At 41.0% G+C, this 565,662-nt stretch overlaps 3 protein-coding genes across 7 annotated transcripts; 1 reads left to right on the top strand and 2 right to left on the bottom strand.

Moving 5' to 3' along the window:
* The first annotated feature begins 52,272 nt into the window (after positions 1–52,272).
* SBSPON (somatomedin B and thrombospondin type 1 domain containing) lies at positions 52,273–74,975 on the top strand. Of its 3 annotated transcripts, none has more exons than XM_081117387.1 (5): positions 52,273–52,562; positions 62,689–62,883; positions 69,812–69,902; positions 71,393–71,569; positions 73,267–74,975. In XM_081117387.1, the coding sequence occupies exons 1-5, from the start codon at positions 52,349–52,351 to the stop codon at positions 73,382–73,384; spliced, it is 795 nt and encodes a 264-aa protein (XP_080973513.1). In that variant the 5' UTR covers positions 52,273–52,348; the 3' UTR covers positions 73,385–74,975. The 3 variants fall into 3 exon arrangements, with proteins under 3 accessions (XP_080973513.1, XP_080973512.1, XP_080973514.1); XM_081117386.1 differs by having other exon boundaries at positions 52,315–52,562; positions 71,393–71,492; positions 73,267–74,969; XM_081117388.1 differs by lacking the exon at positions 62,689–62,883 and having other exon boundaries at positions 52,315–52,562; positions 71,393–71,492; positions 73,267–74,969.
* A 5,126-nt stretch (positions 74,976–80,101) lies between these two features.
* On the bottom strand, positions 80,102–105,320 carry TERF1 (telomeric repeat binding factor 1). Its single transcript, XM_081117385.1, has 10 exons — positions 104,979–105,320; positions 99,094–99,189; positions 93,126–93,247; positions 91,566–91,652; positions 90,099–90,248; positions 89,005–89,117; positions 85,875–85,934; positions 84,132–84,220; positions 81,158–81,264; positions 80,102–80,596 (listed from the first exon to the last, which is right to left on the bottom strand). Exons 1-10 carry the CDS (start codon positions 105,283–105,285, stop codon positions 80,420–80,422), a joined length of 1,308 nt encoding a protein of 435 aa, XP_080973511.1. The 5' UTR covers positions 105,286–105,320; the 3' UTR covers positions 80,102–80,419.
* Positions 105,321–129,335: 24,015 nt separating this feature from the next.
* On the bottom strand, positions 129,336–439,464 carry KCNB2 (potassium voltage-gated channel subfamily B member 2). 3 transcript variants are annotated; one of them, XM_081117208.1, is made up of 4 exons: positions 438,167–438,752; positions 410,346–411,027; positions 132,969–135,093; positions 129,336–130,167 (listed from the first exon to the last, which is right to left on the bottom strand). In XM_081117208.1, the coding sequence occupies exons 2-4, from the start codon at positions 410,922–410,924 to the stop codon at positions 130,148–130,150; spliced, it is 2,724 nt and encodes a 907-aa protein (XP_080973334.1). In that variant the 5' UTR covers positions 410,925–411,027; positions 438,167–438,752; the 3' UTR covers positions 129,336–130,147. The 3 variants fall into 3 exon arrangements, with proteins under 3 accessions (XP_080973334.1, XP_080973333.1, XP_080973332.1); XM_081117207.1 differs by lacking the exon at positions 129,336–130,167 and adding an exon at positions 439,061–439,464 and having other exon boundaries at positions 130,954–135,093; positions 438,167–438,444; XM_081117206.1 differs by lacking the exon at positions 129,336–130,167 and having other exon boundaries at positions 130,954–135,093; positions 438,167–438,764.
* Positions 439,465–565,662: the final 126,198 nt, after the last annotated feature.

The following is a 565,662-nucleotide window of genomic DNA, read 5'->3' as shown; positions in this document are numbered from 1 at the left end:
GCTCTGTTTTTAATCCCTGCGGCCCACCCCGCCCAGCCCTGCCTTGGCTCCCTCCCGGGGGCGGAGGTTAAGGCTCTGAGAGTATTTTTCCTGAGAAGACGGGCGGTGGCTTGGAAGCAGCCCTCCTCTTTAGAAGGAGACTGAGTCTTTTAGGGTTTGCACAGGGGAGCACCTGCAGAACACAGCCCTCCTGGTAAACGTGACCGCTCCCATAGCGCTGCTTTGATGTGTCATGCTGGTAATGTCCCCTTCACACCAGGAGCCAGGCCAGGAAGGAAGGGGAGGGGGAGGTTGAAATCCCTGTCCTGGCGCACTGGAAATAGCAATAACTTTTCCTAGCGGCTCATGCGCTGAGTGGCTGCTCTGTGCCTGGTACATATTAGATGCTGTAGTGATGCCTGCCCCGCTCCCCAAAGGTATGTCCATGCCCTAATCCCTGGGACCTGTGAAGGTGACCTCATTTGGAAAAAGGGTCTTTGTAGGTGCCATTAATTTAAGGATCGCAAGATGAGATCATCCTCGATTATCCCCAGGTGGGCCCTAAATCCAATGACAAATCCTTATAACAGACACACAGAGTGACACGGAGAAAAGAAGATTGTGAAGAGAAAGATGAGAGCAGGGATTGGAGCGATGAAGACACAAGCCAAGGATGGGACCCCCAGAAGCCAGGGGAGGCCTGGAGTGATGCTCCCCTGGAGCCTTTGGAGGGAGGGCCGACCTGCAGACACCTCAATTTCGGTCTTCTGGCCTCTAGAACTGGGAAATTAGAAATCTCGGTTGTTTTAAACCACCCAGTTTGCAGTCATTCTTTCGGTGGCCTTAGGAATCTAAACAAATGCTCTACATGTGGCATTTCTAATCCCCACCATGATCAGCAAGGTGAAGGCAGTATTTTCCCATTTTATGGACACACAAATTGCGATTTGAACCTGGGCTTGCCCCTGTGCTCTCCATCACAGTCCAATGTTATCGCTAATGTCCGTCCAGTTCCAAAAGTGCCTTTCTGCATTTCTGGCTCATGAGCAGGTCCTTCCTTGCCCCACTTGGACCCACCCATGAGCAACGCTTAATTGATGGGCCATCGTGTTGGTCACAGATTAGGGCTGTGGATACAAAGTGGATTGTCATTAATTCCTCCACCCCATTTAGGGCATGAAGCTATAGGGGAGAAAAATCTGGCATAACCACCCCAGGAAATAAATAGAAATATTATGGAGCCCGAAGTAATAGTGTAAATTTTTCATAATAACTGACCTCTATAAAGTGATTTGTGAATTACCAAGCCTTTCACTCATGATTTCACTTGAGCCTTGAAAGATGAGGTTACACAGGGATGTTATATATGGATCATTTATTTCACAGATGAGCAAAACAGAGGGTCCCCAAGTCAAGTGGGCCCTTTGGTGCCACATGGTTACTGAGAGGCAGCTCCCCACAGCACCCTGTCCCTCCTTGAGGTCCATCGTAGGCTCGTAATTAGCCATATGCTTTCGAGTGCTTACCGTTTATTTGGTTTTTCTATCTGGATTTTTCTCCCTTGAAAATAAGGGAGGACTGCCCACTGAAATTCTGAAGAGCTGGCTCCTATTTGAATGCGGTTGGGGTGTTGAATAAATGACTGATGTCAGCAGACAGCCCCAAGTCAGAAGAAAGCTGAACTAAGACCTGCTTTAGAATAAATATTTGTGATTCCTCGAGCAGCTCTTGCCTCTTAATGTCTGGCTTTTGCAAAATGCTTACGGCCTGTAGCCTGATTGATGCTTATGTTTAAAGAAGTATAGAAATGGCCACCAGCACCTCGCAATTCCACCAGCAGATTCAGCTAAACACAGAAAATGTGTGAGTTCACAGTCATGGGCACAGTTGACCTTGGAATGCAAGTTTATACCTACACAAAATGGATATGTGAGGAGACTTTTCATTCATTCAGAGTGTTTTGCTTGCGCCATATTTTTATCTGAAACTAAAGAGATATCAGCTTAATTTTCTACAACTCTACACACCAGAGTATAATCTGAGGCAATGGGAACATGAAGGGCTCATCAGCCACAGTCCTCCAGCGTGGAGGAGGTTGAGCAGGACACAAGGACCAATGCCTGGCTTTCTTTTCAATCTTAGCAGAAAGGGTATAATTTTAATAAGAAGAAAGGAGGCTTGCTGGCTGCTGACATCACTGCTGCGTGTCCACCCTGTCTCTGGTCATCTGAAGAACTCTGCAATGAAGGAACCACACTGGGCCATTCCACTGAGACCTGGCTTTCCCTTGGGGACACAGGGGCATGGGGCCAGGGGCCTTTCACAATCGCTAATGTTCAGGTGGGGTGGTGGTGCAAGCGTGTTTAGAAAGACTTTTCTGAGCACTTATGAGGCGAATCACGGCCATCCCACCTTCATCCCTGGGCTGCTCCGCAGGGCAGACGGCTTTCTGCTTTCCGGCCTCACCTTCTCTGTGGCCTTCCATGTACTGGCCAAAAGCTCATCTCTGCCCAGTTGCCCTGGCTTCTGCTCTAAAAAAGCAAAATAAACGAAACAGAAATACTTGAGAGTTTGAGGGAGAGTTGAAGGGTTGCTGGACAGTGGACCAGACATCCATTCCTGCCTAGTAGGCGAGTGTTGGAGACGGGGTCATGGACAAATGCCACCACCTAGGCTCTGCCTTCAGCGGAGGCTCTGGGTGTTCGGGGGAGGAGTAGGCGTTGGGCTGGGGCAGGCAGTTAAGGGGCCACTTGTAAGCATCACCGGGTATTCGTTAACTTTGTGTACTTTCTTTTAATTATTTTCCCCAATCTGGTAGAAGATGTGAGACTTTGAGTAGGGGTATGTATGTATGCTTGAGTATCTAAAATTAGTCATTAGTGAACATTCTTCTGGACTGAGGCTGGGTCAGCTCTTACCCATCTTTCCTGTGGCTCCTGCTGATCTTGTTTGTCCCTTTATCCAAGCCTTTTCCTCTTATCCCCACAACAGTCCTGCCTCGTGTTCTGCATAGATTAGTATAAAATGTGTACTTTCATCTACCTTAGGGCAACCCTGAACACCGTCTCCTAATCAATCCTCTCCAAGTGCCGTTGCTGTTATATTACTCTTTTCCTGGAGATCTACTGTGGTTCCCCATCGTTTTTTGACTCTGGAAAAGTTAGTTCACTTCTCAGAATCCTGTACTTCACTGTAAAATGGTGCAGTAACACCAGCCTTGTAGGGCTCAGTCGGGGCTAGAGGTGATGTCCACAGGTGCCTGGAGCAGGGCCTGGCACAGGGTGGGTGCCGGACAGATGCTTGTTTGTACCCACGTGTCAGCTGTGTTTCCTGAGTCTCCATCATCTCCACAAGGAGCCCTCGACTCCATTAAGACAGTCCCTTCATTTCTCTGTATTATCCCCAGTACACACTCAGGGAGGCTGTGCAATGAAATTGAAAAATGAGGAGACCAGTACCAAGGAGACACAAGGCCCAGCCCCGTGACCTCGAAACAGGTCACTGCCTGTGTGCTTGACTCTGCACGGCCCAGGGGAGGCCCCAGGGGTGGAGCCTATTGTTTCCAGCACCTACAGGTTGCCTCCATGGTGCTTATAATGGGCTCCAAGTTTTCCTGACCCTCCTCAGGGTGCTTCTGTGACACCTTCCATAGACTTGTCACCCCAGGATAAAGACTTATGGATCCTGTAACTCTCTTCACTGAGATAGGACTAGGAAACTGCACAGTGGGAGATTAAACAATAGTCAGTAAATGCTAACAAGTCTGAGTGCATCAGCTAACCTAACCTTGATCTGGTTCCCTAGATACCAGTGTTTGTCACCCTTCTTGGTCACCAGAAGCAGACGGGCACTCATTTGGCTTAACAGGGCATTGCTGTCAGGATACCACAGAGACAAAGAAAGGAGTCCTCACCACGGAGCCCAGTCTGGTGAGCACCCAGAAGAACTGGGGCTCGCCAAGGTGGATGTGCTTTGGGAGTGGAAAGACCTAGTGTCTAGGTTATTTTCATGGCCCCTCAGCAGCACGAGCATCCAGTTACCACGTCCAGATAGTCTCTGTCTGTGTTTTAACAATTTTTTCAACTTCTGCTCCTTCAGCCACTGCTCAGCCCTCTTTCTATGTCTCCTGTTCAAATTCCTCAGAGTAGGATTTGATTAATTTACAATGTCAGTCCAGATGGGCAGTTTTGCGGCAAACCACACGCCAGGTGACAGTGTAGGTCCTGGATAGGTGGCTCAGATCAGATGCCCACCCTGGTCCAATAAGCTGTGGCCAGGGCGAGGGTCACAGGCATCAGTGGGTGCCCATGGGGAGACCCTCTGAAACCACCAAGGGTGTGTGGGTCTCAGGAGGGTTTTCGGGCTCCACCCTCCTTGTTTCTCCCTCTTCCCATAACAGACATCTAATAATAGTCAATATTCACAGAAACAATTTTAGTTGGGGAAACAAAGCTATTTCTTTTTTTGAAGCCATCCTGACTTCTACCTCGTTCCCTTCAGTTCAGGCTCCACACTGCTGCTAGGGTTCTCTTTGAAAATGACTATTAAGTCGCACCCACACCAACTCTTTCAGGGGCTTTCCATCACCTCCAGGCTGAAACCATAAATCCTCAGCGTGGCTTTCAAGACCCTTATGAGCTGGCGGCAACCTGTCTCATTGGACTCACCACCTCTTCCCGTCCACACTCCTCCCTTCCCCACACAGCTTGTGCACACACACAGCACACACACATACACACACAGCAAACCCATACACAGCACACACATACACGCAGCACACACACACACAGATACACACACATAACACACCATACACACAGCACACACACGCATACACACCACACACAGCATGCACATGCACAAGCATGCATACACACACAGCACACACATACACACACAGCACACACACTGTGCATACAGACCCCCTTGCTTTAACCATAGCGAAACTGCAGTCCCCTGAGTTATAATCTCCCGGTGTGGAGGCGGCTCTCGAACACCTTTCCCTCTGTCTTCTGACGAAGCCCCACCCAGCCTTTGGGATCCCGTGTGAGACCCCTTGAGGAGCACTGCCCTCCCCTGCAGAGCTGACGGGACCCCCGTCAGGCACCCTAGGGTCTGGCACCCCTGCAGCAGTGCTGTGCTGCCCTGCGGCCCTGGGCGCGCTCGTTTACTGTCCCCTGGACGGCAGGTTCTCGGGGGCAGGGCTATGTTTTATTCTCCACAGAATCTTCACATTTTGTGAGGCTCAAAAATTATTTTTTGAGTGAAGTGAAAGAATAAATGAATGAATAAGTAAATTTTCTCTGAAATGGGTTCTGGTTACAGAAGCGATGAGATGAAGAACATGAGCTTTAGAATCCTGAATCCTGGCCCTGCCCTGCTAGCCCCATGACCTTGACCTCGACCTCTCTGGGGCTGCTTTGTTGTTGGGTGGGGTGAAGGGCTGGAGGGGGGGGTGGCCTGCAGCCCTGCTCTCCAAGCTCTAGACTCTCAAGGACCTGTGTCAGCATAGGGCAATCCTGAGATGTAAAAGGAGCTTCCTGGCTCGGGACAGTGGTCACCAAAGAGATGGCACAGGATGTTCCTTCCTCCAGAGTACCTCTGGGTATAAACAGGACAGTTCGGTAGCTGCCTCTCCTTTAGTTTTATTTTATTTTTTAATGAAAGAGTGCATTGACTCGGTGTATTTTCTCTAACTAACCTTTAGTTAGAGCAAATACTCCATGATGAGGGACTAGCAAAAGGGGAAATGACTATGATTCTGCCCACATGGCTAGCCTTTCTCCCTGGACTGGATGTCTCCCCACTTCTTTTCTATCAATTTTTATTTTAAAACATGTTCAGATCTTTTCTACTTGAATCCTCTTCTGGATTTGGAATTTTTCTTTTCATCAGAACCTAAGCGTTTTGGGACAAACAGTGTCCCAGGGACTTTACTCTCTCTAATAATAAGCCGTATGAAATTTTCAAAGGACCGTGAAATAAAGGGGTCACCCAAAGAACTTGCATTTTGGGCGCGGCGCTGCTAAACTCATTGCCATCTTATTGGTGAATGTCTGTTGCCAGAATGTGTTGAACTGGGGCCCAAGCAAGTGATCTCAGTTAGCTGTTGATTCCAAACCCATTGTCTTTCAAGTTTAATATTGGTCCGCCTGGTCACCATGGCCAAGAGCTTTGAGTAGAAAATAAAGACAAGGGGGATTATTGGCCTCCAAGCACCCCTCCAAGGCAAACCTTGCCTTTGATTGGGTTTTACGTGGATACTCTCTCCCCATTATGGTGCTCGGTACCCCTTGCCCTGCATGCCAGAGCTGAGTTATTGGCTGAGGAGTGTTTACTCGCCTTCTGGGGATACGCTTTTAATCACCTACAAAGAGCGGTTGGCCTCCCCTAAAAACACTTCAATAAAGCAGGATTCGGCCCTAAGTCGGCTCGGCCCTTGTTGGCCCCAGGCTTCCTTGGCCAAGACGCACTGAAGCCAGAAGTGCGGGTCAAAAATTATTAAGCGTTGACACATCTTGCTGGCTGGCTTGTTCAGTGTATTCTTATTACAACACAAGTGAATGTTGGCTAGCTGCTTTTCCGCCTCTAGAAACACTGTCGTGCCCATTTTCATTCCTTTCTTCTCTGCTGGCTTCTGTAAAGATGGCTGTGCTGGAAGCTGGGCAGCTGAGCTCACTGGCAGAGCCTTCGGCTTGCAAGAGGGATTCCCAGCGTCCCAGACGGTTGGAGCTGCTGGTGCACAGAACGGGGCGGCGTTATGACATTGCCTGGGAGCTGGCCAGGGGGACCAGGACAGTTATGCTAAACCCTTCCCTGGGATCCAGCTCCTCTGAGAGGGCTTCCGACGGCGGCTGAGCCCTGTGTCCACTAGATGGCACAGTGACATTGGGCACACACACCATGGGCCCTGGGATCTCCCGGACTCACCTTTCCTGGCTTGATGGTCCCTGAACAAAAGTTGGAGGATAGTTAAGGGCCGGAGCTGGGAACAAACTTCTTAAAGTTCTGTATCTTGGATCTATTTCTCTGAATCTTTATTATACACATTGTAAAAATTATGTGGCTTTTGTAAATCGTAGGGCAACAATTAATGACGAGGAATCAGAGAAATACACAAATGATTGAATATGCAGGAGAAATGCCATTTAGAGTGGATCTAACCATTTCTGATATGTACAAAATGTATCCTAATATTTTGGGGAAAATACAAGGCTTAACAAGCTCTTATGTTACTCCAGGAATTGTCTTAAGTGCTTTACCTGCATTAATTCACTTAATCCTTATAATAACTTATGAGGTAGGGGCTCTTAACATACTAATAATTTTCCATACAGGGAAACTGAGGCACAGAGAGGTTAAGTTACTTGCCTGCAATCACAGAGCTAGTAAGTGCTGGGGCTGAGGCTCAAACCTTGAGTTTTGGCTCCAAAGTTCATGCTCTTAGTCTTAGTGACTATGTTATCCGCAAAAGAGAAGTCTAGGGAGCTCTGCAAAATAAGCTTTTATGTTTTCTATTGCAGAGGGAAAAACTGAAGTTCTAAACACCTTCCTCCCTCATACTCTTGCTTTAACATTGCTGCATTGCCATGTCTGTGCTACACGTCAGTGTATTAGTATCCTCGTGTTCCAGCTCTATATAGCAAATGTCAGTGTCTTTACAGAAACAATGCTGGGATAGCACAGCTTTTGTCCTACTATTCAGAGGAACATTGCTTTAAAAAATCTGCCTGTTGATTCTCTTTCTGATTTTCATTTACAGGTAGGAAAATTAACATGCTAAGTCATTTATCCTCTTATGGACACTTAGGCTATGGCTAGAGAATCCCTTCCGATATTCTTTCCTCCATTTACTCAATGATGTTAGAGAGGTAACTCAGGCAGGGCTGCTGCCTTCACATCACTCAGTTTGATAGAAGAGTCAGACAGGTAAACACAAGGGAAAAGCGAAGCTGTGGGGGCTGTAACAGAGCTGAGACGATGGAGGGTGGGGCACCAGGGCAGCCCCCACAGAGGACAGGATCCTGGGGCTGAGCCATCAAGGATGAGCAGGGATCCCCTGGTCAAACACTGTGTTCCCAGGGAAAAAGAACACAGCGTATTCCAAATGCTCAGAGTTTGGACACCATGGGAGATGAGCCTGGAAAATTTCCGGAGGCCACTCACCAAGTTCTCATGAGCCAGTCAAAGTTGGAGCTTTATTCTACAACCAGTGGAAAGCCACTGCGGGTTGGCCTGGAAGGGAGCAGCATCAGATTTGTGTTTTAGGAAGAGAGCTCTGGTCTGAAGGACCCCCGGGGCTCAGTGGGCAGCGGCTGCCCTGGATGCGGAACCAGTTAGGAGGTCCCTGTCCGGGTGGAGGTGAACTGAGACAGTTAGGGTGGGGCTGCTGAGTGGGATGGGGGGAGGAGTGTTAGGGAAATCTCTCAGATACTATAAGTGGAACCTTTATTTATACCTGTAGGTATACATTATTCACAGCAAGCTTTCTTCCACCAAAGATTTGGGGTTGCACTGTGGGGCTTGCTAATAAGATGAATGCAGGGACCAAGGGACAGGAGAGCATCCAGCAAGATTCCCATCCTTGGGCTTGGACAACTGGGTGGACGGGATGTCTTTGATCAGTAAGGGACACAGAGGGAAAGGAGCCCATGCTCTAGAGAGTTACACAATGTTTAGTTTTAAATACATGACGTTTGAAGTGTTGTGGACAGTCAAGTGGCTATAAGGATCTGCCCAGTGTGAGCAAAGTTGAGGTTGCAAATGCAGAATTTGGAATTAGCAGTCCACTGATGGAGGCTGAGACCTTGAGGGTGGATGTCATTTCACACTCTGATGAAAATACAAACCATTTAGTTGTTTCCAAATGTTTGGCTCTTTAGTGTCTCACAGATCTGTCTGCATTTTTTTTCATATTTCATCAAAAGTTGAAATATCATATAGACAGCTTTCAGGAGTAATGACGGAACTGAGCAAAGAATGCAGAGTCTCCAGGTGTGTTTTGTCTGCCTTTGCTTGTGCCCAAAGTCCCCGCCCATCTTATCCTCAAGGATCTTCCCGAGATCCCTGGAACACTGGTGCGGAGGGAGACAACCTTGGGACTCCAGTGAGATCACGTGCAGGTTCTACACACCACCAGACCCCCAGCGCTTGTCACAGTTTGGCTTTTTGAAGAACTGAAGAGAACATGCTTCCCTGGCAGGTGAAGTAAGAGAGGGAGGGGGCCGGAGCCAGCTTCGGGCTTGTATTTATTTAAAAATGGTGTAAATATTTAAAATGTGATATGCAAACCTGCTTTTCACTGTTAGCAGCCTTGACAGTTAGCCATTAGGTTTCTCTGGGCTGGAGGAAGCGCTGAGTGTGTTTTTGGAGAGGCGAGCAGAAAGGCTATTTGCTCTGTAGACGGGGGCAAGGCAAACAGGTTGAGGAACTGGAGGCAGCTGGGCCAGCATATGCGTGAAATTCAGTGGGAGATACTTCATTCCTCTTGGGGCTTTTGCCATAATAACAAACAACTCCCAAATCTAAGCGGCTTATTATACCAGTGACCATTCATTTCTCCCCAATGCTACGTGAGCATGTGGATTGGCCACGGCTCTGCTCCGGGCTGTGGGCTGACTCTGGGCCGCTTCTCCCCTCCTCTTGCTCTGGGCCTCAGGTCTCCGGTGCATTCCCACCTGCAACTTGCAGCCTTGTGGCCGACACACCGAAGCAGAGGAGGCTGGGCACACTGTGCACTGCTTCCCTGCTGCTCAGGGTTGGCTATGTCATGCCTACTTGCATTCCACTGGCCAACGCAAGTCGCATGGCCAAACCCAGAGGAATGTTGCAGGGAAGGAGGAAGTGAAATCTTGAGTATTGTCATGCTTTCTGCCACCGTTACTCATTCATTTGTCACATATCTATTGAGTGCCAGCATCGTGTGGCAAACTGATCTATAGAAATAGATCTGTTCCTTGCTCTTGTGGGCTCACAGTCCAGTGTGGGACAGTTTCACGATGATGAACGAGCAGTCACAATAAAGGTGAGCCCAGCCCCAGATTTAAGACCACCCCCCTACAAAGGGAGTGAGGGCTACAGAGCGGAAGACGGCTGCCGTGAACTTTTAGGGATGAATTACTCTAAAATATTACACATCAAGGCCTGAACAAAAATTTTCCATGGATGGGGTGGGGAGTAGTGGAGAGATTTTGTTCTTGAACATCCTTCTCGGGTCACCGGCCTCCTGGGGCTCGGTAGGGCCTTCTTTGCTGAGATGGTGTCAGGCCTTGCATGTTACCTGCCTTGACATCCTTCGTCCCGTCTGCCACCTGCACACCCAGCCCCACCGGGCTTCCCAGTCTGATCATGTCCTGAATCAGTCAAGACTTAACCAGATCCAGCTCTGTATTCAGGGGCTGAGGCTCAAGTTTTCCTTGACTCCTTGTCTCTCCATGACCAGCTGCCCCAATTTTGAAAACCGACTTCTGTCACAGTCCAAAGCTTTCTCTCTAACCTTCCAAAGTCTTCCACACCCTCATGTCTGTACTGCTCTGACCCAATGTCCCCAGACTTCCAACCAGTGACTCCCTTTATACCTAGTGGATCCCCTTTCCAGGATTCATAAACTCCACCACTGCCTCAACATTGAAGGCTATGTCTTAGAGGACTCTTCCTTGTGGGTGCGACGTCTCCAGCCCTCTTGAACCTGAAAACAGGCGATGTTTCTCTAATTGCCCAGCCTGGCTTCCTACACTCTGGTGTGAGCCTTGTGCTCCTTTGAAAGGAGACATTCTTGGGTATGTACATGTGGACAGCTCTATGGGGGTCGGGGAAGCCATGGCAGCTGATGACGGCCACTTCTCTCCATACTCACTGCTCGGTGCAATCAAAACGTTGTGCAAGTGCCAAAGGCAGGTCCATGCACACAGAGTGCAGACAATACTCGAGCAGGGGATGGTTTCAAAATATGGCAGACTGAGAGTTTCCATCAATGACTCGTTCAAATGTACCTTTTATAGGAGTTCTTGGCATCAAGAACAGTGACCCTGGGCATGGGGGTCCAGGGTCGCAGGTGAATATAAATACACCCTGAGGTTCTAGAGAAGTTTACACTGGGCTCGTTAAGTCTGAAAGCAAGCCAGCCAAGTGGGGAAATAGCTCAAGTGCCCTGTCTGCAAAGCTTTACTAAGATTTATTTGGAAAGTTATGGTCTCTCCCAAAATGAATCTACAGATTGCCTTGCTCTGATTACAAGAAGAACGTTGAGGTCTTTATTAACCGTCCTTAAGGAGATTAATTAGGTAAATTTCATTACAGTAACACCAACTTTCTTGGAAAGAAACCATCCAACTTCAGAATGACTTTGAGTTTATATCTGGAAACTAAGTAATGTTAATGTTTACAGTTGAGAATGTGAAACATTAGGTTTTAATAGATGTTGATGTCATTCTTGGCATCCTGCAATGATATAAACTACTCTGTGAAGAGGTAACACATTGTTAAATGGAACCAAAATGCAAAGAAAGAAGTTGAAATGTACACATGCTCACTGTTCAACCCGGCCTCCCACTTCCCCACCCGGCACTTGCCTTATGAGCTGAGCCAGAAAATGGCAGTTGACGTGCCCCCATCCATCAAGCAGCTCTGGACGGAGAGATGAAGGAATTCCTCCTGTCCCATTTAGTGGTTTGATGCTCTAGTATTTTCAAGGAGCAAGAAAGAGAAGTCAGTTTTAGTTCTGGTTCTGCCACTACTTGTCATCTGAGCTTGGACCAGTTACCTTCTCTGGTCCTGTTTCCCCATGTGTAAACTGAGAAGTCTAGACTTACTGGCTTCCAATGACCAGCATAAAACTCTGTTTAGAGAATAATTTCCCCACCATTGGGGTAGATTCTCCAAAATTCAGCCTTATGAGCAACCCCACATCAATCCTGGAGGGAATCTTGGAACTTTGGGGCTGACTCCTGAAACCTGCCAGGTGGGACATTCAAGTTCTGAACCGGCCTCATGACATTCAAGGGTTAGGACAGTTCTGAGCCCACCTCAGACACAGAACTGTGTAAAAACTCGCTCTCAGGACCGTCTACTTCCCACCTCCCTCTGCTCTCTTTCAACTTTTCTAGATTTCAGAGTGTCACCATATGTAGCTGAATTCTCTCACTACCCCAAGGTGGGCAGAGCAAGAGTCTTAACCAGAATTGCTAAACACGGCTCAAATGTATTAGGTAAATTGACACTGTCAGGCATAGTGTAGCATTTCTCTCATAGTGCTGGGGAGGGGGCCTCTCTCTGTGGGGTTTTTAGTGTCCCTATAATCATTCCACATAGCAGCCTCAGATAAATAGGTAACTTTGGTAGGAGTTTTACAAGTCCCTGAATGACCTGTATGCCTGATTTCCCATAATAGTTAATTTGGTGCTCTAGGGGAGCTTGAGGACCTGGTCAACCTTTTTGTACTTCTCTGGACCACAGAGTGATCTAGTACTAAACTGGACTTTCCACTTACAAAGTTGTAGGGTATGTCTATGAGGTCCTTTCTACATCACCTCTTCCCTAAAATGTTGTGTGGATGGAACCTGAACAACCAAAGGCATGTCTAGAACTCCAAGGGCCCCAGACCAGATTTGCCCCAGACTGGAGAGCCCAGGGGGCCCTGGCATACCGTGAGAGGTTTGGGCTCCCACGGAAGCAGGAATGTTGGGCATTTTTGCACTGACTGCACACACCCTGGAAATACTGTACTCTGTTGTGGACTCAACAGCTGTAGAGTGATAGGAAAAAATAACACAGAAGCTCAGAGGGGAGCCACTGTGATGATGTCTACATGGGAAATGTTATTTTATGCATGGTGATGGGAAAACTGGGTGAGCTCACTTTGGGGAGAGGTACTCAAGGGGAGACTGATAATCATCTTCAAACACATAAAGGCCATTTACATTCATCACCGGGGGATAGCAGGTGTGGAGAGCCAAGGACAAAAAGAAAGAAGAAAGGCCAGGATGATAGGAAGGGGCAGGAGCTGACAAGAAAGGTGAGAAAGAAGGGAGAGGGTCTGGGCCGTTTTTCCATGAGTTGGTCTGAGAGTCTCAAACTTATTTGTAGTAGCATAAAATTTCATTTTCCAGACACGCAAGCCTTTGTGGGTCAAAAAGCATCTAGCTCTTTCAACTACCTCCAAACACAGGATCCATAGCAACTTTGGAATCTCATCTTTCTATTCACAGAGGCCATTGGCAGTGTCCAGACAGAGCTCACACCCAACATCCTCATGTGATTCTGCTACAGCTTCCCTGTTGGTTGCAGCCACTTTTGAAGGCATTGAATTGTACCACCATCCCACAGCCACTGCCCACATGTGGGCACTGATGCCTTCACCTGGGATAGAGGTCCCTCGATGCCCTTCAAGCTGCCAGTCCTTAAAGTGCATGTGTGTAGGGCAGTGAGTACAGGCATTCCTCACTGTCTGCACAGATTCTAAGGCTGCACAGGAGGTGGACCTCAAAGCTCTGAATGTGTTCTGAGGAGGGGACCAGGACTAAGTCAATTAAGGTTCTGGTGATGGATATGCAGACTGTATTATTACCAAAGATATTTGCATTATTAAATCATGGAACTAATTCTAAAAAAAAGATTATTTCTAAGGACCGGAGGCTATTTGCTCTCCAAGGAGGTGCCTTAGTAATGGGAAGGCTCAGCTCTGCTCGCCTCAACTATTTCTGAAACTGTTTACAAGACTGAGCTAGCTGTTCTCTCAAGCTTCCAGATTTTAGGCTCACATCAGTGCTTTTAAAAAAGAATAAGAGTTTGTCTGTAAACTGTAGAGGGACAGCGTGCGCTGTTCCATTGGCCGCCTGGGAAATGAGAGCAGAAGGAGCAAGGCTGTTTCAATGTCAAAGGTCTGAGCCAGCAGCGAGGGCTGCTTTTGTACGCGCGGCCTGACTTGCGGAGTGGACAACTGGTTTGCGTGAGTGGCTGTAATAGACGATGCCGCTCTGAGCTAAGTTTCTTATTTTAGGGTTTGCCCTTGACACTCCTGTGGTATGAGTCACACGGCAATAGGTCCCCCGTCTGCATCCCTGTCCTCATCACTGGGGACTGGTGATCTTAGACAAGGCATCAAACATTCAGAGTTGCAGCTTCTTTTCTGTAAGACGAGGCTTCCTAAATGTCAGGCAGTTTGTGACTGTCACATCTTTACCCCACTTGTACTTTCATACTAATATTTTTCTTTACATTAACTGCTTTTTAATTATGTAAATGCATTTAAAAGGTGAATTTTTTATATCTTACCATACAAGGAAGCTGCCCCACTTGCCATAAATAGAAAGTAAATGCAAAAGGAAGGACAGTGAAAACAAGACGTTATTGAAATCTGCTGAGTAACCGCTGCTGGCCAAAGTCTGCCCGGGGTTGCTCTCTCTCCACCAGAAAGGGAGACGGGCATGTGTTAGAAAAGTGTTAAACATATATTAGCCCCAAACCGATACTTTCTCTTTGACATAATCCTGAGGGTTGAAAGAAACTTGAAAGATTGGCTTACTCTTTTGTAAGAGAAGTTTTTATCCGGAAATATAATTTCAAACTCACAGAGAAGGTGTAACAAGCATTCAAAGGCAATTGTTATCTTTCATCCAGATTTACTATTTTTGAACATTTACTTTGTCATTTTCTTCTTTTCTCTCTATATACTTACAATTTTTTCTGAACCATTGAGTAGGTTGTTTACCCCATGGCCTTAATGCCCCAGAATGTCTTTCCTAAGAATCAGGAGAGTTCCTTTTATAACCACAGTCTAATGATCGTGGTCAGGAAATTCAACATTGATGCAACACTTCTGCCTAACTGCGGGCTCTAACTTGATGTTGTTAGTTGACCTGATCATGCCAATTACAGCATCCCCCACCCCCGGTACAGGAATCAGTTCAGATGACGTGTTGCATTTAGTGGTCATGTCTCTAGTCTTATTTAATCTGGAACATTGGTCAGCTTTTCTTTGTATTTCATGACTCGCATTTTTTGAAGAATGGAGGCTAGTTAGAGTACAGACCGCCCTTCAATTTCTGGTATGTAGAGTAGATTCTGGAAAGACTGACGTACCTCTGATTCAGTGTTATTTATTGCCACGTCCATGTTCCTATGAAATCGTCTCTTGTGTAACAGTGATAGCCACTCACACTTGACTGGCACGGAGAGATTATCTCTCTGGTTCCTTTTAGCACCTTTTAGTTTTTAGTTCTGAAGAAATCCAGACACTGGTATTAAGCAACCACATTATCTATAAACGGTCACGTCCTCTGCAGTATTTCATGTTGTTGCTGGTGCTCCCAGATATTGCATAGAGCACCTAGAGATTAAAGAGGAGCCCTTCCTTCTTACCTCTCTTTGTCTCTGAGTCAAGCATGGCCAAGGAGAGAGGGTAAGGAGAAAGGATGCATGAGTGATGCGGAAAGTAGATGGCTATAGCAATAATTCCTGCTCACTGAATTAGTGACCCCACACTTTGAATTTTCATTAGGTCCCACAAATTATGTAGCTGTTCCTGGTTAATTCCTATACTTTATGTGCAAAGGAAGCTGGGAAATGTAGTTTGGGGGGATTCTAGCCTGGAAAGGAGGGCTTCATAATGCAAGAAACCAGTTGTTCAGGAATGACAGGATATCAGCACCTCACCCACCTCACTGGCTGCCAAGCCACTAACCATAGTTATTTTCTCTCTTGGTTTGGGTGGCTCCAGCGGAATCTGAAAGAAGATGAGATGCATCAATCCCATGGTTCTAAGGAAGGCTCAGAGAATTCAAAAGGCCAGAGTGGTACATCAAGTAAACCCAGCTGTCCCCCAGCTCTGTGAGAGGTGGCTTCCCTCACTACAAATGTCCCTTGGCTCCAACTCAGCTCTCTCAGTGCTTCTGGGCACCTGCCTGCCTCCCAGAAGCTATTTTTGTTCTTTGCTGCTTTCCTAATGCTCTATTTATTTCACAGGATGGATAAGATTGCAAGTATTTACCTTTCTCAAAGCCAGGTCCCAGGAAACTCTTATTGGTTTAAAAAGATTAGTCATTTAGTCTCATGCTATTTTTGTGCTCATTGAATGCCTGTGAGTAGTCCTAGAAGTCTCATCTGCAAATATCCTGAAAGGAGAGGAAGAACAAGCTTTTCTGAACTGAGCAATGAATTTGAGCCTGTCAATCAGAGTTCCCCTGTGAGGCTTGGCCGAGATACATTCTCTGTCAGTGTCCAGGTCTTTCACTGTCCCAAAGAATACCATGGACAGGTGTGTGTGAATGGCCAGTTACCCAGAATAAATCTCCCTATTGAATAGAATATTTTATTCATCCACAGTATAAGGAAACCAACCTCGCTCTTTGTTTCTTCATTCAAGTGACCTCACAGGCCTCTCTGATTTCCTGATATTTGTACTTTGGTGAGTATAGCTATTGAAATGTCTTTCATAATCTAGTCTGTTCTGAACTGATGGGGACCCAGCATCTGGCCCTTCTGAGACCCCAGGGTAGGTAGAATCCCAGAGGGTCAGAGGATCTGGGGCCCTGGGGCTTCAGGAAATATTCTGCCCAAGGCAAGGTTGAGCTGTCAGTAAACAAAAAACCCAAAAGGGACGAGAGTCCATATTGAAAAATGGGAGAGAACAACATGGTGGTTGAAGAAAATATACTGTCTCATCAGGAACTGGGCAGCAGGGCCACTGTCCAGGTGTGGTTCACAGTGAGGAACTGCACCCAAAGCCACCTGCCTGGACTGAGGCAATGGAGGCATCAAGTGGGGACCCTATGTTCAGGCAACTTCCGAGGGTCTACACCTCTGGTCCTAAAGGACTCTTGCCTTCCGCTGACCACTGCTCTTGGCAGGGCAACCCTACTGGGGTGAACTGGTCTCTAGGCTCAGGGCAAGCTTTCAGTAGGTCTAGCTAGGTGGGTGGTGTAGGGTTTGAGCTAATCCTGGTGTCGAGGGCTGACCCTTATATTATGATGTCCTCTGAGGTGACTTGCCAGATCCCAGACTAAGGGATCTTGACTGTAAATTTGTGACATTTTGTAACATTGTTGCCTACCTCTTAGCAACTCACTCCCTCACCTGCACACTCATTCCAACACCTGATGAACATCTACCATGAGCCAGGCCTGTGCTTTGTAACACAGAGATGGAGGGAAGGATACAGAGCCTCTGCCTTTAAACAGTTGGGTCTGCTGGTAAGAAATCTTAAGTGTTTGGGGAATTGTGATGATTAATTGTATGAGCCATCTGGCTAGGCTACAGTATCCAGGTGTTGGGTCAAACATTATTTTAGACGTTTCTGGGAAGGTATTTTTTAGATGAGATTAACATTTATATCTGTAGACTTTGAATAAAGCAGATTACCCTCCATAATGCGGGTGGGCCTCATCCAATCAGTTGACAGCCTTAATAGAAAAACGACTGACCTCTAAATAAGACAGAATTCTTCTATTAGAAGGCCATTGGACTCGAACTGCAGCATCAATGCTTGCTTTCCTGGGTCTCCAACTTGCTGACTTATCCTGCAGAGTTCAGACTTGCCCACCTCAGTTAGCACATTTGCATAGGTCAATTAGTTAAAACAATCTCTCTCTCTCTCTCTCTCTCTCTCTCTCTCTCTCTCTCTCTCTCACACACACACACACACACACACACACACACACACACTTCTGTTTCTCTGGAGAACCCTGACTAATACAAAGATCCAGTCTCTGTTCTGTTGCCCTCTTGATGACTTTGGCATTCTTGTAAACAATATTTTTCTAATGATAAAATACACATTGTGGAAAACATAAAAAAATAAACAAACAGTACCAAGACAGCCACTGTAAGCGTTCACTGAAAGCCCTACTTTTTTCCTATGCACATATTGGCATGTATATACCCTACAAAACTGGAATCACAAGTCTTTATCCTGTTTTTTTTAAAAAATAGCATTAATTGTAGGCATTTAAAAAATGTCATTAAAATATATGGAGAGAAGTTTAGGGCCTGCCCACTGGCCTGTTTTTGTTGGAAATTTCGGTTGTTTCCTATTTTCTGTTATTATAAATAGCACTGCAAGGAAAGTTTTTGTACATAAATCTATGTCTGCCTCTGATTATTTCCTTAGGGAAGATTCCTGGAAGGGGAATTACAGAGAACTCCGGCCTCATAAATGAGAGAATTATGAAAAATGGAAGGGGAAAATGCAATAAATTACATGAATTGGGTTGCTTGACTCATTTTAACTGAGAAAATAAGAAACACCTGACCTCCTCCAGGGCCGGCCTTGTGGTCATCAGCGTTACTGAGGAAGGCCGGGGGGCCATGAGGCCTGGCAGATGCTAACGGAATGAGGAGCCAGAGCTTGGGTCCAGGCCCAACTCATTTCTCTTTCAGCCAGGAGCTCCTGGGCGAGGCCCTGACATGTTTCACTCCCAGTTCCTTCTGTAAGGTGGAGATTTAGTAGGTGCCCTGCCTGCTTCCCCAGAGGTGGTGAAGAGCCGCCTGTGGCATGTGCGTGAATGGAGCCCTTGCCCACCTGGCCTTCTCTTCTCCAGGAGCTGGGCAGACGCCTCTCCTGTGAAGTCCCCCTTAACTTGCCAGGACTAGTCAGTAGCCTCCACTCACACTTTCTCCAAGCTTCTTCCTAGCGTATGTAGTGCTGAATTGTATTGATTTGTCCATATTTCTGTTCTTTCCAGCTGGCCTGTGAGTCTCACTCATCTTTTCTCCCCACTGGTGCTTAAGAGAGTGCAAGGCATGCAGAAGGTGCCCAATTAATGCTCACTGATGAAACTGCAAAGTGCTAAACGAACATGGTATCCTCCACGAGCATTTATTAAGCACCAATGATGTGTCTTACACTCGAGGCGCTCACACTACAGTAGAACAAATATTAAAAAGACGCAAGGCAGCACTTGCTAAGTGACGGGTTGGTTGTGCAGACGCAAAGCACTGTGGGAGCTTGGAGCAGAGCAGGGAGCCAGCGCTGAGGGCCGTGGTGACCAGGGAAGCCTCCTGGTACCATAGCCGGGCCTCTGAGAAACGTTGGCCTTAGAAGAGGGGAGAAGAAAGATGTTAACCCAGAAAGGGGAACTGAGGCAGCAAAGGTGATCCTCTGTGAGACTGTGTAGTCTACTATCTGGTAGGGACACTCACTGAGTGTGTGAGGACAGGATGGCTGAGCGTGCCTTCTCACGGGGACTGTCAATTTTGTCAGTGCAAAAATATCGCATTGCCCAATAAATATTAATGGCATGTCTATTCAGCTCCTTGTTTTGCAAATACAGGTACGAACACAGTTTAGCTGGATTTCCTTGGTACTGGGCATAAAATTACAGGCCTGTGCTCCACCCACCTACCCACCTCTCTCAACATGCAGCCCTGGATCTTCAGCAGACTGGTGACAAGGATGTGGCTCTGCTCTGTCAGGTCAACTTCCATGAGCAAGTGACATGTAGCTTGGAGGTGTCCTGCTAAAGTCACTGTTCCCTCAGAGATTTTTAAAGCCACTCTGTCCCTTCTGGTCTGGCTGACATTTGTGTGACGTCAGATTGTTTGCCAAAGACTGAGAATCAGGACTTGAAGGGTTTATCACAAAACCATCAGAAAATTTCCAACTAATCATGTCAGACGATATATTTCACCTCTCGGCTTCTTGCTTTAGGAAAGAGATTCAAACTTGTCTTTGAAATGGATGGGTCATAGAGTGACATTTTCCAGTTAAAATTAGATCCAGCTATGACTAAGCAGCTGCCTTTGAACAAGATGGGAGTTCAATTCTTTTGCGAACATGAGAAGTCCAGAGCAATGTAGTCGGGAGTCTGTAGGTTGACTCCGTTGTCACCAGAGACACACAGCCCTTCTCGTCCTTCCCTCACCTTCCCTCGATGAGGCCGGCCTCGTGTCCAAGATGCGTGCCACAGCTGCAGCCGTCTCAGCCACATGCAAACGGCAGGATGGAAGAAGGCAAGGGAGAGGGTGCCACTTCTCCCCGTTACAGAATTCTCTGGAAATCCCACGCAGCACTCCTGCTTACAGCTCATTGGCCAGAGGCTAGTCAGATGGCCACACCTAACCGGGAGGAAACGGGAAATGTCATCCTGTAGCTGGGTCCTAAGAACCAGGGCTCAGGTCATGCCGAAGGGAAGAGGGAGCTGCTTCTTGGATGGGCAATGAAGAATCTGCACGAAATTGATCGCACCATCCTTCCACTCGCTTCAGCAGCAAAGCAAGGATCCAGATACATGGAGGAAACTCACACAAACGTCATCCATGGGCAGAAACACAATCTGTGTTCTGAATCCGAGGCTCTGAGATGCTAAATCAGAAGCTTGTAGCCCTCGTGAGAGGATTGATGAGTCTAGTGCTCTAACCTATACACATAAAATATAAAATGTATTTATGCTTATTTATTTCTTTAAATAGGTAGGATACTGACGAATATCCTAATAGGCACCTTTTATTTTGCAAATGTGGTAATTATTTATCATCGTCATGGCTATGTTTTTCAGATTCGATTATTTTAACCTTATTTATTGTGAAATATACATGCAGGAAAAATACATCAAGCATAAATGGAACTGACTTTTTAATAGAGCTCGTGAGTGCTTCTACATCATTATTTAACGTGATCTCGCCCATGGCTCTATGAGGAAGGAAAGGGGGCCTCCCATCACTCACATTTCTTAAGTGAGGAAATAGGGCAGACGACTTTCCCAAGGTTTGCGGCCAATGGTGGGTTCAGAACTCGAACCCATGCCTTCCACTCCCCAGAGCCCATGTGTGACATGTGGCTAAGACAGAAAGAGGTGAGTGTAACTTTGTGAAAAATTATTGGTAAGTTAAAATGAATGGAAAGTAGTAGTCGCTGTAGATATTTAAACATAAGACATCCTGAGAGCTATGGAGTAAATGCAGCATGAATTTTACTTGAAATAAACAGTGTCTGGTAAGAGGAATGTGCCAAACTGCTCTCATAGATTTAAGATTTTACTATAAATGAAATAAAGGGAAGGAGAAAGGACACATCTTTGGCAACCGTTCCTCCTTGTCACTATTTTTGGTTCCCTGTCTAAAGAAAAGTTTTAAAGATTTCCTTGTAAGGACAAGAGAAAAAAATCATGTTGTGACCTCATGACCTCGGTGGAAGCAACCATGAGTGAATATTCCTCCTCTCCAGCAGTTGGAAAGAATTGGTAGCAGACTGTGAAATCTTCCCACCCACCCACAAATGGCACATGCCGATGAAATCAGCTCAACAGTTTCAAAAAGTGGTCCCTGGGAATCATTAACCTCTGTGTTTCAGATAAGGAATGCCCCCAGGACTTGGATGAAGGGTGCCCCTCAGGAGGAGGCATTGGGGCCCAGCCCTTATGAGATGCTTGGTGATATGTATTTGGTTCTCATAAACTCTTCTTTCATTTCTGGAATTTCTTCTGGATGGTGGAAAGAAGAGAAGCAATAAAGAGAATGTCTCGCCCCCTGTATTTGGAGACCGGTTATAATTGTGTAAACAAGTTGCTGAGCAATAAGGAATCGAGAATACATTTTCTCTCACAAAAAAATGTTGAGCTCACCCAGCTCATGCATTTAGTAAACACACACTTAAGTGATGTTTACTGTATGCTATGAAGGGGCTTTACAAATACAAACTCACTTAATCCTCTTAACAATCCTTTGAGGGAGTTATTGTTTTACTAGTGAGGAAATTGAAGCAAGGCTTTAACGAACTGGCCCAAGGTCAAAGAGCTCGTAGGTGGACGCAGGGCCCATGCCCTGAGCCCCGTGCCTGCTCTCATCTTCCTGAACACAAGTTCTGGAAGGTCCATTTGAAGAACACAGGTTATAACAAGATACTTATTCGATTCAGTGCCTAGAATAGTACATCACTGAAAAGAAAGCACCACCTCTCTCTCTTTACCGCTAGGACACCTGACATGGGGCTTTTCCCACACCATCGGCAGGGCGGGATAGAGGGAAGCTCAGAGCTCCCGGTGCCCTCTGGGCGCATCACCCTCCCAGTGCCTCCAAGTGGCAGCACCTCCGAAGCTCTCTGAGCCCCTTTGGTCAGGGTCTCTTATGGAGGCTTCGTTACGTGGGCACAATTAATTAAATTATTGGTCATTTGTGATTGACTCAAACCCTAGAGTGGGGAGGGTGGCGCTGGAAGTTCTAACCTTCTAGTCCCAGGGTAACTGCCCTGGCGAACTGCCCCCACCCTTAGGGGCTTCTAAAAGTCGCCTCATTAACATAAACCCAGGCGGGTTTGAAAGGGGCTTGTAATAAATAACAAAAGACACCCCTTTCACCTGCATTACTCCAGAACAATTTTGGGAACAAAACCTATGTATTTTAAGAAAAAATACTCCTTTCACCTTTATTGCTCTGGAGACATTTCAGGAGTCCAATATAAAGAAAAATATATATATTTCTTATTATATGACAATATTACAGTGGCAGGGTACTCAGTGGTTTTCTGAAGGAAGGAAATGATGTAGGAAGCAAGGAAAGAAGAAGGAAGGAAGGAAGGAAGGAAGGAAGGAAGGAAGGAAGGAAGGAAGGAAGGAAAGAAGGAAAGAAGGAAAGAAGGAAAGAAGGAAAGAAGGAAAGAAGGAGGGAGGGAGGGAGGGAAGAAAGGGAGGGGGGAGGGGGGAGGAAGGAAGGGGAAGTAGAAGGTGCAGGAGGGAGGGCAGGAGGCTCATTCCGCACCAGGAAGGGAGCACTGGTTTGGGCATTCCATAGACAGGATGAGGCTCTGTCTGATCCTCAGTTTCCTCATCTCTTTCTTGGGGATTGTCACAGCTAACCTGAGTTTGCTGTGATTTGTTTTGTTTATAAATATACATCGAATCGGATAATATATGCCGCCATATTTTGAAAAAGAAACTGATATGTACCCGAAATACTTTTGTAATTATTGTGATCTAACCGGCTCACTTGTTTCTGTTTTCAATTTTTCTTACTCAACCCTTCATTTAACTTTGGGGTGGAAAAAAAAGAAGACTCAAAAAACCAAAGTTCTCATATTCTCCAGAAGTCATTAAAACCAGCTACTAATCTTTTTCCCTTTGGCAGGACATTCCAAATATTACACCACTCCCCCTAATGCAAAACATTCATTATTATAATGACACCTTCATAAAGGAAACACTTTCCGAATGGCATTCATCCAAAATCTGTAAGTACACTAATCTTCAAGGCTGAAAAATGTTTTATTGGCTTGCAAATGTTCAGACCTTCTGTTTACCACGAGAATAAGAGTGATCCACCTATGATTATCTGTTATCTGCAGAGTTTTACTTACACGAAGCTTCCTTCTGTTAGGCCCCATCCGTATTAGTCAGTTCCCACTTAATCACAGAGCAGGGGCTCATCTCCTTTGGGTGTCTACTGTGTCTTTTCTCTTCCTGGGAGTTTCAGTTGTAGACATTAAGGCCACGTCACAAGGGAGCAAGGGGTGGGGGAGAGATTCCCTGGATCTATGAAAGAATATAGGTTTTCTATGGAGTCTACGTTCAAAGTCAAATAGAACTTTTGGGAACTTACCTCTTTCTGTTGTTTCACCTACATTTTTGTTCTGTTCCCTCAGTGTGGATATAGGAGATTCAACCTCATTTTAAATCCCCCCCATTCATTCCTCAACCTCTTGCAACCAGAATTCCACCCCTACCACTTTATTGAAACTTCTCTCAGTTGCCTAAGTCAATGGATGTATTTCAGATTCTGGGAAAGCAAAGACAACCAACCAGCCCCAGACCTTGAAGATGTCATTGACACCTGGAGGAGAGATCCAGGTAAACAGATAGCTTATGGCGACATAGGAAAGGCTTTGGCAGGGATTTCTGGGGAGTGCAGAGGGCGCCTACTGAGCCATCTGCAGTGCTTGAGGTCCTGGCGTGTGGTCTGACTGTGTCCCCATAAGTCTCTGCACTTCTTACCCCATCGGGCTGTCTGCTTCTCAGGGGACACAGATGGCGCAGGATGCCACCCTGCTCCTGGGCATCTGCTTTTAAAGAGATTTCCTACAGCAAACAGGTGTCCACCAAGTAAGTGAATCTCAACAAGTGGAGCTGCAAGCGTGATGGCCCATATTTGGGAGACTTCAAGTACTGTGGTGACAGCTTATTGCCAAGACTGGCCACGTCGATGCACCTCCTCCCTCTGTAGATGTTCTACTTGACTTAACATGTGACAGTGCCACAGGCTGTGGTCAGGGCTAGGGCTTTGGAGTCAGACAGATTGGGGCTTCAGACCCTGGGTCTGCCTTTTATTAGCCGTGTAACCTTACCTCCTGGTAAAAGGAACAGAAACACTCACTGAGAAAATAAATGCAAAGAGTGTAGCACATGGTAAGCGCCCCAAAATTGCAGCTAATAGTATCATTATTCTTCTGCCTAAATTAAAGAAATATATCAAAGACGTCTTTAAAGTATACTAATTTGAGAGGAGAATCATGAGACAAAGCCCCTGCTTTCTACAAAAGAGCTGTTAGGCAGCTGGGTTTTGTTTATTTTTCCTAAGGCCACTTCCAACAGAATAGCCTATCGTTCATGTAACTGGCCGTCCATGCAGTGGATATAAACACACAGCAAGAAGCCTGCCCACGGGCCGGGCCTGCTGGTGCCTCAGGTGGTCACGACAGCTCAGAGCCAGGCCACACACCTACCAACCCTCCCACGGCATCAGTCCTACTTTGTACAGGTTTACAAGACAGGGGCTCAGGTGTCTCCTTTAACCTGTTCCCTTAATAATTGGGCTGTGGTCACCTGGCCCCTGCTTCTTTGAGAAAAGTGATTGCATTTTGGATACGTTATGGACAATGTAGTTAGAGAGTGAATGTGGACCTGCTCTAGGGGGTCTCCTTCCCCTTCCCCCACCTTGCACCCTTTCGCTCTTTCTTTTTTTTAATTGTGTTGTGTCTTGGATGTCTGCTCTTAAATGCCCTGTAACTAGCAGCCAAGTCACGAAATGGAAAATAACCTTAATCTCTTCCTGAACAGGAAAGGGGAAAATATTAGTGAAATGGAAAAAATAATAGAGGAGCAGCCTCAAATTGTTCCCAAGGTTAGGGAAATCCAAATCATGGCGGTTGCGGGTATTTGTATTATTTTCTACATTAAAAAATGTTTAAAATCCAGTGAAGCCTGTAAGATTTTGAAAGAAGTTTCTAGCCAGGGACCATAAAGACTGGAGCTTCGGCAGAGTTTTTGAGACACCTGGATCCATGACAATAGTGTAGTTGAAAAAGGTGTAATACACTTTCCAGGTGGACTTCTCATTGTGTTTGGGTTTGAGATGGCTATGAACTTTCCTATTTTTATTATGCATTGCAAAATTGGCATAGAGGAGAAACTAGACCCAGGTGCCTAAATAATTGTCTGCAATGAACAAATAATTCTGCACAATTTATACAATGATGCATCAGGTTAACAGTTAATTTATAATTTAAGTGAGCTAATTCCAATCCCTGAAACAAACGTTTCTATAGATTCAATAAACAATTCACTGTTTTACATGCCTTAAGATTAAAGTTTACATTATAGAAAATTTGCATTTAATTTTTAGAACAATCCCAGAAAAAACACACAAAAAAACCATGAAGTAGGGTAAAATCTCAGACCCTTCACTGGTCCTGATTTATCAGTGACCTAACCCAATTTGCTTTTCAAAAGGTTTCATGATAAGGAGACTGGGGTTAGAGGGTTAGGGTGATTTGCTACAGGTGAGCTGGGCCAAGGCTCTCATTTGGATTTCCAACACTAGAGCCCTTTTCAGTACTTTTTAGTGCCTCTCACAAGAAACCATCCTGGCCACTCTGTTTCTCTTCTGATTCCCCAGGTGTGTTACCATATAGCTCCTGATCCTCAATTATTCCAGCAGTCTTCTGAAGGAGTCAATAGACTAAAAAGGTGATGCAAGAAACAGCCCAACGGAGGAAACACACAGAAATTCAAGAAGTTTTATCACAGACTTTGTGAAAAACGAGGTAAATAGGCTTGTTTGTTATAGGATTCTCTTTAAAAAGAAGTTTGAAGCCTGGTGGATTCCCAGTTAAATTGAGTTCATTGATAAAAGACTTTCTGTGAGGAGGCCCTCACATTTTGTGACAGCAGCCCCCGAGACGCAGCGAGGTGCCCCCACCCTTCTTCTCCTCTCTGGGGCTGTCCCAGCCTGTCGGGTGTGGATGCCCCCAGCCCACGCATTGCACAGTGTTCTGGGGCCACCTGGCCAGGCGCGGCGCTCAGGGGGTGTGGGACGTGTGTTCCCTTCATGTCACCTGGAGAGAGCAGTCACAAGGGGAGACTCTCAGAGGCCTTTTTGTTTGTTTGTTTTGATTCTGTGTGTTGAACAGAAAGTAAGTGACCCCCTACGTTGACCTTACAATTCCCAGTTCCCACTGAACATCTGCTGCCCAGTAAAGAAGGATCCCAAATCAAATGGGAACAAAACAAAATCTGCATTACGGAGGTAATCCGGTATTTTCTTTTGTCTTTTCTAATGTCCCTCTTTCTGTTCGCCTTCCTTGATCTCTAAAGTCTCCTGTAATCTCAAGGCTCACTGTGTTTCCATTTTGGACTCACATTTTCAGAGGAATTCGTCGGTTCTGAATTTGCTCAGCACGAGCCTGCGGCTCGCTGCAGCATCCCGCCCATTTCCCAGCCTGCAGACTCCTAGGGGCTGATCATCAGAATCCATTACCATTTTCTCTGGGTGGCCACTGGGGCTGTGGCTCTCAGCCTTCTGTATGAAACATCTTACCAATCGCTGCATGAAGAGGCCTTGTTCCTATCATTATAGAAGCAAAAATACTACTTTTTCCAAAAAAGCCTCTCCACGTGGACACCCTGCTTAGAGCTTTATAAAAACACTGCTCCCCTCCTGACTCCTTACCTGGTTTCAAGGCCCCCATTCTCGTTTTTCCCAAACATCTGGGTCTGACTCCACTCCCATAATCCTCCTGGACAACCACCTGGTCTGGTTCCACTCCCATAATTCTCCAGGAAAACCACCACCTGGAAGAGGAATCCCAAGTTCCGGTGCCAGCCGCACGGTTCCAGGTTTCCACAAACTGTGCCATCCTGTGCAGTTCATGTAGCCTCTAGCACTAAGCTGGCACTAAAAGCCAACTGAGGAAAGTTGGGGGAGGAACGGGTTTAAGTGGTGTTTGACTCTGGAGGCCTGGGTGGGCTCGAGAATTGGCATTTCTACCAAGTTCCCAGGCGATGCTGATGCTGCTGGACGGGGAGCCACCCGGGGACAGCCTGTGCTTCTCTCCACAAAGCCCTGAACCCAGCAGGTCTTTCGGCTTCTGCACTGTCCCGCTCTATTTATTCGCTTCTCTTTTGTATCGTTAGCTTGAAATTCCAGAAGTGAAGGAGGTCTTGAATGTATGGGCCTAAGGAAGCAATGTGCACCCTAAGCAGTCTGCAAATGTCATGTGTTTTTTTAAAGATTTTTAAAATTGATTTTTAGAGAGAAGGGAAAGGAGAGGGAGAGAGAGAAAACGATGTGAGAGAGAAACATCAATCGATCAGCTGCCTCCTGCACACACCCTGACCAGGGATCAAACCCACAACCTAGGTATGTGCCCTGACTGGGAATCAAACCGACAACCTTTCAGTGCTCAGGACGACGCCCAGTCAACTGAGCCACACTGGCCATGGCTGTAAACATCACTTTTATTCCCTGTCGCATGTGTTTGGGATAGGCCCATATCAGAGAGATCAGTGGTGGCCCATTCGAGAATGTAATTAGAGATAACGACATCGGGCTGGTCACGCTTTTCATGGGCTGGGCTGGATCAATGGCCCCTCACTCAGTGTGACAGTGACCCTTGGCATGGAGCTGAATGGGATAGTGATTTCGAATGACAACATTGATCTTGATTTTAAACCCAGCTCTGGAATTAGTGTTCTCAGATTTCACTGCATGTCTGGTATGGCACAAAGTCTTCAGAGTTTCTTGCTCTAAGTGGAACTTTTAAAACTCAAAATAGTTCTACATGCTGAATGGAGTCTCTGACCCAACGCCAGGCACAACCACAGGTGACTGACGCTGAGCATCCTTGACCTGGCTCTGAGAGCGGCAGCTGGGGAAGATTAGACAGCTGTACTGTTATTTTCTAAACACATTCACATCTTTCATGTCACCCTGTCTGCAGCGGATATCAACGGCAAAGCTGGGGAGGCATCCAGGTTCCCTGAGCCTTTGTCCCACATTCTTTCCTGCTCATGCGGCTACAGGACTTCTGTCTCGGTCCCCAGGTCAGTCCCAGGGTGCTCTTCCATCCACCGGGGAGACGGGGAGGGGCTGGAAGGAGAGAGAGACCAGGAGAGGGGGAGAGAGAGAGGAAGGAAACAAGGCAGGAAAGAGAAAAGAAAGCAGAAAGGAAATAGCCCCTGAAGCCCCCGAAGGACAGTTGGGAGTCACAGTCTTCCATGTTAGTGAACAGGATTAATAGTCTCGTTCCCCTGGGACAAAAACATCTTCCTAAGCCCGAGAGAAGTGGAAGCTGTCCCAGGGTGGTCAGCACTGCAGAGAGCAGTTGTCCTGTCCTTCCCCTCCCTTGAGGGGCAGCATTCTGAGTCTCTCCCTCCGCCTCCTTGTCTCCCTGGCTGACGGCCATGTCTGCAGCTTACCTCGTGGTGTCCAAAGCCCATGCTCAGGCTTACACTGGGGGAGGGAAATGACACGGACACGCTGACCACCACTTGAGAGCAGAAACTGGGAAAGCAGCCCATCTCTTTCAGTGTCAGCTAAACTATTATAGGATTTAGATCATGACCACCTTCCATAGGGAACATGGGTCAATGTAACACTGCCTGAATGGTGGAATGTGATTTTTCAGAACATAAAATAAGACCAATTATGCAAGTATGCTGTAGCCACTGTTGGTATGGGGAAGCGTCCCACGTTTTGACTCTACCATCTCACTTTGTTCAAGGATCTCTTAATCTTTATCTGTGCTCCTCCTATTCTCTGTACCCACAAAGGAGTCTGTCTCTCAAGGCCATTGGGCTCCTAGCACGGCAGCTGGCACACTGCAGGTGCTCAATAAGTGAGTAGGGTCCGGCGGGTGTGTGGTTCAGTGGTTGAGCGTTGACCCAGGAACAGGAGGTCACGGTTCAGTTCCCCTTCGGGGCACATGCCCTGGATGTGGGCTTGTTTCCCAGTAGGGGGCATGCAGGAGGCAGCTGATTAATGATTCTCTCATCATTGATGTTTCTATCTCTCTCCCTCTCCCTTCCTCTCTCTGAAGTCAGTAAAAACATGTCTTAAAAAAAAATAAGCGGGGAATGCATGAGACAGGGAGGCTCTGGTCCTGGAGCAGCGGCTAGAGCAGCAGCTGCCTGACCCTTTACTTGGTGGGACATGGGAGCTGTGGATAAGATGGATGGTTAGAGTACATGGCTGTCTCACCAGAATGCTGTGCACCTGAAACCAATACAAAATCATATGGAATGTCAACTGTAATTGAAAAAAAGAATGGATTGCTAGACTCCATGACTTTCAGACGCCTCGAAACTTTGAAATTCCAAAATTCTTATGTATTTTGAAAACTTCAGAAATTATTAGATTTATAGAAAATTTGTTTGTCAGAGGCTTATAAATAGCACTGTTATTTTTATTTTTAATTTTCTTAGTTACTTAGATTCTTTTTCAATAACACAATTGAAAACCATAATTTCTGATGACTCTTAGTATTGTCATAACTTATTTTACAAAATTGAAAGGGCACGTTTTTAGAATTCCAAAAGGAAATAAACTACTTAAAATGGAACAAATGCCAGCTAGATAGAAATTGTCTCAGCCCAAGGTGTATAGTAAAAGGGATCTAAACTCGGGTCTTTCAAATCTTTCCATAATATCCTCTATGAATCTATAAGCCCTTGGGGGAGCAGAGCTCACAGATTATGTGGTTTCCCATGGTGATAATGTCTGGTTTCTAGCAAAGGAAAAAAAAAAATACTCCAAAGATCTACAGACAAAGAAAAGAGGAAGATATGAAAAAGAGCAAATACCACAACTATGAAAGAAAAAGAAAACAGGAAAAATATTGGATTTCTGACAACGATCATTGCTTTGTGGAAAACAAAAACCAAACCTCCAGTGTCACCAATCTTTGCAAGATTTGCCAGGGTCTGTGATCTTGAGCAAGAGTGGTAGGGGCTGTGTAGCACACTGCAGAGACTTAATTCACCAGAGCAAAAGCTACCCACGCTCATTCAGGATTCCCATATCTGTTGTAGTTCCTGCGTGGCTGGGGGCTGGAATCAATTCAGAAATATTACATATGTCTGGGAAGGGAAGTTCAAAGAAATGACATTCCACATGAGAAGTTGCATTAAGTCAAGGTTAGTTGCAGCAGAGGGAGCCTTGTTTGATAGTTGATAGCACTTTGTATCAACCCACAAACAATTTGCTGATCATACATGGGGAAGTGTCACCACCTGAACCCAGTGTACGTCTCACGTGGTGCCTCCAATGTCAAGCGCTATGAATCATTGCATCACGATCAAGTATTCTTACCAAAAAGTATGAACCCAAATTGAATCAAGCCCTTAGATCTAAATTCCAGTTTGTAGGAAATACGAGGAATTGACCGCGAGAGAGCTGGTGGAGAAATCCAGAATGTAGGACCTTCTACAGTATACCTGACCCATCTTTTCAACAAGTCAATGGCATGGAGGGAAAAATGGTGTGTGTGTGTGTGTGTTGATGGGGAAGAAACCATTGAAGATTATAAGAGACTAAGTAAGGATACAGAGTGTGTGTGTGAACCTTTTTTGGATCCTAATTAAACAAACCAACTGTAAAGAAACATTGGGGAGATGGTTGGGAGAATGAGAATATTAGATGATATTATGGAATTACTGTTACGTTTTCCTATGTGTGATATAGCTGTTATAAGAAACTGAGCTTATTTTTAGAAAGGTATGCTAAACTATTTAGGGATAAAATAGGCTTTACAATGCTTGAACAGGTTTTTATGTCGACATAGTATCAATTAATTCCATTTGCGATGAATTCGGTTTGAACTGAGTTTTCTTAGAGGTCTGTTTGAACACTGATGATAGGTGTCTAGTGGAGATGGAAAAGCTGATGGTTCAGGAGAGAGAGAGGAAAGTTTCTGGCTCCGTGTCCCTGAGCAGGCAATAGGAGTTGTGGTCTAAGGCAGGGCTAGCTTCTCATAAGTGAGCCATGGCCCCACCCAGCCCACAGTGTTTGTTTCTGATCCCTCACAGGTTAAGTCCAGAAGTTGAGAGTACACAGTTTGAAACTTTAATAACAATTTGACGGAGTAATTTTATGCCCATTGAATCTAATAATTTAAATGCGGCTTATGAAAAAGGTGAGTTTTCTCTTATTTTTAACAAGATTCATAAGTCACGTGATATTTATTATTTCGCTGTCCCTGTTGCCAGGGCTTCTTAACCTGGGTCCTTGGATGCATCTCAGGAGATCTGTGCACCCCTTACATGGTGTGCCAAGTGGAAGTGCACACAGGTACACAGACACACATGAACGCATTCTTGCACGCATCATACATGTGTCTCACGCATCTGTCAATAGCTTTCACCAGAATTTTTGGAGAGGTTCACACCCCCCAAAATGTTGAAGAACCCCAGGCCCAGAGTTGCCTTAGAGTAATCCTCACCACTTTGCTTAGAGTTGCCTGTGTGGACACTTTCCCCCCAGATTTCTAGATTTTAAATTTCTTAAATGCTAATTCCTAGCTCTCCGTATTACTGTGGCCCCACCACCTGTAGTCATTTAAGTATAGATGTCTTTGGTTTTTATCATTCTGCCAAAAGGGAGCTCTTAAAACAAACATGACAAGGAAAAGGAACTACCCCTATGACACACAGGCTCCCTCGCACCCGAGTCAGGTGAGGGCAGGAATATGGGGAGCCTTCTGAAGCCTCAGGCACCACACATGCAATTCTTGCCAATCTCAGTTCCACCAGGTTGGCAGGCTCCATTTAACAATCATTTTTGGCTTCACTACTCACCACACGATTAACTGTTTAAATAAATTCCAGAGAGCACATCAATTATTACTAATGAATTCCAAATCAGGTCATCCAGAACTACAAAGGGCTGCCAGATGTTTTGGGCTAGAAGAAAAGGGGTGGAAACCCAGGAGAGGGTGGATTCTTTCCCACCTCCCTATTAACTTGGATCTGAAAGCTCTAATTCATCAGGCCCCCCACACAAAGAGGCATCATGCACATTTAAAAATATTCTTGGAGATTGTTCGAACATTAATTTCATTGTGGAATATTACTTTACATTGATATCATACCTAGCAAAAACTCTTCAGACCTCTTACATATAGATCTTATTTTACCCTAGTGTATCCGAGTGAGGAGGCAGATGCTGTGACTAGTTCCCATTTTTCCAGATGAGTAAATTAAGGCAAACTGAAACACATAGACTTTTTTTTTTAATAATAAAACTATGATTAGAAACCAGATGTTCTGAGATTGTTGGACACTGTCATTTCCAAACCACCAGTGAGCTAATAGACATAAAACTTACCAAGAAATAAAGTCACTAGGGCCCCATATGAAGGTCACACAATATTTTAAGGTATCTGAATGAGATAAAACCAGGGCAGGGGAATAAATCTACAGTGTGAGCCTGCCGGTCAAAGTGAGAACGTGGGACGGGCATGGACAGTTGAAGGTCCCCAGGGGATGGGGTCCCTGGTAGAGGAACAAGAACCAAAGGATTTTTAAGCAAACAAAATGGAAACAGACTTATAGATACAGAGAACAAACTGACGGAGGCCAAAGGGGAGACTTGTTGGGGGACTGGATGAAAAAGGTGAAGGATTGAGAAGTACTAATTGGTAGCTACAGAACAGTCACAGGGATGTAAAGTACAGCACAGAGAATATAGTCAATAATATATAATAACTGTGTATGGTGCCAGGTGGGTACTTGAAATATTGGGGGAACACTTTGTAACCTATATGAATGTCTACCCACTGTGCTGTGCCCTTTAAACTAATAGAAAATAGTGTTGAATGCAAACTGTAACTGAAAAATAAAACAATAAAAAAAGATTTCCACTGGACTCATGTCTAAAAACCTCTCCAAATGGATAAGCATTATGAAAAATATGGACAACTTAAGAGGTGGTTAGTAGCCTTGGAAGTGAGAAAAAGGGGATTGTGGCACGTGAGACCAGGAAGGGCCCTGAGATAGCATGGGTCCGCTTGTTCATCTCTCAGGTGAGGGAACTGAGGCACAGAGAGGGTAAGCAAGTCACCAAGGGCACACACACGCTTTCTTTTTAGACACGGACGTGACTCTGTGTTAATGAGTTGCTTTCTTCTGCTTAGTCTCACGTTTATGCTCATTTAAAATATTTGTATATTTCCAGTGGGCTTTAAATATTTAGAACTTGTGGTCTCAAATGTTGGAATGAATAAGAATTAAGGGCTGGTTTTTGTCTCTCCTGCTCTATATTTGATCAAATAACCAAATTTTATTTACAGGTCAATTTCTAATTTAAAAAAATGATAACATGTTAAATATCTCAAAACCAGTCCGAAGTCAGAGCCTCATGTACAGAGAAATCTTAGTCTCTGCTGTGTAAGGACCACTGACTAAGGCTGACTTTTGTTAGTGAATGCATTTCATTGCACATTCCATCCCTACAATACGTTTGATTTATAAACTAAAAATAAGACATACTTTAGACAGAGATGTGGGCTTGGTCAGAGGGAAAGTCATGGAATAAACAATCTCTTGCAATCACTAACATTCCAAAATCATTTTCCAGGGTGATTATCAAGCCAAGAATTACAAAGACCATTTTCTGTACTTTGCACTGTACGAATCAGTCCAGTGGGGGAGGGAGGGAGGGACGGAGAGGGGGGAGAGAGAGAGGGGTGGGGGGCCCTACTTTACAGACTCAAGGGCATACTTGTTTTTTTTTTACCTCCAGGTTCATTGTTCCTTTAGAAATAATGAGGTGTCATGTGTTAGAACGACACCTTGCTTTTCTCTCTTCTCTTCTCTCTCCTCTTCTTTATTTAAATTAACTTTTCTTTTAAAATTATAATGCATAAACATGCAAAAAATCACAATAAAATTATAATGCATTTCGTGCACATACAGAAACATGAAAAATTGTAAGTTGTTAACGTGTAGGTTATTATTTTGAATTTTAAGAATTAAAGAGCTAGAAGCATATCAAAATGCAGAGAAAACTCTATCCCCGCCCATTTCTCTCCCGACCAGGACTCTCTTCATCTCTGCTGGCACCGGTGGCAGCGAGCCACGCCTGAAGTAACCGAAACCTCATGTCTCTGTATACAGCTTTGAAGGGCTGTGCCAACACTCGTAAGAAACAAAAGTGCTGCGTCAAAGCGCCGGCCAGCCCTCCTGAATCACCCAGGCCTTGTGTTCGAGGCCTGCTTCCCCACAGAGCAGTCACTCCGCCAACATGCAGTGTCAGCCATGTGCCAGGGGCCGCTTCAAAGATGAGACAGACAGTCTCTGCCTTACACGAGGCCTTGTCCCGCAGAGGGGACATAAATGAGCGGTGCAGCCTCCCATTGCCAAGGCGCGGGAGTCACAGCTAACATTTGCGAGATGCTTGCCTGGGGCATGGCGTTGGGCTAACGATGTCCACGGTGCCCGGAGGGCACTGAGAAGGGCCAGGGGTACTTAGGAAGGGTGGACACAAAAGGGCGCAAAAGGGCGACCTCTGACGGAAGAAACGCTGTGGTGTGGTGTGGAGAGAAAGAGCCAGAGTCAGGCTGACTTAAGGCCACTTTATTTTTGTTACCTCATCAAACCCAAAACAACAGATATTTTAGAGCCTCTGGAACAGACCAACATGTCAGTGAAAGAACACAGCTGAGAGTTTATTGCCTTTTCCTCCACAGCAAAACGTTCCAGATCGGAATGGCTCAGGCGTCACCGTGGACGTTGAGACAGTGTCATCAAACAAACATGCCTTCAGGGTCGGGGAATTGGGGCCTGAACCCTGGCTGAGGCTCCTGAGGGGCTGGCAGTGTGACCTGGCTGAGCCAAGGAGACCTAACTGGCAGGACTGCTGTAGAGGTTCCCCAAGGGGCGGGTGAAGAATGGGGCCCTGCACATGGTGCTCCGATTGGTAGCTATTATTGTCGTCAGCTCTGGTTCAGTCACTCTCTAGCCGCCAGGTGACTGAAACAACACCTGGAACACCTGGACACCTGGACCCAGACTCGGATCCCTGAATACACTCAGCGTGTGTGTGTGTGTGTGTGTGTGTGTGTGTGTGTGTGTCCTGGGCATGGAGCACGAGGGATCAGTCTACACCAGAGTGTCTCAGCTGCGGCACAACTGGCATTTGGACTGGAAGGTTCATTGCTTTGGAGTTGTCCTGAGCGCTGCAGGGTGGTCAACAGCACCCCTGTCCTCTCCCCATTCGATGCTAGTAGCAGCATCCCTGCGACCAAAACTGTTCCCAGACTTTGCCAAATGTCCCCGGGGGCTGGGGGTAAAATCACCCCCAGGTGAGAACCCTGCTCTACGAATTGGTCTTTTACTCTGTTGTTGCCACCGAGTCAATCAGGGAAGGGAAGGGCACTTAGCCGCCTGTGTAGATCATTTTGTACGAAAGGCTCCCAACATCTGCTGAATCCCAACAAAAACCTACTTCAAAGGACGGGCCCTGCCCGTGGTATCTGCCAGTTTCCACTCACACTCTCCGATTGCAATGCTCCTGGCGTTTGAGGCCAGGGTGCTGCTTCCGGAGCCATTTCACCGTCTGGGCTTTCTGACCCCACCACGGCTCTCTCCGCCCACGCGCCGCTCCTTCCTCTGCACTTGTGCACCGTGACCTTGCGACAGTCTCATCCCCTTCGCCTTGCGGGCTCCTTTCTCATTTTCCCCAGGCAGACACCCTGGCCCGCTCCTTGCCTCCCAGGACGTCTCTGCTGTCGGCCCCCCGCCAGCTGAGAGCGCCTCCCACGTCCTTCCTGCCCGACCAGCCCATCTCTTCCTTACAGATCCCTTTCCAAAGCCTGCTCCGCAGGGACATCTTCCCCAGCCCTCGTCTAGCGATCTCTCAGCAGCTTTCTTTCCCATGACCATCATCTTTCCTACCCTCGATGAACCAGATTCTGAAAGAGCAGCATTTGATAACACGCTTAGTGGAGTCACATGCGATTTTATGAAATACAATTAAACTCGCTGCTCTCCGTGCCGTTTTCTGAGCTGCGTGTGCACAGTTGTTGTGGAGAATTTCATAATTGTCTCTTATATTTATCTTGGTCAAGCATCTGCTTGTTCCAGGTCTACTGATTTCAGAAATTCATGTCTATGCATCAGATGATTGGCTATTTACAAGGTCCGTTTCACATCAGACGGGAACCACAGAATCAAACCCGTGCCCACGGGCAGTGTGCTCTCAAACTGTTCTCCCCAGGTTTTGCTCTCTGCTTTGGGCCAAATCAATTTTGTTTCCCAAATTCCTCTCTTTTTTTTTCTTTCTGGAATTTAGCTTTTTAGTTTATAACATTTCCTTATAGACCTCTATTCTTGCTATAAAGCTATAAGTAATTTTTTAATGAGAGAAAAAGACTAAAAGAAAGGGCTAGGAAGTAAATAAAGGGGTGGAACTGGGTGGGGGAAGGAAGGCTTTGAGGGACTAGGGCGTAGCTCTTGTTCATGACTCACGTTAGAACGTATTCATGTTTTTAGGTTTATTAATGCATTTCATTGAGCCAATAACATCTTCAAAGACTACTGAGCATACTTTCAGGAAGAAGTTTGGGCACATCCTGTGCTTAATGAATCCAGTTACAAAATAGCCTTACTTGGTGTAATTAGCCTGGCCCTTTCTTCTTTGTTAAAATATAGAACAGACCACTGAACTTTTTTTCTTAATTCCCTGGTGAACAAATTTTGGTATCCTGGTTTTCATTAAGGTTACACCTGATGATGTGTCTATCAGTCAACCAGCAGATTCAACACATTTTCTTTATGTAAATAAAGGGAACGGAGAGTCCAGGGCCTCACTTCATTGACTTCTTGGTCTTGGCACTCCTAAAGCTGGATTCTTAGCCCTCATATGTCCTCCATCATTGATCCCATTTGTTAGTGGAAATTCATATAGTTTTTCAGTGAAATCTGCACATTTTACCCCAGGGAGTGCTTATTTTTTGTCAATGCCTTTTCTATTTGCATAGGTAAATTTTTAAGACTTTCAGCATGCTTGCTACTCTCTTGAGAACATTTTAGTTCTGCACAGAGCAGCTCATCTTCCTGTGCTAATAGCTCGATAGAACTCTGGAGTATAAACTGACCTGAGAACCACCTTTTAGACACTAGTAGTAGGGCAAAAATTTGAGCTGAGGACTACCTCAACCTAATCTTATCTCACCTCTAACAATGTCCATCCAATTGGGTTTAAATCCCAGCTCTGTCATTTTCTAGCTATGTGATTTGGAGCAAGTTACTTCATGTCTTTGTGTCTCTATGAAATCTAATTCATAGGATTCTTATACCTAAGCTGGAGATTGACTTGTATTATTGCATTGAAAGTTTTTTTCTCCCACTAAGTAGCTTGTTAAGATAAGCTCCTCCCATCCTTGGATGAAGGTAATGGGTGCTCTAATTCAATGGTTTTCAAAATATTTCTTTGTCCCTCCACAATGTTGAAGAATTTTGTAACCGTCATGCTTAAAAAAATTTTGACCTCTAAAATATTTTGCCAGTGATGTAATTTGATGCAAAAGATGCAGCTTCAATTGTAGTATAAATATTGGTAATTAAAAATAAAACCATTATATTACCTTTTAAAATATATCACTGCAGATAACCTCAGTTATTTTATAACCACCGTTCTCCATCTGTAATACATGGAAACACTCTTTTCTAATGATGAGATAGTTTGCAGTGTTCCTTTGCTCTCTTAAACTTGTACTTTCATCTCATTTCTCCCATAGAATTCTATCCTATTATCTTGTTATGCTTGAAAGTTTTATAACCACCCTATCATAATGGTTTACAATAAAAATGTGCATATAAATTTACATATTTAGATGTCCTATGTCTCTGAGACTGCAGGTGTTAAAAATTTATTCTGGCGTGAGTTATCAAATATTAGGATTCACTTGATCAAAGCAACATATGCATATAAAAAATTTTAATAAATCATTACTAAACATAAAACATACAATTTTATTAGAAATGTATTTCAGAGAGCCTCCAAGTTCTTACCCAGCACATGCTAACTGTGGTTGCTATAGGCAGCCAAGTAAGTCCCAGGAAGGAGTTTTCTTTCTCTTTGAGAGTGGAGTTGAGTGGTGGCAGGCGTGGAAAAGACTTGTGCACCTCAGTTCTGTCCAGAGGCCACTGTCTGCAGGTCACTTAACTTTCTGTTTTTGCAAACCGGAGATAATACAGCACATGCCCTGTTTCCTGCCCAGAGTTATAGAAAGGTTCACCTAAGATAATGTAAAAATGCGTTGTGTGCATTAAAAACAAACACAATTGTTAATTATTGTTATGAGTTACGGAGGGAAATGTCCAGTCTAAAATGTTGGCCTCTGAGGCCTGGAGTTTAAATTGCAGTTTGATAATTACAGTGTTTGTTTAATCTGACCTGCCTGGTATCACTCTAGGTTATTGGTATCCAACATATTAAAATAAACCTATTTTTCTAAAGAAAAATATAAGGGTCCTTTAGGGAATTTTGGAAATAATCTTAAAAATAAAATGAAAAGGATTCCTATAAGTGATTCAAAGTTTCCTCTCATGGGAAGTTAGCTCTCGGGCAGCCCCCGGCAAGGGTCTGAAACCCAGGGAAGGCAACCCACCCACTCATCACCCAGGAATGAATCTGTGAGTCACAGAATCACACCCTGTGTGCACACAGCCCAACAGCTTCTGGTTTTAGGGACTTTTCATCCTAGGCTCTTGGATAAAAAGAAAGGGAAAGAGAGTGATCCCTGAAGAGTAAACAAGGAAATAAGCAAGTGGGGGAAGAAAGGAACAGAAAAAGACAAAAATGCAGCACGTTTGAAGTCTGCCCATCTTGATTCCATCAGGGAATCCCTGGAGCGCAGAGGCGCTGGGCGGCTCCTGGGCCCGGAGGGCCCGGCCAGGAGGTGGAGGTGAGGCGGGCGTGCTCTCCCCCGACAGGCCCACAGCTCAGCTGCGCTTTGAAGTTGACCTGAACGGTCCTTTCATCGAGTTCTCAATGTCGCTGCAGCTATAATTTAAACTTGAAACAGGAACAAAGTGTTTTTGCTATTGAGTAAATCCTCTGTTTAGAAGAATAGATCCTCCCCATGCACATGGCTTCTCTCTTTTCTTCTGGTCTTGGTGATGCACGTAGCCACCGTCTTTCACACGCGAGTTTTGGGAAACCATCGCTCTGCAGAGCAAGCCAACAAAACATACAGCAGCGCTGAGCGTGGGGTCTAAACGACGACAGAAACACTTCTGAAGTTTCCCTCCCCTCCTTCCCTCCTTTCCTTTCCTTCTGGCTTCTTTTATTTTTCTTTTTTAAAAATTATATGTATTGGGGTGACATTGGTTAATAAAGTTATATAGGTTTCAAGTGTACATTTCTATGATACATGATCTGTATATTGCACTGTATGCCCACCACTCAAAGTCAAATCATCTTCCATCCCCATGTGTTTGACTCCCTTAACCCTTTACTATCCCCTTTATTTGCAGATATATGCACCCCTATGTTCACTGCAGCTTCTTTTCTTTTTATCTTAGAAAAATGATTTTCATTCTTTGATTTTCTTACAGTACTAATGCGATAGTATTGCAAGTGTAATGCTCATTATAAAGCATTAAGAAAAATACAGATAAGCAAACACAAAAATCAGAATAAAAACATATGGATCACTCCTCCAAAAATAATCTGTTAATATTCTGGTGGAAATTCTTCCAGACCATCCATCCTCCTGTCTCTCTCCCTCTCTTTGTGTGAAACTTGGGTCAAAACTGGGTATCTTATTTCCCTCAGTTTCACCCAGTTCTCGATCTTCTACTTGTCTACTTTAGTTTTATCGACAAGGAGCTAACTCTTGGACCAGGTAATACGAGATTTTTCAGGTCAAAGTTATCTGAGGTCAGTACTAAAATTTTTTCCATGAGTGTGATTTTGGGTTAAAATTTAAAGGGTCTAAGTACTGAAATCAGAGCTTTCTGAGCAGACTTGTCTGATTTTGACCCACACAGTGTGACTAAAAGTGTGAAATAAGGTCACCCCCATCATGTCTGTCATAAGTAGCCTCCTCCCCATCTCTCTCTGGTCCCTGTGCTTTCTGAGACCCGTTATTCTTTGTGCTACAAGAATTCGGGGAAGATTCTCCAATGGAAACGCACCTGCTTGTAGATATCACGCCTACTGTTATCATGTGTTTAATAACAGCCAGCTTGTACTAAGTCATCAGTTTCTGGGAAGAGAGGAAGGCCTTGACAAAGCATGGGCTGGGGTGGAGGAAATGAGGGAGAATAGAGAGTTGAGGGAAGGGAAAGTTAGGAAAGATTTGAGGGTAGGGACTTCCTCCCACACATTCGATATTCCAATAGTAAGGACTGGAAACCCATTGAACTTGGTGCACACACACACACACACACACAGACGGGAGGGAGGGGCGTTAGTGCAAAGATCCAGTATTCGTAGAGTTATAGGACATAAGAGGAAATATAACAGATCCTGGGCAGCTGGAAATTCAGGAACAGAGGTCCCTCTCTTCCTTCCCTGCCTCTCTTGTCCCTCTACCCCTCAAGCAACATCTTTTAATCACTCACTTGGCATTTGTCCCCAAATGGTCTCAGGCCTTCACGTCACAACAGTCCTGGCCCAGTATTCACTCAGCTGACAATGATCTCTATGTCTCTCACTTCAAATTCCCTAGAGTACCGGCTTCCGCAACTGGCTGATCATTGACATCTCCTGGGGCTTTATCAACATGCAGATCCCTGGGGTCCCATCCCAAACGACTTAGACAGAGTCTCAGTAGACCAGTCCATCTCTATTCGGGCAGCCTCCACCATAGCTACTGATTGGTTGCCCAGGAGAAAAGTGTCCTTCCAAGGACACTGAGCTGTGGCCAGGGTAGGTAAGCTTTAAGAGGCACATGGGCTCACCTCAGGGTGGTGATTGTGGCAAACACCATGAAACATATTTATTACAGGGCTCTTTCCAATTTATTCTGTACTTTATATCAGGTCATGCTCACTCCTGTTTAAAATATTACCCCTAGCTTTTAGATAAAGATAAAAATCCTTAACATAGGGAGAGGTGAGGGTTGAAACAGATTTTTTTAAAAATGAGAAACACTAATAACAAAACTGAGCATCTGGGGACCTGGATTCTAGTTTGGATTCTGCATAATCTTGTCAGTCTCGTAACTTCTCTGGCCTGTTACCTCGCTGTGAAACTATGTGGTTGGAGAGTATGACCTCTAACTCTCTGAGCTTTTAATATGCAGAGACTTCTTGGGTCTGCACCACTAATTTGGGCACAAGAAATCATCCCAGGGTCTGGGGTAAGATTTCGTTGGAGCAACTTGGGTCATGAATGCATTCAAGTCATAGTAATAAGTGAGAGCTAAAGGTGGTCATCAGTGGTCATAAAGGACCTGTGTGCGAGGTCTTAACAAATCTTACTGTCACAGACAACACACAAACGAAACAAGTGTGGTACTTCTGGTTTATATTGAGACAGTCAAATGGTCCTAGTGGCTGTTCTTTCGAAGGAATGGTTCTAAAGGCTGCTTAGCAGTGCTCCCAGGTCTTAGCTCAGTGAGTGCATGGCGAGTGCTGGAATAATTCAGTCCCAAACACATGTGAGAACCGGTACAAGTGGAAATGATGTGAAACAAACTACCGTGAGAAAATAACATGTTTCTACGGGTGACTGGTCACACTGCCGCCCATAAGAGTCATCTGCAGGGTAGATGAAATAGTGTGTCAACAATTCACTGGTTGGATGATTACAATGGCCCTTGTAAGTTCATGAAGAGGCTTGAACTGCCATTCTAAAAGCAAATTTAGAAATGCGTCATTCATTTCCACTGGGCAATGCGGTGGCCCTGAGGTCAAAGATGGCATCCATCACTTGAACATAATTGAGCCTTTAACAAATTCAAACTAATCCATAGCAGTAGACGGAGGCCAGTGGTTGGATGGGAGAGCACTCAAAGGCTCTTTCATCTGATATCCCAGTAGAAGCTTCATCTACTTTCCAGTTCGCCCACATGTGCTAGACTGCCCTCTCTTCTGAGGGCCAGCCTCTCTCTGTCATCATTCAGCCTGATAAGAAAACTTACCTTTACCAGGAATGCTGTCCTTTCTTCGTCCTAGATGGATAAGGGCTTGTGACTTCTGATTCCTAAGGCTTCAGTAATCACTCCATCTTCTGTGCAGCCACATCACCTTATAAATACCACTTATAAGACCTGAGTGTTAGTGATGCCTGTCTGCCCCTCGATTGTATGTTTTTTCATAGACATCATGACTCACTTGTATCTCACATCAACCACAGTGGTCAGCACATAACTGTTATCAATAAAAACTTAGAGAATAAGAAAGAAAGAAAGAGAAAGAAAGAAAGAAAGAAAGAAAGAAAGAAAGAAAGAAAGGAAGGAAGGAAGGAAGGAAGGAAGGAAGGAAGGAAGGAAGGAAGGAAGAAAGGAAGAAAGAAAGGAAGAAAGAGAGGAAGGAAGACCAAAATTATATCAGTGACTGAGGTGGGGGATAGTTATAATCTCCTAAGGACTTTTACTCCAATTTATTTCATAGCAGTTAAAATACTACACATTGGCAATGAAAACACAGCAGAACACAGTACTGCTTGAACATTAGTCATTGAAGCAGGAAATGCTGGGTAGGAAATATTTATTTTGAATGATGCCGCTTAAGGAAAAGAAAACAAGCTAGTTTATATAAAGGAGGGTGAGGAAGTGAGGACCTTCTGAAGAGAGATCCTGAGTGACTTTAAGGGTTGCTCACATCTCTACCCAGGTCAGGGTACATGTCAAAGCACTTGGCCTTTTTTCCCCTAACTGTGCCCATTCTTACGTGTTTCCATCGCATGCAGGATAGTTCACAGGCTGACAGGGTTGGGAGGAGGGGGGAAGGGGTCGAAGCCACCATGAGGATAAAGGACTGCTTTGAGGTACCTGAGCAACTTGGAAGGAGAGAGGAGGGGGTTGTTATGGGTCGAATTGGGTCCTCCCCAAAATTCATGTGAAAGCCTTAATCCCAGTACCCAGAATGTGCCCTTATTTGGCAATGAGGATACTGCGGATGCAGTTAGTTAAGATGAGGTCCTTAGGGTGGGCCCCAATCCAGTATGATTGGTGCCCTCATAAAAAAGGGAAACTTGGAGACAGAGACATGCACATAGGAAGCAGACCAAGTGAACCTGAAGACGGTCATCTACAAGCCAAAGAGAGAGGCCTGGCTGGACAGGTCCTTTCCCCACAGTCGTCAGAAGGAACATCTTTTTTAAAAAATTTGTTTGTATTGATTTTAAAGAGAGGGAAAAGGAGAGGGAGAGAGAGAAAAACATCCATTGACTGCCTTCTGCATGCCCCCTGCTGGGGAGGAGCCCGACACCCAAGCATAGGCCCTGACCCGGAATCCAACAGGGACCTGTGGTGCATGGGGCAACCCCCAATCAACTGAGCCACACCAGCCAGGGCACCCACTGACAACTCTATTTCAGACTTTTGGCCTCCAGAACCATGAGACAAAAAATTTCTGTTGTTTACGCCACCTGCTTTGTTTTACTTTGTTATGACAGCCCTAGCAAATTAACCTAGGAATGAAGGGGAATGTGTGCCTACCAGTAAAAGAATGATTTCCTCAGACGGCATGAACTGGAGTGGGAGCTGTGAGCTGCAGAGGGCTGGGGATGCCGGCGGAAGGCAGGTCTGAGGACAGCCGTCAGTTCCCGGGCCCGGCCAGCAGAGGGCGCCATTGATTGGAACAGTTCCCTGAGTGGGAGGGGGAGCCCGCGGCCCTTCCCCTCTGTCAGGTATTTGCAAGGGGGTAGCCAGGATCCGGCAATTGCTGAACTTGAAGGCCACTGCTAACTGTGTCCAGCATCCTCTGTGATTCTTGGAAGTCTGCGAACAGGGGCTTGTGGGGAATGTTTCTGGTGGTTATAATCTAGGCAGGTGTGCAGTGTGGTAGGTGGGCATGGAATTTAAACTTTTGCTACATCTAATTAAAATGCAAACTCCTAGGGAGTCTGTGACGGTGGCTGTGCCTTTCTCTTGGCATAGCAGCTTACACAAAGTTAGAAAATGGTTGTTCTCTGTGATAATAATTTTATCCTTTTAAGCTTACTAGAAAGAGATTTTTTTCCTTGAAAATTACATTTTTAAGCCAATGGTGTACAAAAAGCCTGTATTTACATGTACTTAAATCTTTCAGGCATGCTCTTGTTTACTTCTTAGAATACTAAATAACACACACACACACACACACACACACACACACACGTAACCAACTGTGACCAAGGAATAAGAAAGTGTTTACAAAGCACTTTTGTCCCAGAGCCCTGTGGTACAGCAAAGCAGGTCTTACTGTCCCTGTTTTATAGATGAGGAAAACACACTTGTAGAGTTTAAGCAAAACTAGGGAGTAGCAAAACAAAAAACAGTCCCCCCCAAAATCACCAAGGAAACCTAAAACCCAGTTCTTCTGAACCCCAATTCAGTATTCTCTATCATTAATTAAATATTTAAGAATTTAAAGAACTGTTTGAAATGCAAATCAAAACCACAATGAAATATCACCACACACCTGTCAGAACGGCTATCCCTCAAAAAGACAAGAGATAACCAACTTCCAGTGCTGGCAAGGATGCAGAGAAAAGAGAAACTTCATGCACTGTTGATGGGAATGTAAATTTGTGCAGCCACTATGGAGGTTCCTCAAGAAATTAAAAATAGAATGACCATATGATCCAGCAATTTTATATCTCGGTATTTATCAAAAGGAAACAAAAAACACTAACATGAAAAGACATATGCATCCCCATGTTCATTGCAGCATATGTACACTAATCAAGTCCTGGAAACAACCTAAGTCCCTCAATGGATGAATGGAGAAAGAAAATTTTATATATAATGGTATATTATTCAGCCATAAAAAAATAAAGAAATCTTGCCATTTGCAGCAACATGGATGGATTTTGAGGACATTATGCTAAGTGAAATAAGTCAGCAGAGAAAGACAAATACCACATGGTCTCACTTATATGTAGAATCTAAAAACAAAACAATGGTATCAGATGGGTACTAGACTTATCAGGGTGATCATTTCATAAGGAATATAAATGCCCAATTACTGTGTAGTACACCTGGAACTAATATAATATTATAAATTGAAAAATAAATTTAAAAAAGGAAAACTTTTGTATCTCACAGATACAAAAAACAGATTGGTGGAGGGTAGAAGGTGGATGCAATGGGTAAGTGGTCAAAATTACCAACTTCCAGTTATAAAATAAGTCAATCATGTAAATAAGGGACTGAATATACACCATTATGACTAGGGTTAATCATGCTGTGTTGTTCATTTGAAAGTTGCTAACAAAATAAATCTTTTAAGTTCCCATCATAGAAAAAAATTTGTAACTAAAAAAAAGGAATTTAAGGAACTGATCATAGAAAATGATCCCACATGGTTTAATGTCTTTGGTTTTTTTAATGGTCTAACTCTGTGCTATTTGCCAAGATATTTATCATAAAGAACCTATAATATTTTAATAGAAATCCAGTTGTTGATTATATAATTAGTTCTCTGAGTAGAAAAAAAATGTAGACACTTGAAATCGCACAGAACTGGTTTGGATATCTCTAGTTTGGGTGAGTTATTTAACGTCATCACATTTCAATTTCCTTAACTGTCGAGAATAAATAGTCTTGCCATGGCTGGTGCTGCTCGGTGATTAGAGCGCTGGCCCACGCACGGAAGGGTCTTGGGTTTGATTCCCAAAGGCAAGTACCTGGGTTGCAGGTTCAATCCCCGGCCCTGGTCAGGACGCACGCAGGAGGCAACCAATAGATGTATCTCTCTCACGTCCATGTTTCTCTCTCTTCCGCTCCCCTCCACTCTCTCTAAACATCAATGGAAAAAAAATATCCTCTAGTGAGGATTGACAATAAAAGGAATAAACAGTCATACTTACCTCATAAGCTTCAGCAAAATAAGATACATTAATATAGTTCCTGGTATCAAATAGGCCTTTAGAAATGGTAGTGCCATTATTTTCTATAAATAAGTGAGTATCTGGCAGCTTAGCGTGCAAAGAACATATTTTCTCTCAACCAAATGTCTAAGATCAAGGTCAGAGCCATAATATGCAGCGGGGCCTGCCTCCGTGCCCACACAGGGCTGCCAGGCACGGCGGGCGCACCCCCTTCCCACTTGCTTCTTAGAACATTCCTCTGCCTCGGAGCAGCTTGTTCCCCAGCTCGGCTCCTCTCAGGGTTTTGTGCCCTGCGCTGACTTAGTGGGAGTTTTGCATGTAGGAAGAAAGAACAATTTGCTATAAAGATCCCTGCTGTGGAGCAGAGAAGGTTTACCGTAAAAGGAGCAAATTACACGACTTCTTTAATGTTATCCAGATGATTTTCTCCCTTTCGTTTTTTAAGCTCTGCTTACAATTCTGCAGTATTTCCTAGCAGCGGAGGCTTAACTTGGCACTATTCGCAGCTCCAACCATCATAAACAATGTTTGCAGTGCATGGGTTTGCTGGCTGTGCCTTTTTTAATTTCAGAATTCCATTTTACATGAGCCCTTTCCCTGTGGATGCATGCTACATTGTTTACAAAGTGTTTAATGTGTATTAGTTCATACAATGTTAGAGCTGGATGCATTGACTAGGGGTCAGCCAGACATTTTCTATAAAGGGCCCAGTAATAAATATTTTAGGCTTTGCAGGCCGTTTAGTTTTTATCTGTTGCAACTACTCAACTCTGTGCTTGCAGAGTGAAAACAGCCACAGACGATACATAAACAAATGGGCATGGCTGTGCTCCAGTAAAATTTGACTTATGGCCACTGAAATTTGAAATTCATTTAATTCCCACATGGCACAAAATAATCTTCAAAAAAATTTTTTTCCTTTGGTTCACAGGTGTAATCTATCATCTACCCTTGAACTAGAAGATTATAGTCAGAGAATGTGTTGAATCTGCTGGAGACTTTATAGAGCTTCTCAAGGCCCTTCATTTTATAGCTAAGATTCTGGAGCACAGAGAGATTCAAATATGTTCCTCGAACTCATACAGCTAGTGAGTTACAGAGACAAAACCTTATTTCTCATCTCTTGATTCCAAAATCAGATTTTTTAAAACCATGTCATTCTTCAACAATCACCATGATTGATACACATCCATGCAAGTGTTATGTGAACTTATAATTGGTCTGTGGACATAAATGTCTGTCTCCTAATTGGCTCTTTGATCTCAATTTGGAGAGACTTGGACTCTGCAAAATGACTCCCTCAACTGTGATACTTAGAGCATACCATTAGGATCAAATAAAGCATGTGAGACCTCTCTCCTGACTTCTACTGCTACTTAAGCTGACTATGAGAATTTTTGAGCTAAAAGGGTCCTTAGAGATTTACTTGGATCACACCTTCAAATTATATGGGAGAAATTGAGGTCCGGAGAGTCTAAATGAACTGCCCAAGGCCAACCATTGGCAGGATCTAGAAACCAGGTCTCTAGCCCCCTAGTGCGGAGCTCCTTCTAATTGTACCAGATAGCCTGACACAATAGTTCACGAAAAGGAATTTTATTACTCAAAATTAAAGCATGCTTTTGTGTAAAGTCAGAAAATAAATATACTAACTACCATTAATTACCAACTCATTCTTACATATCAGGACCTGGACTACACACACAAGCATTATTTAATCATTTCTTTTTTATCTCCATCTTACAAATGAGGAAGCTGAGACTCCAAGAGTTTGTAACTTATTTCATGTTACAGAGCTGGTAAGTAATAGAGCTACAGTTCAAAACAACTTCTTTTTAACACCTGAGCTCTTCCCTTTCCATGCCACCTCTGTTGCCTGCTTTTGTTTTAAGCCACAGAAATTGCAACAAACTGGGTAAATTATAAGCATTTATTGGGGCAGGGGATTGAAAAGGGGCAAAGTATCTTCAAATGTCATCCCCGGCTCTACCTTCCCTGGCTTGTTGGAAAGATCTCAGGCTGGCTTCAGCCCCATGTGTCCTCAGTCACATCTAGGAAGGGTGAATGTGCAACTGAATCACCTGTCGAACAAGCATCCTGATCCTGGGCTCTCCTTGGACCAATCTCAGTCTATGGACTAAAGATGGCATTAACCCTCAGAACCCATCACTAGAGCTGGGAGTGAGGTTAAGGCACCCAAAATGAACTGTTGTCACATAAAGGAGAGAAGGGTGCTCCCTCTGGAAAGAAAAATTGAGGGGCTGTTAGAAAAAGAACAAATATATTGCAGGCAGCCAATGCATTTACTGAACCACCCCCTTGTCTACCCCACGTTTATTTAACTGATAGGGTGAAAGATACAGGACTGGAAGCATAAACCCGGCGGCGGTGACTCTGACCGCCTTCTCTAAGGTTGTAGGGGAAGAACTGCTCACGGTACATCACTCACACCAACTTTAGCAAGCACCCCTGGGTTCTTGTCCGCACTCCAGGCATTATTACATGACTAAGCATCAGCCTATCAAGGCAGGACCTTCCCAAAAGGTATGTGAGCTTTTCCTGGGGGTGAAATCTGCACTTTCTAGGGAAAAAGCAAAGGGACAAATGGTGACCCAGTCCTAGTCTTTCTAATTCAAATTCAACCCTCTCTCGTCTGCCCAGCTCCAGCGTCTGTATGTGAGACTCCCCACCGTCCATCCCAGCACGCAGATGGCTGTTACATGTCTGCAGTCTCCATGAGACCTCAGCCTCTGTCGGGAAGGGCTGCTTTTCACCCATCTTTGGCCCTCGGCCTGGACAGAGCTGGGCTCAGACCTCTGCAATACTGGGAAGGTCGCTGAGCTCCTCCGAGCCTCTCCTCCCCTTCAACTAAATGAGAAAATGAACAACATCTGCCTCATAGGATTATCTGTAATATCAGGTGATGAAAGTGCTATCTCTTTCCAGTTTTCATTCATTCTAAGATGCACATTTTCTCATATTTTAACATCTCTGAACCTGAGATCAATTCTTGCAATGAACTGAATGCTGTGGTGTTGGGATTAGGAAGTAGGGCCGTTGGGTAGTGCTTAGGTCATGAGACTGGAGCCCTCATGAGTGAGAGGGGTGCTCTTATAAAGGAGACCCCACAGCACACCCAGCCCTTTTGCCTCATGAAGTCACAGCTAGAAGGCACCGTCTGTGAACCAGAAGGCAGGCCTTCACCATGCACCAAATCTGCTCGCACCTTGATCTTGGACTTCCCAGCCTCCAAACATGGGAGGAAAAATTGTCTGTTGTTTATAAGCCACCCAGTTTATGGTATTTTGTTATAGCAGCCCGAACAGACTAAGACAATCCTGCAATCCTGCAAACACTATATTCTATCTTAGTATTACGTAAACTAATGGTGAATCTTACAATCAAAGGCAGCTGATAGTCAATAAGATGTGATGTTATCAATATCCATGCAGTACTCTGCCTCTGACAAATGCCCCCAAACCTGCCTAAGAACCAGCTACTCAATTTGTTAAGCTCAAGAGATTCCCTGTACTTTCCCAACAGCATCCTGGATGCCTTCAGTCACTCCCCATCCCTCTTGTATTTTAAATGTATCCGAAGTTTTTTTGCAAATTATTTTTATTTTCATTTCCACATATACTAGTTACAGAATTTGGTACAGCACAATCTTACTTGTCTTTACTTTCTATTACCATCTCACCACCACCACTGGAAGAAGTTTGCACTGCTTTGGAAAGAATAGTTTTCATTCCAGTCTGGTTTTGCCACTAATTAGCTACATGCCTAATCTTTGTCACCTGCAAAATGGGGGTGCCAATTCTGCAAGGTCCAATGAGATCTTATATGTGGACATCTTTTACAATGACTGCATTCTGGAGCCTGGTGGACAGAAAGGCCTCCGCTCCCTTCTGTGATTTGACCAGTCCTGAACAGCTTCCAACAACAACACTTACGAAGAAAAGGGTGTCTTTTGAGGCGTGTTTGATTAGTTCCTATATTCACCCCCACCATCACTGGGATGCTTTTTGTTCTGGAAACATCTACAGGACATGGGAAACAAAGTGGCTAATTGTTACATTTGACTGCACCCAGCTTCCAGTAAGAATGTGAACTTCATTGCTTTAAATGTCAGTGTCCCCCTGACTCTGCCGGTTGCAGCGGGAACTGCTTCCTTTCCAAGGGCCACTAGGGGCGCCTCCTCCTGAGGTTTTCGCCACAGTGGGAGCTGGGACTTGACACTGTGAATTTACAGAGACGAGTTCCCCTCTCTGCTTAGCATTAAAGTAGTAATCCTTTATTTGTGGTTTTCTTCGTTTTAACTTTCTGCTTCCCCCTACTTTGCACACTATTAAAACGGAACTTGTCTTTTACTTCACTTTAGGCTTAGGTTATGGAGTGAAATTGGGGTGGACATTAGGGCACTAATAGTTACTTAGCAGCCACTTTGTGCCCGGTGTACACACATCACCTCGTTTCTCTAGACATCTCACAGGGATCTGACAAGGTTGAGTGTTTTGTGTTTGAGATGAAGACGATTTGTTAGAAGTCATAATATCAGAGCTGAATCCACCCCGCCCCCAACCTTTTGCTGTTTGTTTCTGATATTTGGTTTTGTCTGGGAATAAGAAAAATAGAAGCGAAATGCTTTGAGGAAGCATCGGCATTGTGTGTTCAGCCCTCTTCACCTGGAGATCATCTTCTTCCACTCTCTGTATGTCTTCCTTTCATGCTTTATTCCTGAAAATGAACTTGTCAGGGAGTCCCTTTCCTTTTTCTGGAACAATCCCAGATGCTTATGGCATTACAGAGTAAGTCGCGCTAAAGGCATTCGCCAAAGCAGACAGCCTCAGGGAAGAAGGGAAGGGTAAACTGCATGAATGAGCTAGTACAAAGCTGCTAATAAAACCCAGGACACATGTGCGCAGAGCGTATAATTTGCTGACGCAGCTATTTAGTACCAACTACCAGGAACTAAAAATATAAAAGATGTATTTAAATTGCAAAAAGAAAGAGCGACCTAACCTAAAGGGGAGAACAAAAATAAATTTCCGGCCCTGACATTTATTTATGTAAAAAAATCACAAAGAAAGAATTTCTTTTCTGACAAAGGAGCGTATTTTCCTTGAATGACGGAAAAAGATTGCATTCTGCATGGGTCCCACTTTATCTGTGATTAGAGTCCCAAGGCACAATTCTTACAAAGTATTACATCTTTCTCATTTCACAACTTTTTTGCTTGTTTTTAAGGCTTGATTTTTGTATTGTTTCACTCCTTTCGTAGCAAAGTTTTTTCTGTTGCTCCCTTTTGCTCTAAAGAGTGACAACTCCTCTTTCAGAAGCCTTTATATGAGAAAGAAGGAAAAATTGTCTGCAAGCGAGTCAGGTTTCTTAGATTCACAGATGCAGAAAACTTCAGGCTTTCTCATAAAAACAGTAAATGACTTCAGACCGTACATTGGAATGAAACCTCCAGGATAATTTTTGGTTAACAAAAAACAGGGGCAGAAAACGCCTGGGCGAGAGAGAGGAAGCCGCTGCTGTGCCGGCGAGGCCGGCCCTGCGTCGGGCGGTCACCTCCAGCCCCGTGGCCGGCCGGGCGCCTCCCCGCGCGCTCCTCGGGCCTCTTCGGGCAGCCAGGAGGCATTTTCCTCCGGCGGGAAAGCCCCGTTATAAAACGCTGGGGCAGGAGAGGCTGCTGCTTGGGTCCCATCTCGGTTCTGAAGGCCTCGAGGCGCCGGGGCTGGCGTCGGGGCACGAACACGGCGAGGGGGTCCCCGGGCCAAGTCGGGGCGCCCCGCGCGCGCTCCGTCCCCGGCCTCGACGGGGACAAGCCCCTGGCTAACTTGTCACGAGGCGTTAGGAAGCCGAGTCTGGGGCCAGGAAAGTTGGGCCGGGCTGCGGGGCGGCTGGGACCCAGAGCACCTGCTTCTCCGGCCGCTGCCGGGCGGCGCCCGCGGGCTGGAGCCGGCGCTCCGGGCGCCGAGCGCGGGGCGCTCCGGGGAGAGCGCGCCCCACCTGGGCGGGGGAGGCCGGAGCGCCCGCCCCGCGGGAAGGGGCGGCGCGGGGGCGGGGGCCACGCGCTGGGCAGGGCCGGGCCGGGCCGGGCCGCGCCTCTCCAGCTGCTCGGGGCCGCCGTCCTCCCGGGAGCGCAGCGCTGGTGTCGAAGGAGTGCGCGCAGCCGGCCATGAGGACCCTGTGGCTGGCGCTGTGCGCGCTGGCGCGGCTGTGGCCCGGGGCCCTGGCCGGCTGCGCCGAGGCGGGGCGCTGCTGCCCCGGCCGGGACCCCGCCTGCTCCGCCCGCGGCTGGAGGCTGGACCGGGTCTACGGGACGTGCTTCTGCGACCAAGCCTGTCGCCTCACCGGGGACTGCTGCTTCGACTACTCCAGGGCGTGCCCAGGTGTGTGGTGGGGCCGAGGGTGGGGTGCCCGCCGCTGGCCCGCAGCCCAGGGGCAGAGGGTCCCGCACCGAGGATCGCAGCCCCCAGCCCCTGCCATCCCGGCGGGCCCAGCCCCTTCCACCCGCGTACGCCCAGCTCCATCCTGGAGTCCTCCAGCCAGCCCCTTGCGTCCGAGGACACCCAGCTCCACCTGTGCAGGGGCGTCCAGCCCCAGGCTCCTCCAGCCCCCTGCACGAGACACAGCGCCCCAAAGCACCCCTCCCAACAGCCTGGAGGGAAGGGGTGGGGAGCTCTGTCCTGGAAGGGGCAGGGTCACCCCTGCCGGATGGATTCTTCCACGCGGGAACTCCAGCCTGACAGGGCCACCTCCCTCCTGGAGAGAGGCACTGGCAGGTCCTGGGCACGCCCCTGGGCCGGGTCCCACCACTTTCATCCTCTTAAGCCTCGGGGATCTGGGGGGTGGGTGAGGGGTGATGGGGGAAGGAGTGTGTAATGACCCCATTCCGGGCCCAGGGCTTGCTCCACCAGCCAGTTCTTGGAGGAGCACAGCTGGCCTCACCTCCTGACTCTGCCTGTAGCTTACATGCCCCTTCTCACAGGAGGGGCTCCATCTGCTCTCTGAGGTCAATTTTGTCTAGATCACTTGATAAAGATTTTAATCTCAGGGATCCTATTATGTTTTAATCTTGCTGCCTTTCCTTTAGGGTCAGTCTTTTTCATCTTTACATTTCCCACAATAGCACAGCCCCTGGTATGGGCTCAGTAAATGTTGATTTAAATGAAATTAAAAGGTAAAAGAAGAAAAGGTGAGTGTTGTCCTAAAGAACAGGGTGAAAGAAGCCAGCTCTGGAAATAAAAGTAGCCATGCTCCCTCTTAATCCCATCACCCCCAAAAGCCACACACGTTAGGGGTTGACGTCAAGGATACCGGTGTTGTGGGGTCCTCGGCATCTTCCTGGGAGAGTAACCTGCAGGGCTGTGCCATTCCCTGGAGAACTGGGTGCCCGGCAGAGAGCCGCACCCCTCTGCGTTCTTTCCGCAGGAAGCGGCCACCGGCCCATGCAGGATGGTCACCCGGGCTGCCGCTGAAAGGACACAGCTGGAAACATTAAGATTTTTTGACCCTGATCGAAAGCTAATGATTTACCTGCCAATATTGATCTTCTTTTTGATAAGATTCTTTACTGTCCCTGCTCCAAGGCCAGGGTGTTTTACTATTAATGTAAAGTGAAGAGTCGGTTACTTAGGAAATGCGGCGCCCCAGCCAGCTGTCCCCAGCTCCCTGCTCGGCTGCTCCATCCTACCCAAGCCTGTTTTCCTCAGTGAACCCGTCCACTGTGCTGCCTCCCTCCCTCAACCCGCTCCCTGGACGGCTTTCCCTGCATTTTATTTTATTTTATTATTTCTCTAATATGTCTTTATTGGTTTCAGAGAGAGGAATGGAGAGGGAGAGAGACATAGAAACATGAGTGATGAGAGTCATTGATTGGCTGCCTCTTGCACGCCCCCTACCAAGCCCGTAACCTGGGCATGTGCCCTGACGGGAAACCCAGATACTATCTCCTGGACCATAGGTTGATGCTCAACCGCTGAGCCACACCGGCCAGGCTTTGCCTGCATTTTAAAGGTAAATGCAGAATTCCTGTAGTTCAGATCATGTGGCCCGGACTGTGGTTAGCACAGGGACACAAAGATGATGAAGGCACAGTCTCTGTCCCATAGAAGTTCATACTCGAGCAGGGAAGTACACATGCAAAACTGCTTGCAACATCCTTGGTGCCAAAATAAGGGACCTGGAGGCTAGAGAAGAAAAACTTGGAGGACCAGAGGAATTCAGAGAAGACTTCCCAGAGGAAGTGACGGGCAGCCTAGTCTTGGAGAATGGGCGAGAGCTCTCTAAAGGGGGTCGGGATTCTAGGAGGGTTCCAGCAGTTCCCTTTGGGTGTCCGCTTTTGTGCCAGGTGCTAGGCTAGGCCCTGAGGCCACCCTGGCCAACAGGACAGGACCTGTGAATGCAGTTAGATGTGGAGATTTGGGCACAGGAAGGGATGGGGAAAGACAAGGCCGGGGTCCTGAGAAGAACTGGCTTCCTGGTGAAGACTAACACCCCTGTGAGCAGTTGCAGAGTCCTCAAAGTCTTTATTTGGTCAAAAATAAATCCCTTGTTTTCAGTCCAGGAAGTAAAAATGTTTTTAAAAAAGCCTATCATTTTGGAGTGAGGATTTATTGAGTAAGGAATACCAGGTGGCCATACCATCTCTGGAAGGACTCAGAAATCCAGCCAGCAGAAAAAGACTTAGGACTGAAAAGGCTCCTTGTTTGTAAATCCTTTGCACTTGCAGGTTTTGGGAAGGAAAGAAGAAAATAGAAACAATTGGAAGGTGGCCACTTGGCAAGACTGAGCCTGCTGACCCCTCAGAGCTGAGGGTGAGCGTAAGGGCACCGTGAGCTGAGATAGTTGGTCAGCTCAGCCTGCACCGGCGGCAGGACTGAGCTGACTCCGGGGTTTGGAGAAGGTGGGGTTGGCTGGCATTAGCATGTCACAGCTGCGGGAGCTGAGCCAGTTGGGGGCACTCCCATGACTAAATTACAGGAAGGGACAGTGGAGGGAGAGCTGCACCCAGGCTGCCCGAGTTCAGGCTGCCACCAGCACTTCCGTGTGGGCCAGTGCGTGGCTATTATTTATTCCCAGATAAATCAGTGCTCAGCAGTGCAGAGCCCCCGGCTACTCCACAGACATACAACCATTCTGCCTCGTAGGATCTCTTCTCCTTACCCAGTGCTGTGTTATCAACTGATGCTGTTGGGAATCTTTCTGACGGAAATGACATTAAATATGAACAGAAATTGGAACTGTGTCAGAACTCAGCACGCCTTACTTCTACCCCTTCTGACTTTTTCGTCCTGATAAACACATTCTTTTGGGGGGAGTGGTTCAAAGATGAAATACTGGAGTTTCTCTTTCTAAATAGAAAGTTATATTTTTTTACTCAGTAAAAGTAAAAAGTTATTGGATCTATAGAATTACTAAGCTGTCTCAAAAAAAAAAAATCTGTTCTGAAACTAATTATCTCAGAAATTCTCATGATGATGATGGCATGGGTTTTAATACCAATGATATATCTCCCCCCCCCCAAAAAAAAGATAGGAAATCCTCCTTTGGCCTGATCAGGGATGGGGAGAAGGAGGCAGGTAGAGGAGGGGACAGACCCATTTTCCTGCCTGGACAAACTTCTGGAAAGGCTTGCTTATCAGGCTCGGAACACCCCAGTCTCTAATTTGTCAGCTGGGCTCCTAGCGCCTTCATTCTAAGATTATAGAAGCAGTGGGTTGCATTAGATCTTGGATGAGGAACTTAAGGACCAAGGAAAAATTAACCCATGTGGAGAGGGACCAACACTGAGTAGCCTATATGGGCTAGTCTCTTCTAGATTTACAGGGAATGTAGGAAGCCAACTGGCCTAATCTGCTGACGGCGTATCTGGAGGAAGATGGGGCACCCAGCTTGAAAATATGTGCTCCGAAAGTCACCCAAAGGAAGAATGTTACAGTCTGATGATTTAGAAAGTTGAGGCTTTACTGGAGCCAGAGTGGCCGAGGGACAGTATGTGGCTTCCCCTGCTTTTGTCTCTGCAGAAAAAACACACAAGGCCTGGCACTAGTATTCAGCTTGCAGGATTTGGCGGCAGCCCTGGGGCGTGCAGTCAAGGAGGGTAAAGTTGTCAAGGCTAACCCAGCACTTACTCTGTGCCAAGCCCTCTCGCGGGCACTGCACAGCTCTAAGCTGATTTAGGTCTCACACCCGCCCAGGCTACAGGCATACCTCTGAGACGCTGCGGGTTCAGTCCCAGACCCCCGCAATAATGCAAGTGTCGCAACAAAGCGAGTCGTAATCTTTTTGCTGGTGGAGGGCCTTGCCTTCAATTTTTAGAAAATGCAACATCTACGAAGCACAATAAAGTGAAATGCTTTGTATGTCCGTATTCCTCATGTTGGTTTCATTTTATGGACAAGGTATTCAGGGAAACAGGAGATGAGGGGTTAGGCAACTTGTGCAAAATCTGAACCCAGGAACTCTGGAACCAGAGCCCACACGTTTAAACATTATGCTTTTGGTCTCGGAGAAATGAGGCTTTATGAGAAACTCTGTGCTGTGCAGGGTAGGCCCCAGATGAGTCCTAGTGGAGCAAGTGAGCTTTCTCTGTCCAATAATTGTGTGTTCCTCAGGGGCACAAAGTGTGTCCTGCTCCCCTTTGCCAATCCCCTGATGGCCATCGCGGTGCCTTGATGACATTTGTCAAAACACGTGAGCCGTCATTCCACCGAGGGGATGTGATCTGTGGCTTCTGAGGGCACTGCCAGCGTGTAGCCACACGCCCTTTTAAAAACAGCATTTTTCTTCCTTGAGTACAAAATATATGTTTCAGAAAATTTGGAAAATAATGAAATGTACAGAAGGAAAAAACAACTCACCCAGAAACTTAACTACCCAGAAAAAGCATCATTATCTTTTTAATGTGCATCCCCTTTTTTTCTGGGTTTACATGGTGCATAAAATTCCATTTTTATAGTGAGGCAGCCCGTTTCAGTGTCTTGCTAGCATTTCATGCACTTGTCCAGTTAATGTATCGAAAAGAAAAAAACAACCACCCTACAGGGGCCAGGTAGCATGGTTTCTGCAAGAGGGAAACATACTTGATCATTTTATTGGAGCTTTTTCGAGGGGGTAAATAGTCAGTTGGGCAATGTAGTCTCATTTGACCATCAGAGAAGTTTTGACAAGGTTCCACAGGAAAGGATATACATATGGAGAGAGGAAAAGGCAGGTAACATACATTTAAAATTGTGTCACCATGGGATGTGTGTGTGTGTATGAAGGGGCTCTCTTTTGCTTCCATAGAATGTCAGCAAGTAAAAGCCATGTATAAATGGTACTGCTGTGGGCAGAGTGCCAAAGGAATATTTCCTTAGGAATGATTAGGACTATCTGAACTTAACAATGTGAGGGAGAAGACACTTGATCGTGGGTGGCCTTCAACTCTGAGGTGGCAGAGAGCCAAGCAGGCAGGGCCAGATTACAGAGGGGAATGTCTGAGTGCCTGTGATTAACGGAGGAGACACAGCTATGTGAGAATACACGCAGGGCCTTCCATTAAGAAGAAACAAACTATACTTGTGATATGAAGGATGCTGGCTGCCAGCTCAGGTTGCTGCTGTGCGCACGCGCGTTTGTGTATGTGTGTGTGTGTGTGTATTTGACATCATCAAGAAAAGCATTAGAGAAAAAGATCTTTTAAATTACCCTTTGGGACCTAAAGACTGGGAATGGTGCACCTGGTTCTGGACTCCACAGCTCGCCAAGGCTGTGAATGGGCCTATGGAAAGTCCAGTGGTAAGTTTGAGAGCAGAGGTGTTTATAGAAATATGAGTCCAAAAGCTGGAGCCACCGACCTGAAAGCCTGTGCTGGAGGGAGGGGACCTGCTGAAGCAGGAAGCCCATGGGTGGCAGGAAGATAGACACACATATTTTTTGCACCACAGTCTGAAGTTCTTGAGTGAGAGGAAGTGCGCTCAGATGAAAGGAAAAGCCACTGCACACCACAGATAATAAAGTTAAAGAAGCTTGTAACATTCCAGATGTGGTACTGGCAGGAGAGAGATGGATTAGAAAGGATTTGAGGACGCGTGGCTGCCAGGAGAAGCTGGATCTCCCTGGCCCGAAGGCGCAGAAGGCAGCGCCCCTTCCAGCGGCCCCACCTGCCGTGCCCTTGCCAGGAGCGCGGAGCCCCGGCAGGTTAAGAATCCCGGTTTGGGCTCTGGGAGTTCCCCCTGTCCTTCCCACTCCGGGGTCTCCGTCAGTGCTTTGGCTTCTAACTAATGCTACGAGCAGAGCAGAGTCTGTTTCAATGGAGAACATTATTTAGGAAGGAGGAGGAACTTGCCAATGCCATTCATTCGTTCATTCATTCATTTGGCAAATATTTTCTGAGTACCTACCAAGTGCCAAGCACTAGGCATGAAGTGAAAAACTCGACAATAAACAACAGCAAACAGAAGTGTGTAATTGTGAATCATGGAGATGTTAGAAAGCAAGGAATACTGAGCTTTGAGAGGAAATCGTTTTGAGGGGTGTGTGAGGGGGGCTGGGAGATGACCTAGCTAAGCTGGCTGGAGAAGGGCTCCCTGAAGAAGAAATAATTCATCTGGGCCCTAAAGGATGAGCCGAACCCAGCCATGCCCAGTGTGGGAGGAGCGTCCTGGCAGAGCGAACACACAACAAAGGTCCCAGAGTATGAGACTTTGGTGCCTTCCAGGGGTCAAGACACTGTGGCTGGAGCTTGACACAGAGGCGGTGGGGGATGGGGTGGGGTGGGGCTCCAGGCTGGCAGTTTGAATTTCAATTCAATGGCAAACCACTGAGGGAGTTTCAAACACTATTTATTTATGGAAAATCAGTGGTACATCTTTGTTGTTTTTAAATCCTCACCTGAGGATATTTTTCCCATTGCTTTTCAGAGAGAGTGGAAGGGGGAGAGAGAGAGAGAAACATCAATGTGAAAGAGACACATCGATTGATTGCCTCCAACAGGGGCTGGGGATCGAGGCTGCAACCGAGGTACGTGTCCTTGGTCAGAATCGAACCCGGAGCCCTACAGTCTGAGGGCCGATGCTCTAACCACTGAACAAACTGGCCAGGGCTCAGTGGTACATTTTTAAGGTCATTGTATGTAGCCGTGACTGGATACCCTGTTAGGACATGTGAAAATATGCCCTCCTCATGTGCACAGATTTGTTACTGAAATATATAACTTATATTTCTGTTCTGGGCCTTTCTCTGTGGCCATGGTAGGGGCATCTGATAGCCAGAAAGCTCTTGAGGGGGACTAGCTGGTACATCAGGAAGGATTTGGTAACTCCTCACACTCTGGATCTTTCCATTATCTCACTTCCCAGCAAACTGAGGGCCAGAGGTGCCCACTGGGCCTAACGTAGGGACTTGGGTGTCTGCCTCGTATCTCTGGTCTCTCCCATGCCTACCTCACTGTCTCTGCCCTGCACTCCCTTATTAAGCTTCTTGGGATCACCTCCCAAATAAATGACTGGCATTCAAATCCATGCGTCAGATGTCTTTTTGGAAACTCCACCTGAATAGTACATTGAGTTTAAACAAAGAAGAACAAAAAACTGGGCTTGCCAAGCTTCCTGGCACCCATTAAATCTAGGCTTCTGTCCCCTAAAATGAGTGGGATGATGTCATATCCTAACATCAAGACATCAGGAAGCCGTGGCAAGTTTGGAGTCAAAGGCGGTCCCGCTGCTTATCAGGCAACAGTCTGTCGGTTCCCGGTAACCGGGAGTGAAATATGAAGATTGAGAAAGTCAGATTTAAAACAATATATATTTATGTCTTTATTGATTTCAGAGAGAGGAAGGGAGAGGGGGAGAGAGTGAGAAACGTCAATGATGAGAGTCAGTGTTTGGCTGCCTCCTGTACGCCCCCCACTGGGGATCGAGCCCGCAACCCCGGCATGTGCCCTGACCTGGAATCGAACGTCGAGCTCCCTGTCCTAGGTCGATGCTCAACCGCTGAGCCATGCTGGCCATGCTTTTATATTTTTCTTGATTTCAGAGAGAGAAAGGGAGAGGGAGAGAGAGATAGAAACATCAATGATGAGAGCCATTGATTGGTTGCCTCCTGCACCCCCCCCCCCACTGGGGATCGAACTATGACCTCCAGGTTCATAGGTCAATGCTCAACCACTGAGCCACACTGAGAAAAATTTTTGTGCACAGGTTTGTTACTGAAATATATAACTTTTCTGTTCTGGGCCTTTCTCCTTGTGGCCACGGTAAGGATGTCTGATAACCAGAAAGCTCTTGAGGGACTAGCTGGTGCATCAGGAAGGAATTGATAACTCCTCACACTCTGGATCTTTCCATTATCTCACTTTGCAATGATTTTGATATGCTGTATGTAGATGTAAATCAGATACGCTTAGTGGGAAAGGGACAAGAAAACTCATGAAACAGTTGAGAAGGAAATTTGTGTCATGCGATATAATATATGACTTGTGGTGATAAGTCTCAGAAGTTTCTGTACTTCCCCTGACCTCCGAGACCAAAGATTACTTGTGATCTATGACACCTTCCTGTCCAAACATCAAGTTCACAAGTTAATCATGAATAGATTTTTTTTGTTTGAAGAATAGGAATAAACACCTCAGGTTAATCTTCCACCTCAAAATATTTTGTGGAACAGCTTTTGCAAACTCTACAATTCTATGGAAACTTTTTTCCTTTGTCTTACTATGCAGCCATCAAGATGTGTTGTTCTGGGCCCCAGAGTGTTCCGATTCTCTTTATGGGGAAGTAAAAGCATGGATCAGAAAAACAGGACATAGCATTTGCCAAGGGCAAACTGTAACCAAATAGGAACAACAACTGATTCAATTATTCTGTGATTTTAGGATTTTCACTGCAGGTCAAATGAATAAAATAAATAAACATTGGACATGAGACACAAACGGCGACTAATTTCAGCCATACAACTCTCCCCAATGCCATCTTTTACCATGCGGATAGAGTGTAACCCAAGGCCATGTTACTAACTTCTGCCATGTCCAAATGTTAATCTTTGAAACAAGTGCATTTTTTAAAAAGTGTATCAGTAAGTGGTGTTCAAGTCCAAACATGAGGGCAGGATTAGCTCGACTCAGAGATGAAGAGATTTGGGTGGGAAGAGTTATTGAAGGAATTAAGGACAGAAGAAGTCCTTTTCACCCAGCTCTTGGCTTGGCTTTCTCTTTAAATACCTTGCGGTTCTATGGGCCAATTTAACCACGAGATCCTGAAGATAAAAAGGGAGGGGTCAACAAGAGAGGACAAGAGCAGGAAACGACCTGTTACTGAGTTTCCAAAGGATGTGTGCGTGGCAGATATTGGGAACAAACTCTGATGTGGCTCATTCTTGCTTCTTTAGGTAGCTGGCCTATGAGTCATGTGATAGTTATGAGTTTTTAGATGATTAATAAAAACATTTTCAAACAGTTTGAAATTTTTGAGTTACTGACAGGTGTTTATGTTGGGTGTGATCCTTTTCATGTCAGGAGCAGCTATGTGCTTGCTGTCAAAAGATACATCTTCCCAAAGACATAGACTTAAACTGGAGTGTGCTACGTGAGTTTTCAAGTCCAAACTGGCGCAAGTCCAAACCAAGGTTTCAGAGACGTTAGGGTGCTTTCTTGGTGAAGTCTCTGCAAACTTGAGAGCATGAGGTTGGGGGGGAAAGTGGGCCACGTTTTGTGGGAGAGAAAGAGGCACATATATCTTCTATCTTCTTGTCTTTGTCTTATATCCAATTTCAAGTCCTGAAATAATTCAGTTAAAAACCTCATTGCAGTCCTTCTATAGACTCATTGGGACTTTCAATGGGAAAGCTCAATGTGCAACGCCACTGATTCCACAGCCATGACTCCTGCCCTGACTCTGCCCCTTCGTGGTGACCATGCAGCTTTAACCTCGGTGGGCCCTGGTGGCTCATCCCTAAGCTCTAGCTCTCATGGTTTATGACTCGGTGAACCATGGAGGGTGAGAATGCGCATCCAGGAGCAGCCCAAAGCGCAGGGGCCCTTGGTGTGGCCCTAAGCCTGTGTCTCCTGGAGACCCACTGGCTGAAATTCACTGGGCAGTTGATGGGATCATTGGTGGGTGAAGTACAATTTCTTTTTTCTACTTCTGGTTTTTTCTTTACATTTACTGCGATGAATATGTATTACTGTTACAATAAAAAGTTCTGGCCAGGGGAAGATAAAGTTAAAACCATGGAAAAACCAAAGCAAAGATCTGATCTAAGCCCCAGGAGTATGAGGAAGTACCCGGAAGGCATCGCCTCTTTACTCAGGTGTGTCCCTGGCTCAGACCCACCTTCCTGATCCCTGAACCTCTGCCTCGCTGGAGAGGTCCCCGGTGATCAGTTAGCCATCGGGGTAGTGGAGTCAAGGCCAGCGGGGCCCTGCTGAGGCCCTGTCCCCCTGACGCGCAGTCAACGCGCGTCTCTCACGGGTGGGAGCGGCCCGGAGGCGGCTGCGGGTCCCCTGGGTGACTGTCCCCTGGTGCTGTCTTCCAGCTCGCCCGTGCATCGTGGGGGAGTGGAGCCCCTGGAGCGGCTGTGCGGACCGGTGCAAGCCCGCGGCCCGCGTGCGGAGGCGCCCGGTGCGGCAGGAGCCCCGGAACGGCGGGGCGCCCTGCCCGGCGCTGGAGGAGCGCGCCGGCTGCCTGGAGTACGCGGCGCGCCACGGCCAGGACTGCGCGCACGTCTTCGGTACCGCGGGGTCGCGCTGCTGCCGGTGGGGTCCCTGATGACTTCCACGCTTGGTCCCCTGAGGGCCAGGGAAGGGCTGCAGCGGGGGGGAGGGCCGTCTCAGGAGCAGATGGGAAGCCCAGGAAACGCCTGAAAAAGGGGTTACCGGTCAGCTGCGCCAGGGTCCCCAGCCCCAGCCCTCTGTTTGCTCCGTGTGTTTATAACCCAGCGGTGGCCCCTTCTCCCGGTATATGGACTCAGTGGGTTTTAGCAGACTCAGTCAAGCGGGGGACAAGGCCGTTAGGCGAGGTGACGGCCCTTCAGGCAGCGGAGTGTGGTCAGGGGAACCCTGCTTCACCTGGCGCTGCAGGTCTCCCCCATCACCAGCGCGCACACGCCCTGAAAGCAGCAGAAACGTCTATGTTTCCAAACAATGGGAGAATTATTCTCTTAAAACACCTGCCTCTCCCCTTATGCCAACTAGCTCGGGGCTGATGTGATCACATTTGTGGTTTGAAAAGATCATCCTGGTTGTGGGGTGGCCAGTGGCGGCCCGGAGTCAGCTCCTGAGTGAGTCAGAAGCCAGGTGAAGCTCACACATAAATAAGCAAAAAGGCCAGTGCCGATGTTTTGAGCTCGATGGAACCTGCCAGAGCAAAGCGCCGACGCTCAGGAGAGCAGAGACCATGATTTTCACAGGAACTTGGAAAGTTTCATGTCAGCATGACCCTGGTTAAGCCACTGTGTTCCTTTTCCCACCCCGCACACGAATATTCCCGGAGAGCCTGCTGATGCGGGCACTGGAGGGTACCAGGGTTACAATCTGAGAAAAGACATGGAGCCCACTGTCATGTAGATAGATCATTGTCTAGTGGGAGGTAGAGATGACCATTGGATCATCCAGGGGAATTAATCTCAGAAAATCACAGCTGCGATTTGGTCCAGCTGGAACTGACTGCATGAGAGGTGTGGACCTATGAGTGTGTGTGAAGCTGATTCCCCCTGATCTGGGAGGTGGGGAGCTATAGAGGTGGGAGGCGGGACTTCCCTGAGGACTGGGGATGAGACTGAGAGGCCAGTGTGGTAAACCAGATAGTCAGGTAAAAGGGCTCTGAGGGTTTGGGGCTGATCTAGGAAAAACGTGTGACCACAAGAGGCAGGAACACACGGGCTGGGCTGGGTGGGCCTGGAGCAGGGTTGAGTGACAGGGAAGTGCAGAGGCTGTGCGTGGAGACCGCCATCCTGAAGGGAAGGAGAGGAGTCGGCCAGGGCTTATGTGTCTATGTGACGTCAGCTGAGCAGCACGGCCGGAGTCTCTGGGTCACAGAGCTGCTAAGGGCAAGGGCCATAACAGCTTGGGGGCTTATAACCACAAGGTTTTAGCTTCTCAATGGGCAGCAGATGCTGGGTGTAGTTTCACAGGGTTTGCAGAGCAGGCCAGGCCTCAATGACTACAAATCTGGTTGTTTGGCTATTTTTAAAATAATCGGATGTATAAAAATTTGAGTTTGGTGCCAAGAGGCTTTGGAGCTATCAGGTTTCAGCCTGCCCTGAGGAAGTAAACAACCTAGGGGCACCTTTGGCTCTTTCACGTAACACGGGAAGCACAAGGCCGTGGAGAAGCCAATGGAAGACCTGGGTGTGGGGAACAAAGCGCAGGGTGAGAGGGAACCCCTTCTCCCATTGCAGGGCCTCGGAGCTCCCCGGTTAGCATTCTAGTCTTTATCGTAAAAGCCCTGGAAAGCCACTGCAGGGGCCAGTGTGATCAGGTTTTGATGTGAAAAGATTGCCCTGGTCGTGGTGAAGGGAAGGGCTAGGGTGAAGGCCTCCCATGGACACAGCCATCATATCAGGCTCACGGGGAAATAATTTAGTGCTTGCAAAAACGGCCATAGAACAAAATCACATTCCACTCATTACTCTGCAGGAACACTGCAGAAAAGGCTCAGGAAGAAGTCATAGTCAGACCCCATTGATTTTTTTTTCACCCCAGCTCCTGTTCCTTCATTTATGCATTTTCTTAAGAGTCCCTGAGCATCTACGACATTCCAGCGCTGTGCTGGATTGTGGAGGTACAAACCTGAGTGACAAACACATCACAGTCAGTTAGAACTCAGGGTAGTGAGCACCCCATGGACGCAAATGTTGGTGAGGGAGCGTGGGGAAGGGGCGCCCACCTCTACCTGCGGCTCTCGCCTGTGCACCTGCTCTTCCCTCCCCCTCCCCCAGGCCTCCTATTCACAGTGAAGGGGCCTTTTTCACGCTGTGCACTGACCCCTCCCATTTGTGTGGCAAAGAGTGTTTGTAGGCATTATTGATTCAGTCTTTGAAGCAATCCTGTAAGAGAGTGTAGAAGTTTTCCACAGCTGCTGAGACGAATTGCTGCAAACCCAGGGGCTTACAGTAACGAAGATTTATTGTCTCCAGTACTGTGGGGTAATTCCAGTCCAACCAGGGCTCACTGAGCTAAAACCCAGCCAGGGGCTCTGCTTCTTTCTAAAGGCCCTCAGGGGAGAATCGTTTCCTTGCCTTTTCACTGCGGAAAAGGGGGCCCTGTCCTTAGGGGCAGAAAGCTTTGTGGAACCATGACCTGCAGCTAAGTGGAAAGTAAAACTTACAAGCGATAAACTTGGATATTTAGCTGAGGAGGTTTCCAAGCAGAATGTCGCAGGGGTTTCTTCTTGCTCAGAGAGGGGAGGAGAGAACAACTCACCCAGTGGGGCAGGACTTGGTGAACCGGGGACTTCCCAGCCCTCCAGCACCGAAGGCCCTGAGATGAGGGGATTCACTCTCGGGAAGCATGTCCCGAGAAAACCACCGAGGGTGTAGTGTATCACCTTTCGTCAATACCCCAGAAAGTCAGAGGTGAGAATTACCACAGACTTAGTGACTTAAGCAACAGAAATGCATTTCCTTACATTTCTGAAGTCAGAGGTCGGATGCCGTCTCGCTGGGCTGTACAAGGAATGGACAGGCCTTCTGCCCACTGTCCACATTCCTTTTCTCACGGCCACACTGCATCTCTCTATGCCGTTCCTTTATTGTCACATCTTCCTGCGACTCTCTTCTGACTCCTTCTCCCTCATGAGGACCCCTGTGATCACATGGGGCTCACCTGGACAATTCAGAATAATCTCCCTATTTTAAGATCAACTGAGTAGCACCTTCATTCCTCTTCGCCACGTAACATAACGCATTCACAGGTGCTGGGGATTAGGGCATGGACATCTTTGGGGGACCACTGTGCTGCCTGTCACTGAGGTAGAACAGCATCATTATTCTGGGTTTGCACAGGGGGACATGGAAGCCCAGAGAGATGACAGCATTGGTGAAGGGCCACCAGAATTTAAGTGTCTCATGCTCTACCGACTGAGCTAGCCGGGCACCTAGGGCCACCAGAATTTAAACCTGGATCTCATGGCTCTAAATCCTGTGGGTCCTTCCCTCCCCCGCACTTGGTATTGTTTTGCTCTTAACTGTTATTGTTAGAGCTCAAATTGCAGCTACAGGTTCCAGTTAACGCTAAGTAGAAATATAAAGGCCCTCCCTGGCCGGTGTGGCTCAGTTGGTTGAGTGTTGTCCTGTGCACTGAAAGGTTACCCGTTGATTCCCAGTCAGGGTACATGCCCCGGTTGTGGGCTCATCCCCAGTAGGGGGCGTGCAGGAGGCAGCCAATCAATGTGCTTTCACATCGATGTTTCTCTCTTCTCCCTTCTTTTTTTCTCTCTCTAAAAATCAATAAACTATTCTTTTTAAAAAAAAGGAGAGAAAAATATAAAGGCCCTGTGAGGCCAGTGAATGCAGTATAATCACTGATGCGCCCTTATGAATGATCAAATAGCTATTGCATTTTTTCTGTTTCATTTAACGCATATTTTGACTATATTTTTTATCATACGAACAAACCCAAAAGCCACCTGATTGTTTCATTGCACATACCGGCAATTCCATAGATGCCTTTTCCTCCTGCAGGGAGGTGAGTGTGCATTATAAACTGTGTGCTTCCAGATCGGTGTCCTTGGCCAAATTTTCTTTCTATTCTGTTTTTACCTGAAATCTTCAGACCAGGGGTTCGAAGCCTGCTGTTGTGACACCCCACTGTGCCAGAGGGCTTTATGAAATTCTCAAGGCAAATTTAATTTACTTTCATGTTCAAAGGAAGTATGTGCGGGGCCACACTTTTTAGAAGTGGAAGTTGTTGTAAAACCCAACAATGGTAGGGTGATGGGATGCCAGGAAAGTTGGCAAATAGCCTGGTAACAAAGAATCTATTACGTTTGAATGCTGTTGCCAGGAGGGCGAAAGGAGGGGGGACTGGCGTTTATTGAGCCTTTGTTCCAGGCACCCAGCTACGGACTTCCGCACATAAGCAGAAGTGGGACTGGAGGCAAAAATAATTTCTAAATTACTTACCACTCATCAGTAATGACAATGACATTTGTGGGGGAGATTATGGCAATGCTTCAGAGACCTGCAGGCAACCTGGCTCCCGGTGTATTTACTGGGGACTCATGGGAGGGGGAGGCACCCCATCAGTAGGGCCGAGGGGGCAGGACACACAGGACACAGGTCCAGGGTTACCAGCCTGCTTTTATCATGAGTCCTAACAAGGAGGCTTCTCACTGACCATGGGTTGTGGGTCTTACAAAAACAGAAGCTACCTTCTGTGCCGGGACCCTTGTTCAGTCGTTTACTATTTATTTTCCCATTAACTTCTGTGAGCCTCAGCTTTTTAAAAATTTATTTTTATTGATTTTTAGAGAGAGAATAAGGGAGAGGGAAAGAGAGACTCACGCATTGGTTGCTTCCTGCACGCCCCCTACTAGGAATCGACGAGGAGCGTGGTTTGGAGACAGGGCCCGGCACATGAGCCTTGAACACATTTCTTACCTTCTCTGTGCCTTAACTTCCTCATCTGTGAAATGGGGAACTAATAGGCTCTTTCTCGGAGGGTGTTGTGAGAATCAAAGGAGTTAGCACATGAAAAGCGCTTTGCGTTGGGCCCGGAAACTTAGAAGTGTGTGATTGGTAGCTTTTAATTTTTATTATTCTAAAACTTTTCTTAGGATTTTATATCAGAAACTAGAGTGATATACTTGCTCTCTACTTCCTAACCTCCTTTTTCCTGAGCTATGCATTCGTGTTTATGCCTTTGGGCTTTTGTGATAGTATAGGAAGTACAAATTAGGAGATCAAGTAGACTTTTTGAGTAAAGAAACACACCCCGAAAGTGCCGTAGTCTGCCTGGTATAATGCTGTGCGTCCTTCACTTAGCGAATAAATACATTCATTCATCAGAAAACTAAAGCCCTTCTGATGTCTGTGTTTCTGACAGTTAGGTGTAAGAGAAACAGAAGGACCCTAACGTACATGCGTTCACTTGTTAGCTTTCTGATTGTCTGTGGATTTTGAAGTTCAAAAGCTACAGCCACATTTAGAACACATGACACGTTCTCTTTGGAAAACAATTAAACATTTTAGTGCGGCAGGGAGGAGCCACACAGCTGGGGCTCTGGGGCTTGTGCACATGTAGGTACCTTCTTGCTGGAGAGACCAGGCACCAAAGCACAGGACACAGGGGTAACGTCTGCAACTCGGGGGCAAGTGGCTGCCAGGATTAGGCCGCTCTTGTCTTACATTCCCTGGTAACTTAAAAGGGACTCCTCACTAAGAGACTCTAAAACAGAATTAGGGCTGCCACCTTGTGGCCGCGAGGAGCCAGGTAAAGTGAACGTGTAGCTCGAAGCATCAATTTTGCACCCTCTTGCCATTTGGTTCACGTTGATGATGACTGTGGTATCCAGGAGCCAACATCAGCCGGTATCTACCCTTCCCGGGTTGGTCCTGTTGCTGCTCTGAAAGGGAGAAAGGACTGTTGAGCCATTTCAGCTGCAAGGCTCAGTACAAGAACAGGTCACCGGGAAGTAGGACCCCTGAGCCTCGGTGGCAGTTTGGTGACTTCATTCACTCATCGACCCATTGCACACTCACGTATTAAGTGTGTAAGTGTGTAAAGGCCACAGCGATGGGCAAGGCAAAACCTTGTCTTCCTCGAGGTGACAGCAGAGTGCAATTAAAAGTTATCTGCAGGTGCTACCTAGAGTGGCAGGTGCCGCCCTGGGCTTAGAGACGAAATAGGGAGGAGACACACACAAAAACTAAAATTGCAGAAGGAACAGAGGTGGGCAGAAAGAACTCTGGCTCCTTTTCTCTTCTCCCACTCAGAGCGTCCGAGTTGGGGATTGGGGGGAGCAGAGGGAAAAGGAGAGGGCCACTGAGAACCGCCCTTCCTCAGGCGGCACGGGGAGAGTGCTGCGCTGGCTGGCTTCTGGCAACCACACCTGGGCCATGCGGTTGGCAGGGCCGCTTCCAAGCTGCGTTGGGGGAAGGCGGGGGAAGTGCTCACACCCCCTTCCTGTGCTTCCTCTGTTTATTCCCTTTCTCATTTCCTCTCTCTCTGGGCATCTTTTTCTCCTTCCATCCCCTTTTCACTCTCCTTTGTCATCTTCCCCTCTGCTTCCTTCCTTCCCCCTCTCCCTCTATTCTTTGTTCTTCCGATCTTTTCTTTTTCTTCCCTATTTCTCCACCTTTCATTTAAAAAATATCCTCTCCCTTTCTAAATCACCTCACCTTTTTCCTTGGTTTACTGGTCCCCATCATCTTTTTATTTCCTCTGGTCTCTTCCTCTGGCCCTCCCCTTTTGGTTATTTCTGCAGACAAGTCCACTCGTCCGAGGCCTGCAGGCCCTTCCCCATGCACCTGTGTGCGCGCGAATCTTTATCAACTGGGTGTGGGGACACTGTCGCCTAGCCCCATGTCACTCCCTAATGCTGGGCCACAGACCTTTGGCTTGAGAAGTAAGAGCTGCAGACAGGTTTGAAGCCAAGTATGGGAAACGTCGCCCTGAGTACTTTAGGCTACAGGGGTCCACTGTCACCCTGTTTTCCAGTCCCTGCCTTCATAACTGCCTCTGCGTTCAACAAGGAGAGAACAAGACAAGCTGCCTCCCCACAGTGGTCCACAGACGCAGAGGATGCCGGGTAATTTGATTTTTTTTTTTTAACTTATGTGTTTTTACTTGTATTCAGGTCGGCCCACAAAAGTCAACTTGGTGTGATCGGCTTTCCTGTTACTAGTTCATTGCCTTTGGGTAAAAATGACTCTACCATGAAGTTGGGAAAGTACTTGTCCCCTCCCAGGTTTTGTTGGGCTTTAAAGATTTATCTGTCTCTGAGGTCTGATCTCCAAGAAGAAACATCTATATAAAAACGAGATGATATTGCTGTCAGTCACACTACGGCTGCTCCTCTTACACCCTTTATGGGACCCTGCACTCCAGCACCACCTCTGTTTGGGGAATTTGAGAGTGGCCCACCTCTGAGCTCTGAGGGTTTCTGTCGAGATCATGGCACAGGCTGAAAGGAGCCTCCGTGCTCACTAAGTGTCCACTTTTCCGTTCAAATCCCCACACTGCCACTTGGCAGCCACCTCAGCATCGATACCTACCCCATGGGGTTGTCAGGGAATTTAATTAGCAAATGCCATTGAAGAGGTGTCTGGGTTAAGCTGTCTGAAGTTGATGGAAGCTGCACCATAGAATTTCCCCCTCAATACTTTAAGGTCCCTAATAAATGACACCTGCCTCTGGTAGAGGTCTTCTTTGAAGCCTACACTCCACTTTCTGTCTAACTGATTTTAGCTCATAATTCTATGGATTAAAAACTGACCCATTTAGCATAGTTAGAACCTAAAGTGCAACGTTCAGGGTTTTTATTTTGGTTTATTTCCCTGAAGAATTATAAAATTGTGTTGCTTTTGACTACAGGACTTTGAAATGTTCGCCCATATCTGGGGCCCTCAGAGTCTAGTCACATAGTGTTAGAGTTTGCCACAGCCCCGTGTCAGGTGACACTAGCCCGTCACAGAAAAGTACATCTCGGCTTCCCACTTCTTTTTATCTGTGATGCCCAATATAACCTTGATGTTTGACTTCAAGTCAAAACTCATGTCATTCCCCCAGACCATGCAAGTGAGCTGGGTGGGGAGCGTTGGGAAGGCCCTGGGATCATCTGAGGGACCAGTGCTGGCCTGGGCATCAAGGACGAGCCCTCCCGGGACTCACACGTCCTCAGGCTTAAGCAAGTTCTTGTTCAATTGACATAATTCATGAAAATGTCAGCAAAGTTATCAAGGGCTACTTTCCTACTGAAATGTGCTTTTATACACAACTTAGTGGTCAGGCAGGCAGGAGACAGGATATGCGGACTTCTGCACATCCGTGCTGACCAGGTAATTCAGTCATGGATTGGAAAAGAGCCTCAGGCTTCACCGCAGTTGTCACCTGGACATCGTCATAGTTCAGTGACTGAGAACCGTCGCCGAGCGTTCTGTGGCCAGTGTGTGACCTGTGCAGATGCACCGTCTCCTCCAGTCTGTCAGATGTTCTTGGGGACAACAGGCTTCCTAAGACTTTCTATAGGGTTAGGCCGCCTCTAATTATAGCGAGTGATCGTTCCTTTTCCTGCTCCAGGTACTGCATGGAGTTCAAGACCGAGTCGCTGACTCCCCACTGCGCCATGGAAACCCGGCCCCTGACGCGCTGGATGCAGTACCTGAGGGAGGGCTACACCGTGTGTGTCGGCTGCCAGCCTCCAGCCATGAACTCCGTGAGCCTCCGCTGCTCCGGGGACGGCCTGGACTCGGATGGGTAAGGGAGGGAAATGGGTTGGAGATGTTCCCAGTCACTCGTTTGGAGAGGCCCGTCCTCTGCGTGTCCTGAACAGCTGACGGTACTGAGCACATCAAGGTGTGACTTGGAGTCAACCCAGGGAGTGAGGGGACCCTTGCCCCTCACCACTCCAGACAAGCACCCAGTTCACACTGTGGGACTTAGAGGCTCTTTACCAGACTTGAGGGATGGGGGGTGTGAATTTGGATATTGGGGTTTAGGGCCAGCTCCCAAATGACCACCAAAGACCCCACCTCTCCAAAGCAGTGTTCCGAAGACCACTTGAATTACAATCTCTTGGGATGGTAACTTAAAATATGCAGATTTATGAGCTCCTCCTGAATCCCAATCTTTGGGGGTGGATTTTTAACAATCTCCTAGGATAAGGGTCAGCAAGTATTTCCTGGATGGTGCCAGATGATAGATGTTTTTGGCTTTGTGGGCCACACGGTCTCTGTCGCAAGTACTCAAGTCTGCATCAGAGCATAAAAGCAGGCAGGCCACTATGTAAACTGATGAGCTGGGCTTTGTTCTATAATGCTGTATTGGTGGACTGAAATTTGAATTTCATATAATTTTCATGTATTACACACTATTTTTCTTTTTATTTTCTTTCAACTCTTTAAAAAATGTCTATAGAAAAGCATGGGGTGGGCTGGATTTGGCCCCTGGCACGTGGATCGCTGACCCCTGCCCAGGAGTAGTCATAGATCATGATTGAGATAGTGGTGGGCTCAGCTTTGCAGGGTCATAAACCTGCAGAAATAGATTGTCCAAAAGAATTGATCCTTGAAAACATTTTACCATCTTGAAAAGCTATGCCAGTCCTGACCTCATTTATTAGCTAAATCTGGTAACACTGTTTGTAACTATGAGAAGGGTAGACTTTGCTGTGGGCATGGATTATGGTTTTAAGTATGTCAGATGGAACTGGTAAAAATACGGATTAGAAAGTAAAATATGGACCTTTCCAGTTACTCACTATTCCCATAGTATATTTTAATGCTTAATAACTTGAATTTTCATTTATTAGTCACTTGTGCCCAACAGCATCTGTATTGAGTACACCATAAGAACAGTAAAGTGGTAAGGAATTCATATGAAATAGAAACTTAATAATCAAACTTATTATTTTTCTGAATACCTCATCCATATTTTGACTTGAAATGAATTTATAATTTAATTTATACCCATAAAGTACCTTAAACCCTGGATGAGGTTCCAGTGACTTTAAATATAATAATTTCAATAATCTGGCTTTGCTCTTTCCACTGCTCCCATTTTTTTTTCATTATGGAATCAAAGAGTTGGAAAGGATTATAAGAGATTATTTGGTTCAGACCCCTCTAATTTAAATATACATGAAACAGGAAGCCATTTCCTTTTATGTAGCGCTTTATACTCAGATCAAGTGACAGAAACAAATACAGCGATTTCAGACTACTCTGCACACAGGGTGTCCTCAATAGGTATAACTGGTAACTTGTTTTGATAGAGTCCAAAGAGAAACTCGGTTTGTGATCATTTTTTAAAATTCAATTTACAATGAACTTCAAAACTCCATGTATAATGACTATCTTTCTTTTTAAAAAAGAACTCCAATGTGTAATTTTGTAAATTAGAATTGTCTTTGGTTTGCTTTTAGTGTATGTAACATTTTCAAAATATTGTTTCAGAAATCAGACTCTCCACTGGCAAGCAATTGGCAATCCTCGATGTCAAGGAACTTGGAAAAAAGTTCGGCGAGTGGATCAGTGTTCTTGTCCAGCTGTGCACAGTTTTATATTTATATAGATTGCGAGGTAAATATTTCAAAGTCTGTTTGTAAACATGCTACATATGATCGTCATGGGCAACACTTCATAAACCTTCAAAAATCGTATGGCCAAGTTCCTAAACACACGTCATTGCCACACTCTGAAGTGGAGGAAGAAAACTTAGGGGCCAGCTGTCAAAAAACACAGCAGCTTTATTTTTATTTGTACTGAGTTGAGGACCCACTCTGAAGTCTCCTGCGGTTCTGTGCCCTTGACCTTCCACTCTGAGTCCTCTCCTTCAACAGGTGGCCCATGCGCCACAAAATACGTCTGTTTGCACTAGAATTACTACAACATGGTCCATTTACTGGTAAGTGGTCACGTAAGGGTATCCATGCTTTGAATCTTGTCTTTTTTAATCCCTTTTCTGTAATCTCCAAAACTTCTCGCTTTAAAAGTGTATACAGATATATGTACACTCTCACGCATACATTTCCCATATATTATCCCACAAATTCTGAAATGATTAATTTCAAACCAATTGTCACAAGTAATTTTCCACAGGACAAGTTAAGATTTAGTAAGCATGTTGTAATAAAAAACCAACAGCTATGTGAACAATACTTTCTTTTTGAAGAAGAAATACTGTTAATTGAAAAGATCAAATGTTCATTCTAGGTCAATGAGTTCTCCGAATGTTATACTTGTCATGATGAGACATTTTGGCACCAACAAATGAAACAATTGCTTTAATTATGAACGTTTTACCATCATTATCATCTAAGATTATTTCTAAGGCTAAAGCCTGAAGCCGACCAAGATAATCTTTGAGTCCAATGTCCAGTGTCATTGACGTTAACTCACGATTCTTTCTATAGTATTCCTTTCCTTATGTCTGCAGTAGAAGGCAGAGGAATATATTACTGAAGGCTGGGATTTGATCACAAATACTCTGGCCACAACATACATACACGTAGAGTATTAGTTTTATTTTATGATCAGGAAATCCGTGAACCAGAGACAAGGTGGCTTGTTTAAGCATCTGGGATGACAAGTCATTCTGCAAGTCGGCCCCAGAGCCAGATCCTGGATGCTCGTCCAGAACTCGGCTGCAGTGGAAAGCTGGACTGTGCCAAAGGGGGTGCTATAAAGGCTAAGCTCTTTTCGTTTTTGAAACAAATCTTAAATCCAGGACATTTTCTTTGGAAAATTGAATCTCACGATTTAAACTGTATGAAATTCCTTTGGTTTCATTTGTATAAAATATTATTCACCAACAAATGACTTACTAAAATAGATTATTTCTCAGTACTTACATGTAATGACAGAATGACAATTGCAAGCTTAATAGAGATGGAAAAGTCTCCAATATTTAATGCTGACAGTAGCAATTTCCTGACTAAATATTCATTTAACTGTACCAGTTATTTTTATGGTAAATTAAATTCTTAAGAAATTATTAATAAAAAAATTACATCTCAAGGTTAAGAATTCGAGTGTAAGTTCATATTAACATTTTAAGACCATTTCTAACATTTGTAAAGCAAAGTTTTTGAAAATATACCTGGGTAATTTTCAATGTTACTTAAAATTTTTATACCAATAAATAAACTTTCTGTTCACATTTTAAAAAGCTCTTTACTTGTTTGATTAGAAAAGAATGAACATAATTTCACCAAAACAGAACAAAACAAAGCAAAAAATCACCTTTGGAACTGACAGGTATAAGTATGATGTATTTAAGGTTCAATATAACATTTAACATATTTGAATTGTATAAAATCAATTTTTTCACCTTATACATTTTTAAAATCCATATTGTAGTATATTTTTGTAATTTCTATTCTTGACAAGAATTTCACAGGCTAGTCTTAACTATTAATAATGGTTTTGAAATGCTTGCTATTAATTCTTGCAAAGCCCAAGGAAACAGGTCAGACTGAAACATGTAGCCATGTAGTGATTAATGAAGAAGCAAAATTTTTATTTTCAAAGTTAAAGATCGAAGTATTTAAGACCTTTTCCACATCCTTTTCTAATGAGTACCTTAGAGTGAGGGGCCTGTCTAAAGGGACTCGGCAATGATTTATGGCCCCTAGAGCTATTTAATAGACTGATTTTTAAAAGTGCACGTGGAAAGTATAACAAAAATAAATACACCCACTCAGGAAAGAAGGGGAAAGGAACTTGGGATGGTGATCATTTATAAGAGGAAATTTTAAAAAGGGGGGAGGGGAAAAAGAGTAGAGAAAGGAACAAGATGAACTATAATCATATGATTCTCTTTTTAGGGTCTTTCTTTAGAGAATTTTATCCGAGAATGTCATATTTAAGTATAAATAGCAATAGCAATAAATTGTTTAGTTCTATTCCGGCATAAAAATTTTGATCAGTCATCTCTTCTAGGTATGTGCAAACATGATGCAGAATAAACCTGGTTCTGCCCTCTGAGGGTATTCTAGTGGTTTGTACATACAACTGCAAGTTGATTCAGAGCAAAGACCTGGGCATCCTGAGGTGTAAGCAATCGGATGAAGAGCATATTGAAACAGAAATGAATCTGCTAGGTCCTTCCCTAAGTCCCAATGACATTATAAGATTTACAAAAAGGGGTTGGTAACATAGATGAGAAGGGGGTGGTGGGGGTGGCGGAAATCGGCCCAGAGATTTTGAAGATTGAAAGCAAATAGGATTCTACTGGTGGATAAACCAGAATGTAGGGATCATACATTGAGAGGAAGGGAGAGGGAGAGAAACATCAATCAGCTGCCTCCTACACACCTCCTACTGGGGATCAAGCCCACAGCCCTGTGTATTTGCCCTGACCCGGAATAGAACTGGCGACCTCTTGGTGCATGGGCCACACAGACTGGGGTCAGTGTTAACTACTGATGTGGTTGGATTCAGGTGTACTTTTTTTTCTGTTTGTCCTTGTGATTTTTGTTTTTGCTCTTTTAGATTATTTGAAAACTTTAAAAATATCCCATTATATCAAATGGGTATATATCTATATTCTTCAATTTTTAATTAAAAAAAATAAATAAATAAAATAAATATATATAGATTTCAGAGAGGGAGAAACATCAATGATGAGTTCACTGATTGGCTGCCTCCTGCATGCCCCCTACTGGGGATCGTGCCCACAACCAGGAACTGAACCTCCATCTCCTAGATCACAGGTCGATGCTCACCCGCTGAGCCACACTGGTTGGGTTATCTGTACTCTTTTAAATGGTTGCTCCGGGGGCTTCAATATCATAGCTAAGTTTTCAGTTTATTTAAGAGTTAATACTATTCTTAGTATCACATTGCATGCGAATTGGAAAAGCTTCACAGCATTAACTGAAAACAACTCTGAGAGACTGAATATAAACAGACACTGGGCAGACCTCGTATGACCGCAAACTCTGACTCACAACCTCTACAGCAACCAGTTGAGGATGCCAAACAAACCTGTACAGCAATCCGACAGGACTGGTCAATGGCTGCCAACATCCCCTTCTTTGTCCCCACTTCCAACTCAGAACCCATCAGAGAAAGCCAAGTATGTTCCCCAAAACAATCACACAAGATGCCTGCTGCCAGCCGGCCGGCCTTCAGCTTCCTCATGCCGACGACCTCCAGTCAGGGCTGGCCTGCCCCCTCCCTGCTTTTCACTCCAAAGCTTTCCCACTATAAAGCTCTGCTCACCTGAGTCTCTGCCAAACAGAAGTGATGGTGGCTGGCTCCCCTGCTATAGGAAAAGCCCTGAGTACCATGTGGTACATTTACAAAATGGACCACTATTCGGCCATAAAAATAAAAATAAAAAAGGAAATCTTATTTGCGACAGTATCGATGGACCCGGAGAGCACTATGCTAAGTGAAACCAACCATCAGAGAAAGACAAGCATACCATGACTTTACATATATGTGAAACCTAATGAACAAAATAGAAACAGACTCATAGATACAGGGAACAGACTGACAGCTCTCAGAGGGGAGGGGGGTTGGATGGAAAAGGTGAAGGGATGAAGCAAATAACACCCAAGACTCAGACACAAACAGTATGGTGATTGCCAGTGGGAATTGGGGGTGGGGGAAGTAAAGGAGGGTGAAGGGGGATGAATGGCGATGGAAGACTTGACTTTGGGATGGTGAACACACAGTATACAGATGATATATTATGGAACCATATACCTGAAACCTACATAATTTTATTAACCAATTTCTCAATAAATTCAATTTAAAGAAAAGCTGAGTACACTACCTGTCTGTCCTCAGTTGAGTGGTCCCTATTCCCACAACTCAAACATTCAGCAGCATAACAGGTAAATAACTGAAAGCACATACTGTATTACTGTACAGAAATGAAAACGAACAGGCTGCCGCTACATATAAAAACAGAAGCCCAGTCGAGCATTCACCCATGAACCTGGAGGTCATGGTTCAATTCCTGGTCAGGGCACAGGCCCGCATGTGAGCTCGATCCCGTCGGGGCGTGCAGGAGGCATTTCATCGATGATGTTTCCCTCTACCCTTCTCCCTTCCTCTCCCTAAAAATCAGTAAGAACATTAAAAAAAATAGCAAATACATAGAATACTTCATTTAATGTCCTTAAGTGCCTCATCAGAAAGAAAAGCAAGTCACTCTCCACCTTTGCAGACTGGCTCTGAGTTGGGGCGCTCGTTCAATGCTTAGCCAGGCCACCTACCAACTCTGCCGTAGCCTTCTCCTCCAGCACGCCCGAAGCCCAAAGATCCTTCCCAGCTGGAGGCCTAGGAACCTCCCGGGTCTTTTCTGAGACTGGGTCTGGCTGTGGGCATGTGCATGGCCTTCGTGATTCTCTGGTTCACAAGTCCTTCAGAGCCATCATCCCCACGTATCTTCCTCCCAGGATTTCATCTGCTGCCTTTCTTCTCTGCCGTCCCTGGCCCCAGGAAGTTGTAGGTAATGTTTTTAAGGTCAAGAATTCAGAGGTGGCAAACCTCAGAATTAAACCCCCCAAAAGGACAAAAGACACAATTCTAGGTCCAGGGTCTGCTTGTCCCCTCAACAGCAGTCAAGCTGCACCAAGTAACGGGCTGCTGTCCTTACAAGCAGTGTCAGCAAAACCACCAGAATGTCACCAAAATTCAGTGATTTCTTTCTTTATAAAATATTCCCTGGTTGTTTAAGTTTTTATTAGATTCCAGTTTCAAAAGTTGATTCTACCAGTTGTTGCCAGCTTAATAGTTGCTTCAGTAGAAGGAAGGATCTTTGGAGCTCCCTACACCACCATTTCGGTGATATCACTATGTAACATTTTTAAATGAATAAATTTTGGAAACGGAGGACAGACCAGTGTTTGCCAGGGGTTAGAGGAATGACGGAAGAGGGACATGAGGGAAATGAGAGACAACAAGAGGGGTCTCGCGTTGAAGCTGATCAGTGTCTTGCCTGTGATGGTAGATACATGAATCTATACAAAAGATAAACTGTTTATGACTAAATACATACAGGACAAGTAAAACTGGGGAAATATGAGTAAGATTGGTAGACTGTACCAATATACTGTAGTTTTAAAAATTAATATTGGGGGAAAGTGGAACAAGGGACCTTGCTGTATTATTTCTTACGACCACATGTGAATCTACAATGATCTCAACAAGAATTTCAATTTAAAAAAGTAATTCAGAAGATTTAGATTTAAGATGACAAAGGTTAAAAAATACATTACCCAATTTATTTTGCTTTCCCTTTTTGTTTCCAAAAGTTATATGATAAAACTCTGCTTTAATGAAATCTAAACTAGCTCTTTCAATAAAATACAATTCTAAATAAGAAAGCACCATATTATAGTATAATTGATAGTAATCTTTTTTAGTGGAACATAAAATAACAGCATCTTACAGAGCATGTGTGAAATGAGGAAGTTGATTTATAGGTCCATGTTGGCCTGTGGTACCTGCTTTGGCACTAACCATCAAAATGTCTGCAATAAACACAATGACAGTAACTGGTATAACAAAACAGACCGAGGCAGGAAGCATAGAGTAATCACCCACATTTCTGTTCACTATATGTATAGGACAACAAATCCAAGAACAATGGGAAAGTCATGTATAATGCAGTAAGAAATGAAATACAGATTACAAAATACTATCATTTAACTTTTTGTGCAAATACTTCAGTATTTTCACTCCCTTATTAAATAAAGCACATGCAACTCAAAAAATGCTAAATAACTATATTAGTTTTTCACTAAATTCTCTAAAGAATCAATGGTGAAAACTCTAAATTGTCTAGCGAGGTATGTATGACCTTGTTTATTTAGTATTTATCACAGATGTGAAAATGATCATGGTTAATATCAATGTAAGCGCTTACGGATTATTTAGGCCCACTGTTGATATAGTAAACAAAAATATCAGAGAAAATGATATTTATGGCATCAGGTTATAAACACGCTTTCCTTAAACCTATCTTTGTCAAAGTTTTAACACTGGAACAAAAGTCAAATATACCTAAGTGAGACATGAAGCAAATCTTGGTAATAGTAAACATTTTGTTCTATGGGTATTATTTATATAAAACTAATGAAAGGAAATTTAAGTATGTTAAAACTCGAAGATTACTCTGTATCATTCTATAAACAAATGTCTTAGTAATTAATATGTCAAGGCCATAAATCAAGTGATTAACTTCTTATGTGAAAGTCCCATTATTCACAAATTTAGACACTTCACCCTTATGTGTATGTTTTGGAGTTGAAATCAGTATACAAACACAACAATAGGTTAACAAAAATATATTTTTCTCTTACTAGGTTTTCATTTTTTTTCTTGGTGTAGGATAGGATTTGGGGGTAGAGGTAGTGGAAGCATTAGGGTTTGACAAATTTATATTTTACCCAAGAAAAAAGGTTCTTAAAGAATACAATGATGGCATATTACTCTTTTAACAAATCCTCATATTAAATAAATGACTGTCACAGAAAAATACTATAATCTTTAAACAAAATTTTTAAGATACATCAGTGACCACCAACTTCAAACAAAATGCGATGATCAAAATATTTAACTGTTCTTTCATCAAGCTTTTAAACTTTTTTCAGTCATCACTGTCTGAGCAAATCAGTTTTAGCTTCTTCATTGTCCTCCATCTGTCTTTTAACATAACACTAGTTCGATTGTTGAATTTATAATGTGATAGTATTTTAGACCAGTTTCCCTCTCCATATTTCCTCACACCAGATCTCAGGTTCTTGTCTTCGTCCCAAAGCCATGCCTTTTAATAAAAATATTAAACAGTTATTTATAGAAACAAGTGCTTATATTTTTTAATGAGGTATAATAGACAAATAATATACTGATTTCAGGTGTACAACATGATTCACTATCTGTATACACTGTGAAAGGATCACCTGAATAAGTCTAGTAAACACCCATCAAAAGTAGATAAAAAGTAGAACAGTTATCCACAGGAACAATTCTTTAAAGAACGTATCTACTATAATGGAACTGTTTTTTTCTTAAGATAATATTACAGTTTCTTAAAAATGGAAGAATTCCCGACTTTATGATAGTATCACAATAATTTTAAATAAATGTCATTATCAACACCCAATTTAAGACTATTTAAAAAATGTGGGTGAAGTATTTCCTTGGAACTTTGAATAGGCAGACTGGTCAATTAATCTAAGATGGTAAAATCAAGGATAGCTAAGAAGATACATATTATACTCATGATTTGTTTAGGGTTGAAAAGAAATAACGCGAAATAATCACAATTATTCAAGCTATGACTTTACTGTCCATTAAGTATTATTTTAAAATAATAAACAAATACCTGTTTTTTCCTAGATCGATAATTTTTAGAAGTTTCTGGCTTATTGTTTAAAACATTCATTCTCTCTCTTTCAGTGACCTGTGTATTTTTCTCTGTCGTTCTTCTACCTAAAAGTAGAAAAGCTGCCATTAAAAATTGTTTTACATTAAAAAAGAGGAATTGTATTTTTAAAGATTATCATGAAATTCTTATTTATTTTTAGCTATTTTAAAGAGAAATAATTCTTTATGCTTAATTTTCTCCCCTTTGAATCTCGAAACAGCAAGGTACAATGCAAAGATCAGTAATGGAAAATCAGAGGGGTGTGTTTTGAATTTGACTCTTTTATATGTCTTTAAACAAGTCACCTCACCACCCAGAGCCTGCCTTTTCATCATCTGTTAAAAAGAGAAATAGTATTTACCTAATAGGATTGTTGAAATTTTCTTAAGATAATATTTAAGAAGTATTTGACACAATGTAATAAGTATAACTCTTTCCTCATTCCTTCTCTTATTCACAGTCAGTTCAGTAAAGCAAGAAATAAATACATATGTAACTAAAAGACACAGAACTGTAAGCACTGCAAGAAAATTTTTTATACAGAAAACCTAAAAGAATCTATAAACAGAAAAGGATTTAGCAAGATGGTTACATTATAAACAATTATTTAATGCTTAGATCAATAAACAAAACTCAATAATATTTCTGTGCATTAGCAACAGTTAAAATATTTAAAACAACTGAAAGATATTATTTACAATAGTAACAAAAATATAACATTATTGGGGATAAATCTAGCAAAAGTGATCAAGATCTACATGTAGTAACTTATAAAGCTTTACTATATACCTGTGTGTATATGTACATATATGTTATAAGAAAATATATAAGACAATCTAATTAGAGAAATATACCGTTTGGCCTTGGCCTTGCCCGTGTGGCTCAGAGGTTGAGCACCGACCTATGATCCACGATACTGAAGTTTAATTCCTGGTCAGGGCACATGCCTGGGTTTTGGGCTTGATCCCCAGTAGGGGGCCTGCAGGAGGCAGCCAATCAATGACTCTCTCATCATTGATGTTTCTCTCTCTCTCCCCCTTTCCCTTCCTCTCTCTGAAATCAACAAAGATATATTAAAAAAAAAAAGAAATGTACCATTTGTTCACACACAGGAAGATTTAATATAAATGTGTCAATTCTCTCCAAAATTATCTATTATTACAGTGCAATCTCAAAATCAAAATTTCAACAGGGTTCTTTGTACAATTTAAGATTATTCTAAAGTTACATGTGTTAGGAGAGGTAGTTCACCATGGGCCCTGAGCATCCCTACAGTTCTTGCTGAATGTACAAGGCTTATTTATTTCCTGATACCAAGCAATTTCTGTAGTCAGGCACCAAATTATTTTAGTTTAGAATTACAATTCCTAACCATTCTATAGGAATAGATATAGAAAAACAACTTTGGAACTTCAACATGAAGCAAATATTGTTTTAAGTTTAACTTCACTGTCTTTAAAATGAGGATGATAACGGGTATAAATGTTTTTTGAGCTGTAATGTACACATACTGGCTAATAGTGGTCATGTCACCAGTTGAATAAATTTATTCAACTAATATTTACTGCAGGCCTAGTGTGTGCCTGGCATCTACTATTTTTATACTGATCAGTGTGTTTAGGTTGGATCAATAAGGTTTTAAAATCCTTACATTAGTGCAGTATCTAGTAAACATTGGTCGAATGCATACATACTAAGAAGGAACTTAGAATTCAATTATAATTAAAAATAATTATGGACTGTTTTTAAGATTTTTGTTGCTTATTTCTGAAGTCAATCCAGTGATGTCTTTAATAAAGGTAATAAATTCTGGCCCGGCCGGGCGTGGCTCAGTGGTTGTGTCGACCTAGGATCCAGGTGATCGGGGTTTGATTCCTGGTCGGGGCATATGTCCCGGTTGTGGGCTCAATCAATGACTCTCCCATCACTGATGTTTCTATCTCTCTCTCTCTCTCTCCCTCTCCTTTCCTCTCTCTGAAATCAATACAGATATATTAAAAAAAAAAAAAAGGGGGTAATAAATTCTGAATGCAATGAGGATAGCTAGATTCTCTATATAGTCAATTCTCATTATTCATGGTTTCTGTACTTGCAAACTCACCTACTTATCAAAATTTGTAACTCAAAAGTCAATACTCATAGTGCTTTTGTGGTCATTGGTAGACATGATCAGAGTGGCAAAAAGTTTGAGTTACCTGTCGTGCACATTCCCAGCTGAAGGTGAGACTCTGCCTTCTTATTTTAGCTCTCATGCTATAAATAACTGTCCTTTATAGTAGTCTATTTAGTGCTACATTTTTGTGATATTTGTTGGTAATTTTAAAATGGCCCAAGTGTACTGTGGAAATGCTATCTAGTATTCGTTCCTAAGTGTTCCTTACAGAGAGAATATATTAAATATGCTTCATTCAGGCATGAGTTATAGTGCTGTTGGCCATAAGTTCAATGTTTACGAGTACATAATATATAGTAAATAAGGAGTCTTTAAACAGAAACACAGAAAATAAGGTTATGTATTGATCAGTTCACAAAAATGTTGTGACCAGAGGCTTCAAGGAGCCTATCCCCATATCCCTCTGTAATGTTTCAGTATTCACTAATTCAGTGTTCACGGAGACTTTACAGAGCACTACCACCATGAGTAACAAGAACCAACTGTATTTATGTTTCAGATAACTATTTCAAGTTGCTAAATAAAGTTATGGTAGAAAAGCAATGTACCACCATAGCAAAAGCAGGCAAGCGAGGCAGTTAGAATAGCTAACTTTCCTACTTAGCCACCACCTCTAACTGTGAACTCATGACATTTAATCTCTTTGTGCTTCAATTTTCTGAAGTGTGTTTTGTGTGCTGTGGTGATGAGTTCAAGGGTTGGCTCACTGTCGAGAACACATCAATTTTCCACTTCTAAAACTGTAATAAGAGTACTCACTTTCAGAAGTTTCTGCTCTTTCTTCTCTCTCATTAAAATCTTGTTGGCATCTATTTTGTGACTTAGATAAGAAGAGATTCCTGTGAGACCTAAATTAAACATCAAAGCTTGTGACTGGTTCCACAAAGGCTAGAAAAGCTATGGGAAAAGGTAGATGATTTGTAATATCTGTTCTCGGTCATTCTTCTACTTTGGCCTGTTTACTTTGTTGCTCTCCTTAGTGTACCATCTTAACCTATGGTCTCTTAAGATTTTGTTATCAGACTTCCCTTTCCCCCATCCCTTTTCTCCATTTCATCTACCCAGAAATTGACATTCTTTTGGCCTTCCAATTAGATAGATCAAGGGGAAATGAAGTTCTCACCGCAAAGCACTAACTTTCATTCTCTCCTATGGCTTATAAGTTATTTCCCCAAAGAGAAATTCCAAAATTCCTTTATACACGATGGCAGGGATCACTTGATTGTCTTTATGACTTCCAAAAAGGGCTTTTTAGAAAGGTAAAGCTGTTTGGAAATATGGGACATGGCAGAATTTATGACAACTCAGAAAAGTTAATATTATTCTAATTTTACAAAAGTGCTAACTACGATAAAAAAAAAGTAGTTCACTTAAATTTTATCACCACCTAAAACCTACACCTTCATGCTGTAAGTGCTCTGTGCAGCCTGCTAATCCTTTCCTTCCCTCCCGGAGCTTTCTGTGCTTTCTGGAATCCGTTCCATTCCCAGCCTCTTCACGTTATCCCACCTCTTTGCCTTGTTTATTAACATGGAGTTCTCCCTTGGGGACAGTTTTTCTCTCCTTTGTGGCCTTCTCAAGTAGAGACTGACTTAATCTTAATGAACCACAGGTCATTTCCTAATGAATGCCACTTTCAGGATTCTGCTTCCAGGGACCTTCGCCAGTGAAGACTTGTGCCACTGAGGTAGGTGCACCACCACCTGCCACTCTTCAGTCAATCACTACCCTTCCCAGGACTTCTCATCATTCAGAGAACTTGCTCTACCCCTAACTGCTCTTATTATCATGAGTAATTTCAGTGTTCCCGTAGGTAATACATACAACATCCTGGACTCTCAATTTCTCATTTCTGATAAGCTCCTTCCCACTAAGTCAGCCACCCCCAATTACCTCCGAAATTATTCATGCAGACTTTCTGCTCTCTGAACATGTGACATTGTCTGTCACAGTATTTCTAGTAGGTTAAATAGTTTTTCAAGTAATTTCATAAAACCGGAATTTGGGCCTTGGATGAGCGTCGCCCCATGCACCGAAAAGAGTGCCAGTTCAATCACGGTCAGGGTGCATATGGGAGACAACCAATAGGTGTTTCTCTCTCTCTAAAAATCAATAAAAACATATTTTAATAAATCAGAATTTGGGACATTCAATCAGAAATGTAACCTCCATCCCCCTCCTGTCCCGGCATCATATTCTTATTTCTGTGGCAGAATGAGACTTTACTAAATATTTGATTTCAGTTCAAGCACTCCCCACACGTGTATTCCAATAATGGCCTTGTAGAAAAAATATGAAAAAGCCCTGGGTCCCAGAGGCAGGTCTCTATAGTTCACAATTTCAGGATATGTTAGGGTTTTGAATATCTGTTGAGGTAAGTAGGATCCTGCAATATTCTTGAAATCATACCATTTTCATGGCGGTTATTATGATCTGTCTAGGTCTGCATGAATTGCTAAAAATATTTTAAACACAGAGAAGAAAAATGTCAATTTATCTCACCTCATTAAGGATACTGTATCCCGTGAGGATTCAGTTACTGCAGACGGTTTGTCATTAACACTTTAAAGAAGAAAAAAATTGTCAGAATGTAATAAAAAGAAATGTTTCATAATAGTACTTTCAACCCTGGCCAGGTAGCTCACTTAGAGCGTCATCCTGATATGCAAAGGTTGTGGGTTCGATCCCTGGTGTCAGGGCACATACAAGAATCAACCAATGAATGCATAAATAAGTGCAACAACAAATCAGTTTCTTTCTCTTTTTCTGTCTCTCAAAAAAAAAAAAAAAAAAAAGAATAGTACTTTCCACACAGTCAATTTATTGAAAACTTCAATTCATAAAAACTATCTTTGGGAAAGAAACCCTGGTAACATTGGGATATATATATTCCATTATAACATGGCTAATTTTTGCCAGCTATGCTTACTAGAGATAGTAAATCAAGCTTCCCCAAACACAATTTAAGCAGAATTAATGCTGTAATCAAGCATTCATATTGTCACTCTTTCAAAAACACTCCCATGGAGCTTTATTTCTATTCAAGTTTAATATCTTGTCCTCTCCACCAGTCTCTAACTAAACTTTATTAAAAAAATTTTTGGGGGGATGCAGGGGGTTAATCCTCACCCAAGGATATTTTTTCCATTGATTTTTAAAGACAGTGGAAGGGAAGATGGCGGTGGGGAAGGAGGGAGGGAGGAAGGAGGGGGAAGAGGAAGAGAGAGAGAGAGAGAGAGAGAGAGAGAGAGAGAAAGAGAAACATTGATGTGAGAAACAAATCATTTGGTTGCTTCCTGAATATGCCCCAACCAGGGCAAGGGATCAAACCTGAAACCCAGGTAAATGTCCTTGACCAGCAATTGAACCCACACCCTTCAGTGAGTGAGGCAATGCTCTAACCACTGAGAAATACTGGCCAGGGCTAAGTGAACTTTTTAACGAATCCCTCCCCTGTGACAGTTAAAATTAGCTCCCATAACACACACAGCAGGAACCATTTACACAACCAGGGCTTCTGTAACTATTCTCTCCTGAAATGACAATTCCTCTTCTACACACCTGTAAAAAGCTTAACCACCCTCCAAAGCCCTGCTCAGTGCTCACAGGTCTTTGAAGATGTCCATGTAAAGTCTTTCAGTGTGTAAGTCTATGTATAAACTAATAAATTATGTAACATCTGCTAATGTTTGACATCTATAATTCTTATGGCCTCAAATAGTTTATAAGCTTTATCAGAGCAAAATATTTATTTCACCTAGCATTGATAACATGAGGGCTTCAGCTTTCCCAGCATTTGTCTGACCTTGCAGTCACAATCACAATTCTGATTCTATCTATTTGCTTCCAGGATGGTTTTGATAGTTGCTTGATTCCTGACAGTGAATGGCAAGCAAGAGCTTGCCTTGGAGAGAATAGAAAGAAGGATATTCAAAACTGAAGTGACGGTGGAAGCCTGAAAGAGCTTGTAATATTGCAGGATGAGGGAGAAGTTCTGGTTCTTAGAAAGTACCATGTATGTGGACAGGGAGGGGTTAATGCTTAGGGACAGGTCACTTATAAAAACACACACACAAAAACCCCAGAAAGGGGCTATCTAAGGCTTTGTAAGCCATGCCAATAAATTCTAACTCATCTAGTGAGAAATAGAAAGCCAATAGAGGTTATTAAGCTGTGAAGTGATTTAGATAGGCTAGTTTAGATAGGCTGAAAGTCATGCCAAAGATGGATTTGTGTGGTACAAAGCTAGGTAATAATCTAGCTTATAAATGGTAAGAATGAATGGGTTAGAGACATTTCTGAGATGGGATTCATAACACTTGGGGAGATAACTGAATGTGTGAGGTGAAAGAGTCAGGGTACAGAGAGCAGATGAGAACATCAAGAATTCTGTTTTACACACTGATTTACTTTGTGTCTAGATGTCTGAAACAAGTAGGTGGTACCATATAAGGAGGGGACATAGGACAGGTGTTCATTACCTGCCAGAATCATGGTAAGTTTTTATTTATTTTATTTTATTATTTTATTTTATTTTAAAGCAGTATTATACTGGGCAGGAAGGCTGGGCCACAAGAATATATTAGGTATTAGTAGTACTAAAATTGATTTTCTTAACACACTAAAATAACTGACCCAATAAAACAATAAAATCTGTACTTCTTAAAATGAGTCTTAGGAAAAAAATAAGTCAATGAGAACTATGACTTTAACAGAGCCTTTGCAGAGATGAACCAGTGAAGAGCAAATCCTGTTCAGAGCAGGGACAGGAGAGAGTATAAGATGACTGAGTTCAGTCCTGAAGTGTGACCAAAGCCATGTCCATCCAACTTGCTGGACCCCAATCTTCTCCTCTAAATAAGTAGTTAAGCTGGGGAATCTTCAGAACTCAAGTCATGGTTCCAAGAAAAAACAATAACATTACATTCACTGCCAAATACATCCATTCAGAGACCACAGGGTGACTATCTTCTGGCCTTGGGTTAAGGGGAGGCTCAATAGAAAAGAAGACCTTTATAATGGTATGGTTTATATTACTGATAGGATTAACTTCTAAAGCCAAAGCAAAAGGTACAATCAATTCTGTAAAAGCCACCCTTGCAAACCCCTACAGAAATCACTCTGGAAATTGAACTCTTGTCTCTCAATATGTACGAATAAACAGCGGTTTCCTTCTGGCATTGGAGCAAATCACTATCTCTTCAGTAGAGTGCCACAGGAAGCTGGCTAGCTTACCCTTAGACGATGTATGAGCCATGTCTTAAATACTAGAATAATGCTCAGTATAAACAGTCACATAATAGGGCAAGTGGGATCTGAGAACTAAGGGGCACAGATGATTCAGGTTTACAACCTCCAACTGTTCCAGAGCACATGTCACCTGAGAATGTTAAATGATATTACACGATTTAAACTGTGTATTTTCTCACTCTCTATTTTTGCTTGGCATATATAACAGAATTTTGCATAAACCATGAAATAACTCCACATACTCCAAATCACCAATGTTAATCACCAGCGAGACACTATACCCACTGCTCAGTAATTATTTTTATTAATAATGGCTCACTAGTATCATTTTTATATAAAGACACTGTATGCATAAGACAAAAAAATCAATAAATTTACAAACCTTTTGCCTACATCCATATTAGCTTGAGTTTCCATGTCAGCATCATTACCATTAGGCTTATCTTGAGAAATTGTTGTTCTTGCTCTTTTACTTTCTACTACTTTTGCTGCTGCCTTAAAAAAGGGGTTGGGGAGAGAAAAGAGTGCATTAAACCATGTTGAACAAAAAGCATTAAATGAAAGCTTCTAATTCTTTGACAGTCATAGCCAAAGTATCTGTTCATAGGCCAATCAAGGGCACTATGCTGTTATTTTCCCCAGTAACTGTGACATCATGAGCAGCTACTTTATTTTAGCTGCCAGCTTGGTTTATAAGCATTATGGCGGTCTTTCCTTGTAAATGAATGTTACACGCATAATGCTCTCGGTAATTTTAAGATAAAGGGTTACTTAAAAAAAAAAAATCAATAAAAATTCCAGAAATTTTAAAATGAAACTACCCCATATTAATCAATGCTCCACTATAACAAGTTAAAATTTTTTGAGGCCAAGACAGGCTAAACTGTTATTTTAAAAAATTTAAAGGCCCTTCTTCAGTCTAATTTTACCTTTTCCAAAAATATGCTAAAATGTTCTGTAAAATTTAAACTAAATATTTTTGCTTATTTCTTAACTCATTATAAGTTTTCCCTTTCAACTTTTTATTTTGAAAAATGTTCTCAATTCTTATTTTGAAAAGTTGTAAAAATTCTACAAAGATCACCAATAAACCCTTTAGATTCACTAATTGTAACATTTTGCCACATTCTTTTACAAAAATCACTAACTAAAATTCTGATTTGTTTTTAAAGGATTTCTACTTCAACTACTTTTCTTTATTACAGTGGTACCTAGGTTTTCAAATGTAATCCATTCTGGAAGACCGTTAGAAAACCGAGGGATCAACAGCCAACAGCTAGGCCTCAGGATCTTGCCCTCAGCGGAAGCCGTGTAGCATGTTCGACTTCCAAGGCGTGTTCGAAAACTGATGCATTTACTTCTGGGTTTATGGTGTTCGTAACTCGAAATGTTCGTCAATGGAGACGTTTGAAAACTGAGGTGCCACTGTATAACAATTTCTCCTAAGTCTACCAGTCTTTCTGAATATATGCATACCTTCATTAGAAATGTTGATGATTTTTCATCGAGCACATAATTGACAAAATTCTTAATTTTCTCCATCATGTGGTTGTAGCTGAAGTGTTGAAAAAAAGAATGAAATGTATCTTTCTGAGAGATTACCATAAGCAATTTCCTTTGTAAAGACTAGAGAAAACAGAAGAAATGTTAATACATAAATAAGATACTAGAAATTTTGTCATAAATTAAAAAGATCACTTTATAAATTTAAACTCAAACACTCACAATTAAGAGATTTAAAAAATTCCCATGTTTTAAATGGCCCAATTAATTTTCCTGAATTAAAAAAATATATATCATATATGTCACGCACATACAAAAGGACTTAAAAAAATATTACAAACCTGAATATTCATTACTGAATTTAAGAACTAAGACATCGTTTGCACAATCACAGCCCTTGTTTAAAAGTAGAAGCAGGGAACCCAATAAATATATCAGGGATTCTACTGCAATCTGGAGTGCTACACTCTAGGAACAGGAGCACATTAGACAGGCTGAGCCGTACTAAAACTGTAACTGACACTCAACTTGGCTAAGCCCCCCTCAGTGGATTAAGGTGATCACCCCACAACTCTATATGTACCAGTAAATGAAAAGATGCTCACTTTCATTAGTCATCAGGGTAACAGAAATTAAAACCCAAACACTCTACAAATTTGCCAGAATGACTAAAGTGAAAACCACAGATAAGGTCTGTGAAGCAACTGGAACTCCTCCACAGCACTGGAGGAACTGATGACTATTCTGGAAAACTATTTGACAGCATCTATGAAAACTGAATGAATATGTTCATATTCTATAACCCACCAATTCTATTCCTAAGTATATACCAATAAAAATACATATATATGTTCTACAAAAGACATGTATGAAGAAACGTAATAGCCCCAAACTGGAAATGACTCAAATGTCCACCAACAGTAGAATGGATAAACTGTAGGATATTCCTACAATGAAGCAATGAGAATGAACAAAGTATTGTTATAAGTAACCCCATGGGTCAATCTTACAAATATAAACTTGCTATGATTCTATTCTATAAAGTTCAGAAACAAATAAAACTGATGTTGGATGTTACAAGTCAGGCCAGTGGTTACCCCTGAGAAGATGGGAAGGACAGTGACTGGAGGGTAGGGGTGCTGGTTATCTTCTGATTCATGATCTAGGGGCTCATCATATAAATGTGTTCCTTTTGTGAAAACACACATACATTTATGATACATGTACTCAACTAGTGGTATGCTATTGTTTAATAAAAAATTAGTTTCATGTGTTTTTTACTTAATGTGGCTACTAGAAAATGTAAAATGACATATGACTTGCAATATTCTTCTATGGCACAGCACTGTTCTGTATTGTTAACCACTTCCTTTTCCCATGTTCTTTCAATTTTCCTCATTCCATATAAACAGTTCTAAAACTCTGACTCTAAATAATTACCATATTAGAATGTGAGTCACCAAATATTCTTTCAAAGACTTCTTCTGCTTCCTTAAAATTGCCACTTTCCATGCAAACAGCTACAGCCTAAAAGATAGGATGACAAATACATACCTTAAGATTGCTCTGTGAAATACTGAATTGTTGTTTAATATTGAAATAACTCAGATTGAGTCTGAACCACTTCATTTAAAATATTTATGTAGTTTAACACTTTTCTTGTAGTTAGTAATTTTGACTTAATAAATTATATATAAAATGTTTCCCAAGTAACTGGTTTAAAAAGAAATGAAAAAATTTCATATATACTAATATACTAATAAAGGTGCAACATTCTAATTTAGGCCAAATTAAAGGCAAGCATTAATAAATAAATGAGAAGCTACATTATGTACATTTAGGACCCACTTAAATATTTTGAGCAAAAGGGAAATGAGAGGGGAAGTAGATGGAATTTATGATTAGGATATACAAAAATCTGCTAGAGAGAATGTCTGGAAAATCTCTGATAGAACCTGGGAAGCCAGATGCTTTTCAATAATCATTTTATAAACTGGCCTTTTTGATATCATACCTGGTAAGATATGGGGTCACCCTGACCATCTAAGTAGTTTTATAAACTTGGGCAAACTATTTAACCTCTTGGTGTCTCATTTTCCTTTTATGAAAAGGGATGGAAATAGTAATACCGACTTCATAGGGTTGTTGGGAGGGTTACAGTTACATACGAAAGTACTTAGACTAGTACCTGGCAAATAGTAACCAATATGTTACGCTTTCTATGTATTTTATGGTAACCCACTCAACTTTATATTAGTATATTAACAAAGGCCTGCTTTCTCTAGAGCCGCCCCCCCCCCCCCAATTGGGACAAATCTCTTTGCCCTGGGCTGAAATTCTTAGAAGCAACAGTCATATTTCTGCCCATTCTAGTCAGGTCTTAATTCTACTTGACAGTCACTATACTATCAGTAATTAATCCTTGGGAAGGTGAGACATCACCTGGATTTTTCTCTCCTACCCAACAGTAAAACATTTTTTTTAAATGTAGAAAAGTTTACTTACATAACAAAATTTCTCTTAGCAAAAGAGATTTTCCCTGTTCTTGTATCTTTGAGTGACTTTTTTGGCTTATCACTCCCGAATAGGCTATTCCTAAAATTCTCTCTAAATAGTTAAAACTTTACATTCTCTTGATCATAAAAACCCACTGGTTTTTTAAATCAAATATTCTAATTATTGTCATATTTATAATCTTTAATAAAAATTGAGAGGGCACAAATCACAAGTTTTTCAAAGCGGCTTGATGATCTTTAAACAGATGTGGCATAATTTCTAAAGTGTGGCAATAAACACTTAGGTAGAGGACTCTTAAGTCCCAGTTCTTAGAGCTCATGTCCAGACTACAAACCAAAGGCCAAATTTCTAAAGAATGATTATATTAAATTTTACTCTGGGTTTACTGACCAACTTCTATTAGAGTGGTTCTTAATTTCTTTAGATGTTATATTTTTATTTTCTAGCAAAATAATAATTATAAACAGAAAGTAACACTTATACCTGAATTTTAATTAAATTCTGTATTTCTTCATGAAGTTTATCATGTTCCTTTTCAATTGAATCCCAAATCATCAGGGCTGATTCCAAGGGTGTAATTCGTTCATCAGTTTCAAACTGTGCATCTTTTAAAAACAGAATAAAAGTAAGTAAATTAGAAAGCTAAGTAGAGCCCTAGCCCGTCTGGCTCAATGATTAAAGCACTGGCCTGTGAACTGATGTGTCCCAAGTTTGATTCCGGCTAAGGGCACATACCTCAGTTGCAGGCTCAGCTCCAGTAAGGGGAGTACGGGAGGCAACCAATCGATGTGTCTCTCTCACACTGATGTTTTTCTCTCTCTCCCTCCCCCCACCCCGACTCTCTGAAAAAGCAATGGAAAAAATATCCTCAGGTGAAGATAAAAAAAGAAAAGAAATCTAAGTAGAATTTTACTTTGTCAATTTAAAATGTTCATTTCTTTAAATATTCACTATGTGTATACTACCTGTCAGGCACTGCCCCTGTTTATACCAGTGTAGGGGAGTGATCTGACTTTTCAAGTTAATGTCCTTATTAAAATCAACTTTAACAATGGATAAAGTTAGATTAATTTATAAAACATTTAAAGCTTTTCTTTACTAAAATATTGATTTTAAAAGCTAAAATAAACTATACATTACATAAGGGGTCACAGTAACAGAATTCTTAAATGGTTCTTAAGTCTAACTGCATTACAACAAACCTCAAAGAGTATGCATTTAGTTTATTTTGAATTTTATTTTAGCATATACCACTTGAAATTCTCGTTATGTATTTTGTGGACATTTGGAATAGGATCTTTCAGTTATTTCTCTACCAACATTCTTCCAATCACCGAGGGGTCACTGTTTTGCTTCTTCCTCTTTATCCTTACCGTTTCCAATCTGTTGCAAAACACTATATAGTGGTTTAAAAAACTTGACTTTGGTGTTTATTCCAAACCCTATTACTTGTGTGGTGTTGAAAAAGTTATCTTACCTTTCTAAGCCTCATTTTTCTCACCTACGAAATGGTGAAAATAAATACTATCTCATAGGATTTATGTGAATATTTAATGACAGTCTTTGTACTACTGTTAAACTTTCTTAAAACAGAATTTTGATCAGGCTACTCTGATCAAAGACTCACAGTGCCTGGTAACTACTTAGCAAATTACACACAAACAGCTCAATGTGACATTCAGAACCTTCACTGTAATCTATAATCTACACTACAATGTATAATTCATTCACTCAATAAACATTGAGTACTCACTACGTGTAGGCACTAGACTAAAACTGAGAATATTTCAGTAAATGGGAAAGACAAGTAATAAACAAATTAACAATTTAACTTCAGAGTAGTAAGAGCTAGTAAGAAAAAAAGGGTACTAGGAATCAGTGACGGGAGGCCTCCTTCAGGTGGGATAATTAGGAAAGGGCTCTCAGAGGAAGTGACAGTGGAGTCAAGATTAGCATGATGTGGAGCAGAGCAGCAAAATCTACAGGAAAACCATTCCACAGGTCACAGAAAGCACAAAGGTCCTGAGTAGGAGCCTGGGTTCAAAAGACAGGAAGTCTGTGAAAGGTGGGCAAGTGAGGTGCATGACATCAGAGATGACGGAGGAGGGAAGGAAATGTCTATGAATGTAGAATGAACAGGATTTCCTGGTGGAGAGTGATGAAAAACGAGGGACTCAGCTTTTAACTGGATAAATGGTACTGCCATTTACTGACACGGGAAGCCTGAGTGAGGCGCAAGTTTGGGGAGTTGAGCATGGAAATCAAGAGTTCTACTATCCAAAGGACAATAAAAAACAAACAAAAAACAATAAAGAAAAAAAAGAGTTCTACTACCTAGGTAAACTACAGTTTATTCTCCAAATAACTCTTAATGTTTTTGTTTTGTCTAGAACACCATTTTCACATTCTGATGAAATCCATCAATCCTTCCAGGTTTAGAGCAAACTCTACCTCCTTGAATTCCTTCCTTATTCTAGCTAAGTGACAGGGAAGTTTCTTTTCTCTAAATCTCTGTATCACCGTTCCTATCTTTGTTACGCCTTGCAGTATTTTATACTTTCTCAACAATCTTATTAGCACTTAAGTGTTTCGAAGGCAGAAAACCTCTCACTCTACAATGCATAGTGATTATACTTCAAATTTTGAGGACAGGAGCTACCTAGTATAGTTCTCTCAATCTCTATAGTTCCTGGTACACTAGTAGTTCCACAGCAACTATGTAAAAATAAACACACTTAAGAGGATTGTAAATGGCATATCTTTTTTTTTCCTTTGTAAAATTAGAGGGAGCATGCAATTTAATATTAACAGTTTCAACAATTCCTACTTTATTTCCTGTAGTCCTCTCTCAACATTTTAGATATAAAAACATAGTCACTTGTATACTACATCTCTTTATATTCCAGGCTCTGTGCCACATTCTTAGGATACAAATATGAAGAAAAAGTTTCTGTCCTTGTGGAATTCACATGCTATGAAGGAAGACACGTAGATAAACCAATGTAACTGGTACTTTACTAGAATTACAAAGGGTGGGAAAAAAGTAGGTTTATAGCTGTTCATATAGAAAGTAATACAATAACAAATAATAATACAAGAATAAACTGTTTCACATACTCACAACTGTAAACCTACAGTTGCCCTATATTATGCCAGTGGTTTTCAACCCTAGTTATACCTCTGAATCATCTGAGGAGCTTTTAAAAAATACTGATGCCTAGGCCTACCCCCCTCTCCCCCCAAGATTGATTTAATTAGTATAGGGTAGAGGTCATGCCTCTCTACTTCCTAAAAACTCTCTAGGAGAGTTCAGTGTATCTGAGGCACAGAGTATTAGCTCTAACAAGGTATAATAGAAGAGAACCCTTCATGAAAGAGAAATCATCCGAACTGGGAGAGTAAGAATAAACAAACCATAACCAAGCAAAGATGACAAGGATGGAAAGAAAACGTTTCAGAATACAGAGCAGCAAAAGATAAGGCAGAGATGTACAAAAGATATTCACACTCCCAGTTAACATTTATTGAGGCCCTACTATGTGTCAGGCACTGTGCTAAGTGCTTAACATGCAGTAGCTCCTTTGTCCACACAATTTCTTTAAAAGAGTACACAATATTATTAACCTTGTTTTATAAAGGAGAACCTGAGATCTACAGAGATCACACAGCTAGCAAGTTGTAGCTGACAGCAGAACCCTTAAAAACTACTTACCACGTCTCAACAAAGGTGCATTGTTCAGGAATAACAAGATGGCTGGTATGACCAGAGTACATGTAAAACAGTGAAATAAAAATGCAAAGGCAGACTGCCTAATCCTTGTTCATTTAACATCTGCTTTCTTTCAGTACTCATCTTTCCTAGTAAGTCTTTCCTGACTGACATTACCTAACCCTTCTCACTAATCTGCCTTCCTTCTTATAATTGTGAGATATAGAAAAAATGTATATACGTTAGATCTTAACTTCGAAAAATTTATAGTGTAGACCTTCACTTTCAGGTAGGATGTGGGATACTGCAGCAGGCTGACACTCCCACTATAACTGGAAAAAAATGCATAAATTGAAGTCACTTTGCTACAGGCAGCGGGTAGCTGTGGAAGCAATGAGCACTCCATGAACTACAGTTCCAGAGGGAGAGTCCTGAGGCGAGCTGGTGATTTGTGGCTATTTTCTTCCCTGAGTTCACTTGCTATTCAGGCTGAGGATCCAGTGTACTACAGACAGGGAGATTTTACTAGGGGTAAGAGAAATGAGAAAAGTTTCTGGTGGTTTCCTTGGGGCTAGCTTGGTGGACTGGAAACTAGAAAAACTGAAAACACAGGTCCCCCCGCCACCACAGGACATTTGCTGCGTTCTGGGGCAGTGCGGAAGCTGGGTGGAAAGGTAGGGAAATCGCCCAGAGTTGCACAGATCTTAAGAGAGAAAGTCCCATGAAAGAAGGGGAAAACAAACATTTCTACTACAAGACATTTGCCATATTTTAAAGCTATGTGGGGCAGGAGACTAAAGCTAACACAGTAGCCCCCAGCCATATTTAATTATCGAGCAGTTAAAATATGACTAGTCCGAACTGAGGTGTGTTTTAAGTATAAAATACGATTTCAAAGACTTGCTGCAAAAAAACCCCCCAAAAAACAACAAAAGGGAGTAAAAGATCTTATTAATATGCTTTACACTGATATGTTTGGGGTTAAATAAGACAATTAAAATTAATTCCATCTATTTCTTTTTAATTTACTTAATGTACAGTCCCCTTTAACATTATAAAGTGTCCACCATTGTCTTGTTACCATTTTTGTCTTAGGATCTATTTTGTTTGATACAAGTACAGCTACACCTACTTTTCTCTGGATGCTCTTTGGAGTATTCTCTTCCAGCCCTTTATTTTTCTGCTTTACTTAATGTAGCTATTACAAAACTTTCCATTACATATGGGGCTTATATTTCTATCAGGCAGTGCTGCTATACAGCAACCAATTAAAAAAAAAAAAAAAAAAAGGCAGCAAAAGGGTGTGTATAGTCAAAAACCCAACATATAAATTAAAATGAAATTTAATATAGTATTTATTCTTGATAACTGACCTTGGCCTATTTTATCTAAGATAAACCCCAAAAAAGGATCCTGGTGAATTCAGGATTAAACCATGGGGTCACACACAAAATTTGGATTTTCTCCACCCTTTTTGGGGGAGAAAAGATAGAACAAATGCTGTATGTGAAGCACAGCTGGGCACTTTAGACTATTTTGTCACATTTAAGTGCAAAACAACTCTGCTAACAACCATGTTAACTTATGATCTGCGTGGTCAGAAATACTCCAATTGTGTCCACATCAGCCCATTTTCTTCTTCAACAACAGGCCCAGATGTACCTACATTCTGTCTCTCTCACATCTACTCTCCATCTAGTCCTACCCACCTATGGTACTGGCACCAACTCCACAGCCCTAACCTCATCCCCAACACAAAGTATACTACATGAGCCAGAGCTAGATTAGTGAGGGTCAGGAGAGTGATACTGACGCACTGGGATTTTATGTAGTCTAACATGTTTATAAATAAGCAGTTTCATGTAAGCACTGCCTACTGCTCAGGGCTATTGGGAAAGCATTGTATAAACCAATATAAATACGTAATTATCTGCACCGAAAGGCCCTTTAAATAACCATGTTGTAATATCAGCCATTACTGATAAACTGAGCCAGGCATGCCCATTTCAATCTAAAATGAACTTTGGGGACAACGAAGAGAGATATTATAACTACAAATCATTTTCCCTTATATAAATAAGTGCTGAAATCAAGTTCAAGTAAGAGGCTTCAAATATCATAGTTGCCTGCAAAAAAAGGAATGTACATGACAGGAAGAGTCACCACAAAAGTTACCATACAAACTTAAATTAAAATCTCCAAGCCTGGCCGGGCGTGGCTCAGCAGTTGAGCATCGACCTAGGATCCAGGAGATCGGGGTTCGATTCCCGGTCAGGGCACATGCCCGGGTTGTGGGCTAAGCAGCCAATCAATGACTCTCATCATTGATGTTTCTATCTCTCTCTCTTCCCCTCTTTTCCTCTCTATCAATAAAGGTATGTTTAAAAAAAATAAAAAATAAAAAAATCTCCAAGGCAGAGTCCCTGAAGCCTGAGACCCCAACAACAGCATCAGAATCACCAGGAAACTTACCTGGAAATTCATAGAGGGGAAGGGGGCTCAGCATTTCTTTTTTTTTTTTTTAAACAAGTTCTCCCATAATTCTGAAGTAGGCTGAAGTTTGAGAACCACTGCTCTAAGAAGATGGGGACTAGATTTCTTTCACTTGCTTCAAATATGCTTGTGTGTAGATGTACAAGACAAACACATGTGGGTAAACGCTCAAAAGCAAATGACAGCTCCCACTGTCTTACCTTTAGACATGATTGAAATATTTCCAATATAAGATAAAAACATATTTACCGAGGGCTTTTCCTGATGCAATTCTTGTCAAAAACTGACATATGTATATAGTTCTCAACTGATAAGCTGTTAGACTGGATAATCCATGAATAATAGCTGAAAAAGAAGCAAATTTTATTAAAACATTAAAAATCAACAACCTTGACCCAGCAGTGCCTATGCGGTTTATTGTGAAAACAGGTTATAAACATCACACAAAAATTACCATAAATTTACAGCTTTATGCTTTTATTTATAGGCAATTTTTAAAATGTCAGAACAGGCCTGGCCGGGCGTGGCTCAGCAGTTAAGCGTCGACCTAGGATCCAGGCGATTGGGGTTCGATTCCTGGTCAGGGCACATGCCCGGGTTGTGGGCTGCAGCCGATCAATGACTCTCTCATCACTGATGTTTCTGTCTCTCTCTCTCTCCCTCTCCTTTCCTCTCTCTGAAATCAATAAAGACATATTTAAAAAATAAATAAAAAAATGTCAGAACAAAAATACAATAAACACTTGTAAAATAAAACTGATATTTCACATGCAGAATAATATTTAAAACTATTTTCACAGGTAGCACTCTAAACTAACAAAAAGGGAGATTTAGATCCAAATTATAAAATGTGTCATTATCTGGAAGCTTTATACCTTAAAACTCCTAATATTATAGGAAATATGTTGTATTATTTCTGTCAAGGTTTCAGTTAAGTGTTAGTTACAGGTATGGAAAAACCAGGTAGCCAAGCTCAATGAGTAGGTTTTCCTTGTTCAGAAGTGCGATGGTGTGTAGGATACCTGCAGTTACTGCAGTTGACTAAACTGAATATGGAGGGAAGTGAACACAGGAGGGGTCTGATTTTCTTCCCTACAGTAGATTGTTTTTCTGTTGCTTTGCCCCTATCCTACACTTACCCACTGTGGAACTCATTAAAATTTTAATTAGTCACTTGCGTAACATCCTGTTTAATTTGTGCCTTCTTAGACTAAAACCATTGCGAGGGGCAAGGACTGGCTGGCTATCTCCTCATTTACTCACCAGTCCCTAATACTGGCTAGAAATGTTAAGTAAATATTGAATAAATTGGGGTTAAATTTTATTTAAATTTTGTGCTGTCTCTGAATCCCATTTAATTATATTATGGCTCTATCTGGCCTAGATAATTGCTAGTATGGTATAATATTAAGGCATTTTAGAATTGAGGAAATGTATTTATTTGTTTTATCTGCTTAGTGGCTGCAAGGCTACTTTTTGAGGTTCATATACACCAGGTAATACCTAGGTGAAGTATAACGGCCTCATTAGGTCTTTAAACATTACCCTCAGAGAAGCATTCCCTGACATAACGCTTTGTTAAATGCTTCCATAGCATTCTATACTTATCTTTTTCAGTTTCCTCCACATTTTTACTTTAGTTGTTAAGTCATTTGTCTTTCATTGCTACATGGTGATAAACTCACTGAGGTCCAGGGTTAGGGTTTACTCATCATTGCATATACTCACTGTAAAGCATAACATCTGGGTGGGAATTCAGATATTTGAGATTAGTAAAAATAAATGTGTTTTTAAAATAAAGTTTTGCCCTAGCTGATCTGGCTCAGTGGTTAGAGCACTGGCCCACAGACTGAAGGGTTCTGGGTTCGATTCCGACCAGGAGCACTACCTTGGCTGCAAGCTTTATCCTGAGCCCCAGGTGGGGTGTGTGCAGGAGGTAACCATTCGATGTTTCTCTCTCTCCTTTCTACTTTCTCTGAAAAAGCACTGGGGGGAAAAATATCCTAGGGTGAGGATTAAAATAAATAAATAAAATAAAGCTTTGCTAATGGAACTTTCCTTAGTTTTGATGACCTTGACAGTTTTGAGGTATTTTGTATTGGGATTTGTCTGATGTTTTTTGTTTGTTTCTCCTCATGATTAGAGTTATGGGGTTTGGGGAGGAAGACCATAGAGGTAAAGTTCCATTTTCATTGTATCAAGTGTACATATTACCATCACTGTTGATACTGACCTTGATTACCTAGGTGAGGTAGTTTGTCAGGTTTCTCTATTGTACAGTTACTCTTTCCCCCCTTTCCATACTGTACTCTTCAGAAGAAAGTCCCTGGGCGAAGCCCACACTTATGGAATGGAAAGGGGGGAGTGACTGAACTCCGTGTGAGGAAAGAGTAGCTACCTAAATTACCCGAAATTCTTCTGCATGGGAGATTTCTCGTCTCCCGTTTACTTAATTATTCCATCATTTATTTACATCAGTATGGACTCATGGATATTGATTTTATACTTTGAGTTATAATCCAATATTTTTATTTTCTTGCTCAAGTTGTTTCAGCTTTGGCCATTGAGGAGCTCTTACAGTCGGTACCCCAACCATTGTGGGTGTTTTTGTTTTGTTTTTAGCACTTTCTTACTTTCTGGCACAAAGTGCTCCACCTTAATCTTGTACATTTCCTGTCCCAGTACTAGAATCAGGCCATTTCTCGAAAGAGCTCTAGTTCCCTTTTAGAAACCAAGACTTGAGTGGTAGGTGTACTTGCTGCTATGAGGGATACATTGAGTCTATGCCCTTTCATCTAATAGAACAAGGAAGTTAATGAGTATATACTAAGCTGTATCTATACATGTATAAAAATATGCACATGTATTTCTATATGTAACCATATAAACAGGAGCTCATGCTGATGTTTCCAAGTGAAATTTATCACCACATAGATAATACTAGCCTCTTCCCCAAGGAGGACTTTTTAATAATTCTAACTATGGTGCACTGGCTTCATTCCCAAACTTAACTTGCTAATCAATGTTAATTAATGACTCTAGTGTTATCTGTGACACAGGAAAAGGTTCCTGAATTGAACAATAAGGCATGGGTCTGGAACACTCCTTAAAAGGGGTTAAAAGCTAGCAATACTTTAGGGTGCTTAACTAGTTTACTTCTCTATAAACTAAGATTATTTGCCTAACTCATGGGATTGACATGAAGATGAAATGTGTCAATATGGTTTTCTTGAGTATTTAATTTTCCATTAAATAGTATTTTGGGGCTGCATTCAGCTGCAATAAATTGAGTGCCAATTCTGTAATAAATACCAGAGCATCAGTAACCGTGTAGAAACGTCATTTCTTCAATATGACCTTTTCTCCTTTCTTTCCCTGTGATTTAAACTGGCCTCACTGCCCCTAGAGGTGTGGCAGATGTGGCTGCTGTGTGTTACATTGGTGTCATTAGATGGCAGAGAGAACAGAGGTTTGTCTACACTCAGCACTCTGGTGGTGCAAGTGAGGATGATTGGTAGTCTGACACTTGGACGGGGGGAAAACAAAAAGAAAAACCTGGCTGTGCCCTGGCTGGGTGGCTCAGTTGGCTGAAGCACCATCCCAATACACCAAAAGGTTAAGAGTACAATTCCCGGTCAGGACACATACCTAGGTTGCAGGTTCGATTCCCAGTAGGAGTGGTACAGGAGGCAACCAATGGGAGTTTCTCCCTCTCTCTCTAAAATCAATAAACATATCCTTGGGTGAGGATTAAAAAAACAACTGGCCTCACCTGGCACCCCGACTCACCTGCCTCCTTCTCCCTTGCACTCCATTCCCTTAATCATTTTGCCTACAGGACAGGGAGGTCCACCTCAAACAATCTTAGGAACAAAGCACTGACCATAGAGACAGAGTTTCAATCTAACTAGAGAGAACAGCTAGACCTCATCGTGTTTCAGCTCCAGGCCCAGAAATCGAAACCTCTGCTGCCATCAGGACCAGATGCACTGATTAACTACCCCTACCCTAGAGTCGGCCAATCAAACGGAGACCACGACCCCAACCCCCTTAGTCCCATGATTAATGATTTTCCCCCTACCTACCCCATCTCTTAGAAGTCACTGGGGAGCCAGGTCTTCGAGCATTAGCTCACCTGTCTCTGGGCTTGGGCCACTTTCTGAAAAGAAACCCTTGCTTTCTTTGCCTCGAGCTCCTATTCCTGTCTAAATTGGCCTTTGATGCTCACAGGAAAACGGACCTCTTTAGTCTGGTAATGTGGTAGGCCGTTACACAGACATGAGCAGAGCAAAGGCGATTGGTCAGGTACAGAAGGTCACCAGGGCTGGAAAGCCCCAGGTGCCTAGCAACAGACAACTGTAGGGTTGGACCTCGCCACCAGGGTGCCCTTTCCTCCCCTAGCATGAGGCTGGTGATTTGGTTTGTTCAGACCCCCTGACCTTTCCTCCCTAGAGATAACATCTAGGCCTCAACTGCATTTCAGCTCCAGGCCCAGAAGAGCAACAAAACCAGCCACAACTGACTTCAGAACCAGCTGCATTGGATAATGGCCCCCTGGCGCTGGCCAATCAATCTATGGAGACCTAGACCCAAAAAAGACACCAGGAAAACTGCTGAATATTATAATGAAATCTTGCCCTGGGACTACCCCTAAGATATCCACCCTTAAAACCCTTAGGAAGGAGGACCCAGAGCGCTTTCCCTCCAGGGTGCATGCCTGTCGCTTTACCCCCCTCCTCCACACCACAGGCAAGTTACCATTATCTTCCTCACTCATTTCTTCTAGGAATTGCTTCTTCTACCTCTATGATTTTATAAATAAGTGTTCTCTTATAGTGTGGGTCTTGGCTCTGAATTCTTTCTTAGCCAGAACCCAACTAACGAGGTTGATGAACCCAAGTCCGGTCTGACCCCACCGGACGAACACCAGTGTGGATCCCACCGCCTACACAACAGTAACGCATCTTTCTGATATTCAAAAAGCCAGGCTAGTTTTTTCTATGGACCTATGTCTTTGTTCACCATTTACAGGCTGTAAATGTCTAGGCAGCACATTTCACTGGCAGTTAGTTTTATTCTGAAGCCTACAGTAATGAGCAAGCAGGCCACATGAGGCTTAGGTAAGGTCACAAGTTAACAAAAAACAGAGGGCCACAGTGACTGTTGACTGCCATTACAGGAATACCTGAATGGAAAGAAAAACAAATATAAGCGCCAACAAAGACAAAAGATATTGGACACTGGGTTAGATGCGATTTTGTACATTTTGTGGATAAAAAGGGGCCCCATACTAAACCTGACAAGCTCTCAGGGAGGCCTGAGTGGCGGCCCTACAAACTCAGAGACCTAGAGTAACCACAAAAGATGGTCTGAAATTAAAACTTTTCACCTAGAAGCCGTTTATGGCAGGTAGCCAAGTCCTAGGCTGGAATCTTCCCGGACAAAAGACAATCTTGACCTTAATTAGGCCCGTGTGTCGTCTTCTCCCAACAAAGACAACACGGACCTCTAGAATGTCAGGGTAACTTCCCCTTTTCCGGGGCCCTCCGGGCACAACCAGAGTGGACCACTAATCCCCATTGTTATTGTTATTGAGTTAACTGCTGACCGTTAACTATCACGTTTACCCACCTATGTAAAAGAAATATGTGTCTATCATTTTATTTTTGTCTCCAATTCCAGAAGTTTCCCCGCTTTGCTTTCTCCTGCCAGCCTAATCCGTCACTAATGGATTCTACGTAACCCACTCACACCCTTCTTTGATTCTCATGTATAAAATAAGGTGCAGAACTGCTATTTTGCATAGCATTTTTCTCTATCCGTTGAGATTCTGCTTCCCGGCAACTGTCAGTTTGGCTCAAACTCACAAAAGTTCTCCATAGGCTTGAATGTTCCTTAACGTTGACAATTTTAGCTCACTTAACCCTATATCAACTCTAACGGGAAGTTTTCACTTTTCTCAAAAAAACTTATAATCGGAGAAAACTGGGGAGCTGCTACTTGGCGGAGGCGAGATTCCTGCCAACGGTGCAGCGTCCACTCGGCTCCCCCGCCGATCTCAGGACAGAGCTGCAGACAAGGCCTCCGCCGCCGCCTGCCGCGTTCCCCTCCCCTGCCCGGCGCCCGACACTCACCCTCGGCGCTGTCGCGGGTCCGGTGGAAATCCTCGGAGCGGCCGTCGCGGAAGGCCCGGCAGAGAGAGAGGCAGAGGAAATCCAGCATCCAACCCGTAGCTACCGCCTCGGCCTCCGTCACCAGGCCCGCGTCCATCTCTTTCTCGGGGGCCCCCATCTCAACCTGGCGTTCGAGCAGTTCCTGGCCCTCGAACTGCTCCTGATTCTCTCTCGTCGCTCCCCACAGACGGTCCTCCGAGGGGCCCGCATCCTCCCCGTCCGCGCGTCCCCGCGAGTTCCGGGACTCTCCGCCACTGCTGCCCGCCATGTTCAATCGCTGGCGCGGTTTTGCTCCTTCAAACGCCGGGCAACGATTGGCTCGGGAGGGAAGGCGGAGGCTGCTCCACGGCCGGACTCTTCCGGCGGGAACCCACCAATCATACCCCCAGAATGGGCGAGCGGCTGGAGCCTGTCTTCTGATTGGCTCAGACGTCTCGCCGGCTGTGTTGGTAAACTAGAGAACTCCAGGATGCGAGGGGAGAGAGAGAAACTCAGGAAAGAGGTGGGTGCTCTGCGGCCGCGGCTCAGCGGCCGAGCTTGACCTTGGCTCCGAGAGATGCCGGTTCGATTCCAGTCAGGGCACATGCCCGGGTGCGGCGCGATCCCCAGTCCCTGGCGTGCAGGAGGCAGCCGATCAGTGATGACCCTCTCATCACTGATGTTTCTATCTCTCTCCCTCTTCCTTCCTCTCTCTGAAATCAATAGATATACTAAAAAGAGAGAGAGAGAGAGAGAGAGAGAGAGAGGGGATTAGAACTTGACTCCATTATTCAAGCGCAGCACTTTAGACCCTAGTATTCACGAACACGATTGCTACGCGATCACGAACCTAAACTGTTAGACTTAAATAAGCCCCAGGGCTTGTTAAACACAAATTACCGGACTGCACCGGCGGTCAGCTCTAGAGGTCTGGACTGGGGTCCTTGAACTGACGAATGGAACAAGTTCCCAGGTGATGTGGAGGCTGCTTGTCTGGGGACTACATTTTGAGAATCGCTGCTCTAGAAGAGTATATTATTATGGAAATGAATTTCCACCGGAGTCTGAAATAGACTATAGAATGCAGCTTATTTTGAACTTTGAAATCACTTACTTTACAGCTTGGTGGTGGTGGGAGGATCTGGTTATATTGCGTTTCTCTGTGTGGGTGATAGTTACATCAGTGTATTCACTTTATGAAAATCCATTGAACGTGATTTATGCACTTATCAATAATGTGTGTCATAACTGAATAAAAGTGTACCTTAAAAACCTTACTGCTTAGCCAGGCCCCTGTGGCTCAGTGGTTGAGCATGGACCCATGAACCAAGAGGTCACAGGTTGGAATCTCAGTTGGGACACATGCCTGGGTTTCTGGTGCAATTCCTCAGTAGGGGGCCTGCCCGAGGCAGCTGATCAATGACTCTCATCATTGATGTTTCTATCTCTCCTCCCTTTCTCTTTGAAATCAATAAAAACATTTAAAAATAAATAAATAATTATTTTTTAAAAATCCTTATTGCTTATAACACATCCAACACTATCAAAGCCTTTATGTGTTTTAAATGTACACATATATGATTGCCTTAAGGCTGTAGTTTAAGTGTTGAGTCATTAAAACACTTTATTATAGCCATGAAGAATACCTAGGCTGGCATGTCTCCTATCAGTTACCCACTAGCCGTGTGACCTTGGATAAATTATGCCTCAGTTTTCTCTTCTGTATAGTGGGGATAATAACAAGGCCCTTATCATTGTTTTTTTTGGGAGGTTTAAAGGGCTTGATAAATATAAAGAATTTAGAAGGAAGCTAAGAACATGGCAAGTGCTCCATTAATATTAGCTGAACAAACAGGACATTTGTGCTACCTGGAAAGAGGGCAATAAGTCAGAAGGGATGCTCTCTTCAGGCTCTGATGGACCCGTGGAAAGTCCTGTTTGCAAACAATACAGGGGAATAAGGTCTATGGGAATTAGGATTAAAGTATTTGATGAACACAGCACACAAACCCCAGGTTTCCAAACTGAAACTTTTTGTTGCTGTTACGCAAAGCTCTCAATGGAGCCTGCTTCTTCCTTTCCTCCAAGCCTCCTCTTCTCCTTTTCCAGTAGGGAGTTAAGATTTTTTTCTTAGGTATAATCAACCAATTCATTCAAAGCCACCAAGTAAACAGGGCATATTTTTCTGTGGCTTCAACTTACTGAAACATTTAGGGAAGTGAAACCTTTTTTGTACTTAAAAGAATGATGTATAGTGAAGTAGAATAAAAAATGTATAGTTTGATTATGATTTAATCATAATCATCAACAGCATTTCAGTTTAGGCTACTTCCAGCTGCACACTGCAGCTTCTGCCCTTTTCCCTTACTGGTACTTCGCTGAAGGAGCATTAAGAAGCTCTGGCCTATTACGGTGGGTCAAAATGTTAATTTACGATCCCATCCTAGCAGAAAGTCAATAATGCAGAATCTTCAATGACATGGAAGCATAGTTGAGACTGACGAAATGTCAGAGGACTGGAAGGGGGCGGGGGAGAGAGTAACCAAAGAATTTATATGCACATATGCACAACCCAAGGACACGGACAATGGTGGGGAGAGTGACTGGGGAGGGGGAAGGAACGGGGTGGAGGGAATGGGTCATTGGGGAGAAAAAGGGACATCTGTAATACTTTAAACAAAAAAAAAAAATAAAAAAAAAAAATAATGCAGAATCTTATTGGGTTCTGGGCCAGGAAAAAGACCTGGAGGAGGGGGTCTCTCATAAAAGAATAAAAGTAATTAGTTTTTAAACCTCCCCATCAGGATAGATTGTTTTTTTGGGAGGTTTAAAGGGCTTGATAAATATAAAGAATTTAGAAGGAAGCTAAGAACATGGTAAGTGCTCCATTAATATTAGCTGAGAGTTAGTCTTCTGAAATAATACTTTGACTGCTTATGATCAGAAAACTCAATAGTGATTAGTGTAAACTGGCTACAATAAAGCTTATAATACATGAAGATCCAATAACACTTTGGCCAAATATATTTTAATTTAATGGTATGAGAGATAAAGCAAACACATGGCATTTCAGTAAAACTTATATGTAATTAGTAAACATTCTGTGATGGGGAAATTTTTTTGGCAGAAAAGTTTATTAGGTGTCATTCCCTCCATGGCTGCTTTTAAGGAGATGCATCCTAGTTGTTGGAAGTGAAAGAAGTGGTGGGTAGGGAGGGAGAATCTTGAGTCTGATGATTTTTAAAGTCATCCCTTGGGTAAAACTAGGAAATTATATTTCTTGCAAACTTGAGTTGCAGACTGAGATACACAATCACTACAGTTATTTTTAGCTAAAGGGCTGCTGTGAGGGGAGAGATTTGATTTTGATTGATTGATTGATTGATTTAGTGATGATCCTAGGATGACAACATGAAAGAAAATCTGAAGTTTGCCTAGGCTGTTTGGCTCAGGGGTTGAGGCATCAGCCAGAGGACTGAAGGATCCGGGTTCAATTTCGGCCAAGGGCACATACCTTGCTTGCAGGCTCAGTCCCTGGCTCCGGTTGGGGTGTGTTTGGGAGGCAACCAATCAGTGTGTCTCTCTCACATCGATGTTTCTCTCTCTCTTCCACTAAAAAAAGAATTTCCTTGTGTGAGGGTTAAAAACAAAACAAAACAAAACCCTGAAATTTGGGGAAGGCAAATATGACTTCCTATGACCTGTGCTTTCTAACCATTAGGGCTTTCCCACAATGAAGTTAATGATTTCTCACCATTAGAGTCGTTGATTAGAGTCATCTAGTGGCCAGACGACCAGCAGAAAGAGATACTGTGGAAAGATTCTGCTATGGGCTGAATTGTGTCACTCCCCCCATTCCTATGTTGAAGCCTCAGTCTTCAAGGTGACTGTATTTGGAGATAGGGCCTAGAAGGAGATAATTAAGGTGAAATGAAGTAATAAGGGTGGGGTTCTGATCTGATAGGATTAGTGTTCTTCTTTGAAGAGACATTAGAGAGCTTGCTCTCTATCACCCTCCTCACCCCACCAACCCAGGTAAGGACAGTCAAGGAAGAGACTTTCCCAGAACCAAATCAGCCAGCACCTTTATCTTGGACTTTCCAACCTCCAGGATTGTGAGAAAATAAATTTGTTGTCTAAGCCTCCCAGTCTGTGGTATTTTGTATGGCAGCCCAAGCTGACGAATATAGATTCCCATAAAGCCTGGATCACATTCCCCATGCTGCCACCATTCCCAAGACTGCTTTCTTGGACTACTTTCTAAGGAACGCTTCAAAACCAGGCTCTCTGGCTCGATGTTATTCCCTTTTCTCCCTAAAGGCCTCCTCCCCAGGGGAGCAGACACCAGCCATATTTTATTTTCCTTGTTGTTCCTTAGGCCTGGAGGTCCACCTCCCCGTTCTCTCTGCTAAAGAATTAAAACCAAGTAATTAAAGAATTAAAGCGCCCATCCATATCAACTTTTGCAAATAAGTGCTTAGCCATATGAAGGTAGTGTGCCAGGTCCTCCCACTTAATGACTTGGGATGTCATAGCACATTCAATTATTCTTCCTCACAACAAGATTATTTCACATGGAAAAGGACAATTTTGCCTTGTTTAAAGGATTAACTAATCTGAGAAATTATTTTTTAAAATATATTTTTGTTGATTTCAGAAGAAGGAAGGGAGGGAAAGAGAGATAGAAACATTAATGATAAGAATCATTGACCAGCTGCCTCCTGCAAGCCCCTTGCTGGGGATCAAGCCCGAAACCAGGGCATGTGCCCTGACTGGGAATTGAACCACGATCTCCTGGATCTTAGGTCGATGCTCAACCACTGAGCCATGCGAGCAAGGGAGAAATTATTATTTGTGACATCTCTCAGGTCACAGTTATTGGAGTCAGGAACAAATCTGAGTTTTTCGAATGCCAAGGGACCATGAAGTTTTCCATGCTCAATTTGTGGTCTATGAAATTCCTGTATAGAGAGAAGAGAGCCACTGTCTGCCTTTGGGGCCTGGCTGGGATCTCAGAAAGCCACAAGGAAGGGAGCTTGGAAGAAAGAGTTCAACTGCATCAGCATTGGCAGGCTGTTGACTTAAAGGGGTGTTACATGTGGTTCTTAGAATTTCTCTTTTTTTTTTTAATCGTCACCCAAGGATATTTTTCCCAATGCTTTTCAGAGTGGAAAAGAGAGAGGGAGAGAGAGACATCGATGTGAGAGAGAAACATCAATTGGCTGCCTCCGGCATGCACCCCGACAGGGGCCAGGGATCTAGCCTGCAACCGAGGTACGTGCCCTTGGCCAAGATCGAACCTGGGACCCTTCAGTCCAAGGGCCGATGCTCTAACCGCTGAGCCAAACTGGCTTGTATGTTTTTCTTGATAAGCCTCATCTATGTATCATGGTTCAGCTCAGAGAGTCACTGGGCTTGTATTCTGGTTCTGCCGCTCATTGGTGGGGTGACCAAAGGCAAACTAGGGAACCTCTTTGTGCCTTGGTTTGCTCCTTTGTATAATGAAGGTGACCACAGAAGTTGTCTCATAGAGTTGCTGTGAGAATGAAATGACTTAAAGAAATCACTTAAAACAGCATCTGACATAATATCAGCTTCTACTGATTTTCTCCTTTGTCTTGATCTTCAAATGTTTTTGTACAAAATTCCTTTGAGAACTTTATCTTATCTATCTCTATTATGAAGAATCATGTTTTCCTCATCAGTTTAAATCTCAAAGTTTTGTTTTTCTTTCCCTGAGGGAGGGGAGCATGACCTCTACAATAGGCCAATTCAAACAGCAGAAAAGTGGAAAATTTCAGAAAAAGTATAAATTTCAGAAAGCATATATATGTGTATGTTTGTAATTCCATTTATGTAAGAATTTAAAACTTGTAACACAGTACCTTTTTTAATATATAAATACATTAATATGAAGAAGTATGAAAATATTCATGAGAAAGATGAACACAAATAGTGCCCCCTTGAGAGGGGAGAAGGGAACTGTTTCCAAATATATATATAGCTGTCTTACTAAAAAAGATCTGAGGTAAATGTGGCAAATGTTAAGATTTGATAAGGTTGGGTGGCAGGTATATCTTTATTCTATTGTCCCGTATACTTCATAAGTTTGAAATATTTCATAAAATCTTTTTTTAAATTAAAAATATTCAGAGTACATTTGGGCTGTAACAATTCTACGTAACAGATTTGACCAGCATTGCCTTTCCAAATTAACCAGTGCCTTGACTAAAGAGACTAAATTGGCTTATTTTGTCAGCCCTTGTGATATACTTATTCTTCCCAGTAGAGGTCGCTATGTAATGAAATATTTGGTTAAACAATAGAATATGTAGCATACTTCCTCCATGCAAAGATTTTCAATATTTTAAAAAATCTATGAAAACTGTTCTTACTAAATCAACTTGCAAGTCAAATATGCAAAAGAGCTAAACACTAGGTGGGATGGGGGCCAGAGATCCTAACAATGACGTGTATGTACTATGCCCATGTATGTGGACGCTCAACCACTGAGCCACGCCAGCAGGGCCGGGCAGTGTAATTTTAGAGCCCGAGCACCTGACCTATACATGTACATATAGAGTATGCGACTCTGCCTCCAGCAGTCAAATGGAGTCAGACCTTGACTACACTGTCTGGCTACCCTGTGGGGTAGGGGGCCTGGGGAGCCAGACCAGATGAACTAGCCAGGAGCTGGGTGACTGAGTAGTTTTTTCTCATTACCTTTTGCTATGGAGAATGCCACCCCAGAACTTAGTGGCTTGAAACAACCACAGCTATTTCTCAGGATTCCGTGGTTGGTAACCTGGACAGTCTTGCCTGAGATTACTCATGTGTTCACAGTCTTCTGCTGGGAGAGGGAGAGGGTTCTAGATGGCCTTACTCACATTTCTGGCTGATGGTGTTGGTTATTAGCAGGAAGGCCTGAGCTCTCCTCCACGTGGCCTCTCACCTTCCATTAATTTAGACTAGGCTTTTCCAGGATGGTGATCTCCATGTTCCCAACATGAGCAAGTTGAAGCTGCAATGTCTCTTGTGTCCTAGGCTCTGGAACTTGCACAAAGTTTCTTCTGCCACATTCTTTGGGTCAAAGAAAGTCACAGGCCTACACCTCCTTTTTTTTTTTTTTTTTTATGGAATTGTGGTTATACATATATGCATTTAAATATGTTTTTATTGCTTTTTAGAGAAAGAGGAAGGGAGAGATAGAAGCATCAATGAGAGAGAAACGTCAACATCAGTAGGCTGCCTCCTACATGCCTCCTACTGGGGATCAAGCATGCAACCCAGGCACGTGCCCTGACTGGGAATCAAACCAGCGACCTCTTGGTGCATGGGTTGATGCTCAACCATTGAGCCACACCTGCCCGGAGGCCTCCACCTCTTGATGGGAGGTGCAACCATATCACATTGCAATGGGTCGTAGACACAGGGTAGCAAGATTCTTGCAGGGCCATTATTATAATCATCATCACAGTATTTATGTATCAGCTGTATACTGCTGTATAAAAAATCACCCCCAAACTTAGGGACTTACAGCAATAACCACTTTATTACTCACAAATCTGTAGGTCAGGAACTCAGGCACAGATTGATGGGGTAGCTTTTCTCTGCTCTATGTGGTGCTGACTGGGGCAGCCAGCCTGGGCTAGAGGGCCCAACAGAGCCTTGGTCACATGTTTGCTAGCTTCTCAGGGATGGTTCAAAAGACTGGGGTCTGGTAGGCTGGCTGGACCTCTCTTTTCTCATGGTGCCAGCTGGACTCATGCACATATCTGGGTCATTAATTTTCTTTTTTTAAAAAATATATCTTTATTGATTTCAGAGAGGAAAGGAGAGGGAGAGAGAGAGATAGAAACATCAATGATGAGAGAGTCATTGATCGAGCCCGCAACCCGGGCATGTGCCCTGACCAGGAATCGAACCCTGATCGCCTGGATCCTAGGTCGATGCTTAACCACTGAGCCACGCCCGGCCGGGCTGGGTCATTGGTTTTCTTCACGTAGCCTCTTCTTCCATGTGGTGTCTCCTCCAAAATGCAAAAGCAGACACTCACAGAACTTTGAAGGCCCAGGCCCCAAACAGCACAATGTCACTTCTTCCATGCCCTTCCGGTCAAAGCAAGCCATAAGGCCATTCCAGATTCAATGGTGGACAAGTAGACTTCACCTCTCCCTAGGAGGAGAGACATGTTGGACAGGGATGGGAGGAAATGTTGAGGGCTACCTCTGTGAGCAGTGTACCAGAGTGTTGGACTGAATGGGGAAAAATGAGAAGTTGGGGTCAAAAAGTTAGTCTGGGCTGGTGGCTACCCAATTGTACCTAAAAGCCAAAATGATTTTATGTAAGAGAAGGCAGCTGTACATGGGGGAAATTCAAGTTTCTATCAAGTAGCACATTAATAGGAGACAACATATGGACAGTGGTTGAGAAAGTAGGTAGAATCTGTTCTGTATATGACGTTTTCATGCTAGCTGGCCTTGAGATGGTCAAACAGAAAACCCCCACAACCTCTGTGGCCAGCAGAAATGTTTAGCTGTGACACAGGAATCACCATGAGGGGTCCATGTGTCTTCCCCAAAGACATTTTGTTGTGATGAGACTAATGTGGAACTTATCCTCCCACTAAAAAGATGAGATCATAAAATACCTCTTCCATCACCAGTTGGGTAGAACCCAGAAGCAGATGGCCAGACAATATGGAGGCTCTAATTAGGGAGAGAAAGCTGTAGGGCCACCAAAATAGAAGGAGACATCTTCCCTTGGTAGTAACTAAGCAGTTGCAGGCAATTTGCAGAGTGTTTTGGAGGAAAAGAAAGGTTTATTTTTGTCTTGATGTGCTATACAAGGTCCAGGTGAAATTCAACTGCTCCAAGTGCCCTTTTAAAAAAAACAAAAACCAACAAAACGTCCATTCCACATGGAAGCATTTTTGGTTTCAATTTTTAAAGACATTGAACAATTTCTGATATTCCCAACCCTGGCAAAACAGAAGGTGATAAGTGCGTTTAATTTTATGCATTTAATATTCTGTGGCCCATAAAGACTCTCCAATCCCAAGAAGTTGGTATTATTTATTATGACAATAGTAACAACAACAACAGTAATAAACAACTGATATTTGAGAAAAGTTTCCTTTTTTTCAAAGCACATTCCCATTTATTATTTATTCTTGTCTTATCTTCTCTCATGAGTGGACTTGGGTTTTCTGTGGCTCACGGAACTCTGGATAGACTGTGAAGAATCAGAAGCTGTGAAAAGCAAACTGGTGCCACTTCCGTCAATTTCCTTTTCATGGTATGGGCATTTTATTATTTCCTTCTCTAGTTTAAAAGTTCACTATTTTGAGTGAAAAGTAAAAACATCCAATTTGGAAGCCAAAATTTAATTAGAACCAGTAAATGCTAATTCTGCTTTCCCGCTCATGAGACTCATTACTTGTACCTGTCTCCATTAATGCACAAAATTCAGAGTGGTGGTGGTATCTGTTTAATTAGGCTTAAACATTTAAATTTGCATGTTCAAAGATTACTAAGGTTTGGTGAGAGCTAATCAGTACGGTGCTCTTTGGTAGGTTGTCTCTGAGGGAAAGAGAAAGGATTGGGTTTGCCCCTTCTAACTCTCCACCTTCATTTCATCAGCGTTTAAAAGATATCCCTGACTCAAAAAAGATAAAACATCACAGACACCCACCTTTAATGCAACTAAAAAATTGCTGCTGATCTTTTTCTATGATTATGACTATAATCCTATATTGCTTTTATGTTTTGCAAAATTGGCAGCTGACTTCACTTGAACTCTTTGCACCTGGGTTCATCTGGAAAAAGACAGTGCTTTACTCCTGTTAAAGCAATATTTTCCCTCACAAATTTAAATCAGCCTAGCCCTGGCTGGTGTGGCTCAGTTGGTTGGGCATCATTCCGTGCACTGAAAGGATACTGGTTCGATCCCTAGTAAGGGGCGTGCAGGAGGCAGCTGATCGATGTTTGGTTCTCACATTGGTGCTTCTCTTCCTCTCCCTTTTCCTTCCCCTCTCTCTAAAAATCGATAAAAAATCTTAAAAAAAATTTTGAATCAGCCCAATCTTTCTGTTGATGATTAAACTACTAATCATACTTTGGGTTTTGGAATTACTTGGCCAATTCCAAAGTATTGCAGGCTCAAAGGCAGTGAAGACAATTTCTCGGAGTGAAGGAAACTGTCTTCTCCAGACACCCTCACTTCCTGGTCTGCTGCTTCCATCTTTGATGGCCGTGTGGCCCTTCTGATGACAGCTCATTTATAAAACAGGCACATTCATGAAGTCTCCAAAGTGGGCTTCCGTGCTCACAAAGAGGAAATGGCTCTTTGGAGAATGACGGTTGATTACTTGTTCAGTGAGAGCAAAGCTTTCCATTTCCACAAAGAACTTTCAGGCTGTTTATAGAATGCCTTTCAGTGCCTCAATGTCTGGGAACTTCCCAGGGCCATTTCAAATCAGTTGAAGAGAAAGTCTAAGGCCCCCAAAATGCTCACAGGAGGTGTCTGCAGAGGCTCGTCTGGCACAGAAAGTTCTCAGCGGGCAGCCCGCAGGGTAGAGGAAGCGGCCAGGATTCTGTGCAGCGAGCCATTCAGGGTCAGCATGGCACGAATCTGTCCCCTTAAGTCCCCTGCTCATTTTTCCTTCTTATTTTGTGAATATTTCCCCTGGGCCTTATTCTCCAGGCCTGAATCCCGACAAGAAGCAGGGGAGGACTGCAATCAGGATGAAAGAAAAGGGAGTGATGAGGCCAGATGCTGTCCTCCCACTTCCACTCTGTGCACTTCTTGGATTAGATTACCCTCAATACCTTGCACTCCAGCTGTGACCTCTGCCACTGTGCAGAAAAAAAATCCAAATAGTAGAAAAAATTGACATAGAAAAGTCTGTCTCCTCCCCAATCCGGCCCTCAACCCCTATCCTCTTTCCCAGTGGCAGCTACAGGTACCATTCTCTTTGTTTAGCGATATCGATGTAAGAAACGTCCAAACCTGTAGGGAATATTTACAAAGTTTACTTGAGCCAAAACTGATGACAGTTTCAGGGAAGCAAGATCTCAAATGCTGCAGAGAACCAGAGTTTTAGGTTCTTTTATGCATCTGAGATTAAGGTCAGGAAGATGACGTGGAGGTGAGAGACAGCAAGACAGGGATTGGATTACAGGACAGTTAACAAGATTATGTGCCCTCTTTAGGGTGGTTTTGCCTTTGAGGGGTATTAAGGATTACTTCTGGCGTTTCAAAGGTGTGTTAACCTAGACGCACAGGAACAATGGACAGGGCTGGTTTAAAAACCTTTCACTAAAGAAGTTGTAAGTCTGGGGTGTGACTACCCACCTTGACCTGCCCAGACAGGAATTTATGATCAGGTCACCTGTGAGGTCCCTTTCTTTGGACCCTCCCCCCTTTACAAATTTTTTAAAAATTGATTTTTAGAGAGAGAGGAAGGGTAGGGGGAGGAGAGAGAGAGAGAAAAACATCAATGTGAGAGCAAAACCTGGATTGGTTGCAGATTGAGCCCACAATCCAGGCATGTGCCCCAACCCAGAATTGAACTGGCAAACTTTTTGGTGCATGGGGTGACACCCAGTCAACTGAGCCACATTGGCCAGGGTTCCTTGAAACACTTTATCATCCACAACAGGCTGTGGTGAACATCCTTGTACACATATCCTTTGGCACCTATGGGAACATTTCTTCAAGATAAATTCCTAAAAGATGCATCACTAGGGCAAATCAAATTTTCATTTTTTTAACAGATACTGTAAAATTTTCCTTCAAAGAAGTTATACCGTTGTTCATTTCCACATTTATAAGAATGCCAGTGTCCTGTACAATGGCCAAATACTTTGTATTGTTATTTTGCTCCTAATAGGAGAAAAGTGATATTTAACTTTTGTTTTAATTTGCATTCCTTTCAAATGAGGGTAAGTACTTTCCAGGCTTTTGGAATTCTTTTTCTTGTTGCTAACTACGTTTATCAAGGCCTTTCCCCATTTTTTTCTTAGGTTGTTCTTTTTCTTACTGATTTTGAAGAGCTCTTTATAAATTAAGAAAATTAGTCCTTTGTTGTTGGGGTGTCATTACTTAAAGATGAGAGACAGAGTAGGATTTTCCTATTTAAACCTCTAGCTTCTTTGGGAAGTGACTTAGTGGTAAGCATTATAAGGCAATTTCTCACTAAAATTGGGTGCAACATAAATAATATTTTCCTGAATTATAGTTAGAAAAAAAAAATTGAATTCTTAAAATAGAAAAATGTCGTTAATCATTGTGTTTTTTTTAAACCATTGGTATTTCAGAATCAGTTTATTTCTACAACGAATCAATGTTCATGAAATTGCATCCATCATAAATAAGGCATTTCAGCACAAATTAATTTATTCACACAAGTTACAGTGATTTGTTTGTGGGAGTTTCCAGGACTTTACCTTTGCATCATGTCTAATACTTGATTTCAGATATTTTTGAGAGTACTTCTCTAAACAATATTCTTGCTCCAGCACAAAGCATAGATATGTGATTAATAGAAGTTTAAAAATGTGTTTTTACAAATTGCTTGCTTCCTCCCTTTACTAATTTGTCATCTGTGCTAAGTGGATGTGGAGACAGTTTAATGAACACAATTTACTACGGAGTTTAGCAAAAAATAAATTTGATTCTGGAGCACCACGAATGATAGGCTCTCAGAAATGAAAAGGACACTGAAAGGTCATCTGGTTTATCTCTCTTCACTCAGGCTTGCAGTTCATGACAGCTGGGCGCGACTCTCCTAATTCTGAAGATATCCTGGGAAGATCTCACCAGCTCTCTCGTTATCACTAATGTGAGACACCCATCACTTCTGGAAAATTTGCCCTGAGGCCACCTCATTTCCTCAGACTGGAGTTTATTCCCATTTCCTTTCAATGAGTCTTCAGTGATGGCCGCATAAAATTCCTGTTAACTATCCACTTTAGGGAACAGGATTGAAGGAGTTGGTGGGCTTCAACTCCTAGAAAGGGTCTGGCACAAAATAGGCTCTCCAAGTACATCAGCTGCCACAGTAACTATTACCATGATCATCACTGTATCAGACAGACATCATCAGACGGACATCCTGGTCTTTGTCTGTCTGGTGATAAAGGAATGTCCAGTAATTTGAGGATTAGTGCCGACCGCCTGGTGGTGGTGGTGGGTTTGGGTGTTGTACCCTGAGGCTGCATCTGGGCTCAGTGGAGGAATGCTTGGCTAATGGTTGACGTGGGTGAGGACAGGGGCATGGGAGGGACAGTCACACTTGTGCTAGCTGTTTACCATTCCCTTGGTGATAACTACAAGCTCTTTGGGGGTAGGGACACCATCTTATTTGTCTTGGGTCCCTAGTACTTAGCACAGTGCCCAGCACAGGAAGACAAAATTATTAACAGTTAATAAATGTTAACTCATAAAAAAAATCACTCAGTAAAACATTTATGTTATCATGTGACTGTTATTCCTGCCTTCCAGTATGGTATTAAAAAATTTGTCCTTGAACATATTCTAGTTTCTCAGGCCAGCCTTCTCCTTTTCATCTGTCCCATTCTCTTTTATTTGGCCAGAGAGGTTACTGCGACTCTCTGAAGGTGCTTGATGTTCACCCAGGCTATTTGTGAGTTTCAGAGGCCAAAATTAAACCCTATGTCTTGTTTAACCTTTAGCACTGTGATGAGTTCTGATATTGCATGCCTGCCAACACCCTGGTTATGTATGTATACGAGCAATGATAGAGTTCAAAATCATGGGAGGGGTTACAGTCTTTCAGCCAGTGGAAGCAAAGGCTTCTGTACAAAACTTTGCCCTGATCAGAACCACTTTGCTAATTGAGATCGAGTTCTTGCTACAGGGACTTTATAATATGTAGCTCTTGGAAGACTGTCAGAGGAGTCACAAAGGTTGAGAACTGAAAACTCTGGGGCTGGATTGAGGATGTGCTCAGTTTTGGCCCGAGCACTATCTGCTATTCTGCAGCAGCCTGAGTCACACTGTTAAACCCATCTCTTGACATGAGGTTGAATATGGGAAAAGGTGGGAAGGAAGAAAATCCTTTTTTAGTGCTCTGAAGAGTAGATGCCATGCTATTAGCCCCTCCCACCTCCATCTTTCTTGTGGCCCCAGTCCTGCACTGTAGGATCTAAGAGTGGAGGGTGAATAGGGTGGGCTGGAGCAGAAAGAGGGGACCATACCAAAGGCATGAGAATTTTGAATTCAACCCCGTCAAAAAGGGGAAGGAGATGAAGGCTGCTTTTATTCCATTTCTCTTGGCTTAGGTGGAGTTCTAAGAATGGGTGACTTCTCCAAATTATTTTCTCTCTGTGTCCTGAACTTTTAGAAAAGGAGGGTTTGGGAAATGGACTGTGGTAGGTGGAATGGAGAAGCTTGTGTGGGAGAAGATTTATGTTCTCTTTTGTGGCTAGATCACCCTTGTCTTAGGGGCTGCTGACCCTCTGGGATGATGGGAGAATCCCATGGACTTTTTGATGGAATGGCTGTTCCTGGGTGGTGGTGTAGTTAAGCCTGAGGGTGCAGGTGCAGCAGGCTTTAGGGGATCCTCCTTTCCTCACCTATGGCTTTTGACCTTGACCATTGGCCTTGAGCAGAAGGGCTCTTGTGACTGAATGGGCATTGAGCACGTTGCTTCTTGTCTAATTCTCAGAACTTAGCACTGAATTTCTCTGCATCACCAGCCCCAACTTATGTCTGTGAAAATGCGTCCTTTATGTGCTTCTTCCTCTTTTAAATGAAATGACAACCAGGATGGGGCCCTCTTGCTTTAGGAAGATGGCTGGTACTATCTGAGCTAGGAAGACAGAGGGAGCTAATGTGACATCAAGCCTATGGCCAGTCCATTGTCCCTGTCACTTCTTTCCCCTCTGTCATCAGTTTAGGAGTTGGGTGTAGAGAGACCAGGCACTCTATAGTCATTGGGCCACAAATACACTGGTGATATTTTACTTAATATTTACAGCCATCTCTTACTTATTTAACTCAGGCAAGTGTCCTTGGCCTGAAGAGCCAGGGACATGCTGTTGAGAGTTGCAGTTTCTCAAAAGGTATCATCCTTGAAACTTTTTGATGATTAAGCAAAGGTCTTTAAGATAAAGACTGTAATGCACATCCCCAGCCAGCACTTTAATAACAAAAAATAAAAAGAAATCTCAGGTTCGATTCTGGTCAAGGGCATGTACCTTGGTTGTAGATTTGATCCCGGGCCCCAGGTAGGGCCCCTGCAGGAGGCAACCAATTGATGTGTCTCTCTCACATCCATGTTTCTCTCTCTCTCCCTTCCACTCTCTCTGAAAAGCAACGGGAAAAATATCCTTGGGTGAAGAAAAAGAAAAAAAAAAGGAAAAAAGAGGAAATTCTCTTTGATGGAAAGGGAGCATAGCAAAACAAGGGCCAGAATTGATCTAAATGGTTAGGTGCCCAATCTCTGTAGCCAGGCTGCCTGGGTTCAAATCCTAGCTATACTGGCTATGTGACCTTGGCCAAGCTACTTCACTTCTCTGTGCCTTGATTTCCTCTTCTATAAAATGGGGGTGATAATAATACTGGTATGAGGAGGGTTAAATGAGCAAATATATGTGAGGACTTGGCGCATGCTCTTGCCTTGGAAAGCCTGACTCAACTGGCAATCTTCACTTTGCCTCACTGGTTAGGTAGGACTGGGTATATAATTTGTGACCTAATGCAAAATGAGAATACAAGGTTTCTTGCTCAAAAATTATTAAGAATTTCAAAATGGTGACACCAGGGCATTAAATTCAGCACGAGGCTCTTCTGAGTACCTGCATTTCTGTGTGATTGTACAAGTCGCATACCCATGAAGCTGGTCCTGGGTTAAGACTCGATTTACCCAACAAGGACTGTCCTGAATTGGTTTTAGGAATGACAATGGGAGACTATCTCAAAATTCTTTGATGAGCTCATCCCAGAGTTTGGGCAAGGTGGTCTGCCTTGAATTTTTAAAAAGTATACATCGAGTGACATAAATCTGTAGGCTGGCTAAAAGGGTTCACTTGAAAAGGAGAGTACTTTCAATGGCAATGAATCTGATTTCCAGTTTTTCCAGACTTAGAAATTTAATCCTACGCTTCTTCAAAAGCTCCCTTCTCAACAGTCAGTAATGCGGTGTCAAGGAGCCGTGATTGTTGGTGGCGGGCACATGTGCCATGCTTCATGTGAAGTGGCTTCATGCAGAGAACTGAAATGACACACATGGTTGATTTATACATTTATTTTCTATCTCGCTTAGTCTACCAGACTGGGATGAAGAACAATGCCAGCAATTTTATAGACACTTTGACATAAAGTAAACAAGTATTTTGATGTCGAACAATTGTACAGACTACTACATGCATTTAAGTATGTTGACTGGTGCAGAAATATTGAGTTGATCAGCAAAACTACTAATACAAAATCACATTTTCTTTTCATGGAGTTAAAGTGCAGCAGATATGGGGACATTGATACAAACACCATTAAATGGGAGGGAAAGGCATTGTATTAATGGTGCAGGATGGACAGCTGAACGACATGAGTATGCTAACTCGTATCCTCTTTACAGAACTGAAATCAAAACACTTTGTTGGCAAATATAATGAGAAAAAGCATGTTGAGGCAGATGAATGAGACTAGACAAGACTTACCACTTATGAGTAAGCAGTAGCTTCTACTGAGGATTTGTATTGAAAGTATTTCAACACAGTGTAAGACGAAACACTAATTGTGTTCTGTGTGTGGTCAGGACAGGATAACTCAACTGAGAAATCTTAAACAATAAAATACTTACTGTGCTTCTTTTCCCTTGCAGCATTCAGAGCATTCATAGAGTAGTAAGAACACCTCTCAGACATTAATAAGAGTGAGTGATGCTTTGTGCGGCTGTACCTATAAATCTAATGCCATGTGTAACTTAGAAATATGAAGTTGTGTTACTTAACATAGATAGCAACTTTAAGAACTATTAATTTAACTTTTAATTCCTGATACTCTATATTCCCTAGGTTTTAAAAATAAGTGTAAGTGTTTTTACTCTGGAAGATGTTAGGGACTTCCTATTGAAATCTCTACAACTTGAGAAAAAAAATAGTTTGTATATCAACCTGTTTTATAGAGAAATCACCCATGATTACTCCCAGTGAGGCTTTTTATGTGCATTAATTATTCATAGTTTTATAGCTTCACTATAAGTTTTTGTAAAATTACTTTGTGAATCTTCACAGAGTTGTCCTGAGTTTAACAACAAGAAGATGACAATTCTAACATTAAACATTGAATTAATGAGTTTTGGGAGTTAGGCTATTTGTTTTTAATAATCTATGTCTCTAGTTAACCATAAAAGCGGCTCGTTCAGGCTCCCCCTCCTGATCCTAAACACTCATGTCTGCATGTGCACATACCAACACACTCTTCCCAAAGCCAGTCAACTTAAAAAAAATACGTTATAAACTTCAGGTTCTCCATTTAACTCACTTGGAGAGTTGCCCCTCTCTATGAGCTTTGCTTTTTTTGTTTCTCTCCCCCTCTTCCTTTATCTCCCCTCACCCCCACCCCTCCACCTCCCACCTTGGGTGCTGGCCTTTAAAAGTCCGTATATGTTAATTTTGTCAAACCCAAGTTCAATTTTTGGAGACCAGAATGAAAATAATATATACTCTTGACAATGGACGTCACTAGATGGGTCACTTCTGAGCGACAAGTATCCTTTGGTGAAAAGAGCTCATGTCAGGCAGGTGAGCATTCACCACGATACCCTCCTCGTATTTTACACAGACTGGGGGTGAGAGAAACTATTTAAGGCAGGTCTACACTGGCAATGGGAAATAACTTCAGCCATTATCTGCGAAAACCAGTCGCTATTTCTATGCACTGTGCTAGTAGGCAACACTTTTTAAACTGAATTACTTGACATATTTAGACTGTCGTTATGATGTGAAGCTTTGTATTCCAAGCCTGAAAAAACAGTTAAAAATACTATGTCAGTACTTATGGTAAAGAATGCTCAGGCCAAAATGATTTAAACAGTGAGCCACTGAACTAAAGGTGTGGCTGCACTGCCTCAGACCTCTTGGGGGCTGGATGTGAATAAGCAGCTCAAGCCACTTTAGTACCGTGGTCTGTGTACATGACACCGTGACATACTATGTTGACGCAGTAAGGTGAGACAGTCACGCTGCAGCTTCTCAATGCAGCAGGCACGGAGAGTCAACGTTGAGTTTTTAGGTAAGCTACGTAGAGACAGGTAATAAATACACGTAGTGAGCTGGGTGGGGGGTATGGTGCTTCATCTGAATACTATTTACTAAGCTAGGAACTTTATTCTTCCAGAAATGGGGTAGGAATACGGTATTTGTTAGGTTATAACTAAACGTTAATAGGATCTAAACTGTCATGCAATTATGTTTTAGAACATGGATTTTTTTTTTTTTTTAAAGCATATAGGTTGATTGAAACCCCAAATGTGTTATACTAAAGTTTTCATAAAATTCCTAAGCAAAAACAATAAAAAACTCAAAACCCCCAAAACCCTCGTTAAAATCACAGCTTTATTTTCACTGTGCTAATGGTAGATACTGGGTATTCAGAAGGTGAAATTTTAGCATATCTTGGGGTCTTCCTTTGCAGATGTAATGGAAGATCTTCCCAAAGCCAGTCTGTCTTTAATATCAGAGTTCATTGCCCTGCCTGGCTCCACAGTGACCCCCTGACTGGCTGGGGCCGTTGCCTTTGTCAGCTGAGGAGCCTACATGTGCTGCATTATAGACAGTCCTAGGCCCTCACCTAGCTCCGATGCTTCCCTGGCATTTTGCACAAACTGAACTAGAAAATGAGCCTCCTCCTAGTCTTGGTCAATAGGATTTTAACATTAAAAACAGGTAAAAGAAAAAGTCTCTGCTGAAGCCTGATGCCAATCTACACTTTAGATTATAAAAACAACATCTGATGAGGGATTTTTTTTAAACATTGAAAGCTTTTATCCTCATTTTATAGTTTATTCTGGTAAATAACAAATTACGGGAAATCTGGAACCAAATTTGGTTATGAATTACGGTATGAGATATATCCTTAGGTTTATAGACATTTAAAGCATAAATATGGAACAGTATGGTGAATAGTCACATAATGACTAAGTATGTTTAATTTTGTGGTAATAAAGAATCTGTATAAGACTTCAAATAGATAATATATCTAAAGTCTTAGTAATTATAGGGAGCTGAATTTTCTCTAGAAGAAATTGACAATTGTCTAGTAAACATTAAAAATATAAGGCTGTTATGTAAAAGCAAACTCTGCATTACCTAATTTTCATAGCATGTTATTTGTCCAAATAACGTTAATCTCTCTTTAAAGCCACATGAGGTGAAGATATATACATATGTTATTTAGTAAATAAAATGCTCTCTATTTTATGGTAACTGTGAGTTTTCACTTACATTTAGTCACACACAAGTTTAAAATTTTGACTCTTTAGGAAGCTACAGAAAAATTGTAGAAGACTAAGTCATTAGCACACAAGTGTGAGTCAAATGATTTCTTTTGGAATACTTTCAAAAAAAGAAAAAATGCTGCCTATTTTTCAGGTATTATGCTAGGTACTTTACTATATCTCTTTTAATTTAGAATAGTCTTTTAAAAAACTTACATTTATAGTCACATGAGAGATATTAATTTCAAATGACCACCTAAAGATATTTTTATGTAAAAGAACTTAAAAAAAATATCCAAATCCAAATGCAAATTATTACTAATTGGATGTACAGCAAAGTACAATTTTTCAATATGGCCTTCTCTCCACCCTTAATATCATTTGCTCAAGTTTTGTTTAAATTACTATTATCATTTTGGCCATGTACCACATAAAAATTACCAGGGTCATATTTATCTTCCCTGATTGAAATGCCTGTTACCATTGAACCATTGCTAATGGCTCATTTGGTCCTGCCCTTGACGCCTGAGGCACTATCTCAGGCAGAGCCTAGGGAAGGATGGCTGGTGGGTACTGCAGACAGGGGAGGGACAAAAAATCTGGATGAGCAGGATCTGAGATTTGATCAAAAGAATCTGTTTCCAGACCAGGATGATGACACTTGAAAAGAAGGTGGAAGGAAGTGAGAAGAGCAGGTCACCTCCACAAATGATTTCCATGGTACCCCAGGGCACAATAGGTAATGCTAATAAGTTGTCCAATAACTGCTCTCTAAATACATTCACCCACTTATCCTCACTTCTTCAAATAAAACAAAGCAAGCAGACAGACAGAAATGATATAAAACAGAAAAGCTTTTGGATTGAAAGCAAAGTGCGAAGAGCAGGCATAGTCATTACGCGGTTAAATGCAAGGTTATTAAAAATGTTTCAGTGTGCTAATGGAATCTTATATTTGCTTAATAAACCTTTTTTATACATTCACTGTTGAATTTTTAATGGTTTAATATCATACCTCTTTAAAATTGCATAAGTTTGAAACTTGGCTGTTGTATGATATACTGTGTTATATAAGTTGCAGCGTTCCACCCCCCGGGACTAAATATGAAGATCTTGCCAGTTCTTTAGGAAGATTTTCATAGTAGGTATATTTGTTAATTCTGGTGATAGTATTTTGTTGGGTAAGTAATTCAGGTAATATTAGTACATATTACTTTCTGGGTATCTGTTTTCTTTACAAAAATCCTCCTAATTTCATTTAAACATTATGATGAGGTTATAATTTGCAAGTTAAAATCATAGCCTAACCCATATGCTGCAAATAAGACTGTTAGAAGCATGTTGGTTTAAAGATGGCAGAAATCCGGCTATAATAGAATTTCTGGCCAGCACCCACAGGTATTTCTTGGGAGTTTAGGAACCATCTGTTTCTTTGCAGGGTCAATTCAGAGGCATTTCAGGTTCTGCTTGTATCTTCAGGTAGGATGGAGACTGTGGGTTTTATAGTTAATTAACCCAATAGCTTTGTTTCAAGAGGTTCATGATTCTTTAAAAAAATCACTATTTTGAGTTTTATTCTAGTTTCCTATTAATGGTAGAAATGTCAGAGTAGCTTATGTTGTGTATCTAGAGTACAGGATAGGGCACGGTTAAATATTTAGCTAAATTTGTGATTTTGTTTTGATGGAGGCACCAGGTAGGAATACTATTCTGAAAGGGCTGTGTGGAAGGTAACAACAGTGTTATCAATCATTTTAGAATGAGAAAAAGAACACTGGGAAATGATCACTGAAAAAAGAAGTCTTGGGATGTAGGCGTGGTTGTGGGTGCACACAGGCACAGTGGGAGGTGGGAACGGTAGAGAACTTCCAAGTTCTTCCCGCACCCTCCTGGCAGAGGGAATTCCGCTCTCTCAGCCCCGGAGGGCACTCGGCGTGGGCCTGAAGGATGGGACGGCGGGCCCCTGACCCTCCCGGGCCTGTGCATCCGCCTCTCTGCCGCTGCCACCATTCCGTGTCTATTTTGCTGGGTGTCTTGATTTTGAAAGTCTATTTTTATTATTCTAGTATGCTATCTCAAATCCTTTTTAGTTTGAAACAGAGCAAAAATGTAACAGAGAGAAACACTACTCAGCCGTACCGTTTGCCAGCATTGCCACCAGTGGATGCGAGATAAACTTTATGGCTCAGGTTGGCATTAAGCTTTCATCACCGGCAGGCTGGGCTGGCTTCTATCACAGCACACAGGCTAGGAGTTTAAAAAACCAAACAAAGCAGTTATGGGAGTGTAAAAACAATGATTTTCAACATCACTTTTGCTAGAATCTTATTTCCTTTGGCTGAAGTGGGCAATATCTACATTGAAATAAATTGTTGCTAGATTTCAGACAGCTACTGTAACGTTAAGCATGGATGTTTAGAAAGCTTATGTGATGGTCATTCAAACTGTAGATTAAGGAGTTAAACGAATCACTTGAGTCTGATGGGGGGGTGGATTATAGAAATTCTCAGACAACAAACTTAAACATATTGTCATATTATTTCCAGTTCACCCTGTGGAATAGGATTTCACTTTGGAATATAATCTCTTTAAATATGAAACCTCTGTTAAATTGTAAAATTGAGGGAATGAACTGTACATAAATTAATTTTTGGAATGTGGTAGGCAATAAATGTTTGCTGAAAGAAATATTTTATCACAGCGATCTGGAAGTATCTGTTAGATGGTAGAAAACAATTTCTTCAGGACAGAAATTAAATTTGGAATCATGGTCTCAATTGCAAATTTCATGTTGATAATAATTACTTAATCTAAATTTCACACAAGCATTTACATATACCTAATATAAATTTCTCTGCTTAATACGTTTAATTTACTTACATATTGTTTAGTCTTTCTTCCTCTTTTGTACTTGTATTTTTTGGTGGTCTTGGGTTGTCTTATTATTAAAGAGATTACCCCTCCTTCCTTTATTTATAAGTATATTTATAGGTTAAACCTTTTTACACTTTAGCAAGGAAGAGATTATGCATTAATAACAATGGTAAATAAAGATTCATGTAATTAAGTCAGACTGTTTTCAAAAGGGAAGTAGAAAAAATGGTTACTAAAACCACTGAAAGATAGCATTATATTACAACAAGCACTACATTCAATAATGAAGAATGTTCACCAAGATTCTAGAGTTGGGACCTTTCCTCTTTCCTCTTTCCTCTTTTCTTTTCCTTTCCTTTTCTTTTCTTTTCTTTTCTTTTCTTTTCTTTTCTTTTCTTTTCTTTTCTTTTCTTTTCTTTTCTTTTCTTTTCTTTTCTTTTCTTTTCTTTTCTTTTTTTCTTTTCTCTTTCCTTTCCTCTTTCTTATTAGACATAGGCCTTTGAATGTTTCCACTTTTTAAACTTAGGTTTTGTAGAATCCCTCCCTCCCTCCCTCCCTCCCTCCCTCCCTCCCTCCCTCCCTCCCTCCCTCCCTCCCTCCCTTCCTTCCTTCCTTCCTTCCTTCCTTCCTTCCTTCCTTCCTTCCTTCCTTCCTTCCTTCCTTCCTTCCTTCCTTCCTCCATTCCTTTGTGAGGACAGCGTCAGTGCAAAACAACCCAATATATTTTCAAAATCACATGGACCTAGTGAATAAATCCCTTGAGCCAAGCTAAATTATTTTTGGAGACTTCCATTTAAAATCCAGAGGGCTAACTAGAAAATAGTGGGACATAGCTAAAATGTTGCCTATAGTCAACAGGAAGCAAGAAAAACCATCCAAATGCCTTGTTTTTAACCACACAACCATCAACACCCTATTAAAATATAAAGTTTGCTATAGATGTTCACTGGTATTAAATTTCCCTTTAGTAATAGTTACAGATTATTACTAGCTATTTGACAAGCAACATACTGAATTCAAAAATTAATTTTCCATGTATCAGATAATAAGGAAAGACAACATATAACCTCATCGAACCAGACTAACAATTTGCTATCTCAAATGTAAATTTAAACTGTGATTCAAAAATAATTATGGGTCAGACTTCCATTTATACCACCCATCATTTTCTTAGGAAAAGTTCATTGGAAAAGCATGTCACTCATTCCTGTCATATGCTCCCCTAGCTTGATAATTGAGTGATTTTTCTATACTCAGAAGAGACATTTTTCAGTAACTCAAATGATCCTTAGGCAGGTTTTAAATAGGCCAGGCAAGAAGCTCCAAGAGGCTGGCTGGGGTTGTACCCTGGCACCAAGCATGGTGCCGTCTATAGAATATAGGGGTGCTTACCTAGTATTTGGTAATATAGGGGTGCTCACCTAATATCTGCTGCATAAATGAACACTGAAATCAGAAATGTGATTTTTTTTTAAATTAGACTAGAAGTAGTTCTAATCTACCCGTTTTTATTTCAGAAAATCAAGTGGCCTCCTTCAGCCCTCTGCCTTTGTGCATGTCATGTTACATCATGAGCTATGAATTCTCTTCTGTGACAGGGATGTGTACTTTAGGACCAGAATTCTAAAGTGGCAAACATATGTGCTAAAGATGCATTTATCTTCGGTCATTACCATTTGGTCTGATCCACTGTTGCTTTAAACAAACTGCTTGACTATAAGTGCACCTCTAGTTTTATTTACATAATTTCAGGTATTAATAGGAAAAAAACCCCTAGTGAAACATCCTGTGGTGTACTGGAATACTGGACATGAAGCCGGGAGACGTGGATGGGGCTAGGTTCTACCCAGTGACCTGTGTGAACTTGAGCAAAATACATACCTCTCTGGTCCTTCACTGATAAATAAATAATACATATTTCAGGAGGCTGTTAGAAGGATTAAGAGCAACAAGAAACTGTAAAGTACTTTACATACATAAGGCTTTTTTTTTTTTTCTTTTCAAATTCCAAGAGATAATACTTGAATTGTTGACTTTCCTCAGCCTGTGTCTCCAAGTGAGACTTTTGACAAGAAATTAATGGAACAGAACTCGGCCTGTATTCTCGTTACCAAACCTACTCACATCAGGACAATGCTTGATCTAAATGCTTGTGCCAGAGTGGAGAAATTTCTAGTGAAAGGGTTTAGAGACTTATGAGGTCAACTCCAGGGACTCAGTCAGTATGTCACTCTTGTATTTGTGATCCAACCAAAGACATTTATCCACACATCCATTTCTGTCCTTTTATGATTGATCTTAGTCTTTGAGCTAAAATAACCTTGTGGCAATTTACACTGGTTGTTAAAACAGCTCCAAGAATCAAAGTAACCATTCCAAGTTCATTCAAATGGCCTTTGCTCAGTGATGTTTGTCCCGGTCACTGATCTAGGTGCTGATGAGCACACTTTCCCAGGGACAGAAACTGTCAGCCCCTGAGGGAACCGATCGATGCTCCCCCCACTCAAGCAGTGCTTCTCAAACTGGGGATACGACACTTTTCCAGGGGATACAAAAGAGGTATTTGAAGTTATAAGAGTATCAATTTTTCTAGTTGATAAGTAATATAAAACATCATTTCTTTTATATTGGAACATATGCTATGGAGCGAAATGCAGCATTTCCATGAATTTTTAATGTAAAACATAAGACTTTAAAAGAACTCTGTGCTCGGTACATTCCCAGACCGTTCCAGACATTCACGTTCATCCCGTGTCAGGTGCAGCTGATGGACAGGGTTTAGGGAGCGCTGCCCAAGTTCATTCTGGGAGCCCTCAGTTCCCGAACTGCCTCCCTGTAAAACACCAAAGTCAAAGTGTTTTTAGGAGAGCCTTTTATTTTTTTTCCTAGCTGAAGACCTTTGGCTCGGAGGGGCTAAGAATTGAAGGTTAAGCTTTCCATAGGATGTTCTTGAAAATTCCTTAACACTTAAAAAACATGGAAGGGGAAAAAGTTTTTAGGAAGAAATGCTTCCAGAGGGGAATGGCTAGGATTCCTAATTCAGGCAAGATTTCTAATATGAAGCACTCTGGAGCAGGGCTCTCAAGGGAAGGCCTAGTGGACACATGAAAGGTGCACATTAGCAAATTGTCAGGGTAGTCAGACAAGTCCAGCCTGGCTGGTGTGGCTCAATGTTTGAGCGTCAGCATATGAACCAAGAGGTCACTGGTTCGATTCCCACTCAGGGCACATGTCCAGATTGCAGGCTCGATCCCCAGTAGGGCCCCGTGCAGGAGGCAGATGATAGATGTTTCTATCTCTCTATACTTCTCCCTTCCTCTCTCTAAAATCAATAAAACATATTTTAAAAAAGACAAATCCAATTGTGCAGACACATTTTAAAAAGTTGAGATTCAACAATATGGAGACATTAGAAAATAATTGCTTCATGAGATTCTATATAAAGAAAGTGATTTGCATAACTTATTTACTATTCCTCTAACAGCAGATATACCTGTTTCACTTGAAAAACTATATCTAGGAAATTCAAACACTCTAGATTTACAAAAACTGATCAACTTTTAGCTTTAGACACTGAAATAAGTATGAGTAATATAAATATCAATGATTAAGGACCATAAACTCTTAAAGTTTATATTTAGAAACAAATATGAAAACCATTAAGAAATTCTAAGCACAGTGAAAAAGAAATGTTTAAAATTCTTTTCAGCAATAGGGCTGCTTGGATTTGAACTTGTTTTCTTAACTGAGATATAATGACCAGATTCAGTTAATAAAGAAATGATATTCCTTAAGTTAGATTCTAAATATTTGGGTTGTCTTTTTCCAGTGCTTTTTTATATTTTAAAAATAGAATAAAATTTAGAATATTTTCTTTCCTTAAACAAAAGTTGTACTTTAAATTTGGCTCAGAATTTTCCCGACTATTTTCCTGCACACACTCGTGCACACACACACACACACACACACACACACACACACACATTATGCAGAGGCAAAACTTGAACATTCCTGCGAGACCAACAAATGATATTAATTTGAAGGTTTAAGGGATAATTTTGTCTTGGTTTTTATTGGGGCAAAACTGAGACCGAGAGGAGGTTTTCGAGGCTCTTCTAGGATCACACTTCCGGTAGCTGCATACTGGAGCCAGAGCCTTGATTTCCTGGGAGCAAACTGGATTCCAACCACCTAGGTTCTAGCACCAGCTTTACCAGCAGGGCAACCGCCAGCAAGTGCTTAACTCTTCTGGATTTCACTGTTCTCGGAAGAAAATTCTGGAAGTGGTTTCCACAAGGGTAATCCTGACCATCCCTTGGGGAGGTTGGAAATGTGGTGGTGAGTGTTTCCAATTCCTGCAATTACTGGAGGGTGCTGCTGGCCTCTGTGGCCCTCCCGAAGTGGCAGTGTGTCCTCCCCCCACTGGGAAATACTGGGTGGCTCATTACCAGCTCAGGGTGCTTTTTATGGTGACTCTTTTTTGAACCCAACTCTATCTATGAGGGGACATGGCACTCTCACTTAAATAGCTCTGCTGTTAGTTTGTTAAAAGTCACTTCTTGGAACTCTCATTGGCATATCTGCATTCTATCTTTAGATCTTTAGATAGAAAGAATTATGTTGGATACAAGTGAAAAATACAGGCATCTTTAGATGGCCAATATACCAAAAAAACAAAAACAAAAACCAACCCAAAACTGATTTCCAAATATAGAGTGCCATTAAAAAAAAAGTTTAGCTGTATGATAGAACCTTTTCCCTATTTTCAGGTTTAAAAAAGAAAACACATTTCTGTAATTGGCTGTGGCATTATTTATAACTGATTGGCAAATTTTCAAGCTTAAATTCCAAAAGTTTTGATATCTGGTCATTAAATCTTGCCTATGTTCATGATTTATAAATAAAACCACAAGTGCCATAACAAAGCAGGAGCAAAACAAGAAAATGCACCCTAGGAATTATGTCACAAGGAAACAAAAATACTGTATTCCTCTAAACAGATGTACTTAGAAGAGCTTTATAACCCAAAGCAAGATGTGGGAGATGGTTTAAGAAGAGGTTGCAATTTTGCAACAAGAAGTCTGTACAGCTCCTCCAGGCAGTAGCTATGAAGGAAGTACCTGTGTCTCAGAAAAATGTTTCCAGAGGTTCTGGACACTTTTGCATCCCGGGCACCAATATGCACAAAGTTAGGCATTTTGCAAGCTCAGAGCACCTTGCTCTTGGTCATTATGACCGCATGCAATGACATTTCATCCTTTCACGTGCCAATTCTAAATTCATTGTAACAGAAAAGTTGAAAGTTGAAAATCTGTCTACAATTTGAAATGAAAGGATCAAAAATGTCAGACATTGCAGAATACTGGTTCCTAACAGAGCTCTCTTTATTTGGTTACTGTTCCTCAGTCATTTCTGTTTGTTACAAAACGCAGTCTGGACTCTTTATTTAAACAGTACTTAAACTAAACTGCTCATGCCATGCAAAAATAACATTTTATGCACTTTTTTTTTGGGGGGGGGCATCCCATGTTTTAGTTCACAGGCATTATTCACCCAATTTTTAAGAAACAAGTTTTTGCTTTTTTATTGCTTTTGTAACTAGTCACATGCTGGTTTCACGTGTGGGACAATAACCTGTGTCTCCTGGGTTGGAATGTATTTCTGGGGCAAACAAGTGGTTTTCCATCTTGCACCCTTCTTGGCTATTGTCCTTTTTAACTTCAGCCACAGCATGGTAAATGTCTTGCCTACAGTTGTGACTTGTGTCCTGGGGGGAGGAAGAGCCCGCACAGGCCTCTTCTCTCAAAGGGTCTCTCCCATCACTAGGCTTATCTGCAAAGCAATTTGGACTGGAGTCAGCCTGCAGGTCCTGCTGGGTCCCTTGGAGCTCTAAGAAGTCATCGTCTTCCCCAGTGTCCACTTCTGTGAAGCTCCTCCTCTCTCTTGATGAGAAAGGGAAGAGTTTCTGCTTGGGAAACCGAGGGGTCAGCCCTCTGGAAGGCCCCTGACAATGTGCGGAAACCTCAGTGCCCAGCAAGGGTCTGTCTCCCTGTGGGGGGGTTTCTTCTAAGAGGATGGTACTGATGAGCTGCGGGGTGGTGATGGCAAAGTCAGCCGCAGTGACCGGCAGTGGCCTGGCTGTGCTAGGTGGGGTCTGCGGGGCACTGCCTCTGTTTTCCTTAAAGTTCACTTTGAGGGACCTGGATTTCAGTGGGTGGCTGCCTCTCAGCGAGCTCTTCGGGCTCTCCGAGGCACTGTCAGGCGGCTCAGGGCCGTGGAGCCCACTTTGGGAACCGCTGGCATCGAGAATCCCAGTTTCAGCGACCGGGACATATTCTAGGGTGGCACCCCGGGGCGCAGGGCCTTTCTCTCTGCTGAGTGGTAGGAAAGCAGGGCCCCTGGCTCTCTGGGGCTCCTCGGTCCCTGTGAGGTCCGGTGGGAACTTCATCTGCAGGTGAGAAGCGGAGGGTGGTGGCAGGGGCGACCTCTCGGTCTCGGTGAAGTCGGTGGCGCAGCTGGTGAAGCTGTCGATGCTGGAGGTGCTCTTCATGTCCATGACGACCTCGGTCTGCGCCACGGCCAGCTGCTCCTGGGCACAGGTCACCTCCTGCATCTCGATCTCCTCTCCGTAGGCTGCGGGTCGCTCGGGCTGCTCCTGGCCGTCGGGGCCGGGGTGGGAGTGGGGCTGCGTCTTGGTGATCTCGTTGTACAGCATCTCCAGTTTCTGCGCGCTCAGATGCTGGGGGCTGGAGGCAGACGTGTTGTTCAGCTGCTCGTGGGAGTCTTTCTGGCTAACCTCCTGGTACTTATTCTCGTAAGACTTGTTGGAGCTGGTTTCCGACAGGGCCTTCCTGGCCCACTTCCACCGGCTGGGCGACAGGTGGTTATCATCCGCGGAGTCCTTCGTTTTGGCCGATTCTCCTGTCTTCTCCACGGCCACATCGATCAGTTCCATACTTCGAGCGAAGGCATCTTTTAAGTTCATAGAGACGATGCTTCCATTCCTTTTGGCCCGTTCCAGAGCCTCTCTCCTTTTAATTGCCTTCTCCTGGCGTTTCTGCTCCTTGTAGAATTCAGAAAAATTGTTCACAATGATTGGGATGGGAAGCGCGATCACCAGGACGCCGGCAATACAGCAGAGGCCGCCCACGATTTTCCCCAGTAACGTTTTTGGGTAGATGTCACCGTAGCCTACAGTGGTCATGGTGATGGTGGCCCACCAAAACGATGCAGGGATGCTGGTGAACTTTGTAGCATCTTCATCCTTCTCAGCAAAAAACACCAGGCTGGAGAATATCATTATCCCCATGGCCAGAAACAGGATCAACAGGCCCAATTCGTTGTAACTGCGCCTGAGGGTGAAGCCCAGAGACTGCAGGCCCGTGGAGTGCCTGGCGAGCTTCAGGATCCTGAGGATGCGCATGATGCGGAAGATCTGGACCACGCGCCTCACGTTCTGGAACTGCAGCACGCTCTTGTTGGACTCCGTGAGGAAGATGGTGACGTAATATGGCAAGATGGCCAGCAAGTCAATGACGTTGAGCGGCCCTTTAAAGAACTTCCACTTGTTTGGTGAGGACAGGAAGCGTAAAAGGTACTCCATGGTAAACCAGGCAATGCACACCGCCTCCACGTGTGCCAGCTGGGGATTGTCGTTGGCTTGGCCGAATTCATCCGTCTCCTGCAGCTCCGGGAGCGTGTTGAGAGACAGAGCAATGGTGGAGAGCACAATGAACAGGATGGACACGATGGCCAAGATCTGGAAGAGAAGAAAGTCAGAATGAGCGAATCCTCGTAGTTGCTCAGGCGGCTGGGAGGCATGGATTGGCCCTTCTTTAAAGGACATGCATTGCTCACAGGTATTCCAAGGAGGTAACTTTGCAACCTGAAATTCCCTAACTAATACAGATACATTCACTTTTTACGGGCTCATTCCACATAAATGTATATACATTTAAATTCTAGGGCCTAAGTGATTTGAAAAAAATCCACATTTCCTTTCCTTGTCTATTGTTCTTAGGCACATTTGTGGGAATAACTGCCACTTAGAACAGTTTTGGGGGAGTAATCATCTCTCCTCTCTTAGTTATCAGTAATTTTTTTCTCTTAACTACCCCCCCTCCCCTGTTGTATTTTCTTAAGTGAATCGCCATACATGCTATCTAAGCTAAAAGGGATTCATGATTTCTAGAAGTTTTACTCTAAAAAGACAAATGCAGACCTACACATGTGATAATATGGCACCAAGGACAACAGTGTTTCTCTTAGGACAAATGCTATTTATGTGGTCAGCACTGATGGCAGAAGCGAGTCAGGCGAGCCTTCAGTCTGGGATGTTTGGACCTCTGGGCAGCCTCAGGTGGGGAAGGAAGGCTATGAGCCAGCTTCATGCAGTCCAGGAAGGTTTCATGAAGAAGAGCTTGAAGTCTGTCCGTGGTGATCTGGGTGCAAGCAGGCATTGCAGACGGAGGAGCAGGGGCCCAAAGTCAGATGTGGAAGGAAGAGGGATGCTCAATAATATGCAAGGCGAGGGTCAACCACTGGATTTTAGAGTCAGACTCAGACCCTGGCTTTATTGCTTACTGTGTGACCTTGGCAAGTTATTTAACCTCTCTGTATTTCAGTTTACAAGTCTGTTGAACGAAGTCAACAATCGCAGTTATTACATGGCGAAGTTTACATGGCACACAGACATCACTAAATAAATGAAAGTTCACCTGCCCATTTTGGATGCATTTTACTGATGTTTATCACTTCAAAGAGCAAGGAGAAAAGTAGAAATACAAATGAAACCATTCTATTATCTTTCAACCTTTTGGACAAAGAACAAAATGGGAGGTCCAAGGTGGACCTTCAGATTTCCTCGACTCTACAATCAGAGCGAGACTGTGGGTTATTTTACTTTGGTAGATAATCTCAGGAAATAATGAAACATTGTATTACAAATGCAGTCTGTGGTCTAGTTGATGGAAACTTAGCAAATATGAATACCTTCAACATCTGAAAATTTAGCACATGCACAACCTGATTTAGAGTGCATTCTCAAATAAAAAGAATTACTAAATTAAAACCCAAACATCTAAGCCCTTAGGGACCCCACATTCATGTTAAAGAAACCATAAGGTATTCAAGCGCATTACTTTCTGTCTCATGTTCAATTTCAACCTGTCAAATGTAAAGAAATGGGCTTATTTTAAAATATTTTGTGAAACTTGGAGTTCTTCCAGAAAGACAGCCCCCAGACAGATTTTTCAATATATACCACGGATGATGTGTGATACAATAAGCCAAATGCAAGTTTATTGTCTTATTGAGGATTTTTTTTTAACCGATAAATGTAACAAAAGTGAATTTTTGCTCTAAGCCACAGGATACACTTCCCAACATGGAGATGTACTTTAGTGCAGCAAACCCTTACGGCATTTAGATATTGCTTCGTTTATCATAACTATGGAGGACTTGGGTTTTCAATCCTGTCACCTCCAACAACTGGCCTCCAGAGCTGGCCGTTTCTCTCAGCTCCCCCAAACAGACCTGTGTTTGTACAGGGCGAAGGGGGTGCAAATTCCAAACAGTTATCTGTGTGATACTACTGGGCAACTCCCTGGGCAATATGGATTAAACCCACTCCAAGGTTCATTTCACCTCGAACACTTGGTGATTCTCTTTCTAAAGTTCTAAATGAAATCATTTTGCTAATTCCAATCATGTCTGCAAACCAAACCCAAGACAAGTCACACCTGGGCCTTTTACTGAGGTTGAATTGCCAAAATCCAATTTTGCGGCTTAAGAAACAACAATGGGAAGGCTTTGAAAAATATCATGCTGTGTATCTTCGAAGCATTTAATTACTGGGAAGAGAGATTATTCCTGGATAAAATTTTTCATCCCTTTTGAATCGCCTGGATAATGGTTTCAATTCTTTGCTGAGACACAGGCATTCCTGGATCGCATGGGGTTAAGAATAGGGCCCCTGGCATGTGAAGTAAGAGGTACCAAAAGTTGGTTGCATTGATTTCTATTTGTGATAGGGAGTCAGGCAGTTGGAGACTTGCCTCAATTTGCCAACTCGTTGATTTTATTTCCTTGAAAGATCACGGGAGTTTTGTGGCCATGGGAAGCACGCAGGGCAAGGAAGTAAAACCCATGGCTCGCCACCTGCTGCCACCGGAACCAGCCAGTTCCCACTTCAAGCCTCAGTTACCACATCCTCAAAATGAGGTGCCTCCCACTTGCCTCCCTGCCTCCGAGGTTGTTAGGGATCCAACCAGATCCTGCACATGAGGCTTCCTGTTATATGGAAGGTGGGGTGAGTGTAATAACAGCTGGGGATGGCCAGAACTGGGAGGAAATGAACACAAACTGTTTATCCCCCATTGAAACACAATTGCACACCTCTTTAATGTGCACATTTTCAACACTTTCAAACACATTCTCTCACCTATGCAGTGGTTTCCATGCCAAATCCGATGACTGTACCTTATTTGCCTTAGTTTGGAACCACCTAGTTTGCCAATAGTATTAAGAGTTGGACTGAGGTCAGGTGGGAAGATGGGTGAAATGGGTGAAGGGGGTCAAAGGGTATAAACTTCCAGTTATAAAATAAATAAACCCCCAGGATGTGATGTGCAGCATGGTGACTAGAGTTAACAATACTGTGTTATATATTTGAAAATTGCTAAGACAGTAAATCTTAAAAGTTCTCATCACAAGAAAAAAATTGTAACTATGTGAAGTGATGGGTATTAACTTATTGTAGTGAGTATTTCACAATATATACAGGCATGAAATAATTGTATTGTATACAAGAAACAAATACAGTGCTATATGTCTATTATATCTCAATAAATAAAAGATTTGGATGAGGTTTCTCTGGGGGAACTTGACCTGCCTTGTGTCTTAAAATGTGCAGAAAGTTCTAGCTTGGGCCTCCCATGTGATAATCTGCTTTCTCTTCACTGACATTCAACACTCCACAAAAAACTTCTATGCCCTGCACCGAAGGTGGTGCAGGTACTTTCTCTCCTCTTCCCCCCAACCCCTCCTCCCTCCCTCCCTCCCTTCACAAATACATGCTGAGAGGTGAAAGTGAGTGAGTTATAAGCTCTTAACTATACTGCAATTCCTGCTTTTTCTTCTTGATGGGATATCATACATTTTTAAAAACCAGATCAGCAGTAGGAAGCAACAAGGGGAAACAAGACAACAAGAATTTTCAGGAGAAAATGAACTTGTTTAAGTTGACAGGAAGGAAAAGGCCTGTGATAAGCAGCATCATTAGAAACATGACTAATCGTCTACTTTCAGGAAAAGCACAAAGCACAGTGGCAGTTCTGAGCCTATAAACCGAAAGCCAAACCATTTGTTGAAGGAAGAAGTGGGAAGTTGGTAAGAGTCTCATGGTTTGTGTCTGCCCATCTTCTATTTCCAGCTATTTCCCAGAAGACCAGAAAGTAAGTGCTCCGATTTGCACCAAAAGAAGAACCATCTTTGTATTTCCAGCATCCGGATTCCTAGAACACACGGGCTCTCCTCTAAGGCTGGTGGCCCTCAGTTCACCACTAGTCCTTTCTTCACTCAGATGTTCCCTTGACCCTCCCAGGACAGAAGAGATTCCAGGCTTAGGCACTCTCAGCTGATTTGCTTCACAGCACACATGCAAAGAACGAGTGTCACTGAAAGGTTCAGTTGACTTTTAATTATTCTGGTCCTATGGGTACCCGGAATCCAGGAGTTCAATTCTCCTTGCTCCCCACTTGTGGGCTGTTGAATGAGGGGTTGCAAAGACTACATATTACCTGTTCTACATATTACCAAGTTCTTTTGATTTTGATCCTCATATACAAAAATAATTCCTTGAGGGGAAAGTTTCTTGTTCTCTTCTGACTAAAGATAGTGTTTTGATATTTTCTTGGTATCTCCTGAAATAAGCTTTGTTTCACTACCCAGGATATATTTCTGCATTTGAAAGAATTTGATTTTAGGAAGCAAGCCATTAGGCAGAAGGCTGGTGAAGGTAACTTTAATATTATTCGTAGTAACTCTGCCAAGAAAGGAGCAACAGAGAGATGGAGAGATCTTAAATCTTACACCCACTCTAACGATCAGGCAACCTCTTTTTAGGTAATTTGTTCTTGCAGAAGTCTCCAGAAGCCAGAGAGCGAAGAAACAGAGACTGGGTCAGCTTGGATGAACATGAATTCACTGTCTCTGCCAGCTCCTGAAGGGCAGGGACCGTGGCTCTCTTCTCTGCAGACTGCTTAGCTCCCCTTCCCCAAAAGCACAGCACAAGTGCCTAGACTCCTCTCATTCGTGCATGAATGATAGATCTGGGGGGAAAGACACAAGAAGGGAATGAGTGGAGTGCATCCTTTGAACAGAATTTCATTAACTTTATACCCAGATGGTAAAAAATTCATAGAGCACTCAAGTTAGAAGAAATCCTTGAAATACTCCATTTCTCACTTTATAGATAAAGAAATAAAGATTCAGGGAGTCTAATAAGTGCCTGGGGCTTAGCTTTTTTGGGACTCAGTAGTCCCATCTGGATAATGTGAAAAGTAAATACTATATAGCATTGTATTGAGGACTGTGGTGGTTAATTTTATGTGTCAACTTGTCTAGGCTGTGGTGCCCAATTGTTTGATAGAAGTCGTTGTGAAGGTATTTTTTAGATGTGATTAACATTTAAATCAGTAGACTTTGAGTAAAGCAGATTTCCCTCCGTAACACAGGTAAGCCTCATGGAATAGCTTAAGGTCTTAAGAATGAATACAGATTTCCCAAAGAAGAAGCAATTCTGCCTCAAGGCTGCAACACAAACCCTCCCTGAGTTTGCAGTCAGCCTGGCATGCTCTGTGGGTTTCGGACTAAAGATTACAACATCAAGTCTCACCTGAATTTCCAAGCCTGCTGTCTTGTCCTGGGGATTTCAGACTTGTCAGTCCTCACAATTGCATGGGCCAGTTCCTTAACGTCTCTCTGTACACACACACACACACACAATCTATCTAATCTATGTATACATGTGTATACATATTGTATTGATTCTTTTTCTCGAGATAACTCTAATACAAGAACAAATAAAACACACGATAGCACCTTGCAAGCTATAAAGTGCTAAAAATGTTAATTATTAACTTCCTTGAGAATTTCCGAAATCATACATCTATTCCTGTTGGGCCACAAGAATCCTGTTCCTTATTCTGTATGTGACGCCAGTGCCTAGATGGGGTGGTCTCACCCTACAAAGAGCACATTCTGGGCATGGCATCGTTAGGAGGGCCACAAGGAGAGATGGTTCTGTTACTTGGTGCAAATGAACCAAGAATTCCTGAAGGTGGACTTTTCCTAACAGCTGCCAACCTTCTAAGATGCTGCCTCTCCCACTTGGCTGAGCCAAAGTGAACTCAGGAAGGTGAAAAAAAGGAAAATAAAGATCAACACATACTACTTTCTAAAACTATATATAAATGGTTAACTTATGTTAATTATATGCCATCTGGACCCATCCCCAGTGGGGGTGGGGAATCAGTGATTGATTCCTTCTCGTGGACCTTTGTAAAGACTCTGCTTTACCTCTGTGTGTTTTTCAGCTAGTTCGATCATTCTGCCCTTTGTCACTCACTCTCCCGGTTGAATTGGCTTGAAGTCCCCCTCCAGCCAGGCTGGGACCCTCGCTGCTTCCTGGGCATGCCGCTCTTCACCTCCCCCATTGTCCTCCCTCTGCCCACATCCTGCCCCGGCCCACAGCCTTCCCTGGGGCGGCTCCTCTGCATGCTCCAGCCTTTATCCCCTGGGTTGATCAAATGCACAGAAGATGTCACAGACACTTCTGGGAGTTACTCAAACTCACATGGTCTCCCTTTGCAGCCTTGACTGTCTCAGCTGCCCCCTTGCAGGATTACCAGATTTAGGAAATAAAAATAAAAATGCCCAGTTATATTGGAATCAATTTTCTCTTTACAGGACAAACCTATACTCAAAAAGTATTTGCTGTTCACATGAAATTTTACTAGGCACTCCGACTTTGATCTGGCGACCTTACCTCCATGATCCAGGCAGTCCCCTCCTCCTGGAAATCTGAAGTTTGAACTCAAAGACCTGGAGACCTGGAGTTGCTGGGATGGGGTCACATTAATGGCAGTGCTCCAGAAGGAGCAGGCACAAACTGGCCTTGTGAGGAGTCTCAATTTCTACCCTAAAAGCACCTCCCCAAAGGTTGTCTCTTTCCTCCCCCCTTTCAGGTTAAGTAGGCCAGAGTTCTGATCAGGTTCTGTTCCACCCATAAAACTTTACAATCTTCTGAAATAATAATTTGGTGATGTCATAGGAGATAGTTTTGTTTCTAAAACAGGATTCTAGAATTATAGGAGACAGCAACCATATTCTAGAATTTCTTACAGTGCCGCACACACAGCAGGCACTGCACGAATCTGTTTTGAATAATGAACAACCAAAAAAAAAAAAAAAGAAGGGACACAAGTCCACAGAACTGGAGCAAATGAGAATGGACCTTAAAGAATCCAAATATTTTTAAAATCACCCAAGAAGAATCAGACAAGGTTTCAGTCATTTCCTGCTGCTTCCACATGGCCCAAAGTCAGCCTAAATAGAATTTTTTAAACAACAGAAATCCATATTACAAATTGCCCATTTTTTGATAACAGACCAGTGACATAATCTTTCCAAGTCCAGTGACATAATCTTTTTAAGTCCAGTGACATAATCTTTTCCAAGGTTTAAGCTCTATACTTTTTTCTTAATTCTTTCTTTTTTTCATTTTGCTGAGTAGATTGCTTTTTTTTTCTTTTATCTTATTCTTTGAGAATCCTCTTCTGATTGAATAAAAGCTTGCGGCTTCACCTTCCCAGAAGGACACATTTTCTTAAGGAAAAGTGCTGTGTTAATTCTATATCACATTTTTTTTTTTTTTTAACTGAGCATGATTTGGAACCTGCAGTTAATCCAACCAGGGAATGAAGTGATAGTACCACGTCTAGATCTGGGCAGAGTCAGGTTTGTGCAATGAAATGTGAAGCCCTTGAAAAGAATGACTAATGTAGAATATCTATGAAAAATTACTCACAGAGCAAATGAAACTGAACACACAACAACCTCAAATCTACGGGACACAGCGAAAGCAGACCTGCGAGGGAAGTTCATAGCACTAGAGCCTACCTCAAAAAGCAAGAAACATTGTTAGTAAACTAACCCTACAACTTAAAGAATTAGAAAACTCCCCTGTGAAGCCCCCAAAACTAGGGCTTTTGTTTGCTGGGAGTTTTTTTTATTTTATTACTGCTTCAGTTTCATCAGTTGTTATTGGCCTATTCAGGTTTTCTGATTCTTCCTGATTCAGTTTTACATGATCTCACTTCTATGTGGAATCTAATAAACAAAATAGACTGAGGAACAAAATAGATCCAGAGACATAGAAGCATGGAACAGACTGAGGGATCTCAGTGGGAAGGCGGGGGTGGGGGAGTGAATGGGGAGAGACTAATCAAAGAACTTATATACATATATGCATAACCCATGGACACCCAGATAATAGTGTGGCTAAGGCTGGGGGGTTTGGATGCAGGATGGAGGGGATCAATGGGGAAGAAAAGGGGGGATATCTGTAATACTTTCAACAATAAAGATAAATTTAAAAAAATTACAGCCTTGGCTGGTGTTGCTCAGTGGTTAGAGCATCCGTCTGCCCCATGAAGAGTCTCAGGTTCGATTCCCGGTCAAGGGCATGTACCTGGGGTTCGATCCCCAGGTTCGATCCCCAGCCTTGGTTGGGGCATGTGAGGGAGGCAACCAATGGATGTGTCTGCCTCACATTGATATTTCTCTCTCTGACCCTCCCTCCCTTCCACTCTCTCTAAAAATCAATGGAAAAAATATCCTCAGGTGAGGATTAGCAAAAAAATTACTTACATACATGTGCGCACAAACACACAATACACATATATCACTGTTCTATGTCGCCAAAAGTAAAGCATCACAGAAAAATAATAAAAAACTCAAAGTATAAACTTAAGAATGTTGCATATTCCATTTAATGTTTATTTATAAGCAAAATCTGTTGAAATACTTTGTCTATATAAATACACATCTTAGATTTGTGCAGACCTAGAACAAAAGAAGCTTCCCTCCTTTTTAAGTATCAATTTTCTAGTTTTTTAGAAAGATACTTCATATCAACCAATAAATTCCTTTTTTTCCTTAAAAAAAAAAAAGATAATTCATGAAGACCAGAGGGAGGAGAAACAGATTTTGAACACTAAAAGTTTTTTGAACACTAGAGTATTTACAGCTCTATCCAGATTCTAGAAGTCTTCCTTTTCCTTTTGGAAAAATGTTTCCTTTGCTCTAAGGAAAATTCTAATCAGAAATCTTTTTGCGAGGAAGGCCTTAAAGGATGGGTAGAAGTTTTCACACAGAAAAGGGGGTAAAGGCTGAGAGGACAGGGTGCCCAAAGGCTCCAAAGCCCAAAACATACGGTTTGCTCAGAAAGTTCCAAGTAATTTTGCATGGCTGGGGGCATCCATAAGGAGGCATGGCCTTCAGGAGTCCACGGTGACTTCAGGGTCAACTCCAGAGGGTACCGACACAGAGAAAAGAATGTGAAGGATGCCTCTATCATTTGTGCAGTGCACAACTTCCACAACCTTGGGACAGCCCTGATTTCAGGGAGCTGAGTAGCATGGTGTGATTATATGCAGGTGGAGACACAAAGGTGAGTGGAGTTGGGACACTTCTGGGAACTTAAGCAATGGACAAATTCTGAAGGATGTTCAATGCATTGATGAAGACCAGTTTTCCTCAAAATATGGTCCCCAGACTATCAGCATCCGCATTATGTGGCAACTTGTTGGAAATGCAAATTCTCAGGCCCCACTCTGACCTACTGAGTCAGCAACCCTGAGGAGGGGCCCAGCAATCTGTGTTTTAACAAGTCCTCCAGGCAATTCTGAAACTGGTTAGAGCTCGAGGAGTAAAAGCCACCAACAGATTTGAAGCAAGGGAATGAAGGGTCCACTCAGATTTGCATTCTGGAAAGATCACTAATTGCAATGGTGGGACTGATTGGGGTAGGGGTGCAATGGAAGATGAGAGACGTTTCTACTGCAATGGCAGTAAAAAGAGGAAGGAGGAACAGGTTATAAAAATATTTATAAGGTGGAGTCTCAACCTTCCTTGCTGTGGAGTTGGAGTGTCCAGGAGTCTCATGTTTGTGGCTGAGTTTACTAGGAAGGTCGAGTAGCTCTCACAAAGCTCTGTTACTGTCTCATTCAGATAGAAAACTCCGAGTGAGCCTTGACTCGCATCATCATTTATTACTCTGAAAGTAATATTTCCTCACTTTACAGACATTCTAATGAGAGCATTAGGTTTTGAAATAGAAACAGAGATATTTCTCTCTTGGAGCTAAACAACAGTTTATTAGACATGAAAACACTATGAGACACACACTCTATTATTTGCCAGCACTATTTTTTAATGAAATTTTACCTTAGGTGTACATTCTGAAATCACGCAGGCCATTTATACTAGCTGTTCCCTGAAAGCATGCTCATTTGTTGAATTACTTCTCCAACCCACTCCAACTTCCAATTTCTGCAAGGAAGTCTTCTAAATTTCCCGAATTAAAGCGCCATTAAAAACTGGCTTTGTTCCTTGGACACTTAGACGGCCTCGTCAGCTCATCAATCACCATTAACAGAGAATTGCAAGAATTTATTTCCACCATTATCCCCATATCTAAAAACTACGTCTCAGCAGCTTCAAAGAAAGAAAAAAACAAGAGTCCTAATGCAATCATTATTTTCCTTCTAGTGAATTTCTGCAGTAAACCTCTTCTGAAAAGTATTTTTGTGGTTAACGTCATTAAGACCACATTATAGAAATGCCAGAAAACAGAAGGCATGTGAGGGGCATGCTGAAATGCAGCAGCTCTGCCCAGGGAAATATTCAATGGAAGCCAAACCCAGAGGTGACCCAAGAAAACTTGTGATTCACTTTACATCTGCTCTCAGGGGGGCTGCCGTGCTGTCCCAGGGCGAGGAGTAGCTGCAGCTCACTGATGGCTTCTGTCTCCCACGGATGACAGGCATTCTTCATGGTGGGAAGCCAAGTATCACAAAAAAGGACGTCTAATGGAGTCGAGTCTGGTTTGGCTCATTTTGATAGCAACAGTTGGGGACCATGATTTCAACAGGCCCATGCTCTTCTGTGCTTATAGGGACTGGGGAGGTGTTTACTAGACAGGGGTGCGGCTTTTCACAGCTGTCTGAGTGGACGTTTTCTACAATCAGGTAGACACAGTCCATTATCTGTATGGAGTCGCTCCTGTCTATCATGAAGGCGCCTTGCTTAAGGCCTTGTCAATCAGAGTGTGCTCCTCCATCCAGCAGCAGCACCTGGGAGATTTTTGGAAATGCGGCGTTTCAGGCCCACCCCAGACCCAATGAATTAGAGTCTGCTTTCGCAGGATTTCCGAGGGATTCACATGCACATTTATGTTTGAGAAGCTCCGCCCTCAGACACAAGTGCATGTCATTCAAAATTTCAGCTTTGGAGGCTCTTCCACAGATTTTTAACCAGTGGATCTCAGCTCTGGCAACGGGGTGGGTTTGTTCTTACTGCTTGTGGACCTTTTCAATGCTGTTCAGAGGTTCTGGGTGGGTGGGTGTAGTTAGCTAGAGAAGTCTTCACAGGTGGGTGCTGAAGTGGTCTCTGGTCCCATGCAGACCTCCTCTCCCAGCCTAGTGTTGACAGCCATTGCTTTAAACACGTGCATGTAAAACAATTCAACTTGGCAGTACAGAGGATGCTGGATTAGGAGTCAGAAGACCTGACTTCCTTCCTGGGCCTACATTACTAGACCAAATGCATGACCTGAGTCAAGACATGGAGCTGCAGTTTCTTTGTGTAAGGCTGGAGCTAATCACAACAATTCTGCTCACATGATTCAGCTGTAGTGATAATGTTATTGATGCATGAAAAAGTGTTTTGGAAGTTATACAATTCTATACAAATGCCAATATTTTCATACGAATTACAGAGTTTGGGGCAGAATTATTAACTAGTATATCATTTTAGAGGTTGAACACCTTTTTTCTTACAACTTCCTGTTGGAAGTTAGTGCATTCTTTCCTCTGAAATTGCCATTAAGCCCATTTCTGTGGATGCTGGTGACTGATTTACAAGTTACATTACTAGATAAATACCTAGCCCTTTTGGTAAGTCAGCATCCTGGATTGACTTGTGTTCTCCCCCTGCAAATTCATGTACATCCAGACCCTCAAAATCTAAACTTATTTGGAAATAAGTCTTTGCAGATGTCATTAATTAAGATGAGGTCATATTTGATTGGGATGGACACTAATCTGGTATCTATATAAGAAGGCCATGAGAGGTACAGGGAAAAACACAGAGGGAAGATGGCCATGTGACAACAAAGGCAGAGATGGGGTGGTGCCCCTGTAAGCCAAGGAATTCTAAGAATTGACAGCAAGCACCAGAATCTAGGAAGAGGCAAGAAAGAATTCTGCCTTAGAGCCTTCAGAGGGAGCGTGGCCCTGCTGACACCTTGATTTCTGACTCCTGGCCTCCAGAGCTGTGGAAGAATACATTTCTGTTGTTTTAGGCCACACAGTTTGTTGTATTTTGTTACAGAAGTCCTAGGAAATTAATTCAGTCGGGTCGTATTATTCAATACAGGGTCCAGTCTTTCATGAGGGGTAGAGGTCAGAACACTCAGAGCCAATGCATATGTGCTCTTCAAAAGTGAATTGAAAGTGACTTGAAAAGGAGAGGGAAGTCCTAGAGGTTTGGAACCCCAGTCAGCAGGAAAAACAGCTTAAATTGAAACAAGTTGTATTTACTGTTGGAAGTAAGTAGCTACGATTTGTTAAGTAGGTAATTAATACCTGTATTCTAAATAGCAGCCCAGTACAAGTTAGAATACGTGGGTCCCTGAGCTGTAAAAGGCACATAGCAGTGGGATGTAGGAGAAAGATAAATAAGGAAATACTACAAAATAACAGGTTAAAACGGTCAAGTTAGCAACAAGACAGTTCTCTGATGTTGGCAAATTAAAGAACCCAAATTTTAAAACACGTCCTCTAGTGGTGGATTATAAATCACAAGTGCTGGGAACTCTCGTGCTGTGGTCTAGCTAAACCAGTTACTACATGAAAGCACCAGTCAGAGCACTGGGCATCCCGTCTCTGTTTTTCAGCCCCTGGCAAGCAGTCCTACCTAAACTTGATGGCAGCCGCTAATGAAGAGCTCCTTAGAACAGCGCTTTTCTTTTTTTTTTTTAAATTGTATTTTTCTTCCTTAAAAAATTGATTTTAGAGGGATTGAGGAAGGGAGGAGAGAGAGAAACATCGATTGGTTGCCTCTTGTATGCACTCCAACCTGGGATCAGGATTGAACCTACAACCTGGGTATGTGCCCTGACCAGGAATTGAACCCAGGACCTTCCAGTGTATGGAATGACACTCAACCAACTGAGCCGCACTGGCCAGGGCTTAAATTTCATTTTTCAATTACAGTTGACATTCAATATTATTCTGTATTAGTTTCAGGTGTACAGGAACATATACTTTACAAAGTATTCCCCCAATACTTCCAGTACCCACCTGGCACCACACATAGTTATTACAATAGTATTGACTGTATTCCCTATGCTGCACTTTACATCCTCGTGACTTTTTTGTAACTACCAATTTATACTTCTTAAACCTTTCACCTTTTCCACATAGTCCTCCAACTCTGCTCCCCTCTGGCAACCAACTATCAGTCTGTTCTCTGTATCTATGAGTTAGAACAGCATTTTTCAAGCTGTGAGTAGCAACATAGATCAATTCTGAGAGGCATCATCAGTACTTTAAAGAAAAGTGAAAGAGTAAGTGAAAATAGAACATGATTCATATAGAATGGATTCATGATATTTCCTAGGATATAAGTTGGGGCAATAGAGTTTCATTAATTACTAGCAACTCTATTTAGCAAACCTTTGTTTTAAGTTTATAAACCTTTGTTATATGGGTATGCCATATATTAAATTATTCCAGGTCATTACTGACATTCTAGGAGATTTTTTATTAACTTCTGAATTAAAATAATAAATATTTAATAGAAGTTAACATTACTGACAGACCATTGATTGATACTGGTTTCTATATATTATGTGGGCTTTTTAATTATATGATTTGTCTCAAAATAAAAGACCCAATTTTTTATTTAGGTAAATATTTATCACATAAGAGTTATATATGACAAATAGCTAATATTGAAATAATTGATTCCCTCATTTTAAAACACAACCTTAGTTTGTAGGTCGTGTTTTGGATTCAAACCCCAGCTATGAGACATCTATTCTTCAGTAGTAAAGCTAATAAGATCAAGATTAGAGCTTAAATATATATAGAACCTAGTAGTTGTTTATTTAACAATGGCTAATGCTATTGTATATATTCGACAAGTAGTTTTCACAGAAGACTTGTGTCTATAATGGTTCCTGGTCAGCAAGGCAAAATTCAACCACCAGGATATTTAGTCTACATATAAAAATACACTGATGATATTTTGACACATGTTCAGATAAGTTTTATATGTAGCCTGAACATTCTCATGTTTGAATTTCTTACTTTTTGAGTAGAAGTTTGTCAGTGGTTGACTTACTTGTGGTCACCCTGGCCGTGGCTCATTTCCTGTCCTCTGTAAAATATTCACCAGCTGTAAGAGTGGTAGAGGTCAAGTGCGAAAGCTGTCCCATCTTTTCCTTTTGATGGAAAGAAGGAGTGTCTGCTCACACGTCTATGCCCTGGGTGGTATACAACTATGTTGAATCATCTTCCAAAAAAAAATCTTTCTTGATCTCCATAGTGGAACCGAAATGGGTTTCCTGGAGCCTTGGGTTCTGTGGAAATGGCTTAGGCAGTGGTACTGAAAGAAGACGGTGGACAGGGCCATGGGAAAGCCATCCCTGCTACAGATCAGTGGAGCTGTCCTTCCCCGCAGTGCTGAAGATGCATACACTGTGAAGAGGTGAGTGTTTTTCATAGGAGCACTTTGAGTCTATGGTGGACCATATGCACATATGCAAACACATGCATTCATATACACAACCAGCAGTACCTCTCCTTTGATAATACTGATAAATAGTGCTAGCTGTGTTTGAGGATCTGGTGGAAAAGACCTACATGTGACCAAAAGCCCTCTCTGCACTAGTCACAAATATATGGCCCCTTTATTGGTGGCCACAGCTGTTGTTTGCAGATTTGGTTATTGAACACTGCTTTGTCTTTTAGACTTCTAGGCCTTCTAAGTGCCAGGCCAGTTTTGTATATGCCAAGATGCTAAAATTTGACCTCCCCAAACAGGCAGAAGGCATGACTAAACACATTTATATTCAGATACTGCATAAAACAGCAATTCTATGAGCCCTGGCTGCCACCGGCCGGCAGTACCACATTAAATGGCCTCTAGGAGAATGACAGTTTGGGCACCAGGAGAGACGGAATCACCAGTTTCCGCACAGTATCAGAGTACTCTTTTATGGCTTTGGATCATTTATCATAAACATAATCAAATATACAAAATCCATTTTGCCACATTATTTGCAAGCTGGTTTAGAATTCCTCAAAAAGCATTTTCTAGGATTTTGTCCAGGTCTGAGCACTCAACTCCAAAGAATGCCCATTGAATATGTGTTTTTCTCATCAAATTTTTATGTATGCAAATACAAATCCAACCAATGCCATCTGTGGCCCTTAGAGTTTCTCAATCTGATTTCCTAAGACATTAAGCTGAGAAAAACAAATTCTGAGCCTTCTACATAAATAAAAGAGTTAACATAATAATAATAAAATGCCCACAGTGTCACTCCCACAGCCCCATCCTCTCATTGCATAAGTAGAAGATGCTGGCTTCTGAAAGTTTAAGCACACAGGAAAACAAAGCACGGACAGACGGCGGCTCAGCTATGCTGCAAAAGACGCAACTTGGATGCTGCTCAATCTTGCTGCTTTAAAGCTCACATCCTAATGATACGGTTGGGGGATTGTCAGGTACCACGAAGGACACCAAAACAACAGAGATGGCTGAAAAAACTAATTTGCTCTCTGCAAAACCGTGACGAGGGAGGTTGAAAATGAGAACGTAATTGCCCAATTGCGCCCTGGCCTCCCAGGCCAGCCTGGGGGCAGTGGTGGGGCAGGTTTTATTTCTCTTGGGTTTCTCATCAGTCTGCTTCTCCTTCTGTCCTCTGCCCCTCTCTGCTCCTTCCCTGTCAGGATCAAGTTCTCGGCTTCATTGGGGCTGCTCAGGGCTCCCCAGAATGGCACATGCTGCTGCTGGCCCTCCCTCCCTGGTCCCTCTCATTCTCAACGGAAATACCTGTCCGGCGACCTCAGTTCTCCTGGCCTACCAACCTGACTCCGCTGTGGGGGTCGGATTATATCTTGACCCAAACGAATGTATCCTTATCAAGAGAATTTCAGGCAATGGAAATATTTTTAATTTGTAGACCCCTTTTCAATTATACCGCAAAACATTCACCTATTATACTCAATTATGCTGATATTACTGGAGAAATATGTTTGGTACAAGGAAGCATCATTCTGTCAAAATTTTATCACTTAAATAAATGGTATAAAATATATTTTTTCTCCTCACCTCAACTCCATTGGCAGAATAAAACTTCTGTTTGAACTGAAACCTGAATACTTGGCTTTATTCATGTGGCATATGGTTGTCAATTTAGGGCATTTTAAGTAGACTTGATTTATTGACTAGGTCTCAGGCTTTAACTTTGGAATTTATTCTTTATTTTCAATAAAATGACCATATGCTTATTTAAGGACAGTATAAATAAATTCTCTCTCATTTACACTGTCTGTTTTTGGCTTTCTTTTTTGTCTGAACATTATAATAAGGGCAAGAGCTTACATATTAATGACTGCTTTTAGCTCACTGATTATAGTATTTACTCTCTCTCATTCCACTGAAAGTATATTTGGTGCTAAATTCAACCTTTTGATTCCTGGTTTCTCTTAGTCATAGAAGGTTTTATTTCATTTTTATTTATTCACTCTCTGAACAGTTAAATCATTTCTCAGCTTTAGCACTCATCAAAAATGTCTCACAAGGAAATGCTTTCCTTCTTAGCTTTATTATTTTTCAGGTCTAGAAACTTCCATTACAACCAACAATCTCTTATATTAAACTATGCTTCTACAAAAGCACATGGGAGTTAAAGTGATTTCACATTAATCCCCAGCATAAACAAATTAATGTCATTTGTTTGCACAAGGTTTCAGGGGTTCACAAGATCTCATGGATTCTCTCCCTGGGTCTCCTGATTTAGAAAGAGTTTCCTGAGACCGGTTCCGCATTTCCAACCTCCCAGGTGATGTTTCCACCTACATATCCTTTGGTCCCTCTACCCTTACAGACAGTTGGAAAAGGAAGCTCATGATGTCACCCTCTGCCCCACCTTCCTGCAACAAATCCCTCTTGACTGTTCTGTTCCTAATAGTATTAGTTTTATTTCTATTTATTTCTTTTTTCCACCTGGGAATTACATTTCCTTCCTCCCTGTCCTAATAGTCTATGTTTATACACAACTCTGCTCCTTTAAGCTCCACTTCCAAGCCCTAAGTTCTAGTGACTCAGTCTTTAAGAGTCTTTCCCCCAGTCCTTCTCCTCCCCATGCCATTAATTCAGCCCCTTAACTTTTCAGTCCTAAACAATTGCTTGCATTAAATTTCTAATTGTTCAACTACCTCATGTCTTGCCCATTTTCTTTCCGGGGGTGAAATGGACATGGGGGAAGAGGGAATCCAAGGAGTAGAATATGCTGTCATTGCCCTTATCTGTTTCATTCTCCCAGCGTTAGAGGTCAGTCATTTGTCTCATCTCTCCTGCTAGACTACAACTTAACGCTGGTCAGGACAGATGTGATTGAGATCTGTTTTCTTTAAAACTGTAAACACAATGCATGTTTAATAAAGAAAATTTCATCAGCAGTATTCATGAATTTATTTTTGTCAGTGGTGCATCTGAATTACTGGCTACGTTCTCAATGCCCATGTGCACATCTCTCATTATCGTGGTTTAAATTCTCTCACCCTCACAGATGACACTCTCCTGCTTGGATCACTGGATGCCTTAGTCATTTTTGTATCATCCAACTGCAATTCCAGGTAGGCAAATTTTCTTACTTGAACTTCAGATTCCACATCCAAACTAAAACCAAACAAAATAAATGATTGCATCCCAACAAGCCAACTGAGAACTGTTTCTTCTAAAGCCATTGATCTTCTCGATTATACATCATTATGGCTAGGGAGCCTAGTAGGTTTGAACAGAACCCAAAGTGGGTTAACTAATGGTGCTAAAGCAGAAGGGTGATATTGTCACCCCTCCTACAAAGTTTTCTCCACTCCTGCACTTTATTTTCCTTCATTCCTTCCCCCCAAATCTCCTTTCTGAACTCTTTCTTCTAGACAAAACTTAGAAAAGTACAATTTTCAAAATACAATTCCACCTTTGACCAACTGATATGGTGTAGGAGAGAATTCAAATGAGTACACGTTCATGAAACTGTTGATGGAAGAATGTCACCTCTGGGGAAGCAAAGTAACATCTGAGAGTCCCAGAAGATTCCAAATCATGTCATCTCATCAGATAAGGTCTGAGTCCTGGGAGCATCCAGACTGTATGTGAAGCACCTGTCGAGGGTCACCCTGAGACTCTAGAAGGATGGGCATCTTGGCTCCTGGCTTCTGAGAAGGGAATGCCTGTGGGAGAGGCCTCTTCCTCACCTTTCCTTGGAATGTAAATGTTTGATTAAGGTCTGTTGACTGGAAATGAGAGTAATGAAGGGCCCCAGGGAGCTTGTACTCAGTCTGGTGTTTGCCTCACTCAAGCACAGAGAATGATGCAGGACCCTAAAAAGTAGCTTGCTATTCCTATAAGGGAGAGGAGAGATCCTGCGCTTGGGTTGTTATATAAATAGTTGAATACATCTCACTTTTTTCCTTTTAAAATGTAATATTCTGAGGGAAGATGCTGTATCTTACAACTATACTGTTCATATCCAATACATAGAAATAATGAGAATCACTGTCTTAACATAAATGGAGATCCATGAAGGAAGGCTCGTTCTCACCAGTAGGTGTCTCTGTTCCATCACGCTCGCCCCAAACTCACCCAGGGTTTCTCCTGGAAATAGAGATGTTATATAAGGGGCAGCGTCTTTCCTTTAGAAATTCTGTACTTTAAAGAGAAGATATAAAATGACTTCTCTTTTTATTTGTATTCACTTTCACTCTGAATTTGGACTTGCTTTGCAGCACTGGCTCCTGAAAATCTTGGCAGGAGTTTTCAAGATAATCCCCCTCTTCAGTCTTTGGTACTTAAATTAGCTTTTTTGCTAAGCTTCATCTCCATTGAATTAGTGGTGCATTTCTGAGCAAAGTAGCAGTAACTAAGTTTCTAGGTATGTGAGGCTGCCCAAAAGGTCAGACTCTTTCTTCTAAACATCTATTCCCTACTCATAAAGGCCCTGATTTGAGTGTCCTCTGGAGTTATCTCAGGTGTTAATTTCTGGGAGATGAGGGCATGTAGCCTCGGCCTCCAGACTCTCTGGGTCCAAATCCTGGCTCTACTTCTTATTACCAGATTGATCTTCTCTGAGCTGGTCTCATTCTGTGCTTTAGTTTCCCCATTGATAAAGGGGGTAATGAGAATACTAGTACTACATGATAAAGTCTCTACAAAGACCACATATCTTATACCTAAAGTGGTTGGAACACTGCATGGCACGTGATAGGTGACATAAATATCTTTTCTATATACAGGAGATACAGCATGCATATTCATAAACATGACAAATAAAAGCTAGTTCCCCCTTGGCATAGCTGAACGGAGTTGATAAGGTTACTACAGGCATATGTGCACCTCCACTGTGACTAGTCTCTCAACGGCTATGGAGGTTGGAGTAATGAAACCACAAACGTCATGGAGGCTTTCCCTGAAGTTAGTTGTTTCCACCACTCCATGTGTTTTCATAAGGAGAGAGCCACCAGCCAGCTTCCACCCACCACAACCCAGGAAGCGCCTGTCCATGTGGACTTGGGTTTCAGGCTTTGAGGTGTTACAAGCACAACCTGAAGTTTGGAGAAAGTGAAATAAGCAGGGAATAAAGCCATCGGAAAATCACCCACCATGGAAGTCCACAAAAAGATGCACAAACATTTTGATGAAAAAAACTTTTTTTATGAAATAGCCTAACAGCTATCCTGATTTTCCAAGTGAGATTTGATGAGGGCATAAACTACATGGAGGGAGGTGTTTAATCGTAACCACCAACCACTTACATGCATCATCTCTTGCTTGCGTCTCAAACACATTTGAAGGTAGGTGCTATTACCATCCTTAGTTTATAGGGGGAGAGGAAGGACACACTGGTTGAGGGCCATATGTTAATTCATGTTGTCTTCCTCTTTACACGATCAGCTGATTACAGTCTTCATTATACCAAGTGGGAAACTGAGGCATGGAGAGATTTAAGTTGCCTGCAGCTGGCAAGTGGAAGAGCTACGGTTTGAACCTAGTCAGTCCAGCTCCAGAGACAGCTCTGTTAAAGAAGGAATTAGTGCAGCAGTTGTCAAACTTGAGGTTGTGCAATAAGAATCACTTACTGCAAGTCATCCCATTGAGAAGATGCTGAGAATTGGAGACAACTGTGGCTGTCTGGGAAGCCCCTGGCTAAAATGGCAGTGCAGGCTTGGGGACGCACAGAACAGCACAGGGAATGTAGTCAATAGTCTTAACTATGCATGGTGTAAGTTATATAAGTGTCTAACCACTGTGTTGTATACCTGGAAGTAATATAATATTGTCTGTCAACTGTAATTAAAAAATAAAAATTAAAAAAGCTTTGCAGGATAAGAAAGGCAGTCTGGCTAATGGGAAGGGACCTGGCTCACTTTGGTCTAAAAAGGAATCATTTGTTTTCTCAGTTCCCTTGCCTGTTAAATGCTATTTCCAGGTGAAAGGCTTTGAATGGTGTGTGCCTGTGTGTGTGAGTGTGTGTGTGTGTGTCTGTGTTTGAGGGGAATAAAGCTTGTTCGGTTTGGGGGTAAAGGCCCTAGCACAGATCAAGTACAATGTCCGCAGAAGGATAAGTAAGTCTGAGTGCCAATCCTGAATCTGTGTGCTCTGTGTTAGTGTCACTGGGAAGGCAAAGCTGATTTCAAATCCACAAAAGTCATCGAGAAGACACTGAAATGGAGCCTAGAGATGTAGGCTGCTGTCAGAGTTTCTGCTCAATAGATACTTTCTAATGCTCTAGGGGAAAGTGAATTCTCCAAGTGAATTCCACTCCATTCCATTCCATTCCATTCCATTCCATTCCATTCCATTCCATTCCATTCCATTCCACTCCATTCCATTCCATTCCATCCCATCCCACGCAACGCAGAAAATCACCACCGATGCTGTATAGAGTTTAATTCATTTTCAAAACAGCCTTGAGAACAGAACAAACACATTATGCTTGGATGGTGTATTTAAGACTTGTCCTCTGTAGGAAATGATTTTAAAATGATCATTTTTCCTTTCTGTTGCCAGCCCCTGAGAATGCCTGTTAAAAAGCTAGGATGGGGCATCCACCTGGGGCCCTGAAGGTCTTTTTGTTATGCACAGAACCGGAGCACTGAGGCAAAATCTAATTTCTAGAGTCAGGAAACATTTTTAATTTCCTTTTGTGCCCTGCACTGTTTTTAATAAAAAGTGTTTGCACACTAAGTAGGGACCCGTATCTAGCAACTTCTTTCAACCTGCTGTATCTTCTGCCCTGCCCTTTGACTAAACCTATTATCTCCGGGGTCGCTGATCCTTACCTGTCCCAGAATTCAAAGTCACTTTGCAGCCCTTACTTACCTTGACCTATTGGTAGGAATTTACTCTACTGATGGCTTCTCTTCTTGAAGCCTTCTCTTTCCTGGTTGCCCATGATGTTACGGCACTCTTCATTTTCTTCTTACCTCCCTGGCTACTTCTCAACCTGCACTGTTCATGCTCTTTAGTATCCTTTCAATGTTGGTATTCTTTCATATTCTATTCTATTCTATCCTATCCTATTCCATTCCATTCCATTCCATTCCATTCCATTCCATTCCATTCCATTCCATTCCATTCCATTCCATTCCATTCCATTCCATTCCATTCCATTCCATTCCAATATCCTATCCTATCCTATCTATCCTATCCTATCCTATCCTATCCTATCCTATCCTATCCTATCCTATCCTATCCATCCTATCCCACCCCATTCTATTCTCATTCCTTCCAGTGGTCCCAAATACCATCCATCCTGGTGGTCCTCGAATCTACATTTCCAAGGCAGATGACCCTACTACCACTGCCATCACCACTAATGACTTAGTGAGGCTGAGTGCTTTACAACATCACTTCATTTATGTCTCCCCAAATCCTATGAAGTAGGTAATATTATTACCCCAGCTTTTGATGAGAAATAGGTTTGGTTACAATGTCCAAGCTCACACAGCCCATAAGTGACTTGCACCCAGGTCTCTCCTGACTCAAAAGCCCGTGTTGCCACGGACTATGCTACATGTGAGTGGTGATCAACAAGAGGAGCCACAAAGACGGTTGAAATCTCTGTCCTTGGTTCCCGATTTGTCCCATGGATGCTTTTTACCCAAACATCCGTCTCTCAGACGGAATTCACCACCTCTCCTCTCCCCTCCCTCGGTCCCGCAGTGATGCCAGCATCCTCCACACCTTCTCTCTTCTCTCATCCTTGCACAATCAGTCCCCTAAGCCTGACAACTTGATCTCTTAATTACCTCTCATATCTATTCACTGCTCCCCACCCCTTCTGCCACTCTCGGAGCGCTGGTCACCATCATTTGTTGCCCAGATTAAGGCCTCAGCCTTGGAACCGTCTCTCCTCCCCTGTCCTATTCCTCTGAGTGTGCTGTCTACACAGACCAAGCAGCGTCCTAAAATGCAGAGCGCACCCTCCCATGACCCTCACTGTAAAGCTCCATCGCTTCTTACTGTCCAGGCTCTCGCTCCCCTCCTGCCCTCTGCTCATCGCCTCCAGCCCCCACTCTAGAACTCCTGTCCTCCCTCTCACAGCCTAGCTCTCTGTCCTCTAGGAGTCTGTGCAAATGCTGGTCCCTTTGCCTGGCGTGTTCTTCTACTTCTCCCCATTAACTCCTGTCCTTATTTGATTTGAAGCTTAAGTCATGTGTTCTTTGGGACCACGTGTCCCTTGGGCCCAGCTTGGGTGTGGCTCCCACATGTGCCCACAGCTCTCCGTATCTCTCCTAGCAGGACACTCACCACACTGAGCCGCCCCTGCTCATTTGCTGCTGACTGCTCATTAGTCCCGAAGCTTTGCCTGGACAGTGCCATAGCCATGCCCACCTTCCCGATCCTCCTATCCCCACCTTCTGGTATTTGGTAAGTGCTGAATAATATTGGTTGGCTAACTGTCTGACTAAACCTGGAGTGCCAGCCTTCCTGGCACTGTCTGAGAAATGGCCAGGAAGACATATAGCAAACTGTCATCTGCTCGTATTGTCACACGTGTCAAGTCCATTTGCATCAGCACTCGGCTCAAAGATCCTTCAGCTTCATAGTTCTCTGGGTCAGGGAGTTTTACAAGCCAGGCCCTGCTCTCTCTCGGAGGGGGATCATCCTCCGGAGGGTATTCCTTGTAAAACTTATTAATCTTCTCAGAAAGCAGAGGGATGGCTGAGCCACTGTGACTCAGCCCCTCGCTCCTGCTGTTCTGCAGCTGCTCCTTTGTATAAACCCCATTGTCACCATGATGGGGCCACTGCAGCCCCTCCTTGCTCTTCCTGCCTGTGACTCCCCTTTCCCAGGCTGCCCTCCTTCCTGCTACCTTGGGGAGCTTCTTAAAATACTAACCTGATCACTGTTTCAGCATTTTGGTTGGCTTCCTGTTGCCTACAAGATTATGTTGCAACACCTTAGCAAGGCCTGGATCATTTTACTCCAAACCCATTTTTTTCCTGCCCACTTACGCTCACTTCCCTCTAATAAGCTATGAGTTCTTGGAGGGAAGAAACTATGCCTCATTCATCAATCCATCCACTCATCACCCTCCAATCAATCCACTCGGGCATGATTCCTGTTCTCAAGATGGGGAGATAGGCATTAATGAAATAACCAACAAATGAGTTTGTTTACAAACAAATACATTCTATGAAGGAAAGGCTGAGATTCTGTACAACGAAGAAGACATTTAGACGGGGGGTCAGGAATGCTTCTCTGAGGGAGAGATGGTTCACATGAATGATGAGGAGTTAAGTAGGGGTAGCCTCCTTCACTGTTGAGAGCTCTCCCTCAGTGCCTGGCACAGAAGAGATACTCAATCAATATCTGCTGAATGAATCAGGAATGGTAGAAAAAAATCACCTAAGAAAAAGTCAAGTTTAGACTCTGTCCGAGAGGAAGTCTCTAAACCAAGTTGTGCTGGGAGATTCCAGGATGTGCCAGAAGAAGAGACGGACAGCCTTTGTTCACATGGAGGATGACAGTCCCTCTAGACAGGTGTACAAGTACCAGGCTCTTAGGAGGCTGCCGAACAATTGCTTCTCTACCTCAACTCAACAGGACGGAAAAAATTAATTGGAAGTTAAATGAAGAACTGGTTAATTCCAGATATAAACCTCATCACCTAAAATCCAGGGGACACCAAGGTGAAACTTTAAAATGTGTCTGTTGGGTTCACAGATAGTAGGGAGGCCACCTTGGGCTACCCCTGAATCTAACTGACCAAACCCAGTGGCATGTCAGCAGAGACAGTTCCTGATGCTTTCAGGCCCTACCTTTGGCACAGCCTGACTTTGGAGCCCTTTAAACAGCTTTGATTTGCTATTTGCAAACATTTTTGTGTTTGGAGAATCAAAGTGGGTCCCTGGATTCCTCCAGGTCAAATTCTTCTTTTGAGTTTGCATGATGCCTTCTTCAGGCAGGTAGTTCTGCTGGGCATGCCATGTGCCTTGGACTGACTTTATCTGCTCAACCCATATTCCATTTTGCAGAAAGTACAGTGTTCTTCTAAAAAATACATAATTTTAAATAGTTCATGAAAATTGCAAGTTTGATTTAGTTATTGAGGGTACTTCATGGTTGTTGGTTCATTCTTCGTAAATATAAGTAGCAAGGAACGCATACTTATCAGCAAGTACCTATTTTTACTTCCAAGCAAGCAAACATTGATTTGCTTCTCTGCTATTAATGGAAGCATTCTTATGGTGCTACTGATTGTATCTAGGGTTGGAATATAAGGAGCTATGTCTTCGTAATCGTAGACACCTGCAGTCATAATTGCCCAGTATGTCCTTCAAGGACAGGTAATATGAGGCCACGACTCATAGCTATGGTGGCAAAAGTGTGATATTTATCATGGAAACCTTAACATTAATTAGACAGCAATCAAATGACAAGGCAATCTTTGCCATCGGGAAAGATTTATTTAAAGAAGTCAAAACATTGTGAGTCACTCTCACAATGCAGTTCTCTATTTTGCCTCTACCTGGTTAATTTGCAAACCAACTTCTCCTTCGAGAGGAAATGATTTTTATGTAAAAGCACCGAAGCAGCTTTCTTTCACTATCCAGTGAGTTTTATGGATATTTTGGTTGTAAAGAAACGGAAACAAATAATTTTCTAAATTATCTTGTTTGATTTGAACTACTTCGAGGACTAACAAAGACGATCCAAACCTCTGCCTGGGCCTGCTTTACATACTAGCTAGCGCCATCAGACCTACAGGGGGAGAAAAAGCAAAAGGCTCTTTGACTTCTTAAAATAGGAGGCTTGGATTAAAAACGGTAAAAGGCTCAAGAAAGTGAGGCATCAAAAATGCGTGCTTTTTCGGGGACAAGAATGAGCAGAAGGCACAATGCCAGGTTCTCGCTTTGCTTTGTATTTTCTCTCTCCTCCCCTAAAGCTTCTTTAAATACTGTGACAGTTTTACTGATACGAAGACCTGAAGCCTAAGGCATTTACATGAAAATGCAAATAGCAGCTCCAGGGCTTCCTGACAACTTAATTAAAGCACCAAAGGGAAGAAGAGAGGAAAGGGAATAGTGGTTTGCTTCTGAGGATGGAGCAGGGTGAGTCCCATGCGTTTGGCCTGGAATTGTCCCCACCAAGGGCAGTGGCCCTGAAGGATTCCACACTCTTGCATGGTCACCCTTGATTTGCATCTCAAATATCTTACATTAATTCCTGATGGTCTGGTGGCTTTTGGTGAGCACAGTATATTGCACAAGTCTCTGCACTGAGCTGAATAATCAGTCTTCTTAAGGTTCTTGGGTTTAAGGTTAAGGCGGTGCTATTGCAACAGACTTCGGCATCTGCCTGAAGGCCCTTTTGCTAGAAGCCAGCCTGCCTTGCCTCACACACAGAGGGTTGAAATAACCCACTTCCTGGTGAGAGAAGGAGGGAGGAAGGAGGGGAGCAGGAGGTAAGGGGAAAGAGTGGGGGGAGGCATTTGGGCAAAGGATTACGATATAATGTGATAAATTTTCAAGTATAAATTCACATAGAGCACTATGGGAGCTCCAATAAAAAACTCCCTTATCCCCTTTTTAAGCACCAAAGCTGCTTAGAGGCAACCAGCTAAACTAACTTAATGTGTATCTTTGTTTCTTTCTCTTATCTAATTGTTAAAGACCTTTGCAGTGTCCAAGATCATTTCTAGGTGGAGAAGAAAAATGGGGAGACGTTAATATTATACAGACGTGGACAATTCACTTTGAATAATTGAACTGCAGAGCCTAAAACTATCTATACACACTTAAAAATAGCCTTGTAGTTGTAATCTTATAATGCTATACTTATCTGTAAGCACAATGATATTGAATAAAAATAATTGGCAATAAAGCTAACTTCTATATACAAAAGCAAATCATTTAGATAAAAATAGAAAGAGCTAAAAATGAAAAAAATGGTATAAAATAAGAAATGAGAAATGGAAATATTTCACCTACTCTCTACTTCTCAGCACCTTTTAAAAATAACCTAGAGATCGATTTTTCTGTTTGCTTTGTTAATCCCAAGAAGTGAGGATTATTTTTTCCACTGACTTTTTTAGAGAGCTTCGAAGGGAATGAGAGAGAGAGAGACAGAGAGAGAAACACCGATGTGAGAGAGATACCGTGATTGGTTGCCTCCTGCATGTGTCCCGACCTGGGGGCAGGGCTGAACCTGAACCCAGGTACATGCCCTGGCCCAGGAATTAAACCTGAGACCCTCCGGTGCAGGCTGGTGCTCCAACCACTGAGCCATGCCGGCCAGGGTCTGGAGATCTATTTTTACTTAAATTGCTCATATGGGATTTGGCCTGCTTTAGACTGTGGTTAGTTGTTTATATTTCCCCATGGTTTTATATCCCCTATTATTGTGTAGTCTCCTGAAGGGAAAAGAGCTGTGTCTCATGCTGAAGTACTATATAAAATTTTTTCTTAAAGAAAGATTTGTTTTCATTCTTAAACCGAGAACAGGTAGAAAGAGAAACTTGTATATTATTTACCCGATCAAGAGAGAGGATCTCGCTTCTTAGATGTCCGGCTTTCATGGGGAAGATCATCTTTTAGAGATAATCTTCGTTCTAGGGTCACGGGATATTTGAGAGGTATTGCCATCATTTTGAATCTCATTCTGTGGCAAGAAACTGGCATGATTTCCCTTAAGTAGTGTTAAAAGGTCAACTCAAGAATTTCATTATTTGCCTTCAAAACAATTGAAACCAAAATAATTTCAGGCTAGATGGGTGAATATATTTAGAATTTTTGCTCTCTGAGTTACCTGAAATTCTATACTCACAGAAACCTGAATTTTAGAGCTTGAAGTGAATGAAGAGATCACCCAGAACCATCCTTACCTCTGAAGATGAAGGAAGAGGAGCCTTGTTCAAGGTCACAGGCAATGAACAACCATACTGGGGCTTTGCAAAATGCTGACTCCCCAGCTTATCCTTAATATTTCTTTCTACTACGTATTTCTTTGCAGATGGATAAAAATAAGATACAGGAAAAGAAATACATCAGTTTCCCTTACTAGTCTGCCACCAGAAACAAACACTGCAGAACAAGTCAATAGTACTATCCCAAACACTAACAATGGCTATCACTAGTATCCCCACACCACATTATCTCCCCCAAATTGATAAGTTTTTCTACAGCAGTTGGGTTATTCGTTCATTTGCTCCTTTAACAATTATTTTACAAACTTCAGCTAGGTAATAGTCTCTATTGTTAGGTAATAGGCTCTATTGGACTGAAATAATAGCAGCCATTTCCCCCTTTAATCATATAGTTTGGTCTACTCCAGCACTGTCCCAGACTTCATTATCCCTTCTAATGCCTTCACCTCTCAGCTTCCCAACCTTCTTAACTTCAATTCTCTTCCAATTCATCTGCCAACTCCCATGGCTTGACCAGGACTATGCTATCACTTGGCACAGCTTCATGTCTGAAATCCCAAACTCTAAAATTCCACTCTTATCATAGCATTTTCTCTATCTAGCTCTCCCATGACTCTACTTCCACAACAACTTTCTTTCACTCTTCATCATGGTCTTCTGTCCCCTCCTTCCTGTTCAGATCCTTCTTAGCTTTATTTTCTTCTTCATCCAGCCTGGACTCCATTCTCTTGCCAATGTGTTCAGTTCCATTTACCTCCACCCTGTCTACCTGCCACCCTTACCCTGCCATAGATTAATCCAACCATTTGTCTCTGTAATGGCCTACACTTGGCCTATGGACCCCTGCTGAAGAAATTTGCCTGACGGACGCTCAGAGAAAGTTGAAGACCAGAGTCTAGGCTGAGCCCTCAATACTGCTCAATAGTCCTACTCTATCTGGTTGCTCAGCTCCCTCTCCAGCTATTTGAAAACTTCCCTGCTCCCCTCAAGACACCAACTCCACACCTACCTCCTTCTCTAGTCACTGATGACTTTGTCTTCTATTTCCACAGAATAAAGAAGCACCAGGCTTGAAGTATCTCAAATGCCCACTCTGCTTCTCTAACAAAACACCGTCTGCACTCGGGAAAGCAAGTGGTGCAACCTCTGCCGAAGGAAATTTGGCGACACCCAGCAAACGTGCATGTACCTTCAGTCGGCAAACCCACCTCAAGGAATCTCTCTGAAGGAAAAAATGACAAAAACACAAAGTGACCTAAACACAAGTGATTCATTCTATCACTGCTTGTAAGAAGGAAAGATTGGAAACTGCCCAAATGTCCTTCAGTCCCACTAATTATGGCACATTCACAAGGGTTCCCCAGGTGGCTGTAAAAGAGCAATGGATGGAGCGGCTCTCCATAGACTGTGGTGGAGTGACCCTCAAGATTCACTCAGTGAAAAAGCCAAGGTACAGAAGAAAGTTACAATATGCTACTTTGGTTTAAAAAAGGTGGTAGGGATAGGAATCTATATACATATTTGCTTATATTTTCCAAAAGGAACAACAGGTGTAGCTCTGATTCTCACACTGACTATGGCCTGGATGTCCCAGGGCAGGGCTCTGCCTTTTTTTTTTTTAAACCCTGCTACTGTTTCTTGCCAGTCACTTGCTGAAACGCACCTGAGATTGCCAGTTCCCCCCAGACATCCCGCTGCACCCTCCTCACTGCATCTCCGGGGCATCCTCGGTAGCAGGCGTCTGTGCCTGCCCAGCCACGTCCAGCTCTCTATCCGCGCGTGGCTGCCTCCGCTTTCCCCCAGGCCTCTCTGACTCCTGCCCCAGACCAGAGCAGTGCAAAGGGCCAAAACAATGAATGAGTAATGGTTTCAAAAGCAACCTATAGGCAGTCAGGACTACTAAAACAAAGTCCTTCAAAAGGAATCCTATATTTTGTTGTTTCTTGTGCTGAAGCACAGAAGTTCTCAGCTGAAGCAGTTGCCCTTCATTTGGGCAAATCGCTTTCCTGGAACAAAAACTATCAAGTGAGCTGACAGGCTTTCACTTGGAGAAGTCTGTGAATTAAAGAAAGCCTAGAATAAATTTATCACCAGCCAAGCTCATTGCTACAAGAGAGAAAAGCCCTTAGAATTCTGTTGGCTTGGCACAGTACTGCGTCTACAGTTAATCTTAAGGAAGCCATTAATGAGCATTTGTTGAATTTCAACAGTTTTTGTAAAGTTGTCCGAGCCCATACAGAAGCAACCGTTTAAATAAATTTCTAGGAAGTTCAGCAAAATTGAAAAGAAATGTGAACGAGCAAAAAAGACTTCTGGCTTAGTTTGATAAGAGCCCTGGCTTAATTTCAATACATTTGATAAGGATGGTTTAAGCTAATGTTGCTCTGGCCTCTGTAATGCAGTCCAGGGAACAACTACTCCAGACAAAATAAGTGGTCAGTTTTTCAATGTCCGTGGCGTTTTATGCCTAGAGCTGTAATCTGTCAGACACCTCAGCGGTTACAAAAGAATAGTACTAAATTCCCTCTAAATATGTTAGTCCCTGCTAGACATGCAAATCCTCTTGATTTCCGTAGAGAAATTAATCCCCATTAAAAGAGAAGTAGGAAATGAAAGACAGATAAGACAGTTCCCAGCATCCAAGGGCTGCTTTTAGAAGCCCTGGCTCTCAGAGGTGACTGCCTTTGTAGCACACAGGCCCAGGACAGCTGTCCTCCCACCAGGGTCGGTTATTTTCCTCCACGACACACCAAGTCCTCCCCTATCTGAGAACAGGGTGGTTCCAAGAAGTCAAATTTCGAATGAAGAATCCAGTATCAGGGTGAGAATTTCTTTTACTGATGGGATTTTTATATCAATTTCCTGTATTTGGGATTCTTTTAAAACAGCCATCCTTGCTCCCCAACTAATAATGTTTTCAAGGCAGCCCAAATGAGAGGAAGTTCCGGAAAGAGTTTTGAATTAATGAATTGGGGACCAGCAGGCAATCAATCTGAATAATTAGGGTCAAGCCCCAAGCTCAGGTTTTGCTCAGCTATTCGGTTTTGGTCAAGGAGCTAATTTTCAATGATTAGTCGCTACTGTCTTTTAAATAGGTTCCTAAATAAAACACTTAATCTTGATCTACAAATACATGTGCGAAACAAGGAGGGAGGATTGGAATGTTCTGTGGGTAATTCAAGCTGAAGATGACTTACATTTTAAATATCTGGAGAGTGGCAAAAGTTGTTTTTCTAAATTTGATGTTTAGATAATTTCTTACCTTCTGTATTATCTGCCAAACTGGATAAGTTAGGATCTGAAGGCCTTACTTATTCAGTTTTATTCTTATTATTCCTATGTTAAGCAGTAAAATTAGTAATTTTCTTATTTTTCATTTAATTTTGTATTGTTTTATTTGTTTTCTATTACCTACAGAGTGAAAGTCAACAACAATTTAGAGGGCCACTCTATTCTAGGTATAAGGACTTTTATAAAATTAATAAGGTCTGGTTTCTATCACAATATAGGGGCACATATAGAAAAGACGAGGTTATTTCCTAATATTTCCTAATAATTTCATTATATCATTAAAATGATATAATGAAAAACTTTGGTCTGGAATTGTCTAGAATTAAAAAATTTTTAAATTGATTTTAGATAGAGAGGAAGAGAGGGAGCGGGGAGGTATGGAGAGAGAGAGAAACATCAATTTGTTGTTCCACTTTTTATGCATTCATTGGTTGATTCTTGTATGTGCCCCGACTAAGGATTGAACCAGCAACCTTGGCGTCTGGGGATGACACTCTAACCAACTGAACTACCCAGCTCAGGTCTGGAATTGTCTAGAATTTAGGTAATGTACTTTTTCTACTTAAATCTATGCATTTATAGGCACAACCATAGCTTGCATTTTTCATAAGACTATTCTAATTTCCTAGCAGTACAGAACCACATCAAAAAAAAAAAAAAAGGGGGGGAAAAGGAATTTTCTGGTCTTAATGTCTGCACCAGCTGACAATATCTGTTTCTCTGCATGACTCAGATCTTGATTTTTTCTTCCTGGTGACAGAGCCTAGATTTAGAGGAACCTTCAATTAAAACACAATATCAAAATCAGTCATTTGGAAGAAGTACTGTGAGAAAGGGAATTTCTGGCTCTTAAATACAATGCTTTCTTTTGAAATGTTTTTTGGATCATTAGAATATGTTTTTGATCTAATAATTTTGTGCTCAACAGTGGGATATTTTGTGGCTGACAAAATTAGACATATTAGGATGAACTTCGTATATTCACATACACACACATCTGCATAAATGTATAAATGCCAAAGTTTCATAGGTAAGTATGGAGATTCATACATAATTATGAATTGGAAAGGGCACTTCATTTAACAACTCAGCGATCATCAGGGTGCTTCATTTAGTTCATTCATGAAATACCATTTAGTGCTGACTTTGTGAAAGATGCTGTGCTTGTAGCATGGGGTGGACACAACGCTGTCTTAAGGGAGCAAAAAATTCAGAGGGACAAATGCCAAACCCACAGCAATTCCCAGAGCAAGGGGTATAGGGGATGGTATTAAACTGCCTTTATTCCGGACAAACAGAGACAGTGTCGACTTTCTGGAAGAAAGACCCGCTGGAAGTTACCATCGGAGTCGAGCTTCTTAAATATCGATAGCCACTTAAGAGGACTTTTGAGCTAAGTTTCTCTTAGTCTGGAGCATTCAGCAAAACAAAACTCTGCCAGAGTATAGAGTATGCTTCACTATAACTCCTCTTGAAGTTCCAAGGCAGTTTATAGGAACTTAATTTGGAAACTTGGGAAAAAATAAAAGCACAAGGATATTCTGTCCTGCTAATATTGGGAGCTGTAAACGACAACTTAAATGGTCATGAAATACAGACTTCTAAAATTAGGAACAAAATCTATCCCCTAATTAGCAGCCACATTAATTAGCCCCCAAATTAAAAAATTTATACAGAAATCATTCAAAAACACCCTGTCTGCTGTACTAATCTAGGCAGGCTGCTGCTGGTCATGAGTGTTAGCAACAAAGATGTTAAGAGCTTTGTTTTGTTTCATCTTCTGCAGGTTTTCTTTCTATTAGTTTTTCTGGATCAAGACTTGTATCCTCTGTGAGACCATCAGCCTGTGACTCTACGTTCCTCTCTCACCCTCACCTCACGCTCTTCCTAACTTACTTCATGAGGTAGAGCTTTGTTCCATTGCATTAGTTTCCTATTGCTGCTACAACAGCTTACCACTAACATAAAACCCACAAATTTATTATCTGTCAGTTCTGAGTTCGACACAGGTCTCAGTGGGCTAAAATCTAAGTGTTGACAGGGCTGTGTCCCTTTAGGAGACTCTAGAGGACAATCATTTCCTTCTCTTTCCAGCTTCTCAAGGGCACTGGCATTCCTTGGGTCATTGCACCTCTCTATGCCTTTCTTCCACTGTCACATCTTTATAGGACTCTCTTCTGACTCTTCCACTTTGAAAGATCCTTGTGATTACATAGGGCCCACCTGGATAATCCAGGAGAATCTCCCCACTTTAACGTCAGCTGATTAGCAACCTTAATTCCATTGGCAGCCATAATGTCCTTTTGCCATATAACACACCATGTTGACATATCCTGGGGATTAGGATACAGACATCTTGGGGGGTCATTATTCTGCCTATCACATTTATCATTAGAGAAGGCTAATCAGTGTCCTTGTGTTAGGTTCACTGACTGACTGCTTCAACTGCTGACCCAATTTTCCAAGCACTTTCTAAGGGCCTTGGGGCAGGGCCCAGTGGATCATAAGACAGTTTATTATCTCAGTCCTTGTAGCTAAGAGGTCTAGGGAAACAAAACATGAAGTTGCTCACCTGAATATTTACAATACTTCACAAATGCCCCTCCTTAACTCTGCATCTCTCCAAGCCCATGAAACCTGTGTCCTCACCGAATGTCTGGATGCTGCTCTCAAATAAACTGCAAACCTACTGCAAAGTCAAATTCAAATTCTTGAGAAGGAGTCAGAGTTTCACAAACTTACGGGAAGTGAGGGAGACCTGTTTGGATCACATGCGAAGCTATCGGCAAATGGAGTTTAGACCAGCCAACATCTAAACAAGATGAACTGGTGAGGATGCTGCTGCCAGGGGTGCCTCACAAGAGAGGCCCTTGAAAAGACCCAGGAATTGTCAAAACTCATGGCCTCTTTATGGTCAGACTGCAAGGGGAAACGTGAAGTGAGTGATGCGATGTCATGCAAGTGCATATTCTTAGCAGGTAATTCATTCATCCTTTATTCTAAGAAGTAGTACGTAGTCACAACTCTATACATCTACAACTTTAAAAAATGTAAATCATATCACACCTTTCCTGTTAAAACCCTCTCGCATTTAGAATCAAGCTCCTCAGCCAGGCCTGTAAAGTCCTCAGCGGCCTTTCACCGGCCTCTCTGACCTCATCTCCTACGTTCTTCACCTTGACCAGTGCCGTCAGCCACAGAGACCCTCGCCAGGAACCTTCCCACCTTTGGCATCACTGCTTGTCTCTATACCTGCAATGCTTGTCCTGCAGGTTGTTGCATCACTGGCTCCTTCTTGTCATTCAGATCTCAGGTTAAATGTTATCTCCCCAGTTAGAGTTTCATCACCCACCTGCCCCAAACCCTTATTTCAATTCCTGGCATAGCGCTTAGCACTCTCTGAGGCTTTTCATGTTAATTAGATAATGAGCTCCAAGAGAGCAAGGAAAGTGCCAATCTGGCTTTCCGCCTTGTCCTCAGTGCCCAGAATGGTGCCTGTCAGAGGGAGGGGCTCAATAATTATGGGTGGTAGGAAAAAGGGGACAGTTGGGTTTATACGACACATTATTACGTCATTTGGATTGGACACCTCAGAACTGATTTTACAAGGTTGTGGACTTTACTTTGTTCTCTGTGAGCATTTCTATTCAAGTCCATATAGCAAACCAGTTCAATCAAGCTATTTGACTTTTAAGTTTATATAACAAGCATATGGATTAAAAAGAAACTGGTTAGATAATTTGGTGTTGTGTAGACATTACCTAAACCTCAACATGTTTTTTTGAGGTGGCCAAAAAAAAAGTGGAATATGACGAGTTGCTTCAACCTTAGTTGTTTCAGTTAATTTTGATAAGCAATGTACAAAAAGATTGAATAAGGTGATGCATATATAAAAATACTTTGCATAGCTCACTTAGTGCTACTATTATTTTATGAAAGGTATTATGATTAAATTTTAGGTCTGAATTGTGCTTACTAATATTGTGGGCTTTCTGTGTTAAAATAGGTAGAAATCCCAGAAGTGCAGGTAAAAGATCTAAAAGTATGAAATGCATAAAATCACACAATAAAGTACTCCACAGAGATGGAAAGAACAAATCAAAGATATATTTTCTGCCTCATGTTGGAATGGAAAATAAATTTAGTATAATGGGACTTAGGACATGAAATGTATTTATCATGCCCAGATAGCAAACTGATGAGTGTGAGGTTTTTTTTAATAAGCAGAATAAATGTCAGGGCAGATAAATCTATCATAAAGCGAACAGAATTTCTTCATAAATAGCAAATCACACTGAGCCTGGGCCATCTTGTTTTTTGTCAACTTGCATAAACTTCTTTCCTTTGATCAGCTCTTGGATCTAAATCGCACACATCCATCATCGTAAGGTCAAACCAAATTTTCTGGCTGTGCAGTCGTCCAGGACAAAATCATTAAGGATTCCCGAGGGTTGATCAGCTGGCGAGGCTCATCGTTTCAGAAGTGAAATGTTACCATGGCCATTTCCTTCAGCACATTGGCTACTTTTAAAGATTATTTTGCATACTTGTTTGAACAGCAGTTTAATTTAATTTACAGTCTAATGGCCGCATGTCCAGGCTACAAGATGGTAGAAACATTTTTATAGGCAACAATTTTCAGAGGAGATTAGAAAAAATTAAATGAGAATTGAGCAAGATATAAAATTAGGAAAGAAGAGAGTGTAGGAGACAGAAAAGAGCAGAGGCTGGGAAGTCTTGGAGATGGGTTCAAATTCTGACTCGGCCACTCTGCAGCGACAAAAACCTTGGACAACCTGTGTAACCTTCCAGAGCCTGAGTTTTCTCATCAATAAAATAAGGATGGTCTGCCAACTTGTTTTCCATCCCTCTCTTCCCCTCCCCTTCCCAAGGCTAATGAAGAAGAAATATGAAAAAAATACTGGGATTTGTTTGGTTAAGAGTTCTGCATTTATCACTTCATTTTATTTATTGTTCATATGTTTTATCTGTCTTTTTCCTTTTTGATTAGGGAGATGTTTGTTTTCCAAAATTCCTAATTATTGCTTGATGTCCTGTGATCCTAAGTTTTTAGCATCAGTGAGTCTATCTTTTTAGCTGTCTAATGAAGATCTACATTCACGGATGCTGGGAGTAGTCCCGGGGAGGTGTTGTGCAGGAATTTTCAAACATCAAAGGTGGTATAGTGCCCAGGACTACGTAGCCTTCATTCTCCCTCTCCCCGAGGAGCACGTGGCAGTGCCTGCCAGATGTCGGGAAACCTTGAGAAACAATGTCCCTTATTGTGGAAATCTCAGAAGGCACCCAGAACATTCCCCCAGGCTACAGATCCGGAGTAGATTTTCTGAGTCCCAGAGTTAGTGTTATAGAAACTGTGATTTGCGAATCCCAGATTTCAGAAGAGCAGCGGCAGCAGCAGATGGCCAAATGCATCTGTAATTCACTGAAAATTTGCTCCAAGAAATGAGTTCCCCCTGGACTCGTCTCGTCACACTGTGATTTTTCTATATGTCTCCTCCGTGCCTGCTAAGTAAAGTAATTATGAAGGACAGAGACAAGCTCACGACTCCCTGTGCTCAGAGGCAGCGGCAGTCTGTTCCATGGGCTTACGGGGGAATCGCAACAGAAGCCTCTGTCACTGAGGCACAAGGAACTTCATTTTGTTGTTCAAGTCTGAGGCTTCAGTGATGGGGAGGACTGCTTTCCTTCCTTTTTTCTTTTTTTTCTCACCCAAGGATATTTTTTCCATTGCTTTTCAGACAGGGAGTGAAAAGAAAACAGAGAGAGAGACAATGATGCGAGAGAGACACATCGACTAGTTGCCTCCTGCACATGCCCCAACCAAGGTACGCGCCCTTGACCGGAATTGAACCCAAGACCCTTCAGTCCAAGGGCCGGAGCTCTAACCACTGAGCAAAACTAGCTAGGGCCATGAACTGTTTTCTTATTTAAAACTGTATAGCTGTGTCAAAAGCAATAGTCAGCTTGAGTCCAAAGCTTAAGGAATTACTTCTGCCATGGCTGTCCATGAAACTTAAGTAGCAAAAGCAAAGTTTCTATAGCTGCTCAAAAAAAAACACCACCTCTTATAATCATGACTGTGATTATAGGTAGATTAGAAAGTTGACTGGAAATCAGTCAAGAAATCTTTATTAGTAGACTTCCATGTGCAAAACTCCTTCTCTGAAGGAGCTTGAAATCTGGGGAGACCAGATACACAGGTAGTAGGAGGCCAACTATGTTTACTGGGTGTGTCTTCCAAATAGCGTTCTTTAGGGAACCAGAGAGCAGGCTGAAGGATTGCGACGGGCTGTTCCCTCCCTCCAGCCTGTTCACATCCAAGCTTTGGGCAGAGAGAAGACCAGGGCCTTGCCTAGGTCTGGGATTCAGAGCTTGACTTGATTTGGTGAGGAGACTTGGGGCATGATTGGGCTGGGTCCTGCCTGTGAGCATGGGGCAGAGGGGAATAAATCTAAGAAGGAAGGCCAGTTAGGTCAGAGAGTAAAGCATTTAGGACAGCAGGGCTGGGAATGTCCCTGGGAGCGACAGTGTGCCCTGCAAGGAAGCCTTTATCTGGAGACTGCAGCTCCGCCCACAGGCAGGGGCCAGGGCAAATCCCCCGAGCCAGTTCAGACAGAGGCTCTTGATCAGAAGTCTGTCCCTGTTCTTGGCTAGAGAGAGAGCCCATCTTCTGATTTGCCCAACAAGCGGTGGTTGTTTGCAACTGGCCATTTAGGAAAATCAGGAACCATGTCAGGCCTCCACTCATGCAACTGGTAGATTAAATTTATTATGTACTTTGATAAACTTCCCTGTCGCTGTGTTTTCAATAATATTTCCTATCTTGTGTTAGTTCTTGGAAGATCAAGGATCCATCACCAGAATGACCAACTTTCAGATATAGAAAACTATGCAAGATATGAGACTGGATGGCATGCGCATTTGACAAATAGGTCATTCTGGGATGGAATGAGGCATTTGCTAAAGCTGTGGTTTTGTTTTCAGGGCCACAGTCAAGATATAACTCAGCTCCCTCACTTGATGGCTCAGAAAACAGTTATAGAAAATCCTCACAAGGCTGGCTTAGGGAATCCCTGTCACTCATACAGATCAACCACAGGCAGAACATGTCCCCTGCCCTGGAGAGCCTGCCTGTGGCAGAGAAATGCCCTTGGCATTGGGCAGGGTCTTCTGGCCCAAGCAGCTCTAGCTGGTGGAACACGTGCCTTCCCTTGAAAAGTAGAGCCTGGCATCTGTTTAGCATGACCTTGGTTATGCCATCAGACTCTTCTTTTGTCTCTCTTCAGTGCCACGGCGTAGCTATTGATTAATATTTACCGAGCCCTCACAATGTGCCAGCTGCTGCTCTGATGAAAGTAGCTGATTATCTGTGGAAATTGCTGCTACTTGGTTTGACTGAAAGAGTCTGGGTTACTTGAAACTTTCTGAGGCTGTCTGAGTGTCATTGCCAGGGGTAGTGCCAAGGGCAATTGCTCCTCCAGGGTAGTTCCTGCTCTAGGCTTTGTGGGAACAAGCCAAATGAGCTCAGAGGTGCAGGCAGTGTTGTTCCCTTCCTGAGAACCTGCTTTAGAAAAAAATCTCTCCTTCTGACCAGTGAAAAGTAAATGGTGGGGATTTATGCTTCCCAGCTAGAAAGATGTTTTATGTCTAACTTCTTGTGGGAGACAGACAGTCTAGGAGAGAAAGAGAAGATCTTTGGAAGTAGAACTTCAGGCCAGGAGCCAGAAGATTGTCTCAAGAAGGCTGGGTCACTCACACCCCTTTTTGTTTGATTTGATCTTTATGGTCTGGGAAAGAGAAAGAGAAACTAAAACAAGGCAGGCTTTAGGATAACAGAAAAATGTCAGGGACTTTGAGGCACAATAAATCTACAGATTCTACAAGGTGATAACACACAGCTGGGGGACAGTGGGATGGGGCTGGGGGGCAGGTAAGAGGATTAGGAGGCCAGTGAAAAAGCTCATAGGCTTTCTCTTGAGTTCAGCACAAGAATATATAAATAAATATCTAAAAAGGAATTTTTCTTTTAATAAGTTTAATCTAAACATTTAACAATAGACAAAATCTAGCAATTAAAATTATTTCTGATACGGGGAAAGATAATTTGTGGACTATGAAAGCAGGAAAAAAGAAAACACTTTTTTTCTTTCAAAGCAGCTAGTGTAGGAGTCAGTGAATTGGTAATTCCCAGTCTCGGAAATCCCCATGGCCCACAAACACATGGCAAGATGCTAACCTCTCTGGTAATGAGAAAAAGGAAAATTTAAACAAGAGGAAGTGTCACTTCACTCTTATATCAGCCCAAGATAAAAGCCTCGACAATGCCAATAACAAAAAAGACGTAGAAAGAGAGCTAAAGCAAAGCGAACATTTTGAAGGATTTTGCAATAAAATCAAAGTAAAAAAGTACTACCTTGTGACTCGCAGTTTCACTGCCAGGCATATAAAGAAAGTTGCACAGGCGTGTGTAGGGAGACAGAGAGAGGACAATTCATTGCAGTGTTGTTGGTAACAGCAGAAAGTGGGAAACAATTTATATGTCCATAAAGAAGAGAGAATAATCCATCGTGATGTATCTTCCAGTGGAACACTACTTAGCACTTAAAAATGAACCTGTATCACACTGGGAAGTAAAGTACAGCATAGGGAATGCAGTCAATAATATTGTAATACTATGTATGGTGCCAGGTGGGTACTGGACTAATTGGGGGGATCACTTCATAAATTATATAAATGTTTAACCACTATGCTGTACACCTGAAACAAATAAAATATTGCATGTCAACTACAATTGAAAAATCAAAAACATTAATAAAAAATATAAAATAAAAATGAACCTCTATTGAATGGTTAAATCTAAAAAATATATATTTTAAATGATGCAGGAGAAAGATAACTTAGGCTGCTGGCTACCTCTGGGAAGTTAGAGGAGAGCAAGGACTTGGGGAGGGACATCTGTACTATTTTACTCCTTAGGAGATGACCTGGAGTTGAGTAGCAAGGTATTCGGTTTCAGTAAAGACAGGGGGTGTATGAGCTCCGTTGCCTCACTTCTTTTCTATAGATCTGAAGTGATAAAAATTAAAACAAAGGAACAGCAACAAATGCGTGACTTTTCCACAGCTCAAGTGAAATGAAGCAACAAAGGCATTGACGAAACTGAGACCCAGAGCATCCCTGCAGCCAGGCTAGTGAGGATGAGGGGCTGCACCAGCCAATACAGAGCAGGTGCCGCGGAAGGTTCCGAGGAGCAGCCGGAGCCAGTGAGATGCCCAAGGTGGGACTGCCAGCCAGAGGCATTCATTCGCTAACTGCCATCAGATGCCTGCTGATGGCCGCACCCCAGTAAATAATCACTGTGTAGTTGTACCACACTGGTGTTTGATTTTCTTCTCAGTGCATTTCTTTTTCTTTATTTTAAAAAACCTGATATTCTGAGATAAAGAAACATTTAGTGTGGACCCTTCCACCAGCCATGTTCTCAGCCATCTGGCCTCTCAGGAGCCCTGTCTGAGAGGGAACCCAGCTTCACTTCAGGCTCTAAAAAGGGGTTGGAAGCAAAAATGCCTCTGTCACCAGGTCGGTGACAATCAGGAATGTATCAAGGGCAAGGATGAGACCCTGGGAAGTGGAGGGGACTGTGGGGAATGGAGAGGGCCTCTGAAGTGGTAAGTGGCTACAGATTCAGCTGGTTGTTGCCACACAGCGACAAGGTGAGTGTCCTCAGATTTCCAATTCACAGGAAGCCAGAAATCTAGACTTTTTAAAATATATATATCTTTATTGATTTCAGAGAGAGGAAAGGAGAGGGAGAGAGAGAGAAACATCAATGATGAGAGAGTCATTGATCAGCTGCCTCCTGCACCCCCCGACTGGGGATGGAACCCGCAACCCAGCATGTGCCCCGACAGGAAATTGAACCTCGATCTCCTGGATCCTAGGTTGACGCTCAACTGCTGAGCCACGCCTGGCCGGGCTAGACTTTTTTAAAAAATAATTTTTTATTCTCCAATTACAGTTGACATACAATAGTACTATATTAGTTTCAGGTGTACAATGCAGTGATTAGACATCATATAACTTACTAAATCATCATCTGATAAAACTAGTACCCATTTGATACCATAGTTATTGCCATATTATTGACAGTGCTGTTCTTTACATCCTCATGACTATTCTGTAACAAACAATTTGTACTTCTTAATCCTTTCACATTTTTCACCTTTCCTCCCCACCCTCTCCCATTTGTTGGTATGCTTGAAGTTGTCCCAGAGGCTCCTAATACTATCCTCACATTTTTGGATTCTTTTTCCTTTCTGCTGTTCTGATTGGGTGTTTTCGGCTTCTTTATCTTCCAAAATTGTGATTTGATCCTGTGCTTCATCTACTCCACTGATGATTCCCTGTAACGTATTCTTCATTTCAGTTCATGTATTCTTCATTTCTGACTGGTTATTTTTTTATGTTTCCTAGTTCAGTTTTTATGTTTCCTATCTCTTTGTTGAAGTTCCCTCTAAGTTCATCTGCTCTCTCCCTAAGTTCATTGAGCATCCTTATAACCAGTGTTTTGAACTCTGCATCTAATAGATTGCTTGTTTCCATTTTGTTTAGCTCTTTTTCTGAAGTTTTGTTCTATTCTTTCATTTGGAGCATTTTTGTGCCTTCATTTGGGACATGTTTCTTTGTCTCCTCATTTTGCCTGCCTCCTTGTGTTTGTTTCTACGCATTAGGTAGAGCTGCTACATCTCCAGGGTTTGGTAGAGTGATCTTATGTAGCAGGTGTTCTGTAGACCCAGTGCTACAGCCTCCTCAATCACTCCAGGTGCAGACGGCCCCCCACGTGCCATGTGGGCCTCGTACACCCTCTTATTGCAGTTGAGCTTTGATTGCTGTTGGCACATCAGTGAGAGAGATTTATCCCCAGGTGGATCAGCTGCATGGACTGGCTATGGCTGCCATGGAAGATCAGATGTGCAGGGGCCCACCCCACAAAGCAGGACTTACTTTAACAGGGCCCTGGTGCCCGCTGAGTCCACCCCTTGAGTGTGGTTGGCTGGTGCTTTGATGTGGTCTAAAGCTGCCCTTCATAACATCTTCCTGTAGATGGGGAAACTGAGGACTGGAGAGGTAAAGGCAACATCACACTGTGACATCTGAGAAATCATTCCCTCTGTCGAGGGTGGTAGTGCCTCAGGAATTTGATGAGTGTGCACTGAGGGTCTCAGTGGCACCTGAACACTTTACTGTGGGTTTATTATTATTTTCATGCTAAGGAGAGAAGATTATAGCATCAGAAGAAGAAATTTTGGGTTGTTATAGACCTGTTCTTATTTGAAGCTATAAAAAGGAATGGTACATTTCCCTAGCCTACTGAAATGATAACTCCGGGTTTTATTTCTGGAAAAAGTACTTTTAATCTTGTAAAAATTTAATGGCCCCTGAGTGACAGGGAAGTTCCAAGTGGTTGTCACTGGCTCTTCTCTGGCTGCAATAGAAGGCAGAAGTGAGGGCCAGGGCCTCCCCTGCTCCAAGGCAGACAGGCAGGCAGAGGAAACATCCCCCTCCACTGTCTGGGTGCTGCCACTGAACAGCCAGAGCCTCTCTGAGCTGTGGGCAGGCAAAGGTAGCCAGACCTGTAGGTATTAATGCTAATATTAACAATGAACTTCTGTGGGGTTGTGCTTTTGGTCTACCGATATTTGAGTGTCTCTATTACGTCTTCCTCTAAGATGTGGAATTAGCAGAGATTTCCTTCCACTTGGTGTTAATATAAAATGATTGTACATCAGATCATTAACCTAAAACTCAGAGCAGGGCTTCTGGACCTTGACTGTGTATAGGAGTCATCTGGGGATCTTGTCAAAATGAAGATTCTGATCCTGTGGGTGTGGGTGGGCCTGAGATGCTGTCTGGCTCCCAGGTGATGCTCAGGTTGCTGGTCCATGGATCACACCTTGAGGAGCAAGGGAAGGTCAAGGCCAGAAGAAAGAGGGGACTGTGGGTGGGAGATAACACAGCTTGCCTTTCTTCACTCTGAGGATGCACCTGTCCTCTCCTTGCCCAGGAAGAGAATCTGTCATCCAAGCCTTCCTGAGGGGAAAGTCCCTGGCCTGGCTGTGGCTGAGGGTGCAGCAAGGGCCCAGGAGGAGGGCAGGTGTGTTCCCTTGTGGAAGAATATGACAGTGCCGGCAGTCAACATTCTCAGGACGACAGCTCAGAGGAGGTGAGGGTAAGATCAGAGGGTGCTGGTAGCAAGAAGCTTGTGAACTCAGGAAAGCAGCGCATTATCAACTGTGTTTTTGCTTCTAGGCTGTGGCAGGTTAGGATGTGACAGGGAGGATACAATACTGTTATTCTGTTCCAAGAGCTTTCCTCATTGCAGACTGGATGGGGTGAAATTAAGCCCTCGAAGGCCAAGCACACAGATGGTGTCACAGTCGGACCCACCCCCTCCTGATTGTGACACAGAGGTGATGAGGTCCTCCAGCCCCAGGACTCTGACAGATGCTATTTGTTCCCAGCAGCTGACAAAAGCCTGGTCACAATGTAAACGTTTTATCTGCACAGCTGCTCCTGCCCCTGCTCTGCCTTTGAACAGCTGGTTCCCTGTGGGGCTTGCACTACATGGTAAGCTGTGGATGGGCAGGGCTGTGCTGGCTCCCAAGGCTGGCCCTGCCTGTTTTTTTTAATTTAAATTCTCACCCGAGAATATTTTTTCCATTGCTTTTTAGAGAGGGTGGGGGGAGAGCATCGGTGTGAGAGACACAGGGTGGGGGGAGAGCATCGGTGTGAGAGACACACACTGATTGGTTGCCTCCAGCATGAGCCCAGACGGGGCCCAGGGATTGAAACTGCAACCCAGGTACATGCCCTGGACCAGGAATGGGGCCTACAACCCTTTGGTGTATAGGTTGACACTCTAACCACTGAGCATACCGGCTAGGGCATCCTGCCTGCTTTTATGCACAGTTGGAGAAGCCCTAGATGCAGACCTGGGTGGACAGCAGACTGGCTAACTGGACGCCCCAGTGGGTGACTTCTGCTCAGCAGCACCTCAGACACGCCATGAGAGGCTTTTGGCCCGTGTTCATCAGTGGCCTCATTTTAAGACACTGTCAATTGTGGAATGGGGAGGGCGGGGCGGGGTGGAAGGGGGCAATGGGGAGAAAAGGGGACATCTGTAATACTTTCTTTTTTTTTTTTCTTTTTTTAAAATATATCATTATTGATTTCAGACAGAGGAAAAGAGAGGGAGAGAGAGAGATAGAAACATCAATGATGAGGGGGTCATTGATCGGCTGCCCAGCCCGCAACCCAGGCATGTGCCCTGACCGGGAATCGAACCCCGATCGTCTGGATCCTAGGTCGACGCTTAACCGCCGAGCCACGCCCGGCCGGGCTGTAATACTTTCAACAATAAAGATCAATTTAAAAAAATTGTGGGATGTCTTCAACTAATTCCAGTCACTCCCTAAGGAGAAAATACTTTGCCTAAGATTCTTCTTAAATAATTTTGGGCAGTGGCAAAAATATTTTATTAAAAAATGAGAAATGCATCCTACACAAACTCAGTAAGAAAAAGTTAAATAAAGAGAAGGTCTCCAACCAACAAGAGAGTAAATGTCCCTAATTAATTTTAAACTGGAGATAGGAATGAGCGTGAGCAGGCATGCCCATACTTGCTTCTTGATGCTGCTGCTGGGAATGAGGGTAACACACACCACATATATTTCATGGAACACCAAAGTTGTCCCAACTGTAAGCAACACTTGATCTGCTATCAGAAAATGGGAGTTTCAAGAAATGCTATTCTAGGGGAGAAGTTTAAATCTGTAGGAGGAAAGACTCCGGCTCACCTAAAGGTAGCTGGGCTAACAGGTTATCACCTGGGTAGGTACCGGGGCCTGCCGCAAGCCTCCAAATCCCCAGCTGTACCACCTGCCATGTGACTTACAGAGGAAGATATGAACTGGCCTTTGTTCTAAATGGAGAGACTCTTGTGGGGGGTGCTCCCCACCGCACTGTGAGGACCGTGGATTTGCCTCATCACATTCCTCCCCACGGCTGTCAAACACTGAGCACCCAGTGATGCCCAGTTCTCTTTGCCAGGCACTCCTCAGCTACAGCCATAGGCTCACTTTTTGGCCAGCCTGGCCCTGCCAGAGGCCCTCGGGGAGGACACTAACATTTACTGAGAAGCTGCTCTGCACCAGGCACTTCTGTGTATCTCACCTGATTGCACTCCAGCGGGCAGGGTTGGGGGGCACTGTCTTAAGTATTCCAACTATGAGAAAACAGAACTTAGGATCAGTTTTTAAGTCAAAGGCTGCCTGGCATATGTCACAGCCAGGTTTCTCGAAGACTAGTGTCCTTTTTATGGGCTCTGTTAAACAGTGAAGGAGATGCTCCCTGGCGGTCCACAAAGAGATGAAGCAGCCTTAACCCATGTGCCATATGGTCCCCGCTCTAAGGAGGAAGGGGAAATGAGTATACTGATGTACTGGCCTGGCCTTCTGCTTACTTTCACGTTTGGATTTTAATGAATGAAGGTTTTGAAGACAGAGTCATCACTGAGACCCTCTGGGGGGTCATGGAAATGGCTGGGAAGTATGAGAAGACGGCAGAGCTTGGCTTTGTGCTGGGCCAGGTGTGAGCACTGCCCATTCAGTGCACACAGCTGAGCCTGTGGGCTTTACCCAGTCAGTGAATATTTACTGGGCTCTGGGGTTCAAAAGGAATATGCAGACATAGTCTTTATTGGAGGAGGCAGGATCCTTCAGACAGATCCAGAACAGAACAGAGCTGGCCCCCAAGGAGTTCTGCTGGGCAGATAAGCTCCCATGCCCCGGGTATTTTAGAAGATCCTGTGCCAGGACTGTCTTTTCTTCTTGATAGTTGAGTTTAGCTTTATGCTAATGAGATAAGATTAGGCACAGGATGAAGACCACATTTCTAGCTTTATGCTCTTTCATGCACAGGTAAACATTTCTATTTTAAAAAGCTGTCCTCTGTTCCATGTAGAACATCTTGCTCTTAATAACAGTTATGTACCCACTCATGACAATTTACTAGTGATGGTCACTAGCAGAATGTAGAAGAGTCACAGAAACCTCCACAAATTATAATCCCCCCCCCCCCAGAACTAAAGCCAAGTAACATCCAAACAAGTGTCCAGGACTCCCCACAGCACACGCCACCACCACCACCACATTAGAACTGATGGGGAAAGGGTAGCACGGAGTGGAGAACACACATCAAAGAAAGTCACCGAAAGGGATACACCTTTTAAGGGCTGACTAGGAGATGTTTGGAATAGGGCTTTTCTCTAAGAGCTATTTGCCTAAGATGGTCAGTGCCCTTTCTGCTGAGAACTTCAGTCAATTATCATCACAGCTGCACCACTGAGATGCCAATTTATACTCAGATGCTGCCAACAGAAGCAATTTCACAAAATGTACCACAAAGGAATTCTCTAAAGACACTCTCTGCCGTAACAGGCAAGTGGCCACAGCTTCAACAATTCAACAGTCTGTGCGATGCCGACTAGACGGCCAGAGAGTTCTTTACACGTGAGCACATTGTTTTTGAATATTGAGGGGCCACCTGACGAAGCTGAGGGAAGAGCAGACAGGATGGGTTCCATCAGTAGAAATCCCTAGATCAGGTCAGGATTCTCCTTCTAGGTGCAATGGGCTCGTAGAATGATTCATACTAGCAAGAATCAGGAGTGGAATTCGGAAGTCTGATTTGATTAGGATACCCCCTGAGTTTATTCTCTTGTATTTCCAATAATACTAACATATATTTCCTCAAGCATCTGTTGGCTGTATGGTCAGAAACACACACTTAAAATAAAAGCAGAGCATGTAACTTACTAGTTTATTCATTCAAATAATATGTATTGAAAGTCCTTTTTAATTTGTGAGTCTTACTGACATAAATAGCAAAGGAAGAGCTTGGGGGAAGAATGGAATTCTTAAGAATGTTTCAGTGTGAAAAGAGATTAAGATTGGCTACAAGAGCAGGTCCTGTTGGATAAATTCGACTCAATTCAATTTCCAAGCATTTACTGAGATATACTGTGTGTCAACACTGGGATGGGAAATATTGGGGTTACAAAAACACAAAGAAGGTGTACCTTCTGGAAGTCTGCAATTGAAGACACTTTTATGTTAGTGAAAGTTATAGTTATGAATCATTAGTTAAATCTCCTTCTCATAAGAAATACTTAATATTTTTGTCTTGGGGTGCCTTTGCAATGCTTTTCACCATTAAGTATACCAGTGAAGGTTATAGTGTTTCAAATACTGAAAGCTTTGTAAGGCATTCATTTAGTCAATGAACATCCACCAAATAGCCTTTGTATGCCAAGCACTGGCCCCTTCCCTCTACATAATTTTCAGCTTCTTTGGTAATAACAATGATTCTTGCATGTAATGCTTTTAGCTATAATAGACATGCTTCTACATCCATTATCTCATTTGTTCTTTCAGCAATCCTGTGAGGCTGGCAGGACAGATACTACATATGACGAAACTAAGAGTCAGAAAGGTTAAGTGCCTGGCTCAAGGTCACACAGCCAGTGTGTAAAAAAAACTAAGCGTCTCTTTGACTCTATTTTAAGTTTTTCTATATATCACAAACTTGCTGTTTGCTATTAATAGATACCATTTTCTTAGTGTTTAGAAGCAGGAAGAAGGCAAAGTATTTTGTAGATATCTCATTTAAAGCCTCATAATTACAATTTATGAGGAAGCCAAGGTTTAGATGAACTAATTTGTTCAAAGTCGTATAGCTTAGAGGTCAAAGAACTGACATTTCAGCCATTACCCTACACTGCTTCCCATCCTGGGACACCCGGTTTCCTTTTGATGAGCATGTCATATGGGGAATGTTCAAGTTCTCCTTGATGTGGCCATCTGGTCCATTAGGAGCCCTGTGCACTGTGCCCAGGGCTATGACACTTCTAGGGGCCCACTGAGTGTTTTCATTTTAAGTTCATTTAAAGTCAGAAGAAAAAATGGATATAACTACTATATAATAATGAATCCAGACTGGATTATTCCAATGCAGTTGTTAAATATAATTTTTAATATGTTTTCAATGGAGGAAGTGGCCCACAAAGGCAAAACTGCCTAGGGCCCATGAAGGTCATGATGCAGCCCTGCTCTAGTGCCCTCTTCCTAATGTATATAAACCTTCAAGGAGGGTCTGTGAGCTTTCCTTGTGCCTGCTTCTCCCTCCAAACCCCCTAGCTTGCTCGGAAGCACACACCCACTTCTCTCTTTCCCTCAAAGGCCAGTTAAACTGTCGCCATCATCACCCACAAAGTGGGCAGCTGCATCCAGTTTCTTACCTTCAGGCTGCTCCCTGTGACAGCGAGAGAACTGATCCTGGCTTGGACTGGAGGGTCACCTTCCTGGTGATCAATTTCTACCCTGTACTACCACCCCCCCCACCCCAGTTCTGGCCACCTGCCTAGTTCTTATTTTGATGAATGAGGACCTTGGAGGAAGAAAGAGACACTGTCCCAGTGAGGGATGATTTGGTTAGTGATGGGTGGTGGTGATACTGGAACATAGGGAGGAGTCACACTTTCACCTTCAAGGGCCTGGATGGAGCTGTCCATGCACTCAGATGTGCACCGTTGGCCCAAGCATGCTTTTCTCCTAGTACTCCACCAGTGTCTTGACTTTTTTTTTCTAATCCTCACCTGAGGATATTTTTTCCAATGATTTTTTTCTTTTAGGGGAGAGAGAGAGAGAGAGAGATCAATGTGAGAGAGATACATTGATTGGTTACCTCCTGCTCACACTCTGATTGAGGCTGGGGATTGAATCTGCAACCCAGGTAAGAGCTTGCCTGGGACTTGAACTCTCGACCCTTTGGTGTTTGGGCTGACTCTCTAACCATTGAGCCACACCGGCCAGGGCCCAGTGTCCTGTTTTGGCTGCTTTTATTTTTCTCACCAAATCCATTCAGAACAATGCATTTTATGTATCTGAGTCTGGGCTGTACTTCAGGAAACTAAGGCAGTATTTTTCAAATGTTCACTTAAAATAGAGAGTTAAGGTTCATAGGGTCTCTTTTACTAACAAGGCCCTTATTAGAATTAGAAAATGTGAATGTGCAAAAATTAATTAAATGAATTATAATATTATATGATAAAAAATTTAAGTTAATTAACAATTAATTAGAAAACTAGAATAAAACTAAAACCAACATCCATTGGTTTATAGACTATTATTTCACTCACCAATGACAAGGATATCTGCCATGCTTATATTATTCATCCTTGCGAGGAAAAAGGTGGAAAGAAGACAAAAGCCAAGTAACATTTGAATATACCCAGAGCATGTAGCCATCGCCTATTCTGCTTCAGCTTAGAAAACACAGAAGTGTCATCATTTTCTTTTGACTCAAAAGAAAAAGTCTTTGAAATGGGGATGCTGTCACTGGGTGGATGGCCCAGGGCTCACCATTTCTGTACGGACTAACAGCTCACTTTCCATGTGAGGGGACTTACTGGGCTCACCTAACTGAATCCCCAACAAGCAAGAGTAAAAGCTGTGTCCCAACTCACTAGTTAGGTTCATGAGACATGTAGCCTGTAACACTGTGGGTCACTTCTTCTAAAGGTCTCTTTTTAGAGCACAGACTCATTTGACTAAATTAAATTTAAACACTAGTCATTATTTATTATCAAGAAGAAAATCTGTGGCCTGCAGCTTTGAGACCTGCTCTCAAAGTACTTCCTGCCTAGAACAAAGGTAAGAATGGTTTCCTATAAACTGAGTAAATATTCATATCTGGAGCTACCTGACTTCCATCCGTATCAAGCCATATGCTTCACAATATGGTGTTTAGTGATATATTATTAGGTGTTACTTATAGGTAGAATGATGTCTACAATAGAGGAAAATAAAGAGACTTATAAATGGATGAGCAATTGACTAACGTATTACCAAGCCATTGGTTAACTCATTCATTCATTCATTCATTCATTCATTCATTCATTCATTCATAATTATTTATTAAGCTCTTACTCTATACCAGGCAGACATAGTACTGGACATAGTTTGGGATATAGAAATTCCTTGAGTTTCATAGCTGAAAGACATAGTACCTGTTCTCAAGGAGCATGTCTTTTGTGATGATGTGCAGTCCAGGTATATGGAGTACAGGTATGTAGAGAATAGGTATATGGAAGAGGCTGTGAGACCCCAGAGAAAGGCATCAAGCACACACTGGGGGTTCTGGGATGGCTTCCTGGAGAAGATGACACTTCTTGACCTGAATCCGTTTCAAGGCCTGCAATTGATTTAATTGGAAGCCCCACCTTTTTTTGAACATTTTTATAGGGTATTTTAATCATTCAAAGTATATACAGTCAAGAGAGGGTTGCTAGTAAAGAGGTAATTTTTAAAATTAAATTTATTGGGGTGACATTGGTTAATAAGATTATATAGGTTTCAAGTGTACATTTCTATGATACATGACCTGCTTATTGCATTGTCTACCCACCACCCAAAGACAAAATCATCTTCCATCACCATATATTTGATCACCTTTACCCTATACTATCCACTCCACCCTCCCTTCCTTTGGTAACCAGCATACTGTTGTCTGTGGCTATGAGGTTTTTTTTTTCTTATTTGTTCATTTGTTGATTTCAGTTTTACACCCCACATATGAGTGAAATCATATGGGTCTTAACTTTTTTTGTTTGACATATTTCACTTAGCATTATATTATCAAGGTCCATCGCTTTTTCACAAATGGCAGTATTTGATCTTTCCTTATGGCTGAGTAATGTTCCATTGTATGTATGTCCCATATCTTTATCCAATCATCTATCAAAGGACTTCGGTTTTTCCAATGTCTTGGTCACCATGAATAATGCTGCAATGAACACAGGGGTGCATATGTCCTTGTGAATAAATATTTTCAAATTTTTCAAGTAAATACCCAGAAGAGTGGTTGCTGGGTCATATGGTAACTTTATTCTTAATTTTTTGAGGACCCTCCTACTGTTTTCTATTGTGGCTGTACCGGTTTACATTCCCACCAGCAGTGAACAAAGGTTCCTTTTTTGTCCACAACCTCTCCAACTCATGTTGTTACTTATCTTGTTGATAACAGCCATTCTAACAGGTGTGAGATGGCATCTCATTGTAGTTTTGATTTGTGTGTCCCTAATAGCTAGTGAAGTTGAGCATCTGAATACAGATGCAACAATCTTAAACAAAATACTAGCAAATCGAATACCACAGTGCATTAAAAAATAATCAAGTGGGGCTCATTCCAAGAGCACAGGATGGTTCAACATACATACACAAATTGATCAATGTGATGTACCACATTAACAAAACAAAGGATAAAAATCATATGATCTTATCAATAGAGGCAGAAAAAACATTTGATAAGATACAACATCCATTTATGATTAAAACAATAACATGAGTATAGAAGGAAAGTACCTTAACATCATAAAGGCCATATATAACAAACCCTCAGCTAATATCATACTCAATGGTGAAAAACTGAAAGCTTTTCCTCTAAGATCAGGAACAAGAAAAGGATGTCCACTCTCACCACTCTTATTCAACATAGTACTGGAAGTCCTAGACAAAGCAGTCAGGCAAGAGAAAGAAATAAAAGTCATCCAAATTGGGAATGGAGAAGTAAAAGTCTCACTTTTTTCAGATGTCATGATCCTTTATATAGAAATTACTAAAGACTCTACCTAAGGACTATTAGAAACAATAAACAAATATAGTAAAGTTGCAGGATAAAAAATCAAAGCACAAAATCCACTGCATTACTATATACTAACAATTAAATTTCAAAAAAAGAAATGAAAAAAAATCCTATTACAATTGCAACAAAAAGAATAAAATATCTACAAATAAACTTAACAAAGGATGTGAAGGACCTATATACTGAAAACGACATTATTTAAAAAGGATTGAAAAAGATGCAATGAAATGGGAAGATATTCCATGTTCATGGATTGAGAGAATCAACATAGTTAAAATGTCTATATTACCCAAAGTAATATATAGATCTAATACAATCCCCATCAAAATCCCAATGTCGTTTTCTAAGAAAACAGCAAAAAATTAATCAGATTTGTATGGAACCACAAAAGACCCCAAATAGCCAAAGTATCCCACCCTTTTTAAAAATAATACATTCCTACCTGCTTTAAAGCATTAACATAAATGAGATAAGAGGTCTGCTTTTCTTTTAAAAAATAATTCATAAAGTGGAAGGTATCAGTAATAGCAATGTGGTTGCTTGTAGGAAGTATACCCACCTAAGTGGATCCTGAGGGATCCAAGACAGTTATCCTGACAAAAGTATATTCCAAAAGGGATTGTTCTGTGTGAAATGTGTTCAGCCTGAGCAACTGTGATGACAAGAAAATTCTGAGTCTTCCTTGAAAGCTTTTTAACTCTCCAAGTCAAGTACTTTTGCAATGGAAAACTTGATCATTTCGGGATCCTATACTGCACTTGTTATGCAACAGTGTTCAGTGGAAATTTAAATTGGGTAATTGAACCCGAGGTAGAAATAAATCTTTGCAAATGCACTTAAAGGACAGTTTCCATCTTCTAAGCTCTGCTCCATTGACTTTTTGTATGGGAGACTACTGAACGGGGAGCGCTTCAACGTTTGGAGCAATGTTTCTGTTTTCCAGTAGAATGCTCTTGGTGTTAACTGGGACTGGGAGGAGGCTTGTGAGTCATACCTCGGAAGAGCCATATGAGTGATTAATACAGTACACGTTTCACAATGAGAATTTTTTTTTTAAATCACAATGTTCAGATACCCAGACTTATTTGATGGTTTTTTCCATTGCTGATAGCTTTTTGCTGTCCTCATTGTCACTATCTGAATGTAAATGTAAATTCTGCATATTTGGCTCCTGTTGAAATTGATAATTACTTGAGCAAATATTGATTAACCACAAGGGGGAGGTGTTGTGCCAGGTGCTGGAATGTGCCTTCGTGGGCTGAGAGGATAGGGTAAGAGGCAGATGGTAACACAAACTATTGCAAACAAATGGATTATTGCAGGTAGCTCTGAGCACCACAAAGAAAGGGACAAAGTGAAATTAGAGAGGAGAGGAGGGGGAAAGGGTTACTTAGGGGCTGCTTTGCTGAGGAGGTGAGTCTCATCTCCCCATCTGTGAAATGAGGAACTGAGGTCCTTTCCAGCTTTCTAAGACTTAAAAAAAGCATGTTTGGCCTTGTTATATCACAAAGTACAAGTTCTAACTTCAAATACTTTCCCATCAATTATTTGAGCTATTTGGATTAGGGCAAAAGTGAATTCATTGTTTTGCTGGTGTGAACTTGACCCTGTGCCAGGTCAATGGAAAACCTTTCCTTTAAAAGTCATCATATTAGCTCATCCAAGAAGGCACATCATGCTTTGGAGAAATAGCTGAGGAGATACTCATCTGTTCTTGTGACTACTTAAGGATAGATTAAGAAAAGGGCAAGGGAGTGGACTGTGTCTTCTTTTTAAATATATTTCCTCAGACACCAGTAAAGGGCCCCTTGTTATGGGACACTGTTTCTCCAGACAAATGGAGCTCCAGCTTTATAAATGCAAGTGGAAATAGTGTAACTCCAAGAACCAACCCTTCATTTGAAGGACTGTGGCCATTTCCTGGCATTTAAGTGGTTTTACTTTTAAAACCCAGCTGAGAAATCGGCTTTAAAAAAGGCATAGATACAAATGGCTAATAAGCTCATGAAAAGATGCTCAATGCCATTAGCCATCAGGAAAATGCAAATCAAAACCACAATGAGATCCTACTGCACATTCACTAGCATGGCTGGTATCAAAAAGGGGGATAATCACAAGTATTGGTGAGACTATGGAGAAACTGGAACTCATACGCTGTTGATGGAAATGTAAAATGAAGTAGCCTCCTTGGAGATCAGTCTGACTGCTCCTCAAAGGTTAAACTAGAGCTACACGAAGGCCCAGCAATTCCACTTCTAGGTATATACTCAGGAGAAATGAAAACATATGTCCACACGAAAACTTGTACAAAAATTGCCCGGCCGGGTGTGGCTCAGCGGTTGAGCGTTGACCTAGGATCCAGGCGATCGGGGTTCGATTCCCGGTCAGGGCACATGCCCAGGTCGTGGGCTCGATCAATGACTCTCTCATCATTGATGTTTCTGTCTGTCTCTCCCCCCCTCTCCTTTCCTCTGTCTGAAATCAATAAAGATATATTTAAAAAAAAAAAGAAAAAAACAAAAGAAAGAAAACTTGTACACAAATCTTCATCACAGCATTATTTCTAAAAGCCCAATGGTAGAAACAACTCAAACGTCCATTAGCTGATGAATACATAAATAAAATGTGGTATATCCATACAATGCAATATTATTTGGCAATCAAAAGAAATGAAGTTCTGAAACATGCTACAATATATATTAATTTTGAATCATTATGCTTTGCGAAAGAAGCTAGTCACAAAAGACTATTGCATAATTCCATTTATATGTAATATTCAGAATAGACAAATATATAGAGATGGAAAGTAAATTAGTGTTTGCCTAGGGCTGGTGAGGGACATGGAGAGATTGGGCCTTGATGGCTAAGGAATACAGAGTTTCTTTTAGGAGTAATAAAAATGTTCTAAAATTGATTATGAGGATGGATGCACGACTTTGAATATACTACAAAACACTGAATTGTATATTTTAAATGGGTGAATTACATGGAATGTGAATTATGCCTCAATAAAGTTATTTAAAAAGGCATCAAAATATACTGAAAACTTACAAGAAAACAATACTGCTTGATAATATCCCACACTAGATTTCTCCTCTCTGCAAAGCTTTCCATCTGGAAGATGGCAAGAACCGTGGCAAACTTTTCTCCACCCTCTTTCTTCCTCCTAGGGTACTGGGGAGACCAGACACTTTTGTGTCCCAGATTCATGATGAGTTTTTTACTTTTTTCCTTTAGGAGACTCATGCTTTATAAATTGGAGGCATTATTGTGAGAACGAAAGGATTTAGGGCTCACCTCTGAGGACATTTTGCAGGAGCAATCATTTTAGCATTTGTGTAATCCTGTATCACTGATGGAGGAAAACAAGATTAAAAGCCCCATTCTTGAAGGCAAGAGTAATTTTCATGACATAAAGGGTACAGGAAACAGAGAACATCATTCCCTAGGAGAGTTTGCATCTGTTCAGGGAAAGTTACCAGGGAAAGGGGCAACTCATACCAGTGTAAGACAATCTGTACTCAGGAGAAGCCGCAATAAGCCAGATTCCCTGGAGGAAGTCCCATTCTGGAATCACTTTGCAAGGCCACTGGTAATCAGAGCAGTTCCAGTGAGGGAGCCTTATAGATCGAGAGTGACAACTACTTGAAACCTCATACATTGCCCACCTTGTTTCCAAATCTTTTCTTGATAAGCTTCATTTTATTAAAGGGCTGGGACCTCAGCATTAAGCTGTGGAGAAAAGCAAATTTGGGCTGCCAATTTAGCTCTGCAAAGTGGGAAAATTCCTGCTTAGTTTCTGTGCCTTAACACTTTAAAAATGCTGCGATAAAAAATAATTTAACAACTTCAGTAAAAAAATGGTTAAATTGCACATTATGGCACAGAGTTAAAATTACTCCCTGATCTAAGCACTTTTTTTTTTTTTTTTCCAAAGGAACTATTCTTTTTATAAAAATTAGTGTAGTGCTATTTTAAATGGACTTGATTATGGTCTCCTCTTAAGACTGACCTTAAAATTATACATCTCATAAAATATTGGGCCAGTGCAATTTAATTTGGTTAATCCTTTAAAAATGGGAACTATGAATTAAAGTGAAATAATAAACGTGGATTTATGTGTCACCATTCTTTCTGCTAGTTCAAATTACTGAATATATACATATTTTAAGTGTATCTTTATTGTTGAAAGTATTACAGATGTCCCCCTTTTCCCCCCATTGATCCCCTGCACCCTGCTCCCACCCCCTGGCCAGGTCTTCACATTGTTGTCTGTGTCCATGGGTTATGTACATATGCATATAAGTTCTTTGGTTAATCTCTTCCCACCCAGCACTGTACACATATTATCTTATGACTACTTATGCATGTAGAGAGGTGAACTAGCTAAATTTTCAGTTTTACCACTAGGGACAAACAGATAATGTTTAACAATTTTTCCAATGTAACTTTTAATGTTGGAGACTAAACTCCATTTTAACTCTAAAGTTTACTGTTTAAATATCAGCTAAGATTCCCCTTTTTAAAAAGATTAAATTTATTGGGGTGATATTGGTTAATAAAATTATATAGTTTTCCAGTGTACAATTCTATAATGCATCATCTGTGTACTGTATTATGTGTTCACCACCCCAAGTCAAGTCTCCTTCCTTCACCATGTATTTGACCCCCTTTCCCCTCATCTATCTCCCCCCAATCCCTTCCCTCTGGTAACCACCATATTGTTGTCTGTGTCTGAGAGTTTTTGTTTGTTTGTTTTTCTTGTTTGTTCATTTGTTGCTTTCAGTTTAACATCTCACATATGAGTGAGATCATATGGTCCTTCACTTTTTCCGTCTGACTTATTTCACTTAGCATGATATTCTCACTATCCGTCAATGTTGTTGCAAATGGCAGTATTTCATCTTATGGCTGAGCAGTATCCCACTGAAAGAGTCCCTTTTTTGATGAGCCCAGCAGAGTGAGGGCACTGTGGCCTGACAGATAGGAGTTCATTTCCCTCCTGCATGCACCACTTACTAATATATAACTTTGGGCAGGTTACAAAACCACTCTGGACTTCAGTTTCTTCATTGTAAAACATGCCGTTGGGAGAAATAAATTAGATAATATATGCACGGGGCCTAAAAATTCTAAGTTTTTTGATGTGGGATCTCCCTCCAAGGTTAGTGCATCTTGATAATTGGTTCAAATCCAGTCTTCATCTTTCACTGGGACAAAGTCCTCTAATTTTTTTCTGACTCTTCACTCTTCCACACCCCTTTGTCTATTTACCACCGGCCATCTTGCCTTGTTGTTTCCATTTCATCTATCCAACTCCATCTCCAGGCACTGTGCCACTCCTTCCCCAATTCCAGTCATTTTAACCCACTGCAACCAATGGTGTCACACGCACCCGCAACTGTAATATTTTTAGCTCTTCATGAGCTGACTGACCTGGCCTACTCTCCAAACTCATTAATGGCCACAAACCTTTAAGTTCTACCCTCCACTCATAAAGGACTTCTTCCAGTTTCTGGAAAGTCTAGCTTCTGGAAGACAAGACCACAATATGCTCTCTTATATTTGGGTCTTCCACATGTTCTTTGCTTTGCCCAGATGCTCTGTCCCTCTCTATTCACCTGGCCAACTCCTCCAGCTCCTCCAAATCCTCCCTGGCGAAGGCCTTCCGGGAGCCCTGGACCAGGCTCCATTCCATTTCTAAAAGCTCCTGCACCATGCACCATACATATCACAGACCCATTACATGTCTGACTTCCCCAAGAGGCTGCATGCTCCTTGAAGGCAGTGATTGTAAGGTCCCAGGGCCCAGTGCAAGGTCTGCACCTAAGTGCTCAGTAAGTATTTCGTGAACAAATGAGTAAAAGAGTAAGTGACATGAGATTATATTTCTCAATAAATACATGTTGGTCCTTGAATTAGTGCAAAAGATGGCCATATCTATTAAAGAGAATCATGGTCTTTCTATCTCTGTAATTTACTTCTGTGTTTCCATGTGTTTCTGTCCTGGGGCAGGAAAAAGGGAAGCTCAGAATCCTTTGTTGAAGCTCAGTCCATGATATTAACAAATTGCTTAAGTGAGAAAACTCTCATGCTGATTCTGGGAGCAAGGGGAGAAATGTTACTAGACAAGATATTCCAGGTGTTGACTCTTCCCTTCTGGAATATGAATACTATCTTTCAGAATTAAAAAAGCATCTCACAATGCTCTTGAACTGCAGCCCACTATCTCATATGCATCCGCAGTTTTAGAACCAAGAAAAATAATTCATGAAAAACAGAGGAAATGCTGACTTTTATCCAAGTGATAATACTTTATCTCTAGGTATTACCTTGAAAATGGTGGAAGCATTTTATCTCATCAGTCAGAAAGCCAAATCAGAGAATCCAAGTCTCAAAATTCTCAGACAGTTGACTCCTTCAAGGTCTTTTCAGTGAGGCTCATATTGATTCTGTTCAACTTGTTCTCAGGTTTTTGTTGTTGTTGCTGGCCTTACCTGGGTGCTGTCTAGATCTATACTGTCCAAGGTGGCAGCCACTAGCCACATGTGGCTACTAAGGACTTCACATGTGATCAGTCCGAACTGAGATCTGTTTTTAGTGTAAAACACACATTAGATTTCAGACACTTAGTATGAAAAGAGAGAATGTAAAATATTAATAATTTTTACATCGTTTACATGTTGAAATGATAATACATTGGTTGTATTGGGCTAAATATAATATATTGTTAATGTTAATTTCATCTGTTTACTTGTACTTTTTTGATGTGGCTACTAGAAAATTTAAAAGGTGGCTTACATTATTTTATTTACATTTGGCAGTGCTGGTCTAGATTCCTGGACAGTTCATTTAATGGGTCTGGAGAGCAAACTGACCCACTCACTGCCTGCTCAGTTATGTCCAATAATCGTTTTTCTTTGCCAAAAATTATTCTAGTTCTTAGATATAAAGAGGAAAAAACCCCCAGATCATCTATTTACCTTTGTGGAACTCTTACTCTAGTCTAGTGGAGGCTATTGCTAGGTGACTGAATTTTAATAATATGGAACATTCAACAAAGAATATGGAAAGATGACATTGGAATACAGAAGAAGGAAAGATAACTGGTTTGAGGGGAACAGAGAGAGGCTAGAAAAGGCTTCATTAGGGAGAGGCTATCTGACCTGAGTGTTGAAGGAGAGGAAGGGATGGAAGCTGGAAACATTATAGTGTGTGCCAATTTTGATGAAATTTTGGTGAAATCAAAAGCATCCTGGAGTTGCTAGAATGTAATGATGCAGGGAGAAATGAGAGATAGTTCAAGCTCAGAGGGCTTCGTATGCAAAACCAAATTATGTCCTGCAAGCAAGGATCAACTTCTGGAAGGCTGAAAGCATAACCATGTCAGGCATCTTACCTAGGAAGCTACAGCGGATAAGAGATTTTTAGTTTTAATAAATGTAGCTGTATGATAAGGCTCTAACTGCTTTTAGTTGCTTTGGTGGGAGAGCAATTCGAGATTGACCAAGGGTGGCCTTTGAGAGAGGCAGGTGTAATGGAGGGACTGGTGCAATGGAGCTGAGAGACTTTGGTGGGGAAAGTCTCCTGGACCTAAAGTGAGCACACCCCTTGCATGCAATGGGCACACAATACATTTTCATTGGATTGAGATGACTCCTAGTAGAGTGGCCTCTTCCCTTTTTCTATTCTGTTCATAGCTCCTCCGGGTCATTGCTCTTAGATTTAATACTTTAGGCCCTCAAGCCCTACCTGTGACATATTGATCATGCTCCCTCCTGCCACAGTTCCTTTGCACATGCTAGTCTCTCTACTTGGAATGCTCTTCCTCCCTCTACTTCCTCCTACTTTTTCTTCAGTGTCAGTTTCACGATCATGTCTTTGGGAAGTGTTCTCTAATAACTTGGAGTCGTTCAGCTTCCACTCCTCATGGCACCTGTCACAGTGACATTCACTCATTCTTGGATTAAAACCCATCCCTACATCGCTATCTGCGTTGCACTTGAAGAGGACAGGCATTCTTTACGTTTCTGCTAACCACATTCTTAGCACAGCGTTCGGCACCTAGTAAGAACTTGATACACATTGAGTCAGTGAGTTCTAACTCTTCAAGGCATTGTGAAAATCTGAAAAAGTACTGATCCTGGGGTCAGCCCTTATGGACTATCACAGTCCCCAGGCTGAAATGGAACATCAAAAGCCAAATTTTAAATAGCTTTCTCCTAACACTTTAAAAAATATATAACTGAGACTTGCATATTATCTGAGTTGTATTTGCTGTGTGTAGGAATTTGAGATTGTCCTCATTTTGATTTTATTTTTCCTGTTTAGGAAAAATGCACAACATTCAAAAGGGAGCAAGATTCAGTTGAGAGAATGCCTTAATAGCTTTCCTGACTAAGACTGACCAGTCCAGGAAGCAATGAGATGCTCTAAATAAGTAAGTAAATAAATATCCCATGAGTATGTAATTGAAGCAAAATAGCCCCAAATGCTTTGAATTTAATTGGAAGGAAGTGTCTTAGATTTACAGGTGAGTTGTCATTGTTTGTTTATAATAGTAAGAGAATAATATTCCATTAACAGTAAGCATAGAAGTACCCACAGATAGTAAGGAGGGTGAAATAGGGAAGTGGAATATTCTGGAAATATCTATCCACTTGTATGGAAAAATAAGACTTAGAATTTAAAAATAAGTAGAACTTGGAAGCAACTAGAAAATTCTCCATTGAAGTCAGGCTCATGTGAAGGTGCAGAGAAGAATATGTCGCCTCCGATGCCCCTAACAAGGGCATTTATAGCTCATGCTGGGAGAGTTGGCACAGTACATCCCAGAGAACATTTAAAAATCTGCTTGTTCTCATTAGTTGTAGTAATAGCATTGATGATGGCAATATCTAACATCTATTTGATTCTTCCCAGGTTACAAAGTACTTTCACACAATGATAGAGCACTTAATTCTTATAATAATCCCATGGGTCAACTATTACTCTCATTTTTCAGATAAAGAAATTGAGGCTCAGAGGTTAGGGGTAACTTAGGTCAGGTTCCCTAAAGCAGAGCCTAGACCAGGCTTCTTACTCAATGACGTACTAGAAGATGGCTTTGAGAAGGGAACTGGGGACAGTAGGAGGGAGCAACGAAAGAAGTCATGTGAGAACATGGTCTCAGCAGGACACCAGCTCGGCCTGAGAGCACAGGGAGCCCTGGAGCATGTTGTTCACAGAGTTGGTCCCATCTTAAGGCACAAGAGCTGGCCTTTTCACCCTGTGCCAGCTCAGTAATTGGCTGCAGGCTTCCCTGGGTGGAGATGGGGGAGATGTGTGACTTCTTTCCATTAATAAGGGGCAGCTCTGCTTCATTAGCAGCCAACGCTCAGAGCAGTAGAGAGGGGTGCATGGACCTGGGAAGGGGAATCTGGTTGAGGAACAGTGGCTATTATAACAAGTAGATTGCCCAAGAGAACACAGATAATAAGTGTCAACTATGCTTTGAAACCAAACCTACTCATTCCAAATTTAGTGCCTTTCCAATAGAATTGAATAGAAACCAATGATTTCACTTTACAAAAAAAGCCCATTGCTATATGCAGAGGTGGAATTTATCAACCCTATGCTAGTGCAAACACTCTCCAGATAGTGTTTTGATGCTACTGATCATGTTGTGTTAATGAGAAAGCGTTTTGATCATAGACTTATTTTCTGAGTTCTATGGATGTGAAATCCAGAAGGGACTAATCCATTTTACTCCAAAAGCTACCTGATGGAACAAGAGGCTCAACTTTAAAAATTACAAATGACCAGCCTTCTAAAACCAAGGGAGATGAAGTGATCTGTCAATACTGGCTCATGTTATCCATTCATTTATAGAATACTTTTACATAGAGAAATAAGACTGAAAAATTAACTACCACATTCTATTGAAGAATCCCAGCATCCAGTGTAGAGGATTATAGATGAACCTATTCAGCTGTAGATTACCCACTGCAGACTAGAGCTGTTGATTGCTTTCCCTTCCCACATAAATATTTAATAATGTGCTCTGCTATAAAACTAAGATTAATGTAATAGACCCACAGGGCTTGCAATATTTCAACTGTAGTTTGTATCATAGTCGCACAAATGTAAATGAAGCAGTGAATGTAATGGGATGTGTAACATTTCTGACAAATAATATAAGTCTCATTTTTGATTAGTAAATAAGTAGTAGAAATGGTCATGAAAAGTGGGGTGTAACGGGAAAGAGAGCAATACTTGTTCTGAAAGTCCCATTAGGAAAAAAACTCCTTTACTTAAGTCAAATCTGTAAGAACTGGCAGCCCTTTAAATTAGTGTAAATCAGTTAATAATATTGATGACTGTCATGCTAAGGAACCTGAAAGGAAACACAAGATATGGTCCCTTCATTCAGTTTTAAGGAGCAGAAAGTTATCTTGAGAATAAGATTTTAAGATGTTTGGTGAGCATTAAGCTTTGTTGCCAGAATTCATATATTTTCTTATGGTTTTTCTCCACAAGATTCCAACAATAAAGAGATTTTGAAGTGAGAAATCTGGAATAAATGTCGTATTAAGTTACATTACTGAAAGCCTCATGTCCAATTGAAACATAACATGAGCCACAGGTGTAATTTAAAAATTTCTGGTAGTCACATTTAAAAAGAGTAAAAAGAAACAGATGAAATAAAACTCAATAATGTATTTTATTTAACCCAATATCTCTAAAACATTATCATTTAAACATACAATCAATATAACATTTATTGAAGAGATATCAAAAATTCTTTCCCCCCCATTAAGTCTTCAAAATCCAGTGTGTATGTGGCACTTCTGCACATCTCAGCGTGAACTGGCCGCATTTCAAGTGCACAATGGCCACCAAGGCAGCGGCCACTGTTGTGGACTAAAGAGAACAGAGGTGTGACCTGCTGGGATTCAACCTAAGACAGCTCTCTTCCCTCTTTGTCACAAAGAAGGGTGCCAGTTAATGTACTCTTTTAATATTAGAAAAAAAGAAAAGTAGTTCTTTGCTTCCTACACTCCTCGTTACCCTCTACACACACACACCAGATTGTCTCATATCTAATCAAGGGTCTGTAAAGACAGTGGGGAAAGTTCTGGAACTCAGCAGCACGTGGCTTTCTACTAAAAGAAGAGCAGAGAAAGCAGTAGCTTGGCTCCCTTCGGGCAGACATGAGCTCCCTCCTCCTGGCAGACAATTGTTTCCTGAACAAGCCACGCCATGGTCCTGTTGGAGCTTCTGTCCCCTCCGGTGGAGCCATGGAACCTCAGGACATGGATGCTCAGGGGGACCCCCGGAGGGAAGTCCACCTTGTCTACTCTGGAAGGGTTCGTGTCACTGACTAGAAGGTGACCAGAGTTCAGCTGAGAGCTAGCCGAGGCCAGTGTCTGCAGGAAGATCTGGCTCTGGTAACCGTGTCCAGTTCTTTGGAAAGATTTAAGGTGGCTTCAAGTTCTCCATGTCAAAACCCATTCTGAAGCTCGAATTATAAGAGTAATGCAGAATGAATGACAGTCAGCTGCAATGTAATTTCTAAGATCCATACATAAATGCATAAACTTGCATGGATTTTAATGGAATTAAATGATGAATAAAATTCAAAATGAAACAAAATGAATGAGAAAAATGTGATAAAATGCTAATTAATATAGTGCAGACACTGTCATTTATTGACCTGTCACTAATTGTTTCAGATGGCACATCTTGTCTCCTAACTAGACCTCGCTGTAGCCCAGGGGTCAGCACCCTAAGTGATCAAGGATGTAGGGCAGTTAGGGTGACAGTGTCCTCTGCCTAGATGTTAGCAGAAACAAGGGGAGGTGGAAGTGTCTGTAGGAAACCTATGGAGATGTGCTCTCTCATTCTATTATAAATCGGTATATTCCATGCTTTATAAGCTTTGCTGCAGTAGTCAGATTCATCACTGTCAGTGCCCACTGACTCTTTTCATGGGATACTTTAGTGTCTGTGTCTGGGGGCCGTGGTTTAGTGCCCGTCACGGTGGAGAGTGACTCATTGTAGTTACACGGGAGGGTGAGAGAGGCCACGTGGAGCACAGAATTACGCGTAAAATCTGCATTCTCAATCAAATGACTGTGCCAAGAGCAAATGACTGTAAAGGAAGGACATTTTAAGATTGACACTCACAGAGAAGTTCTGCCTGGTATTACACACATGCACACACACACAAATGGAAAATGATTTGAATAATTAGCCTCTCCCAGTTTATGCCATGTGTTAACTTTCTGCACCTCCATCACCCAGCGTTATAAAGCAATTCCATTAAAATTTCTCCTTCGGCACTACACATGACCTGGAGTTTGAGATTTATAAGATTGTGTGGAGATTATTATACACCATCCAAGTGTCTAGCAAATAATTTCTTTTTATAAAGCAGAATCTGAGTTTTGCACTCACATTACTCGCTCCCATGGACAGAGAGGATTTTTTGCAATTTATTAAAAGGAAATGGCAAGAACAATCCTAAATACATACAGCCTTTAGATTATGCAGAATTAGATCTATACACAGCTGTACCTGAAATGTGCTGTTACTGCATTTAACATTCACTCAACAAACATTTGTTTGGTGTCCCAATGGTGCTCGATGTTGGGATACAAAGACTAAGTAAGGTCTCTGCCCTCAAGATGCCTAAGACTCTGATTAGAAGTGCTGGATGCTGTAGATAACCAGAACTCAGTGTACCTGGATGGCAGAGCTTTGGTCACCGGGACACAGGCTTGTTGGATGTTAGGTTGCAGATTCAAAGTCTCAGGTTTTTTGAAGACTGCCCCCCAAGTTTCACGTTTCATGGTGGTGATATTAGAAAGGCAAAGTTGTCTTGCAGTGTTGAAGAACTACTGGAAATGGATGCTAGAAGAGCTCCTGCTTTTAGAAAGCACTTTTGGCCAGCTCTTCACCAAAGCAATCAAGAGATTTAACTTTCTCACTTTAGACATCTATACGTTTTCACTGGAGAGGGGATTTTAGAAAGTAAGCAGAATGCTGGTTTATGTGATCTATTTTAAACGATGATTGACAGACTGAGAGAGCTGTATTTAGGAAAATGGGTTTTATAGTCATAGCATATGCGTGATTAGAATTCGAAGATTGGTAGGACTAATCCCAATAAAACTGAAAGGGATTATGATTTACATATTGTAATAAAGAATTACAAGGCTGGTGTGGGGAAAACCCCTTTTTTATGCTTAAGAAAATGAAAATAATAAATACTAAGTTGGACCTTAAAATAAATACTACATATGTGTGTGTACTGTGGGTGTGTATTAATGACAAAGATGATGAAAATGCTGAAGAATTACAAAAGAATATTGGACATAAAAGAAAATGATTTCATGTTAGATTTTTAATCTCAAATTTTTGGGGATATTGTAGTAAAACATTTCCTGTAAGATGTAAGCTCTCTGAGGGTAGAAATGGGGTTCTTTTCACTACCGTATCCCAGCATTTAGCCATATCCAACTTTTAATAAATCCTCGACAAATATTCATTGAATGACTAGGAGGATGAATCGATCAATAAATGATTTGATTAATAAATTTTGAGAGAAAATGTGCCCACCTACAAATTGTCACTAATCCAAGATAAGTGCAGAAATTAAGAATAAGCACTGAGTTTTTTTATAGCAATCTGACATTATCCAAATATCCAAGAGCACAATCATGTGTACCTCAATTAATTTTTTATTGTTATTTACAAAAGTAATGGTTCATGCCAAGTTGGAAACTACAAAAAAAGAAAAATCTCAGAGACTGGTCCTTCAGCAGAGAGCCTGAAAAGCACTGCTCTGGAGTAGGTGCTAAGTACCACCCCACTTTACTGATAAGGAAACCGAGGTTGAAAAGTCAAGCCACCAGTAAGGGCTGGGATTGTTGGAGCTGAAGGCTCCAGGCTCTTTCGTATTTGGAAAACAGATACATCTTCTAGTTAAGGGCTTGATTTTATGACCTATTTTTATTGATAAAATGAAAATAGAAGGCATCTGGTTATTTTTCTCTATTCCAAATGCAAATTGAGCCTCACTGGTGTCAATAACAGCCTCCCTGGCAGCAGCAACATTGAGGATTCGTGCCAGAAACAACGCAGTGCAGGAAGAAACTCAGCCATGGAACAAACGGAAAGGGAAGGCTGGCTGCAGTGGAGCAGGCCTGGCTTCTGACATGATGAGTGTTAAGGGTGAGAGAATTTCAACTACTTCCCACAGAGACCTCTGTTCTAGCCTCGCTCTCCTGCTGCAGTACAGGCCCTAGGGAGAGTCTGTCTATTCATAGTAAGATGGGGACTGAGCAGACTAACTGGGCTTCACCTGGGAAATACCCCTCAACCAATCATTTGCTTGGAATCTCCAAGATATGCCAGCAAATGTGTTGTTTGTTACTTGGTGCCTTCCTTTCAATTTGGGCTTTCTTCCATTTGAGCAAAGATGAGTCCTAGTGACAGTAACAGGACACCAGGGAGTCCTAGGTCAGTAACAGCAGATGATTCTATCAAATGGAATGAAAATTTCATATTTTACATATTCAAAGTGACCTCCCTTATCCTTGATTGGTTGTGCAGATGTAAAAGGAAATACATGATCTTGAATCAAGAATACTGAACTTATGAACACTTCACAAATATCAAGGAAACGAAACAGTTACATAGCAACCAAGGGCTGGAAGCTGGAAAGCAACTTGTTTGCAGAAGCTGTGGGCAATGCTAGCGATGAGACTGGATGATGCCTGGGAGGTGGGCCTCCTGGGAGGTCGCTTGGTAGCAGAGGCTGAAAGGCCACTTGGGGGCGACGTTGCACAGGGCACTGGGGGAGTGTTGGTCAACGCAAGGAAACATTGCAGGTGGCTTCTAGCCCAGGCTCTTCCCCAGAGAGCTGACTTGTATGTTGTTTTTGAGTGGAACCCTAATCCAACTCATGGAATCATTTCAAATTTTAAGTGAGAGCTTTTTAAAACTCAGCTCAGGATGACTTCTCTTTATCTTTCCTAGCCTACTCCCTGCAAAGAATTATTGAACCTTTTTGGATGTATTTTCACTTTTTCCTTGTTGGAGTATAATTTCCTCAAAGGCACAGATGGTGTCTTATTCATCTTTCTTTTGTAATGTCTAACAAGTCACACAGCAAGGCACACAGTTGGTGTTCAAAAGATGTTGATCGAATGAAAGTGGAATCTGAGATTTTCTAAAAATCAGGAGAGACAAGTCTGGAAAATTGTTTTCTGCCATTTAAATAATATTAAATCATTTAATTAAAAAATGAAAATGACTATATAAAAATTGGATGTTTACTATAGAATTTCAGGTTTACTATAGAATTTAGAGAAAACAGAAAAATATTATGCAAATTATGATTTACCTAAGATATATATTCCTTTGGTAATAAGAAAAGAAGGAGAAATCAGGCAAAATGGAAAATAATTGTATTTGGATGATGAGTGTCTTATTGTAAAGGGTCATTTTTTACTATTATCTATATAATACATTCTTTTATATGTATAAATATATAGTATGTGTACTATTATAATATACATGATATATTGTTGTATATATAAATTTATATATATTATATATAATTATATTTATATTATATATAATTATATTTATATGTAAGTATAATTACATATAATGATTATATATAAATAACTAATATATTTGTATGTAATTATAACTATATATAATAGTTATATAAAGTATATAAAATATATTGCTATATATATGAAAACATAACTACATGTAAAATATATTGTTTTAATTTGTTGTTTTAAATAGTTACATTACCATTTTAATAAAAATAAAAGAAAAAATTCTAGGATAATGCTAAAAAAGTTCAAGTACTTTGAAAATTACTTTTGGTTAATATTATTTTATTTAAAAGAACCACAATCTTTTAGGGTTGATGCCAATAAATAATTTTTAATATTTATTCAACTTCAATATTATGTTCCAAGTTCATATTGGATTCAAATATTTGGAAATTTCATATGGATCAAGAATTTTTTCCTTTCACTAAAATCTTTAAAAAAGTACATGTATGAAATAATTTTTTCATTTTATATATTATTATCCATTTTATTGTAAATATAGACTTCCATTTAGATCCATGAATTTTAATGTGAAGTTACTATACCATAAAATAACTATAATAGCTACAGCATTTACTCTGAAGTACTTAATGAGTCAGCAAATGAATACATTTTCTAAGATAATATTAATACCAAAACATGTAATTAATATAATTTAAAGAAGGAAGGCCAGTATGAATGTATAAAACCAAACCCATAAATAATTCTAAAGAAGTATAGCAATGTTGTTTAAATATCAATCCAGATGCAAACTTTGTTAATAAAATATTGTATAGTCTTACTGGTTCTTGGCGACTTTTTAAATAACTAAATCAGGAAAAGAGAAAAAAAGCTTTGAAATTAGCATAGCAAATGGCTCAAAGTGCTTGAAAATATCTGATTTTCAAAGTCTGTGACATTTCTCCTTGCTATGGGATTGTTATGGAATTAATAGATCTTGCTAAGCTATTAATTAGCTCAATAACATTATACTGACTAGGGTATGAGATGCTAAATTTTAAACTTTAAAGTCTTTTAGTATCTAAAAATCATGGATTCCTTATTGGTGGGATTATGAGTTAAATAGATTTCACTCTATATGATTAATAGCTTCCCCTCAAATAACCTGGATCTGGGAAGACTGAGAACAGTCTGATCAATGCAAAGATCAGGGCACAACTCTAAGGGTGGTGCTTTTCTATCTGATTGAAGAACTAGTCCAAGGACCGGGGCTTCTAGTGTGAGAAACCATTGGAAATTGTTAAAAATCAGATTTCGAAGAAATATATTGGGAAACCAAGAGTGTCCAAATTATGCAAGCAGTCACCCTTGGCATAGTAGTTTTTCAGTCAATGAGCAGAGGTACAAGAGCTCCTAGCTGGAGGACGTACCTCAGAAGGGCCAGTTGCCATGAAGCTCCAGGTAATGTAATGCATGTGGCTGCTCTGAGAAAGACCCATGAACCTCAGGTGACCCTGAGCTTGTGAAGAAAGGGCACTTACAGGGTGTTGTCCATGAGAGCTGCAGCCCAGAGACCAGTCATCACGAAAGATTTCTCTGGTTCCAAGAGTACTGTGGACACACAATTCTAGATACACTGAACTGATTAAGCAGGGCTCGAACTCCTTTTTCTAGAATTAGAAGCCACCATCCAGAAGACTGTCCCAACCTTAAGTGCTAGTTAGTGCCTGCTGTGGAGAAGTGTTTTACTGAGATCCAGCTCGAGTGTGAAGCACCCAAACAGAGGAGAGAGCAGTTGGTAATATTTTTTAGTGGTAAAAGCGAAATAAAGCAATAAATAGGCCACAAAGTCACTTACATACACCTTGGCACAGGGTAGTCATGTGTGAAAGGGATGCCCCAACTTGTAAAATTTTTATGAAACAATGAAAAAAAAATCCAAGGAGAAAGAGTTAATTTAGGTTGGCACTGCCACTTTCCACAAGCACCTGTCTGCTCTGGGCATGTCATGCTTCTTGCAAAATACCTCTATTTTTGGATTTTTTTCTAAGAAAATATTTCTGGCTTTTTCACTGTTATTTCATTTACTAAAAGTTAATGAAAAAAATAGCCTTGTTTAAAAATGAATTTACTTAGCAAACTAGCCAGTTAAAACAAAGCAAAATTATAGCTGCAAGGTGATAATTTTGAATAATATCTCACTGGTGTATTGTTGTTGTTGGATACTAGTTTCTGTTACCTCTGTCACAGATGTGTGGCAAATTCAAAAGAAGAGAAACTATGGCTAGTGGATAGAAGTGGAATAAAATTGGTGTTGACATTTTAACTTAAAATCTAGAGAATATTTTGAGCAAAACGTCCCAATTGGAAATGTTGCTGCTATACTCCAGAATTAGTAAAGGATAGGATATTGAATATAAACTGTTAAAGGAAGACAAAGAAAAGAGCAGCCAGCTTTAGGCTGACGTACACTGGCAAAGCCAAATATTGATACTTGGATATCTGAAGCTCTCTGTTAATGCTCACAGCACAGTACCTTTTGAATATAGTGACTAATGTTAGGATTGCTGAAGGGATGAATGAGTGTGTGAATGAATGAATATTTTTCAGAAGTGAGCTTGCAATGGTTAGGACAGGAGGTAAGCTTTGGATCTGATGAATCCAGTTTGTCAGTCTACACTAATCCCATTAATCAGACAACTGAAATTTCAACTGGTGTGATCTTTTCTAGTTCCCTTATATCTCCAAAGTCCTTGGAAGTCATACATCTGGGAACCCTTCTCATGGGCAAGTTCAAAATATGTGCAGGTTTTTATTCGGAAGTGCTGTGAGCACTTTCAAGTCCAGTTCCCAGAACTCTCAGTGCCACCGTAAAAGACAGAGGCTATTAGTTTACAGACCAAGTTGTGATAAAGAAACCATGATTCTCAGAACTCCCTGTCATGGGCAGTATCCATCTTTCTTTCAGCATCTTGGACCTTATGCTTAGCTTTTTATTTATTTTTTTCTATTGCTTTCTCCTTCCTGAAAAAGCAAAGTGACCACAATCCATAAAAACCATACCTGGTTTTAGTTTAAGTTTGAGAATGGTGAGGTATACTATTTGTTTCTATAATAAGAGATCTTATTTGTAAGTTAAATTAAAACACTTGAAATTACACTCGGCATTAACAAGAAGACTCAGCAGCATAATTAGAATCTGAAATATTGTGAGCAAAGTGGCTTTGGTTAGTATTCACCTGGTCCATCTGCCCTGCGAGCATGCTCCACTCACTAAATTTCCCCTCCAGTAATATGGGAGCTCTCAGTTGCTCTTCAAAGGTACAACTGTTCTTAGAACATGAGCAATGAACCTCACTAGAAGAATATTCACTAGAGACTGTCAGGACCCCTTTGCCCTGCCAGTGTCCCATTCACAAGCACTGACTGGCATGATTTGGGGACATTAATTGTCTTGTGTACTGGGCAGGATGCAGAGTGGCAGAAACAAGAAGACAATGCTATACATATTTCTGGCATTATATTCAAAGACAGTGATTAATTTTTTCTACAATAGTCATAGTAATTATTTCCCTGAAATATCCCTGGGGCACCCACTTCATTTCTTTCATGGAAAGTCATGACTAAGTTGAGCGCATCCTTTATATCCACCAGTATTCTGCACGCTGAGCTCATTCTACTCATCTTGAGCAAAACTGTGGACCAAAGATACCCCAGGACTGCTTTAGAATTTGTGTCTGAGGATTTTCAGCAAGGGATTTTGGTTTGCTTCCACTCCACATCAAAGGCTTTAAATTATTTGGTGAGTTGCCATCAGTTGGGCTTGATAACAAGTCCTACAGAATAGTGTATCCTGGGAGATCAAGGTCCTCAGATCTCTTCAGGCCTGATCCAAATTCATGCCCTGCCTACTTCAGATGTTTTTGCCTATGAATTGCTTTTCTTTTCCTGTAACAATGGTCCTCCAAGCATTTCCCCAGTCAAAATTCCAGACTCATCTCCTAGTATGTAATCTGCAGGGTCGGATGTGTTTTCTTGCTGTATTTTCTTGTCATTATCATGAGATATTTTTGCCACTTAGACACCTGACGGAGGGAGGAACTCAAAGATGCTAAAGGCATCAATACAAAGTTTAAAACTTAAGATACTTGGTTCATGTGCAGTTTAAAAGATGTCTCACATAGATGCATAAATGAATAGATAATTAGAAATAACTAGAATATCTGGAAAACAGAATGATTCACAAGCCCATGAATATGTCTTTCTCAGTTAAGTATTGTTTTAAAAACCCTGCTGGGAGAAAAATGCTTTTGTGTAAAAAAAAATCTGGCCTTTATCAAATGTGTAGCTGAGTTCACTTGGGTAAAACCACATGTGCTGATGTGGCAGAATACAAGTGCCAAATGAGAGTCTGAGAAAAGATACAAAATTAAGGGGAAAGGGGGTGGGTCCCTTGGTTGTTCACACGGTCTGCTTCTTCCTTCATTCTGACTCTTCCTCCCCTCCTGTGGGTTTCATCTGAGCTCCACTGCACCAGCCTAGAGGGACCCCTAAGTCCCCTTCTCATTCAGAACTGCTCCTCTGCAACCACAACATCTCTACATCCCAGCTCTTGTCCTTCCACACTCCTGCTGGGTGGATCCTTGCCTTTGACATGATTTTTAATATAATTATAAACTTCCTTGTTTCCCCCCTCTCAGTCCAGCAGCCCCCTTGGCCTTATTTCTCTCACTAGGTCTGAACTCTCCAGTCAAAGATGTCCATGGCTTAGAACTCCTTACCCCCTAGACCTTGCGCTATCTTCTACCCTAAATAAGTTCTACCACTTCCTTCTCCTGTTTCAGCTTCCATAGAGCAGACAGACAGGTCAGGGGCAGGGACTGTTCTGATCCGCCCACTAAGAAGTCACAAGACCTTTCTGTCCTCTGCATTTAGGACAATAAAATGAAATACAGAAGAAGTTCCTTCTGGAATGGGTGGGATGGGTAGCAACAAGAACTTGACAAGTAGTTCTTGACAACAAGGGGTTGGTTGGCTTGTTCTATTTAGTATACAATGTCCCCAGAGTCCCTTTCATCAGTGTGAATCAGCACTAGGAGAGGTTTTGAACGCCCTTGTCAAGTTCTCTTTGGACAGGTTCCTTGCAAAGAAAGGACCTGTGGGTGAGTGAGCACATTCCCACTCCTGCGGATAACCTATGCTGTTGGTTATCTTCTGAGCAGGAAACTCCAGGTCTCCCCCTGCCCCCTACAACTTCCTTCTTTGCAAATATCTCCGAAGATATCTTTCAGCTCTAAGAATTTCTACTGTTACAGCAACATGCGTGGGAGTATGTCATTTGAAGGGAAGGAGACTATGATGAAGTGGGTGGGTTGTGTTACAATAAAAGCAGAAGAAATAGTGGGGAGCAAAAGAAATACGATTCTGAAGAACACTGGATAGTCTCAGCTGACAAATAGTAGCAATTTTTAGGGACGGATTGTGGCATAACTAGGTTTCGTTTTTGTTTGGCTTTGTTTTAGGCGACAGTTTTTTTCCATCTCTTTCCCTTCTTATTACTCATGACCCTCACAAAGAATAAGGATTCCTGATGCCATTTCTCACTTTCCATCCCTAAGGATTCATCTGGGGATGTACAACAATATCATCGGTGACAAAGGCCTGACGCATAAAAAAAATCATTTCGACATTTTATTTTCAAACAAATACATTATTTTTGTTTTGTTTATTTTAAATCATCAAGGCCTGGAAAAAGGTTTACAAAGCCAAATGGAACAATATATTAAAAGCAAATATATTTTTAGTAGAAAGAATGCACACTTTAGGAGCACCAACCCTGGAGTGCGGTCCTGACCCATCATTTAACAATACTGTGACCAGAGGTGAGTTACCCCATTTCTGTGTGTCTCACGTTCCCCATCTGTGAAATGGTAAAAATAAGATCTGCCTTATGGAGTTGTGCTGAGGACTTAGGAGAAAATACATATATTTTTAATTTCCTTGGAACTATGAGGAACTGTGCAAATATTACCCCCCCTTATTATTCTATATGCTCCTTATATGAAGGCTTTTTGAGTACTGCACTAAAAAGCAAAATTCTGACAATATTAACAGATTTCCATGCATTCTGAAGATTTTGATGAGGCCCAGCCTACCCACCACCTTCTAATGAAGTCAGTTCTGTAGTCAAGGCTCCTTTTCCAAAGTAATGAGAAGAGTTGGCTAGTTACTGAATTCAGTTAAATGTAACATATTTCGTGAGCACCGCCATGAAATACTTACAGTGTATAAGTACTCTAAGACTCTTCGGTAATAATAATTCAGGCCTCCAACATCCTTACGTTTGGGGGAATACTTCTGGGCAGAATTATCTGAAATAAATGACTGACTCAGCTCTTCATTTCACTTTCAATGGATGCAATTTAGTCACCAGGGCAGATACTCAGAATCTTCTCCAGGCAGAACCATGAGGAGGCAAATAAAATTACAGTACAATGACTCATGGGAGGAGCCTGCCTGCAGGGGCCTCTGTGTTCGAGTTGGACAGAGACACGCTAACATCAACCTGGGAATACTGCATGCGGCAGCTACAGCATGAGTGCTTAATGATACCTGTATTTTTTGAATACGGAAAAAATAACCAGGAGCAGCTACTTTCAAGTTATCTAAAATGTTCAGTTTTCTCTGAGTGCTACATGAAAAAAGTACCAGCATCATTACTCATTTGCATTTTACTTTGGGACTTTTGCTTAAGTAGTATCAGGACTTTCTAGGCTTAAGGTATTATAGATGGGGTGACTATAACATCCCCATTCTTAGAGGGTTCGGAAAATGAGTGATCTTAGCTTGGCATGAAAACTGTAGAATAGAATATATTTTTAGCTTAATGCATCTTTTCAGTCCTTTTAAATAATAGATCCATAGAAAGAGCAACAGATGGAAGCCCATGTGCTGTTTTGTAACATGCCCAGGGTTTAAAATCGGATAAACACTGAAACCCTACAGGAGCAAATCTGTCCTTTCTCACATAAAGTCCTATGAGATCAGGAGAGCGGCTCTAATAAAATACATGCATTAAAAAAAATCCAGAAGCTCCGCCAACTTCTCTACTGGGGTCATATGATAAACGGCCTCAGAGTATGGTCATTAATCCATTTTTATTGATGAAAATATGCTTGGATGTTATTACTGTAACAACCCAAGCACTCAGGATATTAGACCAAAATGAAAATCATACTGAAATATTATAAAAACTAGGTTATCTTTCCATATGCTTCTATTGCATTATTGGACAAGACACGATAAAAACTTAAGCTCGTGAATATAATTTGATTATATTTCTTTCAATAATGAATACTTAAGCTTCCTCATGTGAAAACTGGTTAGAAATAAACTCATATTTTTTGGACCTTGTTTGTTCCTCACATATTTCATATTCTTCTTCATGTTAACCTTTTTCTTTTTCTATATGGTTGTAATTAAAAAGACATTTTGTTGAAGGAGGAACAATCTTCACTGGAATTTGAGCACGCAGAACAGGAAGCGAGCTTGCCTAGGGAAGACGTGAACCCGTCAGAGACTTGTATCCCCAGCATTTGGCATTGTAACTTATTTATAAGTATCAAGTAGGCATTCATAAGTGTTTGCTGAATGACTAAGTGAGTGAATGAATAAAAAGTTGGAGATTAGGATCTCTTTACCACTCCTGAGTGTTGGTGTAGCAATTAAAGGTGTTTTCTCATTTGTCCCTATTTCTTTTAAGGTCATGGCGAGGGAAATGTTTGGTTGGAATTTTTCACCATGGCAGAGTAGGTAGGTTTAAAAGATCTCTATGATGTCTTTTATAGGGTAGATTTAGTTCCGTGGCTTAAAATAAATCCCAAAACTATGAATACCTGTTTAAATGCTTTAGAAATGCTAGTTACTGTTTGGATGATAATTTATTCATTTAATCGCCACAGACATTTATATGCCAGATACAAGAGTCTCAATGATGAACATGTCACATCCCTTCCACTGAGAAACTCAAAGAGTGGAGAGAATGTTGGAACTAACAATACATGGGCAATGACAAGGTGATGAGTTCTATGACAGGGGACATCCTAGGTACTGTGAAAAAATGTCCCTCTCCTGGATTAAGTGCTAGAAGCAGAAAGGCTTCAAAGAGGCTTGAAGAATAAAATCACTATATGTTTAGGCAAATGAATGAGAGAGCACGGTGTGTCCCGAAAGGAGACGTATGCAATGTGGCTGGTGTAGAGGACTTAAGGTCCAGGAAAGAGGGTTGGGGCTGAGATGGGGGCGAGTGGTGGGAGATGAGGCCAGACAGGCAAGCAGAGGTAAGAGCCAGGTATGAGCTGCAGGGTAACAGCATCGAAGAGGTTCACTTTCTGCACTGGTAAAGAAGTAACAATAACGCAATGGTGTGGTTGTGCCTAGACTGGAAGGTGGCCTGGGTTTCCTGAAGGTGTCCTAGGTGAAAGTGCCTTGAAATCGCGGGGGTGGGGGTGGGGAGACGAGGCCTGGGATTGCGCTAATGTTATTAGGTCAGCCCACACATCAATTATTTAATGAATTTACCTGTGGAAAAAAATCTCAATGTCAAGTTGATTTCCCAAGATACATCCAAGTTATTTCTCTCCTCTCCCTTCTCTCCTAAAGCAGTTGGTGTGTTCAGAGGATGCAGACTAAATTCACAAATAACCAGCGTCCCTCACCTTCAGCCATCACAAGAAGGTCCACCTTTCCCTGCTAGATCCGGTGAAATAGTCTAACACCAAATTGATTTGCCGGTTACCTGGTGTTATAGGTACACAAGCCAGGTTCCCTTCATTACAATGGCCAGGCCAAAGGAACCCAGAAAAGCAGAGAAACATTTCATGCTCTTTGATCCTTTCCCTGAAACATTCCAGTATGGAACAAACACAGCAGAAGATAAAAAAGCAAAAGTAACACACACATGCTATGTAGCTATGATTCTTGCTTACATTAGTTATAAATGACACAGAAACTGTGTAAAGGGAATAGGCAGTGGAATCTGTGGAAGTTATATCTGACAGCACTTTGGGTTTTAATTCTCAATGTTCAAAATTGCTGATTAGTCAGATAAAGATATTAATTCCTTTCAAAACATGTTTGCTTCCCCCGCCCTGAAATATAATTTCCCAACAGGAAAGAGACTTTAAGGAGCCATTTTCTCCACCCCACCCCCATCCAGGCTTTCGTTTTCTTTAAAAAGAAAAATCTCTAAAGAAAGAGATTTACCACCCTGGGTAACCTAGATACACATTCTCAGGAAATATCTAAATTAATTCTTCCGGCTACAATTTAAACATATTTCCTTCTATTCTTTCCTCAGTGAAGTAAGCTGTCTGCAACGCTTGCAGACTCTTCTGATCGCCCCTCAATCTTCTTTTCTTTGAGTTCTCCTCTTGTCTTTCCTTAGTGTTCATAGAGATCAACATTTCTACTCTGTTTTCTCTTTTATAAGGATGGGATTTTACGATGTGTGGACCTGCTGCCCTAGCAGGATTTGTGCTACATGGACTCCAATCAAAGGACAGTTGATAATTTGCATTTTCTACTTTCTCTATTCCTATCATACACATGTCAGAATTAGGCTTTTCCTGACTCAGCTTTGACTGAAGTGCCAATATGATAACTACTGATATCAAGAAAGATTTGCATGTGAGATTTCTAAAGAAAATCCATGAGGCTAGGATCCATACATAGCAGAACAAAACTTTAAGACTTTTTAAAAAATTTTGAAAAGGTTGTATCTTTTACCACATACAAAAGTTAAAATGGATCAAGGCTTAAAAGTATAAAACTCTTAGAAAAAATATAGGGGAAAAGCTTTGAGACATTAAATTTGGTAATGAATTCTTAGATATGACACCAAAAGCCCTGTCAACAAAACAGAAAGTAGATGAGTTTGACTATACCAAAATGAGAACTTTGATGTTTCAAGGACATTATCAACAGAATGAAAAGACAACGAATGGAATGGGAGAAAGTACTTGCAAATCATAAATATCTGATAAGGAATTGATATCCAGAATATATAAAGAACTCATACAACTCAATAACAAAACAAAAAAACCCAATTAAAAAATGGGAAAAGGGTTTGAATAGACATTTCTCTAAAGAAGATATACAAATGGCTAGTAAGCACATGAAAATGTCACTAGTCACTAGGGAAATGCAAATCAAAACCACAATGAAATACTACTTTACATTCATCAGGATGGCTGTTATGAAAAACAAAAACAGAAACAGAAAATAACAGGTGTTAGGGAGGATGTGGAGAAATTTGAACCTAGTGGACTGTTGGTGGGAATATGAATTGGTATGGCACTATAGAAAATATCATGACAATTACTCAAAAAATAAAAAATAAAATTACCATATGATCCAGCAATTGCATTTCTGGGTATACACCCAAAAGAAGTGAAAGTAAGGACTTGAACAGGTATTTATATACTCATGATCATAGTAGCACTATTTACAATAGCCAAGAGGTGGGAGAAACCCAAATTGATGGGTGAGTGGATAAAGGTAATGTGGTATATACATACAATGGAATATCATTGAGCCTTAAAAAGGAAGGACATTTTGGCTAATGTTAGAACATTGAAACTTGAAGACACATGCTAGAGTCATAAAAAGGAAAACTATTGTGTGATTCCATTTATACGAGGTTCCTAGAATAGACAAATTCACAGAGACAGAAAGTAGTGTGATAGTACCAGGGGCTGGGGGTACCAAGTTCCGATTGGGGAAGATGGATGGTCTTGATGGTTACACAACAGTGTGAATGTGCTTAATGCCACACAACTGTACACTTAAAAATAGTTAAAATGATAAACTTTGTTATGTATATCTTATCAGAATAACAATAAAGGAAGCCAGAGTGCAGAGGAGAGAGAGGGGGGAATGTGAGGAGGCTCTCTAGATGGCTTGCCCTGGATTCGCATCCACTTTCCCTCACCCCAAGGGGCTTCCATGCCTTTCCTTGAAGGTCTAGCGTGGAATACTAGGAGAGCTTTGACTCTGCAACTGGGACACATGAACCAGTATATCTAGAGAAGGGCAGACTCACTGCTTTGGTCTCATGACCATAAAACTACTGCTTTGAGATGGACACTTACAGAATTTTGGGGGGTCAAGGGACATGAGTATGCCAGTGGTCCAAGCAGAAGGGAGAGCTGCTGGATTTTCTTAGATGCCACCCACTAGGACTATCTCGGGGGCAAGAAGACCTCAGCAGCAATGATCTGCAGACACACCACAGGATGCAGGGCAGAAGAGGGAAGCCTGGGAAGTGACCAGGTCATTGCACGAGGACCCAGCAGGGACGCTGCAGAGTCATGGACACGTCAAGAGAGTCATCCAGGCCAGGGGGCTACGGCGAGTTTTCAGGGGTGCTAGATAAGTAAGAGCTGTCTTATTCCCATACCTCCCTCCCCATCCCAGGGGGACAGACACAAGAAATGGGTGGGGCCGAGGTAGCCGAAAGGAAGCCAAGCCCAGAGAGCAGATTCAAGCAACTGCTGCGGTTAGACTGACACCTTGGACTGCCCATTCTAATGTCTCAATTAAGTGTCCTACATGAATGGGTATCTCTGAAAGCAGAAAATGATGAGGTCCGTGGAAAGGTGGGATATTACTTACACTGAGGGAGTTCAAGGGAATTCAGGAGGCAAAAATATTGATGACCAGCCACCACCAGCTACAAGACAGGGGCTGCCCTGGAGTCCTTGAAGAACTGGTGTAGGCTTCCTGGAAACCCCTAGGTGTGAAAGTGAAGTCACTGACCCCCCAGGGAAATATCGGGGGTTTTAGCCTGGCCTTATGTTTGTGGTCTCTGTGGTAATTGACTTAACTTTTTTGAGCCTCCATTTCTTCATTTGTAAACTGGAACTAATGATAGTATCTGCCACCTTGATGGTTTTTAGAATTTAATGAGACAATGAAGATAAGTATTAATAAATGTGAACTATAATTATTATTATGGGTAGAAAAAATTACACGTGTTTGCCTCTTGAGAACTGAATTTCCAACACAGAATATCACAGATCTCTTCTAATTGAAATCCTGGAAACTTGCACTTGACAAGGACCTTCGAAGCGGAGAATCAAAGCTTGGTATCAAAGTCCGAGCTCAACTGAACTGCAATCAGCATTAACAGGGCCTGCCGTGAGCAAGGTCCTTTGCTAGGCTCATGAGGGGAATGAAGTCTGTGCAGAAAGTTCCGGAGCAGGGGAGAACCTGCTTCTCTTTGACTGGATTTGCTTCAAAAAGCCTTTGCCATGGCAACAGGGAAGCACTTGCAAAGAACTGCAGCTGACACTGTGAAAAATATCACCTGCTCCCCAGGTGCTCGGAATTGCAGAGCATGACTCATGGTGGTGTTCCCTTTCTGGCTATCTGTGGGATTATGAATGCTGAGCAGACGTGGGGTATGAAAGAGGTTCCTAAGTTGCAGATGCCTTATGAGGGAGAGAACATGTTCATGAAAGTGGAGATGAAGGATTTGACAAATGACTTGTTCAGAATATGAGAGAGTACTCTGAAGTCACCAAATATTCCCTCCCTGCTTTTTAGGAGCCAGGTACTGGTCTAGGGCCTGGGAAGTCGATGGTGACTTACATGGACAGGGTGCCATATTCCAGCGAGCTTACAGTGCAAAGGTGACAGGGGGACAGACCATGTACGCACAAATGCATTAACCAGAAATTATCCCACAGTGATAACTGTCATGAAGGGTAATGTTTGGGTGGTCAAGAAATTGAGGTGGTGGCATTTGTGCTGAGATATGAATGACAAGGAAGGATCTAACACTTGGGGCGATCCTGGCAAAGCCCATTCCAGTCACACAGAAGAGCTAGAGGTCAGAGAACTAGGAAGGTGTCTGAATTTGGAGGACCCTACATTAAGTTTGGATTTTATTCCAAGTTTGATAGAAAATCATTAAAGAGTTTCAAAGAGAGAGGTGATGTAATCTGATTTACAGTCACTTGAAAAAGATCATTGTGGCAGCTACTGGAGATCGAGCCTGTGGGAGGGAAAGGGTAGGGTGGCAAGAGGGAAGCAGAAAAAGATTGAATGTCCAAATGATGAATGACGGTGCGTGGACTCAGGTGGGTGGCAGAGGTGGAGAGAGGATAAGTGAGAGACAGTGACGGTGCTTGCTTCTTTCCAAGCAAGGTAAGAACAGCCCATGTAGCACTTATGTATATAGCCCGTGCCACATAATCAGTGGATTCTGCCTCAAACTTGCTCTCCACTTTTTCATGTCTGTGTCTTGTCTTTGCAACTAGACTGTCATGTCATCCCATTCATAGATACCAAGCACTTGCCATGTGTGTGGCATTGGCCCTCCGCAAGGTGTCTGCCAGAAGGGAGGGAACATAAGGCAAATTAAGCAGCAAACAATACAGGATGTGGCAAGTGCCGTTAAGGCAAAGGTGTCAGTGTTGTTAGAGTAGAAAGGGAGAACCCAGCTCTCCCTGGAGAAAAGTCCTTTACAATAAGCTCGAGGTTACCAGGGAACTTGAAGGAAGGTGACATGATCAGATCAGCAAGTGAATTGCAGTGAGGAAAAATGATGACAAGAGAGGGGTGAACAGGCTGGTGCAGGAGCCTGGGGCAAGAGGTTAGCAGGAGAGGCAGGGGTGAAAAGGGAGGGAAGGGCCTGGGTGCGAGACATATTTCGGAGGGGAAACCCTGAGCCACTGCACTTGGTAACTGCTTGCATGGCGGATGGGGGTGTTAAGGAAGAAGCAGAAGGAAAGGATGACATGCATGGTTTGTGCTCTCTCCTTTCACTTTTTAAAAGTTCTTTTTTAAAAAAAATATGTTTTTATTGATTTTTAGAGAGAGAGGAAAGGAGAGGGATGGAGAGAGAGAAACATCGATGAGAGAGAAACATCATCGATTAGCTGCCTCCTGCACGCCCCCTAGTGGGGACTGAGCTCGCAACCCAGGCACGTGCCCTGATGCAGAGCTGAACCGTGACCTCTTGGCGCCTGTGGTCGACGCTGAGCCACACGGGCCGGGCTAAAGTTCTTAACGACTATATGATTCCTGTACACAAGCATATATACTCTTTAGATATTTGAACTCTAATTTTTTCTCACTTAACATTTTACACATTTTCCATGTTTGCTATACTATCTTCTTTTATTAAAATTTTCAATTACAGTTGACATTCAATATTATTTTGTATTAGTTTCAGGTGCACAGCATAGTGGTTACACAATCACATACTTCTTGCAAAGAAACGTCAATGAGTACTTATAGAAGATACATTTAATGCAGCTATATTTTATTAATTCATTGTCTAGTTTTTCTATGTCCACGTACTTAGAATAAGTATACCAGAAAACAGAGATTAGCTTTAAATTCTTTGACAAATTCTGATATTTCACATTTGTGTAAAACTTAAACAGCTGTATTACATAGTTATTATTACCTCTACGTTTTAGTAGAAACTGATATACAGAGAAGCTAAGAATCATCCAAGGTCATCTGGCTTGAAGGGGTTGGAATCAGGACTTGAATTTGTTGTCTGAGGGTGAGGGGGCAGCAAAGCATTGTACAGATCTTTTTAGTTATGTGTTAGAATACTAACAGAGTGATAATAGGACTAATTAGTAATGTTGAAATAACTACTACATATTTATTTAATAGTTTTTACAGGTAGATCAGGAGATTTCACAGATAAACTCAGCCATCCGCATAGCACCCACTCATGGAGCACACAGAGGCCAGGGCCATGGTTCTTGGTACCAGATGAAAATATATTTTAAAAAATATGTTTTTATTGATTTCAGAGAGAGGAGAGGAGAGCGGAGAGAGAGACAGAAGCATCAATGATGAGAGTCATTGACAGGCTGCTTCCTACACTCCCCTACTGGATATTGAGCCCACAACTCGGGCATATGCCCTGACTGGGAATCAGACCGTGAATTCCTGGTTCATGGGTCAATGCTCAACCACTGAGCCATGCCGGCCAGGCCAGATAAGAATGTGAACAGGAGTGTTCAGTGAAGGTTCATGGTTCAGAGGAAATCCTAACAGGACAAAGTTACTGACCTTTGTTTTGTATATTTGAGAATACTGTGGGTTGTTTTTTTTTTTAATACTGTTGTAATTAACTTAGTTATTAGTAACAGGAATGGAGCAAAGGGAAGTCCAAAAATTATAGGCATGCCACTTGGGCAACTTCACCAGGTAGCTACAACTTTACACTCCCCAGGGGTCCAGCAAAGGGAAGATAGAAGAATGCCCAGTAAAGTTGGGCCTGTCAGTCACACCTGGGAACAGGTCATTGTCCAGAATGAGCATGGCCATTTCAAGGGCACAAAATTTGGGATACTTAATTCACTGAACAAAGAAACTTGTTCTCTTGGCTCTCTTGGGACTCTTGTTGTTATGGGGTGTACTCTGTTGGTTCCCCCGCATAATGGTCTAATGGATGGCAGCTGGCCTGATGCTGAACTGGACCTGCCTGCAACATGCAACAGTAATAAAAGGAACAGCTAGCATTTGTTAAGTGCTTACTATGTGCCATCTCTCATAATAAATACCTTACACACATTATCTCATTGAATTCTCTCAGCAGTCTTAAAGGAATGGTATTACTTCCACTGATAAATCCCATCTGTAGAGACAATCAGGAACATACCTGCAGTCTCACACAGGCAGGGTTATTTAACTTGCTGCAGCGAGGGAGAGCCCTCACCATGGGAAATCGTGGAGTGTCTTGGGAAGAGGGAGTAGACTGGGGACTAGGTAAGGTTTGGGCTGGGCTGAATAATCCTGAGGAGGGGCCAAGGTGAGTGAGGATCATCATCTTTAGGCTCAAATTCCCGGAGCCAGGGTCAGCTCTGGGCTGGCTGCTGCCACGAGGGCAGCTTAGCAACTGGGTATTTCAGTCATCTTTTTTGAGGAATAACGTAGGGCTGGGGAAGTCACTGATAAGAAAGCAATAATTATTCCAAAGAAGGTAAGACATTTTGTGGCTGTGGCTGACTTAGGAAGAGTCACTGTTTTGGTGTTGACTTCAGCTCTGTCTTTATCTGTCTGTTATCACACACTGATGGTTACCCAGGGCGAGTTTTACTTTCTCAGATCTAGGTTTTGCTCTGTCACTAATCTACAACCGGTGAATCTGAGACACGGAAGAATGGTTTCTCAGGACTGGTAAGCAGTAGAGCCTGGATTTGAACCTGCGAGGCTGGGAGGATCTAAATTGGAAGACAGGATGAAAAGGAAAGCAGTGGTGAGTGAAAGGAATGGAAAGACCTGACAATTAATTAAATGTGAGGAATGAGAAAGAAGTCACTGAATACGGTGTTTCTTGTTACCATGGAGTATATCAGGAGGGGCAGAAGAGGAAGACTTTTATTTTAGGCTACTGAAGGGAAATGCCTGCAGATTGGCATAAGATTAAGAAAGTAAAACAGATAGTTTCTAAAATATCATCACAAAATATATTCACTCAATATCAGTTTTAAAACTTATATTAGTACTATCTAAAAGACTTTCCCACCCACCTGCCATGGCACTGTTAGTTCATATTACTTTGTCTTTAAAATAGCAATGTGTGAAGGGGGTATGACTGTGCATTTTCCAGGTGAGCCTTAGGAAGTGAAAGTGACATTCTCAAGGTCACAGAGCAAGTGAGCACTGGAACTGGGATTGCACTGGTTTTATTTGCTGCCCATTGTGCAATTATTCAAAACCAACTTCTGTCCTAAGGTACAAAGAGTATTGAACTTGGCATGAGTTTTGATGCATCTTAATACGAGTAATAGATTTAAACTGAGCAAGTTGTTTGACTGTCAGAAAAAAAAATTGACATTATTAAAGAAGTCATATAATATTTTTGTTACCTACCAGAGTGGTAAGCCATGATATTAAAAACAAGTTATTTTTTAAGTTTTTGTTAGATAAATTTCCCTTGCCTACAAATAAAATGGTTGCAAGAATTTTTCCCACTTTGAGCTGGAATGGGCAATACATTTTGAGAATGCAATTCAAAGGCTATGAATCTGGCATTAAATCATGGGCCATTAATTCTATCGGGGAAAGCTGAGATATCTGTCAAATCCCTCCTTGCACACATTCCTCATTTGTAAAATAACAATATTTTTAGTCAATCCTTCCTCCTCAACTCAAATTTTCTGTTTGGTGACAGAGGAGACAATAATGAAGATGTTTATGAGACATTTCAGCGGTATACAGTTTAATATAGCCTATTAAAATATTTTTTGCTAACTTGGATTTAATTACATAAAATCATATCCACCAGTACTACTATAAAAAAATGAAAAGTTTTCTATGAGGAAAGACTTGCAAGGCATTCTAATCGTCTTCCCTTTTATCAGTCACTGAGGAATCCCCAATACAACTGACTGGCGTTGTTGCTAACAATAAATCCAGCAGGAGGGTTGACAGGGGTGGGTGGGGGCAGTTGGTTGGGTAAGTCATGCAGTAGGTGGAGGGTAAATAATTCCTTGTATTCTTGTTGAGAATGTTACTGAAAGAAATGTTAATGCTCTAGACCTAGACTATTGCACAGTTCGGTGAGAGAGGTTTGAAAAGCAAAGAACTTGGAAATTTGAGCAGTCACCATAAAAGAGGCTGAGAAATGATGACATCTTGCTTTTCAGAAGAGCAGAAACCCTTCACACCAAAATCTGAGATGATATTGACTCAAAAGTTGGATTACTCTGCTTGCTCCAAAGACATTACAGAAAAATCGATGGCTATTTGGGATGCTCGGCCACGTCTTTTTTGAGATGTCAGTTATAGTATTGCCTGTTCTTCCATTTTTACAGGCTAGGCCTTGAATGAACCCACTTGGTGAGGGGGAATTCGGGAGAGAAGAGGGCAAGGCTATTTTAAGCACCACTTGCCACAGTCTTAACCAAGGTTTTGCCCTATGAATCACAATTTGCTCTTTCAGAAACACAAAACCATTGAGTAGTTGTCATAAGCATCAACTCTTTTATTCATTCAAAACCCTTTAAAGTCTTCTCCAGGGACAATATATTTTTTTCCCCTTGGAAGATTATTTTTCTACAGGATGTGTCATCCTTCAGGATCTAACACATCAGGGTATATGAAAGTTGGGTTTAAAAATTCTCTAACTTTGATATTTGCAGAATTTATTGACCTCTTTGCTGCAGCCATGGTTGGGGTAGAAAAGCCCTGAGGAGACATACAAAGTCCTGGACCTTCTCTGAGTGAAAGCAACAGCAATGAGGCCCCCCATCCATCTGGTTTGTTTCTTATGGGGAAAGGAGCAAGCCATGTATTTCATCTCGTTTCTTCTTTAGCAGAGGCTTTAAAATGAAAGATGCTCCCAGAATTTGTAATGGAAGCACCCCATTAATAAGAGGCGAGAGTTGTGGTTTTAGGTGAACTTGATAGGGCATCCCTTAAGGAAGAGACGTTATTCATGAATTCTTATCACAAAACTATCAAAATGTTTGACACACCCATGCAGTCTGATGGAACCATTCTAGAGGCACCTTTCCATGTACTTCATCTGCTGCCAGGCTACTTGAGAAATCTCTGTATTTGGTGTATATTTTTGACTTACTGCTTCAAAACCTTGACAATATGTTTAGTTTGCATAATTCAGGCGAAACATATTTTGTTTTGTTCAGCCTGCTCTGAACTTTCACAGTTCTTTCATTATCTGTTCAGATGGTCCCTCAGCCTTGCTTCAACTGAAAGGGAAATTGTAAATGTTGTTAAAATAAAACCGGGCTCCTGCACTGGTGGCTGTGTAATTTGCAAAGGACCCGGGTTCAAGGATCTAGCTGAAATCCAAGAGGCTCATCTTCACTAACATCTTATGCTGACAAGCATTACTATGCATCACATTTTGCAGAAATCTGTCCAAACTTCCTTCTTTAAGAAAACCTATTTTCATTTCATTTTATTTTTTTGTTAATCTTCACCCAAGAATATTTTTTCCATTGCTTTTCAGAGAGAGAGTGGAAGGGAGGGAGGGAAAGGAAGAGAGAGAAACATCGACATGAGAGAGACACATCCATCGGCTGCCTCCTGCACAAGCCCGGACCAGGGAGGGGAGAACCTGCAACCCAGGTTCCCCTTGATGGGGAATTAAAACTGCAACCCTTTGGTCCTCGGGCTGATGCTCTAACCACTGAACAAAACTGGCCAGAGCTCTATTTTCTTTCTTTCTTTTTCGTTTTTTAAAAATATGTATTTATTGATTTCAGAGAGAAGAAGAGAGAGAGAGAAACATCAATGATGAGAGAGTCATTGATCGGCTGCCCCCTGCACACCCCCTACCGAGGATAGAGCCCACAACCCGGGCATGTGCCCTGACCCGGAATCTAACCTCGATCTCATGGATTCTAGGTTGATGTTCCAGTGCTGAGCCACACCGGCCGAGGTCTCACAAACTTTTAATGTTATGGTTTCCATGTTTGGGATTGCCCTAGAGGTTTTAGGGAATTCTTCATGCCCTCTCCTGACCTTGCTCAAGGAAAAAGTTGACCTCATTCTCTGTCCTGCTCAGTGGAATCCTTCGTGCAAAATTTTCCTTTGGACAAGAAATTTAGTAGAATGGGACTAGATGTCAACACCCTCTTTATTTTAAAACATAAGCTATGAAGGCTAAGATCTGGGAACTAGTGAATGAAAGACAAAGAAAAGTGTTAACCTGGACTCAGTCCCTGCTCATTTGTTCACTCACGTATTCAACAAATACTAAAGAAGTGGCCCAGGTGCGATGCGAAGCAATGGGGATACAATAGGGGACAATGGGCCACGGCCCTGCTTCCTCTGAGCACATAGCCTATGAGGGATAAAAACAACTGAACAGCCATAACACTGGTGAGTGCTACGAAAAGAGGAAGTGCATGTTACTATGTTATAGTTAATACTTTAAGAATAAGAAAGGGTAGAGCATGAGTTTCCTACCTTTTTAGCTCTTATGTCTGAATACATTCTGAGGATAGTTGGCACTAAAAGTTAAAATATCCACCAGAAACCATTTCAGCACATCCCAACTCCTCTGCCTCTGTCTCTCTCGTTTCCATATTCAGCATTTGCTTTAGTGGGTAGAGATGACTGTCACTGTTACTGGGGACATTCTGTTCAAGAGCTCCTGAATCCCGGTGGAGAAGACATCACACAATTTAAAGTTCACATTTTTACAACTCCTTCTTCATGACCTTTGACTTATCATTGGACAGGGGGTTCTCCAACCTCAGTGACAAAACACATCTCCTTGCTCTGCTTTGCTTAATTCCTGTTTACCTGTTGTCGGCCTTCCAATTGCCTTTAATTTTCCAGTACTTACTACAGTTCAACCCATTGTTTTCCCTGTAACTCATACATTATACGTTGGGTCATTATCTTGCATTATTTATGCAGGACGATTATTATTCCACACGCCTGGAGATGTCATTTATTAGAACTGTGGTGTGCAGAGTAAAGGAGCAACATTATAAATTGGAAAAAATTAAAAAATCTAAAAGAGTGCATCCTCCTAATGTCAGGATTTAAATGAAAATTGACCTCAGCAGGGCGATTTTATCCTGACTAAATAAAATATTTGGAGACTTAAAAACTCTCTATTCCTTTTATTATTATTATTATTATTATTATTTTTAAAAGATGAGTCCTTTAGTCAAAATTAGCCAAAGGTTTAATTAGTAGTGAAACTAACGTTCACGTGTGGCTTGCACAGAATGGCTAAAATGGTAATGATGGGAGTTAACAGGTACTGATGACGATATAGATAAAAAAGAAGTTTGCATCACTGGAGGGAACAGGGTTCGCCGGGTACCTCCACTCAACACTGGCCTATCCTACGACCTCGGGATCCCACTCCTAGGTATCTGCCCAATAGGAGATAACCCAAGCCATGGACAAAGATGCTCAGAGCATGCAGTGTGACAATTCATAATTGCCCCAAGCTGGAAACTATATAAATGTTCATCAGTATTAGAATAAAGAAATAAATTGTGGTATATTCGTACAGTATACCATGGTGCTGCAACGAGAACTCAATTAGCATGCGGCAACACGGCTGAATTTCACAAAGGTAACTATTGAACAAAGATCATATTGAACAAAAGCAACCAGATAACAGAAAAAGCATACACTAGATGATTTCATTTACACCAAGTTCAAAAACAGGCAAACTAATTGCCAGGAGAGTACACCCTGGGGGGTGGGTGGAGGGGGCTGATATTTACATGAATGTGTTTAATTTGTGAAAATTAATCGTTATCCATTTTTTATTTGTTGTACCTTTGTGTATGTGTACAATTCCTTATTAAAAATTTACAAGGAAAGAGAAAGGGCAGGGGAGAGAGAGGGAGAGAGGAGAGACACATACAGGGCTCGGTGAAGAGACTGGCTCATCCACCTGTTGACCGCATCAGGAGGCCCAGACAGATGAGAAACTTTAACAAGGTTTACCTTCGACCAGCCTTTCTTTCCCTGTGTGACTTCCTTATTAAGCTCACTCTCATGAACCTGGGAACCTTACAACCTTTACTCTTTGTTTTTCTGTACCCAAATTACCATCAGGAGCAGATATCCAATCAAACATGGCTTTCTGAGCATAAACTTAAATGGGTGTTTCATCTCTCCCTGGGGCAGCTGCATGTTAAGCCTTACAATGTTTCTCTTGTGAAATGAGAAGCCCTTCTAATAAATTCAGGAAAATTTGGGGAGTAACTATGTTGGAGGACATTCTTCAAAAACTTGGAAATAGACACTATATGTCTGTTCTCTAATACCTATACTATAAAAATAACCCCCATCAGGGATACCCAGTGTGTCACCTTTAAGACACTGGTGGTGCAAAGACAGGACCTGGCCATACCTGATTGAAGGTGCTTCCTAATCTAAACAAGAGAAGGGATTTGCATGTCCATCGGAGGGAGCTGTCAGCAGTGGACGTGTGGACAAAGGACGACCAGGAGATAAAGTCTGCACCAGAATAGAGCCTTTGGGTTGCTCTGGATTCCCTTCCTTCTGATGTTGGCAACCATGAGTCCCGGTTTATCAGGAACAGTCCAGGTTCATGTCTCATGTTCTGGTGTAATTATTTATAGTGCTTTCTTTCATTCTCAAAATAACATGAATGATAAATTAGGTGGGCATCCTGTTCCTAAATGTTCATCCTTCTCTGTCCCACCTGTTTCCATGGTGCTGAACCCTCTCTTTTAAGCTCCTTCGAAGTGGATGATTGGTTCTGACTGGTGACTGGCACCTTCCCAAGATACCCTCTTCCCCCATGGCATCTCCAGTGCAAATGATGCATGCACCCCACAGCTACCTAGGCTCCAGGCTTAGGGGACAGCTTGATCACAGGTGAAAACCATCCAAGTAGGCACCAAGGTGAGAGAGACATTGAGCCAATGGGGTTTTAGTGTTCTGGTTTCACTGCCAGTAATTAGAAGAGTAAAGGATACTAAGATTAAGAAGTACAAATTGGTGGTTACAAAATAGTCACAGGGATGTAAAGCACAGCATAGGGAATATAGTCAATAATATTGTAATAGCTATGTATAGTACCAGGTGGATGCTAGAATTATCCGGGGGGAGGGAGTCACTTCATAAATTATATAAATGTCTAATCACTATGCTGTACACTTGAAACTAATATAAAATGGTATTGAATGTCAACTAATTAAAAACTAAAAAAATGAAGAATACTAAGATAAGGCTGACAAAAGATATAAATAAAAATAAGAAACAAAGGCTAGTAACCCTTAGAAAAGGCATTACACAATTATTTCTTCAAAAAGAAGACAGGTTACAATTGAAGACTGGCGTTTGTTTCTAAATGCTCAGGAGGAAGTTCTGATTTCAGCCATAGCGAACCCCAACACAGTGGACAATCCAGAGCTTTGGGGATCTTTGGGTCTTCCTTAGGAAGAGGCATTCTTACATATTGGTTGTCCTTGCCAGAGACACGACAAAGAACACATTCAGGGGCAATATTAACACTGTGAATTCATTCTGAAAAAGTATTTCTCTAATAAAGTTGAAAGGAGAAGTCTCAGTTTATCTCAGAGACCAATGTCCCAGAACTAATCAATCTTGCTTCCTTGCGGTTCTCCAGGGCAATGGAAGCTTTTGCTGCCTGGAGTTGCCAGGGATAGGCTGCTTTTCTGATTGCTTAAGCTCCTGGACATAAAACCACTTCAAGCAACAGTTATTCAACAAATATTTATTGAGCACTTAGTTTTGGCCAGACACTGTGCTAGAATAGCAAGCAACATTTGTCATGATCTGTCCTCAATGACCCTAGAGTCTAATGTACAAAATAGGCATTAATCAAGTATTGAACCAAATAGATATAAAATTATAATTGCGAGAACAGTTAAAGGGACCCGACCTTTGGGATGTTGTGAATAGGATCCTCAGCAAGGTTAGTATTTTGAGGCCAAAGTACTTGGCACTATGAGGGTATAAAAGGAGACCTGACATAGGTTTAGGGTCAGAAAGTTTCCCTTAGGACATGACTCTAGGGCTGGAGGATAAGTAGGCATCACCTAGGTGAAGAGCTCGCTTGGGAGGCTGGGGAATATGTTAATTATATGGGGGTTCTGTCTGTTTTCCCATTAAATAATCTAATTTTCAATGGTATTGGAAAATTTCTCCCAAAGACCCTAAAAGTGTGTTGTGACTAATATTCTCTAACAGCAGACATCCTCCAAAACTTTCTCCCACTTCCTAAATGAAGCATATGGATTCTAGGTCACATTCAAGGTTAGTACAGGAATCAATCACAGTGACTTTTCTTAGAGATGAAGACCCTACTTAACACTTTTCACTAAAGAAACATTGATTGAGTTGTCCACTATATGCCAGGCACTGTACTAGGTGATTTTTTCAGTGACATGAAACTGATCATTTTATAGTTCAAACATCTGTTGTAAAATAAAGATTTTTATGTAGAAGCATTATGAAGCTTCAAAAAATATTCTGATATTATTATTATTACTTAGATTTAGATGTAATTCTGATCGAAGCATATATCCTGAAATATATTAACAATATGCATGGAATTCATCCCATAGAATTTATCTTATTCATGATATTGGAGCTCATACTATTCGGACAGAACTGGTCCCTGATTGTGAAAGATTTCATGAGGTCAAATGGAAGGCTGTCCTTGGCCAAACCAAGGAACACTACAACACACAGATTCTTGGCTCTTGTAGAACTTGCATTAAAACAGTTAGGAAGGTCAGCATCAGGAAAATTGTCATGGTAGGATATTTTAGCAATTTTAGCAGTTTCAATTTTTATTAGTACCTCTGCCCTACTAACTGGATTTGCCCTTCTGTTTCCTTCCCTTTGCTTTTTTATTTCTCCCAAAGCATCTCACTAACTCAATATAAAATTTAGGAAAACACTTTCTCTCCCTTATTTTTACCTAGGTTTCTTTCTTTCACTTATTATTTCCTGGAGAAATATGTGACCCACCTGAGTCATAAACTCACTCCTATCTGTGTGACACAGAAGTGGCTGCCTTCCCCTGCCCAGATGCCATCTAGATGGTGTTTTCCTGGGACACAGGGAGCAAGTCAAACACAAACCTGTTTGTAGGAGCACTTGAAGGTCAGACCTCACCTTTGCGATGCTCCGAGTAGGACCTCAAACAAAGTTAGTCTGACATGTGTAAGGTGAGTCTCTGTTAGTCTGATAGAGGCAGGAAAGAACAGAGCTGCCCACAGAACCAGGCTGAAAGTCTAGGAGGAAACAGTGCTCGCAGAAGCCATGTGTAAGGTCTACCGTAGCAGGGAGCGTAATAATAACTCCCGCCTGCAGGGTGGTTCAAGTTTACAAGGGCTTACTCACTTAAGAGTCTATCGTGTGATTCTCTCAACAACCCTGGATCTCAGAAAACAGCTTGCTCGTATTGGCTTGCACACAATATATGGTTCATATACTTCATCTCAAGAGCTCTTTTGGGAGCAGGCCTGTTTTGAGATATAGGACATAACCTACACCATCTGCATGCTGTGAAATCGTATCTCTGCAGCTTCCAAAACCAGCTATAAATCCCCCACTGGCAGTTAGTGTGTGTGCACATTCAGGCCCCGGAGCTGTGTTAAAACTCCCAGACATTTTCCCTCCTTCGGGTCTCTACAGTGGCTGTACCCTCTCTTGGAAACCTCTCCTCCTCTTCCTTTGTGGCAGGCTCTTCATTCTGGTCACAGTGAAAATGTACCCACCTCAGAGAAAGATAGAGATCTGTGATCAGTCTCTTCCGAATGTGAACCCCCTTCTGCTATTCTCTCATTACTCAGTATTTCCCTCACACACTTCTAACAATCTCAAAATTTTTTGCTAATTTCTTTGTTTGTAGTCTGTCTCCCTCAATGGGATACATGCTCCATGGGGGTAGGGATGGTCCTTGCTGACCACTGTGTCCTGAGTACTATACCCGGTACAGGTAGATACTAGACAATCAATAAATACTTGTTGAATGAATGAAACATCCTTACGTTTGTCTATTAAGGGTTTCACTGAAGTATATCTTTGATTAGAACACTCATCACTTTTTGTTAGTTGGAAACCTAATAAAATAAAACCACAGAGTCTATCTCTATTGTTATATAAATGAAGAAATGGAAGCCCCTGAAGTTGTGACTTTTCCAAGGTCAGAGCCAACCAAGGACTTTTCCAAGGACTAGAGCTGGGTAACTTTTCCTTGTCCAGCCCAATGCCCTTCCTAGCACACCTTGACCACTCACAAAGAAGGACATATTTATAATAGTTCCAGTGGTCAGTCCTATTTTGCACAAACATTACCCTTGTTGGCTTTGTGCAAGCGAACCGAAGAGAAAGCATTCATTCCATGGCATGGTTCATAAACCCAGAGGGATATAATGATGTTGGTAGGGTCCCAGACCTCGAAAGCAAGTGCCAGCACTTTGGTTATGTTATTTAAAGAATCAGACTGGAAATGGGTTTGAGGTTGAGAGGAGCATGAATTAATCTGGTAAATGAGGAGTAAAAAGAGCTAATTTAAAACAGCAGTGGCTCAACAGATTGGGCCAACTCTATATATCACTGTTTTCTAAGATTTTTATTCACAGCAGGAATAATTCTCAAAACCATGTTTGTATGCAAGAAGACAGATCCGTACTCTAAGATAATGTTCTTAAATTCCATCTTATAATTCTCTAGGGGCCTCACCCCCCATGTCACCCTGGGAAAGCAAGAACAACAGTAATCTCTTTCTGTGGTTGTCTGACTTCAGAGATAATGACTCTGATTAGAACCATGGCCAAAGGGAGAAAATTTACCTCTGTAGAGAGGGGACAGATAATCTGAGAAAGACATCTCTCCTTTAATATATTTGATCTGTTGAACTTTTATTTATTTTTCCACTTCACTATTGCAAGTTGTTTGGCTTTTAATGATGATGATGATGATGGATAACAATGACTGAGCAAGCACAACGAGTGAGGGATGCTCTGAGCACTTCACAGGTATTAATCTGCATGATCCTCACAATGATCATTATTGAGGGGGGTATCCCCCTTTACCAATAAAGAAATGGAGCTAGTAAGCGGTGGAACTGGGATTTGAACTCAGGAAGCTTGACACCAGTGTCCAGCAACATAGTCATTGCTGTGTCTCACCGTTAACCTAATGGTTTGACTCTGGTATTCTCATTGTAACATTTATTCTAAGAAGCAAAAGATCCAGTCTCCTGTGCAGCCTTGGGATCCAGTGCTTCCTTTCCAGTCCTCCCACGTGATCAGATCCTTGGTCACTCCTCCCCTGGCTCTGCTCTGGGAAGCAGGGACACTGCTTCATCTCAGCATAGTCAATCGTTAGCATACGGATAACAGATGTTCAAATAGTGTTTGTTCAATGAGTGAATGAGTTTCCCAAGTTGATTGCCGTTCCTTTCATTTTATTAACGAAATAGCAAACCCTCACAAATCATTTTCAAATATTATGGTTTAATTAGAAGTGGACTGGGCTTCACCTGAGGGCAGGAAGGCAGCATGAAGGGCAGGAAGTGGAAAAGGAAGGACAATGCTGATCAAAACCTTTGATGAGAGCACAAGTTCTAACACTAGCCTTCGGCAGCAGAAGAATCGATTTATTTTTGCTGTCCCTGGGCACGAAATCTTCCCCACTGTGATTCTATTTCCAAGAGACCATCAACAGTTTCTATGTCCTGGTGATACTTTATAATTCAGACAGACTAGCTTTTCTAGGTTCCATATTTCACCAGAGCAGTGAGTCAAGAGAATGACATGCAGTAATATGTAGGCTTGAAAATAAAGGAAGGGAGGGAGCGGGGCAGGGGTACTTGCTCATGTGAGATGTTGCCCTGGACTACTGAGGAAGCTTCCTAAAGCATTTATGTATGTATGTCTGTATGTATTTATTTTTTGCATCCCTACAATCTCTTCCCTCTTCACACAAATATGCTACAGTTATGCTAACCAAAATTTTATCCCCTCATCCTTCTCTTAGCTAAAGTTCTTCAGTGGCTCCCCACTGTCCTGGGGACAAGGGTGACTCCATAGATGGCCCACAAGTCCTCACAACTAGACTCAACTTCCTTCCCAGGCCCCCCGCCCCCCACAACTATTCCTGCCCTCGTGTTGGTCATGCTGATCAGCGTTTATTTCCTGGAACTCGCCCTGTTCACATGCCTTTGCACAGAGTCCTGTGTGTCTAAGATGCCTCCCTCCCTGGACACACCCTTCTCCAGCCAGGAGAGCAAGGCAAAGCTATTGCTCAGGGTCAGACCTACTCAGCTCTTCCTTCCTGCCTCTCCTGCCCCTCCAACCCCGTCAGCACAGCCGCCTGTTAGGAGCACACTTGCAACACCTCCTCTGTGCTTCATGCTTCACTCTGCCTTTGCCAGACAGCCCATCGACCCCCAGAACCTGGCTCTCATTCACATGTCTCTCAGCATTGTGTCCACCTGTCCTGACACCAGAACTATCAATTCTGGTGTCACATCTACAGTCACTCGAGGTTTGCTTCTTGTCTTCCAGACCTGTGAATTCATAGGATTGTAAAGAGGAGTCAGAAGAGATAAGTGATATTTACTAGAGAGTCCTAGGTGCCAGGACTTTTCTGGAAGCTTGATATGCCTTTTAACTTTCACAGGTGTTGTGAAAGTATTATGCCTGATCTACGGAGTTGTGATGTTGGTGGTCCAGATAGGGTGCTACCTTGGGTTCCTAGTTACCAATGATCTAGAAAGGGTGTCATGCTTCTGGGATTTGTCAGCCATTAGGGAAGTTTGGGAAAATGTTGGTGAGATGCTACAGTCGCAAAACAAAGCATGGGCATTTGGTGCAGGCCAGGCTTGAGCGCAGCAGGCAACACAGGGCATGTTATAGGGATGGACTGTCCCCGAAAGACAACAGAAAAGGCATGGAGCCAACCACTTGCTCTGACCTCCCTGGCGCCGATGCTGCTACTCTGTGCTGCCCTTGCTTGTCATATGCCTCCTAAAGTGCACAAAGAGGTCCCTGGCTTATTTTTCCCCACAAGTTGAGGCCACTGACCCAGAGTTACAGCTGTCAGCAGTGAGCATGTGCATCTTGGCGAGGACCACATGACTCTGTTCAAAGATCTGAGCAATAAAGTTTAAGGGCATTTGGGGAGAAATGAATCTCTTAGTAAACATCAATTCTCTGTAAAAGATGTTTCAGATGATCTACCACATTCATCAAAAGAGCAAAGAGAGATGTTTTCTGATGTGAAAAACATGGAGAAGGAAGCTGTGACAATTCTCCTAATTATGTCATTATTGCTTACCCTGGGTCTGAGTGCTAACCCAAAGAGAAAGCCCTAATGGAAGACTCATCCCCATTAGGGGCGTCCGACGTGGCACTTAACAACAGCAGCGGTAATAACATGGGTCCCCGAGAGAAGGGCCGAATTCATTAACACGTTGATGTCAGACTTCGAAGTAGCTTTCAGTTGCAGACTTTTAATCTTTGTCTTCCCCAGTCAGATATAAACAAACAAGTGATCGAAGGGAGAACAGCCGCACAGCACGTTGCCCAACACAGAAATGACCTAACAAACTTCTTCCAAGTTGATTAAAAAACAAAGTGAACATCTGCTCTCAGTACACTGCAGTATGTATTTAATTAAAACCAAGATGATCTCAGCGAGGTAGAAGGCAGGCCATGAACACTTTTGAGTATATGGCGACCCAGAGATAATACTTAAAAAGAATTGAGGATTTTTCTCTGTGTATATGACTTTATCGACCAAAGACCATGCTCTGTGTTATTCTAACAGCAGCGACTCTGGGTAGTAGCCATCACCATCAATAATTAACACCACACATCTATGCATTTAGGGATTATTTGTCATTTCAAAGTCCTTGCAAAATGCCTTATTTGCCCTATAGGACTTAAACTACTGCATCAGTTGCTGACAAATAGGCAGCTCTGTGGCAGAACCTAACAGCTGTTTAATACCGATGACAACAATACGCAGCAACCACAGAGAAGTGCATGGAATTCTGAACCAATTAAGACGACAGGGATAAATTAGATAGGAGGAATGTAATTATCCAAACAGATCTAGGCAGGCTAATAGGGCTAATAATAAACTCATCTCTTACAGAGATCTAATAAGGAAATCAGCTACTTAATTTTCCTCTTACATGTTACACTTTGGCCTCTTTAGAGGCTGGAGGAAGTGGCTGAGATGATTCTGCATTTGTTTGAGCAAATGTGTGAAATGTAAAATAAGGACACATTGCTGCTTTTTTGCTCTGTCATATCCTCACTGGGCCCATCTGGAAACCTTCCGCTTCAAGCCTGAATACCAGCCACGTCGTCTTAGGTACCTTCTCTGATGTGCTCAGAATCTCCTTCTCAGTGGTCTTACTGCCTTGATCTTACCTCCCAGAGTCCTCACTGTATCTACTCCAGGTGATGGTTGACTCAATCTGCTTCCTCACTAGACTTGAGGGCAGGGGCTGTATCATTCATTTTTAGATAGCCCGTGCCTCCATTTATGCTCAGTAAGTTTATTTTTAAGTCAAGAAATGCTCCAGAAAAAAAAATTAGGGATCCTGAAAAATATTAAGGCAACAGAATGAACTACAAAAGTGAGGTGTCCTATTATCTGACCTTCAAAGTTTAGGTTCTAAAACCTAAACTAGCTTTGGTATAATACCCATCTTCCCAAAGGGGCTCATCAAAATAAGATTCAGAGGAAACCAGTGAGCATGATCTATTCTTTTTACAAACAGAGAAAAAAGGGGTACTTATGTTAATAAAGATATCTTAGGTTTTAGGGACAAGCATCTGAAAAAGGGTATATATAATTACCCAATATGCTACATAATATTTCTTTTTCAATCAAGTAATAGCATCTTTTTAAATCAAAGGATTCCAGCAGGGCTTAGTATTGGTGCCATCCTCTCCAGGTCCAACAGGGATCTAGCTTGCACTGTTTTCCCTAAGGATTCAAGGCAGGATTTTTCCCTTTCATGTTTTGAGGCACTGGGGAACCATCTCTTACATGCAACAGAATGAATGAACCACGAGGTAAACTTTACAAAGAGATTCCCCACCCATCTCAGTTGGAATAAAAGTTCCACTCATTCAGGAAGACTCTGAACCTGCAAGGGAGTCGTCACTCAAATAGTACTCTTATTATTGGAAGCCAAACACCAGACCACCAGGAGCTATTTTTATCATCAGTAACTGTAAGAGTCACATCACTCTACAAAGCGTCATTTCAGAAAGAGACTCTGAAATTCTGTCTGTTTTAATACAAAACTGCAGCCAACTACGGCCTTGCCTTTGGGGATTGGAGGACCAGAAACTCTATAAAAAGGTAGTAGAGATTGTGTTACTGGAAAAAGTTAATAATTGGCTCCCAACAGAGGAATTAGCATTGTACCTTTTGTGAGTTCTATGGTCATATTTTCTCCAAAATGAAGCCTTAGAGAGCGAGGGATATTGATTCAAGTGAGCTACTGGCCTCCTTGGGGATTCTTTACAAACATACATAAGCGTTTGTTCAGGAATAAAGAAGCTACCTCAGGAACCTTTGGTTATACAAAATTCAAACTTACTCAATAACTGAAAGTTGTTGACCAAAAGACAAGGTGTACCATAGAGGCTGAATTCTGTAAACACTCGCATGGTTGAATAAAAAGTAGCGACACAGGGTGCTGTGCTTTTCATGGAATAAATTGGATTACTTTCTTGAAGGAAGATTTAATATTTCAACAATGCGATACTCTGCCAAGCTAGGTTCCTAAAGGCCTGTTGTTGTTTTTGTTGTTTTTTTAAACACTGTCCTCTTAAACCTATGAAGTCATTACAAAAAGCAAAACAACACACACACACACCACTCAAGGTGTTCCCTGGGCACTTGGGTAAGAACCTGACTCTACACTTCACTACAGATAGCTCTGATCATTTCAGTTCTGTGCTCAAAAACTTTTAGTCTAAGGCCTACAGATGAAATCCAAATTCATTAGCTTGGTTTTCACATGGGGCCCAGTGTCCTTGGATTCTCCCTGTGACATCAGACAAAGGGACTGTAGCATTTCCAGAGAAGCTCCTCAACATACCAGCTTTCCTGCCTTAAGCATGTAGTATTTACAGCTCCACTTACTGAAATTCTGTTATCCTTCAAGGCTCATACTGAGTACAGCCTCTCTTGACTTAAATTAATCTCTGTCCTCCTACAACATGAAATTCCTTCTTCTTCAATTATACCTGTGTATGTTTATGTCCCGGGACACCGCCCCAGCACAGTGCCTTGCCATGGGTCTGGGGGCATATTTGCTGCTTTCATATCAATGTCCTTCTCTTCCTCGGTTTTCCTAGGTTACTATCTCTATAGATACTTGACAGAGCTAATATTCTACGACCTATGGTCACACAGGTTATCTCTTGTCTGATCCCTTGCCATTTTTTCTTTTTTCTTTTTTACAAGTCACAATGTTGTTTTCCAGTTTCTAGAACAAATGAAATGCTAAAGAAATTTGTTTCATCAGCATTTTGTAAATACAGTAACTCCTCAATGCTGTCAATAGGTCGACTTTAAGCGAAACGACACACACACAAAAAATATTGATATAAACAAGAGTTAAGTTCATATGGTATCTCATTGTTATAATGAAATGAGTTTGAGCAAAATTACATAATTCGAGGACCTGCTGCAAATTATTTTTGTTTGAATATCACTATGTTTTGTGAAGTTCTGAAAAACAGACGTGTATTGGACAATAAGAACAATGTGCTTTTGGACAGTGTATTTCAGATGAAAAGACAAGTCCTTTCCACACATTTGTTATTTATTTAGTTTTATAGACTGAAGGTCAGGAGAAAAATATTGTTATTTTAATTTTCTACTTAAGGAGCTAAAGTTGATTTGTTCAAGGAATTGAACAAATTGAGGTCAAAGTTACTGTCCAACATATTTCACCTGGACCTCTGAATTGGGCAAAATAAGTGGATGACGTGGTTCAAGGGTCACCCAGGAGTTGAGAAGATGGTAGTGTGCCATTGTCTCATGGTCTTCTGCACAGGGTACATGGAGCTCGAGTGTCTGTCTGCATCTTGGAACTGAGTCCTATAAATAAAAGAGCTGTGCCTAAGGCTCCCATTGGGACAGCTGACACTGGGATAGACCCATTGGGCTGGCTGGCACTAGGACAGACCCATTGGGATGGTTGACATTGGGATACACTTGCAGAGATGGTGCTGTGTTGGTACAGATGGTCTAGAGAAGCTCCGCAGTCAAAGAGGCTGCAAGATGAGGCACAGTGAGAGATTCTCTTCACTTATCTGTCACTTCCTTCACCCAGCAGGTAGCCATCTGGGAAAATGCTCATCCTATGCCTCTTCCCCTAAGAGATCTTCCTAGTAGGAATCTGGCCTTCCATTCAATCCACTAGAAACCTACCAACCTGGACTGCATGGCAGATCATCTCTACTATGAGGGCAAGTCACACTGCACTATAGTGCTGAAAAAAGTAGAGAAATAAAATGGAATAGCAATGGGTTTATGTGTGTGTGTGTGGGGGGGGGGGAGTGAGGGTAAGCCAGGGAGAAGGGGTTCAGACCTTCTTCATTCCACCAAAAAGAAACCCACTATTTATTAGCATCTCTGACCACCAGGATTGCCAAGTGGGCAGAGCTAGGTTTCAGCATTAGCTATTTTGAGGTTGCAGGAGAAGGGCAGAGTAAAGGAAAAGCCCACCCTCACAAGCGCTTATTGAACAATTCTACGAGTGAGCCCAGTTATGCTCAGTGCTGTGGTAGATATGATTCCAATAAAAAACAAACTAGTCCAGGCCAGGTGGCTCAGTTGGTTGGAGCATCGTCCTGTACACCAAAAAACAGGTCTTGGGTTTGATCCCCGGTCAGGCCACGTAAGGGAGGCAACCGACTGATCTTTCTCTCTCACATAGATGTTTCTTTCTCTCTGTCTCCCTTCCTCTCTCTCTAAAAATCCATGAAAACATCTATTCTCAGGTGAGGATTAAAAAATAAAACTACACAAGGACACAGCCTTTGAAAAGGCTGCAGTTCCAGTGGGTGTGTCAGGGCATTCTTGCTGGGTCACTGCAGAATTAAGTGCCTATTCTGGACCGCGAAGTCATCGAGGTGCAGAGGTTTGGGTAAAATTCTGGGTTTGTAGGCTAGTCTTCCATTATAGCTGAGATGTGGAGGACGCATTGAGGCAGAGCTTACGGAGTTCCAAGCCTGGGGCTATTTTCTTTAAACTTATAAAAATGTAAAGGATATAGATGGTTTCTCAGGATCAAGGGCAGATGCAGAATTACTGCAGGTTTTCCATCCTTGACCCATCACAAAACATTCTGATGAAAAGCCTTCAAAGGAAAGTGTTCAATGTATGCATATTAAGAAGGGAAAAGGTGTGGGAAGAAAAGGGAGAGGAAGTAATATTGTTGAAGACAAAGGGGTTAGGAAAAGGGACCTAAAATGGTTAGACAGAGATACAAAATTTTGAAAGTTTTGACCATAAGAAACAATTTTTAAAAACTGGAAGACAATGGGAGCCCTCTTTTAGCTTTTGACCCCCCTTCCTCTACAACTCCCAAAAAGCTATCTGTGAGATACGCCATAGTAGCATTACAAACAACCCCTGGGAGCTGTTGTGTACTCACAGCAGTTGGCATAATCATAATCTAGTTCAGGCCCTGTTACTGTAAGCACTGTGGATAATTGGTTTCGCAGAGCTAAGCTCTGTCAGCAGGGTTATCCCAGATGGCTGTGAAAATGCTCTAAACCTGGCAGGTGCAGCCCATGAACCTCATTTCACTTTGTTAAGCTACTCACATTTGGAGCACATTTTCTTGGTGGTAAAGTTAAAAAATATAAGTTGAAGAATAAACTGATCAAATTGATAGAAGTTCAAAGCTGATCTTGCAAGATCTCTAGTGAATGCAGGCGCTGCTGGCGGGGGTGGGGGGGTCCCTTCTGAGCACAGGGCCTGGAGTCCTGCTGCTGAAGTCCCCATTGCAACTGAGGTTACTTTTTTATCACACTCACAGCTTTGGGGTAATTTATTGTCAGTTTTATGTAGATTAGGAATGCACAGAGGCCAGAACTTCAGGCTTCTGAGATGAGAAACAGGACAACCCATTCCACTGTCTAGCTACTTTTCTGAAACTTTGTGGGGACTGGGTTGATAGAATCTTCAAAAACCTTTTAAGACACGTTTATTAATAATTCTTGAAAATTCAGGCAAACAAGGGTTCTCCTTTAGAGATGACAAACGTCATCGTCAGCATCACCTGAATCGTGACATGAGGTGCATAGAAGGATCTGACATTATCATTATTATCATATCATATGAATCATATCATATCATATCATATCATATCATATCATATCATCATCATCATCATCATCAACTAGAGAAGTCACGGTGCACACAGTAACTGGAGCTACTTGTAGTTTTCAAAGCACTTTCACACACTCAATCCCAACTGACCGTTAGCTTCACCTAAAAACACTTCCAAGAAGATGAGCAGACTCTCTGCTCAGGAAATGTCAGAAAATAACTTTCTAGACACTCTGAAGTACAACTGGAATTCTCTGTGTGAGACACACATGCACACCCAGGAACACACTTTTCTGTATATGGTTGATAAGAATTTGGTGACCAGCCAGATTTCTCCTATAATTACTTTAGCCACAACAAGGCCTAAAATGTTTCTGTTTGGCTTGTTTATTCTGTACACCACACCAAAAACTACTTCCCTCGTAGTCATTTGCAGGGGAGTTTAATAGGCTATTTTGATTTTGTAATTTTTAGTAAGTTAGAATAAATCTGATTAGATTGAAAGGGTACACAAATCCCAGCCTTATTATCTCAATATATGTCCCGAATATTTATATATTCTCCCATAGCACCTGAGAGAAGCCAGGAACCCCAGTTACTTTTAAATATGACATAAATCCATTTCCTGAAACTGTCCCAAATTCACAGGAATAATGATGAAATAACAAATTTATTTTCTGTATCTTTGGAAAATTTCCCAATTGCTGGCTGTACAGTTACCATTAGCCAGCTGTTTGCTTCAATATAAAAGGAGCAAACACACTTATCTCTATATCCCTTTATCCATAAGATCATCTCTCCCATTTAGCCCCTGTGTATTTGTGATGAAAATCTAGAAAGATATGAGAAATTTTAGACTTCGGTTGTACAGAGCAAACCCGAATCTGTGACGATTCAAACACTGATTAGCCCAAAAGCTCCAAACAGGTGGTCACCCCATGACAAACAAACCTAAACAAATATTTCCTCCAGTAAACATTTCCTGGTGACAGAAAAGATCCCGGGTCATAAATGTGACTGCTTAATGGCAGGCATGCCAGATGGGGCCTGAAAAGGGTGACGGTGATCATCTCTTTATCACTGCAGGAAGGGAGCCTTATTTTCTAGGGGTACTTTTTTTGGTGTGCATTACACACCAGACTGCCAAGTTGAACAACAGCTTCTTAGGGCTCCTGATTCCTGTTTCAGTCGTTTGGAACAGAAGACTTCCCGTCTTTCATACTCTGAAATTGTAGAAGCTCATTTTGTTATTGACACATCATTACATGCATCTCCGGGAGGCTTCTGCTTGCTTGCTGTACAAAGGCTGACAGAGGTGTGCTGCTCTTTACGTGCATGTGAAGAATGGTTGCACAACTGATTTTGGCTTTACCTAGTTTGTATTTAGGGCCATCTTCAGGGATTTGCATTAACTTTTTTTTACATTTACATTTTCTTCTTTTTTAAAAATATATTTTTTATTGATTTCAGAGAGAGGAAGGGAGAGGGAGAGATGGAAACATCAATGATGAGAGAATCACTGATTGGCTGCCCCCTCAAGCCCTCCACCGGGGATCGAGCCCGCAACCCCAGCATGTGCCCTGAGTGGTAATCGAACTGCGATCTCCTGGATCCTAGGTTGATGCTCAACCGCTGAGCCACACCGGCTGGGCAATATTTACATTTTCTTTAATTCTCACCCAAGGAGATATTTATTGACTTTAGAGAGAGAGAAAAGCATCGATCGGTTGCCTCTCACATGCGCCTTGACCTGGAATCAAACCTGCAACCTTTCGGTGAACGGACAATGCTCCAACCAACTGAGCCTTCCCCACCCTCCCAGGCCAGGGCGGATTTGCATTACCTTAATTTTTCACACAGTTCACCTTTATATGGAACATTTTAGGACGTTTGACAAATAAAATTCTAGTTCCATTTTTTGTTTGCTTTGAATATGAAGACTTCTGATAAACAAGTGACTCAACTCAAGGTAACTGCAATCTGTGTGACTTCCTATCGCCATTGAAACAGGTGGCTTTGTGGGGGCGTGGGTTACTTCATACACAATAAAGTTGCTTTTTGAAGCTCAGTATTCCGTTCACATCACACAATTTCCAACGGAATCTCAGAGACTGGCCATAGAAAACATTCAGATTATTTATTTCAGGGCCTTCTTGTGAAGCTGTTCCTCTGGTCCCCTAGTAGGTCATTTAATTGATTGAAATTTCTAGCCTAGCCCATAACTGCTGTTTCTTACATACCAACTCTCCTAGGTCCCGTTGAATTTTTAAAGCAAAGGGGAAGTAGAAAATAGATAAAATTTACTGAGTCACTATTTGCCTACTTTGGGATGCATCCGCTTGCTCTACTTGGCAAAGAAATGCGATCCATATGTTTTTTTCTGTGGTGGTATTAAAACTCTAAATCTCACTTATCTCTTAATGCCCTTGCATTGATCCTACATACACACACACACACACACACACACACACACACACACACACACACAGACACACACACCTTTAACATCACCTACATATTTTCAGTATAGATCTATTTTCAATGAACCCATGAACTTGTGGCAAGAATCTTAGTGTCATTAACAGTATTCCCTTGGGTGACTATTTTCCAAACCCCAAATCAGGCAAAGATTTTTTTCAGTGGTTACTTCTCTGTTAGACCCTCGGCAGCATTTGAACCAGCTGGCTATTTCTTTCTTCTTAGCCAGCTTTGGCTGTTTTCTCTCCAGATGTTCTCAGCAGTCGTCATGACTTTGAACCGTTTCTATGCAACGGGGGCTTCTATATTTGCATCTCTAGCCTCCATCTGGAGCTGAGCTCCAGGATCTTATCTTCAACTGCCTACCTGATATTGTCACTTAGCTGACCAATGGACAAGTTGAACAACATATTCTTAGGGCCTACAGATCTATATTTTAGTCATCCGTCTCCTCTCCCAGCTCTCTCTCTACCTGGTAAGGAATACCTCCATCCCCATCATTTCAACTTTAAACTGAGGAGTCATCTCTCTTATAATCCAGTAAGTGTGAATGACTCTACACCATATGCCTGTAACACACCCAGCCTGGTCATTTCTTTCTACTTGTTCTAGACTGGGGCAAACCACCACCATTTCCCTTCTAGAATATTGCAATTGCCTCTTCACTGATTTCCTTCCTTCTGATTTTGCTGAGCGTATCTCCAATCCATTTTCCACTAAGTGGTGTCATTCCCTTGCATAAAGCCATTCAGTTGGTGACTTCTCACTACATGTGGAATAAAATCCCGTATCTCTTCACCAAGATCTCAATCCTTTCTTTACATTGGGAACACATGGAGAAAACTAATGTTGAAACCCCAGAGATTCTGAATCGATGAATCTGGTGTGGGCCTAGGTTTTGTTTTTTTTAATGCCCCAGAATGTACAGCCAGGGTTGAAAACATTGCCTACATGATAGGTTGTCTGCCTACTTCCATGTCCATGTCTTTTATGACTCTTGCTTTCCTTCTTGATGTTCTATCTCCAATGGCCTTGACACAGAAGCCCATTCCTGCCTTGGGGACATGGTCTCTCCCTAGGTTTTCACAAGGTTGGCCTCTTTTTGTCATTTGGTTCTTAGCTTAATTGTCTCCTCTTAGAAGAAGACTTCTCTAGTCACTAACTCTCAGGTAACCACCCACTGGTCTCTATCACACTCCTTATTTTTTCCGTCCTGGCCTGGGTTGTCTCTAGTCTACTTATTGTTCATTTCTTCTCATCTCTCTGTATTAGAAGTTTGAACTAACCCCAGTATTTACATATGATAGATTCCCAACAAATATTTGATAAATGAACAAATGAATGTGGAATCAGTGTCATCATGAGAATAAATTTAAGAATATTTGCAATTGGTACGTTCTTGGAAAATCTGGGGAACATTAGTTGCATAACAAACTAGAATTTTTAAAATTGTATAGGCAATCTCAGGTTTAAAGCATCATTCTTTGGTGTGAGAAGGGAAGAGAAAGAAGGTGTTCTTTTTTCTCAACTGTTCTGACTGCTTAAATTTTAATCAGTAGGTATCAACAACATCCTGTGACATATGGTTTTATTGATAAGTGTTACTGATCCATCACTGTGTTATCTTGCACCATCTGGCAGGACGCTTCACTGAGGATTCCTGGCTGTCTTGTAAACACCCACTATAGGTGGGATTATCAGGTGGTGATGCTCAGTGGTTTCCAACCCTGGCAGCATATTAGAATTTTCTAGGGCAATTTACAAATATACATATACCTGGATTTTATCACAGGGTAACTGAAATAGAATTTCTGCTTAAGGGACTCTGGCATCAGTATTTTAAAGTACCCCCAGCCCAAGGCTTCCCAAGTGATTCTGCCTTGCAGTCGGTTGTAAGAGCTAGTGACAGTCAGCATCATTTGGCCTGGGAAGAAAGGGAAAACCTATGAAACATGCTAATCCAGGTAGAAAATATCCCCTTTGCTGACAAGAAGGATGTTTCATTTTCTCTTGAGACACACTGATTTTTAGTTCATTGTCTTACTTTAGAAAGTCACAAAGCCCATTGTGGTCATAAAAAGAAAACACATAGATTTTTTTTTTTAGGAAAAAATATTTTTAGAGTGCTGGTGAAGCCAGAGAAATGTGGAATGTGTAATTTATTAAAGGAGGGCCAAAAGGGTTTTGTTAGCTCAACTCTCTGGCCAAGAAGGCAGCCTGGCTGGGGCAACAGGGAGACCAGGCCTCAGGAGACAGCCTTGCGTTTGACACTCACTGTTATTGACCAGCTCTGTGACCCTGGACAAGTTCCTGAGCTTTTCTTAACCTCACTGACTTCTGCTGCTAAACACGGGTAGAGGGGGCAATGCCAGGCATTCCTGGTGATTTCCCCCCTTCTCTCTTGCTTTTCTCCCTGAAATTACAATTATACCCACTGGTAGGATTGTGCCCAGCACACAGCAAGTGCTAAAAAAGTGTTTGAAACGTCTGCTGTGATTGATCAATTTTTTGATGTGGACAAATTTTATTCTGAGTCCTAAAAGGTTTCACATATTTTTTTTTTGTTAAGTTCTGCAGGAACGATAGTAATGCCCTGTTTGTTTTAAATATGTTTTTTATTAACTTCAGAGAGAGGAAGAGAGAGACAGAAACATCAATGATGAGAGTCACTGATCGGCTGCCTCCTGCATGCACCCTACTGGGGATCGAGCCTGCAACCTGAGCATGTGCCCTGATCGGGAATCAAACTACAACCTCCTGGTTCATAGGTGGACGCTCAACCGCTGAGCCATGCCGGCTGGGGCTAAAAGGTGTCATCTTAACATCTTATTCTAACTCGTCTTTTTTCTCATTTTGCAGGGGAACAGGGATCACTTTTGTGTCTCCAGAACAGGTAACCAAGCAGAAGGACGGGAGTGTGAAAGGCGTGAATAAGCTGGTGGCTCTCCAGCAACCATCAGCTAGCACTGCATGAAGAGGAGCAGGCGTTCAGTTTTGCCTGCTAAGGGGGCCTGTCCTCCTGCTGCGCCACCTTCCCATCCAGTCTACTGTGCTTCCTCCAAGGAGCGAGCGAAGCCTGGACCCAACTGCTCTGTGCATCTGATCAGCGACCCATTGATGGGCGGACGTGTTACATGCACAGGGTGCACCCCTGTCTCTTCACTTAACACTCTAGCCCTCTCTTGTCTGAAACTCAGAGAAAGGTCCTCTAACGAGTCTCTAACACCTTGTCTCATATTAGCCACTCTGAACAGTCAGATTTGGGGGATCTCTCTCTCAACACCCCAAGCATGCAAATCTTTGGGGGAGTCATTTCGTTCCTCTTTCTTGCCCTACCTGGTCTTTGTTTATTCATGAGAATGCTCACACAGGATGCTTTCTGTACTCTGATCACCTGGTAGGATAAATCGAATAACTAAAATATTTATAGGACATTTTAATCGACATTGACAGAAAAAGCATCTATAAAAGGATCCTGATTTTGATGTTCCTTAGGAAAAATATTTTTTTGAAGACTTTAAAAAATATTTTTACTAAGGCTTTTATATCAGCTGGATAGACAGTAAGCCAAGAAAAAAAATCTTACATACAAATTCCAAGTATAAACAAATTTTATTTATCATTGGCAAATGAAGTAAAACTTAAAAAGAATATCTGTAAGGTGTTTTCCAAAGGCTTTAGAAGTTAGGGTATTGTTTGATCCTTAGATGTTAAGATATTATTAGGAACAGTTGATGTAATAGGAAAAGCCCAATGGTGCTCCCTTGATCCTGCCTCCCTGCTGGCTACTGTCGCGAGCAATGCTGTCCCCCAGAACCCAAGCTCTTGAAACGTGTTCTTTACTGGACTCTTCCATTTCCTCACCTACCATCACCTGCTGCAAGTTTGCATTTGTCCTTACGTTCCACTGAAGCCACTCCAGCAATGTCACCAGGGACCTCCTAATGATTAAATTCAAGGGATAGTTAAGGAATCATCTTTACTTAACCTCTGTGGCCCTGAATCCCACACCCTTGAATTCCCTCGGCTTCCAGACTGCTACCCTCTCCTGGTTCTCCTGCCTTTCTGTCTGGCCTCCTCGGGTCTTCGTCCACTCTGGGTCCTCTTTCCTTGAGCTGCTCTCATGGGGCCTGGCTTTCATCTACTGCCTGGTCTTGAACAGTCGCCTGCGAATGGGGTGATAGCTTCCCAATCGCCACGTCTAGCCCCGATTTCCTTCCTCGGAGCTTCAGAACTGCATTTCTGGTTGTCTGGAGGTGACATTCACTCAGATATCCCAAGTACAACTCAAAGTAGGGCCTCCTAAATGGAGCTTGCCCTCCACCCAGCGCCCCCTCCGTCTCCCGTTTCCCCTCTCTTGCTTCGGAGCACCGTATTTCACCCCATTCCTTGAGCTAGGAGCCTGGGAGTCAGTCTTGCCTTTTCACCTGACCTCACTTTTCATATCTGATTAACTACAAACCACTGGCAACTACTCTTAACCATATCTTTTCAGCATTCTTCTCCCTGGCCCGACTCCCACTTCCCAAGTTTAGATATTACCACCTCTTGCTTGGACAAGTGTAGTAGTAAACTGGTCTTCCTCTCTAAATGTGGCAGATAAAACCCTCCCAATCCCAGCATCAGGGTGACCTGACAAATCAGAGAGTTTATCTCATTTTACATTAACTTCTCAAAAAAAATCTCTAGGGTCCCTTGCTATCTTCAGGTTAAAGCATGACTTTCTACGTCCTGGTCCCTCCAAGTGGCCTCACACAGGGCCATTCCCCATACATTCCTCCTCTCCATTCCTGGGGAAGCTGTGTTCCTTCACGTCTCTTGGCCTTTCTACATTCCTGCTTCCCCCTCCACCTGGACAATTTCTACTCATCTTTCAAAATCCAGCTCCACGGGAACCTTTTCTATTAAGTCTTCTGCGGCTCAGTTAGATTTAGATATTTTGTGCTCCAGGGCAAAGAGGCAGTACAGACACAGGAAAATGCCCTCTGAAAAGAGACCCAACCGAGGTCTCCACTTAGCTTCACAACAATGAGCCACTGGCAAGATACCTAATCTAGCTAAACCTATAAAATGTTGACAACCACAGTAGTTAACTCAGTATTTTTGTAAATGTTAGGTGAGAATAATGAATATAAAACACTTGGCATGGAAACTGGAATATCATAGTGAGCACACAGTAAATGATACCTATTATTACATTTTTGTGGCATTTAACCTAACAACAAATAACTGTATACTATGCTTCTGGTTTATTATAATTACTTATTTACAGGTCTGGTCTGCCCTTCCCAAAGGCCTATGAGCTACTTTAAGGTTATGTTCTGGGAACTATTTCCTCTGAACCCTTAGGGGCTGGCACACAGTAAGTAATCAATAAGTTTTTCCTTAAAAAAAATAGAACAAATGAATGTAATGTCAAGTGGAACAAGCCTATCTTTGCTCCTTGATAATTACTTTAGCCAGAAATCTTTGGTTAGTGAGCAATGTCATTTAGTCCTTGATACATCCTCATGAAGCAGGTAGATGATGGGCTCATTTATAATTAGATTTTACATGTGGATCTAGGGAAAAGGAAATTAAATAACAATTGCAGTTTCATACAGTGGATCAGTAGATTCAGGCAGGGAACTAAATGTTCTCTAACTCTCCTGAATCTTTGTCTGAAAGAACCGAAACATGTTCTGTCTTTGAGGTTCATTCTACCTGACTGGTCCATTTGTTGTAAGTAGAGTATAAATACACCTGTTGTTATGAACTGAATTGTGTGTCCCCCAAGTTCATGTGTTGAAGCCCTAACCCCCAATGTGACGTTATTTGGAGGCAGGCCCTTTAAGGAGGTAATTAAGGTTAAATGGGGTCAAAGACAGGGTCCTAACCCTTATAAGAAGAGACCCTAGAGCTCCCTGTCTCCACCCACATATAAAGAAAAGGCCATGTGAGGACAAGTGAGAAGGTGCCATCTGTAAACTGAGGAGACCTCACCAGAAATCAACTCTGCTGGCACCTTGATCCTGGACTTCCAGCCTCTGGAACTGAGAGAATTTAATTTTCTGTCGGTTAAGCCACCCAGTCTGTGGTATTTTGTTATGGCAGCACGAGCTGATAAATATCACCAGTGTTAGAAGTTTTGCTGTAATAATAAAAATATATAAATTGATATTGCTGATTAAGGGCGTATTGTGTTGCCAGACACGAATGCCATGCCAAGCCCTTAATATGCATTTTCTCATTAAATCCTCTTGACAAACTCAAGTAGGTACTATTATTGTCACTATTTTGCAAAAAAGGGAACAGAAAATCGAAGTAGTTAATCAACTTGCCAAAGGCACAGGTAACAAGAAGTGTCAGGCCTGGAATTCAGATGTCTGTCTTCAGAGCCTATGTACTCACCACCCTGCTGTGTAGTAAAATGAATTATCTGACATGAGTGAGAACAGTAGTTAGTGGTCAATAAAAAAAATAACCAAAGCAAGGAAATCAGGAAACATATGTAATTGAAAATGTCACTTTAATGTAAAATTCATTCGCCTATATTTCACTAGGGGGAGAAAGAGGGGGCAAGGCGATGCTCATTTCTTTGGTATGGACTTGGCGAGTCTCACTATTTTTCCTCCATAAGCCACACTTCAAATGCATTGTTGACAATCTCCAGTTTGAATTCCTTCAAAGTGGACTTCGTCCAAACCTGCTAAGCAATTTACGTGAAGATCTGTCTAGATTTTTATACTCTTCCTCTCACCAATATTTTAAAATTGAATTTATTGGGGTGACATTGGTTAATAAAATTATATAGGTTTCAGGTATACAATTCTACAATACCTCATCGGTATATTGTATCATGTGTTTACTACCCCAGCTCAGGTCTCCTTCCCTCACCATCTCCCCAATCTTTTAAAGTTGCCATAGCCATACCTAATTCAAAGATTGTTTTTTTAGCCATACACCCCTACTGAAGCTCTCTAAAAGACTCACTTTAGTTTTCATAAAGGCAACAACTTGTTTTTATTGTAATTATATTTCATGGGTTTATATTCTATTGAATTGAGTTGCATAAATACCATAATCTCAACTGGATTAATATATTGAGAAGCAAATACAACAGGTTCTTAGTAATCAAACAGTGGATTTGGAGGGAGGAGGAGGTGGTTGTCAGAATGCTCTGGGACAGGTCAGTGCTTGTTAGAAGGGAATGGAGAGCTCTGGTTAATCTGGCTCCTGGGTTAAATGGAGTTGATTATAAGAACTCCTGCTATAGTGATATCACCCCCCCTCCCCCATACTTCCAGAAAATGGTATCACATTCATTTAAACTTCATGTTTTAGGTTTTAATCTCAGTGTTTTCTATGGACTGAGTTTTTATGAGAGTGTTTTCAAGACTTCCTGTTCTGGGACAAATCATTTATCATATCATGGTCTGCTCCACTGGTCAATGGAAAGTTAGATTCATTTTCTAACTATGATTAGCAGTGACAATGATGACTATTTCATAAATGGAATGGAATAGCTTATAGTTAGCAAATGATCGGTGTGGAATGTACTAGCAAGCAGCAATGAAATATAAGCTCTAGGCATTGATTTACTATCATTTTCACTTGGGAATTAATACGAAACACTACATCCCTGAGCCCTGGGACAGGTGCTCAGTAGATACAGCCAAAGGAAAATGGGAAATGGATGCCTGTTCTTTAAGATTCTCTTTTTCAAATGATTGAGTGTTACTTCTGCCCATTTTTATTCCAGTGCCTTCAAGACTATTTTTATTTTAGGACACAGACATAATCAGTGTAAAATGTTCAGAATTAAGCAAATGTAGGCTCTCAGAAGATAGCCTCAAGTTATCCTGGCCCTGAGGAAGCCCAGCTGAACTGTCTGATTACATAAAATAATCTGCCCAGTGAACCCAACACAGGAAGTGTGGAGATAGCAATACGCGGTGATCATTCATGGCCTCAGAGCTGAGCCATGGCTGAGTTTATCTGGTTGTATGGCGAGAGGAGATAAGGCTCGTGGAAAATGCTGCCGTTCCAGAAAAATCTCATGTTGCAGCCAGTCTTGCTTTACACAGCGCCTTGGGATGGTTGTTTGAACACTGACTGCACATCAAGGGAGAATAGAGTATCTTCTCAACGTAAATAAGGAGGAAGGTGTTGGGCAGATTCTTACATGTGGGTACCTTTCCTGAGAGTGTCTCAGATTCACTGAGCAACCTTTGATAAGCCATATATTATATATGCTCATTATAAAATTGTAGCTAATATATTTGTCATAAAATGCCATAAGGATTGATTACAGGGATTTTTATATAGGCTTTTTAAAAACTCCCTGAATATTTAACTAAATATTTATTAATAATGACATATGGATATATATATGTATACATAAATAATATATATGCATATATAATATGTGTATATATAAATAATATATGTGTATGTATAAATAATATATGCATATATGAATAATATATATGTGTATATATAGTTTCCACCTGTGTAACACATATTATATTTTGTATTTTGGTAAACATTGTGCTCTGTGTATCGTCAGGGATGAGTGCATATATTTTAAATAATGTGGCCATGTTAACATACTATAATGTTCTATTTGTGCTTGTAATAGTTGACATGAAAATTGAAGATAATTTATGATTTTATGAACAAATCAACAGTGAATATGTGAGTAAAGCCTTCTTGCTTTTTTTGTTTTCAGGGTTTTTTTTAGGTCCCCTTCTCATTTAATTATGAACAACTTTATTTTTGCAGAAAATTAGTGACCTTTTTGTGTCTGCAAGCCACATTTCATTATGGAAATACTTATGAATTTAAAAATGGAATTGCCCTTTTCAGTGCGCAGGTTCTGGGGAAAGGTGTCATTAAATATAAGCCCCATGATGTGTCTCATTTGGCACCTAAACCCATGGCTGACACACAGTAGGCACTCAACAACATTGAAAGAATGAATTATACCTTCTACATTAAAGTTCCAGAGGCTGTTTAAATCACTGGCAAAGGAAAACCTGACTATAGAAGCAAAGCTACTTTGCCTAAGAAGATAATATACCAGAAATTTTGGAAATACATCAACAAAAATAAATGGCTTATTATTCATGGCAGGTATCTATAATCACATAAAACAGGATGTCAGAAAAATACCTGATTAAATGGTATCATCTTCCCTCAGGGCAAAAACTTCTTTCAACTAAGGAACAGGGTTAAACCTGAGCCATTTTTCTTTCCGGCTTTATCCAAATTGTTAACTGGATTAACATTATTTTCTTCCCTAAGAATGGGGAAAAAGGGGCAAAGTTCTTTTTATTATTTCTTCAGTGCCTCTCATCACCCCCCAGGATGAACTTGACAGTAATAGGAAAGTGCAAGAAATGACTAACACGAATTTAGGTCTCAATTATTCAGAGTTCATTATCCAGTAAGGGGCCTGTTTATAGTTCCTTTAATTCCTCCCTTTCTCCCACGTGTTTTTCTTAGGAAGAGAAATGTAAGGAAGTTAAACCCATATCAATAGAGTTCCTTATCGGTTGGTAGCTTTGATCAAATGTTTGGTGTAATTAATTTCTACAGTGAGGTTGGGGATTATCTGTGAATTTAAGTAATCCTTAGCAGCCACTCAGATTATTTTTAAAATTATAGCAGCAAGCCACAATCCCCTTATGTTGATAGTGGTTTAAATCCAGTGAAAATGGATTATGAAGGTGTGTTTTTTTTAAATTCTAAAGCTCTCACTAAATAATTATAAGTAATGAAATGTAGGCAAATATGTTGATAGTTTACACCTATGGGATACATAATGTATTTTGGCAATACAGTCAACCAAAGTCAGAAGTTTAAGGTTCTGGTCCCCTTCAGCAAACTTGAATTGTGCATGTACTTAGTGGCATGCTCAGGGCTGGGAAAATTAAGATGAATTAACTAGACCTTCCCTGCAGTAGATCCTGGTCTCCTGGAAGAGCCAGCAACCAAATCAATAAATACAGAACAGTGTGGTAAGTCCAGTGATAGAGAATACAAGGAGCATTATAATATTATAGTGCTTAGAACTTGTTACTCAACCTGGCCTGGGGAGGTAAGGGAGGTTTTTCCTAAGTGGAAGGTGGCTGGACTAGTTTTAAAGGATGCTAGTGCTTTTCCGGAAGGCCGACAATCTTCTAGGTAAAGAACAGCATACAAGCAAGGTCAAGGAATCAGAAATATTATGACATATTCATAGAGACGGGGGTTTGTTCTTACTCAGAATGGGACTGGAAGCAAGTTTTATAAAAACCATGGGCCATTGTTTCTCATTTGGCAAAATACTGTATGCATGGCTTACAGCAATGAATGAGAGGCTGGGCCCTTAGAGGCTAGTGGAAGCAAGAGAGTAACTTCTGATAGTGACAGATACTGTGAAGAAGACAAAAATGGTTAATGGGATAGAGAGTCAGAGGATGTGGGAAGGACAGACACCTTTAGAGAGGGGTCAGCAAGAGCCTCTTTGAGGAGGAGACATTGAAAGACGGAGACCCAGGAATTTCCTTGGATTACTTGGGGTACAGGGACAAACAATTGCAAACGCTTCAAGGTAGGAATAAACTTGGATATTCAAGTACCTGAGAGATGAGTATTTTGTTTGAAGAACAGTGAAAAGAGGTAAAAAGTGATGAAGATGGTGGGAGAGGAGTTTGGATAGAAAGCCTGAGGTCAGTCTTATAGGACCTCACAGCCCAGTGTAAGGGGTTGGATTTCATAGAAAGTCTCATAAGAAGGGGAGTGATGTGATCTTATTTATGCTCTAAAAAAGGTCACAGTGGCTGTTGTGTGGGGAATAAATTATGGGGAAGGGTTGGCAAATAGAAGCTGGGATCCCTTGTAGAAGGTTAGAAATGACGGTGGCTAAACTATTTTGTAAAGTGGGGACAATGCATCCCCATAAGATGTTTGTAAAGTTCTTAGAGCTATTGCAGGAAATAGTTCTGTAAGACACATGTCAGATAGATCTGTATTACAGAGTAGATTCAATCATCAGATGGTGTTGCAGAATGTAAACTTTAAAGTTTCTTATAACTCTCATTATCTCTGAATCCATGACCATTCTTATGAATAGTTGAAGCATTCTGTCTCTTATATTATAATAATAACAATTACTTGAAGGAGTCTGAAACTAAAACTTGTAGCAAAATCAAATGTACAGCAGGAAACTAAAATAAGACCCAGAGGGAGGAAAACTTAAATTAATAACTAAACACTCTCCTCAAACACTCTGCCAAGGTCAACAGAAATTTTTCAATATGAAATTGAACTTCAACTTGAACTTCACTCTCAGCCAGCAAGACAAATATTGGGGAAATTACTTGAATGAAATGGGTCTTAACCATCAGCTATCCAGAAAAAGTGGATGGGAGGAGCCAGTTATGCTCTTGGAAGGATGGCCATCGCATAAAGCAATGGACCATAACAAAGTATTCCAGGCTTGGGGTCTTCTCAGAGGGTTAGATAAACAGAATGAAACAACAAGGCGTTCCTTGCACATGGTCCCCATCTTTAATCCATTCTAAATAATTAACTGTATTGCCCTGGAAATCTTAGTGACACATGAGGAGTAGACACTTGGGGAGTAAGTGCATTCAAAAAATTTTTGACATCTTACATCCACATGCTGTGATTTAAACGCAATGCTAATATTAAGAAACTCTAGTCTGCCCTGGCTGGGTGGGTGAGTTGGTTGGACGGTCGTCCCAAACACCAAAAAGGTTTCGGGTTCAATTGCTGGTCAGGGCACATACCCAGGTTTTGAGTTTGAACCTCGGTCAGAGCACATGTGGGAGGCAACCAATTAATGTTTCTCTCTCACATCGATGTTTCTCTCACTCCCACTTCTTTTCTCTCTAAACTCAATGAAAACATATCGTCAGGTGAGAAGGAAGGAAGGAAGGAAGGAAGGAAGGAAGGAAGGAAGGAAGGAAGGGAGGGAGGGAGGGAGGGAGGGAGGGAGGGAGGGAGGGAGGGAGGGAGGGAGGGAGGGAGGGAGGGAGGGAGGGAGGAAGGGAAGGAACTTTACTCTGAAGCGAAAAAAGAGAATAATTTGAGATTTATACAATTAATTCAACACTGAAACAGGCTTAAAATCTGGTCCCAAGAGTGGGAAGCTCTTTGGTCTTGGATGCTTTAAATTTACAGATGTCTTTCTATTTGAGAGTATTTACATTTTTCTGAACCTAAATGATACTTCCAGTCATTTTATAGAAGAAATAGAAGAGCAATAACGCAAATTAAAGTGGAAAGGATATATTAACCGTGTAATTTAAAAGAAAGCGATTTGAACATCAGGATCCTGCAGATATTTTGGTCTTTATTTGTCAAACTGGCCTCAGACTTTCAATTCCCTCTGAGTATACAGACAGTCAGAAGTCATACAATAAAGTAGAAGTGTTTGGGCTGAGTGGGGAACACAGAGTCCTTGGCCCCTGCTCTGAGTTTGGACGCCTAGAGGCCACTTACAGCTGTGGACATGACTAAGTGACGCTGCAGACACAGGTTCTGATTCATGGTGAAACGGCAGCCTTATCCAGAGCAACTGCTTGAAATAAGCTCGTAGGTCCGTCCTCTCACCCACAGTAATTGAAGAAGAGTGGCCGATAAATCTCAGGAACTTTCGCGAACGACACGCATAATCCTGAGAGGTTGCGGAGGGCACTGAACTGGGGGTCACCTGGAGCAGCCGCCCGTTTTCGCCTAGTTCGCGTATATTTCACTTTGTGCTGAGCAGGGAGTGCGCAGCGCCACTTATTCTCTAGATCGTCCATCATCGCAGTTTTATGTGTCCTGCTCTGGCACCTTTTCTTCATTTACCTCTAATTTGATATTCTGAAATTGTCAAGTGGCTTTAGAAAAGGGGAGCTGTCCAGCCAGACGGTATGATTATCTAAGAGCCACCAACTGAGGACTTTCAAATCCAGTCTATGGGCAGAATTCTGGAAAAGGGTAAATGAAAATGAGTGGGATCGGAATTGGAGCATGATGCCAAATGTATTAGGAAACTTTCCTTTTCATGTTCTCCTCGGGGAGCGCAGGCAGCTGGTTTTAATTTGGCCTGAAGAAAAGGTGCCAGCCTGCTGGTCCGTCAGCCCGGGAAACAGGAACATTCTGTGTCGAAGGTGCCCTGAGTGCAAATGTCCGTGTGCCTGGAATTTTACCCCTTGTTCCTATGGTCACCAATGGGGGTGCTGACAAGGGCCCCTCTCACATAGATACCACTGCCTTTCCATTCATGGAGGCAACATTTATTTTCATCACTCCTCTGCAGAACAGAGAAGTGAAGAAAGTGCTGTGTTATCCTTTGTTTTGCAGGCTGAAGATGAAGCCCACCACTCCCTTCCTGAGCCTCCCATGCCAAAGCCTTGCTCACATCTACTCGGAAAGCAGCAAGCTAAGTTGTGACTCAGCCATAAGCCAGGTAGATGTTGGGAACTTTCCAGCAGTTTGTGCATTTGCTGACTGGGGCAGAGGGAATCACCCCAGAGCTCAGCCATCCAGCTACTTACAATCAGCTGCCGAGGTAGGACCTGGCTTCTTACCATGGCCTGCTCTGCAGGTAGCTTTGGCAGCTATGTTTAAAAGGGAAGGTGTCAGCCAGACTCTATACTTGGCTTCCCAAGTAGCTCAGTAGGAAATGAGGCTACAAGGTTGGGTTGGGATTGGAATATATTATTTTGTTATTGTGGACTTGACTGAATCTGAATGATTTCTAGAGAAAGGAGATACAGCCACCATTTAATATCCCCAAACAAAGAGATGTATATTTCACCCTCCTTCAAGGGAGGTGAGGTGAACCTAAAGCACTGGCAGGAAACCAGAGGCCAATGGAAATTAGTTTCTCTTCATTAATCTTCATTTTCCAGGGCAGCAAAAACAAAAACACCTCAGTGTGAAAACTCATTCGTTGTTTCCATAATTAGAAAACTGAGCTGTTTAACTGTTGGCTAGAAAGGAGCGAGTATTAATTATAAATATCTTGCAGCAAGTGATGGTGGCATTATCATATGGCCCACCCACAAGAGCCAGTAACTCTCACAGATGCTATTTTAGACAACTCATTTTTAGTCTAATGTTAGTTTTTAAGTACAAAGCATGGAAACAGCAGCTGATGCTAGCTTGTGCTAAAGGAAGGAGAATGGGGAAGAAAGGCCAACTTTATTTCAGATGTCTGGAATAGGATTTTTTTGTGTAGGAGAAGGCTCTGATGAAAGTTCAGCATTAGAGTCTTCTTCGGAGGAAGTAACAAATTACATACTCAGTCACTAATCAATGGCTACAGAGATTCCCAAAAGACTGTACCCACCAACTGTTTTGAAGAGCTATAAGTTTAATTTTTTTTACTTAAAATCAGGCAGAATGCCATGTACAGTTACTACTTCCTCTTTTTGTACTCTCACCACTGAACCTGAGTCTAAGAAGTAAATCAGATATTTTAAGCACACATGCACGCACGCATACACACAAACAAACTATTTTTAACTGTATTTCTAATAATATGACCATACTGTACATTCACTTATCACTTTTTAAAAATCTGGGCTTCTGGAAATTCTTGAAAAAACATGGTGGAAACAATGAACTGGGTCAATACTTCTTTACCGACACCACCAATGTTATAACCCAAGAACCAGAGACACTCAGTGTAGTTGATGTGGGTGACTTTTCTAAGAACATACATCTAATGAATGGACCCCTGGCTTCCTACCCCTGGGGGCTGCCTCGAACAACTCAGCCGGTGAGTCCCTATATCTCACTCCTCTCTTGATCTCCATCATTTCCAGTTCCAAAGAGGGTCAAGAAACTTTCATCCCCTCCCCCAGTACGCCCCAAATCTAAGTCTTATTCTCTCCTTTGCCAAGTGCCAAATTAAATTGTTTACAAAAGGGCCTTTGTAGCATTTTGCAGACATGTGAGGCTAAAATGACAATAAATACAACACTTCTCAGCAGTCTGCTGAGCTTTGTGTTCTTATAGCACTATTTCAGCTCTAGGCCCTTGCCTCATTGGCATAACAGAGCACTACAAACCGAGGAAGAGAGAAGAAGCTACTTCAATCAACATGAGAATTCTTCAGTGTCCTTGTGCAATGCAGATTTAATTAAATACATTCACCTACTTTGCTTTAAGATGGTTTCTACATTTCCGGTGAATCATCTGAGATCTATTCCATTTAAGTCACATACGTCAGCGATCTTCAACCAGTGTGCTCCAAGAATTTTTCAAGCATGCAATACCTGACTATTTAGTCAGGGGCACTGACCGATTTTCCCTTAGATTGCCAACACAACAATAGCCATCCAGTGTAAATGAATCAAAATTATACCTATTTTCTTTTGTCACACTGGCAAAAAATATATTTTTTGGTGTGCCACAGGATTTTACTAATTAGCTTATGTGTGCCATGAGATGAGAAAGGTTGAAAATCGCTGACATACATGTAAGATCAAAGAATAAATGAGCCCCGGCAGGGTGGCTCATTGGTTGGAGCGTCATCCCACACACCAAAAAGTTGTGGGTTCCATTCCCGGTCAGGGCACATACGGGAGGCAACCAATCGATGCTTCTCACATCGTCTCTCTCTTTCTCTCCCTTCCTCTCGAAAATAAATAAAAACATATATCCTTGTTTGATTTTTTTTTAAAAAAAGAACAAATTAGATAGAGTCATAGAAGGTTTAAATGAGGAAGGAACTTCAGAAGTTATTCAACCCCTGGTCATTTCTCAGCAGGGGATGTAGAGCTGAGGTCCAAGGTCACCCAGATGACTTGGACCCAAGGCCTTTAAAAATACTGTACCAGTGGCAGGCCTTTAACCCAAGGCCATGATCTAGAACCAATTTCCAGAACTTGGATTTTTGTGTGCTGATCTCTGAGCTGTAAATCTATCCTGCAGGACCCTTTCCTTGGCGATGTTGGATTCATTTCCCTCAGGCCCCGCCCCCAAATCCCAGCCCCACAGAGGCTTGTAAAGGACACTGGTTAGCAGCAATCCTAGAAACACAATAAGGCGCAGTGAACAAGGAGTCCTACATAGAAAAGCCAAGCATATTCAGCAGTGGGGCTGGTAACATCCCCTGAGATCCCAGTGCCCACACGAACCAAACATATGCAAATAAGGGCGAGAGTGAATCAAGAGCAGTGTGTGTTCAAAAACATGGGCAACGATTAAATGGTTTTAAAAGAAGAGCACAACCTGGCATTCTGCAGTCTACAATGTGGCCTACCTGGCTATTCTCACCTGCAGGTCATTTTCTAAAAAGCTCTTTCAAACAGGCACTTAATTTTCATTGCCCCTTTAATTAATAAGAGGCTGTGGGGAGGGAGGGAGGCACGGTGGTTTTGTGCTTTTGTTCCGAGGCTGAGGGGCGTCCCCGCTGGGTTGCTCACTGTGAGTCACAAAGTCGAGTCAGGCATCTGTGTTTTTAAGTATCTATTTACTTAAAGAGAGAATAAGGAACTTACTTTAAAAACACATGCACACAGCTTGTGACTGAAGGGAGAGCCACAGCTCCTCTTAGGTCAAACTTCCTACTCTGAAGAAATGCCTGGGGCCTTGTCATTAAGGGAGGTTGTGAAAGGGGTCAAACGTTGGCAGCCCAGAGCCACAGTCTGGCCACAGGTGGTTTTGCTCCACTGGCACAGTGTTTTTGAAAGCTGGACTTTGAGTGTTTTTTGACATTGCCCACATTCTCTCCTTTTCTTTGGGGTCCACCACCACCTCCAGATGTCAGCTGGGCCAGCCCCTGCGGGACTGAGTTTTCTGATGTCTGTTCCAGGTAGGGAAGGGAGGTTGTGAAGCCCTTGACCCCAGCAGGGGAGGCCTGAGCTTCCCTCTCCCTTCTCTGCCTCGGTAGGCGGAAGGCAGAGTAGGCAGGTGAATGCTCCTCCCTGCTGTCCTCTGTTTGAGGAAACTTGTCTGAGGGCAGGAAGGGAGCTATGATCTGTGTGACAATTCTCTACTTGGATTCAGCGTTAGGGATGAGCTGTGACTTCTCTGGTCCCTTGACATCTCTCCCTGTGGTGACCTCAGGTGCTTAAATGCTCAGCAGTTGTCAATGGGCTACTCTCTTTTCTCTTTCCGATGCAAACCAGGCCTGAGTTGCTCTCAACCTCTAGAGCCCAGAGAAAGTGGATTCCCTGAGTCACAGTGAGGAAGAATTTCAACAGGTCTCCACATAGGAGGCCCTGGAGTGAATTAATACTGGACATTATTATTATTATTATTAATACCTCACATTGTTGTATTTGTAGTTTGGTGCTGCCCTAAACACATTACCAACTATAACTCAGGGAACTAAAAATGCATACGAGGGCATGAGAATTCTCTCGTGTATATGTTAATATGATTTTAAAAACTGAGATATAATGGACATACAATATATTAGTTTCAAGTGTACAACACAACGATTCGATATTTGTATATATTGTGAAATGTCATCACAATAAATCTACATTCATAGTTACAGAATTTCTGTGTGTGTGATGAGAACTTTTCAGGTTTAGTACCTTAGTACTTTTCAAATATGCAATACAGTATTACTAACTATAGTCACCATGCTGTACATTAATGAATTTTTAAATATAATTATAATGACAGAAGGTGAGATGAATATGAAAAAAGGGTGGTAAGTAAACTGCAGAAATAATCTCCTCTGGTTCACCTACAAGAAAAAGGGGCAGAATAGTATTATGATGAGTGCAGTCTGGTAGTCAGATTTCACTACCCACTAAACCCGTGACCGACCTTAGGCAAGTTACTCTTGATGCCTCAGTTTCCTTATCTATAAAATGGGGGTAATGACAGTAACAATCTCATAGGGTTGTAAAGGATTTAATGAGAAACACATGTAAAACCCCTTGGTACAGTAGCATATAATAAGCCCTTGGTAATTTTTTATTGCTGTCATTATTGCTAATATTTAGTACAACTTGCAAGTTGACTTGCATGACATGCCTTTTAAGAATTTCAGCCTGGCCAGAGTGACTCAGTTGATTGAGCCTGTGTACCCTCCAATCAATGTTTCTCTCTCTCCTTCTCTCTCTCTCTCTCAACATGTCCTTGTGTGAGGATTAAAAAAAAAAAAATAATAATAATAGTAAAAATAAAAGAATTTCAGATGCTTTAGAAGGCTGCCACTCTGAATTCCCGAATTTCTCACTGATTATCTTGTCTCATATCAACCACAGCTCAGACCTTGGGAAGAATGAGTGATTTGGTTTATACTTTAATTAATTTAGCAAAAAAATACAATTTGCATATCGTTCCATAAATTAATTGTAAAGATTAATTTTACAAAATTAATTGTAAAGATGAATAACCTTTGGGAAAAGAAAGTGACAATGACCTGCTCAAAATACTTGATAAGTGGAAAGATTTTTACCCAACATCCCAGATATTACCCTAATAATAAGATTTAATATTACCAAGAATGGCTTGGGCAGGCCTCAGTTCCTGCATCCCAATTTCCATTAGCACTCTGAAAGCCTTGTCACATCAAAAATCATCAATTTACGTAAAATCTCTATCTACCTTCTCTCTGGAGGAATTCTGGAGCCACCCTCTTATAATATATGCTAATAAGAAAATGAATGAGCAATTAAATGGCAAAATTTGGATCAAGTTCTCCTCAGGAGGCCCAAGTAGCCTCAGCAGGGCTTTCTCTGGGATTCCATGAAGATCTTTAACAACCTATTAATTACAGTTGGCAAGACTGGGTTAGATTATACTTTTTTCCACTCTAATAAAAGTTCAGCTATTTTCACCATACTGTCAAAGATATAGGCATTGTTGGTAGGCCCAGGCCAGACAACACAGGCTGGGGAATTTCATGGTGCTCCAGTGGCTCAACAGGGCAGCCAATGAATGACTGGCTCTTATCTATCAAAGAATTCACGTCGCAGATGTTAAGAAGTGAACATGCTCGGGCCAGGAAAGGTGCTAAAATGCAGAATCTTTCGTGTTCCCCTTCCAGATTAAAACTTAGTATGGTCCCCCTTCCATTCATTAATTATGGCCAATTGTGAGGCCTGACAGAAGAGGAAAGCGCTCCGAGCATGCCCATAATGGGAAGCATGAGTGAAACTTGCCACCAAGGTCGCCGGACCTGTGGCCATTGCAAGCATTCATTTTAAGCTATTGAGAGGGATATTCCTGAACCTACAGGCTTTTCAGAATGCCTTAGCTGATATCTCAGAGACAGGAACTGCCTGGCATTCACATCACAGACCCAGCTAAGCAGGGATGGAGTCTAACCAAACATACCTGTGTGTGGACAGAACACCCCTCACCCGGGTATTTATGTTAAATGGACAGACCAATGTATCTGTAACCAGAACCTTCTAAACCTTCTAAATTAGGCAGGTATGAAATACTTTTAGGGCAAATGCTGAATCTTGTATTTATTTCCTACTCGCACACTACTGAAGAATCCAGAACAGCGCCAAATACGAGAGGAAATAATCTGGGCTTAAGAACAAAAAGAAAGTTCTTCTAGGAAGTCCAGAGAGGGAGAATTAAAAAAGGCAAACTTATTAAACAACAAACCAATGAAACAGAAGCACTGAATGCCTAATGATGTATTTATCATCTTGGCATTCCTCAAACTTCCAGAGCCTTGCTCACTTAACCCAGTGGTTCTGCACCAGGGAAGATTTTGCCTCCCAGAGTAATGGCTGGAGACATTTTTGATTGTCGTGACTGGCTGTTAATTGCTAGAGGCCAGGGATGCTGCTAAGTATCCTGCAATGCACAGGATAGACCCCACAACAAAGAATTATCTGGTCAAAAATGTCAATATTACTGAGTGGCTGAGAAACACTGACTTAATTCCTACCCATGGATACGACCTGCCCTAGATTTGGCCTAATGATGGTCCTGGTCAGGGTCCTCTAGCCAGTACCTTAGTGGCTCAAGATCTTGCATCAGCCTTGCAACTTTGTATGCTCTGCTCTCGAACCCTAGTGCCTAGCTCTTAACTTCTCTCCTTATCCCATGTCCTTGAGTCCCTCCTCTGATCTCCTGACTGATGTTCTGCTGGCTCATCAGGAGCTGTGGTTTTAAATTCTGTCTGAGACCTTCAGGGACTGAAGTCAGAGCCCACTCTCTAGTCCTCTGGTCTGGGACCCTGGGGACTGCCATGAGATCTTCCTGGTGCCGCCTTCCTATCTGCTTCATTTTCTGCTCCTGGACCTTCCTGAAGACTGTAATGATTGAATAAACAGGCTTACCTCTCAGATGTCATGGCTTGAGCTTTCTCTTTATAATATTATATCAAATCGTCTGCTCTACCTGGCTCCTGGAACACCTGACTTTTGACCATGGCTACACCTCCCCCAGACCAAATCTACCAACCTCCTTCTGCTTGTATTTCCCCAGCCCTCAGGTTTCCCTGGTCCCTGTCCCTGCTCTGTCCCTGCCTGGCCTGCCCCACCACCCTCTCACTCACTGAGACCTGCTATGAAAGAACCTAAACTCCCCATCTCAAGCTCATCCTCCAATAATACAGCAACTTAGGCTCACCTCCCCATAATTAATATATATCAGATACTAGTTTCTATTTGGAGAATTCAGAGAAAAATCAGCTCCTTTAAAAATCAATTCAGTTAATAAAATGCAATTCTGAATGCTGATATGGTAAACTTTATCTGCAGGCAAGCAAATTAAATATTTAAGAACATGCTGCAAAAAAACGGGATAGTTTTTAGACGAGCAGCTCCGTGATAAGCAGCTACTGATGTTAACTATTGGAAAGGTTAATTACATATCATTTCTCTCCTTTTTATCATCATAACTTTTTGGTAATGTATCCTTTCCTTAATTATACAGCTTCTGTCCATCCCCTGTGTAGTAATTGCATCCAAAGATAACTTCTCTGGAGAAACCATGGGCCAGCTAAAGCTAGTTCTGGTCACATCTCCATCTGGGAGCTTTTTCTTCAAGACACAAATGTAGCTGAGTTCTTAACACAATGGAATGTTTTAAAAATATCATCTGGACAGATACAAGAACAGTGCAATTTCCTCAGAAGTTAACACATGTTGCAGAAAGTGAATGTCACAGCTGTGTGGTTTGGCCAAGGGCTCAGTTCAGAAGCTTTCCCACACAATGAATACACATGATTATTTTCAGGGCACTGCATCTATATTGAGTTCTGAAGTGAACCAAGCAATTGCTCTGGCCCTAGTAATAATAACAGAGATCATTTATTGAGCACTTAATCTGTGCCAGCTAGAAAAGCCTTTTACACGGATTGTGTCCCTTAATCCCCATCATGGCTTTATAAGGTAGGTGTTATTATCCTTACTTTACAGACCAATGAGCTAAAGCTTCAAGAAGAAACTTGCTCAAGATCACAGAGCTGGTGAGTGACAGAGAGGCAGGGCTTAAATTCAGCTGTAGGACTCTGCTCCAATACTCACTATGATACCTTCTTTCCCATTAATATTGAAGAAGTTATTCATATCTCATGGTGTTTTGGAACATTTTCTTGCTCTGTTTAACAAACAGACAGTGCTCAGACTTTCCTTCTTGGAGCTCAGGTCAGGCAGTACAGATTGTTTCCTTAAGAGACCTTTTCGGTTAGAACACACACACACATTCACACATACACCTATGGCTTAATATTAGAAATCATTAAGCATCATAAGGTCTTTAGACACATAGGCGGTATAGGGGGGAGAGAGTTACAGGTAGGTGTCTGTGTCTCACTCCATTATCATATGACAAATACTAAACATACTAAACAGAATTCAAAAAAGGATTTTCTGCATAGAAATGTATAAGCTTCTTTTTGCCATTAAAGTGAAAATTTCACCCACTGTATGTATGTGTATATTTACATCTAAAAACTATACATTTATTAATGTTTTTTGCCATTTGTTTTGTTTTAATTTTTTCCTTAGCTACCAGGAAACAAAGCTTTTTAGTGTTCAATTGAAGAAACATAAACAGGATTACCTGGAGCAGGTAAGCCTAAGCATAACAATGATAGTTAACATTTATTGAGCACTTTCTATAGGCTAGGTACCCAATATATCTTTATTTCATTTAATCCTCTAAAAATCCATGCATATGTATACAGTACACATGAATAATGTATATTCTTATTTACATACAGGAAGCTGAGGGATACAGTCCTTCAGCTAAGGTGCCCAGTGATGTGAAGACCCTGGGTACCTGGGGGAGAAGGGAGGGACTATGTGGAAAAGGGGACTTGAAACAATGGATTCTAAATGAATTCTGCTAAAAATGATTTTCTCCTCAATTTTGGCTGTGAGTAATACACTAAGACCATTTGTCCAGACATGTCAGCAGGTCACTCTCAGATTATTGATATGACTACAGATGTCACATCTTTCATGCCTGGAAAATTTGAAGGCTATGGATAAAGCTTTTATGGCCTCGGACACACAGGGCCACACTCCTGACTACTTTCTGTGTCAGAAAGTCACATCTGCAGTGAAGCAGGCAGGACCTTGAAATGAGTTCCTGATGTAACTGTGGTGACATGGTTGGGCATGTTAGTTTAGCACAGGGGGTGGCATTACTCAGAACTGTCACAGGGGCTAAAATGTATTCCGTAGAGAACCTAGAGAAGTACAAACATCTATAAACCCAGGAAGCCATGCGGTTGAAACAAACTTTTGTTTTAGATGTTTAATTTAAATCTAACTTCTGGTGATTTTTATAGACTCTGGTAGGCTGCCGATTGAGTCGACAAAGTTATTTGTGCTTTACAGAGGGATTATACTTTTCCTGAAGCATGTACAGGCTGTCAGCACTAGAGATACTAGAATATGATTTCTTTTGCAACAGCATTTTATTCTAAAATCAATGCCGCAACTTTCATTGCTAATGGATTCTGTTGGTACGCATTCATCTGCGGGAAAAATCATTGCTTAAATCAGGCTGCTCCAAATAGGAATGACTAAAGCAAGCAAGATGGCATTCTTGTCAAAGCCACCTCATACTCCAGTTGACACATTGTGTTCTAGTGCTGACAGCTGAAGGCTAGAGTTTTGATTAATCCATTTTCCTCTCATTATAAACACTCTCTCTCCCCTGAAGCTTCCAGCAATCACTCTAGCAAGTGCTGGACCTTGATGAAACAATACTTATTCTTTAGTGGCCACTGTATGTATGAGAGAGAAAGAACGGGTTTGTTTTCCAGATCTCCTTGGGCATTGTTGAAAGGGGCTCATTTGTGAACACATGCTGTTCAACGAGCTCAAGGCTGTATTTTGTTTTTCTCTCCCATGGATAGGCAGTGAGGGAGAGGAAGCCCTGTGAAGTTAATAAAAAGCAGAACAGACACTGCTGAGCGGTCATTTCAAGGTGCTCAGTGAGGCAGCACCAAAACACAGAGCCTTCACGTCCACTTCTGCTCTAGACAGTAGAAGTCAGAAATTACAGATTGACCACACTCCTCATAATCCCCAGCTAAACTATCAGGGCCACTTGGAATTTTACTCTCTGCACTGCTGTTGTTAATAGCCAAGAGTATTTTTGAGAGTCTGAGGTTTTGCAATAGTTGAAATATCCCAATATACACAGTGGCTGGTTTGATATCCAGCCACCAAATAGAGTAGGGAGGCAGGGAAGAGAGGGTGATGGTGCCCACTAAGAATTGGCTTCATATTGTACAGCATCGTGACTCCAGTTAACAATATAGTGTTACATACTTAAAAGTTACTAAGAGGGTAGACCTTGAAAGTTTGATCACAAGGAAAAACTATAACTATGTGAGGTGATGGATGTTAACTAAACTTACTGTTGTAATCATTTCCCACTACAGACATAAATCAAATAATTATGTTGCACACCTTAAATTTACACGATGTTGTATGTCAATTATATCTCAATAAAACTGGAAAAAGAAATTCTCTTCTTGTTGATTAAAAAAAACTGGCTTCATGCAACAGGGAAGTGATGAGTTCTATACTAGTTGTTTCCCAATCCTGATTAAGAGATGATCAACATGGTCTGACAGGAGAAAGAATTTTGGAAATTACTGATCACCCTAAGTCCAGGACTTAGGTACCGTCACTTAGCTATCCACTTGAGGCCAACCCTGCACAGCTCAAAGCAAAGTATTGCCAACACCACATGAATCAAGAGAGGTAAACAGGAGATTGTATTCAGTATAAACTATTCACCTGAGGCCTATGAGCTCTACATGTGCTCTATAGTATGAATTATTGACATGATTTACTCTCATATGATAGTTTTAATGCTTCCGTGTGCATCAGCATCAGATGGAGGGCTTGGTAAGCAGCTTGCTGGATTTCTGATTTCTAATCATGAGTTTCTGGCTCAGTAGGTCTGTTTTGGGACCCTAGTTCCCAGGGGATGCTGTAGCTGCTGGTCCAGGGACCAAATTTGAGAACCACATCCTGAGACCCTGGCAAGGGAATGCCTTCCTTCCTCACCCTACTTGAAAAATGAGGATTTTTATACAGGCCTACATCATGTAAGTTGTTGGAATGTTTACTCATGAAAGGGAAAGAGAGAAACAGTTATTCAGAAACTCTTGTGTGCCAGATGCTTTCATACCTTATCTCACTTAATGCTCACAACAACCTGAACAGATAGGTATTATTATCCCCACTTCCTAGTTAGGAGCATAAAGGTGTGGTGAGGTTAGTTCAAGTGCTTAAGCCCATGAAGGTAGTAAGTACTCAGGCTGAGATTCAGGCTAGGTTAGTCTGGCTCCAGACATTTCATGACACTCAGGCTCTGCTTTATACCAGGAGGGTGCTTATAAAACCCGCAGAGAAGAAACTAAGTCAAGGCATGCATCTGAGTTGAGTATGTGGATACATTTGTTTTAGGCAGAGGCAGTTCAAATGCCCAATGCTGCAAGCCCAGCCATGCTGAACTTGCTTCTGCCTGAGGCATTATCTGAATTCTGACTGCTTTGTCCCCTGGACTTTCACAGTGACCTGGTCTCACTCAGGCATCCAGTAATCACTCCTGGCCTTTGAATAAATGACCTATCCCGAAAATGCTCTCGGTGAATGAAATGCTCTCCTCTCATGAACACACCTGCCAATGGGCTACCTGTCCATGATGATGCCACCTAAGGCTGGAGCAAAGCCTCAAGCCCCATCACACTCTCCCTACCTTAACTGCTTCCAAAGACAAGAATGGCCATTTGCTTACTTTTAATAAATGGTGTGAATCACAGCATTCCAGATCAGCCATGCTGTGTAGTTTGGTTAATTCACTCCACACAAAGACAGAAATATATCTTCTGTTCAAAGCCTTGCACACTGTGGTTGCATAATTTTAGGTAACTGTGGTAGGAGAAAGAAGGCTGCTGCTGAGAACCAAATTTAAATTCTCGCGACCATCTATTAATATTTATTGAGTGTCTAGAGGCAGGCTCCTTTGCAGGATTCTTCCCAGATTATCCAGGTTGGTTTTTTTCCTCATAAATTCCCATTAAGATATTTTATGTCTTAATGTCCAATAAAAATATAGGGAGCTGGCATTCTTTATTCCTCAGGGTGAGTTTCGCTTCCATATTTTATAATGTAAAATAATGTCATAAAATAGAATAAATGAGCCCAAAATGAAAATGTTGCTATTAAAACTAAAAAGATTCATATCCTTTCCTCTACCCTGCCAACTCTTTTACATAGCAGAATAAACAAGGCTCTTTTTAAAACAAGAGGAAAAGCGACCTCCCCTTCTGCCCGCAGTGCATCCACCCAGCCCCAACATAACAGCCTCATTAGTTCTGACTCAGTTCATCAAACAAAGGAGAGAGAGCCCTAAAAGTTCTTGTAAACTATTGGCATGATTTTATTCTCTTTCCGCAGCCGCCCTTTAATTATCTGGCAGACTGAGGGCAAGCAATCAGGTAGTCCAGTTAATAGTACGTGGCATATTTAAAGTAAATGTCAAACCAGGTTAGTTTGTGGAGTTCTGCCTTTTTTCCATTAATGGAAAGCCTATGGGAAATCACCAATGTTCTTTCTTAAAAAAAAAAAAATATGGAACTGTGGGCCCTGCTTTTTTTCAGTGACTGCCAATTCAATCACTATTGAAATATTATGTCCTCATAGCGAAAGTACCTCTGGAAGCTCAGCTGCTCCTCTGTGTACCTAATTACCTGCTGCAATGAAAAGAGACTAAAGCATTCTTCTTTTGAGAGGGAAATGGAAACCGAGAGGAATGAACACAGACGAAGACGATCTTGAGTGAAAGAAGCAGGAGATTCTACTCTTTGAAAGTAGAAAAGTGCCATCGAGGCTGGGGCTAATTTTCATCACTGACAGTCATTCATTAGCTGTATTTACATCTGTTTGTAAACACGGCTTCTGCCCCCACTTGCTCAGTTTTTCTCCAGCGTCGTCGACCACCTGGCCCTGGGTTCCACCACATCTGCCCCGCAGGATCAGCCTCACAAGGCTGTGTGTGTGCTGTTATGGCCAGGCTGCCACGGAGGCAATAACCAGCCTCGAGGGCTGATGCCACTACAAATTTCTAGTCTCCAGTTTCAACTGGATCACTCTTTTATTTGCCCTTCACCAGCTTCCTTTTCTATTCTCCTCAGTGGCCATTCCAAAACTCCACTGTTCTCCTCCAGCCTCTTTACCCAAATCCTGCTCCCGTCTGCTCAACAGACACCGCGAGGCCTGCTTTGTTCGGAGCCGAGAGCTGGAGCAGTGTCGCAACTGTATGACTGACCCAGGTAATGGCTAAGAAAGGCTCGGCTCCAGGACTCTCCTCACTGCATCTTTGATTGTCCATCCCTCCATACCATACACACAGTCTCAATTTCCTTGACTTTGAAACTCAGCACTTCTCAGGATTCAGCCCACACTCACTCCTTAGATCCTGCTCCTGAAAGTCTCACTTTGGCTCTGCGGTCAGCACCCAAACTTCAGCATCAGCTCCCCTACTGCACCCACCCTGGCTTCCTACAAGGAAAGGTTCAGATGAAAATGTTCTTATACCATAGCCTTCCTTAAATAAATTTTCATGTTTCTCTAAGCTCACACACACACAAAAGAAACAAAACAAAGGCATCTCTCTAGCTCAAATCACCACCATTTCTAGATACTATTTATTCCCTCTTTCCCATTCAGGATCTTTGCTGTATTAATTATGCATCTTATCCTTGGTACTGATTCCTTCCCTGTGGTTTATACACACACACACACACTTCCTTCCCTGAATTCCGCATTCTCCTCCAGCCTCTCTCGATTCACAGCCAATTTTTCAGAAGGGTCATCTACACTTGCTGTCTCTGTGTCTTTATTTCTCTCTTCAGCCTCATCACGGTCAGGCTCCTGCCCCCAGTAGTCTGCTAAAACGACCTGGCCTAAGTCACCATTGACCTCCACACTGCCAAATTCAATAAACATGACACTCGATCCAGCAGCACCATTTGACCTGCTCATTAGTTTTCTTCCCGAAACTGTCTGCTCCTTTGTTTCCTGTGACACTCTCCTGGCTCTCCCCTCATCCTCGGTGCTCCTCAGTCTGCTCTTCTGGTCCCTTCCCTCTGCCCTGTACACGCGGGGCTGGCCATGGCTCTTCTTCCCACCCTACCTGCTTTCCTGAGTCTCTCATGGACTCCCAGGAGTTAGGTATCATTTTATGCCAGTGATTCCCAAATGATATCTTTGGCCCACCTTCCTCCTGAGTGTCCCACATTGCCATAGCTCCAGAAGTCCATGACATTCAATAAGCCCCCCAAAAAGTTCATTTCCCCTCTCCTCATGTCTTCCTTATACTGATTTACAGAACCTGAAATCTGGGCCTTATCTAGACTCTCCCTCTCCCTGCAATTTCCCCAAGCTCTGTTGATTTCACCTTTCATGACTGCTCAAAGCTGCCTCACCTCTCCATCCCTAACTGCTCTGACCCTCTCTTACCCAATCAACTGCAGTAACTTTACAACTTAGCTATAGGCGGGGCAAGCACCATAGCTATATAAGTAACTTAGCTCCTTTAATCTGCTTCTTATTAAGTCAGTGGTTTTAAACTTTGGCCAAACTTTGGGATAAAAAAATACTGATGTTTGGATCCTATCTCCAAACATTCTGTTGTAATTAGTCTGGGGAAAACCTAGCCATTGGAATTTCAAAAACTTCCCAGGTAAAATTTAAATGTTCAACCAAGATCCAGTCCTGACTCTTAACCACTGTCCATATGACTGTCCCTTCATATAAAGGATATAAAAGCCCCAGCCTATAAGCAAGTCAGATACTGAGGTAGGATATCACACAGTAACGGTGAGGGTGGAGGATAATGGATGGGTTGGAGGGACGGAATGGGAGGCCATGGCTAGAGAAAGGGAGAGAGCAGCAAGGGAAGGAAGTGAGGGGGAGCCATCGACCCCAGCAACTGACACCTGCTTCCTAGAAGGCTGCTACCTGCTTCCCAGGTGCTTCAGGGAAAAGTCCCTGCAGTACCTCCAACCATGATGGGCTGGGCCTTTTCCTGGCACAAGAGCCTTACTCTGCCCACTTCTGGGCTGAGACCATTGTGAGAAGATCCAGAATGTTCTGACAGTCAACCAGAAGGCGGCATCCCACACACAGCTGCTGAAGGCTACAGGAGGCAGCTTTCCCCAGCAGGGCGGGACTCCTGGACAGGCTTCCTCAGCCCATCTCATACTCCTTCCCAGCCTCACACCATAGACACGAGGTGTGGTAAGGAAGGAGCTGGATACGGTGGAGGGACAGTTGTCTTTCTCCCTCAGCTCTCAAGAATGGAACCTGCCTCTTGGCTCAAGAAAGCTAGACATTTGCTCTATAAAACAAGCAGCCATCTGTGCTTGTAAGCACATTTGAGTACAAAATGACAACTAAGGCCTCCGACTCAAACTAACCAGGTGTTAGAGGCTGAACTGTGTCCCCTAAAATGAGACACGCTGAAGTCCTCACCCCACTATCTCAGAATGCGACCTAATTTGCTAACAGGGCCTTTACAGAGGTGATCAAGTTGAAATGGGGTCATTAGTGTGGGCTGTAATCCAATATGACTGGTGTCCTTATAAAAAGAGGAAATTTGGACACAGAGGGAGACTCATACAGAGGGAAAGTGCTGTGAAGACACACAGCCACCGGTAGACAAAGAATTAGTGATCCATCTATAAGCCAAGGAGCGCCAAAGCTTGCTGGCAAACCACCAGAAGCCAGGAAGAAGCAGGGAAGGGTCTTGTACAGGTTTCAGAGGAAGCATGACCTTGATGACACCTTGATTTTGGACTCCTAGCTTCCAGGACTGCAGAAATAAATTCATTGTTTTAGGTAACACAGTTGGTGGTACTTTGTTATGGAGCCTTAGGAAATGAATACACCAGGTAACACCATCCACCATCAGAGGCACAGGCTCTCTGAGATCCAGTTTAGCTCAGGAACCTTCTGGAGCTAGGTGTTTGGTCCCATCATTCAACCTTCTCCTGACCTCTTTCCTCCACTGGCTGTCCTCTGCAGACACAGTTACTCTCCCACCCCACGCGTGGCCTCTTCAGCACTTGGGCAGAATTCTGCGGGGTGCAGTTTCAAAGGCCTCCTCATTCCTCTCTGCAGACAGGACTATTAACTTATAAATGGTCTGAGCTACCATCTAAGGCCTGGCTATGATGCCTTAGGTCTCCCATATAGTATCACCTTTCATTTCCACATTAGCTCTAGGCCATAGGCAGTTTCATCTTCATTTTAGGATACAGAAGCTGAGGTTCAGAAGTGTTAACTTTGCCAAGGTAGCCAGCTATTAAGGGGCAGGCCTTGGAGTCTAGCCCAAGACAACCAGGAGGCTAAGAGCTTGCCTGCTTCACTATCACATGCTGCCTCCTGGGCCTGATAACTCCTGCAGGCCCGAGATGGTGCAGACCTGGCTTTAGATCTTAGCAGCAGGGCCCTGTGGGCATATCTCTGCTGTCTAATCAGGGACTCCAGCCTTTTCAGGCACAGGCTTTCTGCTCTAGCTGGGGCCTTCTGCTCTAGCTGGGGCCTTCTGCTCTAGCTGGGGCCTTCTTGCACCTGTTCCACTTGATAAATGAGCCACGATCCCACAGTAGGCCCAAGGGACCCAAGCTCTCTCCATTCCTCCTGTGTTTAATTGAGTATGTCTACTAACTATTGAGTTTTAAGAATTCTCTACATAATCTGCATACAAGTTCTTTGCCAGAGTTGATGATATGCAAATATTTTCTCCCAGGAGAAAGAGTCTCCTGTCCCCCAAGGGCTTATGATCTCATAAGAGGAGACACAATGCCATCCTCACTCTAGCTCCATTCCTTCCATTCCTATCACTGGGGCCAGGGCAGCCTTTTCCAGGGATGATAGCCTGGCCAACTTCAGCTCACCATTCCTCTTTTTACTTTGAGACCTATGACTGTTATGTATCCCAAGGAAACAAAACCTCCCAAGAGATAACCATTGTCTACTAAAAAAATCCAAAAATAGACATTTTTAATTTTAATTCATGTCCAGATTCAGCCTGTAATTAGTCTAGGTTCTGCGGCAGTTCAAATTATTCAAATAATATACATAAGCTTGCTTTGTCTTGTACTCTAATGACATTTTTCCAGAGAACACTTGCAATAGTCATGCGTCCATTCGAATTAGTTCAGTATGATGCCAACCCTGATTATTCCGTAGACTTCTGAGTGACATGCAAAGGAAAATGGGATGCACTGCTGATGGAGAAGGTATGGCCACCTGGGAAAACAATTTTAAATTCTCTCGTGCAAGTGTACATAAGCATATCTTGTGACCCAGGAATCCGACTCCTAGATATAGGAAATAAACTCTCATGCACTTGTATCAGGAGATAACAATAGCAAATCACCCGAAACAACACAAATGTCCACTGCTAGGAGAACAGATTAATAAACTATAGTACGTTTATACAAGGGAATACTATATAACAGGGGAAAATGAATGGAGTTCAGCTCTATGCCACAACATGGAAGAATATTAGATTCATAATGTTGAAGAAAAAACAGTTGCAGGCTATGTACAGCATGCTGTCACTCTTATAAAGCTCAAAATAAGCAGAGTAAGCAGTGTGTGGTTCAGATATGTGGCTATAGATGATAAAACCTTTGATAAGCATAAAATTCACCATAGTGGGCATCTGTGAGTGTGGGGAGGCAGGGAAGGAACACACAGGTATTATGGCTAATAGAGTATTGCTGATATTCTAGATCTCATATTGGGTGGTGAGTTCATGGTTTTTTATGTGTTTTTTTTTTTATGTACAGATATGCCACCTTTTTGTATATATACATCAAGTATACATATTAGAAAAACATTTTTAAGCCATATCATGGTTTTAGTGTTTAAAATGTTACTTCCCTTATCTAAATAGTTCTAGGCAATAAGAAACAGGTTGGATTCTGAGTATTTATTTTTATATTTAAAACACTTTTTGTCCCCTTTCCTGGGGTGGGGGTGAAGGGAATAACCTTTAGCATCTATGAAAATGCAGTGATCATTTCTTACCATAAAACACATATCCACCAGCTAAAGAAAATCGTCTTTTCATGAAATTGCAGAGAAAATGACTGGTTAGGCTAGAACCTATAAGTGGATCCAGAAAAGGCCCTGGGTAATTTTACGTTCAGGAGTACTATGCATGTCAGAATAAACCATTATAATAAAACTTTGTATTATATTTATTTAGCTTCTGATTTCTAAAATAAACCAAAGTGAGTTTGGGACTCTGTAAATTCAGTAGGATTAAAATATATATATTGTTTCTTTCAGCTTAGATACTCTCCCCCAAGGCACATTCATCCCCTCAAAGGTCTGTAAGTCTTTGAAATAAAAAATAGCATAGAATTCACCATGGTATAACAAAATATTGTAAACCTAATCAATGACAATGTGCTTGTCTAATGCCATCGTCCAGCACAGAGAAATGTTATAAGCATCTGAAGCTTATCTTGTTAAATAATATTGAGTTACATAAAATTGTCCTAATGGCCAGAGTTATTTCAGTAACTTTTTTAATAGGAAAAAAACAAACTTCATATCCTGCACATTGATGAGACTTAAACTGATGAGGAAATAAACATCCAGGATATTAAAGAAATTATAACAATAAAATTCAATTCATTTTAAATGAAGACAATCCATGTGCACTTTTAGTCAGTATTGCTTATTTGTTCTAATAATCTGTTTATTTCTTCCTTGCATTTATTTTTCATTTTAGGCTTATGGGTGCCATCCTGTTCTCTTCTTTTCATTGTAATTTCACAATTGACCAAAGGACAGGGGAGCTGAACAAAGCTGTTGATATGTAAATAACAGCTTTGAAGATGGAAGCACCAGATTGTTCCTAAACAGAAGAAAAATTGCAGTTGCTTTAGTTGAATGTCTCAATATATACTCTCAGTGGCTTTCTAAAAATAAAAGGTGAATTGTCTAGGTTTGAGCTTCACACTGAGCATGAGAATATTATAGTAGGCTGACAATCATTTCCTTTACCCTCCAGATTAAGCAAATGAAAAAATAGGCTTCCCAGTAAAATGAGAGTTTCAGGTAATAAATAAATAAATAAATAAATAAATAAATAAATAAATAAATAAATGTGTGTGTGTGTGTGTGTGTGTGTATGTATATAAATAAAATCTCACATAGGCCATACTTTCCCTAAAAAGTTATTCATTGTTTATTGAAATTAAAATTTAACTGGTGTCCTATATTTTATCTGGCACCCTAACAGGTAATTTTTATAAACATTAAAGTTTGAGAAACAGGGTGAGATCTGTTTTTGTTTTTGTTTTCACCTGAAGAAATTTAAATAGTCAGGTTAATTCTTGGGCTTTGAACAATTACATGAGTTATGTTAATGCTAAATAAAATTTAAAAAAAATCTTGATGCTAAAGCTCATAAAGACCTACAACTAAGAGATCCCTTCCAAACCCCATGTCGTAAGGACATTTTCCAGTTGCTGTATTTGATGCTTTAGGGCCTTGCTGACCGTTGAGGACTGTCCCTCCCAGGGATAGCCAACTCCTAGAGACAGCAACCTGTCTAAGAGTGTACCTTTATATACAAACTAACTAATCCAGAGAGCAGCCCCCAGCCACCTTTCGCACTCTGGGCTATTCCTCTGCTCCCATCACCCCAGGGCCAGGTCCCAACAACTAAGAACAGCCTCCACTCTCAAGAGCCTGCTGAAATTATTCAAACCAGCCAGTCTAAGCCTGCTTACCCTACCTCACCTAGCCCTTTCATGGAAACCACAATGAAGACTCTTGGTCATACTTCCTTCCACGCCTTTTGCCTCTTGACTGACCCTGGTGCTTCCCCATGTGGCTCTGTGAACTATGCTGTACCTCCTGTTTCTAGGCATCTGTATTAAAAAAATTACTCTTTCATGACAAGCATTTCTATGTCTGCATGTCTTACCATACCTGATTTAAACAAATCCCAGGGACCTTTTATAAACACCCCCACTAACCCAGTAAAATGATATCAGATTTCCCCTGTAATTGTGATCAAATCAACCTTCCCTTGGAATGGACTGGAATGGTGAGGAGGGGCATTAAACTGAGGCTCCATGATAATAAGATTCAGCTAGAAGAAAATTCAGTTTTCTGGATGGTGAGTCTACACAATGCTTGGAAACATCTGAGTGATTCAATTTTGTTACTTTTCATCCTGAAGTCAACTGTCACACGGTCATCATATTCCTCAGAGCTCTTCGGGCCTCTGTAGGCCCAGCAATCACAGAAAGATATACTGCAGCTCCTTCAAAGAGTGGTGTAATGATTCTGAGGCTATGCTTCACAGCTGTCACTCTTTTGAGAAGTGGAGGAGAGTTTCTGTGCACTGTTCAAGGTCATCTGGAAAACCAGCACATAAGGACACGCATCTCCAAGCCTATAATTCAGTAAGACATGAAGTGATTTACATCATCTTCCCATTGAGTCATCCAGTGCTTTTTCTTGTTTTGGTGCTTTTTTGCTAGTAGACAAAGAAATTTTGAAAAGTCGACAGCAGCTTCGAATTCTAAATGTTAAGGACATCGAGGTTCTATTTATGATCACTCTCAATTGACAAAAGGACAAGCTTCTTTTTTTCACTCTTGTTCATAATATTTATGTCACTTGCCCAGTTAGCATTTGCCAAGGATAGACAAATAATTGCTTGGGAGAGTAGAGAGTGGAATTGTGACACTTGTCAACTAGGAAAGAGGCATACACACATGCTGCCTGGAAAGGGGGATGTGATGCCAGGAGATGGGCAGCATGAATCGGTAATACCTTTATAACGATGCTTGAAATTCCACGGCCCTAGTCTGCTAAAGAAATTAAAGCAACTTGCACTGCTTCTTCCTTGCTTGAGCAACCTGAACTGTATGCAGGACTGGTACACAGAATAAGCAATTGATTACAAGTCTGGTTTGAGGAGTTCTAGTGTATGATAAAGAACTTGAGCCCTGGCTGGTATGACTCAGTTGGTAGGAGCATCTATACACCAAAACGTTGTGGGTTAGATTCTCAGTCAGGGCACATACTTAGGTTGTGAGTTTGATCCCCGGTCCCAGTTGGGGTGCATGCAGAAGGCAGCTAATTGAGGTTTCTCTCTCATGTGGATGTTTCTCTCTCTCTCCCTCCCCCTCTCCCAGAAAACCAATGAAAAAGTCCTCTGGTGATGATTAAAAAAAAAAGAATTTTGATGGCCTTTGTACCTAGTTCTTGGCAGGGAGCCTCCAAACCCTTGGGATTTCCAGAGTGAGGAGAAGGTCTTTGTTGTTATTCATGGTGGCCCCTCAGGCCACACCTGATAGTTTATGTTAATGAGCTGACAGGATGGGGGCTGGGTATACCAAAAAGACCAGCCATCTGATTAGAGGGTTGAGGCTTTGAGCCAGGTGGTGTCAGATCCACCTCTGGGGAGGAGAGGGAGGCTGGAGATTGAGTTCAACCTCCTGGCCAGTGATTCGATCAATCATGCTTACTTAAGGAAACCCATAAAAACCTTTGGACACTGAAGCTGGAGGGAGCTTCCCTAGTTAGCATTTCTCTGCATATTATCACACATCAGTATGCTAAGAGGGTAATGCATCCCTGAGGACAATGGGAGCTCCAAGTTTGGAGTCCTCCCAGACTTCACCTATGTGTCTCTTCAAATTTGTATCTTTTTGCTATAAAACTGTAATCAGAAGCACAGTGTTTCCAGTGAGTTCAGTGAGTCTTTCTGGTGAATTATCAAACCTGTGAGGGGAGTGGGAATGCCTGAATTTGTAGCTAGTGGTCTGAACTAGGGTGGCCCTGGAGACCCCCAAAATTGTGGCTGACGTCTTCAGGGAGGGCAGTCTGTGGAGGACATTGCTCTTAACCTCTGGGCGTCTAGGAGTACACATGCCCTAAAATATCCACATTCATTCTCTCCCTCATTCCTTTCCTCCTAATGAACACTGCACATAGTTTTAGGATAGAAAACTCCTAATTCTACATTTATTTTACTAGTGCAGTTTTCCTGCTTGCTTACTTCACTCTAGATTTACCAAGGACTCGCTTGTTTTCCCCCCCAAGGTGGGTAGTTGGCACCACATCTCTCTGGATGGAGAGGGGCAGGGACCTCAACTTGCATATTTAATTCAGAAGGTGAAAGCATAAGCCCTGCTAGCACAGTGTTGCCTTCCTCCCCTTTGTGTTTCTTTGGACACTGTTAACAAGGATGGAGGCGCTGAATGATGCTGGCAGGAGCCCCAGCAGGGACACACCAATCTAGAAGGATCCTATGGATCAGTCTACAGACTACTGTGGGCAGAAATTCAGATAATTTTCATGGCCAAAGGGGCCATGTTCTGGCTTATCTTTGTGACTTTTCCCTGTCATGAGGCTCCAGCCACACTGACCTTCTTCCTACCCCTAGGCTGCTTGAGTTAGGTCTCGCTTTAGGTCCTTGGCATTCAGTTTCTCTGTGGAATGCTCTCTCCTCGGTAACTCACATGGTGGCTTGTCTCAGCATGTGCCTTTAGCTCCAATGTCACTTCCCCCCAGGGGTGTCCTGGCCTTACTCAGTAAAGCCTCCCCCCAGCCCCACCCTGGAGAGCCTTCAAAGTGTCTTCCTAGCCTATTCTTTAGTTTATGTTCTTTGTAGTACTTAGTGCTACAGATATTATAGTATTTATTTGGTTACAATCTTGTTTGCTGTTTCTACCTCTCCCCTGACACACACCCCTGACATAAGTGTGGGATTGGCTCACGGATTAGCAGCTGGCAGCAAGTAGTGAATAAAGGACAGAATAAGACGCATTCGCCAGGTGCTCCTCACTGTGCAAGGTGGTGTGAGACCTACAGGAAGTGTGTAGACTCATTTCCTCTATAAAGGAACTGTGGAAACTGAGTCACACATGCATACAAAAGAGGGAACCCCAGCCATCCTGTGGCTGCTTCTGCTCTGACAGGTGTAGTTCCAGGCCCTGCCTTGGGCTTCTCTTTCTGCTTCATGGACCTATCCCCACCTAGACTCCAAACAGCATCTCTGTGGCTGATTCCTAAATTCTTCCCTACAGTCTTAGCAAGATATAATAGGCCTGTTTCTTTCTTTTATTTTTTAAAAATTCACATTGCCTCCCAGGAAGCATAAAGTGGAGATATATATATATATAATGAACCGATAAATTGGAAAAATGTATAGGAAATTAAGATCTAGGACTTCCAAAATTACTAAAATTGCAGCATGAGCTTTGAGGCCATATTAACTGGGGGAAAAAGACTTATGGTGTAATTATTTTCTTATATTATTCCTAGGACACAGTTTTATCAGGATTTTTATTAGATGTGATCGATAAGTTTTAAAGTACAGTTGAATCTGTAACAGAATCAGTAAAACTTACAGGGAATTTGATAGTATGTATACAATATGTCATAATTTAGCTTTAGTGTTAAAGACAGAATAAATACCAATGATTGGTTGCCTGTCTCAGAAGAAAAAAAAATACTGAAAGCAAAAAAGTTATCCAATTTAGTGAATTAAAATGTATCCAATTTAGAATCAAATAAGAATTAAAATTTATCCAATTTAGAATCAAATAAGAATATGCCAGTGCCAAGGCATACTCTTGGATTGGAATTTGTTCAACATCCTAAATTTAACCAGTGGCAATTCCTTTTGTAAGTGCCATACAGTACAACCTTTGGAAATAGAGGGTCTTCTTTTAAAGGGAAATTGACATTCCATCTGAAAGACGGAACAAAACCTCCTTAGAATATTTATCCTCTAGATCAACAAATACATTTTTTCCAACATGTTCAACATATACAGTATAAGAGAAGGTATGGGTGGGTCACAGTCAAGGATAGCATGGAAAAAGGCAGTCAGGTGTTTTCACTATGGGACATTACTGTTTAGAATATTAGCACGGTTATAACCTGTGTTATGGAGAGGCAACTTTAATGCCTAATATTTCATAAGGGAGAATCTTAGTATTTCTTAGAGTAAGTCAGAGCTACAAGAGACCTTCTAGAATGCCTAGCTGCAACTTAAGAACTTCATTTTGCAGATGAGCAGACCAAGAGATTCACTCTAATACTAGTGACAAACTGCCCCCAGGTCTCACCTGGCACCGTGTCCTCATTTATTCACTCCACAAATATTTATGGACATAGACTGCACTTAATTAAAAATAAAATATTACTTAGGACCTTCAGATTATGAGACTGATGTGCTGCCCACTGTGCTATGGTCAATAATATAGTATTATTGGTATTAACTATGTATGGTGGCAGGTAGTTGTGAGACTTATGTGGTGATCACTTGGTAAGGTATATAAATGCCTGATGACTATGTTATACACCTAGAACTAATATAATATTGCATGTCAACTATAATTAAAAAATAAATTAAAAAAATGAACTATGACTAAGATTTGTTATTTGCCTAAAAGGTGCTCATGGCAGAATGACTCATAGCCCATTCGATGTTTCTAGTACTGGGGACACATCGACAACTAGATTCCACCCCGATCCCAATGGCAAGCATTTATAAATGCTGTTAAAATGCAGCCATGTCTTTTGAAAAATACATAGCAAAGTCTGAAAGAAGAGTTTGTGGTCACACTGGCAAAGTCACCAGCTGACTATAGTGTGTACTGGGTCTGGACCCCCCTAATAAGAAGAGGAGGTGTGAGTGAGAGCCAAGACAGAGAACCCTACATAAAGCCAGAACCCTGGAACAAATATCCCTTCTATGCAGGACAAGAAACTTTCTCCCCATACGAGTACCAAAGAAGACATGCACGAGGATGCTGGTTGCTAATTTGCTTTTGTGTCGGGAGTTAGAGGCCATCACAGGGAGGGGGATCAGCCAGCCAGAGAAACAGGCCAGCTTATTTCTGGCCTTGGCTCTAGAGTTTGGTAGGATAGAAAGTATCTACCGCGATAAATAAAAATTCCCAGGCTTTATCAACCATGGGTATAAAGTCTTAATTTATACCACCTTAATAGTATAGAAATCCTAAGTAAAGCCAATCTCTACATAGTTAAACTATTTTTCAAGTGTGAGAACAAAATGCATTTACAGAAAAAGATCACAAGAATTATTATAGACCTGTACTTAAGAATTACTAAAGAATGGACACCCAGAAAAGGAAACCTGAATACATAATGAAGAAATGAGAGTCAAAGGTTTATGGTGAACAAATACATGGACCTTTAATTGAAACCACAGTCACAATGCAATGTAAACACAGAGTAGCAGACATATGAACAATGTGAAATGGAAGCACAGATAAGAGAGCCGCTAATTCCTTCGGGAGAGTTAAGAAAGGGGAAACTGAAGATCAAGGGATGAGCAGGAATTTAGCAGGCAACTAGAAGTACATGCATGCTGCACAAACCTAGCATTTACTGAGAAGGGCAGAATAAAGGCTGGAAAGGCAGGTGCTAAATCTGGTCTCTTCCTCTCAAACCAATGTCATCAGATCCACTTGTGCAAAATGTCAGATTATAACCAGAACTCTTGGGTTGATATAGAAAGCATGAAGGTGAAACATAATAGGACCAAATTTCATTATTTTGGGGCTTTATTGGCAGGGTTATTTTAAATAGTAATTTTACTCTTTTCAATTGACCTCAGCTCATTTCCTTTTCTGTCGATCCCATGGGGGGTTATCATCCCTGAAACTCTGTGTAAGGGGAAGGAAACTTCTCATTTATTGAGGCATTTTCTTCTGTTTCGGTAATCAACAGTATTTCAGCTCACAGTCAGAAAACGAACCTGAAAAGTGAAGGTGTCTTGAGAAGAGAAAAATGCATCGATTAAAACAATAAGAGATCCAAGACATCAAATAAAATACCTAAAATAAAGTTATAATACACAAAATTCAATAGCCCATTGAACAGTTAGGATGCATTTTCCTCTTGCTGCAAATGCTACCTATCTAAATTCAAAAATACTTAGTCGCATAAATTCTAAAATGCTTATTTAGTTGGAAGGACAAATGTAAGATCTGGAGAGAATTAAGGTAGGGATTTAGGATTTAAAGATAGGCTAAGGGATTTTCTTTAGCTTCAATTCAGGTAGCAGCATTCAAACGAGATTACAGGGCTGGCCAATCACATTGTGAGGAGGGTCAAGTTTGTGCTTCGCTATGAGCCTTTTTCTGCTCTATCACTTCCCTTCGGCAGCCACTGGCCATGGGCCTCTCATATATTCCCCAGGAGAACTTGTTCTGTTAAGAAGAACTTTATAAACATATCAATATTAGGCCTGAATGACTACTAGGGCTTCAATAGGGTGTTTTTCTCTGCTGTTTTCATTTTGTAGTAGGGGACAGTGGCCTAAATTTCTTATTAAAGAACTTGAGGCATTAAGTTGGGAGGTGAATCTTGACCTCCCAATAGCCCCAGTATTCCAATAGCCCTAGTAGTCAACACATAGGCCTCTGCTCCTATCTCCTCGACATAAATCTGGTTCTCCTTTGTTTCAGAAAGTGATAATCTATTTGCTCTTTTGGGTCAGTGTCAATAAAAATAGCACCTAATCGGTGTGACAATTTAAAATATCATACAAATATGCTGATTTCAACTTGATCTGATTAACCTACCATTTGAATATTACCCAGCCTCAAAGAGTCTCAAAATCTAACAAATGTAGATGGAAAAAAATGAAAAACATGAGTTCACAAGGAAGTTTTGTATATTGTTTTGTCTTGTAAGCAGGCAGAGTGTGAAACCTTCAGAAGAGGAGAATTTATAAAAGGCTACTCTCCAGGTTGGTGCCAAAGCATAGCTATCTGGAAGCAGCTGAACTATTCCAATCAATCATTCCATCAGCATGTCTTTGCCGAATGCCTGTTCTGTGTACTGTACTGAACACGAACAGCACAATGTGGTTCCTGTCCTGTTTAGTTTGAGATAAGATCCCTCTGAAATAATTGGAAAATAAATTAAGGGTGAACTGTGTGGTATGGACAGAACTGATGACTGATTATCCTTTCTGTTTTTCTTAAGACTCCATTTTATCTTCAGGACAAAGTCCAAATCTTTTACCAGTTTTAGGGAATCTTTCTATTTGGTCCCTGCTTATTTTTCCAGCCTCATATTTTGGCACTCTGTTCCATGAACACAAAGCTCCAGGTCTATCACATCATAGGCAATTTTCCAGACTTATTATCTTTTTTTTTTGTACCCAAGGCCATTCCTTCTGCTTGAAATGCAATTCCCACTCTTTTTTGCTTAATTCCTACTCATCCATTTAAAAGTCTCCTCCACAGAGAAGTCTTCTCTAATCCCTAAATAATTCTGTGTCCCTCCCACTTGTTTCCATTATATGTCTGTATTTAACCGCATGATAGCAATTTCACACTGTACTGAAATTGCTGATATATTTGTCTGATTCCCTCATTACCTTAGTTTTCTAGGTGAGGGTGAGGATCTGTACCTCATTGACATTTGTGTCTCTAGTGCCTAATTTGAAACCTAGGCACACAATAAGTATTTGTTGAATAAATTCCAGTGGGGGAGATGGCAGATGGCAGATAGATTTTCTTCCATAGGGTTGCATGTTGTAACTATAAGAAAAGAAATTAGAGAGCACGGTAGGGTAGAATGATTATGGAAAGATACCTACAAAACCACAGAGGAGGTAGGCGAGCTAAACTTATCCACTGAATCTCACAATATATTCTAAAGCCAGGACCTATCACTGACGATGCTTCAAAGGAAAATTAAAAGAAAAAGGAAAAATGGATCTTTTCATCTTAACAAGTGGTATAGTTAGAATATGTAGCTAATTTTAAAAAAAAGATTAAAGTTAGGAATGATTAGCCATAAAGAATACTTTAAGGGTATATCCTGTATTTTCTAATGTGATGTCAAGATGAAAACCACATCTATGCAATAATCGAGATGCCTCAATTGAAGGAACACTCTTTGTCTGGCTAGGACATAGATGTAATATAATGATATGACAAAATTATTTTTAGCTTAATTTTTGGTTCCTTGTGTTGGTGTTTTGCCAGGAATGCTCAGAGTTGACTCTCTTTGCCCTGGTACTGAATTGCAAAATGATGCCAGGGCAACCAATTACTTTTAATCGCCATCTGCCGGCTGCGTGCAGTCACAGCAGGACAAGGACAGGGGCCGGGTGGGAGTGATTTGCTTCTCCCAGAGAGGGTGGAGGGCATGCGGGGCTGTCTGGGACACCGCGCCATACCGTATCTGTGTGTCCAATGACCAGGGGCTCTGAGATGGAGACGAAACCACTAGGGAGAGCAGCTGGAAGTGGAGGTGGGATGGATGACATTTGAGAACCGTCCTGGTTCAGGTTCAAGGACACACAGTAGTCTGGATCCCTCTCCTCAGAAGAAATCTCAGCACTTGATTGTTACATAACTACTAACTCATAGCATTGTTTTTCAGATTCCTCACTTTCGGTGACCCTTTTACTGCAGTATCTCTATCAGGTGCCACTAAAAAATCTGAGAGGTGAGGGATTTTCTAAATTTTCAAAATGGCAGCCCTCTACCCACTGCAGACTTGGATCACATATATAGAAATGAGAATTTTCAGACTATTGATACCAAACATATAGCCTCTTACTCAAGCTGACAAACTAAACAAATGGAACTCTAGAGATTCTTTAATAGAGTTCTCAACTTGAGGGGGCCTCTGAGGAGTGGGGACAGGGTACACAATGTCCTGTCTGGATGAAAATTGTTTATTTTTCTTGGAAAAAGGTCTGAGATGTCCATCAATTTCTCAGAGGCTCGCTCCACTGACCCCTCAAAGAAAGGTTAAAAGCCCTCATGTTAGAGGAAATAACTATGGTTCCTACACTACAAACATAAATCTTTTTGCCTTTTTGTTTTTTATTAGGAGTCTGTACCGACCTATACAACTCATCCTGAACTCTGACTCTGGGCAGAAAGTCCTCCTGGAAGTTGATCGTCAAGTGCTCGCTCGATTGCATCCTATGAGAAGTGATTTCTCAGATTGTTTCTTGATGCTTGAAGGGCAGTTGTCTGAGTTGTCTTCTAAGATAGCACCTACCAGCCCCAAGTCTGTTTCCTCCTTTCTCAGCTAAAGACCTGATCTCTGACTCATCACTAAGGTCACCACGCCTTCCATCCTGTCATAAAGTTGGCAATTACAATAGTTGAAACTAAACACTGAATCTGGCTATCCACAGGAAAACAGCACAGAGAGGACCTGCATTCTCTTTAAATACTGCTAGTGAGAACATTTGTCTGCAGCTAATTTGCATTAATAAACACTGGCTAAGTAGGCATGTTTACAAGCTGTGAAAGTATAACCTCTTCCCATAGTAACTTGGAATTGGAGCCAAGATTTTAAGCAGAACAGGCAATTGGTTTTGCCCGTAAGGAGCATTCATTACTTAATAGAGTTGGCAAAATCCAGATATTAACAATCACAACTAATAGTCCTGACTTGGAAAGCAAACACATTGTTGTTCATTTAGCCCCAAAATTATTTGCAAACTCAACTATAATCCAAACTTATGTTAGGAATTGACTGGAAGCAAGCACCATTTGATTCTTTCATAAAATATAGATGATACTTAAATATTCTGAGGAAATAATTTTTTACTATTATAAAATATATTTTAAATTGCTGTGGTTTCTTATATGACTAATCATACAGATAAACACAACCAACTATAACAAAAAAATTGCAATGATATTTCAAATATTATACAATTGTGGAACTGTTTTGGTTAATATGTAAAATTATATAAATTTAAATACAAATATATAAATTATATATACACACACATATATACAGTGTCCCAAAAATTGTATACACATATTTTGAATAATTATAAAGGCAGTGTTTATTAAAATACATTTCATTTTCAAAATTGAGCTATCAGCTGTTAGAGTATGTATACACTTTGGGGGTGCACCCTGTATATGACACTGGACTTCCCAGAAGCAGAGGTCCATTGCAGCAGAGTTCGCTCACAGAAATCCCTGACATTAATCAGATATAACCATATACTGTGTATTAATTTAGCTCCTTTTTGACCCTTATATTTACTTCCATTTCAAATTTTATTCACAAACTCTAAATTAATTTAGAACATATTTTCCCTATATTTTGTCATCTAGAGACTTAAAAAGAGGGGACTAGAAGTGTTGGCTGGATTCTGGGGGACCGTAGGGTGTGGATCTAAACACCAAACAAACTCTCTTTTGTTTGTTTCAAGCAGGGCATTTTGTCTGAAAAATGTAAGGAGCATCCATGGTTCAGTAGAGAATGAGCACTAACATTTGTCTTGGTTCCTTAATAAAAAGGGTGGATCATTTAAGTTTCAATAAATGAATCTTATCTTGTTGAATTTTACCTGTAATGACTCTTGTGACTGAGCCTAGGTAGCTGACAAGTCCTGGTTCTCCACTGTGAATATGGAATAAGATAATTCTGGTCCACAATCTCATATCTGAACATCTCGAGGCCGAAAGAATTTCAGAATCCAGAGGTGTTTTTTTTAAATGATGGAATGGCAATAGGGTGCACATACTGAATATAGCATAACACTGCCAACAGGAAATCCAAATCAATAACATTTATGTTTCCATATTCACACTAAACTGTATAATTATACAGTAAGGATAGGCTATTCATAGCCTCACATCAATTCAGGCCAAATTATGTTGTCAAGTGACTTTTGGTGCAAAACTTGGGAAATCGTGTTGCTGGAGTTTTGGAATTGCAGATTAAGGGCCATGCCCTGTATGGATGCATGAAAATTGTTTCTCTATCATACATATTTTCTAAGCAGGGGCCATGATCAAACAACCTGTCTATCAGGTTGCAGTGTGATTTACTGGGAAGCTGTTGAAACTGTGCAGAAACTTCTTTAATATGACCTTTTCTCCTTTCTTTCCTTTTGATTCAAACTGACCTCATCCAGCACCCTGCCTCCCTCTCCCTTACAACATCTAGGCCTCAGTTGTGTTTCAGCTGCCCCATGGACCACATCCTTGTGAAGCCAGACAAAGTGATGCCATGGCTGACATCAAGACCAGATGCCCTGATCAACTACCCCTTACCCTAGTGTTGACCAATCTGTAGAGACCACGACCCTGACATGACCCTAACTCCCTTAGTCCCCTATACAGCCCATTCCCTGAAAGCCATCAGGGAGCCAGGTCTTTGAGCACTAGCTCACCTGTGATTCTGGGCTTGGTGCCATTTCCTCAACTAACAAACCCTTACTTTCTTGGCTACAAACTCCTGTTTCTGTCTTATTGGACTTTGATGCACACAAGCAGGTGGACCCCTTTAGTCTGGTAACACTGTCATTTCTGCAAAATCTGAACTTCAGTCAGCCATGTACAATTTCTGTAACATATCTTAGTAGCACCCAGTAAGAACAATTTTGATGGCATCTGAGCAAACCAGGCAATAAAGGGATAGGCAATCTCTTTAGTGAATGACTACTATGCACACCATGCGTTACCCTATGCTTATTTCCAAACAGTGTCACTATTGCTCTCAGAAGACTCCAGGGTTGTTCCTCTCCTTAATAAACAAAAGAATAAAATGATCTGGTCCAGTGTTTATCAGCACCTGGAGGGACCATAAGGAATATAAAAGTTAGCCTCATTGGAGTAGAAATGGGGCCCGAACTCTGAATTTTTCTCACATACCCTGGGAGACTATGATACACAGTAAAGCTTGAGCATCCCTGACCTAGACAATACCTTGTTATGTTATAACCTCATCTTTTTTTATGTGTGGGAGACCTTCACAGAGGCTGAGTATAGGTTGTCACACAGATTCTTGTGGGAAGTGGGAAATGACTGCCACTTTTTGGTAAGATACACAATGACTTTCATGAATAGAATAATAAGTCTTGCTGGGAAATGATGTGATTCCAACTGCTTATAATCAAAGTACTTTGTAAAAAGCCTCAGTACTTATCTATAGCAAAGCACAGAAATAATCAAAAAGTCACTTCCTGGTGACCGATTCTAATTTGAACAAATGCAAAATATTGTGTTTAAAAAAAATGGAACCGCACTCCTGGATGCTACTTAACATTGTGAAGATTGTAGGTTGGGGAGGCTGCCGGTGTGGTAGAAAGCGACTATAATTTTGACTATGAATCATGGTGATGCTCACAGGAAGAGTGTGACAAGGAGACAAAGGGGCCCTGATGTCCATTATAAACCACTAAATTGCCTTTAGATAAATGCATCTTGTCCTTTGAGTAGAAGCCACCTATCCAATTTCCCCCGCAGCCGGCTTTGTTCACAGTAATGAAAATGCACTTGGTACAGTACAAGCCGCCTAATTCATTATCACAAACCTGTGTGGACCACATGCCTGGCTCTAGGGGGAAAAACACGGGAGAAAAAGTCTGTATTTTTTAAAACGGCTGACCTTCACCCAAAACTGTTGGAAATCTTGTTACTGTGAGATGCTGTGTACACTACACAGCCAGGTATTCCCCTGCGTACATCCCAGAAAGCTGACACCTATTTCCTCTTTTTAGAGGTCATCACCTCAGTGTGGGTGCTTGGTACTGAAGACTCAGAGACGACAGCAGAGTCTCATTCAGTTCTCTCCTCCGAGAGATGCGCATTTACACACATATGCACTGGCATTGCGTAGTAGCCAATGCAATGTGGTCAATGTTGGGGTGGTAACAGTCCCATCCAGGCAAATCTTAAAAATAATTTTTCAGTGTGACAATACAGGTACGAAATGTTCAGACAATTCTTTAAAAATATTTTTTGGAAGCACCAAATGTCACAGACTTTTATATCCGTCTGTAACTTCGTATGAGTGCCCTTTAAGAGCCAGGAGCCTCTCGTTGAACCAGTCTGAGTGATAACAATGGGGAAACGTTTGAATCGGTTGAAGTCAAGCTTTCATCCTGAGAACAAAGGGGACAGGCCACTGTGCTGTACTGATATCAGCTCTTGTTTTCCCCAGAGCTGCTGGTCCAGGTACAGATGAAGCCTAAACCGCCTCATAAGATGTAAAAACAGTCTCATTATGGGCTGTAGCCCAGATTCAGCATAATGAATTAAACAGTCACGCCCAAAGTAGGCGACTGCCGATAATGAGACTGTTTTTACATCTTAAAGGAGTGTCTGATTACTAATCTAAATGTTGTCTGTTCCAGATTGCAGATGACAAATACTCCATGAGCAATCTTCCAAGTCATTTCAGCAGCCGGTGAAAGGACGCGGAGAGTCGCCTTTAAGAAAAACCAGCATCTATAAAAAGAGCTGGATCAAAAGTAGACGCCGATCACACCCCCACTGTGGTTGGGCTGACAAAAATAGCTGCTCGCACAGATTTAGTTCACTTCAATGTCAGGCTTCCCCCTCCAGCCACCCTGCCTCCCACCCCTTTGGCTCCTTAAACGATTTCCATGGTGCGTGCAGTGTTCCCGGCAGGTGCCTTAGCGTCACCCGCACCGAGCGCAGGCTGCTGCGTGAAGCCAGGGCTCGGAACACGCCTCCTCCTGGCTGTTCCAACAGCCACCTTCCCGGGAAAGGATGGCTTTTCACTGCTACCTTGTAGATCGTGTGTCCAAGGTGCCTGGCACTGTACTGGATGCTTTCACACACGACTTCATCGAGTCCCCCGACAGTCCTATACACAGTCAACATTACCCTACCTACTTTCCTGATGAGGAAATGTGGCTCTGATAAAAACTCAGTGAAGGTCACACACTGATTAGAGGGAGCAGATTCTGAACCCTTGTCAGATGGCAGAGCCCATGCTCTCGGCCATAATGCTCTGCCGTCTCCCAGTTTGGTCAAGAATGGGAGTCTCACCTATCCCGTTTACTGCCCTCTTGTGTGTGTGGGTGTGTGGGTGCCAATTAGCCTCAACCCATCTCCCACCTCAAAAACAAACCCCAAATTCCAGTATAAATGACTTGAATTTTAAAAAGATAATATAAAACAAAAGTAAAGAAATAAAGGGACACAGTTTTGCTAAAACCTCATTTATTTAGAAACGGAATACACCATAAAAACACATGGCTTAAAGGTAATAAACGAATGCAGTTTGAGCTCTTAGTGGAACATCTGCCCACGCTGAAGAACCTTAGCATTTTCACAGCCTCGTCTTCATTTCTTCCCTCTTCTGTGCCTTCCTCTCTACTTTCCTTCCCCATTATCTCTTACCAATTAATTCATTTGTTCGTTCATTTATCCACTCTATTCTTTCTTTAGTGCCTTCAACAAACCCGGCACAGAGCTGGGTGCCAGAGATACAAAGATAATATTACTGCTCTTGAAGTACTTACTTTCTAGTTGGGAAGACAGGTAAGTCACAGGGAGGTAACAGTCCAGGTGACATATTTTGACAGGGACATCCAACGGAGTACCATCTGAGCACGTAAGATGGTTAGTCAGCCCAGACTTAGACAGGTACCAAATGCTTTTACATGTCTTATTTTTAATAGAATGTCTTATGCTTAATCTCAAGCATAATTGAAAAAAACAGTCATTAGATGGCCGTCACTCTTACATAACCGATTCCTTCCCCCAAGTTCACAGAATCATCAACGGGTCAGCATCCTAGTCGCTGTAAATACGGGCCTGGTAAGAAGTTCTAACTACTACCTTAGCTAATCAGTCCTTACGGTCAAAAATCTCTTGGAATAAATCTAGTTATCTAGTAGGCATTTCAACTCTATTAGTTATACTTTCTTGTAATGTCTAAATGTCCAAAGGGTAGGGCTGACCAACACAATGTAATAAAATGTTTCCTTGGAAGCCTGTGGGCTGCCCCTAGTGGTAGAGTCAGGCCAGAGTCAAGACTGGTTGTATGACTACAGCTTGTAACCCAAAGGAAGCTCTGGCTCACATCCCCTGTGGAGTCTGGGGTCTGGGTTGATAGGCTGATACACTGTAGTGTCCACAGGTTTACTAAGCTCATTGGGGCTAAGGAGTGGCACCTTCTAACTAATGACCTACAACTTGAGACAGAGTAAGCTGTCCTGATAGACAACTGTGGAGCAAATAATGAAACAACTCGAAGGCTGGCAGAAGGAAAGAAAAAGAAATCTTCTGTGGGAAACAAAGAAAACACCCTGTACCAGACAGAATCAACTTCATGAGTATGGCGGCCAGGAGTTCCATCTGAGGCATCCTCTTGGCCTCTGCAGGGGAAGGAGAATCAGCAGGGAACTCAAATCTCACTGTGGGAAAAAGTTCTTTCGTTCTGCAAAGATGAATTAGCTAAACTCATCGGGGCTGTAAATGCCAGGTGACTTCAGAGGAGACTCTCTTTAGGCAGCTCATTCCTAAGAAGCCGAAGTGGCCAGACCAACAAGATCGCCACAGTAAAGACCCAGCTTACCAGGCATGAGATAAAAAAAAAAAAATCAGAGTTTCTAAAATCGGTGATCTGTTCACACAGAGAACACTTTCTATTAGAAGGTTCTGAGACATATTGGTCTGTGGTGTGTTTTTCTCTCCTTAGCTCATTTCTTACAGTTGTCCTGAGAGGAGCCGACCTTGTTATCTCACGCTGCCTGGACCCTGCGAAAGGTTAAATGGTGTGTTCACACTCAAATTGAGCACTGCCTCTCACTTACTGTAAATGTCACACTGCACCACAACATCTATCCTCGAGCAAGTGGCCTTGCTCAAAACAGCTCCTAAATGGGTACCTTTTACACGAGGCATCCGTCTTCCAGTTTGTGAACGATTTTTAAAAACACAGTAACACTTGGTTAATGGGCAAACTCTCCTGGCAGATACTCCCATGTTTAACATACAATGATGATTGATGTTCAAAATGAGGACTGCAAGATCTGAAATGTCTTTTGAATGATTAATAAGAAATTACATTGTGCCCAATGTGGGTTTTCGTCTTCTGTGCAATTCATTGTATGCTAATTCATACGTGAATAACTCATCATATATATATAAAGTGAAACATTTCATTCTCTGAAAAATTTAGGATAAGTACAATGCAAGGTGCTTTCTTTTTACTCTCTCCTTCTTTCCTGTTCATTTTCCCTTCCATCCAATCCATCATTACAGCCCTATTCTTTAAAGTGTGAGCCTCTGCCCATGGTACCAGAGTCTCCAAAGCACCACACCTCCCTTCTGGCAGTCATTTGCTAGCAGTAATTGGGATGGAACTCAACAGAAGGACCGGTATGGGGAGGAGGCTTCCTCATCATGAAATATGGCTTCGGAAATTTGACTTCCTGGTCAGAGAAGTTCCATCTGGCACCACTGTTTTTGTAAAAGAGACTATCCCCTTTTGACATGAAATTTCCAAATCATTTATAGCCCGAAGTGGTTTGTTATGGTGAGAGCCATTTGAATAATTTCTGGATAATAAGATTTTAAGAAACTGGCTAAGTTGACTAGTCTTTAGAAGTTCAACTTTGAGTTTGATTATACCTTGTAATTCCGATGTTTAAAAAAAATAGATCTACTATATTCTTTCTCTCTTCACATATCGTTTTTCATGTAGCTGATTTAACACTGCCATTTTCTCTTGGTAGATTCAGTATTAAAAGGGAAAATATAAAAAATAGAGCTAACTACTTTTTTCTTCAAATTTCACTGTTCACTGGAAAAGAAAAAGTGACATTAATTGTGAAGAAACAGGTACAAACAAATTAGATCATGAGTTACTGCCCTATTATTCACTCAGTAAGACTCTGCTGGATTAATAAAAGGCCAATCACAACAGGTAAAATTTAATCCATCATTAAGATAAGCATTATACATTCTGTTCTTTCTTAATATGGTTTTAGCATTCAATTGACATTTCACTTGAAATTAATACAAAGTAATCCAGAGTTCCTCAAAGGCTATGTTAGATATCCAATTTAAAATTTAATGAAATAAGTTTAGAAAGGTTGGTTGACTTCTTAAAAATAAGGACAGTCTGAAGGAGAGATGTGTTTAAAGCAAACCCATGAGTGCACTTGGGGGTCTAACCAGCCCTAAATAAGCTCAACTTCTCCCCCACTGTCTAGGCAATTCTGAAGGTTTTGCTGCTAATGTACAGCATAGGGTGTCTCTCTGGAGTAGACAGAACTGGGGTTTGCTTACGTGGGATGATGTCTCGGGGCATCAAGGAAGAACTCTGGATTATACAACAATAACAACAGCAGCATCTGCAGAGCCAGCAGCAAAATTTCTCTCCCTTTGATTACTACAGATTGGAATGACCATGTAAAAATTTGATTCTTTGCCCCCCTTATTAAGATACAAGTATTCTTAGGCGATGGAGTCACTGGTCATTTTTGTAATTCATGAACATTTTTCTTCCTGAGAAATTTGATAAGGGAGAGGCATGTTCGAGAATATCCTGGCCTTGAGACTTCATAGGAAGGCAAGTCACTGGAAATCTTCTCAGTGGAAAGAAACACACACAGTCCTCATGGCAGATCAGGATAATGTCTCCCTGTCAGTTTGCAATTAAGATCAGCTTTGAACCTTCAGGTTATCTATGCCTAGAACCTTGGAGCTGAAGCGCAAAGTAACATTTGCAATTTAAAAATAGAAAATGGACCAATGGAATGGTATTCACCTCAATTCTTTGAAGAGTAACGTAAAGAGCAATGCTCTTTGTTGCTTCTTTATCTGTCAAACTCATGATACTTCCAGGCCTAGCTTCAATGTTACTTATTTTCTACAACTTCTCTTGTAGTACTTTCCCTCTCCCTCCCCTGCCCCCTTCATCTCACAGGTAAAAAATATATATTATTAATTCAGGTAATAACTAAGGTATAACTAATTTTCCCATGGTGCTCCTTTATGCCCCCGTTACCGCATGGCTCACATTCTACATAATATCATAGACTCTTCCTCTACATCTACTGGTTCCACTAGATGACAGCGACTTCTAGGGCTGTTGCTCAGTTTGTGTTCCAGAGGAGTCCAGTGCTTGAAATGTAATGCATGTTTGTTCAATCAAGTGTTTGTCTTTCTCTAAACTAGCCCTAAGTGATCGTTCATTCATCTAGCTCTTAAAACAGAGCACATTATAAGTGTAGCAGGGAGTTAGACCAAGGAAACAAGACCAGAAAGCAGTATTGACAGGAACAGGGGACAATTCCATTCATGACACTTCTTGACCAGCCTATTTGTGCAGAATAACTGAGTCTCACACCACCAGGCTAAATGAAAGCATTATGAATCATAGATTTTTGACCCAAACATTTAGTCAACAATCATGGAATGAATGTTTACTTCCTCCCTCCTGATTTAAAAAGTTAGAGGCGGTGTCAGGAGAAGAGTCACAGTGAGAATAGGGGATAGCAGAGACATTTCTGGAAGCCCTGGAATGGGAAGAGAAGAAATGACCTCTGTTCTTTTGCATGGTTTCTCAACTGTATTGTGGTTCAGGTGGGGGACAATGACAGCTGCCTTGAGAAAGAGACTATGGTGGAAGGAGAGGGGTAGTAAAGGGTAAAGGGGGCCAAATATATGGTGACAGAAGAAGATTTGACTTGGGTGGTGGGCGCATAATGCAATATACAGACCATGTATCTTAGAAATATACACTAAAAATCTATATGGTCCTATTAACCAATATCAACCCAATACATTTAATAATAAGAAAAGAAAGATTTTGTTCTATTTTCTACAGTTTTGAACTGATTTTCATGCTTCCTGAACTGGTTCAGTTTTCTTTGCATTTGGGGATAAATAATCTTGACATTTAAATAATATACTGCTAAGATTGTTATTTATGTGCACACCAGAAAACTATGCTTTAAAATGGTCACTTAAAGAATCATGTTGATTTCCTCCTTACCAAATGGGTCTAAGCCATGTTCAGTGTCCTGCTGTGTATCTTCCACTCATGGTTTAGGATCTCTGGCCTATGTTTCCTTGTGACTTAGTCTGATCTGAATCCGTGTGCCACCAGCCATGTCACACAAAGCTTATGTAATTTGGGCATTTTTTCCAGGGTTCCCGTCACTCCACATAGCTTTTGACAATGCAAGTGAGCAAGGATAACTGCCCCAAGAAAGGTTTCAACCACAACCTTGCTAACCACAGCCTTACAGATTTTGTCCATATTTTCAAACAAGATGGCAGGATATACGGGCCTCTGGTAAAGGTTGGAGGCCACCTAGCAAATGGAGGGACTGGCAGCTGTACCTGGCTTTTGACTGTAAGTTATAACCAGGCTTCCATTTGGTAATGGTGCAGCACAGTTACACAGATGTCCTGTCCTTAACTAGCTGTGTGACAAGAAGAAGACACAGGTGAGGGCAAAAGTCTTGGTTAATGAGCCGAAGGAAGATAAGGCACATGCCCTGTTTCTGAGTTTGCAGTGTAATTGCTAAAATATTTGATAGCTAGACAAATTTGCAAATTGTGCACAGATTAAGTAAATGGGTGAGTGCACTGAGGACTTAAAATAGTTCCAGGGGGAGGTGCAGAGAAACCAGTCGTACCGTTGAAGCAACTCATTTTCTGTTTAAAATATTCTTCTTCATTTCATTTCAATTGCTAAAGGTCTCTTTAGCCCATTAAAACATCTTTCTGTTTCTCCTTGTTAAAGATTTCCTGGTTCTTTTTTAGCTTACTAGTCTTTTCATCCAATGAGCAAAAATACCAGGAAAATTGGCAAGTGAATAGCAATGAGATAAAAAGCAGAAAGAGAGGAAAACAGAGAGCATTTCCATTAGGCGGGGTTCATGTTGCTACCAGAGCTTTGAACTCTGTCTCAGCATTAGAGGCTGCTGGTTATAGCTGGAGCTCCCAGCCAGTGCAGGGAAAGACTCCAGGTCTGAGAAACTACCTCCAGCATAGCCACTTTATTTTCAAATTACTCCCCAGGATGGGTGTCAGCTCATTAACAACAAAAATCTGAATTCATTTTTCTGGTTACAGAAGTAAAATATATTCAAAACCCAGAACTTGCAAAATATGGTAAAGCGCAAAGAAAAAAACAAATAAACCTGTAATTCAATCACTCAGAGACAATTATTTATTCATGTTTGATGTATGGCCTTGTATTTTTCAAAAATGTGGATATGTATATGTATTTTATAAAAATAGTTTTTATAAAAATAGTACCATATTTAATAATTTGTAGATTGCTTTCCCACTTAAATATAATTTCCTACACCGTAAATCTTTTAAGGAATGATTACAACTACCTAGCAATCAATCTACCTATGGATTTACCACCATGTATTTGACCAATATCCTATTCTTGGGTATTGTCTTAGTCTGTTTGTACTGCCATAATAAAATGTCATAGATTATGAGGACACTACAGATTGCGAGGCTTAAAACAATAGAAATTTATTTTCTCACAGTTCTGGGGACTGGAAGTTTGAGATCAGGGTGCCAGCATGATAGGGCTCCAGCGAGTCTCCTCCTGGCCAGTAGACCTTGCCTTCTTGCTGTGTCCTCACATGGGAGGGAGGTAGAGATAGAGAAAAAGCTCTCTGGTGTCTCTTAAAAGGTTACTAATGCCATCATCAGGGCCCCACTCTTGTGACCTCATCTAAACCTAATTATTTCCAAAAGGCCCCGCCTCCAAATACCATCACATTTGGGCTTCAGCACAATTCAGTCCATAGGCAACATTTAAGTCACTTTCCATTTGCACTACTAAAATGATGTTGTGATAAACATCCTTGGACATATATGTCCGTGAATATAAAAACCTCTTCCCTTGGCACAAATTCATAGGATTGTTGGATAAAAATACATGTGCTTTTAGAGGCTTTATTACAAAATGATTGAGGGTAATCAAATTATATCCTCATATCCTTAGTTCCTTCAAAAGCAGCCCGGTTCACAAATAATTACTAAGTCCTCACTATGTGTATATTACTGTATGTAGGTAATTCTTGTTCCCAAGGAGTTTAACGTCTGGGTAGAAGGATGAGGGGGGGTCAAGTAAACCAACAATAATAAGAGTTGAATTAACTGATTTTCCCCTGCCCTCTACAGAGCCAGTTAATTTCCGCAGGATGCATGTGTTTATGATTTTTATACATGTTGCCAGCCTGCCTTCTAGAGAGCTTGTATTGCTACTCCCAGAGGAGGAGAGAGCCCACTTCTCTGAGTGCCAGTTCTGTTTTCAGAATTTACAGGACCAAACGTGACTTTCCGTTGGCCCATCACTGGAACCCCTGCTCTTCTTTTAAACTATTAGTCATGAATTTGCTGGCTTAGTGTCTAGAACTATTCCAAATGACAATAAAAATATCCTTCATTAAATAGAGGGAGAAGACACAATACGTGCATCCACCTGATAAGTATCCTGTTCTTAGATGCAATGAAATAGTGAAAATGTCAAAATATTGAATATTTCTTGCCTACGTTTTTTTAAATCCTCACCCCAGGATATGTTTTTATTGATTTTTAGAGAGAGAGGGAGGGAAGAACGGAAGGAGAGAGAGAAGGAGCGGGGGAAACATCGATATGAGAGAGAAACATCTATCAGTTGCCTCCGGGGGATCAAACCTGCAACCTAGGTATGTGCCCTGACTGGGAATCGAGCCGCAACCTTTTGGTGTAGGGGACAACGCTCCAACCAACTGAGCCACCCAGCCAGGGCTTGCCTACATTTTAATTTAGGAATAATCTGGTGTGGGGGGAAAACATTGATGCAAGCAAAAGTTTAATTTCCTTTTCTAAAAATATGGTTTGCTTTAATAGAGAAGTGATTGATTTTCTAGAGATTTTAAAAGAACTACATCTTAAAAAGTAACTGTGACAGCTCCACGGTTAAAAAAGAAAAAGGAAAAATGTTACATGTCTTTGGTGCTGAAGCTCTAAAACTTAAACCATTTCTCTGAATATCAGAGAATTTTTGTGAGCATGACAACCTGTGACTTCCAAATAAAGGGAAGGGAAAGTAATATTCTTATACTTATTGCCTGTTGGGTGTTATGCTTGATTATTTCATTTATATTATTTCAAGAAACTGCTTTTATTTCTCACAACTGCCTTGTGGTAGGGTTATCAGATTTAGCAAATAAAAATATAGGATGCCCAGTTAATTTGAATTTCAGATGCATGACAAATAATTTTTTAGTACAAGTATGTCCCATGCAATATTTGGGGCACGCTTATACCAAACATTGCTCTTTATCTGAAATTCAAATTTACCTTGGCATCCTATATGTTACTTGGCAATCAGAGGTCAGCATGGTGATTCACATTTTACTTTCCAAACTATGGAAATGAAATAGCCCGGAAAGAAATCAAATTAAGGTGCCAGTGTTTTTCTTAAAAAAATCCAGACTCCACAAATCAAGGCGTTAGCTTCCCTCCAACATTCAGTTTTAAAATCTGACAGCATATTTGGCTTGCTTTCTTTCCCTTCACTTTGATTTAAGATTTTCTAAAATGATGCATTCACTGTTTTCCACTTTTAAGCCAAGGCACACATTAAATGGAGAAATAGCCACACAACTGGCATTGAAATATTAATTTGTTGAAAGATCGATTTTCCTGGCCATAACCACTCACTCATATTTAATTTACAGAACTGCGGATACACATAACAATACAAAGTAGACAGTGACACATGATATCCTCATGTGAGATTATGAAATACGGCCATAACACTATGACAAGAAGACAGAGTAAGTCACAGGGCAAGAGGCTCGCTGGCAGCAGAGAAGAAGCTCTGACTCGTCAGGAGGAAAGGAAGCAGAAGTGGAACCTTAACCCTGACACAAGGTGCAGACACTGTGGTCACACAGAGGGCGAGGAGTTGGTCCTAAGCCGCCCAAGGGAATGGATACAGGGAGTGACCATGGTATAAATTACATGGGCACAGGGGATGCTAACAAGTCACAGCCAAGCCCTGTGGCCTCTTTGGATCACTACCAGTGACAGAAACCTGGTTCAGAATGTCTCGTGACTGGAAGGCCTCGCGTGGGCTTGGAAGGTTCTACCACTCCTTGGTTGTCCTCAGAGGCACTTACCCAGCTGACTTGGGAGTGGAAAACATGCCCATGCCTACGCCTTTTGGGTTTTGGGCCCTCGGATGGTGAGCATGGGGAAGCAGTCCCATCGGAATCTGAGACCTAGTCTGTGCCAGGGGCTGAGCTACTTAGGACGCGCAGGAGGGACTGACACCTGAAGCCAAGTCAGCTACAGGGAGGAGGCAGAGCCCACCCAGTTGGCCTGCGGTAAGCCCAGGCGCTGGATTGCAGGGCTCCGGGCCTCTCCTGGTGACAGTCACCTCCTGACTATCCAATCACTTCTTTGGGGCAGCGAGGAGGGCGCACAGGCCGAGGTTTGTAAAGGGGCAGTTTTTATGATGGACATGGAGAGAATCAGCATGATTTAGGGCAGCGGAGCTTGGTTTTTGAATGACTGTTAGGGCTTCTGGTTTCGTCAGCTCTAGCTTTACTCCATTTTACGCAGGTTTTCGTTAAAATAAACATATAATGCAAAGAATGCTCTGAATGTTTGCTTCAGAACATAGAATGGGAAGACTGGGCCTCTTTTGAACTATTTTCTTTAAATATTTTTTCCTGTTATATTTTCCAATAAAATTCTTTTTCCTGGGGTTTTCCCTTCTGTCTTTTTGCCTTCACTGTTTTTCAATTAGAATTGATTTTTCTTTTTCCTTCTTTTTTTACTCATTCCTCCCTCCCCCCCCTCCCTTTTTCTTGTCACTAAAGTACTACAAATGCCAGCTGCCATCACCTACTCGTGACTTCCCCCTGGAATAATGTGACTGAGCAGGAGCAAAGGAGGAAAGTGTTTAATCCTCAGGCTCCAAAGCTTCTTTCTACTTTTCAACTAAAATGAAATCTTTGACATTTATAGCAACTTAGGCAGATAGAAAATTAAAGGGCGATTTTGATTTTTCTTAAAGAAAATATATTTTGATGGGAAAACCCCAGTCATTCTATAAACCAAGCTGGCAATTGTTAAATAAATATATTTGGCAATAAATAAAACAGCATATTTTCAGCAGAGGAGATCTGAAATGAGAGGAAAGCCATTATCCTCTGTATTTTCAAACATTAAGAAATTAGATGGTTTTATGCACCCCCAAGAAAATCTGGTTCCAGGGAAGAGGAGAGCAAGGGCCATGTCTTCTGTTGTTTCCACAGGTCTGGCTGATACGATGGCATATGCAGAGTTTGAGGGTAAAATCAGAAGGACTCCAAAGAGTGATTCAAGAGAGTATTCCATTTATTCCTCACTACTGGGCATTATTCTAGGTGCGAGCTGTATCAGCCAATGCCTGCACACATCTCATGTCTCATTACTACTATCGTCATAATCCTTACCTTAACATTGGAAGTGCCCAAATCCACTGAGAGGTGAGGAAAACACTATCTCAATATGTGGCCTTTCCAATTTACCCCATCTCTGAACCTCAGGCTTTTCATTTGTAAAAAAGGGGAAAGAACCCACAATACTCACCGTATAGATTTGTTGTCATAATGAATAAGTTCCTGACCAAATGGTTATTAAACATTAGACTATTGAAGCACACATACTATAATGTGTGTATAGCTTTGACAACCATCTCTGGCATCTAACAAGCACTCAATAAGTGACAGCTATTGCTATATTATTGTTACAGATGAAAACAGCATTACCCAACACAATGTTAGCCCAGGTCACAAGACAGTCCATGGAGGTGTCTGGCCTTCTGGGTTAAGCCACTAGGCCAACTGTTTTCAAAACAAATGCATGTCCCAGGGTAAAAGAGGGTAAGAAACCTGTCATTGCAATGTGGGAATCAGTGAGTGAAACATTACTAAACATTCCACCAGTATGACCATGGGGAGGCATTAGAGCTGTGGGGCTCCGGGCATGTCTGTAAAAATGCACTCCTCCTTCTCACCTCCTCTCCCCACTTCCCTTTCTAGATTGCACTTGCTTATGTGAGTCTACAGAATGAAACATATATTATGCGTTATTTGCTCTTTCTTTTATGAATAGCAGTCATCATTAAATAAAAGCCAATTAAAAGTATAGCTGAGCACATACTCAGAATAATATAAGTAATCCATAAATAATCAAGTAGGACAAATGTCAAGCTAGTTAAACTCTAAAATGATCCCCTCAAGAGCCCAATGTGTGGCTTTTGTTCTGTTCCCTCTGTTAAGAGGACTGCAGGCCACCTTCTTTGCCTGGCCAGCACCTCTTTGTCCCTCAGTTAACATCCTAAATATTTCCCTCCAAAAGTTCTTTTGTGACTCTTTAAGAATGAATGAGGGTTTCCCTCCTAGATGCTCTTGAGCAACCTTTATCAGAGACCTTACAACATGCTATTGAAGTTTCCCGTCTATGGATCCGACTCTTCAGCGTGAAGATACAGACCACAGGGGAGAGACTGGGAGCTGGACTTCATCAAGAGCCTGGCACGGGTAGATGGTGCGGCACTCGTTAGTGCTGTTCTCAGATATTCCTGGACCTCTGCCCCCTGGGCACATGGTAGCATTGCACCTCCTGGTTCTGCTGGGTCGTTCAACACACTCTGGCCAATTAGTTGTGGGTGAGTGTAAAGGGCCAGAGCAATCAATTGCCAGCACAAGACCCTACACAGCACTCTTTCCCTCTGCCAAGGGGCCCACTTCCCAGGTGCTCCATCAGTCAGGAACCTGGACCAATGAGGGTGCTAAGCGAAGCCCCTAGCTGACCGGGAAGGACATGTAGGAAGAGCAAGAAATGAATATCTGTCACTGTAGACCACGGAGACTGAGGCATTGCTTGTTAGTGCACCTTAGCCTATCCTGCTACAGGAAGTCCATACTATTAATACATAAAGAAGAAACAGTGCTCTGCCTGCTCCATCTGCTCAAAGAGCCTTGAGAGACCATCTAATCCATCACCTCTCTTTCAGGGAAACCCATCCTTTAAACTTAGTCTCTTCTGAAAATCTCCTAGAGGTGACCAGGAATACATTTGGATGTTTAATGACATCTTGGTTAGGAAATTCACTTTTTTATCTAAACAGGGAGGTGGCACATGCATGTCCTTGGAAGTACTGCTGGGTCCTCTGTGGTTTCACCATGCATGCTGTGGGTTCTGAAATACTGTGGCCAAACCACTGTTAGCTCAGCTCAGTGTGAGGCAAACTGTCCCTATTGTGGAGTCAGGTAAACATACTGCTTCCATCCACTCTGCCCTGTTTCTCAGCACACACACACACACACACCTCTTTCCCTATAGTTCAAAATATGCAGAGCCTGCCCAATAACTAAGGCCATATTTCCCATGTCAGGTCATTATTGGTTCTAATTACTTATGTCTTTGGATGTACCATTGATCCTTTCCAAGTATTGGTTTCTAATTTGGGAGTTATGATGAGACTTGAAAGAGACAATATATGAGAAACACAGTAGAACTGTAAAGTTTTAGCCATATCCCATGAAGGAAGCAGGAAAGCACGACTGCCCTAAAGTGATCAACATTCCTCTATGTCAGGGTCCGTGAGAGGCCTCTAAGAAATTAAGGAAGTCATTTGGGGATGGATTAAAATTAGTTAATTATTGCCCTGAAATATTTACCAGCTAACTTAACCAGGTGGGGTATATCCAGGTTACACGTTCCACTATTGATGATCCGATAGTTAGAAAGGCAATCCTGGGTGAGAGTTTGATTTCTAAAACTTCTCAGGTCACTAAGCCTGCGCATAAAAATAGGAGAGGGGTAAGAATAACCTTATACCAGATTCTCATTCTTTAAACTACGTCAGAATTTCGGAAACACACTGCTTCCATTTTTATAAAACATACAGGCAGAACGACATTATTGTGAAGTCCAAAGGCAGCAACCAGGAAAACATGGACCTCACGTGTCTGATAAGAAACAAGCCTGTAGCTGCTTCCTGACCGAAAGGAGAGAAAGAAGATTCTCAAACATACTGAGACTGAGAATAATCTCTCTACTATTAAAGTGTCTGAATAACTAACACTGGTGCAGAAAAGCTTGCAGAGGGATCTGAGGCTTGTCCCAACCCTTGATAATAGCAGCAGAACTCTCAGATAATGCACAGCGGACGGCATTCCCCGAAATCAATGGCAACTTCCAGTCCGTACTTAACTATTGATTGTTGACTGTCCCAGGATAAGTCCTTTTAGATGAGCTCAGCAAATTAGAACAAAAGTGTAGATTCACTTCCACCAGCACTTAGCTGTTCCTTCTATAGTCATGCTGTTGAAATAATGTGCTTGCCAAAGAATGAAGAAACTAAGCCGAAGAGATAACCCAAATTCTACCTTTTATAAGAAGCAGAATTTCTTCTTACTCTCTGTGCTGGAAGCCTTTCAGTCTGGGGGCCACTCTCTGCCATTCCCCATTTTGCGCTGGGCCACAAAAGACTGACTGAAATGACTGTAGCAACAGGTTCCCTCGCCCTCAGGCTTCCTGCTGGGAGTGGCCAGAGGGGCTCACTGGCAGGACCCTGGCTGAGGTGGGCCTCGAGGTCTCAGTGGTCTGGCTGCTTCCTTCAACCGGGGACTCAGCTCCAGTCTGGGGCTCTCTCCACACATCTCTCTGCACCTGGGTTCTGGTTTCCTCAATTCTTCAGGCCTCGAGGTGGGAACAGGGCCCCACTATTACCACCTCCTGGGGCTCCCTTCACCCCGCTCCACCTTTGGAAAGAGCTCCTTTCGTATACTGTCTTCAAACTGCTGGCTGAGACCTTTAGTTCCTTTGAAAGTAAAAAAAGTGTATTTCCCAGGCTACATTGTGATGATCTGGAAAATGGGAGAAAAGTAACCCTGAACAGGAGAAAAATGCAACCTTGCTCAAGTCCTATCTTTCTTAGAAGACATGCGGCGTTTAGTGGTTGAGCCCCGGATAACCTTTTTATGGGGCTGGGACTGTTGGAGGGACTTCTGGGTGTGAAATGAGTGTGCCTGTGCAGAGTGTGCTTGGTGGCGGTGTCAGATTTTCTGATCATCTCTCTGGCTTATGTCACCGACACACCATGCCTCCTCTCGGTCCATTTTGCATTCTGTGAAATGGAGATAAAAACAAAAATCTAAGCAACCAAACCAAACAAGAAAAGTGATGCTTGAAGCTCAGTGATCAGTTAGCTCAAGGAGAAGAGAAATATAGGAACAAGTGGGAGGCTCCTTCAGAGCATCCACCAACGGTTATTCATCCGTCTTGAGCTCCCAAGAAGAATTTAAATGACAGCATGAGGAACTTAAATTAGAGACTTTAAAAAAAAAAGAGTCACTTCCTGTCCATGAAGGTTGTCGTCTTCTCAAACACTGGAGTGGGATGGTGGAGAAAGCTGTGAAATTACTTTCTCTGGATGTCTTTGAGATTTAGGTTCTTCCCTCTCTGGGAGGATCTAGTTGTGACTCTCTGAAGGCAAGGCTGGAGATTAAATAAACTATCAAGGTCCCTTCTGAGCCCATAAAGTACTAATCAGAAGGCATCAATATTTATAAGGTAATGGCAGAAGGGGGGCCAAGTTGGCACGAAACAAAGAAGCCCCAGGGCGACCCTGGGAGGATGGCAGCCCCAGAGGCAGCGCGACTGAGCCGAGCCCAGCTGGGTAATGAGCAGCGTGCACCCTAAACAAGCACGAATCCCATGAACAGAGAGTGACAGCTGAGGGCGACACGGCAGCAAAGCAGGGGCAATTCTTAAAACATTTCTGAAAAGTGTGTGTGATGAAACAATGATGTCATTTTAACAAACGTGTGGGAACTGCTCCCCATTCCCTGTCAGAGGGGGCTTGATGTGTGAAAACTGTCCGTGTGTTTGTTTTTATGCAGGAGACCATGCCTATTTTCCTAACTCATGAAGTGTTCATCACATTGTGCACAGATGGAAGGTGATGATTCAGGGGTTGGTAAAAACACACAAAACAAACACTGTAAATCCCGGTGCCTGTGTGCGTGAGAGAAGGCTGGCGCCGCAACACTAATTGCTAATTTATCTCTCTGGGGAAACTAAGACGCAATCCTCATGCTTGAAGAATGCAGCCACCTTAAAAGAAAGGCATTTTTATTCTATATGGGTCATTGGTGGACTACGCTTATTCTTTACTTTAAAAAAATTGTGGTTGGTGGTTTGAAACCCACACTTGGAACCAAAACCTTTGGTGCACTTTCATCTATAATCATAACTAAGTATTAATGTTTAGCTATCAAGCCAGTGCTACATATTAGTTTTAATTTTAAAGCCAAGACTTTAGCTAGTGAGAGAAGGGCCAGAGCTTTCAGAAGGCTTTTAAGCTCATTTCAATGGATCGCTCATTCCATGCAGACCAGACACACGCCCCACGGCTCAGCTCAGCTCAGCTCAGGCTGGGCAACGGGACCACTCCCATCAGCTCTCTTTTGGACATTCTGAAGCACAGGCACCATTGTGTCCACCTTTTCCCTAAACAGAAGCTCTCACATGGGCTCTTTTCCTTTCCATTTCCAGGAGGCTTAGCATCCAGTTGCCAGTCCCATGTGTTCTCAGTCTCCTGCCCCCCGTCCAGCAGAGGTCTCCCTCAGCTTCCTTCAGATGAATCTAGAAGCCTGTCTTCCACTTTTGCCCTGGCTGTGGAAGGTCTGCCTCTGGAAGTCTCTGTCTAGCACACCTCCCACTCTGGCCACACCTGCCTTGGGCTCCTCCCAATTGGGGAATCGCAACAATAGAAGTGGACATTCTGCCCAGCCTTTAACCAAGCCCCACAGTACATCCCTGTCAGGAACTGGGTCCCTGCCCGGTCCCTTGGAGTCTGAATCTGCCTGGGTAGCCTGCAGAGTACCTCGGGCCTTTAAACACTGAACCTCTTCTTCACGCTCTTTGTCCCATCGAGGGGGCTTGGGTGCCAGGATCTGCTGCCAGTGACCCTGTAACAAACACCTCGCTTCCTGCTCCATACACCCACCAAACAAACCCCTCTGGTGCCTCTTAAGATCCTTCCTCCACATCTGTCAGGACCTGGCATTGTCTACTGACACCCATGGGTGCTCTGGTCTACCGGGCTTCATTGCTTTCCTCCACCCTCAAACAAACTCTGCTTTAGCGGGTTCTTACTGTCTACTGAGCCACCCTCCTGCCAGAACACCCAGTGTTACAGCAGATAAGAGACTCCCGTCCATCGTGGCCATCCTTACAGAACCTGGAATGACCTACCAGCAAGATTTACTTTTTCACAAATATAGTGCCTCAGAGGTTCTTGTTTTTTTCCTTCCCTTATCTCCATTAGCAAGACCTAGCCTAAATGCCTTCTAACATTGCATTTTACCCTGTTTTTACATTCTATCAGGAAAACTGAATTGCACTTTGTGTGGGAATTTCTTGATGGAGTTGGTGGGTGGAGAGTGTTTCCAATCTATAAAATCTAGTGAAAGAATCACCAGGATAACTCAGACAACCTTAGAAGGCTATACGCAACAGAGAGGGGCCAGCTAAAGGAACAGGGTTCAGGGATAACAAGTCTTCAGCTAAATATTTTACTGGTAAATACAGCCAGAGCTCAGTGCCCACTGAGCTGATACAGGACAGACTGAGGAATTAGAAAAAAATGTCAAAGGGATTCACTGGTGTAGACAGAAAGAGTCCTTCTGAGCTAACGAATATTTAAATCAACTTTAGATTTCTTACCTTTCACATCTTTAGATCTGGAGAGCCCTGCTAGACCCCTTATCTTTAGAGAGATCACTTAAAAGAGTAATTCAATTTATCTTGAAGCCTACTCCTTATTTTTGGGTGCTGGATAGAACAGTCTTTCTGATGGCTGAGGTCCTTTCAGGGACAAAGTGATCATCTTACCTATACCCCAAGTTCAAGATTGTTCAGCTGTTACATACACACATCCACGTACACAGAGCTTTCTCTGATTCTCGGAGAGAGAGCTGTAATAGTTTCATTTCAGTAACTCCTTTTGGACTGCAGACTCCTAGCACATTTTTTTTTTTTTATAGTAATAATACCATCTATTATTAGCTGCTCAAAACTGGGCAATTTGCTTGCTTTTCTGAGCTTCACATTCTTCATCTATAAAATGGGGACACTAGCACAACTCATTAAATGAGATAATATTATGCTAAAATACTTAGAGACAATGAAGGATGAGCCAATGTTAGTAGTCATTATTTCCACTTCACTTTGGAGTGCCCTACAACCTTCATAGGAAAGGTTATTTGCTCAATAAATGCCATTGACTAAGTGAATGATAAAGTAATTAGAACCTGAACTCCCTCAATTAACTCTAGTAGCAAAGGTCTGTTTTTCATGGCCACTGACATTATCCAAGAATAGATTTTCAAGCTGTAAGGTTTGCATGTGGGATATCTCCCCTCTGGCAGCAGTACATTGAGAATTCAAATGTACACATTGGTCTTTGGCCTAGATCTGGAAACTTATCTACCACATTTAAAATTTTAAGCATAGAATCAAAGGCAATATACTTCTTAAAGAGACATTAACAGGTTGATGGTTGGAAGCATTATCTACTTTTCATAAGTAAAAAACTGTAGAGACCAATGCTCCTTTCCTGAGCACACACACTTTCATGGGTAATTTTCGGGGAGTTCAATAGCCTCATGCCTCTTGTCTCAGAACTACCCAATAAACAATTTTAACTACCGATGACAGTCAGACTTTTTTGGCTGTTCTTCGTAGCAAATGCAAGAGCATGGCCCAGCCTTTCCCCTACCTTGACCTTAGGCCCAAAGTCCCCATCCTGCAGATGCTGGAAGTAATGGCAGCCAGCAGCTCTCAGCTGAGACCCTCTCTGGGGAGTGTTCAAGGCTGAAGATGGTCATTTGGCCCAAGGTCATGTCTCTTCCACAGACAGCCTGTACCCAAGGAGTGATGCAAGTAGAGGTATAAAGGCCCAGTCCCCGCACCCCAATGTTGACAACGCTGGGGGGCATCCAGCTCCAGAACAACCAGTGGGATCAGCTGAGTCCCAGGTGGTGATATAGCAATATTCCTTCTCCTCTGTAAGTTGGGCCCCAGGCCACTTACAAATAAATTAGTGCTTGTGAATCTCCACCTTGGAAATGCTCCTGTTAGGACAGGAGGGACTGTGTCTAGCATTCTTGCACAAGCTGATGGCTAAACTCTCTCCATTAGTACCACAACTGAGCTTAGAATCATGCATAAATGGTGCAGCTAGGAAAAGAAAATGTCTTGAATTTCCATACCCTTCTCTGGCTGGCCTTTTGATTAAGCGTTTATTGATATTTACATCAGAGCTCTCAACTGTTGCCCCAGCAAGATGGGAAGTAAACCTAAAAGCTTTCTGGGTAGAATCAAGCCAGGAAAGTGGTTCCTTAATGCTCCCCACTGGCCCGGAGGTGGGGCCAGGTCACCGGGAGGAAGGACAGCGCCAACAGGACAGCATGGCTTTGGGGAAACCTACAGACCTACAGGACCCCCAACGTTACTCCCTAAACCCAATGACCCAAGTGCCTCCCAGACACCTTCCTAAACCTCTTCTAAGGTGGAACAACGCTCTGCCTCACGATTCTCACCCAGTGCTGTCCACCAGGCTGAAGGGACTCCCAGGACAGAATACAGCATTTGACAGCTCCAGCTCACTATTTTTCTAGCAGATTCTTGGCAGAAGCTGGCTTTTAAAGTACACAAATGGCACATCATGGTTCAATTTCTTCACATATTTCTTTCCCTCCCTTCCCCTCGGATGTGCAGGGAGGGCAATGTTTCTGAATGGCCCCTGGCCAAGAAATTGACTGACTGCCCTATTTTCCAGGCTCTGGGGGAGAGAACGTAAAACACAAACAAAGCCAGACTTCTCCCTGTGACAAAAATGCAACCAGGCTACACACTGACAGTGTCCATAATTTTGGGACATAGACAAGAGGAACAGGTAGAGACTATTGTGCTGGCACAATGTGTTTGGGGTTATTTGAAAATGCACATTTCTGTCTGTGTTCAGAAACTTCGATCCTGGTCTCAGTGGGAGAGTTCCCTGGAAGATGAGGAACTGGAGGGTGGGGAGAAACCGACTTAGTTGGAGGTGACAGTGGTCTGAGTGAGTTCTTCCACTTTCAGACAGGTGTGTACACAAAATCTGAATTCAGGGAAGTTAACTTATGGTTGTTGTTTTTTATGTATACTTACTAATGAGATCATGTTCTGATACAAGGCAGGATGGGCTTTTGACCTCATCATTGATAACAAATGTCAAGATGAAAGTTTGCCTAATGCTTTGCAATTTGCTAGGTATTTCATATCCAAATTGGGATAATCACTGTAGAAAATGGAAAATGCACACCTTGGAAAAGAAGAAAATTTAAATTACCTATAATCTCAACTTCCAGAAATAATTTTTGTTAATATTTTGGATAACACGTAGGGTGTTTGTATGATATCTATACCTAGTCTATATGTAAAAATACTGCTTTGTAAGTTTTTAAATTAGTAAGTTATATGTCATCACTTTAAGTGGTTGCAGTTTTCCTTTTTATGTGCATTTCATAAATGACTTAACCATTCCCCCAATCACTGGACATTTAGGCGGTCCCCATTTTTTTGCTGGGATAACCACCCTCAATGAACATCCTCGTAGCTGAATCTGCACATGTGAACACAGAAGTGAGTATTTCCTTAGGATGAATTCTTAGGAACAGTATTGAAGAAGGTCCTTTTAATGTTGATTCTGCCTACTCAGCGCCATCCTCTTACCTAGTATATTGAACAAATGGGAGTAGGGAGAGGTTAAAAATCCTACATACAAGGATTGGTGTAATGTGAAGCGCCGTAGCTCACACGTGCCTGTGCAGTATCCACCTGCCGCTCCACGAGGGGCGGTGATGATGCAGAGGCTGGCGTTATAACGGAGAACTTGGCCCCAAAATGACTTCCATGTCTATGAGATGTGCTTACTTTTATGCAAGTCGTTAATCTCTTAATGAACGTAAAGAAAATGGTTATAATAACATTTTTAATGTGCTGCTAACTGCAGGTTAGTTTTAGTTTGAAATGTGATAGACTGGAGGTTCCCAGACCTTAACGTGCACAGGAATCGCCTGGAGGGCTTCTGAGAACATGGACCGCCTGGCTCCCAAGCCAGAGTTTCAGATACGCGCATTCAAACCTAATCCCCAAAGTGATGCTATTTGGGGGTGGGGCCTTTGAGAGGTGATTAGGTCAAGAAGGCAGTGTCCTCATGAATGGGATTAGTGTCCTTATAAAAGAGACCCCAGAGAGCTTCCTCACCCCTTCTGCCACGTGAGGACACAAACACGGCCACCTGGAAGGAAATGGGATCTCACAGTCACAAAACCTTGATCTCCGCCTTCCCAGACTCCAGAGTTGTAAGAAATAAAATTTCTGTTGTTCAGTCAATAATATTCTGTTACAGCAGTCCAAACAAACTGAGGAATATGTCAATAATTGCTTCCCAATTTATGTGTTTCTGTAACTTTGAATTTTCTGCAGTTGGGTTGACTTTAAAGTTAATTTTATCTAATGCAAATCCAGTTCCTAGGGGGTAATGACTCCCTGGGTAAAATATTTGCTGAGTCGCATGTGGAAAGTAGTGAGCTGGAGAATAAGGTACTGAAAAGACAAAGATAACATCTAAGGTTAAACTAAAAATATCGACAGGACTATGGTGATGGTGATGATAGCTGACATTTACTGAGCGATTACTATGAAACTGGGACGTTGATAAGCACTGCCCAAGCATTTTCTTGCTCAGTCTGCACTGCAATTGTAAGAGGTGGGTCTATCCCATTTTTTCTAGGTGAGAAAGCCAAGGCATATTTCACAAGCTATGGAAAGTCAATTGTTTGTTTAGTTATCTACTGTACCAGCCTGTTTGTTTTGAATACAGACCTTGAAACACCCCAGTAACACCAAAGGGTTACTGTCATAAGCTTTAACAATAAGGTAGCAGTGATGTCTGCACTAATTAAATAATAATTTGCTAAGATCAATACTTTTTAGTTTTTCATATGAATGACTGGGAAGACATAAAGTGACATTCAAAGTGTCTTAGGAAGACAGTCCCTCTTAGATGTATGCAGGAAAGATTAAAAAACAGAGTAATTACATAAAGCCATTATTTCTACTTACTGTTCTCATAAACAGACTAATATAAGAAAAAGATAAACCCTTCTCAGTAAAGATAACTGATAAAAAGAAAGAGTTTTTATCAAATGAGAAACTTAGCATCTCTCTGGCTCATGCAGTTCCCTAACGTTTAGCTGGGTGATCTACAAAGAAAAATGGTCCTTAAACAAGAAAGCAGAATCCAAGACCAGAACGGGTTGTTCCCGTATGATGGCTGTGCTTTTCCAGTTCCCAGTTTTCTCCTGCAGCTCTCTCTGTGCAAGGCTCTTTGCTATGTCCTTCCCATCCAAATCCCACCCCGACTTGAAGGCTCAAACCAAATCCTTGTCCTCTAAGTCATAGATTCTTAACTTAGAGCCTAGCACATACACACACCACACACACACAAACACACACAGACCACAGCCATTACCCCCCACCCATATACACAGCACACACACTACACATACCACATCACATACACACACACCCCATACACATACACATTACCCCCGCATATACACACCACACATATATACACCACACACACACACACACACACGCCCCTCCAGTGGTTCTGTAAATCTTTGAAATTGTATGCTTCAAAGGAGATGTATTTTTCTGGAGAACGTTCTGTAGTTTTTATCAGGTTCTCCAAGAGATTCATGCTTTCCTTAATTCCAAAAACAGAACCCATCCCTTCCCTATCCCTTTAGACAGCTCTCACACCACCTAGCATATGTGTTCTAGTTACTCCTGCTCTGCCTTCCTGCTAGATTCTAAACCCCTTCAGGGCAGGATCCATGTCTGATTTGCCCCTGGGTTCTTGCCAAAGCACTTAGCACAGCAAAAGCCCTTAATAAATATTTACTGAAGGAAGGAAAGAATAAAAGTAGGAAAGCAGTGAGGGAAACTTCAAAACCCATCAGATTTCTTTCCAGTCTCCTGACAAGGTCACACAAACCTCCAATAGAAGACTGTAAGCACCAGCTCCCAAATCGCTTTAGGAAAATTTCTCAGTGTGGTTCACTGGCTGCAGCCTAGAACGAGGACCCAACCCAGTCTATATTCTCTATCACTCACTGAATGTCACCTTGTACCACTAATACTTAATTTGCAAGAGGTCTTGAAAAATACAAAACAGACACAGAAAGTAGTAAGCATTGGGACAGAGAAATTGTTGGCATGATTTGGCTATTTGTTAAACAATGACCAAAGTTCTACCAGTGAATCATTCAGGGGTTATGAATATACTGATGTGTGGAAAATCAGTTCTAGGAAATATACTAAGTGATTTGAACTAGTCAAGAATAGAAAAATTATATCAAACAACAAAAAAAAGACTATTTGGTAATGCTCTTGTTTAATTTGCTGATGGATCTGCCTTTGTCACTTAAAGGAAACTTTTCCTCTGAACAAAAGATCTTTGCATGGATGAATTAAAGGAGACATCCAATACAGATTAAGAAGGCTCCTATTTTTTAAAATGCTCAATTATTACATTACTTGATTAACTTTTAAAACCCATCATCTATGAAGACGTGTACTGTATTCTCATAGTCATGTGCACGTGGGAAAATCCGTTCATTCTCTAAGTAAATAGGTCTTTGAATGCCTGGTTCCTACTTTTTGAAGCAGATATTTTAATTGTACTAAGGCGAACTATTTCTAGCGCAAATAGGGCAAAGATTCCAAGTAGAGGAAACATCATGAAATATTCTACCTCCATTAAAAAGTGGACTTTTTATTTCCTCAGTTTTTTCTCAAAATTGGAGGAGAGAAATAGTGGGGACAGTAGAAGAGACATTGAAAGTTCTTTAACAATAACCACTTGCAGATGTTGGGCTCTTTATGCCAAGAACTGCTCTATTTATTTAACATTGATTACAGCATTTAGTCCTCAAATTTCCCTCTAAACTCGGTATATTATTAACCCATTTTACAGATGAGGAAATAAGGGCTCATCAAGTAAATTATTGTTTTATACAGTGAAATTAATGACAACTGGCACATCAACTTATGTGTCCTTATTTTCAGGGGGAAAATATACATTTATGAACCTGAAACACAGAGTTTAGTAAGTTATACAAATGAAATTATTTACTTTGTTTCAAAACTTGTACTTTATCTTTTTAAAAGATGGACGCACAGATACTATAAAACTTTTTAGTAAAAACAGCCACTGTACTACTGATTGTTTGGTCCAGATTGCTAATATAGTTAACCTGCTGTACTAGGTATTTAAAAAATACATTTACCAATGGCTCTTAATCATGCCTTAGTATATACTATCTTCTTTTGTTCTATCTGACAAGATTGGAAAACACTATTTTTTAAATGTCTATGTCTCCATAGAAGTTGCCTTCTTCCCGAACACTTTGATATAATTTTTCCATAACACTAAAAAAAATGTTACTTAAAAACTGCTGCTACATGATGGATTTATTTTTGGTTTTCAGAATGATTGCTTAAGGCAGGTTTCTCTTTAAAATGCAGGAATACATAAAGGGAACAAATCCACACAACATATAAGTCCTACTATTTCTGAATACCGCAGTGAGCTTGCTATAGGAAAGGCAAAAGGAAATGGATATTTATTCAAGCAAACAGATGTGGACATGTCATCATGCAAACTCTCGATTTGACTCTGAAAGCCTGTCTCTTCCTGGCCACCTTATGCAAAGTAAAGGGCTTTGCATGCCTGAGAGAGGATATTTTAGGGAATGACCTTTGCAGAATAAACGAACAAAAACTAAATTAGGACTAAAATACTGCCATATCCTTTAATAGTTCATAATTCACTTATGCTCTGGATCATTCCTCTTCCTCTCATGAGGACAACAAAGACATACAGATGCACAGATTTAACACTATGCTTCTATTTTCTCTCCCAATGAACACATATCACCACTTGATCCTCAGGATGAACATTTCTGTTATGTTGGGAATAATGATGAATTTGAATGCAAGTTTCGCTGTTGTTCAGAAAGGGGAAAGTGGAAGGTTGAACTGTAAACGCCTGTAGTGTTTCAGGGGAAATCACGTCTAAGACAAACTGCTGATTTGGGGGTAAGCAGAGCTAACGCTTCTCGTATGCAGGGGGTGACAGAGACAAGAGACATCCTTACTGTCCCCTCCCCTTGTCCTCTGGTTCTCCCTTTCTCTTCTCTCTGGGGACATCATGAACTGAAACCCTTTTACTACTAGGAGAAGCAGGCTTCCCCAGATAAGGTTTAACTAGCTAAATTTTAAGTCATTCTCAGAATCTTTCTGGAATAGTATGGAACCTCTCTGGAACAGTATGTATTTCTGAGCCTGGCCCAACCCAGGGCAAAATGAGTGACATTTCGTACAGGGAGTCGTTGCTTTGTTTTGAACCTGAGCTTTCTCTCTTTCTGGCTGTGGGCTGGATGTGCGGGTGGCCAGACAGTAGGATTTATACTTCTCGTGTGACATGTTCTCTCACAAGTCCCAAAGAGCCTTGTCCAAGGGCACAGGAAGGGCCAGGCTTTGCGCAGGCAGGTGTACCCTCAGAAGCGACAATGGGGGTGACAGCAGGGCTCTGGGAAAGCACAGCCAGGCACGAAAGGCGTGGTCTCCACTTTGTGCAGAGAACAGATGCGAGCCGGGGGTAAGGAAAGTGCCGTGGGAGCCACTTGTCCCCAGTCCCTGCCCACCCTGCCCGAGTCAGCACAGACCCACACACTCGCCACCCGCAGGTGTGCCGGAGCGGGGCCAGCGGCGGCAGGCGGGACGTGGCAGTGCCAAAGGCGCGCTGCTCTTCAAGTGTTCAGATTAAACAAGGCAGCTACTTATGTGACCAGAAGAGGGCTGTCAGTGCTAATGATGTCATGATATTGTGATAATCACAGTGTTCTAGTTTTCCATTGTCAAAAGCAAGTTACACAATTTCAACACTAGCAAAAAGCCTTAGGAAAAACAAAACTCATGAGGTGCACACCACTGGCGGCTCCACTACTCAGTTTAAGACTTTTCTAAGATCTAGGCTTGTTCTTAGTTCACATGTTTGGGAAAAAAGATACCTGCAAGTATGAAAGACATCAACATATTTTAAAATCCAGTGAATAATAGAATATTTATTCCCCAAATTAGGGAAAAACCAGGAATACGGAATATGACTTCAGAAATAAAACAGAAAGCTGTCTTATACAGTATTTCATATAAATGGTGAAATTATGTTCATGGGATGGGATGACATGTATGCCTTGGGAAAACTTTGTGGGTACAAGCCCAGCATTCAAGATCCAAGTGTCTCTTTATCCCCAAAATACACTCCTTGGACGTTGCAATAATGTTGGACAGAGGACACTATGGGTCACTGGAGGTGAAGAATTTTCACAAATAATAACAGACCATATTGTCAGGGGGAAACGTGGGGACCTGTCCATTCTCCCCCCCACTGCTAGAATGGAACAGTGCTTCTTAAACTACGTGTGGTATCTGCCTCCCCTCACCCCAGTCCTTCAGAGAATGACACTTTTGTAAAATAAAATAAAAATCATTCAAAAGAAAAATGACTTTTAAGAAATCAAAGACATACAAAATAGAACCCCCCCCCCCCCAATTTTTACAATTAGATTCAGCAGACATGGTCAAACTTACTCTCATTTCTGTATTTATATCATCACAAACAACTCACTTTAAGTAGCAGCAAAACAGGAAGATCTTTATTCATCTCATGTGGAAATACTGAAATTACAGAAGGAAAAAAGAAGTGACAGAAATGAGATAGAACCCAGCATATATAAATATTAATGGTAAGATGATGACATCATAACAATATAAGCTTCCAATAAAGTTGGTGACCAGCTCTAGAGAATCAAGAAACTTCCCTTTGAAAACCACTTTCCTTTATCAAATGAGTGAGCTGCTGTACTTGTGGTTGCAATGTGTAAATTAGCCTGTGGCACCTGCAGAGGGTGAAAATTATTGCCACACACACATTAGCTCCTTATGCATGAGTAAGATGACCAGTTCAGTTCACTAGATTAATTATAAAGCTTACTACTTCTGCCAGTAAAATGGCATTAGTTCAAGTAGGTAATGCTTTTCTTTTTACCACAACTTCAGCACTGGTGGTTGTGAGAGGAGTTAAGTCAACTGGTCATTGGTCCAGTGATAAAATGTGTCCTTCCTTTTTATTCTGTGAGAAAGTTAGGTGCTCAGGGAGACACAGTAGTATCTGCTGTTAGAGCCCGATTAGAGCGTTACAGGTGCTAGGGAAGACTGAGCTTATTTTCTTAAGACATCAAGTTATATAAGCATTTAATTCAAAAAGAAAACAGATGGAATGACCCTTGGCCTGGGGGAGCTGAACCAGTACTATCAATGTAGCAAGTTCAGGGTCTGCCATGGATCTTTCACATGACAGGCACCCTGCCACCCTCATGAACCCTACACATTCAGTTGTTATTTTCAGGGAGATGGACCCATAAGCTTTTGCAAATGTGAGCGTCAACCATTCTCCTCTCATTTTAAAATGGGAGGAAACTTGTGAGAGTCTTAGCTGCTTCTTTAAAAGACATTTAAACATTTAAACAGTTCTGGAGGCTTCGTGGCATCTGAATTGAAGAAATAATTGGAGTATCTTTTATAGTTTTAATTTAAGGAAGTATAGCTGTGCATTTGATGACACAATGAAATAAAGTGGTCACATCCTATTTTCGTGGTAAATTGTTAAAAGTCCTATCAAAAACTGAAATTTTGCACGTCCAGAAGTGATGGCTCGGGTCAAGTAGGATTTGATTGCTGACCTCACAAAGGTTGAAGTCCAGTGGGGGTGACAGAAAAACCAAGCATTACAGAAAGTGCCACATGCTATGAGAGTTGCAGGTGTGTGCAGAGAGCATTCAAAAGGCAGGTAGACTTTTTGGAAAATGAGAAAGCTTATTTTTGGCTTTATATCCCTAAAGGAGGGTTCTTCATCTTCACTTGGTCTACAGACACTGCCATGATAGTGAATTTAACTGATGACAGTTGGTAATGACAGTGATTTGCTTCTTGGGAGAGAAGGAAACAGTAATTACTGAATCATATGGTTTCTCTTATTGACAAGTCTCCTTTCAAAGGAATCAAGATGTTCCACTTGGGTCAGCAACCACTCATGGGAGCAAGTGACTTGACGGTCTTCCCACTTTCCAAAGCTCAATGAATGCAGAAAATAGGATGGGATGGCTTCAGAAAAGTCTCTTATAGTGTCCCATTATGGCTATATAGCTTTAAATATGTAAGAAGTTGAACTTTTTTTTTCCTTTTCATGGCTAGAGAAAGCTTTAATGCATACTTCTTAATGGAATAAGAAATTTCAGGAAAAATACGTTTTATTTAGTGTTTCTAATCCTCACCCAAGGGTATGTTTAGAGAGAGGAAGGGAGGGAGAGGGGGAGGGAGAGAGAGAGAGAAACATCCATGTGATAGAGAAACATTGATCAGCTGCCTCCTGTACTCGCCCTGACCAGGGATCGAACCCACAACCTTTTGGTGTACAGGACGATGCTCCAACCAACTGAACCACCTGCCAGGGCAAAATAAGTTTTGTTTTAGTGTCACAAATATAAAATAAAGACAGATTTTATAGGTATTTGTAAAACTTAAGCCAGACTCACAATCAGAAGAATTTTTCTTTATTCTAAAGTTTATATTACATCAAAGAAAAGGAAACAGCCCAAATGTCCATTAACTAGGGAGCAGATAAACAAAATATATTATATTCATGTAATGGAATTCTATTCAGTAATAAAGCATGAAGTACTAATATAATCTACACAACATGGATAGAACTAAAAAACCTTATACTAAGTCAAAGACCCCAAACACAAAAGATCTCACATTGCATGATTATTATGAAAATGCCCCCAAAAAGCAAATCTATAGAGACAGGAAGTAGATTAGTGGTTGTTCAGGGCCAGTGTGGGAATAGATAGTGACTGCAGATGGGCACACATTTTCTTTTAGTGATGATGGGAATGTTCTAAGATTAGGACATAGTAATTGTTGCCTATCTCTGCAAACAAACTAAAAATCACTGACATGTACACTAAAATGGGTGAATTTTATGGTATGTAAATTTTATCTGAATAACATAGCAGTTGTTCGATATATATTTATCAATGAGCAATTATATGACAGAAATAACTTTTAAAGTACAATCTATTTCTGTATAGCTGAACTTTTATCTGTATCCATCTATATATCTATCTTTCCTCAAAATGTTAAGGTTATTTACAAACATGATGTACTATGAATCAAAGAATAAGTACATTAAGTCCCCTCCCCCCTTTTTTAAAAGTCGTTATTTCTTTAAAAAACTTGAAGATATGTTCTTTATTTTTTTGAGAGAGAGAGAAAGAGAGAGAGAGAGAAAAAGAAACATCGATGTGAGAGAGAAACATCAATAGGTTGCCTCCGGTACACTCCCGGACCAGGGATAGAGCCAGTAACCTAGGTATGTGCTCTCACCAGGAACTGAACCTTTGGTGCAACCAACTGAGTCACCAGGCCAGGGCAAAACCCCCCTTTCTTTATTTCCTATGGTAATTATAATGTAAAGTAGTCGATGAATTCATTTGTTTAATATTTACTTAAATATTTTAAGCACTTTGCCAGGCACTGAAAGGCAAAGTACAATGAACTCTGCTCTTTGCTCTCAAGAAGCTCATGGTGTAACGGAAAGACAGACAAATAATAAGAAATTTGAGTAAAACGTGGTGAAAACTATGACAAAGATATATATAGGGTACTGGGGGGGGGCACTCAACTGCGCCAGCCTAAGAAGGTTCAGTAGGAACTGGCGAGACGAGAGGTCGAGCAGGATGGGCATTCAAGCAGAAGCAGCTACACTGAGATGAGAAACAGCAGGATGTACTCGGGGAAGCTGAGCAGGTTCTGGGGGTTACAGTGACGGGTGCACTTCAGCTATCAACAGAAAACAAGGCCATCACGGAGGACAAACACCAGCTCAGAAAAGGCCTACCATGCTCAGCTAAGGACCTCATAAAAGGGTCTCAGATTTTTTTACCCTGAAAATTTTAGGACCCATGAAGGATTTCGAGCTGGTGAATGAAAATCAGGAGGGCATTTAGGAAAAATCGTTTCAGTGGAGTGGACAGACAGGACAGACCTTACAGAGGAGCTGAGCATTCAAAGGAGCCCCCCCCCCCACCTTTTGGGACTCTGCCTCCCAGTGTCCAGACTTTGCTTCCATTTCCAGTAACCAGGGCTTTGGGCGGCCTCTGGTGTTTCCATACTTTCTCTCAGAGACTCTGGTCTCTGGCCTCCCTGCCCTCTCTAGTCAGGTCTTCTCCAGCTGCCCCCCAGAGAAATCCCCACTCTTCCCTGGGTGTAGACAAATCCAGCTCCGCACAATAGCTGCTTGTCAGGCACCCAGGGTGGCCAGCTGGACATGGAGGAATCATACATCTTATTTAAAAAGACATTCATGTAAAAGAAAGTGGACCAATGTCCCCATTTCCAAGGTTATTACATCTTGCTAGAACGTGATATTGTAGAACCATCATTGTTGGAGGTTGAAATGAAATTACTGAAACAAAATTTTAGTTGAAAAGACACAACAAACTCTTTAACTCTGTGGAACAATATAATCTGTGACCTTAGACATAATGGCACAAATACTCAGACGACGGTTTATTTTTGTAGTTCTACTGCTGCAGTCTTACTGTGAATGAGTTTCAGTGTCGCAGCCCCTCCCCACAGAGACAATCGCGCGCCCCCCCCAGGCAGCACACTCGCTGGAAATGACAAAGAATAAATGTCCTTCCACAGCTTTCTCGTCACTCACTGGGGGAGAGAGATGACAGGTCAAGCTTGAAAACTGGCTAAATGTGACATACACACAAAATAAAATTACGTTTTGGCGGGGAATCTGTTCTTGTCGCATCGGCTGTCTAAAATTTCCAGTGGTTGATGACAACAGAGCAGAGAGGAAAAAACTAATCCCGTTCCCCCCAAAATGCTCACAAAGTTATGTGCAAATACCATAAAAACACTTGCACTGGTTAAGCAGCTTTCAGGATCGCTCTGCTTTCAGGGAGGACCCTTGACATCAAAGAACGAGTTGAATTATATTCGTTCATTTCCAAGATTTGCAAGGACATCACTGGTGAGCGCGGGCGCGCGCCACTATTCCGACAGCACTCCCCGGGACTCCCACGCCGCTTCCTCGGCCACGCTGCGGGAGCAGAGCCCCCGTGGATCACGCTCCCACGGCAATTCCGTGGGCATCCGTGACACCACCCCCTCATTATCCTGTCTCCCAACTTGAAGACCACTGTCCTGGAGGCTAAAGTAATTTTAAGATGGCTATTTAGGGCATACATTTAATTCTAAGTATTGATCTGGGTAAACATGATATGGGTTTAATATCTGAGTTCTGTGCCTCAGGGCCCTGTTTTTAAGCAAAATCACCCGGGATATGTAATCGAGGACAGGGGGTGGGCATGATTTTCAGCCTCAGAAAATTACTTATCGCCTTGTGACAAGAAACAATTTCTTAGCAGTCACTGCAGAACACTCAGTGATGTACTGTGGAGGTTAAGTTTGTTTTTAGGTCATTTACCATGCTGGCAAGATAACTTATTGACTGCTGTTTTTGATGCCCTCTTACTGCCCGGTAGCTTTATTTCTTATTCTCTTTCAACTTGCTTAGATAAGAAATCTCTAAAGAGAAATGATCATACATTGCTAACTTGGAGAAGCCCAAACAGAGCTTGTAGGCTAAGATCGGGACATTTGTGGAAAAGGCCACACGACGGTAGGCTCACACTATAAACTTCACCTAAGGGATACAGCCTTTTTCTGCGTGAAAGGTCAAGGTCTTGACAAAGCAGTAAGTTGAGAAATTTTGTGTTTCAAAGAGGAAAAATATAATCTTATAAGATGAAGTCTCAAACAAAAAGGATCGACATCAGAAACCTCTTAAATTTGTTTTGACATAAGTTATTTAAAGATGGAGAATCCTTCAAGAGTGCAGAGGAATGAAGATGACCGTGTCTATTCATAGATAGGGTAGAAGCACAATGAAGGTGATATTTATTTATTAATTATTTTTATTGAATTTATTGGGGTGGCACTGGTTAATAAAATTACATAGGTTACAGGTGTGCACTTCTATGATACATGATTTGTATACTGTATCGTGTGCCCACCATCCAAAGTCAAGTCTCCTTCCGTGACCTCTTATTCTCTCTCTGCCCTCTTCTATCTCCCAAACATGATGTTTAAATTGTGTTGTGTGGACCTCATCAAATCAGCCTGAATACATTTGTGGGACTATTTCAGCGGGAAGTACACATCTCCTCAATGCACTCGGTGACTTTCTCATGTGCACACTCAGAACATAATTCGGCCAGTCCAGTTCTTAAATTCTAAGCCTTCTTGATGGCTCGTTTCAGCTGCTGGTCACTGATCAAATATTCTCTTTAAATCTCAATTTTAAATCTCATATTCAAGAGCTCCCCATGGCACCAGGATGTACTGTACTAGGGACATGCTTTTTTTAGAGAAAAGGGTTTATTTGAATCTCTACAGATTTATCAAACCTATTCATAGTTTGAGGTAGGTAGGGGTCAGGCAGGGACAGGTGACACTCCTTTCTTCATGGCTTCTCTTCTTCCTCCTGCCTCTTAAATATTGTGATTCCTGAAGACTTGCCCCTTACCCCTTTCTACCCTTTCCCTAGGCAGTCTCGCCTGCATCTCCCATAGATACTGGCAACTGCCACCTCTCCTGCCCTGACCTCTAAATCATTATACACCACTGCTTCCTACGCTAGCGCCACCTGGGTGTCCCAGGGAAACATCAAGTCAATGTGTCAAAAGTGCAGCACCTTATTTTTGTATTTCCTTTCTTAGTGACCACACGGTTGGCTCAGGCGAGAAACCCAAGAGCCACTCAGAATCCTAATTCTCCTTCATGGCTCACCGGCAGTCAGTCAGCAAAACTTTACATTGTAAGTATCTCTAGAACCTGTCCCCTTCTAACTCCACTGCGGCCTCTCTTAGTCCAGGCCTTGCCCCTCTGTTAATGGATGATCTTGCTCCTAGTCTTACCTGTGTCCACTGCCTCACCAGCCAGTTTTTTAGTGACTTAGTAATTCTTATGTTAACCTCTACCCCACTTCCAGGATAAAGGGCAAAATCACAAACATACCAGAGATAGCCCTTTGTGATCCAGCTCCTGACAACCTGTGCACCCCATCTTTTGCTGTTGTCTAATATGTGAATTTCCTCCTTCACTCTATGCTCTCCACTTCTGTGCTCCCCAGAACCCTGTCCATACCTCTAATAATGTGTACCTCACACTGTATGAGGAATGGCACCCACTTGGCCCCCTCTATAGCAGGCATCTGCTCTTTTGCTTGTGCAGAGTCTGGTCTCTCCTCTTTTGGTCAGAGAATTTTTGAGGGCTCCATTGGAAGGCCTGTCAGTGAAGGTGCCCTGCCCTCCCTACCCAAGAGGTGGTCTCCTGATCCATGCAAAGTCAATCCGAAGCTCATCCCAGGATTGTAACTAGGTAGACTGACCACATGGATAAGAGGAGAAGATGATTCACCTTGGCAGCAGTGCCTTGGTGGGACTGTCCACTAATTCCATTTCCAGATCCTAGGTCTGATCCCAAGACTTAGTTCTTCTTTTGATCCTTTAATTTTTATTTAAGTTACTTATACCCCCCACCCCCCACTACCTCCTCCCTATACAGACAAAACCCTAACTGAAAAAGCAATTGGAAAAAAATAGATTTTATTGTTCTAACGCCTGGCACAGTGCCTAGAAATCAATAAACATTTACTGAATTAATTAATTGATGCTTGCATACATGAATAATCAGAACCCTTGAGGGGGAAGAGAAAATTATGTGTCCAAAGCGATGGATTTCAAGATTTATTTTTTTAGTTGAATATATTTGGGCGACACTGGTTAATAAAATTATATGGGTTTCAGGTATACAATTGTATAATTCTAATCTCTGTCAATGTAACCATTTCAAGGGCCACCTTTGACTTATTTTGCATTGGCCTTCATATAAAACCAGTTATCAGTTCTTCTCTGTCCTTGCCATGAGCACTCCTTTATTTCTTCTGGCTCCTGGTCTGGAGGCTATCACAGGAGGGCAGAGCAGATACAACAGTGAGAAGAAATGGGGTGCTGAGTATATTTAATCTTCACAGCTGCCCTTTGAGGAAGGCTCTGTAATTATCCCCATCTTCCAGGTGCAGAGGGTGAGGCCGGGAGAAGTTCAGGATTGTATAGCAAGCCCCACCCAGCACATAGTAGCTAAACCAGAACTCAATCCCGGCTTCAGAGCCCAAGCTTCACCATTCAGCCCCTAGTATTTCCAAGGGCCCGGTACAACACTGCTAAACCGTGTTGTATTTTATCTCATTAGTCATCAATATGACTTTGTGAGTCTTTCACATCCTTACTTCATAGGTGACGTCTCACAGCCAGGAAGTATCTCCAAAACCCACATCTTTTCTACCCTGCCAAGCCTCCTTGCCTTACACCTGGACTAGGGGACAGCCGCAGCCCTGCCATGCCTCCTTGCCTTACACCTGGACTAGGGGACAGTCCCAGCCCTGCCATGCCTCCTTGCCTCACACCTGGACTAGGGAACAGCCTCAGCCCTGTTCTACTGGTTGCTCCACTCCACAGTATCCCGGATAGGATTACCAAATTAATTCTCCTATGACACTACTTTAATCATGTCATTTTCTGGATCTAAAGCTTCCCAAAGCCTCCCCTTGGCTGCATGATCACTTTTCCCTAACAAATTCCAAGTTCATCACTCAGGGGTTTAAGGCCAAGTGGGAAGGTAAGATGCAACACTCCTCCATCAGCTGACCTCCTTATCTTCTGACTTCACTCCCCATGGTTTTCTCACCCTTAAGTTCTCCAACCCCTAACATGTCCATTTCTCCCTCCCTGCATACCATAGCCTTTCCTTTGTAAGCTCTTTTTCTAGGTGTTTCTAGGTGTCCTCAGGCTTGCTCCTTGGAGTACAGGCCTGGGTAAACCCCTAAATGTGCTGAAGCTGAAACTGTGTTACAGCGTTCTGGAAATTCAAGTAATTAAATTCTTATTAAGCATTCAATATTATTAAATTAAGTTCTGTGCTAAGGTGGGTGACACTATAGTGCAACTTGGGTATGATATGAGCTTTCAGAATTTAGTTGCATTATTGATCTTGGCTTAATAGAATAGGATGAATAAAACAGGACCCATTACACAGTGATGCATCATTCCATTAGAGATGAGGATTGGGGTGGTCAGGAAGTTAGAAGCTGCCAAAAGCAGGCACACAACCAGAGTGCAGCCTTCCTCCTTCCTAGGCAGTGGGGTTAGTTCAGTAGCTGTCAGAGCCATGCCTAACGAGAATGGACAGTTCTGCTGTTCCCCAGAAATCATGAGTCCCGGATCAGGAATTTAACCTGATGTCAGGTCCCAGGGGCTGCCCCAACCCCCCCAATTAATATGGTTCATCTTTACTTTTGAGGATTCAGGAAAAAAGTGTAAATAATTAAAATGAGACTATTTGATACTATTTTTTGTCCAAACATAAATACTCCATGAGCTTATTACAAAGTAGGATGGAAAATTCCATAATTTTTCATAATAAAACATGAACACTTTTGAATTAGTTGCTGATGCCTTTGGTTTACATGGCCAGCCCCCTGGGAGTGGTTGCTGCTATCCTCTGGCATTAGAAGTATTTCAGCGGAAAAGCTTGAGGATGCTGATGTAATGTGCTAAGTGTTGTGGGCCAAGACCCAGTGAAATGTAGCTCTCATGTGATGAAAGGCTCTGGAATGACCCATTAATAAATATCAAAAACCAAAAGTTTATATTGATCTAATGTGAGCTGTGAACAAACAAGAGCACTGTCCCTTCCTTAAAAGCCGAATGTTCCTTTTAAACAGGCTTTAGCTTGTTTAACCGAGGCTTCACAATGTACCCTGTATCTTCTAAATCATAATTTAACTATGTGTTTGGAAGACGTGTAATCTAAATCCCTTTAAAACAAATTTTATGGAAAAACAGTTATAGCAGAATCTATTTGGGTCAGGATGATAGCTGAAGGTTAAAATTCTAAGGCCTCAAAACAGCTATCCATTTAGCCATTCCAAAGCATTTACCATGTGATGGGCACTCATCTAGACACCAAAACTAAAGACAAAGAGAGAAATGAGCCTCAAACGGCATCGCCATAAGAATCCACATAGGAAAACATGGCAGGATCCTAGGTGGATGTCACATAGCACTGAGTGGAGTACAGAAATACCAGTGTCACCTTACCAGGTTAACCTTGGGTCAATCAGCAATTCATTCAACATATATTTGTGTGCTAGGATCTGTTTTAATGGCCCAAGATGCAAAATGAAGTTCCTGACTTCATGAATCTTTTAGTGTGTTTTATTAAAATAAAATGAGAAGCATAGAGAGCGATGAGCAAGGGTTTGGCCAGGGAAGGCTCTCCAGTTAGATGACACTGGAGCAGGACTTGCAGTGAGGAAGACAGTCATGTTACCATCTAGCAGGAAAGCAACAAAGGCAAAGAGAACTTCAAGCGCAGAGGCCTTGAGGCAGGATCCTGCTTGGTACGCTTGGATAAAACCAAACCTAACCAAACAAAAGTCAGGCCAGGCCAGGGTGGCTGGAAAAGAACAACTGAAGAGCAAATTCCACAGAGTCTGTAAGTCATCTTAAGGACACTGAATGAGAGTGATACAGAAACCACTGGAGATGGTGACATGATGTATGCTGTGCACTGAGAGGGTCATCTGGGCAGCTATGTGGAGAGTAGATTGCAGGGCAATTATTAACACAGTATGTCTTCAATTAGAAGGCTCCGACTGAAGGCAATAAATGAGGTGAGAGATGAGGGTGGCTTGCACAGGAAGTGGAAGTGGTAAAAGTGGTTGGATTCTGGCTGTTACAAAGGTAAGCCAACAGGATTTTCTGGTATGATGGATGTGGGGAGTTAGAAAAAGGAGTTAAGGATGTTTCCAAAATGGTTAGTTTACACAGCAGATAGAATGGAGTTGCCGATCTTAAGACTGAGGAAGAATAGATTTTGGGGAGACAGGTTTACTTTGAGAAGCATATTAGAAATGACTAGCAGCAGCTGGATACCCAATTTCCACCCTTATCCATCATGAACTCGCATTAACCAATTACATCTGCACTCATCCTATTTCCAAATAAGGGCACATTCTGAGTACTAGGGTTAGGACTTCAATATATACATTTTGGAGGGCCACAGCTCAACCCATAACAGGACCCAATGCAAAGTGGGGAGGATGGTATTTACAAGGGGGTGGGAGCAGAGAATCCATTATACTCTTCCAAAACATAAGTAGACCTTGATATGGATTCAGATCCAAGTAGAGGGTTAGCTGTGGTGGTGGAGCTTGTAGAAGTTCTCTTCTGATTGCTCATATTTCTCAGTGACATGAAAGGCAACATCAACATTCTAGGTTAACCCCTACTTGCCCAACTAACCTAAACCTGCTGAATACTAGTCAAATTATAAGTGATTTCTACTACACTTAAATGTAAATTCTATGATACAAAATAAATCTATGGAATTCAGCAAAGTTCTAACTAGAACCATCATTTAAAGAATTAAGGAATTATGATCTAGTGTGACTATGAAAAGGTTTCTAACACTACTTAGGATGGTGGGCGGGTGAATGGATGTGTAAATGTTAGATAGTGGGAAGAGATAATAGGAGCAAGAATATAGGAAACAGGAAGAACAGATGAGAAACAGAAACCTCCTCTAGCCAGAAGAAATATGGTGGAATTTTCCAGGAGGCCATGGAAAAGAAGAAATATTAATGTGAATTTTAATAACCTCATAACATATGTACAACAATTTTATTGGGGAATGAGGTGACTGTTCATTGGCCTCAATAACTTTATGATTTAAATGAACTGTTTTGAAGTTCTTCATGTTTAGCAATTACTGTGCTTGATTTTGCAATGGAGACCCTGGCAAATGACCTACTGTCATGTCCTCACATTCTGAACCTCTAAGTCTGAAGAAGTTGCATGCATATGTGAAGACTAGGTTGGGGAAGTGGAGGAGAGAGGCGATGTGAGCAAAAACAGTGCAACCAGTTTGGAAAGTTTATCACTGTTTTACTGAATACATCCCTGCTTTAAATGAATGTTTCCAATGTTACCCTTCTCTGAGGCTTATTTCTTCTCCAATGCACTCACATAATTGCTGTTAGCACTTTTTGTCTGTCTTGAGTGTCTCGTGAGGGAAACTGGAGCTCTTATACCATATAGAATGATCTCATTTCATAAATAAAAATAAGACTTCGGATTGTCTTATTTCTGCAGTGAGCTTCCCATTAATGTCAGTAAAAATGGTGGGAGTGAACCAAGGGTAATATATGGCTTGTAACCACCTAAAACTCTAGACACAGGAAAATGGAAAACATCTATTATATTGTCAGCCTGTTCATGCCCTGGGGATTGGCATAGAATTTTTTCTTATTGCATATTTTGTTCAATTTTCCTCAATATTGCTTTGAAACAAATTGAACAAAGACTGTGCTCACTGCTTCCATCAGGAAATTCATAAACATAAGAGCTTTGATTAAAAAGATTCTTGGCAAAGATACTTAAACACTTTTTATTAAGCTTTCCCCCAATGTACCTACATATACTACCTTGCTTTTTGATAAAAACAATCCTTTTTTCATATTGTTCTCTTTCATTGGTCATTTCTACAACTGTTGTATGTAAGCAAAGGGCATGACTAAAAGAACAAATAGAAGTCATCCTCTCCAGCAAAGCGAAACCACAGCAGTTACTCCTGATTTGTTTTAGCCTGTTTGATTTCTCATACCCATATAATACCATTTTTTGCTTATACACAAGAAAAAAAATCCTTATTTTTAAATTTGCTATAGCTTCATTCAATGTGCAACAATAGTGACAAATAAACTTTTCTAACAATTCTTTCAGTTCTTCAGTCTCCCTCTGATGCCTTTGTGCTGCCAGCAGTTTCAGTTTTCAACCTACAAATATCCTTCTCTATGAGTCAGAAGTTAGGGTGGTTTATTTCTATTCAAAACATGTATTAAATACTCAACATATGCCAAATGCTAGGACTATAAATTCATCACCAGTGATTTAAGCCAATATTGTCTTTATTCATAAAGAGAATTACAATATGTATCATGATATTTGTAAAGCATCTTTATTTTATACTGACCTTTTCTTTGATAAACTAACAGTGCTGATGAATGAAAAGTATTATGTTTGTAAAGTCAAATTATTGTACACCACCTCCTCAAAGGCCTAAAATTTTGAATGAGAAGTAACTAGATTCAAATCCATTATACTCTTCCAAAACCTAAGTGGACCTTGATGTGTCCTTGACCTTGGATGAAATCTACAACTTAAAATGTTGTTAACATAAGTGGTGTTTAGCAAGCCAAATGAAGGAAACTCAGAAGCCTCAGAGGAAAAAAAATAATACTGTTAAATTCTAAGATATTTAATTCTTTAAAACAATCTTTTAAAATAGATACTATCATCACCATTTACCGAAGAAAAAATTAAGTGTAAGAAAAGGTTAATTAACTTGCCCCATAGCCATAGATGGGTTAGAGATTTGGATATATGATTCTGACTTTTTAGAGCCTACGATCTTTCCATTATGATACCACATCATGCTAGTTTCTTGTTGTTTTTTCTGTAGAAATGGGTAATCCAGATGTTGAAGGAAAATGTCCCAGAATGACAGGAGAGTGTATCAACCTGATTAACAAGCTACCAATTAATAGGGTTTTTTCCCCTTCCATATTTTCACTGTGATAAAATATACCTAACATACAATTTACCATTTTTAGGCATACACTTCAGTGGCATTAAGTACATTCACACTGTTGTGAAACCATCACCACCATCTATCTCCAGAACCTTTTCATCGCCCAAACAGAAACCCCATACCCATTAAACACTAACTCCCCATTAGCCCCTCCCCCAAGCCCCTGGAACCACTATTCGACTTTTTGTCTCTATTAAATTGACTATTCTAGGTACCTCCTATAAGTGGAAACATACAATATTTGTCCTTTTGTGTCAGAGTTATTTCACTTCGCATAATGTTTTCTGCATTCATTCCAATTGCAGCATGTGTCAGAATTTCATGATTTTTCTTAAGGCTGAATAATATTCTATTGTATGTATATAGCACATTTGGTTTATCCATTCATTTGTTGATGGACATTTGGGTTGTTTCCATGAAAAGGCTGAGAATAACACTATTATGAATAATGTTGCTATAAATATTGACGTACAAATATCTGTTTGAGTCCCCACCTTCAATTCTTTTGGATATATACCCAGAGGTGGAATTGTTGGGTCACTTGGTAGTTCAATGTTTAACTTTTTGAGGAAATGCCACAGTGGCTGCACCGTTTTACATTCCCACCAACAGTGCACATTTGTATATATCCTTGCCAACTCTTACTATTTTCTGGGTTTTTTTTTATAATGCTACTAACAAAATTTTAAATTGCCATGTATTGATCACAGTGTGTATGGTAAGAGTTATAAGAATATGAAGAATTTTAAAGGCTACAAGATTCCCATTGTCACCAGGAGCCAGGAGAGTTGTATTTGAGGTTGAGATTCACATTCCAAAGAGTACCAGTGCATTGGAGCCAGAAACCTTTGCAATAAACAGAAGACTTCAGAGACTATGGAAACAGCTGTAAATTTTTTTTTTTTAAAGAAAGAAACAGACCTTTTACTAGAGATAGTATCAGTGAATAGTAATAGGAGCAATTATGACAAGAAATACAACTACTTTAATTTACTACAATTTCCAAAGCCTTATGGTGCCCCTAGAATTGTCTCTCGAAGAGCACTGTGCCATTGTCAAATTTTGTTAAACTATCCCTAATTCAGAATGTGTTTAGCATGTCGATAATTGCTACTGTGGAGAAATAGCCCATGTTAGCTTCCTGCAACTGTGGTGAAAATATCTATGCTATTGAGTTTGAGGAAAATGCATTAGTTGAGCATTGCCTTTTTTATAGTTCTAAATAGAGAGATTCTATTATTTTTCTAATTCATTTAACTCAATTAAAATAATAACATTGTAGCAAAATAAACTTTCCAGAACGCCTTTGATTATTCTATGACTATTGGATTCAGCTGCCCTTAGACATTTACGCAAACAGAAAACTACTACACTTGAAGTACTTGTCATTCACTTCCTTGCTAGGGAATGTATGAACCTGAGAACTGTCCTCACTCTCACTGTAGCATGACCTATTGCCACAGGAATGCTGCGTAACAAACAACCACTGAACCTCAACATGATGGAATAACCACTTATTTAGCTCTTGAGTCCACAGGGGACTGATCTGGCAGGGGCTTAGCTGATGGGAGAGGCTTAGATGGGCTAGCTCACCTGTCTAAGAGTCACCTGACTATTGGCTGACCCAGGATGGCCACACTCAAAAGATATGGGGTACTTGGCTCTGTTTTACCCTCCAGTAAGCTAGTGTAGGTGTGTTCTTTTGACCATGGTAATGAAGAAAGAGAGGAAACAGAAATAGGCAAATTTATGTTCAAGCTTCTTCCTGTGACACAACTGCTAACATGACATTGTCCAAAGCAAGTCCACATGGCTAAATCCAGCATCAAAGGCAGTGAAATGTACTCTACCTTTTGAAGGGAAGAACTGAAAGTTATATTTATAGACAAAGAAACTATAAAGAGAGGGGCAAGCCCAGCTGGGCGTGGCTCAGCGGTTGAGCATTGACCTAGGATCCAGGAGATCGGGGTTCGATTCCCGGTCAGGGCACATGCCCGGGTTGCGGGCTGCAGCCGATCAACGATGACTCTCTCATCATTGATGTTTCTCTCTCTCTCTCCTTCTCCTTTCCTCTCTCTGAAATTAATAAAGATATATTAAAAAGAAAAAAGAAAAAAAAAGAGAGGAGCGAAAGATGAAGCTATTAAGCTAATGGTCCACTACACTCACCTTCATATTTTTAGGATGTGATGGAGTTTTTCTTATTATAGTTTCTGGAACAGGGCTCTTTCTGTCTTTGGCCCAATCACAAGTCCCATGGCAAGTATCTTGCTAATCTGTAGGTACTCCAGGACAATAAGAATCCAGAGCAGTGCCTAATGTTCAATAAATCCTGAATGAATGAATTAATGAAAGAATGAAAGGTTCTGCAGAGTGTAGTGTTCAACATGGTAGTGACTTGTCACAGTATTAATTACTGCAAGAAGAAAGTGTTTTGTGATTTTCTACATTGATACTTAATTTTCCAACTTAGCCAACAAATATGAAATGTACATCTCTTTTGTGCAAAAACACTATGGAAAGAGCTTAGGAATGTGAGTGTTATCACTCTAATGAAAACTCAAAGAGGGAGATGAAAAATCACCCTCCATCCCTGTTTAGAATCTGTAGGATGCACAAAATAGCTCTCAGATGAGAATGATCTGTGCAAGGTTTCATTCAGCTCTGAAATGCCACCCTTTTATAATTGAAGTACTATAGGAGAGGAACCCAGCATAACAGATGAATTTAAGGGGGGAAATGTCATATCCATTTGTGGTTGGAGAATAAAGTCTCCAAAAGAGTGGTAACATTTAAGGACCTACAGGACTTTAAAAACCAATGAGAATAGTGCAGGTGCAGAGGTAGGCGAGGCTGGGCATAACTAGGGCCAGGAAGGGATCCAATTTTGCTAGAACAGAGGGTAAATGTGAACAATTGGTGAGAGATCAACTTGGAGAGGTGGGTTGGATGTATATTGTTTATGGCCTTGAAAAGCAAGCAGGAGAGTTTGTAGCTTTTTCTGTAGACCTCCTTGCCTTAGAAATATTAATCTGATAGTACTGTGCAGAACTGCCTGGTTGTGTAGGGAGAGGAGGTGGGCAGGTAAGTCCATAGATTATAGAAGTTGTCTCAGTGAGAGATAATGAGGATTTAACTTAGGAGGATGGCAGTGAGAGTGGAGAGGCTCAGAAAGAAAAAGTACTGTGGATAAGAGGAATAGCCCAGCATCTTACCCATTAAATCCCCCCCCCCCATAGGAAGCCAGTCAAATTACATGCTCAGTTTATATATTCTATGGTAAATAGCAGTTCTCAAAATTTCCCCCAAATTTTCTATTAGGATTAATTCCTTCCAAATCCAATTTCTACCAAAGACAGAGACTTTGTCACAGCAACTAGCCTTGGAAGTGTCACTAGAGTAATAAGAAGCTCAGCTTGATTTATCACTAAAAGCAGTGACCACCCATTAGAAGCACTTCGCTGGTCTTTCATGTTTCAACAGGCTGAACCGTCCACTGGCAGGTTGAGCTAAATCTTATCTCTTGATAATTAATGACGCCCTTAGACCATCAACGCTAGAAGGTGGACTGCAGGCTTTCCGAGCCATAAGCCATGTAGAGATCATCTCGTTCAATCTCCTTATCTCAGAAATGAGGAAAGTGAAGCTTAGTGAGCTCTAGTTCAGCGATCCAGCCAATCAGTGGGGGGACTGAGGCCAGAGCTCCCCTCTCCCCAACATTCATCTGGGCTCTTTGTATGACACCAACTAGCAGGCAGGCACATTCAAGGCTGTTCATATGTTTAAGTCAAAATTCTTAACCATGGGATGTTAAACTAGAAAATAAAATATTTAAGCACAGGGAATAGTAGGTAGTATGGTAAGGCTGCTATAGAGAAGACCCATGTGATCGGAAGAAGGGGCTATAAATGTTGGCTGGTTCCTGAATGCCAGCCAAGGGATTTGAAATCCCCTGAAATAAATAATGGAATCATGGAAGGTTTTGACAGCTGTGCTTTATTTAAAAATACTATATTATCTTCAATTCTTGTACTCAATCTGAATGAAATATGTGTCACATGATTTCATTACTAGGAAAGAACACATTTTCAGAAAATTGCCACAGGCATTAGATTTTCCCCCCAAAACTTCAAAACTGAGAGAAGTTTCTGTTTATGATAGTGACATTTCCAAAATGATACACATCACTATAAACCAGAGTCTTTGGATATATTTATCTCTTTCCTTTCTGTGTGAAGTTTCTTTGAACTGAGAAAGATATCTTTTTATTCAGTTATTTCTATGACCATTATTAAATATTTTAAATTCAAATCAAAATATTATATATATTTTAACATCTTACTGAGCTATGATACCATTAATTCTACCAAACTCTCTGAACAGCAGTGATTCAGTTAACATGTAAATGCCTTCCACATGCAATTCACAAAGCAAATGGAGACATGATCCACTGGCCGTAATGGATCTTGAGCTGTGTTGTGGTTCTGGTAAGAAGTTATGAAGAACACGTGGCTTCCCCTAAGGGCCTGTCCTCTCCCTCCTGCACAGGATGCCCAGCTTCACAAAGACTCACCTAGAGGGCTGGCAGAAAAGTGGAAATTGCCTGACCAGCCAAGCCAGTTTAATTAACCCAAGAGCTTACAGGTTTAGCAGCCAGAATATCCTCACATCTGACTGACAGATTAGAATGATTTATAAAACATTCATTAAAGCTACAAATAAAAACCAAGGAGACAAGTACACACATAAGAATAAGAGTGCACATCATTCAAAAAATGCCTTTTGAGTAACAACCACATATCAGACAAGGCACTTGGCTAACAAGACAGACGTGGTCTCTGTCTTTGCGGATCTTCCAGTCTAGTTGGGGAGACAAAGCGGGTGAGAAAGCACACACAGACACAACCATCATGGAGAGAAGTATTTCAGAGGATTTGATGAGGGTTCTGTGGGGGAAGGGAAAGGCCAAAGGTTCAGGTTTAGACAGGTTAAGTTTGAGATGCTGAGATATCTAAGTTGAGAGGATCAGAGATACAAATTTGAGAGGTGAAAGCAGATAGATGGGTAAGATTTAAAGCTACAGTAATGGATGCGATCACCTAGAGAGAATGGATGCAGAGAACCGAGAGGGCTCAGAACTAATCCCTGATGACCTCCAGTGTTCAGAGGTCAGGAAGAAGACACGAGGAAGCTTATTAAGTGTCTGGCTCAGTACCACATACTTTTCACGAGCTAAGTTGCTAATCCTCACAAAGGCTCTAGGAGATAATTATTATTCTTACCATTTTCTAGAGGAGCCAAGGAGACAGAAAGAATTCAGATAACTTGCCTTAAGTATCTCAGTTTCTACCCCCCACCTCGCACAAACATACACATGGAAGAACCAAAATTCAAACATCTGGCTCTAAAACCTACATTCTTTTTTTTTCTAACATGTTTGTATTTTTTCATTTTTTTTTGAAGGGAGGGGAAGGGAGAAGGGGAGAGACAGAGAGAGGGGAACATGAATGTGAGAGAAAAACATGGATGGTAACCTGGGCATATGCCCTGAGTGGAAATCGAACCAGTGACCTCGTAGTGCACAGATTACACTCAACCAACTGAGCCACACTGGCCAGGGCTAAAACCTACATCCTTTTTTGTTCCACTCCAATCTTATAAAAAGAAAGGAAAACAAAACACAAAAATCAACAAAATAAACAACAAAAATAGGCAAGTATTAAAGAAATGTCTAGTAGTTAATAATTTTCCAAATCAGGGAAAACACACACACACACAAAAGTTATCACTGAAGTAACAATAAAAAGTTTTTTTTCAGTTCTTATTTGAAAGTCACACAAGAAAATATAAAATTGTCCACATTTCAGACAACTAAGGGAATAAAAACACAGCACCATACATTATGCTCCCTACCCTTTCACCCAGAATTCAATCCAAGCTTCTGATCTCATCTATACAGTCAGGACAGTGGCACGAAGATTGCACTTGAAAATCTACCCAAAAGTGTTTAGCAAAGTGTTATAGATACTGGTCATCATTATTCTCTCAAAGTCATTGAGAGAATCGGCAAAATCACATCTTTTCTAGATGGATGACACAGGGAGTAAAGATAGAGGGGTCTTTCTTTAAAGCAGTATACAGAAGAGATCCAAAATGTAATTTTCTAGTGCAGGGGGATGGTATTAGGCATGAGCTCCTAGAGAGAAGGTGAGGTCTGCCAGAAGCCTCTGAATAATAACCTTTCTTTGTACTAAATGCATTATTACTATTTTTGTCTGTAAAGAAAAAAAATTCTGAAAATATCAATTAAATCCATGTGGTCTAGTGTGTCATTTAAGGCCTCTGTTTCCTTGTTGATTTTCTGTCTGGAAGATCTATCCACTGATGTCAACGGGGTGTTAAAATCCCCTATGATGACTGTATTACTGTCCATCTCTCCCTTTATGCCCATCAATATTTGCTTTATATATTTAGGTGCTCCATCTTGGGTATATAAATGTTTAAAAGGGTTAGATCCTCTTGTTGGATTGATTCCTTTATCTTTATGTAATGTCCCTTTTTGTCTCTTATTATAGCCTTTGTTCTAAAATTTATTTTGTCTGATATAAATATTGCTACCCCAGCTTCTTTTTTGTTTCCATTTGGATGAAATATCTTTTTTCCATCCCTTTACTTTCAGTTTGTGTGGTCTTTCATTCTGAGGTTGGTCTCTGGTTTCTTTATCTATTCAGCTAGCCTATGTCTTTTGATTAAAGCATTTAATCCATTTACATTTAAAGTGATTAGTGACAGGTATGCATTATTGCCATTTTATTTTTTATGTGTTCCTCTTTTTTTGTTCCTCTTTTTAAAGAAGTCCCTTTATATTATATATTGGTTATTCAAGAGCTCAAATAAAAACTTGACAGGATTATTATTCTTAAGAGAATGTTTTGTAGATACATATCATATTTGAATCTTATTAATAAATGGTTTACACCTAATATGATTTTTAGTCTAAGTATAATTTTTCATTATAACCATTTAACAAGTCTCTTCTATTGACACATAAACTTTTAACACTTTTTTGTTTCTTCTAAAGTATTTTGAATTTCCTCTCAAGTGGGATGAATTTACTCAAAATTAATATATTTAACTAAATACATTTTGGTTTAAAAAAATCCTATTCATCTTTAAAATTTTCTCTTTACGGGTTTCCTTTCTAGGAATTTGCTGTTGGTCCATTCTTTCCAGTAATTTATTCCTATAAATCCTCAAAGTACAATTGTACACTCTGTTGAAAAAATCCTTGTCTAATGGACCACTTTCCTTGTAGATTGTAATTTTTGTGTGTGGGGGTAGGGAGTACGTGCTAATCTATGCATTTCGTACTGTGCCTAGTGCAGGTTTTAAACCCAGGAACATCAGAGGTGGTCAATGCATATTTATGAAATTGAATTAAAATTACTTTGCTTTTAGTTAAGTGAATCTGAAAATATAAGCAGTGGTCTTCTACCATAATAAAATAGAGCCTGTGGCTAGTGACCAGTTAGAGGCTGGGGTCTGTCCCATGTGTGTGCTTAAAGATACAGGCCATCAGCTTTTCTATCATAGCGACCCTCAGAATGAGAGTGAGCTGCTAGTCCTAAACTGGACTTGGTGAGAAGGTATGAAGGTGATCCAGGGAATCTGTGATGTGTACAGATAAATTGCTTCCATGGTTCGTGCTCCTGTCTCCACAGGGGAAATGAATTACTCACAAATGCGAAGGACAATCTGCTTTTATTCCTTAACGTGAAACTTCCTATAATATGATGTGAGGAATTTAAGCCATAATGCTTAGAAAAAGCCCAAATTGTGAAAGTCCAAGGTCCTCATTATAATGGTAACTTGACTATACTGTACATTTTTCATATCATAAAACAACATTGGAGAGTTTATCTAGATACTGAGAGATAATATCTGTGCACAATTTGGGTGAGTCAACATTTTAATGAAAGCCTCATTTTTGCATTTCCTGGCTTTTGTGTGCCATTAGTATTATTTATGTCTTGAATGTCGACAGCCAATTCAGCATGGCATAAGCCATAGAGTAAGCATGGTTTCTGCCTTGGGGCTTATTGAATGAATTAGACAGGCAATATATTTCAAATTAAAACTTTCAACTTTGGAGATAGTGAACTCTCGGGGGTACAAGGTGCTTTGTTTTTAAAACATCTGTCCTTTTCTTTCCTTACCCTTTGTAAACTTTCACCTTATTTTGTGCATTTCTTCATTGGATAAGGCCATTGAAACAATGAATGAAGATGTTAATTTCCCTAAAAAATAGTTGGTCTGGTGTTCCAGGGTTGCAAAACTAATAAAAGCACAGGGGTACAGAAGTGGAGAGAAGACCATGACTAGGATAATTAAATTAAAACAAATTTGCCTTTGTGCTTTGGCACATGCTACGTCTACCCTAAACTCCCCTTCCTCCCTGATTTCCAGCTCCAAGTCTCTGCCACTGAGAAGCCTTCCTTGGTCTCTCAAGGACTAAACCTATTGCAACTGTTTGTCTCCCACCTGACTGTCCGCTCCCTGTGGGCAGGGAGCATGCCTTACTCAGCTGTGTATCCCCAGCACCCGGCTCTGAGGCTTAGCAACTGTGGGTAGTGAATGAGTTAATAAAAAACATGAAAGGACTAAGTCTGAGGTGGAGGTAGCCATCCTATCATTTAGAATGACATGTGAAATGACATATGTGACATGACTAGTGAAATCTCCACCCTTCAATTCAAAGACTCATAAGTGCTTTCTGATCCTGTACAAAACCTTGCAAATAGCTTACCAACAAGGAGGGTTAAACTGTGTTTGTTGTTTGATTGCCTTTCCTTTATGGGCAAACAATTATTGGTTTATAGGTCCTCTACTAGTTTTGTAATTTCCCAGCACATAGCTAAGTCTCTTCTTTGTTCACTAATCCTGTCTGTCCCTGAAGCTTTCCTAATTTTATACTCAAGACTTTACTTGAGAGCAGTTTGTTCTCTCCCTCATTTGTTTTTCTTCTTCTGAAACCCCTGTTATATAGACAATGAATTTCTCACTCTGTCCTCCATGTCTCATCTTTATTCTCATAGCTTCCCTTGCTTATCACTCTGCTCCTTGTTCTAGAAGAATTATTCATGTTAGTATACTTACTCACTAATTTAAAAAAATCCATTCTAATGCTTACTATCTTTTTATTTAATATTTCTTTATTAAAGCAAATGGTTGAGGAGCCAGGAACAAAAAAACAGTTAATGATACAGAGATCTGAATTATTAACAAACCCAAGTACCTATTATCTTATCCCCATTTGAGATTTCAGGAAAATATTTTAAGCCACTTAGGCCTTTAAATAGCACTTCTTTGTATTTTGTTTGGCTATCAGAATCCAATTACATTTATTAAGTATTGACTGCTTGCCTCAATTTCTATCTTGCACTCTTCTAGATGTTGTGGGGGAACAAAAAATATATAGCACTGTTTATGTTCTGAGGTACATAATAATCTTTAATCTTTAAATTTTACCCTAAAATGTAAGGTAATACTTATGATTTTGGAAGCCTGAGATATGCCTCATGATAATATACATGTCCACAGAGACTGATGGGAGCATGAAGTGGCCCCAGTGAAATACCTGGATTTGCTGTCTTTGGAAGATGGCATTAGCTGTGGAACAGAAGCAAAGGGAAGGCATCTGAACCTACTATTAGAGCCCATTGGAGTCCTGGCCTTGCCTCTTACTGGCTGGGTGATCTCATTTTATCTGCCTATAAAATAAAGAGCATTATGCTGACCTAATTGGATAATTATGAAAATTAAACAAGATGGCACACTCTTCAAGGTAATTTGTGACCTAAGAAGTGCATTCTGTAATCTTATCTTAATAGAATTTCCTCTTCTTCTTTTAACCACCCAAATTAGCATTTATGAATTATTCTAAGTTAGCAACAGAGAAAAAAGAACCCAGATATCTTCCTCTTCAAAATGTCAACCCTAAGGCCAAATTAAATTTTTCTGGTTAGGAATGACCCTGTGCAATATAAATTGACAAATATATACTATAAGCCAGGCACCTATGCCATACACATGTAGCTTTCTTTAAAGGGCCAGAGAGTACAGATTTTAGGCTTTGTGAGCCACATGGTCTCTGTCATGACCTCTCAACTCTGCTATTTTATACACAAAGCAGCTACTGAGAACATGTAAACATATGGGCTTGGCTGTGCTCCAATAAAACTACAGAAACAGGTGGCAGCCCAGATTTGGCCAACGGAACACAGTTTACTAACACCTGTGCTAAGTGATACTGAGAAGAAGACAAAGCCCCTGCCCTGGCCCGGTGGCTCAGTTCGTAGGAGTATCCTCCCATGTACCAAAAGGTTGCCAGTTCAATTCCTGGTCAGGGCACATACCTAGGTTGAGGGTTCAATCTCTGGTAGGAGGCAACCAATCGATGTTTCTCTTTCACTCTCCCTTCCACTCTCTCTAAAATCAATTTTTAAAAAAACATCCTCGGGTGAGGATTTAAAAAAAAAAAAAAAGGAAGACAAATCCCCTGACCTAATGGAATGTATATTATATTCTAGTGGGGACAATAATTAATAAAGAAAAATTAAACAATATACAATCAAATGGCAGATGGTAATAAAGTGCAGTAAAGAAAAGTAAACGTGGAATGAAAGAATCCAGGGTCATGAGGAGAAGCTGTTTTAGATGGGTGGTCAGAGAAGGTCTCTATGAAGAATTACTGCTTGAGAAGAAACTGGGATTAAGTGGAAGAGAAATGCCCTGTCTGCCAGGTGAAAAAAGATTCAAGGAAAAAAGCTGCAGATGCAAAAGCTGTCATCAATGGTAGCGGTTTGAACAGTGGCTCTAAAACACATGTCCACCAGGAACTTTAGAATATGACCTTACTTGGGATAAGCGTCTTTGCAGATGAATTTAAGTCAAAGATCTTGAGAAGAGGTCATCTTAAGTTAGGATGAACCCTAAATATAATAACCAGCCCTTATAAGAGAAGAAAAGGGGAAACAGACACAGAGAGGAGGGATGAAAACCATGTGAGGACAGAGGCAGAGACTGGAGCCATGGAGCTACACGCCAAGGAACACCAAAGGCTGCCAACATTCACCAGAAGCTCAGAGGAAGGCCTGGGGCAGATTCACCCTCTGTGCCTCCGGAAGGAACTAACCCTGCCAACATCTTGATTTCGGATTTCTTGTCTCCACCACTGTGAGAGAATAAATTACTGTTATTTTGAGTCAACCAGTTTGTGGTAATTTGTTAATGCAGCCCCAGAAGATTAATGCAGATGGAAATACGCTTGGTATGTTCCAGGAACAGCAAAATCAGTGTGGCTAGAGCCAAGTGGGCAGAGCCAAAAGAAGTAATCAGGGCAGATATTCATATGTTTAATGGCTGACCTGACAAGGGTGCCCATCAATCAGAACAGATGCCCGTCATTAAGCCTGCCTGTGCATATGGATGCATTTCCAGCCGGAGACCTCGGAGGAGAGCCTGGAGAGACAGGCAGGGGCCTGATCTTTGTGGGATTTGTAGGCCATAAAAATGTGTTTGGATTTTACTTTGAGTGCAAATGGATGCTTTTGGGAGGTTCCAAGCAGGTGAGGGACATGGTTTGATGTCTGATTTTTAAAAGATCATTCTAAATGCTCTGTGGAAAAAAAAAAAAAAAAAAGACTACAGCAGGAGGGCCGGAAAGGAACAGGATAGCTAGCTAGCTCTTGCGGTAGATGGCTGCCGGACTCAGGGCTGCCACATAAGTTTCTGCAGGCTGTGCACAGCACAGTCTCAGCACAAACATTGTATGTTGTCACATGACTTAATGTGTCACAATAGCTTTCCAGCAGAGGGGCGGTAATGTGTCTTCTTTGGAGGGAAAATGGTATAAAACAGCAATATTCCAACAGATGGCTGTGTCTTGAGAAAGGCACGCTTTTTCCAAATTTGCACAAGGGCACCAGGTAGGCTAATGATGTGTGGGCCTTGAACTAGGGGTGGGAGATGTTGAGAAGAGGTGAAATTCAGAGTAGATTATGGAGGCAGGATTGATGAAGTTGCTGCTGTTGGGAGGGACATAGAAGAGTCAAGGACAGCACACTACCTTCTTAATTTGAGCCACCCTGTGATATAATTTACCCAAGTGGGACACACAGTGATAATGCTCATTTGGTGAGTTTGTGTGGAGTGGGGACTGGATCAAGGGTTACTTCTTCCTATTATTTTTGAGATGCCTGTTAAATATCTGAGATCAAGAAGACTGTGGCATATACTAAATGAGGGGCTCATTTCTGATGAGTTCTTCCCCAGCATTATTATTATATCTTGAAATAATGTAATAAGTTGACATTACCTTTCCTCCTAATAGCGTAAGGTTGATTGGATGAACTGGATGCAGATCTAATGCCCAAAGACAAAAAATAAAAAATAAAAGCATTTTTCAAAAGGTGCTTGGAATTGACTATGATTATCTAGTAAAATTTATAGAGGATGAACCACATCTGGGCCTCCAGCCAAGTCGCTGCTGAGCCTTTTATCACCAGTTTGTGTGGCTCAGCGCTGTCTTCATTGACTTGGGGGGCAGAAAGTCTTCATGGATGTTAATGTGAAGTAATCTTTAACAGTAGGGGTTTAATGAGTTGTTTTAGTGTTGTATGGTAAGTACTTCAAATCCATAATTCCACTTCACCCTGCTTTTGTTATCCAACACCATCTTAATTGAAATGCAACTTTTGAAAGAATTCCCAAGACAAAAATGGTTTATTATTCCTTTGCCCAAGTAGCCTCCCTTGGCCCTTACTGAAAAATTATTTACTTATGGAAATAATGACTTTAATCAACCATAGGTCAAACATGATATTAATAGAAAGAGGAACTTTTTAATATAATTATTTTTATAAGTCTTGTAGAAAATGAAATATGACACGTAACAATGTCTCATGAGGAAAATCTATGTTTATATCGAAAGAAAAGCATTATGATTATGCTTTTTTTTCTCTTTCCTCATACTCTCTTCACTGAAGTTTTCTCAATGAATGCTGCAGAGCACAGGGAATGGTGTTTCTCCAGTGCTTCCCACGGCCTCATGACACGGTAATTCTAGGGCTGGGAAAATGAATGTCAGTTTTGACACCCAATCCTATCTTGAAGTTCCTAAATGTATTAGTCAGTCTACTAAATAGGTCTTGGCTGCTATATAGTAAATACAAAAGTGTCTCTGGGGAAATTCAGTGTCATTTTTAATGAGTTGTTTCTACATCTACATCTATGTTTATTTCTATGTCTTCCTCAGAGGTTAGAGACATTGACAGGTAAATTCTTTAGAAAGCATGATAAATGCTGACTTTCCCTTTAACATAAATAACAAAAAATATCCTACAAATACTGAAACTGCTCTTTTTCAAGCAGACTGTTATAGATATACTCACTCATCAGTGGGTGAATAAATTGGTGACAAGGCCTTAAGGTGTGCGATGCACAGGTGGCATTGGAGGGACCTCGTGAATGGTGATCCCTGGCTCTGACCACAGTTGTCATTGACATGATCTTGAGCCAGCTACTTAACCTCTCTGAACACTAGTGTCCTAATCAATAAAATGGAGATTACTGCAAAGATTAAATGAGAAAGTATACTGAAAATGCCTAATTCAAAGCTAGAGCTCTTCCGATGTCATTTCTGTCTCTTTCTGCTGTAAGAATAAGTGGGCAGTAGCAGAGCTATTAGGAAAAGGCCACCACTAAGTGGGAGCGAGGGGCTGATGCTGAGGCTTTCAGAAGATTGAAATCCCAGGCTTGGATTTTAGAAAAGTGTCTCAGTTAGCTTGGAAACTGGGAACTGTTGATTTGATGGGCTTGTGAAAATAAAAGCAGGTTTTAAAGCTAAATCTCATTCTTTTCATCCTAAAGTAAACCAGTGATATCTTCTCCCAACACAGGAAACCACTGACAAGGTGTTCATCAAAGACAGGTCAACCTTCACTCCTGATTCTCACATCTACTGTGACACAGAAGAAGTAAAGAATAGCTTAAAATCAAGCTTTTCGTTGCTGTCTCTGAATCAGATACTATATTCCTGTCTGTGCAGACATAACATCTTTTTTATGGAGACAGAGCATCCTGAGTACTGAGAACTATAAAACCTCCGCACAACACTCCATTCAAACTACTGCATGGAGACCTCTGACCAAACTTTAGCCTCGCTTTTAGCAGCCCACGGTGATGTCCCTGGGAAGACCCAGCCCCCTTCAAGTGCCTGCCTGGAAAAGCGCAAGGCTGTTGAAAGAATTTACTGTTTCTTCTAACCCCCAATCGGAAGGCAGGCCATGACCTCCCTTTCTTAGAGCATTTACTGAAAAGGGCTTACAGTTGTGACTCCTTCCTTCTGTCCCTTTGAGATGAACATGTATTTCCCACAGCCCAAGAGTGTCTCTCTGCCCAGGGCCCGAAAGCCATTCCTTTGAAATGTAATCAAGACTGATAGGGCCTTAGTCACTATGAGAAAACAGAATCCTGGCATGTGGCCCCTCCTTTGTCCCTCACTCACCCTCTCAGACACCCAGTCACATCTGTGTGGTTCCCAATGAATGGAGCCCCGCTCTGTCCACTACCATCAGCAGTTACTGAACAAGCTGTTTTCATTGAACCAACCTCCAGCTTTGTTTATCACTGACGGTACCAAGCCCTTGCTTTCTCACTGAAATATATAAATTCATTAAAATTTCACTGAATATATCTTTGGGTAAATATCCAAAGAACTTGAATGAATGTGTGTGCTTTTTAAAACAAATTGAAGGGTAACATGTCTTGATACTGAACTGACTTAAATTTCTATTAATTCCCTTGGCACTGAAAAAGTTCTAGCGAACTTGATGGATGCTATTTTTAAGAAAGAGGAAAAGTAGTGTTACAAATTATCCAAACAATTAAGTATCCAAATAAGAGGAATTCATCAAGAAATGACAACATGGCTATTAAAAAGAAAGCTATTTCCTCTCTCTTCCTAGATGGTAAGGGGCTGGGATGCAGAGTAGCATCGCTAACAGAGTTTGCTTTGCCCTGTAGGTTTTTAGAGCTCAAACGGATTTATGACATGACGGGTTCTCTTCAGGCTGCCAGCCCCGTGGCCGTCAACCTCGCTACCGTGGAGAGGGTGCGAGAGAAGGTGTTCATCGACAAGTCAGGGAACCCTCAGTTCCCCACTCCCCTTTTTTTGTGAATCCTCACTTGAGGATATTTTTTCCATTGATTTTTTTTTTTGAGAAAGTGGGAGGGAGGGGGTCAGGGGTGGGGAGAGAAAGAGAAACGTCGATGTGAGAGAGACACATCGACTGGCTGCCCCCTGCAAGCGCCCCAACTGGGCTGCGAAGGGATATGCAACCCAGGTATGTGCCCTTGACGGGAATCGAACCTGCGACCCTGCAGTGTGCCGGCCATGCTCTAACCACTGAGCAGCGCTGTCCAGCATCTCAGTTCCCTTTTGGGCTCTTCTATTTCTTTACTGAGTGACCCTGAGGTTACTTAACTTCCCTCTTTTGGGAACTTTGGCCAAGAAAATAGAATCATTATAACCTTCCTTAGATGATTTCAATAAAAAGTGCTTTCTTATAAAAATGTATTATTGTTTTGCATCTCTGTGATCCCTTTCAGAGTTCCAGAACCTCTGTCAGGAGCTGTTGGGAGTGTGGTAAATAGAAGAAGGGGCCATTTTGCCAACTTCTGCACTAACTTTTAAAAAGTAAGAAAAGGTATATCTCCCAGACTGCAGATTATTAAAGGTTTGCTTGGTCCCCACCTTAAATTCTCTCCCTCTGTCCAGGACTCCCTCAGGACTTGGGGAACCCCACTCTCAAGGTACAGAAAACACCATGCTGGAACGACATCTTCAAAACTGTGGTAAATGGCCCTGGTCAGCTGGCTCAGTTGGTTGGAGCATAGTCCCATACACCAAAACGTTGCTGGTTCGATTCCCAGTCAGGGCACATACCCAGGTTTTGGTTCAATCCCAGGTCGGGGTGCGTGTGGGAGGCAACCGATCAATGTTCCTCTCTCTCTCCCCCCCTTCCCTCTTTCTAAAATTAATAAAAAACAAACATGTCCTCAGGTGAGGATTAAAAAAATTGTGGTAAAATATACATAACATAAAATTTACCACTTTCACCATTTTTAAGTGGACAGTTCAGTGGCATTAAGTACAGTGGCACTGCTGTGCAACCATCACCACAGTCCATCTCCATAATCCCAAACTGAAACTCCATACCCACTAAACACTGACTCCCATTCCCTCTCCCCCAGCCCTTGGTAACCACCGGTCTACTTTCTGTCTTTAAGAGTTTGGCTACTCAACGCACCTCATGTGAGTGGAATGGAATGACACAACGTTTGTCCTTTCATGTCCACCTTATTTCATTTAGCAAATGTCTTCAAGGTCCATTCATGTTGTAGCACGTGTCAGAACTTCCTTCCTTTTTAAGGCTGAATACACAATTATTATTTTTTTTAAGGCAGAATCAAGTTTATTAATGACAGCCTTTATTATAACCTCTCTCAGTGTAAAAAAATAGTGATTAATTGAAATTGAGAACTTACTTGGACTTGCCCTTTGGCCTTTCACTAGATATGCCCAAGGGTGGGAATGTTGCCTCATTCTGAATCAACTGTTCAGATGGGGTTCACTGGACAGTGAGGTAATAAACAAACAAACAAACAAAAAACAAGAGTATCCGTTGGAGAGCTCAGGAATTACTTTTTTAATCTATTTTTAGGGGGAAGTATAACCCTTGTCTGAATATTATCTTTCTGGACTTTCATCATGTAACCAAAGAGATGCTGGAAGATTTATGAACCAATTCTTAGCTCCTTGAAACAGTTCAGTTCTAAGGGGCTATCACTATATCCCCCATAAGAAATAAGGACTTTAGGAAAAATATACATCTCTTAATTAGACTTCTCAATTATATATAGATTATAAAACATTAAGCACTAAATATCAACAAAAAATGCAGACACAAAACAGTATGTAATCAAGCAGCAGTATTAATATATCTAATGTATTTAACACATATATTTGAATATATTGTACCATTTAAATCTATAAAGCATTTCTGATATATATCTATCAGATTACATTAAACTTATATATCTAGAAAAACAGTAAAAAAATTGGATTTACACCTCAAAAACATTCCCTAACTCAACCTGGTAAAGGTGAAAAATTCTGCTGTTAACATGAATGAAAAAGCTGAAAAAAGAAAATAATAGTACTTGACTTTTTAGTGACAGGTGGCGTAATGTCCCCACTTGTAATCCGTGAGACAGGGTATATATTGACCACCAATGACAACAGTTGGAAAGACCCATCAACATGCTCCGTCGCTACTAATCAAGAAGGTGACATTACTGATGGGTTGGGATGGAACACTGATAAACACTCCACGTGGCCTTTTATCTCCCAGCAGGTGTGGTCGAGCCCCTGAGTGCTCAAGGCTGGCTGCCGTAAGCATCAGGACATATCTTGGTGCTGTGTGGAGATCACAGGACAGCTTAGCTGACCGAATGGAGAGCAGTCCCCCGCCCCTCTGGAGCTCCAGCTGCATGCGGCCACCCATGTGCTACTGTGAAACAGGAGCCCAGGAGCTCTGAAGCCACGAGGAGCTGAGCCAAGCGCATCAAAGTGAACTATAAATAATATTTCCTTGGGGCAGTAGAGGAAGATGACAGCTTTGCTACTTGGACTCACTAAGGCAGAATTGATGTTGCGATATTTATAAAAATACGATGCACTTAGACCATAAAATGCACCACTGCATCTTGTTGCTGCTCCTGGGAAGAGTCCAGGAATGACCCAAAGCTCCTTCATATTCCAGCCATGGGCATGCGGTGTGTGACAAGGAGTCTGTAAAACAGCAAGGGGCAGAGATCTGGTGTACAAAAACACTGAATCCTGGGGGTGAACCCCTGCCTCCAGGGGTTGAGCCCATCTTCTTAGGTAGGAGAGGGGCTCTATGGCTTGGCATCATTGCATATTAGACACAGTCAGTACTGGTGCAGTCCTAATTAGGCTCTTCTGAGGGTCCATCAGCAATGGATCACATCGTGGTGCTGTGCCTCAATTATATTGCACAGAGATCACAAATACACATTTTTCTTATTTCTAATCATGTAAGTGAGTATGCAATACTGGCACTGTTTGCTTTTCTCTATTTCAGTCTAGGGCATTCCTGTCTCTACCCCTTCAGCACAGGCTGCTGGCCTACTTACTGGAGGACCATCAAGCCTGTCACTGGACTCAGGGTCAACCGACCTGGGTTTGAGCCTTGACTTTCACTTCTTTTGGTCAAACCATTTAATTTCTCCAGATAAGAATTTCTTTATTTGTCAAGCAAGAGAAATAAGCTCGCAGGCTTCTTCAAAGACACAATGAGATAATGTATATGAACAGTTCAGTGAGCACCTGGCACGGGGAAAATACTCAACAAATCTTAATTGAATTGTGAGCTGAGACAGAGACTCAAGCACAAAATTGACACATATTTAAAATGACATTTAAAGTGATAGCTCTCTACTTTACATCCAGATACTGCTAGTAAGATTCCAGCTGAAGGCTGTGATTATGTTCTATAGACAACTGTGGGTGGTTTCTAATATGACAGCTCCAGTTTGGCAAAGCTTGTCCTAATGTGGCAGAAGCTATGGTATGATTACTTTGGGCATCACTATATTATACTGAAAGCTGAAAGAAGTTTCATCCCTTGCTTTTTTGCTTTTTTTGTAAAGATCCCAAATTGCACCATCAGGACCAATCAAACTGTGGCTAAATGGCACAGGATAAAAATCTGGTAAGAACCCTGTTAGCCCATCAAATAGTGTAATTCAGGGGAAAGCAAAATAAAACAAAACAAAAAACATGACTTCTTTTCTAGATAGCATTCATCTGAAGAGAAGGGGGTGTGGGACTTTTAAAATGCAGGGTTTAACGTGGTTGGCATAGTTACAGTGCACATGGGTAATTAAATTTCTGGTAGGAATTATTGTTTCTGGAATATGAAAACAATTGGTTCATGTACAGCACAAAACCCACTTTCAAAGGATATAGCATTTTATGCACAAATGTAGGTTGCAGATCCTAATGTCATTACTTATTCATGGCCTCCATTTCAATCAATGAAGGACCGTTCTTTCCCCAGACGGTCAAAGCACTATAACCTACTGAGAAAAAAAAGTAATTTCCCTTGATTTGTCCCATTTAAATCAATTTCAAATTGTTGGGAAGATGAGAGAAAAGTTTCTGTCAAGTCCCTTTCTGTACATTTTTGCAGGGATATTAGTTTCCTTGAGTATGGCTGGTGTTTTCCTAACGAGTTTCTCTACAGGGCTTTGCTCGGAGCAAAGAGAAATGTTTCCATCAGAAGTATCTCCTTTGCTCATGCAGAAGTCCATTAGTCCTCAAAAATCAGTTCTGTGTGGGAATTGTCTACAGTCTCTCTATTTTCCACTAGGGATTCATGGCATAAAAGAGTATTTTCCAGACAGGAAAACCTCGAAGTGATCAAACATGATACAAATTCAGAAGGAAAAGATGACTAGACCTAAAAAACATGCCCTTCATTCTCATCAAAAGGCAGGTGAACACAAGTCAGCACAGTGAATGGGACCCGCTCCCCGCACAAAGGGCTCTCGCTCCTCAGGTGTACCTGAGATTTCAGGCCACTCCATGAGTCAGATATGCAAAATGGGCAGAAAGGAGCCTTAGGATAAACACGAAACAGTCTTAGTCTAGACTGATGCAGAGTCTGAGAGGGCCCATACTGCTACTGTTGTTCTGGGATGACCAGGAAGCTTCTAGTTCTATACTTTAAATTACTTTCCGGAGAGTTCTACCCCATCACTCTTATCAATTAAACCGGATTGATGCCTGGCACATAAAAGACACTCCATAAAGGTCCCATCCTTCTTTCCATCCTTACTTCCACCCAAGCTGAAGTGTGAGATGTTTGGGTTTGTTGGCTGTGTTTGGAAAGGGTACCTGGAGAGCACCCATTGGGTGATACTGAAAAACAAAGCATGTTCTCGAACTAGAAGACAGAACAGCCCCTTCAGACTTGGCCCATATGAGAAGGAGAGTAACACTCTGCTAGGCTAGTTGAAATTCTGACTCCTTTTCTTGGCAGGCTCAAAAGCTGTCTATCTGAAAGTCAAAATAGCTATTTCTTGAGAAAGCTAAAGGCTTTAAAATGTGCCTTTTTTCTTCTGGTTTCAAGTTCTCTATATTCAGGCTTATTTCACATCTTATATTTTTTTCTCCAAAATATATCTCAACTCTATTGGCCAAAATACTACACAAACCAATGCCAAAAAAAAAACAAAAAACAAAAAACAAAACGACGTTCTGAGATTGCAGAACCAGTGAGCTCTTTTACTTTCATTTTGCTATTTTGATTCTGATTTTGCAGAAGACAACAGAATGCTATTAAGAAAGATAACAGTACGGTGGTTACCAGAGGGGAGGAGGAGTGGGGAGGTCAAAGAGGGTAAAAGGGGTCAAATATATGGTGATGGAGGGAGACTAGCCTTTGGGTGGTGAGCACACAATGCGATATACAAATGATGTATTACAGAATTGCATGCTTCAAACTTATGCAATCTTATTAATGAGTATCACCCCAACAAACTTTATTTAAAAAATAATAAATTTTTTAAAATTAAAATAAGAAAAGAAAAATTAAAAGAAAATTCCTTGTTGTCTAGGTGGATTTTCAGAGGATGACCACCAGTTTTGCAACTCCTGTCCCCCTCCACGGCCACATAATATAAAAGGTACAGGTGACCTCAAAACCCCCAGGTATCCTGAACCAGGTCATATACGGAAGACACGTGGGCTCTTTTCACGTGTGTGTTAGGACTGTATCCCTTCACTAGACTAAGTCTTTGAGTCATTTCCCACCCTGTGTTTTCCTTTTAATGCTGGCTGCACTATCTAGAACAGTGCTATTCATTAGAAATAGAACATTAGCCACATATGTAAGTTAAATTTTCTGTCATATTTTTAAAGGAATAAAGAAGTAGGCAAAATTAATTATAATATATTTCATTTAAGAGATATATTTCCAAAATATTATCAGTTTGACATCTAATCAAGGTATATTATTAATGAGATATTTTACATTTTTCTTTTTTTGCACTGTGTCCAAAACCAGGTGCCTATCTCACACAGCACACCTCAGCTCCAACTAGACACACCTCAGGTGCTCAGTAGGCACACGTAACTGGAGGCTACAATATTGGACAGTATAGATTGTTCTTCCTCTCCAGGGAACTAAATCCTACTTAAATTAATCAAGGTTCAATTCAAATCCTGGGCTTAACACAGTCCTGTCAGAGTCCATATTTATAAGTAGTTGAAAATTCATGAGGAAGCATTTCCAGCCCACAAAGGTATATGTATGTAGTCATCACAGCTTCCTATGAAATATCTGGTGTTACAGTTAGTACTCAACACCCATCCAGCTCTTTGCTCCAGGCCCTGTGGTAAGTACTTTACATATATTATTTGATCAATTTTCACAATTAGCTTCTGAGATATAATTGTGCTCATTTTACAGATGAAGAAACTGAGTCTTAGTTAAATAGCCTAACCAAAGCTATGCTGCAAGAAAGAAGCAGGGTCAACACCCAGGTCTAGGCAGCCTGATCATGGAGTTCTAGCATACTCCGGTCATCAGACACTCCTGGTATTCAGATAACTCAAGGAGCACCAAAGGTATACAATCTGATTGGTTTCTAATTTCACATGATATAAAAATGAAAGTTAAAGGACTGGAAGCATGAGTGATTTAGACTAACTAAGCAAGGAAAGAAACTATAGGTCAAGACATCTAGACTGTCCATTTCTTTAGCCTGACATAGAAACATACATGCATCTCTCTCTGAAGTGGACAGTGAAGAATGAATAATATAGACTTGATTTAACCCACCTGGGTGATTACAAAAAAATAAGTATATTGGAAGGTACTTTGTAAAATGGGGCTTTAGGGATGTGAAAAAATGAATTCATCTACAAGTAGGGACCAATTAAGTCTTTTATCACCGGGAGAACCATTACCATCAAAATAACCATCCCCAAATTAAAGCACACAATGGTACTTTGATTCAAAATTTTTATTGAATAGAGAATTTTTGTTAGACTGTAAAGGGAATTTAGGCAGTTTCATCAACTGGCGTCATTATACAAGGGAGCTCTGGCTTGATCTCCCGCACTTCTGTTTCCGCTTTTAAATTTCTTTTCATTCTCATTGTCCGTTTACCAATCTCCTGCAACCCCTACACACATACCTCCTCTTCTGACATAGGAACATGTAAAGAATAAATGCTATGTAAGTTCCCAAGATTATGGCTGGGGAGGGCACTGGAGACCAACTTCTTCTACTTTTATACCTTTTCTAAACTGGTGTTGCACCATTTGCAATATAAAATTGAATTATTTGATTAGCTGATAACAGCATCACTTAAAAGGCCTTAGGTTGAGAAGATAAAGTTTTCCACCAAAATCATGAATAGTCATTTGGCCCATATTGAAGTCCATCATAATGTAATATCAAGAGTTTATACACTGTAATTAAATTCCTTCTTCCTAATATATTTTTAACCATGAGTTGTTTTATGGGCTTTCTTATATGTTCTCATCTAGCATCTGATTTTATAGAGCTTTAAAATGGAATTTTTAATGAAGTTGGGTTTTTTTAATTGCTATTCCTCAGCATTATTATTTTCAGCACATTATTATTTTCAGGATCAAGTGCTGCTACAGACATCCACAGAAAGCAGCACTTTCTCAAAGGCTGGGATATAATTTTCTAAAGGACTTTGCTCTGATGAGACAGGATGTGGGTTACTTCATACCACGATATGCCCTGGCATCAAACCACTGATGATCATAACAAAGCCCAGCACAGTGAGGGCTGGCAGATAGGTACGATTTTGCTGTTCATTCATTCATGACTCCCAGATTCATCTGTTCCACAAGAACAAGTTTAGCTCTTCCTATGTGTCCAGCACTGGACACAGACATGTTCCCATCACTGGAGAAGTCACTGTCTTACAGGAGACCAGTATACAAAGAATATGCTCATGCACACCAGCAAGAAAACCTAGAATCGGAGTTAACGGTGCTGTTCTTTGAACAAAATGCGCTTTTCCTCCACTTCTTACCTAACAAAGCCAAAGAGCCCTTTTATCACAGGTCAGAGCCACCACCACACACCCTGAGGCTATAACTCTGGACACACACAACAATGCATTTGATCAACTGTCCTTGAAAAGACAGTAAAAAATCCACGCTGTCCTTATGCACTCTGAGTCCTGCCTTCTCCATCATCAGCTCTCCTTCACCTGACATAGTGCCATCTAGCTAACCTTGTTGGGTTTACATTCCTTTTTTTATGTTTAGATTTATTCTCTGTTACTGGAAAACTAAGTGAGTGTTCTGAACCCTAGCTACACATTAGATTAACTGAGGGAGATTAAAAAACAATAGACCTGTCCTGGCTGGTGTGGCTCAGCGGTTAGAGCGTTGGCCCATGCACCGAAATGTCTCAGGTTTGATTCCAGATCAAGGGCCCGTACCTGGGTTGCAGGTTTGATTCTCAGCCACAGCAGGTAGGGGTGTGAACGGGAAGCAACCCATCAATATCTCACTCTCACATCGATGTTTCTCTCTCTCTCTCTCTCTCTCTCCTCTGTCTCTCTTCCCCTCCCTCCTTCCATTCCAATCTCTCTGAAAAGCAATGGAAAAATATCCTCAGGGGAGGATTAACAACAAAAAAACAACAGACCCACACCAGGACCTCTCCATGAAATTGTGTTTCAGCTGATCTACAGCACAGCCCCAGTACTTGCATTTTTCTTTTTTTTCTTTCTTTTCAGTTTTACTGAAATATAATTGACATACATCACCATATAAATTTAAGGTATATAGTATAATGACTTGGCTTACATATACTGTGAAACAATTACTACAATACATTTAGTTTTCAATGCTCCCTCAGTAATTCTATGAAACAGCTGAGATTCCAAAATACTTCTCTGTTCAGTAATCATGAAGCCTAAGGAATCAAAGTCGGATGAAGTCACAGCCTTGCTGGGCAAACCTGTACAATCCTTAGTAGGAAAGAGACCTGTCTCCCTGCCCCCAGAAGAGGTATTGAGCAGTGGGTCTGGGCGAGAGGCAGAGAGAGGCCAGATGAAAGAGGCTGTTTGTCAGATAACACAAGGCAAATCTCACAGTGGGAGGTGGTGGAAACCAAAACCCAAGAAAGAAAACGTGAAATATTAAGAAGTTTTAAGACAAATGACTGTACAAGAGCTGGAAATGTGTTTCTCTGCCTGAAGGCTTGAGGATGTCTAATCAATAGATTGGGGGCCTGTTAGTTATATTTCTGAGCTTCCCCTATGGAGGGTAGAACAAGCTTACCAACAGTCATGTTTCCACATACAGTCAGAACCAGGGGTTGTGTGGCCCAGGGTTCTGCTCTGATGCAACAGAGACCAAGCTGGGGAAGGTCATGTTCATCAGCTTCAAAGGTCAGGGACCTAATCCCCAAAATTCTGGCTTCCTCTAGTATTACAGTGGATTTATTAACCAAAAATTATCTACAAATTTAAAAGTCAATTTATATTTCCAGTTTGTGCCATCACTGGAGGTAGGAAGAAGGAGCTTTCTAGGGGATAATTTGGATACACGGGCATGACTGGAGCCAATAATGAGAATTCAAGGAAGTTACAGTTCTCTACATAAGTTGGGTGATGGATTTAATACTGTCTACAGTTGGCCTTGGAGGCACTTCCTTCAGGCAGTTATCCTCTATGGGCAAGAAGGGTGCTTTTACTTGGAGTTTTGCCATTTGGGGGTGGGAAACAATAAAATGTAGTGGAGTAAGTTCCAGGCTCTTTCGAAATAAACACATGTCCTAGGAGGTCACCTAACCTCTCCAATATCATTTTTTCAACCACAAAATAGAGACAATGGCTCCTGAGGTTCTTCCAGCTATAAAAGGCTATGAACTGATTAAAACTGGGTTTTGCAGGAGTTTGGGGACACTGCTGGCAGAAACTAGATGGCAGTTAAGTTTTTAAGGCTGACTGGAAAATATATGTGTTTGCTTTGTACAAGCAAACTGTGCCATAAGGAATACACATTAAAAGAAGAGCTGGGCTTCTACAAGAGCCCTTTTCTGGAGTTGAGAGGGAGACTGCCACGTGGTTATTTTGGAGAGAGAGAGGGGAAAGAATCAGCAGCACTTAGGAAGCTTGGTGGCCAGTCCCCTTGGAGGAAATAGCTTCTGGGGGTTAAAGAACAAGGGGCCCCACTTCCTGGTAGATTACCAGTCTTCTGTAAGTTCCCATATACAGTCTCTATGGGGGGAAACTTCGGGGTGCTCGTTCTAGCTTCACCATAACGTGAAAGATAAAAACAAAGGGAGGCATGACAGAAGAAGAGATGACAAAGAAGAGATGACAGAAGCCTAGGTGCTGACCCACTTCTGAGCTCATAGGATCTTAAAAGGTCCCTTACAGAGCTCTGAATGACTAAGGCAGTGATCTCCAGTTACTACTGTGGGGGAAAGAGTGGTAATGCTAACAATAAGGAATGAATTTGTGTTAATGCGGCCTAGCCGCTTTCCACTGGCTTTCTCACTCAGTCTTCACAACTATCTGAGAATGGCATAATCATCCCGTTTTACAGGCAAGAACACAAAGGCCCTTTGAGCTGGCCCAAGTCTCACTGGCGAGAGGAGAAACAAGAAAACACCCACCATGGCCCTTTAGTTTGCACCCCTCTCCATTTACTCCTAATTCCACAGTTTGTTCATGTCTTTCTTCCATTTCTTTTCTTTTTCAGCCCCCTCAGTTACCTTCAGATCTGGACTCCAGTGGACTTTCCAGCACCTACTCTATTGTTGCTCACCACTGTTCTCACACGAGGCTGATGGTCAGCCTTTGGTAACATGTACATTTAACAGTCTTTCAGTCGAGTGTGTAACAGCGCAACTCATCTGTTAAATGGAATTTATATATAAAGGAGATGGGAGAAGAGGAACTGGGAGAGGTCTTCTAAGGCATCCAGGAAATAGCTATTTAAAAAGAAAGTAAGAGAGAGGGAGAAATGGAGCTCACAGTGACATGAGCGCAGGGCCAAACCTCTGCCGCGTTAGCATCCCCAGCGGCACTGCGCGCCTCTCCTTCCCGCTCCCCCTCGCCCGTCTCCCAGCCCACACACGCTCATGCTTAGCTAACAGGGATCATCTGACGGAAAGACTGACGTGGCTGTGTCACTCTGCGTGGATTGATAGCTCTAATTTCCCTACCAAAAAAGAGATCTATTCAGAAAGAGAAGGAAAAACATTGTTTATAAAAGCAATGAACTAAACTGTGAAATCCTTTAGTACAACTTGTCAAGCAAAAACAGATTAACTCTCTCCATCCAGGCTACTGTAAAATAGAGTTTATTCAGAGTAGGGCTGTTCTTTGCAGCCTGGTTTCATCCAGTGACAGTACTAAATAGGGGGCTACTCCAGGCCACACTGTGCAGTAGACCATCTCTTCCTCACGGACCGTCGGTACCTTTGGTGACAGTCAAAGGCCTTTCACTGCATGACCTGGCGATATGGGCAGGAAGGCTTCAGTGCCAGAGTCTCTGACAACCACGTCGAGCCACCCAGCAAGCATAGCATCTCAATACAAGCCATGTGTCTGCTTGGCAAGTGCATCTCCCAGGCAGCAGCACCAGCTACCACTCCCCCTCCCGAGCCAACACTGCCCGAAAGGAAAATGTCAAGGAAGCAGATATTTCAGGACTGGCAGGCAGGGATTCAGTCTATGGCAAGTCAGAGTGTGTCAGTGGCAGAAATGGGTCAATACCTGATTTCTATGGCTTCTTGTCCTCTCTTCTCTTTGACTACTTTGCTTCTTACTTTGAACTGAAATTAATATCTGATCTTCTGTAATTTGAACTGTCGTGACAAAAATTACTCTGGGATGTCAAGAGATTTGGCTTGACTTATGGAAGGGAGCACATCATAAAGATAAAGAGTACTGTCTTTGGAGCCAAAGAGAACTAGGTTACAGCCTTGACTCTGTTTCTTAGTAGCTGTGTGACCTTGGGCAAGTTACTTAATCTCTCTGAGCCACAGATTTCTAATGCACAGTAAAACAGCGATCATAATATTCCCTACCATAAAATCACCTGAGCGTGGTGAGGACTGATGAGATAAAGTATATAAAGCATTCAGTAAATGTCACTGTAATAATATAATAATATAAATTATAACACAATCTATTCTAAAATACAAGGATTAGAGCTAACTAGAGGAAAATTGTATCTTTTCCATAGTTCACAGGGGATACTGCCTGCAAATAGATTTCTAATTTAGAGAAAAAGCTAGTTTGCTTGCTCTCAGTTAATTTAATGCCTTTTAGTAGCGTGTCCATATTTGCTATAATGAGTTGGACTTCAGCCACTTCTCTCCCAGTGATTACTTAATGCTGGACTCTTCACACAAATGGTCCTTTTGCTTAACTTAAGTATAACTGTAAGAGACAGGAACTATGCTCCCTGTTTTACAGAGTAGGAGTTTCAGAGACACTGTGTGATAGGCCCAAATTTGTGCAAAGAGCCAGAATTCGAACCCATGTCTTCTGATTTCTCTGCTGTTGCCTCAGGTCCTCTGAATATCAGAAAATTTACAATAAAGGCTAACCTTCCTGAGACATATATCTGTGCCAGGAATTGCTCTAATCATTCAGACATACAAACTTAAAATCCTCACAAAACCCTATGAAGTACTGCCATTCCCATTTCATAGGTGAGAAAACTGAGGCACAAGGAAAGTAAGTAACTTGCTCAAAGTGACACAGCCAGTAGGCAGAAGAGCTGGTGTCACAAATCAGAGAAGACACGGATTGTAAGACACTTCCTGTCAGGAGACGTTCCATTGTGAATGTTTTGTTGACACAGGCTCCTCTTTTCTTCTTTATATTTTTACACCCAAGTGAAGTGTTACATCTTTCTTCATAGCTAAACATGGCAGTGTATTTACCAGCCTTTCAATGAACCTCCATCCCATAAAAACAGCAAGAGGCAAGCCTGATACTACCAGAGGTGAGGAAATAACACTGAAGACTGGGGCTGATTCCACTGTCACACGGTGAGATCTCAGTGGCAGAGAGAAATGCTCATCACTCACTGCTGGGCTCCCAGAATCCCAGAAGGATCCCACAGATTTCCTTTGGGGACTTTTTTTTTTTTTTTTGTCAATCAGGCACACTTAGCCTAGTGACAGGATAAAAAGTCTCTAGGAAGATAATTCCTTCATTTTGATGGTAACCAAACCTAATCTTGATGATTCAGAATCTCACATAAATTGAATTATAGTGCTTTACAGTCACTCTCAAATCCTTCCATCAGGAAGGGGGAAGATATGATATCTGCCTCTTGGGTGTTGCCTCTGCCTACCCTCAATCAGGATTTACTGCCAAAGGGGAGAGGAAACCTATTTGGGTCCAGCCTTGCCAACACACAGGCATCACCTCCCAGAAATGCTCCAGGCTCACACTAAGCTTCAGGCCTCACAAGCACTGTGAATGGATTAGGTTTCCTCCATAGGTTTGAAAGTGGAGCCTGTGCTATATGCCCAGCCCAGAGCTGGGGGCAGCTACATAAATGCTAAGATTTCAATTCACGCTGCCCAGACCAGCTCCCAAACACAATGAAAGCTAACATGTTTTTGGGATTCCCAAAGCTTTCCGGGTGCCTTGAAAGAGATGTAGAGGAGGGAGAGGAGGCAGGGAATATTTTAGTCTAGCCCTAAATGTCTTCCCATGAACACAAATTACTAGACTACATTGTCTCATTCTGCAATTATACTTTAAACATTTTCAAGAAATTCTCTTCCTTATGCTAACCTGCCATCAAGACCCTATTTGGATCCAAATTTTAACTTGATATAGCCTCTTATAAACTTATTATTACATTTGAATTAATTAGAACTAGTGGCATTATTCATAGTTGTGCTTCCCCTGCTGAGGGAATACGGCATCATTAAAATTATACTTAAATCCCAAGGCCAGCCAAGAGAGCAAAGTGAAACTGAGTTGACTTTCCCAGGGAAGATAAATGTATTTAACCTAGAAATCTCAATTAGTTAGGTTGAGAAAGAAAATAACCCATGAGGAAGAAATTCACCCATTTTGTTCATAGGCTGAACTCTTGCCATGTCAACTATGGCCTATGGACTTGCAGAAGCTGTCACTTGGAAGATGGTTGGAAATGTGGAGTCTGAGGTCCCACTCCAGACCAGGATCATCAGAATGTGCATGTCCACAGGATTTCTAGCGATTCATGAGCATATTTGAGTTCAAGTAGCCCTGGCTCACGCTCTCTGAGCACCTCTGCGCTGTGATCTTGTCAGTGAACAGAAAGGCAAGTTCCCCACTTCCATACCCCAGTGGGAATCTCCTTTGGTTAGCTACCTAGCATTTCCTAGCACTTATAATGGAGCCTGAACTTCAAATCTGCTTCAAGTTTTGTCACACTTGGATCAAGTCCAAGAACTCTTCTGAACTTGGCCATCAACCAGATGAAATGGGTAACCAGACCATTAGATTGCACGGCAAGATGATAATTTACCTATAATTTGAACAGTCATGAATAAATGGATACATTCTAAACTCCAGAGCGTGCCCATGTTTTTTCATCTGACTCCTGGCTTGGACTTTAGGAGAGAGGGTGGGGGACCAGACCTTTTGTGAGGACTGCAGCCTTGGGCTGGGCATGCTGTGCATTGTACAAGCCGCTGGCATCATGTCCGCAGCATAGCTTATGTACGTTTTATCCATGAAATGACCAAGCATAAATATTCTGAGCTATTGTAGCTTTATCTGTTTAATTGTCTTACATGGGGATAACATAGTGATGCCCAGATGAAAGATTACCTTTAAATTCCAACTTTACAGTAGAAAGAAATGACCCACCAAAAGGGTCTCCCAAGTGGAAAAGAGAATGCTGTCGCCAAGGCCAAGTGCTGACCCCTCAGCTTCTCCAAGGGGAACACAGAGTCGCAGAACGTTCAGGCTGGAAAGATGGAACCACAGAAGGCATGCCAGCAGAATGGTTCCCCAAAGACTGCTACGCTGTCATCCCTGCAGCCTGAATTTGTTGTTCCAGGACACAGAGACTTTGCAGATGTAATTGAGGTTACAGACCTTAAACAATAGGAGATTATCTTGGATTGTCCGATAGGGACCAATCTAATCAAATGAGCCCCGTAAAAGCAGAGAATGTTCTCTGCTGGAGGCAGGAGAGATGAGGCTGATGGGGAAGTCAGAGGCTCAAAGCATGAGAAGGATCTGAGCCCATTGCTGGTTGGGTGATGAAGGGGCCACTGAGACGAGAAATGTGGACGGCCTTAAGAAAGGCTCCCACAGACAGCAAGGAAGTGGGGGGACCCTAACCCTATAGCCCAAGGACCCGATTCCTGCCAACAATGTGAATGAGCTTCCAAAAAGGAATGCAGCCCCGCTGACATGGTGATTTCAGCCTGTGAGACCCAAAACAGAGACATCAGCCACGCCCACTGGACTGCTCACCTGCAGAATTGGGAGAGAAAGTCACCAAGTTTTAAGCCACTAATTTTATGGTAACTAATTTTGGCAGCAATAGAAACAAGTATGGAAAGGATTAAATCAAACCTACTGAATTTAACTGAACTGAATTATCTCAAGATGAAAGCTACACGTGGAGATTATGTGTCCTCTGCCATATTTTTGGGGGGAGGCTGGGGGTGGTCATGAACACACCTTTGACCTCCGGCAGTGAATTCTGACAATGAAATATTAAGCATGCTCATGAACTATGTTGATTCAGTTTTCTAATTCAATGCTTATTAATTAACTGATTCTTTTCGTAGGCCAAATCAGGATGAGGTTATCACTGATGAATGAGAACATCCCCTCCCAGAGTGAAGCTTGGCACCATCACACTTCTTAGCCACAGGGGCCAGGCTTTGTCACCCCAGAGTGGCAGCAGTAGTTGTGAGTGAGGTATACTTCACAAAATTAGCATCCTAAAGCAGGGGTCAGCAAAACTTCCCTGTGAATATTTTAGCCTTTGGGACCCAAACAGTCTTTTTGCAACTCCTTAACTCTGTCCTTGGAGTGTGAAAGCAGCCATAGACAATGTGCGAATGACTGATATGGCTGTGATCCAATAAAACTTTATATGGCCTGGGTGCCCAGGCATTCCGGAGCTGCATGTAAAGCCAGGGAGCTGGTGCAGAGATTCAAGCCAAGGCCTTGCTCTCCTTACGACTCCGGCCTGGACACCAGGACTAATGTATGCACCATGTTCATAAATATGAATTCAATCTTCTGAAGCTGCACAATGATTTTAAGTTTTCCTTTAGACAATAGTCTTTCTATACAAATAGCATAGCTAGGCTGCTTTTGAAATTGCTTTTTCATTCTGCTGACTTTTGGCAGCTTGGCAGTTAAGCTTTCCAGTATCTTGCATTTGAAATGGCTGCGTGTACTGGGGGGCCGCGTTCTCGGGGCCCTGCGAGTTCCCACTCAGAAGCTGGAGTCCACAGAGAACTCCTCTGCACAGTGACAGTGCCTCCCTCACGTTCCCTCCCTGAATAGCATCACCTGGCAAGTCAACACTAGCATTTGTTCAGAATAATTTGTTTCCTCCTTTGGACCAAAAATAAAATCCTCAAATGTAAAATATCTACCACATTGGAAATAAAGATTTTAAGCAAATTTGGATTTTCTTTCTCAGCTAGCTAAGGCTACTGAGTTTTTCATTTAGAAATTACACTTGAGATGAATGAAATCTTCTCCAGAGTGTATGTTCTAGTTTTATTCAAACGCCAGCTCCTTGGGGCAGGACTTCGCTTTGTCCACTGCCCATTCCCAACATCTGAACTGGTGTCTACAACACGACAGATGTTAGTTTCCTATGTCTATGTAACCAATAACTACAAACAGGGACTTAAAACAACAAATGCCAGCATCGCCCAGTGCCTATGGGTCAGGAGGAGTCCCTGTGGCTTGACTGGGTCCGCTGCTGGGATCACACAGAGAAGAATAAAGGTCTCGGCCAGCGCTGAGGTCTCCACTGGAAAAGGGTCTGCTTTATTTAAATTTTTTTTGGCAGAATTCAGTTCCTACAACTGTGATACTGCCTGTTTTGGTGTCTTATCAGCTCGAAGGGGCTGCTCTAAGCCCCTTGCCACGTGGGCCCCCAACGCAGGCAGCCCACAGCACAGCAGTGTGTTTCTCCAAAGCCAGCAGGGGTGAGAAAGACACGTGCCACAGTGCTATGTAATGCAATCTCACACATGTAACGTGCACATCCTTTGCCACACTCCATTGGTTAGAAACAAGTCACAGGCCCTGCCCACATTCAAGGGGAGACATGATATGAGGAGACCAGGAGGGGGCAGTCATGGGGCCACCTAAACATCTGTCTGCCAAATACTCAATATGTTGTGTTGAACAAATAAATGAACACAGAGCTATGGTACATAGTTAACATCTGGTTAGTATGATACATAGTAACATCTGGTTAGTTGGGGTAAGTTTAAATTTTGAGTCCTTTATTTTACCATAATCAGTAGATTTTCAATTCCTTCTTTAGTTAAAAAAACCCAAAACCATATCTCTGAGTAAAATTGTTTTTTAAAAGCCATCTCAGGCATATAAAACCGTTTGGGGACAGATCGTACGTGTACCACAGAACTGTAGCAATATTTTTTGTTGTTGGAGAAAGTGTATCTGAAAGCACAAAGGAATGACATGCCGGTGGCAGTGACATCTCACTCGAGGAAGAGGCAGGGAATGTGTGCTCCCTCTTTCAGGCAGATTTTCTGAGCCCACAGACCATTGGAGAAGTTTCCCTCAGCATTATCCACTTCCACAGGCTTTGATAGAGAGACTAGTACAGGAAGCCAAGCAGGCAGCAGGCAGAATAAAGGCATTTAGTAAGTTCCCATGCATTTGTAAAATAGTTCATGATTAAGTATTTTACTAATACGAACATCATACACACCGGATTGATTTAAATATTAGAGTGGAGTGAAGAGGAAAAGTAGGAGGCATGCGTGGTTTTTAGCTCTGTGTCTACTAGTGATTTATAGGTTAAGCCACAGCCCAGTGTAACCACTCTGTGTAATGAACAGCGGTTTATACGCTGATGAAGAAGCCTGGAAATATTGGTGGTCTGTGAAAGGAAGGAGTGATCATGAGGGCAATGAGGGAGAGGTGGCTGAAGGTGACACTTTACCCAAATGAGAGTGTCTCTGGGGCCAGGCTGAGTGGGTTTGACCGTTCACAGCTGAGACTTTGGGCACCTGACTCTATGACTTCTCCTCATCTATAAAATAGGGACAGTAACAGACCTACCTCCAGTGGTTGTGAGAACCAGCTAGTACAGGTAATACACTTGGAGTAGAGCCACGAAGATAAATGTCAGCTGTAAGATTTAGTATTACTTGCTAGAAAAACATTTAAACTCATCCAACCACGAAGATGTATCCAAATACCTTCTTTCACAGAAACATGAAAAACAGGAAAAAAATGTTTGCACGTTTACTCTGACATTCTTAGATGAAATCATATTAATACATCATTTTCAAGAGCCATTTTCCTTTCTTCCCCCGAAACCAACAATGAAATGTAGGCTCCATGTTCTGAAATGTTACAAATGGGCCATCTTCATAGCTAGTCTAGCTTTCTGTGTGCTCGAAGCCCAGTTCCTCTGAACTAGTTCATGGGGTTCATCACTTACATCTTTCCCCTAAAAACCTATCAACTTTCCTTCCATTTGCAAAACCTTTTCTGGTTTTTCACCATCCCCTGAAGCATGTCCAAATGGCTTGTGCTCCAAAGTCCTCTATTAGAACAAACCAGTAACTGTGCATCACGGCCCACATTCTCTGCCCAGCCTGTCATTTCAGTAAATGACACCAGGGCTCTCTTCCCCACTCCTTCCTCTGTGTCTGCTTCCTCAGCCCACAGACGCCACCCACTGCCCAGCCCAGCCCTCCTCAAAGTTAAAGCTGAGATCTGTACTCTTGGAGTCGTGTCAACTTCAGAAGGGCAAACGAAGAGAAATGCGCCTAGGCTGTCAATAGGCATCTCTATGATCTAAGTTGGTAGAAGGAATTTATTTTCTTCCTCCAGCTCAGGGAGATGAAGTGTCTCAAGAAACCCACATGACGAGTTCAACTACATGTTGGAGCAGGTGTCAAGCACGAAAATGCTAGGACCCTGGGATTTTAAAGACGTACCATGAGACTCTTACGGTCCCTTCAACACCAAGTAAGATGCGCTGAGCACTTCAGTAGATGGGAGTCTGAGACGAATCCACTCCAAATCAAATTCTGCTGCCTACAAATTATATCTGAGTTAACATTCCCAAACAGGACACAACGATGCAACACTGGGGTTCTCTTAGATTCTTATATAGTCCTAGTGGCATTAACTGTAGACTAACATTTAAAGAAAATGGCAGTGGGATTTAATTACCTAGATTATTCAAGTCCCCTTCATTAGATTCCTATGTGTGTTTTTTAAATTTGCCTGAAGTATTCTGATTAATAAATTAACCATTTTTGGAAGCTTGACACAAGAGAAAATGACGTTGATCCCCATTTCTCTTGGCACATGTAGAAAGATGTTTCTTCAATCTCTTGTCATCAAGGTATTATTTACTTTTAGACTTTCTAGATCGTAATCTGACTATCACATTATTTGGCTGTTGTGTATGATAACAGGTATGTTAGTAACATGCTGGAATGTCCCTTATTACTGAAGGGTCAAGAAATGCTTCAACTAGTCTCAATACTCTTGGATAATAAAGAGAATAATGTGAGACATTATTCAGTAGACCAGTTACAGAGGTGTAGGGCTCTTCTCCTTCTGAAATCGTTAATAACTCACATTAAAAATGGTTACAATCTGTTGAAACCAGGCTCACATTTTTATTCCTATTTCACAGAACAAAACATAGACCCAAGAAAAGTCTAAGGCATGTTTATTTCCTTTCTATAAAATTTTTAAATGTTTTCATTGATTTTTTTTTAGAGAGAGGAAGGGAAAGGGACAGAGAGAAACATTGATGAGAGAAAAACATAATTGATTAGCTGCCTCACACACGTCTGCTACTGGGGATCGAGCCCGCAGCCCGGGTATGTGCCCTGAACTGGGAATCAAACCAATGACCTCTTGGTTCAGAAGTCAGTGCTCAACCACTGAACCACACCGGCTGGGCAAGGCATGTTGCTTTGCACATTCCACAAGGATCACAATGATGTCTTATTTATTACTTTATTCCCAAGATTTAACACAGGGCTTGGACATTGTAGATACTCATTCACTATGCATTAACAGATAAAATGATTCATTAAAATAGATGACAAATAATTAATACAAATTTATGTTTTAAAAGGCAAACAACTATAAACCATTTGTCTAAGAGTTAAATAGAGCAGATTAAATAAAGTTGAAGAGGGAAACATTGTCTTATATGTATGGATTTTTTTGAACACTCTTATCAAATGTATGAATACCAGCCTTCAAGATTTAAATGAGAGATCATTTTTTCAAAATGAATTTCGAAAGATGCTTAGATTATTCTATAGATGTCATAAGATCTTTATTTGATTTTTGTAATTAACTGAAGATTTTAGTCTAAATTTTATTAGAACTGTGGGGCTGCTACTGGGTTATTTCTATCAAAATAAAACTCTGCTGCTAATTAAAACGAGTGAAGGATAATATTTGAGTCACGTAATGTTGTTACTACAATATAAAAAGACAAAAAAAACATACAACTTTCTGGGAAGCAACAGAGAGAGCCATTAGCTGAACTGATTGATCCATCCCCTCTTTCTAGTTTTTTGAGTAGAAAAATCTGGAAGCTGGGATGTGGACTGGGTGATGTGGTCATGTTGGGCCTCTCTATTGCTGTGTCTTCTAGCAACACCACCAGGTGGCAGAAGCTCCTTGGTATGTACGGGAGGTCCTTACTGACATGCTGGGTTAAAATCATGTGGATCAAATGAAAAATTCACATCAGAAAGAGTTAAGAGATGCAATGTAAGCACTACACTGAGATTCTTCTGAAGAACACATTTACATAAGTTTGCAGCCTTGTTTCTTTTATCTACAAGAAAGACTCATACGTACAGAATTATATTAATATTATATTAATATTTACTGTTCTAGGATATTCACATACGAGATGGTTAGATTTCTAGGAAAAACAAAAGTCTCATAAAGACAAAAGTCCAGATACTATGGGAGTCGGGAGGAATGGGGAGTTAATGGGTACAGAGTTTCAGTTTTGCAAGATGAAAAGAGTTCTGGAGATTGGTTGAACAACAATGGGAATGTACTTAACACTACTGAACTATGGACTTAAAAATGGTTAAGACGGTAGAGTTTATGTTATGTGTAATTTACCACAATTAAAATGAAAAAGTCCAGATACCACAAGCCACTTCTGTGTCTAAGGGCCGAACACACAAGCCACTGAATGTAGTATCTAAAATACAGTCCTGGAGGGCCGGCAACCTTGGACAGCAGTGCTTCCAAGAGAAAAGCCTGGAGAGGAAGGGACACTGGGCTGGATCCCAGACAAAACACTGCCATTTGTGCCTGCCTCCCCTGCACGTTAGTTCATCTGAATCCCTTTCTCTTCAGCGGTTTAGGAGCCGTTTGCACTACTTGGTCTCGTACGTTAATACTTCAGAAGAGGGGCTCAGGATTGAATCAGCACAGACAATGAACCTGCCTGTTTCTTTCTTTCTTTTTTTCTACAGCAGCCCAGAGTTGAATGACTTCGAGTTCTTTCCCCACTGTCATCCCTGCTGATCCTCACAATAGCCCCGTGAGGTAGGCAGGGGCTGCTTTCCCCATTCTACAGATGAGAGGGGCCTGAGGGGGGGCTGCGTGGCCCAGACATCCTGGCAGCCCGCCCCGTCCTCTGCTCCTCTGTTCTGCCCTGGCTGCGGTCTGTGTTCCCTGGTGGGCCTGGCGGCTCTGGCACAGGCAGAGGCAGATCTGCCTGAAGCAACATTTGTTCTGGGAGCCAGGTGCCCACATGACCTCTGGCTATGGCCTCCCTGATTTCCCAGCTGCCTCCAAGACAGGGGCAGCCTCCAGAAGTGAGATATTTAGGAGCTGGGGCCTTGGTTCTTTGGCAAGCCCTAGCCTGGCCTCCAGGAGAATGTGCGGCCTTGGGTTGTGAAGGGTGTCCCCACAGCCCAGCTGTCCCCTCCGTGAGATGGCCTGCACCCACCACATAGTCATGTGCACACACAGCAAAGACATGGATGTGCTCACGAGCCCAGTCCAGCACACTCACACCAATATCTGCAGATCAACAGTCCCCAGGTACACACAAATACCATGCGTGGGCGCGCGCACACACACACACACACTCTCTCTCTCTCTCACTCCTGAACACACCGTGTGCACCCATATGTGCCCTGCCCCGCACAGCCACACACCTGCTGAGTGAAGACCCGCTGGGTCCGATGGTTATGTCCACCACCTCACCAGGCTCCTCTCTGCTGCCCTGAGTGCTCCCCTTTTCCTCAGTCCATGACGGGACAGAGGCAGGGCTGCCAGCAAAGGGGATACTTCCTCAGCAGGTATCCTGTGCCCTATAGCAGCTGAAGTGGCCTCCTGGGGTATCCAGGTGGAGACTGTTCATGACCTCACGGGTGCCGGAGCTGGTAGCCAGGCAGGCCTAGATGAGTCTCCCCTCGGGCAGCACCTTGAGCACACTGTCACAGCTGGGCCCTGGCCACCTCCTGCTGGCTCGGGCTGGCAGTGCTTTCTGGCTCCCAGCATCCCTGAGAGGAGGCCCAAGAGAAGGAGGAGGCAGGCGCAGGCTGCAGGCACTGCCACCTCCAGCAGCGGGATGCCAGTGGCAGCCGCTGGCCCTTCACCACTCCCCAGAACTGGCCCCAGAACCTTGTGCTGCAGATACATTTATACACCCCACCAGCTGCCGGCAGAACCCGCCTGTTTCCTTACGGACGGGCCTTTCCAGCTTGTGCTGGGAGAGCGCTGGGCCGCTCCCTGGGCAGAACATCCAAGCCACCCCATTAGGTTTCCTCTTGCACGGGGACATTGTACTTAACTGTTTCCCAGCACAGCAACCAGAACACTTTGTTTATCTAAAGCAGGGCTGCTCAATAGAATATGTAATTTCATATTTCAATGTCACATTTAAAGACGTAAATATTAACAGGTGATTTTATATATAAATATATATTTTTTTATTTATATATATATATAAAAGCAGGTATTTTATTTAACACGATATATTAAAATATTTCAGCATGCAATCAATACAAAATTTTTGGATGCAATATTTCACCTTTTTTTTTTGCACTAAGCCTTTGAAATACTGTATGTACTTTACACTTGTGACATATCTTCAGTTCGGGTGAGCTACAACTGAAGTAGTATTTACCATGTTGGATAGCACAGCTCTAAGTATTAACACATTCAGTGGATGGATGATTAAATCCTTTTAAATACCATATCAACCAAATGGTTCTGAAATTGATTTATATCTCACTTTTTACTGCTGCAGCCTTGAAGATTATTTTAGTTGTTACCTAAGACTGATCTGAGCCCTGGCTGGTGTGGCTCGGTTGGTTGGAGCGTTGCCCTGTACACTGAAAAGTTAAGGGTTTCATCCCTGGTCAGGGCACATACCTAGGTTTCAGGTCCTATCCCCAGTAAGGTGTGTATGAGAGGCAACTGATCGATGTTTGTCTCTCACATCAGTGTTTCTCTCTCACTCCCCCCCTTCCTCTCTCTCTCAAATTAATAAAAGCACAGCCTCAGGTGAGGATTAAAAAAGACACTGATCTGATAGTGTCTGTATACCATGAAAACATGGGACAAATCATATTTTGAGAGGTGGGTGGGATATAAGATTTAGATGAAATAAAATTTGAAGATAAAAAATGTTTTTAAGCTGAAGATGAGAAAATAAAATTCTTTCACTATATTGTCTCAGTTGTAAAGGCAAAACAATAAAGTTATTTTCATTGAACTCTTATTTTATTAAAATCTAGTTTTAGCAGTGAGATGGATGCATGACAACACAGCAACTAAAATTCGTATATTTAAATTAGTATCTAGGGTGAATTCATCGGCAAGAAAAGGAGGGTTCTCCAACCCTAAAGGTATGGGACCTCAAACCTGGGGACGATATTTGGTTTAGGTCTTGGTCCTACTCTGCGCCCGGGTTCTACAGAAACTGGAGTTTTGGGTGTTGGTGCTTGGGGATCATTTTCTTAGCCCCGCTGCATGGCTCAGAGGCTGGGGACATGACGCCAGTCTACGCTGCCACCCTGGCAGGTACTTTTCGCTTCCCCATCACAGAGGCAGCCACACTAGGAGCTGTGCGAGAAACGGCGTGTGGAGGTTCCACGGTGCCGGAGGCTGCAGAGGGACCTCCGAGTGACGGCCAGTGTCACCGCTGATGGACCACCCGGGAGCCCTGAGGTCATTCTCCCACACATTTATACTCCTCACTAAAGAGCCTGAGAAGCTTAATGTTGTGGTGTGTGTTTTCTAAAAAAAGGCTGTGACAGCACTTGCCAAAAATCACTCTGTTTTTAATTGGTTGCTTATTTATTTTTTTTGGAAGGATGTGGGGGAACTTAGAGTCTGGGAAAACCACTAGATGGACAGTTGAGAAGTGAGGGGACAAACAGGGTCAGTGATGGGCGCAGCTCTGGCAACTGGTCTGTCCCTTTTCCTTTCCTTCTCTTGCCGCCAGCTTTCTTAGCTAGGAAGCGTCCTATGTCACCTTCTGCCTGCAACCTGTGTACTCTATTTTGGATCCACTCTGTAGAAACCACTTTGTTTTCTAATCTTTCCTCACCCTGCTTAATCAAACCTCACCTTCAGGCCCCACCCACTGCCAGGCAAACTGACAAACAGCTCATCTAAGGTCCCAGTGTGGCTCTGACTCTCCAGCCTTTCCTAGATGCCAGGTTCTCCCCAGGGTCTGAACAGGATTTCAGAAGATAAGACCCTTATCTCCATTTCCAAGAGCAAAGATGTGTGTTTACCGATGGGAGCTGCAGATAAAACAGGAAGATAGCAAAGGCAGGGTTTGAGATGGAGGCAGGGCAACATCATTTCAGGAAGGCAGGGCTTTGGAGCCCAATCAAGTTAACTGCTTCCTCCCTCCAACCCTGGAGAGCCCCGAAGGCCTTTCATCTGCAACCAGCAGGTTCGCTTCCATGCCGAGATTGTTACTGATACTTCCCTGGCTTCCAACACCAAGCAGAAAGCTATGCATCCATTAACACAGACTAGAAGAACAGAAACACAAAACTGGATCACGGACCATGGCTCCTCATGGTTAATGGGCATTTTTACAATAGACCCTTAATTACCAAACCACTATTTCACTGGCTATGTGGAATAAATCACATTAGAGCCGAAACTTGGCCCAGGGTCTGAAGTCACAGAACTTTGGGACAGGAAGAAATTCTGGATGTTAACAAGGGTTGCCTGAGAGCTCTGAGATTCATGGAAGGCCCCCAAGCCTCCTCCACCAGCGGAATGTGAAATGAAGGGCAGGAGAGAGAGCTCGGCAGAGGCTGTGCCGGTCCTATCACCCTCACTCCATATATTATGCAAATACTTATTACACTTCTGCCTGTCCCAGGCACAGCTTTAGGAATTTGGAAGAGTTGGAAACTAGACAGAAAAATCCCTGCTCTCACAAACCTTCTATTCTAGTGGAAGGAGAAGACAATAAACTAATCAGAAATAGGAAAATTTCAGACAGTGGTATCTGCTATTAAAATAAAACCAAACAATGTGATCGAGTAAGGAGGAGTACCTTTATACAGAGTAGTCTGTAATGAACTCTTGGGACAACGTTAACTATTTAAATGGAGAGCTGAATAAATAATAAAGCCTTAGAGCTGTAGAATTTTACACCAAGACATAACAGAATATGCCTGACTCTGGTGGTTAAAAAATTCAATAAACTCTGGAATAAAAAAAAACCCTGATGGAAGTGATTCTTAACACTCAGGAGGTAAACTATGACATGGTTTTGTTGTTAGCTTCCATTCCTCATAAATATGCCATTCGCACAACCCAAATCCACATTACTTCAAAATTAAAGCTATGTTTCCGCTCCAGAGTTAATTTTAGAGCTATTCTAAATTTCCATTTGGAAGTTTAGATGGCCAGGAAATAGAAGATGGCAATTCAGAAAGGTTTTACAAGTAACACAACAATCCTGGACACATCTACTCCGTGCCGGCTCCTATATTTTACCGTGTGAGCTCATCCAGTTGTAAGAACAATACAGTCGGGTGAGAGTATTTACTTCACAACAAAAGAAATCCAGTGTCCCAGTGAAGAGGCTCCCCTGGATTCACAGCAGACAGTGAACCCAAGTCCTTCCTCTCTGATTCTACACTCACCACCATGCACTGACCCTTCAAACAACAACAAACAACAGATCCTTCAATGGTAGTCAGTAAAGAACTATATTAGAAATCAATTAGAAGGCATTTCCTTACTGCTTGGCATTTAATCAAAGTTTAATTTATCTATTTTTACCCAATTGACAGCACTGGGAGAAGAGGCTGTGACATCATGAGAAACAGGGGTGCTTAATGCAGACTGTGCTCCCACACTCCCCCAAGAGCCAAGCTGGTCCGCATCAGTGCTGTGACTCGTACATTTCCCGTCCTACCTAGCAGGACGACAGCCAGCATTTCCACAGGAGAATTCACTGCCACCGACTAAAATTAGATCGTCCACATTTCCGCTTTGAGCTGGTGTCATTATCTCAGTGGCAGTGTGGGAGTTTAAACCTATAATCTCTGCGTGTGGAGAATGGATAAGGCCTGCTCTGAATAACTGCAAAAGTTTGAGAAACCACGACATTACTTCACTGTGGTCATGAAATTTAAATGTGGATGGTTCAGGAGGGAAAAGGAACCCCCACTGTTGAATGTTCAGTGTGCCCACTGACAGCAATTGACAAGTCCACTGACCACGCCAGGTAACAATGCCACAACGTTAGATGTGTGAGTGTGTTAACAGACCTCCTAGAGTGGTTGCGACAGGCCAGCGTGGGCTGAAGTTTATCTCTGGCACCACAGCTTAAACTGGGCTCATTCCACAGATGGCCAGATCTTTATACCTAGCAAAACACTGATTCGATGGAAGGGGGATTTTATTTTTATGCTATTTTTCCCCTTCTAAGTCAAATACTGCAGCAACATAAAGCTAATTAGAAATATTTTTTTATAGCCACAAAACACAAACCAGTGCCAGTGACTCAGTCTATATTGGATAACAGTGTGAAAGGTACTGAAAACACTTTTTTGAGGAATATAAATTCACAGTTATTATTACAGGTGTAGTCGGAGACTCCCTAAGGACCTGCAGAGGCCAAAGGTGACAGCCTGTTTTCTTCTTGTTACCACTGAATTCAGCTGAAAGATAACTGCCTGTTCGAAATCCACTGTTTTCACTTTTATTTTCAGCTTATCTTTGTAAATTCAGATTCCCTCTGGCCACAGTGTGGAAAACACTATCAGGATACAATGGGACAAAAACACATTAGTCCATATGTAACTATGAGGCAGGCCTCGGTCCACTGTTTCTGGTTTCTTTTCATTCTTTAACTGTGTGTGTGCGTGTGAATAAAATTACATTAACTTTATAGAGACATCATTTCAACATTTCTAACAATGCCATCATGTTTAGTCTTCCAAAAAAGTGTTAAAACACAGAGAATCTAACTCTGAAATCTACTGAAAAGAACATTCCAGCTTCTTTTCTCAGACTGAACTTTATACCAAGTAAGTTAAAACTTCAAAAAGCCTAGGATTTCTAAGGACTAAAATAATACTTGCCTCAGAGAAAATCAATGATCTCATCCGGCAGCCTTTGGACGTCCATTCTACCTCCACAAAGCCCAAGGCAACTGTTTCTATTGAACTTGTCCTAGACTTTGACCCTTATGTCTGGCTTCCTGGCACTGTCTGCTTCAATGTGTTGAGCTTTACTAAAAAGACTTGAACTAGAATTAGATTTTCAGGGGCATGTGTTTCTAACTCCCGGATCATATTCCATGATAAAATTTACTTAAAAAGACACTGGGAACTTAAGGCAGGAAGAAAGCAGGACAAAAATGTCACCAGTTTGAAATGATGAAGAACTGGAAGTGATGTCTTATTCTAAAAATTCACGAGCAAGTCCTCAACAAAGTTTTATTTCTTGTGTTTTCAAAGATTATGTCGCTTATGTTTATATTTGTCAAAAGTTCAGGATAGGGGATCTTGAGTCACCTGTGGGCAGGATATGTATGACTTGTCATCCAGAACTCAGCACTGCTGAGCCCTCCAACATCAGAACAACACATCAATTTGTACTTGTTAGTACAGTAATTTAAGTCAGGGTATGGCAACAGTCAGGCTTTCCATGTTAATCCTTACTATTAGAACCGCTATGGATTGAGGAAAGTCATAGAATTTATTGATTATAAGTTTTAAGTACAATGTGAAGCTGATGATGACACTGCATGGGATATATTATTTGAGAGTAACCTGCCTTGTGTATAGTGTTTGTAAGACCGATGTGCTCTCTTTCATTTGAACTCTGTATAGGTGATTTGGCATTATTCTTTCTACTTTAAATAATAGTTAACATTTAGTTTTTAAACGGGTTTCAGGCACATATATTAATTAATTAATACCCATTCCATCCTATCACAATCCAATTGTCCCCATTTGCAAAGGAGGAAAGTGAGGATCTAAATAAAATGAATGGATTTCTCAAAGCCCACTTGCTGCCCAACTTTCGAGATTTTCTATTCTCATATGTAACAAATATCAAGCAAAAAGTTGAAATCGAAAGACACCGTGGTGTATGTGTTGCAAGGTGGAAGGTACATTATAGGAGAAGTTACTCTTTCCACAGTCCATTGTAAGTTATTCTTTCCACAGTCCTTTTTAGCCACTGTGCCACACAGCAAAGCGAAACTCTGCACACATCCTCTTGGCATCCATTGTTGCTGCTAAACAAGTCATGTGCCATTCGCATGGCAAGGGAACCGTCTCATCGGGAAGTATAGACCACTGAAAGATCATATATTTCACAATATAAACTTTATCTGTGAGCAAAATAACATGGGAGGTGTTGACAGATTCACATATCCAGGTTCACAAAAAACCAGGAGTTGCAAGCGTGAAAGCGGTGAGCCCAACTCTAATCCCATGGTAGCATTTGGCAACAGAGTGGCCCCATTCATACTGAGAGACTTCTTTAGGTCAGTTATCTTTGTAAAGATATTGGCAAAATTAATAGAGCAATCTATTTTGGAATAAAATCAACTTTAAACTGGTGTTTTAAGGTCATCCATCTGCATAACTGTCAGGAATTTGTAAGAAAATATTGATAATATGCTGAGAATTGAAATATAGTCTCCATTTTAAGATTCATAGCACATACATTCCCCCCCCTTTATTCAGTGCTCTTTACTCACTACAAAATGACAGGATATGTGAATTTGTAATAATCTCAACATACACACCTTGATTCTTTGAGCTTAAGTGTTGTTAATCAGTATCAGTGATGAAAGCGGCTTTCTAACAGTGCTTTCTTCAACCCGAGGCCAGCCTGTGAGGTCATTACTGACTGGGGACAAATCTGACCTCACTGGATTGACCTAAGTCACCTTGTTTGCTACCCATTCCATGAGCCAAGCTGCCTGATTCTTGCACATTTTAAATGACCAAAATCTACTTGTCTTCTGAGTTTACCCAATCTAATAATTAATTTGTCTTCATTTTCCTTTGGAATGATTCCATTTTTAATTTAATGTCTTAATTCCTCACCCACATTTAAAAATGGGCTAACAATAGACTGTACCTTACATCATATGGTTGGCTGTGAAGATTAACAAGTTAATACACTTATAAAATGTTTAGAATGGTGCCTTGCATGTAGAAAGTGCTATATAATTCTCAGTTATGAGTATTATTGTGAATACATAATAAGAGATCATGTCCTTACCCTTTTTGCTAGGTATGATTTCTTTTGAAATTTTCAGGAAGAGACAAATAAATTGCATGTGTATGTTTTTAAAATTAATGGTTGGTAAACACAAACAAGAAAAAATGTGAAATAAATCACATCAGCATAAATTCAATTGCTTAAAGTCTAGATTCTGTTTTAAAGTTGTTCTGAGCTTGGAGACCAGTTTGCCTGTACATCAATTGCAGAAAGAGCTCCCACTGACTTAAGCAGGAAGCCTGGGCTGTTAAACCCTTAAAGACGAGGGGATTATGTGTCAGTACAACACCTACTTTCCAGGAGATGGGTTTTGAAGTGCTTTGAGAGTCATCATCTTTTCTCTTCCTCCAGCGACTCCTCACTCTGATATTTTTCTGTTCAATGATGTGTAGACTTTTCCCCCTGTTGTCTTATCATAACACTATGGTCAGAAAAGTCACCCAATTCTTTTCAGATATTAATTTACTGTACTTGAACAGGGGCATGGAAAAGTTATTTCAGGTTTTCAGAAATAAGGACATATTCAGGGCTACCCCTTGTGTGATTCCTGGGGAGCAGAACAGGGACCTGCAGGGCTGGTGCCTAGGAGCTGGGCAACGTGGCAGCACTGAGCTGTCTACATGATGGTGTGTTATTCAATAGGGACCAACATGAAAAAGACCTAGATAAATGCACACTTGAGCTTCATGCTCGATGATATAAAATGTTGTACAGATATTCAAAGAACTGCAAATAAAATTAGAGTAAACTGAGCTTAATTGACATTGCAGGATAAAATATTAAGTATTTCTTTCTTGCTCTTTTCACCTGAAACCAGATTTTGCATTACATTCCAAATCTGATTTTATCAGTGTCTACACTAGTGTACGTTCAAGCACAAATAAAAGGATCAGTAGAAAATACTAATAATATTTATTGTGGGTAAATTCCTGTACCTAATGAAAAAAACAGTAAATTACAAACCCTGACACAGAGATCTATTATGCTAACATTTTTAGATTCATAAGAAATAAAGTTGTTTTTTTACATAGAAGGTAAATGTAACAGTAACTTTTTGGAGAAAATGTTAACTAAAATTTTATGAATCAAATGAACTTTTAAAAATGCTCCGTGAGATTATTTTTTTCATCATTATTCTTTTAAATCACTTTTAAAACAAAATAATTATCACCTAGTACCATGTGATCATATGTGTGAGTGTACCATGACTGTGTAAGTGTGTGTGTGTGTGTGTGTGTGTGTGTGTGAATGTAAAGGACCTATATGGCCTGAGAAACAGGGACCTAGGTTAGAGCTTTGGCTTTCCCACTAACCAGCCATGTGATCTTGAACAAATTCTTTTAAATGCACTGGGACTCAATTTCCTCATCTAAAACTATTTCTGGGATTTCTTCTCATTCTAATACTCTCATAATCCCCCCACACGCTATCATATCACTCATGCTTAAAGTTATACTTCCTTCATAAAAAATTTACTTGTTATATATAATTGCACCCAATGATGAACTATTGAGTAAAATGGCCTGTTTGCACACCCTGTTCCTCTTTCTAGCCATGCTGTGACAGTCCTTGGATAGTTGACACCTATGTAACTGGAAGCTGAGCCAGATCAAGAAGCTAAGAGCAGGCTCCTCCTTTTGACTAATTAACATGACATTGGTGTCCTATGCCCGGCCCCTAGATTTAGGTCTCATCGTTTCCTTTTGAAAACACTTTCCTCTCTCATCTTTGACCACATTCAAATTGCCACTCTTTGCTGTCACCTCTCCCTCCGCTCAATCTCCAGTGCTGGTAGTGCCTTAGGGGTAGTTCTGGGCTCCCTTCCCTTCTGTCTACACCTTCTGGCTGCCAGGTTGACACCAACAAGCATCTCTAACTTGCACCCTCTACTTCTCCATCCTCCGGTCCACTACCCTTTTCTAAGGCATCAGAACCTCTCACTTTCCTATTTCAGTAGCCTCCCAATATCCTCTCTGCTTCCACTCTTACCATCCTAGAGTCCACACAGCAGCCAGAGTGATTTTTTAAAATATAAATCAGATCTTATCACACCCTGCTTTAACACCATCTTACTTCTGCCCATTGCAGTCAAAACCAAGTCCAGCCTCCTCTCCCTGGCCGGCACTGCTCCGTGTCACCTGGTCTCTTCCACCTCTCGGATCCTTCTTGCCTTCCAGGCCTAGCCACTCCTGTCTCTCGTGGGCATGCCCAGCCCATCTTGCTGCAAGTTTGCACATGACAGGCTCCTTCTCTGAGGGGCTTTCTCCAACTACGCGGTTAGGGTGGCCACCTGGAAGTCTCTGTCATATCACTCTACCGTAAAATCCCTAAGTAGCTCATGTCAGGTTACTCTGTCCTCATGAGAATGTAAGTTCCATCAGAGCAGGATCCTATCTGCTTAGTCCACATGGAAACACTAGCCCTTTTTCCTTTATAATATTATTTTTCAATTACTGTTTACATTCAATATTATTTTGTATTAGCTCAGGTGTGCAGCATAGTGGTTAGACAACCATATACCTTACAAAGTGATTCCCCTGATATTACCCGTACCCACCTGGCACCATACAGTTATTACAATATTATTGACTATCTTCTCTCTGCTGTACTTTACAAATTTCACTTATTCAGGGGGTCCTGTCCCACTGCATACCAGCATTAAGTCCTTTTTTGTTTTCACTCTTTGCTAGTGTACAATTTCAATTTATATTTTCTTGGTAATACATTGGTTAATTTATAAATTGTCTTCAAGGCCTTTGTCGTGTTTTTCAATTGGTGAAGTAGTATTCCTCTTGTTGTTTCAAAAATATTAAGGGTATGATATTTTTATAGTTTCTATTGCAAAGACAGTCTAAAAACTATGATTTTTACACTGCTATAAAGATAAATCCCATTTAATTAATACCTTGTCTATAATGTTATGCTCACCTGCCATCATTAGCATCTTTACTGAGTCATACATCTTGACAGAGACAAAGCTAAAATCAGAAAAAAAAAGATTCACTTGGAAAATTTCTTTCCAATGCAATTGGTCTGCAAGTAAATTACTTTGTGTGTGACCTAAAAGGCTTGCCCACAATCTTCTGAAGGCAGTTTTCAAAGCATTAAAAAAATACTCTATTTAGATACATCTTTCTCTGTGTATGGACACAACATCTAACTGCTCAAAGATATTCCCTCCTTTAGCAGTGACTAAGAAAGCTGTCCTAATAAGACCCCATGGCTCTCTGGAAATCCTGTTCTTTTTCTAAGAAAGTTCTTTAAGGCCCTGTGTAGTTGTCCCCATAGTTAAAAGTCTTTATGTCTCAGGCTTGCAGTAATGGCACAAATGGGCCCAAAGAACAAAATCAAAAGCTGCCAACCCCACAAAACCTAATGATGTCGTGTGCAGAGCTCCCACTGTAGCCGAGACACTGGCCAGCTGCTTAAGAGCCAGACAACCGACCACGTGGGCACCGCTGTTACCACCACGTCCCTGCTGTGCCGTGTCAGCCTTGCTAACGAGCACAGCAGCAACGTGATGGGCGATGCATTCTTCCTGATATTCCCCCCAAGCGACTTTATATAGCCTCCTTCTATTAATTACCTTCATCTCCTAGCAGTGTGCTGCAAAGGCTTTCTTATTGCACATTGGAGTGGCACGCACATGGTGAACCACACGGAGGCGGACTGGCTGTCTCAAAAGGGGCAGCACAAGAGCGAGAAAGAAAACATTTTAAGCGAGACTGCAGACAGAGTTATACGCAGAAGAGAAAACCTATTTGGCATCAAGATGCAGTTATGGAAAGCTTGTCAAGAACGTTTAAGTCATTTTCTCTCCCTTCATAAAACAGGGAGAAGATGTGATTGATGGCTCGTTCATAAAATAATGAAAGATACAATTATAAAAAATCATGTGTGGCTAACTCAGCATTTCAACCCCTGATAGGGATGCCTTCAGGAGTTTAAGTGAGAGGACACAAGGCTAAAACCACAAAAATACTTTGAGGAAAAATACAGAATTGCCCCAAATGTTCACTTAAACAGGGACTAAGGGATTACTTAATACATCCAATTGAAAAGCATTGTTGAGCAATTAGTGTGTTCATGGCTCTTTGCTGGGTGATTCTGAGCAAAAGCACATACTTCTCTCATTTTGGGGGGACCTACTAATGTGTAAGACATGTACGAATTCTAATTTCCACAACAGCTCTGCAATATTGCTATTACTTGCCTTGTTTTACAGATGAAGAGACTAAGACTCAAAATCACACAGTGGCTCTTAAATATCACGTCCTGAACTTGAACTCAAGGTTTTTGTTTTTCTGAATGTAGACTTTCTCTGCTCTGTCACATGACTTCTCAAAATAAGGTATAAAAACCAAACAGGACATGGTCTCTAGCCCAGTGAAAGATACACAAATATTGAAAATAGCTTATAGACTGGAGAACTTATTGTGTGCAGGTGGTGTTTTAAGCCGTTATTACATTTTGACTCATTTAATTTACACAAAACCTCTTATTAAGTAAGGTTGATTATTAAGGCCATTTTAAGGATCAGAAAACTGAGGTAAAAAGAGAGGGTAAGTAACTTGTCCAAGGTCTTAGAACTAGTGTTTTAATTTCCTAGGGCTGCCTTATGAAAGTGCCACAAACCAGGAGGCTTAAAGCAACAAATACTTATTCTCTCACAGTTCTGGAGGCTGGAAGTCCAAAACCAAGGTGCCGGTAGGGCAGAGCACTAGGGGAAAATGGGTACCATGACTTTCTCTTTGCTTCTGGTGCTGCCACAATCCTTGGCATGCCTTATCTTGTCTCTGCCGCCATCATCACATGGAGCTTTCTTCATATTGTCTTTCTTTGTGCAAATCTGTCTCTATATGTCCTCTTTTTGTAAGGACACTGGTCATATTGGACCAAGGGCTCATTCTACTCCAGTATGACCTCCCCTTAACTAATTATATTTGCAACAACCCTATTTCCTAATAAGGTCACAGTTTGAGGTTCTAGAAGGATGTGGATTTTGAGAGCACATTTTTCAACCCAGCACAGAGAGTCAGTTGTGAAACAAGATTCCCTCTGGCTCAGAGTCTGTGCTGATGACCACTGTGCCCCGACCTCTTCTCTACCACACAGGAATGAACATCAGCAAAGGCATGTCAATGTTGCTGAACTGGACATGTTATGGGAGTGCAGGGCAGGTGACACTTGAATGGAACCTTGAAACGTGAATAGGCCATCCACTTGTAGGTAGATATGGGAAGAAGGAATAATATTTGAGGAGAATAGCACTGTTATTAAGGTACATACACAGGGATGGGCATGCTGGGTTTGGGAAACAGCATGGCCTGGGCACAATGGAACAAGGCGGATGACACAGGCGTGGGGGAGAGTTGGGAAGGGAACAGTTAGTGCTATGGCTGAAAGGAAGATTGGGACCAAATGATGGAGGGTCTGTGTGTCAGGCTAAGGCATTTGGACTTTGCCTTGTAGAGCATTTGGAGCCATTAATGAGAAGTGACACATCACATATGTGATTTAGTACAGTAATTTTGGTAGTGGTGGCAATGAGTCGAGATAGGGATAACAGTTAGGAAGCTATGCAAGGGATGTCCAGAGGCTAAATTTGAGAGGTCAAACTCAAGATGATCACTTGATTGGCTGAGAGAGTAAGGGAAGGATGGGAGATGCATCAGGTTCATAGGAGATATGGCATCATGGTCAGTGATTAGCATGCTGGCTTTGTTGGTGTGCTTAACTTCAGAGGAAACTCAGTTGACTAGTCCATCAGTGGCAGATTCAAGATGCTCATGAATTCTTTGATATGCCTTTCATCTAGAGAAAGGCAATATTTATGTCTCCATTCATTGGTAGGCTCTATGGAGCTCTGGAGCTAGGTCACTAGAAGTTTTGTGGCTTTTACCTGGGTCTCTTAGGCGGCTTGCTCCTGGAAGCCTGAGTTGCCACATAAGAAGTTCAGCTCTCCTACTGGAGAGATAATATGGAAAGACGCAGAGAGTAAAGGACAGAAGCCTGTATGAGACCTGCCTTCCAGCTGCTCCCACCAAGGTGCCACTTATAAGAAACCAGCCAGCCTCCAGATGAATTCTACCAGTTGACCCCAGCTGATGCTACCTGATGCTGAAGAAACATCAAGCCATGCACTTCCTGATCTCTCAACCCACAAAACCGTGAGTCAGAGCGAAAGGGTTATTCCCGAGGCCACTGAATTTGGGGGCAGTTTGGAAAAGATAGCTGGAACTCACCCATAGAATGAGATAGTATGATTCATTTAATTATCTCACACAGATGTTATGTAAAGCAAAACGAAGAAATATTGATAAGGGTGACAGAAATTAAAGTAACTCAAAATGCACATTCATTCCTTGATTAAAATTCATTAGGGTAGCAAATATTCTAGTAGTGGGTATCAAGAGAAAAAATTCTACTTCTTGTGTTATGCAACCCAAAGGAAAGGAAGAGTAGAGACAGAATTGAGGCCACCGCCCCAAATTTAGTCTAGTACGATCATGATAATTCGGTTTCAGATACGGGTGTTCTGAGTATTATATGCCAAGGTTCATTTCCTCTTGATAGTTTCTCAAATGGCTGGAGCTGCCTAATATCAGCTATTAATACAAAGAACAGAGCTTCTAAGCTAAATAGAACACTTTGCATTTCAGGAATGATAACACAGCTTTCCCAGTGCTTCTGCCCACACACAGAGTGAACAGAAATAGAGAATGTTTGGAAAAGTGGCAACTGCTTGATTGTTGACTGAACCTGAGTTGCAGCTCTGAGGGCCTAAGCAAGTGAAAATACATCGGCGAATTTGCATATGCCTGTGGCACTTCAGTTCCTGCCTTCCTGTCTTCATCATTTGCCTGCCAACATCATTTAGGGCCTTGGAAGTAGAGCTCCAGTGCTATGCTCAACAAACTGTTTTTGTGTTACAGCTGGAAATGAATGGGCATTTCCAGCCACCCAGGTCAACAACCACATCAGCATCTATTCCAAGAGTCAAGATTTACCTTCTAGGATAATAGTCCTATTTCCAGTATTCGGTAGCATGATGCCTGAGCATTGCCCTTAAATACTTAAACACTTAACAGTTAAGTCATCAGTCAAGTTAGAATGAGTCCAAAAACTATCCAGCAGTCAAGGCAAGGCTTAGTCTTCAATTCCACACAAAAGCGGTTAGATTTTCAACCTTCAGAAGTTGAATGTGTCATGTGGATATCATCACTAAAAGGAAGCCAATAAAGTTCATAACCAGGACTTCCTATATTACTGATTAATAAAAGGTCTCTGCCTCCAGTTTTGCCTCCTTTTTTAAATTTACTTGGCTCATAATTCTTCCTTTCTCTAAGTCACAGGAGGCAAAATGCTAATGATAGAAGGCTAATGACAGTATTTCCTGCGCCCAGGACTTGAATGAACATTAACGACTTAATTTCCAAAGTTTTATCTTTGGGATCATTTTATGTAAAAATTGCTGATTAAGGACAATTGCTTGCTGGCAAATAAGGCCAATGTAAATTACACAAATTGTGAAATTTAAGTACATTCAACTCCTACTGAGAGATAACATTATGATTAAGAAACATTAAATAAAATGCCCTTAGTTTGCCAACTAAAACATATAAAGAATAATTAACAAATTTGCTGATACTGTTTCTTTATAGGCAGTAATACAATTTTAACACCAAAATACAGGATTTGTTGCAACTAGAACATATTATCTTTTTCCTGTGTGTGTGTGTGTGTGTCTGTGTTGTTTTGTTTTGTTTCTTGGTGTTTATGGGTTGGGTCCTACTGGCTGGCAAAGTTAGGGATGAATTCTAGAACTCTGAATCCAGAATGACTTAATCTTCTCATATGAAGCCAGAACAAACAATCTAACCATATTACTAGGGCCAGCTCTACCCTTCTGTCCAATGTAGTTTGTTGTTTGTCTCACAGTGGTTTGATGAAGAAAGTAGTCTAACTCTGTTAGGTTTAACATTCAAGGAGCTGGGGCAGGCTTGAAGCAAGACTGCAAAGCCAATTTCTATGTTGCATGGGCACTGATATTTTCAATGAGTCATTTCAAGATATTTTTGTTTTTAAAAAACTTTCTTATGGTGCCTTAATAATATGCTGATGATTTAACTAAAAAAACAAAACCCAAAACAGTAAAGAGATTCTGGACTTCTGTGTTTGCATTCAGCGGCTTACTACTGTCATTGATAAAAAGGATCATGTGCTCTCTTGTTCCTGGGCCTCAGGCAACATGAACAGAAACTTTGGCTGCATCAAAGTGTTCCTGCAATGTCAGGACCCATGGCACGGACAATAGCAGCAGCAGAACAGCCTCAGGAGGCAAACCACTCGCTAGTTCTAGCATTGTACTTTGACATCATGTATGTGACATTTGGAAAATTCCAAAAAGCAGGCCTAGCGAATGCCAATGGCTAGATAATTTCTTTAGCCCAACAGAAGTGAAGATATAATACTTTGTGTTGCTTTTAATAACCTAAGTTTTGGACTACTTCCTTATCTTTATAAATTGAGTTTACAGAGCACAAGGCAAAATATCACTGAAAATCCCCTTTGAAATTAGGTAAATGTAAATTTTAAATAGAAAAGAATTTCTTGAGCTTATTAGCCATGATTTTGAGGCACCTGAAAACAACATTATATGGTGCCAAATATTACAGATTCAATGGTGAGTAAGGTAGACAAGTTGCTTGTTCTTAAGACCAGGAGTCAGCAAACTTTCTGGAAAAGTCCTGATAGCAAATATTTTTGGTTTTGTGGGACGTACAATCTCTGTCTCAACTACTCAATTCTGCCATCACAGTGCAAAAGGAGCCATAGAAATGGTAGGCTGTGTTCCAACAAGACTTAATTTACAGAAATCGGCTGGAGCTGAATCTGGTCAACGGGCCATCACTGGCCAACTCCTGCTCAAGACTGTTAAGCAGTTCCAGTGCAATGTGGGGTGGGCTGGATGCCAGAACTATAGGATGCTATGGGCATACAGCACTACAGGGACACTCCACTCTCTCTGGGGGGCCAGTGAAGGCTTCGCTGAATGAGTGACGTAAGGGGTGAGAATCAGAGTATGAGCAGAAGTTAGCAAGGACTTCAGGAAGAAGAAAGCAGAAGGCCCAGAAACAAGAGGGCACATGATCCATTTGGGGCCATCAGGTAAAGGAGTAGGGCAGAAGGGGTGGTGGGTGAGGCACGCTGGGCCAACACAGGAGGGGCTCCTAAGGAGTCTAGAGTTGATGCTAATGGGGAGAGGGTGGTATTTTACCCAGGACAGTGACAGGATCACACTGAACCACTCTTCCATCAAATAGCAGTTCCCTTAGGTGCTGTTGATCTATAAAGAACAACTAACTGGTCCCAGGTTGAGTTTTTCATAGTTTTTCGGTCTCCCCTGTTGTGCGGGTGTTTGTCCCCCATCACTTCTGACTACTGTGCATACACCGAGGAAACGCTTTCTAATTTCCAACTTGCTGTTTCTAGTCTGTCATACTATTTAAGACTATCTATTCTAATTCTTTAATTTTTTTATTTAAGAAAAGTAAGTTGGCCGAATTAACTCTCTTATAAGTGATATGTAGGGCAAAGAAGGAGGGCTTCTGTTCTCTGCTACTACCTGTGTTACCTTAGCTGGAATTGCTGAGCCAATGTCCTCAAGAAAAGAAAAATACTATAGTATTAAGAGCATATAGTTTGGTGAAATCTGTACAGACTTTCTGCCAACATATTCATCTAGAAATTTGGGTCATTACCAAAAGAAAAGTCTATGCTATAGCCACCAAACTCAATCACTATACTTTCTTATTTCTACAACTATCAGAATATACCTGAAGTATCATCCCCCTAGCCATATATCCAAGACTATTCATCACAAGCCAAAGAAGTTTAAAAAAAATTTTTTTCTGCCTGATTATATGTGCTTTGCAAAATGTTTTCTCAGTAATCTGGACCAGAGGATATGTAGGATGTGTGTTTGAATGATGGTGGGAGCAGGGAAATTGCTTAGTTTCTTGTAGTAGAGTTTAATTTTGAACTTTTTCAAATTGAAAACCTCTAAAATTTTTAATCATAAGAAATTCATTCTATCTTTTTATTTCCCCTTTCAAATTCTTTAAAGGCTATTATAAATATCAGTGGAGCTGAGTCATATGCAATATCAATATGAGGTATATAACTAGATTATAATTTCCTCAGTTAAACTCTAAATTCCTTGAAATCGAGGCTAATTTTATTCTTTCTATCCCCTACAGTGTCTAGCATAATATCTTGCTCAATTAATTACTGTTGAGTAAAGTGAAACAACTTTCATTAAAACTTAGGGAAAGATTTATATTAACTAATATTCTACACAGAAGTTTCCTTTTCCCTTCAATCTGAAAAAAAAAAAAAAAAAAGAGAAGAGCAAGTTTCCATTTGCTTCCTATAAACCCAACAAACAGCAAAGCCATTTGGCAGACTGCAGCTCATTCAATATTTATGAAATTAACCATAACCCAACGGATTCAATCATTTTAGATGCCATAGCAATGGTCTTCACAATTGATCCCAACATAATCAATTCAGCCTTGGTAGAAGATTACAGCTCCAGATAAAGAAGGGGTTCCTGGGAATTCACTCAGACCCTGAAGTGGTCCCCAACCCCATGGTCTCACATCTGACACCATCTGCTGAAGGTTCATCAAGATGAGAGAGTTTTCAGAGCATAGTCCGGACCCCATGTCACTTCTCAACTATTTCCCTGAAGTTGTCCAGGAATTAAAACAGAAATAGGAAAGGAAAGGAGCCACCTTCTTTCACCTAATACCCACCTCAGAAGCAACACATCCTTTAAAGGCCTATCTTTTCTCCCAATGAACTGAATTTTTAACATCTTTCCTTTTAGTCACTAAAGACCGCAGAACACTTCTCTTTTTTTGCCTTTTCCACAGCCAATATATATATGTATATCAAACACATCTTGAAGTAATGTGCTTATACTTCCCAGTTTACCTTGAGGATGCAAATTAAAGCATTTAATGAAACCGTTTCCATTCCACAAGTCATATTTCTTTTAGTGTTTTGCACTTTAAAGTACTTCTTCTCCTGCTACAGATATTTAGGGCTCAGCATCTCTTTCTAAATGTAAATATTATACAAACTTTGAAAGATGTCGACAACCATGAATACTAAATATAGTACTTGTCATTTTTAATTTAAATTACAACCACCAAATATTGCATGCCAAATATTCAATGCACTCAAAGAAAACTTCCTTCTACATGTTGTCTTCTCTTTTGACAACTTTATAAAAGAAGCCTAAAAAAATCTATAAATTTCAAAATAGCTCAAATTCAAAACCTCTCTTATTTATTTTGTATTCCCTCAGATTCTTATAAATCTTTATTAACAGCCACAAACCTGCATTTTCCTTCAAGGGTACAAGACAAAAATGACCTTTATGAATATTTTAGGTGTTGCCTCAGTATGTTAGGTTATGTTAGGTTATGCTGCTACAACAAAAACAAAACCAAACCACCAAGACCTCAGAAGATTAATACACAAAAGTCTCTTTCTTATTCGCACTGCATGGGAATTACCTGGACGTTCAGGGTGTTCTGCTCAGCAGAGTCACTGAGAGACGTTGGCTTGTGTAAGACCCATCTCAATACACACTTCATATTCACCAAGACAGGAAAAAGGAAATGTGAGAATTGCACAGTGTCTGCCCAGAATGGACACCTGCTTCGATGTTCATATTTCATTGGCCAATGCAAGTCATATAGCCAAGGATCCCTTGGACAAAATATGTGTGAGCAGTCCTAAAGACTACCACAATCTTAGGTAGACCTAAAACAAGCCCTCCTCCCCCTTCCTTTTTCTCTCTCCCACTATGTGTGTGTGTGTGTGTGTGTGTGTGTGTACATATATATTGCAATATTAGTGTAAGGAAAAGTCACCCTCAAATTCAGCATCAGTACAAGCACTCACGTTACTATTAACTCCATTTTCTCTTTTAAAGTAAATGAACAAAGTAGATCCAGAGACACAGAAGCATGGAACAGACTGAGGGGTCTCAGAGGGAAGGCAGGGAGGGGAGAGTGGGCGGGGAGAGATTGATCAAAGAACTTATATACTTATATGCATAACCTATGGACATGGACACTGGTATGGGGAAGCCTGGGGTGGGGTGGAGGTGATCAATGGGGGTACAAAGGGGACGTCTGTACTATTTTCAACAACAACGATAAAGAATAAATAAAGATATAAAAATAAAGTGAATGAAAAAAAACAGTCATTCTTAACCCAAGTACACATTTCATAATTTCCTTATCCTGAAAAAAAGAGAGATGACTTTTGGGTAAAATTTACAAATCAGAAGGTTTCTATGTACCAGAGTATGAGGCAGATGAATAATCCATTGAATCTTTCACTTTGGCTCACTATCCTCTAAATATATCCAGTACTTGAGCAGATGGACATAGCATAATTCAACAATAATGTGACTCTCTTAAGCCAAAATGTAAATTTCTTATGCTTTAAGTTTTAAGATATATACTTTGATGTAGCTGAATATTCATTTTAAGAGATTATCTAGTTCTTAGTTACATAAGCTTATGTAAGAGTATTCTCAGTGATACTATTCTTATAATTCAAAAGGCTAACATTACAACAGGAAAAGCTTTACATGAAATAATAACCAAAATAATTTTATTTCACCAAACATCTACTGAGTGTCTACTAAGCCCCATGCTACCTACAAGGAATCCAAAGTTGAATGAAATACAACTATGATTTTCAAGCCATTGCTTGTCGGGTCTGATTACCCTTTAGTGAATTTTTTCCACTGTGTGTAAGAATCTTACCTTTCTTGTACCCTGTCCTTAAAATCTTGTTAATTCAAGTTTATGCAAACAGGGAAATTTGAGGAGGAGGAATTGGATTAAGAAATAGAAATATAACTGCTGACTTTTTACTGATGACTACATATGATGGGCTTCTATGATTTTGCTATTAGGTTACTAGAATAATTTCCACTTCCATAGTAGGTAACAAACATTTAATTTCTATTACATTTCTGAGTAAGCTCCTAAAGAGGCTTGTTCTACATGCCCGGCAACTTCTAACTCAGTTCCAGATTATGAAGATATTCTAGGTTGATTTATATACTTGTAAAGAAACCTTTGGGCTCCAAAACCACTAATGCCCCATTGGATTCCCGGAAAGGAACAGATGAGTATCTGGCTATAAAAATCTGTATGTGTGTGAGTCATCGGATCTGAAATCACCCAGAGCCTCAGGACCTACTAAATCCTGAACGCCTACCAAACTAGATGTACTGAATATAAAGTTTCCTCACCCTGGGAAAGTGCACTTAGGAAGTACAATGGTTAGAAGACATTGTCAGAGAAGTTAACCGAAAAGAGAGAACTGAACAAAAAAGGTGTTTCTAAGCAAAAAGGCAAAAGTATATTATTCAAAAGTTGAGTGAAATATTTTCATTTTATCTCTCTAAGATGTGATACATACCTATCAGAAGGTTTCCTCTTGCTTTTCTTTATTACTCCTTTGTCAGACAGCCTATCTTTAAATCAGAACCAAAGGTTAGCTGCCATAATTAAAAACCAATGGCCACATGTATGTTATCCTCAGCTGCAACTTTTAACTTCTGTTTTTGGTTTCACTCGAGTATGTAGGAACTACAAACACACATCCTGAAAAATAGATGGAAGATGAAACCTCAGGTTTCTCTCTTGGCCTTAACACTCATAGGAAATGAAACCATGCCATTTCTAGGACTTGGTGGAATGCATTTACCTTGTGTCCATAGTGTATGGGTCACTTTCATTAAGCTTTTTAAAAAAATGCAATGCTAGTGTTATTGCTTGCAAACTGCAAGACGAATGCCACAAGATACCAAAGGAATTGCTTGACTCAACTCAATCTGAAGTGTCACCTTATTCTAGTCCTTGCTACATGAACATGAAGCTCATTATGCTCCGGTAGAAACTGATTTCTGAAAGGATTCATATTTCATGGCCCATGTGGTGTGTATGTCATGTGATATGCTGGTTTCCATAGTGAAAAACAAGCTTTTCTGTTAAGAGAAATAACTTTGTCCTTTTGTTCAGTGGTATGAGTTCCATTCTGATTCCAATGTTCTTTCAGAGAAGAGCTAGAAAAATAGAAGCAGCAGAGATGAGGAGAACGATCCCTGAGAGACACCTCCATTCTTGTGCTGTTTTTGGATTTTGTGAAACTCAGACTAACTACAAAGCAGATACTCAATTATGTGAACAAAAAACCTAACCCTGTTGGCACTGTACCACATGATACTCAAAAAGGAGATAATTCTCAGGTGATTAAATTTCCTAGAGTTAAAATTGCTATAAAATTTTGAAGATAAAATGAACGGCTCTGGGTGGTTATGGCTCCTAATGGAATTTAATCCAGGGATTCTCAATTCTACCACTCACAACACCTCCTTTGAGAAACATCATTTTGTGTGGCCTCATTTACAATACTGAAATAGAATTCATGGGTAATTTAACTTACCTACACATTGACTTAAAAAAATCATTATAAGAACCTAAAGTGTAATCTACAAGAGACGCAAGGAAACTAATTTATAACAAAGAATCGTAATATAAGTGCTCAGACTGGCCAGTCAGAATGAAACAGTCACATGCCTCCACGTAGTTGACTAATCACCATGAAAGCAGTGTCTGCAAATCTGTTATTAGTCAGACTCTGCAGAAATGCTGAACATCTCCTGTAATCTTCAGAGCAAAAGAAAGTACAATCATCTTTAGATTTACACTTCAGTTGTGTTTCTGAAGAATTCAACATTTATTAAAACTGGGTTTATTAACATGGCAATAGAGTTAAGTTCTAGAGGCCTGAGGATCTTAGCCCCTATCTACTCAGTACCAACAAGGCCACAGTCATTGAGACCCCCCACCACACACACACACACCTGCCTGCTTAGGGAGAGAGGTTCCCCTATTGAAAACCACCGTTCTAACTTATGTAACTTATGTATTAAACTAAAAGGAAAGCATATATCAAAAAGCTAAGTATATAGATTTTAGAAGTCTCTCACTATAAATGCTTTTAAAAATTTAGATATAATTGATATATAACATTAGCTTCAAGTGAACAACATGATTCTGTATTTGTATATATTGTGAAATGATTAGCACAGTACGACTAGTTAACATCCATCACCACACACAGTTACTAAATTTTTCTTCCCGTGATGAAAACTTTTAAGATCTATTCCCTTAGCAACATGCAAGTATACAATACAGTATTAAGTATAGTCACCATGCTGTACATGACATCCCGGGATTTATCATACCACAGACTTTGACTCAAAGCAGACAACAGACATGTACACATCCAAAATTGCATATAAACATTCTAAAGGAATCAAACTCAATGATTTATTTGCCATAATCCATTCCATACATTCCGAGGAAGTGGCAAGCTACACTCAGACATCCAGGGGTCACCTAATCTTGCTGTCGCTTATAGATAACAAACTGAGGGTCCTGGCCCTGGTTGACCACTCAGTTTAGCTACCCCTCCTTTCTGGTGTGGAGTGCCCTCTCCTGGTGGGTATGTTTTCTTCACCTTCTCCCACTGCCCCCTAAGTAAGGCAGTGTACATAGTGAGTCAGTCCACAGACTCTGGATTCAGACTATGGGTTCAGACTCCAGCTTGACCACTTACCAGCTGTGTAACTTGGGGCATGTTTCTCAAGTTGTCTGTGCCTTCTGTTCCTTCACCTATAAAATGGAGTGAAAAAAATGCCAATGTCTTAGGCTTGTTGTGAAGACTAAGTGAATTAATCCATCCAAGCGCTTAGAGGAAGAGTAAGTGCTCATTAAATGTTGGCTGTTATCCTCAGTCCCATGTTCCAAGTTAATACCCGAAGAATCCGAGAAACTCAGAAACCTTAGACTGGAAGAAAACTTAGAAATTTAAAATCATAAACTGTAAAGTGTTCCATTATGAAAATTTACAAGAAAGGTAGATCTTTTGGGTTTGAAAGATGTGACCATGTTTCAAAGTTCTGCTCTAACTCAACAGGCAGGAAGTGCGCCATGACAACAGGCCCATGAAGCATAAACTTGACCTTTTTCTTGAATGTGGATGGATTTTTAAATACGTTCTCTTTTGGGTTTTAAATAAATAATTTTAATAACGTTTCCTTCTGCTCTAGCTCACATACTTATACTTACTAAAAAATATTTAGTACTATTTTCCCTACTGTAATCAAGGTGTTGTAACAATTTTGGCAAGTATAAAATGACTTCAAAAAGAAGTTTCTTCCTTTTTTGGAGTTCGCATTTTTCAATATTTATACTAAATGCTACATAAGTGTATTAGATGTACCAAATTCATTCACTCTCTCACTGAGCCACCATTTACAGAGAAACTACCATGTTGCTGTCACTGTAGAAGGAGCTGAAAATAATACACTAAAAGATATAAACCCTGTCTTCAAGGAGCTCTCGGACTCTGGAGGCAAATCTGCCCCCACACGTGGGATGTCACTGTGTGAAAAACAATGTGAATCTAGAAAACACAGAGCCGAAGCTGTGCTGATGAGCTGTTTTCAAGGTTACAGTGTCAAGATTTCTTCACTGTTCAGTCTGTACAAACTGAGTAAATTCCAGAAATAAATTTCTTTCTTCAAAGCAATGCACTGTAGTCCTCAGTCAAGCAGAATATTTAAGATTTCATCTTTGCTTTCCGTAGGTCATGTTTTAATAAACAACTCAGAGATGCTGCCCCAGGAGTGAGGGTCCCCACCACCTTTGAGAGCATAATATGTGTCACTTAGTCTGTAGAGTATAAGGGAGGTAATTCCTGATGGCTGGAAAATTAAACAAAGGACCACTGGAAGTGATCTTAGTCCTGGGAGTCATGGAGACTTTTAAGAAATGTGACATCATTGGACTATTTACTACAATCTGCTTTCTTTATTCAAGGATTACTTATACCATCCTGACAGCACGGGTCACTCAAACCACGATGTGAAGTTTGGATATGCTCCTAGTTTTATTTCTTAACCTCTCTGAGCTTTAGTTTTTCATCCTCAAAAGTCAGAATAAGAGCATCCGAGTCTCAGGATTAATGTGTGGCTGAAATAAGAGAACCTGCAAAGTATTATGGTGGACAATTAATGCTCGTCTCTGTTCCAGGCGGCTCACATTTCTGCACTATCATGTCAGCACACCCCTCAATTTGCTTGGTTTTTCTCTATGAAGATTTTTTTAACTGAGTCCAGAAATCACAAAATGCTCAATGCATTTTTTCAAAAACACTATCATTGGACAAAACTTTATTATCTTTTTGAGCTTATAGCACCTGGAACTCCATGCAGAACCTCACTCCTCAGAGACAGTCCAAAGTAGCATAGAATCACAGCAGGGGGTTCTGCATTGGCAGCTAGTCCCATGTGCTATTTCTTTTTTCTTTGAAATTAAATTTATTGGGGAGACACTGGTTAATAGGATTATATAGATTTCAAGTGTGCTATTCTACAATACTATCATCTGTACATTGCATTGTGTGCCTAGTATCCAAAGTCAAATCTCCTTCCGTCACCATATCTTTGACCCCTTTTACCCTTTACTACTCCCCCTGCCCTTCCCTCTGGTAACCACTGTACTGTTTGTTGTCTGTGTCTATGAGGGTTTTGTTTGTTTGTTTTGTTTGCTCACTTGTTGCTTTCAGTTTTATATCCCACATGTGAGTGAGATCATATGGTTTTTGACTGTTTCTGTAGGACTTCATTTCTCTTAGTATGACATTCTCAGGATCCATCCATGCTGTCACAAATGACAGTATTTCATCTTTCCTTATGACTGAGTATTCCATTGCATATATGTACCACGTCTTCTTTATCCAATCCCCTAACGAAGGACACTTCGACTGTCTCTATGTCTTGGTCACAGTGAATAGTGCTGCAGTGAACACGGGGGTGCTCTTTCTAAGCAGTTAATTTTGTAAAAGTTCTTCTGCAGTGAGGAGGGAGGAACGAAATGTAGGAGTTCATCTGCTAGGCCTGGGGCATCTGGCGGTGTGGACAGCTTCTGCTCCACATGGAGAAACATCAGCATGTCACTTTTTAGGAATGCTGGTGGGTTAACAAGAGTCTACTTCGAGCGAGAGAGAACATAAGAAATAGCAATTAATTTTTGGATGAGATCTGACTAGATAGAAATGCCATACCCTTTAAAGTGTTTCAAATCACTGCCTTTTCAAACTGTTGGTTTCCTTTCTTTTTTGAAAATATAGATTTAATAAATATCAGATGACAAATTCACATAAATGTCAGCTTATTTGACTAAAATAAGGTATTTTCCAAATGTGCTCAGAAAAACCCACTAAATCTCTGTTATAAGAAATCATATTCTATCCTGTTTTTATATAAATGCTTTCGTTTTTTTTCTTTTTTTCACCACTGATATAATTTGTTTTTAAAGAAAACATTGGTCATGTACTTAATGCTTTACTACACTATCACCCTGATTTGAGTATCAGAGAGAGGGGGGACTATGAAACAGGAGCTCCAGCCCTCAGAGTTCAACATCTAATTGGGGACATGAACACACACTGACAGAAAAGTCAATTAAGAAAACACAGATAACTAAATGCATGATGATTCCTTAAGACTTTATTGATTTAAATATTATGCAGCATTCCTAGGGGATCATTTGCAGCTTTTCTACGTTATGTGGGAGTTGATTACAAAGCTTGACTGTACCCCACTTGGCCAGGGGCAGAAAGCAACAGCAACAATGACAACGGGTCCCCATATTGAGGGCTCACTTCCTGCCAGGTATTCTGCAAAGCCATGTGCCACTCAAGTCTCAGCAACACCCCATGAGCTGGGACTGTGATACCCCACGTTCCAGATGGGGAGCAAAAGGTACAAGGTGCTTAGTCCCATGACGCCCCACGTGTCCTCGAGTCCCAGAGCTACGATTTCTGGGCTGCAGAGGCCCCTTGTCACCACCTCACCCCCTCTAATAATCCAGAGAGATGGGCAGAGAGAAGGGGTAACAATCTTGTACCTTCAACAATTGCAAGCTAGAGCTCCCGATGGCTTCTGTGAAGAGCTGGTGACCACAAAGCGAACACCCAAGTGTGTTCCATAGTTGGACACACTAAGTGTAAGAGATCATGCCTTTTTCACACAGTAGGAACAGCAACACTTCACTCGCTCAGTGAGTCAAGATTACACAGATCCTTGCTGTGGCCTTCCTGACAGATGGTCCGTGTTCCCTTATAGGGGGCAGAGGATGGCTTGTCATATGATCAGTGGCTGGCCCTTCATATGATAGTCTCAACCTGGTCTAAATTTTAAAAAATATTTTCTCACTTTCTGTTTTGTTACGGCTATTTGTAATCAGTGCTATATTATAAATATGCACATGTATATACTTAAATATAAATATGTATCCTATTTAACTGCAATAAAGGTAAGGGGAAAACCACTGCACCCTCCATTTGAATCGAATCAAGCCTGGGAGCTGAGTGGGAGAAGTCCTTCAGGCGCTTCTGCTCGGGGCCTCACTCCAAGCACCGGAGCCAAATAAGGACCACGAATTCCCTGACCTGAGGTTTACTTCCCTGTCTTCATGGAGTTCCTCGTGTTTGTCTGCCTAAATTTGCCTTTATTTTTTAACCTGTATTTGAATATCTTCAATGATTGACTTTTATTTTAAAAATCCCTTTAGATGCCCCTAAAAAAGATATCTGGGTTTATCTGTACCTGGTTTTATTTTTTTCTAAATATTCTTTTTTTTTGTTTAGATAGCACCAAACGAGTTAATTAATTATAAGGAATGCTGAAGACAAATCTACCACTACTAGCATTCTTTAACTGGTTTATACTTATGGAAGAGGTTTTGTTTTCTCTCCTGAGATATTCTATTTACTGCTGAAACCTAAATTTTGACAGATAGCAATTTTTCTCCAAAATAAAAAATGGGCAGCTAGAAATATGTACTCATAAACCCCAGTTTTAAGATGAAAGGAACAAAAAGTAAATATTCTGAATATTTTGTTGAATAAATAAATACTCATTCATCTTATAATTTTTCCATTGACTGTGAACCAGCCTCCCTCCAGAATTATGACAACAGTCTCCAGCTTCATCTCTTCCTCTTGCTAAAGTCTATTTCAACACAGGAGCTAGGGTGAGCCTATTACACTGAGTCAGATCACCATGGCTCAGCCATGGTTCCCACCCTCTCCCAGAGAAAAGCCCCAAGCCCTGGTAAGAGGTCTGCCCTTCTGTGTCTGCCATCATCTTCTACAAGGCCCCCCACATTCACCGTGCTGCAATACAGATGTTGAGACTAGATTTTTTTTGTCATGGGAGGCTGTGCACCATAGGATGCTCAGCAGCACCCCTGGCCTCCACCCACTAGATGCCTGCAGCACTGCTCCCCCAAAGTTGAACACCAAAAACTTCTGACATTTTCAAATGTTCCCTAAAGGCCAAAATCCCCCAAGTTGGGAGTCATGACTGCCAGTCATGTTTCCACCACTGCCTGGGACCCTCTCACCAGACACCCTCAGGGCACCTTCACTTCTTCAGAACGAGACTCAAAACAACCTTTTCTGCAAAGCCTTCCTTGGAAAGCCTATTTAAAATGGAAAAACCAGCCCCCAGGCACTACCTAACCTTGCTGGACTTCCCCCTATCTCTTTGATCCCTTTTTGAGATGTTAAATAGCTATTTTGTTTAACTGTCTTCTCTAGAATGTAAACTCCACATGGTGGCTGTAGGTTGTGTCTATTCTGTTCCAGGTTGGATCCCCGGCCTCTAGGACAGAGCCTGGGCTCTGTAAATATTTGTTAAATAAATGAATGGTCATCTGAAGAACTGACAGACACCTCCTCCTTTTCCAAAGGATTCAACATAGTGAGGGACAGGACCCTAGTCTTGCCTGCAAAAGTCCGGGTTTTATGTAATTTAGTTCTCTTTATTGGTTCTCCTGTTTTCTTCAGCATTAAGAATGCTCAAAGCCTGTTCTCCTCCACCAATAACAGGCACTTGTGTCCTACTTTATATGCTAATCTCCCCAGTTTCCTCTTAGTTTTTCTACCCATACTTCTTTTTCATTTTTTATATATCAATCTATCTATCCATCAATCTACACACCTACCAGCTGTCTATCTATCTAATCTTTCTATCTTTTCTATTTAGTCTGTCTTTCCACCTAGTTTTCTGTCTGTCTAACTATCTATCTATCTATCTATCTATCTATCTATCTATCTATCTATCTACAATCCATTCGGTCATTTATTATCCTATCATGTTATATATTTCTGTAAAATGCATTAAATAATTTAGGGGACATGAGACTTGGTAATACATGTTCTTAATCAGGAAGATGATTTTAAATGTTAATCTCAATTTTAAAAATTAGCTATTTTGATTTTGAGAGAATTTTTATTATTTATTTAAACATATACATCCAGAAACAAATGCTGCGACAAATACGTGTCTTAATCTTAAATTCAGAAAATGTGATTCTTCACGAAAAACTAGTCATTAAAACCCATTTTCTATAAGCAATAGTATTCTTCTAACCACTCCCAGGTTACAGCATTTCTAACAAATTTGAGAGTTTTTGAAGTCCAGCATGGAAAATGCTAGAGCTGAAACTACGTTTACTTTTAGTCCAATTCTTCCTGAGTCAAACAGTTATTTGCAATCAAGTATATTACTGTGAATGCATCAGAATGACACGGATTTAGAAGGTCAGTGATCTATGTTCAATTTCTTACCCCATTAATAGATACTTAGATAAGAAATATGAGCCAATGAGACCAACCGGAAAGTGAAAGTGATAGTCTGATCACTTCCCTCTCCTAAGGTGGAGGCACTGTTTGTGAACAAGAATAGAACTATTTATAGCTGTTCAACTTCCAGGCAGTTATTTTAATATCAGTGATTAACACAAAGGTGACCATCAGAAGAGCAACAAATACAAATGCTATACTGTAATCAAACTTTGGAATGGTTAGTTCATTCTTTTTAATTTCATTGTTTCCATTAACAGAATTCATTTCCCAAAATTAGGCATTCTTAAAATTTAAATTTTAATGTGTATTCAAGTTCCATTTATCTAAAGTATCACTGTCATGAAAATTTGGACAAATAAACATTAATTTAATTAGCTACTTTTAAGGGGTTTTAGTTCTAAAAATAAGATGAAAGTAGTTTGTTACTTATAATAGATGTTATCTTCACAGCCTAAAAGAATTTCTCAAAGTACAACAGAAGAATACTAAATATTTTGGGGAAAAAACCCCTCTTGGTGAAAGTTTAAAGCAAGTTATTTTGAGTAATAATGGTAATAATAACTATAACAGTAATACGTAATATATTCCAGGTGTGCTGTGTACCAGGGATTCAGCTAACTAGCTCATTCAATCCTCACAATAACTGTATTAAGTACAGATTAGTATCCTCTCCACTATGCCCTTAGGAATCTAAGGCTCAGCAAAGTCACCAATTTGGCAAAGTGGGAAAGCCAGCCCTCTACTCCAAGTTTGTCTTACCCCTGAGCCTATGGTCCTCACCACTGTGTTACCCCACCTCCCTAGCCACTTCCCACCAGCAACTGACAGGTACAGACCCAAAGGTCACCCACCTATGACCTGTGGGAGTTCAGACTCTTCCGGTGGGCACTCAAGCTGGGGCCGTAGCACAGGTCCCTCCCTCACCCTTCCAACCCCATTCCTGGTACTGACAGTTTCCCTAATGTCCCAGGCATGCACCAGAGAGCATCTGAATCTCTTTCATTTTGCCTTTGTTTATATTTTCTCCCTCTTCTCAGAATATTTTTTCTATTTCTTCTACTCGATTCTCTCTCACTTACAAAGCTTTCCCTACCTGTTAAAAATTCACATAATTAGATTCCCTTCTCTGAAATTCTAAATGCCACACAAAATGACAGTGTACTCAAATTTGTGGATGTATCAAGAATATTTTCTGATGATTTAAAAATCTATCAGTTTCTTCTCCTGTAAAATCTTGTGATTTCTTCAAAGACTACTTTTCCTCTGGTGGGTTACACAAATAATTAAAAGCTGAAATGAAAACATACTTTAACTTGACAGTTTCCTTTTGCAGAATTGAAAGAATTACTTTATAATACAATGCTACTAAAAACTCTTAAAACTTATAATAATAAGATATAATAAGGTCAATGGATTTAACAATAGAAAACTATTTTACTCTTAAGAGTTATCTCATTAAAATTCTTAGAAGACATGTACAAGGTTTAAAGGTTCTTACATACCAAGTAGTTCTTCAAACAATAATTTTATGAATTATTAAATTGAAACACATAAAAAATTCTTCCTAAGCAACTGGAGAACTTTAAAAGGGTCGACTAAGGCTCCGGCTCTTTCTGAAAACCAAACAAGAAAGTTCCATCAGTACAGACTGAAATACCAGAAAAATATTTGAAAGTGGCATGCTAATAGCAAGCAATTTTGAGACAAAATTGCCTCACTTAATGGATACTGCCTCATTTCCATTTTTAAAAAAACTCAAATTAGAAATTTCCAGAAAATATCTTTTGGATTAAAATAAAACTCAGTTCCCCTAAGTTGATACCATTATGATTCTTTTAGGTTTTGTAGTAAAAATAAAGATTCCTGGGTTCCTTTTTTTAATATTATTCCATTAAGAATTTATTTCTTCAGCCTGGCCAGGCATGGCTCAGTGGTTGAGCACTGACCTGGGATCCAGGTGATTGGGGTTTGATTCCTGGTCAGGGCACATGCCCTGGTTGCGGGCTGGATCAATGACTCTCTCATCATTGATGTTTCTGTCTTTCTCTCTCCCTCTCCTTTCCTCTCTCTGAAATCAATAAAGATATATTTAAAAAAAAATAAAATTATTTCTTCAGACTCTCTTGCTATTTCTACATAAAGGCACCATGTTGTAGATCTGTCTTGATTCAAATCTTGGATTTATGCACATTTTGTGACTTTTCCTGAGTAATGAGATAACTCCACTTGTGCCCAAAGGGTGGATGATTGAATGTGAAGAAATGATCTATTCATTCTCTAAAAAGGATGGAAGGACTGCTCATCCCCTGGAGCCAGACCAAGCCCTCCTCTCCCATTGACACACATGCTACATTTCACCTATGAGCTACCATAGGACCCAGCAATGCCCCTCCAGGTATCTAACTGAAAAATTTGAAAACACTTATCATGAAGATATATGCACCCTTATATTTATTGCAGCATTATTCACAATAGCCAAGACATGGAAACAGCTCAAGTGTCCTTCAACCAATGATCTGATAAAGAAGATGTGGTATACAAAATAGAACACTACTCAGTCATAAAAAAGATAAAATATTGCCATTTGTGACAACATGGATTAATCTGAGAGTATCGCGCTAAGTGAAATAAGTCAGAAAGAAAAGGACGAGAACCATAAGATTTCACTTATATGTGGGATACGCTAGAAAGTAACTAATGAACAAACAAAACAAACTCATAGACACAGAAAACAGAGGGGTGGTTACCAGGGGGAGGAGGAAAGTGGGGAGGATGAAGTAGGTAGAGGGGCCAAATATGTGGTGACCAAAGGAGAGTTGACTTCGGGTCGTGACACGCCACAAAATATACGGACGGTGTGTTACAAAATTGTACACCTGAAGCTTATATATTATTGACCAATGTTACCACAATAAATTTAATTTTAAAAAAGGGTTCCCAGAACCTGCAGCTCAGATAAAATGAGCAATCTTAGCAGAGCACAGCGTCTGAAAACTTGCCTTTCAGCCGCACCTGAGGCCTTTCTTCGCATAAACTCTGCAGCACACAGAGCAGCCTACACTCGACTCTGGAGGGAGAATTTATACAATGCAAAAATGAAAAACCCACATATATGGCTCTCAGCCTGTTTCAAAAACATTAAGCCATTTTAAACAGGTAAGATATCCAGCTTCCTTGAACTCCTAAAACAAACCCAGCATTACTCAGGTCTAATCACTGGGATGAGATAGTTGACCTCTGTCTATGTCGTTTAATTTCCACAGGGAAACAGAAATATTGTGAAATATTTAGTCTTGCTCTTAAGTCTGCCCTTTGTTGTCATTCCGTGGCAGGTGCTAAGTGTTTCGTATGTGCCAGGAACTGTGCTGGTGTCAGGAACTGAAGATGAAGAGACATGGTTTGCACCCTCAAGTGTGACAGCTGACCTGGGGAGATGAATATAGCACAAAGAGAATCTCTACATTACAAGTCTGAATAAAGAGCTAGGGGAAAACAGAGGGGGAGAGTAAGGCAGACGTCGCAGAAGGGGAACATAGGAACTGAGAGACAGGAAGGACAGAAAAGGGGCAAAGAGTGTTCCAGGTCAGGAAAGCAGTGGTGGCCACAGAGACATGAACGTGCCAGCTGTGTGCAGCTGTGGCTGCAGCCAGTTTAAAAGGCATCCTGGCACAAATTAGAAAAGAGTGGTCCCCTCTGGTTAGCTGTAACCATGTAAGAAGACTGCTTGTTGAGTACAGTAAACAACCTCTAAACCAGAGTCCCGTCTTCAGGATAATCTAGAAAAACTGAAGCATTATGTACCGTAGGTCTTCACTGAACACTGTCGATAGGTTCTCAGAATTGTGGTGAAACAACATATAAAGAAACCAATTTTTACCATAGCCTCATTGATATAAACAAGAGAAGTTCTTACAGCATCTCATCAACACTGTAATGAAATGACATTGAACAAAACAGCATTATTCAAGGACCTGCTGTATGAGGAGTGATAAGGCACGTGGTTGGCTGGGAAGGTTGCAAAGAGTCTTACATGCGATGCTGAAGTCTCTGAACCAGATTGTAGACAATGGGAAACCACTGAGTCATATCATTCAGAAGCTGCCCAATCAGAGGCATGTTTGTAGAAGGTGATTCTCTTGGCTACATGGGGAATAGATTAAAATTGGGGGGAAATGAAGTGAGAAAGACGAATTAGTGACATTGCCACAATCCACTTATGGGATGATCAAGGTCTAGATCATGGCAGTGGATCCAGTGGTCGCCACTGAGTAGAAAGGAAGGGGATAAGTAAAGCAAAAGTGGTTGCAATAGGGTCAAAGCATAGATTTAGTGGGAAATGGGAGCTCGGTGGTTGTCATCAGAGTTCAAGGTTCCAAAGGAGCTTTAATCCATGTGCTGAGTTCAAGATAGGGACCACTAAGGCCAGAATTTGTGATTGGTCATTGTCCATCATGATAGCAAGGGGCACTGCAGTAAGATGATCGTAGTCACAAACCAAAGTCTTCAGTGGATATTGGATAATGACAGGAATATTGGACAATGATGACAAAGGAATGATAAACACACTGGACAGGAAGAATTATGGGAAATCCAGGCTTTGGAGAGACTGGGTACAAACCCCCCCCAGTATGCCACATAGTGAGGGACAGCAAGCGTGAATTTGATATTTCTGGGTGTCACCTCTCTAATCTGTAAAATGGGATTAATGATGTCTTTCTCAAAGGGTTGACAGAAAGTGGCAGTGAGCCAACCATGACCCCTGGGCCAGATCCAGTCACTGTTAAGTCATACTGGAATCCAGCTATGCCCCTTTGTTTACATGTTGTCTGTGGCTGCGTTCATGCTGCAATAGCAGAACTGAGTAGCTGTGACAGCGACCTTATGGCCCACACAGCTGAAAATATTTACTATGTGGTTTATAGAAAACTTTTGCCGACCTCTATTGTAAAGGGCCAATGTGAAAAACCCCAAGTTCAATGGATGTCACAGCAAACGCTCGATATAAATTCTTGCTCTCCTGCTTTTTGAGTAAGGTCATACCACTTTTAGAAAGGACAAGAAAATGTGCCCCTTACTTCATGACTCAGAACTGCAGGGAACAGGGTTCATTTTCTCCAGGTTGTGAAAGACGCAGTCTTGCTTGAAAAGAACTGATCGCAGAATCAGAAGGAGAACACTCTGATGATACTAGGAAGTTATGCCTGTACCTCACAGAGGACTTTGAAAACAGAAGCTAACAGAGCCTTGTGAGAAGCATCTATTACTGGATCAGGTATCAATTAACCACAGTCTCCTCCCCCAGAGTCACATTTCTGCTCAAAACAGAAGGCTCTGGGGGGAGTGACAGCTATTATGAGGGATTGGAAAGCAAAGCCAGCTTAACTGGCACAGCCAGAGCTCATGGATTGAGGGAGGGCTTAAGGTGGGTGAAGAATCAGATGTTTCCAGATGGAGAGGAAAAGTACTATTTAGATACTGATTTGAGAGTCTAGAATAAAAAAGTCTACCTACTCTTAGACTCTAATGCTTCGGGATAAAGAAAAAATGTCTGTTTATAAGTTAAAGATAAAATAAAATCCGAATCTTTTAGGTTTATTTCCTTTCTCAATGTGGACTCTACACTACATTCAATTTCACCAAGATTTAAATAGATAGCATCTCATGAAAAGATTTAGAACCAGGCTAAAAACAAATGTGAAATCCAGTTGGAGTTAAAGAAATTCAACGGACAATCAATAGCTGCTCATGTATAGCATGGTGACTAGAGTTAGTAATGCTATATTGCATATTTAAAAGTTGCTACGAGAATAGATCTTAAAAGTTCTCAAAATAAAAAAGTGTTTTGTAACCATGTATGGTGATGGATATTAACTAGGCTTATCACAGTGATCATTTTGCAATATATATTGCAATAAATACAGAATCATTATGTTGTACACCTGAAACTAATATAAGGGTGTACGTCAGTTACACCTCAATAAAAAATAATTGTTCAATGAAGTGTAACCCAGACACCTCCTAATGAGGAGGGCTCTTGAGGGGACAGGAGGGCTGTATGTGAAACAGGCAGTGGGACAGGATTCCTTTTGCATTCTCTGGAAGGGCTGACCCAGGAGAAGGAGCTGAGAAGCAGGCGGGGAGAGAACAGGAGATGGTGAGCCTCCTCAGACAGAGAGAAAAGCAAAGGAGAGCTTGAAGAAGTAATCAAAGCCTTTCTTCACTTGTGCTGAGCTGCGATGAGAAAGGCATTTTCAGAGTACCCACTGGTGTCAATATGGTGCCTTGCAGAGCCTTTTCTGTACTAAAAGCAGCCCCTGAGGCCATCCCATCACAGCCAGGACAGAATGTCTGATAAACAGCAGAGCTGTGTCATCTAACCTCCAGACTTGATTTTAGATGTGTACATCGAAGTGCTGTAGGAGAGAAAAGTTCTCTCAAAGCCATGCCACATGCCGGATAACTTAACTAAGGCCCACACAGACCCAAAACAATTTCTTCCATTGTAACGTAACATTTCTTTCCTTAAGCACATGTATTGTTCAACTATACCTATCAAAACGGTTTGCTACTCTTTAAGCTACCTCATGCATAATCTATTAGCAAAACTTTTAAAGAAAAGTATGTGTGATTAGCACTTTGTAAACACTCCGTGCAACTTAAAATATTTATAATGGCTCATGAGCTAGACATGTGTTTGAAAAATTAAGACCAGTGCTTACAACAGATTTCTGCTTCGGATTTTAACATTACTCACAATGCAATTACTTTACTTATATAATGTAATTAATTTTCACACCTGCAGAATTCATTTAAGAAATATAATAAATTGTGCTAGCTTTTTTACATAGCAAATATGTAATAGCAAATTCATGTTGTACTAGATTCTAGCCTACTATTTCATATTTTCTTTCATTGCATTTATAGTTCATTTCATCTGTGGCATAGCAAATTATCACCTTTTAAAAAACAACATTGCCTACCAATGTCTTTCTGCCTCTAAACTAAAAACTGCATTGAAATGGAACGGGCTGCTCACCTTAACGATATTACTCAAGGCCTCTCACTAGTTTCCCAAAGTGGAAATTTCCATTGTATCAATGAAATACCTCTAATTTATCACAGCACAAATCTGCTGCTATACTTCATAGATAGTGGCACTGAGTTATTTTTCATTTCAACCAAATTCTGGTTGAAACTACATGCTCAAAGACCAACGTTCAAGTTAGGTAGCTACATACAAAATGCTGCCAGAAGTGGATGTAACTCTAAGAATTATACTAAAATTTGAATTTTTTATTAAAAGAATCTAATTTGAGGCATTCATGTGGTTGAAGGCATAATTTAGATGACACAGTTAAACCACTGCACTTCAATATCCAAACCTGCACTCTAGGTTTTATATTAGTTAAAGATGAAACAGCAACAGGAAGGCTGGGAGTTCTTTCAGTCGTGTGCAAACGTCCTGACGTTGGTTTCAGTCAAGGACGCCACAACTGAGCAACCCCATTCGGAGCTGTGCGGATTACTTGGCTGTCCTTGGCATTGCTGTGGTGTAGGCTAGAGAAGCTATTTAAAGTGGCATTCAACCCTTGCGGTTGTGTCAGGAGTGACTCAACGAGACATAAGTAAAAGCATGAAATCCAGGGTGGCAATGACCTCAAGCATCCTGAAACAAAACCCTGGGAGACTAATGAAAATACTTCTTCCTGCTATTTTTGCACCATTAGAGCACGTTCCATGGACCTCATGCGTGATCACAAAAGTTCATATTCTGAATGAACTGTCTTATTTGGATGACAAAATTGAGTCGACCCTAAATTACCAAACACAGGTTGAAGTTCATTGAATTTTTGTGCAGGCCAGTAATTATAATATAATATGCTTTACTGGAGAGGTAGCAGTGCGTATGAGTAACATGCATCTCACACAGTGTGTATATGTATGAGTAACATGTATTGTACACACACACACACACACACACACACATGAACAGAGCTAGTTCAGGTGTCACTCGGTGAGTGCTGCTACTGCCTTGTTCACCCATCCCAGACACAGAAACTTGACTACAAATACTAGTAGTTAGATCTATCTACTTTAGGTACCTATCTATCACTGAAAGCTTTATAAAGACATTAAAGGGGATGATTTAAGGCCAACAAAAAATCCATTCATTTTATGCATTAGCAAAGGAGTTAATGTAAATACAGATGTATACAAAGCCAAAACTAAATATACATAGATGCAAATCTTGTCTTGTTCTTGAAAGGTTAAGGTCTGTGGTACTCAGGCAGTCTAAACAGCCATCTCAGACAGCGAATAAAGAAAAATTGAATTTATTTAAGGAAAAGGGGTTGGGGGCTGGGGATATCCAAAGGGAAAGGCTACACAGCGCTGAGTCAAGGGTACTGGTTCATGATGGCAGTAAAAATATCCTTGGGACAGTGAAACAAGAAAGGTCATAGAAGAAGCAACAGGAGAGCCTAGGCTGGGCTGCTTTGGCTCACTGAGCAGTCAGAGTCAGATGAGAGAGAGAGAGAGAGAGAGAGAGAGAGAGAGAGAGAGAGAGAGAGAGAAGGGGGCCTTGGAGACAGGTTCAGGGGGTTAGCCTGGGATGAGCTGCTGTTGCTGCTCATTGCTCCTCTAGCTGCATGTCTCGTGGGGTCCCCTCAGTGGGAAGAAGGGGGGAGCGAGAAGACGGCTCTGGTATGCTCCCCTAGTGGGGAGCACTTGCTGGGTCCTTTGTCCTGAGCATATTTATCTCTTTCTTGCAGGTGGAAATCTTAGGGGAGTTCTCAGGGGAGTGTCTCAATAGAATATTCATCAGCTTTCCAGGGGTGCTCTTTCAGGGTCGGGGTCTCCACTGATTGGTCGGTGCCAGGGCAGGGGGTCACTAGTCAATGTAGCTGGTCCTGAGGCAGCCATGGCACCCACTTGTCTGGTTTTGCTGCTTTTCTGGGCCTGGAGCTGAAATACAACTGAGGCCTAAATGTTATCTTTAGGGAGGAAACGCTCAGGGGTCTAAACTGCATGACCAGGGATATGCTGGGGAGGACAGGTTACCCTGGGGACAAGGTTCTTGTTTTCCCAGTTTTGCCCCTTGCTAGGCATCCAGGGCTTCCTGCCCTGGTGAGTCTCTGTACCTGGCCCAGCATCCTTGCTCTGCTCACGTCTAACAGTTCTGACGTTAGCTTTTAGTGCCTTTTGGAAAATTTTTAGAGGGATGAGAGCGAACATCTTCCTCTTCTACTTTTCTATCACCTACCTCTGTGCCAGTCACTATACTTCTCTGTTCCAACTGGTCCATGTCCAGATTCTTTCTTCTAGATCGGTTATGTCTGCACAACAAGGCTGACCCACCAATTGCAGAGAAGTCTTGGTCCCTCAAGTCCTTCAAAGTTCTGACTGTAAACTATGAAGTCATCATCAGCCACATTCCAGGAGACACCGGGAAAGAGTAAGTTGGGTGAAGGGCTGACTGTTGCTGAGAGGTGCCCGAAGTGCAACATGCCACCAGTGTCCACATGGGGCGTGTGCTGGCCGGCACGGCCTGGGGACTCTTTATCTTTCTCTGTCCCTCTGCAGAGAGGGATAAAGGATGAATGACCACCAAGCTCATGGTGGGCAAGAATAATTTCCAGGCTAACTGCTACCTTAAAAAGCTCTCTCACTCTCAGCATATCTAAGTTATTTTAATGATGGATGTGTCCTAAGAGCTTCACCAATCTCTACTGTACCATACAATCTCCCCTACAGAGTACAGGAACATTTAATGAAAGTTTGTATATATGTCAATAAAGAGAAAAAACAAAACAAAACAAATTGGGTTTGGTGGGAGGCTAGATAGGCTCACTCACTATCAAAGTCACTAACTCCTACAGACCAACCTTACATTGGACAGAATTCGTACCTGTCCTTAGCACATTACAGATTATTGACTGTCATGGAACTCTGGGGTTATTCTCAAATACAATGGAACCACCAATGCTAAATCAATGCCAAAACAAAAAAAAATCTATTGTAATCTAAGTTTACTTTGAGAGTTATATATTAGCAGCTGGAGTTTTTTCTATATGATCATGCTTTGAAAAAAAATGAGCTTTTATTCCAATAATTCTTTTAGAATCAACTTTGTTAATTATTTTGAAAATGTCTTTCTTCATCAGAATGGTCAATTCACAAGGATATACAAACTGAGTCCTTTTACTGTGATTTTCTTTGAATTATTAATGTAAGTATTTTTAGTGAGTTGCCTCTTTTAGAATAAGGTGGAAGTGTAGAGGAGTCAAAAATAAATAGAATGCCCAAAGCTTTTTATTCTTGATGATTCAGTGCATGTAATATTTCACATTCAACAAATATTCAATATTTAATATGTACTATTTAATATTCAATAAAATTGGCCAATTTGACATTCCATAACAAACAATTTTATATTAGTGGGTTCTCTGGGAAGAGATTATTTCATTTCATTCCATATGTCAAATATTTCTGTAAAATATAAAAGCACTAGTAAAAGAAAAAGATCAGTGACATTCAAAAATAGAACCTTCTCAAGTTCAGTTCCAATGCTATAGCTGTGCCACATCAAAATGCTGATGGTTATAAGGGTGTCCTGAAACTCTCTAACATGTTGGGGGAAGTTAAATAGTAGCAATATAGGTAAAATGGATAAGGCAATGATGAACCATCTCCCTGCATAATCAAAGCTGTCGTATGACTATACTTTCATGCAATTATTAAATGAAATTTTCAGGACAAAGTTCCTTCCACTCAACAACATAAATGCTTAAAAGTCAATAATATTGGGAAGCTATCAAGGTCACGGCATCTGCACTATGGGGATTTTCTTATAAATTCATAGCATTTGGAAAGTATTTGGTTTTCTGGGTTTTTTTAATGGGAGATAATGATAAGAACATTTAATCTAAAACATTATTCAAACCCTTCCATAGTCTTCCAAAGTGGAGAGTGTTAAATATTGTGACCATTCCTTCATAATACTTATGCTTACCTAAAATACATCATTCACTTTATCAAGTGTCTCACTTGAAATAAAGAAAACAAATCTGTTAATAACTCAAGCAGTGTACATGGATTTTCAAAAACAGAATATTCCAATACTGCCAATGTACTTCTGTTCCGTGCTAACATTAGATAATGCGGAAAGAATGCCTTAGTTTTTTTATTACTTTGAAAGTGATAATAACCTATTGTGATCTAAAAATCCAGCTTGAAAGGAATCTGAATGTCTTCTTTTAATATTAATGAAAACCAATGATTTTTTAACAGAGATGGAAAAATGGCTTGAAAATGAAGACTGGCCCTCTTCAAATATAACCAAGAAGTAAAGAAGAAATGAAAAGTGCATGTTTCTTGGGCAGTTTCTTTTTTCCCCAAAAAACATTCACACGTAAGGTGATCATATAGTTTATTGCCCAATGTGGGACACTTCCTAAGGGTGAAAGGATGTACTGTTAACAATAAACCTAGGACAGAGGCATTAACTAGACCTATGGCGCCCTAAAGAAGAGGATATGCAAGGTGAGATTTCCATCAGTTTCGTCTTCTTTCCTCACACTTCTCTCCCTGATCAGATGAGGCCAAGTGGACAGAGTGGTGCATTTTCAGGTCTTTTGGGGAAAGCAGAGAAGCATGGATCTAAAAATAGGACCACAGGAGCTAAAGAATAGAATATTTCAAACATTTTAATCAAAATCCAATGTTTTCTATCTTATCTGCTTTAATTTTTACACCAAATTTCTTCCAGGTTTTCAACCAGTTCATCTGCATAGATTATATATTTTAGAAAGGAAAAAAGCCGTATCTCCAAACTAAACCTCCACATACTGGCCCAGTCCCTTTAAGCTAGGCTCTGTGAGCACCTGTGGACTACCATGCCATGCTTCATGTTTGGGAAGAGCACCAGCAACCTAATCTGTGCAGCTGGGATGCAGAGGGGAAAGAGTGGGGAGGGAAAACAGTGAACAGCACAGGAACAGTCTGATGGGCACACTAACAAGGCCGCTGGCAACCCGAGGCAGACACCGGAGCGCTGCTCGGCCCACCGAGGTCCCTCGACGTGGAGACATTTGGGCGAGCACTCACACTGCGTCAGCTCATACTTTGGAGTCCATTTATGGTTCTTACGGCTACTGTTACTGTTTATTGCTAAGAAAGTCATCAGAAAGCTAAACTGGGCAGCTCTGTTCACTTGACTGTATGGTGTATGTATATATGTGTGTGTGTGTGTGTGTGTGTGTGTGTGTGTGTGTGTGTCTATATATATATATATATATATGCACAACCTGTGACAAATTCTGTTCTTGCACTAAAAGGAAATCATTTATAGCTCTGTTCCAATAACTTTTTTTTTTCATTCAAAGCATTAGACTAACTGATCCACAAACTATAAATAGAATGAAAATGTTATGCATTCTTTTCCCCTTGGTGAGTACACAGGAGTTCATGTTTTATTTGGATTCATTTTACTATTTCCGTGACTTGAAAGGCATATGCTCTAATTTAGTTAGAAGAGGAAGTGTGGTTCTCAAGGACTTACCACCAATAGGGCATCCAAGCGGGCACCGTGCCCCGGAAACACAACGCTGACTCTGGCTCTCCAGAGAGCTGGAGTTCCAAGTACACAGTGCACACCTGCCACCACCGGCTTCCCTCTGGATCCGAAGATGACTGCGGTGTCCGACCCTTCCCACGCCTGCTTCAGGTGCCGCACGGGGCCATGCCGGTGGCGGTGGCCATGAGGGTGCGTGGAAGCAATGAGCCAGAGGCAGAAAACCAGGTCACCCCTTCCCCCTATGCCATGCGTTTCCGCAGAAGACTGCTGCCAAGGGAAGCAAACAGGCTCTTGTGGGGAGGGTGAAAAACCTTAGATATTATAATAGTCTGTAGCCCTCCAGACTCCACCCTACCTGGCAAAACCCTATTCCTTAGTATTTAGTGTCTCCCTTTAGGGAGAATTTAAATTTAACTGAATTTTTCTTCTTAGGGGGCCATTAATGAAAAAAAGGCTGAGAAATAATTCTCTATCAATTATTGTCCCTCTCCTGAGCGAGGGGGGACAGAGAAGGATGGAGGGACAAAGAATGGCGAAAACTGTATGAAGGTGAGGGAGGAGTCCTCAGGTAATCAGAGGTGGCTGTGGATAAACAGGGAAACTGGGGGAGGGAAGCAGATAATAAACAGTGTCCCCCTCAGCCCTGGGGCCTGGCCACCAGGGATGCTGGACCCCTCCCCCTGTACTGGTTCAGATGAACAGAAATGTCTTTCTGTAGATTCTGCCTCATGCGGTGCTTGCCCAGCAAGAGCTGCTCACAGCAAGCTTCCTGACCAGCACCTGCCATGGCCTCTTGGCTGGCACTGCCCTGAGCACCAAGTCCGGCTTAAGTGGCCGGGCTCCTGCGTTTGCCTGAGGGCCCTGTTGGCTCCCTTTGTTCTTGACCTTCAGAGATCCAGTGAGGTGCGGGCCCTTCCTGGTGGTTGTTTCCCCGCCAAGGCCGACACGCAGGCCAGGGCGCCCAGTCCCTGACACGCTTTCAAAGACCTGGGCGCCTGACGTCCTGTGTGCAACACGGAAAGACAAACAGCTACTGCCGTTCCTTTGGGAAGAGGTCAAAGGAAAGAGAGAAAAACGTTTCCCATCCAGAGGCTGGAGGGCGTACAGGATGAAGGCAAATTCCAGCTCACGGCCCACGACGCGGCGGCCAGGTAAGCCCACCTGCCCTTCCACACCCCCAGGAAAGGCACGCCAGGGCCAGCAATGCCATGTCATGGTACCCCCGAGATCCGTGCCAGCCCAGTGGAAACTCTGTACATGGCCCTTCCGTGAGGACATATATACAGTACATATGCACATACAATCCCACAAGATTGAAGATCAAAGTCTACCTGTCACACAGACATCAACTCAGGCCACATTACCAGATCTTACTGAACCATAGAAAATTATAAAACAGCCATTTCTATTAGTCCTGTCATTATTTTGCAAAAAATACAACTGTATTTCATGGTATTTTGTATATGTGTAAAATGTTATTTTGTATATGTGTAAAATGTTATTTTGACATTTCAAGTATACCAAACTTTAAACTCTGTTTTGACATTTTTTTCAGTTTCTAATATACCAGAAAGTTCAATCAATAGAAGTGACATCAAAAAGCATGTCCTGATTCAATTTTACATGATCTCACTCCTATGTGGAGTCTAATAAACAAAATAGACTGAGGAACAAAATAGATTCAGAGACACAGAAGCATGGAACAGACAGATGAATCTCAGAGGGAAGACAGGGGTGGAGGAGTGGGTGGGGAGAGATTAATCAAAGAACTTGTATGCACATATGTATAACCCATGGACACAGACATTAGTGTGGTGAAGGCCTGGGGGGGCAGATGCAGGGTAGAGGGGATCAATGGGGGGAAAAAGGGGGACATCTGTAATACTCTCAACAATAAAGATGAATTAAAAAGAAAACAAACAAACAAAAAACAATGATCTTGCCCAGCAAGTGTGGCTCAGTGGATTGAGCACTGTTTCATGCACCAAGGGGTTGCCAATTCCATTCCCGGTCTGGGTACGTGCCGGGGTTTGGGACTTGATCCCCAGTGAGGGTGTGCAGGAGGCAGCCAATCAGTGTTTCTCTCTCACCAATGTTTCCCTCTTTCTCTCCCTCTCCCTTCCTCTCTCTGTAAAAAAATAAACAAAAACTTTTTTTTTCAAAAAGTGTGTTCTGTAAGAGTCAAATTATTAGTGTCAAGATCATAGCCAAAGACAAAAGGATGACGGGTCAAGGGGCCCTGCAATAACTTTGTGTATCACAGTGGATGCACACAGTATGGCTGAAGAATTATTACTTAACTGATTACTGAGTATTTATTCCATGTTAACAAATAGCTATTTTATCCCACTGTGGAATATTTGAGAGAAAACATGAAGTTTTTCCTTCTATGCTAGGGATTGGCAAGTAATCTCGTAACTTTTATTCTTTATTACAGATATATTGTAAATAAATTATAAAATACAGAAAAACCAAAAGAGGAAAAACCCAAATATTTTCAAGGATATGAAATCCATCTTTAAGCTAAGAGAATATTTTTTAAATTCTGGACAAAAGGGAGTGTCTTTCTACATGTGTATTTTAATGTCTGTAGTGCACAGAGAACATTCTATATATGTTCAACTGAATTACCAAACTGAATGAGCAATAACTGAAATGGCAAAGTGAACAATATTCTCCTGCAATGATCTTACCTCCTAAGCAAGTTAGGAAAACACACAGATTACAAGCTTTCCAACACGAGAGCTTCATAGTGTAAGTAGGATCCTGATGTGGCTGTAATATTAATAGTAAGGGCTGGAGTATCATCTCACTGCAGCTTTAACAGAACAGTTGTTCCCATTGTTCCTAAGCTGTAAAAATACTATTCACACAAACCTAGTATTAGCACCCCCACCACCAAGAATTATTCCAGAGAAATATCAAGTTATAGGACTTGAGAAGAGTGTAGGGAAAAGGTAGTGGTTTATAGAAGGCACCATACAGAGTTGTTTTCAAAAGGTTCTAAACCTCAGACAAATGAACAATACTTTCACTAAACTACTATATAATCAAATGTAAATAATTTCCACAATATTTCACCATTCAAGCAGAGAGGGAAATGCAGACACTCAAATAAACAAACAAAATCCTTTATGAAAATCTAGTAAAGACTCAACTCAGGTTAGCAAAGATCTGTTTAGCTTGATTAATAATTTGGAAACAAATTTATTATTTATAACTGCATAAAAATTCCCAGCCAAGTGTCCTTGGCTGCTGGGTATAGTTTGTAGATATCTTATCTGTGCAAACATAATTTGATGGAAGTTTAAATAATCTGTCTGATGCATAGGGGAATATAATGATATATTGTAATAACCCATTATTAACATTACCTTCTCAGACATCAAGAGATGGCTGCTTCTTCTAAACTATAGAGCTTAAATGAACTCCCTCATCTGGGAAAGCAAGTTATTGATCCTATTCCATCCTTACGAGAAAGTTTCAGAAAAAAATATGTATATATTTAAAAAATTTTTCTATAACAGTACTTAATTTTAGATATGTGTTAATAATGCTGTCATAAATAAATAAACTGCATTAACCGTTCAAGTTTTCTTTGATTTAGCTGCGTACTTGCACATATTTGACTAACTCCCTCTGGAACAGTTGGCGGAACAATGATTTATTCCTCAATTGCCTGAAGGCTTGAAAGAATTAACTTAACACCCAAAATACTCCCTTAAATCCAGAGCTTATCTCATTTATCTTCAAAATTCACTCCATGTTTTTAGGGGTAACTAAAATACATAACGAAACACTTGACATTGGAAAGAGCAGTAACCTTCAAGCCAAACCCCACACGTGTAGCACATCTGTTTCTTTCAAACAGTAACAGACAGAGAAACACATGATTCATAACTACAAAAGGACCTGGCTGAAATCTTCCATTTGCCACAAAATGCATATTTCCTCATTAGGTATAACAGAAATACAGTTTATTTCATTTAGTTCCATATCCTGGCCAGGAAGTAAAATGCCTTTAGAAGTCAACAAGGTGCAAAATCAGACATGTCAAATGAGAAGTTTTATGGTTGTCTGTTTCCATTATTTATATGTTGAGGGTTATCATGTGAAATCTTAATTTCCAGGCACATACGGCATATTATAGTCCTGTAATCTTTACTGTGATAAGAAAGGATAATTGAAGAAACTGTAAGTAATTTAAAGAATTTATGAATTCTTTAAATGACACACTCTTTTCTCTATTCTGTATTCCATTTTCATAAAATATGCTCAAAATATCAATACTAAAGATGACTGTTTTGACTTTTTACTAATAACTTATATTGCAATATGGACTAAATATATGGGACAAAACTCAGTTTGAGCTAACCCCCAAAGCCCCAAATAAAATTAGATAAACCAAAATCACGGAGCTGAATTAAATACTGAAATTACCAGCAAAAAAAAAATTTACTCTGAGATTTGGATGTATGCAGGCACAATGGAAACATACAAATTTACCTTCATTTTAGGCAAACACTTTATGAACTCTGAGATATGGTAATACCTCAACTGTGGAAAGAATTGTCAAAAACATCACTGTCAGAGCCGACTCACAAGGAGAGGTCAATGGATGCATTTGGACACTGACTCATGCCTTACACAGCTTGGCAAGACGGCCCCCTGCTCATGTGAGGGGCCGCCAGGCCTCTGAGCTACATGGCCTCTCCTTCCCTGCGCCTCTAGAGAACCAGGCCAGGAGGCACCTCCTCCACCTTCAAAGACAACACCTCCCCTTTACTCAGCATGGAGCCCAGCTCCAGCCTTCTGCAAGACTCCATGCCTGATGGATCTAGCTAGTGGTTTCTCCTTGGCCTCCAAGTCATCAACACACACAGGGCAGGGACACCACACTCCTCCATTCCCTGTTGTCTAGACCTGTTCCTACATCACAACATCTACGAAAGAGGGATGCCATTCGGTGACATGACACAGACAGAAGCACTCTAGGTGACTAAATGAGATTTTGGAAAGAGTTTTGCACCTCTCTGGAGGCACATGTCGTTCTGCCTTACCAAAACATCTTGGAGGAAGAAACTCACACCCTCCGGAATGCAGGCAACACCTTTCCTGGCCGCGCACAGGGACGCACAGGACAGCAAGGCCGTGCTGCTCTTACCTTTGCAGCCACCGAGGAGTTGGGCTTCTCCAGCAAGTCCCACAGCTTCTTCCTCTTCTCGGGGCAGCAGGTGTTATCAAACTCTTCTCCCTCCCGCTCTCGCATGGTCTCCGCCTCGCGCCGCAGCTCTTCGTTCATTTGCTCTTTCTTTTGGTGATACCTGGCTTGGCAGCAGGACTCTAGGTAGATCTCATCGATGCCCCAGTAGTCTAGCTCCTGGCCGAAGGAGAGAGCACACATCTCTTCCATCATGTGGAGCTTCCCTGTCCGGTAGAAATTCAAAATGGAAGTGAAGGCACCTGGATGCCGATCGAAGAAATACTCATTTTCGCTCAGGTTGTAGTCGTCGCACACCTCCAGGAGGCTCTCGTGCGTGTTGCAGTCTCGCAGCTTCCCCAAGCGTGTCCTGGGCAGCCGGTCCAACGTTCTCCACAGGACCTCGTGGTTCAGGCCCCCCACGTTGATTTTAACTCTCCGGGAGCACGTTTTGCTCCGAATGATGTCCACAGGTTCTGGTGGAAGAGAGAGTGTTGACCTTGAAGTCTTCCTGTTTAAGCCCGGGGGAGCCTTTTCTGCCATTTTGAACTGAACACAGCCACGGAGCCAGAGTCTTCAACACAATGAGCCGTGGGAAGGTCAGCTAAAGTGACATCCTTCTGAGGCAGGCACTTCCATGGCCACACTGGAAAAAAACAACCATCTGGTTACTTCTACTTTTCCTAGAGCCTGCCCTCTTCTATGGGGTTGCTCTGTTATTTATGCACTACTAGGAGATATAATATTAATATTGTATAGTTTTGGAAATCTGAATCTTTGCTTTAAGATACAAAACAGGAGGAAAAGACAACACAATGCACTACGCAGAAGAGGCTGTGTATTCAATTTATTACACCTATAGGTCAACAACTCCCAAATGTGTCACCAGAGACCTCTTTCTCAAGCTCTAGTCTAAAATATCCATGTGCTGATCACCTCTTCCTAGATAAACCAGGCACCTTAAGCGAAACTGACCACACCTCCAACTGGCCACACCTGTTCCTGTTCCTCTCCCACCCAGATTTATGGCCATAGGCACCCCCATACCCAGACACCTAAGATAAAACTCTGAGAAACTGTGATCCACCCACATCCAAATAAGCACCAGGTCTTAACCAACTGTATCTCCTAAACATGCATAAGCCCTCCGCCACCACTGCCCAGTTCCTGTTACCCTTGAACCATGATTCTGGTTCAAACCCTCAGCATCTCTTGCCTGCATTTTTCCATCAACCTCTCAACTGGATCCCAGACTCTGGCTTTGTCTACCTAAATCCCATTGTCCATACAGCTACTAAGATGATCCATTAAGATACCTAACTTGACTTGGCGATGCTTTAAACCCTACAAAAGCTCATGCTTACTGGCAGTGCAAAGTCATACTAAATGTGGCCTACCTCTCCACCCTCACCTCTCATCTGTCCGTCATCACTATATTCCAGCCACCCAGACTACACATATTATCTAACCTAAGCTCCTGGCCTTTCTTCATGCTGTGTTCTGGAAGGGCCTCCACCTTTCCCATTTCCTTTTCACTTACTATTGCTGCTCTTCCAGACTCAGCTCAGACATCACCTCCTTCAGAAAGCCCTGCATGATATCCCTCCTCTAGGAACTCTCTGTGGATGTCTCTTCTATTTCATCATACCCTTCCAATAACCCCTTTGCCACAGGATGCCGGGTGCCCTTGAAGACAAAGACTATCTTCTCTGTTATTAGATCCTTATCACAGACACAGTGCTTACATAGCGTGAGGATTTAATAAAGAATAAATAATGAATCACTTTTTTTGTTTTCCAAAATACAGCTGACAAAAGATCTAGTAGGGCTAATGTATATGGCCAGAAAAACACATAAACACATGGCATTATTTGGATCACTTGCCTAAAAAGAATCCATGCTTATGTTTGTGTGGATATAGGGTGTCAGTGTGTGTGTGTGTGTTCTTTTGCTCCTTGTACCAATCTTTTCGGCATTACAGCTCTTTTCTCCTTGTACCAATCTTTAAGGCATTACTACTGCTCTAATATTCCCTCTTGCTGACCTAGTATTCCTTATTCTGATCTACAGCAGCAAGAATGTTCTTATGTGATCTTCCCCTATAATGTTTTTGCAGAAATTCACACAGCTTCAAACAGTTTATCCAAAACACCACTTTTAATGAAAACACGTTTCACACAATTGATGGTCTATTCCAGTGATTTTCACCCGGTGTGCCACAAGACTTTTTAAAACATGCAATACCTGACTATTTAATCAGGGGCACCAACCTCTCTTCCCTTAGACTGTCAAATATGAAAATGACAACAGTGAACACAACAATAGCCATCCAGTGTGAATGAATCAAAATCATATCTATTTTTTGTCAGATCGGCAAAAACTGTATTTTTTGGTGCGCCCCAGAATTTTAATAATTAGTTTATGTGCCATGAGATGAAAAAGGTTGAAAATCGCTGGCTTATACCAAAGGGAACATTTTTTAGATTTAAGGGATCCTTATAATTAGAACTCTTTTAAGATACACACCAATTTCTGCATGTCTCTGGCTTCTCCACTCCTATAAGTTAAAATTATTTCTCCATCTGGAGTCCAAGTATCCTCTCAAATGAAAATAAGTCCAAGTTTATGAGAAAAATATAGATAGACTATATAAGAAGTATTTTAAATATGGCCAATAAGTACACTTGAATTGGGAGCTTTTTCAACTACAGAGTCACAGAAATATTTTCAGCATATACATTCACACTTTATTGCAGACAGAAATGCCTATTTTTACAAAATAAAGAAGAGTTACAATGATTGAACAACTTAAATTCTCCGAGCTTCAATTTCTAAATCTAGAAAATGAAGATAATAGTATCCACTTCATAGACAGTATTATGACGATTAAATGAGAGAGTTTATGTGCAGTGCTCACCGCATGGAAGTATGTATGAGTAGGATAAGAAGATCCTCCTTTAAGTTTGGCTTCCAATTACTGAAAGAAAATTAAAATTAAAAGCTATACCGTGTCTAGTAAATAAATGCTAGCATTAAATTTCTTTCCTTATGCATATGTTCTATCTTCTCAAGTGCATTGTAAGCCTCTAAGGCCAAGAATTGCTGTTCCCACCCTTTCTCTACTGAGCACTGTGCCTACACATAACAGGCACCTCATAGCTTGTATCTCCGATGCCACTGATCCCTATGCCCAAACTTTGCATTCAAGTGACAATGCACTATATGTATAAAAACAAAATTGAGCAGCAATAGTCGGTTCAGGTAAAATGGATGAAAATATCAGAGATGGGGCAATTCCGGGGATGACTCTGAATGTCCTTTCTCCATTAAATAACTTGGCTGTAGGTGCAGCACCATCCCAGCAATCCATGCAGATTATGCGCACAGCCCACGGGAATAGTAAGCAGGAAGGCTAATCCATTTTTGGCTATAAATAAACATGAAATGAATTTACTCTTTTTGGACTATTACATCTCATACTAATGTCAAGAACGTAAATGGGTGTTGAACTGATTATAATATCAGATGAGAAGTTTTCCAGAAAGAGCGAGAACAAACTCCAACGTGACACGGACACCTCACATTTGTGGTCAAGGGCTTAGTGTGACTTGCTTTCTTGTAAAAGTCATTACTAAAAGCATAAATGCTATGTCATAGTCACTGGTAGGTCACCCTTTGCCTTAAATAATTTCACACTCATAACTTATTAGAGTGAATTTTCCTTTGTGTAGAGTGTGCGTCTCAAGTGAGGAGAGGTCATAAGAGTTAAATTTCAAAATATCTTCTTTACTGATCAAGAACTTGCTATTATAAGAAATCCAGTGTTGATTACAAATCCCACAGTAAGAGGGAGACTGAAATTCAATGTCCTTTCTTCAAAGCAAGGGTAGAGAAACTCAGAATGAGAGAATGTGGCCTGTTGATTTGATTTTCTGAAGACCTAAAGATGATGTACTTCGATTATTGTTACTGTGGCTAAAATTTTTTATTCTCCCTTGGCAGAACGTGCTGCCTGTCACCTGATAAGTAGTGGAGCCTCAAAGGTGTAAGTTCCCAAGCAGCTGAAGAACTGTCAACAGTGCAGAGCACAAGCCCTGGTCAGCAGCACCACTGCAGCTCACGGGGCCTGCCTGCCATTATCCTCCCATCTCGCTCTTCCTGAGGTTTTCCTCTCCCACTGAGGCCAGTCTCTATCTCCCCACACACTGCCTGTCTTTCTTTTGTCCCTCTCCCTCTCTTCCTGCTCCATCCCTAGATCTTTCTATCCTCACAGCCTCTTATCCAACCATAAAACCAAACTCTGTATTTTCAAACTTGTCCATACTTCATAAAGTTCTCGAGATCCTTATGATGAAAACCTCTTGAGCTGAAAATACCATGTCTCTCTCCAGAAGAAGGAGCATCTAAACTGAGCTGTTTTTTACGAGAGGTTGTATGAGATGACAAAGGGAGGCGCTGTGCTGAGGCTCAGGACCCCGGGTCCAGGTGGGCTGACCTACATCCCTGTCTCCTATACGATTGGACTTTAGTTCCCTCACCCCTTAAGCAATGGCATTGCCGTGCCTACACTTCTTTGCTTTCTTATGACACTTGCTGAATTTGGATTTTCCTCCTCCCCATGATTCTGTGGCCTTTACCACCCTGTACCTACAATCACCATCCTCATTCAGATAGAAATGAACATCATGCTCTCTCAGAGTCCATGGAAATATTCTTTCATCTCTAGTTTCTGAAGAAAAGGTGGTTTTCACATTTCATTTCAAGAACCCTATGCTATTTATCAGGGCTTGAAACGAACTACCTTCAGAATATCATAAAAGTTTCATTTATTTTACTTAGTGTTTAGTTGCTTTTCTATATTTTAACTTTTCATTTTTCTTCTAAGTTCTTTTCTGTCATACTAATTTTACTTCTAACAAAGAATCTGTTGGTTCCTGCTGGGTTAGGTGCCGTGTCTTGCCACTCTTAAGAGCTTGCAAAATTTATGTTTTTAATTTTAGCAATTAAACCTGATATGATGCTATGTTTTCTCACATATAGTTTTATAAGTGAAACCCCGTAAGAATTAATCATGTAATTCAATTTAGCATATATAAGTATAATACAAAATGTAATAGTTCACTGTGTAGATGTTATGCAACTGTGTAAAATTTATATAAATAAATAGTCAGTTATAAACAGAACACACATTTTTATGTCAAGGGCAAAATCTCAGGGACTCTTTTCTTTGGGCAGTTTGTTGATTTATTTCACCTCATTTGATCAATTGAAAGTCAAGATCGCAACAGTCGGTGGACCAGTGCAAATGTACTAAACATCCGTTCATTAGGCTGTTAGAGAGAAAAGCGACTCCTTAAACAATAAACAACAACAAACATCCTGATTTTGCACAGCTGCACCGTGCTCCTACCAGCAGCGTGAAATTATGCTGCCATCCATTCAGGGCTCGACCTGACAAAACACAACTTGCTGATCATGGCATCATAATTACAGCTTGAGGCTGCAGGTTTGAAGGGAGTGGGGTGCGGGGGCTACTGCAGTCTCAAAAATACTACCATTATGGCATATACTTGACACTTCCTTAGTGTGGAAAGGCAGGATAAGGCCCACGTGTGATCCTGTGAAATGAAAGGCGGGTCTTTCTAAAGATCTAAGTGATGTGTAACATTTCATTTCTCTGTTGCTAGTACACGCAGAGCAGGCATTTGCAAACAAAGCTGCTCAGAGACCTTTAAGTCGAAGTCACTCTATGCACAGCTCTAAAGCAATTTCTTAAATTTTCATGTATGGTATTAAGCAGTAAATGCATCTTTTTTCTAACAGCTATTTCTTCTTCAGAGAGTCACAAAGATTACTCGCAGTAGATACATGGACAGTAAGGCACCATAACTGTTAGTTGGAAACACAGTCAATGCTTTAAAAAAAATTAGTACTTGCTGAAATTTTTAAAAGCACCTCCAGAATTTACAAATAAAACAAGTGAGAAACAAAGCAAATTTATTTGAGAAAGATAGGTAGTGTTTTAAAGTAAGGTTTTTGGAAACTTTCAGCTGTCCTAAGAAATTCAACAAATCTGCTGAATTACTTTAGATCTGGCAAGAAGAGTATGGTGCTTACCAGAGGGAAAGAGGGTGGGGGAGGGAGAGGAGGGTAAATGGGGGACGAATGACTCGGGGTGGTGAACACACAATACGATATACAAATGATGTATTCTAGAATAGTACACCTGAAACCTATATAACTTTATTAACTAATGTCACCCCAAATACATTCAATTAAAAATATTAATGAATTTCATACTGTTCATTGTTTTTTAATGTGCCAATAACTAAAACATTGTCCTTGTCCTCAGAAAGGTGGAAGGTGGCATTTTTCTGCAATCAAAGGCTGCTAATATCAATATGTTCCTCGATTTTAGCACAACTGTTTACTCCTTAGTTAAAAAAAAAAAATCCAGGACTTTTATCCTTGATATAACCGATGCTTTTTTTAGATACACTCAAACAAAATCCTAAAAGCTTTCCTTTCAGTGGTCAAAGGAAGCACTGTGTTGCAGCAAGAAGAGAGGAAGGCAAGTAGAATATGTAATATGAGTACCTTTCAATATCATAGATGTCTCCAAATAACCAAATTTATAAATAAACTATTTTATTTAGACATATAATATGATTTTTATTCATCAGAATAGAGAACTACTTAAAGAATTAAGTCCTGTGTATGTGTTGGCTATAATTACTGAGTAAAACACTCAATTTGCCTTTAGAAAAATTACCTTTATAAGATAGAGCTGACAGAAACATCCTTCTGTCCTCTGGAAAATAGAATACGGATGTTACAAGGCATCTTAGACCTTTTATAAACGACAGGTATAGTTGCGGCTGAAAATTCTCAGTGTGTTTCAAAAGGCACACAAAAAGGCTCAAACTTTTCTATGAGCATTGAACCATTCAGCTGGTGGAAGATTCTCTGTTATGACGGTAAAAGTGCCCTTTAAGCCAGGGCCCAAGATGTATTCTTTTAAATGTCTCCTTTGGTGAAAGTCTTCCCAGAGTCACAATGGAGTGAAGGGCATAAATAAAATGAAAGGTGGTGAGAAATTTAAAAAGGCAACCGAGAAAGAAACTATTGGTGCCACTTGAAGGGATAGGAAACAGGGCTGGGCCACCCTGTAATATTCCAATAAAAAAAAATTCACAAGCTTCACTTGCTACCCTGGTGTTCTACGTGGATAACAAAGTCTTCCATTTGTGTGATTGACATAAATTTCAGACTCTTCTGGGGGGGGTGTCTTTTGGCATCAGTTAGATTAGACCTCTATGAAACCAAGTAAAAAAATGTTCATTAGTTTGGATAGGATTTGAACACTTTGTTAGGTTTTTTCCAATACAATTAGCTTTTAGATCCTGGAATGACTGGTCTAAAATACTCAGTGGTAAGACTCTTGACAAGGGATGTTCCTCAGTTGGGCTCCATTTAACAGTAAAAATACACTTTCCCATTGCATTCTGGCCCCTTACTTCTCCATAATCAAACACATTATAGGCAATGTGGCTTTTTAAGCTCAAATACTGAGTCTGATTTGAGATTAGTCCCTGTGACTTAAACGTTATACCATGCTTTCTATAACTTCATGTTTGGAGACTAGAGTCATAGAATGTGACAGAAGGGAGCTAGGATCTGATCTGGTCCAGTTTCTTTATTTACAGCTCTCAGGATTGAGTTCCAGTGAGGTCACGAGACTTCGCTGACCTCTGGTAGTTGCTGAACTTGAACTAGAACCAGATCTGTAGATGCCTATAGAAGTCTCTTTCCATTACACCCATTATTCTTTGCTTTTCACCTTTTGGTCAAAATTTTAAAAAACTTTTATTTGTTTGTCTACCCCAGTGTCAAAATATTGATTCCAACTATATTAAGTTGAGATGAGTTATCTCCTATATGCTGTTTCTTTAAAGGGCAATGGCTGCAGGCAGGCAACTTGATCTTGTTCTGAAGAGAGGCGCACTTCGTAGAATCGCTTTCGTGACCTCTGCTTCCCTGATTCCAGTTTCTATGGTAGCTCCTTCCTTCTGCTCCTGACCCCTCCAGCCAGCTCTACATGGTGCCACCCCAACACCAGCAGATCAGGGCCATCTCCTGTAGAAGCCGCTCCCATGCTCCCCACTCTCAGGATAAAGGCACCATCCACAGGCTGCGAGGTCTGTCCTCTACCTCTCCCTGCAATTCTGTCACATAATTTGCTCCCTCTCACTCTCTGTTTTAGCTTTTTCTTGCTTTCCATGGGCATGGGGAATCTGCACACCTTCTCTTTCCCCCCTCTTCACCTGCTGGGATCAACTCAAGAATCACATCTTAGAAAGCCTCCTGATGTCTTTGATTATACAATAAACCTCCTGTTTTAAGAACTTACATAGTATTAGGTGCCTTAACCTGGAGCACTGGTTATGTTTTTGGAGATGGTATCTTGATTATTTGATTACTATGCAATCTCCCCACTAGATTTTAAGTTCCTTGAGGGCATGGATCACATTTGAGCTTATTCATCATTTTATGCCGAGTGCCTGGAATATAGTAGACACACAATAGATATTAGTTGAATGGAAGAGTAAATGATTATATTTATATTTTATTTAAAACTCATTTTCCTCCTATTCCAGCGACCTCACATTACAGGCCACTCCCCAGATCCAATACGACTTTCATGTATGAAATGCCTTTTCCCACGTTCTTCATCCGATGGCCTCTTATTTATTACTCAAGGTCGAGAACCAGCATCCATCTAGGGAGAAGTCTGTTCCATCTATTATAATGCTTTTCTCACTGTACCATAACTCTTCACTTAGAATTCTTCCGCATTCATTCATTCTGCAGATATTTATGAGGCCTTGCTGCTGGAGGCACAGCCCCTGACATCACGGCGCTTGCCTGCTGCTGCAGGCAGACAGACAAATGGACGAGCAGCCCAGTACGCCTGTGACAGAAGCTGCCGTGGAGGAGGCGGCGCACGTGAGCGTGACCTGGAAACGCCTCCTTGGCTTCGGGGTCTTAAACGCGATGGACACGTCCCGTCTATACTGGCATCTTTGGGTACGCGAGTGCTTAGCAAGTGTTTGCGGATCACCCAAAAGAATGAACGGTTGAGAGAATAATGAATTTCAAAGCACTATTATCCATTTTTGTTGCTGTTAAACATTTTGGTTAACATCAGTATCAGTTTATTGTGGTGACTTCCAATTTTCTTAGTTCTGCTGGCCCTGATTTGCCTATTTCAACATGGCCTGGTTTTAAATAAGAGCTAAATTTTCTGGAACGAGGTGGAGAAGAAATAAGTAAGACTGATAAGTAAGACTCTCCAGTAATTCCTGCTGACCTCAAGTGGATATGCTGCCTCAAAACACGCCTGGGCCTGGTAACACTCTCACGGACCCCAGGCAACCACCTGCCATGACACGTGGGCACAGAAGCAACTTCTCCCCTGTTGAGAGAATGACAAGACTGCCTCCAGAGTGTTTTCCAGTGTTGAAATGGTAAGGCTCTATGAGATCTCTGTGTGAATGCTACCCATCTATGCATCCCCCTGGACAGATGACGAACAGGGAGCAGTTCCCTCTTGTCAATTTCTTAAGTTTAAAATTTGACAAAAGTGAATTTCTATTTCTCAGCTTCTACTCACTCCTAGGAAAAACATTCAAATCGACAAAGCCAATACCACAGAATTTCTACCAATAAAATAATAAAGTAAAAGTATCAAAGTTAGTGAGTCCCAACTTTTTTTTGAAGATGAGCTTATACCTTTGAACAATGATCTTTTCTTTTTCTAAGTAATAGAAGTATTGCCCGGTGAAGACTTTAAAAGAAGGGCAAACTTGAATCAAAGGAATGACACTACAGTAATGGAAATACAAGCAGCTCAGTATTTGAGTTGGGGAAATATGAAGGGCAGACATTTTCCCCAGTGCATCCAAATCACAATAATCAGGTGGCCACATTTTCAGACTCAAAGGGGACTGCTGCCAAAATTCACTCCAGGACATTCAGCGGAGCCACATCCATCGGTACCTTTCCTGACTGAGCATATTCAAATAATGCATTCTAGGCTCTAGCATGAAAAACCCCAGTTTCTAACAAATCAATGGGATCCTTCATTAATGGAACCAATTTAAAAATCAGAATGTGTTACAAGTAACTGTATGCTTGAAATTTTTTTGGTGCATTAAGGAGACAAGGGAGGAGGTTCGCTGAACTAGAGGCACCATCTCCACGTCCCTCAGTACTATGTTTTTCATCCACCCTGTCATCAGTGAGGATCATTAAACAACATTTATTAAGCACCCATCTGTGTGTGGCACTTTATAAATATTCCCCCTCTCGTCTCTGCCCGCTTCTCAATCTACCATGTGTCTCTGTTGGGCAAAATGCTAGAGAGCCATAATGATAATAAATAATTAATGGTAAGAACGTTAAGGCAGATGGATGAGATGACCTACTAGCAGCTATGAGTCTTAGAATGTTAAGATTTACTGCTAATAATATAATTTAGCACAATTTGATAAGAAAATATCAAAGCATTTGATGAGGAAAATGAGCTCACCATATTCCACCAACATTTCCTAAAATAAAAATGTGAAAATTAGGGACCACAGATGGGCCGACTGAAGCCCCGAGTTCATGTGACTTGTACCAGATGATACAGTCTTGAAATAAATAATTTGAAAAACAGTGTGAAAGAACCATAAAAATTATGATTACAATAGTGTAACAGGGGATGGTACTTTGGACCCAGGGTGAAATTATTCAGAAATAGAAGGAGCTATTGTTTTCACTGAAAGAAGTAGCTTGGTTAAGAACGGAGAAATTATGGATGCTTTCCCCTTTTTTCAGTTCTGCTTTCATGTTATACTATTTTTTAAAATTTTTTCCCTCAAGGAAAGGACTGATTCTAGAGTTAGAGGTGGTGATGTGTGAAGCACTCTTTTTCAACTCTGCAAGCCTCCTGCAGTTAGGATAATAATAAAAGAGCATGTCAGTGTAGCATAAGCCATTGCTATGGGATTCAGATTTGCCATCTAGATTTTATTTCAGCTTGAGATCAAAATGCCTGTAAGTAGAAATCACATTTCCTAGAAGGTAGGGATATCCTTGGAGTTGTATCTAAAGGAGAGCCAAAGTTAAGATCTTCATGACTTTTGTTAATAATGTTCATTCCCATCATCTGCCACCCAATGAGTGGTTAGCACAGCTACAGTCACTGGGCTTATCCCACTTAATACTCATAATGAGAATCCTCATTCATTCTCAACCACCATGGGGGTCAGTATTTTATCTTTGATTTATAGTTAAAGAAATTGAGGTTCAGAAAGGTGAGTTCCTTGCTCAAAATGGCACAACTAGTAAGTGCTGGTTCCAGGATCCAATTCAGCATTATCTTAGTTCAAAGAGCCTGCTCTTAACCTCCTAAGATGCTGGGGATTTTCCTTGAATGGCAGGGTTCTAGATATCTCAGAATGATAAATAGAAATATGGGGCCAATATTAAGCAATCTTTCTGACATGTTATAGAAGGAAGGAATGGACCTCAATAATTCTTGTGCCCTTACGTCTATTCCTTGGCCTGAGTGGCACATATAAAGTATATTAAAGGTTATAATTTTTTATGGTAAAGATGGTAGGGTTGGTGACTGTTTTGGCAATTCTAAGCTTTTTAAAACTAACAAATTTTAGCATTTCACTTGCAAAAGTAACATTATTAGTCTCAGTACTGGAGAATTATAGTCAAGATAGACACTTAAATTGTACTTTTGAAATGTTGAACATATAACATTCACAGTATTTGGAAGGACAACACTGGTAGATTCAAATGATCTTCCCAGGGTCCATTCAGCATTGGGGCTAGAAACCACATCTCTTGTTCCTGAAACCATGCTCTTTCCACTAGCCCTTGCCACCTCAGGGCGCCAAAAATAAATACAAAATTAGAATGATGGAAGGGGGGAAAATGTGAAGCAAGGGCTGTTGAACTGCAGGTGCCCCCCGCTTTCCAAGTCCGGTTTGCAAGCCGCCAGAGCTCTGAACTGTGTCTATGAGCAGCCGTGTTTCATCTCAGTTTATTTTGTGCAGCTGTTAGAAAGATGTACCCTAAGGTGACTGCTCCTTCAGTTTACGCCATTTCTGATTTCGAAAGGTTTCACAGGAATGCCCTACTTTCAGATGGCGGGGGACACCTGCATCTCACACCCTGTTAAACCTATAAATACTGATGAGTTGAACCTAATTATTAATGATTCCTGACTGCACCATAATCTGTAGTTTCTACTATTCCAGTAAGGGCCAGAATGGAAAGAGATCATGAACTATAAATAACACATACTGAGTGAGAGCCATTATTCCTGTCCTTCTGAAACAATGTGTTACTTGGCTATCATTACACACTGAGCGTGGAGGACACAAGATCAGGCAAAGTAGCTCTTGCTCTCAAGGAACCTAGAGAAAAATACTACAAGGATTATTATAGAAATTTTTGGATTTGTGCATCTACATAAAGTATTCTACCTGATGTAAACATGTTGATGTGAAGGAAGACAGAGCTATAAAACACCAGCAAATGATGCAGGTGTCTCAATTAGGAGGCTTTGTAGACTATTATGTCCATTGCCTTGGCCACCATTTCGAACGTTAAAAGCCCTTTGAGGTCTTTAATGAATTAATGAATTTAATGAACTGTTTCATTAATTCATTCAAAAATATTTATTGACCACCTACTATATATCAAGCACTAGGTTCTAAATGTTATAAAATGCCTGCAAAAAAAATGGCTCCCTAGATGAGGGATAGCAGCCTTACAATTTTAGATTATGTTAAATTTGTCTTATTAGATGTAAGATGGTAATGACAAAGTCCATCCTCAGCTTTCACTGTGTAGCAAAGTTACAAAATGCGTTTTTAATGAATATAGCACAGTGGTTATGTTTATGTGACTTATATTTGAAATTAAAATGGCTTCAAATATTATGTAGAAAGTTTTAACTTTAGTAACCCAAAAACGCTTTAATCAGAAAACTGTTTTATATCTAATTAAGGTACATTGTTGCTTATTTTTCTTCTAATTCTTAAAAGTTTTAGCAGAACAAATTGCTTACTATGTATTCTGAAGCCACAATTTGATATTCTAGAAAACTTAAACCAGATGTTACCCTAGCTGGTTTGGCTCAGTGGTTAGAGCCTCAGCCCAAGGACTGAAGGGTCCTGAGTTTGATTCTAGCCAAGGGCATGGACCACGGTTGCTGGCTCAGCATTCCTGGCCCTGGTCAGAGCGTCGTGTACAGGAGGCAACCAATCGATGTGTCTCTCTCATATCGATGTTCCTCTCCCTCTCTCTCTCCCCCTTTCACTCTCTCTGAAAAGCAATGGAAAAAATATCCTCGAGTGAGGATTAAAAAGCAAAACAAAAAAACAAACAAAAAACCCTGTAAATAAGAAAACTGAAGTAGATGATTTCCCTGATTTCCAAGATTCCCAGATTATCTACTGATGTACCTAATTTTTCATGCTGGAATTCAGTCACAGGCATACCATTTATCTTGATAACCTCTTAAATTACAAAGCAATCACGGTAGACCCACAGACTGTATGAGCTGAGTAACCCGAGACAAGTCTGTCTCTGTGATACCACATTTCCCCCCATTCTAATATGGAGCCGTCTGATAATCCCTCGGGTTTCTAAACTGATTGAGGCCGGTCAGAGAGAGGCCTGAAACTCCTGCCCTCAGGTATGGCCTCAGAACAGTCTCTTGGAGGGGATGGGAGAAAGAATCAGTCCTAAACCAGACCTCAAGGTTTCTTGATCCATCTCCAACTGTGTCTGAGAACCCTAAAATACTTTAGAGGGAACTCGCCAAAGCCCAACTCCAGGGGGATATGACTAATAATTTTTAACAGTTTAAGAAGGGTGCGTGTATGTGTGTGTGTGTGTGTGTGTGTGTGTATACACGTGCACATATACACATACATACAACTAAGGGCAAGTTGTACACTGTTTGAACATTTGATTTTTTTAATTTGTAAAATGAAAGGAACACACTAATGATCTCTAAAATCCCTACCAGTTCAAACATTCTATGATTCCTCAAGTTAGATCCCTTTCTCCCACCAAAAATTTTGAGACAAAATTTTTCCAATAAAAAGGGAGTGCATTTTCAGTATGGAAGGGACGTTAAAAATTCTAAATGGCATATTGCAAAGAAAAAGCTTGCATTAGACATGAAGTTTAAAGAATTTAATAACAATTGTTAAAATGGGGGAAAAAATCAATGTGAACCCAAGGCCTTAAATATAAATATATATGCATTTCTGTTGTTAAAATTAACCCAACTCAAAGTGTTTGCTCATTGTGAACATTCACACACACCCCCTTGCATCAAAAAGAACAAGATAACTAACCTCAAGTAAATTATCACGGACACAGCAACATCTTGTTGTGGTTAAAAAGTAGACCCTTTCAAAATGTATGTATGACATTGAGGGACTAAAGAGACAGCTTACTCTCATTGCCAACTTGCAACTACTTGAGTACCCAATAGCAAAGAAGAGCTAGTCAATTAGTACAAATAGAGCAATTAAATATCCATATGCCATTAAAAAAAAGAAAATTTACATAAAACTACAGAAGCAAAGTGATCTTAAAAGAATAGAATTGCTTCATATTAATTTCACATGGAGAAAAATGTTAATGTATGTGAGTATTCTTTTCCATTAAATATATAACATATGCAAATGTACTGTTCCTAACCTGTGTAAATCGAGAATACAAGGAAATGGAGTAAGTCTCGGTCCCAGGAATGGCAGCAACTAGTCCCAAACAGGAAAGATTCATTGCTCATGGTCATGTCCAATGACGGGTGGAAAGATGAGCAGTTAATCAGCATCACTGGCCATGTACAGAGTAACTGTGTTCCAAGGTGAGGGATCAGCCAAAAATACCGAAAAGGAGATGAGTTTATGCAGACTATCCCTTGTTTCCTGGGAGAGGAAACCTTGATGGCCTTACACATAAAAATAAGCTGCTCACAGATATTAAGCATAATTTTCCAGTAATGCTTGCAAAGGACATCAAAATACACTAATTTCATTTACATTGTCTTTACAAAAGTGAATTAAAGAACATACCACTTGGAGGAAAACAAGTTCCAGACAACTAAAGCCAATGTAAAAAGGTATTTAGTGAGCTTAGAAAGCCCCACTGACATAGCAGGTTTATTTCTAATAAAATGGACTCAGGCCAGAGCACATCATCTTAAGGTGGAAAATTGCAACTGGACTCTAATAGCTAATAATTAAATATCTCAATAAAAAAGCAGTTGTTTGATCATTCAGAACCTATAACCTGGGGAAATTCAAGACGGGATTCTAACCTAGGAAGGAATATATAATAATATGTTCTAAGTTAATAAAGCAGTAAACAAATTCACATAATAAGTACCGCTGTAATTCATTTAATAAGAAGTATAAAAAGAAGTCATAATAACTGTGGTGATTCTTGTGTCTTTTTCCTGATTTTAAGATATTCAAAGCTCATTTTCAAATAAGATATGTAAGCATTTCATTTTTATAAATATTTAGAAGAACCTGGTTTATGTATTTTTGTAATCAATGTATTTGTCTCTAAAATTTTAACCTGATAAATTTATGTTTTAATGTATTAGTTGCATAAATAATGTCTAAGAGTTTAGAGCTGTCCAATGTGGCACCCACTAGCTACATAAACCACTTAAATTTAAATAAATTAAAATCTTAAAAAAAAAATAGCTCCCTAGATTTAAAAAATTGGCAAAACACCCTTACTATAATGCTCTACTTTAGCTATATATATAGATTACAAACCATGTTTATTATGCTGGAAAGCAAGTATTTTCAGGGGCCTGAATGAAACCAGATGCCAAATTTAAGAAGTAGCTTTTTAATAGTTCCTAAGCTTTCTATGTGCACTCTTTCTACAAAGCCTAATGAAAATACTCTCCCTAGATTTAGAAAAAACTAGGATTCCAAATTTAAAATGACATTTATCTCAAAAGTAAATTAAAATTTAATGATCGTCTGATTAATAATTGTGATTTTATGAACTGGAGACATTTAGCATGAAAGCCCAAGACACATTTGTTCTAAGCTGTGCAGACTAGGGAGAAAGACTAAAGATGAACCAGCTTTTTTCAAATGTTACTTTACTGGTATATTTCAGAATTTTGCCTTCTAAACCCCACTTTCTCCTCTGGTATTATCTCACTGGATGGAAAGCCTTTCATTTGTGAAAATCAGGACAAGAAATTCAAGACACAGGGGAACTTTCAAAGGCTTAAAAGCAACTATAATGTTACCTTGGTGATAACTTTAAAAAAACAGTATAATACTTCACTTTACATTTTCTTTACATAAATATTGAAATTATTATATCTGATAAATCTCTAAAAATGTATTGGTTGGCATGTCAAGAGCTATCATCATTTCAGAGATTTTTTCGTTTTTGTTAGGATCTGAACTGATAAAACAGCTTTTGTAAATAAGCACAAAAGAAATCAATATGCATAAGAATAGGGACTTGTTAAAGGACACAGTGTTGGGTTTGTGTCATTTTAGAGGTTAGAAAGGGAACAAGAAAACAGGAAGAACGAGAGAAGAGGAGAGGGAACAAAAAAAGAAAAAAATCCTGTTTGGGAAAAGTGGGCGTGAGAAAGCATTTAAGGTCACATTACACAGATACTTGCAAAGATAATGATCTACACTTGTATAATGTTTTACATTTTGTACAGTTCTCATAAAGAAATTACTTCAATAAAGAATAATTCCTATGGATAGAAGCAAGACAGTACATTCAGATCTCTTCAATAGGATGTTCCTGGGAGATAGACACTCATCAGAGTCAAAATAGGCCTTGGACTCCAGAGATGGTTACATGTTTCTATATGGTTAATTGGTTGTAAGTGGATATTTCTAGAATTTATACCATACTGCTTTTGAAATGGAGGGCTTTCTAAAGTAATTCATGCTAACAATAGTCCAGGCCTGCACTGTCTTGTATTGCAACCACTAGCCACAGATGCTTTTTAAATTTAAATAAAATTTTAATTTTAATTCCTCAGTCTCCCAAGTCCAACAATTTATGTGGCTAGTGGCTACTGTATTGGGGAGCATGCGGGGTGTTGGGAAGAGGATAATGGAGTGACCTACCCTACCCTAGGTGCCCGAGAAGACTTCTTTGAGTAAGTGGCAGTTGACCCGAGATCAGAGACACGATTAAGAGTTAAGTGGGTGAAAGTGGGAAGAGACGGTGTGTCATCAACTATGTGGGTGCACAGGCCTTCCGGCAAGTCAACCTTAGGTAAATAAAAGAAAGCCAGCAATTGCAACAGAAAATGAGCTGCGAGTGTGCCTGAGACGGGCCTGGGGGCAGAGCCAGGCCTCCCAGAGCCTATAAGGAACAACACCCTAACACGAGTGATGCTTTGGAAAATGAAAAAGGAATACGGTAATCCTCAAAGTAAAGATTCAGGCCTTTATCCCAAGAAAGTGGGCAATTATTTCCAAGTAGATGAGGGGCAGGATCAGATTTGCCTTTTGTAAAAAAATCAAAGAGCAAATGGATTGAGAGTATAAGAAAAATAGCTGAGAGTCCCGTTAGTAAGCTTTTGTGGAAGTCCAGAAAGTGGTGTTGGTAGTTGGTACTTGCACAGGAAAGAGGCCTGGCCACCACGTCTGGATCCCGGCGTTGATAACACGACCATCACAGTTTCCTTAGAACAGACACCTGTGTCTAAACTGGTCTGCACTCCTGCTAGTTACTGAAGAAGAGCTCTTCCTAAACTCTAACAAACCACAGCATTGGAGTCTACAAAGCTGGAACACCCTAATTCTGCCTGTCCCACCTTCCCCTGCCTTTCTAAATCTCCAAATACTGCCTGCTCCCAGACTCCCTTGCCCTTATTTGACCAGGACTCCCCCCAAGACTCCTCAAATCTAACTTCCTGCCTCCTTCAACTACCATCTGCCCAGTCTCCATTCTCCGGAGATGCCACGTTTGCCTACCTGGCAACCTCTCCATTTGCCTACCTCTCCATCTAGGACCAGTTTATCCTGACACAGCTGAGTGCCCACCGTCAAAAAATAAAAGGGGAAAGTGGAAAAATAATCTAAATAGCTCAAGTCCCAATACTTGCAAAAATTAAACCAGGTGAGCAAAAGCAGAGATTCATAAAAGTACCTCTGGGTAATAATGGTGGTATCACGCCCTGACTTCCCCTATTCACACACCACAACCCACATGCTGCTTCTCACCCTTTCATTTCCAGCAGCCTTGACTTCGTCCATCATCTTTCCTTTCCAAATAGTTCGTAAAGAATCACTGATCAACTGCTCCTAGGGCCGCCTCACTGCACTTGGCTACCGAGGTTCTACGTTTGCTTTCAGAGATATTCTAAGACCTGTGAGGGTTAAGACCAATTTTGTTTAACCTGGTGACCAAGAAGAGAGCTTTACATATAGAAAATGTTTAATAAATATCTGCATATCTTTTAAGAAAAAAACCTGGCTATAATTTCTAGCCAGTTGGACTCTGTATGAGAAAGCGTAAGTCCTCTTAGAGAAAGAACTGCTGCTTTGTTTCAGAAAAAACCATAATGGACTGTTTGGCTATTATGGGCAAGTCCCCTTGTAGGCTTGCACACCGAGTCCACTGGCACCTTGAACAGGTTACAGGGAAAATCCTAGTTGAAGGGATGTAAGGAAGGGTCTAGAGGAAGAGAGAAACCTAGTGCATGGCTAGGTCCCCAAGGTGATCCGGGCCAGTGAGCAAACCCTTATAGTGAGAAATGGCAAATACATTTCTAGGATCAGTGACATCTAACACTCAATTGGAATTATTTTCTGGTCTATGGTATAACTACCATCCTTTATCCCAAAGCCCTTGGCCCAAGTCTGTTACATACGAGAGCTACTAGTGATGTTCAGAGAATGAAGGATATGTATGGTAGTCCCAGAAGTGTGGTTGGAGAGCCAAAGAGAAGCCAGGAGTGAGGTGGCAGAGATGCCATCATAGCATGGATTAACTAGCCAGTGAGTGGAATTCAACCCTTTTCCCCCTAGTTTATTCCAGAGGAAGATGACTGACGGGGATGGCTAACTGTCTATCTAAATGCATACTTCACCTTCATAAGAGAAAGCTGTCACTGAGAAGCTTCTGTTAAGCTGAGGATGACATTTCCCACCCCTCCTGCATCACGGTGGGCATTGACTAGTTTTCATCAGTGGAATATAAGAAGTGTTGCTGTCATTACTCCTGAGGCAAGATATTTAAGAAGTAGATGTGTCTTTTCATTCCCTTTCTCCCAACATCTCTCTCTCTCTGACTATTATGTGAGTAAGAAATAAACTTCTGTTATGTCAAGCTACTAACACTTCCTTTCATTTCAGCAGCTATCATCACCCTTACTTATTCTGCAAGTGATACGTTGAAGTGGGTGCTGACTTTACAAAAAATCTAAATAGGTGGTGTTGGCCATTGGCAAGGAAACAGATGTAGAAGACCAGAGGCCTGGAGCCCCGTTGTGCCCTCGGAAAACTGCACTAACTTAGAGGGCAGAGCTGCATAGCTCTAGAAGAAATGGCTGGCAAGAGCCAGAATGCTAGTGTGTGATGGTGGCTCCTCGCCGCCTATATAAAGTTATTACAAGATAGTGGATGAGCTCAGGACAAATGTGCTACTCTGAGAGCAGAAATAAGGGTGAGTAGCCAAACTCTAGAAAAGTAAAACTATACAGCTGAACAGTCCACTGATTCAGGTTCTCTAATGGCAAGGAATAACACTGCAAAAGGCTCCAAACAACAGATGTCCATTAAGGTTTCCCAGTAGGATAAAGTGACTCCACCTTGCAGCAAAGATCTGATTAATAAAGTTACCCTACAATGCAAGCCTGTTGTTTCAGATGACCGCAAAATAACAACTTGAGACATGGGTGGTTGAGACATGAGCAAAGAAATGAAGTGGGTTCAAGAATTATGAATAGTAGGGAGTAGTGTAACTGCCAACAAATAGATAAACCTACAAAGATTTTGAGGGAATTGTATTGTCAAAGAAATTGGGAGCCTGGCTTAAGGAAAAAGAAAAAGAACAGTGACTATAAAACAACCTCTAGACATCCATACTTAGACCAGCAAGAAGTGGGCTGGGAAAGCTATATAACTCCCAAGAAAGACCCACTTGGGGTGTGGCCATGGAGAGTAAAGGACAAGAAAGAAGCTCCAAGAGGGTGGCCAGGGCTACCAAGAACAACAAACAAAGGGGTCCTTCCAAGAAAGCAAGCTAGGGTCTAATAAAACATTTCCCCCACTGTTAGGGCAAGAGGTCTTTAGCAACATCTAGTAGGATTTCTTCCATGTTATGGGTCAATGACTGCTCTGACTCCATTCTTCCATTTTTCCAAATGGGAATTTTGAATGCAATTATTCTATATCTAGTCATTGTTTTATGATGGGAGGGCAATAACCTTCCTTTTAGTATAAAGGTTTCTGGACAACAAGGGGCCTTATCCAGATTTAATGGGGGTTGGGGGTAGGAATCAGCATCACCCATAGAACCTGTACTTTGAGATGGATGCCGTGACCAAGAGGAATTCAGATAATCTCCTGGCACTGAGGTTTTCCTATATGGGGCCAGAGAGAGAAAGAATATGATAGAAATAGCTATTTAGCAAAATTTGTTCTTCTCCTTCTGTGATACAGAAATGTTGTTGGGAAGTGGCTGCCCAGCCAGGGGTCACACAGGCCCCTCTTTGTATGTAGACGGAGCAATGTGATTATCTCACCAACAGAAAGCAAGACGTGCCACTTGCTGGATGTGCCTTCTCTATGCTCATTTCTTCCATGGTTGCCAGTCAGATGGAGAGAACTCCACATCCTTCTGTATAGACAGAAAGAATCTGGGTCCCTGAATTACTGCACAGAACACATACATTGGACTCTCATCTGAGCAAAAACGAAACTTCTACTCTATTAACCTCTGAAATATGGAGGTATTTAGAGAGGCTCAAGTTACCTCAACTAATCCAATGACCTTTGAAGAAAAAAGAGGGAGGCTTAGAGCCTGTAATTATGACTCGTGTTGGGGGCTGGAAGAGTTGGAGATACATGGGTTACTTTCCCTGTTGAAGGTCAGTCCTAGACCTTATCCCACCTGTGATCCTCAACAGTCTCTCAACTAGTGTCCTGGGCATTAATCTTTTCTCTTCTTATAGTCTGTCTTTCTCATGCTAACTCAGAGACTTCCCACCAATAAAAGTGGATCATGTCACTCAATGCAAAATGGCAGTTGACCCCCCCACTGCCTGTCCGACAGGATAAAATCTAAACGACTCAGCATCACATACCTCACCTTTCACATCTGATCCCCAACCTTCTTCTCCAGTCTGATCTCCCTTCACTTCCCTAAGTACCAGCCAAACCCTTTTATGACATTGCTTTGCAAATGCTGTTCCCTCTGCCTAGGCTATTATCCATCTGCCTCCTGTTCAGCCTGGAGAATGTACAGCCCTCTCTTAAAAATTAGCTTAGGTGTTGCTTCATCTGTGAAGTCTCATCTGTCACTCCCACGCAGAAAATGAAACTCTGACAGTTATGATCAGATCAGCCAGCCTCACATATTGGGCCTACTATTAGAATCTTTCTAATGTGTAGTAATCTATGTGGTTTAATTTTGTTGCTGTTTATTTTATTATTTAGTCAGCCTTAAAATTTATGTCTTTACTAAAAACTTCAGAGTTCTGCTTTTTCAGAACAGCCCAATTATGCATTGGAATTGGACTGGCTTCCTTCAATGGAACAATATAGCCATAATCAATGTTGCTGAATGGGATTAACACAGTCCATTTGAGTGAGTTTTCTAAACTTGCTAAGTATCTGGAAGGCAAGGCCCAGGAATGCAGGAAACTCTACGGTGTGGGCAGAAATTCTGTGTCCTCCATAATTTTTTCGCTTCTCATCGGACACATATGTAAATGAAAAACTTATTACTGTGTGTGACTAGCTCCTAACCTGTTGATCATAAAATACTTTTACATAAGAACTTTCTAGGAATATAACTACCATACTTGGAGCTTCACCAACATTTGATCCCCATTTTGGAAAGGCACGTCACCAACTATGACACTGCTCTCGATAACCGATTCCCTAACACAACACACTCACACCTGTTTACACGTGGCTGTCACACTCAGTGAATGTATTTACTTTGTTCTTGTAACAAAATGCCAAATATACAAAAGTGTCACCAATATTCAGTTAAATATTTTCTCTTAAATCCAAATTTACGCATTTGAAGTAGCAAGCATCTGACTACTTTGTTGCATCTTTTAGTGCAGTTATACCCAAATGTACACAGATTGATATACCTACAACTTTATAAGCTGTTTTCCTTTCTTCCTTTTACTACAGATAGAGAATTTACATTGATTTTTTTAAAACTGTACATATGTAGATAGGTTACATTATCTACAAAGATCATTTCAGGAAAGTAAAAGGGACATTACAAAACACTGCTTACAAAAAGGAGGCATTGGGTCCACCTGAGTAGAGAATCATGACCGATTACACCTAGGAACTCAGAGAAATCCTATTTTTTCCTCGTGGGATGCTGCTGTTAGGCAACTACTCAGTTAAATTGCCTTTGTGCTCCTCCGATAGTATTTTCAACATTTTGTCATGATTTATTTGTATACGCGTGTAGGCTGTGAGTGCCTGATGTCTTACTCAGATCTTTGTCCCCGACACCTAGCTTAGGGCTTGGCACAGAGAAGGAGCTCAGTGGGTGCCTTGAAATGAAATAACAAATGAGAGTCTTGAAGAGATATGCAGTCCCTGGCTCTTGCGCTAGAACTCTGAATCAATTATTCAACATTTTCCCTATACCAATCTTATAAAGCTGTCTTCGTTCTGCCTGATGTCAGAGTCAGTTATGTCCAAACTCTCTCAATTTCCTCTCCTCCCTGTGGGTCCAGGCCCCTTTGTACCCTGCACAGAAGAAGCAGGTAATAAGTATTATTTAAATCCAATTATTCCCTGGGAATATTGCTATACATAATGGTTGTGTTTTCAGTACTAATAGTACAGTACTTCAGGCATATTATTGATTAAAAGGGCATTTGTGGATTGGTCTGGTGACCTAACCATCACTTAAACTACTGTTTCTATAAATGTATTACAAGTTCCAAGAAAACAAACTTTTAAAGTCAACTTTTCTGCTGCAAGCCAACTGCAGGCTGTGAGTTGTCTATATAATGCGGCTGAGCCTATGTGACTTAGGAGTAGCTGTGAGGAAAATCAGAATGTCATCTGTCATGAGAATGTACCTAAATATTTGATTTGGTACTCTGTAAATAGCCACTGGCATCCTGCAGGTAACATTTGGTCATTTGATCTTCTAAATTTAACCTAATGGTATTTTTCACATAAAAAGAAGCAGTGGCTATTTACAGAGAACTTGGCTTCAAATATTAAACTTTTCTTGATGAAAATCTCAATAATTTATAATTTGATTTATGCTTACATGATTTTATTATAGTTATTTGTCATTTAATAAAATAAATGAATTTTAGACAATATACTAGAAAGTAAATATGTTAAGTGACTAAATTCTAATTTCCATTAATATATTGGGGATACATTTTACAAAGGGAAAAATGGGAACATGGGTAAAAGAAAATTATATTGCAAAACTAATAATTTTCTTTTTATATATGAGCATATAATTCTAAAACTAAGAAATTTAAAAAATTTATAATACTATGCTTTATTCAAAGTAAGTGACAAAATTTTCTAAAAATTTAAAATGAAAATGAAATAAACTATCATTAGAAACTGATCAGTCAGATCATCAATCTCAGCCATCCTTATTCTCTGTGGCCACTGTCAGGGCAGTATTTCCTAATATTTTAGCATTCTGATAAAACTCCATCCATTTTTTTAAAATTAGCCTCTAACTAAACTACCTTCTCATTTCTAATTCATGTTGAAAATTTGGGGGTTTTCTTCTATTTAAAAGAAAGTCTGTACTTTTGATCTTTTCTAAGCATCTCCAGTAATAATAATTATGGTATCTTTTAATGGGAAGATATAGCTCCAACTAAATCTAAAAGCTGCACACATCTTTTGTTATTCTGCCTGGGATCATGCTTGTTAATACTTCTCAATATCGTAGTGGTGAAGTGGAGCCAGAATACCTGGGTGTGAGTTCAAGCTTGACTGTACCATTTACTTCCTATGTGACTTTAGACAAGAAAAAGTTAGTATTTTAATTTTTGTGCCTGTATAATAAAGAGTATTAGTAATAGCTGCCTCATAGGGTGGTTGTGAGAATTAAAATATTTAATATTTGTAAAACACTTAACCATATCCTGACTCAAGTGTTTGCTATAATAATAATAATGTTAATTTTTTATATATAACTGTGATAATCATTAAAATATGACATTCTTAGTAATGTAATTCAATTTAAATTTTAAAATGAATTATTTTAATAAGTTATCATTATTGTTTTCTAATAATTCCCCAATGCATAGACTGTGATGAATTTTCATGATCCTCTTCATGAATCTGCCTTAATTTATTAAGTATGAAATTGTTAAATGCACTTTTGTATGCAAGAGATCCCAGATTTTGAACATGATTCTTTAAATAGTTACTCAAGTTTTATTCTCTATACTGTAAAAAATCCTTGAGGGGCAGTGACTATGTCTTCTACTTATTTCACATTTGTTACAGTCTAATCAAGCACTCTTCTCTTTATGCATACTAATGAGTAATAAATGAATTAATGAATGAGTGGACACATGACATTAAATCAGGCAGTATAGAGAGGTACAATCCAACCCCTTTAAGGGGACAGGCACTTTTCCCTTAAAAATACTACAGTAGGGTTTGGCTTATACAGGCTAAGGAGCCCCTGGCCTCGCACACTTGACCTTCTGCCTGGCAACCTGGGCTTGCAATAAAAAGCTGGTGGAAATACACATTTAAGAAGCACAAGGAGGAAATAAGCAATGAACAATAATGGGCTACAGATCTAGATTACAAAGATACTTGTAGTATATGACTAAAAAATTGAAGACTGTGCTGCTCTCTATAAAGTTGATTTTATCATTTTGGGAGTAACAAGGCCATAAACTCTTATCTTAAAAAATACTGTAAATTTTTTTTTTTAAATCACATACAAAGCATGCATACTCTCTCCACTCTTCTGAAGCCCTTATGAAAATAATAGAGGCATCATGATTGTATGCAAAATCCACCTGACAAATAAAGCAAATCTCAAATAACATTTCATCCTGAAGTAAACAGAATGTCTTAACCTTATATATTTACCATGCAATATACATGAGAAGATGCCCTGTCAGTTTTAAGGTTGTTCCTTAGAAATTAGTGTCTAAGAGATAGCAGACTTCAAGGAACTAATTATTCCTTATAATTTATCAAAAAAATAATACATTAGGTCAAAATAAAATATATTTTGTAGGTTTTCTACATTTTACCAGTATTTGGTCTACTTTCATAATATATATGCATGCCTACCAGTCTCTAGCATACCATTTCAAAATGCCAGGTACAAATTCAAGGAAAAATACTTTTTCAACGTTCAACCAAGATTTTCCATAAATATGCAGGCGAGTATGCAACAAACCTGGGTAAATGTGCTTTTAAATGGCCAACAAATGTGACTGAACATATAACCTGTCATTTCTTTTTTCTAAGTCTCATTTTTGTTACCATACCAGAAATTAGAAGGCTGAGCTCACATTCACAGTTGCTGCAAGGCATCAACAAGGAAACTTTAAAAGCCAAACATAAAGGTAATATTTTTCACTAATCCTTTCTGAATAGTCAGTAAACATGTATGCTTGAAAAGGTGAACTGTGGGATTTGGAGAAATGTGAAATTGGAAATCATTTCAACTGATGCCTGGATTGATTCTATCTAGAAAAACGGGAGAGGAAACAAGAGACACTAGCATTCTCAAAGTGGCAGGCAATGGAGTTATTTTCTGGAGCCGGGGTGTGTTTGTGTATAAGGGAGGTGTGGGAACACTAACAGGGACAGGGGAAGGGGAAGGGGAAGGTGAAAAGGTGGAAGCAGCAAAGACAACTGCCAAGGGAACCACTCCTCTCTCCAGGAGTCCGGGAGAGCCAGGAAAGGAAAAAGAGGGCATGAGGCAGGATTCTATTGGTCTGAACCTGCCAGCTAGAAGGAGGGGGTCACAGTGTTTCCTTTGCGGAGGCATATTAATTCTTTTAGGTGAAGAGGATAATTTTCATTCAGTGGGGGGGAAAGTTACTGATGCATCGGACCCTTAAATTTTCACAAAGCCCGTGGAGCCACACAAGTAAGCACATTATATATGCCCTACATCAAAAACCACCACCTCTAGCAGCAATTAAATGAATATACACATGCATAATATGCCAAATTACTGAACTGGTTAAGTTTGGGTTAACTTAAGAACCAAGAATTCTCTAGTTTAGATATCTATAGATCTTATTCACATATTACAAGGAAGCTTTGGACAACTTTATATTTGTTGACTCACACACACATACACACACCCTCTAAAGAGTGAAATATATAAAGTAAAACTTTATTTTATACAGTATAATTTTTTACCTAAAATATTACCCTCTTTTTCAAAATCTTTCCTCTAAGTTACTCAGTATCCACAAGTTGGACTTTCGATCTTTGACTGGAATTTACCTTTCTCTTGTCCCATGAAATGTAATATCTCCATGGATGTTTATTGGTAAATAAACCAAGAGACCTCTGTCCCACACACTACTACATACTCAACAACAACAAATTCTTACTTTTCCTTTGAGCTGAACTTGAAAATCGTATGTCCAACAAAATCCAAAAACCAATCACTGCAAAAACAGAAATGTGAAATGCTTTTTAAGATACTGACATTATTGCATAACTTGATTAGAAGGAATGTTGAACCTGCATGAAATTAACCCAGTGCACATCTGTGCATTCTAAATTTCCCAGTAACACTTGTGCAGTCATAAAGGATGCATAAAGGGCATGTTTGTGCATATTGCACACTGACAATTTTTATGAATGAATACACAAAAATGCTAATAATTCGAGAAAATGGATGGCAGTATACTATTTTGAAAACGGTCATTAAGCATTGGAAACAAATGATGATGCAAACGGGTGGTGTCTTTGGTTCCATTCAGGGGAACTATTCCCAAGTCCCCCAGCCCAATGGGTTGAAAACAGCCATGGGGCTCTTTCCTTAGAGATTCCTTCTTGCTCCCAGTTACCATGGTACAGAACGCAGACAGTGCACCGCTTGAAGAATAAAATGCGCGCATGGCTCTGTGTGCCGAGGGCTGCTCATAAATCAGAGACAACACACTCCCTAAATCCGGTCCCACAAGTGTGTGCGTGTGAGTGTGGCATTTACCAACAAATGAACAGAAGGCAATAGAGCTCATCTCCTAGAAATAACATTTCCTATCCCTTCCCAGGCAGGCTGCTCTGAAGCTTCTCCGGGGGTAAGACTCGAGCGCCTTCCCCTCGGGGACAGAGCCTTACATTAATACGCTTCTCCGGGCTAAGTCAGCTTTGTGTAAGTGCACTGGGCGCCATATGGCAGTTTCCAATTCCTTTAGCAACTCAAGTCTGGCTAGGCTGCCCGCGAGGATTCATTATTAAAAGAAGACCCCTTCGGGGAGCAACAATGCCCCCCCCCCCACTTACCTAGGTCCCACAGACCTGCTCTGCAGGCGGCTCAGGCACCGGCATCACAAAGGGCTGTGGGATTCCCCGCTCGCTCGCTGGGGGCTCCTCTCCCGGCGACGATCCCCTTCGCCAATGAGGTGTCGCTGGAAATCCCCCTCCCCTCCGCCGCGAGGAGGGTCTCCCCGGCTGGCTGGAGCTCCTGGCGTCTTCCCTCCTCTCTTTACATCCCTGACTCCGGTTCACGGTCTCCACTAGGAGGGCTCAACGGAGAGGCGGCAGGAGGAAGCTAAGGAATCCTTAAAAAGAACAATAATCTTCATCGATCTTCACCCACTTCCCCACCGGGTCCCCATCCCCCTGCCGCCGCCGCCCGGCAGGAGAGAGCTGGGATCGAAAGGGAAAAATCGAGCGGAGCTGCGCTCGCCGTGCCAGCCGGGAGTTACCGCTCGCTCGCGGGGCCCGCGGCGGGCGGCGGGGGCGGAGAGTGGTGGGTGCTTGGTGGGTGTGTGTCTGTGGCGGAGCCCGGGGAGAGTCTGGGCGCGGGAGGCCAGGCGGGGCGCTCGGGGGCGCCGGCCCGGCGCGCACACCCGCCCGCCGCCACCCCACCTCGCGCTCCGCCTCCTCCCGCGCTCCGCGCACCCGCGGGCTGGAGCGGCCGCCGCCTTCGCCTCCTGGGCGCTCGCGGCTCTCTGGAAGAGCGGGGGACCCAGGTGGCGGGGCTACGCGGCTGCAGGGCACCGCTGGGGATGCCCGGGCTCGGCCTGGAGGCGCGGGAGCTGTGCGCTGCGCGGGGGACAGCACCCGGGAGCCCAGGGCGCGGCCCGGGCGGGCACCGCCCACACCTCGGCGGCACCTCCCTCTCCTCCTGCGCTCCCGCCGCTCCCGGCAGCCCAGGCCCCGCTCCACACCCACCTGCTTCTCCCGTGGTCCGCAGCCCGGCGGGCGCCGCGCACCCGGCGGCCGGGAAAGCCCGGGGCACCTCGCCCAGACGCGCTCGGGCGGCGTCGCGGGATTCCCCGGGCCCTTCTGCTTCCAGCGGTGGGCTCTCCCGCGCCAGCCCCTGCACGACCGCAACCCGGAGCCCGCTGCTCGACTCGGGATCTGGAGCTGGAAGAGATCGCTCCTGAGTGACGGGCCCGGAGGAGGAGTGGAGAGGGAACTAGGAACGCGGAGAGAACCTGACTTTCCGTGGAGCACCTCGAGCTCCGCTCGGGGGCGTCGCCAGCCCCAGGAACCCCGCTTTCCTGGGTCTATGGGAAAAGCCGGGTCGGTGGCAGCCTTAACTCTTGCTTCCCACGGGGGCGCTATTTATACTCAGGCTTTCTTTGCTTTGCCCGCTCTCCCTGCCACCTGGAGAACTGTGCCAAGTTCCTCCCTGGCGCGGCCGCCGATGGACACCCAGACCTTTCCCTGCCTTCAGGGCGCGCGCGGTGAAGACCGGAAGGACTCGGATAACCGCGTCATTGGGCTTTCCAGATTCCTGACCCGCGTGCTCCCCAGCAGGTACAGGTAGCGCCAGCCGCCACAGCCAGTTGCAGGGGCTTTCAGGAAAACAAAGTAACTTGAAACGCCCTTTTCAAAAGCACTAGGCCATGGCAGTGCATTTAAGGCTGGGCGGCCTTCCGAGTTTCTTTAGGCCAAGACAGGGCTGTGAAGCAGGGGCAAGGACACTGGCCGCGAGGACGTCTTTCTCCCTCGCTGCCCTCTCAGCCCTGCCCTGCCCTGGGGGTCTCCCTCGCTGCCCTCTCAGCCCTGCCCTGCCCTGCCCTGGGGGGCGCGCCGTGGGGTTCTCGCACCTTGGCTTCCGCCTCCCCATGGGCCTTACCTTGTGCTGGTTGGGTTTTTCGAGTGCCAGACGTTGGGCTGGATGTTTAGTGTGGAAGTTGGCCCTTCAGATGCCATGGGCCTCCGCTGCTCTCCTTGGGGCTTCTCCAGTTTGAACGTTAGGAAGACGAAGAGGACTCCCAGATTCCCGGACCTTTGTCACCGCCCTGACTTGTTTCCAAGCTTCTGCTCCACGGTTCAGGGACCTGCAGGATGTCCACCCCTGCAACTCCAGTCTTTCCTCCCATACATTTCACATATTTCCCGCAGATTACGCTCCCCCCACCATAACCCTGACCATATTTCTCTGTTCACAAATGTTCGCCAGCTTCCCATTCCCCACCAAGGGCGCCTGCACACCTCGGTGCCACTGCGCTCTGGAGGTCGGAGTCTCTTGGAAAACACCTCTCCAGGTCTCACTTGCAAATCCTTCCCGCACTTTCAGGCCCACTGCAAACTCCGCCTCCTCCGTGACCCCTCCCCTTTGACCTCCATGGCACTGGCGGGAACTATCTTTTTAAAGACCTAATACCTTCTGCGTCTTACAGAATATATGTTCTTTCTTTGTACCTATCTTATGGCTTTAAATAAATTCCTCCAGGTGGATTCCATATCGCTTTGTTTACATTCTTTACATCTTAAAGACACACATATAAAACATACCTATTCATTCAACAAACTTTTCTCAGGCACTGGATATTCATCAAATGAATGGAGTTTACAAAATAGTTGAAGTCTAGAAAGATACTTAAGATTAATTTTAGGTGTGCCTAAATTTAAGTGGTATGATCTTTCATAAATTTTGTGTGGTGAAAATCTCCTCTCTTTACTAGCCCTACATCAACATTACTGATCACTTTATTGAGAATTTAATTATTTGACAAGTATTTGTTTAAAAAAATTTTTACCTTAAATTTTCATTAGAGTTTGGAAATCTGAATCCATATTCCTATGAAGTGGACATTAGTCAAGAGAGCAAATTATCTTTTGACTAAAAGACATTGCTGCTGTCTTCAGATCTGAGAAGTAGGTGTCAGGACTAGATTATCCATAACACCTGAGCGTGTCTGTAAGCACGCAATGATATGGAAAAACAGTCTTTGGAAATAAAATCTAATTTCCATTTACTAAGTCACTTATAGCACAAATGGATTATAGAGAATAACCCTTAGTATACAAATTGCTTGAAATAGCTGAGTTCTCCATATGCAACAGCTTGAATTCCGGATGGCTTCAAAGACTCCTGTGTTGATCATCAGCATGTGGTTCCACTGCCTTAGTATATATAATTTTGTATTTTTTCAGCTGTTCTCCAAAGGAAAAATTTAAATGACCTAGCTGAAAAGACAGACATGTTTTTCACATTGCTCCTTTAAGCCATCTTTTTTTTAACCTTTGTTGATATTTATGGAAATGTTCCTTTGCTTGTATTTCAATTTCCCAAATCTGCCTTTAGATTGGATGAAATTGTATTAATAATAAAAGGGAGAAATGTCTGTTTAGTATATCAAAATGTTTCACTCATAATGTTTGGTAAAATACGTAAATTTAATACAAGTTTAACCTGAGATACTCTTATGCATATCGGTAGATACAATTTAGATGAAGAATGCATTTTGTCATATATCATAGTGCTGCTGTGTTGGAATATATATGTATATATATACACAACATCAAGCATAATAGGTTTTTGGAATGTTTTTGTTGAATAAAGTATTTGAAAAATATTTAGTATAATCTGAATAGCATCATTATTGACTAGACTTTATCAGGTTGGAATTTTCGTTGGCAAGTTGACTTGCACAGAGAGCCTGTATAGATCAAAACAAAGTAGTAAAGACAGGAGAGTGAAAATATTTTAAATATTAAAAGCATAGGGTAAGAATTTTCAAGTTTTGGGTGACTAAAAAATTAAGAGTTGGATTTAAATGTTTTTAAAAGTCAAATGGGAAGAAGGGTATGGCATATTAAGTAAAGCCACACAAAAACAAAAGCCAGTTCTAAGAATGACTGGAGAGCACTGATGGGAGTAGGATGCTGGGATCAGTGTGGCCATGGGCAGAATCTGGTGGGCTTCCCACCAGGGACAACAGAGGGCACAGGTGTCATCAGTGGGGGGCAAGTCCGTTGAGCAGTGGAGCAGCGTCTCAGGCCACCTCCGGCCAACCAGTTGGAGTCCCAGAGCCAGACTTGTCACCATGACCAGGGCAGGTAGCAAGAGCTAGAACCGCCATGATAAGCTGGCCTGGCATGAGCCAGAACTGAGCCTCAGTGACCTGAATGAGGTCCCAGTCAAGGAGCTGGTTGCTGTCCCAAAGGCCACCATACTGGATCTGTCCTGCCATAAATTGACTACCATCTGGTTTCTGTGGCCTTGCATGTCTGGTACAGCTAGACCAGAAGGACAACTGCAGCAACTGCCACTTTGGCTGTGTGGTCAACCTCCAGCACCTGATGTCCTCAGCAGTAGCCTGCTCACTCTGCCTGGCAGCTCTGCTCAACCCAAGAGCCTGAAGTGGCTGGACTGAAGGACAAACCCCTGGATCCTGTCCTGACCGAAGTAGCAGGGCATTGCCTGGGTGAGAAGCAGTGTTCACAGTGTAACGACAGCCTTTCCAGCACAGGGACGCCAGGCAGGCAGATCAGAGCCACCGAGGTCACAGTATCTGTAGAACCAGAGGTGCAGAAGTAGCCAGGGCCCAGCGAGCAGAGAGCCAAGGAGGCTCAGGAGCGGGAACTATACACTCAGGAGCAGATGGAGGGAGGAGTATGGTGCCCTCAAAGCATCCAAGCAGGAGCAGAAAAGAAACCTAAGAAGGACATAAATCAGGCCCCTAAATCGAAATCCAGCTCTGGGCCCTGGAAACACAACCAGTCCTGAGCTGCTCTGAAGCTGCTGCTGTGTGTGGCCGGTGGGCTGGTGGCATGCAGGGTGACAGGTGCGGCAGCCCCTCTGCACCAGCAGGACCACCATCTACAACAATCTGGTCCAGGTGTGCAGCCACGGTACCCTCCGGTAGGAGACAGATTCAGCAGTGAGCATGTCCTCCACGCCTGCTGCCTCCCAGCCTTGGTGCTCGGTTCCTGTGGAATTGTTCTGCTGGACACAACCTCTTCCTAGAGTCACACCTACCTGCAATCTCAAATGGCTGCTCATGGGTCCTTGAAACCTCCTCTTAGTAGGACTTCTTTGTTACTTAGGGTGCCCTGGTGGCATAAGAAGTGGGAGGTGGGGAGAGGAAAAAACCTGCAAGCCTAAAGGAATAGGCTTGGGGGGGGGGGGGGAACAGCCTTTCCTAGTTGTTATACAAAGTTGTGTAAAGACAAGGTTCATGTCTACTAAATGGTCAGCTCTCCCTACATTTATACTTTTGTATGTCACAAGCCCTTTCTTTCATTCCTCCCTGGGTCCCCAGGGCAGATCAGGGAGCAGTGTGTTATTGGGGACTAGGGGAACACCATAGTCAGCAAATCTAGCCTAAATGAGGTGGGATACCTATTTTCTTAGACACCTCAGACACTCAGACATTTAATGATTATACAAAATCTCAGGCTCTGAAAGAGACTTCAAGACCATCCAGTCCAACAGAACACTTGCAGATGAGGAACTTGAAGCCTGCTGTGACTTGCTTGCGGTCTCTGAGCTAGTTGAGAAAGCTGGACTCCCACTCTGGTATCCTGTTTCACTAGGTTGTCTCAAGTTCATGTGGGTAAGTACTGGATAAAATATTATTTTTAATTTTTAGGATGAAAATCTCTGGCACAGATAAATGTGGGACTTGCCAAAGACAAGCTACAAACAAAGCAAAGCAAAGAAAAAATTTGTTACTGGTCCTAAGGAGGGATGGGGGTAGGACATGCCCCTTTTGTTTTCCCACAGGTAGACTGACACTGATTCACCCACACCACTCACTAGTCAGCTACATGATATTTGTCTGCGATCTGACCAGGTAAGTCTGGTCACATCTGGGATGAAGCGTTTGGCCATGGACTAGGGTGAAGGCTTTCTGGCTACATAGGGAAAGGATCTGTGTGGACATGACCCAACAGGAAGGACTTTAGCTCCGGATTATCAACATACCACCAGCATGGTGGATCAGAAAGCTTCTGGGGCTCTCAGAATAAGCAAATTCCAGGGCTTTTAGAATCATCTGGGCTTTGGATAAGTAGGAAATGGATAATCTCCAACAGTAGAGGAAATGCAACCAGTCCCAAGGGAAGGAGCCCTATTTGCAAATACAAAGGCATTATTCTCAGCCCCAGCTTTCACATCAAAAGTGGATATAATGGTATAACATTTTCCTCCTGGCCAGGCAATGACCTTGCCTGTCAGCAGCCAAGATCACAGCCTCGGTAAGCAAAATCATATTACCCACAGTCTTTTCTGAGAAATTTCCAAGTGGACCTAGGACTCAACAAAGCAGCTGGGTTTAAATTGTGGCAGTTACTCTAACAGGGCCTTTGTTCCCTTCTGAGAATGAAGCCTGAGCTGACAGTGCATTCAACACAGACGTGCTTCAAAAAGGGCCATTAATTCTTCGAAAGATGGCAAAATACTGCTGCCTCCTTCCTTCGTCTTCCTTGTAGTTGGTTCTCGTACCTTTGAAACCTTCTTTGCAATATTGAGTGGGAATAGCGATCAATACGAGGGTCCATAGTGTGATAATTATCATTTCTAACTACTAATTAGAGTTGTGCTTTAAGTTTGTTTGAAACAAAAATATTATGGTGATAAATATAAAATCAGAGCTTTTATAAAGCACCCAAGCATTGTATAGTCACTAAATTTATATCAAGAACTTAACATAGTAATTATTGAAAAGCATTTATATTAAAGATGACTTCAAGTGAGTAACCACTCAGAATTGATCCACACAGATGAGAAGGCATACATACAAACTCAAAAATAAGCACATTTTACTTAAAATGTACTACAGAAATGAAAGGATGCTGTTTTTCTCAATAACACCAACTTTCAGGTTACTTAATTACTACTAACAAATTGTCAGTTTATGGAATTGAATATGTATGCTAATTATGACACTCATTCAATATTTTACTTTAAATAATGTATATTGTATCATATATATTATTTGAAGTCAAATATTTTCAATGTGTACTTTAAGTGTTAGGTTCTGTTTATTAATTATTCCTTTTTAATAAAAAACTCCATTTTAATAAAAAACGTTCAACAAACACAGGTATGCATTTTAGAACACAAGAACAAGTGATTTTGGCTAGAATTTATAATACAGCAATGAAAATTTGGGAATTTTGACTATTTCTTCTCCTTCCCCCTTCTACCTTATGTGTAGCTAAACCAGACCCAACCAGATTTTAGACTCTGTCATATTTTATATTTGATTTAGCAAATCAGATTGCTGACAGCGATAACCAGATATGGAAAAGAGGAGTCAAACACGGAAAGCCGGCCTGTGAAATGAGTGCAACTAGCATGAAAGCCATCTAATTGGACTTACTGCTCCTGCTATCAAAGAAGTCCCCAAGCTGTCCCAGCAATCGATCAGGTCACATGGCACCGTGCTGACAGAGATGTCTGTCACTGAAGAAGCCCATCTTCATGAGCTTTAAGTTAGCCATGACTCATGCTATCATATTTCTTTCCACCACATAAGAAAGCGAGTTCAATAGAAAACTGGCTTCTGAGAACAGCAGCAAAAATCAAAACCACATCCCTCCTGTGGTTCATGCTAATTGCAGCAGGGGCTTTAAATCTCACTTGCATTGGATTTCTCTTATTCCCTCTTCCACTACTTCTGTCAACCCGGGCATGTGCCCTGACCAGGAATCGAACTGAGATCTCCTGGATCCTAGGTCAATGCTCAGCTGCTGAGCCACACCGCCGGGCTCTCTTCTGTTTTGAAATGATAGATTGCAACCATTGTGACAACTGCCCTTAATAATAATCTGCAGAAAAGAAATCTAGTATAAGCCCCATTATATCTTCTGTTATAAATTGCAGTATTTTATAACATTTCTTGTATTCCTATAAAATTCTTTAAAATTCATCATTTGGCACATAGTTCACTTGAAAATTTGAAAGGCACCATATACAATATCTTGTTTGAACAAGAATGTGTTCCTATATAACACATAAAATGAAATTTACCTGTTAAAAACTATAAGCTCAAGAGTTTCCAGGCATAAGACTCACAATACAGTGTCTGGTTATTGGCTTATATAATTTTTTATATCACCTATGGCAATTACCAATGGTTGTGGAACTGAAAACTAATGCAAACAAACATTAACAACAAAAAAAACCAGCAGAACGGCTAAATTAAGTTAAATAGCAAGTGCGAAGGAAGGAGGAAACACTCCGCTGTCTCTTTACAAACTCTCCAGTTTGTTCCCTGAAGCAGGAGCTCTGAGTGCCCCTAGATAATTTCATTGCTTGGCTTGCGAGCTATAAAAGACTCCTGGCATCCCCGATTGAAAAATGGAGCTGCTGACATTTAAACGACTCTGTTAAGGTTTGACCAGGAAAATTACAGTCGATTCTGTACACTTTATTACCAGAAGAATGTGGCCAGATTAGAGGGAGTTTGGAAAAGAGTAACACAAATGATTAAACCAGATGACAGGCAGAAACCCATTAAAATTATACGACTAGGGCGAGTACTGAGGAAGTGGAGGTACAGAAATCTCGTGTCCTGTGTCTAGAGAACAATGATGTAAGTGTGAATGGAGGTAACACTGAGATTATATTCCGTAACTTAAGTAAACATGATAAGAGTGAGTTTAAATATAATCAAATCTTCTGTTTCTAAAACACCCATTCTTTAAGATTTGAAAAGTTCTTTTAAAAGTATCAAGTATAGTAAGCCCCTCTTTAAAACAAAACAAAGCAAAACAAAACAGAGACTTAGACTTAAAAAGAGCAACTTGCTTGTGATAAAGAGCTACTTTTTTCATCCTGTCAAGAAAAATCATGTGCCTGAGAACTTTTCCTCACAATACTTGCTAATGTAATGAGCACCTAAGAAATGTGCTGTTTTATTTGATCATGTCAATAATAAGGCACCTTATATAGTACACCTTGGGACCTCATTTTATGTTGAAAACATATAGTTATATCAAGGCAGAAACATTAATGTTATTAAAAGTTTGGACTGCCTGTTGCTATACCTTAGCGTTATTTATGATTTAGAGAATAAATTCTAATATGCCTTATGTCTAAATGAAAACTTGCCTATCTCAGAGTAAATGGTTTCTGTATAAAGCCATGATTTTTTTCCTTAAAAAAAAATTAGCAGATTTTGCCAAGTTTTCAGTGTCTTTGTTTGATATTCTTCCCTATTTCCTTCGCACTATCACACTTTATCAACAATTTTATATCCATCACAGCTAGAGTGGCAGTTTTAGTAGCTAAAAATAGTGGAATTATTTCCTCCACAAGTCGGGTTCCCCCTTAGAAAGTTGCATGGAAATGAGAAAGTCAGGGAAGCCACAATCAGGGTTGACCACCCCTCCTCCCTAATGCTCCTGCCTTTTTCCCCCTTGGTGACCCGTTCTGACCCTAGGACTTTCATCTACGTACAGATGATTCCCAAAGCCATATTTTTTAACCCTTAACAGTTGCGATTAGTATTACATTTCCAAGTGTCTACTGGATCTTTCCATTTGGGTACTCTACTGTCACCTCAAATTAATTCATCTGAAACAGTTCCTCTCCTTGATCACCTTGCCTGCTAACCATTCACTATTCTTTCCATTGTCCTGCAGCAAAGCATTGGCAACCCTCTTAATTCATTGCTTCTCTCTCTCTCTCTCTCTCTCTCTCTCTCTCTCTCACACACACACACACACACACACACACACACACACACACACACACACAGAGCCTAATTCTCACAGTTTCCTCCAGCATGAATTTTCTCCCACCCATACTCAACTGCCCAAAATATTACTATCATCCCATCACACCTGGGTTTTAAAAATGATTCCCTTCTGCCTATAGAACAAGTTTCTAGCCCCTTAGCCTGAGGTTCAAACCTTTCCATAACTGACTCTGCCCCATATTTCTACCTTCATCCCTCACATATATTCCTGTAGTCACCACCCTGGAGAGACTTGCCTTTCCCAGGTCGACACTTTCAACCACATCATGCTCTTATCTTGAAACAGCCTCTCCTTCTTTCTCCATCAATCTGAATTCTGAAAAATCCCACTTAAATCCCACTTACTCTCTGAAGCTTTTCTTGACTACTATAGGCAGAGTTTCTTTTCCCTCCTAACTGTAACACATCATCTGCTACTCATTTATTCTAGAAAATGGCAGCATTCAAATGAGTCATACTCTCATCTATCATGTATTATATTGGACTTCTAATATAATATGTATATATTAAATGCTATCTCATAATTACTTTTCATAGAGAGTTTCAAAGGTCACCCATTTCTCTAATTAGATGACCAGAAACTTGAGAGAAATTTGGTAAAGAAAAAATTAAAAACCACTACCTTTGAATTTACAATAATCTATGAAGTTCAAAACAAGCTCCAGACATTGCCATGAGAATGGGCAAGTTACTTGGTTTCTTTAAGCCCCAGGTTCCTTGTTTGTCAAAAGGACTAGGATATACCTATCTGTAAAGGTCATTTTAAAGGTTTGCTAAAATAACATATGTAAGGATATCAGCCACAGAAGGCACTCCATAAATGTGAGCTCTTTTCCCTTTGTGTCCTCTAGGTAGCTTACGTACAGTGAGGACCTGGTCAAAATTAATCACAAAAATGTTTGTAGTGATTTAATTTTTAACATTTCTGAGAGAAGAAGTTTCTCAGTCTTACTAGAGCAAAAGTGCACACAAGAGATTAGAAAGTAATAGGGTTGACAATGTAGGCTGATGTGACACTGAAGAAAAACTTGATTGTCAGGCAATGGACGATTTTCCCACTTAATCGTTAATAAGACATGCTAAAACACTTGATCTGAGAGTCATGTGACCTTCTACTCTCTTTTTAATTTGCCCCCTTTGGAATATGTGGGAAATAACCAGAGGAGAAGAAGAGTAGGTGCAAGAGATTTGCAAAAGCATGGACTTGGTTTCAGAAGGCTGGGCTAACGTGCTGGCCTTGGCAATGACTAGCTGTGTGATCCTAGGTCAATCCCTTTACCTCTCTGAGCTTGTTTTCTCATCTGTAAAATAGGACTAATAATTCCCTTCCCATGGAATTTCTTGGGGGACTGAATGTGATATAAAATATAATTCATAAGATATGAAGTACCAAGTGAATGTAAAATATTTAAAATGACATCTGTCTTATTTCATAGATTATAGTGTTATTACAGTTAGATTTGGAGAGGTATTCCATATGGCTTGTACCTCTCCATAAGAAAAAGAAAATTTAAGATGCAGGACTATGTTTATGGCAGAATGGGAGTTTAACACTCAAGTAATGGAGTTGACGCCATTTGAGAGGAGGGCTGGCTGCAGCTATGAAGAAAATAACAAACGCAGTGATCCTTGTAAGAAGGGCTCACTCAGCTGTTACTTACCCAACTCTTCTTTTTTCTGGTCTCAGTGCTGGAAGATTTCAAATCTCATAAAACAAAATAATGTAATTTGACTGTTTACTAAACGTATAAGACAACATCAAGTACTGGAAAAAAGTAATAGCATTACATCAGGTTAAACTAAATCCAGCAGGCAGAAAATTCAATAGAATGCTGCAAAACAGAAGCATGCATTTTGCTTTGAGCCTCAGGACCAACAGGGAACGGCAGCGAGGAAGCCCCCATGCAGACACGTGGCTTTGGGCTTCTGTATTCAGGTCTGGGAGCAGTTGACAGTGGCACCCTCACTAGCTGTGCTGCTGGGATGTTGGATGCAAAGGTAACTAGGCCTTAAGTCTTGTGTGGCTTTAAGGAGCAAAGATAATTCAACTAAAATTCAGAAATCAGCCCTCTGAAATTACCCACAAATGTAAATAGAATTAAGAAGCAAGTAATCATCAGTAATATTGTTTATGGTTCTTGATATCATTTAGGGGGCATTCATCATTGACTTTTTGGTTGCAGGAAAGAAAATTATGTTTCTTTGGCACCAATAAGTAAGACAAAAAGCAGTATACAGATGTCTCAATTGCAGTTCTAGTATGTTCATAGAATATTTAGAGGACAATTCAATTAAGTTCATATCACTAGCCTTCTTTTCCCTGAAAATAAACTTGAAGCATAAGGACATGAAGAAAGTTTGCTCAAAAGCCTAGCTGTTATATATATAATTATATATTTTAATTATTTCTTGTTGTATTTAGGCTCCAGGTTTGCAGTCTACCCATTTAAGGTATAAAGAGAAACCAAAAATTAGAACATATATAACTTTTAATTAAAATTCTAGTATCAAAACATTGACCAGTCCCCCTTCATAAAACCAGCCCCAAGAGTGCATTTGTCTTTGTAGTTAATGATTAGTTTCATGGTGTTTTAATTTTTTCACATTCAGATCTATACTGCTTGATTAGGTGGTAGGACTTCATTCTTTCTAAGTTGTAACACAGCATAAAAATTCAAGCTTCTTATTGGAATAGGTATGAAAGATCCTGTCTTAATAATTTTATATGCATGGCCAATTAGTTACAGAACTCTGAAGTTTGTGAAAATGAGTTATTTTTAAATACCAAAACCAATCTTTAGATTTCTTAACATATCTGATGTATATAAATTAAGTTTGAAGCTTTATTTGTAGTTGAGAATATAAGGGAAAGGCCACCTCAAGTTTCTTAGGTCTTCCAATAGGTATGTCTTAATCAATAGGTATGTTTTATTTTAAGAATATATGTTAAATTACTAAAAACTTTCAAGGGAAATAAAACAAAAATCAGGCTTTCATCAGACTTCTCCCTAGCACAATGTCTTCAGATTTCTGGGTAAAAACTGTTTCAACCTAGAATGCTACACTTGGCTAAACTAACAATTAAACCTGAGGGAAAATAAAATAGATTTTTAGACTTTCAAGAACTCAAAATATTTTCTTCTCATCTGTCATTTAAAATATTATTCTAAGTAGGTTACTTCCATATTATTGTAATTTTATTGTAGTAAAATATACATAATGTAAAATTTATGATTTTAGCCATTTCTAAATATACAGTTGAGTGGCATTAAGTGCATTTAATTATTGTGCAACCATTACTATTATCCACCTCCAGAAGTTTTTCATCACCCCAAACTGAAGCTCTGTACATATTAAACAATAACTACTCATTAGTCCCATACTCATAGGACTACTATTCTACTTTCTGTCTCTACAAATTTAACTATTCTAGGTACCTTATATAAGTATAATCATACAGTATTTAATTTTCTGTTTCTGGCTGAGTTCATTTGTTTTCATTCATGTTGTAGCATGTACCAAAATTTTATTTCTTTTTATGGCTGAATAAATATTTCATTGTATGTTTACAACCCTGCATACCACGTTTTAAAACATATATCAATTTTAATTATGAACATTGTATGTTTACAACCCTGCATTCCCATTCATCTTTCAATGGGAATTTGGGTTGTTTTTACCTTCTGGCTATTGTAATAATGCTACTATGAGCATTGGTGTACAAATATCTGTTGGAGTCTCTGCTTTCAATGTTTTTCGATAACCCAGAAGTAGAATTTCTGGATCATATGGTAATTCTATATTCAATGTTTGGAGGAACTGCCAGACTGCTTTCCGCAGCACCTGCACTATTTTACATTTCTACCAGCAACCACAAGGTCCACATTTCTCCACATCTTCTCTAACACATGCTTTTTTTTAGTGTGTTTGTTTTCTTGTAATAGCCATCTTATTGGCAGAAGTGGTGTCACATTGTAATTTTGATTTTCATTTCCCTAATGATTGGTGATGTTGAGCATTTTTTCATGTGCTTATTAGCCATTTGTATATTTTCTTAGGAGAAATGTCTATTTAGGTTCTTTGTCCATTTTTAATTTTGTTGTTGTTACATTGAGTTGTAGTTTTTTATATATTTTGGATATTAACACCTTATCGAATGATTTGTAAATATTTTCTCCCATTCTATGAGTTGCCTTTTCCATCTGTTATTGGTGTCCTTTGATGTTCTAAAGTTTTAGATTTTTTTTTAATATATCTTCATTGATTTCAGAGAGAGGAAGGGAGAGGGAGAGAGAGAGATAGAAACATCAGTGATGACAAAGTCATCATTGATCGGCTGCCTCCTGCACGCCCTCCACTGGGGATCGAGCCTGTAACCCGGGCATGCGCCCTGACCGGGAATCGAACTGTGATCTCCTGGATCCTAGGTCGACGCTCAACTGCTCAGCCACGCCTGGCTGGGCTAAAGTTTTAGATTTTGATGTAGTCTAATTTATCTATTTTTTCTTTTATTGCCTGTGTTTTGGTGTTTTACTCAAGGTTTCATTTTCAGGTCGAATGTGATAAAGCTTTCCTGTATGTTTTCTTCTAAGAATTTTATAGCTTTAGCTCTATGTTTAGATCTTTGATCCATTTTGAGTTAATTTTTGCACATGGTATACAGTAAGGATCTAACTTCCTTCTTTGGCATGTGGATAACCAGTTTTCTTAGCACCACTGGTTGAAAAAACTATCCTTTCTCCACTGAAAGACCTAGGCACCCATGTTAAAAATCATTTGACCTATATATGAGGGTTTATTTTGGGGATCTCTATTCCATTCCATTGGTATATATGTCTGTATCATGCTGATCAATCTGTAAACAGTTATGTAAAAAAGTATTCCAACTAAACCAAGAAAAAAGACGATAGGCTTTAGAAGACAGAAGTGACAAACCAGAAGAATGGTGGTACACAATCCCCAAGTGGTAGTTTTAGTAAGACCTAAAGAGTAACCAGTCCAGGTATGAGCAAGGTCAGAGATTTCCCAAGCAGGTCTTAGGGATAGAAGATTTAATTGATTAGATAGAATGAGAGTTTTGACTGGAGCAAAGAAAGGAGAATCCATTTGAACCTGATTATAAGAATGTTTCCTCTGAAGGGCATGGTAATCGTGACATTGGATCTGTGGAAGAAGAAATGTAATCCAATCACAAAATTTGGTTCTGCAGGAAATAAAATTTACATAATCATAATATTGTAAACTTTGAATTGTCCACTGAACTTTCAATTTAAAAAATGAACCCATAGAAAAATCAGAGACTTAACTGTATTACAAGAAAGAATGTAAAGGTCATCTACTTTAACAGTATAAAATGTAAGACATTAGGAGATGGGGTTAAAGTTGAAGAGATGGAGACAAAGCTGGTGTATCAATATCTTGATCTTTTAGAGCAGAGGTCAAGAGACTGGCTGTGGTTGTTGGGTTAGGACATGTAGGTTTAACAAGATGCTTAAAATTGTAGAGGTACCAAAAAATTTGATTGCTTAAAACAGTTCATTGTTCTGAATAAACAATGAATATAAATACAAAAAAAAAATTGCAGAGGCACCATCTGATTTCACTCATATGTGGAATTTAATGAACAAACAGAACTATCAAGAAAATAGAGACAGACTCATAGAGAGCAGGCAGAGAGCTAGCAAGGGGGGGGGGTGGTTCAGCAAAAAGGGGGGGAAGAGAGAGAACTCATGGATATGGGTGTGGTGATTGCAGGGGTGGAGGAAGATGGGTGAAGGTGGAAGAGGGCATAGAGGGGATAAATGGTGATGGAAAAAATAAAATTAGATTATATTTTAAAAATTGCAGAGATGTCCAACAGAAGTGAGAATAGTGACAAAATATGGGGCAGTGAGGAAAAAGGGAGGTGAAATAGGGAGACAGAGATGAGATAAACCCTCATCAATCAGTAGGAAATCAGTAAACACTGTCTAAAATTTGTAAAGCCACACCTACTGATGAGCAACGAGCACTAGTGAGCAAGTAAAGAGATTGTTGAGACATCTCAAGGGAACAAGCAACAGGCTCATTTAAAGGGTTGCATCTTAAAGAGCAAACTAGTGGGTTGGAATGATGGAGTAGCAGACTCTTCATTATAAGCCCTTCTGTTTGATTTTCAGCCACATGCATACCTTGTTTTGAGAGTGTAAAATAAAATGCAAAATGCAATGCCAAATAAAAAGAAGACATGAGATCAGATTAGAATTCATAAATCTGAATAATCTGGGATACTAGTTTGATTACAAAATATTACTCAATTTACTAAAGATTCAGTGAAGGGCACCTTTAAATAGTGAGGGTGCCATCTGCATGCATTGTTAGTCCAAGATCATAAACTGTTTGATGAAGGTCTTCAAGCTAAAGTGATAGGAGGAGGGCTATTAAAGATTCATCTGAAAGCCTGTTTGAAATTAAAATGTAAATCATTTAGTTAAATGATTTTTTAAATCTTCACCCAAGGATATGTTTTTTATTGATTTTTTTTTTTTTTTAGAGAAAGAGGAAGTGAGAGAGAGAAAAACATCAATCGGGTTGACTTCACATGTGCCCCAACCAAGGATCGAACCTGCAACCTAGATCTGTGCCCTGACCAAGAATCAAACCCACACCTTTTGCTGTACAGGAACAATGCTCCAACCAACTAAGCCACCTGGCCAGGGCCAAATAATTTTCTTTAAGAATTCAATTCATAAATAGCTTATTTGTAAAGTGAAGGCAATTAAAAATGCTGAGATTATGTCTGAGTCTATGAACGTAGCAAAATTTCACTGATCCAGAACCCGAGTGTCTGACCCTTTAGTCTATCCTGAAAAACACACCAGAATCAGGATACTAACTACAAACTTCTCAAAAGACAAAACCAAGTATTTTACCAAGACAGCTTCTCAACTCCCTCCTGTTAGATATATATTATTGATATTGATATTAATGTACATACACTATCCTAAATTTGGGGGGGTGGCTTAGTCAATCTCTATGCACAGAACTTTTTAGAAAAGTAGACAGACAGGAAGAGTAATGGTAGATAGTTGACAGCATCAAGAATGACTACTAAAAGCAAGGGAAGAGACAAAAAACAAACAAACACAGAATAATAAAACGGGCACAAGAGCTTTAAAAAATTAGCAGTTGAAGTTTGCTGACAGACCGCCCACAGACCAGAAACCCCTGAGAGATAGTGCAGCCTCCACACCACTGTAACTAATGACAAATCGCAGCCTATGTGCTGATGGCTCTCAAACCTAGATTTCTCACCCGGACCATTCTTCTGCGCTCAGACATACTTCAGACATACTTATTCAACGGCCTACTGAATGTCTCCAGCAGGGTATTCACAGGCACTTCAATTCCGCATCCACATTCTCTTCTGGAAGCTGCAATCCTCCTGATTTCCTCTTAGTGGCATGGCTCCTGGGCTCTAATACGCAGTGCTCACATCTGCACAGATTTATGCAGTTTCTTCTATTTGCCTTGTCTTTCTCTCACACAGATCCCAGCTGTAGGAAACACCTGGCAAATACCTACTCATTTATTTGCAAGACCCAACAACAGAATAGAGATTTCCAGTCCTACCTGGGTTTCCAGGGGCAGCTCACTGTTCTCTGTGTAGACAGAATTTCTTGCAGTGCCTGTAACACTTTATTACTCAAATCCCTCTACTAAGCTATAAGCCCCTGGAAGGTACAATCTGTATCTTCATTGCCATTGTCACTTATTCCCAGGCTCCCACTATCTGCTTCATAAATGTTTATTGAGCAAATGAATGAGTTATATAGAAGATGTCAAATTCTTTTTAGTAAGAGCAAAAAAATATTGACAGGCAATTCTCAGAGGAAGAAACACAAGTGTCCAGTAACCATAGGAAAGATGGTTAAATTTACAAATTGTTAGGGGAATGCAAAAGAAACCAAGACAAAACAAAACAATAATTTAGACTACCAAAGACGGAAAAGATTGATAACTCCTAGTGCTGGTCAGGACACATGCAACTGGCATTCTCATACACGATTGGTGGGACTATTGGTATTACAATTGTTATTGCAAGCGAAATTGTTATTAAAATGTAAAATGTACTTATTCTTTGACCCAGAAATCTCATTTCTGGGGATTTATCTGACAGAAACAAAAGTATAGCAATTTGTTACAGAATCATTTTAGCAGCAATTTCTCAGCAAACCAACAAACAGCAAACAAATAAAAACATTCCTGGAAATATGGTCAATGTGGGAATCAATCAAATTATGATACATCCACACGGTGGAAAAATACAAAGAATGAAATAATCTACATGCATTGACTTGGAAGAAACTGTCTACAATGTACTGAGTCAAAAATAAGTTCTGGAATAATACAATAAATTTAAAAATATATATATGTATATATTCTTGCACAAGCAAAAAAATAATGTGGGGAAATAAAATGGTCAAAGGAAAAGGATAGAAGGCTGATTTTGCTTTATATACTTAAGAATTATTTGAATTTTAAAAATATTTGTAAATTAAGAACTTTAATATATGGAAAATTAGAGAAAATACAAGTGACACCTGTCTACCCATCACTTAGATATAGCAAATGTCAATATTTTGACATGTTTGCTGTAGATGTCTTTTTACAAAAGAAGTGACACAGACAGAGCTGAAGCCATTTTTGTCCACATCCCGAGGGAGCCGCTATCTTAATGCGGGAATGAGTCCTTGCCGTGCGTGACTTTATAACTTCTCTGTGAAGACATGCACTCATAAGCAACAGATCTTTTTGTGTGTCTAAGTTTACATAAATGGTATCATTTTTATGCATCGCTCTGCTATTTGTTTTTTATACTCAACGTTCCTCTCCAGCATCATCCATGTTGCTGTAGTTAATTCGTTTTAATTTGCTGTACTGTCCTGTTGTATAAACCTTAGCACATCTTATTTGTTCTGCCACGGATGGCGATGGGTGATGCACTGAGTGCTGCCCTCGCTATGATCTTCTAGGCACGTGCCGGCTTCTCTAGGTTATGCCTCCCGAAGTGGGCCTGTGGCTTCACAATTGGAATTGAACAGATCAAGTATTTTTCTCCACCGTTTTCATCCCTTGACTGTTTTAGTGTTACAGAGTATTTTCTTATTCATTAATTATTATTAAAATTTTAATATGCATGTTTGAGTCTAAACAGCTAGTAATAATCAAAAGGTCTGACTTCACTCTGAGCAACAGAAGCATCTTAGAACAGCATCTTGGACTTGAGCTACAGCTCTTCCTGTCTTCCACATCACGGCTATGAAATAATTTAGTTTCACTCCCTTTTTAAACCCTCTAATTCCAAATTAGGCCTTACTCATTTTTTTTTTTTTTATAGCTGATGTTTACTTAGATTTATCCAGATGTCTTTTAATGCCTTGGTTTGTCCCTGCTTGTTATACTCCACTCCTTCCATGATCAATTTATTTATTCTTAAAATACATCCATTAGTATTTTTAAAAACATTTACCTCAAAATGTATTTATTTTTAAATCAAATTCTTAAATGATAGCTCATATACTTTAAAAATTTGAGGATGACAGCTACTTTGTCTCAGTAGCTATACATACCCCTTGTTTTTAGCTGCTGTTGTTGTCATTGAGAAGAAAGCTATCAGCAAAAATGACTTTTGTTGAAAATCTTGATTTCATCTCTGGATGATTTTTAACAATCTTCTTAGTGTTTTTTATGTTTTATACTTTGGCTATGAGTTTTCCAGGTGCAAATTTATTTTTATTCATCCTGACTAGATTTTTTTCTTTAATCTGAGGGTTTCTGTCTTAAATAAATTCTGAAAATTTATCAGTCATCATTTCTCTTAATATTCCTATTATTTTTGTGCTCTTTCTTCATTCTTTCCTCCATGTCTCTTAATAACTGTTTCATATTTTCATCTATTTTCTCACTGTATTGCATTGCAATAAAAGTCCTTATTGATATTCTAGTTCACTAATTCTCTCTTACTATCTCAACTGCCATCTAATTTATTCACTAAGTTTTCAATATCAAATAATTGAAATTTTCATACCTAAATATTCTTTTTGGCTATTTAAGAAGATATACTTTATTTTCTTACAATGTCCTGTTTTTTGTAATGTTTCTATTTTTTAAAAAAACTTTAACATTCTAGGTATAATTATTTTTGTGACTTTATACACACTAATATTCTGAAACTCTAACCTGTCTCTTTCTACTTTCTGTTCACTCTTGCATAAAGAGGATCATTTTCTTGTGCATCTTATAATTTTGGAAGGTGAGTTTATCATCAGTGGCTGATGCTTTTCTGTGAGAACCATGTGTACTTTGGGCTAAAGCTTGCTGCAGAGTGGTTGTGCATTTGCTTCTGGCTGGCGCCCAGGTGTTTTCTCGCAACAGTCAGAAATGCATATAATTGCTTTTCTACTCTTCTTAGTGTATACACACACACACACACACACACAGACATATATGGATATAAAGATATATGTTTATATGTTTAGGGTCCTTATGTGTTTGGGGGAGGAACATCAATGTAAGGAAGGGCCAGTCATTCCCACACTCCTTTATCTAATACACATTATACACATTAAAAGTCCACACAATCCAGTCCATACCCCACATTCTGGTTGTGCTCTTTACATTACATTCTTACAGGTTTTAAAAAAATATTAGCTAAGTTTTCTTAATTCATGCAGACTTCCTTAGATTTTACCTGATGTCCCTCTTCTGTTCCAAGATTCCATCCAGGATGCCATATTAACTTCAGATGTCATGGCCTCTTAGGTTCCTCTAGGCTGTAATAGTTCCTTATTTTTGATGATCTTGAAAGATTTGAGAAGTCCTGGTTGTGTATTTTGTAGGCTGTATTTTTGTTGGGATTTTTCTGGTGTTTTTTCATGATTAGATTGGGGTTATAGATTTTGGGAAAGAGAGCTCCAAGAGAGATTAAAGAAGAACACAGAGATAAAGTGTCCTTCTCATCATATCATAATATCAACATGACTTATCACTGTTGAAAAGAATCTTGATCATCTGACTGAGGTAGTATTTGTCAAGTTTTCCTCTGTAAAGCTACTCTTTTCTCACCTTTCCATACTGTTCTCTTTGGAAAGCAGTCACTGTGTGTAGCCCACACTTAAGGAATGAGGTGCTATATTCCACCTTCTTGAGGGTGGAATAGTTACATAAATTATTGGAATTCTTCTTCAGAGGAAGTTTGTCTCTTCTCTCTACTCATTCATTCATTCATTCATTTTATATCATTATGGACTCATACATATTTATTGTTTGGGTTATAATATTTATTTTATTGCTCAAATTGTTGCAGCTATGGTCATTGGGAGCTGTTTCAGTGACTCCTGTGCCTTTTTGACATATCCCCATCACTGTTGATTATTTTGAGCACTTTCTTACTTTCTTGGACTATAAGATGCTTCAGGCTCATCTTATATATTTCTGCACCCCCATACCCTGAAAATTAACCATTTCTCTGAGGTTCCCTGATTCCTTTTATTGAAGAAACATACTAGAAATCAAGATCTTGGCCCTGGGTGTATTTGTTGCTACTGGGGTGTTGTTACTTCTAGAACCTCTCAGTTGATAGAGCAAGAAAATACATGTGTGCGTGTGAATATATATATACATATGTACATATATACACACAGAAATATATTTATAAATCTACCTGTATTTATATTAAGCTAAACATGAGTTTTATACTGATGTCTCCAATTCTAATCTATTATCACATGGATCATTCTAGCCTTTTCCTCATGCTTGTCTATAACATCCCATTCCAACAGTGAGAAAGCTGGCTCTCACCTTCTGCCATCCATTTACTTAATTGTCCAGTTCCAGTACACATGTATTGTGGTTTCGGTTTATAGGCTTTTATTGAAGAAAGTTGAGGCCAATTATTCATTCACTGCCATTATGGACTGCTCATAGCAACAGCAATAAGCATCGATATACTATTATTAGTGTTATTTGGAGAGTGTTAAGAAAATTAAAGTAGCCAAATGCTTTGTCTTACACATAAATGGATTCTATTTGCTTCTACAAAGATTTGCAAAGAGGCATCCATATGGACAGGTGCTGATGAAGGCATGAGTGGAGAGAAGGGGAGCTTCAGAAAAAAACAACACATGGTACAGGCATTCAGTGAGTGCCTACTGTGTGTCAAGCACTGTTCTGGGTATTGCGGAAACAAAGATGAAAAGAATGCATTTTAAGAGTAGATAGTCAAGAAGCAGACACAGAACTACAGAGACACACAAAGCGAAAGCCTGATAAGCATTTGCTTAGTTATACTTGTCAAAATACTTGTGTAAGCAAAGGGGAGGGAGAGAGTGCTTTCTACTAGGAAGGAGAGAGAAGGCTTACAGAGCTGATATTTGATCTAGGCCTTGAATACAAGCAGAAATTCAATAGTAGAGGGAGACAGAGAGGATCCTGGGCTAAGGAAACAGCACACACTGAGGCACAGAGGTGTGAAAGATCATACTGTTCTTAAAAAATTGTCAGCATCCTCTTTTCCTTCTCCTAATAATATTCTGTTACTACTGAGTGACATATTTCCTGGTAAACCAGAAATATAAATGGTTGATGGAGGTTTATGCTTTGGAAACACAGTGACATTTATAACACCTGCACTGTCTCCAGTGTTGGACAAACAGTGCAGAAGTGAGTTCCTAATAGCATCCTCAGAGAATTAGCTTCTTAAAACAACAGACACGGCGATTATGCCTGAGGAAGCAATGGAGTAATTAGGTTTTGTGATCTCTTGGGTCTAATGGAACAAATCACTTCATTTTTCACTGGAGATTGGCCCAACAACCAAATCATGTTTTTAAAATAGCATAATATGCCCTGGCTGGTTTGGCTCAGTGGTTAGAGCATCAGCCTATGGACTGAAGGGTCCCAGGTTCCAGTCCAGCCAGGGGCATGTACCTCGGTTGCAGGCTCGATCCCTGGCCCTGATTGGGACACCTGTGGGAGGCAACCAGTTGATGTGTCTGTCTCACATCAATGTTTGTCTCTCTCTCTCTGAAAGTCAATCCAAAAAATATCCTTGGGGGAGGATTAAAATAAATAATAAAATATCATAGTATTTATTGCACCCTTTCTGAGTATATGACTCTCAACACTACATAATCTCCTTCTCCAAGGTTATATGAAAATAGAGAATTCCTTCTTTTTTAGGTGCTAAAAATCACTATTACCAAAGTTTTATGCATTTTCGTCTGTTTGGGTCCATTACACTAAATACGCTGGTTTGTCCTCTTTTTACGACACTAACCTTCATCCCTCTTCAGTGACGTTAGGCTCACATGTTCCTTCTCTTCGTGGTTATCATCACCTCGAGGAGTTTCCCACTGTAGCACCAGGTACCCATCAGGTTCTAAAACCAGAGCCATACACTGTAACTTCTTTATAACACCAACCATAATCACAAGTTATTTTAGTGAAAATACCATCAGTAATTTCAACTTTACTCCAAAACATGAGCTTTAAACCTAGAAAGCACTATAGCATGGGGACTAAAGGTTTTAAATAATAATAATGCTAGTACCAAATGTCACCTATTAAATCAGAATAAAGAAAATGGCCTCTGAGCATAAAGGAAGTGAATCTAGAACTCAAAACATTCCTTTGTGAAGAAGTCAGAAAAGGTAAAGTACAAGAACTGGGGGACCTGACAAATGCTGCCTGGATCTGTATACATCTGACACAAACACAGAGCTGGCAGGTCAGTGTTTGGGGCATAAGACATGCTTGTGTTGGTATCAAGGATTTGGTTGAGGGAGTTTGCTGTGCTATGCGGCATGGACTGGGGCAAGTCCATGCTTGGGCCAGCTGTGATGGGCTATGTTGCTGCTCTGCTCAGATCCCCTGGAGCATCTGGAGCATCCTGCTGCTTCTGTGCTTCAGTCCTACTGGATGGCTCCTGCAACTTTCTTCAAGGACCATCACTAGGCTACTCAAGTTTCTTTACCTGGACAACTGAGAGGTAGAAGTGCCTGGGAACTTACCTACTCTCCTCTTCCAGCCTGAAGCAACCCAATGACTGAAACAAATATAAAAGAATTCCTTACTTCCTCAAAATAGAACAGACTTTATGTTATTATTTATGTTCCAGACTCTCTACAAGATCAGGCTATGCCTAGGGATTTTCACCTGAAATCACATCTTTGCTTGTCAGTTGGGCCCTATGACATGGGAGACCTATCTCATCATGCAGGAAGGATCTGCTGCAAGATAAAAATGCCACGTGTAGGCTCTGGGAAGCCACAATCGGACTGTCACAGCACAGACCCCTGGGTTCTGGAGCAAGATCAGGTCATCTGCAGCAGAAAACTATGTAACATTTGAAAAACTGCCCTTGATATTATTCTGGACCCTGGTAGAGATTGAATGTCTGAACCATGGGACATCCTGTGACTGTGCAGCCTAGGCTGGCCATCATGAGGTGGGTGCTGCAGACCCACCAAAACTCAAGGCTGGAGGGCTCAGGAGCAGTCCATTGTATGACAAAGGTGACAGATCTGAGTTCAGACCCATCACTTTGCACCAGGGCTTCTCCCTTAGCCTGCATCTATGGCCTTATGGTGGGGCCATAGACCAACTGATGGAAGAGAGATAAAACTGAGTTTGAATCATGGCTTAGTATGTTGATGCAAATGGAAAATGGATTGCTATTGCAACATAGTTCCATTTAGGGGTTCTTCTGTTAAGTAATGGTGAATGGAAGTCTTCCCAATGACCATTTGGTTATCCACTTTGTGTTGAGATAGAAGTGCCTGTGGTGAGAATTTACTTGCTCTTATGGGTGGTGGTGAATGGCTTGGCTGCTTGGTTACGGGGCCAGAGGAGTAAGACTGAAAGATTGGGCACAGAAGGTTTGTGAAGAGGCATGTTGATAGACCACTGGGAGTAGGCACGAAGTTTAAGGGTCTTGATATCACATGTTAACATCCACTGGAGAGCATCCATGGCAGAAGAGACACTAGCCTACAGGTGGACTGAATAATCAGTCCAATAAATGACAGTCAGTCTCTGTCCTTGGCTACCCCAGTGCCATGCAAAGGGTTCATCAGTGAAGTAGCCATGGCGGAGAGGAGGGTGTACATGGGTTCACCACCATGGGCACTCTCTCTCACTAAGGCTGATATATCTACCGCTGCTGCTGAATGTCCAACTCACGAGCCACAAAGACTGACTTTAAGCCTCTAATACATTACCGTCTTTGAGGAAACTAAGCAGTCACTTCTATCCTGAAAAGGTCAGCACTTTGTCCTTATTGGAACTGAATTACATTCCAGGTATGCATTTTTCTTTTCCCCATGCAGTATCTTAGCCTGTATGATCCTAGGACTCATAGAATATCTGAATTGGTGACATGAGATCCCACATGTCATTGCCTCCAAATTTTATAGAAAAAGAGGTACTACTATGGGGTATACTCATGGGATTCAAGGGTCACACCTCATACTATATCCAGAAGGTACCAGACTGACGGATATTTCCTTGAACAGTGTATTGTTTCAAAAATGTAAAGAGTATCTGGTCTCCAATGCCCTTAGCTCCCTGAGTTCCACCCACTTCAACTCAGTTCTACTTTAAGAGCTCTACCCTAAAGTAGTAAGATGAAATACACACAACATTTTGTATAAAAATGTTTGTCATGTTACTGACAATAATGAAAAACTAGATCATTATAAAGTCCCAAATCAGGAAAATGGAGAAGTAAATTAGGATATATATATATATATATATGTGTGTGTGTGTGTGTGTGTGTATGTATGCATGTGTGTGTGTAAATATATGTATATATGTGTGTGTATATATGTGTGTGTGTGTGTATGTGTGTGTGTGTGGTAGAATATTATGCAGTCATTAAAACTTATTTTTACCAACAATTTTTAATGACATGGGAAAATACTTACAATTTTAAAGAAAAATGCTTAAAATACTTAAGCAAATTTTAATTTCAAAGAAAACAGGAAAAAAGACTTGGCCTAGCAGATATCAACATACATTATAAAGCTGAAGTCATTAAAATAATGCAGGATTTATGCAAAGATCCACAAAGATTAATGAAAACAATAATAGCTGAACATTTTAGTTCATACTACATGTCCTGTACTGATCAAAGTAACAGGTAAGTATTAACTCGCTCAATCCACATACAACAACAAGGAGAAGTACATACTAGGACTAGCTGCATGGAGAGGCTAAGTGTCTTGCTTCTCTGGAACTGAATAACTTAGAAACAGGCCCATTGTGCTACTTTGGTGTGTGACAGAGGTGGCATTCTAAGTCAGTGGCAAAGACTGGACTATTCAATAAATGGTGTTGGACACATGGCTTTCCACATGGGAAAAAATAAAATTAGTTTCTGACCTTATAACCTATGTATAAACATACTCTAATGAAACATTGAAATGTCTTAGAAGAATATATATGAAAATATATTGATGAGCATATTTATTGATCAGGGTCTGGGCAGGAAACAGGTGGTCACTCAAAAGTGACAATGAAAGAGAGTTGAATGGCTGAACTATTTACAAAGTTGTGGGAAACCAACATGGTATGACAAAGCATTCTGGGACTGGCAACAGCAAACAGTGGTAACTATGACAGTCCCTTTACTGGAAGGGGAAGGGAGTGGTGACAGAAACCTGGAACTGCAGAAAAGGGCCACTCCATGGAGCTGTGACATTAGCTAGAGGAATTCAGCCATTGTGAAACCTTCACACAGCAGGGGGGGAAGTTAAGCCAGGAATCAAAATTCTACAAATGCCTCCCACTGGCTAAACCCAACTGGAAGCTAGAGGCCAAGGGAGCCCAGCTGACAGTGTATAGAGGTGGTTTTTCAGAGCACAGGGTGGAGAGGGTGGAGGGGGTCAGGAAGGGCAAACAGTGACTACCCAGCACAGTGACTATCAAGAGAGAGCTTTGGGGACAAGACATAAAAGAGGACAACTCAGAGGAAAAGGTTGATAAATTTAATCAAATTTAAGACTTGTATGCTAATCCAGTTTAAACGGCAAATGTCAGATTGAAAGAAGATAGTTGAAACATAGTAATACAAAATTCATTTCAGAATATATACATGTATGTGTAGCTGTGTGTGTGTGTGTGTATACCAAATGGTGGGTATGCAAAGAAAAAGACCTCTCATACACTGCTGGTGAACTGTTACAACCACTCTAGGGGGACTAATTTGCCAATATAAAGTAAAGCTAAAATTATGCATACCTATAATCTAGTAATTTTTTTGTTAATGTTCACGCAAGGATATTTTTTCCTTTGACTTTTATAGAGAGTGGAAGGGAGGGAGCGAGGGATGAGGGGAGAGAGAGGGGGAAAGGGAGAGAAACATCAATGTGAGAGACACATCAGTTGGTTCAAACCTGCAACCCAAGCACCTGCCCCTAATGGGGAATCCAACTCAGACCCTTCACTGGGGGGGTGAGGTGTGGGGTGAAGTGACCCTCCAGCCACGGAGTCACACCAGCCAGGCCCCAGCAATTTCTCTTCCAAAAATGTTGTCCAGATAAATTCTTACAAATGTGCTCCAGGAAGTCATAGTTTAAGATTATCCACTGTAGTGGGTTTTTTTAATTATAAGGGAAAAAAAATTAAAAGAACTAAATGTTACTCGGAATAAAATTGTGATCTACTCAGATAATGAAATACCACCTAGCAGTTAAAATTCATGAGCAAATACATTCACTCTGACAATAAGGATAGATTAAAAATAGGTTGAACGAGCCCTAGCTGGTTTGCTCAGTGGTTAGATCTGTGGCCTACACACTGAACAGTCCCGGGCTCCATTCTTGGCACGTCCCTCAGCTGCAGGCTCCATCTGGCCCAGAAGGGGTGCCCGCAGGAGGCAACCAGTGTGTCTGTCTCACATCGATGTTTTTTCTCTCTCCCTTCTACTCTCTCTGAAAAGCAATGGAAAAAATATCCTCAGGTGAGGATTTAAAAAAAAATTGATTGAGTGGAAAAAACTGAGTTGAAGAGAGCTTTAGAACTGTATGGTAGCACTTATACAAAAAGTTAAAAATAAAAATAATACAAAGCAAATGTGTATGTAACAAAAATCTAAAATGTTGGCTTGAAGGATGTGTCCCATTTTCGAAAGTGGTTGGTTCTGGGGGGCAAGGACTATGGATCTGGGGAGGGAGAATTTAAACTACTTCAATTTACTTATAACATTTTATTTATAATGTGTAAAACCCCACAAAACTACATTGGACTAAGGTATACTACAGTGTTAATAGGCAGTGACTCTGGAGGGTGGCACTTTGGGCAAATTTTTCCTACTCTCTCTATTTTTCTCCATTTGTAAAATTTTCTAAAATGATCATGCATTACTTTTATAGTCCACCCTCCCCATTTTTTTAAGCCATCCTTGTTATAGGAACAATCATGGCAGCCTCCATTTTAGAGGGAAAACTGGGGAGCAATCAGCATGGAATAGGAGGAAAGCCTTGTCATCTACACGTGGTCAGGAGAAAGCCACCATGGGCTTGAGGACGGGTGACTTAAGGTGCTCTGGCTCCAGCAATGCTTATGATTTTCCCTTATTCTGCACTCACACTGAGAAAAGAGCAGCTAGAGTCATGGTTTTCATTAGAATTTTCCCAGGGTCACATCCAGGTTAATGAAATATATGGGTGAATCACCAGTGATTATGTACATATTTAATGCATGAGGTCTGTTTTTAGGCATGTTCAAAACTAAAGCTTTTTTGCTACTCTTCCTAAATTTACTATGCCTTATTCTTCCTCTTCTCACAATCTTCTCCCTCTCCCCACAATTAGATTCCTTAAACCAATTTCTCCCTTTTCTCATGCCTTCTTTCTCATTTGTCATTTTAAAACCAATCAAGCCAAAGGCAGGGCATCATGATAGGAGTTAACATGGAATTTGAAATTGAAAACCATGGATATGAGTGCAAGCTCTGCTTCTAATTATTTGTATGACTTTCAGCAAATGACTATCTTTCTGAGCCTCAGTTTAACTCTGAACTGAAGATTGTATCACTTGGACTTCAGATGAATGACCTCACCTGAGTAACCAGATCACAGGCGTCCACGTGATGTTCACCTTACCACCCCCTTTCCCCAGAATCTGTGGGCTCGCAGAGGTAACCCACTCTTTCCTAATCAAAACTAGCACTTCAGTTTTGCCCCAGATGCTGCAAAAGCCTCACAAGACAGCACAATCTCATGCACTTTCACCCCAACATCCTTGTCCTCTCCTTCCCTTGGGGCTGACTTGATTCTCTCAGCCATCCCAGCTCACCTCTCAGCTGTTTATCCTAATAAAATCCTTGTAAACCTTCCCCCTTCTTGGTGTTTGCTTCTTGGAGAATCCAGACGAACAAAGGTGATGGAGGAAGCCCTAAGTGAGGTGACATTTAAGCAAAGATATGAAGGAGGTAGAGAGAGCAGGCCACAAGGGAGTTTGGGTAAGGACATACCAGGTGAGGAAACAGAAATAGCAAAAGCCTTGAGAGGAGGCTTTGCTGCTGGACTCAGGGACAGCAAGAAGGCCAGTGTAGCTGGGGAGGAGGCAGTGGGGACTGGTAGGAGTGGACAAGATCAGGGGTAGTAAGGGAGGCCTTTTACTCTGAATAAGAAGGGAAGAAACGGCAGGATTTTGAGCAAAGAAAGAGCATTGATCCAACTTCAGTCTTAAAAGGATCTTTCCTGCACCTACTTGAGAAATAGATGGGAGGGGCCAGAGGTGAGAGCAGAATTATCAGTTGAAAGACTATATTACAGGATCCAGGTTGGATGGTGGAATTGGCCTAGGGTCCAAATGGTGGGAGTGATCAGAATCCGGATGTATTCTGCAGGGAGAGACAACCAAATTGCATGAAGGACAGGATGTGAGACGTGAGAGGAAAAACAGTGACAAGAATGGAAGTGCTAGTGATGAGAACAGAGGAGCAGTTGCAGCTGGCGTGAGGAGGTGGTCAGGAGTTTGGGACGTGTTAGGTTTGAGATGTTTATTCTGCATGTACGTGGAGAGGTCAAGAGGCAGTGGATGTATGAGTCTGGTGTTGAGGGCCAAAGTCTGGACTGGAGACATAAATTTGGGAGTTGTCAGCAGTAAGATGGCATTTAAGGCCATGAAACTACATGAGCTCAGCAGGGAATAATTATAGATAGCAAAAAAGTGTAGTTAATAAAATATATAAGCAAGTGAATTCATATTACTCATACCTGAATGCCAATGTTCAGAAAAATACCAGAACACCTGCATGTTTTTCTCTGTATTTGAATGTTTAAAAATTTATTGATTTGAGAGGGCAGGGGAGGAGAGAGATTTGTCATTCCACTTATTCATGCATTCATTGGTTGATTCTTGTATGAGCCCTGACCGGAGACTGAACCAGAAATCTTGGCTTATGGGGACTATGCTCCAACCAGCTAAGCTACCTGGCCACCCAAGGCTCTGTATTTGAATTTCTGAGATGTAAATTCTAAACCTGTTCATTGTACATCTCTGCCTAAGAACCACTAAAACAAGCTTTTACAGCCAGCTTTCCTGCTTGATTAATAAAATTAATAACCAAAGATGTTTGGGAGTAAAAAACATTTCTTTTTTTCATAATTATTCTACCTGCAGAACTGAAAACTGATGTTAGAGCTGGAAGTCAATTTGCTTATTAAGTTCATTTCTCTATTTTTTACCTGAATTACACTCATCAGTATTTTCCATTTTGTTCGATCTCCACTGCATTAAGACTAAAATAAAATCTATTTTCTTTATCCTATATATTTTAAAATTGTGTTATCTATTTTGAATCAAATAGTCTTCACTGAGTTCTTGCAGGGCAGTTTCCCACATATCCTTTACAGAACAATGCAGAGGAAACTTTCTTATTTCCATTACCGGAGAAAAGATTTACCCGCAAGTACCCTCAACCCATCCTGCAGGGGAGCCTGGAGGGAGCATGGCTAAGGGCACACTCGGAATCCCTCTGGCTCCTCTTCCCTTACTTCCTTCAAAACACAGCAAATAACGCCTTTGTACCACACCTCTGCAGACCCATGAGTGTTTGGGGCTAGAAGAAACCACTGTGATTCTTATTATCTCTCATTTTATAAATTACATCAAAGACAGTTATTTTTGAGTATTTGCAATTCTTGCTCGTTTGTCTTCTTTCCCCCTGTATTAGGTTCCCATGGCTGCTGCAACAAATTCTCATGAGCTCAAAACAGCAAAAATTTATTTTCTTACAGTTCCAGAGGTGACGCCTGAAATCAAGGTGTCCATGGGCTATGCTCCCTCTGAAGGCTCTCAAGAAGAATCCTTTCCTGCCTCTTGCAGCTTCTGGTGGCTCCAGGTGTTCCCTGGTTGGTGGCAGCATCACTCCAATCTCTTCTGTCTTCAGGTAGCTTCTTCCCTCCGTGTCTTTGTGCTTCAAATCTTCATCTCCTTCCTCTTATAAGGGTACCAGTCATTGGATTTCAGGTGAACATAAACCCCTCACACCAGTCCATTCCTTTTACCATTTTGTGCTCCACGTTCATTTCAATGTCATTGACTCTTCAAAGTGGTCATAATCCCTCTTTTAAAAAATCCAGCTTAGGACAGAAGGGTTAGTTGGAAAACCCATAGTCCTCACTTTTATGTAGTTGGTCCAGAGGAGCCACAGTTATATTCCATTCTCTCCCTTTTCTACCACTCATTTTATAATTTCTTCATATTTTACTCCATAGGCCACTCTGGTCTAGTTTGCTTGTCTGTTGGGAGAACATAGACCATTATCCCTGAGAACTCTGAGCCTTTGGTTAGCTTGCCTTGATCAACAGAGTTTGTGGCAATTGCCTGCTTGCTGTTATAATGCATATGGCAGCACCAAGAGATGTTTTGCTGGATCTGTCACGTTTCAGGCATACTCCTCCCTGGCTCCATTATATATTAGCACCCTTCGCTCATCATGATTGTCATGGCTGACTGCTTGGCCAGCATAATTTCTTTCTGGTCTACCAGCATGAGGATCTCAAGGTGTTGGACTAGAACAGAAGTCTCTTCCCATCACACCCCACCTCATTATTCTTTGCTCTTCATCTTCTAGTCAAAGTTTTAAAAAAGTTTTTATTTCTTTGTCTACCCCATGTAAAAGTGAGTGGTAATAATCTAGTTTTAGTTTCAGCAGAACTGTTGCTTGTATCCCCTGAAGGAAGTGTTGTGACATAGCTCACAGGTGCTATGTTCTTTCTTTCTTTCTTTTTTTTTTTTTTTTTGAGACTTTAACAAATTTTAGGTACTTCTATTGATATGTCTTCAGGTTCACCAATCTTTTTTTCTTTTTAAAATGTCTAAATTTTTAATACAATCTAATGTATTTTTAAAATACCCTACATTGTATTGTTTTATCTCTAGGAGTTTAAGTTGTATTGGGAAATGAGGGTTTACCTTGAGTAAAATAAGAAAATCTTCAGGGATCTTACATTCATATATTCACATTTGCTACCTCGTTGTTGTTTTTACCTTTCTGATGAGACCAAAGTACTACTTTTTCAGGAAAATTTGTATTTGTTTTCTCAACTTTGTGCACCTAAATTTTGCAATTTTCACTATGTTGCAGAAATGAAAAATTCTCCTATGAGTTTTGAAAATTATTTTATAGATATAAAAGAAAACATAAAATGACTTTCATTGTTCATTTATATGTTGGGTAATCCTTAACAAATCAATTCATGATTATAATCAGATTTTAGCAATAAAGTAAATTAAGCAGAGAAATACAGAGTACCTTCACCTATAATATACTTATATCTTAGAAATGCTATATGAAATACAAAAACATGTCCTATATTTCCTGCTCTTCCAGGCAAAACAGAGAGGAAATCATGTTATTTTGTGCATAAGGTAGAAAAGTACCAGCTATAACACTTCTACTTATGTCTATTCCTTTCTTATGTTCTACATTTTATAAAACTCAGGAATGCTAATTGAAGTTACTATACACTTTGGGAAACTAAAAAAAGGAGATCCTTTAATGTAAATATTTGATCTAAGAGTGAGAACAAGCTAGAACAGTACAGCACATGAGTAAGCCTGTATAATGAAGATAGGAAACTAAACTAGTGAGCCACGATTAGAGTGTGATATTTTTAAATGTACAAAAATATGAACAATGAACATAAAACCATGACATGTTTAAATGTTTTTTAAAATAATTTTTAGTGATAGCTGTAAGATTTATAATGTTCTCTCTGATGCAGATGCAACCACTATTAATGCAGACGATGATGTGTTTTAAAAATCTCAAAATAATTACCCTCAACACCTACTCTCAATAAATATCTTTGCCTCATGCATTTTTCATACTGTGTAGCACTGATATAGAGAAGTGACATTTACTATAACAAAAGAAAGAAGCATACTTCTATATACGTTAGTGCATATATGGTTATTATTAAATTCCAAGCACTATAAATAGAAACATCTCTGTGAGAGGTAAATATTTATTTCAGAAAATGCTATTTGGGATTTTTAATTAGTCTAAGAACTTACCTAAATTTGTCAAGATTATTACAGGCTGCATGGAAGATGATTAACTGCAGATAATTTGTACTATAAATATTTGCATTCAATCTACTAACAACTTTTCCAACCATTGAAATAGCTATAAAAGGATACTTAGTCTATAATGGGGCATCATTTTTTATGCAGAGAAAATAGAGGTAAAATTAGTGCTTCTTGTCACACATAGGATAACTTTAAAGTGTTTCTAGAAATTGAGGTTAGCCCTGGCCAGGCAGCTCAGTAGGTTGGAGCATTGTCCTGTACACCAAAAAGGTCGCAGGTCTATCCCTGGTCAAGGCGTGTAGGGAGGCAACTGATCAATGCTTCTCTCTCACATCAATGTTTTTTTCTCTTTCCCTCTCCCTTCCTCTCTCTCTAAAATCAATAATAATAATAATACTGATAATAATAATAATAATAATAAAACATACCTTTGGGTGAGGATTAAAAAAATAAAAGGAAATTGATGTTAAAAATTCACTGTAATGAGAAATAAAGTAATATCAAAAGGATCAACCTAATATAAAGTTATTTTTGAAAAAATTAATAAAATGCAAACCTATTGTGATATGGAACAGTAAATAAAGACAAAGAACATTAGATATGACAAAGCTTACATAACTATGGACCCAGTGAGGTTAAAAAAACAAATAACATTAAAAACAATTTTAATTTTGCAAAGCTAAATGAAATTTATATAGTTCTAGAAAAATGTAACTTACCTGAAAGATTCAAGAGGAAATAGAAAACCTGAAAATACACATAGCCATTAAAGAAACTGAATTAATATTTAAAATTCTCTTTCAAAGAAAATACTAAGTTCAGATGCTTTTATGGATAAGCACTTCCGTACACTCAAAAAACCAATTGTTTCAACTGTTTACAAGGTTTTCTAAAATGCTGAGAAAAGGGAATATCCCCTTTGGTGGAGGGTAGTACTGCTCCTCACTTGTTCCTCTTTAATAGGCTGATGCATCCCCACTCTACTCACGCAGACGCAGACGGGGTTTCCCATTGACTTTGAACTTGCCTGTGTAAACATCCCCAGGGAGGGGCTGCTTTTGAGCCTAGGTCCTGGAATGAGAAGACATGCAGAACCCACTTGTGCACAGCCCAGCCCAGCTTTGCTTAAGCTTATCTTCACACCCATGAGAGAGACGTAAATATTTGACACTTAAGCCATTCTGATTTGGGGGTTATTTGTTATCAAAACATAAACTGACTAACACACTTTCCAATTCACTCTATGGGATGGTGTAATCTTGAAACACATACCTAGACAGCACAGTAGAATAAAAAATATATAGTAAAATTTCATTCATTAATATAAATGCAAAAATCCTAAATAAAATAATAGCAAACCTAGTGGTGTTTAAAAGATTATATGTCTTAACCCAGCTGGATTTATCCCAGGAATTCAAGGATGCCTTAACATTAGAAAATCTCTGTCAGTCATTGTATTGCCTGATTAAAGGAGGAAAAATCATATGAGATTTCAAAGCATGCAGACAGACATTTATTCATATAAAAAACAACTTCTTAGAAAAATAGGAATAGAATACAAACATTTTTTTGTCTGTGGTGCAGCACTGGAAGCATTCTCTTTAAGAATTATGAAAAAGACGACTCTATTTAACCATTCTATTTAACAGTGTACTCAAGCCCTTAGCCAGTATAGTAAAACAAAAAAATAAAAGATTGTGGAAGGAAAAACAACTGTTCTTATTAACAGATAATAGTATTACTTCCACAGAAAACCCAAATAGCACCAATAGATAAATTAAGAGATTAATAGTCATAAAGATGTCTGGGTTTCCTGTTCCCAGTCCAGCAAGTAAGGAGCCTGGAAGTCATTATTCCATTGTAACAACCAATAAGAAGCTGAACAAGCATGGTTTCTGGTTAATAAGGGTTTTAATAAATACTTCACATTATATATTTTTTCATTTATTCTAATTTTTAGATAACTAGATTGCAGAATCCAGGGCTCACCCTACTTAATAAAGACAATCATGCTCTAATTTGGTATTATTATTGTATCCTTCCTTGGTTTTGGTTTTGGTTTTTGGTGGTGTAGATCACAATTCCTGTTATGGAGAAAATATCTAATAAGTGATAGCTGGTAGCATCAGCACATGTCCTCTAGGGGGAGGTAATGTGTTAGGCAGCATAATTAGTAAATTGTGAATCCAGGGTTGGACTCAGGTCTGATTTCAAAGCCCAGGTATTTTTTCCAGTATATTTTCCTGTGTAAACCTTGAGTTCAAAGGAAATGTCCTCAGAGCGTTACTCATCACCTAAGTTGAACTTTTATATTTGTGATCATGAAATGTACTACCTTGTGAAGAGACAAAAAATGGCAGCAGGCTAGAAAATAGAGTGCATTTCATCTAATGAGGGTAATTGTTGCTTTGTGGATTTTTCATTTCCATTTCTGTGTACATGTGTATAACAATGTAAAATATAATTCTTAGTGTGGATTGCACTAAGAATTTTGAAAGCCTCTGAAGTAGAGAAATCATTTTTTCCTCTTAATTGGGCTTTTAACAAGACTAGGAAGTGTGAAATAGACACAAAGAAGATGGATGTCTAGTCACTTGTCCTACCAATAACTGACATTTTTAAGTCTCGCAAACTGAGTTTAGGAAGTCTTCCAACGTTCTCAAGCTTGTTGAGTGGCACCACCAGTCCCCACATCCGGTTTATATTCTGTTTCCCTCCATTAACTTGGCCACGGCTTCACTTTTTAGGTCACCAGCATCATCTTCAAGTTAAGCCTCCTGGGTTTTTAAAATTTTAACCGTTCAAGTCTCCCCCCACCTCCTGGTATAGAAGAGTGAACTTTCTAAAGGCCACATTTGGGAATATTTCTCCTCTGCTTACAACCTTTAGTGGCTTTCTTGATGTTCAAATAGAGTTGAAACTCCTTACAGTCCTGTCTCCACCCCTGTGGTCATATCCTCTCCATGCCCTCCCCAACAGCCATCACCCCCATGAACTATTTGCAGTTTCCTTGTTACCCCAGACACTCTGTCACCTGGACTACCTGCCACCCACTAATCTCTGGCAAAGCAGCCTGGGTATTGGTCCTCAGTACTTGCCCACATGAAGGCACTGAATTACATTCTCCTGTTCACTCATCCCACCCTCCCCACTGGCCCCCAAGCTCCTAGAAGACATGGGGTCTTGTTCATCACATTATCCCAACACGAGGCCCAGTTCCTGATGCATACTCGATTTTCAGGTTGATTGAAAATGTTCATAGGCAAACAAATTCAAAATAAATAATAAAAAATTAATTCTGAAGTATTTTGGATTGGATCGTGTATAACTAGTGACTCAAAGCTTATCTCTCATTAGGCAGCTTCTCTGAATAGGCACCCTTCAGTGCAAACGGCAGTTCTAAATCCATTCTCAGAGGTATATAAATAAACATTGGAATTATGCAGTGGCGGCTTGTTTAATCTTTTCCAGAACCATACCGATCATGTCAGTGGATGGAGGACTTTCTCCATGGTAACATTCCCTTGAATGCAAAAGCTCCGGGCACTCTGCAAACAATCACTCAGGGATGCTATTCCTGCCAAATCCAAATCCTGATTAGCTGGAAACTTGGACCAAAAAAAGTGCCCATATACCAGGTGATACCCTGTGCTCTGTTTGCTGATAGAAGATACAAGCTGTGACCTGTGGATCTTTGCATTCAAATTACTGCCATAAAAGACAGGTACATAATACCTTCTCTAAGCAAGAAACTAAATGTGACAAATATGTTCTTTCTTTTTAGATAAAGAAACAATAGGAAAGCCAAACCCTAATCAAAGATGCAGTGCCTCCAACTTGTAGAAGAGTTTACAATGTATAAGAGTACATATTGGATAGTCTCGAGCACTCTGAAACACACAGAATTACTAAGGTATGCAGTGTTAGGAGTACAGAGAGGTAGAAAGAGGTCAAGTGTCAATAGTAAGCTATTGCTACAGCATTAAAAAGATAGGAAACATGATTTGAGGCAGAGCCAATGTTAACTTGTAATTAAGGTAATTATTGATTGACTTAAACATTTGATTTTAGACACATTCAGTTTGATTCTGTTTTGTAGAAATTGGGAAGCAAAGGTTATTGTGAAATAAATAGCAGGATTATTCTGTGTATAATTTCTAAAATCTAATAATATTCTAGAAATGGTTGGAAAGACCCATTTTGAAGTTCTATAAATGTATTAATTCTTGGGAGGGAAGTCATTTTAAGGTTTAATTTTATTTTTGTCAAATCATTAAACTCTGAAATTCACTCAGCAAATACTTATTGAGCACCTACTATGTGTCAGGCAATGTTCTAGACTCTTGAGATATATATACAGTGATCAAAACAAGTTCTCATCCTTTGTAAAGCTTATATTTTGAGGAGGCAAGACAGACAATAAACAGTAAACATAAATGAAAGTAAACAATACAGTATAAGTTAGAAGGTGATGATACTATGGGAGGCGGGAAGGAGAGCAGATTAATCAACTGATATTTTGAATAAACTGGTTGAGTAGTTGCCAGAGAAAACAAGAGTTAAGCAAAGAATGGTTGGAGGTGAGGGAATTGGCCATACAGATGTCTGGAAAGAAGCACTCCGAGCAGAGCGAACAGCCAGTGCAAAATTATGTTGTTCAGGGGACAGAGAGGAGGCCAGAATGACCAGCATAGTGATTAGTTTATTGGTTAAGCCGATTCAGGTTTATCAGAACAGAAATTTATAGTTGCTTACATAAAATGCAATGGAAGGAGAGGCAGTAACTCGTTCAATCAAAAGCCCAGGCTGATGACAGGTCTGTCAGCTTCAACACGTGATTTTTCAAGGTCACCCTGGACATTGATATCCAGTATGTGGTAGAAGAGAGTATAAAGAATACAAGAGATTTCTATAGGCCAGGGTTAAGGTGACTAACTCCCCATTTGCCCAGGAGTGGTGCATTTCTCAAGATGTGGGACTTACGGTAAAAACCAGAACAGTCTTGAGCAAACCAGGATAGTTGGTGACTGCTGGCCAAGCCTAGAAGTGTGTGTGCCGTTGCCAGAAGTCAGCTGCATGGCCTCACACAATGCCAAGGGACTTATGACATGCAATCTATCTCAGTGCCAGAACAGAGGAAAGGAAGTCAGACAAGAACAGAGGACAGATCATTAGAAGGACTGAGCTTTACCCTGAGTGTGATGAGAATTAGAAGGTTTTAAGGAGATGAGTAATATTTTACTCATTGCACTTCTTTATTTAATGAAACACATGTCATTTAAAAAAAATAGCAAGACTTCTTGAAAACATTTGTAAATATTTAATTTACAACCTTACAAGATAAGCACTCCTACTACTCCCATTTTACAGGAGAGGAAACTGAGGCATGGAGAGATTTGGTAACTTGCCCAGAGTCAAGGAGCTGCACATACGTGATGGAGCTGGTGTTCAAATCCAGGCAGCCTCTGAGCTTCTAACCATCCTAACATCTAACATTCACACCCCAGATAATTCTCAGGGCCTTGCAGAACCCTCAGGAAAAAGGCAGTAGGTGTGGTATGCCTGTTATTGACCCTCCCATGTCCGGGAGCAGCCTTTCCCCCTCTGGCAGGTACACAAGTGGTCCTATCACTCTCTACCTGGGCCTGCCTTTCCCACTAATGCCTCGCTTCCAGTGTGCATCCCCGTGGTGGGTGGAAGAAGTAGTGAAAATGAAAGGGATATTTGAACAATCTCAAAGACCTCTGCCTTCTACTGACTCCCCAATATCTTCTTCCTTTCATTCTCTTTAGTTCATAATATCCAATTAAAGTCTCTCACCTAACAATATGGAACATTTGCTTTCAATCAGTATAAGCATTACTTTTTTATCATTGACTTAAATATACATTCATAATTTAAATTCTTGCCTTTGTGAATACTTTCAATAATGGGATCTGAATGTTGGAAAATCCTGCCATCTGCTAACACTGACTACTAGCTTGAAAACAAAGTGAAGACAGCCTGTGAATATGTTTTAGGACAGATTCCATAATAGACTGAATAAACATTAATTATCTTTCATAATCAAGAAGTGCTAAAGATCTCAAAAGATAAATAGGATACACTGTTCATTTCCTAAATAACCTTTAGAAAATGAGATGCCGTGGGGAAAATCATGCTGGAGCCTGTGTTAAATACCAACAGATAGAAAAAATGTGAACAGTAAAGAAAAAAAAAAAATACTAATTTTGAGATTAGGACAAGTAGGAAAGAGGTCTCCCTAAAAGCTGATAATAAAATAATTATCAAGGACAGGTGATACTTCCCATCAACTCCCCATCAGGTAAGTTTGTGTCTCAGGGTTGACCTCTACAAAAAAACCTTAATTAGCACTTTTCATCACTCAATAAGACATAGTTATGCAGAGAGACAATTTATGTTTATTGCTCATGCACCGTTCTTCTAATAAAAACATGGAAACCTACCTCTTACAAGCTTGAATGTTAGTGACAATTTCCAGTATGTGCCTGGAATTGCTAAAACTTCCTTCTGAGGCCTGAATCAGGGATTCAATTTCTTGCATCCATTGGCAGCATTGTAAGGACATAAATAGTGTGCTTTAATTTCATTCATACATTAAGGGGAGAATATCTTTCCAGGCCTGATTAATGGGTTATGGCCTTGGCTTCAAGGTAGACAGTAAATCGAATGAATATAAGAATATACTTCCTTTTACCAGCATATTCTTACCAGAGAGTAAGGGAGTTAGAATGTATTTATGGAGCTTACAACATTAATGAGTCTCTTGCAAATGAAATTTATTAGTAACCAGACACAAATATAAACAGGAGTTAAACAGAGCAGCCTCAATTTCCTTATTTTAGACTTGATGATGAAAAAAAAGATATCTACAAAAACATAAATGTCAAAATCTCTACTCTCCAAAACAGGAGTATGTCAGATGATATATTGAGGTTGGGAAACATGATTAGAATATCTATTTATTTAGACTTATTTTAGACTTGATGATGAAAAAAAAGATATCTACAAAAACATAAATGTCAAAATCTCTACTCTCCAAAACAGGAGTATGTCAGATGATATATTGAGGTTGGGAAACATGATTAGAATATCTATTTATTTAATCTTTATTAATTTTATTTTATGGACCTTCACAATTTATGAAATGGTGTGACGGTACATGTATATATTTATAACTAATACATATATACATATATATACATATATATTGATTAACTTCTCCACTTTTTTAAAAAAATTATCCTTATTGAAAGTATTACAGATGTCCTCTGAGGGGATCAATGGGGGGAAAAAGGGAGACATCCACTTTTTAAAAAAAATTTTATTATTTCTTTAATTTTTATTTTTTAATATATCTTTATTGATTTCAGAGAGAGGAAAGGAGAGGGAGAGAGAGAAATAGAAACATCAATGATGAGAGAGTCATTGATCGGTTGCCTCCTGCACGCCCCCGACTGGGGATCAAGCCCGCAACCTGGGCATGAGCCCCGACTGGAATCAAACCCCGGTCGCCTGGATCATAGGTTGATGCTCAACCGCTGAGCCACACCAGGCCAGGCCCACTTTTTTTTTAATTGATTTAGTGTATAATCCAAAACATGGGAAGACACAGTATCACATGATACTCTCCTTATCTTTGTAGTATATTGGTCTGTTTAGCTGCTTTGATGTGAAAAGGAAAAGTAAGCCATCCTAAAAGCAGTAAGAGAGTAAGAGTAAAAGGAGAATAAGTCCAGCTCCATGCGATGATACAAAGCACTTTTTGTGCATCTGTGTCAGATGGTCTTGGTGCCTCCAAAGCACACCTTTACTCTCTCTCTGACTTCAGCTGCAGTGGGGTACAGTTCAGTGGGAGTGTAGACTCACAGCGATAGCTGCCACCACCAGCCCGGCCTCACTGTCTTGTGCTTTCTGCCACCAGGTCTTCCCTAAAGCCAGGGGAGCCTTCTCACCCAGAAGTAAGAGGATGTTAACATCTCTGGGAGAATCTGAACTAAGATGTTCAGTAGATGCAGAAGTTATCATCAAAGGGGAACTTGCTCAGATGCTCAAATTTTTGAAAAATTTAAAGTAGAAAACGAGATGTATATTAAAGTTAAAAATTTTCATTTAAGTGATCAAATTAAGGGAAAATGGGACAACCTCACAAGAACAGATAGAAACCAGAAGAATGTCATGTTTAACCTTTCAGTTTCATCTCTAAAGGAAGAATTGACTGGAGTGATTGTTAGGTTTAAACTTATTCCTCAATGAGCAGTGGTATTAAATATTAGGAAAAAGCCTTCTGCTCCTATAGAATGAACCTGGCAAGAATCTTCATCATCAGTCAGCATGAGACAGACACTGTCAAGGAGCTCCACTCTTGGATACTCTGATTATCCCCAAAGTGTTCCATAGGACCACATGGTTATAGTTTAGTTTCTACTTTTATATTACTTAAATAAATTTCTTTCATTTGAAATTTGATGATGAGTAAACAGTTGGGAAGAATCACAATACTGTATGATCAGCTATCGGCAGATTTATCACATGTTCACAGCAGAAATGTGATTCACCAATCCCACCTCGCTTACTTTCATCCAGCCTACAAATTTAGTGTAAAAGACTCACCACTTCACTTGTTTCCACTTTTCATTTAGAAAAATATATATACTATGTGAGAACAATTAAGTATTATGCTCTAAGCACATCAGTTTTGTTAGGGAGTCAATACTGGCAACTATTAGGTATTTCTGGTTCAACATCATGGAATGAAGGATTTATGGTTAAATAACAATGCAAACATAAACTATAGGACCTAAATAGTGTTTTTGTGATCGTGCAGTACTCCTTTGCAAGATTAACCTAATAATTCCTTAGTGAAGAAACTAAACTGTGTCTGTAATTGAGAAGCAACAGTAGCTGTGACTGGAAAGCATGACCAATTTAAGACATGTAGGGGACGAAAAATAATTTTCCCTCTACCCCTTCTAGGTTCTTGTCTGAGATTCCCTATAATAAAGACAAATTAAAAGAGAAAAACATACTTAATTTTGTATATATGAGAGCCCTACAAAGATATGAAACTCAAAGGCAGCCAAGGCTTCAAAGGGGGGGAAAGGAATTCATAACAATACAAGAGGAAATGTTTGGTAGACCAATGTCTGCCCTGCCGTGCATATAAGTCTCTCAGATGAAAAAGTTATTTATCTCTGCCAATAGCTCTCTTCCTGGTATAGGCCTCATTTCTAAATTCTTTTAAGAGAGTTAAGGGGGAGGTAAAAAGTTTTGCTTGAGTCTGCTGGGTCTTGACTGCCTTCAACTCAACAAACGACATGAACGAGGGGCCCATTTTGGGGTGGCATATTCTGCTCTCCTTTAGACAACATCCATGATGCACTCAGAATGAAGAGTCCTTTTAGAAAATGATCTAATTGCAAAACCCAGCTGTCCAGATGTGCATGTACACAGTGGGAACTTTTCAACATTTCCAAGTTTTGTGTGGCAGCCAGACTAACCTTTAAGAATGTGCTGCTAGTTCATATAATCTTTAATAACCCCAAAAGCTCCTTGAAAGTGATTTAATTATATGTAAAAATGAACATGCATAGACATGCATATCATCTAACTGATTAAAACTAAAGAAAAAATTTGCATTTTGTATCAGTTCTCAGCCTATTATGAGACCCTCACTGACCATACTTTTAGTATCGCTGAGCTTCAGAGATCTGGAGACTGCTGGCTGTGCGGTCTTTGAGGCCTCACTCACAGAAGACAGAATGTTGTTTGAGGCTTTCTGTCTTATCTGTTCTTGCTTTTCATCTTCTGTGCTTGTATTTTAATCTTTCTCATATCTTTGGCTCTTTGCATTTGCACACTGCTGAGTGGGAGATAGTACCCTCTATTTTGGAAAAATGAGACTTCTCTTTTTATCTTTAGTAAGCTGTTTGGGGGCTGTCTTCATTGGTGCTGTGCTTAATTTCTGAGGTTTCCTTTAACTCCTCAATTATACTCACTGCATTTCTGTTTAGTGAGAATTTGGGGGTTTCACAGAAATCTCCGGCCTCCTGGCATTAGGGGGAGCCACAAAGGGTAGTATAGCAGTAGCATCCTGACCTGACTGACAGCATTTTCTCTCTGTACTTGTTGCCCAACTTGGTCATCCCAACTATGTTGGTCTCAGAGCCCATTTCCAGTTCATTCTAACTGAGGGTCTCAGGTTTTTATGTAGAGGAGAATATTATATTCTTAGAGTAAAGATTTATAAAGCATTCCATTTTAACACCTTGGGTTATTATTTGTGGTAATAACAGCCAGTATTTATTCCAAACTTACTATTTACTAAAGTCTTTAAATGTGTTGTCTCCTTTAAATTCTCACAAGTAATCTCATGAGGTAGAAGTGAATATTTTTTTGCATTTTAAAAATATAGAGTTTAACTATTTTTCTAATAGTACTTGAGTTACATGTATCTGCAGTACACGGTGGAGGAGGTTGAAAGTCTAGTTAAGAAAATACATTGGACAAACCCAAACTGAGAGACATTCTACAAAATACCTAATAATACTCCCCAAACCTGTCAAACTCCTGTTTGTGAAAAACAGGGAGGCAGAGAGACTGTCACAGAGCAGGCTAAGGAGACATGAGAAAATGCAACATGGTACCTGGATTGGGTCATGGAACAAAAAAGGAGCATTAGTGGAAAAGCTAGTGACATCATAACTAAGTTTGGAGTTGAGTTAAAACTGCGGACCAACATTGGTTTCTTAGTTTGACAAACGTACCATAGTGATGTAAAATGTTAACCTTAGGGGACACTGAAAGAGGGGAATAAGGAAACTATCTCTATAACCTTTGTGCTTTTTCTGTAAAAATACTCTCAAATAAATAAAATTTTAAAAGAGGAAAATGATGGATTAAGACAATGACCTTGGTCCCCTACCTAGTGCCCTTCAGCAGCAGTGACAAGGTCTTCAGTTAGTTGCTTGATACCTGGAGTGGGCTGTGCTTCACGCAGGATGATTAAAGAGCCCGTTGCCAATCAGTGTTTTCAGAATACCTGCCACATTCAGGAAGTGCTAGGCCCCGCTTCCCTTGTAATTCACAGCTTTTATTTTCCTCTGTGTTTTTTGGTTCACAGCTTTTATTTTTTTTATTTTTTGGAATTGTGGGAGTTTTTTGTTTGTTTGTTTGTTTGCTTTAACAGAGGCTTTTGAACAGGGGGAGAGAGAATTGTGGGAAGTTGTTCTCATTCAAATCCCCAATTTTTACATTCTGAACTCACAATGATGCTACATCCTGGTATTTAGTGGATGTCAGTGAAGAGAAGTATTTGCAAGCCTATCCTTCCTCATGATGTTCCCAAGGGATATATTTACAGTCATTTTGCTAGTCAGTAGGAATTTGGAGAATTTAGAGGGCCCCTTCCCTCCAGAAGGGCTCCTGCTCATCACTACAGTTCAAACTCTTTGAGAACAGGGACTGGAGCAGCAGCTTAGGGTCAGGGACCAGGGGAAAGCTTCTTTCCCTTTGTAGGCCAAGCTCAAATCTTACCCCAGATTTCCCAGAAATTTAAGTAATGAAACCATTTGAGTGTGACCTGTGTGTATTTATATTTGTGCCTCAAGTACCCCAAGTTCAACAATGACTTCAGGCCAAAAAATCTCCCCTCACTTCCCATGGTGGGTGGTTACCTGGCTGATGTGGCAAGTTACCTGGCATCTTGCTTGTGTAGAACCCTCTGATCCAAGTCTCTTGGGAAGGAAAGTCCCTAAGGGTCCTGGAAAGGTGACTCTCCAAGCACTTAGCGCAAATTTAAAGAAGGGACGTTGGAACCTGTTGAATTTTTTCATTTTTCCTATTCCAAATCTAAATGCTGTGTTTTTCCTCAGCATTAAGGTATTGGCTGATATGCTGATATACTGACATTTTCATGCTTTTACTAATTAGCAATTAATGCCAAAAATGAGGAGCAGGTTTTGCAAAGAGGCCAAGTAAATATATATTGTCAAAAGGCCTAAAAGCCAGAAACACAGCAGGCAGGAGAGTCATGGCAAGAAATGCCCCACTGAGTGACTGTTCTTATTCAAATCCTTCAAGTATGAAAACTTGTCAAGCACTTGTTCCTGGGTTGATACGAGTAGAATTAGTAGAATCTTCATCAAGTTCATGGGGAAAATTTTTTTAAGAAGCAAAAGCATTTAACACATACATCTATATGCCAGTTTCAAACAATGCTGTGGAAGTTTCCCATAATAATAAAAAATCTAATTAGACACAATAATTCAAGTAAATGAGATGCTAATGAATAAATATACCCTACCATTCCACGACATAGCCTACTTACAAAGAATGCTACAAGTTGGATGGAACGCATTGGGGCCCGTTAGACCCAGTTACAGACCCAGTCTGTTATCGAATAGTTGTGGGACCAGGCTAACCACTCTGAATTTTGGTTGTGCTATTTATAAAATTGAGATGCTAACGCATGTCTCATTGGATTGTAGTGCTGATTGGAGAGCAGGCTGGATATTGTGAGATGCTAACTTTTCCTCCTTGGCTGTGTCCTGATCTTTGCCTTCTCATTTTCTTCTCACACCCACAGTGGTTGGCTGCTTTGACCTTCTGGGCAGGTGGGGGAAGGAGTGGAGCAGAAGTAGTCAGCAATTCTATCTGGACTTATTTTTCCAACAGCATAAGCTCATCGGAGAGCTGGAAGGTTTTATAGAGCAGGCAGAAGGAAAAAAGGGGTGTGTGGAAAAGGAAAGGATCTGGAAGAATTTTGGAGGATGGATTTCTCTCAGTCAACACCAATACCCAGTGACTGCCAGAGGGGCAGAGAGAAGTCCATGGATTCTGAAAGCAGGTGACAGTCATACTGCTTTCTGGAAGCATCCACTGGGGCAGCAAAATCATAGAGAGGAATGGCTACAGGGCGGGTGCAGGCTGATGAGACCCCAGGAAGCCTCACAATGGTTTCTTGTGGCCCAAAAGCAGCGTGGAAGCAGCTGAAGGAGCGCTACTAGAGCTGAGAAGTGAGGAGGGTAAGGAGGATGTTTCAGAGGGAACCTGCGAAAAAATATGCTTGATGAGAAAGGATCCCCCACTCTGTTTCCTTGCTTCTTTGTATGATCTCAGAACAGGAGCAGAATTCTGGTGTGCGAGAAAGCCTGACAATGCCTGACATTCAGTTTCCTGCCAGCCAGAGGGATGGGCGTGAAAATTGACTTATTTAAAATAAAGATATAAAATATGTCTTGCATACTTGAATATATGGAATGAGATTCATACATTCTCATATGTAAACCATTCAGTGTTACCTGAAGTACATAGGAGATGCTCAATTAATATTAGCTATCATTATTTATTACCTGGCATTGACAACTATAAAAAGGATAAGGTAGAAAAATGGAATTGGATTGCAATATATTAAAAAGGAGACATATTTGAAATGGAATGCATTGATTTTAATACCTTGAGAACACTACTAGAGATTTTTTTTAAAAATATGATAGAGTGCACTTTGAGTCCCACTCATAGGGTTGAAAAGAGTGAGAAAAACAAACAAACAGAGACCAGCACTCACTCTTCCATAGCGGTCCCTGTGCAATTCTGGAGAAGGAAGGACCTTCCCAAGGCACTTCTGGCTTAAGCCTTTTAATCCACTCCAACATATGAGTGAGCAATGCCCAGATCCAGTAAGGAATTCTAGAAAATTTATGGCTCTTGACCTTGGTTTATAGAGTTGGGTAAATAAATTTTCAAGGTGTCAGCCAAGAATAATTTAAGCTTCTATCTGACCTTAGTCACCCACTTTATTATATATATGTTTTTCTTTTCTGTCTTTTTTTCCCCCCACTATATCTAATGGTTAAACTCAAGTCCTTTGACATGAGTTTATTATTTTTGTCATACTGAAAAAGATTTAGGACATCGGAGGTTTAATATTGTATTCCAGTTTTAGTAAGTTTATAGGTGATTTTTTTGTATTCTTATTTTGCATGTCACTCTATTGGCTTGGCTACAGTATAGAAGTGTGTGTGTGTGTGTGTGTGTGTGTGTGTGTGTGTGTGTTGTAGGCTAAAAGAGAAATACACACTACCCATATGGTCAAATAGTGCCCTAGCATGTTATAAATATGTTGCCTCTTTTACTTGAGTCATTTTCTCCTCAATGAATGTTTCTGTTGCTCTGATTTCATCTGTATAAATTATGAAAAAGAAAGTATCACGTGTGATTTGCCTTACCTGCCCCAGTGCTGTCTAACCCAAAGAAAAGAAGAAAATCAGGAAATGTATTCTGAGGGCAGAGACATGGCCAGATGGCTGACCTTACTGCCCATCCTAAGCTCTGCCATATTGGTTAGAAGCAGCACCTGAAAGGAAGAGGCTCTGGGTCTTTTGTCATTTGCTGTCTTATTTCCTTTGTTCTTTGCCTTTGGTTGGTAATTGATATGGTTGGTATACCCAGAGGAACTTTTGAGCACTGGGCACAGATTTTGACATCCAAAAATAAACAATAAAGAGCCTCCAGCCAATTCCACTGAGTGGGGATGCTCAGTACAGTCAAGTGGGATGTAGCCCCACAACAAGCATGTGTTCAGTTGATAAATATGGCCCTGCACTGATGCATTTGCTTCAGAACTACATTTGGAACCAAATACAACCCTTCCCAAGTTAGCAATTTCAGTTCCTCCCATTAAACTCTCCATGTTCATCTCTTTTGTTTTCCTGACCATCTGTGCCCAGCCATCTACCATAAGATTAATAAATATCTTTGCTAAACTAAACAGTTTTTCCTTAAATCAAAGAAAGAGACCCTTTTCAAGCCCCCCAGATCCTGTAGGACCAAAGCAGAAATCATAGTTTCTGACTCCCTTTGACCTAGGTTAGCAGGTGGACTGAGGCCACATGGTTTTAGAATATCATTGTTTCTTACCAATTTTATAGACACAGAGTTCCTCCTTGAGCTCTTTAAAGCATATTATGGCTCATTTTGTTGCACCAAGGATTTAAGTTTCATAACTGCACTGACCAGCCAGTAGTCTAATGCAAAATATTACACATTTTAGACACTCAAAAACATATAATATTTGATAGATATCAATAACTGTAATTGCAAGATAAAATTTAAAAATTTTTAAAAAGATGGCCAGAGCTGCAGTCACCTGAAGCAAGGTTAACACAGGGCAAATATGCTAGGCTTGGTGGGCTCCATCAGTGTCTGTCACTTATTATCATTATTATCATCACCACCATCATCATCCATATCCTTTCCTTCCTCTACTCCTTCTTCTCTTCACCTCCTTTTAAGAATGTCAGCCCATTCTAAGCTTGAGAGCCTCATAAGAACAGGCCATAGCAGGGATTTGGCCCATGTACTATAATTTGCTGACTCCTTGATTGGGGCTGCAAGATATGCTTCCAATAGTGGCTCATTCACATGATTGTTGGCAGGAAGCCTTAGTTAGTCACCATGTAGACCTCTCCACATGGCTGACTGAGTGTCCTCACGACATGACATCTGGCTGCCCCCACAACAGGGATCAAGAGCAAGAGTAAGGAGGATGTCACTATTCCTTTTATGGCCTAGTCTGCCGTAGGGACAGGAAACTTTCCCCTTCTTTCCTTATATGGATTTTTTTGGCTGGTCTAATAATTAAATTGACATAAGACATATTAATAGGAGAAAAACAGATTTCATATGTACGGGAGCAACATAAAAGAATATGAGATTCCCCTGCAGCCAGGTAATTGCAGATTAGATACCATCCTGAGCTAAAGGTAGGGACCTGGAGCTTAAGAGGGTGAAGACAATTCACAGGAAGATGAGAAGAGCAAATGTCTGGTAAACAAATGTTTGCCATGCCCTGCAGATAGGTGTTTCTGACATAAAAAGTTATCTCAGGGGATATTTTAGGCAGTTAAGGGGGAGGTAACAAGCTCTCCCTGCATCTGTCGGGCCCAACTGTGTTCAGCTCAAAAGCATCCACATGTTATTCGCGGCACATTCTGGGGTGGCGTGTCCTCCACCCCCTCACTTGGAATTCATACACGGTCACATTCAAAGCAAGCCAGTAAGTCTAGCTCACACTCAACGGGAGAGGGACCCATCTTTTAAGGGAAGGGTTTTCAAAAACTTGTGGACAAATTTTAAAACTACTATACCATTGTCTCCTGTGACTCTCACCATACACTTGATGGTGAGAAGTCAGAAAATAGCACTTGGCATTAAAAAAATGATCTTTTTTATTCCAATTAGTTTTTATATTTATGAACTGAAGCAAAAAAAACACTCAAAAGTAAAGATCGCGTTTAAAATGTCTCTAATATTGACAAGTACCTTAAAGCCAAATTGAAGTGGACCTCAAAGTCTGAACAAATAATAGCCTGAGAACTGATAAGGGAACAAAAAGATGAGTTAAAATGCCCCTCTTGTGCCTGTTAACACTGCAACTAAAGTCATATTACTGTCTTGAGGCTCAGTGGCTAGCTGTCATGTATATGATACCATCTAGAACACAGAGTGCACATAATAGGTACTAATTAAATCTGGTATCATTTCAACAAAGAATGATGGCCAATATTTGAAACTTTATGGCTCTGGAATGAGTACTGAAAGCTACAGGATAAGATGTTATCCTCACACAAATTAAAAACAGGTATCACCATAAAATAACTGATGTAAGGAGCAATGTAATCTTGTCCTTGTCTCAGTGGGCCTGTTGCATTGAAAAGCGTGTCTGCATTTACAAATAGACTAAGAGATGAGTATACAGGCCCCACGTCCAGAGCATGTGGTCCTCCTGTTTAAAGATTATGGGGCTTCAAGGATTCCAGGGCTAGTAAGCCAGTACTAACTATACTAAAACAGTAGAAGGTGAACTTAAAATAAAGCAGACAGTATTCAATTACCTTAAAAGAACATGTACGTAGTTTTTGTTAGCACTAGGCATGCACACATAGCATAGCACTTGGAATTAAAAAAATGATCTTCTTTAATGCCTAACATAGCACTTGCCATGTTAGGTAGTCAAACTATAACAGTGAAATAACACTGGTAAAGTAAACAACAGTGTGAAAAATTCTTTTGAAATAGTCAATTCTCATGTTATTAAACAATGATTATCATCATAGAAAAGGCACCTTGATGTTGAGGCCTCTCTTAATCATTTTTACCATGCTTAAAAATGACCAGCTCCAAAGGGTAGTAAAGCCAATAATTTGTCAGGTGTATATCAAGTACATTTGAGTTCTAGGAGGAAAAAATGCATTAGAATTGGATGCATAAGGTTTCCATAATCATTACAAGGGGAAACCTTTCTCCTTGAGGAAATCAGTAATTACTTTTAAAAATTTTTCTTAAAATAATCTAAAGATATCTTACAGGAGTCTCACATAGCAAAAGGCACTAATTTAAACATTTCTCAGATTTTTTTAAGGTGCTTTAGAGGAAGGAAGCAAAGAACCATCCCTCTGATATAAGTTGTTACATTTTAATCAGTCACAATATGTTGTTATGATATTCAAAATTCAAAATATTTATCTAAGACAAAGACCACAGGAATGACATAAAATTAAGCTTAGTTAAAAAATATTAATTAGAACAAAGGTGAATCTTCCTCCTAAAACAATGAGCAACATTGCCCTTTGTAACATTAGCGTCTTCGAAACCATTAATCAAACCGGTAACATTGCCCCAGTTCACCACTCAAACATGACGGTGCTAGAAGAAATTCATAATTCACCGAGTTCTTTTGGAATAGGAGAGCATTTTAAATAAAATAATTGAAATATAAAAACAGTGGATGTTTTTGACTCCAACAGTTTACCCTTCATCTTGATGATTTTGTCTCTACTGTCTGCAAGGCTGTTAAAATAACTGGAACCGGATTTTCTAGACATCTTTGAGAAAGTGAAGCTGAGACCGGTGGAAATCTTATGAGATGGCTGAACAGTTGAGTTTTCAGGGGAATCTGTGTCATCACTGGTTTGCCTGCTTTAGGGTTTCTGCTGCAACCTGAAATCCGAGGGTGATTGGTGGAAAGCTTGGGGAAGAATTTCTGCTTCCCTGAAATTTCTAGCACTGGAAGCACTGGTGATTTTAGTTGTTGGATTTTTTTGGGGTTTTACTTTTTGGTAAAATTTATTTTCCTTTTGAAATGCTTCTGCTTAACATGACATAATTTTGAATATAAACCCCATTTCCAAGCATAGTTTCAATCTCAATGTTTTTGATAAGGTCCCAGGGGAAAAAGGCCATCATGGGGTTGTCTTAAGTTCTAAACGCAGATCCAATGCTCTAAACATTGCTCACACCGGCACAGGCCTTTCACGATAAAGTGCCATGAGGTCGTAAATAATGGTCTGCGACAACACTGTATGAGGCCAGAAAAGTGGTCAGACTAACAAAGAGACAGTTTTGATTGATATAAAAATACTCTAGTGGTTTATAACCAGAAATGGCAAATGAAAAAGAGAAAGGGGGAAAAAAGCATGTGAGTGGGCTTTTATAAAATATTTTTTAAAACTCATTTGAATTTACATTACCGCTCCTTGGAAACTACAGGAAATGTGATAAATGGAGACCTTACTAAAGTTAAATTGTAGCTAGTTTGAAACAACAATGCCATATATTTTATAAAATTATTGCCTGTCTTTTTTGTAGACAGCAACTCCATACAGGGTCCAAGATTAAAGAAAAAAGAAGGGAAAAATGTGAAAATGTACCTCACAGAGAACTGGAACACTATCAATCATTTAGTTCTGAATTCTTTAAAATTGTAAATTATAAACTTATACAGGATTCGCAGCTGTGCTTGGGAAATAGTGAATTTTAAATATATGTATTTTTATCATTGAATTACTCATGAAAGATATGTAAAAGGAAAAACCTGATACCATTACCGCTTTGTCATTTCAGCATTATAATAAAAGATATTTCAAATTCAATCAAAAAATGAAAAAATGAGTAACACAATGAATTTTTTTAAATAGCCATGCCTGCCTTAGCCTAGTAGCACAGCTAGTTAGTGTCATCCTGATACACCAAGGTTTTGGGTTTGATCCCCAGTTAGCGCATATACAAGAAACAACTGATGAATACAGAAATAAGTGGAACAACAAATCGATGTCTCTCTCTCTCTCTTCCTCTCTCTCTCTAAAACCAATTAAAAAATTAAATAGCCATGCCACATTCCAATCAGTATATTTTAAATATTACAACCAATACCCTGCTTTCAATGTCTGTTTCATTAATTTATTTATTCATTTAGTCAGTAAGTCATCATGGAATATTTTGAACCTCTATGCTGGTCATAAATAATACAATACAATTGTGTCAAGCTGGACCTGGTTCCTGTCTGCATGAAATTTATATTCTGGTGAGGGATCAATCAGCCTACCATAACAAAACACAAATCAAAAAATGTGTAGTAGTAAGTGGTATAAAGGAATTGAGCAATGGTATCAGAAAGAGTCTAAGAAAGGAAGACCTATATTGGGCAGGATGATCAGGCACAGTCTCTCTCAGAGATCTAAGGTGAAATCCGAAGTGGAAGTGAGATGGGAATCATTCCAGAGAAAAAAAGTGATATGTGGGGGTCAAGACCAGGTATGACTGACCCTTCAAATACAATTGGGGATGAAAGGGAGCAATGAATGGTGGTTGCTGGAGGGGGATATGGGACCAACAGAGATTTCTTTGCTTTTAGAAGGGAACACTAGAGCACGTAAGTATGCCTATGAAAATGATCCTTTGGAAAGACACTGATTGATGATGCAAAAGAGTGAGGGTTTAACTGAGGCGGCAAAAGATGGTGAGGATGAATAGGATCTGAGTCATGGTGGAGAGGTAGGACTTGATGGAGAAGAACATACACTGGAAGGATACAGTTGTGAGTTGTGTAGCTCTGGAGCAAGGAAGGGGAATGTGTGGCTGGTGCATTCTCTTTGTTGTGTGAAGGTCATCAGCTATGAGAGAGGGTTGTGGAGCTGTGTGGAAGAAATAAAGAGAAATATGAAGTCACAGGGAGCCTCCCAGACAAACAATGACATTTTTAGTTTGATAAGTCTTTGTTGTGGGGGCTGCCCTGTATATTGATGGATGTTTAGCAGAATCCTTGGCCTCTACCAACTAGATACCAGAAGCATCTCCATCAAGTCATAAAAATCAAAATTGCTTCCAGACATTGACATCAATCCCCTGGAGAGAAAAACTGCCCCTCTTTGAGCCACTGACCTAGGGTAATGACCGAAAAAGAAAGCATAGAGAGTAAGCCATAGTGAAGATGCAATGGGAAAAGAAATACTCAATTTGTTCAAAAGATGGCAAGAAACAAGGGGGAAAGGAACAAACAGATGAGACAAACAGAAAACAACTGGGAAGAGGATAGATTTAAATCAAATTATACTGCTCATTACACTAAATATAGATGGCCTAAACATCCTGATTAAAGGTTATCAAATTGAATCAAAATGCAAGGCTCAGTTACATGTTATCTACAGGGAAACTCAATGGAAACATACAGATGTAGACAAAGATAAAAGATGGAAAATAAATATAGCATGAAAAAGAAGGTAAACTTAAACACAAAGCAAGAAGGAAGAAAAACAGTATTAGAAGGAAGAAAATCAACAAAATAAAAACCAGTAAAACAACAAAGAAATAGCAATGAAATCAAAAGCTGTCAACTAATTTGATAAGTGTCTAGTCAGACTAAGGAGAGAGAAGAAAAAATTACTAGCATTAAGAATGAAAGAGGGGCCATTACTATAGATTCTACATACATCCTCATAGCAAATAAATATTCTGAACAACTTTATGCCAATAAACTTGATAACTTACATGAAATGGGAAAATTCCTGGAAAGACACTAAAGGGGAACAGAGTTCGCCACCCCAAAATATGCCTCTTTGGGATATTGATTGTTATTTTAAGCTGGTTATTTTTAAGAAACAAAAGACTCAGAAATAACCTTTGAGCTTGCCCCTGTCTAAAAGAATTTAGATGGAGGCATTGCTCCAGGAAGGAAGCTATCATCATTGATAATATAGTTTAATATGAACTAGAGTGCAATAGGGAGAAACCTAGCAAGGTCCAAGTTAAATCAAAGTCCTCTCTATGTTCCACTGTATAGATGGCTCAGCAAAAATTTGTTTATCAAATATTGGCTTTTCCATCTCCATGTAAATTGCCTTCCTGCCCTTTGAAGTTCAAACCACAACCCCCTTTCTCCTTTCCTCAAGATGGCATATAAGTCTGAACTGACGGATCTGTCCTTTTGATCTTATATTGTTATGGCACCACTCCCACCCTCATACATAATACATGATAAGTTTGGTCATTTTCTCCTGTTAATCTGTTTCATGTCATTTTAATTATTTGACTAGCCAGAAGAACTAAGAAGGGAAAGGGAAAATTTCCCCCTCCCCCACAATTCAAACTACCAAAGCTCACTCAAGCAGTAACAGATAACCTGAAGAACACTGTATCTACTAAAACAATTGAGTTTGTAATTAAAAACCTTCCCATAGAGAAAACTGCAGGCTCAGTGTCTTAACTGGGGAATTCTACCAAATGCTTAAGGAAGAAATAATGTATATTCTACAAACTCTTCCAGGCAAGAGAACACAGATGGGGAAAAAAAAGCTTTAACAAAATGCTAGTGGACTGAATCCTGATATATATAAAAAGGATAGTGCCTCATGAACAATTGGGGTTCATGCAAAGAATATAAAGCTGTTTCAACAGCCCAAAATCAATATAAGTCACCATTTTAATAGACTATAAAAGCATAACCATGTGCTCAGCTCAACAGATACAGAAAAATAATTTGACAAGATTCAAAACCCATTCATCATAAAAATTATCACTAAACCAGAAATAGAAAACTTCTAGAACCTAATAAAGGTCATCCATGAAAAATGACAGCTAACATCAGACTTAATGGTGGAAGTCTGTCTGCTTTTCCTCTAAGAAAGTGATTTTCAACCTTTTTCATCTCATGGCACACATAAACTAATTGCTAAAATTCTGCAGCACACCAAAAAATATGTATTTTTTGCTGATTTGACAAAAAAGAATAGGTATAATTTTTATTCATTCACACTGGATGGCTATTGTTGTGTTAGTTGTTGTCACTTTTTAAACTTGACAATCCAAGTGAGGAGAGGTCAGTGACCCTGACTAAATAGTCAGGTATGGCATATTTAAAAAATTTTTGCTGTACATCGGTTGAAAATCGCTGCTCTTGCCCAGCCAGCATTGCTCAGTGGTTGAGCATTGACCTAGGATCCAGGAGCTCACGGTTCAATTCCTGGTCAGGGCACATGCTCAGGTTGTGGGCTCGATCCCCAGTCAGGGGTGTGCAGGAGGCAGCCCATCAATGACTCTCATCATTGATGTTTCTCTCTCTCTCTCTCTCCCTCTCCCTTCCTCTCTCTGAAATCAATAAAGATATATTTAAAAAGAAAAGAAAAGAAAATCACTGCTCTAAGAGAAGGAACAAGGCAATGGTATCCACTGTCACCACTTCTATTCACATTATTTTGGAGATCCTAGTCAGTGAAGCAAAGCAAGAAAAAATATATAAAAAGAATACAGATTGGAAATACAGAAACATATGTCTTCATTTGCATATGATATTATCCATATAAATAATCAAAGCATCTACAAAAATGCCTCCAGAATAAATAAGTGAATTCAGCAAATTCACAGTATACAAGATCAATATAAAAATAATTATTTTTCTATATAGTAGCAACAAACAGTTGGAAATTAAAATTAAAAAATTTATACCATTTTCTAATAGCATTAAACCAGGAAATATTTACAAAGAAATCTAACAAGATATATGTAAGACATGAAATATTAATAACACAAACACTACTGAGATAAATTAAAGAAGTTCTAAATAATTAGAGAAATATGCTATTTCACACATCATAAAACTTAAAATTATTAAGATGTCAATTTTCTGTTGGCTTGTTATTATCAACAAGACACAAACCCATTCAAGCCTATAGCACTCAGGACTTACACTTCTGTCCTCATTTCCTGCTATGCCCTCATCTTTTTTCTTTATATTATCCACACTCACTCTGACCACACTAAGCTCCTACCTGTCTGGAGGCAGACTCTTTGTACAGAATTGCTATTTTAAATACAGCCCCTCTTTTGCCTCTATTTCAATCAGGAATGTTTTCAGATGTGAAGTAACAGAAAACCTGATCACAGTGGTTTGGACAAATCAAGGTGTTGTGTTTTTTTCCACTTAAGGCTAAAGGTAGGAAATTCAGGGCTCATAGGGACTTAACTACAGGGGCTCTTTCTACTTCCCTGCTGGCTCCTCTGAGGCATGGTGGCTTTCACCTCCTCTGCATCATCTTCTAGGCATCACATTTGTGTACCAGATGGAGGAGGGAAAAGCCAACACTGGCTTTCTAATCCTAAAGTTTCATCTACTTAATTCAGGAAGGGCTTCCTTTATGCCTCATTTGACAGACTGAACCAGTCATGGCTAAGAGGACAGATATTTCCAAGACAGGTTTAATCAATCCTGATGCATCCCATGGGACTAGGGTGCAGGCTAACTTGCCTTAATATCAGGAGATCTCCATGGGGTTCTTGAAAAAAATAAGATTCTGTTTTCAGAGAAAAGGAGCTGCCATGAATGTGGGTTTGCCATTCCCAGCCCACTCCTACTCATCTTTCGTGGTCCTAAAGAAATGGCCACAAGCAGGGTGGTTATTGCCTTCTGTACTCCAGGAATACTTGGAGTTTTAATTCAGCAGCATCACTTAACATAATTTCCCTGGGATATCTGTCCCCTGGCTTATTTGTCCTTCTTGGCCTTCTTGCTCTTCAAGAGCAGAACCATCAAGTTGTTTCTGCATCCTTAAGGAGCATGAAGAACATGACTCACACCTAGCCAGACAGTGCCCAGTAAATGTGTTAAATAGAAAGTTGGACTCATGATCTTAGGAATTAGAAAGCCTAGATTGTTTGCAATTATGTAATACTAATAGCTCACATTTATGTAGCACTTTCCATGTGCCAAACACTTTCCCAAAGACTTTAAATCCTGATACAACCCCATCAGGTACTTCTGGTACCCCCAATTTACAAGTGAGAACCAGTTTAAGTAACGTGTCTGTGGTCACACATTTAACAAGCAGTGGAGCTGGTTCAGCTCTAGAGCTGATGCTCTTAATCACTATGCAATGATCTGCAGAAAACTTCTCTGAGTTTAACTTTATACACAACAAATTTATCACTCGAGGAAGCAGGATGAAATTCATCAGGATCATCAAACTGCACAGAAATCCTATTCTGCAGAAATATGGGATATCATAAAATCACAGACTTTTATGATCATGTAATCTAACTTTCTAACCCATACAATAAATCAGCCAACAACTAATCAACAAATATTTATTGTGTGCTTACCAGACACTGGAAACTGAGAATACAGTGGTAAACAAAATAAGTCTAATGGAATAAATTAATATTAAATTATCTTACAAATACATAACTGAAAAATAACAACAGGAGTATGACAGGCATATTCATAGCACATTGAGAGTGTAATGGGAATTACTAATTTAGATGGATTTATATCATAAGGAAATATATGTAACAGCAGGACTACAGCAAATCCTGAACAATTAATTGATGACTACCTCAAATGACAATGTTACTTGCAAAACCAAAAACGTTAACTTCACTGATGCGTGATAAATTTTACTTATGAAGCTGCTTTCCTTGAGGCTTTGAGAATAGCATAAATCTTCCCTTTTCAGATACTTGCCTGAGTGATCCTTACCACACTCTTCACAGAGATTGTGCTTGACAGTTCTCTGCCCTGTGCGATCATGACATTTGCAGGACCATGAATGGAAACATGAAAGATTTCGGGGGAACTCCAATTTATTGTCGATCTACTCTGATAACGTTTTCCCTCCAGTGAGCTACTGCAGTATCTACTGAGCTATGCTTCTCTTGAAATTACATGGAATTATCACAAATTAATGGTGTGACTTCTGTAAATTTACTATTTGAGGAAGGCCCATGTTCTTACAGATCCGCATCATCTTGTTGGAGTCCTAGAGTTTATTAGACTTTGGTATCCTGACTTAATATACTAAATAAGCACTCAAGAGCCAGAGGTGTCTACCTAAAATATAACTTAGTAACAGTGAGAAATTGTCTAAATATAGCAGTCAGCAGAACCAAGATAATTTCTCCCAGTAAGAAAAATGTCTAGTTTTTGCATAACAATTATACTTTGATAAAACTGTTTTTTAAAAAAAATCTTTTTGTCTTTCGAGTAACTGTTGGCAGTCTTCACTATATCCCAGTGGCTCAGATGGAGAAACATGGTCTTTACCTGATAGTACAAGACTTGTCCTTGCTGAACTCAGCCTTAAGGATGCTGATTAATGAATCAAGTCAACCTAGACGGAACTTTCCTGCTGTGATAGGTCTGTGCAGAAGCTCCCCCCCCATTCTACTTTACCATCTGGTCGTTTTTATGATCAGAAGCTTGCCTGGGATGAGCTACACAATTTGTAATGGAATGAAGAGAAGCTAACTGCCCAGCAGGGGGCACTGACCACACAACAACATGAGATAGTTTGGGCGATGGTGTTTTGTGCTCTCCCATAGGCCTCCTCACTCTAAGGTAGTTCAGCTCTAGGCTCTATTCACGGTAGAAAGTTCTTGGGACACCACAAAAGTCTCATTACTGGGTCATCACCTCTAAAAAGGCCCCACACTCTGGACTTGGGAACAGAACTGGTGCAAGTTACCATGATTTCTTTTTTCATATCTGTACTTGGACTACACTTAGGTTACTAGTAAGTATTTTGGTCTTTTCATTTTGAAGTTATTATATCTCCATAAGACCATCTTTTTTGCCTCATCTAAAGTCGGTTTGCTTTTCCCTTGCCTCTGTAAAGGAAATAAAAAGTCTTTTGTACTTTAACATCATGTGAAACTAATGAAGATTCGTTCCCAAAAGCAATTTGTACCACATAACACTTATCCTTCCACATGCCCCTCTGGCTACTCCTTCCAACTCGTGTCATCCTGCTTACATCACCAACCTGCTAAGCAGCCCTTGTCAGGTTCTAGCAGATGGGAAGAGCCACAGTGGTAGGCACACAGCTTTGTGTTTAACTATGATGTTATGCTCCTTCCTAGGCTCCTATCAAAATTAAATGAGAAAATGCACATAAAGCACTCTCCATGGCACATAGTAAGAGCTTAATAAATATTCACCATTTCTGTTATCTGTGGTATCTCATTAAGTATCATACTCATTGAGACTTCTCCTCCTTATGACCAGTTGTGGTCATCTGAGAGTTTAGAAACTAAGGCCCTAACAGTAGATTTTGGTAATGGAATCCTTTATACTTAGAGAATAAAAAAGGACTCTCAATCCTGACCCACCTTCACTTCAGGGCTTTTCTTAGAATTCATCCAGGCACCTAATTCTGGATCACATACATCCTAGCATACGTATTGCACATTTAATCAGCCTGCAGCCTAAACTCTGTCCCCCAGTACCCAAACCCACACAGCATGAAACATTGCAAAAGGCAAGCAGTCCCTCCCACTCCAAGAGCTGGTTTGTGAATCTCTAATTATGGGTCTGTTTGAAAAGCCTGCCTGTGGACTGCTCTGCTAAACCACTGCTAGCAAAGGGAGACAAGAAGGTGGTGGGTTGAAATGTATGTGCATGTCTTGAGAAACGGCTTCAATATAGGTTTGTCTTCCAGTGTGACCCCTCCTCCCTCACCAGGGACAGATTGCAGCACCTCCCTAGCTGACTAGCATGCCAGGAAGAGAGTGAGTGCTCACGGGTGTGGGTGATGTGGGAGGCAAGGCCAAGAGCACTTTGCTCCCCTGCGTTTAGGGACCTGCTCCATAATAAAAGACCCCTGGAAAGCTATGACGCCAAAGGCTTCATGAGTAAGGCATGGCATTGCTGAGATGATAGGTTGAGTAGCTGATGTTTAGTAAGGAAAGAAAGCCAGTCAAAACAGCATGTCCACCGATATCCAAAACATAGTTTTCCTTCCTAAACACAGGCTCTTGTTTTTGTAATCAGATTTACGACAATCCCAGGGACTTGGCTGACGGGAGGAAAAAGGAAATCAAATCTAAAGGGCAACGTTGCCTAGGCTGTGGTTCTGTTTTTAGACCTGAACATCACAAACTGATGTCTGATCTGGAACTCTCCTACACACTGAAGCGATACATTACAAAACAGTCACAGAGCCCAGGCGTGCTGGTGTTAGTGAAATCAGTACCTGAGCACATTACGCCCGAAGCTCATTCATTTACAAAGGATATGCTCTTTGCACAGGAATGTGACAATATTCACCATCTCTAAAGTGCCATGTAGCCTCAGCCAAGCAAAGTTACCCTCTCTGTTACAAAGTGGAGGTTCTCCATTCATTTACTTGTCCTTTCTTGGGGTCTTGCTACTTAAGGACAAGAGCATTTCCCATTTGAAACTTCCAACCAGCTTCATATTTGCTTGACTTTCAACCTGCCCAACTTTTAAATGTTTCCAGCCATACTGTGTCTGTGGTTATGAAAACCCCATAAATGACCACAGCAGACAACTATACCTCAGCTTTCTTATTACCTTAGGTCAGAGGTCACAAACTTGTGTCCATATATAGACCATACACATGTTTGTCCAACACAGTGTTATTTTAAAATTGAGACAATATTTAAAAATTGGGAGTTCTATGAAAATCTACATTTCTGGTTTCTTTAAAAAATTTTTTGAATTTCAGAGCTCTAAGCCACCTTCATGGGTGGAGCTGAGGAGCAGTGACTTTAGATAAGATGTGGGCTTTCCATATAGCCTTAGCCCACACCCCAACTTACTCCACCTCTGTATCTGCCTCTTCCCTTAAAGCACTGAAACTTTGACCCCAATCTTCTTCCACCCCGTGTCCTCTTTTTTGGCTTCCAACCTTGACTTCCTCTTGATTGATAGTTGGTTTGAGAGAACTTACTCTCAACCTGAACTGGCATTCGCTGAGGACTCAATTCCTGATTCTTGCTCCCCAGGGACACATGTCAAAACCAAAAAGCCTTCCTCTCACTCACACCGTTTTAAGGCAAAAGGACAAGAACCAACCACCCTCCAATGCACTGTGGTCCCAAGTTTTCAAGAGAGGGAGAATGCTACACAGAATCCCTAACTGTGAGGCAGGGAGCAGGGAATGTTCCAGAATTCTACTTTAATAACAGAATAAATTCTCTAGTACCTATTCTGATGTGACGACGTAATTCATCGAAGGGAGTATCTCCAGATAATTAGATATAATGTTATCAGAGATACACTCTAGAAAATGAGAACTTTCAGACATTGCCGCAAGAAATGTAATTTAGTACAACCTTTCTGGAAAACAATTTGGCAATGTGCATCAAGTCTTAGTAAGTTCTGTGCCCCAAGTATTTACACTATAAACACTCCATTTTATGGGAGTAATCCAATATGAAGGCAAAAATCACTTTGCAAAAATGTCTATTTAAACGTTATTTATGTTAACAAGAAATTGGGAAAGATTTAAACATTCATCCTCCAGCTGAGTTATGGTACAGCTAGATTGTGGTACATCCATTAGAAAGGATATTAAATGGCCACTGAAGATGGTGTTTGGGAAGCAATTACAGTCATATAGGAGAGACGTTCATGTTAGAATGCTTAGGAGTTTTCTTTAAAGGCAGGTTGTATAACTTCATGTTCAGGATGATCTTAATGACATTTATATGTTTTTGTAGGAATGTTTTGTGCCTCAGTAGTCTCAATAGGAGTAGTGTAGTAGTAAACTTTGAGGACATCTGTCCAGGGGACAGTGGTTTCCTTTCTCTGACAAATGATCCACTACCCCACTCATGGGCCCCCAGCAGCCATGTAATTCTGTGCGAGTGCTGCCTTACCACAGCAGACTGGACTGAGGGGGAACTCCTGGCACAAATTTGGGAAAACTGAGTAACTCTCCCAGGAGCTTGGGCTTGTTCTTAATAAATGGGAGAAAGAGTAAGGGGCAGAGTTGGGACCTGTGGGGTGACCATGTTAGACTCTGCGCATGCCAATGCACAGAAAGCCAGGCTAGGAAAAGAGAGAAGCGTGGAGCCTGCACTCCCTAAGTTCCCACGTGCTTTCCAACTTCTGGCACTAGCCCCATATGTAATTCTGCTGTCGTTAAACCCACAGAGGCCCTGGCCAGTGGCTCATGTGGTTGGAGCATCGATTCATACACCAAAAGCTTTTGGGTTTGATCCCCAGTCGGGGGCATACAGGAAGCAACTGATTGATGCTTCTCTCTCACATCGATGTCTCTCTCTATCTCTTTCTCTCTCCCCCTTCCTCTCTCACTAAAAATCAATAGAAACATATCCTGGGGTGGAGATTAAAAAAAACAACCAATAGAACATGGGATAAACAAATATGCATAGAAAACAGAGCAGCAAGAGTTTTTCAGAATGTTAGTAATGGCAAGGAATTGCATATAACATTTACTTTCTTCTTTATACTTTTCTGAAATAACAGTTTTCTAAAGGGAGTAGTATAATTTCCATAATAAAAATGAAACAATAAAGTTCATTATAAGAGAAAGAAATATGTATTTCTAAATAAATCCTTGCATTAGAAAGAGCTTCATTACAAAATATGCCACTCAAATATTCTCAAATATAACTCGTCTTTCCATCAGTGGAAAAACAGCCCTGTGTTAGATAGTTGGTGAAGTTCTTATACAAATCCAGTGAGACTTCAAGCTAACCAAACCCCAGATTTAGAGATGGGCCTGTAGGGCTAAAGAGAGGGAAGAGCTTCTCTTGTGCCAATGATTGGTTTGTGAGTGGGTAGAGGACCCAAGGTGGGCCAAGGAGATTAAAGAAGAGGCTTATAAGAATGTTCAATTCCAAAGCAGTTGCCACCATCTTAATCCCAGCCTAAAAATGAATCTGACGCCGAGGAGAGGAAAAGTAGGAGAATTTCAGGCAAGTGGCGCTGAAGTTGCTTACTCCATTGTTTACCTTTGGACTTACAGTTAAATAACCAATAACCTCCACTGTGGTTTAGCCAGTTTAGATTTGTCTTTCTGAGCCAAAGCTTCCTGACATACCTATGAATTTAGAGATATCACCATATAATCCCACTCAATTATTAGGATCTAATCTAGCATTTTTATACATTTCCATTGATCTCTATCCATCCTTTCTGTCTCTAAGTCAGTCTCCCTTATTTTCAGTGTATTTTAATGTGGCTCAACTTCTAAATAGTGCATGCGTAGAACCTACTTAAGATATTTGTAAACTCCACATCTGTTATTTCTTCTAGTTCTCATTCACCACACACCTATATTCTGCTCCCCTTTCACCCTCTCCCTCCCACCCACCCTCCTCCTTCTCGCCCTCCACTTTATGCTTTCTCTTGTAGAAGACACTGCCATTCCTCCCAGAAATCCCTCAGCCTACCTCTGACCTAGTGTCCTCTAGCTCACCTCTTTGGGAACTGAGCCCTGGGATGTGTCACTTGCTACCTTGAATTGACCTTTGGAAGTCAGTACAGTCTACAGTTATTTATTCTGTCTTGCTTGGTCTGTGTTGTTTTATTCCAAATAGTTTATAAAGAAAGAGGTAGAATTTAAATAAAATTAAACCAACATTTTTAACCAAACCAAAGTGGTTCACATTAAACCAAAGTGAAGTGGTATAATCAACATCAATGATGATGCTTCTGAAGAAATTTTAGCTGTGAGAGCTCTTACATTTGATTTTACAAAGTTCCTAGTAAATCAGTCCCACTCATGTAAAAAATATTTATTCACGGGCTCTATATCAGTTTCGCCTGCTAATCAGAGGAGAAATGTAAACGGCAGAAGATGATTTAACTGCAGAGGCCACTGGAACACACCACTGTATAAATTTTTCTAGGAATAAATGAAGGAAAACTGTATCTTCGACCTCACCTTCCCTCCCAACACCCAGTACCATACAAAGAAGAGAGTTTTGCACAATAGCAATTCATGTGTTTTCTGTATTTCCAACCACCTTCATATATAATGTAAATTTTATTTAGATAAACACTTGTTTTTCAGACTTTCAATGATACATTTAACTATTTTGAGTTCTTTATAATAAGATTTTTTACTTTATCTGCCCCAATATTCCTGGCTTTTATGTAATAGAGGTATAGGTGCCTAGTACAGTACCGGGTATATCATAGGCATAGAGAGAAAATGGATCCATAGGTGTCAGGTGGGTTGTGGTACCAATGACTTAAAGCAGAAGATTAAAGAGAGTTTCTGGCACTTGAGAAATGTTACAAAAATAAAGCAAATTTTTCAGAGCTGATTTGACAGGACTCAGACTATAAACAGATTAACTTACACAGGATAGAACAATGGAAACAAGGATTACCAAAACCAGAACGTGGTTCCCCACTGGCACGTAGGAAACTCTCCGTGCTCACTGGCTACTATCGAGGAATCAGCGTTCTGAGTGGGGCCTGCGCCAAGCACCTGTGGATAACACTCTCCCTTAAAAAGGACCTTCCAGGCCCTGGCTGGGTAGCTCAGTTGGGTAGAGCATTGTCCTGATACACTAAAGTTTCAGGTTTAATCCCCGGTCAGGTCACATATAAGACTCAACCAAGAATCAACAAGTTGCCCGGCTGGACGTGGCTCAGTGGTTGAGCATCAACCTAGGATCCAGGTGATCAGGATTCGATTCCCAGTCAGGGCACATGCCCGGGTTGCAGGCTCTATCAATGACTCTCTCATCATTGATGCTTCTATCTCTCTCTCCCTCTCCTTTCCCCTCTCTGAAATCAATAAAGATTATATTTTTAAAAAAAGAAAAAAAAGAAAGAAAAAGAATCAACAAGTTGATGTTTCTCTGTCTCCCTTCCTCTCTCTCTAAAATCAATCAATAAATATATTAAAAAAAAAAAAAAAAAGGATTCTCCAGAAGAGAGACAATGTCATTTTTTATTGCTTTTCAGATGTGCCTTGAAAGGTGGTACTGGGTTATTATTCAGCATCAACAGTATTTATTATGAAATGCAGTATTTGGGCCTTTGTCTAAAATGAAGGACGCTTTTAGAATATAGCTCCCAAACACTACCCTATACATTCAGAGGTTTAGATGCATAAGCACACATTGTATGGAAAATTTATCTTTCCCCCATATAACTTTCTATTTGCCACTAACCAGGGACTTCTATTAAATTTATGTTTTATTAAGATTAAAGAAATTAGATATTTTTGCTGTTAAACATTTATTGAGAGTTTGTTACATGCCTAGCAAATCCTATCTATGTAAACAATCTCGATGGATTAGAATATAAAGACATTGTCTTGGAGGATATGGATAATATGCATACCAGCCACAAAGTGGAATGTATCCATGGAATAGAATCCGTGACATTTTGTAGCTTCAAACAAAAACTTACTTTATCTAAAGGTCATAGGAAAACGGATAATTAGGTAGGACTGACTTCATGGTATGCAAACCATGCAGCTGCACAGGGACTTGTACTCAGAAGGACCCTAAGGTTGGTTTAACACTCTACTGTCATTGCCTTGAAATTGTTAATAATGTTTGAACATAGGGCTCCATATTTGCACTGGACCCCCACAAATTATAGAGCCAGTCCTGTTCTCAGATCTCATTCTGAGATATATCTCTACCTCTATCTCCTAAACGGAGGCGTTCTTTCCACCAAAAAGTGGTCTAACTTCCCTCTAGGCTTGAGATATTATTTTCTTTGTTGTGAGGACAGATCGTCACAGATCCTTCTACAATCTTTTTTATTCACCTTTAAAACCAACTATGAGATGTTTATATAAGATGTATTTATTGCATGGTAGTGGATGAGTTTGGTCCTGAGCAGGCTGTTTATGTAAGATGTTTTGTACGGTAGCGGGCGAGGTTGGTCCTGAGCCCTGGCTTCCCCACTTTGTAATGCTGTGAGAATTTGAGCAAGCCACATCTGAGTTCCATTTTCTTTACCAATTAAGTGAGGATGGTAATGCCCATGGAACAGTGTTGGGAGTTTTAATTGAGTGAAACTGCATACTCCCCTCAGAAGGTTATTGCTCTGAGAGAGCAGCTTGGTTTTGCTCTCCTTACACTGTATCTGACTTACCTTCCTGACTGTTGGGCCTGCAGCCCAAGAGACCCCAGACTTGCCACCAGGCATTGGCTATGTACCCTACACAGGGAAGCAGGGGGAGCCGATGGGGGTGACTACACAGGGGCAATAGCTTCTCCTGGACCTCTCCAGAGGCTCTTCCCTCTTGGTCTCATTTTGGCTGCCAGGCAAAATGAAGTTCATGGTCATGACTTAAAGGGAGATTTGTCTTCATAATAACAAGACTGAGTTGTAAACAACATCTGTTGCTAATTGCCCACCCGCCATCCACTTCTCTCTGAGATTTAGATAACAACAGGGTGAGTATGGGCCCTTGGGAAAACTTGGTACTGATTCTTACAATTATGTATCTCAGGATTAGTAGCCAGTATCCCAGGCTCGGATTTTTAAATGTTTGCGCTTTTCCAGAACTTGTGACCACCCACGTGCTGTGATCGGAGTTGGAGGGGCCTTTAGGGTGGGGAGCTCACAGGAAATGACGACTCCCTACCCTGCCTTAGTTCCCAGCCTGGGTAACTCTCATGTGTGACTGTGGAGGGTGCTCTAGCCACCTGCCTTCCCCTGGGGATGCCAGCAGCTCTGGGAAGAATCACTGGACCTTTATGTCCTCCAACCAGTAACTTCTAAGAACCTCCTTCAGGCCTCGAGGCTGATTTGGGTGAGGAGCTTGTAAGCCCTAGAGAGCCCCCCCACCCCCAACCGTGAGAGAGGTTGCAGCAAATGCGTTTGCAGCAAATGCAGTTGTAGCAAATGCATCACCGGCCGGAGTCACTGAAGGTGCTCCCTGGAGTTCCCAAACACAAAGAAATCCCGACGGGAAATTTCCTTCTAACCCTGCCGCGCTCCTGAAACACCACACCTGCTTCCTGCCTCCCCCAAGTGGAAGTAATGAGTTGTGCAAAAGAGCAGTTTGGAAGTAAGTATCCAAGAGAACAGCCTCTTATCCATCAATGAGAGAGCATGAAAATGAAAGGTTTAAATTAAAGCTCCACTAAGAATCCCCTGAGTCACCCACTTCCTCGCTTCTTTTAGTCAGCACCCTGTGAAACTTCGGCTCAGTGGGTTTCTAAATTGTTCAGTTAATTTTAGCTGTTTCTAGATAGATAGCCATATTCTAGGTGAATCATCAGGAAAATTGAGGATAAGAGCAAATAGCACACTGTTCTGCTGCGAGCGCTTTAAACAAAAGATGGGCAGGGGAGCTCTTCAATACATGGGTGTTTTGTGGTAATGCAGAAAAACATACATACATGTACACACATGCACACATATGTGTAATGTATGTGCAGTAGTGATCAATGATGGACAGTATCTTCTTGTTTATATTAAGTTTTCTTGTCTGTGTTTTCTCAAATGCAAAGAACACCTATATTTGACTCTTCAGAAAGGGATTTATTAAACAATTCTGATGTTGTTTTCTCTTCTTGAATTGACTCTGCCATTTTTGGTGCAAATGAGGAGGATCTGTGTATTGTCAAAGGGTACATGTGACTAACAGTAGACAGGAAGTGTTACTTGTTCCATCAATTCCAGGGTATACAACATGAAAAAATATTGCCTTCTTTGTTCATGATCCACGGCATCGGCTGGCCCCTATTCAGGAGACTTTATCGTTTTAGATTAAGGAATCTATTTTGTAAGCTATTATTAAGCCAAACGTTTTCCCCACATTCTGATTACAAAGAGTTGTATGTTCCTGTCCTCACCCCCACGCAGCTCTGCCTTTGATGCAATTAGAACAATAGAACTTCATTTTTAGTTCCAAAGAATTCAGAACCAGACTTCTACCATGAACCATGCACAATGACATTCCACTCGAGACAGAGAACTAGAAAGATGAGCAGAATGCACAAAAGGTATCATCACCCAAAGGAATGTTTTACTTGGTCACTCATCATTTTAAGAAAGCCAAAGAATTCTCCAGTTAGATGTAAGGTAGGTTCTTGCATGTTAGATACCAGATAGCCTACTTTATGTGTCTTTGTATCCCCCATGATGTTTGCACAATAGTTTCTGAAGGAAGGTAAATAGACAAATGGATAAACCAATGGAGTTGCACTTTTAAAGGTGAGGTGTGGAGAGAGGAAAAATAAGACACGAAGAGAACAGTCTCAGCAGGGTTTCTCAGCCTCAGCACTACTGACAGTTCAGGTAGGACAATTTTTTGGTCTCTTTTTTTGGGGAGGGGTTGCTGCACTGTGCATGGTAGGATGTTTAGTAGCATCCTTGACCTCTATCCACAAGAGGTCAGCAGTGACAACCAAACATGTCTCCAGATACTGCCAAATGTCCCTGGATGGTGGGGGCTGGGGGAGAATGGAGAGCAGGGAGTAGGGCAAAATCATCACTGGTTGAGAACCCCTGAGCCAGAGAATTAATTTCCTGTTATCCATAGGAACTGGGAATAATCTGAGTTCTTTTAATATACATGACACAGGATATACATGTAGAGTCGTGTTGCAAATAATATTAAGAAATGTTAGTTTCAAAAATTATTTAATGTATGTCAAATTATAGAATCCAGATTATATGAAAGTATACTATTACCAAGTTCATTATGTTTCTTACAACTATTCTAATTAATGTCAGGACTATAAGATAGACCATAGCAAATTGGGATACACAGCCAATAGATCATTATTCAGGCATTTGTATGAGTATTTAGACCATTCCCACTCTCCCTAATGGCAATATGGTTGGAATAGAATGTGAATTCAATGAGAGAAGGGAACACCCCTGTTTTTTACGAGAGTAAACCTATTTGATAGAATGGCACCAGACACAAGGTACGCAGTTAGCAAATGTTAACTGGATGAATGAATGAATGAATGAATATGGTTTCTCTTTGCCAAATTCACTGCCAGTGATTCTCTTGTGTGTTGACTGAGCTCAGATTATTAAGATTGAATCTTATCTGTATTTTTGAAGATTATTGTAAGGTATACTATGAACTTTTTGTAGGATATTAGTTTTCCATCTATATATGAAACATAATGTTTCAAGTTCCTTCTGTTGATTGTTTATTCAATAATTATTTTTATTTTCAATTTTGAGAGAGAGAGAAGAAGGGAGAGAGAAAGAGAGATAGAAATATCAATTTGTTGTCCAACTTATATATACATTCATTAGTTGATTCTTATATGTGCCCTGACTGGGGAATGAACTCGCAACCTTGGCATATTGGGTCGACACTCTAACCAACTGAGCTACCTGGCCAGGGCTATTCAATAAGTACTTTAATTAATCATTTTATAATTGAAGAAGAAAAGCACTTGGGTTACACCTTTACAAAATGTGTTGCTGTCCATAGAAAGATTATTTTTTGAAGTGCAAAATACTAGTAAAATTAATTATTCTGGGACATATTTGATACAGTAATTACTTTATATTGAAGTTGATTATTTTTCCATACAGGATGTCTATTTTCTAATTATCAGGGATTTTCTTTCTATTTATAGTTTTATGAATGACCAAGACAATATGCTTATTTATAAAACAACTACCAAACAAATCAAAATAATAAACCCCCCCAAAAATGCCTACTATCAATTAAGTAAAAAAGGTGATGACAAATTATTTTCTGCAAACATTAGAAACAAGGAGTTTTCAATGGTAACCATGGATGAATCTGAGAAGTAAAACATGAAGACGTTACAAAAGACATCTTAGTGATTGCCCTCTAATTAAAAATTGTTACTGCCAGTGACTGATTAATAATTGATTATAATGTCACATTCAACTTTTCTCACAATGCTATACTGATCCCAAAGAACTTTAGTCCTACCTCGATTCTTTATGCTTTCAGATACTCTTCAAAGACAACCACATGCTCTGTTAGATCTCGTAGCTGTATGGCTCTCTCTAGAACATCAGGACAACACTGGGAAATGCAGTAGCACTGATGCTGGACCTGTAATTAACTGGACTTTGGTCTTCTATTCTCCTTGGCTTGGCTATTTCTAAGGCTGCACAACCTTCAGAATTTGAAGGCTATTTCTCTGCTTTATCCTACCTCATTCTGCTGTTTTGTGAAGTATTTTGGGCAATTGGTTCTCAACGTGTGGTCTCCAAATCAGCAGCAACCACACCACCTGGCAATTTGTTAGAACTACAAATTATTGGGATCACTGCAGACTTCACTGAATAAAAGTCTGGAAGTGAAACCCAGCACTCTTTTCTTACAAGCCTCCAGGTGATTCTGATGCTCACTAGAGTTTGAGAAACACTGTATTGAAGATACCTCTTGGGGAAATAGCTTTTTTTCCTCTCTTGGACCAAAACCTTGCATTTGTCAATGAGTTGTGAATTTTTTGTTCTTCATCTTATTCTGTAAGGCATCTGTTTGAGTAGAACAACTGGGTGGAAAGTCTAAAGTCTGTTAGAAAACCACCGTTGTTATCTACAGAGTAGTGCTGATTCAGTGGGTCAATCTCTCACTCATACATAGGGACGTTTTGGGGTTCCTAAGAACTTCAACTAGAATAGCATGTAGCCTCATCCTAAACAAGCATGGGAAAGACCCTGGGTAGCAGCTACCTATCCATGACATTCTTTATGTTTCAGCTCCTAAAAGTATATGGAATTCTGCAGGATATTATGGTAAACAGCATAACTATGGTGTGTCACTCATGTAAATAAAGACTGGAAAATATAGATTTATTTTGTTTTGTTTTTTAGCAAAACGCCTTGTTAAGCCATTTGATTGGGGGGGGGGTAAGGGGCAGGTAGACTTTATGGAATAGACAGGGAAATGAAAGATTGAAGCAAAGAAAACAAAATTGTTTGCATAAGAAACACCAACTTTTAGCAACAGTCCAGAGAGAAGAGGTGAGGCCCAGGAAATGGATAGCACAAAACCCAGCTATGACAGGATACATGAGAGCCAAGGAGAGAGAGGTGGCCAAAAAAAATTTCTAGTGGCAGGTCCAGCCAAAGCAAAGGGACACCTAATATATATCAAAATGAAAGTTACATGCCACGCTCTGCTGGGCTGTATTCCCCTCCAGAATTCTCAAACTGTGGTGGACAGACTGTAGTGTGGCCCCCATGTGATTGCTGTCTCTTGATGTTCATCCCCTCCCTTTGGGGACCTGTGACTTGCTTCTAACTAATAGAATATGGCAAAGGTGATAGGATTTACCTAATTATGTGTACATGATTATGAATCTGATTATAGCATCTGTCTTGCTGGAGTCTTCCTCTTTCCCTTGCTGGATCTGAAGAAGCCAACTGCCATGTAGGGAGACCCACATGGCAAAGAACTGCAAAAGAGCCTTTAGGAGCCGATGATGGCCTCCAACAGAAAGCCAGCAAGAAACTGAAGTCTTTAGTCCTACAGCTACATGTAACTGAATTCTGTCAACAACCTGAGTCAACCTGAAAACAGAACCTTCCCCAAGTCTCCTCCAGGATGTAGCACACTACAGCTTCTAAGGGACAACCTTGAAAAGGACATGGGGATCTAGAGACTGTCTTTTAAACCAATAGGAAGCATGAAAGTCCAGTCAAAGGAGCAGCCAGGCAGTTGGGTTCCACAGATTCATTCTGCACCTATCACTGAACGCAGGCTCAGGGCTGTTCTTTCTCAGCACTGCAAAGAGCAGGCACTACAGCCCTCACTCCTCTGATGACTGGGAGGATGGAACCCCAGCTAGATGCACCATTTTCTCCTCAAGGTACTGGGTCCAAGCTCCTTGAAAGAGAAATCTGCCAATAATACAATGAGATAAATGAGCAAATAAAAACTGATCTCAGAGTTTAAATGAAATAAAGCAATAGAGGTCAACCAGGCCATAGAGTGGAACAGCAGTGAACAAACTATGTATAAAGTGAAATATCAAAAGAACATGACTAATATCTTCCATTATCTGGGCAGGATCTTGATGACCCAGCCTGCATACTCCTGAAGGTAAATGATTTTAAGCCGTGCAAATTAGGATGTGAAATGAATTAGAAGGACCCACTGTCCTCCTGAAATGATATATCTACAGAATTCAAACACAGGAGACACCTTAGTCACTCTAAACGTAGAGTATATCTATGGACTTAGGAGCTGTAACATATTATGACTGAGGACAATGATGAAATCTGGCAGCTCTTCCTCTAAGAAATACTGCAGGAAAGAAGTAATGTCAATATGTAACACATGGAAGCAGAAGCATTGCTTTATCCTGCTATTATCATTAATATAGTGACTGAAATATAAATAATTTGAAATCATCAGCAACAGATATATCAATCCTACCTTGAGAGGTGACTTTCTATTGCTCCAAATTTAATGAATAGCCTGGTTGGGGTTATTTTTTTGTTTTGTTTTTACAAGAAGAATGGTATGTGGCTGAGTAGTAATGTGAATTAATAAAGGCTCAGCTTCCCTCTCTGGTCAAGAAAGGTCATTCTGTGTTAACCTTTATATCTATCCCATAGTTCTCAAGTGTTATTCAATTCAACATTACTTAATCTCTAGGACATCCCCGTAGGGTAAGTCAGTGTTATTAAACAAGGTACAGAAAGATAAAATGATTTGGCCCAAGCTGCATAGAAAGCCAATGCCAAAGGGCAGAATTAAAATGTAAAAAGTTAATCTAATGGACCATTTTTCTCTCTGGATACAGTGACTTTGTTTTTCTTTTGTAATAGACTCAACAAAAATTTTGGAAGTTGATAATCACATTTTGAAGGTATAAGATTGATATAAGACTTGCTGAGGAAGTTGTTTTCTCAAAGAAATGACAGAAAGTGTAATGTTATGGTTTAGAGCAAGTATAATGCAGTCAGAATCACGAAGACAGGATGGTATTCTCCTCGTGTAATGATGCCCTGAAGTTAGCCAGGATGGAATTAGGGTAAACAGCAAGGGGTCTGACTACAGTATGGTCAGAAAAGTGTAATGTCATTGCAGCCTCTTGAGATTTAAACATGAGGGGAGGGAGTGAGTGTGTGGGAAAATGGTTTCCAAGGCTGTGTTCATTTCCTAAGGCTTCCATGATATAAATTACCATCAATTGGGTGGCTTAAATCATAGATGCATCACTCCAATCTCTGCCTCCATCATCACATGGCATCCTCCCTCTCTGTGTCTCTTCACCTGGCTTTCTTTTTATATTTTTATAGGGACACCAGTTATAATGGAATAGGCCTCACCCTCATGATCTTATCTGAACTTGATTAAATACACAAAGACCCAGTTTGCAAATAAGGCCACATTCACAGCTACTAAGACTTAGGACTTCAACACACCTTCTTGAGGGACACAATTCAACCCACATCAAAGGCCGAGGGAGTGCAACAAAATCTCTGGGAAAACCTTTAATGCAAGCCTATAGTTTAAATGGGTCTCATCCTAACTGTGGCTAATAGATGTGGTGAGACAAAGAAGACAAAGCCATGGGCTACAGGTTAACTAAGCTACTAGCCTATCACATGGCCCACCTTCCTGCTGAAGAGGCTGATGTTGATCACTGTAAGTCCCAGAGGCTTTGACATGGGCATTCCCATCTCCAGGAGGTACCACCTGTGTCCATTCCTGGACCATTGATGGAGTAGGTGGTAGCTTCTTGCAGAAAATAATTCTTCTGCCTGTGCAGAGGTTGTGAAATATTGCTTCATTCCCCTGAACATCCCTCTGTTGTCAATAAGGGTCATTCCTGCTTATCAACCCCCTTACACTCCAAGTAATCCCTCAACCTCCACCCCAACACATGCAAACAAGGTTCAGAATGCTGCTCAAGAGTCTGTCACAGAGAAATCTTTAACATTCAGACAAGGAAACTAGTGTGAGAAGAACTTGTTTCCAAAGGGATGGAAACCCCTATTTATGAAGCATTGTTTTTAAACAAATTGTGCCGAATTAAAATTATTTTATTATACAAATCTCATTACTAGCTTAATAGTGCTTTTTCCATTTAGGCAATGGATACCTGATAGCAAAATTTTTTTTGTGACCATACATTTTCAAGGATTTTTGTCTCTTCAAGAGTAAGGGTATCCATTGACTTAGCATGTAAGTTTACTTTTAAAAAAAATTAACACTGACCCTTTCTTTCATCAGTCCTCTATAAAAATTATCTGTATTTTCCAGAAAGTTGCATGCTGCTGACTGTTGATGGAAGAAATTACTGTTAAAGAAGTGCAGAAAAGGAGAGAAAAAAACTAATATTTCCAAATATTATCTGAAATAATATTTTACTATTAGAAACAAATGGTAGTGCATTGGGATGTATCTTCAAGTTTGTGTTTTAAGAAGAACATCACTTGCCTTTAACATCTTTTCTTTTGCATTAGCTATGTAATATTTGCTAGTAACGCATGTTGTACTAAAATCATTGAAATAATCTCAAGCCACCTCTGGCTTACCCTGCTTGTTTATTTTTTTTAAAGATTTTTGTTTGATTTATAGAAAGAGAAGAAGGGAGAAGGAGAGAGTGAGAAACATCAATGTGAGAGGGAAACATCTATCAGCTGCCTCCTGCACTATCCCTAGTGGGGATGGAGCCCACAACCTCGGCATGTGCCCTGACTGGGAAGTGAACCAGCAACTTTTTGGTGCACGGGATGACACCCAACCAATTGAGCCACACTGGCCAGGGCTGCTTGTTTATTTTTTGATCATGTACTTATTACCTTCAGATACCCAGACATACAAAAGCGAGTGGAAATCAAGTCTTTTATGTGGTTCCTCAATGCCCAGCTCATGGCCTCACACAATAAAGTCAAAATTCATGATATGTATATATTTTTGTCATTATCCAGAAAAATAACCCCACTTTAATTTAAAAAAAATATTGGTATAGGTTAGTAAATAGTTCATTTAACCCTAGAAAGTTTACCTTTTGAAATAAATATGAATTTTTGAGTCTTATGAAATAGAATTATTAGTTGGAAAAATCCTTATCAGGGGTCTATTTTGGGTAAAAATAAAGAGAAGAAATATCATGAATTATTGGATGTAGAAAGAAAAATTGAAGAGGTTTAACCTTGATAAATAATGCTAACAATGGAAGCTAAAATTGTATTATTCTTGAAGTAAGCAAGAGGATTGCTTACTTCAGATATGCACTCTGCTCTATGCCTGGAAGTTTCAAGGATGTATGGAAAAAGACACAGTACTAAAGCCTTTTTGAGGGGTGGGGGTAGGGGTGAGGGTAAGAACAGGACTAGCTACCCAGATGAAGGAATAATAATGTTAATGTCAAGGACAAACATGCAACTTCTTTGGCTGGTCTCCTGCTGGAAATTTTAATTGGTTGCTGAGAGTAGATTATATATGTCCAATTTACTTTAGTCTTCATTAAAATGAGAATTTATTGTTTACTTTCCTTGAGAATTAGGGAATTTTCAATTCAATAAGAAATAGTGATGGTTATAAACTCATTTAAAATACATTGTGATCCCTTCTAGAAAGTATAAATGATATAATTTAAAAGAGTAAACAAACAATTTGGGAAAGAACAATATGTAACAGAACCAGGAACAGTACTAATGGTGCTATTCTCACATTTTTTACACAATCTTTCACTGAAGCATTTAACAAATTAGATACAGAGACAACTTGTTCTGGGGAATCATCAGCACTGTGTAATGGAAATGGTACAAAGCTGCATTTAGTGCCCAGCAACTTTCGGCTTAACCTTTAGCCACCTCTCTTATCACTGTCTGCTGCCTCACTCATCACATTGTCGCTCTTCCCCTATCACCATCATCGCATCGGCTGTCACCTCTGTAAAGAGATCTTCCATGAACTAATTCTCTTTGTCACTACTGTGCATCTTCCTATATTTTTTTAAACCCCTTATCCTGCCCTAAGTTTCTTCAGGATATGTTGAAACATAAAAAACTGCATTCTGTTTAGCTGTTCACTATAGCTACGTGAGGACAGGGACTTCTGTCTGGGCGTCCCACTGTGTTCTGAATGCCTGAAAGAGTTCCTGACATGTCGCTCATGCTGAGTGTGTACTAGTTAAATGAATGAAGTATTATTTATCAAACATGCATACTGCCACGTTTATTCATTTCACAGTGTTTATTATGTGCCAGGTACTTCTCTATGAACAGAGGTTAAGCAGGAACCAAAAGGGGCAAACCCTACCCTCAAGAACTCACATCCTAGTGAACAAGAAAGATTATAAGCAAGGTAAAAAAAGAGTAAATTATGTAGTGTATTAGATAGTGATAAATGTATAGAAGAAAAACAAAATTAAGGAGATAAGAAAAGTTGTGGATACAGTAACATCTGAATCAATATTGGAAGTGAGAGAATCATGTGGATTTGATGGGAAGACCACTAAAGGTAGACAAAGTCTAACAGGAAAATGAGCCATGCAGCTCTGGCCGGGTAGCTCAGTTGGTTAGAGTGTCATCCCAATAAGCCACGGTTGCGTGTTTGACCCCTGGTCAGGTCATATACAAGAAGCACCCAGTAAATGCATAGATAAGTGGAACAATAAACTGATGTTTCTCTCTCTCTCTAAAAATCAATCAATAATTTTTTTTAAAAAAAGGAAATGACCTATGCAAGAGAATCTCGGGAGGCCACTGTGGGGGAAACAGGAAAGGAACAGGAGGAAATAAAGCAGAGAGACAGTGGGAGCCTTTCATCTGAGTGTGATAGGAAGCCACTGGAGGACTTTCAGAAAAGTGACAAGAATGACATAAAAGGCTACTGGGTTGAAAATATGTAAGTTATCTTGTTGGCAGTTTCACTTAGGTCCTGTGACTCTGCTTGCCACCACCAGCCACACCACAGCCTTGCCCACCTTTTGTCCAGGGCATAGAATTCATTTATTTACAAATGTTATTTAGTTTCAGCTTATTCCTTGACACTATGCTATATCTAAAAACACAACAATAAATGAGAGGATTTTTAAATTTATAAATTGGGTTAGTCAATAATGTTTATTATTTGAATTATTTGATAAATTATTTATAGGATTTAAAATTAAAAGATAGCTAAGGGATGCCCTGACCAGCATTGCTCAGTGGTTAGAGCACCGGCCCCCACACTGAAGGGCCAAGAGTTCAATTCCTGGTCAAGGGCATGTACCTGGGTTGCAGGTTTGATTTCTAGCCCCAGTCGGGATGCTTGCAGGAGGCAGCCAATTGATGAGTTTCTCTCATATCCATGTTTCTGTTTCTCCCCTCCCCTTCTCCCTCCCTCTCTTCCACTGTCTCTAAAAAGTCAGTGGAAAAAATATCCTCAGGTGAGGATTAACAACAGCATCACAACAACAACAACAAAAGATAGCTATGGGAGGAATTAGTGCCTAGTCTTGCTACAATGTATGATCTAAAATGCCTCTTTTTCAATAAACCATTATGAGAGATTCAAAGAAGCAGGAAAGTGTAACTCATACTCAGGAGACAAGCAGGCAACAGAAATTGCTTTTGGAAAAAGTCAAAATATGGACTTCACAAGGCCTTCAAAGCAGCTGTTACAAATATGTTCAAAGAACTGAAGGAACCTATGTCTAAAGATTTAAAGGAACATAAGATGACATCTCATCAAATAGAGAATATCGATAAAAAGATATAAATTATTTAAAAGGGCCAAATGGAAATTCTGGTATTGAAAAGTACAATAATCAAGATGAAAAATTCACTAGAGGGGCCCAGCAGATTTGAACTGGCAGGAGAATCAATGAGCTTGAAGATACATTAATGCAGAGTATGCAATCTAAAGAAGAAGGGAAAGAAGAATGAAGAGAAGCGTGCAGAACCTCAGAGAAATGCAAGCCACCTTTAAGTACACCAAAAAAACAGAATCAGAGTTCTGGAGGGAGAGCAGAGAGAGGGGAAGAAAAAAACATTAGAAGAAATAATGGCTCAAAACTCTTTAGATTTATTGAAAATTATTTTCTACACATCCAAGAAGGTTCAAGTAGGATAAATGCAGAGAACCACATCCATATGCAATGGAGTAAAAATGCTGAAAAACCCAAAAGAAAGAGAAAATCTTGAAGCAGCAAGAGAAAAACTCATCACACACAAGGGAACTCCAATAAGATTGACAGCTAACTTCTAATCAGAAGTATGAGAGGCCAGAAGGCAGTGAGATGACATATTCAAAGTGTGCAAAGTAAGAAATAGTCAACCAAGAATCTAATAGCTAGCAAAAATATCTTTCAAAAATAAAGGCAAAATAAAGACATTTGCAGATAAAAACTGAGAGAATTTGTTGCTAGCAGACTCACTTTATGAGAAATAATAAAGTTCTCCTGGCTGAAAGCAAGTGATAAGACAATAATTCAAATACACAAGAAAAAACAAAGAGTACTCGTCAAGGCATCTCTGACTGGGTAGCTCAGTTGGCTAGTGCATCCTTCCAATACACCAAGGTTGCAGGCTCAATCTCCAGCCAGGGCACATACAAGAAAAGCAAGCAATGAATGCATAAATAAGTGAAACAACAGATGGATGTTTCTCTCTCTCCCTAAAAATCAATAAAAAAAATTTAAAGAGTACTAGTAAAGGTAATTATGTAATTACAACAAACAGTGTAATTGCATACTTTTCTCATTTTTCTTAATTTTAAAAGCAGATGCATAATATATTTTATGTCTCATAAGTATATTTCACATATTTATATATTCATTTAATTTAAAAAATTGTAATATATATTTTCTATGTTTAACAATAACAGCAAAAAGGAGGCAGGTGAGAACATATCTCATTTACATGAGGAAATGACATCAAAAGGTAACTCAAATTCACGGGAAGAAAAGAGCAGAAACAGAAATAGTAAATAAAAAGTTTAATAAAACAAACTATAAATATATACTCTTTTCCTTTCTTCTCTCAGCCTCTTTAAAATTAAGAATATAAAATAAAATTATAACAATGAATTGTTTCTTTTAACATGCATAGGCACAGTATATATGGCAATAGTAACACAGAAAAAGGGGGAGGGGAAAAAGATATGTGGGAGTAAAGTTTCTGTATTTCAGTGATATTAGTTACTGTAAATGTGAAGTAGAATGTGATAAGATACATATTGTGAGCCCTAGAGACAACCACTAAAAAGGTGTTTAAAAATATATCATTCAAAATTATTAGAGGAATTAAAATTGTTACCCTAGGAAATATCTGCTTAATACAAAAGAAGGCAGTAAAAGAGAAGAGTGAAAACAAGATGAGACATAGTCTATTCGGCAGATGCTATGTACGCACCATAGCAAAGGTGTGCGTGTGTGTGCATGTGTATGCGATTTGGTTTGGTGTTGGCCTTAATAGTTCCATGTTATGTCTAATGGCTCTATTTCATTCAATTCCCACGATGTGATATGTATTATTAAAGTAGTTTGAATGAGGCAATAAATATGGCTTGTGATATAAGTATCCAAAAGCATATATTCCTTAATTATCAGTGATGGGTTAATTTATTAAAAACCAAAGATATTAAATTGAAATACATGTCACTCCTTTTCAAATTCCAGTTCAACTGACTTATAAATTTAAGTTTTGTGTGAACTAAAAAGGCCACTGGAAAGGCCAATATAATTAAAATTCAATTAATAGCATACGTATTTTTTTGAGTCTACAACAAACCATCCATTATATTTTGGCAATGGGTAAATTCCCATTTGCTATTAAATTAGCCATTTACTTTCTTTGTTCTCCAATTTCAAAATCAAGTAGCAATCTAATTATATTCATTACTTAGTTGAACTCACATGTACATTTTTTATTCATAGTTTGTGTGAGATTCTTTGATTAATATTTATTTACTAAGGCTTTCGAAGTATGAACATTTATAGGTCAATTCCATTAGAGAAATAATTGGGTTCTTTGCCAACATCAGAACATAATAAGTGATTGTAAATCAGCCTTTGAACAAGTGGAAAATTAAGATAAAGTGTCTATAATCAAAAAGGGGTTTGCATTTGTTTTTAGACTCTCTTCCCAAAAAGAAAAAAGAATTCCAAGACTCTGATTTCAGTTCCTTTAGGGTATCAGAATAAACCTTGGGCACTGATTTGATTTTACAATGACTTAGGTTAGAATGGCATTTGGATTGATAATCCTTTTTAGAGTAAACTGAGTGATTAAAATGCATTTATAATACATAAGTGTATGTTGCTTACTATATACTTACTATGTATGTTGTCTCATTTAATACTGTACTTATAATGAATCTATGAAAGATATATTATTGTTTCAATTTTTCAGATACAGAAATTAGGGCTCAGAGAAGTTAAGTAACTTGTCTAAGGTCAGAGCAATATACTGCTGCCTAGCAATGTACATAAGAGTTATAAAATTACATAGTATTCATCTGCTTATTGAATGCTGTTTTCTTTCAATAGCTTTGTTCTGTGCACAGTTGTTCAAACTTTTCAAGGCTGAAGAATCCTAAGAAAAACTTTGAAATCAGATTACAAGTGGTCAACTCAATATTAGCTCAATAGTGTTTAACACTAAACATTTATCTGATTATGCCTTGCATTTTTTAGTAGTAATTTCACATTTTAACTACACTATCATCTTAACTAACTTTTCAGTTATTTTGTCCTAAAATAAACATGTATGTGAATGTGAATCTGTGGACTTTGGGTAGAAAATCTCCTTGGGCCCATGGCTTCCCATCCAATACTCTTGCAAAGAATGGCACTGTGACCAGAATCTTGCTGGCATGCTGTTTTTCTTTCTCAACCAGCACACTTGATGAATCAAAGTGTCTGTGGAAGGCAGAATTTCAAGGGATTATGTTCTAATCCCTAGAACCTATGAATATAAAAAGATATCACTCTTATGATTACGGTTATGTTATATGGCACTGTTGACCTCAGATGGGGAGATTATCTGGATGGGCCTAATATAATCACATAAATCCTTAAAAGCAGTGAGCTTTCTCTGGCTGGTGGCAAAAACAAAAAGAGAGAATGGATGCATGAGAAGGATCCGCCATGTGATTGGTGGCTTTGTGGGTGGAGGGGACCACATGATGAGGAGTCCAGGCAGCTTCTAGGAGCAAAGACCAGCTTCTAATTGAAGGCTGGCAAGGAAATGCAGACCCCTGTCCTACAACCACAAGGATCTGGATTCTTCCAACAACCTGAATGAGCTTGAAAATGAATTTTTCCCCAGATACTCCAAACAAAAGCCCAGCATGGCTCATACATTGACATTAGCCTTGGAGGTCCAAAGCAAAGAGCCCAATCAAGTCCTCTGGATTCTGATCTACAGAACTGAGAAAAAATAAATTGGTATTGTGTTGAGTTTCTAAACATGTGGTAACAAATGCAGATGGAAATCCCCCCAAGTCCTCTCCACCAAATTTCTAACTGATCACCATGAAAATGCAACCTCCTATAGCCTGACTTGTTCCCTTACCACCAAAAGTGCCAATGAACTTTATGCGAAACCCAACGGTCACTTGGTCACTCAATATCTTAGAAATGTTTGCTATTGCTGTCTATGCTCTTTCTTTGGCTTCTACCCCATTCTACTTGGCTGGTCTTCTTCACAGTCCTATAGCTTAACACTACTCAGATCACTCTAAAGAAGATTCAAGTCCACCTTCCTCCTGTGGGCTTTGGTCATCATGGGAAACACACACCTCATCCTTACTCTGGTGGGGAAGTTGCCCCCTGTTACAGTATTAATCTCCCTTTGCTCTGCCTTCAGAGTGCTTAGCCAGCCCCTTCAGCTTAGACCTTTTCAGGTGTTCAGCAGGTATCAGTCTTTACCTCCTCCAAATACTAATGGGCATCTGCCAAGCTCTCTGAGTGGTATTATTGCAGCTTCTCTCACTGGAGTAAGCACCCATCTCCACTCACCCATATCAAAGGAAGGGAACACACACTCAATGACAACCTGCATCAAAAGTAGCCTCCTGGTGACTTCAAATTCCTTCTTGTATATGTTATAGAGGTAGATTATCCACCTTTGCTGACAAAACAGTGTAACAGTGTCTTAGCAAGTCCTGCAGAGCCAAACCCTTAAATTTTTAGCCCTTGGGGCCAACCTCTGCTAAAATTATGCAGCAGTAAGGAGAATCACTCACTAATCCTGCATTTTTAAGGACGCATTTTTGTCCTATAAGGATGATGCATATAATACAATTCATTCAGACTTTAGCTTTTGATACATTTTTTGGCATATTATCAGAGAGCTCCAGCATGAGGTAGGACCTGTAAAGGTAACAAAAACATTGCACTAAACATATTTTACAGTTCTGAAACAATAATATTATATTATATAAAATATTTATTTGTTATCAACAGACTCTACTGTCAAAACACTATCACACAACAAAAGAATATACTAGCATCCTCATTATCTATAACATGTTTGGGGGAAAAATCATGTGACTTTGTGGTTGGTTTCCTAACATTCGTTCCAGCCAGGTGGCTGGCCTAAGCCAATCATGGCAGGTCCCTTCCTCTTACCAGTGAGTGGTTCAAGAATGGGCATATGACCAGTGAGACTTGAGGGGAGGACTGCTGAGACTTCTGGAAACATTTTCCTAGCTCCAAAGAGAGACATCAAGGAAAGGATGGTCTCTTCTTTTCTAGACATTGTGTCAGAATGAGAAAAGTAGAATTGCTGTGGCTGTATTGCTACCAGCCCAAAGATGGAACCAAACCTGAAAATGTCTGAGAAGAGATGGAAAGATCCTGGGTCCTCAAAACATCACTATTGGAATCCATGTATTTATTACTTGCAGAAAAAACTTTTGTATTGTAACATGTTTTGAGCACAAATGACATATTGAGATCAAAAAGGACTGTTTGTAGTGGAATTTATGCAGGCATACCCAGGAAGAAAATCAGAGAACTTAAGACAAATATAAGAACTGCCCAGCTGGCGTGGTACAGCTGTTGAGCATCGACCTATGATCCAGGAGATCGAGGTTCAATTCCTGGTCAGGGCACATGCCAGGCTGCAGGCTTGATCCCCAGTAGGGAGCATGCAAGAGGCAGACTCTGTCATCAGTGATGTTTCTATCTCTCTCCCTCTCCCTTCCTCTCTCTGAAATCAGTAAATATATTTTATATCTATATCTATATCTATATCTATATCTATATCTATATCTATATCTATATCTATATCTATATCTATATCTATCTATCTATCATCTATCTATCATCTATCTATCTATCTATCTATCTATCTATCTATCTATCTATCTGTATCTATCTATGTGTATCTATCTATATATGTATATCTGAACTCATTTAGAAAGGAGAACAGGATCAACCATTAGATTAGGTTTTATGAAAGGATTAATCTGGTACTGAAATCAAGATACCAAATTAACTAGGACAGAAACAAAGAGTCAGAAAATACAAGTAGAGTCAAAACTTGGAGGTGGGGGTTACTTTCTCACAATCAAAGGATGGTGACTTCAAGCCACAACTAAGTCCTTAATAAGTGACACAGAGATGTCAAAGCCTCAATGTCAACACAGAGAAGTCCTTGAACCAGGAAAAGCCTGGAAAGTTCTACTCTCTTATCTGAAGAACAAAGGCCATTGCCCATCTTCTTGATTGGCAGGTAGTTTAAAAGACAAGAGAAGATAAAAATTAATATCTGCCTGCAGGATTTTGCAGCAGTTATAAGGTTATAATCATCGGGTCCAGAACACAGCTGGAACACCAGGAAGACCCAAACACACACCAAAAACTATAGAACATTCTTTTAGTTCATCATTAAAACATTTTACATAGCAGTGGTTTTATTTCCATATACTCAACAAAAATAAAGAAGATAAGGTGCGCAAGCCAGAATTTTATAATCTAAATCCAAATTCATTCTCACTGTAGCTATTGATTTGTGAGTCTCACCTGCAGCAAAACATTTAATTATTGATGTGATGTTGGGCATACATGGACTTACACACTGTAGAAAATTATCTCATTACTCCAACCCTTTCCTTTAAAACGAGGGCTTAGAGGAAGAGACTCCTGGACTACTACTCCATACACGTGTCAAGAACAGATTAAATTTTACAAATCTAGAAGTTGAGCCTTAAAATCAGATAGGCCCGGGCTCAAATCCCAGAATTGACACTTTTCCAGCTATGGGATCTCTGAAATGTTATTTAATCCCCCAAGTCTGTTTTCTCCTCAGGGAAATGCAGACAATTAATGCCTCTCTAAGAGGTCTGTTATAAGGCCTGGAGGAGGAAGTGTGTGGAAATCGCTTGTCAGACAGCCATAACATAACAGAGACCAAATAATGTCAGTTCTCTTCCACGTTTCCTAATAAGGACTTACATTGGAGAGGGGAAAATCATTGAGAGCGTGAGAGAATTTTATTGGCCAATAAAAATATGTTTTTCATTAGGAAGATTCACATTTAAAATAAAGTAGTCATATATCTATGGATCAATCTCCCTAAGGGATGTTTATCACAACGGGGCCACAAGAAGTCAGAACATTTTCACTTGGATGAGAATTCTAAGTCACAGATATTAAAACATCGCACTATTTTTAGCTTAAGTATATACTTAGCTATGTGAAAAATAATTGCCTGGACCTTATTTTTGAATTTTTAGAGTGAAGGAAGAGAGATTCTGTTTAAATGTCAAGCATTTGTTTAAATGCCTGCGAGTCTGTCTTATTTTTAGCTCCCAGTAGCTGACAGCGCTAAGTCTGGGGGACGGCTGTGAGAGTGTGCTCCAGTATTTACCAACAGAACTAAGTAAACAAAGTAAGTGTCAGGCAGAAAGCTGTGTTCACAGAAGTCAAGCCACTGAAATCTGTGTCAGAGGACTGAACTCTGGCTTAGAGAAGAGGTGAAGATCATCCTTAACCTTTCCTTTCCATCAAGTCTATGTAAACACCACAGAGGGGAGTTGAGAGCCTTGGAGTCTCCTGGTTCCAGGAGTGATAACAGGAGGCGCATGCCCTGTAAGAGCTCTTCAGGGGAACCCTTGACTGGGAAGGGATGGAGGAGAAATCAGAAGCAGAGGGACCCCTGAGGAGGAACAGCTTCCACAAGGGCTTGGGGGCTCTTTTAATGAGCCTTGTGGGATGAGGGGCACCCTGCTCATGCAGCTCTTCAGCAGGATTTAGGGGGGTGTGGGAGGCAGAAACACATTCTGCACCTGGCCCACACCTGTTCCATTTCCTAGCAAAGCAAACAGATAATGTCTGCCACACACTTCGAATCTCTTCTTTGAATCTCGCTTTTGTTAGCCTGAATTTTAACAGGAGCTAGATGGCTTTTAATTCGATATTTTCTCTGGTGAGTGCCGTAGTTCTGACATTTTATGTTGCTGAGACGCATGCATTTTGATGCTTGGGTGAACAGGCTGCAAAACAGCTCAATGGTACTTTTTATGAAGACTCTCAAAACCTGCCCCTTGTTAGAATTTATTGCCCCTTTTTCTCTTTTCCCAGAGCACTTTGCCCTTAATGCTCTTGTTGGGTGAGTAAACAAATGTTGACATTCCTTTACAACTGCAAAGATGGATAGACAGACATAACTGGAATTTCACATAATTTGCATATCCACGTAAAACTGAATACATCTTCAGTTTGTTTTTGTTGAATAAATACTTATTGAATATCTATATGTACCAGCCAATGTTTGGGGAACAGGGCGTACCAAGATGATTATGACATTATTCTTATTTTAAAGTAGTTCAAAACAGATTATTAATTTAAAATTTGGTTCCAGAGGAAATGCCCTGAAATCTTCTCGTCCCTTATTTGTGTATTTGATGGCAGTTAATCCACTTGTGAATATGATACTATTTTACATGGTTTTCTTATTCTAATTTAAGAAACAATAATCAGTATTGCTGATAAAACATAAGACAAAAACCAATACTTTTTTATTGCTCATCTCTACATACTATACAGTTTCATGAAATTACACATTTGGTATCATGGGTAACAAAACTGGATTGCTGTGGTTTAGTATTATCTGCTTATATGCTTGCTTTGCCCTTGCCCTTTGGGACTTTCGACGCTGGAAGCCACTCTTTGCAGTAGGTACTCCTTTGGTTTCTGAAACATGGTTGCCATCAGGTGGGGGAATATGGCATTTCATTCAATAGAAGGAAGACCATTCTCCCAAAGCACTAATGTTATAAACATAATCAAATTTTTATAATCACAAACCACCCCAAATTAAATCCTTTATAATACTTAATTACAATAACAACGAAGTCCTTTAAAACATTTACTGCTGTAGCAGATCTTGATCCATATATGCAGGTATTATAACTGGTAAGGATGACGTGTCTCATGCTTACATTGCTGTGTTCACAGCTGTATAATGTGCTTCTTTTATATTCTCCCGCATTTATTACAGTTAGATGATTATTCTTATCTGGTAATTCTTTATGATTAGGTTTATTCTTCCTGTTCCCAAGTTTCCATGTATTCTTCAGGGCTCTCTATGGAAGATCCAGCCTGAAATTTAAAATGCTGAAGTGGACGTTTTATCTGGATTATTTAACATCCGACTCATCTAAATTAACCAGGTCACTTGACATATTATGGCATTGTTCTCAGCGTGATTTCACTACAGTTGGTAATAGGTGTGCTAGTTTCTTCTTTATGTTGGTCTCTCTGTGATATTTTCCTGTGATTTTCATCTTTCTGAAATCAATACATTCCCGCTCTCAACTGTCTCTGCTCCCTGATCTTTGCTTTGTTACAGAACCTCGCTCAAGGCTCTTGTGGTGATTGTGGGGTGGGGGTGGAGGTGGAACAGGACCTAGAGGGGATAAATGGTGATGAAAAAATAAAATAAATAAAAAGGAAATTTCACGATGAAAGAAGTTATGGTTCATATTCCATTCTTTAACCTAAATGTCTTTCAAATTTCTTTGTACTGTGTTTTCTCTCTAAACTGTAGACACAGAAAACACCCACCTGCTCAAGCTGATGACTCCAGTGAATCAACTTTAGGGAGGAGCCCTATGGGTCCCCACACTCACAGGCCCCCACACTTGTGTAAAGGGGCAGAGACAGAGGCCAAAAGGTGATGGGACTGCCTTTGAGATCTTGAAAATTGTATATTATACAGAATGCTAATTCAAGATTAATGGAAGCATTCAAGGAATTGAAACAGAGAAGACAAAGATAAGTTCATCTCAAAACCTGTTAAAAAACAGAACAATCTGCTTTATATTTTCCTGCAGGGGAGTCATGTGGATGAGCCCACACACTGGCAAGTAAACTCAATCCCTCCCAATGAGATGAGAACATTAGTGTAAAAATACAACTAAATAGGTAGCTGGGGCAAACTAGGGAAGGGAGGGCGTGTACCTCCTCAGCAAACACAAAAATAAAACCCGCTGAAGCCTATAGACACAAAACAAAGAGAACTATTCAAAATGGTGTAATTTTTGGCAGGCAGGTCAAGTCCATACCCGTGTTGGATTGCTTACATTTTTATAAGGCATTGACAAGTGTCATTCTTATTATTAGTTAAAATAAAAATTATAGCTGACCCTTGAACAACATGGGTTTGGACTGCGCAGGTCCACTTATACACAGAGTTTTTTCCCCAGTAACTATTCTAAATCTATTTATTTTCCTTATGATTTTCTTAGTAACATTTTCTTTTCTCTAGCTTACTTTGTTGTAAGAATAAAGTATATAATATCTACAATATACAAAATATGTGTTAATTGACTGTTTATGTTATCGGTAAGGCTTCCAGTCAACAGTAGGCTATAGCAGTTAAGTTTTGGGGGAGTCAAAAGTTATATGTGGATTTTTTTCTGTGCAGGGGGCTGGTGCCTCTAACCCCCATGTTGTTCAAAAATCAACCATACTGCAACCGAAAATCATTATTGAGCACTTACTGTGTGCCAGCAGACACAAGCTATAAAGAGGACTGAGATTAGCCTCTGTTACCTCAAGAAAACAGATATAAAGATAGTGGTGCCAAGGTGAGTTGCAAAGGCAGAACAAAAACAACTTTTAATTGACATATAACTTTGTTTGGTTTCTCTCTCTCTTTTAAATTCTGACTTACAATCAACAAAACTATAAAAATAAAATACAAGGCAACTGGAGGAGACTGACTTGTGATTTATTCTCTTATATTCCAATAAATATCTAGTTAGCACAGAGTATAGAATACATATTTTAGACTCCTCTTAGGTGCAGGAAAACAGGGAAAAACACAAAATTGATTTTTGTATTCCAAGTGAAAGGTTTTCAACATTCTACAACTGGTACTCCTATAGAGTAAACATCATCAAAGTGTTTTGGAATTTTAAAAAATGATTTGGAATTTTAAATGTGCACCACATCTGGAAATCTCTGAATGCTAACTGCCTTGGTAGGTGATGGCTCATGGGTTTGGAGTAGAACTTGGGACAGATGAATTGCTTTGCAAAGTAACTGCCTGAGAACTGTGAAGAGTGAAGGAAGAATGCAAGGGGGGCTGGCACCCACCCAGAGGGAAGTAGGCTGCGATGTAAAATGCACACATTAGCACAAGAAGTGGGAACTAGGAAAGAGAGAGGTTGCAGGAATTTTGAAGCAATAGGCTCTGCAGCCTGACTTACAAATCTCCTAAAATGCTTAGTGTGCTTGGGTTGTCGAAGAAACTGATACAGAGGTGCAGTTTGTGTTGATTGACATGCGGTTGAAGTCATCAGCCTTTGGGCACGAGGACACTACAGACAACTGAGTCATGTAAGAAAACTTGGGCAACCGGTACCATGGAAAAGGACCCACTTGGGAACATGTTGCTTCGTGGGCCTTAGTTTGGTGGGTGCATGCTTCTCCATACTATAAAGACCGTGCTTTCCTGCACTTTTCTGTACTAAGCCAATTTTACAATGGGATGATTTAATAAATTTGGTAAATGTCTTAGGCGAGTTCACAGGCAAACAAACACCTAAGAGGATGGGTAACAGTCTGTTCACTGGTTTTCTCTAAATAGATGCGGTGAGTCATCTCTTCTCCTTAGTTTACCATCTGCTATGGTTTAGAAATCAGCCCTAATTTAAGCAAAATTTTACTTTATTCATTTTTTTCTCCTTCCTTCAATATTCTTGTATGTGGGAAGGGCTGGCCTAGGACTCACACATTTATTTCTTGTCATACATAATAAACCATATTTTCTGTAAGCTTCGTTCTCTTGTAAACAAAGTAACCAGGTAAGATGTATTAATTTTTTAATATTGAAAGGGTGAAGCCTAGAATGCTAAATTTTTCTGTAAGACTGAAGCTTTTGTTTGGGTCAGCCATGTTACAGCATGCATATGTTATCAGATCAAAGTAGGCACAAATGTCTCCCACCTACCAGGTTCCTAGCTAAGTTTATAGGCAGCACTAAGCATTGAAACCATCTCCCTACTATTCTGTTCTGTTCACTGAGCTAGGACTATTTAACAAATATGTGAACATTATAAATGAATATAGTCATATTGAGAAGATGAACTCGTTGCTTACTAAATTTTGAGGTTCTTTTTGATTGGAAATGGGCCAGGGGTATATTTGTCAAAAAATTTGCTGATGGTAACAGACAAAATTTATTTGCATCCTTTAACTGGAATCCTTGAGCTAAATTTCTTCTAAGAAAGCCATCATCTCTGTGACTTGGTCTAATTCTACTATTTGGAGAGTCTAATGATCATATATACACTTAGGGAGCATTGCTCAATGGTTCAAAGTTATTTAGGGAAGTTTCAATTGATTTTACTGTATGGGGTGGGCAAAAGTTGGCTAAGAAGAATAAATAATATTACAATAATTAATAAATAAATGATAATACAAGAATAAACTGTTTCAAGTTTTCACAACTGTAATCCTGCTTTTGCTCACCCTTGTATGTTAATGGGTTGCCATGTTGTCATCTTGGAGGAAAACTTTAAAGTCAAAGAAGATAATTTGTATCTTTGTCACACTGCTCACTCAGAGCTCAAAAAGAGATGGAGAGGTATAAAAAGTATGCAACCCAGTAATCCTAAACATGAATCTATAGCAGGGAGTCGCAAGCATGAAGATAGATAATTTGAAAAGACACAGTCTTTCTTGAGAGTTGGGTGAGGAGATTTATTTCTATTGTGCTCTGGTGAAGTTTTGCACAAAATTTGGTTCTTTTGATATTTCAAGGATAGGAATTTTAGCAATTGTAATTGGACAGAGGAATGGGGATAGGGGATCCAGAGAAGACACTAAATAAAAGTCCTTAACTTTTCCAAGTTCCCTCACTTAATGACATGTGGATGAAATAACTAACTCCTAAAAACATGGTCTCATTTATTGTCACAACAACCAATCTGGGGAGGGTGGTATCATCTATCTTATCTGATGTTAAGCACCAAAGAAAGTGGCAGAGCCAGGCCTGGAACCCAGGGCTATGGGAGAGCAGGTCTAATGGTCTGTACCTATGATCTATAGCCATGAAAAATAAGTCATAGCCCTGGACAGATGCTCTGAAACCTCTTTCCCTAGGGCAGTGGTTCCCAAAGTTGGTCCTAGACCAGTACTCTCAGGCTCACTGGGGACTTTCAGGGATAATTCTGAGGCCCCACACAGACCTACAAAATCAGAAACTCTGGGGGTGGGGCCCAGCCATCTGTGGTTTCAGGAGCCCTCTAGGGGGGTTCTGATGTTTGAGAACCACTGCAGGAGGGACTAGGTGAGGACCATACCTCAGACATGGTACCTCAATACAGTTTGTTCTCTTTGTTTTTGAATCCCATATATTCATCATAAGCTTTCCCACCTGGCATACCTAACACCTATATTAATTATGTTACCACCTAGATGTTATTTGACATTAAAAATTTTTTTAATCCTTACCCGAGAATATGTTCACTGATTTGAGAGAGAGAGAGAGAGAGAGAGAGAGATCAATGTGAGAGAGCATTGATCAGTTGCCTCCTGTCTGCACCCTGATGGGGGATTGAACCCACAACCCAGGTGTGTGTCCTGACTGGGAATCAAACTCAAAGTCTTTTTTTTTTTTTTGTGGTGTATGAGATGATGCTTCAACCAACTGAGCCACCCAGCTGGGGCTAGACATTTTTAAGCTCTGGAGTCTCTGAATAAGGTAACTGAATTCTAAGAGTCTCTACAGTTTCCAACTTGGCCCTTCTAGCAGGTGGGATTTGGGGCAGCTGGTTTAGCCCTTCCCACCTAGGTGCCTGTTTCTAATCAGGAACAGGTAGCCCCTGTGGCACCTGCATCCCTGAACTGCCTCAGGGGACCCAGCTAAGAAGATGGTAAAACCAGTACGAAGCGTTCCCTCCCCAACCTGAAATGTCCTGAACAAAGAAAGCTTCCTTTCTCTCTAGCTGCACCTTCACCTACCTGGGCAATGGCTTCTTCGGAGACCCCACCTGCACAGTGGGCTGCTATGGCCTATACCCCGAGTTCCCTGTACCTAGGGAGGCTTGTGCTCAAGCCAGAGCCCTTTCCAAGTCCTTCTTTCCTCCCAGCTTCTGCCAGGACAGCAAGTTTGAGCACCATTTTCTTGAATTCAAAAGTGCAGTCCTACTTCTGTACAAACAGTCTCTTTTTTTTGCACATAACGCTGTCGTAGATGGAAGGTCCCCAGTATGATAACACTTCTCCACAGTCAGCTGCACAATTCTAACAGCTCATCTGGCCTGAGGCAAGCCCGTAGAAATCATGGTCAAAATACCTGCTTATACACTGCCGTCCAAAGTCCAGAGCCATAAAACCCTTCCTCCTCTATCAACCTTTCTTTCCCAGATTTGCCCGTCCTTATAGGTTTCAATGTTTTTGTTTCATGTGCCAAGTATTGGGAGTATCCGGTGGGACCCGAAACAAAAACACACTTTATCTCAGCTCCAGAGCTGAATAAACTGAGAAATAAAACATGAAGACATAAAACATTACAACAGAGGTCAAGTTGGAGAATGTAGCTTAGTTTGGTGGCCAAATGTGCAGCGAAGGGAAGCCAGGTTCGAGGGCAATGCTGACTCCTGGGAGAGCGCAGGGGAACGAGAGGGGCCCTACACCCCTCTACTCCAGCAGGAACAACGGTGAAGAGGAGCAAAGTGCATGCACCCTGTTCACCCTTCCAGAAATGCATCCTAAAGCTGATATTTGTTAGCCAGGTAAGTCCTCTGCCTTCCAGGGGAGAGACGGAGAGGGGCCAGGAGTTACAAAGCAGTTCCTCCAAGGGGAAGGGAGCAGCAGCACCCATCAGCCCTTGCAATGAACATTTGAGAAAATTTGTTTCCATCACTTAGGCAGGCTATTTTTGCACCGGGAGGACCTGTGTGTGCAAGCTACCTGACACTTATTTAAATGTGCTTTTAAGTTGTGTTCAGAATTTAAAGGTCAAGCACTTTATGAACTAGAAACTTTTTGAGTCAAAACTTGTATCATAGGTTGGTTTATAAAACTGCACAGAAACCTGCAGATCAAAAAAAAAAAGTTTTTCAAAATGGTTCAGTTTCAGTGAGTGGGAGAAGTGGGTCAAGTGAGAGGAATTTCAATTTTCCTAATTGGAAAAGGAACAATAATTAAGGGATTGACTCTACTTTGGCCTTTCTCTCTGTTTTATAGCAATGTTTCTGCTGCAGCAAAGGAGCATGGAGCCTAAGCCAGTTTTTCTCTCTTGAAAAAGAGCAACTTCACTGAACACTTATGCTAAGTAACTTCTTGTTCTTGGCCATCGAGTTTTTTAAATAAGTCTAATGTTGCAAAGTCACCAATTGTAACCAATCTGTCTTAAATATATACTACATTCGAAAGGAATTATTTTATGAGAGTTCTGCTTTATGGTGTTCCAGTTTTGTAGAACTGTGATAAAAGCTCCTTAGTGTGAGTTCCTTATAATACTAACACGTTTCAAAATGCAATTTTAAAGCAGTTTACTTTTTTATAATAAATCAAAGAGGATGCTTTGGGAATTGATTGCATTATGAAATTTTTGGGCAAGCTTGTTGATTCAAAATGACCTAGAACTCTCTGTTGAGTGTATATATGTTTCTCTCACTCTGAAATGACTTTATTTTAAAGTCATTTAAAATAAATGTCCATGATTTTCCCAAAATTGATGGGTGTAAAGAGAGCCACAGAGGAACATCATTAAGCCAAGTACCAGCTCATGGTGATAGTGTGATTCTAACATCTGAAAGTTTTTAGTTTGCTTTAAGGAATGGACTTCAGCATTTGAACTCTAAATACACCTTAGAGTTTGTAAATTTGAAAGCCCTGTCAAAGGAAAAATAACTTTAATGAAATGAATGGGAAATCAAGTCCCCCTTTTAGTCAGTATTCCTCCCAGGGGAAAGAAGTGATCAGCTAAATTTAACACCTAAATGTAACGCCTTAGGGTTAGCAAGGCTTTAGCTGTTTTGACTACTGATCTAGAAGAGAAACTTGCAGCTCTTGGTGGCAGAGCTGATTTGTGAATTATGAAAGTGGTCCTTGGAGTTGTGGATCTGCACGCAGAGTGTGGATTTGGGGCTCAGGTGTGATGTTTAGCACCAAGGGCACAGGATGCAGAGTGGAAGCAGGGCAGAAAGCTTCCAGACACTGAGCTAGCACCATGATCCATGTGCTGGGTTCAGGTGCAGGCAAGGTGCAGGCAAGGCCAAGGGTAAGTCAGGCTTTGAACAACATTAATAAAGGCAAGCCTTGCGAATATATCTCCTGCAGTGAGAGTCTTTGATGATCCTTCTCCAGCAGTATTTGGTAGAATTGACTTTGAGTGGTCATTTTCATAGAAGGCATTTGAAATGAGCTAGTTACTTGGGATATTTTGTAAAGAAAGCTCTCATGACTGGGAAGATAGTGTATGGAGGTCGGGACAGTTTGAATACAGGAAAGTCCTATCCAGACCTGCTGCATGACTTTCTTCCTCCAAACTCACCCTGGACACTTACTACAATGGGAGATCCAGTTCTTACAATTTGATAGTGAGTTTCATTCAAAAGTTGAATAAAGTTTTTGAGTATCTCCTAGATGCAACTATTGAATTAGATAAAATCCTTGCATTCAAGAAGCTGAGAAAAGCAACAATTATAATTGCAATGATAAAGATCTGCAGCGAGACTGAGCAGGGTGGTTTGGTCTAGCCTGGGAACTGAAAGAAAGCTTCCAAAAGAAAACGCAGCTGGAATTGCGCCTGAATGACGACAACTTAGCCAGGAAACGGGTTGGGGGTTGGTGGTTGGAGGCAGCAGGATGAATAAAGTCTGAACTGAAATGTATTTGAAAGGAGAGGTGGGAAACACAGTGCAGTGTCCAGAGAGTTACAGCAGAGCGAAGCTGAGACCAGAGAGGTGGGAGTCGGGGCTGATGGTTACGTGGAACAGGTCACGGGGCACACACTGCAAGGCATACGAAGAGGTCTGGACTTGATCCTTAGGGAACATGAGAGCATCTGTGCGCAGTGCAGATGTCTTTAGAAAGACGTGGCTGTGTGGAGGAAGAATTTGAGGCAGACAAAACAAGATAGGGAAACCACTGAGGGGCTGGTGCAGTAGGAGAGAGATGATGAAAGATTGAACAAGGCAGTAACCATAAGGATGGGGAGAGGGGAGAGGGATTTGAGAATTGATTACATGCGGAGGTGAAGGAGGAAAAGTTGAAATGGTGAAGCTCTTTTATGTGGTGTGGTGACTGAATGGCTGTAATGGAAACATAGTTTACAAGAGGAGCCGACCTGGAGAAACGTTAGTTATGGAGATATTCACTAGGCAGCTGGCTATGTGCTGAGGGGCACAGCCAGGGTCAGGGCTGCTGCTGTAGATTAGGAAATCAGCAGCGTATAGGCAGGAATTAAAGCCATGGAGTGAACGGGAGAACTCAGGGAGAATGTGTAGAATGTGGAGGTCAATGGTCAGAAAAGCAAATGAATGAGAAGCTCATAAAGAACAACAAAAAGACTCATCAGTAAACAGGAGGAGTAAGAACCCATGGGCTGGGAGCGGAGGTCGGCTGGGGTGGGGAGCTTTAGGAAGAGCCAGAGTGATTAGAGAGAATCTGACAGTTTGGTCAGGAAGAAGACTGTGCACTCCTATTAAAAGTTTAATTCTGAGACAGCCTTCTCCAAGTAAATGTACTTTAACCCACAAGGCAACATTAGACTGTTTGAGAAGAGGAGAAGCATTCTGACCCGTCAGCCCAGTTATTTGTACCATCCAGAACTGCATTCCCCAGTACGGTAACTACTACCACACGCCACTTTGGACATGTGAATTGACTCAAAGATAATAAAGTCAGAACTCAGTTCCTCGGTAGCACTAGATTTTCTAGTAGCACTACACACAGTAGTAGCCATGTTCCATGTGGCTAGTGGCTACTACTGGACAGCACCGTTATAATATTACCACATGGCTGAAAGTTCTACTGGGCAATATTGATCTACAAAAGAACTGATATGTCTGTTGATGTCCAAGAAAGGAGCTGGGTGCTAACCAAAACGCAGTTCACCAGTAGGAAAATTATAGATGTGGTCACAGTAATTATGTAGTTCTATGTTCAAACTATAAAACATTAAGTATTGGTATTAGAAGCCTTTGAAGATGGAAGTTACAGTGAGCTAATTACAGGACAGTGGTATTTAGCAGTGCCGAATAAGTAGAAGTGAATTCTTTTCCCTTAGGTGTTCAGATTCAATAAAATTTGGAAATGCTGCCATCGTCTGGGTGATTAGGAAAATTGAACTAAGTGTAAGCATTTGAAGTTTGCATTTACTTTCCTGTATCAGCCAAATGACATAATACAGCAGATGCCTTTTGTGCTTTCAGGGATAGTTTGCTTTTAGGAAAAAGAAAATCTTTAATCCAAACCAATGATCTAAACTATTTAAATTATTTAGTATTATAAATGAACTGAATATCTAACATGGAAATGACAGAGGGTGAAGGCAAGAATTCACTACATAGGGCACTTGCTATGGTATTGATACTGCTTTTAATAGTCAAATATGGTTCCCTGGAGACGCTGGCCAAGTGGAGGATGCTGACCAGGCTGTTTGACCGCCTGGGGCATTGCTCATAGATACTGACAGCCTGCCTAACAGACAGAAAACGGCTAGTTGTTCTTTTGAGAGAGAAGGGGGGGAGGGGAGAGAGGGGGGAGGGAGGGAGAGAGAGAACGCAAATAGTCTTCTTGACTAAGAACCAAAGGAAAATAAGGTAATGCTAAAAGCCTGATTCTAAGGATGTCCAGCAGGTGGCAGCCGCGCTGCAGCTAACTTGGGCATGCTCTTTATAAGTCCAACTTAGTCATTTGTGATTCATCTCAACTATTTCTCTTTATGATAGCAATCCAGAAGCACAATCTAAATGTCTATGTCTTCGGGAGAAATCTGCTTTCATCCTGGGAATGACTGATTTTAAACATAATTTACAGAAAGCTTCCTTGTAGCATTAGCTTCAAAGGTGTTGAACAAGGTGTGGGGTAGGGACCAGATAAGAACAGTGTAAACATGAGATAAGTGGATGGTACTTTCCACCTGAGCAGAGGCCATCTGGAAAGAAGAGCTCCCTGTTCAAAGAATAACATGTGTCTTTATGAAATAAAATTCTATGTCTGTATTTTTAAAAAGACTTTATTTTATCCCATGTAAATCAAATTATTACAGGGTTAGTTCATTTTAAAATGCATTTAATAAATTGTATAAAAGGACTGGGAAAGCTAAATATGCACATTACCTAAATATGCATATTGTAATGTACTCCTAAAAAACAAAAACCAAAAAGAACAGCTCCCATTTTCCGTGGCTTCATGAAACCCTATACACTGCGATTTGGAAGCAGCATCTCAGACAATGGGAACAGACTGAGTGAAACTGTCTCTATTGGTGCATGTCACTAATGCACACATGGGCAGCTTGCCTTAGGCCTGCTTCTGGGCCTGAATGGCAAGTGCTGGAGGATCAGAGATGAAGAGCAGGTGGCCTATAGGGATGCAGGTGCTGAGACAAGCTTATCAGATCTGGAGCTGACACTGTTCTGTCAGTGTAAGGAAGGCATTAGTTCTCAATGCTGGCTGCACAATAGCACCTGGACTATTTTAAAACCCCAGGCCAATCAAATCCAAAGCTCCAGAAGTAGGACCATGTTTTTAAATCACCAGGTGATACCAAAGTGTAGACAAGGTTAAGAACCAGTGGCTTGAGGTTGAAATCTAAGAAGTAGTAGGGAGAGAGGCCTGGGTCCAGGCAGGAAGTAGGTACGAACGTTCAGACTGGTCATGTGGTGTTTGGGGGAGGTATTTTAAAAAACAAAGTTGATCATTCATTCATTAACTGATTGATTCAATTATATTATGCCCAGCATTGATTGAGTGCATACAAGTGATTACAACTTGGGCCTGACCACCAAGAACTACACAAGCCAGGCTTTGTAACTTTGTGAGCAGTGCACTGCTGAGAGTCAGGAACTGTTGCTGTGTGGTGAGGAGGTTGAATGGGTATCAAGGACAGTTCTGAGCACTGCAGACATACTAATTTTGATTTTCATCTTGGAGTTTAAATGATATAAAAGTCACTTAAAAGGGGTGAGGTTACTTAGGATTCCATGAGCAGCTCCTGCCCAGGGCATTCTCAGCTGGTCACAAGGGATGGGGCTCCCAGGCTACACTCTGGAGAAGGACCATCTCATTACCAGGGTCTACTAAAAGCCTGGCTGATAGGTAAGGGTGCTCGGAAGGCTGCAGTGAAAGTGTGGAGGCCCAGGGTAAAGAAAGTTTACCCTGCAAGAATGGGGATGCTGAACGAAACTAATGTACACAGATACCCTTGGCTGATAGGAACCCACATCCTCTATTATGGAAGTTGAGGCTGGTGATCACCCTCAGTTTTCATTCACCCCATCTGCATTGTTCACTTTTATCCCACTCTCTCATTCGTTCATTCATCAATAAAAAATGCAGTGCTTACTATCTGCGGAGATTCAGTCTCAGCCCTCAGAAAGCTGACAGTTTATACAGGGAGATTCTCCCCACCCCCCATGCTCAGCAAATGAGGGGCCTCTACTCCAGTCCAAGACCAACCCTTCCACCTGTGCCCTTGACTCCACCCACGACCTTGACTCCAAACCTTCGGTCTCTTCCAGGACCTTGTTCAAACTCCTCCAGTCTTCCCTTTCTCTTCAAGCTCCCCTTTTCTATCAGCGGGTTAAGGAGAGAAATGCGTTTCCATCCTAAAAAACAAAACGCTCCAAACCTCTCTCCACCTTTGCTCCCAACGGCCACCGTCCAATTTTACGCCTTTTCTCATAACCCAAACTTCTTGAAATCACTATCAATACTCCTTATTTCTACTTTCTCATCTCTCATTCACTCTTCAACCCAGCCTAATCTAGTTCCCATTCTTGTGTCTCTCAAATACATCCTCCAAAAGGGAAATTTGCCCAAACTCCAATCTTACCACCGATTTTATGGTGAAATCTCTGTCCCTTAGGATAGAGTTCAATACCTGAGCAGGGCCTAGGAGGCACAGCCCTCCCTAACTGTCTCTCACTAGCAAATGCCTCAGACAGGACACTCCAACAGCCCCGAAATGCAAGGGTTCCCAGCACACTCCACGCCTTTTCTCGTTTCTGTGCTTCTGTTCCCACTGGCTTCTCATACTTGTATCACAGCTCACAAACACTAATGTTCATAAATGTTTCACATGGTGCCTAACCCAAATGCATTTCTGCTTACTTTGCATAGAAATCTAACAGGCCCTGGTTTCCATGGTAGATTACATGCAGTAAAAAGGTTATATAGGTAGATACAAAACAAGAGCATTAATAGAGCTATATACAAAGACCCAACATCTAAAGCAAGGGCAGAAAAGAAGTCAGAAGCTAATATTAGATTTCAAAGAAAAATTTTGGGTGATTTAGTGTAGAAACAAATAGTCTTCTGTTTTTCTATTGATTCTGGGGTAATGGCCATAATAAATTTCAGGACAGTAATTTATCTCCAAACTAATGAACATATTTTCAACAGAATTTAAAGGTAAAGAGCTTTTAAGATAAGAAGCAAAACAGATTTTAGTGAGGAAAAAATTCAGCTCTTTAGGTTGACTTAGCCCCCAAGAGTTCCAGATAACTGAGATTCTGCTGTTAATTATTAACTTGCTCAGTGTGAACTTAATAAATGCCCAATAGATTATTATCTAAATGATTAATGTAAAATAAACGGCCATTGCCTCTGGCTAGGCTGACCTTTAGGGAAGAATATGAAATAGGGTTACTTTTTATTGTGACAGGGTCATAGGTTGCAAAATAAAGGAAAACCCAGTGACATATTTTAACCTCGTTTTGGTAAAATCTCCCGACTTCTCTATTTACATTCACAGGGACCAGCTGGTGAGAACAGAACCTCTGTGAGGTGAATGAGGAACTTACTTTTAAATATCTAAACCAAAGCATAGTGATCAACCTGGAGGCTCCACTGAATAACATCCACGCAGAACATGTGGTTGTGGGTGTGAAGTTGTCAGGTGATAAAGTCCAGGGGGCAGATCAATGATCGTAGGCGGGGACGCCTGTCAGCGTGTTTCTGGGCAGCGAAGCAGCCCTCCAGCTCAGTGTGGCGCTGACTTTCCTCGCAGGGCCACTACCCTGCAGGACATCAGGCAGCAGAGTGGAGGCAGAGCAGCCAGCCCACCCAACACACACCTGAGACCTCACGGCTGAGGGAAGGCCATCTTACCCAGAGCCCGTGAGGACTGCTCTTAAAACCTGGTTAAGAATTACCATTAGCAGTAAGGGCTCTGACACAAAGCAGCAACCGGCCCAGGGCACTTTTAGAGGAGACACGAATAGTAGGCAAATGGAGAGGGGTCGATGGCATCTGGGAAGCACAGGAAAAGAAAACTTAGACACTTTTCTTAAGCATCCCTGGTGTTATGGGTTGAACTGCAACCTCCCTTCTCATGCCCACCCCCTCCAAAAAACTCATATGTTTAAGTCCCGACCTCCAGACTTTAGAATGTGACTTTCTTTGGAAATAGGGTCACTGCAGATATCATTAGTCAAGATGAGGTCACAGTGGAGTAGGATGAGCCCCTAATTCAATGACTAGTGTCTTTATAAAAAGGAGAAATTTGGACCCAGAGACAGATGCACACAGGGAGACAGCCATGTGACAAGGAGGGGAGAGGTAAGGGTGACATTATCTACAAGCTAAAGAATGACAAAGATTGCCAGCAAACCACCAGAGTCCAGGGGAGAGACACGGACAGATCCTCCCTCACAACCTTCAGAGCGAACCAGCTCTGCCAACACCTTGGTCCTGGACTTCCAGCCTAGAGAACTGAGATGAAATGAGTTTCTGTTGCCTAAGCCACCCAGCTGGTGGCACTGTGCTATGGCAGGAGCCCTAGCAGACTAACACACTATTAAATCAGTTCCTTAGGAAGAATAAAAAACTAATTACAAGAAAACCACTGTATATATAGCATTGGTAATTACTCTGTTCATAAAATGGATAGATACATGGGGAGAAGGGAAAAGGAATAGATACATAGGTTTTAATTAATTCTAGTTGTTTTATTCCTACACATATGCGTCTATTTAACTACCTAATCTCTCTCCATAATTTAGTTAACCACGCAGACAACAGCCCATCAGTCTCATTCCGTGCAGCCAGGCCAGGCATTCTCAGCTTGTTGCTGTTGCTGTGGTACGTTCCAGGCACTATTAGGGAGACTGGCATTCAAGACCAATGAAACGGTGCCTCTCAGGAGGTGTCGCTGCAGCCACATTCCTGCTGGGGGCGCCAGTCAGATTTGGGACATTAAACAACTATCTCTTGAGCAACTACTATGTACAGGGCTCAGTGTGAGACATTTGGGGATAATACACACATTAATAATGGACTAATAACAGGAATGATAACATTAATAATTAACTAATTAACAGGAATACATATGTCAATATATCATGTTTGTAGCTTTTCATTAATACTACCCCGAACAGAAAAAAGATGCTGGACTATAGAGCCAGATCACAGGACTCCCCTAAATTTATGACAGGTTTCATGCCTTCAAGGTCTGTCAAAGCCTAATGATCCCCCTCTGGACATTCACAGAATGAAGCCCTGTCACCTAGAAATGTGATGGTCACTAAGTCAAAGATAATTTATCATTATCTGAGTATAACTAATCAGTTACATATACCTTTTCCATTTCTAAAGGGTAACTTTCTCATGCCCTCTCAAATGTATTCAGTAGTCCCCCTTACCTATGGTTTCCCTTTCCGTGGTTTTAGTTACCTGTCGTCAACTGATGTCTGAAAATACTAAGTGGAAAAATTCCAGAAATAAACAGTTCATAAGTTTAAAGTCACATGCTGTTCTGCATAGTGTGATGAAATCTCGAGCCAACCTGCTCTGTCCCACCTGGGATGTCACTCACTGCTTTGTCCGCATCTCCACACTGTAGACACTCCCCTTCCATTATTCACTGAGTAGCTGCTCAGTTATCAGATCAACTCCTTGGTATCCCAGTGCTTGTGTTCAAGTCACCCTTATTTTAATAATGGCTCCAAAGAGCAAGAATAGTGATGCTGGCAATTCAGATATGCCAAAGAGAAGCTGGAAAGTGTACGAATGTATAGTAAAAACTATATATATATATGGTTCAGTGCTATTCTTGGTTTGAAGCATTTACTGGAGGTTTTGGAATGTATCACCTGCAAATAAGGTAGAGGGATGGGGGACTGCTTACTACTACATGTGTTGTGAAAAATATTTATTTATGTATTTTGGGAAAATTTTATTTAGAAATAGTCAATATTTTTTTCCCAACTCACCTGCTTCTATTTTTTCAGTAACTTTCTGAAAGATGTTTTATGAAACACTTTAAATGCCATATCCACTCTCCTGTGTTCAAGAAGCACACGGATCATAAAACTCCTCTGTGTGCTGCTTGAACCTTGCCAGATAAAAGGGACTTACCTCTCTGCTCCAGGAAGGCCCTCTTAAGACTGTGGCTTTATTATTATTATTATTTAAAATATGTTTTTATTGATTTTTTTAGAGAGAGAAGAAGGGAGAGGAAAAGAGAGAGAGAGAAACATTGATCAGTTGCCTCCAGCACATATCCCTTCCAGGGGTCAAACCGCAACCTAGGAATGTGCCCCAACCAGGAATCTAACTGGCAACCCTTCAGTGCACAGGATGACGCTCAACCAATGGAGCCACTCTGACCAGGGCCAAGACAGTGGCTTTTTAAACAGCATCATTTCACTGCAATTAGAAGTGGCTTCCTGACTTATACGCCAATGAAAACTACTTCAGGAAATAATTTGCTTTGTGGATAGGATGGGAAGAGATGCCAAACAGCAGTCATAGAGTCATGAGCAAGTATAACTAAGATTCTGATGAAAAGATTATTATTAAGTCCGAGTTATTTCCTGAGAATACAGAATTTAGTTATAAATGGGCTACCATAGAATGTTTTCAAATTAACTAGAGCCCCTTATTTGGAGGTATCTGGAATTCACTTTGTGTAAACTGAAAACATAACCTTGGCACCTATAAGTGACAGTTCTGATTTCTTCAACAGGACAGATCTAGTTACTACACATTCATGGGACAGATTTGAGATGGACATAGACTAACTCATATGAACACAGTGACTATTGTGGCCTTGAAAAATAGTAGAGAACCATTTGGGAACATTTAAAATCATGAAAACAATTGACTCTGGCTTGGGAAATAATAACTAGAATTTTAAGAATTCACATTATCCTATCCCTTTCCCATAAAAGGCACAAATTCTCTCTTCTTTTGAAAAACCCTATTTTGCAGTCATTTATTCTAATCTGTAAATGTCTTTATTCATTCCAAAAGCATTTATTGCCCATTTAGCATGGATTCAGGTCAAATATGCATAGTAGCCAGGAAATCTTACACCTTGAAAAGACGGCAGATGAATCAAAGGAACATGGCAACCAACAGGAAGAGCTGGAAGCAATAGAGAGTGCGAGGACGGTGGTGATCGAAGTTGCCTATGACTCAGGGTCGTTACTATGCAGGAATGCTGGCCCAGGTGGGTGTCCTGATTTTAATGCCAAATTTTACACCTGTGCAGGTTGAACCACACTTTTGTGGGCTCAGTAGAGATTATGGGTCCTGGTTTGTGGCACTCATTCTGTACAGTGTTGAAAGATTATCTATTCCTTGCCCTTAAGTTGGTTACAAGCATTGAATAAACTGAGAAAATAGAGATGCCATTCTGTAGAAACAGAGGAAAAGGAATCTTTAGCCTGAGTGGCCTTGGAGGGGGTTGGGAATGGGTGGAGTTGGTTGGTAAAGGAATGTTTCTGGAGGATAATCCACTTTATCCTGAGTGATGACTGGGGGTGGCTACACATGGGAGGGGACACAAGGGTACCTGAGGCAGAGAGCAGAACAGAAGTCGGGATGCAGGAGTGGTTCTCTATACCTGGGAGACAGAGGAGGTGGTGAGAGGTGGAAACTGTGGCTGAAGAGACCGGTTGGGGTTAAAAAAGACATGTGAATCAACAAAGTAAACATCTCATCTGAAAGGACAGAAACAGGTTCTGTGCTGCTATATGCTAGGTGTCTGTGAGAAATCTTAAAATTGATAGGAACGGATGGAGGCTATACCGCCACCAGGAATTTAATCTGTGTTTCATACTTTTGGCCTATGCAAATGTTTTCTGTAAAGAACACATAAACTGATCAAGTGGGAAAAGCAAATAATCTGGAATCAGAAGGTCTGGATTTAAATCCTGACTTGACTGACTTCAGGCAATGTCTTGAGGGGAGTTTCTAGGACACAACCCTTTAGGGTCGTGTGCCCTTCCATGCCCAAATCACTTTGCAAAAGAGCCTTCTTTGGCCACCAGACTGATTCTGAGGCTTTAAGTTTGAGCTACCAAGTTAAATGACGAAACTTCACAATAGAGCATTGTGAATTTTTAGCTCTGATGTATGTTTAAAATATAAGTATTGTGGTTGATTTTACCTACATTGTTTTAAAGGATTGTTTTTGCACGGAGCTCTCCAGATCTTAACTGTCTGGCCTCCCTTTATGTTGTTGGGTAGCCTCCTTCCCTAAAACATGGTCCTCCTCTTGGTGGCTGGCCGCTGCCGGTAGGAGGTAGGACAATGGCCTTGTGGGTCTGTAAGAGGGGCCCAAGGGCCAGGTCACTGGGATTTGAAGTCTCATGCTGCTGCTACCCCTGCCTTGCCCCTCTAGTTCTGTTCTTCTATCCAGATAAAAATAACTGGACGCTTCGAGAACGAGTATTTGTTGGGGAAATCTGGCTTCCCTATACCTACCACCGCCCTTTTCCTCTATTGGGATGCACTGAAACTGGCCAAGGATCCATTCCTTCCCCTTTACCTTGGAATTCTCCCTCTTCTTACAGTTGGGTTCTGGGAAGTCAAAAGCTTGCTTGTGGTTTCACACATACTCTATAAATTGTACCTCTGTATAAATGACCCAGTATCTAAAGATAATAAATGTGCTCTATTTTAAAATTAGTCTTTCATTAAATCCATGCAGGTGAGTCAACTAATTACTCTGGGTTTTAGGATTCTTCCATACATCAGAGCTAAAAATTCACAGTGCTTTATACTAGGTAGTGTCTCTGGTTCCTTCTAGCTCTAAATCTTCCACATGTGTAAATATCAATTTATGGATGCATAAATCTTATCACTGTTCACAGCTCAAGGCTTAGCTGTTCTTTGTTTTTTTCCTCTCTCCTTTCCTATGTAATGGAAATGTTTGTCACGGAAATTCAATAATATTAGGAGTGTTGATTGAATTTTCTTGATTTGTGAGGACAGGATCTGTGATGTATGTTCCTGGGTGTTTAAATTTCTCAGGAAATTTCAGTTGGCATTGTGTTATTACCACTGGTATATACAGGTTATTATATTACTTCTATTTCAATTACCCATGTTTACTATTTCCTGTCTTCTTATATTAAAAAAAATTTGCTATGAGCAGAGGCAGAAGATTTAGAAGTCAGTTGGGTGGCAAACACCACTGGCTCCAGAAGTTGATGGAGTAATTTGTTTTCCACAGTAGAAAGTTAAGAACCACGTTAATTACTATAAGAGGGCTACCATTTTGGTAGAGGTCAATAGAGTATTCTAATATAAAAATTGTAATTAAAAAATTTTATCATTACTTTTATCAAAGTTGTACATGTTTTAAACAAATCAAATCATTTTAAATGCCTTAAAAAATAATCTTATACATACTACCACCATTTTCCACCCCACAAAGGCAAGGACTTTTAATTTTTTAATCTAATTATTTTTATATTTATCTTTATATTTCAAAACAATATCCTTCTTGATTGTGTTCTTAATTTTTCAATTGTAGTCCTCCATTGAAAATAAGAGTCATAAGCTCTTTTTTAGTTTTTCACTATCACACACACACACACACAAACACCCTTCCTAAAGCTTTATCATAATTTTACATTAGTATGATAATATAAATGCTTTTGAAAGCTGAACATTTTAATATACAGCGACCATTTTTCCTGTTCTATATGCTTTATTTTCACTGGAATTAGCAATTGTGTTCACAATTGCTTTTCACTAATTGTGTTCACTAACTTTTTTATGTATTTATAACTTATTTAACCTCCTTTAGTTATGTAAATCTCTTGGTATGTTCTAACACTCTAGAGATTCTATCAATTTTATCTTCTTGATTAAGTCCCTCTCAGAGCTTCCTGACCTGCTTCAGTCTGGATGTTTTTTTCTTGCTCCTAAAGCAAGAAAGAAATCTCCTTTCACTATCATCTTGGTGGTTTCCTTCACTTCCCCTCCTGTCTTGAATCTCTTGCATCCTGGTTTCCATGCCTTCTTTTTCTCTTGAATCCCTTGATATGATGTGACACATCCTCTTTTAGCTTCTTTAAATAGAAATAGTGGGGAGGGGTAACCATTTGAGAGCTTTCTATTCCATCTGAACGTATCATAGATTGTTGTTCTGGGTATAAAATTTTAATTTGATGATAAACTTTTTTTCAGAGCTTTGAAGATATTAATCCATTATTTTCTGACTTTCAGTGTTGCTGTTGAGAAGTCTCTATTAATTTTTTAAATAATTTCTATTTCTTTTTAAAAAAATCATTTTGATTTTTTTCTCTCATTTAGAAGCTTGTTTTTCTGCAGTTTTGCTCCATGTTTACATATCATGCTGGGAGCATGATGGGTCCTTCTATCCTCTATCTCAGAGGTTTTTTTTGAAATATTTCCTCTATTGCATTTTCTCTTTTCTTTTTTCTAGAGTCCAAATATCTAGATGTTCTCTGGTTATCTTATTTTCTTGCTATTTTCCATCGATTTCTCTGTTGGCCCTACTGTCTTGTAAGATTTTTTCAATCTTATTTTCTAAATTTTTATTTAATTTTTAAAATTTCTGAAATTATCTTTTATATATCATTCTAAGATCCTTTCTCTAAATATTTTTTCAGGGCTGTGATATTTTTCCTTCTCTCTTTATGATATTAATGTTAGTCTTCTTTTCATTTCTTTAAAATCTTTTCTTCCCTCTATCTCTATGCCTCACTTTTTTCCTCTACTTGTTCATTTTCCTTCCATCTTTCAGTTTAGAATATTTTCTTAAATGTGTGGTGGTTCTTTTGGCTGTCCACTGATACTGAAAATTAGAGCAATAAATATCTGATGGAAGTTGAGTGCATGCTGGAGGGCTTGTTGAGTAATACATTTACCCACTAAAGAGCCTTAAAGAATAAATCCCCTGGCCGAGCCAAGGGAATATTTAATATTTCCCAAGGGCCTCAAAGAGTGCTAACAACCAAAATAAACAACGTGCTTATATAATCACCCAGGATACTTCTGAGCAGAAGTGTCATCTGGCTCTTGCCTTGATATATGGTATTACATATATCTTTAACACTCTACGGAAGCTAAAATTAGAAATAACAAACAGAAAACATTGTTTTCACACCTACAGTTCTCTTAATATTATAATCCATTTCTTTCACTTTTAAAAAATTGTGGTAAATACATGGAACATAAAATTTACCATCTTAACCATTTTCACATTTACAGTTCAGTAGTAAGTACATTCACATTGTGGTGCAATCAATCTCTTGAACTTTTTTCATCTTGCAAAACTGAAACTCTGCACCCATGAAAAAACAACTGCCCAGTCCCTCTTCCCTCAGTCCACCATTCTACTTTTCGTTTCATGAATTTGATTACTCTAGCTACCTCATATAAGTAGAATTATACAATATTGGTATTTTTGCGACTGGCTTCACTTCATGTTGGCAAGGTTAATCAGTATTACAGATGTGTCAGAATGTCCATGTTTTTGAAGGTTTAATAATATTTCATGGTATGTATATATCACATTTTGCTTATCCAGTCATCTGTCAGTAAACACTTGGGTTGCTTCCACCTTTTGGCTATTGTGAATAATGCTGCAATGGACATGAACATGGGTGTACGGTATAATCCTTTTAAACTAATGTTGCTTTTGCTCAGAACTTTCTTCAAAGGTCTCCAAATTTCTTCCTGTTGGTGTTTTGTTGAAATTTTCTTTCTTCCTGCACACTACCTGAGAGTCTCTGCTTCTGTCCCCTCCTGCAGCCCTGCCTCCCCAATGTCCTAGAGTTTAGTGCTTCTCTATTCAAGTGTATTTTAAAGGAAGAGTCCACAGGATGGGAGAGTACAGACATCCTTATAGTAGCTGGCTTCATCCTGACTCCCAAAGAAGACTAGAGTTCTAGGTAGTTAGCACTAACTATTGACCTTAAAAAATTTAGATTTCCTGACTCTTTGGGAAATAATCACTAAAGATGCAATCCTTTGACTTAAGAGTGTTTTCATGAATTTTAAATATGCAAAGCAAGGTATAACTCATTAAACCACTGTCTAGCATGAAATCCTTAAGAAGAATTCCTTGATTTTCCTGAGCGATTCTGGGAAATTGTGAATGTGTGTTTATGGAATCAGGTGATATGAAAGTTGTGAGGCAGGGTGAGAAGAGAGATAAATTTGGAAAAATCAAAGGTGGCCCTCGCAGGGGACCTACACTGGAGCTCCTAGTGCCTGAGGGCTATTCTAGGGGTCCTGATAGTGGGCTATTTTGCAGGGTATCGAACTGAGAATGAAAGTAAATCCTAAAAATGCCTATTTTAATCCTAGAATGTCAGAACCAGCAGGGACCTTACAAAACAGGTCTGGTGAGGTTTCCAAACAGCCACCCTGCTGGGCTCTGATGAAGTTTTCACCCATCCTCAGCAAAATGAGAAAAGGACACTAAAATCACAAAACAAAACCTATCTCATTTTATTATCTACAAGTATAACCTCCCTTTAATTTTGATGCTAAAACTTGTTTCATGTAGAGATGCTGATAGAGGACAGTTGTTTTAATACTCTTACCTGGGCATTAAAATAAAATCTTAAAAAAAAAAAAAGAATCTTCGAATTCTTTACATATGATAGAGTCACTATAACATGAGTTAGGTGTAGTTCATTTTCCAAGGGCAATAGAGCACCTTCCGGGTCTGTGTGATATGTGTCATTCCCTCAGTTATTTAGCAGGACAGTATGACCTCTCTACACAAGTGGTAGTATAACATATGAATATGAAAGACATTTGGAAGTCGCAACAAAATATTTAACTCAGATTTTATAAATATTTTTAGTTAATCTTTAAAAATAACCTATTTTCTTAAGTATGATAGTCTTAAACTCTGTCCTAAGAACATAGTTTTAACTTCTGCAAAAAAGGAAAAAAACCCTTTTATTCTCAATCTTTTCAAATATATTTTAATCTATGTGACCTAATGTCTGAATGAGGTGTCTTTCTAGCTAAAATTGGATAGAAATTGTATCTGAGAAAAGCTTAAATTGAGATTTCTGTAAAGAGATGGTCCCGAGATCAAGGTGGACTTAGAGAACACTTTTTCTAATGGGCTTAATTGTTTCTGGTGTCACATTCCCAGAAGAAAACAGCATGAAAATGATCTGGATCCAAGGAAGCAAGGGGGATGCTCTCAGAAAGCTAATGGGTTTTAAAAGCTGCCTCATCTTCATCGAGTGAGTACCCTGATGGGCAGCATTAAGCATCTGGAAGATGGAAAATGCTCTCTGGGAGTACCATGTTAATATTATTAAGCTTCTCACAGTGACTTGAAGTTTCTTGTTCAGAAAAGTGCTGAAGAAACCTCAGCCCTATTGAGTTGTAATAATGTGGAAACCTGGGGTGGGGATGGCAACAGTAATTGGAAGCTGATGCAGCAGACATATAGGAAAGAGTTCACCTTACAGAGTTCAACAGCAATAATCTTGGAGGGAGGAGAGACTTCTCAAGGTTTGCTGAGATGAGAACAGGATCCTCAGGAGCTGTCTGACTAATCCCAATAATAGTAATTATGCCACTGTGAGCTGCTGTTGGTACATTTTATCATTTGAAGCAAATCGGGTCTTCTTAGACACTAAAAGCAAAAGTACCTTCTTGATATATTAAATTGTCTTCCAATGCTTTAGAAGAAAGTCTATTTACTTTCATGAAAAAGCACTCCTAGTCGGTATTTTTCAGTGGCGTAGGATTAGGACATTCCTTAATCAGGTGAAGTACAATGACTCATAGTACAAGTAGAGCACTGGAGAGAGTCCCTGGATGGAATATGACAGTCACAGCTGCAGGCCCAGCCTCCAGAGAGGTCGTTTTTATATCCATCCCCAGAGATTGTCTCATGATTCCCACGGTGCCTCTAGGCCTGGCTCCTCAAAATTCCCTGCCCCTCCTATAAATTACTAGACTCAGAATACCAAATCCTTCCTCTTATTTCCCCAACGCCCATTAAAGGAGTTCAACCATTTCATAAAGAATACAACTTAAAAGAGGCTGAGGGGAAAGGCACATTTAAGAATATATATCTTTATGTGAGATTTTTTCTATGCAAGGCCAAGGCAAGCATAACCGACATAGAATCTTCACTTTGGACTCCTGGACCAGGAGTGTCATTATTTTACCACTTAATGGGATTTTGTATGTCTTTCTGTCTTGTCCTTTTCTCAGAAAATGTTAAAAATCCCCATTTAGAACTCAAATCCAATAAAACAAAATAATCAAATTCTCCTGGTCAAACTTCTAAAACTCCCGCATTCCCTGCCACCCAGGTTCATATTCCTTCCTGTTTCCAGTTGCAGAAGGTCAAGGTTGACACCCTGGAGCCTCAGGGAATGACCTAGCCCATCACCAGCTCAAGGCACATCCTGGGAACTCCACGAGAGTTCACTGGAGTTAATCCTTTCTCCCCACACTGTGGTATCCCAAAAATACAAGATCAATGTGATACTAGTGTGTTATAATACTATATATTTTATTCCTTAAGTGAACTAGGAACTGATCTGTGACATGCACCCAGTGAAAACACATACACGGACTGAATGGGGATCTTTAGCAGAGTGCTGCAGAACACTATCCTTGGACCTTGTATCTGTATGAATTCTCAGTTGCAGACAACACAATTCATTCAACGTAATTTAAGCATAAAGGGATTTTTAAAGGGTATTAGGTTGTTATGTGACCTCTCAAAATGTTGTAGGTCCACACTACTGTATGGGCCTACCCCCAACAAATAACTTCAGTTTTGTTCTTACCTTTATATTTGTTGAACATCAAATGCATAAAGGCTCATTTACTACATTAAAAGTAGTTCAGCCTGGCCAGGCATGGCTCAGTGGTTGAGCGTTGACCTAGGATCCAGGCGATCAGGATTCGATTCCGGGTCAGGGCACGTGCCCAGGTTGCGGGCTCGATCCCCAGTCGGGGGCATGCAGGAGGCAGCCGATCACTGGCTCTCTCATCATTGATGCTTCTATCTCTCTCCTTCTCCTTTCCTCTCTCTGAAATCAATAAAGATATATATTTTAAAAATAAATAAATAAAAGTAGTTCAGATTATTTTCTTTGGTTTCAGAACAAGGGAGAGAATAGCATCACTTCCCTCTGCACTGACAAAATATCTTATCCAAGTTAACCTGAGTCACATCACAAAGGCTATACTTCACAAGTGGCTTCAGTAAGCACTTCTATTGTCTGTATCTTGAACACCTGAGGCTTTATTAGGTAGTTTAGGGAATGCCCAAAGTAGTTTTTACTGGTGGAATTTGTGGCTTGCGTATTAAAAGTGACATCTCATTGGCGAAAAGTACTGAAAATATGTAGATTGGCTAAAGTGTTTGAGAAGCACTTAGTACTTCCTATCCTTACATGAACAGGAGGCCCGTGCCCTGCACTCTCAGGGGGAATTCTCAAGGACTGAACCTTAAATGGCCAACCATGCATGAGGAGGATTTCCACCTTCCTAATGTTCACTGAATCTTGCCTCTGAAATGTTCTGATGCCTCAAGGATGGTGGATAGAGCTGGATTTTAAAGAGCTCAAAGAATTTGTTAATGAATGTCGGTAGGCAGACTTTGGTCTGAGTCTTGCCTGCGTTATGCCTTGTAAAAAGGTCATAGGGAGTGCTCAGCATTTGCAGTCTTGTATGACGGCTGTTATCCACCAAAGAGGGCCTAAGATTTATGCAATACCAAACTGGCTTCTGTTTATAACATAATTTCATTCTACCTCTTCATCTGCAGTTCTAAGGAAGCCAAATAACCAGTTCAGCATAATTAGAAACCTTCATTTCAGCTATGTTTAGCTATCAATCTTTAACTCAAATCCAGCACTGCCTGAAAGAAATATGAGAGCCACACTTGAAAAGTTAAATATCTGGTTTGTATAATTTATCTGATTTTTTCTGGTTGTTTCAGCAGTAGGGTCAGTCTGCTGTTATGATATACTAACCATATGCCTAGTCCATCTACTTTTCTATATGTACAATTTCCCATAATAAAACATAAAAAGGCAAAAAAACACACGTCTACAGAAGAGTCTGGCTGATTTCATCTGTGTTCCGAGTATTCTCATAAAGAAGGCTTAAATCGTGTGGCTGAGGGGTTAATGTCCAGTGCTTCAGTATATAGTTATGACTGTCTCTATATCTTCCAAGAAGCATTAATGAAGAACCAGTCTGCTTCATAAGGTAGATATAAATGTCTAATCACTATGTTGTACACCTGAAGTTAATATAATATTGTATGTTAACTGTAACTGGGAGGGAAAAAAAAGTCTGTAGAGTAGAAGTTGAACTTCAGAATCCTTGTTTAAGAATCTTCCCTTCCTAGGGCAAGAAACCAGAAAATAAAGCAATGATGGCATCCAGAAGAATGTACTAGAAAAGGAAGGCAAAAGGCGACCTCTCCTACTCTCCAGGAAGGAGTAATGTGAAGTCTGCAATGGCAAGTAAGCAAGCATGGCCCCTGAGGGCAGAAAGCAGCAGCAGAAAGGTAACAGTGGTGATAGCAGCGAAGAGAGGCGAAATGCTGAAGACAGCAAAATGGACTGGTGGAGACCAAAACTAGCACAAGGTTGGTGTTTCCCCATGCAATACTCTGTTCCAGCAAATGACAGCGGAACTTCTATTGGCCAAGTGTGGATTTTGTCTGCAGCCAGCATTTGGTCTTGTCTGCAAAAAAGCAAAGCCAAGTAATTGAGGACAAAGAATGTGTGATAAAGTAAGTTGTCAGAGGGTTTTGGTTGCAGGTTGCAGAAACTCCAACCTAAATTCTCTTAAGCAAATAGGCAAAGGTGAAACTGTTTTAGGCGTGGATGAAGAATAGTGGAAAATGGATCCTTGAATAAAAATTGTGGCTATTCCTGAAAAGGGGTAGGATGGAGGGTCAGAAAGCCAATCACAGATGTACATCTCAAAATATATCAAAGGAATTTAACTGAACGGTGGCTAAAGTGGTTGGTTTGAATTTCACTTGAATCATGGACTCCCCTGAGAACCTGATAAAATCTGTATTTCCCAAAGGTGGGAAATACATAAATACATGAATAAAATAATACCCTTTTTGGTGATTTCTGGACTCCCTGAAACCCATTTTGGTTCCATGAATCCATGAGGCAAGAACTCCTCAAATTGTATAATAACAGAAGCTACTAGGATGAAATGAAAGGAAGTTATAGAGAGATGACACCCTTCCAAAGTAAACTGATGAGTCAGATGTTTTTCCTCTGGGAGTATCTGACAATTCTGAGCATGGGCTGAAGATAGACTTTTAAAACACAGAGGGATTTCACAGGAGAATGAAGAGACCAGCCAAGCTTTTAGTGGTTATATGGGGCTGGAGTAATAAATAGGAGACTTAAGGGGTTTCGATGCATGATGAATTTCCCCACGAGCCTTTTCTGAGTTCCAGGTCTGCAGGGTAAGCTGAGGAAGAATGTAAAACACTTCTAAAAGGCAGAGGGGGATCCTGGGTAGTTTCACTGCCTAAAAACACAGCCAGTATCCCCAAAGATCCTTGACAGGATGTAAAACTATGTATGTGGTAGGGTAAGGATCTAAAGAGATCACCAAAGACGAAAAAACCTCCTACAGTGTTTTAAGACTAAGGAGGCATGCACCCAAAACATTTCAATTAAAATTCTCTAAAACACATGCCACTAAAAAACATATGAATCAGACCTAGAATGAATCCCATTAAAACTGCAACCCAGCCCTGACTCAGCACAATCCTGGACTGAACTGTTCATTTTTTTCTCCCTCTCTTCCTAAGAAAGGAAATATGAAAACCTCTCTGGTGAGAAATTACATCAACTACAGACTTTACGGCTCTTAAAACTAGAGTCCATATAGCTCTTTACAGTATTTTTGTCCCACATATAATTACTAGACAGAGAACTGACCCATGAATGACCTAGATATTGGTGTTAACAGACAGGGACATTAAAAATCTACCAACAGCATAAAGAGCACAACAGTAGGCAAACAATACAAAGACAGAAGCGATACTCCAGAAACAAACACAGATATTTAGACACCTGCTTTATGACAAAACTGACTAAGTGCACTAGACAAAAACAGCTTTTTAATAATGGTGCTGGGTTAGTTACATGTGCACATGAGGGGCAAGGGTATTTTGACTCCCCACTACACACCACATATAAAAATCAATTCCATATAGACTGTAGATCCGTGCGTGACTGATAAAATATCAAAGCTTTCAGCAAGGAATGTAGGAAGTCACTTTTGTGACCTGAAGAAGGCAGAGACTGTTTAAAATACTTAACACAGGATGCATTAAAGATAAAGGAAAAAGTTGACAGAGTATGCTAAAATTAAGAATTTCTTGTCAGATGAAGACCAATATAGATATAGCCCTGTCCAGAGCTACTGTCTTCTCTCCTTCTGAGAACAAAACCAGGTCTTACATAAACAAGAAAAACAAATTTTATACTTTAAAAAAACCCTAAAGTGGTGTTTTCAACAAAGAAACAGTGTTTTAAAGGTTGGCTTAGATAGATAACTGGAAAGACATTCTATCAGCATGCTAGAAATAACATCAATAACGCTCTTATACCTGGTCTTTTCCTTGACAGAGAATCACCACTAGCATCACGGTTATCAGTTCCAACTTTTCCTACCATTGGTTTCACGGCTGTCATACAATTAATTACCTTTTTCCCTAGATGGGCCAGAAATTTCTTCATTTGAAAGACCCGAGTTTATCTAATGACACCTATAAATAGACTCACATAAAAATGTAGCAAATTGCAACAGATACACTTTAAGGAATTAAGCTCTGGAGTTGGAAGTGAACACAGTAATATTGCTGTCATCAAGGAGGCGGAGAACTTCACTGGCAGAAAGTACCTTTTTATGGCCCTGGGCATCCTTTGGGATGGAAAAAAATAATAATACAATTAAGAATATCTGTAGATCAAAAGATGCCACTGAGAAAGAACAAAAACAATTCAGAATGAAAGACATTCTCTTACATATACTGAAAAAATACTCTTCTCTAGGAAATATAAAGAAATTTTACCAAGTGACTGAAAAACATAGACGTCCAAAATAAATTGATAAATATTTTAACATATACATCACCAAAGGGGATATCCAAATAGTCAGTAAACCTATAATAAGATGCTTAACCTCATTGTCATCAGGGAATTGTACATTTAAACCACAACGTGATACCCCAATACTCCCACCAGAAATAAAAAATGAAAACGATGGAAAATAGCAAGTGTTGGCAAAGATATGGATAAACTGGAACACTTATACCCTACAGTTGTAAGTATAAATTGGTATAACCACCTTTGGAAAACAGTTTAGTAGCATCTATTGTAACTGCATATATTCATATCTTATGATCCAATAATTCTAGGTATATACTCAACAACAACAAAACCATGAATATAAACATTTGGCAAAGGACATGAAATAGAATTTTCACAGTGGCACTGTTCGTAAAGCAAAAAACCTGAGAATTCCAAATGGCTACCAATAGTGGAATGGACAGGTGAACGGTGGTAGATTCACAAACTGGAATATATGCATCAGTGAGAATCAATGATCTATAACTACATAAAACAACTCCAAAATATCTCACCCTAATGTTGAATGAAAACCCAAGTACAAAGGAGTGTTACATTTATATGGATTACATAAATGGGCAAAGATATGATGTGAGAAGCCAGGATGGTGATCACAACTGGGAAAGGGTGGGTATTATGACAGGAAGCACAAGTGGGTCTTCTGGAGTTCTGGTAATATTTTGTTTTCATCTGAGTGTCATTTACACAGGTGTGTTCAATTTGTGAAAATTAATAAGTAGAGATTTCCCTTACAAAGTTGTTTAAAATGTAGACAAAATACTAGAATGAACCGCCACGTATTCATGTAACAATACTCAACACAATGATCAGTTTATGACTAATACTGTTTTAAATATACTCCCACTTCCCATATTGTTTTGAAGCAAATTCCAGACATCATATCATTCATTTCACCTGTAAATATTTTAGTCGGTATCTCTAAATTATACAGACTTTTAAAAATATAGCCACAATAACATTATCCTAAAAATTGGTAACAATCTCTTAATATCATTAAAATGCAGTTAGCATTCAAGTTTCCAAACAGAGCACCTACACAGCTTTTTTTTTCTTAAAATATATGTTTATTGATTTCAGAGAGAAGAAAGGAGAGGGGGAGAGAGAGAGAAACATCAATGATGAAAGAGTCATTGATTGGCTGCCTCCTGCAGGCCCCTCACTGGGGATCGGGCCCAGAACCCAGGCATGTGCCCTGACTGGAAATCAAACTGCGATCTCCTGGATCCTAGGTTGATGCTCAGTGGCTGAGCCATGCCCGGCTGGGCCACAGTTACACTCTTAAAATGTCCCTGTTTCTTGCAGATGTCCATGATAAAGTTTTCTAGTTTGGTTAAATGTTTTTTTACTATATTCTATTTTCAGAATGATGAATATGAGCAAATATGTTTGATAAAATTGCTTTTTAAAAATCAGTATTTTAATTTACAAGGATAAGAAGGCTCATAAGATAATTCAAGAGGCAGAAAATGGAAATTTAGCTTTCTGAAAGAAATTATAGCTTTGTGGGTTCTAGTGACATATAATAATACATTGGCCATGTTTATTGCTGCGGTTTGAATATTTATATAAAGGAATTATGGTGCTTCTTGAGCACAGGATGTTTAAACCCATGATACACTCTTTTATCACGGCAAAAGGAATTTACATTGCCCTGACCTGTATTTACTCAATATGCCTTGATGTTAGGAGCCTTGAGTCATCACTGAGGAAGCTGGCCTAAGCTCTTGAAATACGATGGTGTTTTTCTGAAAAGCTTTTCAATGAACAAACATTTACAGTGATGGCAGAGCTATCAATACTGATCCTTCCTGCACTGTAACTGGTTTCGGCAACAGATAAGCAGGACATGGAAGAAACTCCTGCTAGTTGTTTATTCTTGAAAATATGGGTAATGAGTGGTCCTGTCCCCAATAAAAAATAAAGCCAAAATTTGGGGGCTAATCTCTGCTTGATTTTGGTTGATTCTTCTTTTTCCAACACCAAAGAGACATCTTCCAAATTTGTGCCATTTTTAACCAAGAAAAAGGGGCAGTGGAAAGGGCTTTGTATTGTAGCTGTTTCATTTTCAGAATGAGTTCCTAGTAGTTTCCCTGTGTCATCCCTGGCATTTCACTGAGAAACTGGGAGAGGCCAAGTGTCAGAAGGTGTGATACTGTGATTTATAATGAGAAATACATATTTGGCCCCCATCTCCCTTTCTGGCACAGAGCTCCTAAAACCATTGGAATTTCTGAAATGGAGAGAGTTATAAAGATATCTTTGTCGATGTTGTTTTAACATAATGTTAAGATTGTTATTACAGCAATAATGTTATAGTAATATAATGTTAGTGTCAGGTTGATGTTATGATGTTAACCTAAAGATGGGGACTGGTTGCCAATAGAGTCAACCTTGTGATTAGAGGGTTGAAACTTTCAGTCTCACCCCCTGACCTTCTGGAGGGCAGAGAGGCTGAAGATTGAGTGATTGAGTTCAATGGCCAATGGCCAATGATGTAATCAATCATGTCTCTATAATAAAGCCTCCATAAAAAACCAAAAGGACTGGGTTCAGAGAGCTTCTGGGTTGGTGAACATGGAGATTTGAGGAGATTGATGGGCGTCTGTGCGGGAACTCCGTGCCCTTTCCCCACACCTTGCTCTGTGTTCCTTAGTTTTACCCTTTAAGGATGGCCTGGTAATCTAGTAAGGAAAATATTTTTTCTGAGTTGTGAGCTGCTCTAGCAAATTAATTGGACCCAAGGAGGGGCTGGTGGAAACCTCCGATTTATAGCCAATTGGTCTGAAGTATGGGCAACAGCCTGGACTTTCTACTGGTGTCTGGAGAGGGAGGAGAGCTGTCTTGTGGGACTGAGCCCTTCATCTGTGGCATCTGATGCTATCTCTAGTGTCAGAATTGAGTTGCATTACAGGACACCCTGGTGTCCAAAGAATTGTTTGTTGGTGTGGGAAAACTTTCCCCAACACACACATTACTACTGGGTCCCAGAATCTAAGGAGAAGGTATGTTTTGAACTGCAAGGGAAGAAAAGCCTAGTTTTATGAACAAAAAGTACAGAGTAAAGTAATTCCAGAGTTGGTTCAAAAGTTCAACAGCAGTGTCACAGACAGGCTCTGCTCATCCTTCTGTGCCACTTTTAGCATACCAGCTCCCATTCTCATGCTGTTTGCCTCAGGTCACAAAATAGTCGCTGCAGATACCGGGATTAAACCTTCAAATGGAGGTATGCAGAGCCCTGGCCAGGTAGCTCAGTTAGTTAGAGTGTCATCCCAATAAGCCAAGGTTTTGGGTTTGATCCCCGATCAGGGCACATACAAGAAGCAACCAAATAAATGAATAGGTGGAACAACAAATCGATGTCTCTTATTCTCTCTCTCTCAAATCAATACATTTAAAAATAATTTCAAAAGCAGGTATGCAGGTAGAAAAGGGCCTTTCATCAGATGGTTCTCTCCTTCAATCAAGGAGACAAATTATCCTCAGAAGACCAATGCTCCCCAGCCAAACTCCCCTGTCTCAAATTCTAGGTGTTTACACCCAAACCAATCGTTGGCAAAGTGGAATAGGATCACCGTGATTAGTTTAGACCTACTGGGGCTCATCAAACAAAATGCAGTTGTTAACAAAGAAAATGATGGAATGGATGTCAGGGAGGCAAAGAACGACATCTGTCCTGGGCTACACTGTGGTTGTCTGCCATGCACCATTTTCAACAAAAGTCCTCACCTGAGTTTTCCAACACTGCATTCTCTAACGTGCTATATGGAAGCTGGTCACATGTAGGCCAACAGATAGCAACATAAAAAGCAAGAAAAACAATGAAAAACAACTTATTTTTTAATACTTTTGGTGTAAAGACATAACAATGTCATATATACACACACACACATATATATTATATATGTATTTTTAACAGAAGGTTCATAAGTTGGGTCACTTTAGTAAACTTGCTTTAGCTCAATTTTAATACATTGAAATGAGGATAATATTTAAGCAGATATTTTCAATCCTACAATAACTCTATAAGGAATCAGCAGAAAAGACTACGAGTAGTTGAATGCAAGTTCATTACCACCACACAGAAATGATTAAAAGCATATGCACTTCTGATGCTATTTCATCTTTATATACCAGATCATCATGTTATTTTCCTTAAATTGAAATAATATTGTGAAATGTATCAAAGCATCCCAAAAGACAGCACAGAAGTCCACCAAAAGAACAAAAAAACAACAACAGATGAAGGTGGAGATTATATAGTGGTTACTATTCTAGAACAAACACATCTGAGTTTATCTTCTCCCCAAATATTTATTGCATTTGCTGACAGTTTTCCTGATGTTTTAAATTTTTCACAAGGCTACACACTCTTGTGATTAGGAAACAGCACTAAAATAGTGATGAGGCAACTTTATAGAAAATCAGACATTTGTCAACCTAATCTGTGGAAAGGTTCCTAAAATTGGGAAATTGCCTCTTAAAGAAATCAGAACATTTGACAACACCATGCCCATATTACCAATCAAAACAATTAGCTAGTGCAGAAAAACAATTACACCTTTTAGACCAATGCTTCCCAAACTTTAGTGTTAAAATGAATATTTGGATATAGCAGCTCTGAGGCTGGGCTTAAAATTCTGCATTTTTAATAAGCTTTCAGGGAATAGCAGTGTTGATGGTCCATGGACCACACTTTGAGTAGAAGGCTTTGGACAGGACATAGGCTCCCAGGTTTGTCACTGTTATTATGTTACTCATTTGCACAGTATTTTTTTCTTTCTCAACCAGTCCCTGGTCAGTTATGACTCCAGTCTGCCTTGCAATCTTTGCTCTACTTACTCATTTTGGTTGATTTCATTTACTCCATGGTCTCAACAGGACTTAAAGTTCAGAACCACCTACCACCCAGAAATAGTACTCTTAGACAGAATTCCCTATTCATGTACCCACATGAATCCCTCACAATTCCAGTTGCTTCTGGCTCCTTTTATCAGGCCTTTTTCCATTCACCAGGCCTTGCTATTTGCTTAAGGGTCTGCCCCCACTCAGATCCATTTCATTACCTGCCTGTTAGGTTTTTTTGCCTCCAACCCATTCCTCACACCAGCACCAGACTAATTTTTCTAAGCCGAAAACTGAACGTTGCTCCACCTTTTTGGTGTCGACACAGCCTTCAAGGTGAGAGATAAAGCCTTTGACAGTTTCATTTCCCTACCTAAGCAGCCATGCACCTAATCAGTTTGATGCTCCAGGAGCAATGAAAACATTACATCAGATTTTCAGGCCCTCAAGCCTTTTCAGCTGCTTCTACTCCCTCAAATCCCTTCTCCACATCGCTTGACTACTGCAATTACACCTAAGTGCTTTTCCCTCTAAAGGAAGTCTTCCGGCCCTGGCCAGGTGGCTTGGTCGGTTGGAGTATCGTCCTGTACACCAAAAGGTTGTGGGTTCGATTCCAGGTCACGGCAGATACCTAGGCTGTGGGTTCCATCCTCAGCCTGGGCACTATATGGGAGGCAAATGATTGATGTTTCTCTCTCTCTCAGCAATAAAAAAGCATATCCCAGGGTGAGAATTAAAAAAAAAAAAGGTCTTCAGGCTATAAACCATGTCTTTCTCTTTTATATCTCCAGCACCTAGCCCAGACAGTCTTCAGCAAGTGTTAATTGAATGAATGTATCATTTAAAATAAAAATTAATATTTGGCCATGTATTCATTGCAATATTTTATTTCAATACGTACACTAAAATTTATTTTAAACATTGTTAAATATTAAAAAAAAACACCTTGGTATTGCCCTTGATATTTTCTGCAGTAGTAAAACAAATTTTAAAGAAAGGGTGATTATGTTCACCCTGGCTGTCAATTTGGCCTTTATTAAAGATTAACTGGTTGTCTTCTTTGGCTCTATGCTTGGGTTATCTCTCAATGGGGATGATAGAAGATCCGTCCATTATTAACCTTAATTTGGATTCATTTTGTAACTTACTGAGCAATCGAGTAATTTGTTTTTGTTTTCTTTAACCACGACACAGGAAATTTATATCTGGAAGGACTCCTCTCTGGCAGACAATTTGTCTGGAAGTATCTATTAAGCACAGTCAGGATGAATCAGGCTGTCAAGTCTCAGTGTTTACAGATAAAAATAATAATTACACGAGTAGAGCAATGAAGGGAGTACGTGAGCAACTTATTGATGCAAAGAGATTATTAAACGCTAGAATCGACAACCAAGATGTTACGGAATCTCTGTCCTTAACAGTCCTTAAATGCCACACAGCAATCACCCCTGATCCTTGGGGATATGTTCCAAGGCCCCCCCAGTGGGTGCCTGGAACTGTAGACAGTGCCGAACCCCATATATACTATGTTTCGTTCTATCATACCTACCTACGATAGAGTTTAATTTATAAACTAGGCGCAGTAAGAGATTAAGAATAGCTAATAAAACAATATAACGTAATAATAGACTGTAACAAAAGTTAAAGTTAAGAGAGTGCCACCTCTCTTTCAAAATATCTTATTACACTGTGCTCACCCTTTTCGTGACGATGCGAGCTGATGAAACGCGGCGCGATGAGATGCAGTGCGGGGGATGAGGGGGTGCCGCAGGCCTCGTGACGCCGCATTAGGGTGCTGCGGGGGTGACCCGGCCACGGCGCCCTCACCGACAGGCGGTCGTAACAAGAGGCGGAGCGTCTGCAGCGTGGAGACGCCGGATAGAGGGACGCGCCACATGGGCGGAGCGAGCAAGACACCGCGAGATTTCATCCCGCCCGCCCCACGCGGAAGGGCATGCAATCGAAAATTATGAATTGTTTATTTCTGGAATTTTCCATTTCATATTTGCGGACGTTGAGTTGACCGTAACTGAAACCACAGAAAGCAAAGCGCTGGCCACGGCGGGGCTATTGTACAGGCTTTGGGAAAGTCGCTACCTCTGGAGCCTCAATGTCCCCATCTGACAAATGAGGATAAACGACCTACTTCATAAGTTGCCATGAAAACTCAACGAGATAATAAATGTAAAGCTCTTAAATGAGATAGTAAGTATGAAATCTGGCTCTTGTGATTATTAATAAATGTTAGCCATCACTACAGTGAACAGTGTCCAGTAATTACTCTATGTATCTTGGTGACTCTGGAATGAAGAGGAAGCATAAAGCATTATTTGCCTTTTATTACAGTGACTCAATTAAAAAATTACTCCATAGTTATTTCCCCAGAGGTTTATCTTATTCCCAAGAACCATAATAAAGCACCTTTGACTTTAGAAGAGTCCAAGATTTAATGTTTCTCCACCTGAGTTGTTTTGTACTGTGCTCCTAATGCTTCCTCGTATTACTGAAATGGTCATCCGCATAATAAATAAGCATTAATGCTGCTCGTAAAACCCAGATGATTGTCCTGTACAGCACTTTATAGTCTAATAACATTTTCTGTTACATTGTCTAATTTGTTTCTAATATCATCCTACTGAGGCTGGTTTTATCATTTCTATTTTGTGTCCAAGGGATCAGAAATTTGAAGTAATTAAATGACCAACTTACAGTTACAAAATTGCCAGATGACAAGTAAGGACTCAAACCTTGGTCCTTTGAATTCAAATTCCATGTCATTGTCTGACCCTTTGGTCTCTTAGTCTGGAAAAGTCTGATTCTGCAGAGCATTTGTGAAATCTTCTGTGGATAGATGGTAATTTGGAAGTGGGTTTGTTGATTTCTTACTGGGGTAATATATCAGCTTTTAGAGTAGTCTCTGTATTGGTCTATAGTTGTTTTACTTTGTAATACGGGACTATTGTATTTACTTCATCCCTGGTGAGCCCACAAGCAAACAAACAAACAAACAAAAAACACCAAAGGTAAAAGGGTACTTCTTTTCTTTTTCTTTGTAATAACGCACCATATTTTACATTTAAAATACATGCAGGTCATTCTCCACTTAAGCTTTTGAGCTTCTCATAGAATATTTAGTGAAAAGAGAACACTGTTTTAGTTTTTAAGTGTATTAATTATTGTATAAACAACTATATTTAAGAGTTGAATTCTGCATCACTTTTATTTCTTTGAGGTTTTGTTATTGCAGATAATGTAGTATTGCACTTCCATTTTTGAGAGGTTATTTTCTCAGTAAAACCACAATTTTCTATTTTACCGATACCAGTTTTGCTAATTTTCTATAAGCTGTTCCTTTTTCTTCTGAGATTGTGTATTGCATATGAGATGTTATTAAAATGTTTCTTTTTGATAAGTAAATAATATCTTAAGCATATGATTATTCAGTATGAAGGTTTGAAATATCCTTTCATATTCAGTATACCTTGAAATTTTGTTATAAATTCGACAAGTTATCACTCTCATTATAGCATCATTTTCTATCATTTTGACATTGAGTTATTGGAAACATTATGGTAAACTGCAACATTCACCATGATGTTTTAGGAATAATAATCACATGCATTATCATCACCAAATTCTGAACAAATTTAGGCAGCAAGGAAAGACTTCAGATGGAGAAATGTCAGGGTTGGAGCTTCAGTAGTCATGAACTAGAGATAATTTTTTTTTATATTCAGAATGTAATAGATTCATTTTAAACTTTGCCCAATATCATTGTGATAACCATCAAAGCCCTTTCTTTCTATAACTGAATCACTTAAACACTAACGTAAACCGTGCTATTATTTTTCATAACAAACATGTTTATTTTCAATATTATCGAGATGCTTATTACTAATCTATAGATCTAAATTCTTGTACTGCTCTTAGGAAGATCACCAGTGAAATTCTAGTTTCCATATTGAAAGGATACGTTTTGGCCCTCATTTTCTTTACCTTTTTTGCAGATTTTGCAGAAAGGTTAAAATTTTCTACCATTTTGAAACTCTCATTTCATGGCTTTTGGGTGATGGGACCTGTTCTTCCTCCTTCCTCTCTGACCACACCCCCCATTTATATTCCTCTTCTCTCCTCCCAAGGAAATCAGAAACCTCACAGGCCTCTAGACCCTACTTTCACTCATCTCACCCTCGTCCCCCAGCGTCTGTGGTTCCCGTGTCCCAGAGCCCCAGGAAGCCCTCCCGCCTCCCTCATTTCCACCACAGTCCAGGACTTTATCTTTTCTGACTTTATGATCATTATGCCATCCTTACTGATTTTATTGACTCCACTCCTGGCCTGCTTGCTTCATCCCTAAAATGCTGTTGGAAGGAGCTCAAAAAAAAAAAAAGGAGTTTTAAACCCTACAATATGGACAAGCCAACTATAGGAGCATCCCCAGTCCTTTCCTCTGCTCCCGGGGGAGCCCCTGCTGCTGCAGTTCCTTACTTTCACCACCCTCTCTCACTTCGGTGACTTGCCCAAGCTCTTCCTTCCGTCTGCGATGATCTCGCTCACGGCATCTTCCTTCGCCACCCCAGTTTTCTCCTGGCTAGCTGCTACTCAGCAAATAAGATGAGCTTTGCTGCTGCCGGGGAGCCTTCCCAGACCAACCTCCCACCACAGCTGTGGTCCCACAGCGCCTGCAGCGCCTGTCAGCAAACACGCCTCCTCTTCCTCCCAAGCATGCATTCCCCAGCCCCCTCGCTGGTCCAAAACAACACCCCTCCAGCTGCTCCAGGCTGTCCCTCTCCCAGGCCTGACACAAACGAGCGGCAACAGGGGCAGCTGTGAGGCGAGGGAGACGGTGGCTACAGGGCAGGGCCCTTGGTCTCGGAGCTACTGCTTGAAGAAGAGTTTCTGGATGATTAAAGAATACCTGCTTTGGACTTTTCATGATCGAGCCAATTCTTATTACAGTAATTAGCCTACCTAGCATACAGCCACTGCTCAATACATGTTTCTGAATTAATGACTGAATGAGTGAAAAAAAATGCTTTAGGACAGATAACGAAGAATGCATCAGATGAGACATCTTCAATCAAGCTGTCATACCTGACTTCCAAAGTTAGCTTAATTTTTAAAACATTACAGTTTTCACAAGGTAATTTGTTTATTCTTTTTAGAAATTTATTTTTCTTCAAATCTTATCTGTGGTAGACACAGATACATGTTTACGGTATGAGACATTTGCCATGATAATGTTCTATTGGGTGATTCAATTTTGTCCCCAACTTACTGGTATATAATAGATTTAAGCAAGTAAATGACAAGGTTGCAATCCTTCATTTATTTTTCTTGGTAATCTGTCATTTATTCAGTAGAAGGATGGTACCTAGTTTTCTGCAAAAGCTAGATAATTCTCCCAAGGCTACCTATTCACATTTTCATTTGTGGTACTGACTTATCAAGAAGCCATGCAGCTGAGATCAACTTACAAGCAGTAATTAAATTAGCTGATTCCTTTTCAGTAGCCAGCAATCAAATTTTAAAGCTCAAGTTATGAAAATTTAATGTTCGTCCATCATTTATATTAGGTAGTCTAATAAAAAGGCATAATATTGACTCTTAGAACGACCCGCCCCCTTGTACAATTACACGGGACTATAAAAGTGGGTGCCAACTACTACTGACTGAGAAAAGGAACAGTTCTCTGCTGGGATATTTTTGCCTGTGCAACATCAGAAATAGGATGTCAATTTCCATGGATAACGGTAAGCATAATTTTTATTCAATATCTTATAACTTTCATATTTTTAAAGAATAACACATATAGTTCAGATTTTAGATGAATCAAGGTTTCTGACATAAGAAATTAGTTTAATTGTAATACTAATTACATATCTGAAATGCCAGTGTCAGTTACAACTGTAAGGAATGTAGATTCTCATTTTATATTTGATGTTATTTAGTTTCAGTCTGACCTAGTTCCCATAATGAATTGAGTGAAATAAAACATTATTTTACATCTAATTCTGTTTGAATTGTTAGAGCTATGGTTGTTCAGGATTCACCAAGAGGCTTGGCAGATAGCATGGAAACAAATTTTAAATTTTGGCTATTGCTTCTAGCTGAATTATTAAAAATTTAAAAATTCACATGTAAAGGTTAATTCTATCATACAATTTTGGCTGTTGCCTCAGGTAAAATAGTTAGAAGTAGAAATTTACAACATAAAGATTAAGTCCTTCATCTGATTAAGGGATAAAATAGGTACTAGTTTATAAAAATTTAATACAAATAAAATAAATGTATGTACCTTACTTTATTCTAAAATTTGAAATACTATTTGCCACGACACAATGAACTCTTAGCAAGGTCTTCTTTCCCTAGGGGGGCAACTTAATTAGCTTTTCAAATATCCTGATGTTTTAAATAATCTTATCCGATTTGCATTTTTATTAATGGTTCCCATAATCTCTCTAGACTATGGTTGCCAAGGGCCCTGGGAATGGTGCTGTGTGCACCGGCTGGTGTTGTGGGAAGTAGACAGGGCAGAATCTGCTTCAGGTTTCTCTGTAACAAAGTATACTGAGTTTCCCTGGTTCCCTGGTAGAAAAAAAGTACTTCACAGTAATATGTGTGTGCATTTAATTACCTTACGACCTGTCCATATTAACCAGAATTTTCCACCTGGGACTCAGTGTCACTAAGGACGTGGCCTGGTGAGTAGCAGAGCCTCATGAACATCAGTTTCTTCCCTTCCTCCTGACTCAACCCTTTTCTAATATGACTTTCAAGATGTGCTGTATAAAAATTTTTTCTTTTCCATGCAATTTGGCCAAAATGGGGTAGAATTTTTAAAAAATTACTAGGAAATAAGAGAAAGTGATCTGATTTAAGATAGTTGTGTACACACATCTACCTTCCTTCCCATCTGAGATCCCATGAAATGGCAAAAAATAAAAATAAAAATTTTGTATTAAAGAGTAAATCCAAACCAAAGTGGAAAAACAAAAAACAATGCCACCAACAGTCTAAAAATATTAAAGACTTCTGGCAAAATGGAAGGCAGACAGGACCAGATCTACAGAGATATGAAAATAAAGGAAACCTCAAGTTAAACATAGGCAAAGGAACACTGAGATGGGAAAAATGATGGGGAACCAGGGACCACAGGGATACAGAGATGGTCTGCAAGCATCGACTGAGGAGCAGCATCAGAGAGGGGCTAGGAAGCACCCCTCTCCCTGCTCTGCATAACTTTTATTCAGAAGCAAGAATACAGAAGCTATTATACTGTGGGAATTCCCTGCCGGCAGCTGAAGGCAGTGAATTGCAAAGGAGGCAAGAGAGTGTTGGCCTCTTGGGACCCTCCCCC

The sequence above is a fragment of the Miniopterus schreibersii genome (genome assembly GCF_964146895.1).
Source record: "Miniopterus schreibersii genome assembly, chromosome: 17".
Classification (NCBI taxonomy): domain Eukaryota; kingdom Metazoa; phylum Chordata; class Mammalia; order Chiroptera; family Miniopteridae; genus Miniopterus; species Miniopterus schreibersii.
This window is presented reverse-complemented; position numbering and strand designations above follow the sequence as displayed.

Bases quoted from the DNA above. Each gene is read 5' to 3' on its own strand.
- SBSPON (XM_081117386.1), top strand. From the start codon at position 52,349: ATGAGGACCCTGTGGCTGGCGCTGTGCGCGCTGGCGCGGCTGTGGCCC. The intron at 69,903-71,392 runs GTAATTTGATTT...TTCCTGCTCCAG, and splicing joins ACAGACGCAGAGGATGCCGG to GTACTGCATGGAGTTCAAGA. The intron at 71,493-73,266 runs GTGTGTGTCGGC...ATATTGTTTCAG, and splicing joins ACCTGAGGGAGGGCTACACC to AAATCAGACTCTCCACTGGC.
- KCNB2 (XM_081117207.1), bottom strand. From the start codon at position 410,924: ATGGCAGAAAAGGCTCCCCCGGGCTTAAACAGGAAGACTTCAAGGTCA. The intron at 135,094-410,345 runs GTAAGAGCAGCA...CTTCTCTTCCAG, and splicing joins ACTCCTCGGTGGCTGCAAAG to ATCTTGGCCATCGTGTCCAT.
- TERF1 (XM_081117385.1), bottom strand. From the start codon at position 105,285: ATGGCGGGCAGCAGTGGCGGAGAGTCCCGGAACTCGCGGGGACGCGCG. The intron at 99,190-104,978 runs GTGAGTGTCGGG...CTTCTTTTTCAG, and splicing joins GACCCGCGACAGCGCCGAGG to CTATTATTCATGGATTATCC. The intron at 84,221-85,874 runs GTGAGATAAATT...TGTTTAATTTAG, and splicing joins GATACAGTATCCTTAATGAG to GTCTCACAGGAATCTCTTCT.